Raw genomic sequence first — 466,008 nt, 5'->3', positions numbered from 1 at the left:
GGCAGATTTTTATCTCAGAATAAGAAGAGGCTTAAAATGAGCACAGCCCTACCTGAAGTTAGCGGCAAGAGCCCCACAGTGGGAGGCTGTCTGGCAAGGAGGTTGCAGAACCTGTATCAGATAGAAGGTTGAACTGGATGGCATCAGTCCATTCAAACACTCGGTGACCCTGTCCTTCAGCCCAGCAGTGAGCACATGGATGGGGGTTTGTGGAACAGAGCAAGTAGAAAGGCATCCGTGAGGTCTCTGCCCTCTTCCTCTTCAGCCCCTTTCACTTTCACTGACTGATACATAATGGTCCTAAAACAGCTTTCAGAGGCTCCTACTACACCGAGGCTTCGCAGAGCGGCTTTGAAGTGCCCCTGCTCTCTCACCCTGGATGACACACATGGGGACTGTCACTGATCGGCACTAATGGTGTGCACACAGCCCTACTGGTCAGTCCTCATGTCTCCTTTGATTGTGGCCAAATAGACGAGTCCTGCCCAGGCTCTGCCTGCCCTCCCAGCTAGTGCAGGCCTCGGGCTGCACCTGATTCTTTCCTTTCTCGGCTTCCCCTGCTCTTACCGGGACTTGTTTGGGGTTCCCAGGTCTTTAGGGCATCTCAGGAAATAGGCCATAGCAAATGGGTACATCATCTTTTGGGGGCCATAGGAAGCAGCTCTTTGTGGCATTACTGGTCCCCCTTCCCTTCATTCCCTGCCACTGGCTGCAATGGCATGGCCCTACTGGACGTCGCTCCATAGGATTTCTAGACAGCCAGTCCTGGGGCCTGCTGGCCAGGGCGAGCTAGGCCTCTGTCATGGCAGCTGGGCACATTGGTCTCTAGCTCAATTCATTATGACAAAGGCCTCTGTGGCACAAAGTGAACCAAGTAATCATCAATGTGGGCAGAGCCAGAGAAATAAGCCAGGATGGTGCCTGGCAGATCACCCTCCACAAACTCCTCACGGGAGCAGATGTTTCCAACATGACAGGGAGCTAGGGGGCATCACGTCCACTCAAATGGGCCTGTTGTTCTAGAAAATAGTTTCTGCTGAGCTAATCTGACCACCAAAATCATCCCTGAGGGGACTTCCAGTTCCAACATGGGACAGATAAGATAACCTGAAAATACTCCTGCTACAAACAGAAATGCTGGCTCAAGTAAAAATTCTTTTCAATGCAAAGCTAAATTTGCAGGAAGAGACAGAGAACTGCCAGGAGCTGGAGAACTGAAAACCCAAGTGGTCAGCATGGGAACTGGCTGTGGCTGCTAGAGGTAGGAAGGGGTGTGCGTGGATTGTTGCCCTTGAGTGTGAATGTCCACGTAAGTGTGAGAAATAAGGCTCTGGCCATGCCCCATAGGAAGTTGAAAGTGGGACCTTGGGCATAAAGCTGACACCTTGAAGGCTTCATCCTTCATAAAGAGGTAAGCTAGAAAAAGTTCCCCCGCTTTTGGGGGAAAAGTTTCTAGAGATGAGGGGAAACAGGTCCTGAGAGAATTTGCAACCATGCACAGGTTTGGGATTCAGATTTACACTGTGTCCAGGAACCCCCAGCCTGAGGAATTAGTGTAAAAATTAGCCCAGAGAGGGGCACTTGCGTGGCTCAGTTGGTTCAGCGTCTGACTTTGACTCGGGTCATGATCTGACAGCTTGTGAGTTCAAGCCCCACATCGGGCTCTGTGCTGATGGCTCAGAGCCTGGAGCCTGCTTCAGATTCTGTGTCTCCTTCTCTCTCTCTGCCCCTCCCCCGATCATGTTCTGTCTGTCTCTCTCTCAAAAATAAATAAAAACATTAAAAAATTTTAAAAAAACTTAGCCCAAGGATAAAACACCCAGCAGAGTAAAAAAAAAAAAAAAAAAAAAAAAAAAATCTGTACATGCCCTTACTGAGCCACACAACACTCCCACAAGACCCTCATAAACATGAGCTCCAAAGATTAAACACACACACGTGCATGCACATGTGCGTGTGGAAACAGCCTGTCATAGTGGAGGCATAATGAGAGCATGGTCAGATTTTAAGAACTTCAGATAACAAATTATTGAATAAAGATTATACAACATATGTGTTTTAAACAAAGACAAAAGTAGGAATCGATATGATAAAGGCTATCAAAATAGAGCACAGATTTTTTTTTTTAAGTGAAACCTGTGGGAATGAAAAACTGTAGTTCTAAAAGTTTAAATGACAGACTAGAAACAGCAAAAGAGAGAATTGCTGACCTGGATGTTTGATCTGAAGAAATTGCCCGGAATGTAGCATAGTGGGATGAAGAGAGAGAAGATTGAATGTGTGGATAAGAGACATGGTAGACAGCATGAGAAGTGCCAGGATACAGGTAATCACAGATTTGGAGGCGATCCCAAGGAGATCACTCTCTTAGTGAGCTCATCCAGCGTTCATAGCCAATTATCCATCTTATATATCTAGACTAGACTGCTCTCCTGAGCTCCAAACCTGTTAACGTGGCATCTCCATTTGAATGTCTGTTAAGACATCTACAAATCACCATGTTTAAAACTAAATGTCTAATTGTCCCCCAGATATGCCCCACCCAAAGTCTCCCTAATCTCAGCCCAATTGCTCAGGCTAAATCCTTAGTAGTTTTATACTTCTCTTCCCCCCAACACCCATATCAAATCCGTCAAGAGATCCAATGGACTTTACCTTCCTACTACATTAAAAATTTGACCACTTCCTACTTCTACTGCCCCTGTTCTGACCTAAGCCATTGTCATCTCTTGCCTGGATATTGCAGCAACTTCCTATGTCCTTGCTTCCTCCTCTGCTCTTATATAGTCCATTTCCAGAACAGCTGCCTGGTTGATCCTTTTGAAATAGAAGTTAGACCACGTGACACATCTTTTCAAATGTCACATGGTTCCTGTTTCTCCCAGAGTGAAACCCAATTCCTCAAAGCAACTCGAAGGCCCTACATGATTTTGTCTCCTATGACTTCACTCTCTTCTCTCTTCTCCCCCTTGCTCACTATGCTCCAGCCATGTGGGCCTCCTTACTGTTCTTCAGACATGCCCGGGAGCTCCTGCCTCAGGACCTTTGTACTTACTGGCTGTTTTCCTCTGCCTGAAATATTCTCCCAGATGTCCACATGGCTCACTCTCTCACTTCAAGTCTTTGCTTAAATGTCACCTTCTGTAGCAGATACTGCCATGCCTTGATCATAACCCCATGCACTTGCCATTCCTGCTAGTAGGTTCCCACTGAAAGCATCTGTAGCTTTCTACATAAAGTCTTTCTCAACCATAGGTACTTATTTGCTGCAAAGTGGGCCCAAATGCCAGAGAGTTAACACATTTAGGAGCAACTCAACCAGTGAGTTGGTAGATGAGCACCCATACCTCCTCTCCCTTGTTGGGACAACTCTGAGACAGGTTCTCCACTATTTCCTGGGACTCCCCAATAAAAGTACAAATTCACACACAGATGAATGGAACCAAAGGGGGGAAAAATGGTTGCTATGTATCATGGGATTTTTAGTGAAATAATATGACAAAATCATTAAAGTAATTAATGATAGAATTTTTAATGATCTATGTTATAAAAGTATAATGAAAAGGATAAGATTGGACCATTATAGCACCCAAGTTTCCTTCAGAAGTGCAGAGATTCAAGATAGGATAAAGAACTCCGGGTAGTCCTTCCATGTCCTCCACAATCTTTAACCTGGAGGGCTCAGACACCTCTGTTGTGTCCCTGGCATCATATGGAGGTACTAATCCACTCACCGCCCCTCACCCATGGCCCCCATCACCTGGGCCTGGGGAGTCTCACTCTGGACTTGACTTTTTTTTTTTAATGTTTATTTTTGAGAGAGAAAGAGAGAGAGAGATCGTGAGTCGGGGAGGGGAAGAGAGAGAGGGAGACACAGAATCCAAAGCAGGCTCCAGGTTCTGAGCCATCAGCACAGAGCCTGATGCAGGGCTCAAACTCATGAACTTCAAGATCATGACCTGAGCTGAAGTCGGACGCTCAACCTACTGAGCCACCCAGGCACCCCTGGACTTGACTCTTGATAGCAGGCTGCACGTATCTGAGGCAATACATTATAGGGGTAGAGCACAGGCTTTGGGCCAAGACATACAAGTTAAACTGGGACTCCATATCTTACCGGCATGGAACCTGGGTCAAGGTGTCCAATTTCCCAGCCTTTTTTCATGTGTAAAACAATGATTAATAATCCTGGCACCATGTATGTCTAGCGCACAGCTGGGCCTCAACCAAGTACAAAAGAAGGATATGAATGTGCCCAGCATTATGTCTGATAAATGGTGAACGTACAAACATACCCCCCCCCAAACGTTGGGCTCCGTTTCCACTCCCCAAAATGGATTTTGAATTTGAAAAGGCAGCATTGAGACTGGCATTGTCTTGCTTTAATTAACCCTGATTCTGATGGCCTTTAAAGACCAATCCAAAAGCTGACAGTAGAGAGAAGTAGTTGCTAAAAATATACCTGGTGTCATCGTGGGTGGTGTTACTGGAGGTCAGGCGTCTTGGGTTAGGGAAGTAGTAGTCCCACTGTATACCACGTCAGCCAGGCTGCACTTGGAACTTCACGTTGGGGGCTGGAGGCAGGGTTTTAGCTGGACCGACTGCCCAGTGGAGGGTGACTAGCATCACGAAGGGCTCTGAAAACACTGTCAAGTAAGGGATAGTCACAGAAATTAAAGATATTCAATCTGAGAAGTGAAGTCCAAAGCGGGCTATGGGACAGGGGTGGGGGTAGTGGATTTTCTGTCCCCTCAGGAGGAAAAAACAAGATGAAGTTTCTAAACCCAGAATGGGTGGTCTTGGTGCAAACTGGGCCCCCAGTCCCTGGAGGATGCAAGCTGTGTCTGAGCAGCCCCAGTGAAGGTCCATGTGAAAGGAATCCTCAAACCAGGAAGACAGGACTTTGAGGCCTCTGAGTTCCTTCTAAATTTAAAATCTGTGATTCTGTAAAAGCAGGTGTGAAAAAGCTAATTCACATATCCAATACATAGATACATTTATATTTGAATAAAAAAAGACTAAAATGTTGAACGGTCAATGGTTGCTTCCGGATGAAAGTAGAAGTGATGTTTTTCCCTTTTGAAATTTTAATTTATTAAATATGAATTGCTATTATTAACAAAAATATCTAATTTATAAATAATATTTTAATAAAAACAATCTGTCTATGAGCAGATGACAGACACTTCTGCCAGCTCAGCTTTCCAACAATAAAGGGAGAGGCACCCTGTTTGCAGAAACGTATCCACAAAGGCTAGAAGGAAAAAGGGGGTCTTACACATAGGGAAGGGGCTTCCCTCGAGGCCAGACACGACAGTGTGATTTGATGACTTAAGTGGCTTGTGAGAGATGGATTTCTGAACACAGGTGGGATTTTCCTGTTACAAGTTGCTTGAAGGACAATCTGTTCTAGCCAGAAAAGCTATAAAAGGCATTAGGAAGCTGGGGTTGTGTGTGTGTGTGTGTGTGTGTGTGTGTGTAGTAGACAAGTACTATTCTTAAACTTTGGGATGATTTACTATGGGCCGGTGCCCTGGCCTTCTGCAGAAAGTGGGCAAGTTGAACGAGAGAACGTGTGGGGCCACGCATGTGGCCAGGTGTACGAGAAGGTAACACTGGATCTGAGAACCGCAAGTCCAGTTGCTGCCACTCAGCGTCTGGGACCTTGGGCACACTTCTCTGAGTCTCAGTCTCTACATCTGTAAAAAGGAGGCAGCAGCTATCACTGCCCTCTCCACTACAGGGACGCTAAAAGGACCATGGGAGATAAAGTCTATGAAGACTTCACAATGCCTAAAGCCTTCCATAAATATCTATTATTCCTGTTCCCCCAGAATGGCAGAAAGCTGCATAAGGTAAGAATCCCTTCTGTTGGGGTGGTGGCCTTAGAAAAGAATGGGAGTTTTGACATCTAGGAAGAACATTAAAAAGCCCCAGAGCTACAGAAAAACATGGTGGTGGCAGCAGCAATGGTGTCCAAAGCTAAGAAAGATTTTGGACCTGAGATGTGACTTTTCTCAAACCTGACACGAAACCAGGTCTTCTGCAGCACAAGCCTGGATGTTAGTGAGAGGAACATCTAATGGTATTTAGGTGTTTCCATTCCTTTAAATCTTTTCACCTAAATTTTGTTACCATCTATTTGAGTATTCTAATATTAGTAAAGATGTATAATTAGCTCCTGGAACAGACCTCGTGGTCTTCTGCCAATGCCACTTTCTTGAAAAGCTCCAGAAGCAGAAAATGACTTAAGAGCCCTTCCCTTGATGGTCGGCAATCTTACAATTCTGGGGGCCTGTGATTCTAGGTCAATCCCACACACACAAAATAAAGCAAGCCAAGAATCCAAGGACAAAGAGGATGCAGATTAACTCAAACATTATTTTAAGATTAGACTCTAAATTGAAAAAGAAAAAACCTGTTACAAACATGCCAAAAAAAATTAGCCAATAAAGAAAAAGAGAAGTGCATTTCTTTGAGTTCGGATGCAGCTGTTCTTTTTTTTTTAAATGTTTGTTTGTTTGTTTGTTTGTTTAGAAAGTGAGGAAGGGGCAGAGAAAGAGGGAGTCAGAGATACTCAAGCAGGCTCTACTCTGTCAGCACAGATCCTGATGTAGGGCTCAATACCATGAACCGTGAGACCTTGACCTGATCTGAAATCAAGAGTCAGGACACTTAACCAACTGAGCCACCCAGGTCCCCCATGACACAGCTGTTCTTATCCCTGGTTGCACATTATAATTATCTAGGGTGCTTTTATAAAATCCTGATGCCTAAGGCACATCCTAGACCAATTAAATCAGAGCCTCTGGGATCTGGGCGTCAGTATTTTTTAAAAGCCCCCAAGTGTTTCTAATGTGTACATTCAGTTGAGACTACCCTGGTAGAAGGAGTACTGGACATTTGTTTTTCACCTTTGGTATATTCCCTGATTAATATGGTGATAAATTTTTTGTTAATCTTAGCAATTGTTTAATATCATATACTGTATTAGAAACAAGCATAGAAGCTTCTCTGCTGATTAACTTTCAATTCACAAACTTCCATAATTTCTGATTATAAAAATCCAAATACTCAAAGGGAATACCTGGGCACGTGTAGGTTGTATATGTGCACAGGTGACTCTGATTTGCAGTCAAGACTGAGAGACATTGTGACAGGTGTTCCATAAACATTGAAATAGATGGGTGTGTGGGGCACCTGGGTGGTTCAGTCGGTTAAGCATGTGACTCTTGGTTTTGACTCAGGTCATGATCTCACAGTTTCCATGAGTTTGAACCCTGTGTTGAGCTCTGTGCTGACAGTGCAGAGCCTGCTTGGGATTCGTGCTTTCCCTCTCTCTTTGACCCCTCCCCATTCGTGCTGTCCCTCTCTCTCAAAAAAATAAATAATAAATAATACTTAAAAAAATAGATGGGTGTGTGTGTATGGGTGGGTAGGTTGTTGGATGGGGACATATGAGGGATTCTCAATCTTGGTTCTACTGACATTTTAGGTCAATTATTTGTCGGGGGAGATCCTGTGTGTTGTAGGATGTTTATCAGCATCTCCGACCATTATCCACAAGATGCCAGAAACATCCCCCAGTTATACAGCCCAAAATGTCTTTAGACATTTCCAAATGTTCTCTGGGGACAGAACTGCCCTGGTTTAAGAATGACTGGCGGGGCGCCTGGGTGGCTCAGTCGGTTGGGTGTCCGACTTCGGCTCAGGTCACGATCTCACGGACCGTGGGTTCGAGCCCCGCGTCGGGCTCTGGGCTGATGGCTCGGAGCCTGGAGCCTGCTTCCAGTTCTGTGTCTCCCTCTCTCTCTGCCCCTCCCCCGTTCATGCTCTGTCTCTCTCTGTTTCAAAAATAAATAAATGTTAAAAGAAAAAAAAAGAATGACTGGAGTAGATTAATGAATGGATGGATGGATGGATGGGTGGGTGGAAAGATGGTTGGATAGGAGGAAGGGTTATATTCTCCTTTGAACTAGCTATAACATGTTAGCGGTGCCCTCATTAATTAAGGAGTTAGAAAAAATCTTTGACACATGTTCATTTTATATCTGTAGGATAATCATGATTACAACTTCTTTGAAAAATTCTCCTTTAACAGATAAATGGGCATTATTCTTCAGTGTTAGGAGAAAACCAGTTGGCTTATGGTTTCTGGAGGACTCTTAGGCAGTGTATTTCCAGAGCCTTAAAATATACATATTGGTACATACTATATACATTAGTACTTACATTTTGGATACAAATTTGGCAATACCTTAACACTTTTAATTGTGTATACCAGAGTTCTACTATAAACACATTTTGTTCAAATGCAGATTTTAATTATTATTTTATTTTAAAATTATTATACAATTATTTTAATTATACTATATAATAATCATAATTATTTTATTTTAGTAACCAAATTTCAAAAATTCAACATTTTAATACTTATGGACATTGGAATTTCCAAGCAGCTTTGGCTGCTCAACTGCTATGTGTACTTCGGAGATATTAAAAAGACATTCACATTGTTCAAAAAGGAACAACAGACCAAAAACAGAGTCACTTGCCCCCGCAGCAAACCAAGATGGAATTGCAGTTTCAGTGACTTCCAGGAAGGTGACCTTTAACCAGTTGATCTGGGATTACCTGGTCAGCACCAGTGAAGTCATCTGCATGAGAGACACCCTCCCCACCAAAGAAACCTTGTCTGAGAGGCACCTGAGTGGCTCAGTCAGTTAAGTGTCTGACTTGATTTTGGCTCACAATGTCATGGTTCATGAGATGGAGCCCTGCATTGGGCTCTGAGCTGACAGCACTGAGCCTGCTTGGGGCTCTCTCTCTCTCTCTCTCTCTCTCTCTCTCTCTCTCTCCCTCTCTCTCTCTCTGCCTGTCCCCAGCTTACACAGTCTCTGGCAAAATAAACAAATAAATTTAAAAGAAAGAAAGAAAAGAAACGTTGTCTGAGATAATCCACTCTTTGTTAGCAAACTTCCTTCCCAGCCCCTCTACAAAAGCCTCCCATTTTGCACAGCTCCTTTTGAATGCCTTTCTACTTGAATGGACTGCTGCTTCATGAATCAATGAAGAAAGCCAGTGAGATGCTCAGCTTTACTCAGATGAATTTTGTTATCCACAGCTTTCAGCAAAGGTGAGTGGAGAAGCCAGATTTATGTCCGCAGGTTCTGCAGTAAAGGGTTCAGCTGACAGTGATGTCCTCAAGTTACTAAAGTTTCCTTCTTCCCTAATAGTAATTGGGTAAAGATTTATCACCTCTTTGATTCCTGGACTTGAGACTAGGGTGAGGATACCATTTCTTTGAGGTAAACACACAAACTACAGAGTTTTTGCTCTACTTGAAGAGGATGCTTAGTGAATATTAGGTGTATCATTGCCACTTTTGCATTTTTTTTTCGTTTATTTAGAGAGAGAGAGAGAGACAGTGGGGGAGGGGAAGAGAGAGGGGGATAGAGAGAATCCCAAGCAGGATCCGTACTGTCAGCGCAGACCCCAACACAGGGCTTGAACTCAAGAACTGTGAGATCATGACCTGAGCTGAAGTCAAGAGTCGGACACTCAACAGATTGAGCCACCCAAGCACCCCTATGTATTTTTATTTTTATTTTCTAAATTTTTTTTGATTTTTTAAATTTATTTTTGAAAGAGAAAGAGACAGAATGCGAGTGGGTTGGGGCAGAGAGAGAGGGAGGCACAGAATCTGAAGCAGGCTGCAGGCTCCGAGCTGTCAGCACAGAGCCCGACATGGGGCTCGAATTCACGAGCTGTGAGATCATGACCTGAGCCAAAGTCGGACGCTCAACCGACTGACCCACCCAGGCGTCCCTACGTATTTTTATTTCTAATAGTGTCCCATCATACCATCCTTTGGCCTTGGATCTAGAACTGTGGCTATGGAGCAGTGTAACTTGTTTTTAAGGTAACAAGATACTCAGCTTCCATTGCATACACACCAATTTTAGCATCTTCCCCGGAGTGGGACCAGTGGAGGATCTCTACAGCTGGTTTCGCAGGAGACATACACTGGCACTCTCAAGATTACTTCTGTTATGGGGCGCCTGGGTAGCTCAGTCGGTTGAGTGTCAGACTTCGACTCAGGTCATGATCTCATGGTTCATGAATTCAAGCCCCGCATCGGGCTCTGTGCTGACAGCTCAGAGCCTGGAGCCTGCTTCCGATTCTGTGTCTCCCTCTCTCTCTCTGCCCCTCCCCCCGCTCACGCTCTGTATCTCTCTCTCTTTCAAAAGTAAATAAACGTTATGGGGCGCCTGGATGGCGCAGTCGGTTAAGCGTCCGACTTCAGCCAGGTCACGATCTGGCGGTCCGTGAGTTCGAGCCCCGCGTCAGGCTCTGGGCTGATGGCTCGGAGCCTGGAGCCTGTTTCCGATTCTGTGTCTCCCTCTCTCTCTGCCCCTCCCCCGTTCATGGTCTGTCTCTCTCTGTCCCAAAAATAAAAAAAAAAAAAAAAAAAAAAGTAAATAAACGTTAAAAATTAAAAAAAAAAAAAAAGATTACTTCTGTTAAGTAGATACCTTCCAAAAGACTGCCTGGAAAGCTATTTATCAAGTAAAGCTAAATTTGATAGACTTACTGCATTAAGAATGCCAACTTGACTAAGTCATAATTTCTCAGAAGGTGAGAGTCAGGGGAGGATAGTTATAGAGTGTTAGGGCCTAAACTAGGTGATTTTAAGGAGGCTCTTCCGAAGCAGGAAACTGATTAAGACTAGGCAGAGTTTATAACAACCATTTTGGATTGGTAGGCACAGTGAGGCAACAGTCTTTTTTTTTTTTTTAATTTAAATTCAAGTCAATTAACATACAGTGTAATATCAGTTTTAGGTGTAGAATTTAGTGATTCAACACTTACATACAACACCTGGTAAGGCAACAATCTTTAAGCAGGTCTTGAGTAAAATGCTAGTTTCAATAAGTAAGCTCTTCTTGTCAGTCCATAGTGTTCTGGGAGCGAGTATTTCTTGGAGCAAATAGCTAAGCTATTTTTGCTTGTTCTCCATATTATTTAATACAAGGACAGGAAAGTATGCCTGGTATTTTTTAATGCAGAGACAGGAAATTAAGTTGGTTTTAGTTCTCTTTATCAGGTTCCTGCAAACTACTTTGGTTGTAAGCCACCATTGGTTGCTAGTAAGTCCTACGCTGGTATTATTATTATTAAAAAAATAGTGACAAGTCTTCTTGTTGTTGAACTGAACACCTAACAGCTGCCGTTTCACCTTATTTGAGCAACTTGTATAAGCATGACAAGGCAGTTCCCAAATCTTTGACAGGTCAGGTAATATCTTTGCCCGAAGAAAAATGGTGAAAACAGCCCACTCTCTGCCTTCAACCAGCAATTCTGTTACATCCTGCTGTGCCGAAGGGACTGTCTTTTTTTATTATTAGTATTAAACATTTTTTTTAACATTTATTTATTATTGAGAGAGAGACAGCATGAGCAGAGGAGGGGCAGAGAGAGGGAGACACGGAATCGGAAGCAGGCTCCAGGCTCTGAACTGTCAGCACAGAGCCTGACACGGGGCTCGAACCCATGAATGTTGAGATCATGACCTGAGCTGAAGTCAGACTCCCAACCGACTGAGCCACCCAGGCGCCCCTGAGGGGACTGTCTTGAACAAACATCTGAAGCATGTGAACGGAACTTTGTATGCTTGTGATTCCCAAAACACTCCTGGTTTTTGCCATGTGTGTCCCATCAAGCATTTACTTTACTGATCTTCCATCCCCTAAATACTTCACCAGACTCACTGTTGTTAGGCCCAGAAATCCCCTGATGACTATATTAGTGTTCTTTGCTGCTGTTATAAATTATCACAAACTTAGTAGTGTGAAACAATACAATTTTATTTAATACAAACAGTACAAATTTATTGTTTTACAGTTTGAGGTTTGACATGGGCTAAAATCAAGGTGGCACTAGGGAAGAATCCATTTCCTTGCCTTTTTCAGATTCTGCGGGCTGCTTACATTCCTTGGCTCATGGTCCTGCTAACCTTAAAAATAAAACTGTCCGTTATCTTACCAGCAAAAATGAGTTTAAGAATAGCAGAGAAGCCAGAGCTGCGGTGGGCGGTGCAGATGAGCCACTGGCAGCGATGCTTTGTATTCCACATCACTGCCTAAGGTTATGTTAACCTGCATCCTAAAGGTTACAACAACTCTACATTTACTAGTTGGTTTTACATGAGAAGTTTTCGTTTTTGAACAAATGGAGCTAAACACTGTAGAATCTTAAATTTATAGGACACAATTCCTTCCAACTTCAAAGCCATATCTCTGAAAATTCTTCCAGTGTCATGTCTCCCTTTGACTCTCCTTTTCTTCTCCCCCTTTTAAGGATGGTTGTTATAACATTGTCCCCGTCTGGATAATCCAGGATAATTTCTTTATTTTATTTTTAATGTTTATTTTTGAGAGAGAGAGAGAGAGAGAGAGAGAGAGAGAGAGAGAGAGAGAATGAGTGGAGGAGGGGCAGAGAGAGAGGGGGACAGAGGATCCAAAGCAGGCTCCATGCTGACGGCAATGAGCCTGATGTGGGGCTTAAACTCACAAGCCATGAGATCATGACCTGAGCTGAAGTCAGACACTTAACTGACTGAGGCACCCAAGTACCCTGGATAATTTCTTTATTTTAAAACCAGCTAATTAGAAAACTTGGTTCTAACTGCAACCTTAATTCACCTTTGCCATGTAACCTAACATATTCACAGGTTCCAGATATTAGGACTTAGGACATGGACATCTTTGGAGAGAGAAGCACTATTTTACCTACCACAGTCATCAAGTGAAGAAGGAGCCTAGCTGGCTAGATGGACTTCCTGATGTCTGGGCCTACCATGTGATCACTGGTGACAAATTCAGGGAAGTCAGAAGTAATTATGAGGTAGGTATTTGGGTATTTGGTTAAACCCAAACTCAAATACCACATTTGTTTAAATGTTTATTTATTCTAGAGAAACACAGAGCATGAGCAGGGGAGGGGCAGAGAGAAGGAGACACAGAATCCAAAGCAGGCTCCAGGCTCTGAGCTATCAGCACAGAGCCCAACGTGGGGCTCAAACCCACGGACCATGAGGTCATGACCTGAGCCAAAGTCGGACACCAAACTGACTGAGCCTCCCAGGCGCCCCTCAAATATCAGATTTTGGTATAATACAAAGGCTGAGACTGAACTGCAGTGCATTCCTAACACCCTTTGGTCCAGCAGTCCACATCTAGAAATTTACTCTACAAAATTACTCATATAACTGTGCAAATTTATACCAACAAGAATATATACTGCCACATGATTTGGATAAGAGGAAAACTGTAGACAATTGTCTGTCCATAGGGGGAAAGTTCGTGAAGTATACTATACCCTTATTCTGGAACATTTTGCGACTTACATAAAATGAGGTAAAATTATAATTATCGACTAGGAGAATAGATGTTCATGATCTATTGTAGTTTTTATAAAAGAGCAAGCTGTGGAACAAAATGCACAGTATGAAACCATTTTACCTTCTGTAAGTGTGTGTCTGTGTGTGTGCACAAATGTGTAGGAATGTCCAGAGAAAAAGGTCTAGAAGGATATATACCTGTTCGCAATAGAAACTGCTGAGTTATCTAGATTTTTGACGATGAGCATGCATCACTTTCATTTATCCCTGGACCCAGAAATTCTAATTTTGGGAATTTACTAAGGAAAACATCATGGTGATGAACAGAGATTTATCTACAAAGATAAATACCATTGTTTAAGAGTGAACAATCATTAGCACCCAAAATGAAGGGGGAATTGATTAAACGAGTTGTACATTTATACTTTGGAAGAGTATACAGCTGTTAAAAATAAGACAAACATGGCACAAAAACAGACACTCAGATCAATGGAACAGAATACAGAACCCAGAAATGGACCCACAAACATATGGCCAACAAATCTTTGACAAAGCAGGAAAGACTATCCAATGGAATAAAGACAGTCTCATCAGCAAGTGGTGCTGGGAAAACTGGACAGCGACATGCAGAAAAATGAACCTGGACCACTTTCTTGCACCATACACAAAAATTAACTCAAAATGGATGAAAGACCTTAATGTAAGACAGGAAGCCATCAAAATCCTCGAGGAGAAAGCAGGCAAAAACCTCTTTGACCTTGGCCACAGCAACTTCTTATTCAATACGTCTCCAGAGGCAAGGGAAACAAAAGCAAAAATGAACTATTGGGACCTCATCAAAATAAAAAGCTTCTGCACAGCTTAGGAAACAATCAGCAAAACTAAAAGGCAACCGACAGAATGGGAGAAGATATTTGCAAAGGACATATCAGATAAAGGGTTAGTATCCAAAATCTATAAGTAACATCAAACTCAATACCCAATAAACAAATAATCCAGTGAACAAATGGTCAAAAGACATGAATAGACACTTCTCCAAAGAAGACATCCAGATAGCCAACTGATACATGAAAAAATGCTCAACCTCACTCATCATCAGAGAAATATTACTCGGCAATCCAAAAGAATGAAATCTTGCCATTTGCAACTATGTGGATGGAACTATTATGCTAAGTGAAATTAGTCAGAGAAAGACAAATATCATATGAGTTCACTTATTTGAGGACTTTAAGACACAGAAGAGATGAACACAAGGGAAGGGACACAAAAATAATATAAAGACAGGGAGGGGGACAAAACATAAGAGACTCTTAAATTTTTTTTTTTTTTTAACGTTTATTTATTTTTGAGACAGAGAGAGACAGAGCATGAACGGGGGAGGGGCAGAGAGAGAGGGAGACACAGAATCGGAGACAGGCTCCAGGCTCTGAGCCATCAGCCCAGAGCCCAACGCGGGGCTCGAACCCACGGACCGCGAGATCGTGACCTGAGCTGAAGTCGGACGCCCAACCGACTGAGCCACCCAGGCGCCCCCATAAGAGACTCTTAAATACGGAGAACAAACAGAGGGTTCCTGGAGGGGTTGTGGGTGGGGGGATGGGCTAAATGGGTAAGGGGCATTAAGGAATCTACTCCTGAAATCACTGTTGCACTATATACTAACTTGGATGTAAATTAAAAATAATAATAATAATAATAAATAAGATAAACAGGGGCACTTGAGTGGCTCAATCAGTTAAGCATCTGACTTTGGCTCAGGTCATAATCTCGCTGTTTCTGGGTTTGAGCCCCGTGTCAGGTTTTCTGCTGTCAGCAAGGAGCCGGCTTCAGATCCTCTGTTTTCCCTCTTTCTCTGCCCCTCCCATTTGTGTTCTCTCTCTCTCTTTCAAAAATAAATATTTTTTAAAAAATCAGATAAACAAATATACTATTAAATGAAAAAAATATATGTATAGTGTGTTCCATTTCAAATACACATACAAATAAATATTATTATGCAAATATCATCAGTATTTATTTCTGGGGTAATGTGTGATTTTTACTTTCTTCCAATGTTTTGGAAGAGAGGAATAGGAAGTAAATAAGTCAGAGGTGAGACTATTTCCTCACTTTTCTCCAGGTTGAACGTCAGAGGACAGTGTACATTAAGGAGCCACAGTTTGGGGGTTGGGTGAGAAATACCAGAGGAGGCAGCTGGTCCCAGGTTCTCTGGAACAGCCAGTTATAAAGCCTATAAAGCCCGTGCAGCACTCAGTAATCATGCTGAAAGTGTAGTGGTGACTGGTCTTTGCAGCTGGGGCTAACAGCAGGAGGGGTAGACCAGGCAAAAATCCCACAGTCCCAGATGTCCAAGTCTCCTGACTGGAGCAGAAAAGTACTTTCTTCCAGGCTTTCCCTGTGGGCTGAGCCGACCACAGGGCAGCATTAGGACGATATTAGGCTATCGTTACATGGCAGGTGAGGAGTATCCAAGGATCATAACCAGTCTTAGACTAAGACTCCATTGTAAGAATCGGAATTTTTCTGATGATTCTTATGCTTTTTTACGGAGATCAATTTATCAACTGTCTTATGTTCAATTACTAAAGGAGGAAGGCAACACTGAAAACTAAATCACAGTTGCTACTTGAAGTTGATGGACTAGAAGGAAGCTACTCAGAGAGGCTGTGATTTTTTTTTTTTTTTTTTTTTTAGTTAGATCATCCAGCCCCTGAACACACAGACTGGAGGTAGAAGTTCTAGCTTAGAGCTTCCTCACACCATGTGGCCTCTTCATGCCCAGTCTGTCTCCACAGCCAAAATGCCAGCTGCTCTTGCCTGTTCCAATTCTGCTCTTTGAGCTCTACCTGCTGTGCAGGGCTGGATGCTTGTCTGATGCCACTACCTACAGCCTAGACTTCCTTCCCTCTAGGGGATTCTGGGGGGCTCTATGCCATTCCCTCTTCGGAGCTGATGTGCCCACCCCTCCACTGCTGGAAATAATAGTTGCTGACAGTTCATAGCTGCACTCCTCACCAGAAACTGTCCTCAGCCAAAGGGAACTGCCTGTGCAGAATATGCCCCCTTCCAGGCTCATAGCTAGTGGTTGGTGCATATGGAGATTTAAAAGCTTGCTCTTCATTACACAATTTGAGTCAACTCTGTGGGGCTACCCCAGCTCCAGATCTGCTTGTAGGATTATCTGAGGCCCCATTTGCAATCTCACTGGGGGTCAGCTGCTCCCTTTGCCCAGTTCTGCCTCCCTCACCCCCTTACTGTTATGTCTACTGAGCACATCCTCTAACAACCTTGCTGTACCAGTTTGCTGAACAAATTCTCTGCAGCTCAGAGTCTGTTTCAAAGGAAACCAATCTAAGACATCCTCCTATTGGGAGTCAGGCCTGTGCTTGCTGCAGAATCCCAGGAAACAAGCAAATCCATAAGAGGGTAGAGAGGTCTGTGTTCAGCCAGGCCTGTGTCCATCACTAATAGGGTGCTTTGGGAAGTGTTCCTTGACTTCTTGGGTTCCCAACTGGAACATGAGAAAAGAAGACAGGTTGTCTCTGCTAGTCTCAGAGGTGGTAGGAAGTCCTACCTTAATAAATGTGTTTGTGTGCGTGAGTGTATTCACATGCAAATATTCCCTATATCCCTAGCTCTGGGCACTGAGAGAGCTTTGGAGCAGTAACACCTTCAACAGCAAGGTACCAGATTTAACACCAAGTACCAAGACCTTGGCTTCTAAATACCATCCTCCACCAAAAGAGTCAGAATTCCTTGGCTGTTATAAGAAAAATTATGAGATGAGCTTGGTATTCCTTGCCAGAAAGCAAGGAAGTCCTCAAAGAATAATACAATTTTTATCAAAAGGACCTGGAGGCAAGTTGGAAGAGGCTCTCATGGTTAAATCAGACAATTTCAGATAAATTTTTTAAAATGATCTCCTTAATTTGATCTGCAAATGTAACATAATCACTATCAAAGTCCAGCAGTGTTTTTTTTTTTTTTTTTTTTGGCCAAAACTGACAAGCCAATCCTCAAATTAATATGGAAATGCAAAGAACCCAGGATAGCCAAAACAATGAACAAAAAGAACAAAGTTGGAGGACTCACACTTCCCAATCTAAAACTCACTGTAAGGGAGAGATTGGCAAACTTTTTGGTAAAGGGCTAGATAGTAAGTATGTTAGGCTTTGTGGACTGTACAGTCTCTGTCACAGCTATCAACTCTGTTTTTAGTATATTCAGTGTTGTGCAATTATCCCCACAGTCTAATATTAGAACATTTTTCACCCCTTAAAAAACCTTGTACTATTAGCAATCACTCCTCGTTTCCTCATGCCACTTTCCAGTCATAGACAACCACCAATCTATTTTCTGTCTATAGGTTTGTCTGTTCTGAACACTTCACACCACGTATGACTGGCTTCTTTCACTTAGCATAATGTTTTCAAGGTTAATGTATGTTGCAGCACGTATCAGTATTTCATTCCTTTTTAGAGCTGAATTATAGTCCATTGTATGGATATATCACAATTATTTTATCCATTCATCAGTTGATGGATATTTGGATTGTTTCCACTTTTGGGCTATTATGAATGGTGCTGTTATGAACCAAGTACAAGGTTTTGTGTAGATGTATATTTTCACTTCTTTTGAATATATACCTAGGAGTGGAATTGCTGGGTCATATTGTAGCTCTGTGTTTAACCTTTTGAGTAGTTGCCAGACTGTTCTTCAAAGCGGCTGTACCATTTTGTCTTTCTCCAGCAGCATTTAAGGGTTCCAATTTCTCCACGTGTTAAACAATACTTGTAATTATTTGTCTTGTTTATTATAGCCATCCCAGTAGATATGAAGTGCTATCTCATTGTGGTTTTGATGTGCATTTTCCTAATGACTAATGACGTTGAGTATCTTTTCATGTGCTTATTGGCCCTTTGTATATCTTCTTTGGAGAAATGTCTATTTCATCCTTTGCCCATTTTTAATGGGTTATTTATCTTTTCATTATTGCATTGTAAGAGTTCTTTATATAGTCTAGATACATGTCCCTTATCAGATACATAATTTGCAAATATTTTCTCCTATATGTGGGCTCATTTTCTTGATGGTGTCCTATAAAGCACAAAAGTTTTTGATTTTGATGAAGTCCAATTCATCTATTTTTCTTTTGTTACTCATGCTTTTGGTATCATATCTAAAAAGTCACTGCCACATCCATAGACGTGAAGATTTACCCCTATGTTTCCTTCTAAGAGTTTTCCAGTTTTCATTCTTTTGAATTTATTTTGTGAGGTAGTAGTCCAAATTCATTCTTTTGCATGTGGACATTTGATTGTCCCATTATCGACTGCCAGAGTTAACAGTCTATATTCTTCTTTTTGTGTGTATACACACACACACACACACACACACACACACACACACACACACACACACAAATATATATAACAGTCTATATCCTTCTGGTTTCCAAGGTTTTATGATTTTTTTTCATCAGAATTGTCAAAGCTGAATTTAGTCATGTTAAGTTTCAACATGATACCACAAATTTCCCACCAATTGTACAAAACATCCCTTTGGGTCAATTCTAAATTAGGCTCATGCAATAAAATGCACATTTCATTTTAAAGCTTTTGTGCAGGTGTGCCCAAGCTGTCAAATCCAATTTAACAGGATCAAATGCCTTAATAGTTGAAGACTTAGTTTTTCATCAGGCTGTCTCTAGAGAGGTTCCAGGCAAATAAATAGTGAAATCCCAAGAAACCTTTTTTTTTTCATACCAGCAAAGAAAGATTGGTACTGAGTAATTTGGAATAGTATCAAGGGGGATTCAATTCATTAACAGCACTGACTCTGAGGGGAGATGCCAACTGCATTACCCTTGAAGGGTGAGTGGTACCTTGACCTCTGGCAATGAACCACGGGATCTTTGGTTGATAAGGAGGTTGGGGAGAAATTCTAACATAGGAGAGTATGGGAAAGGTATAGAGGGAAGATGAACTTATAAAGGCATGCTGGGACAGATGGGCGGCTGGGAGAGGGCTCAGATCCCTGGCTGAAGAAATACAAAGATGTTGTTAAAAATTACTTGGAACATGGGGTGCCTAGGTGGCTCAGTTGTTTAGGCGACCAACTTCGGCTCAGGTCATGATCTCGCAGTTTGTGAGTTCGAGCCCTGTGTCAGGCTCTGTGCTGACAGCTCAGAGCCTGGAGCCAACTTTAGATTCTGTGTCTCCCCTCTCTCTACCCCTCCCCTGCTCATGTTCTGTGTCTCTCTGTCTCTCAATAATAAATAAACATTAAAAAAATTAAAAAAATTACTTGGAACAAAAAAAGAAAAACTACTTGGAAAAAAAGGCAAAAAGGTAGTTGGTATGTACTTTCAATGTCATACTGAGAATTAAGGGGGATGATGGTCTCATCTAAGAGTTATTTAATTATCTATCTTAAAGTAATGTGCTTTGTCATTTATTAATTATTCTAAAGTTATATGCTAAATATTATCCAGTGGAAAATATAACCCCAAAGGTTATGGTTTGATTGCCCTCTCGACACGAACCAATTTTATATCTTATCTAACATTTTATTTATTTTTAAAATATTTATTTATTTGTTTTGAGAGTACATGCGCATGCACTTTTGCATGGGCAGGGGAAAGACAAAGAGGAAGACAGAGAATCTGAAGCAGGCTCCAAGCTGTCAGCTCAGAGCCTGATGTGGGGCTTGATCTCATAAAATCGTGAGATTAGCCAAAATCAAGAGTTGGACGCTTAACTGACTGAGCCACTCAGGCTCCCCATCTAACTTAACATTTTAATTCTTTTTTTTTTTAAGGTTTATTCATTTTTCAGAGACAGAGAGACAGAGCGTGAGCGGGGGAGGGGCAGACAGAGAAGGAGACACAGAATCCGAAATAGGCTCCAGGCTCTGAGCCGTCAGCACAGAGCCTGACGTGGGGCTCGAATTCACGGACGGTGAGATCATGACCTGAGCCGAAGTCGGACGCTTAACCGACTGAGCCACCCAGGCGCCCCTAACATTTTAATTCTAACATTACTTTTTTTCTCTCCCAATATTCCTTTATAAATGTCTGTGAATACCCAGTTGTTCAACCTGCTCTTTGAACCAGCGTTGACATCTTACTTGCTCCCTCATATTTGTATAAGTCATGTTTTCAATTTTTGGAAAATTAGACTTTGCCAGGATTCAGCCTGTGATGACTCACTGACCAAGGGTTGTTAAGTGTCCTTTGAGGAGAAAAAGTAGCCCTCATTGCAACAACGAGCTCAACTCTAAATTGCCATTGGATTCCTCCTTCTTCATGGATTTGCAAGGAACTAGATGCAAAAGCTGTGAAAAGTGCATTCCAAGGGAGAGGGAGGCTCTTTCCTGATGGCTGTGATATTACATCATTGCACAAATGCTAGGAGGCCTGACATGTCAAGTGAGCCAGACATTCTCACAGAAGCATATGTTTAAGAATGATTTTAGGCAGTATTTCATCTCAGCCCTTGCCTTGGCACCCTGCTGCTCCATTGCTGAAAGTCCATGTTAAGGGGTGCCTGGGTGGCCCAGTTGGTGAGTGTCCGACTTCAGCTCAGGTCGTGATCTCACGGTTCATGGGTTCGAGCCCTGCATCGGCTTGCTGCTGTCACAGCAGAGCTTGCTTTGGACCCTCTGACACCCTCTCTCTCTACCCCTCCCCCACTCACACTCTCTCTCAAAAATAAATAAACATTAAAGAAAAAAAAGAAAGTCCATGTTAAGACATTTGGATGATCATAACTTAGCACATAGAGCTGACTACTACTTTGGTTCTCTGTGGGAAAGGACAGAATAACCCTCTTGGCTTCAAGTATGGTCCAAAGTGACTAACAAACCCACCAATGGGGTTACTGTTCACCGCCTGGAAATGTTAACTGTTTAGAAGTGTTCCCCAATTAGTTTGAGAGCTTCCCAGAGACAGAGATGATCTCATTTATCTCCATATCCCCTATTTCTACCCACAGGAGTTGGCATTCAGAAAGCATTTGATAAACTGCAGTTGAAAGAACACATTTCTGGAAAAGTCCTATTGGCAGGTACTATAACTGGCGAACCAAAAAATAAAAATAAAAGATGTTCACAGAGAGAAGCAGAAATCTACTAATTTATTGCTCCAAGCTTGGGATTAATTTCAACTTGCTTGGGTTTCTCATGGTAGGGGTGAAATAGCTTGGGTTAGATAAAACAGTAAAAGAAAAAAAAGTAGCATTTGTGTAACTCAATAGAAATTAGCCTTTTTCAGTACAATCTGGGCACAAATTATCATACAAACCAATTTCTCAATTAAAAAAATGCATAGGACATTATTGTACTTCTTTAGAGTGTACATATCATTTTTCTTTCTGAGATACAAATAGTTGTGACTTCTGTCTAGGGAGGCAGAAATTAGGGTGTCAGAGGGATAAAATGACAGAAAATTGTTTCTACCATGTGGGGGGCTTGGCTGAATTATGTTCAGTCATATGCTAGGGTTAAATAATGTGAACTAAACAGACAAAAGCTATGCATATTATAATAGTGTTAAAAGACAGTTTATAAATATTAATCTCTAATTTCAAAAACAATTCACATTCATTTGGAATGGACAACAGTATACATTTACAGTTTTTTTAAAGTTATTTACTTTATGTGAAAAACTATTATTTATTAAGTTTGTTTTAATGCTTATTTTTGAGAGAGAGAGAGAGAGAGAGAGAGAGAGAGAGACAGAGCATGAGCGGGGGTGGGGGGTTGGGCAGAGAGGGAGGGAGACACAGAATCTGAAACAGGCTCCAGGCTCTGAGCTGTCAGCACAGAGCCCAATGCGGGGCTCGAACTCATGTACTGTGAGATCATGAACTGAGCTGAAGTCAGACGCTCAAAGCTGCCTTAATTCTCCTGACTTCTGTCAAATTATAAAATGGAGAGATCTAAACAATCTCGACATCCACCAGATTATCACATTGGTCAACCGTATTGATGACATCATGCTAATTGAACCAAATAAGCAATAAATGGATAGTATTGTAAAGTCCTTGGTAAGACTCATGTGCTACAATGGCTGGGAGATAAATCCTTTGAAGACTCAGGTGTCCATCACATTCAGTAAAATTTTTAGGAGTTTAGTAGTCTGGGACACCACCTCCAAAATAAAAGACAAATTATTGCATCTCATACCTCCCACTACCAAGAAGAAAGCACAATACATTCTTGCCAATATTCAGTATGGTCAGTTTCTTTAACTTCAGCTATTCTAATAATTGTTGTGTAGTGGTCTCTTGTTCCATTTTTAATTTGCATAATTAATTTGCATGATGTTGAACATCTTTTCATGTTCTTACCTGCCATCTGGATATCTTCTTTGATGAAGTGCCTGTTCAAATCTTCTAGTCATTAAAATTGTGTCATTTTCTTATTGTTGATTTCTCAGAGTTCTATACATGTGCAAGTCCTTTATCAGATATATGCCTTGCAAGGATTTTCTCCTAGCTTATGCTTTGTCTTTTCATTTTCTTAACAATGTCATTTGAAGAGCAGGAGTTAAAAATTTTTTTTTACTGTTCATTTATTTCTGAGAGAGAGAAAACCAGAAAATGCAAATGGGGGAGGAGCAGAGAGAGAGGGGAACAGAGGATCCAAAGCAGGCTCTGCACTGACAACAGACAGCCCAACATGGGGCTAGAACTCACGGACCATGAGATCATGACCTGAGCCAAAGTCTGATGTTTAACCGACTAAGCCACCCAGGTGCCCCTGAAGAGCAGGAGTTTTAAATTTTCACAAAGTCCACTTTCTTTTTTCAAAATTTTTAAAAAATTTATTATTATTATTATTATTATTATTATTATTATTATATTTTGAGAGACAGAGGGAGCCACAGCATGCACAGCAGAGAGGCAGAGAGAGAGGGAGACACAGAATCCAAAGCAGGCTCCAGGCTCTGAGCTGTCAGCACAGAGCCCAATGGTTGGGGGGGGGGGGGGTGGAACTCACAAACTGTGAGATCGTGACCTGAGCTGAAGCCGGACACTTAACCGACTGAGCCAGCCAGGAGCCGCTCCCTTCCGTTTTCTTTTATAAGTTTTATAATTTGAGGTTTCGCATTTAGGTCTATGATTCATTTAGAGTTAATTGCTGTACATGCTGTGAGATATGGATCCAAATTTGTTTTGTTTGTTTTTTTGCATGTTTTAGTCCAGTTGTTCAAGTACCGCTTGTTGAAAAGTATATCCTTTCTCCACTAAGTTGCCTTTATGTCTTTGTTACAAATAGTTGTCACTACATGTGTGGGTTTGTTTTGGGACTCTATTCTATTCCTTTGATATATGTGTTCCTAACTTTATGTCAAAAACAAACTATTTTGATTACTATAGGTTTGTAATAACTATTGTGATTACATGGTATTAGCCTTCCAACTTTTTTTCTTTTTCTGAGTTGTTTTGACCCTTCTAGTTCTATGAATTTCTATGAGAATTTTAGAATCAGTAAGTCAATGTTTTCAAAAAAGCTTGCCGGGATTTTAATTGGTATTGCACTGAATCTATAGATAAATTTGGGGAGAATAGACTTTTGAACACTATTGAGTCATTTTTTTAAGTTCATTTATTGATTTTGAGAGAGAGAGAGAGAGAGAGAGAGAGAGAGCGAGCAGGGAGGGGCAGAGAGAGAGGGAGAGAGAAAATTCCAAGCAGGTTCTCCACTGTCAGAGTAGGGCTTGACTCGGGGCTTGACACGGGCTCAAACTCATGAACCGTAAGATCATTACCTGAGCTAAAACCAAGAACCAGCTGCTTAACTGACTGAGCCACCCAGGCGCCCCAACACTATTGAGTCTTTTAACCATAAAGAAGGTATATCTTTCCACTTAATTTTTGTCAGCATTATTTTAATTTAGGTTTTATTTTAAGCAGGTTTTCTTTAATTTTTCTGAGCAGTATTTTATAGTTTTCAGTATATAGATCTTTCATATCCCTTGCAAATTTATCCCTAAGTAGTTCATATTTTTATATTATTAATGATACTGCTTTTCAAATTTAATTTCCAGTTGTTTATTGCTAGCATGTAAAAAAAACAACTGACTTTTTTTCCCTGTGGTTTCTCCTATTAAATGCTTTATTAAGATATATTTCACACACATTAAAAGTCACCCATTTAAAGAATGTAATTCAATGGACTTTAGTATATCCACAGAGCACTGCAATCTGAGAACACCTGTCACCCCCCCAAAAACCTCATATGTATTATTAGTCACTCCTCTTTTCTCCACCTCACCTCCATCAGCCATAGGCAACCACTGTTCTTTGTTCTGTCTCTATGGATTTGCCTATTTGCACATTTCAGATGAATAAGATCATACAATATGTGGTCTTTTGTGGCTGGCTTCCCGCACTTAAAACAATGTTTTTAAGACTCATCTATGCTGTAGCATATTACCAGACTTCATTCCTTTTTTTACTGCCAACTAATATTCCTGTTGTGTGGATATACCATATTTTGTTTATCCATTCATCAGTTAATGTACCTATTTGGGTTGTTTCCACTTTTTGTTATTGTAAGTAATGCTTCTATGAAATTCACTTGCAAGTTTTATGTAGATGCATTTTTTAATACTCAGAAGTGGAATTGCTGGGTTACATATTAACTGTGTATTTAATATTTTGAGGAATTGGGGGGCCTAGGTGGCTGAATCGGTTGAGCATCTGACTCTTGATTTCAGCTCAGGTCGTGATCCCAGGGTTGTGGGATTGAGTTCCGTGTTGGGCTCTGCACTGACCATGGAGCCTGCTTGGGATTCTCTCTCTCTCCCTCTGCTCCTCTCCCCTGTCGTGCTCTTTCTCTCTTTTGAGGTTTGAGGAACTACCCAGACTATTTTCCAAAGTGGCTTCACAATTTTATATTTTCACTGGCATTGTATGAGAGTTCTAATTTCTCCACATCCTCTCAGCACTTATTGTTGAAATAAGTGCCTTAATTGTAGCCATCCTAGTGGATATAAATCAGTATTTCATTATGGTTTTGATTTGCATTTACCTAATGATAATGGTGTTAAACATTTTCTTCATAAGCTTATTAGCAATTTGTATATTTTATTTGGAAAACTGTCTACTCAGATCCTTTGGTCATTTTATTTTTTAATTGATTAATTAATTATTGCATGGAAGAGATTATTCTGAAGTTTAGTTTCTAAAATTAATATTTGATACATTATAGTTACAAAGTTAAAACCCTAGGTTTTCCTGTCCCTTTAAATTTTGCATATAAATTTTCTTATTCTCTTAGTGATTTTTTTTGAAGTTTAGGTGACACACAATGTTACATTAGTTTCACTTAATATGCAACATAGTGATTTGACAAATCTATACATCATGCTATGCTCACTACAAATCCACAAATGTAGCTACCATCTGTCACTATACAACTTTTTTGCCCATTTAAAAAAATTGGGTTATTGGGGCGCCTGAGTGGCTCAGTCGGTTGAGTGTCTGACTTCGGCTCAGGTCATGATCTCACGGTTCGTGGGTTTGAGCCCCGCGTCGGGCTCTGGGCTGACAGCTCAGAGCCTGGAGCCTGTTTCAGATTCTGTGTCTCCCCTCTGCCTCTCCGCTGCTTGCACTCTGTCTCTTGCATTGCCTCAAAAATAAACATTAAAAAAAACTTTTTTAAAAATTGGGTTATTGATCTTTTATTAACTTTTAAGAGTTCTTTATATATTTTGGATATAAGTCTTTTATCAGATATATGACTTGCAAATATTTTCTCCCATCCAGTGGGTTACGTTTTTACTTTCTTGATGGTATCATTTCTAGCACAAAAGTTAAAAAAAAATTATGAAGTCAAAATTATTTTGCTTATTCAAGTTCTTTTGTCTTTTCTTTCTTTCTTTTTTATGTTTGTTTATATTTAGAGAGAGAGGGGCAGTGCATGAGCAGGGGAGGGGCAGAGAGAGAGAGAGAGAGAGAGAGAGAGACACACACAGAATCTGAAGCAGGCTCCAGGCTCTGAGCTGTTAGCACAGAGTCCAACATGGGGCTCGAACTCATGAACCGTGAGATCATGACCTGAGCTGAAGTTGGACTCTCAACCAACTGAGTCACCCAGGTTCCCCTCCTTTTTTTTTAAGTTAATCTCTACACCCCACCAGTGGCTCAAACTCATAACCCAGAGATCGAGAGTCACATGCTCTTCTAACTGAGCCAGCCAGGTACCACACCTTTGCCTTTTCTTATAATAGTCATGATTTTTAAAAAATTTACTCTCCTTGGGATGCCTGGGTGGCTCAGTTGAGTGTCTGACTCCTGATTTAAAAAAATTTACTCTCCCTTAAAATTTTTTTTTTAATGTTTATTTTTGAGAAAGAGAGAGAGAGAGAGAGGCAGAGCACGAGCAGGGGAGGAGCAGAGAGAGGGGGAGACAAGGAATCCAAAGCAGGCTCCAGGCTCTGAGCTGTCAGCACAGAGCCCAACATGGGGCTTGAACTCATGAATTGTGAGATCATGATGTGAGCTGAAGTTAGATGCTTAACCAACTGAGCCACCCAGGAGCCCCTGTTTATTTATTTTGAGAGAGACAGAGACAGTGCAAGCAGTGGAGGGGCAAAGAGAGAGGGAGAGATGGAATCTCAAGCAGGTTCCACACTGTTAGCACAGAGCCCGATGTGGGGCTCAAACTCACAAACTGTGAGATCATGACCTGAGCCAAAACCAACTGAACCACTCAGGTGCCCCTAAAAATTTACTCTCCTAATCTCTGTTAATTACTGTATTTAGATAATTTATATTTAATTTAATCAATGATATGTTAGAGCTTAAATCTGTCATTTTCTTTTTTGTTTTGTTCATTCCTTCTATTTTCCATTTCTCTTTTTTTCTTTTTCTTGCCTTCTTGTGAGTTGATTGATTTTTTAAAAGAATTCCTTTTTGGAAAAAAAATTCAATTTTGATTTATCTATAGTGTTTTTGAGTGTATAGAGTTTTTTTGGTAGTTGCTCTAGATATTACATTATACACACATTACTTATCACAGTATGCAGGTTTTCATATTTTACCAGTTCAAATGAAGTTTAAAAACCTTACCTGCCTTTAAATCCTTTTACCCTCCCCTATTTATAATTGTCTTAAATATTTCTTCTACATACACTGAGAACCATATCAGGCAATGTTACATATATTGCTTCAACTATCAAATATCATTTTTAAAACTTGAGAGAAGAAGGAAGGTATTTACCAATATTTTCACTGTTTCTATTGTGGTTTAATTCCTCCTGATATTCTAAGTTTTCATCTTTTATCATCTTCCTTATATTTTAAGAACATTCCTTAGCAATTTTTAGAGTATGTTTAGTGGTGACAAATTCTTGGTTCTTCTAAGTTTTCTGTAGTTTCCCTAATATTTATTTGCATGGGGGGTGCATGAACAGGGGAGGGGGCAGAGAGTGAGGGAGAGAGAATCGAAGCAGGCTCTGCTATGTCAGTGCAGAGCCCAACATAGGACTCAATGTCATAAACTGTGAGATCATGCATGACCTGAGCCAATCAAGAGTCGGCCACTTAACTGACTGGGCTACCCAGGTGCCCCTATTTCCCTTCATTCTTGAAGGATAATTTCACCAGATGTAGAATTTGGGGTTCACAGTTCTCTTCCTTGAGTACTTGGAAAATGTGCTTCTTTTGACATTCATAGTTTCCCATGAGAAATCTGATGTCATTCAAAAAAACCTTCTCCTATAGGTGTTATTTCTCTGTCATTGCTTTCAAAATTTTTTCCTTTGTCTCTAGTTTTAAGAAGTTTAAATATGATGTATCTTGGGGTGATTTCTTTCGGTATGTCCTGTTTATGATTTGTCCAGCTTCTTGAATCTATAGGTTTATGTATTTTGAAAAATTTGGAAAATTTCAGCCATCATGTCTTTTTTTTTTTTAATACATGAAATTTATTGTCAAATTGGTTTCCATACAACACCCAGTGCTCATCCCAAAAGGTGCCCTCTTCAATACCCATCACCCACCCTCCCCTCCCTCCCACCCCCCATCAACCCTCAGTTTGTTCTCAGTTTTTAAGAGTCTCTTATGCTTTGGCTCTCTCCCACTCTAATCTCTCTCTCTTTTTTTTTTTTTTCTTCCCCTCCCCCATGGTCTTCTGTTAAGTTTCTCAGGATCTACATAAGAGAGAAAACATATGGTATCTGTATTTCTCTGTATGACTTATTTCACTTAGCATAACACTCTCCAGTTCCATCCACGTTGCTACAAAGGGCCATATTTCATTCTTTCTCATTGCCACGTAGTACTCCATTGTGTATATAAACCACAATTTCTTTATCCATTCGTCAGTTGATAGACATTTAGGCTCTTTCCATAATTTGGCTATCGTTGAGAGTGCTGCTATAAACATTGGGGTACAAGTGCCCCTATGCATCAGTACTCCTGTATCCCTTGGGTAAATTCCTGGCAGTGCTACTGCTGGGTCATAGGGTAGGTCTATTTTTAATTTTTTGAGGAACCTCCACACTGTTTTCCAGAGCGGCTGCACCAGTTTGCATTCCCACCAACAGTGCAAGAGGGTTCCCGTTTCTCCACATCCTCTCCAGCATCTATAGTCTCCTGATTTGTTCATTTTGGCCACTCTGAGTGGCAAGAGGTGATATCTGGGTGTGGTTTTGATTTGTATTTCCCTGATGAGGAGTGACGTTGAGCATCTTTTCATGTAGCCATCATGTCTTTGAATACTTTTTCAGCCCCTCCTTCTTTCTTTTCTTCTGGGACTCTGATTACACAAATGTATATCTTTTGTTATACTTCCACTGGTTCCTGATGACCATTTCATTATTTTTTTTTCTATTTTCTCTTTGTGGTTCAGATTGGGTAGCTTTAATTGTCTTATCTTCAAGTTCACTGGTTCTTTCCTCTGTCTTCATTCTGTTTTTGAGCTTACCCACTGAATTGAACATTTCCATTTGGTTCTACTTTATACTCTATTTCTTTGCTGAGACTTTTTGCTTTTATATGTTTCAAGCTTATTTGTTTCATCACAAATGCTTGATGAAGCTGTTTTATGATGGTTGCTTTAAAATCCTTGTCAGGTAATTCTGACATCTGATTCATTTTGGTGTCAGCATTTTTAAAGTTGTATTTTGTCATTCAAGTTGAAATTTTCCTGGTTCTTCTATAGTGAGTGATCTTTTTTTTTAATTGTACCCTGGACAGAGACATGAGACTCTGGGTCTTTAAAAAACTTTTTTAAAAAAATGTTTATTCCTTTTTTGAGAGAGAGAGAGAGAGAGAGAGAGAGAGAGAGAGAGAGAGAAACAGTGTGAGCAGGGGAGGGGCAGAGAGAAAGGGAGACACAGAATGTGAAGGAGGCTCCAGGCTCTGAGCTGTCAGCACAGAGCCCAACGTGGGGCTTGAACTCATGAAATGTGAGATCATAACCTGAGCTGAAGTTGGATGCTTAACCAACTGAGCCACTGAGGCACCCCTGAGACTCTGGATCTCACATAAATCTATTTTAGCAGGTTGTCTGTGACACCATGCCAGAGAGGAATGGGGTACCACCTCCTTACTGCCAGGTGGGGGTGAAATTCTAGACTTCCCATTTGACTTTCTTGATCCCTCGAGAGGGAAGTGGTACCTCAGTGCCTTGTTCCTTTGTATGGAAGTCAGGTATCTTACCTCCCATTATGCCTGACATCACCTTGGGTTGAGAGGGGAGGGGTGACTTGTTGGGAGGGGAGGCCTCATTATTGCTGGGTGTTGGTGAAAGTTCCATCTTCACACTCAGCCTTCTCTGATACTGAAGGGTAAAGGGAGGAGCACCTTTTTATGGTTGGTGGGAACACGTCCAGAATCCCCATGTGGCCTCCACTGACACTATAGAGGGGGCTCAATACCACTAGCAGGGATAAAAAAAAAATCCCAACTTCCCATTCAGTCTTCTCTAATACAACCGCTCTGGAAGTGAGGGGTGGTGCCACATTACAGCTGGGAGTGGCACCCTAGGCTCCCCATTCCCGAGGTATTGCTGACAGGAGTAGAGAGAGACCATGGGTTTGTTCCATGTTGTTTGGTAGGGTAGGGAAGTGTTGTCTATTTCTCTCTTGGTAGGTGGCCCCTTTCTTGGGGCATGAGCTAGAGAAGCAGCTTGTGGGGGGCTTTTTGTGTGTGTATTCCTGTTGGCCTTTCTTAGTTTCCAGCTTCTCTAGCACCCAGTCTAGGGTATAGGAGACCAAAAGAGAAAACCCAGGTGTATCATCACTGTATCATCCTGTGATCCCAAAGTCCCAAGCCAGTAAGACTTCAGAATCATTTTGGTTTATTTTATGTATAATGTCCAGGGTTTTTGTGGTTTTGTTTTGTTTTGTTTTTTACCTGACCTTTGTAGAAGAGTAAGATGTGTATTTATTCCCTTTTTATCCAGAACCAAAAGTCAATATTATCTTTCTATCTAGGTACAACATTTATTTCCCCATTTCTTAAAACTTTACTTTTCAGTTTTCTTAATATAGGGTGTGCTTATTTCTTATTAAGTTTATTATACTTTTGTTGCCATTATGAATGGGATCCTTCTTACATTTTAAAATTGGTTAAGACTGTCTGGGTGGTTCAGTAGGTTAAGTGTCCGACTTTGGCTCACGGCATGATCTTGCAGTTCACGAGTTTGAGCCACGCATGGGGCTCTGTGCTGACAGCTCAGAGCCTGAAACCTGCTTTGGATTCTGTGTCTCCCTCTCTCTCTGCCCTTCCCCTGCTTGTACTCTGTCTCTCTCTCAAAAATAAATAAAACACTAAAAAAAAACCTGGTTAACATTGTTCATTTTTGCGAAGAAAAGAGTTAATACTGTAGGTCTGGTTGCTCAGTCTTTGCATGTCTCTTGGGGAGCCTAGAACCCTGTTAACCGTTGGCCAACCACTAAGAATATGGCCTTCAGAATGCTCTTTATGTTCCTGATAATGTTCTGTATGCCTAGAATAATGGATGATGCTGTACCGCTTTATCAGGATTGCTTCGCACAAACACCAAGATTGATGATGTACCTCATTTCACTGCTGGGGTCCTGATTATCAGTTATCATGGATGGTCATGTAGCCAAAACAGTTGCCTATGTGACCAACCTGTGATAAGAGCTTCAGAACCCTGGACCAGAGTGAGCTTCCTTGGGCAGACATTTCACATATCCTTCCAGTTTGCTGCTAGAAAGAGTGTATCCTGTGCAGTCCCAGGAGGGGAAAGACTTGGAAACCTATGTCTGATTTCTCTGGACTTCACCCAAGGCATATTTTTGTTCTGCTGCTCTTACTTGATATCTTTTGCTGTAATAAAGCCTTAGCTGTGAGAATAGCCTGCAAGTAAGTCTTGAGAATCATTCTAGTAAACCACCTGACCTGAGAATGATCATGGGACTCCTAAAACTTAAAAAAAATAGGTTAATCTTGTATCCAGCCACATTGCTATTAAACTTTTATCAGAGCTACTAGTTAACCAGCTGATTTTCTTAAATATTCTATATCCTACATCATATCGTCTGCAGAAAATGTGTAATATTTTCCTTTCCCTTTTTATTTATAGGCATTAATTAATCTATTAGGCCCTCTAGTACAGTGCTATCAATATACTTACATTTCTACTTTTAATGGGAAAGCTCCCAGGAGTTCCCAATGTTCCACATTATGATGTTTGCTATAATTTTCCAATAAACATTTTCATATTAAATTTTCTTCTGCTTCTAGTTCACTAAGCGTATTTGGCAGTAATGAGTGTTAAACTTCATTAATATTTTTACCTTTACTGAGATAATCATATACATTTTTCTTTTTCTATTTGAGAGAGAGAGAGAGAGAGAGGGAGAGAGAACACCAGGAGGGGGGAGGGACAGAAGGGGAGAGAGAGGGGAGTGGGTGGAGAATCTTAAGCAGGCTCCACATTCAGCATGGAGCATGATATAGGGCTTCATCCCATGATCCTGGGATCATGATGTGAGCTGAAATCAAGTCTGGCACTCAACCAACTGAGTCACCCAGGTGCCCCTAAAATTTTCTTCTTTAATGAAGCAATCTGGCATCTTTTAGATATTTGACTACCCTTTATTTCCTCTGTGGTTATTCAAGCTTTCTGATTTTAAGATTTTTTTTTTTAAATTAAAACATTTTAAAAATATTTTTGAGAAAGAGAGACAGAGAGCAAGCATGGGAGGGGCAGAGAGAGGGAGACACAGAATCCAAAACAGGCTCCAGGTTCTGAGCTGTCAGCACAGTGTCCGACATAGGGCTCAAACCCACGAATTGTGAGATCATGACCTGAGCTAGAGTAGGACGCCTAACCAAATGAGTCACCCAGGTGCCCCTAACATTTTATTTTCAAGTAATGTCTACACCCAATGTGGGGCTCAAACTCACAACCCTGAGACCAAGAGTTGCGTGTCCCACCAGCTTAGCCAGCCAGGGGCCCCCAAAAGCTTTCTGATTCTTCTTGATCCAAGTTTGGGGATTTTCATTTTTCTAAGAATATCATCCAGTGTCTACTTTCTTCTTTATTTCATTAAAAAATTTTAACTTTAAATTAAATGAAATAGCAAAGAACTGGTAATATTAAACATGATTTTTCAAAAGAGATCTTTTTATATGGACATACAAAATTTAAGTGATATTGTTAATATGAATAATGTTGTGGTCTTTGTCACTTAACATGAAAAAAATCTGCCCAATCTATGCCTCATCTTATAACCAGGCTTTCCCCTTCAATTATGAAATATATATCACATAGAACTCTTTTTGAGGTACTGCATTAAATGTGATTCTTATACACTTTGTTGCAATGTTTTGTTTTTTTTTTAATGTTTATTCATTTTTGAGACAGAGAGAGTGTGAATGGAGGAGGGGCAGAGAGAGAGGGAGACACAGAATTTGAAGCAGGCTCAAGGCTCTGAGCTGACAGCACAGAGCTGGATGTGGGGCTTGAACTTACAAACGGTGAGATATGACCTGAGCCGAAGCTGGACGCTTAAGTGATTGAGCCACCCAGGCACCCCAAGCAGTTTCTTTCTAATATACTCTGTCAATAAATTTGGTACCCATTTGTGCAGACATTGCTAGGCTTTGCTTTTTAGCTGTTAAGCCAGACTAGGTTTGTGTAGATATTTTCACCAAATGGTAATGATATTTCCCATCCAAAGTGCTCTTCCAAAACCTCACCACTCCCCCATTAAGAGGTGGAGTTATGTTCTTTCCCCTTGAACTTGGGTGGGTCTTGTGATTGCTTCAATTAATAGAGTATAATGGAAGTAAATGCTATGTGACTTAAGGCTCGGTCATAAAATGTAGTTTTTACTCAGCTCTTTCTTAGGAGGCCCACTGTTAGAAATAGCCACTATACTGTGAAAAAGCCCAGGCCACATGAAGAGGTCTAACAGGAAGAACTAAGGGCCTTGGTCCTCGGCCTTGGCTGAGCTGCCACCCAACAGCCTGTACCAACTTGACTGCAGCATGTGTGAGCCACCTTGGAAACAAAACTGCTAGCTTTCAGTAGAGCTGTCCCAGGTGATCCCATGTGGAGCAGAGACTAACCTTCCTTGCCTGAGTCCTGACCAGGCTGAACATTTGTAAGCACAATAAATGACTATTTTTTATTTTATTAAAAAAATTTTTTATGTTTATTTTTGAGAGAGCAAGAGAGACAGAGTGTGAGCAGGGAAGGGGCAGAGAGAGAGGGAGACGCGGAATCTGAAGCAGGCTCCAGGCTCTGAGCTGTCAGCACAGAGCCTGACGCGGGACTTGAACTCACAAACCATGAGATCATGACCTGAGCCGAAGTCAGCCACTTAACCAACTGAGCCATCCAGGTGCCCCATGACTATTTTTTATTTTAAATCACTGTTTTATTATGTAGCAACTGATAACATACAAAGATAAATATGAAAACTAGTTAAGAGTGGGAAGCATATCGCTTCTGAATTTCTCTGTTCATTCATTTAAAAGCTTTCTTCTCATGGCTTCCACAAGACCACACTCTCCTGTTTTCTTCACCTTTGTCCCTTTGGTGGCTTATCATTCTTTATGACCTGTAAATACTAATGTTCCCAAATGCTCAATCCTGGGCCCTGTCCTTTTACCTGCCCTTTTCTCTAGCTATACTTTCTCCCTAGTAGATCTCATGCAGACTTATACACTGATGACTTCAAAATCTATGTATTTATATCTATAGCATTCCTCTAAACTCCTGACTGGTATTGTTGAACTGGTCACTTTGTATCTCCATTTGAATGTTTAGCAACATTCTCTGCCTTAATATGTTCAAAGCAGAATTATTAATCCCACATCCCCTGACCTATTTCTCCCCCAGTCTCCGTAAGTCTCCACCAGTCTCCATCAGTCATCAGTTGCTAAGGTAAAAAATTTAGGATTTATCTTTGTTTTTCTCTCACTTCCTGCATCCAAACCATCAGCAATATTAACAGACAATATAATACTCCGCATCTCTCATTGTTCAGATATATTTATAAAAGCTCTTACATGAATATGCATATATATGGCTTTTGGCTTAATTGAAATGACTAGTATGACTCCGAACACATTCTACTCTGGAACTTAACTTTTTTCAGTTGATATCCCTGTGTCAGTAAATATATATTCAACTCTATTTTTTTCTCCCAATTTCTTAATGGATCTCTAAATATATACAAACATCTGTAGTTTTATATATACACAGGATCACAATATATTTACTGGGATGTGGTGGTAATTTTCTCTTCTTTTTTTCCTATCATTTCCTCCTTCCTTCATTTCTCCTAACTCTCAAATCAAGATAACTAGAGGCACTTGGGTGGCTCAGCCAGTTAAGTGTCCCACTCTTGATCTCAGTTCAGGTTATGATCTCACAGTTTATGGGATCGAGCCCCATGACAGGCTCTGTGCTGTCAGCATAGAGCCTCCTTGGGATTCTCTCTCTCTGCCCCTCCACCATTTGTGTGTGTGCATACTCTCTCTCAATAAATAAATAAACTTTAGAATAATGTCCAAAAAAAGATAACTAGACGGCATATATCCACTTGTATCTTTCTCTGTACGAAAAAAAAATTTTTTTTAAATGCATGTATATAGAAGTTTAAGCATCTTAAGCTTTTCCCATTCAACAAATCCCAAAACCTCATGGAAACGCCTCTAGAACATCTAGTATAGCAAAAATTCATTCCTTTATTTTATTAAAAATTTTTTTTTCAATGTTTATTTATTTTTGAGAGACAGAGTATGAGCAGGGGAGGGGCAGAGAGGGAGACACAGAATCCGAAGCAGGCTCCAGGCTCTGAGCTGTCAGCACAGAGCCCGACACGGGGCTCAAACTCACAAACCACAAAATCATGACCTGAGCCAAAGTTGGATGCTCAACCGACTGAGCCACCCAGGCGCCCCTAAGAAAATTCATTCTTTATTATTTTTTGATTTAACTTTATTTTTTATTTTTTAAAATTTACATCCAAAGTAGTTGGTATATAGTGAAGCAATGATTTCAGTAGATTCCTTAATGCCCCTCACCCATTTAGTCCATCCCCCCTCCCACAACCCCTCCAGTAACCCTCTGTTTGTTCTCCATATTTATGAGTCTCTTCTGTTTTGTCCCCCTCCCTGTTATTTTTGTTTCCCTTCCCTTATGTTCATCTGTTTTGTCTCTTAACGTCCTCATATGAGTGAAGTCATATGATTTTTGCCTTTCTCTAATTTCACTTAGCATAATACCCTCCAGTTCCATCCACGTAGTTGCAAATGGCAAGATTTCATTCTTTTTGATTGCTGAGTAATACTCCATTGCATATATATATCACATCGTCTTTATCCATTCATCCATCGATGGACATTTGGGCTCTTTCCATACTTTGGGTATTGTTGATAGCACTGCTATAAACATGGGGATGCATGTGTCCCTTCGAAACAGCACACCTGTATCCCGTGGATAAATGCCTAGTAGTGCAATTGCTGGGTCGTAGGGTAGTTCTATTTTTAGTTTTTTGAGGAACCTCCATACTGTTTTTCAGAGTGGCTGCACCGGCTTGCATTCCAAAAATTCTTTCTTTTAAATGGCATTAACATTCCTTGGTATGAATATTACAAAATGTATTCTTCCATTCCATTGTTTAGGAGCATTCTCTTTATTTCCCCCAATATAAGTAACAATACAATTAATATCTTTGTACATTTATTCTTTGTACAAGTATTTCTATATACTTCTATATACTTCTAGAATACTAGAATTCTATATACTAGAATTTCAGAAATAGAATTTGCCGAGTCAAAGGATACACACAAATTTTTATTAAATAGTAAGTAGATGGGGCGCCTGGGTGGCTCAGTCAGTTAAGCGTCCGACTCCTTGTCTCGGCTCAGGTCACGATCTCATGGTTTATGAGTTCGAGCCCCACGTCGGGCTCCACACTGACAGTGCAGAGCCTGCTATAGATTCTTTCTCTCCCAATCTCCCAATCTCTCTCTATCTCTCTCCCAAAAATAAACTTAAAAAAATTTAAAAAAAATAGTAAGTAGATACAATTATTAATCAAGCAGAGGGTAGACAAAATAACAATAAAACAACTATGTACTTACAACCTAGTTTAAGAAATAGAGCTTTAGTGATTCTCTGAAGCTTCCTGGATGCTTCCATATGATTTCTTTTCCCCCTATAGAAAAAAAAAGAACCTGAATTTTTTTACTTCTCCCTTCAGTTTTTTTCCCTTTGAGTTTTGACATGTTTTTTTTAAAAAAATGTTTATTTATTTACTCTTGGGGGGGAGGGGCAGAGAGAGAAAGAGAATCTCAAAGAGGTTCCACACTGTCAGTGCAGAGTCTGATGTGGGGCTCCATCTTATGAACCATGAGATCATGACCTGAGCCAAAATCAAGCTTCAGATGCTTAACTGACTGAGCTACCAAGGCACCCCTGAATTTTCTTGTTTAAATCCCTGCATAATCTGTTAATTTTGACTTGTAAAACTTCATATAAATAGAAAAAAATATATATATATCCTTTTATGTCTTTTTTCCTGCTTATTATGTTATTAAGATTTTTTATTTTTTAACATTTATTATTATTATTATTATTATTATTTATTTATTTTTTTGAGATACAGACCATGAGCAGGGGAGGGGTACAGAGAGAGGGAGACACAGAATCCAAGCAGGCTCCAAGCTGTCAGCACACAGCCCGATGTGGGACTTGAACCCATAAACCATGAGATCATGGCCTGAGCCAAAGTGGGACGCTTAACTGACAGAGCCATCCAGGCACCCCTGTTCCTGAGATTTAACCATTTTTGATAGGTGTAGCTGGAAATTTCATCTTATTTTTTATTCTTTGGGGCGCGGGGGCAGAGAGAGAGGGATACAGAGGATTTGAAGCAGGCTCTGGGCTGAGAGTGGAAAGCTCAATGTGGGGCTTGAACTCATGAACTGTGAAATCATGACCTGAGCTGAACTTGGACACTTAACCAACTTAGCCACCCAGGAGCCCCTGTTTTCAAATGCTGTTTAATCATTCAATACATAAATACACTACAGTTGATGGGACATTTGCCAATACTGCTAAGAACATTTCCAAACATGGCCTTTGTGGTACATGTGCAAGTTTCTCTAGTTTGCATATCTAAGAGTGTAATTGTTGGGTTGTAGGGTATGCCCATACTCATCTTTACTAGGTAAAGTCAAATTGTTTTCCAAAGCTGTTATACTAATTAACACTCCCACTAACACTGCATCGTATCTGATTTCCCTAAAACATCTTTTCAATGTTTCTTAGCTATTAATTTGTCTTCTTGTGTGATATTTGCCAATTTAAAAAATTGTTTTTTTCCCCTGATTTGCACGAGTTCGTTATATATTCTAGATCAGTGCTGTCCAACAGAAATAAAGTGCAAGTCAAAATTTAATTTCAAATGTTCTAGAAGCCTCATTTAAAATAGTGACAAGAAACAGGCCAAATTATTTTTTATAATATTTTTTACTTAATAATATACTTACCAAGATATTATCATTTCAACATGTAATACATACATACATATATACATGTGTATATATATATATATATATATATTTTTTTTTTTTTTTTTTTTTTTTTTTTTTTGTACTAACTCTTTGCAATCTGGTGTCTTTTTCATACTTACACACATCTTAATTTGGCCTAGTTACATTTTAAGTACTTGCCAGTTGTATGTGGTTAGTACCACTATACTGGGGTGTAGATACTTTTGTTGTTGTTGTTATGTGTGTTGCAGGTCTTTCTGTCCAGTTTATGATTTTTCCTTTCACTTTTTGTCTTTTGACGACAAAGTTTCAAAGAAGCTGAGTTTTGACCCCTTTGGTTTGCACTTTGAATTTTAAGAACATTTTTTCTATCACATGGGCATGTACTAAAGATAATGTATTATTCTATATTTTATTCTAAATCTTTCCATGTTTTGCCTTTCATATTGAAGTCTTTAATCCATCTGGAATTGACTTTTGGGTTAAATATGAAATAAGGATCCATTTTTACTTGCTCTCCAGATGGATAACCAGTAAGATAACCTAGCTCTCATATTTTGATGTTGGTGTTGTTTTTATAAATGGTATGTTTTATTTGCTTGTGCTTTCTAACTGCTGGATTATGGAAATGCAGTTGACTTTTTTTTTTTTAATCTGAAAAACTTGAAGAAATGTCTTTAGTTCTAAGTATTATTCTGTAAATGATTTGGGGTTCTCTAAATAGACTATCATACCACCTGTAAATAACAACTGTCCTTTTTACTTCTTACATGTTTTATTTCTTGCATTGTTTTATTTTGCTGGCTAGGACTCAAGTACAATTTGAAAAGAAATGGTGATAGCAAAAAAAAAAAAAAAAAAAAAAGAAGAAAAGAAAAAGAAAAAAAGAAATGTGATAGCAAACATTTTGCTTTTTAATTTCAAAAGAAATAAAAAATGATTTCACAATGATGTATCATGTTTGCTCTAGATCTTTATCAGGTTAAGGAAGTTTCATTCTATTCCTGGTTTGTTAAAGGTTTTTTTTTTCCCTCTTTCTTTTTTTTTTAAAATTAAGAATGGTTACTGAAAGTTAACACTTTTGCCTCCATCTAAAAGTATTTGGTTGTACCATCTTGTATTAGCTTTCAATTGCTGATGTAACAAATTGCTACAAACTTAGAAGCATAAGACAACATAAATTTCTGCACACCAGAAATCCAGTATGGGTCTAACTGAACTAAAAACAGTATTGGCAGGTTGCATTCCATTCTGGAGGCTCTGGGAGAAAATCTATTTCCTGCTCATTTGGGTTATTGGCAGAATTCAGTTCCTAGAGGTTGTGGGACCACAGTCCCTATTTTCTTGCTGGCTGTAAAATGAGTGAGGGTTATTTTCATCTTGCAGAGGCTGCCACATTCCTTGGCTCATGGCCCTTTTCCTCCATTTTCAAAGCCAGCAACAGGCAGGTTAAGTCCTTGCCCTTTTTCATCTCTCTTTTGCCTTCCTCTTCCATTTTTAGGATTTATTATTAGACTGAGCCCAGATAATCCAAGATAACCTCCCCATCCCAAGGTGTGGAACTCAATCACATCCAAGTCTCTTTTGCTGCAAAAAGAAAAATACAGGTTCTAGCGATGAGGAAGTGGACATCTTTGGGGAGCTATTATTCTGCCTATCACATCATCATAATTTGTCAGTATGGTGAATTGCTTTAAAAAGTTTGCAACATTGAACCCTTTCATTCCTGAAATAAATTCAACTTGATTATGGTTTTTATCTTTTTGATGAATCGCTGGATTTGCTTTAATATTTTGTTCAGGATTATTCCATCTTTGTTAAAGAATGAGAATAGCTTGTAACCTTTTCCTTTTTTGTCCTATCTTTGTCTGAGTCTGTCTGTCCTTCTACCCCTTCCTTTCTTTTTGAGGGAAAATTGACTACTGATTAATCTTATTAAAATTTTTTTAAAAAGTTTATCTATTTTGAGAGAATGAGCAAGGGAGGGGCAGGGAGAGAGAGAATTCCAAGCAGGCTCCATGCTGAGTGTAGAGCCTGATGCAGGTGGATCCCATGACTGTGAAATCATGACTGGAGCTGAAATCAAGAGCCAGCCACTTAACCGATGAGCCACCAAGGCACCCCAGACTACTGATTTTCATAGTTTTAGGAACAGATAGGTTTTTCATTTCTCACTAAGTCAGTTTTGCTAATTTCTATTATCTTAGAAAGTTACCCGAGTTGATCTAAGTTTTCAAATTTATTGATATCAGATTGTTCATTTTTTGGGTCAATTTTATCATTGCAGTAGTTTCCACAGTTTTGTCCCTCTTCTCATTACTTGTATCTTCTACTTTTTCCCCAGTTTGTCAGAATTTGGTCGAATTGTTCGTTCAGAAAGAACGAATTGTTGGCTTTGTGCATCTTCTCCATCGTATGCCTTTTCTTTCATTAATTTTGTACTCTCATCTTTATTTTTTCTTTACTTCTACTTTAGGTTTGACATGTAATTGTCAATTTTGTCTTTTCCTCCATAAGTATTTAAATTCCTAATTTCCCTTTAATTACTGCTTTAGCTATATCTATGATTTTGGTATTTCACTATTTTTTCCAGTTTTATTGAGAAATAATTGCTATAAATCACCATGTAAGTTTGAGGCATACAGTGTGATGGTCTGATTTACATATATTGTGAAGTGATTACCACATTAGGCTCTGCTAAATGCATCTTCTCATCTAGATACAAAACAAAAAAAATTTTCCTAGTGAGAAAAATCCAGGATTTACATTTCATTGTTCTTTAGATCCAATTATTTTATAATTCCCATCATAGTTTTTTTTTTTCTGACCAACAAGTTATTTACAAGCATGTGTTTCAATATTCAAATGTATTTTTCTCCCCTTAGTATTTCTGACTTAATTGCATGTTTGTTAGAGAATGTGGCTTATGCAACATCAATTATCTAAAATTTGTTGAGAATTACTACATGGACATACATGTGCTCAATCTTCATAAATATCTCACATGTGTGCATTAAAAGGATATGAATGCACTATTAAGTGCAACATTTAATATGTCTATTAATTCAGTCTCATTTTTTTTTTAAACTTTATTTATTTTGAGAGAGAGAGCATGAGCAGGGGAGGGGCAGAGAGGGAGGTAGAGAGAGAGAATCCTAAGCAAGCTCCGCACTGTCAGTGCAGAGCCACACGTGGGGCTCAAACTCACAAACCATGAGATCATGACCTGAGCTGAAATCCAGAGTCAGACGTTTGACACAGCCACCCAGGTGCCCCTTAATCTCTTAATTATGTTGCTCATATCTTCTGATTCTTGTAAGATCTATCCATTCATTATTTTGAGGTGTATTAAAATCTCCACTACAGTGGGAAATTTATACATTTTTCTCATAGTTCTGTCAAAGTTTGTTTTCAGTATTTTAAGGACCTGTAATTATGAACATACATGTTTAGAATTCTGAAGTCCTAGGGTCCTGAACTTACCATTATTTAACAACCTTCATTTATTCTTAGTTTGTCTGATGTTACTGGTAAGCTTTCTACCGATATGTTAGCCTGACATCTTTTTCCATCCTCCTACATTTTTCTATGTTCTTCGTTTTGAGAATGTTTCAAAAATAGCATACGGTTGGATTTTGTTTTCTTGTCTGTTTGCATTCTTTTTTTATTTTTTATTATTAAAAAAAAATTTTTTTTAATGTTAATTTTTGAGAGAGCAAGCGAGACAGAGCGTGAGCGGGGGAGGGGCAGAGAGAGGGAGACACAGAATCGGAAGCAAGCTCCAGGCTCTGAGCTGGCAGCACAGAGCCCAACATGGGGCTTGAACCACAAACTGTGAGAACATGACCTGAGCCGAAGTCTAACCGACTAAGCCACCCGGGCGCCCCTGCATTCTTTTTTTAAATTGGAGACCTTATTCGGCTTACATTTACTATAGTTACTGAAATATTTGCATTTATTTTTTACCATATTATTTGTGATTTCTATTTGTTTCACCATTTGTTTCTTTTTTCTATCATCATATGATGCTTTTGTTGGATTTTTATTCTATTTTCTCCCTCTATTAATTTAGAAATTAAAACTCTTAGTCACCTGAGATATTTTAACTTGAATACTTAAAAGAATAAAGCTTAATCAATATTTTTATTGTTTTCCCAAACAATACAAGGACTTTGGAAAACTTTAAGTCTAATCATCATCCCACCCTTCCCACTTCAAAGTATGACTTTGTTGTCCAGGATATTAGTTCCATCTTGCCTTACTTCATTAACCACACACATTGTTAGTATTATTCCTTTATTGCATTTTTAATTTTAACCACTTACTTACCCATTTCTTTGCTTCTTGCATCAGGGAGTGTTTTCTGTTGGTGGTAAGCTCCAGATTTTTTGATCTGAAAATATCTTGAATCAGCTACATTCAAATCCTGGCTCTATCATTCCTTAAAAGTCATGTGACTCTAGGTTAAGTACCTTAATCTCTAGGATCTTTGGTTTATTAATCTGTTAAAATGAGTTTAGTCCTTTGCTGGGAGAGACAAGGCTGGGAAGAAAGATGCAATAAGTAGCTCCCAAGATCCAAGATGCCAACATCAAAACACAATAGAACAAACATTACATCAGTTCCCTGAGTGTTTGATACTCTTGTAGGGAAGACGAGATTAACACATGTTAACACATAATAATATTCCTGTGTACTTGACGGTTAAGTGTATGGTTCTTTCAAGTCAGCACTTTCAAGCCCAATGAAATGGTTGGCTCTCAGGGGCTTATGAAGGAGTCTTCACAAAAGACAGTGCTTACCTGGATGTTATTAGCTGGTCAACAATGTAGTCTTGACAGAAAAATCCAATGTGAACGCTTGAGGAGTTTCTAAAAGAAAAAGAGTAAAAAAAAAAAAAAAAAAAAAAAAAAAAAAAAAGGTAAGGTTTTAAAAAAAGTAGCAAAGTATTTATTACACACCTGGAACATACAGGCCAAACACTATAAAATATGAAAGACAATGATGCTTCTGCCTACAATGATAGGAGTTGGGAAGATAGACTTAGGTAATGGAAGTCAGTTAACAAAGAGATATGGAAGAGAAAAGACAACTACAGAGTATACTACTACTCCAGAGGAAGGTGCTCACTTGACATAAATAATGTATGTGATAGGACTCAGTATGGGTTGCGTATTGTTTCACAGATTCCTCTTGTGTAGAGATCTGCAGATTGAACATGATTGAAGATCAATTGCAATTATACTCTTTTCTCTAAGGAATTCCAGAGCCAAAGGGTGTGATAGATTTGTGTAGAACAGTTAAAATAACCATTATTCTAAAGGATGCTACCTATCTTTTGTATACTGATTAAATCTAAAATAACTTTCAATTATGCCGAGCTTCGGGTATCTACATAAATTTATAAGGTAGCTAATTTTTTGGTGCATGGCTGTTAGTTTACATTCACCAAGTACTTTCTCAGACATTATCACATTTTATCCTCCCCAAATGCTAAGATGTTGGCTTTATATATTTCTATCCTACAGGGAAGTAAATACACATTTAAACCACTTGATCCAAGTGATCCAACCAGTATCTCATTACATTTTTAATTAATGGAAAGGAATCAATTTCAGTTGTAACAGAATAATTTGTCGATCTATTAAAACTAAGCAGTAAATCACCATAAAAAAACAGTATGTAACAGCTTCTAAATGCCCAAGTCATGTTTCTACTCTAATGCTAGGATGGACCTGTATGCATTTATGATTTTTTTGGTTAATATGCAATCATAGCAACAACTAATTTTGGGTTCCCAGAGACCAAATAAAGAAAAAGACATTTTTGGAATCTGTAATACACACCATTCCTCTATTTAAGAGCACATGGTGGGGGGGTGGAAAGAATAAATAGATAAGGATCATGTCAGCTGGGAATAGATTCAAGATAATATTTAAATAATCAAGGAAACTGAGTAAGTATCTCACAAACTGTTGTGATCTACATGAGTCTTGTACTGGCAAGCCTGAATTTTCAAACATTTGATCTTGATATAACCCAGCTTTGCGTATGTTATTCATGTATACTCCCAAACTGCCTCTCTGATACCATATTCAACCTTTCACATATCAGCAGATGACTACTAACCACAGGCTATGGCTGCCACAATAGGCCTGACTCTGCCAGGGTGAGAGTTTTTGTGGGAGCACATGGGTAGAGACACAACTGCCCACGCTGCCCTGCTCCCACTTCCAATGCTGGCCTTGTGGCCACTGTCAACTCTGCCCCCTCTTGGCAAAGCAAGGAACTTAGAGGAGTCCTAGGACTGAAGGCCTGGGGCTTGCTGGTCTATTCCAAATTGGTATCTCTTGAGCACAACCAGTCTCCTGAGAATCCTCACCTGGGGAAAAGATTCGGTGCGAGAAGAGCGGGATGGGAAGAGGCAAGAGTAAGTGGTTAGGAGTGGTTTCCCCATTCAGCTTCAGCTGTGGGTTCAAGGAAGGGAATGACCATTTTCCTCTCTCTAGAGCTTTGGCCAGGTTCCTATGTGAGGCAGGAGAGCTTTGGCCTGGGCACATTGGAGGTAAAAAAAAAAAAAAAAAAAAAAAAAAAAAAAGTACCGTCCAGTGGCACTTTAGATACCTCACTGTCTTGATTGTATTATGTCTGTGTGTGTCAGTTCTGTCTTGCCAGTATATTACCTTAAACATTTTGTTTACAAATACTAGTTTTGAAGAGGGAGCAACTGGTGCCTCTGCCATCCCCTCAACCACATTTTTCCCCCCAACTCTTTACCAGGTACCTGGAGCCGAACAGTGGACAATGTCCAACTTTTGGCCTTTTGTCTACCCCAAAGCAAGAGCTGCCTGAGTCAACTTTGTTTCAAGGTCACTAAAGGCTACCCTGGGGTCCCCTGGGATGGGTCAACAGGAAGCAGGAATGGCAGGAGCAATTATGAAGGTTTTTATGGTTTTCAGCTCACCAGGGATAAATGCTTCTTAGGTTTCACCTTAAGACGTTTGACATTTTTCCTTCAAACACATTTGCAGAAGGCTTCATGTAACAAAACAGGAGACAGTCAATATATAATAATAATGCTAAAGACCAAATTATTCCACAGCTTTGATCAAGAGGCCAGGCCCGAGAATAAGTTCTGAAGATACATCCTCTTTGGATTTAAAATACGTGCACAAAAAACGCTGGTACAACAATAGATGAAGGCATTTAATAGTATTCAATCCTCCAACAATCGTGCATGAAAAGTAACCATGCCCAGTGTCACATACTAGAAAGTGGCAGGGCTGGTACACTTAACCACTGCCCTGAAATGTCTGATTAAGTGCTGACATTTACTGAAGGTTTAGAGCTTTACAAATATCCTCTCATTTAATCCTTAAAAACAGTGAAAGGACCTGTCCACATCAATATTCTCATCTTACAATGAGAAAAAAAAAAAAAAAAACAACACAGAAATTATGTAACGTTCACGGTCTCTAGAGAAGTGGTCATGGGAGACTTGAATCTAGGGAATCAGATGGGCCCTGAACCTGGATCCTATGCCTAAAGGCAACAGAAAAAAAAAAAAAAAAGCCAAAATGACCCCCAAGTGAGAAACGATGATAAAACGCTAATATAGACACTGCCTGCATATGAATTTATACACACAGGCACGGACACGTGCGCGCACACAGGATATAAAAAAGAGCTAATAAAGGATGTCAATTCACTTAGGTCACACTTCAGTAATTAGGACACATACCGTCTTGTTTTAGGCTGCTATAGCAGAATACCATGGACTGGGTGGCTACAAACAACCGAAATTTAGTGCTGACGGTTCTGCACGCTGGAAATCGGAGTGCAGGTGCCGGCATGGCCGAAGTCTGCTGGAGGAACTCTTCTGGGTTGTAGTCCTCCCTTTTCTCCTTGGGTCCTCCCTCACGTGGCACACAGCACAGCGAGAGAGCTCAATGGGGTCTCTTTTATAAGGGCACTAATTCCATTCAGGAGGGCTCCACCCTCGTGACCTAATCACCTCAAAGGCCCCACCTCCTAATCCCTGAGAGGTTAGGGTTTTCAACGGTGTGGAGGTGGGTGGGGGGTGGCACACGAACATTCCAGTCCACAACACAGACTTCCGTGCAGCCGTCGGCTGGTAAAATCTTACTCAAAGTTATGGTGATCCTGTGAACTCCCAATTTCAAAATGATCAGTTGCCACGAACTCTTCAACGCCCCGAGCGTTTAGCTAAAGGCTTTGGGCATTCTTGTTTCTCCTTCCAAAAAGAAGAACTAAAAACCCTGGCCCTTTCAAGTTGTCCCCTTTAAGCTCACCTTGTCATCTTTGCAGGAAAGTGATTAGCAGCCTTTAAAAAGGATGTTTGTTCCGAGGCCTTAAGAAGCCGGCGGAAGGCTGGCGCGGTGGCCTGGCCGAGTTGGGGTGGGGGTGAGGGGAGCAGATGACCCAGAGGGAGGCGGGAAGGAGGAGGGGGCGTCCGGGGAGCTTGGGCTCCGGGCGAATCCCCGGCCTGGCTCCGTTTCCGTTCCTGCCGAGGGGAGAGATGAAGAGGCAAGGGGGAGAGAGCGCGAGCAGGAGGAATAAAGGAGAGAAGGGAGACAGGCTCGGGAGGAGCGGCGACCGCGGTACCTCAGAGTCCCGGGACCCGGGGGAGGGGCCGTCGTCGGCGCGGCCGCGGACGTCGGTGCTACGGGCGGCGGGGCAGGAAGGTTAGAGTCCCGGCGGGCTCGGGCCGTTCCCCCGACGTCGCCTGCCAACAGCCTGGGGCCGGGCCGGGTCACGCCTCAGCCCCCCGCCGCCTCGGCGGGCCTGACAGAGAGGTCGCCGCGGCGCCTTCTCTCGGGGTCCCGGGCGGGTCCACGGCGCTCGGGCCCGGAGCTTATTGTTCCGGGAAGCCGCGGGCAGACTCGGGCCGGCCGACCCGCCCCCGCCTGGGGGTCGCCCGGCAGCTGCGGGAGCGCCGACTGGCGGCGGACGCGCGGCCCGTGCGTGTCCCTTTAAGGGGCCGGGCCTGTGCGGCTGAGGGGCTGGCGGGGTGCGCGTCGCTCCCCGTGTGAGTGTGTGGGGGAGAGAGCGGCGGGCGGGCGGGCGCCGGAGGGAGGGAGGGAACGAGCGAGCAAGCGACGCGGGCCGCCCCTGCCGCCGCCGCCGCGGTCGGACCAGCGGCCTCCTCCCCTCCCCTCCCCTCCCGCGCGTCGCCCTGCCGCGGGGAGGGGGCTCGCGTCGCCGCCTCCAGCCGCTCCCGATGAAGCAGCTGCCGCCGCAGCCGCCTCCGAAGATGGGGGATTTCTACGACCCCGAGCACCCGACCCCTGAGTAAGTATCAGCTCCGCGGTCTCCCGCCGCCTCGGCCCGAACCGAGGGCGGCGCGTCCTGACGGGCGGCGGCGCGGGCCGGCGCGAGGAGTAACGGGCCCGCGGTGTACTCGCGCGGGCGGCGTGGGGAGCAGGCCCGCGCCGCCGCCTCGCCCGGGCCTCCGCGGGTCGGCGGTTGGGCCCGGCGTTGGCGCGGCCGGTCGCGTCGCAGCGGCGGTTGGGCCGGGCCGGTGGGGGAGGGGCGGCCACGGCCTCCGCCGCCGCCGCGTCCTCACCGACCCGGCCGGCCCGTGGCTCGGCGGTCTCCTCCGGCTTCCCGCGAACCCCTCAGGCCGCGCCGCAGGCGCAGGGACCGAGGCGGAGGAGCTGCCGGTGTCGGAGTCAGCGAGAGGGCACCGGCGAGGGTAGGCCGCGAATCCCCGGGCTCGGGTGGAAGCCCGGCCCGTCGCCCGGCCTGTCGCCCGGCCTCCCGGAGACGGCGGCTCGGACCGGAAGGGCCTAGCGTGCGTCGCTCGGCCGGGGTCCGTGGAGGGTCCGCGCTGCACTCTTGGGTTTTTTTTTTTTTTCCCCCCTTTTGGAACTCGATCCCGGCCTCGCAGTGCTTCCGGCTTCAGCTTCTGCACCTTTGGCACTTGGGTTTTGTAATGGTGGCGAGGTTTGTGTGGCCCCGATGTTGAGGTGACACCGGGTTTGTTTTTCCGCCTGAAAATGAAAGCCTTCGGAGGGGCATACGTTCTCTTCCAGATTGTGGGATTTGCACACTTTGGGACACTACTTCCTTGGTAACAGGAACCTTTTACCCTAAACGGATGACTTTCTACCGCTCATAAAGACTTAAAAACTGAGGATCGTGTGAGGATTCTCTAAAGAGACAGCGTTCCAGAAAACTGAAATAGTTTTGCCCGGCCGTATTTTTTCAGACTTGGAGAATTTTTTTTTTTTTTAACACATTTCTGTGGAGGGCTGTAGCTGCTACTGTATCCAATACCTCCGAGAGCTTCCACTCCAGAGCCTGGATTCACTTCTTTCCCTCCGCCCTCACAAGACTATTGTTTTAAAAAGCTATTCTTAAACTCCATTTGCTGGTGTTGGTCGGAGTCTACCTAGAGATATGAACGTACGACTCTTTGCAAACTTAACGGTTGGTAGGGGTTTCGGTTGAAACTGTCACTTTTTGTCAGCAGAATGATTCCAAGAGATTTGCTCTTTTGACACATTTTACCTTAGCTCTGCTATGGCTTTTTTTTTTTTTTTTTTTTGGAACTCTTTGCCCGAGGCTTTGCAACTTGGTCCAGTCACGTCTGGATCTTACTTTTAGATTTAGTTGCAACCCAGAAGGATTCTGCTGGGGTGTTGATGGTTTCTGCACCGAAAGAGAAGTACTTACGCTACCCTTCTTAACAAACCCAACTTTTACGACAGTAAGTTGGCCCTACATGGCTTTATCCTTTTATGGGTTCCTTGCTTTTAGGTTAACATTACCTTGATTAGGTTTGTTTTGATTTACTGCACAATCCTCAGTCCAGTGACAGAGCTCATGTTATATAGGCTTTTGGTGTGAGACTTGGAAAACCTCAAACAGCTCTGTATCATGATCCAATAAACACTTATTGAACAGTTGTCTGGTACAAAATAACATGCTATCCCTTGATCCGACTAAATGCCTGCTTCCAGTTTTTACTTGGTTGTGTGGTGAAGTTCACAGGCTTTAAGGATCACATCCTTCCACTTTCTTGGGAAAACATTTTTCATATTGTGTGGCAAAATGGACTCAGAAGTGCATCTTGGATGGACCTACGTGGGGAAGAATCAAGAATGTTTATTGTTTTACACAAGGTCTTGAGAGTTTTTATTTTCACTGCTTTTCTGTTGTTACTGCTTTGGATTTCTAAGTGACTGAGTTCCAAAGGGGTGTGTGTGTGTGTGTGTGTGTGTGGGTGTGTGTGTGTGTGTGTGTGTGTATTAACCTGCATGGAGTATATAAAGAATTGTAAAATGTCTTCTGTTATAACGTAAGAACTAGAGGGGATCCTCGTCGGCATCCTGGACAGTGTCACTTGTCTTTCAGGTGCAGAAACTGAAGCCTAGAGAGTGAAGTGACAGGAAACCCTGTTGAGGTAGTATGTGTACGCTGCCAGTCAGTCATGATACTCCTGCATAGACAAGAGCACTACAGTGTAGGGGTAAAGAACTCGGATTTCGGAATCCGACATACCTGGGTTTGTACACTTGTTGAACCTTGGACAAGTGACTCCATGTCTCTAAGCTCGGGTTTTCCCATCTTTGCAGTCAAATGCTCTACCCCTGAGCTCTACCCCCAAGGTTTTCCCATCTTTGAAATCGGGATCGTGACTGGTAGCGACCTCCTAGGGCTTTTGGGAGGATTGAATGAACATTATGTGTGAAAAGCCCTGGGCACAGAGCGTGGCATCTGCAAATGCTTCTCTCTGGGGTTATCAGGGAAAACTTAAAAGAGGTAGGATTGTAAGTCAAGCTTGAAAAGATGAGGTGGGCTTGAGGGGGTGACATGACCAAGTGTCCCTTTTAGACTTTAGGTAGTTTGAAATGGTTCTTTGACACGGGAAGAAATTGAGGCACAGCATGTGAATTTAGTTTGATCGAAGAAACAGTTGGAGCCTGATGTTCTGTGTTTGTCTTGCACTCACTCTTTAATCAGGCACAGCTGTGAGACCTGGCTTTTTTCCTGTGGCATATAGGATTGTATTTCAGGTGAAAATGGCTGTAATCACCTGAGTATCTGTGCGCTAGGTGTTTGCTGTCGGGGCCAGGTGTTGAGGACGCTGCAAATTAGATCCAGTTAAAGTCTTCAAGGAACTTCTCTAATGAGAGAGACAGGCAAGTACTTAACAATGATAGAAGTGCTGTTCTTTGAACATATGCGTATTTTGTGCCAGACACAGGCACGCTAGGGGTGGGTGGTATAAAAAACACGCAAAATTTTGGCCTTATGGGCACCCCTCCTAGTGAGGGGTGCTGATGAATAATATAGAATGTTCAAAGGTAAGTGCTTTCTTTGCAAAATGGAGCAGGGTAAGGAGGATCCAGAATTTCTGGGGAAGATGTTATAGTTTAAAATGGGGTAGACTGGGTGAACCTTCTTGAGAATGATATTTAGGCAAAAAGGGACAGGGATTAGCTGTGTTCATATCTGGGGTGAAAGCATTCCAAGCAGAGGAAATCGTTCCAAGGTGCTGAGGCAGACCTAGTGAGTTCTGCCTGGTGTGGCTAGAATGGAGTGAACAAAAAGAGTGATATAACTTGGGTCAGGGTGGGGCGTAGATCTCACAGTGCTTCGTAGAGCCATTTTAAGGACTTTGCCCAGAGTTTTCAATAGAGGAATGACATGGTCTGTTTTCAGCTTCAGGCAGGGGGGAACAGCAAAGCAAGGAGACTTGAAGCTAGCAATCTGGGAGAGAGATGCTGGTGACTTCTAAAGTGGTAATAGGACATGGTGAGAAATGACTGGATTCAGGATACACATTGAAGATCAAACCAGTATGGTTTGTTAATAGATCAGATGTGGCAGATGAGAGAGGAGCCAAGGATGATTCCCAGGTTTTTGGTCTGAGCAGTTAGAAAGATGGGATTTGCGATCAACCAAGGTAGGTATGACTTCGTGACCAGACCAAGTTTGGGAAATAGATTAGGAATTCAGTTTTAGACATGGTAACTTTGGGATGCCTGTTAGACATTTGGGTTGAGTTGATATCCAGGTCAGACCCTGGAGTTAAGGGAAATTGCCTGGACTAGAGATGTATTTTGTGGTCATTAACTTAGTATTCAGAACCACAGCATTGGAAGAGATCACCAAGGGGGCCAGTATAGAAGGAGACAAGAACCTGGGAGTGATCCCTTTAAACTGCAGTATTAAGAAGCTTTTGTTATATAGTGTGCCTTACATGGAAGGCATCCATAAACTTAGGGAGGGAAATTACCTCTTTACTACCTCTAACTAGGAGTTAGCACTTTTTTAAATTACCGATGTAAACAGCAAACTACAGTACTATTAGCAGTACTTGTGATTTTACTACTAGACAGGTCACAGATATTTTGATATGCTGTGGTTATTGTAGATGTCTCAAAATACTGTTGATGTTTATCATTACATCCAAGTTATAGTAGACATCTACCACTACTACATTGTTAAGAAGTATATATATATTACTGTATCACACATTGGGGGTTTTTGTCCTCCATGTAATTGGTTTCATTTATAATATATATTTTATGCATTTAAAAATATTAAACTGAGAAGAAATCTACAGGCTTCATCAGACTGCTAAAATGGTCCAAAGAACAAAAAGAAGTTAAACTTTGGGCTCTGGAGCCAATGGTTCCTGGTTTTAGAATTTCACCTCTTAATAGCTTTATGAACCTGAGCGAGTTTCATAATTACTCTCTGCTTTGGAGTCATTATTTACAAAGTGGGGGATCATAGTATTTTCTGTGAAAGGTTTTGTGAGGACTTAAAGATAAGGACAGTGTTAGATCTTTTATGATTAGCATTGAATGCATCTAGGAAGAAGAGTACTTTACAAGGCACCATGATAGGAAAAGCATGGTGAATTTAGCCAAAGTTTATTAACTGGGAAAAAATATTTCTACGTGTTCTAATAAAATACAAAGCAGTGAGATTATTCAAATGCTCATAAAATCCTTGTAATTCACCCTAGAGTGGGAATAGAGATACCTCAGGAAGCTATCTAAGAGAAATATTTCTGGGAAAATTTCCTGGTTAGAAAGCCTGATGAACTATCCTAGTGCTTAGAACAGAGTATATACCTCTCCAGTATTCGTGTTCCTCTTTGCTCTTTTTTAGATTTCAGGCGGACCATTCTTCTGACACATTATGTCTTTAGAAAGGTATCAAGCAACTGTTGATACAGTTGTGTTTTACTAAGAAATGTTCAAACTGCCAAGACCTCCTTCATATATATAACATTATCAGCCAATCATACTTTTGTAGTTTCCTCAGTGGGAGTTTGATATACCCAAATCTTTTTTGCCATTTTTTTTTATTGTCCTAATTGATTCCCTTTTAAAAATAGAAATGTATTATAATTTAGTCTTTAACAGATACGTAAAATTTTTCTTGACTTGATAATCTGTGTTTTTCTGTGAGCGTTGTCAGTTTTTGAAGAGAAGCTAGAATAGTCATATGCTGGATGACAAAGGATGACTAGCCTGGGTTACAGAATCAAAAGTTGACGTTCATTTCTGTTAATTCTTCCAGAGTACCGTAGAGTACTTTATTTTGTAATGCACTAAGAGCTATTATTATAATAAGGCCCTGTGAGACCATTCATATTAGAAACTGAACCATTACATCTGGAGGCACCAAACATCACGTTTAGAACCCTTCCTTTCTATTTGAGAGAAATCTACTCTGGAGTGGGGGAGGCATTTTATTCTGAAAAAATTTCAAACTTACAGAGAAGTTGTAAGAATAGTATAATGAGTGTCCATATGCTGTTCATCCACATTAACCGGTAATTGAAAGTTTGTCCTATTGACGTATCTTTCTATATAAAAAAATAAATATACATGTGTTTATTTTTGTCTGAATCAAGTTGGAAACATCAAGACCTTTCACCCCTAAATATCTTCATTACCTTAGAAGAAGCTTTCTCTCAGATAACCAATGTACAGTAATCAAATTCAGGCAATTTAATATTTGTACCTATACTGTTAACTGATAAAATGTTTGTATTTAAATTTTGTCAGTTGTCTCAATAGTGTCCTCTCTTTTCAGTGTAGGATTACAAATTTCTTTTAATTGTGATGCCTCTCAGTCTTTAATCTCTGAGGAGAGAGCTTTAAATTCAAGCTTTGGAGGTACTTTATTATTGTCTTTGTACTTACCACAATTGTGATATTTCAAGAACAATAAAAGTGTCTGGTAGTATGTTTTAAATAGTTTATTTATTTATTTTTTTTAACTACCAAAACCATGGATGCTTATTGCAAAAGGGTAGGATAGTGCAGACGTCTATAGAAGAAAAAGTAAAAACCCACCCTTAGCGTTTCGTCCCTGCTCCATCTCTCCAAATTCCACGTCCAAGAGGGTAACCAGTACTAACAATGTAGGGTATACCTTTCCAGACCTTTTCCTTTTGTTTTTTTGTTGTTATTTAAGTGGAGTCCTACTACATATATCATTCTGTCTTTTTTCTACATACTGTATTCTCTGCATATTTGCATTTACAGGTAAGATATACTTACCTTTTTTAACAGGCAATATTGAGTTGCTTTATTTTCTTAAGGTGTCTGGTTGTCATGTTAAGCAGTTTAAAAAGGCCTTGGGACATGTTGTGCTGTGTGGAAGGGGTCTCCTTGCAAATATGTTTCCCCACAGGGTGAGTGTATCTGGTAATTTATAATAGTATTTCACGATTTTGTGTAGACTTTGACTCCTATACTTCCTTGCTTTTAAAAAATCTATTGTGTATACTTATTTCTATTTGTCCTGTCTGGTGCTGGTGGATTAAGTAGTTTTTATTTCTGCCCTACTTAGATGAGTTGATTGGTTATTTTAAAAAGAAAACTCGAGGCATTTAAGTACAGTTTTTTGAAAATAGTTGGTTTGAAGCTGGCCAACTGAAAATTCAATAGGTTTGTTGTTTTTCATAATGGGATTTATATTTGGAAGTCTACTTTCATGGATTCAAATGAGAGGGAGTTTACCTTGTGTAATTTTTGGTCACTGTGTGCTAGTAAAATGTTGTATTTGAGTTCCTTAGGTTTGGAATTCACGTATAATGTATTTTAATTTGACAATCTTTTATCTTTTTTTTTTTTTTTTTAACTCTAGCTAGTGGTTACTTCAGTGCCTTTTCCAGCTAAGCAAACACATTGGTCATTTAGATGGAAGTTGGTCTAAATTCTTAAAGGTGCTTTTTAGAGTGCTTTTTCTGTCAGATGCTAACATCTCACAGGTGATTATATCGTTGGGTTGGTGTGGGTGTTGATAGGAGTGTGATCATGCTGGGAGGTCTGCTTTTGGGAGCACTGCTTGTGGGCTTGCAAGAGCCTGGAGCAAGTGGTGGTTTCTGACTGTAGTTCTTTCTGCTGCCACTTCCTGCCAAATGCACTTAGATTCTCTTTGGGGAGAATTGGTTGTATAGTAATCACCGATATTTGCTTCATGATTAGCTCTTTGTGGAGACCCATGGATTAATTCTACTTTGAGTCTTTTGTCTGATATTTGGCCTCTTAGTGAATGGTTATTAATTACATACTTTCTACTTTAGTAGGCAGATGCTGCCAGGTTTAAAATTTTTATGAATTTTGTGTGAATGTAAAGTAGAGCTAATATTTTTCATAAATTACATAGATGGCTGCAAACTCTTTCTGTGGAAATCCATTTATTCTGATCTGGAGCACACACAGACTTCCTAAAATTACTTAGTTAAAAATATAACTCTTCCATTATTTTATCAATTCTAGACCAGAGTATCTGTATCAACTATAAAACATAAGCTACATGTTTTATGATGCTACTTTTGTGCTAAAAATTACCTAAAGAGATGAATTTTGTTGACATACAGTAAAACTTTTTGTTAGTAATAGGTGAAAATATACTCCTAAAATTTTCCCCAAGATAACCTTAATAGGTATGCTCTTTAAGCTTAAGTTTACCACGTCCTTTAATAAATAGTTTATTGTATAATTCAGGAAGCCAATTGTCCCAATCATGAAAAGTATAATATAGCCTTTCTGGAAGATTAACAGCAGTTTGTGTAACACAGTAATGTTAATAGCTGAATATTAACACATTGAAACAGTGGTAGTTAAATAACTAATGTTTCCCCAATTATAATAATGCTTGCATTCATTACAGAGACAGTGAGACTACCAAGAAATACTTGATGCCCATCTTTATTTGACTACTTATTAGAGAAGATAACAATAGTGCTAGAAGATATGAATTGGGGCAGGAGTTAGAACCTGGCTGTGATAGAGAACATTTTTTCAGCTATGCATATGATAGCTACAAAATTTGTTAGCTGGGTGCTTTTGTGAAATGTACCCATTGCTTAAGTATTTTTGTTCCCATCATTACTACTTTCCCACATAAATATTTTAAAAGGTAAGTTTGCATGCATGTGCATTTTTATAATTCTCCAACTTTTAAGATACCTTAGGTGATTGCTAATATGAAGCATCAGGAAAGGCTAAACATTTCATTAGAGCTGTCTATCAGCATTCATGCATTCTCTTGCTCCTTTTAGACTTGTTTGGTTCTATCTATTGCTAGGACCCAAGGGGTTTTGTCTCATGTACTCAAAAATCCAAGGAACGTGAGGAATATGTTATGGAGACTCTTTTTTTCTAAAAAAATTTTTTTAAATGTTTATTTTTGAGGGGGAGAGAGACAGAGACAGACAGCACGAGTGGGGGAGGAGCACAGAGAGGGAGACAGAATCTGAAGCAGGCTCCAGCCTCTGAGCTGTCAGCACAGAGCCCGACGCCAGGCATGAACTCGTGAACCACGAGATCATGATCTGAGCTGAAGTCGGACGCTTAACGGACTGAGCTACCCAGCGCCCCGAGACTTATTCTTCTAAAAAGAATCTCAGTAACCATTGGGTACAGAGTAGTATGTGCTTAGTAAAAGTTTGAGTTGACCTGATTCTTCGTAACGGTCATTCTAATTTTCTGATAGAGTGAATAGCATCATTAATAATTACTGGCATCTTTTGTAAGACATTCTTAAATAACTATTGCATTAGGACACAGAAGGTCAGGGAATTGAGGATGAGTTGAGCTAATGAATGTCATTGGTGATCAGAGAACTTTTTATGCTTCTTTCATTGGTCCTTGTGGAGACAGACTGATGAAAATTGTAGATCTCATGCTGGTGGCTTGAGAGAGAACATGAGTTGCTTCCTAAGGTTGGATAACCTATTGTGTTTTGTGCTAGACTAGTATTTTTCCCCCAGCTTTTTTAGTGGTTAGTTTTATATTTGTCTTTTCTCCAGGATGGATGCTCTATTTAAACTATGCCCTTTACCCTTGCTTTACCCTTGCTTAGTTGTCTTTCTATTCAAATCCTTCAGATCAACAGTCTCATTTATCTCTTTATGACTGTTGGGGCCAAAAGAAAATGATGAAACTACAGATGTGGCGATAAAGAGTGTTTTTGGGTATACGTTAAGGATGCGACACTGAAAAATGATAGAAAATTTGATCCTCTAAAATTGAGGCTTTTGGGGCACCCAGGTGGCTCAGTCCGTTAAACATCTCACCGGCTCAGGTCATGATCTTGCAGTTCACGGGTTCGAGTCCTGTATCGGGCTCTGTGCTGACAGCTCAGAGCCTGGAGCCTGCTTCAGATTCTGTCTCTTCCTCTCTCTGCCCCTCCCCTGCCCGTGCTCTTTCTCTCTCAAAAACAATAAACATTTAAAAAAAAAAATTGAGTCTAAATAAAGGGGGGCGCGCCTGGGTGGCTAAGTCAGTTGAACGTCCAACTTTGGCTCAGGTCCCAATCACACAGTTCATGAGTTTGAGCCCTGCATCTGGCTTGCTGCTGTCAGCGCAGAGCCTGCTTCAGATCTTCTGTCCCCCTCTCTCTGCCCCTCCCATGCTGACCCTCTCTCTTTCAAAAATAAACATACAAAAAGAAATCTTTAAAATTGAGGCTTTTTTTCTCTAGGATAGCTGATGCTTTTTATACTGAGAAAACTGAAAATTTTATATGCTAAGCCTTAAAATTATAAGAAATTTATAATTTTCTTGGAAGAAAATTATAAAGTTATATTCAGAGTTGGTTTTTTTTTTTTCCATTATAATCAAACCTTTTAAACCTGATGTTAAGAAAAACTAGCTGAATTGAACTCTTGACTATTCAGCTAACATTTGTTGAATGCCAACCTTGTGATAAGGCTACAGAAGTAAGTACAGTGAGCTATAGCAGGGACATCTAACCCAGACTGGTAGAATAGAGGGGTAGATAGTTGGGGAGGGCTGCTCAGAGGATGTATACTTAGTCTGAAAGAATGGGAGTTAGGCAAAAAGGGTGAATGGAGGATGCTCTAGGGTGACACTGAAGGGTAGGGTACATAGGGAAGATTGTCCCTATGTCCATTTCCTGTTAAAGATTCCTCTGCATTTGCCCCATTGTAAGCGGCTGAGCGGCACAAGAGGTGTCTTATGTAGGGAGGCCTTATTACCTTACCTAATGACTTCTCATTCCTCTGGCTTCCCCTGTTTTTTCCCCTTGACTCACTCATTACCGTGGTTTACCATGGCTTACCATGGCTGTGATTGTAAAGGGCATGGAAAATTGTGTCTCTCATTTTATAGATAAGAGAGGAAAAGAAGGCCTAAAGAAATTCAAGGTATGCTCACTAGTTTTGTGGCAGTACCACAACTTGAGCAAGGTCTCTTTGTTTAACAATTTGTCAAAGACTAACTTTTTAATGATACTAGGGAATACCATTTATATTAGCTCTGCCATTTATAATCAATTGGATATCAGTATTCTGAGTTAACTTATTTTCCTAGGAGTCTTCTGGATTAGTCTTGAGGTGCTTAAAATAATTTAATTTGGAGGGTGCAGGGGATTCCCTCCTTAAGTTATTTCTTTTCTCCAATTTTGCAAATACATACGCTAGAGGATTAGAGGGCTGAACATCAGTCATCTCAGCAAAAGGTACACTGGATATGTGGATGATCCAGATCTGCTCCTTTGGCCAAGTGCCTTAAGTAGTCTGAAATCTTCATTGGAAATGAGCTTCTAGGAATTTTTAATCCCATGAGAAACTGCAGCCTTTATGTCATTCCGTATATTAAGGAAAACCAGAAGTACATAGGTAGATAACTTGCCTTTGTTAAGAGAGCTAGTAGGAAGAGAAGGTACACACCCCAGCTAATACACCAGATCCCCAGCACCACAAGCCTGGCAGTGTGCAAGTAGCCCAGACAGGCCACGCCACCCCACAGTGAATCCCGCCCCTAGGAGAGGGGAAGAGAAGAGGGCTAGTAATTTTTGCCTTCGTGTCCTGCATAATACTGCACTGCTGTTTGTGCATTTGCCTTACCAGTTCATGCTCTGTCCAAGTGATGAGGTAGTTCTAGTTCAAGGGTTCTCTTAGGACTTTAACTCAAGGTTTTGGGACAAATGGACACATCTCACAAGTAGTGATAATGAACATATTTGTGAGACCATAAGATGCCAAAGAGACATCATTCCTTGTTTCTGACACTAGGGAATCAAAGTAGTTATGGCTTAATGGGAGAGACTGTGTTATCATGGCTACTGTGAAATAAACTTGTATGTAGCTTGCTTAGATGTCTATAGATATTTTTTCTATTTGAATTGTTTGGGAAATGAGACCATTATTACTCTTAACTTGTTCTAATTTGAACATCACGACCCTAACTTAATGATTCTCTGATCCAGAAATTTGTATCATTCAAGGTTAATTTAAAAACCAATGCTTAAGTCATGGAGCTGAAAAGTAAAAAAAAAAAAAAATAATAATAATAAAAAATAAAACAAGGGTTGGTGTAAACTATGGCTCACAAGCCAAGTCTGGTGGACCACCTATTTTGTACCTATGAGCTAAGAGTGGTTTTTACATTTTTTTTTTTTTTTTTTTTTAATTTTTTTTTTTTTCAACGTTTATTTATTTTTGGGACAGAGAGAGACAGAGCATGAACGGGGGAGGGGCAGAGAGAGAGGGAGACACAGAATCTGAAACAGGCTCCAGGCTCTGAGCCATCAGCCCAGAGCCTGACGCGGGGCTCGAACTCACGGACCGTGAGATCGTGACCTGGCTGAAGTCGGACGCTTAACCGACTGCGCCACCCAGGCGCCCCAAGTTTTTACATTTTTTAATGGTGGGGGATAAAATCAAAAGAATACCTCGCGACATATGAAAATTATATGAAATTCACATTTTACTACTTATAAATGAAGTTTTGTTGGAACACAGCCACACACACAAAAACCAACCTCCCCACCCCCCTCCACCCCCCCCACCAAAAAAACCCAGTGCTTATTTTTATGGTATTATGTAGATAGAAAGAAGATATAAAAGGTTGGTGAATGCTTAAATTGAGCCTAGATCATACTTTGATGAAATTTCTTGGTTAGTAAATTTTCTAATCTTTTGTTTTCATCAAAAGAAAGTTTGAAGAGGGTAAGTAACATTGTTTTCTCTCCATGGAGTTTCAGATTAGTTCTAGTTTAAGCCTAGGTTTAAACTAAATTGCTTTTGAGCTCATCAACAAATATCATACTTTGATTTTGTAAGAGGTGTGGTCTAGAATAGGGGTTGGCAAACTAGCCAGTGGGCCAAGTCCAGCCTTGCCTGTGTTAGTACAGACTATGAATTAATAATAATTATATCTTTTAAGTGGTTAAAAAAACTGAAAGAATAGTATCTTGTGACATGTAAAATGATATGACATTGGAGTTTTTATGTCAGTAAATAGAGTTATTGGAGCACAGCCACACTCATTCAGTTATTGTATATGGCTGCTGTCACACAAGAGTTGAATAGTTGTGACAGAGACTGCATGGCCTGTAAAGCCTGAAAAATTTACTTTCTGGCTCTTAATAGAAAATTTGCCTATACTTGCTCTAGAACACTGATGAAAAAAATCATTTCCAAGACTGCTTATGTAAAGTTTTAAGTTAGGTTAAATTTTCAGGAAAGCATGGCCCATCCTAGTTTTATGCTTTTTTAGAATGTCTTGGAAAGAAGCTCATTGTACCCCAACTTGGCATTAGTGATGAATATCACAGTGATACTAGAATAATTCTAAATTGGGGGCGCCTGGGTGGCTCGGTCGATTAAACGTCCGACTTCGGCTCAGGTCATGATCTCACGGTCCGTGAGTTCGAGCCCCGTGTCGGGCTCTGTGCTGACAGCTTGGAGCCTGCTTCAGATTCTGTGTCTCCCTCTCTTTCTGCCCCTCCCCTGTTCATGCTCTGTCTCTCTCTGTATCAAAAATAAATAAACGTTAAAATTTTTTTTTTAATTCTAAATTATTAGAAACTTTTAAGAAGAAGCTTTAAACTTTCACGTTGTTTTTCTCTATATCAGTCAGAATATAGAATTTAATGTAAAGAATTGGTCAAAAGGGTTTTTGGAGAACTGAGAAAATGAAAAGGGGACTCTGAAGGTAGTAGTGATAGAAAGGCAGGAAGTAACTACCCATCTTAGCGCTGAGAGGAAAAATGGAAAAGGGTTTGGTTCCCAGAACCCAGAAGCTTGGAGTAGGGCCCCTTGGAGCTGAGATCTCTGAGGAAAGGGGTATTGGACATGCTGGTGTCTGAGGAGTTGCAGTCAGGCTGGTCTGGGATTACGGAAGAAAGGTAGAAACTGGAATCAGCGCCAGGGAGAAGCGTATTTGTGGATCAATACATGTGGGAACTGTGCCCAGTAGGAAGGAACAAGTTCCCTCCTACCTTTCCAGCTTTTCAGTCTTCCTCTAGCACATGCTATTTGTGTCAGAGGAGCAATGTAGTTTACTGTCACAAGAGTGTAGAAAGTGGGGGCCGGGAGCTGAAAGTATCTTAATAGAGGACAGATGGTCTAAACATATTGAAACATTTCTCAAAGCTCCAGGTAAGAAATGATTCTAGTATGTTTTCAGGAATCTGGGAAGGTAAAAAAGAAATTCAAAAAGAAGATTTTTGATATATTTTTTAAAATATTTATTTTTGAGAGAGAGAGTGCAGCAGAGAGAGTGACAGAAGTTCTGAAGGGGGCTCTGCGCTGACAAGCAGAGAGCCCCATGTGGGGCTCGAACTCACAAACTGTGAGATTATGACTTGTGCCGAAGTTGGATGCTTAACTGACTGAGCCACCTGGGTGCTCCGATGTTTTTTTTTTAAGTTTATTTATTTTGAAAGCATGTGCAGAGTTTGCTAGGGGGAAGGGCAGAGAGAGAGGGAGAGAGAATCCCCAAACTGATAGTGTGGAGCCTTAAGCGGGGCTTGAACCCACGAACTGTGAGATCATGACGAACTGTGAGAACATGAGATCAATTGACTGAGCCACCCAGATGCCCCAAAAGGAAATTTTGGACAAGCATCGTGAAGTGTGTGTAGAGGCCTTTTTTTTTTTTTTTTTTTTAAAGGTCCTGATATCTGTTCCTCACACATTCTTTTGGAGGCATTGTTTTAAAGTAAAATCCTGGCTTTTGTTTACCTTGGTCTATAGGAATGAAGAATATCTGAACTTTGTTAGATAGCAGTAAAACCCTAACATATAAAAAATGGGGACTTTTTGTATATGCTTCAGTTTTGGATTTTCTATTACCTAACAGGAGAGTAAGTCCAGTTATCAATTATTAGGAAATAAGGGGTTCTAAATAGGATAAAGCCAATTTACACATCATCTAGTGTTTCTCAAACTGCCTGTAGTTTATCATGGATTGGTATACCTTAAAAACATACAATAAAAATGAAGTCCTAGAAAAATGAAGTGAAAAATTAAGAATCCAATGCCACTGGTTGAACAGTTTTGTATCTTCATTGTGGTGGTGGTTACATGAATAGTTTTGCATAGAGCTACTTGCACACACAAATGAATATGAATGCAGGTTAAAAAGAATGGTGAAAACTGAATAAGGTCTAATCTGGTGAACAGTAATGTAACAATGTAAATTTCCTGGTTTTGATATTGGACCCCAGCTCCGTAAGATGTCACCATTGGAGGGGGCTGGGTGAAGTGTACAGAGACTCTTTGTACTATTTTTGTAACTTCCTGTCAATCTGTAATTATTTCAAAATAAAAAGCTTAGAAAAGTATAAGCCAACTGATCACTGGTCAAGGTCAAATTGCTATAGAAGTTTCCAAACTCTGGTCTCAATTTCTGTACTTGTAGATATGTAACAAACTTAGCCAGTTGGCACTGGCCTAAAGACTACAGTTAAGTGTAGCTTTTCAACTTCTGTAGCTACTCTGTATTTTTACCATTCTCCTCAATCTCTCTACCTTTCACCTCCTACTTCTGTGTCTCTATTCATTTGTTTAAAATTATTTACTATGCACCTTTTTAGTGACAAGACCTGGGGATATAAAAATGAGGAAGGTCTTTGCTATTTATGCTTATTTTCTAAAAGCGGAGACTATTTTTTTTTAAGTTTATTTTGAGAGCAAGAGCATGCAAACAAGTGGGGTGGTAGGGGCAGAGAGAGAGAATCTGGAGCAGAACCCATGCTATCTGTGTGGAGCCTGACCTGGGGCTCAATCCTATGAACCGAGAGAGATCATGACCTGAGCTGAAATCAGGAACCGGAAGCTTAACTGACTGAGCCACCCAAGTACCCCAAGACTATTAAAAAAAATTTTTTTTTCTTAATGTTTATTTTTGAGAGACAAAGAGTGTGAGTGGGGGAGAGACAGATAGACAAGACACACACACACACGCACACAGAATCCCAAGCAGGCTCCAGGCTCCCAGCTGTTAGCACAGAGCCCGATGCAGGTTTTGAACTCATGAACTGCGAGATCATGACCCTAGCTGAAGTAGGCTGTTTAACTGAGCTACCTAGGCACCCCAAGACTATTTAAGTTTATTTTTATTTTGAGAGAGATAGCAAGTGGGGTAGGGGAGGCGGGGCAGAGAGAATGAGAATCCCAAGCAGGCTCTGCACTGTCCACACAGAACCCAGTACAGTGCCCGAACCCACGAACTATGAGATCATGACCTGAGCTGAAATCAAGAGCCGGACGCTTAACCAACTGAGCCATCCAGGTGCCCCGAAACTATTTTTTTTTTTTTAACTGAACTGTAATTGACATCAGTATCTTATTAATTTCAGGTGTACATCATAGTGATTTATATTTTTATGCATTATGAGTAAATGCTGTTGTTAAAGAATCTTACAAATATGTATCCAAATTGCTAACAATGCCCATTTATTTTGCGTATTAACTATGTGCCAGGCACTATATGGAGGATTTTATTTATTTTTTTTAAGATTCTATTTTTAAGTAATCTCCACACCCAACATGGAGCTCGAACTCACAACCCTGAGATCGAGGGTTGCATGTCCACCTACTGAGCTGGTCAGGTGACCCTACGTATGGAGGATTTTAAATTGATGTTCTCCTTGATCCTCTCTTTGAAGTAAATAGAGTAGTACTCTTTCAGCTTTATTTACTTAAGTTTTTTTTTATTTAGAGAGAGAGCTGGGACGGGCAGAGAGAGGGAGAGACAGAATCCCAAGTAGGCTCTGCGCTGTCAGTGCAGAGCTCAACACGTGGCTCAAACTCCTGAACCATGAGATCATGACCTGAGCGGAGACCCAAGAGTCTACCGCTTAATTGATTGAGCCATCCAGGTCCTATAGTTTTTATTTTATTTTATTTTATTTTATTTTATTTTATTTTATTTTATTTTATTTTTTTTAATTTTTTTTTTTTTTTAACGTTTATTTATCCTTGAGACAGAGAGAGACAGAGCATGAACAGGGGAGGGGCAGAGAGAGAGGAAGACACAGAATCTGAAACAGGCTCCAGGCTCTGAGCTGTCAGCACAGAGCCTGACGCGGGGCTCGAACTCACGGACCGCGAGATCGTGACCTGAGCCGAAGTCGGACGCTTAACCGACCGAGCCACCCAGGTGCCCCTATAGTTTTTATTTTAAAACATGCCACTTTTATGTTGAAAATCTTAGTTCCTAATGACATTAATGGAATGGCTTATTTGCTTTATCCATTTTTATGTGACAGTTTCAGTGGTAATACCAGTATTATTATAACAGACTACTAACAGTGTAAGATTTCTTTATGATTTTTTTTTTTTTTTACCTTCAGGATATATTCCAGGAAGGTATTTTTAGTCAAAATAGTTCAACTTTTCTTCATGTTTGTGCCAGTCACCAATTTGGTATAGTTTTAATAGTTTGAATTTCTAGAAATTATTTTTTTTATTTTCTCATTAAAAAAATGCATCATTTTACATGATTCCAAAGTTACTACAATAAAAGAATGTCCAAAGAGGCATAGCTTTCATTCTTATTTTTTTACCATGTCCTTTAACATGTAATAATTATGTTTAATTTTGGTTGAGTCTTCCATTTTGAACATAGAAGCACACAAAACATGCTGTTTTGTGTCTTGCTGTTCACTTAACAATGTATTCTGGAGATCATACCAGAAGAGTATACAGAGCTCTTCATCATTGCTTTTAATGCTGTGTACTGCTTCATTGAATGGATGTGGCAGAGTTACTCAAACACTCTTTTGATGAACATTTAGGCTATTTCCAGTCTTTTGCTATCACATGGATAACCTTTGCATTTTATTTTAACCTTCATTTTCCATGCATGAAAGTGTGAGGGGTGGTGCGTTGTTTTTTTTTTTTTTTTTTTTTTTTTTTTTTTAGTGCATTTAATTCACAATGATCTTACATTATCATCAGCTTTGCCTTGTAAGAATAAGTATTTCAGGGTTTGTTTTTGTTTTTAGGCATGGGTATCTTTGCCATACTTCTACTTGTGTTAGCTGACTTGAAACCTTTCTCTTTTACACCTCAAGCACTAATTTGCTATTTTGGGGAAAATACTAAAACTTCACAACAGTCAGAAAATAAATGGTGGCTATTATGTTTAAGGTGGTGTTCCTGAAGAAAACTGACCTTTATACCTTTTTGGTGTGTTTTGGTTTTGGTCTGGTGGTAATTTATTCTAGGAGCTTTCTGAGTTGCTGTATTCATTGTGTTACCAAAATTAAATGCAGCCCATGTAGATTTTTTTTTTTTTTAGATTTATGACAAACATGTGAAACGTGAAAAAATGAAATTATTTTTAGAAGCATTTTTAATATTAACACAAAAGAAAGCAGATTTATGAAAGAGAAAGATCCTGAATTATTTGTGTATAAAAAGAGAAACCTCTTTTGTCTCATGTGTAGATTTAATCACATGTTTTACTTTCATTGTTTTAATTTTGAAAGTGGATTTTAAAGAGCTAATTTGCATCAGCGTCTATAACCACATGAAGGAACTGACCACCATCTATTTTCCTGTTTCTGTTTAATGTGGTTAAGCAAGAGTAGGACTGGAAGACTGGCATTAAGTAGTCACCTGCTAAAATACAGGATAGGTACAGCTTTTTAAACATTAACTAGTTTATATCCTACAGGTCTGTCTATAGTTAGCCATCTCTCTCAGACTCTTGGTATGACACACCTTTCAGTATACTAGCTCTTCATAGAAGAATCTAGTCTGAAGTTGAGATGGGGGAAAAAAACCCGAATGATTTCTTGCATCCAATTTAGGAGTTGTTATAGACACATGACCATCAGGACTGTTACTCTGTTTCACGATACAGCCCCTTCTGTTGCTAGGTAGATAAGTTACTAGTACATTGAGTCAAAATACATTTCTCTGAAACTTTTTGCCCTTTGCTCCCAGTTCTGGGTAATAGCTAATAAATATTTGTTAAAGAGCAAGGGCTCTGCAGTCAAAAAAGCCTGGAACTTGTCTCTGTCACTTTGCTAGCTATGATGTTAGGTTTCTCCATATGCAAAATGAGAATACAAGTAGTACACCCTTCATAGTTTTGAGGACAAGCTAGATGTATGTAAAGCATTAAACCTACTACCCCCAAAATAGGAAACATTCTGTTAGCTGCTTGTAGTGGTGATGGTGGTCTAATGGGGCTGTAAGACAATAGTGTAACGTGACCAGCTCACTAAGAACTTATCCTCCACTCTTTCTGTTGTGGTTCATTGCCTGGTACTAAAATTGAATTTCAGCATTTATGCATTTCTGTGTTTTAAAGATTGTTTGGTACTGGGTATCCCCTCCCACATTTGCTCAGTGAGGAAAATAAAACAGGTAATTTGAGATTTAACCCCAAATAGTGAATAAAGGTAGTGAAATCCATTTGTTTTTATTTATTTTTAAAAAATGTATATTTATTTTGAGAGAGAGAGGGAGAGGGAATGCAAGTGCAATGAGGGGCGGGCAGGAGGGGGGGTGGGGGGTTGGGGGCAGGGAGAATCCCAAGCAAGCTCTGCACAGTGAGTGCAGAGCTCTGCATGGGGCTCAGTCCCATGAAATGTGAGATCACGACCTGAGCCGAAATTAAGAGTCAGCCACTTAACTGGCTGAGCCATCCATGTGCCCTGTGAAACTCATTTGTATGTAACAGGCCTTAAAATGTTCAAAATCACCATACACCCCAGTTTATGGGTTTTGGAAAAAGATTGCTTGAAGAAAACATAATTCACTTAATGCAGGTGCTCCTGCAAACTAATTTGGAAGACAAATTTAGAAACATTTCAGGTAAATATACAATTGTTAACATTTGGGATGATATTCTTACCTTCCCTCAGTGACTATGGAACTCTAAAGATCAGCTGTGTTTGTTTTACAAAGTGATTGCTTGTTTAAAGAAAATAAGTTATTAGCTTTAATCACCATAATATGTAGGTTCTCTATTTTTTACAGTTTATTGAATTAGAGAGTGAGCATGAGCAGGGACAGGCAGAGAGAGAAAGAAAGGAAGGAAGGAAGGAAAGAGAGAGAGAGAGAGAAAGAAAGAAAGAAGGAAAGAAGGAAAGAAAGAAAAAGAATCCCAAGCAGGCTCTATACTGCTAGAGAAGAGCCCGATGCAGGACTCGAACCCACAAACCACGAGATCATGACTTGATCTGAAATCAAGAGTCAGATGCTTAACCGACTGAGCCACCCAGGTGCCCCTGTAGGCATTGAAATGTCCCTTAAAAATGTCCCTGAAAAAAAAAAATTGACCCTTGTCTTTTAAGATGTTGGTCCCTAATGACAATTCACCCTCCTGCCTTTTTTTTTTTTTTTTTTAAGGTAAGGTATCTTTAAAGCTGTTTGACTAATGAGAGTGAAGAAAAAGATACAGATGATAGAGGAAAGGAAATAGGAAATACATCTTTGAGAAGGCAAGAGGATGGGGCATAGAGTTAAGTGATGGGATCTTCAATTGAGAGTGGTCAGGGTCATGGTAGTGATGGAGATTTGGGGTAGGGGGATGTGTGAAACAGGTACCTAGGAGAGTAAGGAAGGGAATTGAGTGGCACAAGTCATAGAGTTAGTGAATGGTAGGGACAGGATTCTGACCTAGGAATTATCAAAGTTTGATCTTTTTTGCTGTGTTACATTGCCGTCCTAATAAGCAAAGTAATAAATGCTGAAGAAGGTATGCTTTCATGAAGGACAGTCAGGAAATCGAGATGAGGTTGAGCTGAAAAAGGAAAATTAAAGAGAAAGCCCCCCCATTAGCCTTCTCATTTATGGAAATTATTATTACCTTGTATTATAGTTATTTGGTATACCTCTGTGCCATATTACTTCAAGTAAAGGATGAAATTCTGGGTAGGAACTGTGTATGAACTTGTTATCTTGCCCTAACAGAGTTAACACTGCCTTCAGAAGGATAGATCCTTAAATAATTGTTGAATAAATAGTCTTGTGATTGATAAGAGTACTGATACTTGTAGTTAAGTGTTGCCTTTCTAAAATAAGTCGTTGGGCAATCCATCAGTGTGGTTGTGTGCTGTTGAAAGACATGTTGTGGTGTAGTCTCCACATTGGCCTTAAGCCTCGCTAGCTCATGGTACGAAAACCTTGGCCTACAGAAGGATTACTCAGTTTGTTGAGAAAAGGTTTGCAAATGTGTGTGACCATAGGTGAGGCTGTGGCTGTGAGCTAGGTAGATATGATCTTTTGTAATAAAAATTTTACTTATGAAGACTTTCTCTCTGGTGTATTACTTTTCCATATCATTGAATATCTGAGGCATTTAGTCTTAAATGTAGGACACTGCAAGTGCCTAAACTGTGTAAATGTCAAAACCTGCCCGACTTCAGTGCATTCAGACTTCTTTTTCCATGACAGATGTTTTTGTTTGTACTTGTTAGGGAGCGGGTCACAGATTTAGCAACCTGAAATGGAAACAAATGGAGGGGGGAGGAGAGTGGCTGAAGCTATGAAATTCCAGGTCTTTCCTAATGGTGGAGATAGTGACTTTAGTACTTGAGAAGCGCTCTCTGTGACCCTTCCTTGGACCTGGGTGTATACGGCAAGCTACCTTTCTTCCAGGGAGCTCAGAGTACTACTTGACTATACCTCTGGGTGGGGTTGTGTTACAAGCAGTGTTGGGAAATGGTCTTCAGTTTGTCATTGGTGGCTTCCTTCCTTTTGTTATCGACACTTCTCTTACCTTTTTAGTTCTTCACACTACCCTGAGTCTGCAATTTCAGTCTAGTATAGGGTCTAGTTTTGATGTAGCTTATCCTCATCGCTGCTTTCCAGAATATGAATTTGGAACATTTGAGGTAGTGTTTCTCTAGCTGAGGCTCTAGGATCTTGAAGAGTCCATACAGTGTTTTTCATAAAAAATTCTTATGGGGTGTAGATTTTGTGAGGGTATTTAAAAGTTTTTCATATTTGATTATCTTAAGTTGAAAAAATAATTTTTAGTTTTGAAATAATGTCAAACTTACAGAATGGTCAAAAACAATACAGAGATTTCCTATATATATATATATATATATATATATACCCTTCACCCCATTGTGAACATTTTATCATTTATCATTCTTTCTACACACATACATTGCTTTTTTTTTTTTTCTGAAATGTTTGATGGTTATAGTCATGATGCCTTTTACCCCCATATCCTTCAGTGTGTACTTGCCAAAAACAAAGGCATTCCCTTAATATAATCACTGTACAATTATCAATTTTGAGAAATTAACATGGATACAATTCTGTTTGCTAACTACAAACGTTAAACATTATTTTGACCAGTTTTAAATTTTGAAATTTATTTTTCCTGAAGACTGCCACTTTCCAGTGGTAACTTTCAAGTAAAATATAACATATGAATTTTTAATATTAAAAGAGTATTAATTATTTAATAATATATTAATTTTCTTAGGTCAGTGTTCTTAAGTTGAGATCTAGCCTTAGATATCTGACAATTTTTTGTCTTCTTAAAAAAGGCCCATATATCACTCAAATGTGAGAAACACTGAGCATTTGAGGAGTATCTGATTTTTATTTTTTGTTTTTTATTTTTGCAGAGAGAGAGAGAGAGAAAGAACGAGCTAGCACTAGTGGGGGAGAGGGAAAGGGAAAGAGAGGGAAAGAATCTTAAGTAGGTTCCACTCTGAACGTGGATGTGGGGCGGGGCTTGATCCCACAACCCTGGGATCATGACCTGAGCCATAATCAAGTCAGTGCTCAAAGGCTGAGCCACTCAGGCATCCCAGGATTATATGAGTTTTAGTAAGAAGTCTTTAAAGATGAGATAGGAGTGGATCTTTAAAGTGTTATTAAAATCCACATAAAGTAATAAGTGCTGCTTCTGATTTGTAGTTCAGGAAATTCAGTGAACTGAAGGCCTGGAATGAGACCTTCTAGGATCACACTTTTAGCTTTACATCTAGGGCAGGAATTCTATCTCATTTGAGGTAAGTTCTTATCCAGATTCTTCGTAAACATTTCTGATGAGGAGGAAACTTAAGTGCTCGGTACAGTGACACATTCTAGTTGCAGACGTATCACATCTGATTTTTATAAATCAGTAAGAAAGACCAACAACTCAACTGATTGGCCAAAGACCTGAAAAAGCACTTCCCAGCTAAAAGGAAACACCAATGACTTACAAACATGAAAAAGCTATTATGATGGTAGAACTAAAAATGAAGCTATGTCTGTTACATGTTGATATATAATATCTAAGGCTTTAAATGAACAAAAACAAGGTATAGAAAGGTGTGTTTCCTTTTGTGTGTTTTCTCCTTAAAAAGAGATACATATGCTCACATATGCACACAATTTCTGGAAGGATATACAAAACTTAACAATAGTTGCCACTGGAGAGAGATATCTAATTTTAGTTGTATATCTTTTTGTATTATGAATTTCTCTTGTGGGTGTGTGTATTTTTCAAATAAAATGAATTTAAAATATTCAAACTTAAAATGAGCTAAAATCTGTCATTCTGTCCTTCTGTTGGTCACAGGTCCAACTTTTGGAATTGTGCAAAATAGGACTATTTTATCTTTAAGTTTTCTGATATTTTATAAATAAATCACTGTGGTCTTGTAAGTGGTCTTTTCCCCAGTGTAACTAAAAATACTTGTTTAACTGTAACTATTTCTTGTATGACCTGGTATCCAGAATAGACTCCCTTGCTATCCAACTTGTTTATATTTATGAATATTCTTGATATGGCCAAGTCTCTCTCATACCAGGCTTCCCTTTGGAGGCTTCAGTTTTTGTGTCCTAGCCAGAGAGATTGGGTAGTTAGGGGGTTGATTTTAATAATCATGTCATTTCTTTGGATCTTCGAACTGCTGTGATGAAATCTCTTAATTCCTTTTCCACATGTGCCCTGTGACCTCATTGAGATTTGTCACCATGTTGACCCAGATTAATCAACATTCTTGAAACAGTTCTTCAGCAAGCTGCAAATATTTGTCCTGTACATTTTTGACAGACAGCTTGCTTCAATATTCCTGATTTTTCTTCTGTAGTAGCTTTTCAAAAGAAGAAATAAGGCCGTTCCAGCACAATCTTTTTATTATTTATTTTTAAATTTTTTTTTTTTAACATTTATTTATTTTTGAGACAGAGAGAGACAGAGCATGAACAGGGGAGGGACAGAGAGAGAGGGAGACACAGAATCTGAAACAGGCTCCAGGCTCTGAGCTGTCAGCACAGAGCCCGATGCGAGGCTCGAACTCACGGACCGTGAGATCATGACCTGAGCCGAAGTCGGACGCTTAACCGACCAAGCCACCCAAGTGCCCCCATTCCAGCACAGTCTTATGCTAAAGAGTTAAATGCCTGTTTGCGCATGCCTCATTATTTTTCATGTCAGAGATCCTGGGGACTCTGTATACCTTTGTTCCATCAGCCTTCCCTTGACGTGATGTTATGTTATTTACCAAAACAAGTTTCCTTTTTATTAAACGTTTGTGACTGATTCTTGCTATTAATTGTGGCCTCACAATCACTTCTTCAAAAAGGTCTTGTCCTCTTATTGCAGTGGCAGTCTGCTTCCATGTCCACAGCGAGCTATTATCATTATTGGAAATGTACCCTAACTCTGTTACTCTGACCAGAATTTCCAGTTCTTTCACCTCACCCTTCTACCTCACTTTCTGGTTTCCAGCACATTTACTCTTTGAAGCTTCAAGTATCTTGCCCTTACCCTGTTCCTTCAGTTTATCAGCTTCTTCCAGATTTCTCTCTTCTCTGTTATCTATGGATTACTAGGTCAGTCATTTCAGTATTCTTGGGAATGCCCTGAGTTCTCTCATCTTGCTTTCTTTCTACCTCTCTTGTCCCATCCAGCTTCCTGGAGTAATTCACCAGTTGTTTCTTCTGGTTGTTTCTAGATAGTTTAATGCTGCCAGCCAAGTAGAATAAGTGTGCTGATAAGCTCTAATATAAATTAGTAATATAGTCCACTTCCATTTCTGTTTCTTACACTTGAATTTTGTTTAAGTATTTTGCCCTGTTTCTTCTCCCAACTTTCAGCTGAGGATGTGAGAGAGAAATGCTTACTTTATTTTGAAACTTAACTATGTCTTCACTTATCTGTATTTATTTCTGTCTTTCTTAAAAAAATTTTTTTTAGTCTTTATTTATTTTTGAGAGAGAGAGAGAGAGTGAGTTGGGGAGGAGCAGAGAGAGAGTGAGATACAGAATCCAAAGCAAGCTCCAGGCTCTGAGCTGTCAGCACAGAGCCCGACGCGGGGCCTGAACCCATAAACCGTGAGATAATGACCTGAGCTGAAGTCAGAAGCTCAACTGACTGAGCCACCCAGGTGCCCCTCTTTGTTTTTTTTTTTTTTTTTTTTTTAATTCATTTTGGGAGAAACAGAGTGAGTGGGGGAGGGGCAGTGGGGGGGAGGGGCAGTGGGGGGGGGTGAGAGAGAGCATGAATGAATGAATGAATCCCAAGCAGGCTCTGTGCTACTAGCACAGAGCCTGTTATGGGGCTTGAACCCATGAAACCATGAGATCATGACCCGAACCAAAACCAAGAGTGGGACACTTAACTGACTGAGCCACCCAGGTGCCCCTGTGTCCCCTTCTTTCAGGATCATTCCCTTCAATGTGTTGTAGTGATTCCATACTTTTTGTGATCTAAACACCTTGTTTGCTCACCTGCTCTATTTGTGATGAGGGAGAGAGGCAAGATACAGAATGGCTTGTATGGTATGATTGCTATACTTAAAAAGAAAGACCTGTGTTTAAGTACCACCCCCCCCCCCCTCCCCGCCCCCACTGACAACCATGTACACAAAAGAAGCATTAGAGGGCTCGGTAGACTAAGGTGTTAACAGCAGTCTCTGGATGTTGGATTGTGGACTCTTCCTTTTGCTTGTTTTGTAATTTGAATTTTCTCTATTGAAATGCTTTTGCCATGAGAAAATTAAAAGGAAATTTATATTTTCCCCTGTATTTTTTGTATATGCTTATATTCTTTTTATTACAAACATCTTATTATCAAGTTCGGGGAAATGTCTTGCCATCTCTGTCAAGCAGTTCTCTGAATATCCACTGAAAAGGGGAGTACCAATAGGAATGACCTTCCAAATGCTCTGACATGTCCAGGTACCTTTTATGTTCTTGAAAAAATTCCACATGATACTAATTTAAATCAAATCTAGTAGGTCATGGATTGTAAGACACAACTATTTTATGAACCACTAAGAAAGGAAAACATTCTGCCAATCAAACTATGATGTTATTGATAGTATGATGCAGAGGTGTTATATGTAGGGAAAATGTACCTCACAGAATTAATGAAATATAGTTGTTCTCAGATTGCATCTGTGAAGTGTTTGTTTAGTGGTTTTGGAATAGGAAAAAGGTGTTTAACCTTGACCTCGCTTCCAATCTCATCCTTGTATTGCCATCCTTTCCCCCTCTTCATTACTTGGTTTTTGTATGGCTACACTGGTGAATGGACTGAATTATGATGGAGTGAAGCCTACATTTGGAGACCAGGTTTTTGTACATTTCTTTTAAGGGACATTTCAAACAGATGATTATACTCCAGTCTTGCCATGTAGCCTGCAGAGTGGTCTGCTTAAAATCCTAATCTGGCTGTCATCATCCAAAGCCCTTTTGTAGCTTCCTTTTCCCCAGGATGCCTGGCGCACTGGTGTACACCAGACTTTTGGCTTTTGATTCCTCTGTCTCAGGACACAGTGTGGTTACCTTTTTTAGAACATAACTGTGAGCTCGGAGAGCCACATGCTGTGATGTGGAGCAGAGCGTATACCTTGTGTTCAGCAAAGGGACTGCTGAATGGACACCACAAAGGATTGAGAACCCCTAATCCATAAAACGAACTGTGTTTCTCCTCATGAGAAATCTGTCTGTGGACTTGGCTACTGTTCCCTATGTTGGCTACTTTCTGCCTTACACTTTATACTCCGGTAATGCTGAACTGTTTATAGTTTTCTTGCACATGTTGTTCTGCGTTTTAATCTCTTTGCCTTTGTGGGGAATCTTCCTCTGCCTGGGATCTCCCTACAAATGTATCTTCAGGAGCTACTCTTCTTTTAGGAAGGATTTTTTTGCTTTCCTATTCTCCTACTAAACTGAGTTATTAAACTGCATTTTCTCCCTTTGCTGTTACACTGCGCTTATTTCTTTGTATTTATTCCATTATGTTGGAATTACTTTGTAACAAAATTGTATTTTGTTTTACAGGACATTAAGCTTTTTAAGGGCAGGGACTGTGTTCACCTTTTATTTCACAGTGCCTGGTATTATCTTCAATAAATATTTGCTGTACTAAATGTAATTGAAACTTTGAAGGAATGAACAGCTCATGTCAAAAACCTATAGGTTGTCGGTATCCTAGGTTTTAATAATAAAAAACTTTGATTTCAATTGTTTTTAGTATTTATGATTTCTTTTTATTCTTTTGCATGCTCTCTTGGCTGGATGGCAATAGAGAAGAAGAAAATGAGGTAAGTATAATTTAACTAGTTATTCAATGGTTATTGGATTAAAAACTCAAAATTTATCTATGTTTTTTGTTTTGTTTGGTTTTTAAGATTTTATATTTAAGTACTATCTACCCCCAGCTTGAGGCTCGAACTCAACAACCCCAAGACCAAGTGTCGTTGCATGCTCCACTGACTGACTGAGAGCCAGGTGCCTCCACAGACCTGGCTAGAGCCAGGTGCCTCTAGCTATCATTTTGAATGTGAAATGAAGAAATAGTTTTTGCTGAATTTTTGAATCTGTAGTAACTCCATTCCAAGGAGGAATGTTGTGTATCTCAAGGAAGTGGTTTTTAAAATGGAGCTTCAAAAGCTTTAGGCAAGGTAGAGGAAGCTGGGAGCTCTGGAGACAGCATTTACCTGTTTTTATGTATTGAGCTACCATGTAAGATTTCATTTGACAAGTGCATTCTGTTTCTTAAAAAATATTTGAAGACCACTGCTTTATGATAATGCATGAGAGAACATTTTTTTTCTCACTTGATTAGTGTATAATGTTGAAAACTGATGCAGATTTTACCATATTGAAGGAGAAAACTATTCTCTTAGCCAGAGTTGATTAAAGAAGATCCATTAAAAAAATATTGCGGATGACCAGTGTACCATCTTTAATTTAGACTTGAGTTTGTTTCTTATAGATTTTTCTGATGTTCTCTCTACCACCTAGATTTTGCCTTTAACTTCTAAAGCCTACCATTTCCTTTGGTGGTTTGGCAAATAATGGAAGGAAAAATTTTCTTAGATATATACTTTGTAGTTGTTGCTCCTAGAGTAGGGTTGGACTATAAATCAGCATGGCCTGAGTGTGTGAGGCCCGGGCAGAGACAGTGGTAGTGTGCCAGGGCAGAGTAATTTATAGTAAAGCAGAAAGATCTGGGCCTCATTTGCTTACCTCATCTATAAAACGAGATAGGAGACTGCTCTAGACCAGTGGTTTTTCAGATCTGTAAAGTCCATCAGAATTGTCTTATGTGCTTGTTTTCCAAAAACAAACCCAAACAAAACATACTTTGTTGCTTTAGATCTAGTTGTGTTGCAGATCTGTATTTTATGAAGCACCTAAGTGATTCTGTGTGATGCCAGAACACCACTATAATGGCTTCTGATGTTTCTTCTCAGAACACAGGAACAAACTATTTTCCACACTGAGATGTTAATTATTGCTCTCTATCTACATGTCATTTTGTGTTCTATATTGAAGTACATGTTGGATTTTTTTTTTTTTTATTATTCTCGTTAAAAAGTCTGCCTGGAAAAAAAAAAGTTATAAAAACAGATAAATTCTTTTTTTTATATATATATATTTTTAAGCAATTATTTATTTTTGAGACAGAGAGAGACAGAGCATGAACGGGGGAGGGTCAGAGAGAGAGGGAGACGGAATCTGAAACAGGCTCCAGGCTCTGAGCTGTCAGCACAGAGCCCGACGCGGGGCTCGAACTCATGGACCGCGAGATCATGATCTGAGCTGAAGTCGGCCGCTTAACCGACTGAGCCACCCAGGTGCCCCAAAACAGATAAATTCTTTATGTAAGAGACAAAAATAGGAAAGTATGGGTAATTGTTGAAACTTGGGGTGGGTACTTAAGGGTTTATTATACTATTCTCTATACTTTTGTGTATGTTTCAAATTTTCTATAATGAAGTTTTATCTAGCTTAGTGAAATTCATACTGTCCTTAAAGAGGATTTTTCATTTTCCTGACATTTTAAACTGTAATGCTAGCCATTTGAAAGTAACTTTATTGTTGTAGTAACTGCTTGTTTTGTTCACTTATAGGCAAAGATTGAAAATGTGCAGAAAACAGGTTTCTTCAAAGGACCAATGTTCAAAGGTGTTGCTTCTAGTCGATTTTTACCTAAAGGCACCAAGACAAAAGTTAATTTGGAGGAACAGGGACGACAAAAGGTGTCTTTCAGCTTCAGCCTTACAAAGAAAACTTTGCAGAATAGGTTTCTGACTGCACTTGGCAATGAAAAGCAAAATGATACTCCAAACTCCCCAGCTGGACCTCTTCAAGTAGACTTGACTCCTAAAATAAAAATGGACATTGGAGATACCTTATCTACTACAGAAGAATCTTCCCCACCAAAATCAAGGGTAGAATTGGGCAAAATTCATTTTAAGAAACACCTGCTTCACGTGACGTCCAGGCCACTGCTGACTACAGCTACAGCAGTGGTGTCTCCACCTCCTCCAGTAGTACCATTACCAGCAGTCATAGCAGAATCAACAACTGTAGATTCACCACCCTCTTCTCCACCTCCACCACCTCCACCTCCCCAGGCCACGACACCCTCACCACCAGCACCAGTAACAGAGCCAGTGGCCTTGCCACACACACCAATCCCAGTTCTGATGACAGCACCGGTAGATGTAGCAGTTAGAATACTGAAGGAACCACCAGTTACGACTGTACCAGAATCTTCAGACGTGGACACTAAGCAGGACGCTGTATCTAATAGTTCAGAAGAACACATAACTCAAAATTTGAATGAGCAAGCAGATACTCCCTCACAAAAAGAAGATTCCCATATTGGGAAGGAAGAAGAAATTCCAGATAGTTCTAAGAGTAATCTGGGCTCTAAAAAAACAGGTTCTAAGAAGAAATCCTCACAATCCGAAGGCACCTTTCTTGCTTCAGAATCTGATGAAGATTCTGTACGGACTTCCTCAAGTCAAAGATCACACGATTTAAAATTTTCAGCAAGCATTGAAAAGGAAAGAGATTCAAAAAAGAGCTTAGCACCTTTAAAAAGTGAGGATTTAGGGAAATCTTCGCGATCTAAAACAGAGAGAGATGATAAATATTTTAGCTACTCAAAACTTGAAAGAGATACTCGGTATATATCTTCTCGATGTAGATCAGAGAGAGAGCGAAGGCGGAGCAGATCTCGCTCAAGATCTGACAGAGGCTCTAGAACTAGTTTATCCTATTCCCGGTCGGAACGATCCCATTATTATGACTCTGATCGTCGCTACCATCGGAGTTCCCCTTACCGAGAGAGGGCTCGCTATTCTCGGCCATATACAGATAACAGAGCTCGGGAGAGTTCTGACTCAGAAGAGGAGTATAAGAAGACCTACTCAAGGCGCACCTCATCCCATTCCTTCTCTTACAGAGACCTAAGGACATCGTCATCCTATTCTAAATCTGATCGGGACTGCAAAACTGAGTCCTCTTACTTAGAGATGGAGAAAAGAGGAAAGTATTCTTCAAAAGTAGAAAGAGAATCCAAAAGGACTTCAGAAAATGAAGCAATGAAAAGATGTTGTTCTCCCCCTAATGAACTGGGATTCCGACGGGGCTCATCCTATTCCAAGCATGATAACAGTGCTTCCCGTTACAAATCTGCCCTTTCAAAGTCTGTATCCAAGTCCGATAAATTTAAGAATTCTTTCTGTTGTACAGAATTAAATGAGGAAATCAGATCATCTCATTCTTTTAATTTACAGGCTCCTTGTTCAAAAGGTAGTGAATTAAGAATGATTAGTAAAATTCCTGAAAGAGAAAAGACTGGGTCTCCATCACCATCAAATCGATTAAATGATTCACCTACTTTTAAAAAGCTAGATGAATCCCTTATTTTTAAATCTGAACTTATAGGACATGATAGCCATGATAGTATTAAGGAATTAGACTCTTTATCTAAAGTGAAGAATGATCAGTTAAGAAGTTATTGTCCCATAGAATTAAATATAAATGGATCTCCTGGGGCAGAATCTGATTTGGCAACATTTTGCACTTCTAAAACTGACACTGTTTTGATGTCTTCTGATGATAGTGTGACCGGATCAGAGGTATCCCCTTTGGTCAAAGCATGCATGCTTTCATCAAATGGATTTCAGAATATTAATAGATGTAAAGAGAAAGACTCAGACAATACGTGCATGCTGCGTAGTAAGTCAGGAAGCCCATTTAGAGAAACAGAACCTACAGTGTCGCCACACCAAGATAAACACATGTCTTTGCCAGTTACGACTATAGATTATTCCAAAACTGTAATTAAAGAACCAGTTGATATGACAGTTTCTCATTGTAAAACCAAAGATTCAGATCTATACTGTACTTCAAATGACAACAACCCTTCTTTGCGTCATTCTGAAGCTGAAAAGATTGAGCCTTCGGTTATGAAGATTTCTTCAAATAGCTTTATGAATGTGCATTTGAAATCAAAAACAGTTATATGCGATAATAGAAATCTGACAGATCAGCACTCAAAATTTGCACGTGAAGAATATAAGCAGAGCGTTGGTAGCACCAGTTCAGCTTCTGTTAATCATTTTGATGACATATATCAACCGATAGAGAGTTCAGGCATTGCTTCATCTCTTCAGAGTCTGCCACCAGGAGTAAAAGTGGACAGTTTAACTCTCTTACAATGTGGAGAGAATGCATCTCCAGTTTTGGATGCTGTGCTGAAGAGTAAAAGCACAGAGTTTGTAAAGCATGCAGAGAAAGAAACCATCATAGAAGTAGGTAGCGGCCTTCCTGATTCAGGAAGGGGATTTGCCTCTTGGGAAAACAGGCATAATAATGGGCTCTCTGGGAAATGTGTGCAAGAGGCTCAAGAAGAAGGGAATTCCATAGTGCTTGAGAGAAGAGGAAGGTCAGAAATGTCTTTAGATGAAGAAGGAGGGAGAGGACATGCTCATACTTCTGATGACTCAGAAGTTGTATTTTCTTCTTGTGACTTGAATTTAACCATGGAGGACAGTGATGGCATAGCATACACCTTAAAATGTGACAGTAGTGGTCACGCCTCAGAGATCGTATCCACTGTCCATGAAGATTATTCTGAGTCTTCTGAAAGCTCAAGTGATGAAAGTGACTCTGAAGATACAGATTCTGATGATAGCAGTTTTCCAAGAAACCGTCTTCAGTCTGTTGTGGTAGTCCCAAAGAATTCTACTTTGCCCACGGAAGAAACCAGTCCATGTTCTTCTCGGAGTAGTCAAAGTTACAGACACTATTCTGACCACTGGGAAGATGAGAGATTGGAGTCGAGGAGACATTCATATGAGGACAAATTTGACAGTGTAGCAAGTAAACCTTGTTCTCAGACTGAGAAGTTCTTCCATCATAAAGGAACAGAGAAGAATCCGGAAATTTCTTTTACACACCCCAGCAGAAAACAGATAGATAACCACCTGTCTGAAATTGTTCATCCTCAGAGTGACGGGGTTGATAGTACAAGTCATACAGATGTGAAATCTGACTTTCTAGGTCATCCAAATTCTGAAGAAACAGCAAAAGCCAAAATAGCCTCTAGGCAGCAAGAAGAGCTGCCAGTTTATTCTTCTGACGATTTTGAAGACGTCCCGAATAAGTCTCGGCAACAAACCATTTTCCCTAACAGGCCAGATAGTAGACTGGGAAAAACAGAGTTGAGTTTTTCTTCCTCTTGTGACATCTCCCGAGTGGATGGCTTCCGCTCATCAGAAGAGCTCAGGAACCTAGGGTGGGAATTCTCTCAACAAGAAAAGCCTACGACCACATATCAGCAACCTGACAGCAGCTATGGAGCCTGTGGTGGACACAAGTATCAGCAAAGTGCAGAACATTATGGTGGGACACGTAATTACTGGCAAGGTAATGGCTACTGGGATCCAAGATCAGCAGGTAGACCTCCTGGAACAGGGGTTGTGTATGATCGAATTCAAGGGCAGGTACCAGATTCCTTAACAGATGACCGTGAAGAGGAGGACAATTGGGATCAATGTGCAGGGTCTCACTTTTCAAGCCAGTCCAGTAAATTTTTTCTATCCCTTCAGAAGGACAAGGGGTCCGTGCAGGCACCTGAAATAAGCAGCAATTCCATTAAGGACTCTTTAGCTGTGAATGAAAAGAGAGATCTTTCAAAAAACTTAGAAAAAAATGATATGAAAGATAGAGGGCCTCCTAAAAAAAGGAGACCGGAATTGGAGAGTGATTCTGAAAGCGATGGTGAACTTCAGGACAGAAAGAAAGTTCGAGTGGCAGTAGAGCAGGGAGAAACGGCAGTGCCCCCAGGCTCAGCACTGGTTGGGCCTTCCTGTGTCATGGAGGATTTCAGGGACCCACAGCGATGGAAAGAATGTGCCAAGCAAGGGAAGATGCCCTGTTACTTTGATCTGATTGAAGAAAATGTTTATTTAACAGAAAGGTAAGCTTAATTAATGCTTGTCCAACAAATTTTAACGTCTTTTTGTTGAAAAAGTTAGCTTTCAACAGTTCAGAACATATTGAGGTCAATTGTATGAAATACAGTTGCATAATAGGATATAAGTTAAAAAGTCTAAAAAGCCTATTTACCTATTTAAATTTGATGGCAGAATCCTTCCCTCAGTATCCCTTCCTCCACCCTCCACAGGAAGGGGATGTCTTAAAAAAAAAAAAAAAAAAAAAAAAAAATTTTTTTTTTTTTTTTTTTTTTTTGGTCTCAGTATCTTTTTGGTTCTGAAAGTATGATTTAGGCCAGCCCTATTTTTAAGTTTCTTTTACATGTGAAACTGATGAAACACAAAATAAAGTCCCAGCAAAACAGTCTGCTCTTAAGAAAAAAGTAGTTGTGCTGGATTTTTTTCCTTTTGAAAAATGTTCATAATGAAGTATCTTTGAAGGATGCTTTATAAAGTGGGAACCACATTAGAACATCGTTTTCTGTTCATTATTTTTTAGTCTGTTGCTAATTGATTACATTTGGCAATAGCATAACCAGTATTTTAGAAATAAATGATATAGTGGTTTCCTACAGACCCCTAACCTGAAACAAGGGGATAATGAGAATAGGAGTAATGGAAGACAGACTCCTTCAAAGCAGAGCTGCTCAGTCTGCTTTCTTTCACCCTTCCTCGACAGTTTTTTCATTTTTCCAGTATGAATATATGTGAAATATGCCTTTTTGAAAAAAATCTGTCTTATATCCATTTTCCTTTTGGAAATTTCTCCTCTGTTTGAAAATCTGCTTAACCATCATCCCTTTAAGTGTTAAAAATTTTTTTGTTTAACGAAATTTTTTCACTGGTTAAGGTAAAGTTAGGTCTCATGAGAAGTTTTTCATATTTTAACAAAAACCTTTTTATGATATAGAGAGCCTCTTATATCTAGTAAATTAGGTTTAAATTTAAAATATTGAATCTTTTAAGTAGTAGTTTTTAGGAATTGTGTGAGTACATTGATGCAGCTTCCAGGGTCTTTGTAAAAGAATAGAAGTAAAACTAATCAACCCAACCCTCTGGGATTTACTCAGCACTGAGATCCAGATAAATCTACCACCTGCATATGTGCATTATAGATCTGGTTTGGTGGAGGGGGCACCTGGGTGGTTCAGCGGCTAAGCGTCCGACTTCAGCTCAGGTCATGATCTCACAGTTTGTGAGTTTGAGCCCCACATTGGGGTCAGTGCTGAAAGCTCAGAACCTGGAGCCAGCTTCAGATTCTGTGTCTCCCTGTGTCTCTGCCTTCCCCTGCTTGTGCTTTGTCTCTCTGTCTCTCTCAAAAATAAAAATAAACATTAAAAAAAAAAAAAGATCTAGTTGGTGGAAACATTGGAGAGCCTTTTTAGAGTGGGAACATTTTTAAAGGGCCTGTTGTTGTATGCTGGGCCTTTCGGAGCCACCAAGAAAACTAATTATTGAAAAATAGTATTGAAGATGGTGAAAAAAATTTTTCTTAGGTCTAATGAAAATAGAGTTACCTGAATCTGTGGCCATGAGTCCTTATCTGACCTTATGGAGCAATACAAAATAAAGCTACTGCTGATTCTTCAAAATTACAGTTCTTAAAGTACTTGTAAACAGATATTTTGTTTGTGTTCAGTCCTGATTTCTTCAGGCTGAGAATATTCATATACTCATTAATGAATTATATCTTGAACCAGCTGAGTCATTCTTTTTTTACTCATAGGTAGTTGAAACCATCAAGACACTCTTCAGGTACTTTATAAACATTGAACATATGTTGAAGATGAAAGCAGATTAGTTAGGAGATTAAGACAGCCACATAGAACAGCGGTGCTCTTCACTGTCTGATAGTTGGAGAGTAAGTTAGACTGCCCTAATCTTAAGGAGATCTTCTTCATTTCTGATTTTTTTTTTTTTAACAAAAGAAAGTTCAACATAAAGGCCAGGAAATAATCACATTTTCACTTTTTCTTTGCAAACTCTGGCATAGGTATTTATGAACCTAACCCATTTTGAACAGTTTCCCCTTTTACTCCCAAATCAGTTAGTCTGTTGGGAAAATTTAGTCCTCTGATTATTCTGTAATACCTGATTATTCTGTAATACAGTTCTGTAAATTATACTTCATTCTTTTCTTAATCATTCAGTTTTCTTTTAAACAAGATTTTTAGAAATACAATGTTACTGAAAGATTCTCTCTGAAAGATTGAGTTAAACTCTTAATTAAAAATTACCTATTTTTAAATTTATTTTTTTAGCAACTTCGTTTCTTCCTCTGCCTTTCTTTCTTTGCTGTGTCTCAACCATTATTTGTCCATCCAGGAGGACTAATTCTTATATGTTTTGTTTGTTTACTTTGAGAGAGAGAGAGAGTGGGGGAGGGGCAGAGAGAGAGGGAGAGAGAGAGAATCCCAAGCAGGCTCTGTGTTGAGCGGGGCTCAATCTCATGACTGTGAGATCATAACCTGAGTCAAAATCAAGAGTTGGACGCTTAAGGGGTGCCTGGGTGGCTCAGTTGGTTAAGTGTCCGACTTCGGCTCAGGTCATGATCTCGTGGTCCGTGGGTTCGAGCCCCGCATCAGGCTCTGTGCTGACAGCTCAGAGCCTGGAGCCTGTTTCAGATTCTGTGTCTCCCTCTTTCTCTGACCCTCCCCTATTCATGCTGTCTCTCTCTCTGTCTCAAAAATAAATAAAATGTTAGAAAAAAAAAATTAAAAAAAAAGAAAGAGTTGGACGCTTAACTGACTGAGCCACCCAGGTACCCCCAGGAGGGCTCATTCTTAAACTTCACTTTCATCATCTGTGTTACTTTCTGATCCTCATGAGTTTTCCTGTGTTTTATTTTTCCTGAGCCCAGTAGGACAGTTGACCCTTGAAATTGCTCATAATTTGAGGTTTAATTGACTTGGACTAAGAAATGAGGGCTCAGTCCAAAATGATAGACTTGAACTCTTGTCTTCCCACTTGCCAGGGCTCACGTTGCCTCTTGTTTGTGTAACATAATTAGTGTTTTCAGTTTCACAATTGCTAGTGATTAGATGTTTTCTTCCTTTTGAATGTTTAACTTAACCAGAATCATTAAATGTGAAACTAATGAGATTTAGCACATATTTGATTGTGTACATTGTATCATTACCAGGAGATTTCTTAAACCAATTCTTATAAAATTTTATCTAATAGAAAGAAGAATAAATCACATCGGGATATTAAGCGAATGCAGTGTGAGTGTGCACCTCTTTCTAAAGATGAAAGAGCGCAAGGTGAAATAGCATGTGGGGAAGATTGTCTTAATCGTCTCCTCATGATTGAATGGTAAGTAAATTGAAATGCTCTGATTTTGCTCATTCTGTTAAATGTCCCAAAATATTAAGAATTAGTAATGAATAAAATTTAACCTTTCTTCTTTTACCTAGTATTATTTATAAGCAATAAAATCTCCTATGTATAATAGCCTTTATAAGGAGACAAATTTCCCTTGCATTATTCATTATAGTATACATTTTAAGTGCTCCGTAAAGTAGCCCTTAACCTTTTGTTTCTTGTGTTTGTCCTGAGAGGCAAATGTTGGTATTTTTTAGCTTTTACTATCAAATAAGATAAAACCCTAGCATTTCAAAAGGGTATAAAGTAAAATGTCTTCCACTTCCAAACCTCAGTCCCTCTGTTTGTAGTCTTTTCAGATAATTTTTATGCCTATACCAAAATATTTCCTCATTTTATGTATAGAAATGAAATCTTTCTATATGTACTTTTTTGAGTTTTATTCCCTCACCTTGGCCCAAACACACATGTTCTCACACACTCTCACACACTCTCATACACTCTTAATTAAATAAATTCTGGAGACCTGTTCAGTGCTACACGTGCAGACTTAGCTAAATCTTTCCCTTGGCTGCTTTATATAGTCTATTTATAGTTAACTCATAATTATTAATTTTCAAAGGTAGATATTTGCTTCTGTATTTTTCTTTCTTTTTTTAAAAAATTTTTTTGAATGTTTATTTTTGAGAGAGAGAGAGAGAGAGAGTGAACAGGAGAGGGGCAGAGAGAGAGGGAGACACAGAATCTGGAGCAGGTTCCAGGCTCTGAGCTGTCAGCACAGAGGCTGATGCAGGGTTTGAACTCATGAATGTGAGATCATGACCTGAGCCAAAGTTGGACACTTAGCTGACTGAGCCACCCAGGCGCCCCTGCTTTTGCATTTTTCTTATAAACAGTAAACATCTTTACATTGAAAAATGTGTGATTAAAATTTTTTACCAATTTTATGAAAAATTTGTTTCCTTAACATTTTTTTTAATGTTTATTTGTTTTGAGAGAGAGAGCGAGCGAGCATGCGAGTCGCGGGAGGGGCAGAGAGAGGGAAAGAGAGAATCCCAAACAGGCTCTGAGCTGTCAGTGTGTAGAGCCTGACACAGGGCTCAATCCCACAAACCGTGAGATCATGATCTGAGTCCAACCCAGGAGTTGGGCGCTTAACCAACTGAGCCATCCAGGTGCCCCAGTATCCTTATTTTTTAACATGGAAAGAATATTAAGGTGATTTATAGTGTAGATACCTTGTTTTCAGTGTTGATGAACGGTTTTCTTTCTTTTTCTTTTTTGGATTTTTTTTTTTTTTTTTTTTTAATAGAAACCACATCACTTCATTTGTTACAGCAGTAATGAGGCAATAATTCAAGAGGGTCCCAGAAAGCTTTTTCATCCACAAAATAACAGAAAGAAAAAGCACCTTCACCACTCACGCTCTTGGTTAGCTTTTTCTTTTGATCTCTGTTCCCCCACCCACAATAGTATGTTGCTTCCAGAATGGGATTCTGCCTTCGAATGTTGTATGAGTCGGGAGGCTAGTCTATCAGCTTCCCTTAAGACCGAATGGAAGTCCCTAACTTAGCTGAGAAACCTGGACAAGTCTTCTTTGATTTCAGCCTCATCCCAAGGCCCATGAATGTTTCTTTAAAAAGCTGCAGGCGAATGAGGTAGAAAGGGCAGAGACAAGAGATGGAAACCGGCAGAAGGGCAAAGAGGATGGCTCCCACAGCACTAATGGACAGCAGGCCTCCCAAGGCTGAAAATGCAAAAAGCAGTGTGACACCCATGTAGCTACGGGGAGTACATGCCTTCAGTTTCTTCTGCAACATGGGCCACAGGGCAAAAATCTGGATGGCAGAAGTCACCATGATGAAGGCATGCAGGGAACGGGGCAGGCATGAGGCAAGGCAGACAGAAGCAAAGATGGCCATGTTCAAGGACAGTGTGCTGGATACAATGGCAGCATTGGCACCATAGTCAAAGAAAATGAGGCGACCTAAAAGCATGAAGACTGACATGGCATAGATGGTGTCAGTGCTGACAGACTCCGTCAGGGTCTTCAGCACTGGGGAAGAACCGTAGGTGAAAGTAATGAAAACCAGGGCACTCTTCAAGTCAGCCCACCGGGTCCGCCCCCTCTTCTTCCATCCTTCACCTCTGTCAACGAGATCAAACAATACATAGCCAATCAGTGAAGAAGCCAGGCCAGTCCCGGAGAGCCATTGGGGGGCCAGAAGGCCCTCATCCATATACCACCAGATGAGCACAAACACACAGACACTGCACACTGCTGTATCACCACGCTCGACTCGAAGACCACAGCCCAGTATTGGTATTTCCGGGTGTAGATGTTTTTCCGGAGCTCTTCCAGGAAACACCAGTCCACGTAGTTATCGGGAAATGGCTATCGCTCGTACAAGACCTGCCACTGGCCTGCTTAGTGTCAGCTACAGGCTGGGTCCCCATTATCCTCTCCTTCAAACTCAGGCCAGCTCAGTCTCCCTCGCAGAAGTCCACGTGGTTCTTGTTCCTTACAAAGTTCTGAAATAAGACCTCTCTGGAAATCCCATGCTGGGTGGTGGCTGATACTGCACCGACCTTCCCTTGCTTTCAAAGGCAGCAACCCAGGCTAGGCCTGCAACAGATGAGTTTGTTCTCTGAGGCAGGACAGTACGGCCAAGTTCCTGCCCGCAGTTCCTAAGGCTGCGCGGCTGGGAAGGGCGGCCACCTGCCTCCTTCCCCATCCGGGGCGCCAGGGGTCGCTGAACTGTTTTCTTTCAAGGCCCAGATTTTGGTTTTGCCCATGTTCAAGTATTATGAGAACAAAACCTATACCTCAGAAAATTAAAGAGAAAGCGTTTTTGGCAATTCCTTTGTCTAAATTGAAAGTAGAGATGACATTACGCATGTAAGGAGACGTGAGACTTAGCCCTATTCTCCTAAGTTGACAGTGTAGTTCTGGTCTCTGCGTTCTTCTGACTTTCCTGCCAGCCTTGCTAAAGAGATAGGAAGTATAGGATATCTTTCTTCTCATGTTTCTCACACTTAAACTTCTAGTAGTTGTCAGGATTAGGTTCAAATTTAGCCTGGTATGCAGAGCTCTTCATCGTGTATCAACAACCTGCCTTTCCATCTTCCAGCAATCCACCTTTCTTGTCAGTCATCCTCAACTGTTTTATTCTCCTTTCCTCAGGTGGGCCTTGTTTCCTATTTCTGCACATGGGCAGGCTCTGTGGTATCTCTTTTTTTTTTTTTTTTTTTAATCCACATCCTATTTGTCATTAGAGATTCTTCTTTGAAGAATTGATTTTCTCTGTTTCTCATTTCAGTTCTTCTCGGTGTCCGAATGGGGATTATTGTTCCAATAGACGGTTTCAGAGAAAACAGCACGCAGATGTGGAAGTCATACTCACAGAAAAGAAAGGCTGGGGCTTGAGAGCTGCGAAAGACCTTCCTTCGTAAGTTATGTTGTAATCATCTTTCATTTCCTTTTTGTGTTGTTGAAAAGTTGGTTAGCTACTTTGTAGGAAGGAAAATAACGTGTCTATTATACTGAAGGTTAATAATGTTTATTGTGTAGAATGACCACCTGGTAACTAGTTTAAAAAAATTTTTTTTTCCATTTCTTTTAGGAAATTAAAAAAAGAAAACAAAAAAACTCCTCTGTCTCTGTATATGAAGAGCATTTTGTCATCTGTGACATTTGGACCAGATAGGTCCTTCTTTGTATGACAGTTACTTTTCGTTTAATTCCAAGCAGTTACCAGTGTTTGCTGTAGACCCCCAGAATCACTATGAAACTGTAAGGATTTGGGACAGAATTGATTAGTTAGTTTACATAAAACTGAGTTGGAGAGGGGGTGCCTGGGTGGCTTAGTCGATTGTCTGACTCTTGATTTTGGCTTAGGTCATGATCCCAGCGTCGTGGGATTGAGCCCTGTATTGGGCTCTGTACTGAGTGTGGAGCCTGGTTGGGAGTCTCTCTCTCCTTCTCTTCCTCTCCCCTCCTTGTGCTCTCTTTTTCTCTCTCTCTAAAATTAAAAAATAGTAATAATTAAATAGATAAATCTTGGAGTAAGAGGGGAAGAGAGTATCTGAGATGATTGAGGTAGGGATTAAAAACAATAAACATTTATTGAATGAGTAAATGTTGCTTTCTACCTAATTCCTGTAACTTTTTTGTACATAATGCCATAAAAGGGTCACTTTATTTTCTACCATATTTAGTGTTTACTTTAAACAGTAAGTTTTTTATGGAAAGCATATTTAAGTATCATGAAAGATGAGTACCTTTTTCTTTAAATATATACAGATTACATGTGTTTATGATTGAAAAAGTTTTAAATATGTAAAAGGAGTAAAGGAAGAAAATAAAACTGTTTCTTAAAGCTTTCTTAAGCTCCTCACGAAGAACCCTCCTTTGGTAAAATACCCTAGACTGGATATTTTCAGGTTTCCCATATTTTCCTACTCCTTAATTTCCATATGCTCATTAGCATAGTAGTGCTGGTTTCATAAATTTTTAGTTCAAAACTGTGTAGATGTTCACGAAGAGAGTATTCATGCCCATTGAACAGGGACATTGTCCGATATACATAGGATGAGGAGGTCTTTGGAACAAATCTGCCAGTTAGTGTTAAATATCATGACATTCTCTCTCTATATTATACCTGTTTCTTCTCTACTGAAGATACTAAATAACTGAGGAAAGACCGGTCAGGGGTGGAAGGAACTTGAAAGAAGCCAAGGAGAGAGATTAATCATAATTACTGATAAATGCTAGAAAAAACTCACAGAGAATGCAGTCAGAGAAAAGATGGGTTTATAAATTTTTTTAAGTTTATTTAAGAGCGAGAAAGAGCAGAGAGAAGGGGAGAGAACAGAATCCCAAGCAGGCTCTGCACTGCCAGTGTGGAACCTGATATTGGGCTTGAACTCACGAACCTGTGAGATCGTGACTTGGGCTGAAATTAAGAGTTGGATGCTTAACCAACTGAGCCATCCACGTGCCTCAGGAGAAAAGATCTGCTTGACTTTTGACATCATTAGAGGTCTTTGAATAAAGACAGTAGAAGGGCCGCTGTATGTATGTATGTATGTATATATGTATTTATTTTAACGTTTATTTATTTTTGAGATAGAGACAGAGTATGAACGGGGGAGGGGCAGAGAGAGAGGGAGACACAGAATCGGAAGCAGGCTCCAGGCTCTGAGCCATCAGCCCAGAGCCCGATGCGGGGCTCGAACCCACGGACCGCGAGATCATGACCTGAGCTGAAGTCGGACGCTTAACCGACTGAGCCACCCAGGCGCCCCATGGCTGCTGTATTTAAATTATCTTCTTTTTTCTTAGAACATAAAGCCTCTAATATTTCAGTGCCTCCTGATTTCTTCAGAGCTGTTTCTCAGCTGTGAATCACTGTTTTCATGGCATTGTAAACCAGATTTGAGTGTTTGTTTTAATATCTAGTTAGAGCAAGGATACACGTTTTGATAGTATGTATAAATGTAAAAGCATCTTAGAATCAACATTTTTTAAAAAGTATTAGGAAGGAGAAAACCTCAGTTAGATGTTAGGTACTTTACGTATATTTTAATTATATCTTGTATAAGACCGTATTTATTCTTTTCAATATTTCCTTAAATCTATTTTTTTGCATAGATGTATGTGTTTTCCATACAGCTCCTAGGCAGGAAGTGCTATTGTTTCCCTTTTGTTTTGCCAGGAACACCTTTGTCCTGGAATATTGTGGAGAGGTACTTGATCATAAAGAGTTTAAAGCCCGGGTAAAGGAGTATGCACGAAACAAAAACATCCACTACTATTTCATGGCCCTGAAGAATGATGAGGTGAGCGGACGAATGTATTTGCTTTGAAACAGATCTGGAAATTGTTGAGTTTGGAAGGGTCATTGATACAGACTGATCTTGAAAATATATTAAGTGACAAAAAAGAGGGACAGAATAGTATATATATATATAGCTTTTCTTTACAAAAAGGAGAGAGGGAGATGTTTTTGTTTACAAAAAGGGAGAGGGAGATGTTTACATATACATGTAAATGTAAACCTATGAGCTTCATATTACAACTCTTAAAAATTACTGATACCCCTAGAAGAGATTTTTTAATGTGGGTTATATTTGTCAATACTTACATAAAAATTAAAGCTGAAAAATTGAAAAATATTTGTTAAATCACTTTAAAGTAACAAGTCAATTATATGTTGACATAAGCAACATGTTTTTATGAAAATAATTTTCAAAATATTTTTGTTTTAGTGAGGAGTGCAACTGTTTTACATTTTTACAAATCTCTTTAATGTCTTGTGTGATAAATTTTAGCTAGATTCTTATATCTGTCTCTACATTCAGTCCTGGAAAACCTATTTCTAGATCCTGCCCCAGACTTGCTGAATCTAATAACTCTGGTGGTGGGTCCAGCAGGAGTTTTAACATGCTCTCCAGGGAATTCAGATACACATTCAAGTTTGAGAGATCCTGCACTGTGGTGTAACATGCACTTTAAAATGGAGTTTTATACACATGGAGTGAGATTGGAATATAAGAGGATGTTAGAAGTAGCTAAAAGTAAATGGAAGAGACATTGATAGATATGGAGATCGTTTTGCCTGTAAGATGTTTATAGTTAGCAGATGTCCCAGAGGAAGTAGTTAGATATTTGTCACTTGGATGTGTCTGTATGTGAAAGAGGAGGCGGGGTTGGGCATGCAGATCTTACATTTGCCTGATGCCTTTCCTTTGCAAAATATATGTATATTTTAGGTCTCATTTTTATCTCTTAAATGATCCTTTTCCCTAGATAATAGATGCCACTCAGAAAGGAAACTGCTCTCGTTTCATGAATCACAGCTGTGAACCAAACTGTGAGACTCAAAAAGTAAGTTGAGGTAGATTTAGAAGTTTGGATCTTTGTTCAAGATTGATGTTGTATTAATTTTAGATTCCATATCAAGGCTTCCCATGGATTTTATTTTTAAATCATTTTAATTGTTTTTTTCCTATTGTTAAAAATCTTATTTTGAATTAAGTTCAGATTTATAAAATAATAGTGCAGAAACAGTACAGAGTTCCATATATCATCCTTCACCTAGCTTCCTCAAAGGTTCACATTGTAAATAGCCATTATACAGTTATCCAGTCCAGGAAGTACTGTTAACTATTAACTAATCTAAAGTCTTTATTCATATTTTGCCATCTGTCATTTTTCTGGACTAGCATCCAGTCCAGGAACTCCCATTGCATTTAATTGTCACCTCTCTTTGCCCATAAGTTTTAACTATTATTTCAAAGGTGCCAAAATACAAAACTAAAATTGAATTCTGATGAAGTCCAGTGTGTACTATTCTATTCAGATTTTTATCAGCTCTTAATCCAGGTGCCAAATTTGGCTGCTTTAATAATGTAAGGGGGGCTGAATGGCCACAGATAAGAGAGATCGTATATCATGTACATGGAGTGACACTGCTTCTCCTCAACAAGGCCAGACTCTGGGTCATGGCTCTCTCTTTGTCCCTGTGCCTGGCACATAGTTGATGCTTGATACATTCATTTATTGAATTTGGTAAAACATTTTGAGATAATTTTAGTACTCTCTCTAATTTGTGTTTTGATCTTAGATTTAAAAAAAAAATACACACACACACACACAAACGTTAGAACATTGGTTCTTTCTTAGACTAAGAAGGCTATGGACCCACACCCTAGAAAAGTAGTATTAATGGTTTCCTCTCATATTAAAATAGTGCTTTCAGGGGCGCCTGGGTGGCTCAGTCGGTTAAGCGTCCGACTTCGGCTCAGGTCATGATCTCGCGGTCCATGAGTTTAAGCCCCGCATCGGGCTCTGTGCTGACAGCTCAGAGCCTGGGGCCTGTTTCAGATTCTGTGTCTCCCTCTCTCTCTGACCCTCCCCCGTTCATGCTCTGTCTCTCCCTGTCCCATAAATAAACATTAAAAAAAATTAAAAAAAAAAAAAATAGTGCTTTCAGGGCGCCTGGGTGACTCAGTCGGTTAAGCGTCCGATTTCGGCTCAGGTCATGATCTCGTGGTCTGTGAGTTCGAGCCCCGCGTCGGGCTCTGTGCTGACAGCTCAGAGCCCGGAGCCTGTTTCAGATTCTGTGTCTCCCTCTCTCTCTGACCCTCCCCCGTTCATGCTCTTGTCTCTCTCTGTCTCAAAAAATAAGTAAACGTAAATAAATAAATAAATAAATAAATAAATAAATAAATAGTGCTTTCAACTCCTGGATATTTTTTTTTGTCCTTTTGACCTGTATACTAATAGATCTTAGATACGGCTCTTCTGGGAGCCAAGCCATATAACGAATAGGAGAACACACTCCATGATCATTTTATGTAAGTTCTGTTTTAGTTTTGTCTGCATCTGGTGGCCATGTGTCTACCTGTGAGATTTCCACTTGTACTGTGTCCCTTCATCTCTTTAAGTCTGGGGGTTTTCATCAGTAATGTGCTCAAAAGATCGAACAGGAGCTCTGCAGTCGAGTTACGTCTTAACATGTTCTGGAACCACAAGTTCTAACTCCTGTGTATTTACTCCCATTTTAATTCTTGAGTTTTATGCAGTTGTTGTCATGCTTTCCTTCCCTTTCCCTATACTCAGTCATAGGACCATTGCTTTATGAAATTAAACATTTGGCATCATTCTTTCCCTGGTTCCATGCCTCACCTTATCTTGGAATATAGTTACTTTTAACATAATAATATGAATTTGCCAGTAACAGTCAATGACACCAAGCATTCCCTATCTGCTTATTTTTAGTACAAGTGAATATTTACTGTGTGGAAATGTGTATTAAGACAGGTATAAGTAGCAGTTACTTTTATTAGAGACAAATTATAGGTGATACTCAACCTGGTAGTTTATTAAATAAGATTAACACTTAAATATGGTAGTTTACTTCAAGAAAAAAGTTTCCTATTTGCTATTTGGTAAAGTCTTCTTAATTGTCAAAAGAGGCTCATGCATTATTAAGGCAAATGATCTTTAAAGAAAAACACACAGATTAATCGGTTACAAATTTCTTTTCTTTTAAAAACAACTTCTCAGTGGACTGTGAACGGACAACTGAGGGTCGGGTTTTTTACCACCAAACTAGTTCCTTCAGGCTCGGAGTTAACATTTGATTATCAGTTCCAAAGATATGGGTGAGTATTGTTTTTATTCTGTTTCGCTGCTTCTGGTGGGGAAATGGACTGTTCAGATACAGAGACATAAAACTTTGATATGAATTACTAAGAAGTTATATGGGGATGCCTGGGTGGCTCAGTTGGTTAAGCATCTGACTTCGCCTCAGGTCATGATCTCGTGGTTTGTGAGTTTGAGCCCCACACCGGGCTCTGTGCTGACAGCTCAGAGCCTAGAGCCTGCTTCGGATTCTGTGTCTCCCTCTCTCTCTGCCCCTCCCCCACTCACGCTCTGTCTCAAAAATGAATAAAGGTTAAAAAGAAAAAAAGTTATATGTACCACCAGTTCTTTACTTTTTCAGTTTTCTGTGTTTTTTCCTACTGTGACATTTCCAGCCATTAAAGGATTTGTACAGGAACTCCATAATTTTCTTCTGAATTTCATGCTGTCTTATTTATATATTTATGTTTCTTAAGTAATTAGAAAACCCTTTAAATTTTGGAAATGTCTACAGTGTGTGTATAAGTGTGTATTTATCTGTCAGTTATCAACTCATGACTAATCTTTTCTCATCTGTACCACATTGTACTATGAAAAATAATTTACTAGTTCTTTTGAACCAAAATAATAACTGATACAATAACAATGAATACCCCTAGCATCTATATTGTGGTTTCACAGAATCCCACTAAAAGGAACAGGGTTCCTTGGAGAAGTGTCTGATTTCAAGTTAAGACAGGAATTAGACAAGGTGATTTTGGTTTATTTTGTCATACCAGAAAACCAGTTATGAAAGATTAGGAGATTCTTGTCAAAGGGTCCCAGGAGCTAGCTTTAATAGGCTCTCAAAACAGTGGGAGAAGGGTGCCTGGGTGGCTCAGTCGGTTGACTTTGGCTCAGGTCACGATCTTGTGGTTTGTGAGTTCGAGCCCCACAAGGGGCTCCCTGCTGTCAGCGTTGAGCCTGCTTTGAATCCTCTGTCCCCTTCTCTCTCTTCCCCTTCCCTGCTCGTGCTGTTTCTCTCTCAAAAATAAGTAAACATTAACAAAAAACAACAACAGTGGGAGAGTTTTCATTAACACTTAAGCATTGAAAGGATAATAACTGCAGTGGTTTGAAACGTATGATGTAAAAACCATGAGATTTAATGATACTTTAAAAATAAAACTGCATTAGTCGTAATAGAAGGGAACCAATTCATGATTTTTATAAAGTAGCTTAAAAGTCAGAAAAGGGGAAAAAAAATCAAACACTTATCCTGCTTTCCCCAAGTGAATTCTACTTCAGGTTAAACCAAATAGTTGATGAGAGGAAGTTCTTCTTTTGGAGGTTATTTCGTGCTAATGAATGAAGTAGTAATGGTATCACCATGTTGCGTAACCTCGTGAACTAATGCATCTAGGCAGTGGCCTAGCATTCCGCAGATGAGTGCAGACCCAGGTTCTGTGTACAGCTCCATGCTTTCTCCCTCTTACTTTTGCACTGTCCTATTTGAAGGAAGGAAAACTGGAAATCAGGTGCTGTTTGTGATTCCCTGCTCTATTTATTGAATAATTTATTTTTATGCTTTTGATTGCTACCATCATAAATTAAATCTATCAGTTTCCTTTTGGTATAGTTCTTCTTGCTTTTCTCAGGTAGTTGTGATCGCAGAATAAATAAATGGCCATGGTGGTTTGTACCCAGGCCTGTAGAGTTAGGCCTGTGTTGTTTCTACCACTTTTCCTGAACTCCACAGTTATATTTACTTATTACTATATTTCTTATTAGAGTCTCATCCTTAAGTGGTGATAACTTTTAATAATCATGTGCTTCCTTTTAAGTATCCTGTACATATTGAATTTCGTATCTGTGTACATCTATTTGTAAGAATATATTTGTTGTTCTTGGTGCCAGTTAAATATTTACATATGAGAGATGTTGAACTATTTAAGCAGTTTTGTTCTTAGCTCAATATATATACGATCTCTTATTTTTATACATTTTACACATGTCTACCTTTATATATCTCTTTATGCACATATAAGTATAAAAATCCTTAATTTTTATACATGAGTAGGTACTCATAAAATGGAGAAATTACTCATTAACTTCTTGGCTAATTTTGTCTAGCTAATAAAGGAGGATTAGAAAAAGAATATTTTTTTAAGAGCAGTTTTCAGGCATTTCCATTAAATGGTATTAGGTTTGTTGGAGTCTTTTAAAATAATTGTTTTTTAGGCTGAATTGATTTCTTTCTTGTATGTGATTGTTAGGTTGTTGACATTTTTATGTGGTGTACTTTCACGTAACTGACATCTTTCCTATGTTCCTTGAACAGAAAAGAAGCTCAGAAATGTTTCTGTGGGTCAGCTAATTGCCGAGGTTACCTGGGAGGAGAGAATAGAGTCAGTATCAGAGCAGCAGGAGGAAAAATGAAGAAGGAGCGATCTCGTAAGAAGGATTCAGTAAGTGTTTCTTTCATCCCTTTTTTTTCAACTTTTACCATATACCTTTAAAGGAGGGAGGTAGCTTTTCTGATTAAAATTTGAACAGCCAAACAACAGAGAAATTCAGAATCAGAGGAGACCATTAGAGAAAGAAGTATGGTTGTTTTTTTTTTTTTTTTTTTTTTTTAATGTTTGTTTATTTTTGAGAGAGAGAATGCGAGCAAGTACAAGCATGAGAGGGGCAGAGAGAGGGAGAGAATCCCAAGCAGGTTCCATGCTGTCAGCGCAGAGCTTGACAAAGGGCTTCAGTCCTATGAACTGTGAGACCATGACCTGAGCCGAAATCAAGAGTTGGATGCTTAACCCACTGAACCACCCAGGTGGCCCTGGTTGCTGTTTTTATTTCAGGTTCATAGAGATTAGAATTAGGTGTTGCTAAGAACTACTGAAGTCATATTGAAAACAATGGACTGATAGTTTTTTTGGAGCCTGTAAAACTCCTAATCCTAAGTACAAATAAGATGTTCATCTATTAATTTACTTAAGTCTGATCTACATTCCTAGTCTTTTAATGTTGGTTTGTTTTTTGTTTGGAACTCTTAAAGTTTGCAAGTGTTCTTACAATCTCTGAAAACCCTCTTTGGAGGGGTATAAGGTGAGTTTTGAGAGGTAATAGGCAACCCAGGAGTGAAAATGAAATAGTGAAAATGGTCTTTTTTTAAAATGGTGATTGATAACCTTTTTTCTACCCCAGCTCACCTCAGTTACTATGGAGGAAGGAGCTATCTTGTTAATCAAGGGACTCTTAACTGGGACAAGAGCTTCACGTTAAAAAAAAAAACAAACACCTTTTTTCTGAGGATCCCTTCACCAGAATAGCGTTTCTCAGCCTCTGAATCACCTGGCAGGGTCCATTGTGAAAAAGCGCATTTCTGGGTCCATCCTCAGACCTGTGAATCTTAACGGGGGTGCGGGGGGCGGGGGGGGACTGAGGGGGTTAGCAAATTCCCCTGTGATTCTTTGGCAGTTAGCTCATGCCTGAGCTTTTCAGGAACTAATACATTAAGAATTATAAATGCTTAAGTTACATATAAATTAGTGTTTAGATGAGTAGATAGAAGATGTATAGGGTGAGGGGATAAAAGTATAATTGCTAAAAGGTGATGTCATTAAGCCCAAATTAAATTCTGTAAGAACCAAAAAGCATTGGAAAGGGCAGTTGAAAAAAAAGGCCATTTAAAAAGTGCCAAAAAGGAAACCTTCAACAAATGGCCATGGTGGTAGACCACCCAAGACGAACACATGTTCTTTTGAGCATTGTGTGTGCTTCTGCTCTGTTTTTGGAGAGCATATACTCTGTAGCAGTGTGCCAGACACTCAGCTCAGCTTTTTTTTTTTTTTTTTTAACATTTATTTATTTTTGAGACAGAGAGAGAGAGAGCATGAACAGGGAGGGTCAGAGAAAGAGGGAGACACTGAATCTGAAACAGGCTCCAGGCTCTGAGCTGTCAGCACAGAGCCCGATGCGGGGCTCGAACCCACAGACTGTGAGATCATGACCTGAGCCGAAGTCGGACGTTTAACCGACTGAGCCACCTAGGCGCCCCTCAGCTCAGCTTTTGACACATGACTCATTTAATTCTCATAGCAAGCCTTGAAATTAGGTGCAAGGATTTTACAGATGAGAACACTGAGGCATCATCCAGTAGGTGATGGAAATGAACTAGTCTAGCTCTGGTCTCTGCTCTTGACCATTGTGTTGCACTGCAAATTGTAGAGAATAATTCTATCCTCTCCCAACTTGGTGACCATTGTGGTCGGTCATAACAGCCAACATTTCTGCATTTTAAAACTTATTAAGTTGTTTTGTATAGGATTTTAGAAATGGTATAATATGTACATTTCTGCAATTTGCTTTTTTTTACTCTTATTTTAAAATTTGATCCACATTGACTTCTATATAAACATATTAAAAAAATTTTTTTTAATGTTTGTTTATTTTTGAGAGAGAGACAGAGCACGAGCGGGGGAGGGGCAGAGAAAGAGGGAGACACAGAATCCGATGCAGGTTCCAGGCTCTGAGCTGTCAGCACACACAATACATGATCTTGAGATCATCACCTGAGCCAAAGTCAGAGGCTTACTGATTGAGCCACCCAAGTGCCCCTATATATATAAACATATTTTTAACTGCTGTAAAGTTTTTCATCATGTAACAGTTTATATATAGCCCTCCTAATGGACACTAGTGTTTTGTTTATTTTTTAATGTGTATTTTTGAGAGAGAGAGAGAGAGACAGACAGGGTGTGAGCAAGGGAGGGGCGCAGAGAGAGAGAGGGAGACACAGAATCCGAAGCAGGCTCTGGGCTTTGAGCTGTCAGCACAGAGCCCGATGTGGGCCTTGAACCCATGAACCATGAGATCGTGACCTGAGCTGAAGTCAGATGCTCAACCGACTAAGCCACACAGGCTCCCCTGGACACTAGTGTTTTTAAGCTTTTCTCTTAATGTCATAATTTGTATCTATATATGTCTCTTCTGCACATGTTTCTTTAAGGTGTATCCATGGAAGTGGTGTCACTAGGTCATAGCCTATTAGGCTTCTTGACTTGAGTATTGCAGGAAACTTTTCTCTCAACTTTGTTAAGGTTGCTTTTATTTTTAACTTATAATTGATAGTTTGTCAGAGCAGGCTCAAAATAGTCATTAAACATGTTGACCTATGTTAAAATCTCCATAAAAACTTCCCTTTGGCTATTTCCTGTTCTCAAAACTTACAGAATAAACTTTTTTTTTTTTTAATTTTATTGTTGGTGGGGAGTGTCCTTGTAATATGATGGTTTCTTAGGCAGTGTTATACCTCCATCATACCAATATCAGATGGCTTTCTATCTGATAAGATTCAAGAACAATCCCAAGGCACCAAAGTGTAGACATTCCTTTTCTTTGCTTATTTTTATTCTGGTAATGTTGTGTCCCATATCAGTATAGGCCTTGGTATTCTAGATGGAATTTGGTGTAGCATGAATCTAGTCATTGTGGATTGCTCCAGCTATGAATTTGAAGTTACTCTGGAACAAGAATGATTTGGATAAAATTTTGCCCTGATAGAGGAATGAGTCTGAGTTCCGTAGAGGGGTTCTTTGCCCTGGCTGTAATGAAGAGTTGAACTCAAGTTAATTTTACTTGGATTGTCTCCTACTGAAAATCCCTTCTGCATGCCTAGATTCTGAATTACAGTCAGCTACAGTCTTGGGAATTCTTTTGGGTAGAGGAGGCCATGGAAGGGATAAGATAGCACAGTTTAAAATATAGTTTTGATTATTGTAACTATTAACAAGAATATGTTAATAGCATTATAGTCTGCATCCCCATATTATCCCTTGATTGGTAAACATTTTTTTTTAATTGATCTTATGATTGCATCTCTATACAGCGTATCTCCTTAACAAAACTATAAGCTTTTCCAGTTGAAGGTGATAGTTTTTTGGGGGGATGTCACAAATCAGGTAATTAAATACTTAGCAGATGGAGGTATAATAATTCCCTATTACCTGATGATATTTGTAGTTTGTAAAGTACAAACAGTAAATAGTCTGAATCTTCCCTTAGTCTCTTTTGTTTAAATTTGCGAAACAAATTAATGATAACCAGTGTACACAGTAAGAGGGCAAGAAGACGCCTAAGAGAGGAAATATTTGCCTTCAACACAAAAAAAAACACACAAGCACTAATAACCAGAGTGTATAGAGAGCTGCTACTAATCACTAAGGAAAAAGCCAACACAAAAGAAAAATAGACAACATCCAGACACTTCACTAATCCCAATAGCTAATAAACATAGAGAGATGTTCAACCTCATTAATTATCAGGGGAATATCAATTAAAACTATCAGATGTCATTTATATACTCATCAGATTGGTAAAAAGTCTGATGACTCCTAGGAACAGGAGATCTCCTGCACTGCTGGTGGGGGTGTAAATGGGTGCAACCACTTTTGAAAGTACTTTGGAATTGTTTACTAAAAGTGAATGTATGTGCATCAGGAGTCACAGCAGCATCTGCTTCTATTAGAAAAAGTAGAGGGGCGCCTGGGTGGCTCAGTGGGTTGAGCGTCCGACTTCGGCTCGGGTCATGATCTCACACCTTGTGAGTTTGAGCCCCGCGTCGGGCTCTGTGCTGACACCTCAGAGCCTGGAGCCTGCTTCTGCTTCTGTGTCTCCCTGTCTCTCTGCCCCTAACCCACTCGCATTCTGTCTCTGTCTCTCTCAAAAATAAATAAACATTAGAAAAAGTAGAAACAACTCAAGTATCTGTTAACACTAATATAGACAAATTCATAATGTAATCCTAGAATGAAAAACTGGTCATGAAAGTGCAGGAACTATGACTGCATGCAACAGCATGGAGGGCTCCTAAAATTTAAGGATGAATGTAGAATGAGCATGACACAAAAGTTTTGTCCAGTATGATTTCCATAAAGATGAAAAATAGACAAAATTATTTAGGGATTTATACACAGATGGTAAATCTGTTTTAAAAATCAGAGATGATTTCCTAAAAAGTTAGGAGATGTTATCTTGAGAGCAGAGAAGAGGAGGTATTAGAACAAGGGAAGAGCCCATGGAGCACTTCAGGAATGTTGACAGTGTCGTTCCCCCACCCCGCTTTTAACCTGCAAGCTGGTTGCATGGATATTGCTCACCTGTTTATTAAATCTATTGCTCACCTGTTTATTAATAAACCTATTTGTTTACAGGTCATTTATATACTTTATGTGTGTTGTATTTCATCAGAAACTATTAAAAATTCTTAGACCCATTAAAGATAGTTCATGGCCAAAAGGACTAAAGTATTTAAATAAAAAAGAGTAAATAATTTTTTGGATTAAGTACTCAATAGAATGAATTTTTAAGTGCTATAGAATTATGCATATATGTATAAATGTTCAATTGTCAGTAATTTATTAACATATTCCTTAATCATTTTTATACTTTTATGTTAGCTTATAGTTACTTCAAATCCTTTCAGGTAGGTTGTGACCCATAAATTAAAAATAAATATTTGTAGTAAATGCAAATTAATGAGAGCAGTCAGTTGGTCCCCTGGCTCCCTTCCTCCCAGATATCCCAAAAGTTATTAATTCCACAATTGATTGTCCACTTGAGTACCCCAAATTATGGAAGCTGTAGCATGTTACTGGGATTGGCATGATAACTTTTAGGTATACAATATGACTATTAATCTTATAATTGTAGTGGGAATGTTCAAAGGTTCTTTACCTTCTGTGTTGTTTGCAAAATTTTGTTATTTTTACTTTAGTTTCTACATTTTTACTGTTTATTTCCTTAAGATAAGACTGCTACTGTTTTTATATCCCAGTGGAGCTTTCTATGGTATAGTATCTATTCGATAAATGTTTATTAAATGAAAAATAAAATTAATTCATGTGAAAACAATGAAGCAAAATGCTCCATTTTGTCTCTTAAATGTTCAGAGTTGTAGAATCCTGTCATGCCTAAATATGAAAAGAAAACCCCATCACTTAGTCTAGTAGTATTTGCATCTGAAACTCTGTCCAAAGTGAGGTTCTGGTTGTTGCATTGGGGGGAGGGGAATGTGGAATTTTATTTAATTTTTTTTATTTTTTTAAGTTTATTTATTTTTGAGAGAGACAAGGAGAGTGAGCAGGGGAGGGGCAGGGAGAGATGGAGAGAGAATCCCAAGTAGGCTCTGCACCGTCAGCGTGGAGCCCGGTGCAGGGCTTGAACTCACAAACTGAGTTCATGACCTGAGCCGAAACCAAGAGTTGGACGCTTAACCGACTGAGCCACCCGAGTGCCCCGGAAAGTGTAATTTTAAAGCCCTTTGTCTTTCCTGCTCTAATCCTCTAGAGTTTGGGACATAGGAAGTTCTATATTTAGGATATACAGGAGAAAAACATCCTCAAGGAAATTGTCTTGGATTAATATTTAACTATAAATTGATTTTTCTGTGTAAATACTTAATCTGTTCAAAACATAAATGATACTGGAAATGAGAAAGGAGCTTTAAATGTACATTTGGAAGGGATAAAATGAATTTACATTTCTTCATCTCGCAGATAGCATCTTGTGTTTTCTTATTTTTGTTCTTCACCATTATGTTATGTGAAGTTTGTGGTATCATATAAAAAGGAAATGTTCAGTGCATTGCCTAAAATTGAGATGATTAAAAGTTAAGTAACAGAAAATTTCCTCAAGATTCTTTTCTTTCAGATTTGCTTTCGTCTGTCAGCACATTCTGGACTTCTTTCATCTTAGGCCATGTCAGTTTAATGTCATCTTTGTATCTCTTCTGCATCAGTCGCTATCTTGTGTAAATTTTGTTCTGTTATTGCTCCACTAATTATTCTCAAATTCCATTTCAATCAGATTATTCCCCTTTTTTTGGATTCAGTAATAGAGCTCTCTTGCTCAGTCACATCAAATCCAGATTTTTTTATATCACCTCTGAGATCTTCCGATCTAACAAGCCTTCCTTTAAATGAGGCTTTTCTCACTTCCTCACCACACACATTGTCTACTCCAGCCAGGTGGAGCTAGGCACTATCCTAATTTTCCATTTCCCTGTGTTCATGATTTTCCCTCTACTTTACTCTCCCCTTTATCTTAACTCCTGCTAACCCTGCTTCTGTGAGTTCCCTTCTGGTGACTCATTCTAAACTGCTGCCTTCCTTCTTAGGCCTCTAGGTTTTTAACATTTAATGCTTCATTGTTTGTTTTCACATGAATTAATTTTATCTCCCCCAGAGTAAGTTCTGTAAGCCATCTTTATACCTTTTATAACACAGCTGGAAAACAACTGTTGGTAGGTTGATTTTGTTGTTGTTGTTCCCCCATTATTTAAATGTAATATTTGAAACACGCAGAGAATAGATGTAAGTTATAAGGTATAATTACAAAAGAACGTTTCTGCTTCCTGCTCCCTGCTTAGCCCCTGGAGAACACCAGTGTTTGGAATTGTGTCTTACCTCCATTGCCTTTTTAAAATTAATTTTGCAGACATGCATCTATAAAATTTTTGTTTCTGAGGCTTACAAAAACAGATTCATACAGCATGTAATCTGGAACTTTTTTCATACAACATTATGTTTATAAGGTTGATGAATGTTGTTGCATTTGGCTGCACTTTATTCCTTTCACTGTGGTAGAATGATCCGTTGTATGAACATGCTGGTTTATACAACCTGGCCACAGATGTTTGCATTGTTGGAAGTTTTTTGCTATTATAAGGGCTGTGCAGTGAACATTGTTTTGACTCTTTGAGTAGACATGTGGAGAGGTTTTCTCTAGGGTTTATTCTTAGGTGTGCAGTGCTAGGCATAGGGGATACAAATATTTATTTTTGAAGCCAGTGCTTTATTTTTTTCTGGCATACTTTTCACCTAACAATTTGTTGTTTGTCTCCCAAGAAGGGCAGACTTTTGTTTTGCTTCATTGCAATGTCTTTAGCACCCAGGATTGTATTTGACTTACAATAAGTAGTTGGTAAATATTTGATGAGAGAATGAAATGCTTTTCAAATTGATCATACTAATTTATACTTTCATCGACAGTACATAAAAGTGCCTTTTGATCCACATCTTTGCCTAGACTTGATATTATCAGACTTCTTAATTTTTTTTTCCTGGGTTAATCTAGTAAATTTAACATGTTTTCTCACTCCGGGTCTAATTGCATTTTCCCTATTACTGACAAAGTTGAGCATCTTTTTTAGGCTGTTTGATTCTTAGATTAGTGGGGGTTGTTGTTGTTGTTGTTGTTGTTTTTATAACCAGATATTTTTCTTTGCTGTGGCAGGTGGATGGAGAGCTAGAAGCTCTGATGGAGAATGGTGAGGGTCTCTCTGATAAAAACCAGGTGCTCAGCTTATCCCGGCTAATGGTTAGAATTGAAACTTTGGAGCAGAAACTTACCTGTCTTGAGCTCATACAGGTGAGCTCTTTGATACTAATTTGTTTTTTATTTCTGAGTTTGTGGTGGGGCATCTAACTTTAAACCATTTATTTTTTGTACACTTTTATTTTGCATCAATCAAAACAGTTTCTGGGTGTTTTGTGAATATAAACAAAAATTTTATTCCCCTTTGTGGACCCTTTTTAATGCTATGTTTGGTATTTCCTACCCCAACCCACCCCAACCCCATCCCAATACCCTGCATCTTGCTTCCCTTCCCCCATGGAAGAACACACATTCACAGTCTTGCCTGAAGTCCTTTCTGGAACGTCATGGGCTGTCTTTGTTGTGGATCTGGATGGCAGAGCTAGGTGATGGCCGGGAAAGTAACCAGAAGCTTCAAGAAGAGGTCAGTTCACATTCAACTTGCTTGTTTTTTAAAACCACTATATAGATTGCTTAGGTTGAGCAATGATATCAGTGGTAATGAATCTAGCACTATATTTACTACTGGTATTAAATAATTTTATTATCTCAGTATCATTCTTGTAACTATAACCTTTACTTAAAACTTGCTAGTAGTGAGTTTGCCCTATGGCTTTTCCTATAGAATCCCTATAGTTGATATTGTGTAGCTGGGAACTGCAAGAGCAAAATACAATATCATAGTTGAGTGAAAGATCCAGTTCGTTGCTAAAGCCATAGTGTTAAACAGATAGGAAGCCATATGAAACTTAAATTCTCGTGTTCTAAAAAATTAGTGAAGAGCTGAATTCTGGATGACAAGAGTAAGAACATTTTGAGGAGTCAATAAGTGTTTTAAAGATCTAAATAAATGTTCATTGCAGCATTGTTAGTGGAGTTGTGATGTTTATACCTCCCCATGAAATAAACTATTTTTTGACCTAGTCTAAATGTAGTTCTTTTTAATATAATACCAAAGTGTTGCATGTTACATACAGAGATAGATAGAGAGAGAGAGAGAGAGAGAGAGAGAGATAATACCAAATAACTTTTAAAAACGTCAGGAATAAGCAAATAAGTGGTTGTCTTGCCTCCATTCTTCTCCCAGGAGATTTGGCAATAAGTAGAAGTTGAGGAGGACTTGGGGTAGGTGGGTGGGTGGGTTGGTTGGTTGGTTTCTTTCTCTCTTCCTCCATCCCTCCTTCCCTCCCTCCATCCCTCCTTCCCTCCCTCCTTTCTTTCCTTCCTTCCTTTTTTCCTTTCTTCCTTCAAGATCTAGTTGACTTTATTAAATGATTTATGAATTGGGCAGCATCTTATCGAGCAAGTGGAGGGGAACTCCCTATCCTTGGGGTTTCTGTAGAACTACATTAGGGAGTACTTTAGAAGAAATTCTTGGATTTCTGGATGGAGGGGATGATTATCTCTGAAGAGAGAGTCTCACTTTGTTAGATAGCTATTTATCAAAAGCTAAACGAGGTAAGTAATATCTGCATTGTTTTGTGTGTGTATGTGAGACATCATTTAAATATATGTTGTTGCATAGTTCCCAAGCCTATATCACAGTCATTTGGGAAACTTTTTAGAAAAAGATACCCAGGATGAGGTCCACTAGCGTATGTATATATACGGGTGTGTGTGTGTGTATATACACATACATATACATACACACACACACACACACATATATGTATATATGTATGTGTATATGTATATATGTGTGTGTGTGTGTGTATGTATATATATATATATATGTATTTTTTTTTTTTTTTAATCTCAGGTTTGAGAAGCACTGGTGGAGGATATTAATTGCTCCTGTTTAATATTGTGAACAGTTACCTGCCCACATTTTTATTTTTGCTGGTCAGTCTTAAAAAAGTTTTCTTTCCTTTCTGGAGGAAAATAATATTATGACATTTAAATCCTTCTGTAGTTATAGAGACTTTGGTCTGAATAAGACAGTAAAGAAACCCCACTGCTCTTGCAAAAATGATCTGAGTCCCATCCAGAGGTTTGAAAAGTCAACTGTTTAAAGTGATGAGATTTTTTTTTTTATTGTGTTTAATCAGATTATAAAGACTTTGGAACACTTACCCATTCCTACTAAAAATATGTTGGAGGAAAGCAAAGTACTTCCAATTATTCAACGCTGGTCTCAGACCAAAACTGCCATTCCTCCGTTGAGTGAAGGAGATGGGTATTCAAGTGAGAATACGTCACGTGCTCACACACCACTCAACACTCCTGATCCTTCCACCAAGCTAAGCACAGAAGCTGACACAGATACCCCCAAGAAGCTCATGTTTCGCAGACTTAAAATTATAAGTGAAAATAGCATGGACAGTGCAATATCTGATGCTACCAGTGAGCTGGAAGGCAAGGATGGCAAAGAGGACCTTGACCAGTTAGAACACGTCCCTGTAGAAGAAGAGGAAGAGTTACAGTCACAACAGCTACTCACACAACAGCTGCCTGAGTCTAAAGTTGAGAGTGAAATCGCCATGGAAGCCAGTAAGCTACCCATATCTGAACCAGAGGCTGATGCTGAAATAGAGCCTAAAGAGGGCAATGGCACGAAACTGGAAGAAACTATTGCTGAGGAAACACCATCCCAAGATGAAGAGGAGGGTGTATCTGATGTGGAGAGTGAGAGGAGCCAGGAACAGCCAGATAAAACAGTAGATATAAGTGATTTGGCCACCAAGCTCCTGGATAGTTGGAAAGACCTAAAGGTAAGGAAACATTTCTGTTTACTTTAACCTGAATTACTCAGGTCTAGAGTTCCACAAATCTTAAGTTGAATTACCTACTTTTCTAGCTATACATATATTTGAAAAATGGAATACCATCTCTCTTACTGATAACTAATTACAAATGTCTCAAGTCTTTTAAACCTTGGCAAGAGATATACCAGCCAAACTAATATACAGATATCCCCTTTTCTTCATTTAGAAAAGCATATCGCAGCAGTGACTTCAGTTTTTTTTTTATTTTTTGTAATTTTTTAAACATGTACTCATTTTTTGAGAGACAGAGAGAGACAGTGCAAGTGGGGGAAGGACAGAGAGAGAGGGAGACACAGAATCCGAAGCAGGCTCCAGGCTCCCGGCTGATCACATAGAGCCCAATGTGGGGCTCAAACTCACCAACAGTGAGATCATGACCTGAGCCGAAGTTGGATGCTTAACCAGCTGAGCCACCCAGGTGCCCCAGTGACTTCAGTTATTTAAGTGCACCTTACATTAAAACCAAAACCAGAAATACATTGAGTTACAAACGTATGATTCTACATTTGAAAATTCTTTGTAAGAGTGTATGTAAGAAAAAAAGTCAGTGTTTAAAGTAATTGGAAATTAATATATTGGATTAACTAAAAATTAATTTTTAAAAATTAATTATAACTGGAAAACCAAGGTAATTCAGCAACTTCTTATCAAAAATGATTGAACACAAATTTCTATTCCAGTAAAACAACTTTATATGGAGCTAGTTGGTGTTCAGTTCCATTATTGTTTCTGAAATAGGCCTGTCTTTAAATGCCTACTTCTTTGGTCAAAAGATGTTACCCAGAGGAAAATAGAGAGGTCTGGAACCCTTACGCCTAATACGTACGAAATCTGTCATTAAAGAACGTAGCAAGATGTACAGGGTTTGCTTTGCAGAAAACTCAGTCTGGGTCTTGGATAAACAGAAGTGAATAACAGGATGAGCCTAGGAGAGATGTGATACATTTTGATTGTAAGTGATCTGTATCTGGGATTCAGGTCTTGAGGACCCTGTGGGAACAGGTTACTTCCTAGCTTCTATTTTTCTGTTCCTTTCTTCTGTCAGAAGTGAAGCAACCAGGTAAACCAGCAGTACAGGTTTATTTGCAGTAAGATGGACAACTGAATCCTACCTGTCCCCAATTATGATTACAAAACTCACCCATTAGATCCTGCGATTTGACCCATATGGAACTGACCTCACACTGAACAAAAGGAGTAGTTGATTGGTTGTGCACTATTCTTACTTCCGGCATTTGTAATTTGCTGTGTTGAGACCCTTCTTTAAGTATGGTGTGGTTTCAGTTCTCGCTGACCTGTTTGCTACTCTTGCACCACTTAGAGTTTATCGTTACTCAACCTTATTAATAAACCTTGTGAAATCCTTCCTTTTTATAAACCTAAAAGGAAGAATTCATAGTAAATCTGCTTATGATACAACACGTGAACTGCAGGAACCAGAATTGCAGTTAAAAGAAAGAAATGCTGGGATGGTCACGTGGGTGGACCTTCATTTAAGGCCTGCTTTGTGAGGGCACAGGAGTGTGGAAGAAGTCCCTCTTGAGTTTGGAGGCTAGTACAGCCTGTGGCATGACTGGCTTCATAAGGAAGGTGGAAATGGAGACCTGTACTCGAATGGGCATAGAAAAGGCCTTACAGACATAGTTTTACAGAGTGAGAATGGGGTGGCAGACCCAGTAGTTCACTTTTGCCTGATAAATCTCTGGTTGACATAAGTTTAAAAAAATGAGATTTAAGCATCATTTCTTTAAAAACCTGTCTCTTCTTAAAACCTGGAAAAAAGTAATACTTTCATTTCTCTCTATGGTAGTTTTTTATTGTAATGGTAGTGGTATGAATTACTCTCTGGGATATCCTTAACTCAGTTAGCTGTAACTGGTCATTTAAAGTCACACTCTAGACGTTTTTGAGTCCTACGAAATTATTTCTTCCCCTGCTTGTCCTCGTTCCTCCTGTCTGAAAGATCAAAGCAGTTGCATAGCACTATGTAGCTTGATGATCCTTTTGACTTGAGGCTCAAAATTTTATTCATACTTAAAATATATCCTTCTTAACCTTCATACTTTGGATGTATCCTGATTCTTAGCATCAAGGAAGCCATTGAATGAGATTTTCCTTCTTCAAACTTTAGTTTGCTCTGGAATCATTACTCACCTAGAATTGCATGACTGAGAAATGTTGTCACTTGACTGAACTGTGATGTTTTGTTACACATTGGTGTTGGGGCTCTTAATTCATCTATCATTCTGTTTAACATTTACCATGATTCTAATTCCAAAACTCTGATTATGGTTGTCAAGAAAAAAGAGAGAAAGAGAAAGAAAGAACTTTAGCCAGCATTTAATCAGAACATTGAAATCAGAAACCCATAATTTGAACATGTTTTAGATAAACACATGGACTTGATGTGATTACACTATACCCATACTATCCCGGCATTGAAAGAGTTAACTACTTCTGTCTGACTTCCACCTATGTATTCAAGTAGATGTTGGCAGAAAAGACAATGTCTTATTCAACCAACCTTTATTAAGCACCTATTGCCAAGCACTGGGTTAGTTGCTGATGTTAATTCCAAGATCATACTAAAAAAAGCATTACTCTAAGATTGTGGTTATGTTAGCCACTCCAAGCTTCCCTGACCTTCTGGGGCCACTGTAACATTGTTGGACATGTGTTCCACTTGGCCTTTCTACACATTGGATGGAGTGAAGAACTGAAAGAGGTTGCTTCAGATCCTTAATCTTGATTTTTGCTGTGAAGGCAGACCATAGGGATCATCAGTAAATGAAAGAGGGTGGGAGGGAAGGGAATGAAGCTTCATGAATTACTCTTTGTCCTCCCAGATCTGATGATGATCCCCCTTGTAACTTGAACCATTTCCATCTAGCTTCTCAGGGCAGCAAGGAGCTTGTTAACATCACCAGCTGACCATGTGTCTCCTTTTCTCAACTCCATTTTCAACTTCGTGCTGAAGAAAAACGAGAACCTAGCGTGCATTCTGTGAAGAAACAGGAAGATGGTTGGGAAGTTGGATGATGCATGAAAAATATAATAGGTGAAAAGAGGACAGAGGTGGTTAACTCACTGGCGCCGGCGTTATTTTGGTGCGTCCATTGCCGACAATGGATGTCGTTCCGGGAAAATCCCGACTCCTGGCGAGAAAGGATTAAGTGAGCTACTTTTTCTATACCTCTATACACAGGACTGCTGCCATGGCTCCACAGGGCTTGCACATTTTGACTCCTAAAGTAGACCTAAACAAGAAACATCACCTAACACATTGCTACTACACATGAGCATGTATTTTCATGTGCAAATTTATCGGGCTACATTTTCAGCAGGGACATGTGCGTATATTTCTATTTGCAAAAGGAATTACTGTACATCACCCCTCATGCTGAAAATATACCCTAGACTTCACAGGGCAAAACAGTTGGTTATAAGTGGTCATTGATTATAACTTGACTGGAAAATCCTCATTCATTTGGATCATGAGAAGAAGAGGTAAGGTTCCTGTGAATTTGGCAGTTTTTTTTTTTTCAGTAGATTATGATGGCTAGTGAAACCCAGTAGATTATGATGGCTAGTGATTCCAGAGCCTCTCTTGTAAACACTTAGACTGCAGGATATGCATCTCTCCTTATAATGAAATCTGGGTAGTTACAGTTACACCTGGTTAACATGATTTAGGGGCACCATTCTGTACATGTGATAAGTTGGACTATTCTTAATAATACTCTTCTTCGTGTTTATGTCAAGACTATCTTTAATTCAACAAACATATTATTTGCCTAGAAAGTTAAGCATTAAACTCTTTACAGAAAGTTTAAATAAAACATAGGGTTACTCAGCTGAAAACGTTTAAGTCACTACTTGGAATTTCAGTCTGTAACTGATATCCTATGTGGAATCTGCTATGCAACATTTCAGAATGAAATTATGTACCCTGGGTTTCTGTAATAAATTTCAAAATCTTTCGTAGCGATTATTCTGTATTCATAAGGATCAATATTATCCTTTCCTTTAAAATATATTTTTTTAAACATTTATTTTTGAGAGAGAGAGAGACAAAGCACAAGCAGGAAGGGGCAGAAAGAGAGGGAGACACAGAAACTGAAGCAGGCTCCAGGCTCTGAGCTGTAAGCACAGAGTCCGACACAGGGCTCCAACCCGTGAACCATGAGATCATGACCTGAGCCCAAGTTGGATGCTTAACTAACTGAGCCACCCAGACGCCCCTCCTTTAAAATTTAGAATTGCCCCCAAAGAAGCAGTCTTAGATACTGCTACATTGAAAGTTGTTTTTTTTTTTTTTTTTTTAAGTTTATTTACTTATTTTGAAAGAGAGAGAGAGAGTACGTGCGGGGCAGAGCAGAGGGGAAGAGAGAGAGAATCCCAGACAGCAGGCTCCGCACTGCTAGTGGGGAGCACCGTGTGGGGCTTGAACCCACAAACCGTGAGATCATGACCTGATCCAAAATCAGGAGTTGGCCTCTCAACCAACTGGGTCGCTTAGGCGCTCCAAAGTTTGTTTTACAAGTATCAGACTTAGTAAAAGGCAAAAATGGTCTAAAGCTTATTAGTAGTCCATTTTGTTATTACTGGATAGGTCCTTTAAATCATGGCTTGGCTATATCTGTCCCACTGCTTGTTTTTGTAAAGATTTTTGGGAACACAGCCATGCTCATTCATTTACATACTGTCTGTGGCTGCTTTTGCACTGTGGTAAAGTTCAGAGTCTGGCTGCTGGAAACATTCTGATTTTGAGTGAAGTCAGTTTGATACTTTATTCTTTTGGATGAACTCTTAATTCTGTTTCCCTAAAGACATGATGATTATGGTTCTATAGCTCATGAAGTTAGTTTGAAAAAAAAAAAAAAAAGTCTTGACTCTGTTTGGGAAAAGTTACTTTAAATAATTTGGATGTAAGGCTGTCTGAGAAGTGGGAGAGAAGAGACCTTTACGCAATGTTGTTTTTCCCTCAGGACCATGATCAGGTTAGTTGGAAACTTAAGGGAGGTTTTGAGTATAGATAAGTTGGTGCAATCTAGTCTTACATGTAACCATAATAAAATGTATAAATTTTTCTTAATATTCCTTTTACTTTTGATGTGATTTCAGACTTATAGGAAAACTGCAAGGATACTATTCTGTGTATGTATTCTGTATGTGATACACATTCTAGTGACAAATGTAGAAAAAAAGCTAAAAATTCCTCTTATTCCTCCACCCAGATTCCCCAATGTTAACATTTTACCAAATATGCTTTATCATTTTCTCTTAAAATAAGTTACAGATGTGACATCCATTTCCCCTAGATATTTTAGTGCATATTTTATAAAAACAAGGATATTATTCCATATGACTGCAGTATATTTGTTAAAATCAGCAGATTAGTGACAAAATACTGTTATCTGACCAACAGATCTCCTTCAGACTTTGCCAATTGTACCCATAATGTCTATAGCAAGAAAAAAAAATCTGATCCAGAATTGGAGCTAAAGTGTTATGTTGGGTTGTATCTCTCTAGTATCCTTTAATCTGGAATAGTTCCTAAGTCTATCTTTGCTTTTTATACATTTCAAATTTTTAAAATATTTTGAAATTTTTTAGAATATTCCTCATTTTGGGCTTGTCTGAAGTTTTCTTTTGGGTTCAGGTTATACATTTTTGTCTGGAATAGTAAGGAGTATCCTTCACATGATGTTGATTTGTTCCACTATTGGCACTGTCAACTCCAATCCCTTGGTTAAAGTGGCGTCTGCCAGGTTTTCCAACATAAAGTTACTGTTTGATCCTTATCATTAAAAATTATCCTATAGGAGCACCTTTGGAAGTGTGTAAATAATCTGCTTTTTATCAGATTTATTCATTAGTTTCAACATCCAGTGAATTTACCCAAATCACTTAACAGCTGTGATGGTTGCCAAGTGGTGATTTTCTAACCCCTCATTCCTTCTGCTCCCCTCTGTTTTGGTTGTAGCCCTCTTGTAAGCAAGAGCTTTTCCTGCTCTCCCATGTAGTTCTGTATTCATTGATTTTTATCAGTTTAGGCTCATGCATTCTCATTTTTTTTATTATTTTTTTATTTTAATTATCTATTAAACATTCTTCCAAAGCATTATTTTACCCTGTATCTTACAGTTATAAGAAATAACATTGGCATTAGAAAAACTAGGAAGAACGATAAATGTTTCCTTCTTCTATAAAGAAAGAAAATTATAACAAAGGACAGAGCTTTACACATTTAGTTAAATAGGAGATTCTGATTTGAAAACTGCATCTCAGAGCAAACGTGTATTTGCTCAGTTATTACTATTTTCAGTTTTTTTTAATGTTTGAGAGAGAGAGCAGGGGAGGGCAGAGAGAGGGAGTGAGAGAAGGCTTCATGCTGTCAGCACAGAGCCCAGTGTAGGGCTTGATCTTATGAAACTGTGAGATCATGACCTAAGCCAAAATCAGGAGTTGGACACTCAACCAGTTGACCCATCCACATGCCCCTGTTCAATTATTTTTTAACAAAAATACTTATTTTTCAAGAAGGAAACCCAGTACAATTTTTTTATTTTAAAAATAGTCCTGCATTCAGCTATAGTTCCCCCCGGCCCCCGCCAAGCTCTGATCAGATTTATTTTGATTTGGGAAAAGTTTTCTTTTAAACATCCCAGTACAGAACTTTTAAAACTATTAATAGAAAATAAATGAAGAACATTAAGTGCACAACACTAATTACTGGCGAGGTACTGGTATTCTGTTTCTTCCCTGCTTCTCCCAAGAAAACCTTAAATTGAATCTTCAGCAGAATGATCCTTAAATATACTTTATAAAAAATGAGAGCTTTTGTTTATATAACTTTTAGATTTTGTTCTTCCTAATTTTATTCTGAAACTCAATTTTATGCCAAATCATATTAGCTTTGTAATGTACACTTGTATGCAGTTTAGCAAAGCAGTAGTATACCTCAGGCTCTGTTCCCCCAGAGTTTAGGAAAAACAGAATTGGTCACAGGCATGTATTGATTGATTGAATGATTGATTGAGCATGTGTGTACACACCTGTGTGAGATGGAGAAGGGCAGAGGGGGAAAGAGAATGTTAAGCAGGCTCCACACTCAGCACAGAGCTCAGTGCAGAGCCTGATGCAGGACTCAGTTCCACAACACTGGGATCATGACCTGAGCTGAAATCAGGAGGCCGGCACTTAACCAACTGAGCCACCAGGCGCCTGGGTCACAGCCATTAAAAACCAATCTAAGGGCACCTGGCTGGTTCCCTTAGTAGAGCATGTGACTCTTTTTTTTTTTTTTTTTTTAAGGCTTATTTATTTTGAAAGAGAGAATGCATGAATTGGGGAGGGACAGAGAAAGAGAGAGAGAGAGAGAGAGTCAGTCCCATGCAGGCTCCACACTGTCAGCACAGAGCCCAATGCGGGGCTTGAACTCATGAACTGTGAGATCATGACCTGAGCCGAAATCAAGGGTCGAACGCTTAACTGACTCAGCCACCCGGGCGCCCTGAGCATGTGACTCTTAAACTCAGAGTTGTGTGTTCAAGCCCCATGTTGGATGTGGAGCATTAAAAAAACATTAAAAAAAAATAATAAAAAAATTAAAAAAGCCATTAAAAACAAATCTCACACTGTTTGCCAGTGTGTAATTTCTAAGTTCTGACAATGAAATATATGGATATAAATCTGTATATCTCATCTTTAGTTTTCAAAGGTAGGCAGAGGGGATTCCTCACAGTTTAGTTTTGCTCGGCTGAAACTGAAGACTTTGTAACTCCATAGGCAGTGATTGCCAGTGATTTTCAATTTGCCTTGAAAGAAGGCCAACTGAGGATTAATTTTACCAGTCATTAAAGCCAGCAAGTCCAGGTCAGCCATTGGGACTCTGCAGTCAGCCTTCTTATCTGAGTTAGGAAGCACTGAACTGCTGTTCGTCACATCCACCACCCTGGTGGCTTCTTTACCTCCAGGGCCATCCTTTACCTTGAAGGCAGAAATACTACCAATTTCTTCACAAACTGTTCCCCTTCCTCTTTAAGCTTCTTTTCAGTCTCCTTGAAGACAAGATTTGCCTTAAATCTACCAACTGCAGAGCGAATTGGGGCAGCCTTAATTTGATGAGTTCTAAAAGAACCAGCAGCTTCAGGAAAACCCATCTTGTACAGTGTGACAACCACAACTCCTACAGTGCCTAAATTATGCTGCAGAGCCTCCTGGGTTCTTGTTTTATTCAGTGAATTATCCATTAATTTTGTTATTTATTTGCTTAAGTTGTCCCTTGTTTGGCCAGTGTGAGAGACCCTTTAGGTTCCCTTCTGTGTGATTTTGACAGGTTGCCGTCAGTTTTTTAACCTGGAACAACATGCTATTCCAGGCTTATCTTGCACTTTCCCTTACCCAGCCCTGGAATCGGCCATTTGTCCAATAAACTCTGCTTTCTATGATGTGAAGTGAGATTGAGAAACCAAGATCTGGAGGCACCTGGCTGGCTCAGTTGGTTACCTGTCTGACTCTTGATTTCAGCTCAGGTCATGATCTCATGGTTTGTGAGATCAAGCCCCTGGTCCTGACAGTGCAGAGCCTGCTTGGGATATTCTCTCTCTCTCTCTCTGTGCCCCTCCCCTGCATGCTTGCTTGCTCTCTTTCTCTCTGAAACAAACAAACAGAAACTCTTATTAAGAAACCAAGATCTGGGCTCTAGATGAAGTCATTGCTACTGGGGCATTGCTTGTAGGGGCTGTCACCAGACCGTATCTATACGTACATACGCATATGTGTATTTCTGTGTATGAGTAAATGTGTGAACACATAATGTACTCAACCTGTCGTTTCTCTCGCCTTCCTTCTGTTAATCTGAGACCACACCCTTGTCTGAATCATTTGGATTTCCCTGTGATTTTCACTATTCTGCCTATCCCTCAAAAGGTGGTATTTCTTGCAGCACCTGAGATTTCTTTTGTCCTACATGTTAAATAGGTCACATTGTCTTCTCATTGCCATTTTTAATTCAGGCTCCTGTCATTTCTTGCTTAGACTGTTGGAACAGCCTCCTGTTTGTCCTTCTTGCTCCCATTCCTCCCTCCCTTCATATTTTCCTTTATATGCTATCGTGTTATCTTTTTATTTATTTTATTTTATTTTTTTTAAATTTTTTTAACGTTTATTTATTTTTGAGACAGAGAGAGACAGAGCATGAATGGGGGAGGGTCAGAGAGAGAGAGGGAGACACAGAATCTGAAACAGGCTCCAGGCTTTGAGCTGTCAGCACAGAGCCCGACATGGGGCTTGAACTCACGAACTGTGAGATCATGACCTGAGCTGAAGTCGGACGCTTAACCGACTGAGCCACCCAGGTGCCCCTATCGTGTTATCTTTTTAAAAACATAGATGTGATCTGGGTCGCCTGGGTGGCTCAGTTGGTTAAGCATCCGACTCTTGATTTTTGGCTCAGGTCATGCTCTCATGGTTCGTGAGTTAGAGCCCCACGTTGGGCTCCACACTGAAAGTGCAGAGCCTGGTTGGGATTCTCTGTCTCCCTTTCTCTCTGCCCCTCCCCTGCTCGTATTCTCTGTCTCTGTCTCTCTCTCAAAAAAACAAACACACACACACTAAAAAAAAAATAGATGTATCAACAGGAACCTCTAGTAGCATCACAGAGACTCCCATTAATTCAAGAAGAGAGCCTTTAGTGTATGACCTGAGAGGTACTTCTACGTTTATCTAACTTTCTTGCCCAACAGTGTTTCTTACACATTCAGTGCATGAATCACATCAGGCTGTTCATACGTACTCACCCTTCCGTGGCCTTGTGCATGCTGTTCTTTTTGCTTGCAATATCTTTTCTTCTTTCTCTCCGTTTTTTTTTTTTTTTTATCTTCCTTTACTTAGACTTACAGTTGCAGCTCATTCTTTGTGATACTTTGTCCTTTTCTGTATTTCTCTATACAGTAGTTGTAATCTTAACAGATTACTAAAATTAGTTGCTTAGTCCCCTCACTGGACCATGAGATCTTCAAGGGCAGGGATTGTATCTTGATTTTTGTAGTAAAGGTTACTTTTATTATGGTATCATTTAAATAGTGGTTATAATAATAAGTTACCTCTTAATAGTAGTGAATGACTACTATGTGCCCCCTATGATCAGTAGCCAGATTGCTGTTTGGAAATGAAGATCTGATCATGTCAGTGTCCTATTTAAAACTTTTATATGGTTCCTTATTACACTGTTATAATAAAATCCATTTTTCTTCATGAGGTTTGCCTACCATGATATAGTCTGGTCCTTATTTATTTATGCAGTCTCACATCAAGCTGTTCTGGCCCCCCCAGTGGGTCTGTGCTACTAATGTTCATACACACGTGAACACACATTCATTCATTCCTGAAAACACTTATTTCTGTTTGGATGTCTCTTGTGTAAGTTTCATCCTTTCCCCAGGAAAGCCATTCCTGTTCCTCTAAGAGTATTCTGCCCTTTCTGTATGGTCTCATAACCTCCTTTCCAGTCACAGCACATAATATTTCTTTCGTACTTGCACGGAGTGTGAGGGCAAAGAATGCTTATGTCTTGGTCATTCAAGTCTCCCCAGGATATGTCGTTTGACACTTCATAAATATTTGAATGAAGTGTGAAGAAGTTTCATCTTTCCCCATGGTATCACACTGCTTCTTGAAACTGTGGTGTGTGTATTTTATTTGATAGGTGGTCAGAAAATATTTGAATGAGTGTCATATAATCTTTACAACCCTGTGAAGTATACATGGTGGTGGTTTTATTCCCTGTAAAACAGAAAACAAATAGGCCCATGAGGTTGTGACTTAGCTTTTAAGTGACAGAGCTGAAAATTGACTTGGGTCTTCTGATTTAAATCCCATATTCTTTCCATTCCCTTTTGCTGATCTAATAAATAGTGACTTCTATATCTTTGCGAGGCAATTTATATAATTATGTACCTTTGGTGAATACTTCAGATTTCTCTTAATCTGCTTCTGATTTAGAAACTAATAAGTCCAAATACATTCTGAAATCTTAGAAACTTCCATTTTAGTGTTTTATTCAAGTTGTTTGTTTTTTTTTTTTTTCCGTGCAGTAGAGATTGGCAAACTGTGATCTATGATTGAACTTCAGGGCATTTTCAGAACCCCTGAAATCATATGCACAACTGGGGTTTTTCTGGGGCAGGGGTCCATGAATATGAGCAGCTTGTCAAACAGAGATGTGTATATGTGTGAGTTGGGAAAAGAATGAACTGTGGTCCAAAAAGTATTTTCTGGATGATCTGGACATCAGGAGGTTTCCTACTCTTTTTTTTTTTTTTTTTTTTTTTAATGTTTATTTTATTTTTTTGAAAGAGAGAGACAGAACATGAGCAGGGGAGGGCAGAGAGAGAGGGAGACACAGAATCCGAAGCAGGCTCCAGGCTCTGAGCTGTCAGCACAGAGCCTGACGTGGGGCTCGAACTCACGAGCCTTCGAGTTGTGAGATCATGACCTGAGCCGAAGTCAGCCGCTCAACCGACTGAGCCACCCAGACGCCCCAGGAGGTCTCCTACTCTTAACTGGAGTACTGGCTGGATCACCTAATCTTCTTTTTTTTTTTTTTTTTTTAATTAAGTTTTAAACTCCAGTATAGTTGACATACAGTGTTTACAATAGAATGATCTGACAATTGTACACATTAGTTGGTGCTCATCATGTTAAGTGCACTAATCCCCATCACCTATTTCACCCACCCTCCAACCCACTTCTTGTATCCTGCAGTTCTCTATAATTAAGAGTCTTTTTCTTGGTTTGTCTTTCTCCTTTTTTTTCCTCCTTTGCTCATTTGTTTCTTAAGTTCCACATATGAGTGAAATCATACGGTGTTTATCTTTCTCTGACTGGCTTATTTCACTTAGCATGATACTCTAGCTCCATCCGTATTGTTGCAGATGGCAAGATTTCATTTTTTGGCTGAATAATATTCTATTGTAAATGTATATAATATCTTCTTTATCCATTCATCTATCAGTGGATACTGGGATGCTTCCGTAATTTTGGCTATTGGAAATTATGCTGCAATAAACATAGGGGTGGGTATATATCTTCAAATTGGTGTTTTTGTATTCTTTGGGTAAATACCCAATAGTGTCATTGTTGGATCATAAGGTAATTCCATTTTTAACTTTTGAGGAACCTCCATACTGTTTTTCACAGTGGCTGCACCAGTTTGCAGTCTCACCAACAGTACAGGAAGATTCCTGTTTCTCCATATCCTCGCCAACACTGTTGTTTATGTTTTTGATTTTAGCCATTCTGACAGGTGTGAAGTGATAGCTCATTGTGGTTTTGATTTGCATTTCCCTGATGATGCGTGTTGTTAAGCATATCTCTCTTGGCCATCTGGATGTTTGGAGAAATGTCTGTTCATGTCTCCTGCCCATTTCTTACTGTATGATTTGTTTTTTGGGTGTTGAGTTGTATAATGTATAAATTCTTCATATATTTTGGACATTAACCCTTTGTGAGATATGTCATTTGCAAATATCTTCTTCCATACAGTAGGCTGCCTTTTAGTTTTGTGGGTTGTTTCCTTTACTGGGCAGAAGCTTTTTATTTTGATGACGTCCCAGTAGTTTATTTTTGCTTTTGTTTCCCTTGCCTCAGGAGGCCTATTTAGAAAAATGTTGCTACAGCCAATGTCCGAGAAATTACTGCCTGTGCTCTCTGAGGATTTTTATGGTTTTAGGTCTCACATTTAGGTTCTTAACCCATTTTGAATTTATCTTCATGTATAGAGTAAGCCAGTGGTCCAGTTTCAGTATTTTGCATGGAGCCATCCAGTTCTCTCAGTAACATTTGTTGAAGAGGCTTTTTCCCATTTCCTATTCTTTCCTCCTTTGTCATAGATACATTGATCATATAAATGTGGATTTGTTTCTGTGATTTTTATCCTATTCCATTGATCTATGTGCTTATTTTTGTGCCAATACCATACTGTTTTGATTACTACAGCCTTGTAGTATAACTGGAAATCTGGAATTGTGATATCTCCAGTGTTGTTCTTTTTCAAGATTGTTTTAGCTGTCCTGGGTCTTCTGTGGTTCCATACAAATTTTAGGATTGTTTTCTGTGAAAAATGTTGTTGGTATTTTGATAGGGATTGCATTAAATCTGTAGATTGCTTTGGGGTAGTATGGACATCTTAACAATATTTGTTTTTCCAATCCAGGAGCATGGAATATTTTTCCATTTATTTTTGTCATCTTCAGTTTCCTTCATTGGTGTTTTATAGTTTTCAGAGTACAGGTGTTTCACCTCCTGGGTTGAATTTATTCCTAGGTATTTTATTATCTTTGGTGCAATTGTAAATGGGACTGCTTTCTTAATTTCTCTTTCTGTTGCTTCATTATTAGTGTATAAAAATGCCACGGGTTTCTGTATGTTGATTTTGTATCCTGCAACCTTACTGAATTCATTTATCAGTCTAGTAGTTTTTTGGTGGCATCTTTAGGGTTTTCTATATGTAATACCATATCATCTACAGGTAGTGAAAGTTTTACTTCATCCTAACCAATTTGGATGCCTTTTATTCCTTCTTCTTGTCTGATTGCTGTGGCTAGCACTTCCAGTACTATGTTAAATAATGACCATCTACTCGTCGCTTAAGCGTTAGGTTCACCAGTACAACCTGTAACTTCAGTGCAATCACTTGGAGGGCTGTGGTGATTTTAAAGTTTGAAAATTTTTAATTAGAAGAGATGGTTACATTTGAAAAGTGTAAGAAAAAATCTTAGATTTGGAATTAATTTGCTTAGAAAACAGAACTCTGAAAATGAGACACACTTAATCATCATAATAATCTTGGTTATTCTTCGGTGATTACTTAACACGAAAACCCTTATTTTTCTACACACATTTACTACTGGCCTAGAGAGGCCTCAAAAGCAGGCACTTGTGTTACCTGTTCACCTTGTGCTTCAGTATTTTTTAGCATAAGCCCAGCACATTTTAGGTGTGTGTTGAATAAAACTGAGCATTGCTAAGGTAGATTCTTTGAATTAGAGTCAAGCTGGTTAAGGCTGGAGAAGAAGGAGGGGCCAGGGGACAAGTTTAAAGTGAACAACAGTGAACTGGGAGGGCTTTTTAAGGTATGGCATTTGCTGAAGAGCAGCATTTAGAAGTTGCCTTGGGTTCCTGAGGCCTCAACCTGAGATGTCACAGCCCTCAGGTGGTGGTCTTTACCATGAGTACAGCAGTAATGCCAAAAAAGTTTTTTGGTACTTTGTCAGGGGATTCTTCTGAGGCGTGTTATCTTTTTCTCCTCTTTTTATTTTAATTTTTAAATAGGCCTTTCCTGTACATGATACAAAGTTCAAAAGGCATACGGTGTGGTGTTTTGCTCCTACCCCTGACCCATGTCCTGTTCCCTGAAGGCAACCAGCACAACCAGCTTCTTGTATATCCTTCCAGAGATAATGTGTGCATACTGTGTGTGTGTATTTCTTTTTTTATAAAACTGGCAGCACTCTTTAGCTCCTTGTTTTTATTTAATATATTATGAAGCTAGTTTCATGCCAATTTACAGAACTTAGCTTTCATACTGCATGGTATTTTATTGTAAAGATATGCAATCATCAGTTTCCGTTTTAAAATTTTTTATTTTTTTTAGAGAGCATATGTGAGAGGGGAAGGGGGCAGAGGGGGAGAGAGAGAATCCCAACCAGGCTCCACACTCCATGCAGAGCCCAATGCAGGGCTTGATCCTATGACCCTGGGATCATGCCCTGAGGTGAAATCGAGTCAGATGCTCAACTGACTAAGCCACTAAGGCGCCCCTTATAATCATTATCCTTTCAATCCTATTAATCAGTCCCCTATTTTGGCCGTTTCAGTTGATTCCTCTTTTTTTTTTTTTTTTTTTTAAAGCTCAACACATAACTTCTATATAAATCATTTTAAACACATTTACATATGTGGGAATATACATGTTTGATAAATTACTAAAAGCAATATCTCTGAGTCCTGGTCTGTATTTTCTGTCATATTCATAGGTCTTGCCAGATTGATCTTTATAGTTTCTGTACCAGTTTAACTCTCACCAGCAGTGTATGTACACAAAGGCATCTATCTCACTACACTCTGGTCAGCACAGGTACTGTGTAACTTTATCTTGGTCAGACTGACACAGACGGAAAATTATTGAAGTGTTAATTTGCATGTCACTTACGCATGAAGTATTGAATATCTTTACATTTTTGTTTCCTGTTTTAAGAACTTTGACTCAGTCAGTGTTTTGTCTATTTTTCTCAATGGCTAAAAACTGAGATTGATTCTTACTACCTTCCGTTTCACGGGAGCCCATTTGTCTGAAGTTAGAAGAGTGTCTCTTTAGGGAGTTAAAGGAATAAATGAAATTATTATACTCCCTCTTTCCTTTACTCTCCCTTCCTCTGCCCCTCATAAGTGTGTGATTTTATGAAGTCTTCAGACGTTTATGTTCTCTTCTGAATTTTCTTTGTAGTCAGATTTTAAGACCTGTGACCTGATGGAAACCCCTCTACTCCTACCATTTATAATACAGTTTGTGAGGTAAAACCACAGACTCTTATGCTCTACGGGGACATGATGATGGGAGTTAAATAATTCTTCCTTCTGTTAAAGGAAACTAAATCCTGGTTATAGAGCCATTACCACTGAAGGTATTTCGCAGAATTTATGCTGACAGGAAAGGAGCTATGGTACATAGCAGTATTTGTCCAGTAGGTTTATTTTCTTTGATTGGGCCTTGAGGTAGTGTAGGGCTGTAGACATGGAGGTGTTCTATGTTGTGTGTTCATTTTTTGATTTTGTTGTTAATTGAGAAACTGGGTTTTTAATCTTTAAGCCAGTGTATAGAATTGTGAATCAGGTTCCATGACATGGTCCTGTTTTACCCAAAGTTTTTGTATGTTTCTCTAAGTTCTTACCTCTTTTTCTAAATTTTCGGTGTTCAGTAATCAGATAAATATTTGGCATATTTTCTTTTGACACTAAAACTTCATAGATGCCCGAAAATCCTGGGAATATGGTGGGATATTTTGAAATCCTTTTCAAATACATTCAGTTACGTGGAAAAGCTTATCTCTTGGGACACTCTTTGTCTCAGGTCATGATCTCATGGTTTGTGAGTTCAAGCCCCACATCGGGCTCTCTGCTGTCAGCACAGAGCCCACTTTGGGTACTCTGTCCCCCTCTCTCTGCCCCTGCCCCACTTGTGCTCTCCCCAAAATAAATACTTAAAAAAACTTATCTCTTGTGTAATTAAATACATAAATCCACGTGTGTGTGTGTGTGTGTGTGTGTGTATGGTGTTCTTAGTATCTTAATTTTCACGGTTTTAAAATTGCTTAGAAAACAAACATTGTGACACAAAACATTAATTGATGAACTGAACACTAAAAGATTGTCATCCAAACATCCCTTCTCTGTTAACATTAGCATCTGTCTTTGTCTAGGGTTGTTGTGTTTCTTAGCCAAAGTCTCACTGTTCTAAGAATTGGGCAATGTAGTACAAATACAGTACAGATCTATTACAAAATAAAAATGCATTGATTTCATAAAGTCAGTGAAAATGATACTGAAGAAATAGTATACAAGAGTAGTAGTGTACTGGAAGCATTTTTAGAAAGAGTAATGAAAGGATTCTGAGAGACTTGGGCAAAAAGTGTGGCATCGTCTTAATCAGTCCATTATTTGGAAAAAGTATACCAAAAAATATCAGTGGTTGACTCATCTTTTGGGGGGAAGAATTGGAGAAGTTTTCTCTAGCTTACTGTTTTGGAGATTGCAAATAAATTTTAGTGGGTTTGTGAATTTGCATAATCTGTGAATAAGGATAAATGGAATCATACAGTATAGCTTTTTCTATCTGATCTTTACCTAGCATAATGTTTCCAGGATTCATCCATGTTGTAGCACGTATCAGTACTTAATTCCATTTTATAGCTGAATAGTATTATTCCCTTGTGTGGATATACCCAATTTTGTTACTCATTTGTATGGACATTTGTGTTGTTTCTACTTTTTGACTGTTACGAATACAGTTACTGTGAATATTTATGTACACATTTTGTGTGAAACTGGTTTTCATGTCTCTTGGGTATATACCTACGAGTAGAACTTGTGAGTCATAGTAACTCTTCTATATTTAACTTCTGAGGAACTGCCAGACTCTTTTCCCCAATAGCTGTACCGTTTACAATGCAATGTAATAAGGTTTTTACCTTTACCTTTACCTGCAGTGTGTAAGGTTTTTAATTTCTCTAATTTCTCTACGTCCTCACTTTTTTACTTAGCATAATATCCTCAGGGATCATCCATGTTGTCATAAATGGCAAGATGTCCTTTTTTCTCATGACTGAATAATACTGCATCATGTACATGTACACTGTATCTTCTCCATCTGTTGATGGACACTTAGGTTGTTTCCATATCGTGGCTAGTGTGAATGATGCTGTAGTGAACGTGGGACTGCAGCTCTCTGAGATCCTGTTTTCATTCCCTTTGGATATATACCCGGAAGTGGAATGGCTGGCAAATGTTTATCAAAAAATAAAAAACATACTGCATGACTAAGTATAAAGTCCTTCCACCTTTAAGTTTTATTTTCTTCTAGTCAGCCTATTTTTCTCTATGTACTTTCTCTCTTGGCAGTCTCCTAAGTACCACAATATAAGTTACGATCTCCTAAGATGTTCCCAAATCGTGGATCTCTTTCCTTAGCCTGTTTCCTAAATTTCAGATATATATTTTCAGCTTGCTTTTGACTCCTCCACTTGGCTTTTAGATACAAGCTCATAATCTTCTCTTACACGCTGGTTTATCATTCTCTGAGGTACATTTTTATTAAAAGCATCATCATTTTTGGGGCGCCTGGGTGGCTCAGTCGGTTGAGCGTCCGACTTCGGCTCAGGTCATGATCTCACGGCTTGTGAGTTCAAGCCCCGCGTTGGGCTCGAACACAAAAACCGTGAGATCATGACCTGAGCCGAAGTCGGACGCTCAACGGACTGAGTCCCGCAGGCACCCCTTGAATGACATCTTTACATCTTTTGCAGGTGTTATTTTAAGCAGCCACTACTTCTGGTTATTTGCACAAAAGTAGAGCTTGGATACTTGACCTATATTAAATGCCCACTTGTTGAATTATATGCAAATATATGTTAATATATGCCTGTATCATATTCTAAGTGCTAAGTAATTCATTTACATTACTTTTCAGCGTTTTCCCATCACTCTCTCAGGAACGGTTAGTTGTTTTTGCTTTCTTTTGTTTTAAAGTATCTTGTGTGGTACTATTTACACTGTAGCTAATTAATAAGTGTTTGACACAGAATTGAGAATCTTAGACCCTCCATAGTCTTGGTTTTCAACATTCTCTTCTGGTAGAAAAATTTTGAGACCTTGTCGATCTGAAAAATGCCTCTATTTTATTCTTGCTTGTTAGGCAAATCATAATTATCATTTGAAAATAAATTTTTCTTTAAAATGTTCAAGACATTGTATCACTTTCTAGCTTACAGTGTTGCTGTCTATTGAAGTCTGATGCCATTTCGATTCCTTTGTTGTAGTAGGTGCTCTCATTTCTTCCATCTGGTGACTCATGTCTTTAAGTTCTAAAAACTGTGTGTGTGTGTGTTAGGTTTTTTGTTTTGTTTTGTTTTGTTGGTATTTTTTTTCCTACTTCCCTCAGTCTTCTCTCTCATGCTTTCTGGCATGTCTGTGTTAGATGTAGGTCATCTAGCGCTTATCCTCTAATTTTTTTTGGTTTTCCACTTTCTTTCTTGACTTTTTGGTCTGCTTTCTGGGTGACATTCAGCTCTTTTTTCCATCACAGTTCTTATTTGTTCTTATCTTGCTGTCTTTTTTTAATAGCATCTTATTTCATTGATAGAGTATTTTTTTTTTTCTTTATGAAGCATCAGATGAAAGCACATGAAAGAGAATACAGTACATGGAATACAATAAGATATTTAAGAATGCATGTACATTCAGTACTCCTTTCTTAGGAAAGATAACACAGATGGGCATATATACACTTTTTTTTTTTTTTTTTTTTTTTTTTGTTCTTCCACTGTCATTGTATAGGACTTCAGGATGGAACTGGAATAAACACATGTGTTCTGTCTCCATGTTTTTGTTTTCTGCCTCTTTCTTTCTATGTACAACTCCTTGTCATCCTTTAAGACAATTCGGATGTTTATTTCCTTCAGGATACTTTTTCCAGTCCTCTCTCCTAAGGCCAGTTTTAGTATAAGATAGTATATGTTTCCTTTCTATTTTCCTCGAGTGCCCATGAGGTAGTAGTGGTGGTGGTTAAAAGTGTATGCTTTGGACAGAGACAAATCTAGGCTTAGATCCTGGGTCCAGTATAGAGCTCACTGTGGCATGTGTGACCCTAGTATAGTTATTTAACCCGAGTATGTACTGTAGATATAATAAAGATACTTCTAATAGCAGTGTAAAAGTATATGAGAATGCAATTAAAGGACGTGGCACACAGTAAGAATTGTCAGCCATGATTGTTAGCCTGTGAATTCCTTGGTGGCTGCTACTGGGTATCTCCAGTGTCCTTTAAACATAGGAGACTGTTAATATGTGCTTTTAACACATAAATACTTGCTGTATAAATGAGCAAACCAGAATTCCATAAATAGCCATCAAAGAACTTGTGCTGTCTTTGTCTATAAATTAAAAACAACTCCACACACATTTACAGGCTTTTTTTATAAGGGATGTTGGATGCACTGCTTGTGCGTGAATTTATTAGTGATTCAGTGTTTATCAAACAATTTCTGGAGATTGATTTAGAGCCTTTGATGGAAGAGGAATGATTGATAGACTAAGGGTAAGCTGTTCTAAGCATTGAAAAGAGTTCAAAATGTTGTATAGGCGTACTTATTAGTCTGACCCTGGAAATATGCAATGTCTAGTCTATGGTTATATAGGCCTGTAAGTAGCATTCTTACCAGGGATAAAAGAGAATGGTGGTATAGATTTAGTGATTAAAAAAAAAAAAAAAAAAAGGCTATGCAATACTTTGAATTTCTTTAGCACTGTGTGGTTGATTTCTGCACATTACTAGTAGAATTTCACTTATTGGACCATTCAACAAGCAATTGAGTGTTGCCTTTGTGTCAGACATTTTCCCGGTACTAGAGATAGAGCAAAGAGTAAGATAGTGTTGGCCCTTAAGAATTACAGCTTTGAGTGTGTATGTGTATGTGTTAGGAGCAGCAACGTAGACACCAAAGAAGTAAAGCGGGATGATAGGTAAAGAATATCAGGTGGAGTGGGGAACTAGATTCTTTTAGGCCCTTCTGAAGGCAGGGTTAGTCCCTGAACCCAGGTCTCCTGACTCATGGTTTAGTGTTCTTTCATAACATGCTAGTCTTTTGAGTAGAATTTTTAGCAGACCAGAGTAAGTTTACATGGAGGGTTAGTGTGAATGAAGCCAACTCAAACATTTTCTTCGGTGGATTCTGTGGCCTGCAGATAGGACATTATTCTCGAATTCCATATCACATAAGCTACCATTATTGCTATTTATTCTTAAGACAGAATGATTTTAAGAAATAGTATAGTAATCTTCACATGACTGCTTCCTTCTCAGTTTACATTATTGTGGGGCTTTGGAAAAATTCAGGGCCTCAAAATAGACAACCTGAGTTTCCAGTTTAATTTTATATACATACAGCTTTAACTATATGAAGATGAGGATCCAGTTAGTAGCTCCCAAGTGCTTGGGTGCATGTTAATGGAATTTACTCCCCATAGTTTGAGGCACACAGTAAAAGTCAATAGCTTTTGGTCATGAGTCAGTAATAATCTTCCATTTTGTGAACACTGGAATATATTTTCTACTTTAGTAGTTGCTCTAAACTTTTGAATGAAGTTAGGAATATATTTTTGAGAAACATTTTCTTTGGTACCTTAACTGCCACCATAGAATAGGTCCCAACTTGAAGTCTGTGTAATAAATTATGATAAATGTTTGTAATGAATACTTGTAATGCCCAAGACCTTAGGCAAAAGAAACTATATAGGTAAAAATTTTGTAATCCTTAGTTGACACAGACTTATGTATCTCTGTGTCTGTTCTAAGCACCCTTTGTGAATGAACATGTTATCTTTTTGGAGTACCTAAATTTACAGAGGACCTAATGCAACAGTCATTTTGAAGCCTTTAAAAATGAATAGAACATGTGTTTTTCCTTATAGTGTGGGTAGGTGGTGATGAGTGGCATTCTTACTTTTTCCCAAGTTTGATAACCCCTCTGAGAGGTGGACAGAGGAGTCGACAGAGCTAAGAGTGTCAGCTTTGTCCTTCCTGTGTTTATTCCTGATTCACCATTATAGCTGGACACTGACAGCTCGACAGCTCCAAGCATCCCTCAGAGGAGCCACCCCCAGGTGGCTTTGAGCTGAGGACAGGCATATACAGTTCTTTCTCTCAAATTCTCCCTTGTGAGGAGAGTGTGTGAAGGCTGCTAAGAGAAGCTAGTAGTTCAGTGGTTCTCAACATTCTGTAGGCATCAGAATCATCTAGAGAGCTTTAAAAAGCGTAGGCACCCCTGGGTTGCTCGGTTGGTTGGGCGTCAGACTCTTGATTTCGGCTCAAGTCATGACCTCATCGTTCGTGGGATTGAACCCCATGTCAGGCTCTGCACTGTCAAGCGCAGACCATGCTTGGGATTCTCTCCCTATCCCTCCCCGACTCGTGTGCACGTGCGCGCTCTCCCTCCCTCCCCCTGCCCCCAAAACAAATTAATTTTAAAAAATACAGATACTTGGGTCCAGTGCCTGGAATTTTAGATTTAATTTGTTGGGACGGTATTTCTATAAAAGTTTCCTGGAGCAGTCTAATTGTGTAGCCAGAGTTCCAGTGGAAGTCCTACACAGGAAAGGGACTGGGGGAATAGAGAATGCCACCTGCATTTATGTGTGTGTCCCTAAAGTAGTACTCCTTCCCAAATAATGCCACCGTTCACCATTTCCTGTGTAGTACAGGAGATTAAATTGCTCTGGAGTCAGTCTATCTGAAAGCATCATAACCTTAAAAATGGAGATGATAGTATTTAATTAATAGAGTTGTTTTGAAGCTCAAATAAAGTAATGTGTTTGAAATGCCTAGTGTGATACCTGGCACACAGGATAAGTGCACATCTAATTAGGACATCTTTATTAAATAATTTGTCAGCACGCATGGGGTGTTGAATAATTATTTCTAAAAAATCTACATTCATATAGATTGCTCTTTATCTGTGTGGTTCATATTTGTCATTTTTAATCACACCTGAATATTAAATCTTGACCCTTCTTCAGTTGTATAGCATGTGGGTTATTTCTCGTTTTCCACAAATAATTGCTAGAACTGACAATTACGTGGAAGGAGGAGTTCTTTGATTTTTTTGGAGTACAGTTGCTTAAAAAAATGGAATTACCAGCTTGTATAGGTATGGTCAATATTATGAGGTTACTATAAAGTGGAGGTATCATGTGATAAACCATTGAGGATGTGTAGATTTGCCATTTGCCCACTTAACCAAGGTGACTGAATAAGGGAATGTTGTGCCTTGCCAAGAAGTACTTGATGGACTAGAAAGTGAGGGATTGTCAGGGAACAGGACATGTTCTAGGCCTTAGATTCATATAGCAAGAAAAGGTATTCAGGGCTGAAAAACAGTTTACATTTGTAGAGAACAATTTTGGTACAGCATTGATGCTGTTTCAAGAATGACAATGATCTAATATTTACCTTTCCTTTTTTAAAAATAACAATACGTAAGTAGATATTACATTTGGCCATTAGCCAAGTTGGTTTTGCATTTATATAAGAATATGAATAATGGGCATTGTCTTTAGACATAAGTTTTTTCAGAGGTGTTTTTATATAGCTGAGTAATTACTAACCTTTTTTCCCTTAAGTAGGGATGGCAAGTGAGAGGTTAGAATTGTTCTTATGAATACTCTCGATAAAGGAACTTTAGATGACTTCATTTTATATGCAGAAGCTTTGCAGAAATGAAGATTATCAGGAAGTATATTCCTGCCAGAAATGTAATGTCCAAGTTACTTAGTCTGCCACTTGGCTGATGAGATCAGACAAGCCTGGTAGGTGTTTAAAAAACAAAACATACATATACATAATAAATGTGTGTGTATGTGTGTATGTACATGAGTTTATGTAAGTTATTACTTATTTCTGAGGGACCAGGATCAATTCTTAAAGCTAGATGTAAGTCAGATTTTGGAGGATAATTAAATACCAGTCTGTTCCTTCCTAGTTCTTTCTTGCCACGTGAAGTCAATCAGCTTCAAAGCAATCACCACTTCCACTCCATACTAATAACTCTTCTTTTGGTTTGTTTTTTTTTTTTTTTTTTTTTTTTTTTTTTGTAATTGCAGGAGGTTTATCGAATTCCAAAGAAAAGTCAAACTGAAAAGGAGAACACAAGTAGGTATTCAGAGGTACTCTGTGTATATGGCTTTACAAATACTCTTTTGGAAATATGCAGAGGTAAATGATAAGAATTTTAGCTATTTTGTTTTTGAAACCCAACAGTATGTAATTAGGTAAATGAAGTATTTGGTGTAAAAGTTTGTGAACTTGCCTTTTTATTCTTTCTTAGTGAATTTTTGCCTAAAGAGATGTCCCTTTACACTACCTTTGGTGTTGCTTTCCTTGAAGTCACTGCTTTTAGTAGCTTTTCTTTCATTTATTTGTCCCTCTAGAACAGGCATTGTTAAACCTGTACTCCTAAATGTCTGTATAAGTCTTTACCTGTAGATGTTTATATGCAGAATCCTTTATTTACGTTCATTTTTCTAGGGAAAATTCAAAACTTTCATCAGGTTCTCAGGGGCTCAGTGATCCCTCAAAAGGTTAAGAGTCATTTACAGGGACACCTGGCTGGTTCAGTCGGTGGAACACATGACTCTTGATCTCGGGGTTGTGGGTACGAGCCCCATGTTGGGTTTTGAGATTAATTAAAAATAAAATCTCGAAAAAAAAAAAAAAAAAAGAATCATTCCAGAAAAGGTAACAGGGAGGCCATGGTAGTCTGGTTTCTGGGTTTTACTACTTAGTTGTGTTTCCAGCATACTTCTTTAAAGATGAAAGCAATGGATCTTATGGTGGCTGTTGTTGATCTCTTGAGCCCTCCAGTATTGACCCAGTGTAGAGTGAAGGAGCCAGTGTGATCATATTTTTGGTGTTTTTGTTTCTTTTTTTGTTTGTTTTTTTTCTTTTTCTTTATTTTTGGCATGAAGAGCTTTTTATAGTCTTAAAACTTAATGGTTAAATAATCATATAGGTTAATGCCCTGTGAGGTGTACTTTGTACCGTTGTTGGGGTTTTGTTTTTGTCTTGAATATTTTTAACTCGATTGGTTTAGTCTCTTCATAGCCAAACATCCTAGTTAGGGCTGGAAAGAATTCCTCCCATAAGAAAGAAGGCAGGGTTGAGTAGTGCTGGTTGGCAAAACCAGTGGCACCACTGTAAGCTTGATCATCAGAGGCTAGCTTCTCTGGGCTCACTGAGCTGAAATCAATAGCAGGATGGGCAAAGCTTAAATATCTGTGGGGTTTTCCCCCCAATATTTTGCAAATATCTACTCTGGGGTGCCCTCTGAGAGCGATGGCCTTTGAGAGGCATCTATAATGGAAGACTGTAATCTTTTCAGGAAGCAGCCTTTTGTGTGCCACCTTCAGTTTCTCCTTCACATATGTGCCCCAGCCCCAACCAGTCTCAGTCTTTTATAAGAAATACTTACAATTCAAGCCTAGCTTCTATGTCAACCCTCAATGGCAAATTAAAAAGCTTAGAACTTGTAAAATTCCTAAGAACTGTAAATTATTTTGGGAAATATGTAGCCTAGCTTTACTTTCGTTTTATAATATGAAAACATCAGCCTGAATAAATGGAATGACATCTGCCTCACATATTCCAAGATGCAGAGTCAGAATATGAACTGTTAGTATGATTCCTTTTCTTATTTTACCAGGATATAGTGCAGAAATAGTCACATTTTAAGGAAGTTAACATCAGTACATGGAACCTGTTGTAAGAAGGAAATAGAGTAGTCGTGGGCAGATCCAGGTGAAACTAGGCAGTAGTACGTCCCAGAAGAATGTGGTGCTAATACCTTGTGAGCTGGAACAATTGTTTTAATTGTGTAGTGTTTTCTACCAGTGTGTGGTGTAGATGAGCTCTATGAGCCTCTCACTGACAAATGCTCGTATGTGGCCATTGATTAGTAACTGTTTTGCAAACAAATGGAGTTTTTGGCCCACTAAAAGGAGAACTGCAAGAATGGCATATGTAAACCTAACCGTGATGCCAGGGAAGAAAACAAGTGATAGCATGTTTTTCTGAGGTGAGAAGAAAAAACAGTTAATGTTTATTGAGAATCTGCTTTGTGCTCTGAGAGATATTTTATAAGAAATTATTTCCACAGGACAAGAGCAATCTGATTAATCAAGTAGCAGTGCTAACATACACAAAGCAGTGGCATATAATACCAGTTAATTTATATTGAAATATTCATTGGTGGGATTTAGACTTCTTAGGGAGATGAGAAACTAGGAGGTGTGGTCAGTGAAAAGTAGCACTTAGCACAGCTTTTGGGAACAGTGGCAATGATATTGGGGAAGACCATTCTAGGTAAAGAGGCTGAGTGGAAAAGTTTAATAGTATCATCTTTCAGTAGGAAGATGGCATTCTTTTTTTGAAGATGTAACTCTCTGGCTTTGATAACTTCATGAGTTATCAGCTGTATCATTTGTGTTTGAAATATTTTCATTTTGAAATGGTAGTTCATAAAAAATTCTCTAATCTGTTTTTCTTTTTTTTTGTTGTTAAACTAAAAAGACATTTATTTCCCTTTTAGTTTTTATGCTTAGCATGCCAGGCTGCTCTTCTACAAATTGTAAATATGCAGAGTTACAGGGACAGTAGAAGGCTTTTACATTTTGAACTGCAAGCAGACTGCCTTGTTAAAGGTAACGGGAACATCTCGCATGCATGTGTTCCACAGAACTTGTTAGAAAGGCTGAAGGCTTAGACTGAGAGTTTGGGAAAGGTAGAAAAGAGAATTCATGGCAGAGACTTTCAGGAAGTAGAGTGTACACACACACAACACCTTGTTTCTCATCCAAATTCAGGATGGGCATATGAGGGAGGAATCCATAGATCCATTTGTTGGATAGAAATTGTGTTCTACAGTTGACGTGCTATCATGATGGAGTAGAGTCTGCCAAGTAAATTTTTAAAAACCCTTTTCCCTTAGTAACTGAACGAGGAAGGGATGCTGTTGGCTTCAGAGATCAAACAGCTGCCCCAAAGACTCCTAACAGGTCAAGAGAGAGAGACCCAGACAAGCAAACTCAAAATAAAGAGAAAAGGAAACGAAGGGGCTCTCTCTCACCACCTTCTTCTGCCTATGAGCGGGGAACAAAAAGGCCAGATGACAGGTAAGTGGCCTGTGTGAGTTACTCTCTTTTCTGAGCCAGTTAGAAAGTTCCCAAGTCAGTACTTCTGATTTGGGGCACCAAAGGGTTTTGGAATAAGTATATTCTCTTGATGAATGAGTATAAAACTTTACTGATAAATATTGAGACAGAGTCTCTTTTGACAGTGAAGACTAGTGGATTTTCAGTACTTGAATGGTTTCTACTTGATAACATTTAAATGTTATTTGAGGAGCCAGAGACTTGTTCTTTCAAGGGAGTGGAGGTGGGTGGGAGATAACTCTTCAGAGGTAATGATAAATCTTCGAAAGTCAGAACTTTTTTTTAGTGAATCTTGTGCCTTACCAGTCAAAATGCTGGTTGATCTCTGTGTCAGAGGCTATCTTCCTCATGCTTGTAGAAAAACAAGCTGCATGATCGGTCACTGGGGACTAGAAAACATTTATTCCGGAGAAGTTCTTTTTAAATTAAATTTATTTGTTTGAAAAAATGAGATATAGCATTCATATAGTGTAATTGCCAAAATTTTAATTTTGGGTTGTCAGGGTTTATAATAGTAAATCCATCATGATTTTCATTTGCATTACCCTAATTACTAAGTAGATTAAACATCTTGTCATACATTTATTGGCCATTCCTGTTTCTTCTGTGAAGTGTCTTTTCATATGTGCTGTTCATTTACCTTTTTGAGTTTTAGAAATTTTTTTTTTTAAAGATTCTTTATACTCTAAATATAATTCTGCTTGGGTGATAATTTTTGCAAATATGTTTTTCTCAGTTTGTGGCTTGCATTTTGACTCTTTTGTGTCTTTTGATATACAGAATTTATTAATTATGGTATAATTGAATATATCACACATATTGTATGTTTCCTTCATGGTCAGTGCTTTTACTGTGTTTTAAGAAATTCTTTCTGGGGCACCTGGGTGGCTCAGTCAGTTAAGCATCTGCCTCTGGATTCAGCTCAGGTCATGATCTCACGGTTGGTGGGTTCAAGCCCCACGTCGGCCTCTATGCTGACAGCTCAGAACCTAGAGCCTGCTTCAGATTCTGTCTCCGTCTCTCTCTGCCCCTGCCCCGCTCATGCTCTATTTCTCTAGGTCTCAAAAATAAATAAATGAATAAACAAATAAAACAAAACAAAACAAAACAACAGATGGCTGTCAAGAAATTCTTTCTGGGGCACCTGGGTGGCTTAGTCAGTTAACCATCCGACTCTGGATTCGGCTCAGGTCATGATCTCATGGTTTGTGGGATCAAGCCCCACGTTGGGCTCTGCACTGACAGCACAGAGCCTGCTTGGGATTCTCTCTCTCTGCCCCTCCCCTGCTTGCGCTCACACTCTGTCTGTCTGCCTGTCTCTCTCTCTCTCTCTCTCTCTCTCTCTCAAAATGAATAAATATAAAAATTTTTTTAACTAAAAAAAAAAATTTCTTCCCTACTCTTGAGGCAATGATACTCTTTTCTTTCTTTCTTGTCCTTAATTTATTGGGAATTAATTTTTGTGTATGTTGTGAGGTAGGTTTATGGTTTCTTTTTTTTTCTAAGTGAATACCCAGTCTCTGTACCATTTACTTGAAAGCCCATCCTTTCTCCTTGATCTGCAGCACACACTCTCCAACAAGTTCTCATATGTGGGAGGATCTGGTTTGGGGCTCATAATGTGTCTGTAGCTCATATTTAAGTCTTGATAGCAAGTAGGACAGGTCCCTCCTTGATCTTCTGGGATGTCATGTCTTTTCTCAGACTTGTTCTCCTTCAGATCTGCTTGTCAGATTCCCTCCACCCATCACCCAAAAGATGATTCTGAGAAGACTTGACATCTTTACAGTTTTAAGGAGTCCTATTCCTATATTCAAATTGAGTATTCAGATATTTTCTGTGTAATTACGTCTTCTTTAATACTTTAAATAAAGATTAAGTTCTTCATTAATCTCCTGTTTACATTTTCTCTAGAAAGACTTAACGTATCTTGGTATATTCATTTCTGAAAACCTTGCCTTTTTTGTTACATTTTCAGTTTGTTGCTTGTGTTTCGATACCGCAGTTGACTTTTGTATATTGATCTCATGCTGGCAACCATACAAAACTCTCAATGATATTTCAAAGTGTTGGGGTTTTTGCCCTTTTTTTGGGTCTTTGCCAACAGTCCATATCCTATGAATTTGGGTTTTTTCCTTTCTAATCCTTTTGCTTTGTTCTTGTTATTTTACTAACAACACAACCGATACAAATCACAGAATAACAGCATTTTTTATTTTGGTAATTGATTGCTATTCATGTTTTATTCCACTCTTTTGGACATACAGATAGGATATATATATATATACATATATTTTTTTTTTTTTTTAATTGGAGTAATTGGGATTCTTAGCTCCTTAATTTTCAGCATTTTTTGTCTTCAAATGAAAGTGTTTGAGGATTTTAATTTCTTCATAAATACCATTGAACTACTCTTGTGATAGTATAGTTTGTCATAATTTAGTTCTAAATACTATCAGGCTTTACAGCCTGCTTAAAATTTTTTTTTTTTTTTTTTTTTTTTAGTTTTTATTTATTTTGAGAGAGAGAGAGAAAACAAGTGGGGGAGGGGAAGAGAGAGAGGGAGACACAGAACCCGAAGCAGTCTCTGGACTCTGAACTGTCAACGCAGAGCTCGATGCAGAGCTTGAACCCATGAACCACGAGATCATAATCTGAGCCAAAGTCAGATGCTTAACTGACTGAGCCACCAAGCACCCCCTTCTTTTGTTAAGTTTCAAATTTAATTGCCATTCATTGGTTTGTATTTTACCAGTTCTTAGAATTTTATTGAGACTGGCTCTATAGTCTGTTTTGTTTGATATTAATAGAAGTATGCTATCTTCCTATTGACAGGATTTAACTGAAATTTTTTATTTCCTTTTTCCTTTTAACTTTTCTGTGGCTGATACATAGTTTATAGCTGATTGATATTTTAATTCTTTGTGGTATTTAACTCGTTTTACTTTAATAAAATCTAAATTTAATCCATATCCTAAACAACACAAGTACTTTAGGATACTTTAACTCTGATCATTCAGCCTTCCCAATTTATATGCCATTATTGTCCAATATTATAATTTCTTGTTCCTCCTCCTTCCCTGTCAGTTATTGTTAATTTTTTTATATGTACACAAATTGATTTATTTAGTTTGTTTACATTAATTAGGGTTTTTTTGTTCTCCTTTCTTTTTCCTTAGACCTTCCTTTAAAAGATTTCCTAAAAAAAAAAAAAAGATTTCCTTTAGGGGACCCTGGGTGGCTCAGTTGGTTAAGCGTCCGACTCTTGATTTGAGTTGAGATTGAGCCTCGTGTTGGGCTCTGCACTGGGCACTGAGCCTGCTTGAGATTCCGTGTCTCCTCTCCCTCTGCTCTTCCTCAGCTTGTGCTCTTTCTCACTCTTTCTGGCTCTTTCTCACTCAAACAACAACAACAACAAAAGATTTCCTTGATGAGTTTTTGTTCATACTGTGTTTCAAATATGTCTGAAAAATCTTTTTGGTTTTCATTGCTCACCCTCAGTTTTAAAAATCAGTTTTATTTAATCAGTAGATAAAAATTACTTACAGAAATATTCAGTTTTAAGTGTATAATTCAAAGTGTTTTGTCAAACGCATGCAGTTAAGTAACCACCACTACAGTCATGGTATAGACACTTCTGTTATCTCAGAAAATTTTCTTGAGCTCTTTGGAGTCAGTCCCCTTTACCTACTCCTAGTTGCTGGCAGCCATTGCTCTGCTTTCTGATGCTCTGTTTTTGTCTTTTCCAGAATGTGATGTATATAGTATCATAGTCTAGATAATATTTGAGTCTGTCTTTCACTTAGCAGATTGCATTTGAAATCCATTCATGTTGTTAGGTCTCAGTAGTTCCTTTTATTGATGAGTGGGTAATCTATTGGATAGGTACAACATAGCTTGTTTACAAATTCATTAGTTGATAGGCATTTGGATTGTTTCCAGATGGCTGTTAAGAATATTACCAGACTAGGGGGTGCCTGGGTGGCCTAGTCTGTTAAGCGTCTGACTTCGGCTCAGGTCATGATCTCACAGTTCGTGAGTTCAAGCCCCATGTCAGGCTCTGTGCTGTCCGCTCAGAGCCTGAAGCCTGCTTCAGATTCTGTGTCTCCCGCCGCTCTCTGCTCCTCCCCTGCTCATGCTCTGTGTCTGTCTCTCAATAATAAATAAACGTTAAAAAAAAAAAAAAAAAAAGAATATTACAAGACTTGTATATGTATGAATCTTTATGTGAACATTGACTCTCATTTTGAAAAGGAAGTTTTGCTTAGTTAACAAGTTTTTCTCGACACTTTGAAACTTATTCTTCAGTCTTCTAACTTCCCTTGTTGTTAATGAAACTTTATTGGTCTAATTGTTGTTCTTTAAGTAATCTGGCTTTTCTCTTGGTCTGCTTTTATGAGTCCTCTTTGTGTTTGGTGTTCTGCAGTATCACTACCCTCTGTTTAGGGTTTCTTTTTATTTTATCTGGTTGAAATTAATTTAACTTTTTGAATTTGAAGATCATCTTCCACATTACTAATTCTCTTCAGATCTGATCTCTTACTTAACCATACCATGGCATGGATCTTAGGGACATTGGATTGAATGTTGGATTATTTCTTGGTTCATGACACATTTCTGTGCATAGACTTCTTCTCCGTATATTATAATGCTTTTGTGCTGTGATCTTAACCACTGTATAAATCTGGCTAAGCCATTTCTTCCTATACTGTCCCTTGCCTTTACTGCTTGAGATGATATCATCTTGCATCCTGTGTTCATTATACCCTGGCTTTCCTTTTTTAAAATACAGTTTTATGTTGTCTAATACATGTTTTTAAATAATGTTAGTTTTTAACTTTATGAAAAGGCTGCCATTCTGCATTTAATTTGGGGGTACTTTGTTTTCACCTGATAGTGTATTGCTAAGATTTACCCATAATTGCATGTGTCAGTTTATTCATTTTCACTGCTTTGTGTAACATTTTGTTGTAAAGCTTCTTCAGTTATGTATAGTGCTATTATCTAATTTTGATGTACATGTGCAATAGTTTCTCTTGGGTAAATGACCAGACTTGTCAGATTGTCAGGTATGTGCATGCTCAATTTCATATGATAATTGAGTTTTAATTTCCACTCTGTTTCGTTCCTAGATGTTTCATGGAGTTCTTTTTCAAATCTACCTGATAGTTTTTTATGTTCCCATTCCTTAGTGATATTTTTGATTGCCTCTTTGATATTCATTAAACATACTAAATGTCTCTTCAGTTTGTATTGGATCATTCCAGTACTAGTAGTTTTTGTGGGTCTTGTCCTCTCGTTTGTTTATATATATACACGTGTATAATTTTGTAATTATATAAAATAATGATTTTATTTTCTAATGAACTCAACATGTTCCTTAGAATTTGATCTGTGGGAATTCACTGAGGCCTGGGCTTAAGGTGCTTTGTTCTGTAGACTAATTTGCATTTGTTTCTGCCCAGCAACTAAGGATACTACTGTACCATTAACATTTTAAAGGAAATTGTCAGTATGGAGGTTTTAGACCATTTGTTTTTTTGTTGTTTGGACGAATGTTATGCCCTTGTCCATGGAGATGTTCTTAGATGTTTCTGTGCAGTGAAACCTCTTGAAGTTAGTTGTCAGTTTTTAATTTTTGCCAAGAGCACTTTCTCATAAGTTTGATTCACTCCATAAACCTTGGCAGCAGAATCTTTTAAGCCCTCAGTTTTTTTCTTTTGAATGTTAGAGCTGATGGTTTCCAGTGGGCCTTGTCAGAACCATCCCAGGGCATTAAGCTCAGCAGTAAGACATTATCCTTGATCCTGCATAGAGAAGAGTATGTGAATAGAGCTCCCCATATTTTTATGTGTGCATTATCGTCTTTCATTCAACTATCCTTTGTTGATATTTATCATAAATGTATGTGGTCAGACGTACATCAAATTCTATAGCTCTTACTGGTGTACTTTGTTTTAATGAACGAATTTGTAGATCTAGAAGTGTCCCCAACTGTAAAGAAGAATCTGTTTAGAATATTATGTGTATCTTTAATTTGATGTTCTAGAACCTGAGAATAAAATTAAAGTTACTATTTTCATCTAAATGATTCTTTGGGATTCTCTACTATCTGCAAGACTCCTTAAGTAATTTTGACTGATTTTTAACCAATGCCAAATTGGAGTTGGTGTGGTTAATGGTTGAGTATTGAGGGACATAACATTTATTAGTGCTTTGATTATGCCCTTGATTTAGGGGAAAAAGTTTGTGATGCTCTTACTATTTTCTTTCTAGATATGATACACCAACTTCTAAGAAGAAAGTTCGAATTAAAGACCGCAATAAACTTTCTACAGAGGAGCGCCGGAAGTTGTTTGAGCAAGAGGTGGCTCAGCGGGAGGCTCAGAAACAACAGCAGCAGATGCAGAACCTGGGAATGACATCTCCACTGCCCTATGACTCTCTGGGCTACAATGCCCCTCATCACCCCTTTGCTGGCTACCCACCAGGTTATCCTATGCAGGCCTATGTGGATCCCAGCAACCCTAATGCTGGAAAGGTGCTCCTCCCCACACCTAGCATGGACCCCGTGTGTTCTCCTGCTCCTTATGATCATTCTCAGCCCTTGGTGGGACATTCTACAGAACCCCTTGCTGCCCCTCCACCTGTACCAGTGGTGCCACATGTGGCAGCCCCTGTGGAAGTTTCCAGTTCACAGTATGTGGCCCAAAGTGATGGTGTGGTACACCAAGACTCCAGCGTCACCGTCTTGCCAGTGCCAGCCCCAGGCCCAGTTCAGGGACAGAATTATGGTGTTTGGGATTCAAATCAACAGTCTGTCAGTGTCCCCCAGCAGTATTCTCCTGCACAGTCTCAAGCAACCATATATTATCAAGGACAGACTTGTCCAGCTGTCTATGGTGTGACATCACCCTATTCACAGACAACTCCACCAATTGTGCAGGTAATTAATTTTGGAACCTCTCTTGTCTTACAGTCTGTTTATAGGATATTAAATCTGATGTGAAGGGGAAACCTGCCATTGCTCACTTTTATATATTGATGAATTGTGTATATATTAGTTACTTATTGTTGTGTGACAAGTTACTCCGAAACTTAGCAGCTTGAGACAACTAGTAATTATTATTTCTTAGTTTTTGTAGGGCAGGAATTCAGAAGCAGCTTGACTGGCTGGGTGGTTCAGGCTCAGAGTCTTTCATTAAATTACATACAGCCTGGCTGTTAACCAAGGTTGTAGTCATCGAAGGTTAGGAAGAGGAAGGAAGATTGACTTTCTTTTTTTTTTTTTAATTTTTTTTTTTTTAACGTTTATTTATTTTTGAGACAGAGAGAGACAGAGAATGAACGGGGGAGGGGCAGAGAGAGAGGGAGACACAGAATCGGAAGCAGGCTCCAGGCTCTGAGCCATCAGCCCAGAGCCCGACGCGGGGCTCGAACTCACGGACCGCGAGATCGTGACCTGAGCTGAAGTCGGACGCTTAACCGACTGAGCCACCCAGGCGCCCCTGGAAGATTGACTTTCAAGCTCACTCACGTGGTTGTTAACTGGCCTCGGTTTCTTACCATCACATGGACCTCTTAATAGGGCTGCTTACCACATTCCAGCTGACTTCCCGCAAAGTCAGGTAGTCAGGGAGAGACTTATGGGTTACTCCTCTCCTTTTTGCTTATAGACAGTGAATAACATACAGTTTATTGTTTTATATGCTCACAAACGGAAAACCCTCTGGTCATGGTAATTGAGTCAGGAGATGGCTTGCCCTTTTCTTAGACCCAGCTTGTGTATTATTTTATATCCCCTACATTTTATTGTCATGAAGTTTGCCAGAGTGAACCTAAGGATATTTACTATGGTAGTAAATATAATGTTAAATTTAAAAGCTGATTATACTGAATTTGTATTTCAAGGTGTATTTTTATGTTTTTTAATCAAGCTTCTTTTCTATAGAACCCAGCAATACATTTTAAGCTTAAACAAAAAATATATATAAAGCATCATCTTCACCACATTCTGATGTCCCTCACATCACTCCATATCGCTCCTTAAAGGTGAATTATCGTGGATGAGAGAGATTGTCAGGGATGCTTCCTGCACACATTACCTAGTACTGATCAGTTACTTCTGTTAGTATTTTTGTGATGAAGCTGCATAAAAATTTAGTTTGTAAGGCCATGGCAAAGTATCCAGCTTGAATTCCTAAAATCTTAAGTGTACTAACTACATTCATTTTGTATGATCTCCTGAACCACATGCTTATATCTATATTTCATGTATTTGTAATTTTGAAGAAGACTTGAAACTTTTTCCCATGGGTTTCTACTTAACATGATTCTTAACCATTTTTCCAAATTACTTTGTGTGTGTGTGTGTGTGTGTGTGTGTGTGTTTTAAGTATCTTAAACAAATTTCTTAGGTTCTAACTTCTGCTGTCTTGCCACATTCTTTCTTGGACCAAGCCATTTATTTTGAGTTTTTTCCCTGAGAATGTGTATCAGATATAAGAAACATGGTCTACTTCTCTCCCATTTCTATTCCTGAAGTATGTTCTTAACCTAGGTTTCAGAGCCTAAGCAATAGCAGTGGAAGATATTTATTGAAGACTCTCCAGGAGAGATTTCACTGGTCATTTGGCCATTCTTATAAAAAGTAATCTATTTTTTCTATCCCATGGAGCAAAAGATTTTCTGTAAGTTTTAGTCATAGCCTTAAGACTGAAGCATCACAATTTTGCTTGCTTACAGTTTTCCATTTTGTTCCTACCAAGGAGTCATTTGTTGGCTCCCTAATCTATTTTGTGTGTATTAGGTGGCAGATGAATGGACTCAGATAGTCCAGATTGTCCTTTACTTCTCTGTGAGATTAGTTATCAGAGATGATGTTGGGCTTTAGGTTATGAGAAATGTAGAGCATTTTGTTATTGTTTATGTGTTTTGAGTCCCTGTCCATCATTTAATGTGTCTTGGGGATAGGTGCTTAGCTTATATTCTTCAGTTAAAGTTGTTTTTTTTTTAATGTTCATTTTTGAGAGAGAGCGTGAGTGAGGGAGGGGCAGAGAGAGAGGGGGACAGAAGATCTGAGGTGGGCCCTGCACTGACAGCAGAGAGCCCAATGTGGGGCTCAAACTCACGAACCATGAGATCATGACCTGAGCTGAAGTCAGATGCTCGATTGACTGAGCCACCCAGGTGCCACTTCAGTTTTAGTTTTCTTATCTATGAAATGAGCAGAATGCCTCAGCATGGTTGAGGTTTGCATGAGATAATGGATATTAATAATGACAGAATTAAAGCACCATTTACCTTGAAGGTTTAATTATAGTTACCTTAATGATGTCGACAGAGTATTGACATTTGTGGAGTGTGAAATGCTCCTAGTCAAAGTCATCTATCCGATATCTGGTCTAACCATCTAACCTCCAGTAAAAGGAGACCTTGAGGTCTGTGGTGTTCAAGTGTAGTATTGACCATACCATCATGGGCTACTAAGAATTTGCAAGATATGATAACTTTGACAGTGAAGTAGTATGTGATGTGGTGTGATATAAATTTGTGTGTGTGTGTATGTGTACACATATGCAGTATCTTTCACATTTGGAGCAGATATGTTATCAGAAGGTGACTTTCATTTTTTGCCACAATTGCTTACCAAATGTAAAAACTCAACTTCAACTAAGGCCACCTGATTTGTAGTGGTTTTGTGACATTACTAAGTGACCTATTCTTACAAAGTTATACTAAATCACATCTCAAAAAATTGAGTCCTAAGACTATAATTTTCACATTATAAAGTGAAGTGACTCAGATATAAAGTAATAGTGATTTTTTTTTTTCCCCTCTAGAAGTAGGAGCAGAATAATTATGTTTTCTATAACATTTTGGACCTCCTTAGATTTCTCTTATAATTCCCATTAGAAGTCCCATTTTAAAGCTATTTCTAGACTGTATTTATGTTTGAGAAATTAGCTTTCATGTAATTTCAGGTCTCTTGAAGGGGAGAGCCAATCTCCTACAGATTTCCCCCCAGCAAAAGAGAGACTTGATAGGCATATGCTATTTAGATACATCTCACAAGTATGTTCATCTTCCATACTAACTTCAGTGGGATTGCAAACCAGTTTCCCCTTTTTATTACTGTTGTTAGTTTTGGCATTGCCATGTGATTATCAGCTGGTTTGGATAGATAATTTAATAGAACCCTGAAGAATGTTCATTTATTTTCTTTCTTTCTTTCTTTCTTTCTTTTTTCTTTCTTTTTTCTTTTTTTTCTTTTTTTTTTTTTTAAGCTTATTTATTTTGAGAGGTGGAGGCCAGGGGCAGAGAGAGAGAGGAAGAGGGAGAATCCCAAGCAGGCTCCGTGTTTGACAGCACAGAGCCAGCATGGGGGTTGATCCCACGAACCGTGAGATCATGACCTGAGCCAAAATCGAGTCAGATCCTCAACTGACTGAGTCACCCAGGTGCCCCGTTTTCTTTCTTTTTGACAGTCTGTGTTTTAAACACTGTACCTCTAAATGATTACTGCTATCTTGGGTGACTTTGTTTTTAGTCCAGCAAGGCTGATGTTGTTCAGATATTTTTGGCATTTCCTTTGGAAGTTATTTCCAGTATGTGTCACATTCCTTCCTGATGATAAATTATTATCCTTTAAATATATCTTTGCATGTTAGAAACAGGTGAAATTTGTCTGGAAATTTCTCATCTGGTAAATTACCTCATCTGGTAAATAGAGGGAGTGCTCAAGCTGGATAATGCCATTTCAGGTCAGAAGTTACCTCACAGCCAGCATTTGGAGCCAGAGTCTTCATTTCAAGGAGACTATAGCTTTAAAACTCCAGTCATCAAATCCTTTAGATGAGCCTTACTTATTAGCTCTGATCTTGTCCAATTCTCCATGCACAAAGTTTAACTGAGAGTCAAAAGAATTTTTAGCCTCCAAAATATTAGCATTTTTCTGTTGTAGATTTGGGTGCTTAGTCTCCTGATCACTATGGAGATAACATGTTTATCAGTTTACTGTCTTCTTCAGCCTCCCAGAAACTGTTTTTACTCAATCAGATATACCAGCACATTTATATTAACTCCCTACATGCACAATAACTTGCCTGTTGTATCCACTCTTCAGGATGCTTCCTTCGGGCATCAGGGTCATTGCAGATTCACTTTCCAGATCATACGCTAGATCATAGACTAGACCCCAGTTAGATATATTTTGTTTTATAGCTTATTTTTAGCAAAGTTGAAATTGAACGTTATAAGAATTATTTATACTTCACCTCTGAGATTATACTTTTAAATTTCTTTTTTTTTCAATTTTTAAATGTTTATTTTTGAAAGAGACAGAGAATGAACGGAGGAGGGGCAGAGAGATAGGGAGACACGGTATCCGAAGCAGGCTGCAGGCTCCCAGCTGTCAGCACAGAGCCTGACGTCACGAACCATGAGATCATGACCTAAGCCAAAGTTGGACTCTCAACTGACTGAGGCACCTAGGCGCCCCGTTTTTAAATTTCTTAAACACTATTTTACCATCTTTTTTGCTAATATCTCTTTTTGTACTGACCTCTTAATTCAGTGTTGTCTGGGTGTAGATGCATCAGTGTTAAAAAGCCTTTTGGGTTCAACCACATTTCAGTCTTTGAAACTGGAATCAGGTGGGGAAGTAAGATTTGTTTCTACAAAATCTTTGATGTTGCACAGATTTCCCATCTTATATCCAAATACCTAGAGATGAAAGCATTTCTATTTTGTGATACTATTCTGATAATAATTCTGCTTTGACCATTGAGTGTGGGTTTTTGTTCTGTGTAGATTAAGCTGTTCCAGAATAATGAATCAAGTACTCTTGACTTTTGTACTATGTAGGGGTTAGGAGTGCCAAACCTCCCTCCTCAGTCAAAAATCTGTATATGACTTTTAACTCCCCCAAAACTTCACTACTGTTACCTTACCAATAACATAAGCAGTTGATGAACCGATATTTTGTATGCTACATGTTTTATATTCTGTATTCTTAAAGTCAGCTAGAGAAAAAGAACATTAAGAAAATCATAAGGAAAATACATTTACAGTACTATACTGTAGAAAATCTGTTATAAGTGGCCCTGTGTAGTTCAAATCCACATGTTCAAGGGTCAGCTGGGTTGTATTCTTCCTCTTTTTCTCTGTGCCCTCTCGGTACTTATCCAGAAATCTCCTTGGTAGCTCCATTGGCCTAATCGGACTCTTTGGGTCTTTACTGGTATCATTTGGAATGATTGTATTTTATATTTTGAGTACTTACCAGTTAATACTTCTGAAATTATTTTATGTGGTGGAATCTCAGTCCCTAGGATCAAAATCTGTCCTCAAGTACAGGCTACATCTATCTCTGTTCACCTCCTTGGTAGTCATCACCTCTTGAGACAACAGGGTTGTGTTTCAGGGCTTGTTGTCACCTCTTCTTTAAGAGTGTTTCTAGTGCTGAGAACTAATTCCAGAGTAGGTTTAAGTCCTAGCCGTGGTCCTTAATTTCTTATGTGACTCCAGGTGGGGGAGATCCTCACCTCTGATGGTGGTCAGGACTAAATGAGATTATATACGTGAAAGGGCTTTCTAAGTGTCACGAGGCACTGTATAAATCAGCGTGTGGTAAGAATTTTATCTAGAATGAATTCTGCTGTCTTTCTCAGAGGGAGTTGTAATTAGATCACTGTCTTACTTCCTCTGCTATGAATCACTCACTCTCTCTGACCTTTTCCAGTCAGAACAACCTGTTAGTTTTTAGGAGTTGGTAGTAAAAAGGCTTTCTGAAAAGAGCCCTGTGGAGCTGTCTTGGATATACTAGGTGCGGCACTTCAGTTGTTATTACTGTGGTCTCCCTGGAGGCTAAAGAGTTGGACAGCTCTTAGGAGCCTCCCCACCTCCCCCCAGCCTTTTCTGTTTTTTTGTTTTTTGTGTTTTAATGGTAAAACCAAAGTAAGTAAATGACTAGGGAATTACTAAAAAAAGAAACTTCTGTGTTTGAAATAAAGGATTGTTTTACACATTTGTATCGAAATACTCTTTACTAAAAGTTAAAATTCATGGATTCCAGTAAGAGAATGCCAACTGAGAAGACAGTTACTGCTTTATTAGAGCCAGAAGGGTATAAATTATGAATTTCTTCATTTTATCTTTAGAGTTATGCCCAACCAAGTCTTCAGTACATCCAAGGACAGCAGATTTTCACAGCTCATCCGCAAGGCGTGGTCGTACAGCCAGCTGCAGCCGTGACTGCGATAGTCACACCAGGGCAGCCTCAGCCCTTACAGCCGGTAAGAAACCCTTCAGGTGATAAAATACTCCTTAGCTGTGTACCTTATCTTTAGAAGGTCTACTTTTGGTTTAGGTTTTTATTTTTGTTTCTTTCACTTGGTTTTTTTTTTTTCTTTAACTTTGGTCCCCAATTTCACTCAAGGGCTTGTGTCTCTGAGGAAGCATTACTCAATCATTAAAATAAAAGTTCTCTAGATTTTACCCCTGTGTTGATTGATACATATTTTGCTCCCGATATCCTTTTTATTTATAATTTAAACCGACTTTGTATTTTTATACTTTGCTATGAATTTCTAAAGTAACAATTTTACAGAGTAGCTATTTGTATTTTATGGAGTACTGGAATATGATACTATATCAGACCCGTGGACTAGGAGTACAGAAGTGAACTACTTCACTGTACATGCTGTACAATATGTAGTAAGAGAAACGTTTGGTATTCTGTAACATATGGAGAAGGATGTGGTGAAATCTTGATGAAGTGGGAAATGGCTGGCATTGGAAGCCGTTGAAAAGCTGAACAGAATAACTTGATCACATTAGCACTTTGGAGTTGCGACAGCTCCAGAGAAGGTTCCTGCAGCAGTCCGGTGAGTGATGGCGGCTTTAGACAGGTAGTACAGTTAGTGGGGATGGAGTATAAAGACTACATGTGAAACAGTTGGGAGATGAGACAGTGTGCTCTTACAGCAGGCATTTGAGGGCTTGCTAGGAGTTGGGCCCTAGGAATTTTGAATACAAACCTAAGACTCCATTCCTATCCTTAGAAGCTGACATTCCAATAAGAGAGTTGAGGATCACAATGAATAATACTAAAAGTAGAGATTAGTGTCACATAAGGAGCAGATAGTTTGAGGAGGGAAAGAATCATTCCCAAGTGTGGGAAGGATTAGTAATACGTTCTGAATGATTCGAAGTATTCTTAGGTGACACAGAAGCTTAGGACAAAGAGGTCACTTTATAGGCTGGAAGGAGGACTACAGGTAGAACTGAAGTAGGACACCAAAAAAAGCAGCTACATGAAGTAGGATTAGTGGTATGCATAAAACAGTGATGCTCAAAGACCTGTGTTTGCTTAAAAGTGGTCCCATTTTATCTGAGCCTGGGATCTCCGGTTCCTCTTTGACTGCTCAAGCAGAGGTAAAGCTGGAAAAAGTATTCTATATTAATTGGCTTACACAGAATGAGAATTAAGGGCATATATTCTTATAGTAATTTATTATTAGTCTGCTAGATCTATTATAACAAGATACCACAAACCAAGAGGTTTAAACAACAGAAATTGAGTTTCTCACTGCTCTAGAGTCTGGAAGTCTATACCATCAAGGTGTTGGTGAGGTTTGGTCCTAACGCTTCTCCTTGCCTTGCACATGGCTGCCGTCTCCCTATATATTTACGTTCCCTAATGTGTCTTTTCCTCTTATGAGGAAACTACCCTTTTGACCTCATTTAATCTTCATTGCCTCTTTAAAGGCCCTATCTCCAAATATAGTCACGTTGGGAGTTAGAGCTCCAACATAGGAATTTGGGGGATACAGTTCAGTGCCTAGACAGGGATTGTGAGGTTTTCATGTTTTTCAAAATGTGATGTTAAATTTTTATAAATATGCAGTTTAAAACGTACAGAAAAATAGATAAGGGTTAAGTGGTAACATTCTGTCATACTGCTTTTCAGCTTTTTTTCTTTAAAAAAGATACATCTAAAGCTAATTCAGCTAATCAGGATCCAGAAGTTGGTATATGCCATTTAGCACTGTTTTGTTTTGTTTTGAATTTTTTACATGTTTGTTTATTTTTGTTTTTAATTTTTTTAATGTTTTTATTTATTTTTGAGGCAGAGAGACAGAGCATGAGCCGGGGGGGGGGGGGGGGGGGGGGGGGGCGGACAGAGAGAGAAGGAGACACAGAATCTGAAGCAGGCTCCAGGCTCTGAGCTGTCAGCACAGAGCCCGACGTGGGGCTCGAACTCACATACCGCAAGATCATGACCTGAGCTGAAGTCGGATGCTTAACTGACTGAGCCACCCAGGCGCCCCTGTTTATTTTTGAAAGATACAGACCTTGAGCAGGGAGGGGCAAAGAGAGAGGGGGAGACACAGAATCCAAAGCAGACTCCAGGCTCTGAGCTGTTAGCACAGAGCCCGACATGGGGCTCGAATTCACAAACCGCAAGATCATGACCTGAGCTGAAGTTGGACACTTAACTGAGCCACCCAGGCGCTCCTAGCATTTTCTATTTTATTCTTTTTTTTAAGGTTGAAAGATACTGCTCTGGATAGTGAGCTGCTGAATATTTTTAAATGTGATATGTTGGATGGTGAACTTGGAGCCAACTGTCAATTTTCTGATAGATCCCTAAAGCTGTTTATATACTCTGATCATTTCCCAGATTGAACCTTTTTTTATCTTTTTTTTAAAAGATAGAGATAGAGGTATGTTTTTACATATTGCTTAAGTAGGCTACTTTGTCCTTTTTGAGATGTCACTGATGAAGAGTCTGTGTGTGTATTTCTTTTTAGCCTGAAATGGTAGTGACAAATAATCTTCTGGATCTGCCACCCCCCTCTCCTCCCAAACCAAAAACCATTGTCTTACCTCCCAACTGGAAGACAGCCCGAGATCCAGAAGGGAAGATTTATTACTACCACGTGATCACAAGGTAAGAAAGGCTGTGTGGGCATCCCCAAATCAGTTTCAGTTGGTCAAAGAAGCTGCCATCATAAGGGGAGATTTATGATTATTGGCTTGATGTCATTGGCTGGTGTTCACTGTGCTTGAGGGCTGCTAGATTTCCAGAATCACATCTTAAATGTTATGTTATGCCTTTTTAGATAGATAAATTTTGATATATTTTTAATCTACAAGACTCTTTTGCAGAAAATTAAAGAGTTTGTAAAAAAAAAAATAAAAAGATAATGACTTGATCTAACGTTGTGGGTATCGAGGGTCCTGGGCAAACCTTTTCTGTAAAAGGTCAAATAATGTTTTAGGCTTTGCCAGCCAAACACAATTACTTAGTTCTGCCATTGTTGTGCAAACAGCCATAGACCATACATAATGAATGGTCATGTCTGCCCAATAAAACTTCATTTACAAAAATAGGCAATAGGTCAGTTTTGGTCCGTGAGCCATAGTTTGGTGACCCTTGCTGTTTATAGAAAGCTCAATTTATCTTTTTCTTAGAAGTTTAAAAAATACACATGTCTTTTAGACAAAAGATAGCTTTATGTGAATATATGTAATTTCTGTGTGTGTGTGTGTGTGTGTGTGTGTGTGTGTGTGTACACTCATTGGTATATAATCTTATGTGAGTTGTTGGGATACGTCTTTTATAATCTTTCTACCAATCTGTATAGAACGTTATCAGTTAATATAGAACTACACTGTTTTTAGTGCATGCTTATACTTTGAGAGATCAGCAAACTATGCCCATAGGCCACTGGTATTTGCAAATGAAGTTTTGGGGGGAACACAGCCACTCCCATTTATTTAGGAGTTGTTTATGGCTGCTTTCACAATATAGTGGCAGAGTAGAATAGTTGTGGCAGAGACCATGTGACCCACAAAGTCAAAAATATTTACTCTGTGATCATTTATAGAAAAAAAGTTTGCCAACTCCTGTTCTTTTGTATGGCTATATAAAATTTTATTTAACCCACCCTAATTGATGGATTTTCACGATTTTATATATAACTCTAACCCTGGACATCCTCGTAGATACTAATCTTACCTTCTTTGGGTAGATTTCTAGAGGTAGAATTGTCGGTTAAAAAGATAGACATTTTAAATTGATAACTATTGTCAGCTTACCATGAAAAAAACTGTACCATTGTAGACTCCCACAAAAAGTGTACAATAGCGCCTTTTTCTTCACGTAATTTCTTTTAATCTTGTAAGTGTAATTGGTGAGACATCTTATTTTCATTTCCAGTTCTCTTATTGTTGAACCATCTTTATTGTTGGCCGTTTACATCTTTTGTGATTTGCTTGTTTGGGGCATGTACCCATTTTCTGTCATTATTATTAGATCCCTTTATCAAGCTTATTGCAAATGTTTTTGTTTGTAATGTCTTACAAGTTAAAAAAATTTCATACAAATATTTTCTTTTATGATTTTTCAAGTGCCTCTAACGTTGCTGACAAAAGTTTGGTGTGGTAGGAGAGCACAAGACTGCAAAGGCAGGATTGACCCACCAGATACGTTGCTAGTTCTCTGAGGCTTTTGACATTTTGAGGGATTCTCCTTATAGCATTCCCTGTGACAGCTGACTTCAGACTCCTGAATTGAATTTCCTTACTTCCAGTTGTTACCTCACAGATCTAGCTGTAAAAAAAAAAACAAAAAAAAACACAAAAAAACCACAATGCTTTCTTATTTGCAAAACAACTATAGCATGCAATGAATGAGTTAACACGGTAGACCCCTTCTTCTTGCAGTCAGTTGAGAATATTTGGGACCAAGGGCATAAGTTTTTGACTTGAAGTCTTTTCCATGCTATGAGTCATTGAAGCAAAGGGGCACAACCACAGACAAGAAGGCTCCCAAAGCAAGGAACCATTTTCTCATGTGACCAAGGATTGTGAGGAGTGTGTTGTGATTTATTTTATTTGCTCCAAGTACATGCTGGGTACAGTTGCTGTTGATCTCTTCACCTGCAGAGGGGAGGTATAGGCAAGCACTGACTCCATGTACTTTTTAGGTTTTGCTGAATCCTATTTTCAGAACATTAAGAGCCAAGTGAGAAACAGACAGGATGTTTTGGTTTTACTACTCTTCGACAAGGCAAACATCGCCACCTCACTGGCTAGAGAAATACAGTGGGCTAAACAATGTATGTCTGTGGGATAAAATCACTGCTGCTGGGAAGATAGCAAAAGAATGTTTCTATCTTATGAAGCAGACTTCCTCTATGTCTCATTACAAATGTTGTATTTTATGTGTATATGAGCAGAGATGCCTGTGCCAGAGTTCTCTGTTTTCTGGCCACGATAGCATGGCTGTTCTTACCTTCTTCTAGGCAGACTCAGTGGGATCCTCCTACTTGGGAAAGCCCAGGAGATGATGCCAGCCTTGAGCATGAAGCTGAAATGGACCTGGGGACCCCAACGTATGATGAAAACCCCATGAAGGTGAGTCTGGCTTACACATGTTTCCGGATCATCTGGGAGTCTGTATCCTGTCATCTTGCTGGGCCAATAGCCACGTGGTCTTGTGATTCTGTTTTCCTTATTGTTCTGGAGAATTAACACATGTAGTAAATGCTTGAGAGGCCTAGGACATCCAAACAGTACAGCAGTATGGTATATAAAGCAAAAAATACAAGCCCTTAATTTCTTTCCAGCTGCTCTCCTATCATCCTTTTCTGGAGATAAATACTGTTAACTAGTACAGGAGTTCTCAAACCTGGAGTAATTTTGCTCCCTCGAGAACATTTGATAATATTTAGAGACATTTTTGGTTGTTAAAACTGAAGGAATGCTACAGACAAGGGAAGTCACCAAACATCTTACAGTGCACAGGACAGTCCCCCACAACAAAGAACTGGCCCAAAATGTTAATAATGCCAAGGTTGTGAAACTTTACTTTGGTGTGTGTTCTTCCAGACCCTTCTGGGAAATGTACACACACAAGTGTTTTTCTTTCTTTTCATTTTATTTGTTTGTTTGTGTGTTTGTTTTTAAAAGTTTATTTATTTTGAGAGAGAGTGAGCGCATGAGGAGGGGAGGGGCAGAGAGAGCGAGAGAGAGGATCCCAAGCAGGCTCCGCGTGTCAGCGCAGACATCCATCGGGCGTGGGCTCATTCCCACACGCCGTGAGAACATGACCTAAGTGGAAATTTAAAGAGTCAGACGCTTGGGGCGCCTGGGTGGCTCAGTTGGTTGGGCATCTGACTTCGGCTCAGGTCATGATCTCACAGTTGGTGGGTTTAAGCCCTGCGTCGGGCTCTGTGCTGACAGCTCAGAGCCTGGAGCCTGCTTCAAATTCTGTGTCTCTTCCTCTGTCTGCCCCTCCCATGCTCATGCTCTGTCTTGCTCTGTCTCTCAATAGTAAAATAAACATTAAAATATTTTTTTAAAAAAAGAGGCGCTTAGCTGACTGGTTAAGCCCAGGTGCTCCTTACTTTTCATTTTAAACACACAAATAGAATCATAGTATTTATACTCTATTGTAACTTCCTTTAGTATTTCTTAGCAATTTGGGGTACCTGGCTGGGTCAGTTGGAGCATGCAACTCTCGATCTTGGGGTTGTGAGTTCGAGCCCCGTGTTAAGTGTAGAGATTACTTAAAAATAAAACCTTAAAAAATATGTCTGTCTTAGCTCTTTCCTTGTAGATCTGCTGCATCCTTTTTTGATGCACTGTGTCTCATTTTAAATGTTTTAGCTCATTGACTGAAATCTTACATAGATGGTGTGTTTCAATGTCCTGCCATTTTGGGATTCATAGTTCTGGGAAAAAGTTAACTGTTTACAACCTCACCAAAGGAGTATCCTCCACCACCTCCCCCCAACACACACACTTTTTTTTTTTTTTTTTTTTTGAAGATTTGGGACCTATATTTTACTATGGAAATATTATTTTAGAAACAAGGCAAAAAAGAGCTTATCCCTGATCTCTCCCTCTGACAAAACAGTAATTAGGATTAGAGGTCAAGTAAATGAAATACACAGTGACTGAATTATAACCATTTTTATCCCTGTCCGCTTATAATAAGACCCACTATCTCCTGGAATAAGGTGTCTTCAGTGAAATCAAAGACCATATTTCTGTGTCCTAAGATCTGAATAGTATTCAAAAATTTTTTTTAATGAGAAGAGGCACTTAACTAGTTAAGTCAGTGGAGAGGTAGGAGAGGGAAGAGGGCAGAAAGGAAGGAGGTTGGAGTGAAAGAATCAAAGTGGAAACAATGTACTTTCTGTCCTTTTATTCACTTGGGGGAAGCATTTTCCTTCCTTCAGCATATATTTGCCATTCTCCAAAAAACCAAGCATTTCAGTTAAGTCCACGTGGAGCCTGCTAAATTTCGACTGAATCACTGGAGTCACTTAACCACATCACTGTAACTGTGGTATTGTCACATTTTCTTGAATCATTTAGGAATATGCCCAGGATTGTTAGGCAACTTCCATTTAAAGTATCCAGAAGCTAACACACCACAAACAAAAAACCACAACAGCTCCCTCTTTGCAGACGTCTGTAGCTCTGTTAGTTATATCCTTTGAAAGATAAACAAAGTTTGAGAAGAGATCCCTGGTGTAGGAATACAGCTGAGCTCTGAGACCAAGTTTATAAAGCATGTCAAGAGACCTTACTTTTTGCACCTTAGCCATTAATTATGATTCAGTGTTTTGGTCTAGTGTAGAATACTGTTTGATTGACTGTAGGAGAAGTATAATTGCAAAAGCTCACTGTATACATACCACTCGGGGAGTCTGTTTATCAGATTGTATCTGATAACATGGAGAGAAAGTGAGTAACATGTTCTAGGCAAGGCTGTGGGTTCTCAACTCCTGCCCTGGATTAGTTATAGTAAATATGTACACTGAATCCCAGAAAAGCTTCAAGACCCTAAGTTAACATGATATTCACAACGATAACCGTGGAAAAATATGTGGATGTATAATTAGGTTTTAGTGGAAAACTGTTCTACTTATAATCTGTCTGAACATACTGGAGTGTGGGTTCAAGTTAGGATTAGAATTAATACTTTTTTGTTGCTATTAATAGAAGGCAAAATAACAGACTTTTAGTTTGATCAGATTTGAAAGTTGGGAGAGAATACTCAGTCCACAGGTGGGGTGTATAGGGATGCGTATCATATATCCCTTTCGTGAATTGTAAATATGAAGCTCTTACTGCATGCTTACATCGTGAAAGCCTGTATGAAATTTGAAGGGCCAGACCTCAGCCAGGAAATCGGTTGGAGTATGGTAGATATAACTTGACTATGATTAAGGAACTTTCTATGGCAGCAGAGAAGTGTTTTCTCACAGGGTCTCTACTTAGGAGTTTAAACCAACTAAAAATTACGATTTTTGTTTTCATTGTGTAGCGAGATAATAGAGATGACTCCCAAGGTGAAATTCTACTTGGGAATGACTAAGATGGTGGGATTTCCACTGTCTAATGGAAGAGTGTTCCTTGGTGCTCTTCTAAAATGTCAGTGATAAGAGAGGGAAAAATAGTTGCTGTTTTCAAATAACTGTACCACACTACTCATTAGCACTATTAAAAGAGATTGCTTGACTTTAACGCCACTAATAAGAGATCAGAAAGAACTCTATGTGTTTTTAATATATTTTGAAACCTGGTAATAGGCTTCTGAAAGAATAAGATACTTTAACTATATACTGTTATTTTTTAATACGTGAGTGTGTATTACATTCTCCAAGGTGTGCTTCATTTGGTTTAGAGGGACAGACGAGGAAAGCTAAGAAATCAGCATATTTGCATTTGTAGCAGAGAGGTGTTTGACTGAAGGACTTCCACTGTAATGTGTATTTGTAAGAGTACCAGAATTTTCTCCAATCAACCCACATAGTGTAGCCTTTCTCTAGCATTTCTTAAAGGCTAGCCTCCTGACATTTGTTTCAATTATATCATTAAATTATTTCAGGAATGTTGAACAACAGATAACAAGGAGTCCATTCAGGGGTCTGCAAAAGCGAATCTAAATCCAGTGTTTAATTCAGAAATAACTCTCCTGTATAGCTATGCTCCTATATGTTGGGATGGGGGTTGGTGCTTATGTAAAGATGAGAAATTATAAAGTGGGAAATTATAAAGAGGAAACATTCCTCCTAGCTCTTAATTGCCTCAGAGATGTTACATAGTGAGACTTCTAATGGAAATTTAAAGATGTCAATTTTCAGAGAAAATAGGAGAGAAATGTTTCCATTATTCTTCTTTACCAAAGTACAAATACATAAATAACTCTCTTGGAATTCAAATCCTAATAATCTGGGTGCACAATGTAATTAGGCTGCCAAGTATAGTTCTTGCTGTGGACAAATAGTTGAAGATTAGAGGTGTCTTTTCTCCTAAATAGAATCATAGTCAAACCAAAACAATGCTTATATCTTCAGTTTCTTGAGTACATTTGACCTGTTCATGAAATAGTTGTACCATTTCTATCTGAGCAGAAGATAAAAATCAATTTGAGGAGGTTTTATACCTAATGTTTGATTTTATGTAAATGACACCTTTGGTAACCAGCTTGAAACATTCTAGCCATGTAATTCAGAAGAAAGGAAAACTTTTTCTGTGGCTATTTGCTTTTGTCTAAACTTTTTCTCCCTTATTCTCGCACATAAAACACTTTATCCTTTGCAGCACATTTAATATTACACCTTTGTATTTGCAGATGTTTGCTTTCAACTGTAAATAACAAAAATGTAGCTGAAACCAGCATAAACATAAAAAGAGACGTATTGGGGGTGCCTGGGTGACTCAGTCAGTTAAGTGTCCGACTTCGGCTCAGGTCATGGTCTCGTGGTTCGAGACCCACATCGGGCTCTGTGCTGATAGTGCAGAGCCTGGAGCCTGCTTTGGATTCTCTGACTCCCTCTCTCTCTGCCCCTCCCCCACTCACGCTCTGTCTCTCTCCCTCAAAAATAAACAAACATTAAAAAAAAAAAAAAGACATTGGCTTGTGTAACTTGAAAGTCAAGAGTGGTATTGGCTTTAGGTATAGCTAGATTCTGTCGCTCAGATCATGGTGTCAGATTTATTATAATCTCTGATTCTCCTCTCTATGTGTAAACAAGTCAGAGTCAAATCTGGAAATTCTTTTAAGAACAGCTCAATGATTGTTGGAGGAGTCTTCATAAAGCACCGTGCTTTGGGTAAGGGTAAGGGATGATAGTGGTGTGACCTGAGTCCCTACCACCCAAATAGCTTACCTGATCATGGGGAGATCACGGAGACTCCTGTGTTAACTGTCCTAGATTTTCAGCCAGTGATTCACATATAGAATCTGTCAGATTAGTTTCTATATAGCCAGGAGCTGAGTCACCCTCAGCTCTTAAGAAAATTGATCTTGGGGACGCCTGGGTGGCTCAGTTGGTTAAGTGTCCGACTTCAGCTTAGGTCATGATCTCACTTTGTGACTTTGAGCCCTGCGTAGGGTTCTCTGCTATTGGCACATAGCCCACTTCGAATCCTCTGTTCTCCTCTCTCTCTGCCCCTCACCTGCATGCTCTCTCTCTCTCCCTCTCTCTTTCTCTCAAAAATATAAAAATTTTTTAAAATGATTTTGATGATCTTTGAGTATGAATAATGAGCAAGATTTTGGCATTGTTTTGGTCAGTTATCATAGGAAGGTAGAAGAGAGTACTTGTGAAATCCACTCAAGTGCTGTGGACCCGTGGAAGCTGGGAGAAGGCTGACCAGCGCCTGCAGCAGAAGCTGCCATCTACATATGGGAAATCTCTGTGTTGGCAGTGATGGGGCAAACCGCCTGACTTTAGGAACGTTTACGTTACTTAGTGGAGGGCACTTTTGGCCATGTATGAGAGCTGTTCTTCAGAGATTTTTCAGAATCTACTCACAGAGACAAAATAAACTATATGCGAATTTTTTGCAAGTTAAATATTTAGAAAGGTATTGTACAGATTTTGGCTTTAGGTTCTTTACCTATCAAGAACAAAAGAAGGATGTTTATTCAGTTTATGACATAGAGGTACTTAATAGAATATTTATGAAATGAATCTATCAGGGGAGTAGATGAGTAGCTCATTGATTTCTACAGTGTTTATGTCTTAAGGCTTATGTCATAGGCCCTAAAATTCAGAATGGGGCTGCAAATAGAGGAATTTGTAAGCACTGATGCAAAGCAATTCAGACTCTTATGGATGGTTTTATTACCCATTACCTTTTCATTACCCATGACTCTGACAGTCTCTGCCTTTTAATTGGTGTGTTTAATCTGTTAATATTTAGTAAATGTGTCAGGAACGTTGGGTTTAAGATCTACCCCCCTCATTTTTTTTTCTATTTTTTTCATCTGTCTTCTGTGTGTTTTTTTCTTTCTTTTTGGATAAATTTACATTTTCCCCCAAAATACTTCATTTTATTTTTTTCTATTGGCTTATTATCCGTTCTTCCTTATTTAACTTTTTAGTAGTTTCTGTAAGGAGTGGTTATCAGAGTGTAGTGCGGGGACCCCTAGGGACTTGAAGACCCTTTCAAGGGAGCCATGAGGTCAAACTGTTTTCATAGTAATACTAAAACATCATATTCCTTTGTCACTCTCATTCATTCATGAGTATACCATGGAATTTTCCAAAGGGTACATGTCATGATTAAATGTGAAGGAAATGAGAATCCAGCTGTCTTCTGTAAGCCTGACATTAAAGAGATTTCTAATATATAAAACTGTGCCACTGTTAATAATTTCTTTAGTTTTGGAAAAGAAAGTTACCTTTTCACAAAAAAAAATTTATATTCACATATGATAGGTTTGTTAATGCTGTTTTAAAATTAATATTTTTTTTTTACATTTAATTTCTAATAATGGTAAATTTGGATAGATAGAATCCATATGAGCAAAAGCTCTTTGAAGAGCAGGGGCGCCTGGGTGGCTCAGTCAGTTAAGCGTCCAACTCTTGATTTTGGCTCAGGTCATGATCTCCCGGTTCGTGGGATCAAGCCCTGCATCAGGCTCTATGCTGATAGTGTGGAGCCTGCTTGGGATATATTCTCATTCTCATTCATATTCATTCTCTCTCTCTCTCTCTCTCTCTCTCTCTGCCCCTACCTTGTTCGTGTGCACATGTACTCACTCTCTCTCAAAATAAACATTTAAAAAACATTTGAAGAGCAAAAAAGGAATCCTGAGACCTAAAAGTTTAAGAACTGCTGGTCTGTGGTTTACAATATGAATATTTATCTCCTTATAGTCTCATGCCAAATACCATTGTATCTATAATTGTAAGAACCTACTTATATTTTGCCCCCTCCTGTCCATTGTACTGTTACCATACATTCTTTTTATCCTGTCATATGCTATGAACCCCAGAATATATTGTTACTTTTTTGCTTTCAACAGTTCATTACATGTTAAATTTTTTAAACTTGGGAGCAAAGTCTTATATTTACCCACATGATTACCAGTTCTGGCAAATTTTATTCTTTCATGGAGATTTGAGCTCTTTCTGGAATCATTTTCCTTTAGACTGAAGAGTTTCCTTTAATATTTCTAGTATTTTAGGTCTAATGGTCATGAATTCTCTCAGTTTTTGTTTGTCTGAAAAGTGTCCTTGTCTTTCCTTTTTTTTTTTTTTTTTTTCTTTTTCTTTTTAACAGACTTTATTTTTTAGAGCAGTTTTAGGTTCACGTCAAAATTGGGTGGGAAGTGCACAGAGTTTCTCTATAACCCTGTCACCACACATGCACAGCTTCACCCACTATCAATAGCCTGCCAGAGCAGTCCATTTATTACAGTCAGTGAACCTACAATGACCTATCATTACCACCCAAAGTCTATAGTTTGCATTAGGATTCTTGGTGTTCTACACTCTGTGGGTTTGAGAAATGTATAATGGTATGTATCCACCATTATAGTATCATACAGGATCGTTTTACTGCCCTAAAAATCCTCTGTGCTCCCCCTGTTCATCCTACCCTCCTTGTCCACGTCCCTTATCACTGTCCCTGACAACCAGTGATCTTTTTACTGTGTGTGTAGTTTGGCTTTTTACAGAATGTCATATAGCTGGGCTCATGTAGTGTGTTGCCTTTTCAGATTGGCTTCATTTAGTTAGCATTATATATTTAAGGTTCCTTCAGATCTTTTCGTGGCTTGCTAGCTCACTTCTTTGTAGCACTAAATATTTCATTGTCTGGATTAACCACAGTTCATGTATACATTAGCTACTGAAAGACATCTTGGTTGCTTCCAAGTTTGTGCAAGTTTTTTGTGGGCATAAATTTTCTCCTCATTTGGGTAAATATCCAGAATCATGATTGTTGGATCATAAGAGTATGTTCAATTTTGTGAGAAGCTGCCAGACTCCTTCTTACCTTTATTTTTTGAAGGATATTTTCACTGGATATAGAATTCTAAGTTGATACTTTATTTTCCCTTTCAATACTTAAAAGATGTTATTCCATTTTTTCCTTATTTACAGTTTTTCTTTTCTTTTATTTTTTTTTAATGTTTATTCTCAAGAGACAGAGACAGTGTGAGTGGGGGGGAGGGTCAGAGAGAGAGAGGGAGACACAGAATCTGATGCAGGCTCCAGGCTCTGAGCTGTCAGCACAGAGCCTGACGCAGGGCTCGAACTCACGACCTGAGCTGAAGTCGGACACCCAACCAACTGAGCCACCCAGGTGCCCCAATTTACAGTTGTTTCTAATAAGAAGGATGTACTTCTCTTTGTTCCCCCAAATATGATGTTTCTTTCCTCCTTTCTGTCTGCATGGAGAAAAGTCTTAATCTTCTCATTAAAATCGGTTTTTAAGAATTTGATTGTGATGTACCTTGGTGTTGTCTTCTTTGTTTAACCTCTCTGGTTTTTTTAGCCATTTGGATCTGTGGATTGATATTTTTCATCAAATATGGAAATAGATTTTTTTATTTCAATTATATTTTTCAGCTCTAAAATTTCAGTTTCGTTATTTTTAATAGTATCAGTTTCTTTGCTCTTTGTTTTCCTTTAGATCCTTGAATGTTCGTAATGTTCAGCTTCACTTTTATTTCTGGGCATGTTTCTAGTGACTGACTTTTCCTGTGATTATCAGATTAAAATTTTCCTGCTTCACGTGCATCGAGTAATTTTCGTTTGAGCACTGGACATTGTGCTTGTTACATCATTGAGTTTCAGAGTTTTATTGTCTATGAAAGACTGATGGGCTTTGTTCTTGGCAGGCAGTTAAAGATCAGTTTGATTCTTCAGAAGTTTGTTGTTAATTTTTGGTAGGTTGGGTCCAGAGTAGTCTTTTCTCTTGGGATGACTGCCACTATCCAAGAGGTGGTCTTTCTTGGATCTTCACTGAATGCCTTAGGTTCACACCAAGGTCTCTTCACTCCGACTGGTAGAAGCTCAGATGTTTTCCAGTCTTCTGTGAGCTCTGGCAGTTGTTAGTTTATAGCTCATCTCAGACACTTCGAGCTGCAGTCTTATCTCCTCAGCTCATGAGACCAGCATGCTATGCTATGCTTAGGTTTTCCTCCCTGCTCTGGGGTCTGGTACACAAGGAAAGCCAGGATACTCAGGGCATACCTTCTTTTGTCCCTTGTTTCTGGTATGGTAATCCAGTGCTGCCTAATGTCCAATGCATGGCAACTGTTTTTTTCATGTATTTTGCCTAGTGTTTTGGTTGTTTACAGTAAGAGGGATAGTTCATTAACAGTTAACTTGTCATGGCCAAGAAGCACAAGACTGTGGAAGGGCTTAAACAAACAACTTTATTGAGGTAAAACATACCTACCATAAAATTTAGTTGTTTTACATTTACAATTCAGTGACTTTTAGTAAATTCACCAAATTGTGGGGTGCCTGGGTGGCTCTAAGCATCCGACTTTGGCTCAGAGCCTGGAGCCTGGTTCAGATTCTGTGTCTCTGTCTCTCTCTGCCCCTCCCCTGCTCACACTCAGTCTTTCTCTCAAGAATAAATAGATGTCAAAAATTAATCAATTTACCAGTTACGCAGCCATTACTATAATACGCTTTTAGAACGCTTTTTATCCCCCCCCCCCATAAGATTTTTTTCTATCCCTTTACAGTTAATCCCCATACCTACCCCCAGCTCAACAACAGATCTGGTTTGTTTGTTTGTTTGTTTGTTTGTTTCTTTCTTTCTTTCTTTCTTTCTTTCTTTTTTTTATATTTATTTTATTTTGGGGGGAGAGTGTAAGCAGGAGAGGGGCAGAGAGAGGGGGACAGAGGATCCAAAGTAGGGTCTGCACTGACAGGCTGACAGCAGCAAGGCTGATGTGGGGCTCGAACTCACAAACCATGGGATCATGACCTGAGCCGAAGTCAGACGCTCAACTGACTGAGCCACCCAGGTGCCCTGTATCTGTTTCTTTCTTGATAGATTTGCCTTTTCTGGACATTTCATATAAGTGGAATTATATAATGCATGGTCTTTGTGACTGGCTTCTTACATAGTGGAAGGTTTTCAAAGTTCATCCTTGTTATAGCATATATCAGAATTTCATTTTTATGGCTGAACACTATTCCCTTGTATAGATGGACCACATTTTGTTTAGCCACTCACCACTTGATGGATGTTTGGGTTGTTCCTGATCTTTGCCCGTTAGGAACAATGCTGTGTGGATATCTGTGTATCTCATTGCATGTGCATTTTCGGCTCTCTTGGGTAGGCACTTAACAGTGGAATTGCTGGGTCATATGTCTGATTTATGTTGAACTTTTAAGAAATTGTCAAATTGTTTTCTAAAGTAGCTATATCATTGTACATTTCCACCCCAGCAGTATGTGAAGGTTCAGTAGGAGAGTTTTTATAGAAACAAGTACCCAGAGAAAAACCCCATAACTGTTATGTGCTTCCAGCAAAATCTCGTTGGATATTCACCCTGTATCTTAGCTTCTTAGCCTTTTATCTCTGATTTGTCAGCTTTTCCTTTTCTAGTATTTCTATGAGAAAATGTAAACAAAAGTCATCTATTCTGTTATTAACCCTTTGATCTGGATATAACAGATGACAGAACAAATGAGTTTTGATCTTCCACCCAAACTTGTCCTGAAAGACCAAAGGCTTGAGGTGTCAGTCTTTGTACCCCTTTCCAGACCATAGTTTCTGACCTTAAGATGTACTCTGACTTGGATAGCTAGGGACTTACTTGGATCCAACCTTCCTAACCAGTTTACAACTGCATTCACCTGGCTAGTATCTCAAAAGACAGGAGAAGGAAGCCTTTAGAGTGTTTTTATTTCTCTGGCCAACTTTTTTTTTTTTTTTTTTTTTTTTTTTCATCTTTAGGGCTTTTGTATAGATTTTAATTCCCTTGGAGGTACAGATTGTACTATTGTGAATTTTCATTAATTTACATGTTTTGTGTGAGGTATTAGGGATAGAAAAAGAAATAAAACTGAATACTAGTCTTCAGGAAGTTCATTCTAAAGAAATAGCCACATATATAAACCAAGAACACAGTGGGATAATTGCTATATTAGAAGTATGTACAGGAGCGCCTGGCTGGCTCAGTCAGTAGAACATGCGACTCTTGGTCTCAGGGTCGTGAGTTCTGTCCCCATGTTGGGCATGGAGCCTGCTTAAAATAAAACAATAAAAAATAAAAAGTATGTACAAAATGCTATGGGAGCACAGTGATTAATGGTTTGAGAAGATGCATCGGTGAAATGTCACAAAACATGACTTTACCTTATAGCCAGTGTGGGCAGGATGGAGCATTCTAGGTAGAGAAAGCAGTTTTTGCAAACACATAAGGTGAGGACAAGACCATATATATAGGGAACAATATATTTGGGTATGGTGAGTTTGGTGCATATGGGGTAGTGAGCAAGACAAAAAAATATGGAAAAGTCCTATTTAAGTTCTCTTAAGATCTTTGTGTGCTACTGATGTGATTATTATAAGTATGATAGGTACTTGGGAGCCAGTGAATGCTTTTAAAGCAGGGGAATCAGATAGTCTCATGTTTCCCTTGAGCGAAACAGGCTCATTTGAAAAGTTGAGATTGGTAGCAGGGAGATCAGATTGGAGAGTATTAGAATAGTTTAGGCAAAGTGAGGGACTAAGAGTGGAGATGTTGGGGATTCATGCAAAGACATTTGAGAGGCATTGTGGTCAAGGCTTTGCAAACAAGTGGGTATGGAAGAGGCAAGGATGGCCCACCATCTTCATTTACTGCTTGGTGGCATGAGATCCCATTAATTCAGTCTAGGAGATGAAGGAAAGATCAGGAAGAGGTTTGGAAATAAGTTCATTGTGGATTCGAGCTCCTTACAAGATTCAGGGTAGGAATGGTGGCCGGTAGGCAGTTGTATCTAGGTTTGAGACATCAGTAAATTAGTGTTTTTTTGAAACCTTATGATATCTACACGGGGGAGGTGTGTAATGGGCAGAGAATTATTTGAAGAGTGCTATGTAGTGCTGGATGGGTGGTTTTGAAAGCTTTTGATGCTGAGAGTAAGCATCTGTGAGAGCCCTCCTTCTCTGTTTTCCTCCAGTGTTGTTCCTTCCTCTTGGTCATCTTGTGCTCTCTTCCATCATCCCTCATTTGGTGAGTGTGAAGTCCAGCTTTCCCTTTGAGGCCTGAGACATGAATCATTGCTGACTGCTTGCATGACTGAGAGATAGCAGTTTTTACTACCGGCTTCTGGCTTTTAATTAACACTCAGACACAGTGTAGTAGATGTCCTGAGTGCAACTATGTTACGTTAAAAGAGTGGCTGTAGAGTGTTTGTTGGATTGATGGAATTGGAAGAGGATGGGATCAGGGGCCATGAGTCTTTCCTCAGTTGATGGTCCTATCTTTGGCTTTGGGGCAGTTTGCAAAAGGATGCCACATGAAATCACTTCCTAGCAATAGAGAGAAATCACATTTGAGAGAGGACTGTCAGAAACCAGAGCCCAGATCTCTGCAGAGCAGATAGTTAAGTTGCCCAATAAGTACAGCCTGGTTGCTAGCTGGGGGACCAGAGAGAAGCCGCCAGGGCTGCGCTGCACTCAGGGCCAGATGGAAAGAGTAGGGGGCCTTCTGGTTCGCAGAGATGTCTTTAGGACCTTCGTTCCAGCTTTTTCAGTTCCACTTTTCTGAGGGAAATAGATGCAGCCTATGTGTAATCTAGTCAGACTTTTGAAACACTGTTTCTAGAAACTGCCTTAAAGATCTTTTTGTTCCTGTCCAATCCTCCCTTCCCTAACGAGTACCTTTTTTTTTTTTCTTGACAGAATGAAGTGTAGCGCCTTATCTAGAGCCAAACATTGAAATAAATAATTTTGCTCTTTTTGCTACCAAAGGTGGTGGCAGCTCCAAAACAGAATATACTGAGCTTTTATTATTTTCAGTTGACATATACAGGGTCACACACTGCAGGATTTTGGTTGAATCATGTGCAGTGTTTCTGATAAGCTCAACTTCTTCTGGATTCATGCTGCCCTGAAAGATAAAGTTCCTTCTTGAATAATGTCTTACATTTCATGTTCCAAGGGGTAGTATTTAAATTAAATTCAGGAAGAGAGAAGCATTAAGTGGGTATATCCTGCTCTCTCTCTGGCAGGACTCATTTCAGCCAGCCCCACACTCCTAAGTTCCAAGGCATGTGGGCTTTGTGACATGGTCATCTCTGTCAGTATAATAAAGATTGGAGTTTGCATTTGTCGTGTTACACAGCCAGTATGTGATTATCAGAGCCATCCAAAAAACTTGAAGTCATTCCCTTCTAAGCCAAAAGGACTTGAAGCCTCACCTTAGGTAATGTGAAGGTACTTGGGCCTTCCTTGTCATATTCATGTCTGATCATATTCCAACCAGATTCCCTGGAATCCGGACATGCCCCAGATGAAGACCAACAGCAGGGTGAGCTGCTCAAGGCAGGAAGCTCTGGCTGTCTACCGAGCCCTCTGCCTGCATCTCATTGTGTGTTCTCATCTGGCCACTGTTCACGTAGATTCCCACCACAGTTCTCCATTGGCTGATGCCCCGTATGAGGCAGCAGATGGAAAAAGCTGATTATTGCTGAGGCCCTGGGAAAACATTGCTTTTGCACCCATCAGAGTGCCTTCCCCTCTCTGATGGGTTCCTGGGATCTCAGCAAGACCACTTGCATTAGGTAGATGTTCTGTACCCCATGAGATAGCTTGTTATATGTTTGGGACCGTTGGTACAAGCTAATGGTCTTTTCTGGTGCTAAAGGATTTTTATTTGGCAGTAGGCATTTGAGAAGGTTACTAACACTTGTTTTAAAAGTTTATGTATTGTAGAGATGCTAATATTTTAAATGGGACTTTTCTGGAGTAAAGGAGGTTTTTCATGTCAGTGTCCATCAGGTGCTGTCCTTGGCTCTGACTCTGGCTCCAGGTATTGCTTGGCATTGGGCTGAAGTAAGCATTAACCAGTTTCTGAAATCATTTCACATGCCATTTGCAGACCACAGACCAAGAGGCATACATGAATTTCAGTACTCCCTAGAGTACTTCATTTTGGTGTATGATTTCTGTGATGTAAAGTTAGGTACCCTTCATTTGAAAATTCCCTTTCTCAGTCCCAGTTGCTCAGCACTCAAAAGGACCACGAAATCTCCTAGACAGAGCTCAGTGGACTGTGCTCTGTAACTGTGTTTTTAAAGCCCTACCAACCTCACCAAGTCAGAGATTCAATTAGAAAGCTGTTAAATATATGCTAGATTTATTTAGCTTTTGAACACATACCGCATTCAGAGGAAAGCAGAACATTTCTGTTTGCACAGTACCCTCACTGAGAGCCTGGCCTCTTCTCTAGGATCAGGAGCCTTGAGATGGTTGTCATCTCCAGGGGCTCTCTGTAGCCGTTGGTATTGCTACTCATTTCCGAGAGCTACAAGAGAACAGCTGAGGGTGTGTTGGAAGTTTCCTTGGCGCAGTCAGGCAATTCTTGATCCCTTGCTACCTGAGGTCTTATTGTGAAGCACAGCCACAGTCCTTACTACTGGAAAAAATAACCACAAAATCCCAAAGCAAAACATTTGAAAATAGAGTTACAGTGTGCTGTTTGGTCTTGTTTCCTGAAAACAGGTTGAATCTGTAATATTCTTTCTGCCCTGCCTTCTCCCTCCTGCTCCCACAGCCTCAGAAAGTGGAAAAATGGAAAATATGTAAAGCTTTTATAACAAATCAGAGAAGGCAGATTTGTAGCAGCCCAAAGCCAAGGGAGTTTCACCTTTCTCTGGAGCCGGTCCAGAGCAAAGTGAGCTGAACAGCTCCTTCATCACCAGCGCCTTCATACTGTTTATGGAAACGGAGGAATCCAAACTGGGGGATGGTTTGGGAGTAGAAAAATTCTCTGCTCTAAGCAGCTGGCAAAAACATGAAGTACCCGTCATAGCAACTGTGGCTGCTATGTCCATCTGAAATCTTTCACAGGGGAATGCTCCTAGATCTTTTCCGTGGAAAAGCACATTTAATAGCGAGGGGCTTGATGCTTGGTGGTGGGCAAAGGTATGGGGAGGTGGCCTTGCATGGCAGGTGCTCCAAATGCCATAGCTGCTGGCCCCTTACCTCCTGGCGGTGCCCAGTTAGGGGGAACTTGGCAGCCTTGACTCCAGCACAGCTGGAAGAGGGAGTATTTTTAGGTTTGTCGTCATCTTACCAGCTTCGGATGGAGTATCTTCTGTGTCTTAGCATCCTCTCATCTGTTCACTGACTTGGATGACCCTGGTCTCCTCCCCCCCCAGTACTACGATATGTCTTTAGGCTTTCCATTCCCGAGCTGGAGATCCCAACCTCCAGGGAGCCTCCCCTGCATGCTGAGACTGTTTTCCTGCAGTCTGGCTGGTTCTGCCTTTGGAGGAGAGGTGACGAGTATCCACGGAGAGTGGAAAGGCCTGGATGAGGGCAGTGATGTGGTCTGACCTTCCAGTTGTGTGGTGAAAGGTCTTCAGAGCATTTTCTTTTGTCCTGGAATCACAGAATGTCAGAGCCAGGAGAGGTGGGGCTCACCGAGTCCCAGCCTCACTTGACAGTGTGGGTACTGAAGCGCAGAACAGGGACCCGAGTGGTCCGTTGTCACACAGCACATTCCTCCGCAGGGAAGGGGACTCTGAAACAACTGGAAATGTATAGCTACATCAAGGATGTAACTTTGACTTTGGGCAAAGAACTTGGTTTACAGGAAGGAGACCAGAGCCAGATGCCAGGTGAGACTGGGGTGACAGCAGCCGAGCTGACTCCAAGCCATGCCCACTTAGGCTCCTGAATGGGGTCAGGTGTCCCAGCTGGGGAAAGAAAGGAGGGCTCTGGAACAGCAGGGCATCACTGACATGACGTCTCATGCCACCACTGTTGTGTTTTCTTTTGCATTTCTAGACCTCAAAAAAGCCTAAGACAGCAGAAGCAGACACCTCCAGTGAGCTGGCTAAGAAAAGCAAAGAAGTATTCAGAAAAGAGGTAAGGTTTAGTGGGTGTGGGCACTAAGCTCTGTAGGCCTAAGCTTAAGCCCTTTCCTTTCTTGTCCTAATGCCTTTGGGCATTCCCTTGCTTCTGTGACTGTATAGTTGTCACGTGACGAGGGCACATTGGAATGGTCCTTTACAGGTAGGTATTAAGCACTTTCATATCCATTGTCATTTCATCCCTGTAACAGCTCTTGAGGTAGGCAAGACAGGAATTGTCATTCTTCTTACGCAGGTGGTGGACCTCTTAAGGTTCAGACAAGGCAAGTTCTAGACAGAAAACCTGAATTCAGGCCCTCTGGCTCAAAGTCCAGTCCTGTTTCTACGACTTCTCATTTGGTGGCTGCCTTATCCTCACAGGATTGGGAGAAAGCAGCTCCTCTTCATGCGACTGGAAGTGTGTGTTTCCCGCTGTCAGCACACGAGCCTGGTCTGCCTCGGGCATCTAGGTTCTAAACTCCAGTTTTGATTCACTGACTGTTGGAGGAAACAGACCTGTAAATAAGTAATGGCGGCTGTGTGAGGAGTGTGCCAGCACAGGGCTAGAGGTCACTGTTCAGGGTGTCACGAAGGGCTCTTGTGTAGCAGGTAGGAATGGACCGGGTGGATCAGGAGGGATAGAACTTCAGGCTGTAGAATGTACAGGAGTAAAAGAAACCCTCGTCCCTCCCAAGGGATTGTAAGTAGTCTGGGGGTTTTGCACAGGGTATGTGAGGGGTGTTGGAAGATGAGACTGAACAGTCTCGTGCTTCTTCATACAGGGTCTGTGTGTCTGGGAGTCACAGGGCCCCACTGCCGACTTGAAGCTGGGAAGAAGGAATTCCCTGGCTATACTTGGGGAAGTGGATTGAAGCGAGAGAGTATGGAGGCCAGAATGCCATAGAAAAACGTTGAATAAAAGCCCTTTCCAGGGATAAAACTTAGTTTCTCGCTGTCCCTGAGTGAAATTATTGCTGTTTTGGCCCAGCCTACCAGCAGCTTTGTTTGGTGCCTGCCTCGTGATATAGCCTTATTGTTTGATCATCTGAAGCTTCCCTGAGTTTCAGGGATGGGTAGACCCTGTCTAGGGTGCCTCCTGACCAAATGGCTGTCATTGGCCTCTTTGCTTCCTCTGTACCCTGGGATCTTAGCACCACAGATACTTTCGGAGGTCCTGTGCCAGGGTCTCTTTTGAGAGCCACTGGGTAGGACAGACGCTACAGCTCGGGAGGACACTGGAGTTGTGTGTTGAAGAGGGTCCTACCCTGGGTCCTCTCCCAGCAGCTGTCACACCACACGCACTTCCATGTGCTTCACGTTGTGTTGTAGGAATCAGATGAAGTGTGACGCTGGGGCGCCTGACTGACTCAGAGCTTGTGACCCTTAATCTCAGGGTCCTGAGTTCAAGCCCCACATTGGGTGTGGAGCCTAGTTAAAAAAAAAAAAAAAATTAAAAGAAGTTCACACAGAATCTAAGTGACCTTCTATAACAAAATGCCTGTGTTTCTGGGGTTGCTGAGCCTCCTGCTGGTAGCACTTGCACACCCTCTCTGCTATGCCTCCAGGGCTCAGAGAACTCAGTTCCACTCTATCTGTGCCAGGCACCTGAGATTTATTAGCTGAAACCTGGGGCTACCATGAGATGCAGCAGAGGAGTCCCACCCTGGCTCTCCCCCTCCTGCTCAAAGTCAGGCTTGCTCCCTCTACCCCAGGAAGCACTTTCCTTCCCGGGCCCAACCTAGGGTCATCTTCTCTTTTGCCACCTCCCCCCGCCCCTCCCCGGCAGAGTAGCATCCTTCTGTCTAAACCAGCCAGCCTGAGTGGTGAGAAGGGAAGGATTGGCTGTCTGATTATTTCCCCAGCACAGGCCCTTGCCCTCTCTGGACTTTTGAGCAGTGTGTGCATTTTCTCCTGCCTGCAGATGTCCCAGTTCATCGTCCAGTGCCTGAACCCTTACCGGAAACCTGACTGCAAAGTGGGAAGAATCACCACAACTGAAGACTTCAAACACCTAGCTCGCAAGGTATCCCCTCTCCCCTCTGCTTGTGGTCTGGCAGTGTTCTGGGAAAACCGTGTACCTTTCACCACAGAAAGTGGGTTTTCTTTGCCAGAAGCCTGGGCTGGGGACCCAGGAAGAGAGAGGGAAGGTCTGGGAAGAGAGGGCACCCTACTTGAGGATAGGGTTGGTGTTTTCTAACAGACTTACAGAGCTAAGCTTCCCCTTTCTGCTGACCCCAGCACCAGCCTGCCCCAGCCTGTCTCTTGATTCAACCTCAGTCTTGGTGAGAAGGGCCCTGAGGCACCAGGCTGGTCCTCCCCCGCTAAAATCATTTCCACTGTGGTCTCTCTTCCTGTGTCCTGGACAGCTGACTCACGGCGTTATGAATAAGGAGCTGAAGTACTGTAAGAACCCTGAGGACCTGGAGTGCAATGAGAATGTGAAACACAAAACCAAGGAGTATATTAAGAAGTACATGCAGAAGTTTGGGGCTGTTTACAAACCCAAAGAGGACACTGAATTAGAGTGACTGGTGGGGCCAGGGTGGGAGGACAGGCGAGCAGGTAGGACAGACTCGGAGAAATCCTGCGGGCCCGCCGCCCCACCCCTCTGTCAGGGCTATGCTACTGGTAACGTGTCGCCCTGGGGAATTCAGACCCGCAGGTTTTCAACTGAAAACTAGGAAAACGAGCTCCATCTACAACAAGTGATCCCTGGTCACTAGCCGTTGGGGTGTGGCTGGAGGCCCATCAGAGGCAAGGGCTTAGGGAAGGACCCCGCTAAGATCCTGGCCAGGCCTAGCCCCACTCCCAAACCTGGGTCTCCTCCTTGGCGGTGCTGTCAGCGCACAGACCCATGCGCGTCCCCACCCACGACCCCTCACCCTGACGATCTGTATTATATTTTAATGTATATGTGAATATATTGAAAATAATTTGTTTTTTCCTGGTTTTGTTCGTTTTTCGTTTTGCTTTTAGCCTCTACGTGCTAGATCACAGGAAGACTTTGTAAGGACAGTTTAAGTTCTCCTGCAAGGTTTAATTTGTTATCATGTAAATATTCCAAAGCAGGCTGCCTTGTGGTTTCGGCCAGCCTTGTGCTATGTTGATAAGATTGATTTACTGCTTAAAATCACTTTACTTTATCCAATTTTTACTGAACTTTTTATGTAAAAAATAAAATCAATTAAAGAACTTGGCACGTGTGTTCCCTAAAAGCTAGTCAAGCATGTTTCTATATGGTGGTGTCACTGGAGAAAGGAGCGACGGTTGCCATAGGTGTGTGAAGTCCAAAGTTAATCCTTGAACTTGGAGTTCATCACAGGCCTTGTCCCCAACAGGTCTCACTGTGACTGACACTTTTGGCCCTGGGATCTTGTGCCTGTATACAGGGTGGAGTCAGCTTTAACATGTATTCCAGAGCAAGGAGGTGGGCCTCTGGGCTTCTTTACTTCAGTTTTAAATAAGTCAGTCTGGAGAAGGGCATGAGAATTCCCCTTTATGCTTCCTGGCTGAGGAGGGGCATTGGCCCTCTTCCCTCCAGAACTTGAGTTCCCCAAGCTCACCGGGACGCTCTTTTGATGTTTGGGTTCCCTGACCTCCCCCACCATGCATCCTGACACTGGGTTTGGACACTACGGGGTACAGTGCACGGGTTGTGAGAGTGGGCAGCTCCTGGAGGATGCAGGGCTCCGTGGCAAACCCCCTCCCGCCACCCTTTGATGCACCAGTTGTCAGCGTTGTGAGGAGAGCCGAAGGCTTCAGGCCATCTGGGGCTATCTTTACAAAGAGACTGGTCCCATCTCTTCCTCACCAGGGCTCTTTTGCTTCCTGCAGCAACGCCCTTGGGGAAGGGGCTGTTGCCTGCTAAGTCTCGGTTGGGCCAAGTGGATCGGTGTGGATTGGTGTGCACTCGCCTGCTGCGGGTTACGCGGGTTATGCTGGGCATTTTTTGTGCTCAGGTCGTGCCCATTCGATCCTTACGACCCTGAGGACGGGAGTTGGTGCTGTTTGGATGAGGAAAATTCGGTTCCTCAGATCCTCATTGTTAATGAAGGAGAAAAACCCCTATTTAAAGTCCTAATCATTAGACCCACTATTTAACAATATAGACAAAGTGTTTTCCCATGCTACTGCAGCCTTCAAAACTATTTAAAGCACATATTACATCGAATGGATGGACTCTGATTCAACCCTCTTAACATTTGAGAGTTATTCAGAATGTTTCAGTTAACATGCACATTAAAAGGGAGCGTTTCTCTCTTGGGTGGGCTCGTGGTGCAGGGGAGCGGCCCTGTCTTCTGCTGCTGCTCGCATGCAACCAAGTCAAATTCATGGTTCGACCCGAGGCTCCAGGTTTCAGATTTTCTAAGGAAATTTAGGTGGCCTCCCATTAAAGGGTGGTGACCAGGGAGTTGTAGAGTTTCAGACAGGACACCTTTGAAGAGGAATTGTTATCTTAGCTCCCTATTTAGTGTTACCAAAATCTTTCCCCTTCCACACACCTCTTGACACTTCAGACTCCAATCCCCTCGGTTGTGAGAAGGGGCACCAGCTAATGCAGAAGCTGTCCGGTGCCCCTCGGCACAGGCTTCCACATTCATCACCAGTCCAATCCTTGAGAGCCCTGAGGGTGGGCGACTCCCTGCCCAAGTAGCTGCGAGGTCGAGTGCACCGGTCTCACTTTAGCGGACTAGATGCTGGGCCTTTCCTGCTTTCCCTCCTGGGTTATTGCCCAGGGGTTGTTTTAGGCTGGAGGTGGCTATAAACCTCCCCTTCCTTATTTTAAGCAGCCAGCCCCAGTCACCTCTGTCAGCCAGAGGACAGGATCCCCCCAAGGCCTCCCTAGGCCACCATGGAATCCCACGACTCCTGAATTCGGGTGGCTGTGTTGGCTATGTGCCCTGAGCCTCATGGATGTCAGGATGGTGGCCCCTACTCCTTCCTGAGCAGGGCCCATCCGTCGTAGGAAACCCTTCCAAAGGCCGGTACCAGCCTGCCCACTCCTCCTTTCAGGGTGGGAGGGGATGCATGGGGTGCAGGCGGTTTGGCTGCAGCTGCCCTGCTCTCAACTGCCCCTCAGGTGGGCGGGATGACCTGCTTGCCCTTGGCTTGTGTGGAAATCACGGAAGCAGCTGTGGAAGCATGTTTGGAACGCCCTCCGGAGCCTGGAGCATGGGTCTTACAAGGAGACCTTTCTTCCTTTTTCTCAACTAGCAGTGACCTGAGGCCCTCGGTAGCTGGCTTCCCAGGGCCAGTCTGCCTCCAGTCTCCTCTTGATGCCGGTCACAGCAGAAGTCACAAAAATGGTCTCAAACCCCAGGCCCCTCAGTGCCAGTTTGAGAGTCTAGGGGCGGTGGGGGGGTGGGGGGGGGGTGGGGGTGGGGACTACCAAATGTGCCATTCTATGTGTTGTTCTCCAGCTAAGAAAGCTAAAGTTCAGAAAGGTAAAAATCGCTCCCTGACACGCACAGCCAGCGAGTGGCAAGGTGCAGATGTGAACTCCAGCCTGTGTCTCCAGAGTGCTCGCATCTTCTACAGGAGCACGCTGCCTGCCACCTCACGTGCTCCTCCCACCTCCCGCGGACCCTCTTCTCTTTCTGGGCCTCTGCCTCCTAGCAACCCACTGTCTCTCAGGCCCAAGGAGTCAGAGGCGGCACGGTAGTCCAAAGTTGCCTTTAATACGAGATACAAAAATAGAAAAACCAGTTGAGGCTAAGTGAGGGGAGGTGGGGCAGGGAGGAGGGCAGGACCACCCCTCACTGCTGACCCCCCCACATCCTGGTCCCCGTCCTGGAGGAAGGCCGGACAAGGGGAGCTGAGTGGTGGCCGGATCTTCTCTGTTCCCCCAGAGCAAGGCAGGCTGAGGCCACCAGTGCCAGGAAGCCGAAGAAAGGAAAAGCACCGAAGCAGATTCCCTGAGCGGCCGGGCTGTGCCGGCACCGCTCACACCACAGAGCAGCCCTCAGCTGGGGGGCGCAGAACCCGGACCACATCTTCGCGGCCCATGGCAGCCAGGGCGTCCTCTAACACCCCGAGAGTGGCACCGCTGCCTTCTTTGACAGCCCAGTCCCTCAGCAGGGTGTAGGCTGGCACCTGGTCCTGGGCCATGACCTCCACAGCATCAGTCTGGTAGCCCAGGCGGCCCGCCAGACCCTGCCAGCCCTTGTCAGGTTCGCCTGAGACTTCCAGGAGCCGCTCCACTTCCTCCTGCTGCTGCTGAGGGAGGTGAAGGTAGAGGCGGCAGCCAAGCTCAGGATGTGGCCCTAGGGTGGGAGACGTGAGGGGCACAACAGGGTCAGGTGGGCCGGGTGCTATGGCACAGCCAGGTGTGAAAGTCTGTAGATTGGGAAAGGGGGCTCACCCTGACTGGGGGCGCAGGGCTCCTGACCGCTAGGATTGTCCAGGAAAACAATGCTGTCTCCGTGCCTCTGGTCCCTATCGAAGGTCCCCAGCTCTGCAGTCCGAGCTTTGGCCAACTGCTGTCTTTGTTTATGGGAGCGCCAGCTGTGGGGAGCAGGGGGACCCGCCAACCTGTTCCAGCCTTCACTGAGACAGAGGGAGCTAGCTGGGAGTCCAGCTGGGGAGGGTGTGCCACAGGGCAGTGCCCAGACTACTTACCACTTGAAGGCCACGTAGGCGAGCAGACCGAGGACCACAGTGGCCAGGAGGGCACAGTAGACAGGGATAATGCTGCCTGAGGCCCCTGGAGGCTCAGGAGGGAATGGGGAGGAGGTATTGGGGGCCAGGGCTCCCCCTCCCCATACCTCTTCCCTGTCCCTGCCCTGTACCCTCCAGGTCTTCTCTGTAGAGGAAAGGACAAACAGGATCAAGGGCAAGGAATCAAGGCTAGGATCCCTGGGTAGCCTCACTTAGACTTTGCTGCCCAAAAGGTTTGAAACAACAGTCCCTACTACGTAGAGTCAAAAACTCATAGCATGGCATCAGGAGCTGCTTGGCCATCTCTCGCATCCTCCCCTCTGCTCGCCACTCTTGGACACCTAGCCCTTCCCAGGTGTACCCTTCTCCCAGGTTTCCAGATGTCTGCTCTTGTGGTTGTACCCTCTCCATCTGACACACTGGCAGGTACCGCCTACTTGGGGAAGACTTCCTTTATCTCTTCCAGTCTCTCCCTTTCCTGGCTCCTGTTCTACTTCCTCTGTCTACTGGGGCTTTAGACTGTGTGTCCTGTCTCTGCCACCAAGTCCGGGAGAGCAAATGGATTCATGGTGGTCCCGACGGGGGCTTTTCTGCACATGAGACCTTGGAGATTTGTACAAAATAAAGCTGAGCTGGAAGTCAAGTAAATGCTGCTGCTCACTTCTGCCTGGAGGCCAGTTATTTCCACAATCCGGTGCAGGCAAGGCACAAGGTACAGGGACTCCAGAACTTGTAACTGGACTTGTGTGTGACCTACCCACCTACCCAGTGCCCCCAAACTTCGAATGACAGTTACCTACCCACGTGGAGCTTACCCTCCCTGTGGCTGGAGTTGTGAAGCATGGCTCTGCTGGCTAGCAGTGCTCCCATGGACTGCATCTCTTGGAGAAGATGTTGGAGTGTCATTCCAACACTCAGGCAAAGGAGCTGGGACACTTCTCGGAGTCCAAAAGGGGCTATGTGTAGCGAGACGGGAGAAATTCCTCAGGCCTGATGTCAGGAGTCCCCTGGTAGACTCCGTCCCCCTCTCTTGGCTCACTCCATCCTGATTCACCCCAGGGCTGGTTACCACCGCCCCCTCCACTTCCCCACTCACCAACCTGGACCAGTTTCCGCCGGTGTCAGGTGGGGGTGGGGTTGACAGAGCTAAGCCCCCACTGGCCAAAGCTAGAGGAGCCGGCAGCTCAGAATGGAGGAGAGCAGGCTGGAAACTTCCCTATCTCAAAGACCTTAGCAACCCCCCTGGTCTGAGTCCAGGGATGGCACTGGAGGACGAGCGACTCCCATCCCCACCTCAGCCAGAGCCAGACCAGAGGCCTGCTTAGTGGGAATCTCCCCCAGACTTCTCAGCCTGAGCCTGGGAACCCCACACCCTAAGTCTCTAAAACAGGGCTCCCTGGCGCGACTGTGGCCCCACTTCTCCAGGATCGGTATCTAACCCTCACTTCCTGCTCAGAAACTGGACAGGAAGGTTCCTTGGTGGGTTCAGCAAGGGCAGAGTATATGGGCTCAGAGGCCCCCTTGTCCTTGCTCATCTGGGAATTGAGAGGCCTTTGAGGCTAGAAACCTCAAGGCCAGGACTACTCAGTCCCAGGACCCATGTAGACCACGGGGCGGATCCTGCTGGGACGTGCTTCCTAAGGTCTGGGTAAGAGAAGCCTCCTCTGGGCTGAGGAGGGATGTTGCCGGGAAGGCATGGACAAGAAACCTGGGGGAAGGCCCTCTAACTCCCCGACATCCACCACCACATCCGGCCTTGTCTCCAAACTCACTTCCCCACCCAGTGTGCAAGTGGGTCTGGGATAGAGACGGCGGTGGCCCTTGCCACATGTGGGGCTTGTACAACTGGGTCGCTTACCATATAAGGGGCCCTTCCCGGATCCTGGTTGGCAGGTGGGCCCGTGACTAGAGCGCCTAGCCACAGCCAGGCCCCTAGGCCCGTGTCTGCTCGACCCCCACCCCCCACCCGCGCTGCTGCGGGGCTGGAGCTGCTTCTCCCCAATCCCCACCTCCACACACACACACACACACACACGCGCGCGCGCGCGCATCTCCAGACCACAAAATACGCCCGCACATGCCCACACGGACGCCGGCACGACGGGCGACATCCGCAGGATCACGGGCCTCGAGGTGGGGGAACAGAAAAGCAGCCCTCGGTTCTCCCGGTCCAGGGAGACCGGGGCTCTGTCCCCACCCCTCTCCTGACCTGGAGCGGCCGTCCCTCGGAGGCTCCCGGGATCCACTCGGGCTGGCGGGGCTCGGAGCTCCGCGCTGCCAGGCTACCATGGGCTAGCCAGGACGGCTGCGTGGAGACCCTGGGGAGGCCAGCTCCGGCGCGAGGCGGGCGGTCCCGCCGAGGAGCCGCCTAGGCCCGAGCGCGGGGGCGCGCGGGGGCGTGGCCGTCCTTAGCCCCGCCCCGCCCCGCGCAGGGACGCGCACACGTGCGGAGGTGTTGCGGGAGCGCGCTGAGAGCTGGGAGCCATCCGCAGGGGAGAAACGGTGGCTGAGGCCCACAGGGGCCGGAACGGCGCGGCTGGAGAAACGGAGGCCACGCGGAGGGAACGAGTCGCCCTGGTGGGCTTACGGGCCAGGGGGACACGAGGCCCGGACGGTGGCCTAGGCAGGCGGAGACGCCGCGCGCATGCATACTCGGAGGCGAAGCAGCTACAAAACCAGGCCAGGTTTATTGCCGAGACCGGGAGAGCGAGGGGCCGCCTTTAGAGATTAAGGCCACAGTCCGGTCCCCGTGCTCTGCCGGGACGCGGGGCTGGAGAGCCTAGGCTCCCGCCCCACACTGTGCAAAAAAGTGCTGTGTTGCCGCTGAGGCCAGTGCCAGACTCCGGACGGCCCCTCTGCCGGCGAGGGGCGGGACTTCCTGGAGTGAACCGCCCACCAATCCCTGAGCTGGGCAGGGGTGGGGTCCCGCCCACCCCCGGAGCCGGGCCGACCCCCGGCCGCGGCCTCTTGGTCTCCTCCTCCTCCGGATTCCCGCCGACTCCTGGGCGGGGCCTCCAAGGGCGGGGCCCGCCGGGGGAGGAGCCTGCGTGACGGCTGTCAGCGCGCGTCTCCAGGGTTGTACTCTGTCTCCCCTGAGGACACCTGGGAGATGCGCCTGGAGGACCGCCACAGCTTCCGCGCGAACTGGCTGCTGCGCGCCTGGGGGAAGTAGGATCGGGGAGAAGTGGGCCAGGACTGTCGGCCCCCCGCCCCGATCGAGGCCCGCCCTGCCCTTATCCTCACCTCAGAGGGCTGCCCCGCGCCCACCACGATAAGCTTGCCGTCCTCCAGGCCCACCAGCACATGGCTGCGCTCCTTGGTCACAGCCACACTTCGGATGGGCACCTTCATGGGTAGAGGAGGCGCAGCTGGGAGCAGTCTGCAGGGAGGGAGGGATATGCTCTCAAGTGCAAGTTAGCTTTGTGTCTCTTCATTCTCCCAGGTACCTTCTCTGCCCACTGTGGGACAGGAGACAGCCATGAAGAATGTGCCCACAGACAGGTAAGGGGCTGTGGGTACACACCAGAGAGGGGTGGGGGTGGGCTGGGGGATAGCACCTCTTAGTGTCTTCTTACGGTGACTACCACCCTGAGGACCCGTGAACTCATCAACAGTGGCACTCACTTGTTCAGGTGGAGGATGTGCAGGGCACACTGTGCTGTGCCCAGCAGAACAAAGTCCTCTGTCACTGCCAGGGCTGTGGGCTGCTCTACCAGGGGCAGCGAAACCCGCAACTTCCCATTCACTGAGTACAGGTGCAAGGAGTAGGTGACCTGGAAGAAGCAAGAGGTGTCAGCAAGGACAGAACACCAACTGCCCCTTTCTTGTTTGAGCACCCCTTTTCCATACCTGAGCCCCAACACGTTCCCACGCCGAGCTCTGTACCACAATCTGGCCCTCTGACCCCAGCACCAGGTGGGACACAGGTCCGGGTAACGTGGCCCCTGGGGGCTGTAGTGCTGCCACAAATTGGCCACGGCGTACAGTGTGGATGATTACAGTTCCATCCTGCAGGAAGGCAGCTTAGGGTGCTGGGCAGGGGTCTCTAATCTCCAGGGGCATTGCCTAGCAAACTTGGCCTCCCCTGGGCACAGGCCCACACACACCTCAGATCCAGACACAGCCATGTCGAGTTCAGTGCTGATGGCCACACAGCTCACTGCAGCCTCATGCCCGTAGAGGACCTGCACGGGCTTTGATGCCAGTCCCACCGAGAGACCACCCTGTAGGGAGCCAGGGCTGGCTCAGAACTGGGGACATCTCACTACCCTGGCCCCTGAGTGAGAAGGCTAAGGCTCAGGAAAGTGATGGCCTCGTCCAAAGCCAGAGAGCTGGAGGGTCGTGGAGCCCCAGGCTTGCTCACGGTAGCAGAGAGAAGGGCAGGTCTGGACTCACGGGGGCCCCACGGGGCTGCCCACCCAGCATACCTCCTGCAGGAGCCGCCACACCATGCACGTGGTGTCCCGGGAGCCTGAGATGAGGTAGATGCCACAGGTGTCCAATGCAAGGCAGGTCACTACATCTGCATAGGGAGGGGAGGGTACAAATGGAACAGAGTAGTCACACCCCCCCTGGCCAGCTACCCCCACCCGCACCACCCCACCTCCAAGGCTGCCCATACCAAGGTGGCGGTTGAGTTGCTTCAACAGCTTGCCCCGGGATAGTGAGGTCATTCGCAGACTGCCATCCCAGTGGCCACCACTGAACAGCAGCTTTCCGTCGGGGGTCACTGCCAGGGCTTGCCCACTCACACCACTGCCTGGCACCCACGGGCCACTCAGCAGTCGCTGCATCCTGACCCAGTGAGGGGGATGACAGGTGAGGCCAGGCCAAGAAGACCCAGGCCCTCAGAGACCTAGGCCAGACCCCGCCACCGGCCCACGCTCTGGCTGGGTGGGAAGATGAGTCAGGGGACAGGGTATTTAGAGCCCACCCCTGCCCACATCCCTGTGTCCTACTTGGGGTTGCCTATGGTGGGGTCTTTGCTGAAGCTGAAGTAGTTGTTTATGTTACGGTCGTAGGGCAACCAGCTGTGGGTGCCCAGCAGCCCACTGGCACTCACGGTCACCTGTGGGCAAGAGGGGGCAGAGGTGGGTGTGGGGCGGAGTCAGTGAGGGGTGCAGCTAAGATGGGCTCTGCCTGGTGCACTTACCAACAGGTCTGAGGAGCCCTGGATGATGAAGGAGTGGGACTGCCGATGGGGAACCAGGGCCAGTACCAGGGGCACGCCATCACTGATGACCTACAGAGTAAGAGTACCAGGCTAGCTATGCTTGCGTGGTCAGCCGGGTGCCCCACTCCCGTACCTACAGCCTGGGCTGCCATTCTTTCCTCTCCTCTCAACCCCCAGTGGCCACAGACTAGGCATCATAGAGGCAGAGGTCCCTCTGAGAAACAGTCAAGAGAGATCAGTGGGCTTTCAGGAGGGCATCTCAGAAAGTAAGTGAGATGCAGGGACGGACAAGGATGGTCCTTCAGAATCTCAAGCTTGGTCTCAACCTTGGTCCTCCAATCCTGTTACTGTTACTTCATATTCCCAAGCCTGCGGGCAGCAGGAGAGGATAAACTAAACTAACAACGTCGGGCCGGGAGGCATTCTGATGTAAGCATGAAGGTGAGGAAAGAAACATCCAAGGCCAAGACCCTTACTTCTGGTCTCCCTAAGGTTTTCAGAGACGGTTAGGCGAGTCAACACCTTGTCCAGGCCTTGGCAAAGAAGGTGCCCCACTCCCACTCCCACATTCCTTTCCTGTTACCTCTTTTCCAAAGGTGTCTAACACCAGTGGTCTTGATTTAGGTTTTCCATCTGCCCCAAGAAGTTCGTAAGGACAGTGGAGTTAAACCCATTTCACAGAGTAGGAAGATGAAGCCCTGCCTCCCCTCACCTCCGCAAAGAAGGCCTTGAGTTGGTCCAGGTGCTGGAATATACTAGGTGAGTTAGTGTCCAGACGTGCAAGGCGTTGGGCTGCTTCCTCGGCTGATAGCCGAGCTGGATGTGGCTCCTGTGGACAAGTGGCCCGGTCAGTACCATGGCATGAACATCCTTGACCATTATCTTTTTTTTTTTTAATGTTTATTTATTTTTGAGAGAGACAGAGCATGAGCAAGGGAGGGGCAGAGAGAGAGGGAGACAGACACAGAACAGCCTGAACAGGCTCCAGGCTCCAGGCTCCAAGCCGTAAGCACAGAGCCTGACGTGAGACTTGAACTCACGAACCATGAGATCACGACCTGAGCTGAAGTCGGATGCTTAACCGACTGAGCCACCCAGGTGCCCCTCTTTTTTTTTTTTTTTTTTTTTAAGTTTATTTATTTAGTTTGAGAGAGAGAATGAGAGAAACATTGTGTGCACGTGTTCAAGTGAGAGAGGGGCAGAGAGAGAATTCCAGGCTGGTTCCGCACTGCCAGTGCAGAGCCAGACATGGGACTCGAACTCATGAACCATGAGAGCCGAAGTCGGACGCTTAACTGACTGAGCCACCCAGGCACCCCATATCTGACCATTAATCTCCAAGCTGGCCTTACCTTTAGCAGCTGACAGGGAGTCTGCCCAAAATTACTGATAATGCCCTCCAGAGCCTTCCGTTCCCGCTCATCCGCCACGTGGTCCAGGTCCACAGCCCCTGGGCAGGTAGGCAGAGCAGTCAGGGCTCCCTCTCTGCCCTCTGCCCTCAGCCCTCCTCTCCTGTGCCCCAGCCCCCACTTGAGTCCAGCGCATGCCCACCCTCATAGGTGCAGTAATAGAAGACATTGAGGGCCTCCTCCGCGGCCGGTCCCCGCTGCTTGTAGCCAAAGATGAGGTCAATCCACTCGTGCAGGTGGGCAGACACATACTCCGACTCCTGGGGGTGGGGACGGGGCCGGTCAGTCCAGGGACGGCTGACCCCCCCACCCCCACCCCTGACCCTCAACCCTGGCTGTCCGCCTGTGTTCCTCTCCTCACCAGAGCCTGGCGGTGCTGCTGGATGAAGTCCTCAGGAGAGCTGGCCCATGGCGGCAGCACCACATCGCCCACCTTCTCGTTGGTCAGCTGGAGGCAGCCCAGGTCGAAGCCTGGCAGGGAGGTCAGCTGTCTCACGGTCACCTGCTCCCTGGCCACCCCCAGCCTGCGTGCTCCGTGCCCAGGCCTCCCGGCCCCGCACCAGCTCTTACCGTTCTGGTTCTCCAGGAAGTCGGGGAAGTAGAAGAACTCTGGGATGAGCTCCTTCACGTCGGCGGGGCTCTCCAGGCGGGCCTGCCAGGCTGCCGCCACTGAGTGGAACTGCCGGTCGGAGCAGTCAAAGCTGGGGGAGGGGCACAGGCCAAGGTGAGGTGGGGAGGGTGGGGACAGGGAGGGCGAGCGTGACGCTGGGGAAACGAAGGGAGCCGAAGGGCCCAGGATACCTGGAGGACCTGCCTCTTCCCCCCATCTGCAGCAAGCCACCCTCACCCCTACCACCTGCCAGCCACCCCCCGGGCCGCACCGGCCACTCTGCAGCTGGACGTGCAGGGAGGTGAAGGGTTCCACGCGGATGAGGTAGTGCATCACGCCCGCCGCATTGGAATAGTGGGTGCCATAGTGGAACTTGTCGATGGTGCCCGCAGGGTCCTCGAAGCTCTCGTACCTGCAGCCGAGGGTAGCGGGAGAGTCAGCAGAAGCCCTGCCCTGGCCCATCCCAGCCCCCAAGCCCGGTCTTGCCCACACGCTCACTTCTCCCTCACGAGCTGGGCATGCTTGGGGTTCACCACACCGATGGGCTTGGACAGGTCCCGGAAGACGGCCGGGTTGCTGAGGTCCAAAGTTGGGGACACGTAGTCCTGCAGGACCCAGGGGAACTGGCCACCCACCCAGGGAAGGAGCTGCATGAGGGTCCTGATGGCCTATCTGCCCAGCCTGCCCCACCCTCACCCTCACCCTCAGGAAGATGGGCAGAGCCCCCAGGTAGGGGCACACCACTTAGAGGGACCCCAGGGAAGCAGGACAGACAGTCCATATAAACAGGATTCCCTTCAGGGAGAAGAGAGGCCAGCGGGGGAGGGTGGAGAGTGGGTGTGGGTGTGTCGGGAGGAGGGGCAGGGAACAGAAGCCAGCTGTCAGGCGGCACCGCCCCCCCCGCCCCGCCCCCACAGCACCTACACTGGGGCAAACCAGGGCTGGCAGACCAGAGGGGTAGGGGCGGAGGTAAGGAGTGGACCCTCACCACAGGGTACTGAGACAGGTCGTTGTAGGTCCGCCCTGCAATGGTGTTGAGTTGCATCAAGTATTCAAAGTTGGATATCTCACGCTGTACCCATTTCTGGGGGGCAGGGGCAGGGGCAGGCAAGAGGTGAGCCAGCTGGGCTGTCCGGCACTCCTCCCAACCGCAGGGCTCTGACCTTGCCCGCCCCCCACACTTGAGGCCTCTCACCTGGGTGAGGCCAGAGGCACGCAGCATCTCCTGGGGGGAGCGGCTGCTTAGGTAGCCTTGGGCTGGGGGGCGCAGGCGCAGGAGCCACGAGTACACCTGGTTCCGTACCTGGGTGTGGGGTGGGATGAGGCAGGGTTGGGGCCTGGGGGCCTGCCAAGGAGACGAGGCTGTGGTCCCGCCCACCTTGCACGGGAAGTTGAGGAAGTAGTTGGCCTGATCGATGAAGAAGAGCTCAAGGGCTGAGCGGCGCAGGTTGAAACGCCGCAGGTGGACTTCACGCAGCTGGGCGAGTGGGCGCCGGAAGTCGTGGCCGATGCCTGTGCAGACAGACATCAGGGGCAGGAGTCACTCACCCTTGCCCCGCCAGAGGCAAGCCATCCCCTGACGCCCTTCTAACCAGCTCCAGTAGGACACACCCTCCTCAGTTTCCACACGCTCTGCGCTGCCATCGTAGAAGTACACGTGCTGCGTGGTGATCTCCAGCAGCCCTGGGATTACAGCCACCACTGTGACCAGCTGGCACTCCGCTGATAGCACCAGCTTCTCGTGCTGCTCGTCCAGTTCTGCTGCCTGCATCCTGGGGGCCAGCACCTGGTTCAGGCTCAAGGCTCTAGGACCGCCCCCCCCCCCGCCGCCTTCCGAATAAGCCCAAGGACCAGACTCCCCAAGTGCTGTCACGTCATGAGGAACATACTATCATGCTTCCCAGAGGACAGGGAGGAACTGTCTGGGGTCCAGTGCCCACTGACCCCAGTCCCCACCCCAAACCAGAGCCCCTAAATGTCTGGCCATGACACCAACTCCCACCCCTGGCTCCCCCTGTTCTGGGGGCCCCCATGCTGGTCTGGTTTGTGTGTCTCAGTCCTGCCCGGGGGTGTCTAGTTATGAGTCACTCTCGATTCTGCTAGACAGCTCTCCCCAACCCCCCACCTGATTTTGGACACCCCGCTCGGGGTGTTTAGCCCTGGCACAGACTCCTGCCCCCACTCCTGGTCAGCTCTCTCCAAGCCCCACTCACGCAGTCTCCAGCGCGGCCAGCTCATCTTCGCCGAGCTGGTCTTCCGGAAGCTCCTCTGGCAGCGTGCTGACTTTGGCCTCCTTGGTGACCGCTAGAGGTAGCGAGGCCTCCTCGGTAGGTGTCAGGGGGGCCTCACCTGCAACAGGCCCAAGGGTGCTCAGCAAGAGCTGGGCGGGGCAGGGCTTTTGAGGTTGGGCAGATCCAGCTCAGAACACCCTCTCTCACCCAGGTTGTCCCGCAGGGCGCTAGCTTCCAAATGAGGGTTGAAGTGATGGTTGGGCACTAGCTTCAGACGCATGCGCGAGTATGTCTCGGCACTGGACAACTTCCAGCGGGGAAATGGTGGGTCTCTGCAGATACCCACCGCTGGTGGTCATGGGTGGGCACAGAAGTCTGTAGAAGCCCCGATTCCTCCCAGGCCTCACCCCAAACGCAGTCTCGCTGTCCAGGTCCCTCCCGGAGCCCCGCCCCGCCCCGCCCCTCCCGGCCTCTACCCGAGCCCCGCCCACCTAAGGGCCCAGGCCCCACAGGGGCTGGAGAGCTGACGCCACAGCGCCCCCCAGTGGAGCAGAGCCGTGGAGTGCTGCGCTGCCTGCTGCTTCAGGGCCGCCGCGTAACGCAGCCCTTCCAGGCGTGCCCGTCTCTGTGCTGGTTCCAGCACCAGCTCCTGGGGAGTGGGGGTGGAGGAATGGGTCAGTCCCGCCGGCGGCTTCCTGTCCTGTTGGGTTTCTTCACGCTGTCCCACCAGCTATCCTCTGGGCACAGGAGTGGAGCAGCTCCCCACCCCCGCCCCAGGCTGCACACCTGGAAAGCCCGACGACTGTGTGCCCGCTCCCTCTGGCGCCGCTGTCCACTACTCATGAGCGTGTCGTAGCAGGCATTCCAGAAGCCCGACATGAGGTCGTGGCTCTTGGCGTAGGTGTCCATTTCGAACTGCGACATGGTGGGCTGCACCTGAAGGATTGGGCAGGGAGAGGACACCAGCGCTCTATGTGGGTTCCCAGCCCCCCCGGTTTCTCTTCCCTGGCCCCCACCTCCAAATACCTGCTTGTCGATGAAGTGGCGCCATTCAGGTGTGGCACAAAAGGCCTGAAAGTCCTCGAAGAAGGTGGGGCTGCCGTTGGTGGGCGGCAGGGAAGGCAGCCCCCACTGGAGCCCCAGCGGCCCGTAGGCACGGTCCAGCAGCGTGCGCACCAGTGGCACCAGCCACGAGCAGCGTTCCGTGGCTGCGGCAGCGGCAGCTGCAGCTGCAGCTGAGGGCTCCCTTTCCTCGGTGGGCGTTTCTGAGGTGGGGGTGTTGAGCGCCCTCGCCAGCGCCGACTCCAGCTTGGAGAGCACGTAGCAGGCCTCCTCGCGCCGCATGGGCACCGCTGTCTGCAGGAGTGAGTGCAGCTTCACATAGGCCTGGGCGTGCAGCTGTGGGCAGAAGCGGGTGTGGGTGGCGTCCAGGCACACCCCGGGTTCCCTACGCCTGCCGCTGCCAGACCCAACCCACCCCGTGCTCACCTGCGGGTCCTCCAGCAGGATGTAGCCAAGCACCAGGCGCAGGCCAATCTGTGCCATCTCTCGCAGATCTGCTGTGCCATTGGCCAGGTGTGGCCAGGCTCCCATGCGATCCAGCAGGCTGCACACGCCTTCAAAGAGCTACAGCCCAACACATTCCAGGCAGCCACCACCAGAGGAGGCCAGAAGCCCACCGGGAGGGAGCAAGGTAGGGTTTAAGTCTGGGGGCCAGGTAGGGTTTGCACACACAGACACCATTCTGACGCACCCGTGAGTGCACGTGTGCACTCGCCCACCTCCCACGCTGGATGCCTGCAGGCTCCTGTGAACACGCGGACTCATGTGGCCCTCACAGGCCCCTGAGCTGTCGCACCTTCTCACTCCACAGCTCCTGATTACCGTGACCCTCGGCGCACAGGAAGTCCTGCAGCAGGCGCAGCAGCCAAAGCGCCTGCTGGGTGAGGCTGGCCAGGACCCCAGCAGGGGCCTCTTTGATGTCGGTCAGGGCTGACTCCAGCATCATCTCCAGGAGGCTGGGGGTGGGCAAGGGACTCAGGTGTCCGCCTGGCTGTCTTCCTTCCCCTCAGGCGTCCCAGAGGCCCCTCGCCCTGCCAAGCTGTCTCCTCACCTGCGCTTGATGCAGTCTGGCGGGCGCACCAGCGTGGCTGAGGCGCCCAGCTGGGTGAGCACCGAGAAGACCTGGCCACGCTCCCGCCAGGCGGCCTCATCGCTGCCTTCCACGCCCCGCCACGCCACCGAAAACAGCACGTTGGTGAGCAGGTTGCACAACTCCTCCTCAGGGGTTTGCTGTGGGCACAAAAGGGTGTGGGGGTGTGGGCGGGGGTGGGAGGGAGGCGCTGGCTCTTACACTATCCCTGCTGAGCACCCCTTGCCTTGCCGACCACTAGTAGGGACAGCTGGAGGCAGAGCATTCAGCCAGCAGACACCCTGGGGCCTGGAAGAATGGCGCAGGGGCCTTAGCCACTACCTGAATATTCTAGACAGAATCCTGGGGTTCCAAGGACTCCTAAGAACAGATGAGCTGGCTCACAAATTGCCCCACGGCAATCTCAGGCCCAAGAACCATACTGGAATTCTCTGGAGGAATGCCATAGAATAAGCAGAGACCCATGCCCAAACCCGGAAACCCAAGGCAGATTCCTTAGAACTATAATGCCCACAGGCCCTGTGAAGTGTCTGCCCTACAGGCTCTCTTGAGGACTTTCCAAAGCCTGGCTGGCGCCTCCACTCTGGCTCAGCATCGTCTGTCCCGTTCTAGGACCCCCTACCCCGGGAACACAACTGCAGATGACAGCAATGAGGCCGCAGCACCAGGGCTGACCAGCACCTATAGCCCTGATGTCAGACAAGACCCCACCTCTGGAAAGTCTATACTGCCTGCGCTGTGTCCCAGAGGTGTCCCTTAGAGTGCCGCAGTGGCAGAGAGCGGACCCGCCTCACCTGTGGGTTGCTGGTATTTGAGGTATCATCCCCACTGGTGGCGGGCTCCGGGAGGCTGCCGTCCTCTAGCACGTTGGAGAGACTAGAGCTATGGCGGCCATGGGCCACAGGGAAGGGCCGGGGCCCATCCAGTGGGGAAGGTGTGCCAGGCTGGCTGGCCGGAGTAAGAGTCCCACTGCCACTGCCACTGCCCGCATTGTTGCACGAACCCACGCTGGCCCGTTCCAGGCCCAGGTCAAAGGGTGTACAAAATGGAGAGAGAGCGTGGTAAAAGCTGTCAGGGTCGGGGCTGGGGGTTTCCGAGGGCAGGAAGACATCCGAAGACTCAGGTGATTCGGTGGGTGGCTTGCATAAGGCTGGCTCTGGGGATGTGGGTGTCTCTGGGGGAAAGGGCAGGGGACCGCCAGCTGTGGCAGCCTCCAGGACGTACAGCCGGGTCAGCACGTCCTGCCAGCCGGCCTGCCGGGCCAGCAGCTGCACTACGTCTGGCTGTCCGTGGATGAGGTGGAAAAGCTGCCGGGCCAGGGCACAAGTGAGAGACTCATCCAGCAATCTGCCCCCCAGACTCCCGTCCTAGGGCCTTCGCAGGGGGGAGGCCTCCAGAGAGCGCTCCTCACAGGAAGGTAAAGCGAAGCCCCCAGGATAGAAGCCCCCTCTTCCGCAAGCTTTCACTTCCCATACTCACCTGGCGACAAACGTCCAGGCGGACGCCGAGGTCAGCCTGGAGGGACAGCTGCACCACAGCCAACAGATCTGAGAGGTTCAGGCAGTCTGGGAAGATGGCCAGAGAGACTCTGAGGGACTGACCCCAGGAAGGCTCTGAGGGATTGACCCCAGCCCTGCTGGCTCAGCCTTGGCCCCTGTACCAACACCTTTCCTATGTCCACCTGCCCTGTTTCCTGAATCCATCACACCCTTCCGCCTGGCCTGCCTCTTGGCCCCGACTGAGATATATACCTGCCCCCAGGAATAGCTTGTAGAGGCCCTGGCAGAGCTGGGGCGAAGCAGCCCCCTCCGGCAGGCAGGCGATGAGACCCTGGAGACCGTATTCTCGCAGCCGGAGCCGCTGGCGACTCCGTTCAGGTAAGCGCTCGTTCTGCTGCAATCTGCGCAGGATCTGGGGCGGGGGGGGGGGGGGGGGGGGGGGTGGTTAAGCGCCACAGGGGGTTTGTTATCACTGGGGAAGGAGTTACTGGAGGAGGGGAAGTCACACCTCCCTGGCCCTCAGGCAGGGGCCATGTCAAATGGATGCTAGGGGGGGTGGGCTCGGTGTACCTTGCAGACTCGGTCGGGCAGCAGGGGCAGTGACCTTGGCTGCACCAGCAGTGCCAGCAAAACCTCAAGGTTCCCCTGCTCCAACAGGAAGATAGCCAGAGCCTCCTGTGCTGGTGAGCCCTGCAGCAGTGCCAGCAGCAGGTCCAGAGCACCCGCCACCTGGGGACACAGCAAGTGACACAAAGCCTCATTCTGGGCCGGCCGCTCCCCACAACACGGCCCACACTCCACCCCGCACCTAAGTCTCACCCTCAACAGCCTCCAGCCTACCTGGCCATCATCGCCTGTAGCCGCCAGAAAGCTCAGCGTGACCTGCAAGTGATCAGTGGCGGAGCTCCGGACCAGGAACTCCCGCACCAGGCCGAGGAGTGAGGTCTGCACTGTGCGCACGTCGTCAGCCGCTAGGGGGTGCTCCCGCTGTGGGCTGGGCCGGTCCCGGCAAGCGCAGCCACCCAGGGCCAGGAGAAGGCAGGGCAGCGGAGGGGAGAGAACAGGGAGGGCAGTGGGCAGGTGAGCTGGAGGGGGGTGGGGGGGAGGGTCGACCCCGTCCGCAAGGCCAGAGGCAGCTGTGTCAGCCCCGCAGCCTCACCTGTAATGGGTGCGCAGCGCATCCAGGATGAACTGAACCCCATACTTCTTCCGCAGCTTCTGTCTGTGCTCCCGGACGATGCTAGACATGTACTGGATGTGGCCTGAGCGGGCATCACCAGAGGCCTCAGGCCACCAGGCTGAGCTGAGCCCCTTCAGCTATCCCTCCAGGACAGGGCCATGTTCCCCTCACATGCCCCGGGGGAAGACAGGTCCCCTCAAGTCACCCGAAGCGGGGCTAGAACTTCTCAGAACCTCTACCCCCACCCTGCCCAGTGGCGTCCCTCATCCAAGGCCCCACACCTACCCAGGCGCACAGCAAAGTCACTGGGGCTCCACAGGTGGAAATTGAAGAGCAAATGCTGGTAGAGCAAGTACAGGAGGGGCCCACTGCCCTCCGCTGCCACCTGCTCCATCAGCAGCTGGGCAGACATGAGCACATTCATGTCCATGGCCCAGCTGGGGACCTGGGGTGGAAGGAGCCAGGGTGAGGTGGCAGGCCCTGGCTGCGTGCTACTGAGCCTCCCGGTACCCACCCTGCCCTGCACAGGCGGATGGACACGAGCATCCTGCCTACTCGGAACCCTTTGCTGGCTCCCCGCTGCCTGAGGCGCAAGGCCCCCAGCCTGCTATGCAGGTCTCCAGCCCCAGCAGGTGCTGATGCTTCCACCAGACCATCAGCCAAATCCTGCCACGCCTGGCAAGGCCCCACTCAGACGCCACCGCCTCTCCCAGGAGGCTCTCCTCAACAGACTTAGCTTCCCCTTCCTAGTCCCCGCACCCAGTCCACTTGGTCAGACAGGGCAGCCCCCTCCCCGCCTGCCCCACCTTGCGCAGCAGGGCCCCGATGATGGCAGGCCCCTGGCACTGCACCAGGCTCTCCTGGTTCACCGTGTGGCCCTGCAGGAAGTTCCGCAGCATCAGCAGAAAGGCGGCCACTGCATTCCTCTCCATGCGCTCTTCTACCCGCCACCAGGAAGGGGACAGATGTGTGTCAAGGGCCTGCCAGCGGTCAAGCACTCTGGCCTCCTTGTCATGGCAAGATTTCCTCGCCACCCCAACCTAGGCACCAGGGCCGCTTACCGGAGGACTTGCCCAGTGGGAGAAGCAGGCCCTGGGTGTTGTGGCCAGAGGTCAGTTCGGGCCCCACGAGGTCATGTGTCTCGGCTGGACCCGCCTCGGCCTCTTGGGGCTGTGAGGCCACTCGCTCCAGCAGGGGCAGCAAGGCAGCCATGCCTCCCACGCAAGTCACCACGTCCTAGGGGAAGGGCTGGCCGTGTGAGGGCAGCTGCCTGTCGCTTCCTGCCCCGTTCCACCCCAGCAGACCTTCCAGTCTGGGAACCTGGGTCCAGGGGAGTTTTGTTCTCTAGAGCTTGTCTCCCAGAGACCTCCCAGCCCACCCTGCACACACACACACACACGTGCCTGTGTTTACGCTCCCTGCACACACTGCCCGCATGGGCACACGCACCTTCACATCCCAGGTCTCCACCCTGTGGCCTGTCAGGCGGCCATCCAGCCTGTGGCCAGGAGACAGGTCCAGGCAGATGTTGTTCTTACAGGCCTGCGGGCAGGCGGCAAGGGTCAGTTGAGAGACGAGGCGGCACACAGAGTGTGGGAGCCACAGGGGGACGGCGGCAGGGGCGAGCCAGTTGCCTCCCACCCAGTACCTGAGGTGAGTAATGGAGGAGCAGCTTGGTGCTGAGCTCGTGTAGTTCCCCCTCGGGCTTGAAGGGTGCCATCTCATTGGGCCCTGGGGGGGTGGGCAGGGGGTTTCAGGCCTGGCTGGGCCTCTGGCCAAACCCCATCCAGAGCCCGCCTCTTCTCTGTCCGACCAGAGGGCATATATGCCTAGGGACACCTTCTCCCTCCCCTCCTGGACCCCTAGTCTCTGGCCAGGGCACTTCATGAGCCCCAACCAGCCGCGTCTGGGGTGGGGCTGGGCCGGTGCGTGGCAGGTGATGCATACCCAAGGTGCTCAGGGCCCGCAGGGCCGCTGCCTGCAGGGCTTCGTGGAAGATGACCACGGCTCCCAGCTCACCCTCCAGAGACGTGGGGCTGCCCCACCGAGTGTCCTGTGTGCCTGCAAGGGTGGAGCTGATGCTGCCCTCCTGCAGGGGGGCCACCAGCCCCGACCCCCAGCCAAGCCCTGCGGTAGCCGGGACCGACTGGGAGCGGGACAGGGAGGGGTGAGTGTGAGCCAGGGCAGCGGGGACTGGTGGCGGAGGCAGCCCCGTGGTGGTGGTCGTTGTGCGGTGCCCAGCGGAGCCGATACAGCAGGAGGAGAAAGGCTGCGGGACCAGGGTTGGGGGAGTGGTCAGGTCACAGCAGAGCCTGGGGCTCCACCTGCATCCGGTTCCTCACAGTGACCCCCAAGGCTGCACAGACCCCAGAGGCTGAAGTCTGAGGTCTATGTGGGGTGGGGGTGGGGGACACAGGGGCTGCAGGCTTCACCCTATCCAAGACGCTCCCACTACCCAAGGCCTCCCCAAACCCTGCTTGGCACACCTCACTGAGAGAGGGGCAGCGGAGGGGTGCTGTCTTGACCAGATGGCCGTCTTTGTAGACATGGACCAGGTTCTGGCTGAAGGGCCGGCGCCCAGGCATATGGACAATGGCCACGCAGTGCTAGAACAGAAGCCACAACATCAAGCCGTGGGCTGGACTGGGGGCCTCCTCCACCCACTCCCCCTGGACCATACGAGGGTAGAGGCTCACCCAGGCAGAGTCGGCAAAGGACACTTCAGGCAAGCTCATGGTCAAGTACTCCTTCCGGGTGCACACGGCCACCACCAGTGTCCCAGCTGCCGTGAAGAAGGCCTCAAACCCTGAGCCGCTGCTGGTGAAGAAGCTGGGGGGAGGCCAAGCCAGTTATGCCTGCTGCTCTCCTCACCCTGGCCCTGCACCCCGGTCCCTGGAAGTTACCCACCTGTACAGCTGCTTCCGCTGGAGGGGCCGTGAGGGGGCCGGGGCCGGGGCAGGTGCTGCAGCCGTGGGGTGCAGACAGAGCCAGGCATGGAAGGTGAAGCCGGGTCCTGGCCATCGCTGCACGGGGGGTACCATAATACCGGCCATGCTGGGCATGAGGTCAAAGTAGTGCAGGGCTCGTGCAGGGCCCCGGTGCCGGGCCATGCCCGACAACGCACGAATGATGGCACCGGCGTGTCGGGCATTCCCAGCCTCGGCTCCGCCCGGCCCCGAGTCCAGCCCTGGCGGGGGGCGCAGCAGGCAACGAAGCTCCAAGGGCCGCAGAGACACACGGCCCAATGCCTGCAGCAGCGCCAACAGCTGCTCCTGGCAGCGGACCCCCAGGGTGACCCCCGTGCTGAGCGTCTCCAGCAGGTAGCCCACCAGACCCGCCTGCACACACGTGGAGCGGCTGGCGGGGCAGCTGTCGCAGAGCCACCAAAGGCGTTGTGCGAGGAAGAGCCGCAGCTCCGCCGTGGGCAGGGCTGGCAGCCACTGCATCAGCATCAGCACGGGCTGCTCGTTCAGGATCGGTGGCGGTGGACATATGCTGTGGTCCCCCTCCACAGCCTATGGGGAGAGAGAACGGCATAGTTCCTGGGCAACTGGCATGGGACGGGCCACCCTGCCAACAGTGGGACTCCCTGGCCTCAGTGGATTTGCCTTCAGCGTGGGAAAGCAACACGTGCTACCCCATCTTGCTCACGGGGCGGATCTCAGGTTCAGGAAAGCTCAGGGAAGTCCAGGACGAGCACCGTTAATTCCCGAGCCTTGGCTTTTGGTCTGGGTTGGCCCGCCCCAATGGCGTGTTCCCAGGATGATCTTGGGGCTTGCTCACACATACCAGAATCTTCACCCCAGTGCAACTGACACATGTGCTCAGGCCACAGGTCACACTATGTACTGCCCACAGCCAACACAGTCCCCAAGGTGGAGAGTTCCCCTTCCAGGGAAACCCTCAGTCCTGACCGCCTCTGGGACCCTGACGCCAAAATGCCCCTGCCCTCACCATGTTGAGTAGCTCCTGCAGCAGCCGATGGGTGGGGGGACCTTGGCTCTGCAAAACCTCGTGCAGGTGAGGGTAGCCAATGCGCTCTTTAAACACCTCCTGTGCAGGGTTGTGTGGGGAAAAAGTGAGCATGTGTGTGGGCCCCGGGGCAAACACACCCCACGGAAACCCTGGAGGAAGCGTCATCTTCCAGGGCTCCCCCGCCGGCTCTGCCTCTGGGTCACAGTGCTAGCAAGGGCAAGGGGCTGTGGGTGGATGTGGGGGCAAGGGTCCCCCTCAGAAGGCTCTAGATGGTGGTTAGCCCACAAGTATCCTCCCTAGTGCTTCCCTGACCCAGGATATCCAGCTGCCAGCACTGACCAATGACCATGTCTGCCCAGTGGGCTGAGCTGCACCCCAGAGGGCAAGACGATCACCTCCCCAGCTCCCTTGCTCTAACAGCCACCAACCAGACTAGTTCTGGGGGCACGCGGTCAGCTTAACTGCCATCCCCCACCCCTACCACAGCCAGAACGCCGTGTCCTCACCTTGGCTGAGGGGGAGCCGCTCATGATGCAGGTAAGTACTCTGACTACGTGCACCGCGATGGCATCTGTGTCCTGGTCCAGTACCTTGGGGTGGGGAGGGTCAGTCAGAAGAACCGGGGGCCAGGGGGTCACAGCTGGCAGCCCCCTGCTCCCGGTGTAGGGCCAGGAGCAGGTGCCCCAAGGCACATAGCTGAGCTGGCTGGAGGCTTTGGGAGTAGAGGTACCAGGCCTCCTCCTCCTTGCTTGAACTGTTATGACCCTCACCCTACCCCAGGGCCCCCTCTGAGGAGCTCGGCAAGGCCCACTTTGACAAAGAAGCCAGGAAGAAACCAAGACCAGGAAGTGCCTCACTGGGACACATCAACAGGGGACCCTCTCGCCATAACTCTTTATGCCCCAGTGTCTGGTAGGCTTACGGGCCCCCACCCATCCCCACCCAATCTAGACACACATGTGCAGGCAGGCGAGTGCCCCATCACCCATGATGATTGATAGGGGGTTGGGGAATTTAGGGACCATCAATCACAGGATGTTAGAACCGGAAGAACCTTCGAGACCTTTGAGTCCTACCCTGCCCCTTGCCCCTAGATCCAGGTGGAGACACTGAGGCTCACCCTGGCTGAACCTGACAGCTAGAAGCATGCACTGCTCACTCGCCCTGCCCCACCCCTGAGGGCTGAGGGGTCAGCAGGGCTTGGAGAATTTGTCAACAGGGGCTAGGCTGTATTTGGGCTCCATGGGGCCTGACTCCCCAAGTGACTTCACACGACCTCTTTCCCCTCTCTGGGCCTCAATTTTTTTCTCATCTGTGAAAACCAGGGGTCTCACCTGCCTTGCCTGCTTAGTAGATGAATAGATATGCAAGCTCTCAGAAAATAGGCAAGTGTAATGGCCACAGGGGGCTGCCTCATAAAGACAAAGCTGGGAGACTCTAGAGGTTGGGGCCCAGGTGTTAAACCACCAGAGAGAGGGCTCTCCACACAGAGCCCCTAACTGACAGCTTGCAGCCTCCTACAGCCCTCATGCAAGGTGAGGCAGGCAGCACATCATAAGGGGACAAGGGACTCCCAGTAACCTGCTTAAGGCAGGGACAAGGACCCATGGAAAGAAATGGCTCCATGTGGGGGACCTCCTTTTCTGTGAGTGACTACAGCCAAATCCAGTAGTATCTGGGCCTCAGTCTCCGCTTCTGGGAATGGGGGTAGGTGGTTGAGTTTCGAAGGTTCCTTCCAGCCTGGCAAAGCCAAACTCTAGCTCCCCATACAAATACTAGGCAGGGCACAGAACACTCCTGCCCATTCCCTAGGATAAGGATAGGGAAGGTGGGCGAGATAGCATGGGGGACCCAGCCCTGTCGCTAGGCCACACCAGACCTTACACATGTCTGCTCATTCCCCCTGCATAGGCAGGAAAGGCTTAGAGAGGGAGCCACAGGGGGTGGGGACCCAGGGAGGTGAGTGCCTGAGCTGGTCAGCCCCAAGGTGGTACCTTCTGGACATCGGGCTCGGTCAGTAACCGGGTAGCCAGGTCACTGTCCCCCTCAGGGGGCGCCCGGGCCTGCAGGTACAGCTGTGGGGAAGGGGGAAGGCACAAGATATAGGAGGCAGAGGAGAGAGAAGAGGAGGAAGATGGGGGGAGGGGTGGGGTTAGAGCAGGACCTGGGGAGGCTGCTAGAGCTCCACCCCAAGGGAAGGCTCTGTGTGCCCCAGGCCGAGTGCCCCACCAGGCACTAAGAAGAATGGGGGAATCTGAGCTGCCCATCCCCTGCTCAGAACAGAGTCGGGGAGGGTGGAGCAGATAAGTGGGCAGGAGAAGGTACTGTATCTAAAACAGCTGAGCCCTCTTCCTGCCCTCGGACTTGGGGCTGGGGAAAGAGGGACCAGGGGCCAGGGCAGCTCCGGTCCTTCCAGGACATCCCCCTCCTATGGCATGCAGAGCCATCCTGAGCCTTAGGCCATCCCACCAGCCGCACCCCGGCCAAGTCCAGCCCAGGTTTGCTCAGCAGCAGCTCGGTCCCCAGAAGTGGCTCAGCAGCCTCTGGGTTCCAGGCCCTCCCCCCCAGCCGGGCCCAGCCCACCTTGCTATTCTGGATGAGGCGAGTAAGGTGCTCAAAGCAATTGTTGCTGAGGAAGGTGGCCTGCAGCACCGGCCGGTCCTCACATGCCAGCATCATGGGGATGGCATCTGTGGAGGGGTCTAGGGTCAGCCCCGCTCGATCCCTTGTCAGCAACACCTCCGCTCGGCCTTAAACCTTCTTCCCGTGCTTCCCAGTCCTGCCTTCCATCGTCACTTAGACCTTTCCCTGCTAGAGCCACCTCCCCAAGAGCCTGGGAGCCCATACCCACCGAGCATGCTGACCCGTAGGGTGACGAGGGCCTCTTCAGGGCCTGGGCTTGGGCCCGCCGGCCAGTCGGCATTAAGGATGCGGAAGTAGCCCTCAAGCAGGGTTCGGAGCTCTGGCCCACGAGGGGGTGTGCGGCTGGCATGCAGGACATGTACTGCACCCACTAGTGCCTCCAGTGCCAGGGGCACTAGGCGGGGGTCCTGGGCTGGCCCATGGTCCCAGCCCCGTACCACACCCAACAGGCCCTGCACAGAGCCGGCGCTCACAGCCATCTGCCCGTTCTCCTGCAGGTGTGGGCAGACATGGCAATGGTCAAGGCGCTCAACCAGCAGAGACCCTGAGATGGCCACCCTCTGGTCCACAGGCTCTTCCTGGCTTACCTTCCCTCCTGCAAGGACAGCACCAAAGAGGTGGACGAGACGCAAAAGCAGCACGGGAGGCAAGCCATCTGCATCCTGCAGGCTCTCTGGATAGGGTGAGTGGGCAGGACAGGACAATGTCACCAAGCTTGCAGGTGCCCTGGGGTGGGGGTAGGGGGCTGGGGCTGAGAGAAAAGACCTGGCTCTGTACTTGGGGGGTCTAAGATGCCATGGCTCTGTGCCAGGGTGTCTAGGGACAACACAGCCCTTCTTTGGGGAGCTTGAAGGGACGTGGTCCTGCCCGGAGAGCCTGGCCAGTTCCCCAGATCCTTAATCCCCAATGTGGGGACCCCAGGGTAAACACACACACCCCACCCCGCTTCCCCATGGCAACCCAGGGTTTAGTTTCTCAGATACAAATCTGGTCCCTCTACCCTGTGACGGTTGGAGCTTCCTGTGACCTGCTCCGGGGACTTTGCTGTATCTACCATACAGATGCCCCCCCACCCCCACCCATGCGCCTGCTGGGGACTTCTAGGGGCTTTCACAGCTTCATATGTGGGAGGCCCACCTGGCCCTGCTCCAGCAAAGCTGGACAGGATGCCAGGCCACAGAATGAAACCCAGAGAGCAGAAAGGACCAGCCCTGGGTCACATGAGTGGTGTGTATGGCGGGGGGCGGGGGTGGGGCAAGGGCAGGGCTCACTAGATTTACGTGGGATGGGGTGGGACAGCTCCCTGGACACAGGGCATTTGAAAGTGCAGGTGGCCTGGGCAGGGAAAGGAGACGGTAGGAAAAGACGTGGTAACTAGTCGCATTCCAGGACTAGCAGACCAGGTGCAGAGGGCAAGTGGGGCTGGAAAGGGAGGCTGTGGGAGGAGCAGGATCTGATCCGGAGGTGCCAGGCCACCAGTGAGGGGTTTAGGGCAACGGGAACAAAATCCAGTCTGTGCTGGGAAGTGCATTCAGGTTGTGGGACAATGGAGGCAGGGAGTTCCCCAGGGGCATCTCCTCTCTTGGGGCTGTTGCCCCTGCTCCAGATGCCAGGCCTGCAGCTCCACGGGACATCCCAGAGACACTTAAGATACTTTCTGTCCCCACAGGCCACCACTTTACCAAGCCTGGCCTGCCCCTGTCCAGGCACACCTTGCCCTGTCCCATCTAAGGTCCTGGCCAGTCTCATTCCAATGAGAGGAAAAGAGGGGACCTAAGAGAAGAGGGCTCCCAGGGGGCACAGGTCCTGGAGGAACTGACCCCAGGACCGAGGGAGCAGGAAGTAGAGACACTTAGTGTAGACGTTGCCTAGAAGAGGGGTGGAGGCTGCAGGGACAAAGGGATTGGACCAGGGAGTTTTCAGATGGTCCAGATCAGAGTGGGGTCCAAGTGGCTGCGGGGACCCAAGAGGTGGGGGGGAAGGGGGAAGGGAAACTTATCTCCCCCACCTTACGGGAGGCCTTCGCTCCATCCCAGAAAAGAAATTACTCATTTTGTTCCGACGTGCCCTTTCTCTCCTCTCTGCCCCCAAAGTCCTCCTTGCCCCTCCCCGCGCCAGGGGCCCCCCTCAGTTTCCCGTGGTGCTCCCAGCCCTGTTTGCAGCCACCACTAAGCACAACCCATCCTGCCTCTGGGATGGGGAACTGCAGGACAGCAGGAAGGGGCTCAGGTTTGGGGGCGGGGCCAGGTGGGGCCTTGGGGGGGGGAAGGGGCGGGGCCTGACCTCTGAAGAAGGCGCTGAATTCACTGGGCAAAGCAGCTGGAGGGAACTTGTATTTGCTCTTCTCCTTGGAAGTGATGACTTCCCTGGGGGTGGGGGTGGGGGATGGGCAGGGGCCTGGGTGAGGCCAGGCACCCACCCCTCTTTGGCCATCCTCCTTCACCAGCCTACACCCGTGCCCCCTCCCACCTCCACATCTTGGCCAAAGCGGTTCCCCCCATTCTCTCCCCAGCCTTCTCTGGGGATCAGGGGTGGCTGGAGGGTAGAGCCCCCTCTGCGGTGGGCTGGCTCTCACCCACTATGCTGGCGCCGCCAGGTCTGGTAAGGGTCAAAGAGGCCCTCGCAGAGGAGGAGGGCATGCAGGGCCACGTTCTCCAGCTGCGGCCCACGGCCCTCCTGCGATGCATGGGCTCCTTTCAGCTGTAGGTATGGGGACAGGGTGGAGGGGGTTAGCTGGGCCCTGGCTACCGCCTACCACCACCTCCCCACCCAGGGTAGAGCCCACCTCACCTCTGCCGTCAACCAGGTCAGCAATGCCAGCACCCGGGGCACCAGCACCTGGCCCCAGCCCGCCTCTACGTTCTCCAGGTTCCTGGAGAGAGGTCACAAAAGTCACAGGCACAGGCCAGCCCCACCTCGGCCCACAGTTCCAAGCTGCCCCCCACCTCCCTGAGCCGAGAACAACACGGACTCACCTGCAGAGAATGATGAAAAGCTTGAGCAGCAGCAGGGCCTGCTCCAGGTCCCCCTTGTCTAGCTGCTCGGCCAGCACGTGCAGCGCGTCCAGCGGCAACAGCGGCACCTCTGCGCCTGCCTCCTCTGGCCTGCGGGGAGGGGGGTCACTAGGGCACCAGGCCCCTCCGTCTCCCTGCCCCGCCCCTGCCCTCCGTGGAGATTCAGCCTCACCTGCGCGGCTCCAGAGAGAACAGCGAGATGCTTTTCTCGAAGGCACCCACGAAGGCCTTCAGCCACTGCTGCAGGTAGCCCAGGTCCTTCTGCAGGCCAAGGAGTGGGGGGAAGAGTGGTGGGAGACAGAGAGGGTTCAGTGCACATGGGAAGGACAAGGGGGTGTAGACAGCAATGAATGGAGGTAGACGTGGGGTAGACAGGGGTTGGAGGCAGGGCAGTGCAGGTGGAGACAGTGAGGGACGGGGAGGGGAGGAGGATGGGAAGTTGGAAGGTCAGCATCAGAGGACTACCCCGCATGCTGACAGCTCTCACAGGCTCCCTGTCTGCTTTCCCCAGTCTCTGCTCCCACCTCCCTAACTCCTGGGGCCTCAGGCAAGCCTGACATAGGCAGGGGAGGGTGGGGCTTAAGTGTGCACAGTCCTGGGATGTGGCCATGGCCCACACTGGTGCTGGGGCTGAAGACCTTCCACCCTCCAGCCACCCCTGATCCAAAGCCTTGGGCTGGCCTCTGCCTTCCACCTTCTCTCAGCTCAGCAGCCGCCACTACCTCCAGGAGACCTTCCCTGACTATGGCTCTGGTGCTACATGCACACCATGGGTCAGGCAGACCCATGCACACGCACACTCCCCGCAAGTACAAGCAGAATGCCCTACCTGGCCCTGGGAACCTAACGCCCTCCCTGGCTGGTTACCTGGACCCCAGGCCCCAAAGCCGGCTCCATGGGCAAGAGGGGCAGCGGCTGAGCCCGAGTCTGGGCGCCGCCAGGGAAACTTTGGTGTGAACGGGAAATGTCCCCTCCCGCCCCGGCAGGGGCAGGAAGCGCAGAGTCACGGTGGGGGAGGGGGGCCGCTTCCTCCCGGCAGACCGCAGGGATGTGGGGGGGGCCCCCCCGGGGCACCCAGGGCCCTGCAAGAGAAGCTGCGAGGGACCTGGCCCAGCACTGGGGGCGGGGCCTGGAGTGCAGAGGGGCGTGGTCACCCTGCTCCGGGTGGGGCTTGGAGACCAGGGACTCGTTTTCCTGGCATGAGGTCTGGACTTGGGGAGTCAGGGCAGTCCTATCTAGGGACAGGTTCTGATCCCTGATGCTAATACGGGCCCTTCATTCAAGGCACTCAGAGCTTCCTCACCTGGATGCAACACTTCAGGCCCAGGGAACAATGTGGATTATGGAGGACTCAGTCATACCTTTGCCCTGTCCCCCTTCCCTGTGTCCTGGACTTCCCACCCGGCCCTACTGGTCTCTACCCCAGGGACACAGTTGAGTAGGTCCTAGCCTAGCCCCAGTTGGCTCTAACCGCTATGCCCCTCCCAGGGCACAGAGTGGGTGGTGGCCTGGAGCTCCTCCTCCTACCCAGTCCTCCCTCCCGCATCTGCAGCTCCACCCCCAAACCAGCTGAGCCCAGAAGGCAGCTTTCTTTCCCAGGGGCAGAGGTAGGGCAGGGACTGGACTGGAGAAGGCTGAAGGGGCAAGGGACACATCATAGGTGCTGCGTCCCCGGTGCCATGGACCTCAACCCAAGGACTTCTGGAACTACCTCGGGTGGATGGCTCATTTCTGCTGCCTGCAGACCCCAGACCACAGGGTAGGGACTGAATGGACCCCAGGGAAAGGGCTACACCTCAGCAGAATGGGCCAGGAGCACAAGAAACCTAGGCAGAGCAAACCCTCACCCTGTGGCTGGGCACCTTACTTGTGCATTTGTCACAGACCCGAGGCCTGGGTAACTGTGAGAGGGGCTGGGGCTACCAAGGTGCAGGCCCACACCACCGTGACTTTTTCTCTGTCAGTTACCTTCGGTGACCTCTCCACCCTCTGCCACTGGCAGCCTTCCTGCTCCCCTACCTCTGTCCACACCCCTTCTCTCCACCAATCAGCAATGACACCAAAATGCCCAACCCTGAGACGCCAGAGCAGGCCAGGCTCTTTGACCACTTCTGAACATTTCCCATTGCGTTGGGGGTAAAGGGGGGCTCCAGAGAGGATGTCTCATCCACTAGAACTGCTTCAGCTGCTCTTCTGAGGGTGTTGAAAGCCAGATCTTTGTTTTAGGCCAGGGCCACTCATGGTTGCTGGCCAGCCCATCCAAGCTGACCATGTGGCCCCTGCCTCAGCGACCCCACAGATCCCGGTCTACCTTCAAAACTGGCCCAACACCACCCTCTCCTCTTCTACCCCCCAAACCACCCCCAGGTAAGCCACAGACATCTCTCACCTAAAATGTGAGTCCCTTTTGCCCACTGTAGCTCTGCCGAGCCCCTGAAAACCCAAGTTTGACCGTGTCCACCACCCCTCCCCCACCCCACCCCACCTCCACCCCGCCCACCCAACCTAAGGATAAGGGCTCAGCTGAGCCTGGCATTCCAGGCCCCCAGTCCAATCGCACCTGCTTCTCCAGGCTCTCCGTCCGCTCTGCGTCACATCCTCCAGTCCAGGCCTCTATCCACCCCATGCCCCCCTGCCATCTGTGACCTGAGCTTTTGGTACTTAAACAGAAACCTGCCACCCTCTTCGTGGCCATCACCTGGACTGACCCTCCCAGAACCTGGGTGGGCCCCTCAAACTCAGCACACTCCTGCTTTCCATCCCTAGAACCACACCCTTGGGCCTGTCCAGCAGGTCCAGGCTGGGCTGGGTTCAGGGCTGAGGCAATCAAGGTAGCCTTCATGGCTCTGGAAGGAGCATAAGGGGTCTCTCTAAAGCATAGGACTAGGGAGGATAGGGGTATCTGCCTCTCTCACCTCTGACCTGAGCCCCATGACATGAGGCTGCGGTGCTCAGGGGCACAGGGGTCCCTGCAGGGGTCGGGGCTCACAGTCACGGTGGCAGTGTTGAATGCCAAGGGCTCCAAGAGCTGGAAGAGGTGGCTGTGGTGCCTGGGCTTCCCACACTCTGCCTCCACTGGCTCTTCCCTCCCTTTCCAGCTCAGAGCAGGAATGCTGGGCAGGGCCAGTCCAGTCCCTAACTTGAAGGGGCCAGGGCCCAACCCCACCTCTCCCACGAGTACCCACACTCCTCCTCAGGCCCTGGGGCTCATGTGTAAGTGGTAATGAGGCTCTGCTGCAGGCGAGCAAGCTGCGGGGAGGGGGAGGTCAGTGGACCCGGGACAGATGAGGGGGACTCATGACCACGTCTGCGGGAGCCCCAGTCTATGCCCGGCCAACCCTGAGGACACTCAGTACTAGGGGTGGGGAGACCCCAAGGGCTATTTGGGCCCAAACAGTCCCTGGGTGGGCACTGAACTGCCACTTCCCCAGAACTCTGAGGTAACCCAGGAGGGCAGGCAGCTTTGGCGTGGATGGGTGGGTGGGGCTGTCTGCCAGGGGACAGGGACGACCAAGCTGCTTGCCCTGCCCCAAGCCCAACACCGGCCCTGGCTTGCCCTGGGTGTCACCTCAGGGCCCAGACCTGGCTTCAAACCCCTCTCCCCATCACCACCTCTCTTGGAGTTTACAGTGGCGCAATACGCAAAAATTCCTTAACCGGCGTCTGGCGTCCAGTGTGCCTCAGGTACGCACGAGCGGCCGCCACTGTCTGATCAGCCCACCCAGCACGAGGTTTAGGCAAGTCCACGGCCTCCTCCCATGTCACAGCACCCCGTACCCCCTGGATGGCCCAGCCCCAAGGCATGACTCTCTGTCCCCACGCCCACGGGTCTGTAACAGCTTTGCCCTCCATGCTTCCTCTGCCTGAATGCTCCCCAGAGCCAGCATCTTTTTCAAGACCCAGCCCTGTCTGGTGATTCAGGGGCTGGGGCTGCCAGTCAGGGGCTGAGGGCACGGGTTCTGGAGTCCAGCCCCGGTTCTCACATTTAGTAGGCTGTTACTCAGCATTAATCTCTTTACGCTTCAGCTGCCCCAAGAGGCTCGCTAGCCACACCCACCAGCACCAGGTAAGGCGAGCGGGGAGCTCCATCCCCAAACCCAGGGGCTCTGCCTTCCCAAGCCCTTGGCACGCTAGAGCAGCACTAACGTTCTCCCCACACACCTCGGTGAGTGACTAACGAGTGGCGGACCTTGGCTCACTAGCAGAGCCAAGGTCTCACGGGTGGCTGTCCCAGGTGGGTAGAATGGGAGTCTGTTGGTGGTCCCCAGGTTAGAGCCAGGAACAGGGTGAGGAGAGAGGATTGTAGCTCCACAGTGGGTGACCGCTCCTGGTCAGAATTGCCTGGGTGGTAGTGAGCACCCCATTTCCAGGGACAGGCAAGCAGAAATGGGACAGGGTGGGGTGGGGTCTGGTCAGGATAAACTCTTTCAGGCCTGGGGGTCTTCCCGCTCAGCATCAGGAGGGTGATGGCAACGTCAAGCCGAAGGTGGCTTCTGGCTACACCATGGGGCCCGGAGGTCAGACTTGGAGGACCTCAGGTCAAAGAATGAAGCAGGAAGATGGGGACTTTGCCAGAGGCAATGGCAACTGAGGCACAGTGCTACAAGTTCCCCAGGTGGCTGGACCAGGCTCTCCCCCTTACCTGAGGATGGGGTCTTGAAAGGGGTGGGCTTTTTGGTCTCCATAATGCCCCCTAGGGCTTAACCTTCCCCTTGTCCTATCACTATGGAAACCGAGAATTTCCTTCCAGGGTCCCCATAGTAACCGACCTTGTTTCCATGGGGACCCCACACTTCCACATCAGCTCCCCAGTTGCCATGACAACTCCAGGGATTACCAGCCCCTCCCCCCACGCCTGGGCTCTGTGCTACTCTCCCCATCACCTCAGTCCTGCCCCGTCAGCTGCCTTAGGAATAAAGGCAGGGAAGAGGAAACCCTGGTTGCTCCTCTGAGGTATAAGCACTAAGGAGGCTATTCTGCCTCGCTTTTCCCCATTTGAAGAGGGTAAACTGAGGCACGGGGAGGCATATGATCCAGCTAAAGTCCCAGAGGAAGCAGAGGGCCTGACCAGGTTTCCATGAAGCAGTGGAGGTCAGCAGTCAGGTTAAGGACCAGTGAGGGGTGAACAGAGCAACGTCACCTCCAGCTCCAACCTGACCTCCCTGGAACCCCGAGTCCTCAAAGGCGTAACTGGAGAGTTCAGCCTGGGCTCCCCACCTGTAACCTGAATGTCTGACCTGTCCTGACCTTGGCGGCCCTGAGCGCCCCCAGATGCCATGCCCCCCAGCACTCCCTTTCACTGGGGGGCTGTTGAGCAACACTACTGCTCCGCCCAAAGAGGGGCTGCTCGTGTGCGTGTTATTTTGCATAACTTTTACATGCTGCCCAACTGCCAGCCTGCTGGGTGCTGTTCCCAGTCCTCCTGTCCTCACCCCCTTGCTAGCCCTCCCTGGGGAAGCCCCCACCTATCGCCCGGGCACCCCCTCACTCCTGACAACTGGCCTCTCGTGCTTCCCACTGCCTTGTGCTGGCTCCTGGAGTTCCCATCCCCTCTGCCCACAAGGCCCAAACTAAGCCTCCGAGGGCATGACAGGTCACTGCTGTGGGGCCTGTCTCCTGCATCCAGCCACTCAGCTAACACCTGCGGAGCCTCTGCGAAACGTGAGGTGGGGGGAAACTGCCAAGTAGCAAGCACAGTGAGGGTAAAAATGGGGACCTGCCTGATCTGAGGTCCAGCCCAGTCAGGGGAACAGGAGACAAAGGCCCCCCCAAACGGGAAGGAGAAGACTCCATGCGGAGGAAACAGCTTGTGCTGTCCCAGGGTGCAGACCCACCTAAGGCTTCCTGCCCACAGAACTAGACCTTTCCCAGGACGGAGACTGGGTCAGAACTCTGCCGGACTCTGCCCCAAATGTGTCCGATGACCTTGGTATGACCCTGCCTTGGTTTCCCTACCAGGGCCCCGAGGGGCTCAGATTGAGTGATGTTGTCCAAGGGCTACTCCTCCCTCAGCAATGCTCCTTCCCCAGTTGTGGCCCCTAGAGGGAGAGGGGTGGGCGGGTCTGAACCTGGGGTCTGTGAGGAGAAAGGAAGGGCAGAAAGGGGGGGGTGCTCCCCTGGGCGGGCCTAGACCCACAACTGGGAAAACAGGTTTGCCAGCTGATGTCAGCTCTCTGCTGAGGGGAGGGGCACGGTTGTTGGGAGAACCTTCTGACTGGGTGGCTGGCCAACTGAGGGGTCTCTTAACACAACACCCTCTATCAGTCTTACCTTATCTTACCCCTCCCCCAAGCACACACACACACACACACACACACACACACACAATAGGTCCCTAGCAGGGCTCAAAGTAGCACAGCCACCACTCCCTGGGAGCCCAGCATGGAGGGGTGGGGACCTGTTCCGAGAGCAGGAGCAGGACCATGTGGGCAGGAAGGCAGCACTGGGAGGTTGGCTGAAGCTTCCGGTTCATACTCACATCCTGGATTTGTTTGCTCGGCCCTAGGCCACCCCCTGACTGCCCAGGCTTCTGGGGCTACAACCAGCCAGCCTGTGCCCCAGACCTGCCCTGATGAAGTGAGGAGCTGGAAGGGAGAGGGGACTCAGCACAGATGAGTGCTAACCTCCCCCCCCCCCCCCCGAGGGAATAGGGGGGCTGACCATTTGCAGAACTCAACTAGAAGGGTAGGCACCACGCTATGCCGGAGGTACAGTCCTGGGAGACAGTACCAAGGCAACCCGAAGACCCACCATTAACGTCCCTCAGACTCATTATCTGGTTCAAGCGCCCCCCCCCCCCCCGCCCCCGCCTTCGTCTGGTCACAGGGGAAGAAACTGAGGACCAAGAACTTGCCCACAGCCACTCGGGCAATCAGACGCATGGGGGCCAGGGGCAGATTTCCTTCTGAATCTTTTCCCTTCCCAAAGACCAACCCTTGGAGATGTCAACAGAGAGGCCTGGATAAGGGAACCCAAGGAAGCAGGAACTTTCTCTGGCGCAGACAAGCCATACTGGCTACTTCTCTGCGGAGTCTAAGCTACCCTGAGATGAAGGGTGTGCCAAATTTACAGATAGAGACTCAGAGGTGTAAAGAGCTTGCCCTGGGTCACACACACTGCCTCCTGCCAGGGGCCTGGACCTCTCACCACCTAAGGGGACTCAATAAACTGTGGCACTTATGGCCTGTATTCTAGGTCCCCAGGGCCCCCCAGATCCAGCCTGCAGTCCTAGGAGACAGTCAGCCAGCCTCTTCACAGAGGGCCAGCTGATCTGGTCATGAACTTCCCCCTAGTGACGAGATCAGGGGCACACAATAGCCCATTGTGCCCAGGGCACACCTGAGCCAGCAGCGTGATGCCAGGCAGGTGTAGGGAGGGAGGCTGATGCTAGGTGAAGAGGAGGGGGGCATTACCCTGGAATCCCTCCCTGCTGTGAAAGCAGAAGGAAAGTGGGAGCCTATGTGTGTGAGACACAGAGTTTGGGGGACACCAGATTTTCAGCTCTGACAGGACACCTGGGTCAGAGTCACTCCCTTCACCTTCAGAGGCCACTTGAGGTAGTCTCTGAGACAGGACAGGGAACTCAGGAGGGGAGGGCCTCCCTCCATCCCTTTCAAACATCCCTCCTAGCTCACCTCCCCTACCCCCTCCTTCGGCATCCAAGGCAAATCTTTCCTTCTGGCTGGACCCCCAGGAGGTAGGGGCCTCCTCGGTCAGGGTCAGGGAGGAGCTCATCACTGCTGGTGCCCTGGTGGGGGGCAGTCTGAGTTGACTCCAATCAGATCAAAGCAGGACCCTACCTTTCCACCTCGCCTGCAGGCACCCAGAGTCCACTCCGACCCATTGACCACGACCACCCAATGGGGCCTCGCCCACAGGAGGGGCAAGCCCAAATGCAAACTAAGGCTTCCTGCCTCTCCCAACCCTCCCAGTCTCTCGTTTATTTTCCGGGCCTCAGTTTCACCATCTGTAAAAGGGGGGAAGTGTCCAGCCGCCTGTATCCGGGTCCCTCTCCTCATCAGGCACGACCGAGGCCGCGCGGTACCCAACCCCGAGGCTCTGTTGAGGTGCACGCCCGCGAGGGTCACCCCCCAGGTATAAGTGCCGGAGGCACCGGCGGGCCGGGGGCGGCGCACACGTGTGTGCGGAGCCCAAGTCCGCCCGGCGCGCGCTCATCTACACGGCCCCAGGGACGCGGGACGCGGGGCGCAGGTGCAGCAGGCGCGGGGCGCGCGGAGCTGGGGGCACAGCGGGACGGCGTGGGGCGGGCTCACCTGAGCATAGTAGAGCAGCCACAGCTCGTACAGCCGCTCCGAGGCGGCCATGGCCCGGCCCGGCTCCGGCCCTGCTGCGCGCCACCTGCCGCCGCCGCCGCCTCCGCGCCGCCCGCCGGTTGCCCTCGGCCAGGCCCATGGGCGGAGGGCGTCACTCCGGGGCGGAGCGGCGCGGTACTACTCGGGGAAGTAGTACTGGCCCCCGCCGCGCCGAGCCACCTAGGTCTGCACGCTCCTCCTCCTCGCGGCCGGCCGCCGCCCGGCTTCCTGCACTTAGCTGCCGCTACCGCCGCCCCGCCTCTCCCGGGACCGTGCAAAGGGCGGGGAGCCCGAAGGGAGGAGGAGCTTGAGGTCAGGGCGGCCCCGGAGGGCGCCCCGCAGCCCAGCTCGCCGTCGCAGCCGCAGCCATCCCCTAACAGTGCCTTGAAAAGGGCCAATCTGAGTCTCCCTGACGAGGGCTGGGGTCAGGTTTTCCAGACTCGCCCTTAGTCTAGATCCACCCCCGGAGCAGCCCGCTTAGCTGGAATTGCCACCTTTTGTGCAAGGAACAGGGTCTGGCGGGGGGGTGGGGGTGGGGGTAGGGGGGGGAGGGGGACGGGACTGCGGGATGCGTTCAGATGGCCAGATTCCGTCAACAAATAATGGTAACAACAGCCACGATGACACTTGTGGAGTTTACCACGTGCCTGGTGCTGTTCTAAGCACTTTCACGGGGGAGGCCAAATATGCAATGTTTTTGCTTCTACTGTTTGTGGAGCAGGATGGGGGAAATCAGAGCGCAAGCAGCAGGGCATTCCCAAAATACCTCCGGAGAAGCAGTGCCCTCCACCTGTCAGGCAGATCCCTGGAAGATTTAGGCAGTCCTCACGGATCCCCTCTTCAAAGGATCCTCCTAGATATTCCAGTGGAGGCATCCTCCACTCCAGGGCTCAGTACTTGGCGTCACATCTTTTGTTTTCTTTCATCTCAAGAGGTTAAAGACAGGAGGATGTCTCATGCCTCTGTTTTACAGATGGAGAAATTGAGACCCAGATAAGCCAAATGAGAATCACTTGGGTAGCCAGGGACAGCGTGGACAGGGATGGAGGCCTGACTGACTCTTTGCTGGGCCATTGCCACCATCACCACTGGACCCCTCTCTCCTCCCCAAACCAGCCTGCTCTGGAGGTGAGGGGTCCCCGGGTGTTGGGCAGGGGTCAGGCCCTGTGTTGGAGTTGGGAAGTTTGTGAGGCTCAGAAAGGTACTATCAGCTAGAGGAACTCTAGGAGTCTGGAGTCCCCTAGACCTTGAGTGGCCAAGAGAAGACAGACTGTCTCCATTCCCATCCTTTTCTGTCCTCCTGGCTTCTTAGGCAGCCCTTCCACTCTGGCTTTTTTTTCCTGCTCTGTCCATCCTACCTCTGAGCTGACATTTCCTGAGCACTCACTACCTGTGAATGAGGTTCTGTCAAGCCACCCCTCCTGATGCAGGGGAACAGGGCACCAAAAGGCTAGTGAGGTCAAGGGTTGTTTTGGAGGGACTGAACAGAGGTCTTGTGGCACAGGAGCCTTTGAGGGGAACTGGGAGGAGTGGGCATTCACCTGCTACCAGCCTGGGAAGGGAGGCCCCAAGCAGGAAACAGCTTTGCTGAGACAAGTCGTGGTATGTGTTGGCGGGGTGGGGGGTGGGGGTGGGGGCATGGCCTCTGTGTGGCTTTCGGGACCTTTTACATCCTATCAGAAGATCTTGACTTCAGAGGTACCTGTGTGGCTCAGTCGGTTAAGTGCCCAACTTTGGCTCAGGTCATGATCTTACAGTTCATGGGTTTGAGCCCTGCATCAGGCTCTGTGCTGGCAGCTCAGAGGCTGAAGCCTGCTTTGGATTCTGTGTCTCCCTCTCTCTCAGCCCCGCCCCTGCTTGTCCTCAGATTCTCCCTCAAAAATGAATAAACGTTAAAAAAAAAAAAACAAAAAAACGGTCTTGACTTCAGCCTAAGTGGTCTCCTGGTTGTCAGGGCATTCTGGTTAATGCAGGAAAGACCCTGGCGGCTCCTGCTGGGGAGCAGTGCACCGCTTGGCCACTTGTTGTAGTCAAGGCCAAACCAACTCTCAGCTTAGTTCTCAGGAACTAAGCTCAGGAGGTTCCTGGGGCCCACTGGGCCAGGTCGGGTAGTCTGACCCTGAGTACTTTGCTGCTTCAGGGTGCTTGGAGGTGGGAGGGGATCATCCTTGAGGCCGAGGAAATGGCCACTGCGCAGGAGCTGAGAGTCCTGAGAGAAGACACAGAAGCGCATGAACAAGTGCATCAGGAGCCACTTGATAGCAGCAGAGGAAGGAAGAGGCAGATCTCTTATTAAACTAGGATGGGAGTGGAGAGTCAGGGAAGACTTCTTTGAAGGTATTCGGGCCTTGAAGAACCAGGACAAGTGGATACGGAGGGTCAGCACATTCCAAGTGGCCGATACGGAGCGCGCTGGGGTTTGCGCATGCTTAGGCAAAAGCCAAGCGATCGACGCGCTCTATCCTCCTTCACTCAGGTCTGATTCCACTTGCTACTTTCTCACTGATTGGCATTGGACGAATCGAGCCTTAAAACCTTTCTCTTTGCCGTGCCCTCCCCCAACAGGCGAAGCAAGTCGCGGGGAAAGATAGGGCGGGCCCTCCTATAGCAACTCGGTATTGATTGGTTTTCAAGACTTCCTGTTCTCCCATTCCCGTCCCTGGATTGGCCACCAGAGGTTCATCTACTCCTTGGGCCTGCGCATTGCGGGACGAGGCGGGCGGGTAACATGGCCGCTACTGCGGCTGGTGTGGGCCGGCTAGAGGAAGAGGCGTTGCGGCGAAAGGAACGGCTGAAAGCCCTACGGGAAAAAACCGGGCGCAAGGTGAGGAATGCGGAGTGAGGGCCGTGGATGAGGTAGTCAGCGTTGGGATCCAGAACAGGGACGAGAGACAGGAGAGGAAGAAAAGGCAGCTGCTAAAGACGCGCATGCGCGCCCGTGTGGAGCATGCGCGAGGAGTCGTAGCCCGCCTACCAAGTCTGTGCTAGCTGCCTGGGACCCTTGGCGCTGATGCTGTGGTCGCGCATGCGCGGGGGTGGGGCGGGCAGTGGTAAGCGCGCTATGGTCTTCACTACTGTCTGGTGTTTGCCGCGTGGGTCTCCTGGGCAACTTCTAAGTTGGAGATGCTCGTTGGATTAGGTGTGATTTTTTTTTTCGCGTATGAGCGCCCTGAATCATCCGTTTCCCCACGACCCAGCCGGCCTTCCATCTCTGGTGAAATTCACTGAATTTGGCAGACGCCTGCCCACCAGTGCGCCTTGGGCACGGCAGTACTAGACTGTGCTGTGGGCGTTGAGCTGGAGTCGTTGAGTACAAAGTCTAAAAAGAAAACCCCAATTTCTTGGTCATGGTGCACCTCAGGGAAAGGGGAGAACACTTCCCAGGCTACTTCTCTGGGGATGGATCTCCTAGTCCTATTAGTGGCCAAACTTGGAAGCCTCTTCTTTGCTTTTGTTTGACACCAAAATAGTCCGATTACATTTCCACTTTCTTGATCTTTCTGAGTAATCAGGAGGAAGGAGAACTCTGGAGTTCATTACCTGTGCGAAGTTCATAACCCTGTCCCTGTCACTTGGGGTCGTGGGACTTGGGACAAATGGCTTCATCTCCTTGATCCTGTTTCTTTTTAATTTTTTTTAAGTTTGTTTATTTTTGAGAGAGAGTGAGAGGGGGAGGGGCAGAGAGAGAGAGGGAGAGAGAGAATCTCAGGCTCCACACTATCAGCGTGGAGCTGGATGTGGGGCTCTAACTCACAAAACCATGAGATTGTGACCTGAACTGAAACAAAGAGTTGGATGCTTAACTGTCTGAGCCACCCAGGAGCCGCTTCTTGAGCCCGTTTCTTCATGTCTGCAGTGGAGGATAACAACCCCTCTATATTAATTCTTGCTGGGTTATTTTGAGATCTGACAGGATCATCTGTATGAAAGAGCACTAGAGACCACAGAGCGGGGAGGTTGTCAGTTCTGCTCTCCTTGGATGAGCAAAAACTCCTCTCTCAATTCTACAAAGTACAAAGGATGGTAAATATCTAGACCTTCGAGGGATGGGGGAAAACAGGGACTCAACTTTCCAACTTTAAAGAATCAGACTGGCCAATCTGGCCCCTGTTTCCTTTCTACAGGGCGGTCTGGTATCCTGAGGGAAAGTACAAGGGGAAGTAATAGAGAGTGAAAACTAGCCAGATTGGCTTCTGCTTTTGTTGGCAACTTGTCGGCCGTGTCAGATCGCTGTGCTCAAAAACTGCCTGACCTAGGGAAGCTCAAGCCTCAGCCTCTCAGTGGGTAGCCAACCTGTGCTGTTGGGTTGTATTTAGGGCCCAGATTATTGGGGCTGGACTTGAGGTCAGAATACAAAGGACAACGTAGCATCTTCAGGGCCCATTGCCATGGGAAAGGTGCCCAGGAGCACTGGCTTTTAAAGAAGGATTCTCCGGGTGCCTGGGTGGCTCAGTCAACCGACTCTTGGTTTTGGCTCACATCTTGATCTCACCATTTTTGGGATCAAGCCCCATGTTGGGCTCTGCGCTGACAGCACAGGGCCTGCTTGGGATTCTCTCTCTCTCTCTCTCTCTCTCTCTCTCTCTCTGATCCTCCCCAGCTCATGGTCTAAATAAATAAATAAATAAACTTAAAAAAAAAAGTGGAATTCTCTCAATGGGCTGAAAATATGTCCTGATTGCTATTTTTTCTCAAAAATTTTTTATTGTGGTAGAATACACATAACATAAAATTTACTATTTGAAATATGCTCATAACGGTATGTAACTCTACCATGATGTCCAGACCTTTTTAAACATCCCAGATATAAACTCTGTACCCTTTAAACAATAACTTCCCATTCCCTTCTCACCCCAGCCGCTGACAACCACCATTCTGTGAACTTGACTACTTCAGGTATCTTACATAAGTAGAATCATATACTATTTGACTTTTTATGACTAGTTTATTTCACTCAGCGTAATGTTTTTAAGGTTTATCCGTGTTGTAGCATGTGTGAAATTTCATTCCTATCTAAACTTCAGTATTACTTTGTACACATACCACATTTTGTTTATCCATTCATTTGGGGTTGCTTCTAACTTTTGGCCATTGTGGGCAATGAGTGTACAAATAATCTGTTTGTGCTTCTGTTTTTTCAGTTCTTTTGGTATGTACCCAGAATTGGAAATTTTGGATTATGTTTTAAGGAACTGCCTGCCATATTTTCCATAGCAGCCACTCAGTTTACATTTCCAGCAGCACATGGATTTCAATTTTTCCACATCCTCATCAACACTTGTTATGTTGTGTTTTGTTGATTGTAGCCATCCTAATGGGCGTGAAATGGTATCACATTGTAGTTTTGATTTGCATTTCTGTAATGATGAGTGATGTTGGGCATCTTCTCATGTGCCTGTGGCCATTTGTATATCTTTTTTGGAGAATGTCTATTCAGGTTCTTTGCCCATTTTTTAATTGGTTTTTGTGGTTGAATTGTACAAGTTCTTAGTATATTCTGCATATTAACCCTTTATCAGATCTGGGATTCACAAATATTTTCTCCCATTTCCAAAATTGTCTTTTCACTTTCCCAGTAGTGTCCTTTGATGCACAGAGTTTTTGATTTTGATAAAGTCCAATTTTCTTTTGTTGATCCTGCTTTTCATACCAAACGAACCATTGTCAAATCCAAAATCCTAAAGCTTTCCCCCCATTATTTTCTTTTAAGAGTTTTATAGTAGGAGCTCTTACATTTAGGTCTTTGATCCATTCCAAGTTAATTTTTATGTATAGTATTATGCAGTGTCTAATAACGGTCTTTTGCACGTGAATATCCAGCTTTCTCAGTATCATTTGTTGAAAAGACTGTCCTTTCCCTGTTGAGTGGCCTTGGCACCCTTGTTGAATAACCTTATTTAGGGTCTCTCTGTTCTATTTTATTGGTTTATACGTCTGTCATTTTGCCAGTACCACACTGTTTTGATTACTATAGCTTGTAGTAAGTTTTGAAATCAGGAAGTGTGTGTCCTCTGACTTAGTTCTCTTCCAGGATTGTTTTGGCTTTTGGGATCCCTTGAGATTCCGTGTGAATTTTAGAATGGATTTTTTCAGTTTGTGCAAAAAACACCGTTGAGATTTTGATAGGGATTGCACTGAATCTGTCGATGATTTTGGGAAGCGTTGCCATCCTAGCGATACTAAGTCTTCCAATCCATGAGCATGGGATGTCTTTCCATTTTAAGTCTTTAATTTTTTTCAGCAGTGTCCTTTAGTGTTCATTGTACAAGTCTTTAGCTCTTTGGTTAAATTTATTCCTAAGTATTTTATTCTTTTTGGTGCTATTATAAATGGGATTGTTTTCTTAATTTCCTGTTCAGATTGTACATTGCCAGTGTATGTAGAAATGCAACTGACATTTGTCTGTTGATTTACAAAATCAACATCCTGGAACTTTGCTGAATTTGTTTGCTATTTTAACAGCTCTTTTTTCGTGGACTCTAGACTTTTCTGCATATAAAAAATCTATCGTATGTGAACAGAGATGGTTTTGCTTCTATTCCAGTTTGGATGGCTTTTATTTCTATTTCTTGCCTGATTGCCCTGGCTAGAACTTTAAGTGTTATGTTGGCTAGAAGTTGTGAAAGCAGTCATCCTTATTTTGTTCCTTATCAAAGGGGAAAATCTTTCAGTCTTTTAACGTCAAGTGTGACATTCACTGTGGGTTTTTCAAATACGGCCTTTATCATGTTGAGGAAGTTTCCTTCTGTTCCTAGTTTGTTGGGTGTTTTTATCATGAAGGAGAGTTGAATTTTGTCAAATGCTTTTCTTTATCAGTTGAGATGATCATGCAGTTTTTTTCCTTCATTCTTATTATTGTATTGCATTAATTGGTTTTTGTATGTTGAACCATTTTTGCATCGCAGGAGTAAGTAAATTCCCCTTGGTCCTTCATCATTGCTGGATTCAGTTTGCTGTATTTTGTTGAGGATTTTTGCATCAGTGTTCATGAGGGATATGAGTTTGTAGTTTTTCTTGTAGTGTTTTTGGCTTTGGAATTAGGGTAATGCTGAACTCCTAGAATGAGTTAGGAAGTATTCCCTCCTCTTCAATTTTCTGGAAGAGTTTGAAAAAGGATTGGTGTTATTTCTTTAAATGTTTGGTAGAATTCACCAGTAAAGCAATCTGGCTCAGGGCTTTTCTTTGTTGGGAAGTTTTTGATTACTTATTCAGTTTCCTTATTAGATACATATAGATGTATTCAGATTTTTTTCTATGTATAGATATATAGATGTTTTCCAATTTTTTAATTTTTTCATGAGTCAGTTTAGGTACATTGTGTATCTCTAGGAATTTGTCCATTTCATCTAGATTATCCAATTTGTTAGTGTACGGATTGCTACTTCAGTTGGGTTTAATCTTCACAGTTCTGGCCTCAGAAAGTTCTTAGCGGTGAACTCATTTCTAAAAAATGTGCAGTCGGAAATCACATGGCTTCTATCTTGGAATTGAGAGTTCACTGGCTTTTGGAGTTTCCTTCCATTCTTTTTAAGGAAGAGTTATTGTGAAGCTACATTCTTGACTCCATTGGGAAGCCTTTTCCTTTCCTGGTGCATCTTTCCTATCCAGGAGCTCCTGATTTTTCTACCCTCTCTAGTCCTTTTCTTGCAAACGGGGAGTTAGAATATTTTGTTGACTCTTTAGTTTGCGGGCTGTGGTGTCAATGGTGGATCAGTGCCAGGTGATGAGATGTGGTTTGGCTTGGTTCAGAATGGGCTATTGGAGCTTGTAATCCATTCCTTCAACAGACGTGCACCGAGTGCCTACTGCGCACCAGTAATTTAGACCCTGGAGGTACAGCAGTGAACAAAGCAGATAGAAGTCTTTGCTCCAAGAAGCTTGTGTTTAGCTGGAGAGACAGATGGTCAGGCAACATGTAGTGTTGGACAGAGAAGGTGCTACGGAGAAAAGGAAAGAAGGGAGATGGAGAGTACATAGTGTGCCTGTTTTTCTCTGTAGCTCCTAATGGTTTAATTTCCTTTACTAAAGACAGCAGTGTTTTCAACTTTAACATGGTAACGGTGCCTGTTGCCTGCTTTATCTTATCTAGGTCTGGATGACCACCCTGAGAAGAAAGGAAGAGGGTTAATTTATAGGTGGAAGCACTGAGGCTGATAAATGTGAGGTAGTTTGCCAAGGTCACGTAGCTAGGAGGTATCCCAAGTGAGCGTTAAGGTTAGGAGAGGCCACAAGAACATGTGGTGACTCTTGTTATGCACTGACTTGGACTGGTTGCCCAGATGCAAGGTAGGGGTGGCTTGAAAAACTTCATTGTATACTTCCTGATACCTCTTGGTTTTGTGAGTTACATGCTTAAAACAAAAACAAAAAACCACAACACTGGAAAAAGAGCACAGGTCCCAAGTCCAGGCTGCCCTTATACACAGGTCTTAATCCCCTCTGGATCCTGATTTCTGGCCCTCCTTTCCGCTGGTGAGGATGGGTATAGCCTTATTCGCCACAGTTCTCTCTCTCTCTCTCTTAATGGTAAAATACATATAACCTAAAACTTGCCATTTAAACATTTTTCAGTGATATTAGTATATTCACAGTGTTGTACCACCACCACCACTGATTCCAAAACTTTTTTTTATCACACCAAACAGAAATGTGACACCCATAGAACAGTAGTAACTCTTCCCCCTTCCCCTCTCCTAAGCCCCTTGCAACCTCAAAGCTGATGAATTTGCCCAGTCTAAGTACCTCATACAAGTGGAACCTTTGTCCTTTTGTGTTTGGCTTGTTTCTCTTAGCATAAGCATGAGTTTTCAAGGTTCTTCCATGTTCTAGCATGTAAGAGAATTCCATTCCTTTTTAAGGCTGCATAATATTCCACTGTGTGGATGTATCACATGCAATGGATGTTTATTCATTCGTCTGCTGATGAATGCCTATCGGATTTTGTGACTAATGCCGGCATTGGCGTGTTGGTGGACTTACTGGTTTATAAGTGTTATTGGAGTCCCCATTTTCAGTTCTTTTGGACATATACTTACGGAGTGGAATTGCTGGGTCATATAGTAATTCTATGTTTAACTTTTAGAGGAACCACCGAACTGTTTGCCATGGTGGCTGTACCATTTTCCGCTACCACCAGCAGTGCCTGAGGATTCCAATTTCCTTACATCCTGCCGACACTTATTTTCCCTTAAAAAAAAAATTGTAGGGGCGCCCGGTAGCCCGGTTGAGTGTCCGACTCTTGATTTCAGCTCAAGTCGTAATCCCAGGGTCGTGAGATCGAGCCCTGCGTTGGGCTCTGTGCTGAGTGTGGAGCCTGCTTGGGATTCTCTCTCTTTCCTCTGCCCCTCTCCCCCACTTGCATGGGTGTCTCTCTCTAAAAAAAAAAAAACAACAAATGATAGTTACCCTAGTAGGTGTGAAGTGGCATCTCATTGTGGTTTTGATTTGCATTTCCCTGATGGTAAGTGCCGTTGAACATTTAATCATGTGCTTATTTCCCATGTGTATATGTTCTTAGGAGAAATATCTCTTCATATCCTTTGCCTATTTTTCAGTTGGGTTGCTTTTCTGTTATCGAGCTGTAGTTGAATTCTTTATATATTCTGGGTATTAAACCGTTATTAAATACGAGATTTCCAGGTATTTTTTCCCCATTCTTTGGGTTGTCTTTTCATTCCCTTGGTAGTGTCCTTTGATGCACAAGTTTTTAAGTTTTATTTATTTTTGTAAGAGTGCTTTTAGTGTCAGATTTAATCTATAGTTTTTTTTTTTTTAATGTCTATTTATTTTTGACAGAGAGAGAGAGAGAGAGAGAGAGACAGAGCATGAGCAGGTGAGGGGCAGAGAGAGAGGGAGACACAGAATCCGAAACAGGCTCCAGGCTCCCAGCTGTCAGCACAGAGCCTGATGCGGGGCTTGAACCCACAAACCGTGAGATCATGACCTAAGCCGAAGTCGGATGCTCAGCCGAATGAGCCACCCAGGCGCCCCTAATCTACAGTTCTTAAGTGATATTTCTCTTAGGGTCAATGCCTGAGAGAAAGACAGTCAAGGGTCTCCAGTTTGAGTTAATTTTCCAGCCCACAGTCGTTTCTTGTGAGACATCTGAGTGGGGAGTCTGGGAAGGAAGTAAGGCTGTCCTGCTGTGGGCAGACGGGGAGCAGGGGGTCCCCTCCTGCAGAGTGGAAGTGGCTCCCCATTTGCAGCTCAGTTGTCTGAGGTGAAGACGAGAACTGACTTTCTCAGCCTGCCCCTGCTGATGGAGAGTACCTGTCTGCCCCAAGGGAATGGCTCCTTGCTGGTCCCCTACAACTTGGTGGCAGGTCTCTCACTGATACCTGTAGGCACGTGGTTTTGCTGGAGGCATCAAGATTTCCTGCATGGGGTTGATGTCCCTTCATGGTGTTAGCTTCCTCCCCTCCCTGCAGCAGACTATAAACTTGGTTTGGTGACAGTATGGGGGAGAGCCAATCCTGACATTGTGACAAACGGAGACAAGATCAGGGTTGTAAGGTTTCCGCATGTTATTCAGCCGTAGAGTTCAGCTATAGTTGTGCAGCTGGCAGTCTTATAAAGTACTTCCTTGCTAGCCCGCTGATTGGTGGGGGGGGGGGCCAGTCAAGAGGTTCAGAGATGCTAGGGTGCCCACGGTTAAGGAGCATAAGTGACTTCTGGATTCCAGCATGCAAGAACGCCTGCAAGAAGAGGATTCCATGCAAGGGTGCAGGACTGCCTGTGGGTCAGCCAGCCCAGGCTGATAGGTGGGAAGAAAACATAAGCTATTAGACTGTATTGCTGGGGGTCATTTCCTGGGAAAGCCAGGCTGGGTCTGGGGACGCTTCATGAGAAGGCACAGTGGAATTTGGGCCAAGGTGTGGAGGATGGGACTGGGAAGTGAATATTGAGGTAGCTGGAAAGGAGTATTCCAGGGGAGCAGCTCAGAGGGGGGAACAGTTGGGGGGAAGAGTGGGGACAGTCAGGGAGGCTCCAGAGGGTTTGACAGCGAGCATTTGGCTGTGATGGCAGTAGGGGTGAGGTCTGAAAGTGCTGTTGGGTGCTTTGGTGGCCAAGTTCTGCAGGAGCCCAGGCTTCTAGCTGGGAGGGCAGCCACCCGTATTTCTATATTGTACTTGAGCCTCATTTCTTGGTGCTCATGCAGAAGTTCCAAGCTGGGTGAGTAGGTGAACAGTTCAAAGCTGTGTAGAGGAAACTCTGTGGCATCTCTCTACGGTGCTATCCAGCAGGGCAGTGTGAGGCCGTTTCGTCCTTCTCTCATGTCTCTCTCAGCAGTCAGGTGGAGGCTCCTAAAGGTCATCAACTTGGCACAAACACTTGCCCTTGGCTGTCGGCTTTCCTGAGCATTTACCCTGGATTGGACTGTCTCGTTCCGTCCCGTGACAGGGAGTCTCGTGGTGTGGCTGGCCAGCTTCTCCGGCTGCTCATGAGCTCAGGAGCAAGCTTTGGCTGTCAGCTTGCAGCTTCCCCAGTGGTGCCTGTCTCTCACCCGGCTCTATGGACCGGAGCAGTAGGACTTGGTGTGGCCACAGCAGTGTTCTGCACAGAAGCTGTGCTGGCCGGTACCCTAGCCATAGCCACATGTGGCTCTTGGGCCCCTGAAATGTGACCAACAGGATGTTTCATTAAATTTTTTCGCTTTTAGTTAATTAAAAAAAAATTTTTTTTTTAACATTTATTCAGTTCTAAGAGACAGAGTGCGAGCAGGGGAGGGGCAGAGAGAGAGAAGGAGACACAGAATCTGAAGCAGGCTCCAGGCTCCAAGCTGTCAGCGCAAAGCCCGATGCAGGGCTCCAACTCATGAACTGTGAGATCATGACCTGAGCTGAAGTCGGATGACTGAGGCACCCAGGCCCCTCTCGTTTTTAGTTAATTTATATTTAAACAGCCACACTTGACTTAGGGTTGTCTTATTGGACAATGCATCTCTGGAGGACCTGTTCCCTCTCGCCCAACTCGTAAGAGGCCGTGTCTCTGACCGAACTCCTTATTTATTGAGAGCTATGAAGGAGAGGGTAAGTGGAAACCCAGATGACCATGAGATCAGCCTTGGGGAGCCTAGAGTTGCGGCAGAGGGCTTTGAGGTTGTCAGTCTTCATGGCCGCTGTCTGCAGCAGATGCTTATTTCTGTGTGCATTATTCTCTGTGTGTGCATTAACTCTGGTGGAGTTAAATGCTGACATTTCATCGAGGTACAGTTATGAGTTATGTGCTGAAGAGACTGGCAGTCTGGAGAGTAGAACAGCGCCAAGGTGGAGGGGAGCACGTTGATAATGTCGGACTTGGGTGCACCGGGGAGGGTCTTGGCCAATGTGGGCTGAGGGTGGAAGGGGGAGCTGGAGGGAAGGGCTGGCAGTTGTTGGTGGGGGAACATTGAGGGGTCGGGTGGGGTGGGGTAGGGTGGAGTGGGGTAGGTGTGGAGAAGAGCCTAGTGTTCTAGGTGAGGAGTCAGACTTGTCTATGTCCTGCTCATCTGTCAGGAAGTTGCCTCTGGCCTGACCTCATGTGGCCATATCCCCATGCCCACTGCCTCCATGTTGACAGCCTCTTGCAGATCGGCTGTCATAACATTTATGTGGCAGCTTGTGAGGGGATCTCTTGATTTGCTCAATCCGCAAGCAGCCCTTTGAGGTGGGTTTAAAACAGTTTATCCCTGTTCCATAGACCAGGAAGCCCTGGCCCTGTGTCCCTCTCTGCTTCTCACCCCCCGATGCTTGGGAAGAAGCAGCCCCCAGGATGGGGTCTCCTTCCCATCACACACAGAAACTGCCATCAGGCCGCCTGGTGGACGCTGGGTGGTATAGTGGAGAGCATGGGCTTTGGAGCCAGATGGATTGTTTTGTTTGGTTTGTTTTAAGTTTTTGGAGCCAGATGGATTTTTTTTTTAAGTTTGTTTATTTTGAAAGAGAGAGAGAGAGCTCAAGGGAGCAGGGGAGGGTAAGAGAGAGAGGGAGAGAATCCTAAGCAGGCTCTGCACTGTCAGCACAGAACCCGATGCTGGGCTGCAACTCAATGAACCGTGAGATCATGACCTTGAGCTGAAACCAAGAGTTGGACATTTAACTGAGTGAGCCACCCAGGTGCCCCCAGATGGATCTGATTTAAATCTCAGTTCCACACATCTGTGGGACCCAGAGTGGATCTTTAAAACTCTGAGCCTCCCTGGCCTTGTCTGTAAAACCGAGACATGGCTTCTGACCTCATCAAGTAGCTAGAAGAACAGAGAAAGAGGTCCATGAAGTGGCTAGTTCAAGGTCTTACCCACGAGCCTTTTATAAGTTGGATGTGTGTCCTTTCTCACCCACCCTGTCAAAGTGAGGAAGTCTGGGTGTCACTGCTGGGTGACAGTGGGTAGAGCTGGTGTTTCTAAGGGAAGCGAAGAGGACATCTCGGTGGTCCCCCGGCTTTCCTCAGCCTAGCTCTCCTTCCTTGAAGTGGAATTCACGTTTAGTGCAAAGTGTTAGATTAACACAAGTAGATTTGCAGAGCCACAGCCAAGATGGTGTGTGTGTTCCCCATTCTTCCTGAGGACCAACCTTCTCTTCCCCAGCTCTGCTCAGACCCTGAGATCTTGGAGCCAGTGACAGGGAGAACCTTGTGGGTGGGAAGTTTGGGACTCTCAACACAGACACCTGTTGATGAGCCAGTGTTGCAACTTTGCATGGAGTCATCCCTTCAGAGGGCCTTAACTTGTCATGTGTGAAATGAAGGTGTCAGATCAGTCTGAGGTTTTCAAACCTACCTGTGCGTCAGGATCACCTGGGGAGACAAGGTGCATTCTTTTCTTTGGCTCCACCCCAAATCTCCTGTTGAGATCTTGGTATGGAGCCTAGAAATCATGCAGTTTTAAAGATCCCCAGATGATTCATTTTTTTTTTTCTTTTTTTTCACAAATCTTTGATCACTTCCTTGACATTCTCCCATGACAAAAGGAAGGAGAACACCTCCTTTCCCTGGGGCTTAGTTGCATATCCTCGTGGCAGGAACTCTGCAGTCAGCCATCAAACAGGTATTTATGGAGGACTGGCTGTGTGCCAGGCCTGGGGATCCAGATTGCGCATAAGACTGCTTCTCTTCCTCAAGGGGCTTCTCTAGGAGGGGTGGGAGACAGTATACATGTGAACAGGGAAGGTAGTGTCAGGAACCTGTGAGTGGCGGGGCGTGTGTGTGTGTGTGTGTGTGTGTGTGTGTGTGTGTGTGTAAGGAGGGGCTGTGTGTAAGACAGGAAGACCCCTCTGAGGGGGAGATTGGAGATGGTGGTGGTTGCAGGGGAGGGATGGGATGCCAGGATCTAGGGAAGAACATTCTAAACTGAGCAGAGAACTAGCTTGGCTTGTTTGAGGGGCAGAAAGAACCCCTGCGTGGCAGGCATCCAGTGAAGGGTTGGGGAGGTAGGGCAGGAACTCGAGTAGAGAGGCCCTGGCAGGCTGGCGCCACAGGGGCTGGGCTCTAGGGGCAGTGGGGAGCCATTGGAGACCTGAGGGCTGGGCCCTGTCCTGACTGTGTGGAGGCAGGAGGCTGCTGCATTGGGCGAGCCGTGAGGGTCACAGGACATCCTGGCAGGTGGGCTGTGCTGGCTGGGGGGATAGCAGCACCTGTACCTGAGGTGAGAGGTACAGGGAGAGTGGTTTTGAAGGGGAATCAGGAGTGTGGTGTGGCTACATCGGGCCTATTAGCCATCTAGGTGGAGAGAGCCTGTCAAGCGGGCATCGGGACTGCAGAGAGATGCCTGTGTGGATAGGATCTGGAGCCCTGGGGCTAGAGGAGGTCCCCTAGGTGCCGGTTTAGCCAGCAGAGACGAGGGCTGGGGGAACAGGCATGTCAGAGGCACTAGCAGAGGAAACTTGGATGGGGGGCAGGGGGGCTGAGAGAAGCCAGGTGAAGACCAGAATGGGTTTGGACCCGACAAGGTGATGGGCAAGCGATTTTGGTCCGGCTGTTTCCGGGAAGTGCGTGCGGGAGGGGAAGGTGCCAGGGGGGTCCTGGTCACAGCCTCGCCGTGGGTTAGGCCTGTCCTCTGCTTTGAGGCCACGCCAGCCTTCACCTGTGAGATTCCCTGATCTCCCAGGAGAGGCAGCACCAGGCTGAGGCAGTGCTCCTGTGGCCTTGCTCTCTGGGCTGGCCCGCTGTTGTGTGGGCAGCCTTCCCCACCCCCTCCCCTGCAGGTGGGCAGGCCCTGAGGGCTGCTCCCAGGGGAGCTGAATGCTGTGCAGGAGTCAGCCCCCTGCACCGGGGGTTGTTGGAACAATTGCTTTTTGCCACCATGCTCTGCCAACCCTGAGATCAATGGCGAGATAAATCTCTTCATGTTCCCGAGCTTTGTGAGTCTTTGGCCAGAAGTCGCCATGGTAACCCCTGCCTCCCGGGATGAAGATGAAGTGAGATGGTGTGTGCGCATGTGTCCTTTCTGCTACACTCGTATTTTACCCCTAGTGAGGACCCCTTTATTTTACAGATGTGACAGCAGAGACCGAGACAGGGCCCACACCCTGATCCTCTGACCTTGGTCACCTCTCTGGGGAGCCCACCGCCTCCTGGCCGAGTCCCGTGGTGCTCTGCCCGTGGCGTGGAACTGGTGCCTGCTTCCCCTGGGAGCCGAGCAGGGAGGGCCCTGCAGTGGCTGCCTCAAAGCGGAGGAGACCTTCCCGCAAACTGGTCTCATATTCTGGGGAGACACTACTGGCCTGGGCTAGGGGTGAGCCTCTAAGTGTCCCTCAGAGGGCAGGGCTTCTCGAGGTAGATGCATGCTGTTCTGGATCCTTCGCTGTTTAGCTCACCTGTCACCCGAGGCAGCCTCATGAAGCAGCCCTGGGCAGGAGGCCGTAAGATGAGGTCCCTCTTTCTTGCTACGCGACTGACACGTTGTTGGGGCCTCAGCTTTCCCTTTGAGTGACTCCTGTGGCGTGACAAGATGTAACCAGGTGTTTGCAAGGCCTACAAATGGGGGACAGAGGGTTGAAAAGCAAAGGAATCTTGAAATTCAAGCTGGTTTTTCATTTTTCCATTAGCTTTTTGCACCAAGAGAATTTTTGTGACCTTGGTGGTGAATCCCTCAGTTGTTGTTGCCTGTTTCCTGGAGCCAGGAGGGCAGAAGGGCGTGTGCTTCCCTCCAGGTAGCCGTCCTCTGGGTGTGCTTCGGGGACCTGAGGTACTCCTCTCTTTGGGGACTGACTTCTTACTGTCCTCTCTTTCGATTTTAGTAATGTGTTTTTGTTTATATATGGGCTTAGCTTCTGTTTTTGACAACTCTGTAGTGGCATTAAAAAAAAATTCTCTTTTAATTGAAGTGTACTGTACATAGAGAAAAGGAGACAAATCAGCCCAGTGATTTTTTTTTTTTTTTTACACCACACGAGCACATTACGTAATCAGTCACTCAGATCAAGAAACATGGCAGCCTCCCAGAATTCCCCTCTTGCTCCCTTCCCTGGGCGCTTGCGCCCCAAGATTAATCGTTTGGGACTTTTAACACCGTTGGTTGGCTTTTCTTTCGAACTTTATACAAAGGGAGTCATAAAGTACATAGTCTTTTGGGGTCTGACTTCTTTCATTCATTGTTGTGTCTGAGCCATCGGGTGTGGTGTCAGTTCATTCTTACTGCTGTACAGTATTCCAGTATTCGAATGTACCCCATGGGATCTGTCCTCTAGGTTTTGAGGCTGGAGCCATAATGGACTGTGCTGTTAGTCCCGGTCTTGTGAATGTCTTGGTGGACTTGTGTACATATGTCTGCTGGGTATGTATATGCCTAGGAGTAGAAGTGCTTGGTCATGGCTAGATACTGCCAGGCAGCTTTCCCAGTGGCTACACCATTTCACACTCCCACCAGTAGTGTCTGAGCATTCCTCTCTGACACTCCCAGCGGCTAGTCTTTTTCATGTGAGCCATGCTGGTGGGGATGTAGTGGTATCCCTTTATGGCTTAAATTCGCAAATACAGTTGAGCATCTTTTCATATGTTTTAAGTGAGTGCCTGTTCAAGCCTTTTGCCTTTTCCCCTTTTTTATTGGGTTGCCTGATACTGTTTCCTGTTAATTTCTAGTTCTTCATTCGTGTCCTGAGTAAGTCCTTTGTTCTGTAGATGTATTGCATTTTCTCCTCCTCTAGGCCTTGACTTTTCATGCTTTTTTTTTTTTTAAGTTTATTTATTTATTTTGAGAGCGAAAGAAAGAGAGAGCATGTGCACATGTACAAGTGTGTGAGAGCAAGCACACAAGCGGAGGAGGGACAGAGAGAGTGGCAGAGAGAGAATCCCAAGCAGGCTCCGTGCCTAGTGCAGAGCTCAGAGCCTGATGGGGCTCAATCTCAGGACCGTGAGATCACGACCTGAGCCGAAACCAAGAGTCAGATGCCTAACCGACTGAGCCACCAGGTGCCCTGACTTTTCATCCTTTTAATTGATTTCTTTGGTGGACGGGAGACGTTCTTTATTTTTATGTAGTCCAATTCATCAAAAATTTTTTTTCTGAATATGTTCTGTGGCCTGCTTAAGGAAATGCAGTAGTTGTATACTCCTAGGTCATGATGATGTTCTCTTATGCTATATTCTAGAAGTTTTATTGTCTTACCTTTCACCTTTAGAGTTAAAAAAAAATTTTTTTTGTTTATTTATTTTTGAGAGAGAGAGAGACAGAGTGTGAGCCAGGGAGGGGCAGAGAGAGACGGAGACTCAGAATCCGAAGCAGGCTCCAGGCTCCGAGCTGTCAGCACAGAGCCCGATGCAGGGCTCGAACCCACGAACCGTGAGATCATGACCTGAGCCGAAGTCGGACGCTTAACCGACTGACTGTCCAGGCACCCCTCACCCTTAGATTTCCAGTCCGTTTGGAATTTCTTTGTTTTTGCATGGCGTGAGGTAGGAGTCAGGATTTTTTTTCCCCCAGCGTGGATATCAGTGACTCAGCACTATTCGTTATTTGGCATTTGTTTTTTAGAAAGAAGACTATTTTCTTGTGAATGGTTGGCACGCAGCATCCTTGATGATACTGCTAACCTCACGCAACATCTCGATAATAATTGTGGTGATTATAATAGTAGCAGTAGCTAGTAGTAGTGGCTTTTTTTCTTTTTTTGGCATGTTAGTCCCAGTTTCTGCCAGCTCCTCAGTAGACGGGTAGCTCCTTGTAGGCGGCGACCACTCCTAAACTAAACTTACTTAACATCTCCCAGTGCTGCGCCCCCCCCCCCCCCCAATGGCACCTTACTGAGTGCTCTGTGTCCCATGACTCTGAGCTCCCTGGGCTTTGTGCATCAAAAGAGGACTGGCTGGACCTGCAGGGTGGGCAGGGACCTGCCAAGCCAGTTCCTCAAGAGCTCCTTGGCGCTGCCATCCATGCCCCGGACCAACTGAGCAGGGGTGTTCTGAAAAGAAATAGGAGTTGCCTCAAACAGTTGCTTCTAGGTCACTTGTTTCAGACTTGGGCTGCGTGCTTTAAATTGGCCACCTGGGTGGCTCAGTCGGCTGAGGGTCCGACTTCGGCTCAGGTCACGATCTCACGGTTCATGGGTTTGAGCCTCGCATCGGGCTCTGTGTTGACAGCTTGCGCACAGCCTGGAGCCTGGTTCAGATTCTGTGTCTCCTTGTCCCTCCGCCCCCCTCATACTCTGTCAAAAGTAAAAAAATGTTAAAAAAAAAAAAAAGTAAAAAAAGACACAAAACAAAACATTTGGCCCCTGTGGACATTTGGGCCAGGATGTGGCCGATCTGTAGTGCTAAGTATTGTAATTCTGATTTGAAATGCAATTCATGTTCTTGTTTAGGGGGAAGATGTGGCCTGTGTTTCATGTTGGGATAGTGAGGAACACTTCCCCAACCCACACACTTCCCCACATGCCCCCCGAGATTCCCAAGCCACCCCCAGTGCATGTATGCGTACACACATATAGTATACCTGCCCACCCTCCAGTCCCCACACCCCCACTCCCTCTACACCCCCAGCTCCCAGTGCCTCCAGCCCCCACCTACACACAACCCGTACCTCCCCAGACTACACACACACAACTCCCCCATACTCACAAGCCGCCCCCCTCCCCCCACACACACTGTTCCCTCAACACTCCCCTGCTACGCACACGCTCAGCAGCTGGGAGGGGCTTGTCATTTCTAAGCGGCTGTAGAGGTTCAGGAGACCCCACTGCAGCGCTTGATGTGGCTTGGATGTGTCTAGCCCTGCTTCCTTCAGGGCCCTTCCCTTAACCCTTGGTGGCCTGGCTTCTCCCCAGTTTTGTTTAGGAGGGAAGCAATGGCTTGTACTCTTGAAAGAATTCCAAGAGGAAAAACGGTCACTGTGGTAACGATGCCCCGTGGGGAGTAAAAATCCACACTCGAGGGCTGTTTTCATTGAGGCTTCTAAAGAGCTGCTCTGTCTGGAGAAAGTGTGAGTGGCTGGAGCAGAAGACATTTGTCCTTTCAAGGACAGCCCCTCCCTCCTGCCTCCACACTGTGTTCTGGGCCTGGTACCACCAGCTTTTTTTTTAAATTTTTTTTTAATGTTTATTTACTTTTGAGAGAGAGAGAGAGGGGAGAGAGAGAGAGAGAGAGAGAGAGAGCGCTCAAGCAGGCAAGGGGTAGAGAGAGGGAGACACAGAATCTCAGTCAGGCTCCAGGCTCTGAGCTGTGAGCACAGAGCCTGATGTGGGGCTCAAACTCATGAACTGTGAGATCATGACCTGAGCTGAAGTCGGACGCTTAACCGACTGAGCCACCCAGGCGCCCCAAGATTTCTTGCGGGGGGGGGGGGGCAGGGAGGGAGAGGGGGGAGCGGGTAATTGAATCCTAAAGAAAATGCACCTGTGTTTGCTACCTGGGTGAGGAAGCCATCAGATGAGAGAACTTTCCCTGCTCTGGGTCCGGGGGTCCAGGAGCCCAGAACTGTTCAGGAGTGGGCGTGCGCACTGGGCCCTCTGGGGCAAGGAGTAGGTCACTGAGCCCTTTGAGCCCTCCTTGTGCACCTGGCCAGCATCACTCTTCTTGTTGAGTGCCTGCTATGTGCCAGGCCCTGTGTAGGGCTTGGGGACTGAGGTCAGCAAGGGCAGACTGGGGACCCCGTGGGGAGACTGGACCCATGTCCCACCAATATAATAATAATATTATAAGAAATTATAGGGGCGCCTGGGTGGCTCAGTCGGTTAAGCGGCCGACTTCGGCTCAGGTCACGATCTCGCGGTCCGTGAGTTCGAGCCCCGTGTCGGGCTCTGTGCTGACAGCTCAGAGCCTGGAGGCTGTTTCAGATTCTGTGTCTCCCTGTCTCTGACCCTCCCCCGTTCATGCTCTGTCTCAAAAATAAATAGACGTTAAAACAAAATTAAAAAAAAAAAGAAATTATAAGACAACACAGCGCTATACACTGGGGAGGGGTGTTCCAGAGCCACGAGAGTCCTGGAGGGAGGGCTGGGAGCACTTGTACTCCATACACGGTGCGCTGTGCCGAGGAGGGAGCTTCTGAACCCGCTGTGAATGTGCTGACCCCGCTTGATCTCCTTGGTTAGCTTATGGGGCTGTCCCCATTTGGGCTCTGTGTCCCAGGCTGTGTAGCTCTCCAACTGGAGTGAGACCTGGCCGAGGCGCTGAGAGAACATCTGAGAAGGGATCGAGCGCAGGGCATGGAGGATGACAGCTTATGGGGAGGCATGGAAGAAGAGGAGGGGTGGGGCAGCGCTGGCAGGTGTGGAGGTGGTCCAAATTTGGGAAGACCCTGTGTGGAAACCGCCTGCCTCCCCCGGTTCCCTGCACACTGTGGCTGGTCTCTTCTGGCTTGGACTCACATTCTCTGCGTGCACGTAGGGTCTGCCCTTCTGAACTGGTCAGCCCAAGGGCAAGAGCTTGGTCGCCCACTGGGTGATGCTGGTGGCCGCTCTGGGTGACCTGAGGGAAGGAAAGAGGCATGCGTGCGGGGATCTGTTCCGTGACCCTTTTCGGCAGTGGGGTGAGGGGGGGAGTGGACATCGCTGGGCAGGGGGGTGGGATGTCGTGGGCCTCACGCTTTGAGGGCACAGGCCTTGTTCCGGGGCTCCACCGTCATCACCGTGGTTGGCACCTCCTCACTGAGGACCTACTCCATGCGGGCCACAGCACAGGGCTCCTCACACCGTGTCGACTCTCGTTATCAGCTCTCCACAGCCGAGGAAGGTGCAGCCCCGCAAAGCTAGTGATCGCCCAAGTTCACGGCAAGCCGGTCAGCTCCCAGCTGCTTCCTCGTGTGCTTCTGCCTTCTCAGCCCCTCAGCCCAGCACATGGCTTAAAAAAGTACTCTTGGCTTCTCGAGGAAATATGTATAGGTGAGGATTAAAAGACCTCCTTTAAGCAGTATTTCCGCCCACAAATAAATGTGCCAGTTCTGACTTATAGTTTAAATTTGGTTTCAATTAGGATTTTATCACTTCTGAATCACACCAGAGAGAAGACAGCTGCCTTACCTTTACTTCTCCCCAGACTGTGACACTTGGAGAAGCAGCTGATCAGAGGTTAAAATAGCTTCTAGTCGCCCAGAAGCCTCAGCACACTTTGTCGCTCTGTAAAGTGCTGACTTGCCTGGGAACTGACGTGCAAAGAATTTGCTTTTCCAACCTGCTCGTGTTGGGGCTGTGTACCTTGCACGCTCAGCTCTGTGTTGGGATGGAGGGATGGGGAGGCGGACCCCAGGCCAGCTGAGTGCCTTGCCTGCGTCAGCCGTTGGCCTTTTGTGATGGACTTGGCTGGGGGGAGGGGGTGCTGGGGCCAAGTACACAGAACACCCGACATCCTGCGCCCGGCTTCTCCATTTGCAAAGTGGGCATCAGAACCTTTATGCTGCTTACCTCCCAAGGTCTCCCCGTGGATCCAGTGAGCTGTGGGACCTAAGACAATTTTGAGCCCTGAAAGTCCTGCACATACTTTACTGTTAGGTTATTGCTATAAAGGGTCACGTGTAGCCCGGGTACTTAGTTGCAAGCAACAGAAATCTATTTTGTTTGTTTAAAAAACAAGAGCCAGTCTTGGAGGTATGCAGGCAAAAAGAAGCCCAGCAGTTCTCTCGAAAAGTGGCTCCCCTACCTGCCTACCTGCCTCTGTACTAGACTCAGCCACGGGCTCGGCTGTGGCCCTGCAGTACTGTTGCAGCTGCTGCCAAAGGGAAGTCTGTGCTGCTGCCCCCTGCCCCCTTCCTAGCTCAGAAAGTGAGTGTAGGGCGGTCTCAGCCTCTTTACTGTGCAGCTCGCTCTGTTTTGCCCAGGCTTAGGTAGAGCCTTCCCACGTAAGGCGGGGGCACAGGCACTGGGCGGCCCGTAGAGTGACCTGGGAACTCAGGGTCCGTTCTCCTTCCTCCATGGCTGCAGGCAACCTGATGGTGTAGACAGCCCGGTCAGCTTGAAGTCAGGAGACTGTGGTCCAGGCCTAGCTCTTGTCCTTCTCATCCTGCACGTTTCACCTGGACCTCCTGCTGCCCTCAGGATGTTTATGTTGTATGAGAGCTTTGTCTGTACTGCTCCTCATCCTGCCTGCTCTGTCCAGAGCCACCCTGGTCACTGCAGCTTGGGGCGGCCTCCTACCGCTCACTTCCTCGGTCAGCCTCTCTAGGAGGAGGGATGGGGTCTGACTCAGAGGCTCTTCCGGTGGACCATGTGGCAGAAGTGTGACCCGGGAGTGGGCAGGCTCTGGGAGCATTCAGACTTCCAGGTCTTACCAGGAAGATTGTGACTTGGTAGGTTCTATTTATAACAGGTTCCGTGGGCCACTGGATCTGGTTCATCCTGTACCTGATGTTATCTGAGGCCTTTGCAGCCCTAACCGTTTGTGGTTTTCTTTCTTTTCTCATTTGGTAAGAATGGACATGGTCACACTTCTCTGGCTGTTATGCAGAACACACACCCAAGCCTTATTTTGAAAGTTTTGGAAGCATGATGCAATCAGAAAACCTCAGTTTTAGTGCTGACCTATCTTTTATTAGCTGAGAACCATTGAGTAAGTCCTTTAGTTGTTCCAAACCTCGCTGCACGGAGGGGGTGACCATACCTGATCCCAGGGAAGTTGTGGGGCCAGAGGCCCTATGTGCGTGTGAGAGGGAGACGTGGATAGCTGTGTGGGCAGTGCACTGTGCAGGTGGAACGGGCTGCCCCTCCACACAGACTCCCAGGCAGCTGCCCTCTGCCACCCTGGGGATGAGAAAGTGGCTCTCTTGACCCATATCCGACTCGGTTTTCAGTGGCTTCACCCGGTGACCCTCGCCCTTTCCTTTCTGGTCCTTTCTTTGTGCTCTTTATAAATCACACTCTGTAGTCACGTTGTTGCTACCCCCTGCCTGTCCTCTGGCTTTTCCTGGCTTCTCAGTCCCCGCGGGCTAATGTCCGTAGCCCCTGGGGCAAGCCTCCATGCTGGCGCCTCCTTCCCGCAGCCCCAGTGCACCTTGGATGTCTCCCTGCTCTCCACAGAGACAGGGCTCAGGCTTAGCACACCTGCTCCTTCCAGTTCCCCTCATGCCCCTGCCCTCCACGGACAGCTCACGCTTCTTGCAGGTGAGTTCAGGTTTCATCTTGTCAGCTGTTAGTCACCCAGGAAGTCACAGCGCTCACGCTGTGTGATGACTATCCATTCACCTGTCTCCTTCCCCTTTCATCTGCCCCCGTCCGCCTGAGGGCAGCAGTCATGTCTTCCTCACCTTTCTGTTCACAGAGGACAAGGCTCAGAGACACTCTGAAAATAGTTGAATGAAGAAATGAGGCCACTAGACAGGCACGTGGATTTGGGAGTTGGCCGGGCTGAGACTTTTCTCAGGGAGAAGCAGAGTTGCCTTTACTTAAGAGTCTGTAGTCTGTGGCCATACCTGCCAGATGAACTGCACTGTGTGCGAAGCCTATCCAAGACCACACAGTTTCCTAAGTCGGTTGTTCAGGCATGGACTGGGGCGCTTGGACGCCCGCCCACGCTGAAAAGTAGCGGCACATCCGGGTTGATCACACGCTTTGAGTAAAGCCAGTGGTGTCATGTGATAGCAGGAACCCTGATGTGGTCTTGTTGGTGGCTGTCAGGGAACGCTGGGGGGGACCCTGTTGGTGGCTGTCAGGGAACGCTGGGGGGGACCCAGCACGGGTGTGAACAGGCACATGGGCCTGGTGGGGAGGGGGAGGTAAAAGAGTAATTTTCAGGGTCACTTACTGGGGTTTTCAGGCCCTTGCTTGCCGTTTCCCTTGGATTCAAGGATGGTGAACACGTGATAGGTGGGCTCCCTCTTCCCTCGGGGGCTCAGGCTGAGAATCCTGTCCACCATCCAGAGTTCATGTGCAGAGGGGAAGCCTGTTTGCTCTGTAGTCGGACAGATCTGATGAGGGTCGGGTGCCAGCTGTACGGCCTCAGGACCGGAGATTCTGGGTGGCTGTTCCATCCCCCAAAACAGCCAGCTGGGCTCCCGTTGCAGTGCTTTGTGACTCTGCTGTCCACTGTGAAGCATGGGAAGGGGGTTCTGGGCCAGCCTCCCAGTGCCACACGAGGCCATCTCATACCGGGGCAGGGGGTTTCTCAGCTTCGCGGACCTTCTTGTTTGCCTTGTGATTCGCTTGCTCTCGCTCCAGCCGTGGGCTTTACCACGGTGAGGAAGTCCTGGTGGTTGCGAGTTCTGCTTTGTGGCAGAGGACGCGTTTTCCCTCCCAAAAACGGGAAATGGTGAGGCCGGGTGAGAGGGTGGGGAGGTAACCTCACCGCTCACCATCAGTTGGTTTCTTAACTGAAATTTTTGTCATGAGCCGGGCAGCTGTCTGGCCTCGTTGGAGGGTGCTCGTCCTCCAGCGCAGCTGCTGGTTTGGCTGCTGGGCCCAGTCCCGGGCTGCAGAGCGACGCCAGTGTGCGTCTGCCCTCCTCTTCCCGTGGCATGCTGGTTCTTTGGGTTTTGTGTGTTTTTAAGCTTGACAGAGGTCACTAAACGTTGACGAGGCTGCATTGGGCCTGAAGGCCAGCCTTGGTTTCCTGCTTTCCCGTTGAGCCGGGTGAAGGTCAGGAGAGTCTGTGTAGGGTGTGAGGACAGTCCAGACGGTGAGCTACACACAGCTGGGTTCCTCTAGCTGTTTTAGATCATTTTGTTATTAAGTCACTTTGACGACGGAATGAAAGGAAATGGAAAAAACATTACCCACAGTTGTGCTGTGTGAGCCCGTGAAGTCTCAGGCCACTGCCTGTGTCTTGTTGCCATGGTTTGGCTCACGGCTGTGTGTGTGGGCTCTGTGCCTCTCACGGTCCCGTGTGTTCTGTTTCGTGGTGCCGTTCCCGTGACCGGGTGGCCTAGTCGCGCCAGCAGGTTGGACTCCCCTCGTAGCTCCAGTCCTCCCTGTTAGGAGAAACCTAGCTGTGAGCACCTCTCCGCGCATTGCTCTTTTCTCTCCTTGTGGTGCTTTTCTGGAATTGAAGTTCCTGGCTCAGAAATGGTCCCGTCTGGGTCACATCTCTCTGAAACTACACCAGGAAGAGACGGGAGCAGTGTGATGCTGATGCAGACGTGCTGTTATACACCCATGAGACCACGTGTGTGTGTGTGTGTGTGTGTGTGTGTGTGTGTGTGTGTGTGTGTGTGTGAGGTGGGGGCGGCCGTGTGGCCAGAGCAGAGGGCTGGGTTCTATGGGGAGCAGCCTAGGCTTGAGGCCTACCCTCCCCTTTGGACCCTGGGACCTGAGCTGTGTGACTCCGGGTGGGCCCTAGACTTGCATTTTTCTAATCTGTGAAAGCAAGCAAGCAGCCCTGGCCTCACTAGACTTTTATGACAACTACTCAAGTAATGATTATTTCAGTTAATTGAATCATAGGTTGCCTGGCGTGCTGTCGTGACCGCTATTATTGTAGGAAATACAGTAGAGCAGGGATGAGGAACAGTCGGGTCCCGCCCTCCCAGAGCTCACCTTCCACTGGGAAGTCTTCTCATTTGATGGACCTGGTTAGATATGATCCTTCCCACACTCCTAGGAAGTGGGCACGGTTGAGATTTTTGCCCTCGATCTACAGGGGAGAAGCAGAGGTGCAGGTGATTGTCGGAGGGGAGTGTAGCACTGACAGCTGAGTGGTGAACACGCAGATGTGTGTGGTGGGAAGAACCGCATGTGTGGCAGCAGGGAACTGGGCTTCTGGCTGTGTCCCCAAAGCAGTGGGAAGAGTAGGGGTCTGACGTGCACAGACCTGAGTTAGGTGCTAAGCAGCCTCAGTCTTTGCGTCCGTGAGACAAACCTACTGACCCCTGATGCCTGGAAGTTGTGGGAGGAGAACCTTGTGTATAGGGGAGGAATTAGCATGTGTGTCCTACCTCCTCTGGCTTGCTCATTCCCTCTTTTGCTGTTAGTCCCGCTGCCGTAATGTGCTAGGTGCTGGGGAACAGAGATGGAGAGGCCTCTCAGAGCGCCCCCTTTAGGGGGGGAAGGCAGATGATAAAATCGCATGCTAGCAAATCCAGGTAAAATCCAGTGTCTGGGGTACTTATCAATGGAGGGCCTGCCTGGGGAAGAAAGCCCTTCTGCTGAACAGGGGTGTGACCTGCGGCCCACACAGCGGGGGACGTGCCGAAGCCCACCTGCCGTCTGCCAGCTGCCCTGCAGTTGGGTGGTATGTGCAGAGCGATGGCTTCCGTGGGGAAGCCTCCCGCGGGTGGTGCCTGTCCTTCCAGCCTGGGGCCCTTGTCACTCATCCCCGAGGGGATCAGATGGGTCATTCTTAACTTGAGCTTCAATTTTAAAAATGACACGTTTGTCACCTACAGAAACTTGGCAAAAAAATAAAGAAGCGATATTAGAAAAGGATGATGCCTTCCATTCACACATCACTACGTTTGAAAAGGTTAGAGATAGATCAGTTTCTCTGCGGGATGGACTGACAGTAACTGGTCTCTTGTTTCCCAGCCTGGATCTGGGCCCTGGGCCCTGGGTACCTGTTAAGTCTGTTTTGGTTCCCAGAACTCAACTGGCTATCCACTTTCTTGGGGGTTTTTTGGTGTGTGTGGGGTACAGTCAGAGCAAGGGGTGGAGGGGATGAAAACAGGGAACAGCTAGCTGGTTCCCCAGGGGGGTGCAGACACGATGGACATGACGGCGGGACTCGGGGGACACCCCTGGATGCCAGGCCTGGCACGTAGGTCCTGCACCAGAAGGCGGACCCAGGCTACTTTCTTTAATCCTTGACATCACTGCTGGAGTAGCGCCGGCCCTGCTTTAACAGGGGAGGAATTGGAGAGGTCCTGAGTTTGCCGCGCTTCCCACCATCGCTAAGCTGTGGAGCTGTGGTTTGCCTGCGCCTGCCGGTCTAGCCCCGCTGCCTGGGCTTCCTCGTCCCATAGGGCCCTCCCCTCTGGCGGCCCAGAGGCAATGGCCCTGGCTGGCCGCGTGTGAAGGAAAGGGGGCGCCTGGTCTTTGCCCTGCCCTCAGCAGGACCTTTCAAGGGCTTCTTTCCTGCTGGGGACACGGGGCCCATGGGGGTCGTCCCAAGCCTCTGCACCTCACAGTGCTACTTGTTCCCTCTGCTGCCCTTTCCCCTTGCCCCCACTCCTTAAGGTGCAGGACAGGGGTACTTCCTTTGGAGGGCCTCCCCGGATACCTCAAATGCCACAGAGAGAACTCTGTGTGCCTCCCCACCAGCACCATGCTGTTGACGCCTTCCCTTTCCTCCTCTGGGTCACTACCCCCTCGAGACTCTGAAGAGCTATGGGTTGTTACTCCAGAAGAATGAGCCTTTTCACACCTGGCCTGTGTGTGTGTCTGATCGCTGAGCTCTGGGATACTGTCCATGGACCCAGGCTAAGAGTTCCCACCCTGGTCCCTGAACACTAGGGGCCTCCTTGTTCTTTCTCCTCCTCTGGACCTAATGTGGCGTACCTAGCACGAGGGAGCCAGTCAATATTTGTTAACTAATAATCTGCTGGACGGGGCATCTGCTGCCTCCTTTGAACACAGCCGGTTTCCCATTTGCACCTGCGACAAGAATAGGACCAGGCTTGGCATGGGGCCAGTTCCCCCCACTCCTCTGGGGTGGGGCCATGTAATAGGGCATTGATGGTGGGGCCAACCCTGCCTCTGCTGAGGACGCCTGGACAGGCTCTGGACCCTTGGCCCGCGTCCACACCAGCCTTTGTCAGACTGCAGGCATCAGCCTAACCCTCGTCTGCCTGAGAGCCACTGCTCCCTTCTCTTAGTCCCCTCACCACGGCTACCTTCTGTGTCACAGGCGCCTTCTTCTCCCCATGAGGCTCAGTCACAGCCTGGAGTCAGTCGTCTGTCTGACCTCGCCCTGTCCCCCAGAGCGCTCAGGCACCCCCGTGTTCCGTCTCAGCACCACTGCCCTGGTTCCGGCTCTTATCTGCGGCCCTTATCTCCAGTTTATTACTGTGCCCCCCTCTCTTTGTTCTCGCCGCTCACAAGCTTTTAGGGAGTGCCTGCACCCCCGGGAGAGCAGTGGCTCTCTGTTCCTGGACGCTGTGAGTCTGATTCTTGGTGAAGCACTGAACGCAGAATCAAAAGATCTGTCCCCCGGCACAGATTGTCACCCGTCTTCTGATGTGTTCATGAAGCAGACGCTGTCATGCTGCTTGTCTACTCTCAGGATTGATGAAAGTGAAAGCTTATCATGACCTCTGCAGATGCAGGCAGTCTGGGCCTCTAGCCCTGTGGTTTCTCTGTGGCCCTGCCCTTCCTGCCCTGGCCCAGTCCTCCCTGCTCTTCAGGTCTGCTGCCTCATCCATGTGAGCGGCAGGTTCTTCTCCTTCCTCCCTGGCTCCTCCTCCACTCCTGTGACAGTGCCATGATGTCAGTGTGGTAGTCTTTGTTTTCATAGAATAGGAAACTAAGGCCAGACAGGTCAAATAACTTGTCCAGGGTCACACAGCAGGGCGAATACGGAGCTGGGTTTTGCCAGGCAGGGTTCGGCCCAGAGCCCTTGCGCTCTACCACTGTCCCTGCTGTGGGTAGTGTCAGGCTCGTGGGTACAGCAGTTAAGACAAGTGCCTGCCCTCAAGGGAGTGTCCACCTGCTGGACAGAGTGGGCATAGCAGGCCAGGTAGTCCCAGACCAGAGTGCCGCCCTGCGGGGATCACTGCCTGCCCAGGAGACTCAGAACCTTCCTCCCCACCCTTTCCCCAGTCCCTGGGCAGTAGAGGACTATGCAGTTTCTGTGCCCCAGTGTGGTGGCATTCAGCCCGGGGCTTATCACTGCATATTCAGGGTGAGTCAGACCCTGGGTGACTGCCCTACCCCATGAGTGCCCTTGGAGCACAGCGCCTGCTGCAGCCGCACCCCACAGGAAGTCTCTCCACCTGACATGCGGCTGCCCTGGTTCTGAGGATGGGCAACAGGGTGAAATTGTGAAACCTGCCAGCTTTGCCCCCAGCCAGTCCCTTCCTGTCTGTCCCCCCTCCGCCCCTTTCTGTGCCTACCTCTCCTTGATTTTTCCCCGCCCTGGGCCCAAATCAACTGGAGAGGCTCAAGCTGGGGTCACTTTCACTTCTTCTTAGGGGACTAGATTTGGGGCCTTGTTCTCTCTTGATTGTTGAACAGAAGGGCCGTTTCCATGAACAGCTCAGCAGGCACACCCAGAGCTAGTGAGGCATCTGGGTACTGGAAAGGGTTTCTGTACCTGTGAGTTCCTGTCGGGTCTCTAGCTGCTTCAGTAACGGGCTGATGGTAGGGGGAACCTAGATCAGAGGTTGAAGTGTCTGTTAACACTTTCCTGCTTCCCTCTTCCTCTTCCGGAAGGAAGAACCCTGGGCAGCATCTCCTCTTAGGATGAGGGAGGAGCTTGCTCCTTGCCTCAGCAAAAGACCTCCTGCTTCAGCAGGCTGCCCTGATGGCAGTTCCCACCCTTGTGTGATCGTAACCAGCACAGATGCGCAACAGCCGCAGGCCGGGACAGGTGTAGGCTGGGAGTGGACCATCTCACCTGGTTTCTGGTCTCCCCATCTTCTCCCATAACTCCCCTTCTAGGCTGCCACAGTGCCCTTTGAGAGTTGGGCTAAGCCTGTCCGCAGCCCTGGAGGATTGCCTCATCAGCCCCCTCTGCTCCTGACCTCGCCCAATCCTGGCTGAGCCAGCCACGTGGGACGGCCCCACAGGCCTGGACAGTGCCCTGGCTCTGCCCTCGTGGCTTTGCCGAGCACTTACCATTCCAGCTTGGTAGCTGCTTGGTAACCCTCCCTCTACTGGACATTTAGAATTGAGTTTAAGGGTTACCTCCTTCTCTGACAACACCTATCCCTTGCCAGTTCCCCAAGCATACAAAACATTTAATAAAGTCTTCCTTACCACCCACTCATGACACAGAGTTACCTTTTTCTTTCTGTTCCTTTGTGTGGATTTGAGGTCCTTGAGGACAGCACTCTTGTTTCCTTTATGTTTGTGACCAGGGGCAGACCGAGCGCACACACAGGGGACCGGAGTTACAAGGGGAGAGGGAGGGCAGCAGCAGGAGACAGCAGCTTTTCTCCCACCCCACCCCCCAGCCCTCTGCATTTTTGCGGGCTGATTGAGTTTCTAATAGGATTCAGGCAAATAGGGATTGATGCGCACCCCCTACCCCCTGCAGGGATACTCAGCTAATGAGGGCTTCTTCCAGGAGGGCACTGAAGAACAAACACATTGTTAAAACACCAAGTCTGGAATGCCCCAGAATTGATAAACCTCCAGCTGATCTGATATTTTATTATTTTTGTTAAGTAAGCTCTATGCCCGACGGGCTTGAACTCATGACCCTGAGATCAAGACTTGCATGCTGTACTGACTGAGCCAGTCAGGCACCCCTCCAGCTAGTCTAATAAAGAAAGAGAAGAGACACAGGTTGTCAGTGTCAATGGATTATCATTATGGATCCCACAGACATTGAAAGGATAATAAGAGTATTATAAGCAGTTTTATGCCAGTAAATTCAGTAACTTAGGTGAAATGGATATCCCTTGAAAGATACAAATTAATGAGACTGACACAGGAAGAAATAAAATCTGTAGAGCCCCATATCTAAAACCTCACAAAGAAAACTTTGGGCCAAGATGGCTTCACCGAAGTCTTATCGTAGACTTCAGGAAGAAATGATACCAGTCTTGCACAACCCTCATTTTATTTGTAAAAATGTTGGTTTTGGCAAAAGCACTTCTAACAGTGTGAAACCACTCAATCAAGCCCTGTTTGGGGCAGGGCTATTTTTGAGAGCCCTTTAAGTGTTGCTTTAGAGGCCCCTTCCTCCTGCAGGCTCTAGGACAAGTGAGGGCAGCAGGGTCAAGGCCTAGGTGTGGAAACTGGGCTGGGGTCAGAAATGGGGGGTATTTCCAGGAATAGGCAAGTGGACTGCGGGGAGGATCCTAGTCCAAGACATGGCTTTCCTGCCCTTCTCCACCAGTGTTTCTAAGAGTTTGGCTCTTCTGGAATTGGTGGAGAGAGTAATTAAATAGGCAAACATTTGATGAAGGTTGTCTCCTCCAGGCCCGGAGGAGCTCCAGGAAATGCCCCCACACTTGAGGAAGACGTGAAGGACTTGAGGGACTGGATATGAATAGCGAGGAACCCAGGACTGTGTCCCGGGCCTGGGGTCAGACCCTGATGTGCTCTAGGCCCAGAGGAGCCACAAGCTTATTGCCTGTGAGCCTCAGAAGGCTGCCTGCAGGAGGTGGCCTTTGGGTTGGCCTCCAGAATTGGTCAGAGGGTGGGTTTTCTTCAGGGTTATGAGAATGGGCATGTCAGGATTTGAGACAGAGAGTCTAGCATCAGGGTATTCTGGAATGGGCTGCAGGGCGAGTGTTGGGGCCTTGTGAGACTGCATCTTGAGAATGGCAGTTGTCCCGAGGGTCTGGGGAGCCAACGAGAGCTTTGAGCAGAGGAGCAGGAGATGTGACCAGCATCTTGGGCATGGATGGTAAGGTGGAGAGAGTCTTTGGGGAGGTGGAAGAGGAAAAGGAGAGAAGTGCAGCAGGGAGCTGCATCCTCCAGAGCAGAGGGGCAGAGGGGCAGCTGGCTGGCTGGCCCACAAGGGGGGCAGGGATGGTTGTGGGCTGGGTTGTGGTGGGGACCTATGGAGGTAGCTTGGGAGAGGGGAAGGAACCGAGAACAGAACAGGGACTGGGAAGGAGAAAGAAGGGAGATTTGGGGAAGAGTGTGTGGGGGGAGGGGTTAAGCAGTGAGTCAGATTTAATGGTCTCCGGGTGGGCGAGTGTCTCCAGATTCCCTGGGATGCTGAGCCTCTTGAGCCCTGCCTGCACCCGCAGGGTGTACTTCAAGCTGGCCGTGGCCAGTCTGAGTGCGCGTGGCCAGATCCAAGCCATGTCTGAACCAGGTCTGAACTATGGCGGGGGTGGGGAGGTGGGGGGAGGCACGGGAGAGGTGGCTGGATCAGCGCTGTTTTTAGAAACTGAATGCCACTCTTGACACACTATCTCTCATCTGCTTGGCGAACACAGGGTGGGGGTCAGGACCTTGATCCAGACCTGCAGCCACCACTGTCAGGCACTGTGGCCTTGGTCAAATCTTTTCCCTTTTCCCTGATGGCCATTCACCAGACTCCCTGTGGATTGCATGGAGGACCTGGAAGACAGCCCCAGGAGGACCTTTGAGTCTCTTAGGCTGGCGGGGTGGGGGAGTGGGGGGGGCGGCAGCGTGAGGCTGGTGTGCACCTCCTGCTGCCATCCCAGGTCACACATCCCTGCTGTGACCGAGGCCAGGATGGCCCAAAAGCTGTTCTGCTACTCATGACACTCACTGTCTTATCTGAATCGCTGTTGAGTGGGAAGACTGGAACACACCTTGTCCTTGTGTTTATGTGGCCTGTGTATTTGTCAGCCTGCTCCTGCCCCACACGCATATCTTTATTGTTCTGGAGCACCTGCCCTTCCCACAGCAGCCCAGGCTGGGGTCATCCTTAACCTCACACTGTGCGCAGAGGTGATGACACAGCCCGCCCACCAGACTGCCCGGCATTTTTTAAAATGTCACCTAGGTAGTTGGGTGTTTTCTCATTTGTTAATGAATAACTGGCCTGCGCCAAGGCACTTGAGTGTCTCTGGGACTCCAGGACAGTGGTGGCTGTGGTAGCTGCTGAGAAGGGGCATGGTGTTTGCACAGGACTGGTTCCCAAAGGCTGTTCCTTAGTCCTCACCCTCCTCTGCCAGGTAGTCCAGGTTAACTGAGCCCTGTGGAAAGAAGCCTTCCTGTGGGGTCGGCCACCAGCCCACTTTGGGGAAAGCTGAGCCTTTTCTGCCCTTGCACCTCTGTCCTTCATCACCAAGGGGAGGCAGGCACTGATGGCCATCAGGGTGTCTGCTAGCTGCCAGTTGGGAAGGAGCTTTTGTTTGACTGTCCAGGCTTATGGCTTGAATAATCCACTGGCATTTTGTCGGGGGGGGGGGGGGGCATGTGTCTGTTGGGCCTTTGTGGAGGGGTCCTACCCAGGCCCCAGCAGCCCTGGAGGCCCTGAGAACTCTAGCTTGTTTCTTATTTAAGGATTTGTATTCTAAGGGCACCTGCATGGCTCAGTCTGTTGAGCATTCAACTTCAGCTCAGGTCATGATCTCACAACTTGTGATTTTGAGCCCCATGTTGGGTTCTGTGCTGACAGCTCAGAACATGGAGCCTGCTTTGGATTCTATGTCTCCCTCTCTCTCTGCTCCTCCTCTGCTCACAGTCTGTCTCTGTCTCTCTCAAGTATAAATAAACATTAAAAAAAAAAAAAAAGAATTTGTACTCTGTTCTCCTTTCCCTCTTTCCCATCACCAAACGAATGCCTCTCTGCCCCAGGGCTTACTTGTCCAGTGCGATTGCCAGACTCTTAGGAAAGGTCCTGCCAGCAGCTCCCCCAGCCTCTCCTTGGGCTCCTAGTGCCTTAGGACACTGTCAGAGCCCTCTGTGATTGACCCCACCTGCCTTGACAACCTTACCAGCATTCACCTTCACCATGACTGCTATTGCAACCACCTAGGTGTTCATCTGACCACACCCGCCTTGGCTCAAGCTGTGCCCCCCTCCAGGAATGCCTTTCCTACTTCTGTAACACCCAAATTCTGCCCATCCATCCCCTCCCCACCCCACAAAACCATGCTGACCACTCTCCTGTCGTTGCTGTCACTCGTTCCCTGCTGCCTCCTGCCTCATCCCCAAGAGACTAAGCTGCCCTGGGTTGAAAGAGCAAAGGATTATCTTGATCACATCACCTAAGGTTTTCTTTGAGCCAAAAGCCTCTAGGCTGGTTTTGGTGGTCTCCTTTCCCCGTAAGTGGGAGGCCAAGGAACGGTGGGGTCTGGTTTTTCTGAGTCTCCATGATGGTCACTGTTAGGAAGTGACTCATAAAATAAATGCCACTCCTGGGGAGGCAATCATCAACGGCATAAACGGACTTCTAGGAGAGCTAGTACACCAGCTACTTCACCTGTAATTTATGTCAGTTCTAGCTTTTTTTTTTTTTTAAGCTTATTTTTTTTAGTAATCTCTACACTCAACATGGGGCTTGAACTCACAACCCCGAGATCAAGAATCTCATGCTCTTTGACGAAGCCTGTTCCCAAAGGCTGCCTGGACCGATGCTTCCACCCCACCCCCACCCCCCTACCCCACCTCCACCCCCGCCACCAGCTCTTTCTTATGTCATAGCCAGCTCCCTGTGGCACCTTACTGATGTCTTCTCGGAACACCGCTCCAGCGAGATGGTCAAAGGCACGTTGCTGCCAGAAATGAAGTACACAGTGACACCCTCTGGAGGGTCAGCCCTGGCAGGCAGGGAGACCCTGGAGTCTCTCAGGACATGCACTGAGAGCAGAGAGCATGGTCATGCATTTGAGCACAGACCGCTGCACACACCGTGGATGTCTGTCTGTCCCCAGTCTGATCTAACGGAGTAAGGGAGAAGGCCCAGGAAGACTTGCTTCCACAGGTGGACGCGGCATGGTGGTATCCGTTGTTGTGGCCCCTGGTGGATCTGGAGAACAAGTATACTATGTCAAGTGTGACATGAACATGACTTCTTTAGACTCGCAAAGAGATGGGGGGCAGGAGAAAGACAAAAACGATTCAGAATTTTCCCTATAGAAACTTCAAATTAGTTCCCCTTCCCTCCATCCCCTGAATACATTGCGGGAGTCATATTGCAAGCCCAGTTCTAGTTTGAGCTGTGGTTCCTCTTTAATGTAAGCAAATAGGTGTTTCTGGAGAAGAGGAGTCCGGCCTGGAAGGGGAGTCCGGAGGCCTGAGCTTTTGCCCCACCCTCGTTGCTGGTCACTACTCTTCCCAGCTCAGCAGGGGACTCCCTCCAGACCCAGGAAGTGGGCCTCTGACACAGGCCAGCTTCATTACTCACCATGAAAACCTTCTAGCTCCTCCTGGTGTTCTCCGAGGGCCACTGGGGGTCTGGCCTGGGCTTACCGGTGGTTAAGTTTGGTGGGGTGAGGAGGGGGCTTGGGAGGGTAGAAGGCTGGCAGGGGAGAGGGAGGCTCCAGTGTTGTGCCCCACTTGGGGGCTGCAACACCAGGCTGCTCCTGGCCAGGGAGTCCCGTTTTTCGCCAGGTGCCTGGGCATCAAGGATTGCATGTGACCAAGTGGTTTTCTCCCTTCCTTTGCAGGACAAGGAAGATGGGGAGCCCAAGACCAAGCAGCTCAGAGAAGGGGAAGAGGAAGGCGAGAAGCACAGGTGAGGCCCGTGTGCCGCGCTCTGCCCTGTGTGCTCCAGTGACACCTCCCGGTTTCTGTGTCTTCTCACCTCTGTTCACAGTCTTTAACCCCGTGCCTTCCTCCCCACCCCGGGCTGCCTGCTCAGAGCTGAAAATGTCGCCCTTCTCCCCAGTCAGAGCCTGAGCCTGCTCTGTACCCTTTCCCCTGCTGGCCCGCTGGCTCGTACTCAGCCACCGGCAATTTCTTCCCGACCCTCCTTATGGTTTATCACTCTTCCCGTCAAACCGCTTTCGTGTCGTGATTCTTTGGCACCTGCAGAATCAGGCCCAGACCCTGCCTGGTGTGTAAGCTCTGTCCAGGCCACCGGCCTGGTCCAACCTAGTCCCCCCGTAACCTCTCTGGCCCTTCAGCATCTCCTGACAGCATCCTCTCTCAGCCTGGATTCCTCCTCATCTCCGTTTTCCTTTCATCTCTGCCTTTGACATGTCAGTCTTCATGTGGAGCTCAGCTCGGAGGCCTCCACTTCTTCATCCCTGTCTGTGCTCCCCCAACCCTCTCAGGTCATAGAGGGCATTCCTCTTTGCAAATCCTGTCTTCTGGCTGAGTCAACTGTAGTTTCCCTGAACGTGGCACTCTCCCCTGTGGTTGCGGGCACATGGTCTGCCTCCAGTCTCGAGGGCTGGCACCTCCACACGACCTGGGTGCTGCTTTGCATCAGAAATACCCGGGAGCCACTTGCAGAGCTAGCGTGTGGGGCAGGCAGGAGCTCTGTGTTTGGTCTTCATGAGCTGGGGAGAACCTTCATGTGTGCCCAGCACTTCCCATACCAGGGTTGAGTCTCGTGCCCTCCCTCCCACACCCAGCACCGAGCTGGGGCCATAAGGGTAGCTGGGGGGCTGTGCTTAGGATCAGACTTGGTTTCCGAATGGACAGGTCACCTTGATGTCCTCTGTCCCAAGCAGGCACAGGGCTTGACGGCACTGGCTCACTTGGGGGAGTGGATCTTGAAGTCCTCAGAAAACTTACCTGGGCGGACTGTGCTTTGCGGGTTTATAGCAGGAGCGGGGGACCCTCCCCGGAGGAGGGAGCAGGCCTTCCTGATGCCACAGCCTTGTGTTGTCTTTACCAGTGTGAGTGGGAACTCAGGAGGAGCAGACCCCTCATCTGGAGCTGATCTCAAATGAGGTAGGGCTTTCCAGGTCCACAGAGGGTGTGTGTGTGTGTGTGTGTGTGTGTGTGTGTGTGTGTGTGCGTGCACGTGTGAGTGTGGCTTCACAGTTTACCCAGTGGGTTCACACTGTCCTCACAGCAGCCCTGTGGGGTCCTTGCCACCTCCCTTATTATCAGAGATGGTAACAGCTCTGTGCTGAGAGGCTGGTGGTGCTGGGACCCTCGCCACCCCAGTGGGCTCTGTGCTTTCTTATTCGGCCCACCCTCCCCCCATCACCTCAGGGAGCCTGGCTGGTGACAGAGACAAAGGCCAGGTGGTTGCTCTTTTGTCAGGTGACTCCACTTGTGTGGTTTGGGGGTGCGTACCTGCACAGTTTCCCCTGTTCTGTGGTAACTGCTGGGGGAACCTTTGGTTTTCTTCTGGTTTGTTCTTAGGTTCTCAGTCACTGGCTAGAGCGTCGAGTCCTGGGCTCTCTTGGCTCTGCTGGAAGGTCCCTGCTTTCATCCCCCCTCCTCCTTGATGAGAAGGAGAAGGGTCATTGGTTAGCAGGTGGGTGGGTCATAGAGTAGAAGACTTGACTGTTGAACTGTGCGATTGAATCTCAAACATGGTGTTGATAGAGGAAAAAGCGGGCTTCAGAACTGAGAACAGACAGGGTAGGAATGTGTATATCAAATTCAGAAGCCCCCACAGCAATAGAGGTGTTACTCGTTCAACAAGGCCTGACTCGGCTGGTTGTCTGATTGGCACAGGGCATCCTTCCTGGCCTGGGAGGCAGCAGTGGACGAAATAGGCCCTGCCCTCAGGGGGCTGGCATTCTCTAGAGGGAGACAGACTTCACAGAAAAGCAAGTGTGTGGTAAGCTGTCAAGGGCTAGGAAGCGGGAGCTGCAGAAGTGTAAACACGCAGGTGGAGGTGCCTCAGATTAGCTGCTGGGAAGCGGGGAGGAGACAGAATTAGGGAGAGGCTTTCACCGGCTACAGCATAGGATTTCTTTAACAACAACAACAAAGTGGGGTGGGGGGGACAAACCTGTCTCAAAAATGCAAAATGTTGCTTTTGTTGACTCTGCAGGAAGTGAGTACAAGTGTTGTGTTATTCTCTGAATTTTCCTTTGTGCCTGAGAGATTCATAATGAAAGCAGTGTGAAAGAGAAAGTGAAGGGCGCACAGTTCCAGGTTCCTGTGCGGGATCTCCGGGTCAAAGAGACCCCGTTCGCCTGCTAGAGTCCTTTGTAGTGAAGCTCCAGACCCCCTGTGAGATCCCCCTCAGTGAGCGAATGCAGGGTCCCTGTTCCTTTGCTCGTAGCAGCCCAGGGATCAAACTTGAAGACATTGAATTGGGTTCTGCTTCAGCTTATCCTGTTCTTCCACTTTCCTCTGACCCTGCCTCCTTTAAGGCAGGGTGTGTGGTGGGCCAGTCCGGCCTAGTAGGCAGGGGCTTGACTTCAGTGGCTGTCCCTCTGCTGCTCAGTCACTGCCTAGCTTGTCAGGAAGCCCAGCCTTAGCCAGGAGTGAATTTGTGGCCCCCCAGGAAAAAATGGACTCTCCTCACTTTAACTGGCATAGAGTAAAGGGTTTGTCTGGGTTTATCTTGAAAGGCCTCAGTCCCTGTGCCAAGTGGCCAGACCCTTGTGGGTGTAACTCCAGACTGCAGGGTCCAGGGTTTGGGTGTGGGCTTTCCAGAAGTACCATGAGGCAGCAGAGTCTGTCAGTGTCTCTCCCAGGAAAGAGGGGACCTTTCTGCTCATCTGTACCCCAAATCTGGAAAGGAACTCCCAGCAGGATGCTTACGGCTTGAAAGCAGGCTCCAGCCACTAGGCCACAGCCCCCTGCCACGGCCCCCTTTGCCAATGGGGAGAAAGGGGCTACCTTCTAGGTCCACTGAGCGGGGGGGTGGGGGGTGGAAGGGATGACCTCTGAGGCCAGTTAACCGGTGAGCATCTCAGCTTCCTTGGCTCCTGGGAGGTAAGAATAGTCTGCTTCAGTCCAGGTCCATACACACTGAGCCAAGGTGCCAGGTGGGCAGCCCTGTGGGCACCAGCCCTTCTGAAGTGTCCTGAGAGAAACGCAGGGCCCGCTCCAGGCTGCCTTCAGCCCAGGGCAGCAGGACAAGGCCTCCTGGAGAACATTCCTCTTGAGTTAGGTCTGGGATCTTAGTGGGTAGGATTTAGGCAGAGAAGGTCTCCAGAGGTGTACACCAGCAGGGTGAAAGGACAAGTGGGATGGCCACTTGTTGGAGAGGCATGGACAGACATCCTCTGACCCATTGCTTGTAGACCCCAGCCCGGGCTTTATACAGGTCGCTGGAGCAGGGAGGAGGATTTAATATGGTGGCCTTTAGGCTCTGCACAGGCACGTGGCACGCAGCCTGTTTCTTCAGGTGGTGTTCACTAACTAGGTCGTCACGTGCCTTTGTTTACACTGACAGAACTGAGCAAAATAAGAAAGGTTGAGGCAGTTCTTTGTGCAGCAGCGGCCCCAAAGTTGTAGGAACTAGGCTGATGGTGAGACCTCAGGACTGCCACTCAGGAGCCTTCTGGCCTTGGCAAGTCACATTGCCTCAGTGAGCCTCACCCGAGGCTTTCTTTGACTGAAAGATGGGGAGAAAAATAACACTTGCTTTCCTGATGAGCACAGCAGATACCGTCACTGGGCTGTGGGCAGGAAGAAGACACTTGTAGGCCCTCCTGAGCCAGCTGAAGGACTCCAGACACACCTGGAAAAGGCAGAACTAATGTTTGTGTAGGCTATGCTAACTTTGCAAATAGGGCAGTCATGGGGGAAACAGGGAGGTGGGTGGATAAGGATAGAAGTAAGTACATTGGCCAAGAAATGAATCGTTAGGAGGTCTTCTGTGGGGCCTCCCTTCCTTGGTACAGATCGTCCTCAGCAAAGAAGTTGAGCGGCATCATTTTGCACATGCAGGGGCGTGGGGGGTAGGGTATGTGGCTGAGGAAACAGGAAAACCCAACAGGATTGGAGGCAGGCACCACAGGACGTCGCCCCTCACCAGCCATGCTGGCGACTCACCCAGCTTCCTCTCTGCCCGTGCTCCTGCCCATTTGCCTAAGGAATCTTCTCAGAATCTTGGCTGTTCTAGTTCCTTTGCCCTTCCTGATAAATTTTAGCATCAGCTTGTTCGTATCTATAAGAAAAGCTTGCTGGGATTTTGATTGGAATTGCTTGGAACCTGTAGATCAAAATTCCTTTTTAAAAATTTGTATTACTCTCTTCAGGATAAACCCTACGCTGTCCCCATACAACCAAATCCCCACTAGGGTGGGGAGTCGGTCCCTTGGAGGGGGACCAGCCTGAGCCACGTTCTGTGGGAAGGAAAGACGTGTTTGCATTGCCAGAAAAGGGTCCTGCTTGTTCTCTGGGCTGGATCTGCCCTCTTCTAGCCAGTCTGCCCTGTAGCTAACTCTGAGGGGCCTCCGTGACTCATCTCTAACACAGCTCCTTGCCTGCTGCCTAGATAAGAGACGATCTGGCGGCCCTGGAAAGCTGGCCCACAGAAAGGGGTATTTCTGTCAGCTGCTTTTGTTTTTTTCTTTTCAAGCCCTCAGTCACTTCCTCTGATGGCAAGTCAGCTGACATATGTGCCATAGAGGGGTGCCTGGGGTAGGGTTCGTGGCTGATAGTCACAGCCACCCTGCCAGGTGGGAGGAGAGGGGAGGTGTTGCACACTCTACTGGGCATGGGGCAGGGGAGCGTGTCTTGTTGAGTGCCTGAACAAGCAAGCCTCAACCCTCAGCCCCCACAGCCACCACCTCCCTCTGGCTTTGGATCAAGGTCTGCACCCAGCTGGAGCAGTCACCGTTCGGGGACAGTGGTTCACTCTGGAGTGCGTGTCACACACTGCTGCTGAAGAAACTGGGCCACTGGCCCTCCTTCTTCAGGATGGAAAACCAGTTCTCCCACTCCCGTGTGGAGAGAGGTCCCATCCCAGCCGAGGCCCAGCCTGGGCCTGGCCTGGCGCCCAAACCCTGTAGGCTGGCAAATGGCAGGCCTTCTTTTGTCTGCGAGTTGGGTCCCCAGGACGGTGTCTGTGTGCCAGGGCGTGCTCACAGACCCGTGGCATCCGCTTGATTCAGCGGCCCTTGTTCCACTGTAGCGGTAACCACCAGAGTGGCCCTCACCCACTCCTCTGGGCTTCCCTCACTGCGCTCCGGGCCTGGGGCTGTCCCATCCGTGGCACTGGGGAGGGAGCGTGGCTCCATGGCTCGTGCTGAGGCACCAGCACAAAGACCTGCGGCCGCTCTGCTTTTGCTCTGTTGCTCAGGAATAGGCCTGGAATGTGGGAGAATGAACCAAGAGAGAACTAGTTGAAGGAAGGCAGTGTTCACCATGAGACCAGGCCAGGCGCTTCCCTTCTGTGTCAGGGAAAGGTGGGAGGCTGGCTGGGTCCTTTCTTCGTGGGAAGGAGGCCTGATCTCGTAGGTCATGATCATCAGTGCTTCCAAAGCCCTTCTCAGTAAATCCCCCTGTCTGTTCTGGGGGTAGGTGTGGTGCACCGTGAGGTGAAGAAGCTGTGCTTCATGCAGATGAAGTGACTTGTCCAAGATCTCCCTCCTGAGAGCAAGCGGAACAGCGCTGGGACTCCCCCCAGATGCCTCTGTCTGCCAGCTCCTGAGGCAGGCCAGGCCTGGTTCTGCTCCATGACCTTTACCCTTAGTGCTGCTCCCAAACACGGAGGTGCTAGAGCCTCCGTACCACGTGCCCTCTTGGCCGGGGCCGGCGGGGTGGGCATCAGGGGGGCCAGGCAGCTGTGCGGCGAGAAGAGGAGGGTTTCTCTGGCAGCCTGCAGCAGAGGCTGGCGGCTTACAGCCCAGGGCAGCCTGGTGGGGTTGAGCGCCATCCACCGTGTGGCCTGTGCGACGGGTTGGGCCCCAGGAGGATGGGGGGCGAGGGGCTGTGCAGGCTCCTTCTCCCCAGTCCCGTCTGGCCCCAGACAGCCAGTGTGGCCAGTGTCTGGCCTCGTCTTGTGGGCCCTTTGGGGTTCAGCTCAGCTGCCAAAGCCTTTACCCTCCTCCTCTTTTAAAATTTAAATTGATACAAAGTACTTAAATTACATATTTCTTTCAGTTGTGGAAAACTTAGAAAATACAGACCACCATGTATCTGTGCATATCCTGCTGTTACCGTTTTCACGTACTGTAGCCCGACCATCTTTTGATAAATACACTTCTACAAGATTCTCAGTGGCTGCTTAATATTTCTTTGAGAGTACTACTCATAATTTATTTTTCAGCTCTTGATTTTTGGTACCTCAGCCACTTCTGGTGCTTCACGTCCGCGTCAGCTGTGCGTTTTCAGGTGGGGTGGGTACAAAGCCCAACCTGGAAATCCAGAGAACGTGGTCTGGGCTCTGCAGAGGCTCGGGTGGGAGCGGGTGCAGGCCACATGACCCTGCTGTGCAGGCAGCTCGAGCCGGGCAGGGACCTGACCCTTGGCCCTGGGCATTGCCTTGAACAGCTGCTGGCTCTTCTGAACCATCAGGGGCTGGGCATCTGGTGCTCTTGGTGGGCCTTGGGGCCGACACAGTTGGGTGAACATAGCTGTCAGTCTGTCTTGGTGGGGCTCCCATGTGGGTCCCATCCCTAGCGGCTCTGGTGCCCCGTGACCTCCCTGTTTTTAAGGCAAAGGCGTGGCTGCCTTTCTGTTGTGTATTTCTAAAGCCCTTTGTGCCGCTAACACCTGTGACCCACTGTGATTTTAGGAGCTGAGTGGGGGTCCTGGTAGCTCGGAGGGCTGGGGGGATGGGCTTTGGAGAGGAAAGAGGGGTTTCAAGAATGGCGCTGTGGGCTGCACTCCTGGAGCGGGAGGGTGGGGGGTGCCCAGCATGCATTTTCCCCTTAAGGAACACCAAGGGCTCAGAGCACTTGCACTGCAAGTGGGACTGCAGCCCTGGGCAGGACTCCCGGTCGTGGGGTCAGGAAGCCTTTACTCTTCCACATGATCGCGGGTCCCTGAGGAGCTCGGTGAGGGGGACTGGGGTCTGCCTGAAGGCCAGAGACCTGGGTTTGGATTCTGGCTCTGACTTTTCCCTCACTCCGATGCCTCGAACACATCCTTGAGCCTCTCTGGACTGATTTCCACGTCTGGAGCGTGTCAGTAACCACCTTAGGTTGAAGGGCAGCCCTGAGGGCAGCATGTGGAGGGCATTCCTGTTGAGAAGCAAGCATTATCCCATTCTCTGCCTGTCGCCTGGGCCTTGGGGCTGGGGCAGGACCAGCGGATGCGGGAGCTCCCACCGCTTTCCCTGAAGCCCTCTGAGGGGTCACTTGAGAGGCTTTGTCCACGTGATGTGGCCCTGTCCAGCACGTGGTCGGTTCTTGTGCCACATCCTCTCTGCCTGTCATAGGACAGGAGGCCTGGGGTGGCTGGCCGGATGGAAGGGGAGGGAGCTTTGTCCCCTATCTGTAGTCTGTCCCCATGGTGTGGCCAGAGTCGTCCTTTGGGAGGACAGCTGGAGTCCTATGTCTTCTGCCCATGAGTGGGGAAGCCGCTGGGCTCTTTAAAAGCTTCATTTGCTATTAAGCCAACCATCAAGTATCCAAGTGTCCTGGGTTAAACTGTTCAGCAGCCACCAAACGAAAATATCACCATAGCCCAACAGGTTCCACGCTGATCTTGCACTTTACCTATAGTGAAGTTTCTAGGTGTTGTGATTGCACTGTCCCGAGCTGGACATTCCCACCCACCCTCACCCCAGTCCTGGCCGTCATCTGGAAGGGTGCTCATCCTCTGGGGGACTCTGCCAGAAGAGAGCCACAAGTGTCTGCCCAGCGCTGCTACAGATTCTGCTACCAGAAACATTTCTGTGTGGAACATTGTGTTTTGTTTGTCCCTGTTTTGTTGCTATTTCTACGGAATAAGTTCCCCAGAGCAGGGTTATCAGGTCATGAGGTTTGAACGCTTTCATCAGTCTTGAGAGAAGTGACTCCCAGCCTCTGGAGCCCTTGTGCACACCAATTGAGATGGTCGCCTGTCACCTTGTTTTCATGGGTCTCCAGGGTCTGGCCACTGGTAGCAAGAAACGAGGCCTTGTTTGTATTGGGGACACGGAGGTGAGTGTCGTCCGTGTGCAGAGCCTAAGGCAGCCAGAAGGTTGTTGGGGTGTGTGTGTCCCTGGAAGAGCCCTGCGTCTCTGTACCCCGGATGTGCACACTGTGTGCCTCTGCGGTCAGAGCTGCTGTCTTCAGCCAGTGCTGGCCTCCAGGGCCTCGCAGGTCCCTCCTGGGCTTGGCCTTCCCTGTGGTCAGTGGCTGGGGGGAGAGCTTCGAGACAGCCCTCTTTCTGGTCCTGGAGGGGCCTGTATAGGCAGGAGGGACCACGGTAGCCAGGTGGGGTGGGCTGTGTTCTCAGCAGGCCACGTGGGACTGCCCCCTTCCGGCCTCTCTCCAGGGGTGCAGGAGGGGCTGCGTGCGAGGTGAGAAGAGAGGCTCGTGTCCCAGAGGGTAAGGCTGGTAGCATGGATGAAGGAGGGTGAAGTGGGCCAGGGCTAGGAAACCTCCATGAGCAGCGGGCTTTCTCTGATGCCCGTTCACCAGGGAGTGGTTTGGACCACATCATCTGGAAATTTCCTTTCACTTGGACATTCTAGAACTCTACTCCTGGGTAGAGTTTCCCACTTTACAGAGAATGCCAGCTTTTTCCTCCCTTCCTCTGAATGGCACACATGGAAGGTGTGAAAAGGCACCTCCGTGTCCTCTCCCCGGGCTCTCCCAGCCAGCCCACGCCTGGGGGCCCTGCAGCTGGTCTTGAGGAAGACCTCTCAGCGGTCACCGAACCTGCTCGGGCACTTGATAGGTCTCCTCAGATGCCTGGGGAGAAGGCGGAAGAGAGGAGATGGGAAAGGGTACATTTCCCCCAATTTAAGGAGGCTCCATAGAATGTGGACCTGGGCATCACTGTTGCTTTGCCACGGAGACAGTGGAAGTCACTTAGGAGTTGGCTGCCTTGACCAGAACACATTCCTGCCTTTTTTGAATCTCCTGGGCACAAATCCTTTACTTCCTATATTGTCTTCCCAAGCATTAAAAGGCCCACAGGGCCCCTGGCCACCCATCAGCGCCCTCTCTGAATTCTTCCATCGAGCCGGGGGCAAGCGCATGCTGGGAGCTTAGTGCTGGAGCTCAGTCCCTAGGCACTTGTAAGGCAGGGTGTGCAGGACAGCCACAAAGGGGCCATGTGCAGTGGGGTGTGAGGGCTGCTGAGTAGAGGGTAGGGGCATGTAGGGCAAAGAGGGGGCACAGGAGAGGAGCGGTCAGCTGTCTTGGGGTGAGTGGGGACATTAGGGCTGCCCGCAGTGCCATCTTGTTGAGCTAGCTCTTGAAGCCTAAGGGGCTTCAGAGTGTGTAGGAGGCAGGGCTGGCAGTGACCCAGGGGACATTTGATTGGAAAGCAGGCTGTAGGGACCAATGAGGAATGAGGCCAGGACTGTGCTAAGAGGCTTAGTCTTGTTTAGGGGACACTGGGGACCCTGGATCAGAGAGGGTGAAAGTAGAGGTTCCCAGGTGGCCTCTGTGTCTGTCCTCCCCATGGGACAGACCACAGGCTCAGCTCAGATGCCAGTTGCCTCCATGGAGGGGCCTGTGGGTGGCCCAGGACACGTGGTTGCAAAGGGTGGAGTCCTAGAAGGCACTGGGCTCACTGTGTTGCCCTCCTGTCTGTAGACTCCAGGGCCAAAAGCCTCCGGAGCGTGTCTTGGCCTCTGCTTCTCTTTGGCCAGAGGCGCTGATGGCTGCCGGGTGCTGAGCCCACCACAGTCCCTGCTCCTGGGGGTCAGCCTCACTGTGTCCCCTCTGCCTGCTGTCTCTTTCTTTGTTTTCTTCTGTCTAATTGGTTGGCTGTTTCTGTGCAGACAGAATATTAACTACATTAGCAACTCTAGAAACTATAGAAAATCAGAGAAGCAAGTAAAAGGATCGCTTAGCTAATCACTGTCAGCGTTTGGTTGTTTTTGTCTTTCTGTTAATTGTTCGGTTGCATGTTAAGGGCAGTCTTTCACAGACAACGTTTTCAGTGGTTATGCAGTGATGGATCTGATGTCTGTAGTTATTTGGGTGTATATTTACACATTTTATTTTAGTTTTTGAGTATGTAAGGGATTCGTGGCTCCTAATTCAAAGGTATTAAAAGGCACACGGGGAAAAAATTCTTCATTCACTCCCAACTCTTGCTTATAAGACAACCTCCCCCCTCCCCTCAGTAGGCTCCTTGCCCCCATGTGGGGCTTGAACTCACAAGCCTGAGATCAAGAGTCATGTGCTCTACCAGCCGAGCCAGCCAGGTGCCCCTAAGACCACCTTTTTAGGGCCAGCTTCTTGGCATCTTCCAGAGGTAGGTGGTACACAGATAGGAAACTATGCTGGTATGTCCAACCCCGCCCCCCCGCCAAACAGCACACTTGTTTTTACACACGTGATAGCACGCTACTCTTCCTCACCTTGCTCTGGTTAGTCTAGCAGTAGCACATCATGGCGTTCATCCCACAAAAGTCACAAAGAGCGTCTTCATTGTCCCTCTGGTCCTATGCAGGCCAGAGGGCATGTGACCAGGGTCTGTGTGAAGCGCTCTCTCCCCACCAGGAGAGGGTTAGCTCGGGGAAGGGGCCCTCAAGTCTGTGTCCTCCGTAGCCCCTAGCTCAGGACTCATGTGTTTTGTAGCCTCAGGCCCGGAGGTGGCTGGGGAAAAGTTCTGGGCACTCCTCTGGCCTGGCCGTCTCCCACGCCTCTGCCTGTGGCTCCTCCGGGGCCGGGGCCAGCCCACCCCGCCTGTGGCCTATTGCTTAGGCCTTGCCTCAGAGCCTGTCTTCTAAGCCCTATCCGCAGATTTCAGTTCAGTCCAGGTCCGCTCCACACCCGGTTCTGAGCAGAGAGGGCTGCAGAGATAAGTAAGAGAAGAGAAGCCAGGCTCCTGGCTGGCCCCGCTTCCGGGAGTCACTCGTGACCGAGGCCGGGCTCGTGGAGACCAGACACACTGAGGAGGCAGGCAGGGAGAGAGTAGTTTTCTGTTCTTTGGCTAGCCCTCAACTGCTGGTGGTATGTCCTGGCCCGTCCTGCCACTCGGTGTGTGGTGTGCAGGAATAGGCACATCTCTGCCACCCGGTGGGCCACACAAGGACCACTTCATCTGCTCAGGCACCCTAGCTCATGGAGGGTATTTTGAGAAGCCTTGCTAGGCCACGTATGTGTCTGCTGGGTTGCTGTTCCCAGCTGCACTCGAGGGTTACTCTCTGGGCTTCGGAGGGCTAACTGTCCCATCTTGGGACAGTCTGCCATATTCCCACCCTGGCAGGTGGAGCCCTTGGGGTGTGGGGCGGGGCTTCTGGGGCAGCGTTGTGGAGTGAGAACAAGGCACTCCTGGGAGATTTGACTCTGTGCTGCAGGGCACTGCTCTGTTCAGTATCGATGTCCACAGCTTGAATCGCTTACACAGCCTCATGAAATCAAGATGTCCTTGATTTCCATGTGGAAGCCAATGAGAGCATGACCCTTCCCATCCTTGTCTCGGAAGCATCAAAGCTGGGATTTGGACCCAGGTCACCCTGTTAGGAGCCTCGGGCTCCAGCACCTCCTCCCGCCGCAGCCTCCACATTCTAAGACCAGGGTAGCAGAACCTGTGCGTGGCTCCAGTGGCCTCTAGAAGAGTGAGCTCCAGATGCCAGCGTCTGCCTAGTGACTGTGGCAGCTTCCGAGGGGCCCGGCTGGCGCGGTGTAGTCCCATCTCCCAGCCTCCCAGAGCTGTGGCAGCTCCGGATACCGCCAGATGCCGCCGTGGGGAGCCCCCAGGTTGGCGGCCTGGGCCCGTTTTGTGTGCGAACTTGTTGTTTCTCAGCTTTCCTTTTTATCTCAATTTTGGTTTTTTGGATTTTTGTTTTGTTTTTAATCATTCCATTTCCTGTTAATATAACTTGTTAATTATATACTCTTTTTCCTGTTAGGGGTTTCCGTGGGGATACAACATACATCCTGAACCTACCGAAGTCCAACATAAAGTAACACTGTACCGTTTCCCATGCGACGCCAGGACTGCAGAACATTCTCACACCATGGATGGTTCTTCCCGTCTCTAGTGCTATTGCTGCTGCATTTTCAATCCCACAAGTCATTTTTTTTTTTAATTTTTTTTTTCAACGTTTATTTATTTTTGAGACAGAGAGAGACAGAGCATGAACAGGGGAGGGGCAGAGACAGAGGGAGACACAGAATCTGAAACAGGCTGCAGGCTCTGAGCGGTCAGCACAGAGCCCGATGCGGGGCTCGAACTCACGGGCCGTGAGATCATGACCTGAGCCGAAGTCGGACGCTTAACCGACCAAGCCACCCAGGCGCCCCCCACAAGTCATTTTTACTCTTTTGTGCAGTCAATATTCATTTAGATTTCCCCACATACTCTTTCTGAGCGTTTAATTCCTACCTGCAGTTTGATTGCTCTCATCTGAGGTCATTTTCCTTCTGTCAAAAGCACTCCCTTTAGTAAAGAACAGATTCCCTGACAACCAGTTTCGCCAACTTTTCTTTCTCTGGCCATATCACCCCATTGTCGGTTTCCATTGTTTCTGTGGAGAAATCAGCTGTCCATTTTAGTTTCTCCTTTGAAGATCAGGTGTCTGTTGAATTTAAGAATTTTCTCTTTGTCTTTGGTGTTTAGGAGTTTGATAATGATTTGCCCAGGTGTGCTCTTCTTTGGGGTTCATAGTGTTTCTTTAATCTGTGTATATTGTATGGCTTGATGTTTTCCACTTATTATGTAAAATCATCAGTTATTGTCTCTCTCTTTTCTTAATGTTTTATTTATTTATTTTTAGAGAGAGAAAGTGTACAGGCACGACCAGGGGAGGGGCAGAGAGAGAGGGAAAGAGAGAGAGAATCCCAAGCAGGCTCTGCACTGTCAGCATGGAGCCTGACGCAGAGCTTGAACTCATGGACTGTGAGATTGTGCCCTGAGCCGAAATCAAGAGTTGGCACTTAACTGACTGAGCTGCTTTAGTGCCCCCGCTATTATCTCTTTAAACATTGCTTCTGGGGCTGTCGTTATATGTATGTTAGATCTTCTTGCTGTGTCCCATAGGTTTCTTATGTTCTTTTCTCTATTTTCCAACTTTTTTCCCTCTGTGCCTCAGTCTGGGTATTTTCTGACTTATTGGTGGTTCACTAACCCTTTGTCTAGCTGTTTTAAACTGCTATTAAATCCATTTATTGAGTTCTTACCTTTGGTTGATTTTCAGTTGCAGAATTTCCATTTCATTAAGTTTTACAGTTTCAGATGCTCTGCTGAAATTCTCCACCTTGTGGTATATTTTCCTGAACTTTAAAAAATGTGTTATGTTATTTTATTTTTATTTTTATTTTATTTTAATGTTTATTTTTGAGAAAGAGAGCAAGCACGAGCAGGGGAACAGCAGAGAGGGGGAGAGAGGGTCCGAAGCAGGTTCTGCACTGACAGTAGTGAGCCTGATGTGGGGCTCAACTCACAAACTACAAGATCATGACCTGAGCTAAAGTCTGTCACTTAACTGACTAAGCCACCCAGGCACCCCCAAATTTCAGTTATTTTATATTTCATTTCTTTTTAAAAAACATTTATTTATTTTTAGATTTTTTTCCTAATGTTTATTTTTGAGAGAGTCAGAGACAGAGCATGAGCGGGGGAGGGGCAGAGAGAGAGAGAGACACAGAATCCGAAACAGGCTCCAGGCTCCGAGCTGTCAGCACAGAGCCCGATGCAGGGCTCGAACTCACAAACCATGAGATCATGACCTGAGCTGAAGCCGGACGCTTAACCGACTGAGCCACCCAGGCGCCCCTAAACGTTTATATTTTTGAGTGAGAGAGTGAGAACGAGCGCAGGGGAGGGGCAGAGAGAGAGAGAGAGAGAGAGAGAGACAGACAGGATCTGAAGCAGGCTTGTGCTTAGAGCAGAAAGCCCTATGCGGGACTTGAACCCACAAACTATGAGATGATGACCTGAGCCAAGGTCAGATATTTCACCAACTGAGCCACCCTGGTGCCCCTATATTTCATTTCTAATCATTTTAATACCTGGATCTCCTGTGAGTGTATTTCTATCACCTTTATTATTATTTTCTTTTATCGTGGCTTTGGTTGAATCCTGGATGTTGTGTATGAAAAATCTTACAGATAATCTGGGGTTCTGAATCATTTATTTTCCTCCAGGGAAGATGTATTTAAGCTTCGGGCAGGCAGTTAGACTAGGGGTGCCCTGACCCACCCTCTCAGGACTGGGGAAGAGGCTTCCTTCCTGCACTGATGGAAACTTTTATCTCTTCGGCCACATGAGATTGCAGGGAGCTCTCCTTGGGGTCTCAGCTGTGCAGCCTCTGCTCGTAAATAGACAGATGCTTTAGGGGAGATGAGGTGCCCAGTGTCAGGCTCACCTGTCACACTTGCCCTCCCTATGATTGCAGTCCCTCAGATCCTGGTTGCCTTGGGACTTGTCCAAGGCTAACAGATTTTTTAAAATACGTCTCGGGGCTCCTGGGTGGTTCAGTTGGTTAAGCGTCCGACTTCAGCTCAGGTCATGATCTCACGGTTTGTGAGTTCGAGCCCCGCATCGGACTCTGTGCTGACAGCTCGGAGCCTGGAGCCTGCTTCGGATTCTGTGTCTCCCCCTCTCTCTGCCCCTCTCCTGCTCATGCTCTGCCTCTCTCAAAAGTGAATAAACGGTAAAAATAAATAAATAAATAAATAAATAAATAAATAAATAAATAAATAAAAATATGTCTCTTGTCAGGTGTTTTCAGCCATTTTCAGAAGCAGGGGGTTAAACCTCGGCTCTGTGTTGGAAAAGCCAGGCCCTGGAGCAGAACCCAGTGCCCCCATGACCTGTCACAGAGACTCCTGCCCTTCAGGGGTGGGGGCCGAGGGCAGGGCAGGTAACTGGGCATTCATTAGAGGCTATCTCTTCATGAGCTCTCACAGAGTGAATCAGAGAGGGCTTGGATGTAGCTTGACGGAGCTGGACATAGCCTTCTTGTTTAATGATGTGGAAGCTGAGGCCGAGAATGGGATGGTCCCACAGTGACTGGGACACAGGTGTTCTCGACTGCTGGACTGGTGCTCAGCTCCCAGGGAGAGCAGGGGACGCTGGGCGGTAGCACTGCTGTGGGGGATGGGGCTGCTGTGTGGCCAGCCTCCCCCCCCCCCCCCCCCCCCCCCCCGCCGGCCCCACCAGTGCTGCTCTTTCCTATTGTGCTGCCCTCTCCCTGTCCCCCTGCTGTGTCTTCCCTGTTCCAACATCTTACGAAGCCTGGGCAGCAAGGCGGCTGGGGCGCGGGTACTTGTTCCTGGGGCTTCGAGCTCTGGGTCTAGCTCCTAGCAGACTCCCCTCTCTCCTGCTGATTTCTCACAAAACCCTGAAGCTGGTTTCTGAGAGCGATAGTTTTTTTGTTTTTTTTTTTTTCTCACTAGTCCATGCAGTTTTCTTCCCACACCCAGTTTCTCTTCTGCTTTTCTCACTACCTTGTTGTGAACGAAAGTCAGTGTACCGAATCATGCCTCACTTTCTCTGCTGGGGCTTCCGTGGCATTTACCAGCAGGCCTGCAGGAGGCGCGAGAGGGTAGAGGACAGGGTGGGTGTCCTGCTCTTAGCGCCGTGGACTCTGGGCCTGGGGCCCTGGCAGAGAAGGGGGCTGCCAGAGCTGGTGATAGGGACTGGTTGGCAACAGAAAGCTCCCAGATTCAGACCTCTGCCACTTGCTAGGTGTGTGGCCACAGACACCTGCTGCCTCATCTCTAGAACAGCTTGCCTGCACAGGGGACCTCAGCAGCGGTTTTGCCCGGCACAGAGGGTTTGGTAGGTGACGGACTGTGGGAGCCCTCCTGCTGGGAAAACCATCCCAGGACTTCTGAGGGGCCAGCAGTCGTTGAGGGCCTCAGAAGACGTAGTGAAGGAGGACCCACCTCCCAGGCTCACCTGGCTGGCATGTCAGGGGGCTGTTCTGCTTCCCTAGAGTGGAAATGGTCTGTCCCACAGTCGGTCTTGCCTTTATGAAGCAGCAGCCCCCACATGCAAAGTGTCACTTTGCCAGCCCATGGAGGGAGCCTGGGGCCATTTCTCCTGTGGTCAAGCTTCCCTGTGTGGGGGTTGGGATTGATGAGCTGCTGAGCCAGGAAGACCCCAGCACACGCTTGGCGTGGAGGCCACCCCTGCCCAAGGGACTGACGTGAGAGGAAAGTAACAGCGCTGTTGCTGGCCGAGCCCAGTGTGTGATCCTGGTCCCTCACAGCTCCCCTCCCTTCACGGAGGTCTTGGGGTCTGCCCAGTAGCGTTTTAAAGCCCTCTTGTGGCCGCGGGGCCATGCAGTTCTCCCGGCTGTCCCAGCCTTGCACGCTGTCGTGCCTGTCCTTCACCCTTGCCGGCTACTCCTCGCACGCACACACCCTTGCCGCCAGGAGCTGAGGTCTGTGCCAGCGGCTCCAGGCCACAGAGGCTCTAAGAAGGAAGCCAGGCTTGGAGAAACAGTGGGTGACCACCGGCTTTGTCCTGTAGGAGAAACTCAGCCCAGGAGCTCCGGCCCTGACTCCGGGTCAGACGCTGCAGCCACTGCTGTGAGACCTTATGAAAATGCTCCAGTCTCTCTGACCCTCAGTTCTCCCGGCTGTCAGATGGAGCTCATCCGGGAGAGACAGCCAGAGAATGCTCCCGGGCATCCCTGGCCCCAGCTCTGGGCGAGAACCTACGGTGCGGGCGGGGCCTTGGCGAGTGACCCGCCCAGCTGCTCCCCGGCAGATGACGGGGCTGCATGGAGAGGGGGGCCCGTCCCTATGGTCCTTCTGTTCCCGTGCTCTCCCTCTTCACCAGGCTCTTTCCAGAGAGACCGGAGGAAAGTCTAGAAGTCACCAGCTCGTGTGGCTTCCTCACAGTCTGACCTCCAGGTGTACGAGGTGAACGAGACTGCCACATGCTTCGCTCCATCTCTGCTTGTCATCTCCTCTCGTAGGGAACTCAGACTGCGGAACTACGTCCCAGAGGACGAGGACCTGAAGAGGAGGAGGGTGCCCCAGGCCAAGCCAGTCGCCGGTAGGTGGGCTGCAGCTTTCCACCTCCGAGGCGCTGTCAGCCGCCTCCACCTTGTCAGGTGTCGTCCTCTCTTGGAGGATAACTGGCAGTGCCAGGCCTGGAAGTTGGGCCTCCAGGACCCCTGGCAACGTCTCACAGCCATCCAGAAGTGGTCAGTGCTGAGTGACAGCAGAGAGGTGGTCAGGGCACGGCTGGAGGGCCTTCCGGGGACCTGCAAGAGAAGAGGCCCCATTCCCCTAAAGGACCTCTCTGGGCTGAGACATGGAAGGGGCAGTAGGGGCGGGGCATAGGTGGGGATGGATCCTGGGGGCACTTGGGGGTCAGAGTGAGAGACCCTGGAGAAGAGCTGACCACTCAGGTGCTCAGAGAGCAGCGGGCGGGCAGGCGCCCGCCGGCTGCGAGGCGTGGCAGTGCCAGAGCGCAGAGGATGGAGAAGGTGTCCCTGACGGCAGGTGTCCCTGTGTGAGTGGCCTGGCCGTGGGGCTGCCCGGTCTCGTGGCGTGGGGAGCAGCACAGCAGCCGGGAGCTTCTGGAGATGCTCCACACTGGAGATGCAGAATACTTACCACGTAGACCCCTGGCCCTGTTTTTATCCTTCGTTTCTGTTATCGGTTTCTAATTATACAAATTATAAATGAATAAGTACATTTATCTTGAAGACAGCAAATTGTTGCCCATTCAGCCACCCCCGCCCCACCCTCGTCTACTTCGCCAGTTGTTCACCTCAAGATTCGCGTGCTTCTTAGGTGGTTCGCTTCGTGGTTTGGGCCCCCATGGTGGGGGCAGTAGGCGGGACCGGGGAGAGGGGCGGGGAGTAGTCCCGTCCCGTGGCTTCAGCATCTGTGGCTGGAGGCAGGTGAGGCAACATGTGGCCACAGTGACGGGGAGTGGTGGGGGGGGGGGGGGGCGGCGGTGGGGGTGGTTGGAGGAAACGCCCGGAGCCCAGACTTGTTAGTGCGCCTGGGCCTAGGCAGGCCCTCCTGCTCTCCCCACCCAGGGTTAGGGTTAGGGTTAGGGTGCCGTCAGCCGCTGCGCATAGCTGGGAGGCGCGTGAGGTCAGGGCTCCCCAAGGTGGGGAGCACGTATCCTTGCGGGCACATATCCAAGTGGGATGGGAAGAAAAGCCACCTGTGCCCCAGCTAGTCCAGGGCCCAGAGGATGTCCTCAGAGCCCAGGAGCCCCTGGAGATTGTGGGAAAGCCAGTACTCACAGCTTTTCGCAGAACCATCCTGTGGCTATACCAAGGCAGCTCTCTCATTTCCCATCTGGGGAGAAGGGCCGAGAATACTGGCCATGCTTCCATGCTGGAGGTCTGGGCTCTGTCTACTCTAGCCGTCTGCCTCCTGCCGGCCCTCCTTCGCCCCAGGTTGGCTGTCATCCGGGAAAACCCAGGGCTGCCTCCACGGCTGCCTTTGCAGAGTCTTTGCCTCTGGAGGTTGGGAGCCCCGGGAGAGGTGGGGGCGAGAGAGCCCAGGGTCTCTGGGTGAGCCTGTTCCGCACCCTCCCCCTCTCCCGTGCGGGGTGCCGGGTGTGCCTCGTGTGCCTCAGGGAGAGTCGCGGCCCCTTTCCGACGGCCTGTGTTGTTGTCTTGCACCCTCTAGTGGAAGAGAAGGTGAAGGAGCAGCTGGAGGCCGCCAAGCCAGAGCCCGTCATTGAGGAAGTGGTGAGTGGCCCCCCGCCGTGGGCCCTTTTCTCCTCCCCCACGGCTCTCCTCCCTCCTACTTCCCTCTTCCTCCTCTCCACTTCTACATTCCCTTCCACCCCCTTTTCCCACACCCCTCCTTCCTCCCTCCCTTTCTCCCACTTTCTGCCTCAGTCCCCTGTCTGCCCACGTGCCCTGGAGCAGGGGCCGTCCGGTCCTGACACGTGTCTCTTCCTCCCCAGGACCTGGCCAACCTCGCGCCCCGGAAGCCTGACTGGTGAGTGCCACCGCTGCAGGACTCGCGCGGACCCACCGGCCGCTCTGGGTGCCAGACACGGCCCTCAGGCTGGGCCTCTCCCACCTCACAGCAGGGAGACGGACAGTGTGGACACTTGCTGTCCAAAGGACGTGCTGACAGGACAGAAGTGGAGAATGAGAGGGTGGCCATGGGGGTGACACCTGGAGGGCGGGGGAGGGGCTCCAGGAGGGTGAGGAGCAGCAGTCCCTTGAAGAAGTCCCTGTTGCAAGGGTGGGGGTCCGGCCACCTCAGAGAGCTCCATTTGAGCAAGGCCGGCCTTGGCCCTCAAGGAACCACAGGATGGAGGCGAGAGGATGGGAAGGGCAGGTATAGATTGCTGTCCCAGTTCTGCTGCCACTGGCCTGTTCTGCTTTGTCCTCAGTTTCCCCTTCTGTGAAATGGGGCTGCTCATCCTTTCCTGATGCCCCTGTGACCAGGCTGATACAGAGTGGGGGAGAGAGGGGCCATGTGGCCTGGGGCTTGTGTTCTACTTGACCTTGGGCCAGAGGTGCAGACCACATCCCTCACCTGCGATTCTGTGACAAGTACAGCACCACTGAAGGTGTTCTCATTTGTCGAAACAGAAGCACGGGGCATGTGTCCTCCGAATCCCTGGGCAGGGAGAATAGGCTGTGTGTGCACTTCTGGAAGCTCCTGGTGGTGAGGGTGAGCACACGGCTAGAGGAGGAGCAGGACCCATGGTGGGCCAGGGCAGGTCACTCCCTGATGGTGACCGAGGGGACCAGGCTGAGAGGGACCCTGAGATACCCCACCCACCCTTGCACACCTTGACTTGGTCCCGTGTTTGGTGGGTCTGCGCCATCAGTCGCTGCCTCAGCGGGACACGGAAGGGTGACTGCTGCTGGGTTTTGGAGGGTGCAGAAAGGGAGAGAGGAGCTTCCTGGCCTCCTCCCCGGGGTGGTCTCCTCCCTGCGGTGGTCTCCTCAGGCAGCTGAGTGTCATTCCTAATGCCAGAGGGGCTTTGGGAGGGGAGGGTCCCAAGGCCACACCAAGCCAGTCTTCAACTTCGGCCTCCTCACACCTGCCTGCTCCAGGGACCTCAAGAGAGACGTAGCCAAGAAACTAGAGAAGCTAGAAAAACGGACCCAGAGGGCCATTGCCGAGCTGATCCGTAAGTGCAGGGCCTGGCGAGGCGGGATCCCTGCCCTCTGGGTGGTGGCCCAAGCACAGGGCCCCTCCCCACTCCTCTGTCTGTCCCTCATCCAGGTGAGAGGCTGAAAGGCCAAGAGGACAGCCTGGCCTCTGCAGTGGACGCCACCACCGAGCAAGAGGCCTGTGACTCTGACTGAGGCACGCCATGTCCCCTTGCCCCTGTCAGGCCTGTCCTGTGGGTGGGTGGTCTCGGGCAAGGGTGGGGCTGGGCTTGCTGTTACCTCCAGAGCCAAACCGCCCCGTCAGCCTGAAACCCCCGCCGTGGGGTGAGGTCAGCTCCTTGTCTCCTAAGTGGTCCCCGTCACCCCGACAGGGGCAGAGCTGACAGCAACCCTGTGGGCTTGCTGTGTCTGTACATATGTGTGTATTTTGAACTTTCTTTTATCTCTAGAAATAGAAACAAGCAGACCTGTATGTGCGCCAGAAACCTGTCAATATTTTCTGAGTCCTTGGGGCGCTGTGGGTTTGGGCCCCAGGGCAAAGCAGAGGTGAAGCTTAGTATGAGTAAGTGCTGTGTTGGGCTGAGCATGTTGAGGCTGGAGGGGTGCAAAAGGCCCAGGCCTGACCTTCTGAGTCCAGAAGGTAGTCGTGTCAAAACCCACAGGTGACAGAGACCGAGTCTGAGAGAAGCCTTGCGGGCCTGGGCCTCACAGCAGTCTGTGGGACAGCGTGGAGGGGCTCCCACCCTGGTCCTCTGTGGACCCCCTCACAGTGTGAGAGAGGCTGGGGGTGTGGAGAGGGTGCACTGTGCCTGGCAAGGCTCCATTCTGGGCCGCTCCAGATTCCAGGCCCCTGGTGCTGTTCTCTCTCACCCTGCACAACCCCAAGCAGCCCTTCTCCCCACAACACAGTCAGAGCTAGACTGTGGCTTCTCTGGGACAGGGCCCCTGTATTGGGGAGGGTGGCTCATATAGACTAGGGTATCATAGCTTTGGTTTTGAGTGTGGTCATGGACCCTGGGTCCCCAGGGTCCTGGCATTAGGACCGTGACCCTTCTCTGGAGCTGACTCTCCAGAGTGACTGGCTGGCCACAACTCCCGAGTCCAAGTACCTGTGGCCAGCTAGAATTTCATGACCAGAATGATTACACTCTTGAGTCTCCTTCAGGGTTTCCCCTTGAGCCTCCCACCCCCGCCCTGTGTCATTCCAGGGTGTCGTCCCCTCTGTGCTCAGTCGGAGGAACACATTGGCCTGGCTCTGGCAGACAGTGCCGAGGACCCCAGGTCATAGTGGTGGAGTGAGTGTGTGCATACAGAGACCGGCATGCTCCTACAAAAAAGTAAATGCTTTCAGCTAAAAGTATGCAATTACCTGAGGAAGGTAATTTGTGCAGAAAGGGAGCAGAAACTTGCAGGGATGATAGGGCTAAAGTGGCAGGTGGCTGGCTGAGCAGTGGGCAACCCAGCACTCTGGTTCCCACACCAGTGGGGGTTAGACATGCCCACAGGTGTCAGGTCTAAAGCCACACTCCTTCTGCATAGCAGCGTCTGGAGCTGGGCTTCCCTTCCTGGGAATAAAGGATAAGAAGGTGTCCCCGGCCCAGGACTGCTGTAGGAAGTGGGGTGCTCGTCCGTGACAGTGTGAGACTCACACGTGGTGACTGGCGGCTAGCTTCCCACTAGGACTAGAGTGTGGCCAGCCCCACAGAACAAGAGCCCCGAGTGCTGATGAGAAGTTTCCTTCTGCATTTACAGCTCTCTATGCCTATAGAAGACTGCCAGGCAGAGAGAGAGAGAACAAAAACCATCACACACGATGGGCACTTAGACTCACATTACAAAATGTGTGAGAACATCCAACACCTTGAAGAATGGCTACCATCCCAACATGTGGAAGAATTTACACCCAAGGAAGCTGAAACAGTTACATCCTAACAGGCTTTTAAAATGAGTGTTTGTTTTATTACCACAGAGATAAAAGAGGGACTGAGCCCCATGTCTCAGGAACAGGGATTAGGCATGAGGGAGATCTGTTTAGAAATCTTGGAAACAAAGAATGTTTATGAAAATAAGCAGTGCGTACACACACACACACACACACACACACACACACACTCAGCAACTCACTGGAGGAACTAAATAATAACAAAGAAGGAATTGATAAATAGGAAGGGAAAGCTGAAGCTCCAAAAGGTGGCAGAGAGAGAAAAAGAAGAGAGAAAGAAGAGAGAGAGGGCGGTTGAGGACCTTGACGTACTGCTTGATGGCCTTTAGTGGACAGGAGATGGAGAAAAGAAACCTGGAGACAGAAGGTACTTGAAGAAGGAATGGCTGACCACGTCGGTTTCTGGCATCACAGTAGAATAGTTGCCTGAACTGATCCTCCCTTTGCAAACAGCTAAAAACACTAGGTAAATAAGTCATTACAACAAATACTTTTTAAATGCATCATTGATCTGGCAAGAAAGTCAAGAACACTCAAGCAAGAAGGTAAGAGAAGCAGCAGAATGCTGGAGCCTGACCTTTGCCTTGAAGATATGTAACAAACCAAGTGAAACCAGTCTTGGTTTTTGGGGTCCTCGGTGCCTGGGGCTAAGATAACGCAATGCCTATGCATAATGAGGGGCCTGGTAGGAGAGCCCTCCAGAAAGCTGGGGCCCCCAAGGGCACTCCCTCTGAACGAATAATAAATCTGTTGTCTTGGCATCCCAAAGGAAAACTGAACCTTGCCACTGACTGAACTGGAAAAAGGTCTCCCTTGAGAACTGAGCTGGCCCTCGTGTGGGTTTGCTCATGAGAAACCTCCAGCCAAGAATATAAATGGCTCCAGATTGTGGTGGTCTCAGATGCTTGATAGAAATGCAAATCCTACCTGAATGAACCTTGATTCATTGCAGTCCTTAACGAACGCCTGTTGATAAAGTTCAGGAAAAGTGAGCAGCTTCTGGAAAAGGTCACCCACCAAATCTACTAGGCAACAAGGCACAAGGAGCAAAGGACATGGGCAAGGATATGGTAGAATCAGACTTGCAAAGGATTCATACATTAGAATGACCAGGTAGACGATTTAAATGTTTAAAAACGATGCAAGAATTAAAAGACAGGCTTGAAAATAGGAACCTATTTGCCAAAAACCAAATGTTCTGGAAATAAAAATTATTATAGCAGTTAAAAGCCCTGCATCTGTGAGTTAGAACTAAAGAAGCGGTTCATGTACAGGAAGCTAGGCCTGAAGAGGTCCTCCAGAATGTAGCAGGATAAACAGATTGATAAAACCTAAAACAAGAAGCTAAGAGAGATGGAGGACAGAGTAGGAAGAGCCGACATGATGTGTGATCGGAGTCCCAGGAGAGGAAAAAAAGACAAAAATGGGGTGGAGGAAACACTTTTTTTAAATGATTGAACTTTTCAAAATCACCAATCCACAGATTCAGTGAGGCCAGCAAATCTCAAGCAGGGCAGAAAAAAGAAACCAACACTGAGATGTCCCATCTCTTGATGTGGATGGTGATTAATTAGGTATATTCACTTTATGACTATTCGTTGAACCACACACATATGATCTGTATGCTTTTTGTATGTGTGTTAAAGCTCAGTAGGTACGTTTACTTAAAATGTTTTCTTGGATCAATCCTCCATCACTGTATACAAATTACAATCAAAACCCAGTGGCTTGAAACAAACCTTTACTACTGGATGGTTTCGAATGCAGGAGTAGCTCACCTGGGTAGTTCCAGCTTGGGGTCTCTTTGAGGTTGCAGTCAAGACATCCCCCAGAGCTGTAGCCACCCAAAAGTTTGGCCGAGGCTGGGGGGTGAGGCTTCCGTGATGGCTTCCACTCCCAGGAAGGCTCATGGAAGCATGCCGTGTGCACAAGTCCTTGCCACATGGATCTCTCTGGCAGGCTTGCCTGCGTGTTTGCGTCCTGTGGCAACTGGTTTTCCCCAGAATGAGCGAGCCAAGACAGAGGCAAGTGGAAGCTTTAGAGCCTTTTATGACCTGGTCTTGGAAGTGATGTGCTGCCACATGATATTGTGAGGAGCAAGTCACTACATCCAGACCACACTCAAAGGAGAATTAGTTCCACCTCTGGAAGGGAGGTCTAAGGATTTGTGGATGTATTTTAAAACCACTGCATACCCAGGCACAGTGCAATAAGTTGGCAGAATGAAAAGAGCAGAAATGATGTTAAAATTAGAAAAGATTTATTCCCTTTTAATGAGCAAGACAGCAGATGTCTCAATCACAACCAGTGTTAACTGGGGAGATACCTTCTGGTATCAGTGTTAACTGGACGAAAAGAAATTGTCAACTTAAAATTCTATACCCAGAGAAAATATCTTACAAGTACAAGATAGTTTCAGACAAGCAAGCCCAGAGCATCTATTACCAGCAGACCCTCATGAAAAAAAAAATTGATTTTGGGGGTAATGAAAATATTCTACAGTGGATTATGGTGGTTGCACACATCTGGAAATACGCTAACAGCCATTGAATTATACACTATCAATGGGCAAATTGTATGAGGTGTATATTATATCCAAGCTGTTGTTAAAAAATTAAATAGGGGTGCCTGGGCAGCTCAGGCAGTTAATTGTCCAACTTCAGCTCAGGTCATGATTTTGTGGTCTGTGAGTTTGAGCCCCATGTTGGGCTTTATGCTGACATCTCAGAGCCTGGAGCCTGCTTCTGATTCTGGGTGCCCCACTCTCTCTGCCTCTCCCCTGCTCATGCTCTCTCTCTCTCAAAAATGAATAAATGTTAAAAAAAAAAAAACTAAAAATGAAATAAATAAGCATTCTTAAAAAAAAAAAAGTTCTACAGGATGTCTTCAGATTGAAATGAGACTGGATCCCAGATGGAAAATCTGAGCTAGAAGTAGGAACAAAGAGAAGGTGGAACTCTAAATAGGTTATAAAATGAGAATGTTCCATGGAATGAAAGTAAGACAAGGGCTACGAGAACATGTAACAGCAGTGGTAGGTACATACTCTTGATTGGAATTACAGCTCTCTACGAAGCTCACGGGTGAAGAGACAAAAGACTCAGACTCTGCTACACAGGCAGGCTGACATTTCTGCGGTGACCCTAACAATAGAAAAAGAGTGTACCACTTCCAAAGCAGTTGTAAAAAAACAAAACAAAACAAAAAAAAAAAACTACCCAAAAGAAGGCAAAGAGAGAAAAGTGGGACAAGTAAATTAATCCAAAATACATCAGTGTACTAAACCACCTTATTTTTTTTTAAACTCAGTCTGATGCTGTTTAAAAAATAAAGCTTAAATCCAAACCTAAACTCAAAGAAAGGTGGAAAGTGAAGGGATTAGAAAAGCTCTATCAAGCCCAGAACCGACAAAGGTAGCTGGGGTAACCTCAGACGGGGAGACATTCGGACAGAAGTGGTATTAGCTATGTGAATGTGCTTTGCAGCACTGGGGCTGTCACTTGCCGCCCAAAGGGTGCGACCACTTTGGAGAAGCGGAACACGTGTACAAGCTGTGAGCATCAATTCCAGAAGTAGTGTCCTGGGGGACCTTGGCACGGGTGTGACACTTGCAGGAGCGTCATTCATCACAGCGCATGTGCACACATCCACCACATTGAAACACACGTGTAATAAGCTGTGATTCGTCCGGCGGAAGACTCTGGCAATGAAGTGAGCTACAGCCACATGCGATGTCATGTCCCAGAAGAAAGGGAGTATGAGCCACTTCTGTGGTGTTACATAACAGGCAGTGAAACAATACACTCTCTAAGGATACGCGTACGGAGGGTAAAGTGGGTGCAGAAAAGCAAGGTGACAGTTCTCAACACTAGGCTTGCAGTTCACTCCGGGAAGGAGCCCTCTGAGGTATTGATAACGTTCTTTAACTTGGCTTGAGTGGCAGGAATTCGTTTTATTCTCTATCCATTCATTTTATATACTTTCTTGGTATATATTCTGTATGTCACATGCATACTTGTGTAAGGAGAGAGGTCTCCAGAATTCACAACCAAATTACTCGGTAAGTGTGAAATGGAATTTTTTTTCTTTTTTTTTTTTTTACTGTTTATTTTTTGAGAGAGAGAGAGGGACAGAGTGTGATCAGAGGAGGGGCAGAGGGAGAGGGAGACACAGAATTGGAAGCAGGCTCCAGGTTCTGAGCTGTCAGCACAGAGCCGGACGCGGGGCTTGAACTCGTGAACTGCAAGATCAGTCAGACGCTTAACCGACTGAGTCACCCAGGCACCCCAATTTTTTTCTTTTTTTAAGTAGGCTCCATGCCCAGCTTGGAGCCCAGTAAGGGGCTTGAACTCCCCCTGAGATCAAGACCTGAGCTGAGATCAAGGGTCGAACGCTCAACCACCTGAGCCACGCAGGCACCCCTGAAGTGCAATTTTTTAATGACCATGTCTGCAATTTCACTACAATGGTCTGGGTTAGAACACTGGGGGTAAAAAGAAAAATCATACAAGCACACAGAAGATAAAACAACCTATGAATGAATGCATTCTGTTTTCATCAGTGGTAGATACTACAAGACAACATTTTCCTGAGTGCTGAGGAAGCAAATGTCCATCTGCTTAATTATCGGACATAGCACCAGACAGACATTTTTGGGCTTCTGACACCAAGTGTTTACTCTGCACAGATCTTTGCTGGAAGAACTCGAAAGGAACGCTCTGTAGTGAGAGGAAGCATGGTAGGAGCTGGGAGAGCAGGAGAGAATCGGGACTACATCTGGTGGACGCTCACAAACAGGATCTTCAGCCAGGAGGCTTTGCTGTTCTTGTGTTAAGTCCATGGGGATGCGGTGGCTCCAGGGACATGGTTCCCTGTTGTCTCCCCAGCTGCCGTCCTTAGCTCCCCTAGGAGTCTTTGCACCACCGGGTTGCAACTACGGGCAGGAGGGGGAAGGGCAAGGGGCAAGCCAACTAAGGAAACTATGGCTTCAAGCCCAGTCCACCAGGCTCGCCTTCACATCCACCAGCCATTACCATGTCCGATCCAGCCCGAACTGCAGACATGTGGGGAGTAAGGGTATTTTAAGCTGGGCACATTGCCACCGTGATTGGAATTGAGGTTCCATGAGAAAAGAAGAAGGGTAGAAAGAGTCCTGGGAAGGCAGCCAGCAGTGCCTGCCACAGGATGCAGGAAGAAGTGGTAAGCAAAGAAACTGGTAAACATTGCAAAAATCAATAATTGACTAACCTCCAGCAAGACTGACAAAGACACAAGTTACGAATATTCAGAAGGCAGCAAGGCTGTCACTACCGACCCCATAGACCTCAAAGAGACAATAAGGGGATACTGTAAATATCCACATCAATTTGAAAAGTTGCTGAAATGGACCAATTCCTTGAAAAGCACAAACTACCACAGCTCACCCAAGACGAAATAATTTGCATAGCTCTATACTAAGGATATTGAATTCCTGACTTAAAAAAACCCTGTAATCAAGATGGTGGTGTTGGTGGAAAGATAGGCACAGAGAACAGTGGGAAAGAGTAGGGAACTCAAGTAGCCCCAAACAAGTAACAGCCGACTGATTTGCTTTTTTTTTTTTTTTTTTAAGTTTAGTTATTTTGAGAGAGCATGTGTGCTCGGGGGAGGGGCAGAAAGAGAGGGAGAGAGAGAATCCCAAGCAGGCTCTGCACTGTCAGCATGGAGCCCCACATGGGGCTCGAACCCAGGAACCGTGAGATCATGACCCGAGCCGAAGTCAGATGCTTAACCGGCTGAGCCACCCAGATGCCCCACTAATTTTTAACAGAGGTGCAAAACGAGCTCAGTAGAGGCAAGATACTCTTCAGCAAATGGTGCTGGAGCGATTGGATCCCCACATGCCGAAGAAAGCCCCAACCTAAAGCCCAGTTGTTATTCTTAAAAACGTAGGTTCCAAAACTTAAAGTGGATCATAGGTGTAAACATAAAATGTAAAACTATAAAAGCTTTTAGGAGAAAACATTCAGGACCTAGAGCTCGGTGAAGAGTTCTTAGACACGAGACCCAGAAGCGCATTCATGAAGAAAGAAAATCGAAATTTGATTTAACTGAAACAGAAAGCTTTTATTTCAACAAAATCTGTTAAGGGGTGCCTGCGTGGCTCAGTCGGTTAAGCATCTGACTCCAGGTCAGGTCATGATCTCATGGATTGTGGGGTCGAGCCCTGCGTCGGGCTCAGAGCTGACAGCTCAGAGCCCGGAGCCTGCTTCACATTCTGTGTCTCCCTCTCTCTCTGCCCCTCTGTCCTTGTGCTCTCTTTCTCCCTCTCTCTCTCAAAAATAAATAAAAACTTTAAAAAAAATGTTAAGAGAATGAAAAGCTGCAGACTAAATTGCAGACCCGATATCTGATAAAGGACTCCTATCTGGAATATATAAGGAACTCTCACAACAGAAGGAAGGAAGAGGGTATATAAATGGCAGATAAGCACAGGAGAGCATCATTGGCCATTAAGGAAAAATGCAAATGAAGGCCATGATGAGCCATCATCACACACCTGTTAGGATAGCTTAACTAAAAAAGAGTGCTGGGGTGCCTGGGTGGCTCAGCCGAATAAACGTCCCACTCTTGGTTTCACTCAGGTCATGATCCCAGAGTTGTGCGATCGAGCCCTGCATCAGCAAGGTTCCAAAAAGAGTGCTGATACCAAATTCTGACAAGGCTGTAGAGAAGCTGAATCTTTCGTACATTGGTGGTGGCACTGTAAATGGTACAGTTACTCTGGAAAACAGTTTGGCAGTTTCTCAAGAAACTAACATACACTTTCTGTGTAACCCAGTAACCACGCTCCGCCTGGGCATTTATTCCAGAGAAATAAAGCCTGTCCACACAAATGTTCGTAACAGCTTTATTTATAATCACCGAAAGCTAGGAAAAAGCCAAATCTCACAAGTATTATTGGCTTATTGAATGCTAGATTATTTGAATTTGTTGTCCATCCAGGATATGTCACTTAAAAACAAACAACAACGAAAAAAAACCCAGCCCAGATCTCCAGTTTAATGGAGGTTTCCAAGTCATCAGATGAAGATCAAGGTCTTAGTATAACTCCCCATTCTTCATTTTGGAATTAAAATATTACACAAAAATGGGTGAAATAAGGATATGTGGTAATACATTTCTGACCTATGGCGGTGGATGAAGGCATTACTTCACTTGGTCCTGTACTTCGGGGAGTAACGGAATGGAAAATTAAGTAAGTTTTTATTCTATGAAAAAAACAAATTAACCAACCACAAAATGTCCTGGTGCCTGGTTAAACTGGTGCATCCATACCATGGAATACTACTCAGCAGTAAAAAAGGAACAACAAACTTGATAAAAGTGAGTGGCTTGGATGAATCTCGGGGGCATTAATGCTGAGTGAAATATACATATATGCATCTATCTTATACATATAAAAATCACATGCTGTACAATTCCCTATCTATAATATTCTTGAAGTGACAAAATCCTACACATAGGGAACAGATTTGTGGGTGCAGGGGGTTAGGAATGGTAAGGGGCAAGCATGGCTGTATATGACAGGGTAGCTTGAGAGAGTTCCTAGTGGTGATAGAATAGTTCTTGGTCGCACTGGTGATTATGCAAATCTATATACGTGGTAAAATGGGATGGAACTGTACATACACGTGCCAATGTCAGATTCCTGGTTTTGGTTTTGACATTATGCTATAGCTTCAGAAGATGTAGCCATCAGGGGAGACTGGGTGAACAGTACACAGGACTGTGGTGTACTATCTTTTTAACTTCCTCTGAATTTATATTCTGTCGAAAAGTTTTAAGATGTCTTTAGTGGTGAACAAAGAAAATGGTAACACATGTTAATAAATTGTGTGATTTTTTTTTTTAAGAAGCACTTGAAAAATAAGACACAAGTTTTCTGGATCCACAGACTTGGTCATAGTGAATCTTGGCCTTGGTTGGAGGGGCAGGTTGGGGGCTCTCGGGCCCCAGCAGCCCCCGTATCACAGGGCTGAGGGAATGACAGGTGGCAGTGCCCACCTCTGTGGATGGAGGGAGCTCTGGTGTGCCCCTTGCTGCCCAGCTCATCAGGTACCTCCCCAGGACAGCCCTGACTGCCCTCCCAACACTTCATGTCCCTCCTGCTTGCAATCCTTGAGGACATCTGGCCGCTGGGTCATCTCTGGAGAGGTTATCGGGCCTGAGCTGCAACACCCCTTCCCCAGCAGAGGACAGGGGGATGAGGCCTGCTGGCCCAGAGACCCAGGCTTGGTGCCTCTAGGTAGGAAGGGCAGCAAGGGGATTGGGAGGAAGTTGGACCTGGGATTGCAGGGATGGGTCCCCGGGGGCTGGTACAGGGCCTATACCACAGTGAGGAATAGCTGACGGGGTCAGAGAGAGGCACAACCCCTCAAGTTACGAGGGAAGATTCTGCCTAGCCCAGCAGGCTGCAGTCAAGAGTGTGAAGGCACCCAGTTTGGGCAAATCTAGTTCTGTGGAGTTGGCCTGGCCTTGCGGCCAAATCCCCTGTTGGGGTTCCACACTGCTGCTCACCAGCACTGCTAGTGTTCACACTGCTGGGCTCTAGTGTGAGATGTCTGCTCGCCTTCATCCAGGCATCCTCTCCGCGGGGCTCTGAGCCATGTCCAGGACCTGCTGCAAGGCCGCCCACCCTATAGGATCTGGGGATTCAGATCTGCTCCCTGAGTATCCGCCTGGTGCTGGGCACTATTTCAGGGGCTGATTGTATGGCTGTGAATCCGATGATACCCTGTCCTCTAGGAGTTGACCTTCCTCTGGTGGTGGGAGCCAAACTCCCTCCCTTAGACCCGCCTGAAATTCCTCGCTTCCCCCAGAGCCCTCTGGCTAGACATTAGTGGGGCATCGTAAGTGGTGAGATCTGGGGCCTCAAGGGCCCCGCTATTCCACTCAGCCTGGAGACTGTGGGGACAAGTCTCCGGGCAGCCTTTATTTCCCCATCTTCACATGGCCACTGGGGGGCAGCAGAAGACATCAACCCGGGGCCCCTGAGAGGGAGTGTGGGTCAGCTCAGCCTGTTTTCCTGCTGCTCTGTGGGTCTTGTGTAATGCACATCTCGCCACCAGGGAAAGCAATCCTTCCTTTCCCACACGGCATATGTCATTTAAGTGACTGATGTCCAAGACGGTCCCAAGAGTGGTGCTCTGTCGACCTGAAGCCCAGAACTGTGGGGGCCCGCTAGGAGAACAGCACCCCAGGCCCCCAGTCCACACCAGCCTTACTCAGGTTCCAGGCACCAGGCACCACAGCTCTAGGGGCAGCACCAGCCCTGTCAGGTCTCAGGCAGCCTCATTCCTCCTGGGGAAGGGTCTGCACCTGTGTGAGGCCCGTATGTACAGAATACCCAGGGATGTGGACCCTGTATAGTCTGGCTGGGAAAGGGACTCGCCTGGAAGGAAGGTCAGGGTCCCTTAGCCCCTGGGCCAGACCTCACATGGCATCCTCTGCCATCTTCTGAGCCGGTCCTGAGCATCTTTTGTTTGAAGCCAAGCTCCCAAGATGCCTGTCTTTGTCCCAGGGGCCATCCGGGCAGCACAGCCCTCACCTGATGGGCCTGGGTGGGCAGAAGTGAGCAACCCACAGAACGGGGTGCATGTGCGTGCTAGGTCCTAAGGCTGCTTCCCTCCCCGGCTCAGGCCTGGCCTCAGGGCCTCTGGCAGCTGTGGGCTGGGCAGGGGTGTCCAGGCAGAGTTTCCCGGCCAGCCTGCCCCTTCTCTATGTATTTACTGGTTTTCTTTAAATGTTCCCATTACTCAGGCCTCTGGTCGGCACTGAGACAGAAATAAATCCCACAAGGCAGCCCAGCCAGAAGCTGGGAATCCAATTCCCCATCAAAGGCCGGAAGAGGCCCCTATGCAGAGCATGCCAGACCACAGTGGCCCACACACTCCACATGGCCACGAACACAGCCACGCACACCCCCCCATGCACACACACGTGCGTGCATTCACACACATATACCCCCACATGCACACACAGACACCCGCATGTCCCCCGTGCACTCAGATTGGCCTCATGCCTTCACACTTACCCTATTCACACAGACTGACCTCACACACACATATGCATTCACATGTACAGCCCCACATTGCAGACTCAGTCCAGGTACGTGCTCCCTGACAGCTGGGCTCACACTCAGTTGTGACCGCACACTCTGGGGTCACAAACTGAGTCATCCTCAAGGTGCCAGTAGGCAGGTAAGTGGGGAGGGTGCGGAGGGCAGGAGGATGGGCACCCGTGTGTGGCGCTGGAGGAGAGCAGCCTCATGGGAGCACAGGCCCAAGGCTGCCAGGGCTTCTGAATTTTTAAGAGAAACTGAAAAGCTGAATTTTTATGTGAAATATCCTGATTTTTAAATGTTGGCTCAAGACGTTGAAAATATTGTAGGGGCCAAACCAAACACGTCTCTGGGCCAAATTCCACCCACAGGCGGCGTTCTCAGACCACAGGTCCACACAGACACACACACACAAACAGACACACATGTATACACAGACATACACACAAATACAAATAAACACACAATACAGCCACGCAAATGGACACACACACACACACACACAGATAGGTATCGTTTATATACAGATAGAACCACAAATTGACAATACAATTAAGACACAGCAGACACATATGGCTAGGCACATATATGAACAGGCACACACGTTTATAAATATACATACATAAATACTAATAAATAGACACATACTAATATGCACACACAAATACAAATAAACATAGACCCACACAAATATGTACACACATAACAGCCCCACAGCACATCCCTCTATCGCTGATGGTGAGCTCGTTGGGGGCACCCAGCTGGCCAGTGTGGCCTCTGGGCGGGGCCAGAGCGTGGTTCCCATCAAGGCTGTCCCCGGACTGATACATGCTGGGGTTGGACGGTTCCCAGGAGGGACCAGCTGCCTTGGGCTGCCAGGAGAGCACAGCACAGCGTGGGGAGCGGGAGGAGCAGGGAAGGGCCTCAAATGCCAGCACCTGAAGCGTTTGCAGCCACAGGTGCTGGGTGGCCCCAGGCCGGCCCTCCCATGCCCGGAAGCCCATCCTCCCAGCCTCGCCTCGTCCCCTCCTCCTCCCCATTGGGAAGCAAAGCCAGCAGGAGCCCATGGGGGCTGCTCATCTGCACAGCTCCCCACCCCACCCCCAGCGGTTCCCTGGGAAGCTCACCTCTCTACCCCCACAAAGACTGCTGGGGGCCGGGGGGCCTGAACAGGAGGCACATAATTAATGCAGCTGCCTCCCTTCCCCCCACAGATGGAGAGCTGAGGCCAGAAGGGAAGGTTGGAATCTGGTCTTCTGCCTCTTTTGCCTCTTTTGCCTCTGAGACCCTGGCCCCCTTCCCCTCACCGCTCCCCCAGCCCTCAGACAGGAGGAGCTGCCCAGAATCCACACCCACCATCTCTTGGCCCCCACTGCCTGCAGGACTGTGATATACCGAAGGAGGGAACCAGTCACCGGGGATATCCTGGCCTTGTGTCCTGGGGGCCCACTGAGGAGTGGGACTACTGAATCCACACAGGCCTGGAGACCTGGACAGGGGCCTGACCACAGAAGAGAAGCTGAGGCTCAGAGAGGGAAGGCAGCTTGCCCGGGATCACACAGCACACACCGGGAGCCAGCCAGGGTCCAGGCCCCTGCCTGGCTCTGGAGTCCCCTCCTCTGCCCGAGAGGAGGCTCTTCCGCCCCAGCCAAGGCTTGTTTCAGTTGGCCACGGTAGCCTCAGGCGGGGATCATTCTCCTGGAATTGGCTGAGGAGGCATGAGGTACAGGCAGCTGGACCCAGCCCAGCCTGTGTGCCGGAGCTGAGCAGCAAGCCCCACTGCTCCTGCCCCCCCCCCCCCCCCACCGACAGACCCCCACAGCCAGACCTCTTCCATGAACCAAGGCAGAGGAGGACCTTGTCAGACCCCCGGGCAGGGTCACGGCCCCTCACACGCCATCAGAGCAGGGCTGTGTCCCCTTAAGACCCTCTAGGGCAGGGTCGTGTCCCTTCTGAACTTCCAGAGAACTCAGTCCCCTTTCCCCTGTGTCTGTTCTGCCCCCTCCCACCTTCCCAGGGTGAGAGCAGAAGGATGTGGGCTCTCCCAGCCTGCCCGCTCCAGGTGGGCATGGGGGTCCCACTCCATCCTGGTTCTCAACAGGCTTGCAGGCTGAGGGTGAGCAGGGCCGTCTCTTTGGTGCCCCTGGACCCCTAGGCCCCACTCTGAGCCGGGAGCTATGGTCTCACCCAGCCTAGAGGCCTGGCCTTGTGTTCCAGGGGGCCCTAAGAGGGTACCTTCCAATGGTCTTCCGAGGTCCCTGTCCCAGTCTGGGCCGAAGGAACACAGGCCAGAGAGGGCAGGGCCTCTCCACACGCCCAGGACAGGTGGGAGCTGCAGGCAGCCTCGCTGGCCCAGCTCAGAGTCGATGGCAGCCCATGAGGTGCCAGCCGCTGTGGCCAAGGAGGCTGCGGAGCCGGGGTCTCAGTGCCCTCCTCCCTGCCTGCCTGCTCCCGGCTCGCCTGCTGTTTACGTGTTCCCTGCGGCTTGGCTGCGCTGGGAGGCCTTGAAGGGAGAAGTGACCACCTGGCTCCAGCCCCTGCTCAAGGAAAACAGGGTCCTGACTGCCTGCCAGGCCCACTGAGGGCTCCCACTTCCTCTGCCAACACCTGGATGGCCCGGGCGCTGCTCAAGGGCCTCTCTGAGTGGGAAGCCCGGCCCTGGCCCAGGGGCTCTGGGTCTGAGAGAGGAGGGTCCTGGCCTAGGGGCTTGGACGGGTATAAGCTCTAGTCCGGTCCTGGACATCCCAGAAATGGTTCCCAGTCTAAAGGGGAAGGCCTGGCTCTGTCCTGGGGTAGGGGTGTGGGGGTATATAGTCTGAGGAGCACAGCCCTGTCCTGTGGGTATCTCACCTGAAGTGAGCACAGCCTTGTCCTGGGGTGGAGGTCCCTGGTCTGTAGGAAGAGACTAAACCCTGTCCTAGAGGGAATCCAATCTGAAAGAGGAGGCTCAGCTCTGTTCTGGGGCATGCCTAGTCTGAGGGGGAAGACACAGCCCTGGCCTAGGGATACCCAGTCTGAATGTTTCAGGGTGAGGGGGCCTCATGGACTCTATTTCAGAAGCCTCCCCAGGAGGAGTCTGGGCTAGACGGTGGGGCCCCAGGGCCCAGCCCACTAGAGGCCTCAGTGCCTGCCTGCGGGGTGGGTGGGACGAGTTTCCCAGAAAGCCCAGTGGTCCAGAGGTCCCATAGCTCTGAGCCCTGAAGAGGGGCATCACACGGACACCCCTGGGAAGGGGATGGGGGTTCTCTTCTGCTTGGGCCTCCTCCCAGCCAGCACCTCATCCAGGGTGCTTCTGGCCTGCCACCTGCCTCCCACAAGGCTGCCTGTCCCCTGACCCCTAACTTCCTCCGGCCTCTCCACTGATGCACTCTTCTAAATGTGGCTCAGACCTTGTTGCTCTCCCTGTATGATTTCCAGTGGCGCCCGGTGTTCACGGGAGTCCTCGATGCTTAAACTGGCTCAGGTCCTGGCCCGTGCGTCTCCCGCCATTCCAAGCACATGACACCACATGGTGCTCCAGGCGTGTGCCAGGCCTTGGGCAGTTGTTTGCCCTGCCCACCATCTAGAAGGACAGGCAGGGCCGGGCTTGAGGCTGCCCAGAGCACACCTGTGCCACCCGCTGCCCCAGTGAGTTTGCGGTCCCTCCCCCGTGACCCCTCACCCAGCCCCCCGTGGTGGCGGTGCCGTTAGAGTTGGGAGCGCCTTCCAGACGCTGAGTCCATGGAGCAGAACAAACGGGTGGCGCTGGGCTGAAGGAAGGGCCAGGCAGGGGTGCTGGCCTGTGTAAGCCCAGAGTCGGGCAGGGCTGCCTTCGGAATGGAGAAAGAAGCTTGTGCTGGTCAGAGCACGGGATGGACACTCAGCTGGGTCAGTTCTCAAGGAGGTCATTCTGGGGCCCAGGACTGGGCAGTGCAGGGGCCAAGGGGGCAAGGAATGTAGTGGATGGGTGACGGAGGGGGGTGCTCAGCGACGGCCTCGGATGCACAGGGAGTGGACATGCCGGGTCCTGCAGGTCCTCAGCCCAGCCAGACCTGTGGGCTGTCCCCAGGCTCCCCCACAGCTCCCAGGCCAGAGCAGAGGCCGCAGCTCACACTTCAGTTGATGGCCTCGGCATGTTCCCCGCACCCTCACCCTCAGTCTGATTGCCAGGGGTGTGTCACATCTGGGGTGGGGGCTGGGACCACGTATGGAGGGCTCCCTGCGTACCCCAGCCTCCAAGGGGCCCAGTATGGCCACCAGAGGGGCAGGAAGGGGTCCGGAGCAGGGCCAGGGACCTAGGGATATGCGGTTGGCCCTTGGTGGACAGTGACCGGGGCAGCAGGTGGAGAGCTGGCCCGGAGGAGCCTGGGTCCCCCCGGGGGCCTCGGTCCAACCAGAAGCATCCAAGGGTGGCAGGGAAAGGTTGGGGCCCCGCCCCTGCATGGCTCCGCCGGGTCCCTGTGTGACCCCAGCAAACTCCAGCCACTGTAGGCCTCTCCCAGGTCTTTCCTGCTCCACTGTGCCTGTGGCCCCCAGAGTCCCTCCTGAGGTGACACCCATGAACTTCTCCGATGCTCCTGCCCCTCCCCTCCCAAGTCCCCAGTTCAGTCCACAGGAAGCTACACACTGCTTCCTTTTCCCTTTTTTTTTTTTTTTTTTTTCCTGTTTTGTCTTCCCAGCCCCAGCCCTGAGTGGGCAACCGTCCAACCACCCGTCTCTTGGTCCGTCTGTCGGCCCTCATGTCCATGGGTCCCACCCTCAGGTCCCCCGTCACATGACTGTCTCCCACTCCTCCTGCAGCAGGGCAGGTGGCCGCTCCGGCGCAGAGGCCTCCTCGTCCAGCCCCGAACAGGAGCCATTGAGGAACCCATCGTCCTTGGGAGCAGCCACGGCAGGTGGTGTGGTCTGGAGGGCCGGGGCTCCCGGTTTGGTGTGGCCGGGGAGCGGGGGGTGGCCGTTGGTGGTGGCGGCGGGCAGCAGGCGGGGGCTGAGGGGCAGGCCGAGTCCCGTGCGGGGGCCTACGTTGGTCACACTCGTGTGAGACACCATCGGGCCGTAGCTGTAGCTGCTGCTTCCGCTGCGTGCCTTCCGCTTGAAGTCCAGTGCCAGTGTCCAGCGGCTCCAGGATTTCTTGATCTCAGCCTGTACCTGGGGTGGTGGGAGGAGGGCAGGACGTCAGGTAACCCCTCTGCCGCATGTGCCCCCCGGCCAGGCCCAGCCGTGCCCTCCTCCCTGCCCCTACAACACTCAGCACTGAATAGAACCGAAGGCACGGGATATCACTGGAAAATTCCAAGGCCAAGTAAAATCCCGTCATCCTCAGAACATGGTGCCTGGCTTCAGGCAGCTGACACGCCCAGAGTCTACAAGGCTCAAATGGCCCCAAGGGTGGCTGAGTTGTTCAGTCTGGATTACGGAGATTCAACTGTGGGCTTGGGAAGACACTGGCTATGCCAGAGATCGAAGAGCCCACAAATCCTAGGACGTCCCAAGCCTGAATCATCTGGAAAGACTCTGCTTTCACAAATGTTCTCGGGGATGTTCTTGGAGGAATATAGGAGGAGCCGAACAGAAGAATGGAAGGACAGGACTTGGGGGGCCCCTGGCGCTTTCCCGTTCTCCCTGCCTCGTACCAACGTCGCCCACCGCTTACCTCGCCGTTGCAGAAACAGTATATGATGGCGACAAAAAATCCCTGTGGAGAGAGGCACGTGGGGTCAGGGACCGGAGGCCACATCCAGGGAGGGTGGGAGTGGACCCTCCTCCGCTGCCCTCCCCACCTTCGGCCGGGCCTTGGGCAGGGCCTGCGCACCTGGAAGGAGTTGAAGAGCATCTCGTAGTGCATCTGGACTTGCCAGAGCGTCCCTGAGACCTCGGTGTACGGCGTGGCCATGAAGACGATGTAGTGGACGCCAAAGAGCGGCATGAGCACCAGCGTGGATTTGAGCAGCTTCCTGGGCCGGCAGGGCACGTGGGTCAGGAACAAGCCCCTTCCCCTCAGTAGGCACGGTGCTGTCCCCACCCGCCAGCCCTAGGCTCCAGGCTTCGGGAGCCACTACGGGACCTGAGGCTCGGGCCAGGGTGGAGCACAATCCAGTTAACCTGGGACAACCACCCTTCGCTGTCTTGGCAGAGTGTTAATAGGGCCCTTTGGTGCTTGCACCTGCCGGTCCCCCTACTGGCACACACTCATCTCCCCCCCCCCCCCCCCCCCCCCCCGCCACCCCTGCCTTCCTTCTTCATCCCACGGCCCATTCCTCAGGTCTTAGCTGAACCACCGCCCTCTCGAAGCCACCCACGGCCCTCAGGTCCCTCAGACTTGAACGATCAGCTCTTTAAGGAGAGGTCTGGGTTTGTCTCACCCTTGCAGACCCCAGCTCTAGGGCAGGGCCTAGCACCGAATGGCCCAGGTTGGCTCTGGGGTGAGATCCCTGGGGCCAGCCAGGGAGTCAGGAGCTGGGTTCTCCCCCTGACACAGGCTCACTCCTGGAGCCTCTGTCTTTGCTTTTTCACATGGTGCCGGGGTCTGATGACCCCTGAGCTCTGAGGAGCCGGGGTTTGCCGGGCACAGCTCACCGGTACTGCTGCCGCGTGTCGCACCGGCCGGCATTGGTCTCCCGCAGCTTGGTGGCCAGCACCCGGACGATGTTGATAAAGAGGATGAAGTTGAGCTGTGGGAGGGAGGGAGGGCTGCATCTCGAGCTGCACCCCAGCCGGGGGTGGGGGCAAGGGCCCCGGGGCACGCGGCCCTGCCCGGACTCTGCTCTGCCACTGCGTCCCCAGGTGGGCCCTTGGTTTCCCCAGCGGACTGGGGTTGGGGGCAGCTGCTTCTCAGGCCTGTGGCTCCAGTCCTGGGGTCCGGGGAAGCCTCGAGTCCCCGTCAGGGGCTGGGCACTGGGGCCTGTGACACATACCCCCACCCGGCCCTGTTGCCACCCCTGCTCACCACGATGGAGGCCAGGATGGGCACCTGGATGATCCACTTCTTGTTCCCGGAGCTCAAGTCCCAGCACCTGGGGGAGGCCGAGGCATCAGCTCCCACCCCCCTGTTCCCACCCTGAGCCTGCCCACAGAGTGGCCCCAGAGCTGGTCTGCTCTGACAGAGGACAGCCGAGTGTTGGGTGTGGCCAGGCCTAAGGCCACCCTCACACGCTTCTTTTGCAGCAGCCTCTTGTGACCCTGAGGGGGCACCTGACTCAACGCTGGATACAAAACTGAAGCGGGGCCCACTCAGGGCCAGGGTACAGGAAGCCCCCTCACATACCGCACAGAGGAAGAGGGCTCCAGGGGTATTTCTGGCCTGTGTCAGAACCCCCCCGCCCCCGCTGGCCCCCTTCTCCACCTGGACCTACCCGGTGTTGGCCAGGCTGGCTCTCACACTGACCCACACGGCCACGAAGATGGCGGGCAGACCTGTGGGTGCAGAGGGGGCAGCGTGTGAGGAACCGTAGGTGCTGCCCACGATGTCTCCCCCCTCAGCCCTCCTCGCCAGACCCCTCTCATCCTTGAGGACCCCTAGCTTACCCAGTCACCGTCCCTGACCCCCCTCACCCTGGAGCCACGGGCTGCTTGGCGACAGAGCCACAGGCTGGCATGTGCCACTCCGCTTCCCCAACAGCCTCCTCTGAAGGCTCTAGTGCCCAGCGCCCAGTTCAGCCCTCTGCCCTCATCTTGGCTCTGCGTCTCCTACCCACACATGCAGACCTGCCGGGCACAGGGTAAAATAAGGCATCGCTGACTTCCCTGTGCCCAGCCCATTCCCCCCTGCTCTCCTCTCAAGGGCAGTGATCCGCACGGGGCGCTCTTGTGGGGAGGGGGCCCAGTGCCAGCATTCTTCTGTCCCAGCACGCCCCCCTCCCCAACACCCAGCGTGAAAGGCCCTAGCCCCCACGGATGAGACTGGATGGAGTGACAACCGTCGTTCCAGGCTGAGTAAAGTCCACAGGGGAACCTTGGTGTTCCCAGGCCCGAGTCAGCTCAGAATGCACATGGTACCTCTCAGTGAGCTCTGCCTCTAGAAGGGAGCCCAGGTTCCCACCCTCCAGCCCCTCACACTTCATTCTAGGCCAGGTGAACTCTTGGGAGGGGCAGGGTGCGACCTGGGTTTATGGTGGGAAAAAGAGCTGTGACATTCTTGTGTCATGAAGCTCTGTGTGCTCCCAATCTGTGTGTTTCCTGCCCACCCTGACACCTTCTAGCCCCAGAGCCCATGTCAGTTCCTGGAACCAGGCCCAGATCTCCCCCAGCTCTGGGGCTTGCTGTGGGTGAGGACAAGGTCAGGGTGTGGCAAGGGGCTGTGGCTGTTGACCTGAGAGCTTCTGGGTGCTGAGTGCAGGGAGGAGGGCTTCAGCCACCGGGCCTACCCCTTTGCAGTCTGGCCAGTCGCCCCAGTCTGGCCAGTTGCCCCGGAGCCCAGCCAAGCTCGGGAGCTGCCAACAATAATGGACAATTATCGGTAACTCAATCCCAGAGCCCGTGGGGGAGCCGTGCAGAGCCCCAGCAACCCACTCTTCAGAGGGGCTGCTGAAGCTCAGATGATGCCGAGAGCCCGCCCTGGGGTTCTGGGTCATGGATCCTGCAGGCAGTGAGGGGGATCGGTAGGGAAACAGGGCTCAGGGTGGAGGGGGCATCCCAGATCCCAACCTTGGCCCTAGGGTGATCTCTGACCCGAGATCCCACTCTGATCCTGACCTGAATCTTAACTTGAGAGGACCCCCTCCTTCTCTTGGGCTGGACCTCAAGGCCAAGTGAACCCCAACCCCGGGCTGAGCCAATCCCAGGTGAACCCTGACCCCTGGCCAAGGCCTGTTGCCTGAATCTGGGATGGGGTCAGACTCACAGAAGGGTGGATGGGATGGCATATGCTGTGTGGGCACCTGACCCTTTGACCCTGCTGCCCATGGCCCCACCCTTGCCCCAGCCCCCGCTGTCCCCCACGCCTGCCTACCCCAGCCGAAGACCGTGAAGCCCCACAGATACTTCTTCTCTGAGAAGAAGGCCATGAAGATGAGGCTATGCAGGTACAGCCCCTCCACCAGAATCCAGTAGTAGTTGGTGGCCAGGAAGTAAAGGAAGAAGGTCACAGCTACCCTGCAGCCCGCCTAGGAGAGCAGTGGTGTTAGCCAGAAGGCAGGCCTGCATGTGCAGAAGTTGGAGATGGGCTGAGGGCTGCTCATAACATAGGACAAGTGGTGCTGGTCACGAGGGCAGGAAGGGCCAGACTCTGGTCAAGGGCAGAGCTGGGGGTGCAGGGAGAGGGGGAAAGCCGTCGCCAGGGGCAGGAGGGCACTCAGGACAGTGGCAGGGGGCAATGTGAAGAGGTGGGGTAGGTGGGCGTGCTGGGCTGAGGCAGGAGTGTTGAGGAAAGTGCCGGGTGAAGACAGTCACAAAGCCCACGGCAGCAGGGGCTGGAAGCGGGGGTCGAGGGTGCCGGGTGGCTGTGCGTGGCTCACTCCAGTGGCATGGCAGGAGGAGACGGGCAGAGGGGAGGGCCTAGCGGCAAGTGGAGGTGCCGGGCGAGGGACGGCAGGGTGGGTCTCGCGCGAAGCCAGAGGTGGGGAGGGGGGGAGGGGGGCGCGGGCCGCCGGTGAGAGGGAGGGGCACTCACGTAGCCAGCGGCGGCGGCGGCGGGCGGCGGGGGCGCCTGGGCGATGGCGCGCAGCTCTTCCTCGGTGAGGCGCTCGGCCTCATCGAGCGTGGCCCCCGAGTAGAGCACCGCGTCCTTGACGAAGATGCTCACGGCGCGAAGCATGAAGGACAGGAATAGGTGCATGTGGATGTAGTTGCGCGTGCAATGCAGCCTCCTGCGGGGCGCGCGACAACACCGTGGGTGAGGGCACGGGGACGCGCGGGGGGGGGGGTGTGGCCGGGAAGCCAGGCTGTGCGCGGCTGGCAGGGACGCCCCGCCCGGGTAAGGGGAAGGGAGGCACCGGACCTCGGCCCCACCCACGCCCACGCCCACGCCCACCGAGCGCGGCCCCGCCCATCGCCCCGCCCACCTGAAGTACGCCAAGATGAGCACAGCCACGGTGAGGGAGGCCAGGGAGACAGAGTAGCCCACGGTGTAGATCATGCCCAGGCGGTCAAACACCTCCTGTGCCGGTGGGGACACACCGTCAGAGCCCTGGGACTCAGGTGGAGGGTAAGAGGCCAGTGAAGGTTGCCGGAGGAGTCAGGCCTAGCTCAGGGGTCACCAATGGGGTAGGGTGACCTTATCCAGGTCAGGTTGGGGAGGGGGAAAGCTCGCACCCGTTCACGAGTCTCATTGGTCAGGAACTTGACACACTCGCTGTAGTTGGCCCATGTCCGGTTGTGCCCAGGGACCAGTTCCCAGCTGCCATTGCGGTCACAGCGACGGTAGGCATGGCCTGCGGGTCCATGGGGAGGGTCAGGGCAGGCAGAGAGGTCTGGAGCCCTGAGCTCCAAGTCCTGGCACCCCTGTGGTCCCCACCCTACTCCAGCCTGCCTTACCTTTGTGATTGAAGTCATAAATGTAGTCGGGACAGGGCACGGCCACCACCTCACCTGGTGCCCCCAGCGGCCAGCAAAGGATGTGGTCCCACTCGGGCAGGCAGGGGCGCCCTGTGCCCACAGAGACAGACAGACAAGGTGGGGGACACCAGTCAAGTCCATGGTTAGTGACCCAGAAGAATGAACACACCTGTGGTCGCTGGCTCCCTCAGGGACAGGTGTGCCCCAGGACTGGAGAACTCAGGCCTGGAGCATTCTGGAGAGAATGTATTGAGCCTTACTACCTACTGTGCCCTGCACCCACCTGGCCTCATAGAATTCACCCACAGCCCCTGTATGCAGGTACTGGCATGGCCCTATTTTCTAGATTGACTGGTGGAGGCCAAGAGAGACAAGTGATCTGCTGAAGTCATACAGCCTAGGGCCCTGCCCTCCTCAGGGACTCAGCCCCTGGCCGGGCCTTTCTCTTTTTCCTCTACTCTTGGTCCCACCGCCAGGTGTCCCTGGAGAAGGGGAAGTTCCCAGACTAATTCCCTCAGCTGAGAATGCTTTCCGTGTGATCGTTGCCCAGGGACCATGGACAGGAGGCAGGAGGACTAGCTTCCGGTGCCAGCTGACCTCATGCAGATGTCCACCCTCTTTGTATTCCAGCTTCTTCACCGGGTAGCTGGGACTGACCATATCAGCCTGTGCTTCCACCCCCCTCCCAGACCCACCCTGAGCACCTGCTACAAGACTCCAATGATCATTCGTAGGGAAGGTATCATCCCCCCAAATCTAAGTGCTATCTGTGGGATTCTACCCTACTTTAGGGCTCCAGCCTCACAGCAGAGCTACTAAGTGACCTTGGAGGGTCCCCGGCCTCTGAATCTTCTACTTTCCACCCCCCAGCTCCCTTCTTTCCCTCTGCAGGGCTCCAGCCACAGGACTCTCCAGCCATCCTGGAAGGCTGCCTTGATGGCTGGACCCACCCCAGCCTGGTGAAAGGCTCTCTGTCCTGGGCACCATATTCCCAGCCCCGCCTGGCTAGGCCCACAATTCCCTCTGGTCCCTGGGGAGCCACAGGGTGACCACAGCCTCCCAGATGTGGCCCATCTGGAATCTGCTGCCCACCCAGCCGGTTCAAACCGGCCCTGTGGCTGCAGCCTGGGCTCTGCGTTTGTCTCTCCTTACCTTCCTGAGGGACAACACTGCCCTGCATCTTCCTCCCTCTCTTTTCTTCTCCCCTCCTTGTCTCACTCTCTCTGGCCCCGCTCCTCCGTGGCTTCCATCCTCTCCTGCTCTGTGTCTATGGCCCAGGATACTATTTTTGATGGACCCTCCTCTGACAGAGTGCCAGTCCCAGTTTGTGCCTCCCGGTCCCCTGTCTGTCTCTCCCTGTCTTTGTATCTGGCCCTGCCCCTCTGTCTCCCAGGTTCTCTGTCATCTCTCTCCATGGGAGGGGCCACAGCCCTGGGGCCACCGCTGGGGTAATGTGGGACAAGTTCTCTGCCCAAATCTCCTGGGTGTCTGGGCCCATCCAGCTGCCGGCCCCCTCCACACCATACCTCCTGGGCTCTGTCTCCTCCCAGCCCCTCCCCTGCTTTCCTAAGGGAGGGGGCCACAGCCTCTTCTTTTCCACAGAGCTGAAGAGCATGAGCTCACTTGCCGGGGATCGAGCGGCGGGGTGGGTGGGTCCTAGGTGGTATCCCATGGATGCATGGAAGCACAGACATACCTCGGCGCCTGCTGCCAGTAGGCGCCTCCTTGTCCTCCTCGGACTCGGGGTAGAGCTTCCCAGATGCCTTGTCTTTCTTAGGCTTCCCTGATGTGGATGCAGATGCCCATCCTTTGTCTGATTCCATTATGTCAGCTGGAGAAATCAGGGCAGTCATGGCTATCGATTGTCCTACGGCAGGAGACCCAGGGCACACTCCTGCCTCAGACTCCCCCTTTGTGCAGTGTGGGTTCATCCCTGTCCTGCTGACAGCCCAGGCCATTGAAAGAGCTGAGGTAACAGGTGAGGAAGCACTTTACAAACTGTAAAGTACTTGTCAGGTGCAAAGTAAGCAGAGGGTATGGAGACTGTCAACAGGAGGTTCAAATGGGAACGAACACCACGCGGGCGTGGGATCAACTAGCTGGCAGAGCAGTAAACGTGGGCAACCCACGGGCAGAGGCGGTGTCCTCCGACCCAGGAGTCGGAGCCAGAGCCTGTGCAGGAGGACGAGGCCCCACCAGGGGGCGCAGGACAAAAGCGGACGGTAGGGGTGATGTCCACGGAGAGGTTAAACTGTGAAAACGCAGCCTGGCCAGAGCATTGTGCAGCTCAGGAAGCTGGCGGTGTGGACGACAACAGCAAGAGTGTGCAGCTGTCAAGGGTGTTCAGGCAAGGCTACCTACCCGTCCGTCCCCTGCCCTGAGATACTTGAGTTAAGGGTCCACAGGGTCCACAGAGGGACTCCAGAGACTGAGCTGGGCTGGCCTTTCTCTCCAGTAGAGAGATGTTCAAGATCTCTCTCCCTCGCTGAAAAGTCTCCCTCATTCTCTGACTTGTGTCCCTTCAGTGACAGCCTGAGCAGGGCCCCTGGCCCTCCCATGTCAGGGTCTGTGGCAGCAATGGGAAGCTGAGGGCAGACGCCCCAACTGGGATGGAATGGCTGTGCCTGATCCTTGGGGCATCAGCAGGGAGGGGGTAGCAAGATGGGGTAGAGCAGGAAGAGAGGGGCTCCATCGGGAGGGGGTGGGCTGGGGCGGGGCAAGGTGCCTCCAGGCTTCCACAACTAGGAAGAGTGCTGGGACCCAAAGAGAGGGGGCCCACCTGACCCCCAAGCCCTGAAGTCACCAGGGCAGGGAACCAAGGAGTCACCAGTGGGGCCAGTGTGGACAGGGCTGTGACCAAAGAGACCAGGTGAATCCCTGTGACTGTGAGCAAAGTCCACGTGCTACAAAGTGTGTCACTGTGTGCTTGGGTCCCCGGCAGTCTGAGAGCCAGCTCCAGACAGGAAACTGTTCTTGACAGCCAGTCGGGGGGGCGGGGGGGAGGGTGGGTCTGGGCTTCTTCCAGGTCCATGAGACTGATCAGACAGGCGGCAGAGGCCCGGATGGGTGCTAATGAGCTCCCATCTTCTCTTCCAGGAAATGGACTCAGGGCAAGATAGGGCAGGAGGCAGGAAGGAAGGTGAGTGCCCCCTCTTCACCTTAGCACAGGTCCCTGGAGAGGCCGCACTGGTGGGCAGCAGCCCTCCCTACCTCAGACCAAACACCTTCTCCCGGACAGTAACTATGACTCAGAGTCCCAGGTACCCATCCTCCCCGTCCAGCCCCATGCACCCCAATTCTCCTGACCCTGGACACTTCAGCCTCGTCTTCTGACCAGGTGGCCCTCTTCAAATATCTACTTATCTTTCTGGACCTTCCTTGGATACCTCCTCCTCCAGGAAGCTGTCCCAGCGCACCCCAGTGGGATTTGGCACCCTAGTCAGTGCCCCTGATCCTGGTGTGCTTTGCCAGATCTAAGCCTGTGGGGATGATTCGGACTGTGGCTGCCTTCATACCGCCCTAACCCTGCCACTGGAGGGAAGGCTCAGTGCATTTCAGTCTGCTGACTTTGATGACACCTGACCCACCCCACTTTGGCCTGACCTCCCCTTCCAGCACCCCCCCCCCCTTCCCTGGTGCCACTTGGTTCCGCATCCTAGGCCCTCATCTTCATTTGGACCCTCCCTCCCTCGGACCTCGCTTCCAGACCCTCCTTCTTTGGCCCCACCTCCCTCCGGCTCCACCCCCACCTGGCCTCTGCAGGACTTCTTTGAGCCGCTTCTGGCATTGGGCCTGGGCACGGTGCAGCAGGAAGATCTGCTCCTCTTTGGTCATGACGTCATCTGCATCCACCTACCAAGTTGAACGTCAGACTGCAGGCACGACTTACCAGCTCAGAGGCAGGTCCTACAACCATCCCAACCTCCCTGAGGGATTCCCACACCCCCCCCCCCCAACCCTTTCCAAAGGCCTTGAGTCTAGAATTTGGGAACTCTGCCTTACAAAGCTCCCATTTTACAGATGGGAATCTGCAGCTCCAAAGGGTAGGGCCTGTCCCACCAGCAGGATAAAAGAGGGAGGGGAATGTCCCCTGCCTGTCCGCTAGTGACCCTGTAGGCTGCAGCCACTGATACTGTCTGTGCAGTCTGTTCCCTAAGGGTACATGGGAAAGGGATGGAATGTCCCAGGATGGATCCTCACAGGATCCTGTCTGTTGGGGACCTGGTAGGGAGAGGGGGTGGATAAGGAGTGGTGAACTCTGGGGAAATAAACCAGCCCTGGATTCTTTCAAGCCCTAGTGCCCTGGGGGACCTCCGGAGTCACCAATTTCCATCCTGGCCCTCTCCCCAGTCACTGCTCTCTGCAGTGAATGGTGAGTGCCTCAGCCGCTCCCACCCTTGTGGTCCCAGAAGCTAGAGGACTGAGGAATTGCTGGCCAGTGGTCTGGTTGGGCGGACACTCCCCTGCGGGCTGTGGGTGGGAGTCACCCACATCCCACTGCTTATCTGGAGGCTCCTTCCACCCAAGCCGACCCTGTGTTTTTTTCTTTTTTTAAGTGTACTTATTTTGGGAGAGAGAGCGGGAGACAAAGAGCGAATCCCAAGCACCTCTGCTCTATCAGCGCAGAGCCCGACACGGGGCTTGAACTCACGCACCGTGAGAGCATGATCTGAGCTGAAATCTCAAGAGTCAGATGCTAAACCGACTGAGCCACCCAGGTGCCCGACTGACCCTGTATTTTGACGGTGCCAACAAGAGAGTATCAGTTCCCACTGTTTCCTCTGGAATATACTTCCTTCTTTTCCTTCCAACCTGGGCACCCTGGGCACTCGCTGCCACCCACTGGGGTTCCCTGGAATCATTTTGAGGAGGAGAACAAGATCATCACGGGCATCGGGGTGTGGTCGCACCCTGAAGCTGTGCCCCCCCCCCCCCCCGACAGGGTTGGAAGCGGGTCAGAGTAAAGGCAGCATGCTGCCCTGGGGACAGCTTAGTGTGACCAAGTCTAGCCACTTCCACGAGTGGGACCCACAGAGGTTAATACATTCCCCTCGCATCCCCCTCCCCCCCCCCCAAGTTGGAGCCGGGTCCCCTCAGACACCAGGACAGGGACATGTCTGTCCCCTTAGACCCCTCAGCCCCAAGAGCAGGGCTGTGTCCCCTCACACTCCACAGGGCAGAGCCTGGCTCCCTTAGACTCTCAACAGGCAGAGCTGCCGCCCCTCAGCCAACGCACGGCAGGGCCGGTCCCTTGTCAGAGGGGAGCTTTGCAGGGCGGAGAGCCAGGGGGAGGCAGGGGAGGAAGGAGGCGGGCTGGGGAAGGGGCGGGCTGGCCGGGCGGGGCGGGTCAGGGAGCCCGGCTGCTGGGAGAAGTTAATTGACCGCGTCTCTCGGTGGCAGCAGCAACGGCTTCCAGGGCCAAGGAGTCTCCAATTGGCTCGGCCGGACTTGGGTTCCGCTGGTTTTACTTAGCGGAGCGCGTGCGCGTCTGTGCGCGTGCGCGTGAGGGGCGGCGCGGCGTCCAGCGGCCGCGCACCCACTGCGGGCCGGCTCGCGCGCTCGTGTGCGCCCTTGTCTCTTTGCGTTCTCACGTGGGGACTGTCCCGCATGCATCTGGGACGTGAGCCTCGGGTGTCTGGGAACATGCATGTGTACATGTGTTCCCGGGCAAAGGTCCGCGTGTGCGCCCCTGCAAGTGTGTCATGCGGCGGTTCCTTACGGGGGGGGGGGGGGGGGGGGGGGACGGGGGCGTCTATCAGATGTCGGTGCTCCGTCTCTGCAGTCTGAGTTGGACCCTGAGATCTCCGCTGGATCCAGTGCCCAGGGCACCCCGGGAAGGGCTGGGGCAGATTGTCATGTGCTCCCTAGTGGCCCCCACACCTCCTGTTTCCTCCCGGCTCTACACGCTCCTCCCTGAGCTGCAGCGGAGCAGGATGGGGCTTGAGGGAGGACAACTGGGCCTGCCCTAGTTCACGGGGCTCCAAGGTTAACCAGAAGTTCTCTTTGTGCCTCTGGCATTGGGGGTCCAGGCTCCTGAGGGGTCTGATCCCTGCATAGCTGAGCTGCTCACCCCAACCCATGATAGCACCCCTTCACTACCATTTCCATCATTACAACTGGCACCTCCATCAATAAACGCCACCACCATCACCACCAACAACCATCATCACCTTGACCGACAACGCCAACACAAACCATCACCACCCCCATCACCACCGCCACCTGCACCAGCACCATTGCCACCACGAGCACTAATTATTACCAGCAGTGTGACCGCCATGACCACCATGAGCACCATCCGGACCAGTAGAGCATCATTACCATCACCGCTGTCGCAATCCCCACCAAAGGCAACATTAGCACCACCACTGCCATCACCATTATTGCCACCAGCCCCATAACCACTGCCGGTACCACCTCTACCACTGCCTTATCCTTACTCCCTCACCGCACCCCCCTCCCCACCCCTTCTTCTGCCCATCTCCATCTCTCTCAAGACAAAGAGATAATGCCCCATCTTTTTGCCAGCTGATGGAAAGCTCCTGAGTGACTGAAGCTCCTACCAGTCCCCAAAGGCTGGCACACCAGCCCTCCTAATAGACTAGCCCACTGATGTGAGCAGTCATGGGTTGAAAACTGCCCATTTGGCAAAGCGTGCTGGCTGGGTGATGACCAGGAACTAACCACACGCTCCCTCACAGGCCCAAGGCGTCCGCTCAGCCTCCACTTAACTGCTGCTGCTTTATCCTCTCTATGGCCAAGGGGAGGCACCACTCTTTTCTGGAGTCTGGCTTCCACGGTGGGGCTGGGGACACTCAGGAGAAGGGAGGCACCTCATGGCCCCCAAACTTCTCCATTTATCCACAGGGATGGTGGCCCCACCTCTGACCTCCCTGAAGTTGTAGGACCCATTGCCACTCAGGACTGCCACTGCAGCAAGAACCCACGCCAGAATCAAGGAAGCACTTTCCCAAGGAAAGGAGGACAGTTCCATGCCAAGTTCATTCCCACTGCCCTTGAGTACAGCTCCCCTGCCCGCAGTGCCCCCATTCGTCCCTCCCTCCAGCTGTGCCCTCTCCTCATCCAGGGACATTCTGCTGGCCACCACTGGACCTTGAATCCCACCTCCACCACTGATGGGCTCTGTGTCTAGGGAAGTTGCTTAACCCTTGTGCCTCAGTTTTCCACCTGTGCGAACAGGGGGATGATAGGGCTGTCGTGAGCATTCAGTGAGGTACTGCATGGACAGCCTGGACAGGGGTTGGGTCGGGGCCGAGCTGGTCGCTATAACTGCTCCCGTTAGCAGCGCCACCACCGCCAAGTCGTGGCTCTCCCACTTGCTATGGGCTCCTCTGCTGCTGGGCACTGCAGGTGGCTCCAGGCTGGGGACCTAGAATGGCAGAGGGAGACCGAGTAGATGACTAAGTCCAGGGACCCACAGTGAGGGGTGGATGGGAGGCGGGACTCCAGAAGGCGGGGGAGGAGGAAGTACAGGAGGGCCTGCTGGGTGAAGTGTGCCTGGTGAGTTTTTGGGGCGATCCAAGCTGGATTCCCAGTAAGATTGCAAGTCACTGCAAGGCCCCCCAGGCTTGGGCTTGGTGGGTAACAGGGTCCTTCATCTGCCTCTGCCCTGACTGAGGAGGCCTTACCTCCCGAGTGTGAAGGGGAAAGCGAAGGCAGATCGATTTCCCCTCCTGGCCTGTTGACTCTGTCTGCTCCTCCCTCCCCAGACCTAACCAGCCCTTCTTCTCCTTTCCCAGCAGAGTTCAGGTCTTTCTGGCCCAGCTCCTGGTGCGGGGGACTCACGCTGGCTCAGTTTAAATAAACTGAGTGGGGACTCAGTTTAGATCTAGAGTACTGGCAGATCTTGGGTGTCAGGGGTGAGGACTGAGGGACCCAGGGATGGATCATAGCCAGGGGTCACCCACCAGTGAGGGGGCCACCCAGCCCCAGCACCAGGTGCCCCAAATCCCCCCTCCCACATCCCTCTTATGGTCTGGAGTCAGGGCTGACTTCTCCTGACCTAACCGATATACGGCTCGGCTTCAGTGCCCCTTGCTGTAGCACACTCCCCATGGTGGACCCCCCCAACACAGAGCCTTCCTCTGTGCACATGTGTGCACGATGTGCAGTTTGTGAACACGCAAGGGGTGGGGTGATGCCCTGACTTCAGCCCTGAGCTGGAGGAATAGGGAGAGGGCAGCCTGGGAGCAATGAGCTGGTGTCTGTGGGGCTCCAGGCAGGGTGCAGGTGGAGGCTGGAAGCCAGTATGTTATTTACAAACATAGAAGCTGCTGTCCCAGGGAGAGACTAGTGTGTGGTCAAGAGGCCCGGATGTGTTTCTCATTTCCTGAGTTCAGAAGCCCAGACGAAGAGAAAAGGCCATCTGCTCATTACCCCTCCCCTGGGGTGGGGACGGGGTGGGGGGGAGCAGTTCCTTCTACCTGAGCTCCCAGAGAAGTCCCACTGAGGACAGTCTCCCAGTTGGGGATGAGCGTCCTCGTGTGGTGGCAGTGGGGGTGGAGGTGAGGACGGGGAGGCCAGGGGTGGTGATGGAGGTGTGACGGTGACAGCTGTGGTGGAGAGAGCCAGTTCCATGCCACTGACCAAATGAGGGCCACTCCTCTCAGCTCCTCTCCTAACTGCCAAATTCCACACATTTGCTGTCTGTGATCCCAGACATGCCTACATTCTCCTCCAGGCAAAACTAAGAAGGAAATACAAGGGCTACTTCTTCAGCTGCCGACACCCCTGCCTTTGGGAAAGGGGCTTCTTCCACTGAGTGGTGTCAGACTCGAGATGTCCTCTTGGGTCATCTCACCCATCCCTCTGCCAGGGTTCGCCCTGGTCCCGTGGGGGAAGGCGGCTGTCGGCTTCCTCATCACCTCTAGAGAAAGCAGACCTGCCTGGCATCCGTCTAGCCCCTCTGCCTATTGGCACCCACCCCGTTGCCCGTGGAGCTTTATCTGCATCTCCTTTATCTTCCACCACATCCCCATCTGACAAATGGGGACACTGAGGCCGAGAGTCACAGTTAAAAAGAAGAGGGCCAGTCTGCTTGAGGAAGCACCAGGCCCCATGGATCCTCTAGCGCAAGCCTCAATTCCGGCTTTCCAGAGTCCTTCTGGATTCTACCTCTTGCTGCACCAGGCAAGAGCCTCCCAGCAGAGGCTCCGAGGCAGAAAGGTAATTCAGGGGTGGGGGCAGACAGAGGCGACCACACGGCGATGGTGTTGGTGATGGCATCTTGTGCTCGGCTTTAATGGGACAGAGGACAGTTGTGCCCTGGTGTTTGGAGCGAGGAGAGCTGTACCTCCACAAAAGCCAGGAGGGGAAAACCTTGGCTCACAGGAGACCCCCTCGTGACCTCCTGGCCTTCCTGCACCTCTTCTCCAGGTTCCACTACTGGGACCTGTGCTGGCACCCCTCGATATCTCCCGTGCCAGCTGGCTAGGGACTGCTCCCCGCCCCTTGCTGCCCTCTGTCTGTCCGGCTGGCCCGAGCAGGCTGGGACGGGCTCCCTGCCGGGGACACTCCTGCCCCGCCACCGCTGACAAGTGCTGACTTTTCCTCCCCCTCTCCAGGCCTTCCTGAACAGGCTGCCTGTGTTCAGGGCTGGGAGGGGCTGGGGGGGGGGGGAGGCACTGTGACGCCTCTCATCCTGGCCAGCGTGGACGCCTTCAGGGCAGGAGGTGGGATGGAACCTGGGATGGCGGAGTTGGCTGCTGGACCCGGTGGATCTTCACAGGCGGCCTCTACCTGGCCCGGAGGACCAAGGCCCAGAAGGATAGTACAGCCTAACTTAAGCGTACGCCTGGTCAGCAGAATAGGATCCACCAGCTCTCACCTCCGCTCAGGCCGGTCCCAGAGTTGGGGGTCTTTAGGGTTTGGAGGTTTCTGGTGTCTTTGCGAGTCTGAGGGGGGCTTTGCACCCTCTCTCAGTCACACGGTATTTTGCAGACAATTTCAGGGGTCTGCAAAAACCCCACCCCACCCTTTCTTTTTCCTAGGGACTCTCTCTCTGAAAGAGCTGCTTTCCTGATGCGGTGGCTGGACCAGGGAGTGTCCCCAGAAGGCCCACAACAGGAATCTGGGGGAGGCCACTTGACGCCTCATTAAAACATTCCGAAGAAAACCCAAGTTCCCGGGAGGGCTCGGCTCCCCTCCTCCTGCTCTGTCCACAGGCCGTTCCCAGAGCTGGGGTGTGTGTGGTGGGGGGGGGGGGGGGGAGGTGTTTAAGGGCAGGTGATATAAAAAGCTTGAACAAATCAATACAAAAAAGACAAATGAGCTATGGAAAGAGGAGTGAGTAATGGCTCTGTGCAAGCTCTTAGAAGAGGGACAATAGACCAACGTAAAGTCCTAAAGCTTATGGGTAATTGGCAAATTAAAATGACAAGACGCACCATTTTTCACCTATCAGAATGGCAAAGGTGAAAATCCTCATGCTTCCCCCGTGAGACAGAGGGTGTTGGGGAGAGACCCTCCTGGTCCCTCCTGGTATTGTGAGTATAAACTTGCACAAGCTTTCTAGAAGCCAGTTTGGCCATGTCTATTAAGATAAAAAAACGTGAATGTTCTCAGACCCAGCGATGACAGAATCTAGAAATACCCTGTGGAGAAATGGTCACACGGGGCCACGGGAGGGCGTTTCAAGGAGCTCCTCTGCCCCCCCATCTGGAATCTCACACACACACACACACACACACACACACACACACACCCCTATGCAGAAAAGATCTAAATATACATTTCTGGGGACTGCTTAATGCATCCCAGATTTTGGAATACTATGTACCATTAAAAAATAGATTTATGTTTCCTGGCAAGAAGATCTCTAAGACATACCTTTATGCAAAAAAATGCACATGGCAGAGCTTTACCTACAAACAGACACCATTCATTTGACAACAAGCAGAAAATGACAGAACAAAACTGTCTGCTTTATATGTACACAAAAAAGTACCTTTTGGAAATATACAGGAAAAGGTCTGGGAGGACACCCACAGACCCAGACCGTTAAAAATGATCTTCTCTAGAGGGGGCCCTGGGGCTTGGGAGCCATCAAGGGTGAATTCTGTTTACTCTGTACTATGTGACTCTTTTATAAGAAAGAACATATTCAAGTATCAGTTGTTCAATAAAAAAATTTTAAAAAAGTAAAATAACAAGGATTTTATGGAAGGAAGGAAGGAAGGAAAGAGAGAGAAGGGAGGGAGGGAGGGAGGAAAGGAAAAGAAAGAAAGAAAGAAAGAAAGAAAGAAAGAAAGAAAGAAAAAGAAAGGGAGGAAGAAAGAAAAGGGAAAGAGGGAAAAAAGAAGGAAAGGAAGGAAGGAAGGAAGGAAGGAAGGAAGGAAGGAAGGAAAATTAAATAACCCACAGTGGGACATGGGGATCTTGCTTTGGAGGAAGAAGCTTGGTGCAAGAGTCTGAAGATGTGGGTTCAAGACCCACCTCTGCCACAGATTCACTGCCTGAACCTCAGGGCCCTTTCCCATAAAATGGGCTGGTGAAAGGATGGAATGAGAAAACATTTGTGACAGTTTCTAGCTCTGAATCTGAGGACAGCCATTGTTCAACACGTGGTGGTTCCTTCCTGTCTTTAAAAGAGGGTCCATGGCCACACTGGCTCTGGAGCAGGCTAGGAGGGCTCACCTGTACTCCCACCCACCACAGCCCCTCCTGGGTCTGACCCTGAGGTCGCATCACATCTCTGCACTCAAGGCCTGCCCCCCATGCTGACCTGCAGTTTCTCTTTCACATGTCCTTAGGATGAGGCATCCCCAAGGATGCCTTTGCCCCCTACTCACAATCTGTGGGTCCGTCCCTTCCTCCAAAATCCACTCCACCTGACCCCCAGCTCGCGGCTACTATTCCCCGTAAGGCACAAGATGGACCAGCTGAGTCTGGCCATAGCCGATGTCCTCACAGTGGGGCACTTTCTGGCCCCCCAAACCTGAGGTCCCTGGGAGCCCACTTCTGGGACTGGCTAGGCAGGCAGCATGCAGGTTTGGTAACGGGAACTATTCGCTGAGTTTGGCGGGCTTAGTGGGCCACAGCACAGATCTGGGTGGGAACGGTCACCCCGGGGTTCAGAAGAAGAAACTGGCAGGCTGTCAGTCTCTCGCTGGCTCCAGCTGAGCCCAGGGGGCCTACAGGGTATTGGGTGACGCTTGGGCCACATCCTCTAGACCTAAAACCTAGAAGGTCTTTGGGAAGGTCCAGTGTATACACAGTCCTAGTATCCCGCCACTGCTGTCCCGACAAGGTCTCAGGGCAGACCCAGCCAGGGCATCCCTCCTCCTGCCCTACCCTCAGAACTGCATCGGGGCTAAGCCAGGCCGATTCTCTGCATGTGCCTCCACTTCCCCAGAAAGCAGTGAGGGGCCCTGGGGACCCATTACCCCCTCCCCACAGAGACACAGGGCTTGGCACCAGGTTGGCATGCAATAAAAAATGGTCATATTGATTGCGTGATTCAGATTACTTTAAAAATGGGAACAATAACAGAACCTTTTTTAGAGGGTTGTTGGAAAGATTAAAGTAGTTAATATTGTAAAGTGCTTAGAACAGTGTCTGGCAAGAAGAGAGTGCTACAAAAGCATCTATTAAATAAAAATAAGAAACAATAGACCTGGGTGCACATGTGCTCACAAAAGCACATGCACACATATGCACAACCACGTCCCTGCAAGTGATGTGCAGACCCAGCTTCAGACACATGTGAGTTCACACGCGTTTCAGACACACACTCACGGGGACCTGGAGAACAGCATGCCCCGAGTCTGGGTCAGCCCTGCTCTGACACACAGACATGCTCTCAGGACACTTACACCCACCCTCCTGTCTACCCCATATATGTGCACACAGACCGCGGGCTGGCTCTGCACACAGCCTGGAAGGGGCCCTGGGGACCGTGAGCCTGGCCCAAGGGGGTGTGGGGAAACAGCTCTGGGCCCTTGCATTTGTCTCCGCACGAGTCTGAGCCTCGATTTCCCCCATCTGCAAGTCCTCCTATGGGGTGAGGTCTCTGGCTTTGAGGAGCCAGAGTTAAGAGGGCGCGGGCACCAGGGAATGGAACGTGCTGAGGCTCCCAGAGGAGAAGAGAGCCTCAGATCAGGGGATTCTTAGCTAAACAGTTCTTGCTGTTTTTTTACAGATGGGGAAACTGAGATGTGGAGGATGGCCAAGGTCACATGGGCATTAGGCAGCTGGAGGAATCTCAGAGCTCTTGCTTTCCCGATGAAGGTTCTGCCTGGGTAGGGAGCTGGTCAGGGGGGAGGCAGCTGCCTGCCTGCCTGCTTGTCTCTCTAGAAGGCAGATGCCCCCACCGGGGAGGTACCAGGGAGGCAGCAGGGGCCTTGAAGTGGGACACACAGGCGGACAGTCTCCTCAGCAATGAGCTAGTCTCCCGGGACAGGGCTGCTGAGGCATCTGACCGACTCCCCGGGACCTAGCACCCAGACTCTGGCCCCGGACGATGATGCTTCCCTCCTTGTCTCCGGCTCTTGGCCTCCGCCAGTGCCTGCTTTTCTGTGCTATTGTTGGTCTGTCTGCTGCTTCTGCTCTGGGGAGCCCTCATCCCCACCCCATCTGTCTCTCTTGCCCATCTCCCAGCCTGTTTCTTCTTCTCCCTCCGGTCCCCTCTTGGCCTCTGCTCTGTCCCTCACTCACCAGAGTCCCCCTCCAGCACGATTCTCCTGGAGAAGTGTTCTGTGAGGTCGGTCTCCTTCAGGGGACCTCCATCCTTCCTCCATGCCACACACACCGCCTCCCTGGGCAAGAGCGTACGCGGTGTGTGCACGCATGTGATTGTGAGAGCTGGAGGGGACCCCTAAATCCTACCCCCTGCCTGGTTGGTTCTGACCTCAGACTCACAGCCCCGTGTGCTGGATTGCAAACAACATTTGCAGAAAACAGAGGCCCTGGAACAAAGTCTGTGGGACCCTACCTTAGGGCCAAAGCCCGGGCTACAGCTAGATCACATTGTCATCTCTGAGGGAGACACAGCCACGGGAGTGGTGCTCGCAGAAGCAGAAGATAGGGGAACCCCAACCATAGATTTCCAGACTTGGGACCCCAAACCCAGCCTTCAGAAATTAGGAGACCTTAGGCATCTGACACCAGGTCCAGACACCCCAGAGACAGCAGGCACCCAGGATCTCGGGTCAGAGAGGACGCTCACCCAGAGTTCAGATTACTCAGGGAACCTAAGACTCTGCGCCCCCGTCGGACCCACCCCAGGGACCGCAGAGCAAGCCCGCAGCCTGTCCTGGAGTGCGGGTGAGGGACTTACCAGTGCGTATGCGGAGCTGAGCACCGGGCAGCAGAGCAGGAGCGCCAGGCCGGGCGCGATCCGGGCGGCCCCCATCGCCACCGCCTAGGGCCCCGTCCCTCGGGGCAGCCGCCGCCGCCGGCCCTGGTGGTGGTGGTGGTGGGGTACAGAGCTGCGTCAGGCCGGGCTGCCCCGCCCACGCCCGGGCCTAGGGGACCCCGGAGGCCCGGCGGCCCGAGGCCCCGGGGCCCGGCGCGGGGCCCATGCGCCGAGGGCTAGCAAGCGAGCGCAAAGGAGAAAGAGAGGGAGGGAGGAAGGGAGGCAGCCGGGGGCCGGGCGGGCGGCGGGCGGGCGCCGAGCGCTGCGGAGCTGCCCGTCTGCCTCGGAGCGGAGAAATCACATCCATATGGCCGGGCCCCCCGCCCCCGGCCCGCCCCCCGTCCCCCCCACCCCACCCCGCGCCGCCTTTTCTTTCTTTTTTTTTTTTTTTCTTTTGGGGAACTAGGAGCTGTGGCTTCGCCCCACGCCCAGTGGGGGAGGGGTCGGGGGAGGGGTTGGGGTCGCGGTCTGCGGGGGGCGAACAGGGCTGTTATTTTTAGCTCCGCGGGCAGCGCAAGGAGGGGAGGTGGGGCGGGGCGGGGGGCGCGTTTCGAGCCGCTCGGGGCGTGCAGCTTAGGGACGCGATCCCAACTTTGCAACCACATTGAGCCCTTCGGCGATCGGGCCGCCGGCTCCCTGCCCCTCAGCCCCCTCGGATCCCCATCCTGTCCGCCGCCGCCTCCCGTACCCTCTCCCCATCCTGGGCCGGAGCCCCGCCTGCGCCCGCGCGGCTGAAGCACGCCTGCGGCCGGGACGCTCTGCCTGTCGGCCTGTCTGTCAGTCCGTCTCTAGCTCCCCCAGCCTTGGCCTCCGTTCTTCCAGCAGCCCCGAGCTCCGTTTCGGTCACTCCCTCGCTCCCTCCCTCCCCTCCCCCTTCCCTCTCTCTACGAAAACATTTGCAAGTTTCCAAAAAAGCCACCGAGCCGAGCGGCGCGGGGCCGCCGGCTCCACCGGGCTCCGAGGAGGCGCCGCCGACTGACACCGAGACGGACCAGCCCGCCCGCCCCGGCCAGGCCCGGCGTCACCCCTACCCAACGCCGGCCCCCCTCCCCGAGGCGCCGGCCCCCGACCCCGACTTACTCCGAGCGCGCCGCCGCGGCCCGCGCCTAGCCATGGATGTCGGGGACCCCCCGACAGCCTCCCCAGGACAGCGCCCCGTCCGCGGCCCCGGGGGCACTTCATGGGGCTCTCGGGATCCCCTCTGGCCGGCCTGGCCTCCAGCGCCCCCCGCCCGGCCGCCGCTCGGAGCCGCCGCCCGCCGCGCGCGTCCCTCGCCTCGGCGTCTGCCGCTCCCCCTCCCCCCCCGCGGCCGGGCGCCTCTTCCCTCCCCCGCGCCCTCCCTGGGCCTCTCCCGCCCCCGCCCCCCCGCCCCCCCGCGCCGCCTCCGCCACGGGTGTGCGGAGCTGCCGAGCCGAGCCCGCTGCCCCTGCCCCGGGACGTCTCTCTAGAGGCCGCGCCCCGGGTCGCCAGCGGCGGGATGTGAGTGTGGAGGGGACGGGGCCAAGGGAGCCCTGACATCGGGGCCCGGGAACGTAGCCCGCGACGCTGCCGCCGCTTCATTCTCTTCTCCGGGAGGCACAGAGGTTATTTTTTCTGATCGGCCTGCCCGGGCCCGTGAACAGGGACCCTCAGCCGCGAAGCAGGACCTCTTCACGGGAGGTACCCCGCGCGCCCCCGGCCGCGGCGCTGTCTGTTCGCCCGCGGGACTCCCGCTCGGGCTGCACCGGGGTCCCTGGGGAGGCTGCCGGGCCGCCAGCCCCGAGCCTGGCTCGGCCGCCACGGCCCTCCCGCCCCGCCCTCGCCTGGACCCCCGGCCTCGGGAACTCCCTAGTGGGTAGGTCGGCTGTGCTCTAGACCCGCCCCCGCCCCTGCCCGCGTCTCGGGGCTCACGTCCCTCTCCCACCCTCCCCGGTCTCTCCCCGGGTCCGGGTCTCTCAAGAGTCTCGACCCTTCCAGACGCCGGCCCGGCCTCCACCCCTCCAGCTCCGCCCCTGACTCCACCCCGGGAGGCTCCAGGCCGCGAGACCCGGGGCTCGGCCGGGACCCCCACTCCGGAGCCCCGCGTCCCTCTCCACCCCTTCACATCTCCAAACACTCCAGGCGGGCTCTGGTCCACTGGGAACCCCCAACTTGGGGGAAGAGCGGGATGAGTCTGTGGGGGCGGGGTTACGAGCTCATGCCCGGGAGGGGACGCTGTAGCGCCGAGAGGAAGGCATCTCGGACCCCAAGCCTGCCACCTTTCAGTATCTGGCAGGGAAGCCGAGGTGCTGGGGAGGGCCTGGGACGCCTGGAGCGAATGGCTTTAGGGATGGCTTGGGGGAAGCTGCCCTGGGAAATACCTGAGTGGAGTGGCAGTCCCTGCTTACCCACTCACCTGTTGTATATCCTGCGCAGGACGACTTCCTGCTGTCTGGGCCTCAGTTGCCTCATCTGTAAACCGAGGATTTGACCAGCTGATTCAAAGGGCACTTTTAACTTTACTGTTTTCGTGCTGCAGAGGGTGGGTGGCCAGACCCATGGGGTCTGTAAGCTTCCCAGACTCAGCCTGTGGAAATGGAGCTCCTCAGAGCCCCCAAACCAGCCCTGCCCCCCCCCCCCAACATTTCAGGGATGGCCCCTCCCCCCATGTGAATGGATCTGCCAGTCTAAACCCTCAGACTACTGGAATCCAGCTGCAACCAGCCTTTCTGTCAGCCCACCCTTCTTCAGACCCAAACCCACCCATCTCCCATACTGTATGCACAGCTGTCTTCCTATGGGTCTGTGGCCACATCCTCCTCTGTATCCCACTACCCTCAAATTTCTTGTCCTGGTGATTAAGGACTATGCTGTTTGAGGCAGTTTCCTCCAGAGGTGACTTTCCCCAACAAGTACTGTCCCCTAGACTCCTGGCCTTCTCATGCTCACTCCCCAGCCCTCGGCCTTTATAGTTTACTGTGCTAGGATCATGCTATGCCTGGTGTAGAGAACATCCCTCCCTCCTTGTGACACCATCTTCTCCATTACTGGGGGGCCGGTGGGGGGAGGGGCTGTGATTTGGGAGCTGCCCCCTATGGTGTGTGGGTTACTTAGGAACAGGGACAGAGAGGCCCAGGTGCCCAGAGTGGGTACCTAAGGAACCTTTGTGCTTCTTCAGGGTGATATTTTGATAGTCTCACTTTTATGTCTCTGTTCCTAAACCATTCTATTATGTTTTATGGTTCTATGGCTGACCACCCCTGCCCTGTGATAGGAAAAGAACATTCATGGAGGGATTGCAGGAACTAGGGGCTGATGTAGGGAGGCCTTAGATCTGACACCAGAAAGCTTGAGACTGGGAAACAAACAATATTTGTACTCGGGAGGACCGGGGTGGGCTGTGGGTAGGGCTGCAGAGAGGGGTCTGACGGGCGGTGGGCCCCTTAAGGGCGTTCCTCTAGCCATAACTCCTGTGCCTCACCCCAGAAGCCCTTGCTGGATATTCCACCACTGTGGGTGAGGCTGATCCCCTAAGTCACCTCTAGGCCTCTGGTTAAAGTACCACCATGGGGATTGGGTGTCACACATTAACTGGTAGCACCCGCCTGCCTGACAGAGCCAGCCTGCCCTTTTTGATAGGCAAGCCCCAGGGCCCCAGGGTCAGTTTCTGGTCAGTTTCAGTGGTTTGAAAAGGTCTGGTTGGGGGGGGGGGGTAGGGAGCTGCCTTTAGGGATTCCTGCCTCTGATGGGGAAGAGCCAAGATGGTTACTGGAGCTCAGAACTGGAGCAGAGACTGGACTCCGGCCCAGTGACCCTAAACTGGATTCTGCTGCTGCCATTGCTGCTGTGAGTAGGGCTCTGGCCAAGCTACACAGACCCTAGGGCCACGGTGGGCACCAGACTCAGGAAGGAAAGACAGAGGCTCAGCTCTTAGCTCTTCAGCCTGGCCTCACTCCCTCAGAAAACCCCTTGTCCCATTCTGGGAGCTCTGTGGGAAAACTGGCCTGCAGACCCTCAACACTTCATCCCCCAATCCTAGCTCCAAAGTCAGCTTGAATCCCAGTCTCAACCCTGATCCCAGACTGAGCTTTATCCCCCACACGGAGTCTTTATCCCAGTCTGACCTCTGACCCCTAGCTGAACCCTGACCCCAGGCTGAGCCTCCACCAAGCCTCAGACCTCTCCCTGGTTCCAGGCCCCTCTGGAAGTTTTTCAAGGCAAGGGGCTGGTGGGGGTGGGGATGGCCAGGCCATAAGTGAACCGAGGTGCCACTTTTACAGCCATTTCGCCTGCTCATAAACACCCCCCACCCGGATGAGTCACTGGAGGCTCCCACGGCAGCTGCTCGGGCAGCCCCCTCCCCTTGCAGCAGGAAGCCTGGTTTTCTCACCTCTCAGGAAGGCGAAGGGAGGGAAGCTGGGGGCAGAGGGGCTGGGAGGCTCTGCCCCAGGCAGGGAGCACTCCTGGGGCGCCTGGAGGAGGGGGGGGCCTCCTGTCAGAGACCCCCTCCTGCAGTAACGCCAGATCCACAGACATCTCCACACAGGCACGCCTTGTCTGCCCCGCAGCACGACACAGGCACACACATGTGCACACTCACACAAACACATGCGCTAACGCAATGGGGCACAACAGCCTTGCCGCTCCCAGCTGTGCTCGGGTCCCAGGGTTGCCTTGGACCCCACTCACCTGGAGCCCACAGGGTCTTCCGGGTAGGGCCTGGAAACACAGAGCAGACTCAGGTCGGCCATGGAGAGGCCATGGATAGGTCTGAGCTGCCTCTGCTTCAGACCTAAGCAAGGATGTTGCTGCTGGGGACAGGAAAAGGCTTAAGTGAGAGCTTTCGCTTGAAAAGAAAAATTAATTATTTTTTACCAAGCCCTGCACCAGCCCAGGACTTTGTCCCAGACGCCTGGTGGGGGAGCAGAGGGAGGTCCAAGTGTACCTGTGTTCCGTGCCCTGAACTGGGCCCTCCCCCACCTCCATGGGTGTGACACAGGCCAGCCCAGCCCTTCAGGTGTGGATGTGACACGGTGGTCCTCTTCTTGCCCTTCCAAGCCTCTCTCTGGCTAACTCTTCTTCCGTCTGTTCTGGTGTCCCTGTCTGCCTCTCCTGGCCTTTTCCATGTCTCAGAAATTTTAGGCCACCGTGAGGTATGAGCAGAGCCCCTCTGAGTGACTTCGTTAAAGTCTTTGGCACCTGAAGGAATCAGATGGAGGCTACAGGTAGTTTATACCTAGCTCACAGGCAGAAAAACAGACCTGAGAAGGCCTCACCTCTCAGCACTGGGTGCTCAGTGTTCTTCAGGCAGGTGACACGTGGGGACACTCATTCCACCCAGCCCTTGTCCTAATCCTGCAGCCCCATAGCCACTCCGTATCTGACTCCTTGCCCACTGGAATGTGGGTTCTTGGCATGAAACCAGCCAGTGCCACTCAGGCTCAGGGTCTGCTTATGCTGTTACGGAGGCAGGGTTGTGGACAGGATGACCTTCCTCTGTGGTTCTGTGGAGTGAGCTGTGACGGAACCAGGGCTGGGTCCCGACACCGAGAGCGAGGACGTGGACAGATGGGGTGGAAGAGGCCATGCAAGACCCTGGAGCCTCGCTCCTGCACCTGGAGACCCTGGCTGGAGGCTGCCCTTCTGCCTGAGCCCAGCCTGAGCTGGTTTGTGTCTGGAAGTCCCAGGCCGAGCCTGACGAGGTGTAATGATTCACGTGGCTGCTGCCTCTCAGCACATTCCAGCAGTAGCCCCCAGCGCCTGGCATGTGAGGTGGCTGGCCCCAGACCAACCCCAGCAGCTGGGGCACGTTCCTGGGGCCCCCATCCTCAGGGGAGACCCTTCCCCAGGTCTTCCAGGCTCCTGGGGAGGACACCACAATTTACAGTTTCCGAGCACTTTCTAGTTCGCAGGCTGGAGAGGGAGGTAGAGAGCTTGTCCATACCTGGCCTCCGGGTGGGGGAAATGAGGCTGAGGGGGTAGACCAGGATGGCCAGGGGCCTGGAGTGAGACGATGACAAATTAGTGTTTATGGGGCTCCTGCCCCCCGGTGCTGGGCTGCTCCTAGGAGCGCAGCACCAAGAGGGATCCCTGGGTGCACAATGGGGACCAGATTTCAGCTTTGCAGGTCAGTTTTCCTCTGCCCTCTGTCAAGCTTGCTGCTTCCTGACTCTCCACTCACGGAGCCTCTCCCTCCTCTGAGCCCCACACACCCCTCTGCTCTTCCTGCTGTTCCCACTCTCTCTGGCCAGGGGAGTGGGAGGCTGGGGCCTGTTCTGCCCTGACCTGTGGGTCCCCTTCCTGCCTTGGTTTCCTGATCTGTCATTCACAGGCCAGTTCAAGGCTTGAAGGGGCTCCACAAAGTGTGCAGGCGCTCAGGGCTTGGAATCTATGAATCTGAAAACCTGAAGACCTCTCTCCCCTTGGGGGCCGCCTGGCTGTGGCTGTGCTCCTCTAGTGAGCCCCAGTCCAGGGCTCTGAGGGGCGAGTCTGGCCCTCAGCTCCGGGGACAGGAAGTTGTATTTTGGTCCTGGGTCCTCGGGAAGGAGGCAAGGGAGAATGGCAGCTCAGACCCAGTCATGTTTACTCGGGCCCGGCCCCCTCTGAGCTCAACAGGCCCATTCATCGGGAGCCCCATAAACCCTTTGGGGCTCCCTGAGGTTCAGAGCGCCTGGACGCCAGGACTGGCTACCGCCCCCGGACCTGCTGGGGGCCATGGGCAGCAGGTGGGGCGTGAGCAAGGCAGGCCTGGGGGTGGCCTCGGACAAGCCTCAGTTTCCTGACCTGTACGTTGGAGTAATGGTTCCTGCCCATGAGTGTTGCAGAGCAGTTGAGAAAATCGAGGGGGCTTTGGTGGCTGTGTCCCATCACGCCAGACTTCTGAGAGCATGTCCTCAAAGCCCATGGCCTTCAAGGCAAACCTGAGACCCCACACCTGGCCTTGGGGTGGGCGTGGGTGCACATCCTACAGCGGTGGAGGGGACCCTTGTTCTCTCCAGCACACAGGTCCTCATCTGTTCAACAGAGGGTCTCCATCAGAAGTGGAAGCGTGAGGATTGCTTGGGGCGTTAAGGAATGAGGCTCCAGGGTCCATCCACCCCCAGGTGAGGACGGGGATAGCTCATGCCTCACACTGTCTTCAGGCTTCCAACTCTGCTTTAGTCGGATGGGGTCAAATATTGTCCCCTGGTCCCTTGAAATGGAAGGGAGGCAGCAGCAGTATTTGTTAGGTGGGAAGAACTGTGGCTTGGGGGTCTAAATTCCACCCAGCTGCCGTGTGACCTTGGAATAGTCCCTTCCTCCCTCCAGGCTTACCAGCTCCCACCCCCTCCGCACCCCTGCCATCATTGGCTGGGGTTAAGCCCTTAGGGTTCCCATGCCGGGCATCTGGGTGGGGACCTGGTGATGGAAAGGGCAGGGTAGGAGCAAGCCCTCCCACCCCAGATGCCTTTCAACAGCGTCCTCACATGCCTGGGCAACCTGGCCAAACTTCTGGGACCCTGGTGGGGGAGGCGGGACTAGAATGGAGTCTCCTTTCCCAGACGCCTTCCGGGTGGGGTGTGACTTCCCACTCCAGTGGTTGTAAAATCCCCTGAAGCTTGGTGGGTCCCTGGAGAGGGGGGGGGTGTCTGTGCCTCGGAATACCCCCCTCCCAGGCGTGTTTGACACGTGTTTCCGCCTCTCCCAGCATGGGCTCCCGCTGCTGCTATTTATAACTTTTAAGAGCTCCTGCCGACTGCAAAGTTTTCTTAAACTCAAAATATCACCGAGGTCCTGGGCACGCGTTCCAGAGGCCGGCTGGGCCCTGCGGTTTGAAGGGACAGGGGGCCAGGAAGGAAGACACAGAAAGAAGGGGGTTAGCTCAGACATGGGGTCCTGGCTGGGGGTTATGGTGGGGAGATCTAGGGTTGGGGACCCCTAGGTCTTGATACTGGGCCCTGCTTGGACTGGAGGGGTGCTCTCTGTGGGTGGTCCTTGGTCAGGCTGGGCCATTTGAGGACGGCGGGGCCATCTCTCTGGGCCTCAGTTTCCTCTCCTGCCTCGGAGAACACTAGCCGGGTGAAGCAATGAGCTGGCAATGACACTGGGAACATCTTGGGCTGGGACCAGACTGTGTCTGTCCGGCCATCCAGCACCCGGCACAGAGCCTGGCCCAGAGGCGCCGTGGACGTTGGCTGAACTGGCCAGAAAGAGGAAGCACTCGGGGAAGTTTATAAAACCGTGTGTGGGAGAACGATGTCCAGAGAGGGGCAATGGCGTGCCAGAGGTCATCAAGCTCATTCAGACCAAGTACCCAGGTCTTCCCAACACCCAGGACCCCGCTGGCTGTGGGAGAGGCTGAAGCGTCCTGACTGGGGACCAGTGGGTCCCCACCTCGGAGGAGATTCCAGAGATAACAGGAGAGTGACTGTGCACACATCAGAAACTTCCCCAGAGCTGGAAGGGCTCCAGCAGCTGCTTGGACCCAGGGAGGGCTGCTCAAAGTCACATACGGAGCCCCTGCCTGCTCCGGCCCACTGCTCTATCTCTGGGGCACCTCTGCCTCTTCTGGAGGGAACAAAAAGCTCAAGCCTCACTTCCCAGGTGGAAAGCAGAGGCCTGGACCCCCACTGCACCCCTTTCCTTCCCGCCTTCCTGAGCCATATCGGGGATGCAGAGGCAGGGAGCAGGCATGCTGACCCCTGGGCCATCCAGCATGTCCTGTCCCCGCTCGAAACCCCAGGAGCCATTCCTGGCCTAGTGAGCTGAGCTGGGCCCCACGTGGAGGGAAGCCCTGCCTCTCCCACTCAGTGCTCCACACCACTGTTCTGATTCAAGCATAACCACACGGGGCTATTGAGGGGCCCAGGGGGATAAGGGAGTGATGACCTAGCAAAGAAAGAAGTTGGAGGAGAGAGAAAGGAATTGTTCTGTAAGCTCAGGCCTGATGGGGCCACTCCTCTGCTCAAATGCCTTCCTGTGGCCTCCTGGATCAGATCACTCAGTCCCCAACACTTGAGAGCTTACTGTGTGTTCGGCTGGGCCCCCAGATGTGGAGGCTTTGCTTTGCTTCCAGGAGCTACTTCCCTGTTAGCCCCCCTGGACTGGGGTTCCCGTTGCCTGAACCCTCAGTGAGCTCTCACCTTGGCCCCTGCTTCTTCCAGTCTGACTTGCCCTCCCTTTTTGGCTGGGAGGCTCTCCTATGCTCTTCTAATGTCCCTTCTTCTCCGAGGTCTTCCTGGATCTGCCCCCGCCCCCCCCACTCCCCAGCAGAATGGGACCTCACTCTCCTGATTCTTGCCATATCCTAAGAGACAGTGAGCCCATGAGGGCAGGGACTGGGTCATCTCTGTCCTGCTGCGTCCTCCGTGGTAGAAAAAACCCTCATCTTGTCCTGTATCTCTGCAGGAAGGGGTTTAGTGGCTGGAGGTTTAGACTTTGAACACTGTGCTCCTTCTTGTCCCCTCTCATCTCTCATCTGCTATGGGGAAGTCCTTCCCTTCCTGATCCTCAGTTTCCCCACGGGGAGGAAGGGAATCCCAGGATCTCAGAGGAGTCCTCCTCTGGCCTGTGGACAAGTCCCTGTCATGCAGTGTTAGAAAGTTCTCCTCCAGGGAGCCTTATGAAACTGAACCCGTCCAATGGAGAGTTCTTAGCAAATCAGGGAGCAGCCCAAGCATCAAGCTGGAGGTGACTGGAGCCCAAAACCCAAAGGGGAGACTGAAACCTGGGAGGCTGGGGGACTGCAGGGAGGGGCCACCCCAGTCCTCCAGTGCAGGCCAACCCGGCTGTCCCTGTGGCTGCTGTCCTCAGTGGGGTGATGGGGGGGGGGGAGACTGGCATGCCCTCTCTCTGGACCCCAAGGTCAGGCAAGCGGGGGCCGGAGGTGGCGAGTGCTCTTGGCAGCCGCAATCAATGAGTCTCTTCGTGGTTGTTGACCCCAGACTGCCGCAGCCAGTAGAGGCCAGGCGGGGGAGAGAGCGAGAGAGCGTGCTGATGGGGGTGGGCTGTGGGAGTGGCCTGCTTATCCCCTCTGACCAGAACTCCTGAAGGCAGAACCCCTCTTCAGAGGGGCGGGGTTTGCCAGCAGGCAAGGCTCTCTGAGGGCAGGGGGCGCAGGAAGCCCCCAGTGCCTCTCGCTTATCTGCAGCCTCGGACTAGCCCTATAGTTGTGCAGAATTCCAGCTGATTGTTCCCTTGATGACTCGGCTCTGAGCTCTAAGCTCCAGCAGAGAAGCCTCAACCTTCTGCTAGGGACTGAGACCTGTGCGGGGTGGGGGTGGGGTGGGGGGGGTGGGGGGGGGTGGGCAGAAGTTGGTGCAAGTGGGGAACGGAGGAGACTCGGGCCGAGCATGCCCCGATCTGACTATGCTGGGGACACTGCTTGCCTTTTGAGCTGACCCAAGACCCCACCCCATCCTGCCAGTGTGTACCCAGAGGTCTCTGGAGGGAAGAGGCTCCAGGAGTCAGTGATGACACCAGGAGCAGGTAACTAATCCCAGGACCAGCACCTCATCGTCTGCTTTGGATGGGGCATGATGCTTTCGTGTCCCCTAACATCCCAACCATCTCCCCAAAATAGCTTTTCCATTAGCCCTGGCTCCAAACCTCATGAAGCCCCCTGGAGCAGAGGGGCTCAAGTCCCGCCGCTGCAGAGAGCTGGGTGCCTGTCATGGCCCCTCTCCTTGTGCTCCGGCTGTGCACTTGGGCATCCCTGGGCTGGTTTGAGGGGTCACTCCACGTTCCTGGGCATCTGTGAGTGTCTGAACCTGCTGTGTTCTCCCACCCTGGCCCTCAAGGCCAGCCTGATGAGGACTTGCCTGTCCCTCGGCCATTGCTCTTTCCCTTTGCCCTCACCCCTGCCTGCTCTGGGGTCCAGGTTCTGGGAAAGGAATGGGTCGGGAGACTTCCAGAGAGTCCTTTCCCACGAGAGCCGAGCTCTGACCCCCGTGCTTATCTGGCCTGGGTTTGCCAAGAATAACACAGATGCTAAGGCCTGAGAGCCCCAAACCTGGGGACGCTGACCTCCCCAGGCCCAGCTGCTGTGCTCTGGCCTCTATTTTCCCTCTGTGAACAGGAGTGGGGGTGGGGGCCAGGGAGGAGGCAGTGAAAAGGTCCCAAACACCTGGATGTACACACACACACACACACACACACACACACACACACACACTCACTCACACTCATGTGTGCTCACATGATCTCCCAGACCTCATCAGGCAGGCCTGCTGTGGTTCCCCGATCTCCCTGATCTCTCCTCCTTCTCGCTCCTCCTAATTCCCACCCAGAACTCTTTCTGTCCCAGTGAGCTCAGAGGTGTGATGTGCTAGGTGTGCGTGTATGCGGAGGCACACGAGTGTGTGTGCATATGCGTGCGACAGGCATATGTGTGGGTGCATGTGTGCGCACAGGCAGGTACACATGTGTATAAACATTTGTGCAAACGCATCTATATGGTGTGAAGATTTATGTTTAAAGGTGTGCGCGTGGGAGCGTGGTTGCTCTTGGTGCAAGCCCCCGTGGACGGGGCGTGTGTGCGTGTGTGCACATACACGCTTCCGTGTGATTCCTGTTGGCCCTGGCGTTGGTGGAAAGGGACCAGGTGGTGTGGGGAGTGTCTAGGGCCCAGTGAGTATTTCCAGACAGACAGGGACTCACAGCAAGAGCAGGTTAGCCTGACTATGGTATTTCTGAGTGTGTGTGTGTGTGTGTGTGTGTGTGTGTATGTGTGTGAGTGAGTGTGTTGTGTTTTAGACAGGGTAGGTGGGGCGGATATATAAATATCTGCAGAGGCAGGTACCGGAATTGATCCTAACTATTCCTGGCTGGGGGCTTGGGCCATTTTTATGCAGTTCCACACCCTGGGCCACAGAGGGTGTTTGTGTGGCCACTGGAGGCACAAGGACACAGCTGGTGCTGGGTGGAGTGTGTGGGTCTGGTGGGGCCACCACGACTAGGTGGCGTGTGCAAGGGGACGGGGAGGGAGGCCCTCCCGGTCATCATCGCCTCTTCTGCCATCACCACCATCACCTCCTAGTCACCCTCCTGCCGTCACCTCCGCCACTGCCATCACTGAACCCTGCGCTGCCTACGTTCCCGCCACCACCCCCGCTGTCACTGCCGCCCGTGGCCTCGCTCTCTTCCCGCACCCTGGTCTGGGGCCCCTTTCCTGTCCACTCTGGGCTGCTCGCGGGTGAGGCCGAACCTGCCGTATCCCGGCTCCCAGCTGAGGGCCCGGTGCGCGCGCACCTCGTCTGGTGGCCCTGGGAAGCTGCTCCCACCCTGGGTTCTCTCTTTGTCTCTGGCTTGCCTCACAACCCTCCCTGCCCTGTCTCTGAATCCGTCCCCATCTCTGTCTCAGTCCCCGTGTCACGTCTCTGCTGCGGTCGGTGGGGGTCCCCGCCTCCAGTTTCCCCCCATGCCTGCATGGGCACGGAGTAGGGGGGGCCCGTTCCCCCTCCCAGCCAGCAGGGACTGTTTGCCTGAGACAGTCGGTCCATCCAGTCAAACAACCGCCCAATTCAGACTCCTCGTCTGACTGACGGGTTTTTTTTTTTTTCCCCTGCTAAATTTACTCTCATTTTTGACTGAATTGGCCATTCAACAGAGGTTGTGTCCACATGCCCCCACCCTGCCCCGTGCCAGCAGATGAACAGGCTCACAGAGGGACGCCCCCAGACACACTCATACACGCGTGTGGTCATGGCCTCTCGCGACACGCGTGAGCACACGAGATGGCACACATCTGCACACACGCGTTCACACCTCCTGCCACGGTGACAGTGTCTGTCCACCCTCCGACCTGTTCTGGGGAAGCCTTGGGGAAATGGGCCTGGGCAAAGCCCCCACCCCGCAGCCCGGGGCAGCCACGACCCCTGTCCTCCGAGGCCAGCCTCCGTGCCGGGCTCCTTCCACCCTCAGCCTGTCTAGGTGGGGCCTCTGGTCATCTGGGGCCGCCGCCGAGCCCCTGCAAGCCTCAGTACCAGTTCCCAGACCCCGATCCTAAAAGGGGACTCTTTTTTTTTCTTCCAAGGACAATAAATATTTGCTCTTTGGGAAACTGCTGGTGGGAGGGTACAGGGTTTGGCCCAGCGGCGGGAATGTCCAGGGCAGTTCAGGGAGGCCGCAGGCCATGCCGGCGAGGGACTGGGCGGCACCTGGCCCCGTTCCTTCGGACCCCTGCCTCGGGCCTTGCTTTCTCCATTCCTTGGCTCGGCTCATGGGTACCCCTCCTCCCGTCCCTTCCGTCTGAGACCCCTCTAGCCCCAAACTCACCCCCGGAGAGCCTTCCCACTCCCATTCACCCTTGTCAGCCCCTACCCCTTTCCCACACACTCAGGATGCCCGGCCCCAACTTGCAGTCTGACTCTTTGGACTAAATAAGGGGTTCGGTATTCTCAGACCCGTTTCCAATCTACCTCCTCGGACCAGCTGAGGAGGGCAAGACCGATGCCCCCCAGGCCAGGCCTCTGAGAGCAGAGCACGCCCCTCATACTGGGCCCCTAAAGTCAGGGCTCTGCCCTCCTTCTGTAACGGACCAAGCCTGGCCAACAGTCCCCCAGTCTGTCCTCCCACGAGGCGCTGGTCCCTGGAGGCTCCTGCCTGCCCACCCCTCCCTCATGCTCAATTGGGCTCCCAAATATAGCGGCCGTGGCCACAGCCGGCCAGGACACCACAGCCCCAAGCGTCAGTCCTGGGCAGGGATCAGAGGGGCAGGAGCTGATTATAGGTCCCTGGGCCAAACCCAGGGCTTGCCTGCCAGCCCGCTGGGTCCTGCCACCCCCACCCCAGAACCACAAGGTTGGAGCATCTGGTCCCCGTCAGCACAGTGGGCAGAGGGAGGGGCCTGAGGGTTGTGTTTGGCCTGCTGAGGACAGAGTTGTCTGTGTGTGGTGTGGGGGTGGTGAGGATGGACTGGGACTCTGGGGCAGTGACTGTCACCTCGCCCCACCATGGCCATTGTACAGATGGGGAAACTGAGGCCCAGAGAAGCCAGGACCAGCCTGGGTCACAAGAGCGTACAGAGTCTCCTGCTTCCCCCTTGGCCACTCCTTCCCGTCTTTCAAGGCCTGGGGCTATGCTCCGGGAAGCAGGCCACATCCTGTTGGTGGCATAGCAGCCCTGCTGGGAAGTCCTCTTTGGAGTCAGACTTTCACCCAAGGCCCCAGGGCCATGGAATGGTGCAGAAATTCCTGTCCTCCTGCTCCTCGTGTCTGCCTCGTGCCACCTCTGGCCAGAGTTGCTGGGCAGCTGCTGCCTCTCTGGGGGGGGGGGGTGCCTCAGTGCCCCCATCTGTGCAGCTGGGCAGGGACCGGGGGCCCTGCGTGGGGTCTGTGCTTATGGGCACCCAACACGTGGTGGTGGGTTCACGTCTATGTGGATACACACGGGTGCCCTGGTGGGTGAGCTGCTGCCCGTGGGCTTGCCCACGCCTGGACGGGGTCCCCAGGACCTGCTGCACGGCAACATTTGACCTACTTCTAAGGCTCTGGGTCTGGCCCAGGCCGCGTTCTCGACTCCTCCGGGAAGTGTGGGCCTGCGTCCCAGCCCAGAGGCCTCAGGCCAGGAGGGGCGGGCTGGGGCGGGCCAGGACGGCCTGTGGAGCCTGCGGCCAGGGGGACAAGAGCCCGACCCTCCTTCCCTGCCTCTGGCTCCTGAGCCTAAAGGACAGCCAGGCCTTGTCCATCCCTCCCTCCCGTCACCCTCCACCACCCTCTCCACGTGGCCACCATATTCTGAGCTCCCCGAATTGGCTCTGACAGGATGAGGGACATTCCTCATGCCCCTCTGAACATTACAGGAAGGTCTGCCAAGCACTCACCCCTGCTGTTTGCCAAGCGTTTACCCTCCCCCCTTCCCCGCCCTTGTCTACACAGAGATGTCAGCAGTGCCACTCTGGGGAGCCAGCAAGCCCCCGTCCTGGGTCCTGGGTCCCGGGTCCTGGGTCCGGGGTCTGGGTTGACAGTCCTGGGTCCTGGGTCTTGAGTCCTGGGTCTGGACTCTGGGTTGACAGTCCTGCTCCTCGGCCTGGGGTCTTGGGTCTGGAGTCTGGATTGAGGGTCTGGGTTTGGCATCCCGGGTTTTAAAGTCTGGGTCTCCGGAGTGGGGTCAGGTCCTGGGCTCTGGGTTCCAGGTTCTAGTTTTGAGGTTCAGATCCTGAGATTTGAAACCGGAGTCGGGGCTTGGGGTTCCAGGTTCCAGTTCTGGATTCTGGGTTCTGGTTCGGGATCCTGGGTCCTGGGGGTTGGCTGGTTTCTATCCCTTTTACGCCCCCTGCTGGCTGGTCTTCATGGTCAAGTCACTGCCTATAGCACGGGGTCACAGTGTTTCTTCAGGCTAGTGACAGGAGTCCCAGCCAGCGGGTGGGAGTGGCAGACGGCGCAGGCCTGGGCTGAGGTGGCCGCAGCTGCTGACTGTACTCCTGTCCTGGGGTGCCCCTTGCAGCGACCCAGGCTCCTACCAGTCTTCCGGCCAATCCCCCCTCCTCAATCTCCCCTGACACCACCCCATGGGTGGAGTTTAGCAATAGGTCCCAGTCCCCGTGTGAGGAATGGGTAAAACTGAGATGTTTTGGGACATCTGCTCATCCGACATTTATTGAGTGCCTACTGTGTACCAGGCTCTGTCGTAGACTCTGGGAATATACAGATGCGAAAGAACAAAATTTCCTCTGTGCCAGCTGACCCTCATGGGATGGGGGGGAGGGTGGGAATCCACATAAGAAACAAAACAACAAAGAAACAGGCTCGTTTTAGGGTGCACCGCGATGGGGAGTCTGAGTGAGAGACAAGGCAGAAAGAGCAGGTCCAGGGTAGTCTGAGAAGGCTTCGCAGAGGAGGTGACATATCACTGAGATCAGGGGATGACAAGGAGCAAGCCATGGCCAGGGTCCCAGACGAGGGGAGGAAACAGCCTATGCAAAAGGTATGCGGGCTGGAAATAACCTAGAAGGAGGCCAGTGTGGCCTGAGGTCTTCTGCCTCTATCCATGGGCCCCTCAGAAGTTAGGGCCCATATCTTCCCCAGCATTCCCCTTGGCTGGAGAGAGAGGGGGGCAAGGTAGTTGCCCCCCAGAAGGCTCTGGACTGTAGTACCTGTGAGTCTGCATCAGACCGGTCACCACTCAGACACCGGGGCTGGCGGCACCGGAGGGATAAGAGCCAGGCTCTCCAGACCCCACAGGCCCTGCCAGGATCTTGCCTGCAGGCTGTCCTTCCTAAGGGACACAGAGCTCAGGCTGGGAGCTGGGAGAGAGAGAGGAGAGCCACACCTTAGAGTGGCCCTCCTTACTGCTCACCTGCCTGCCCACCAGCCCACCCCCTGCCTTGCTTCTGGCCTCAACAGCCTGTCCTGCTGGCAATGGAGGAGACTGATCCCTGCAGAGCCCCTGCTGGGGGGCTGGGCATTAGCTTGAGGTTGAGACAGGTCCCGCAGGGTGAGCCCTGGGGATGCTGTGGCTCCCAGGAACCAGAGCTCAGCAGTCAAAGACCTGGCCCCTGCCTCCGTCTAAGCCCTCAGGAGGCAGTGGAAGGTGGTTCTGTGCACAATGTCCCCACTGCAGGACCGCACCTGCCCTGTGCATGAGGGAAGGGGACAGAGGCCCCCCTCCCCCCCAACGTTCTCCCAAGCAGAGGACGTGGTGCAGTATGGCTCCGGCTGGCTGCATCAGCCTGTCCCACCCCGTAGCACGGACCTGGCAGCTGCCGGTCAGGAGCCCTATGTCACTCACCTACCCCTGTTCAAGCTGGTGTCGAGTGGTTTCTGAGATATGGCAGTCATGTGTGGACGAAAGGAACGAGATCAGAAGTCTGGGTGACCCTGAGTGTGTCCTCTGCCCTGGGTCTTGGTTTCACCCATCATGAGTGAAAGGGGACTGGGTAGTGTCTCACTGGTTGTGCCTGTGGGTGGCTGGAGTCCCTGTGGGACATCCAGAGTCAGTTGTCTTGAGGGCCATCGGGCCTGGGCAGTGGGGCCGCCCAAGAGCCTCTCTCTCTGTGTGTCCTCCTCTGGCTGTCTTCTCTTGTGGTATTTCTGGCTTGTCTCTGTGGACCCTCCCCCCACCCCTTTTTTTCTCAATACTTTTGCCAAACATCTGGAAGGAAAGTGAAAAACTTGCCCCCCCCCCCCCAGCACCGGATGTTGTCAGATTTCCAGATGTGGGGTGTTCTGTCCTCCAGATGAGGGGAGGCATTTCCTGTGTTCTAGCTGGGGGGGGGGGGGACCCGGCCCCGTCTGTTCCACTGCTCTCCCCCTTTTGGTGAGGACGAGTGACAGGATCAGAGCGACCTGGGCTCAGCAGGTAGATGGTGGGGGGACCCCAGGAGGGGGAGGCCCCTGTGAATCCTCCCCCCCACCCCAGGCTCCAGCCCCAGCCCCTCTCCACACCCAGGAATCCCCCCTGGGGTCTGGATGGGTGAGGCATTGCCTCTGAAGTTTCTGTCAAAGGCTCCGGGCACTTAAAAATAACAAGGAGCACCTCCTTCCCACCCCCGGCACAGAGGGAGGAAGCCCAATGTGCTCACAAGATGTCCCCACTCTCACAGTTCTGGGCCCGGAGGGGCCTCATGCCAGCTCAGCCTTCCCACCTCCCCCGCTTTCCCAAGTGGTGGCCTGGCCAGGCTGCCCTCTGTCACTGCCCTCTGGTGAGACCTGGGCACGGGGTGGGTGCCGGGGCGGGGGTGGGGGTTGCAAATCTCGCTTGGCTCCCTGAGGTCCCTCAGAGGCATAAATAAAGTGGTCCGCAGGCAGAGGGCAGTGGGGGGAGAGGAGATGGGAAATGAGGTGAAACGGGAGCCGGCGAGGGGCCAGCCGCGCACATTCCGTTGCCACTTGGGGCCTTCCCGGAGCGCCACCCCCCCCCCCCCCGCCCCGCCCGGGGCCACAGCTGCCTGCGAGCCTTGAGCAGACACACACAGATACTTATAAACACCCAGACACAAACACACGGAAGCGACACTCACGGACACGCTCACAGAGATACACACAGACATGTGCGTACGTATAAACACCCCGACAGACCCGCAGAGCCAACACGGAGATGGGCACGGGCCGTTCCCCACGAGACACAGAGGCGCACACGAGGACCTCCCCCACCAAGCATGAAGACACCTGGACAACACACACAGATACACGCCTCCCACCATAGACAGACAGACATACACAAACAGCCACATGCGCGCGCGCGCGCGCGCACACACACACACACACACACACACACACACACATACACACACACGGGAATTCGGTGCACAGATGGGAAATTTAACTCAAGAGGTGCCCTTAGGTGATCACAACCCTTCTGCTCCTGACACAACACGCTCCGGTCCAGCCTTCGGGTCCTGTTCAGTGTATTGACTTGCCGAGGGGCATCAGGGCTGCTGTGCCTATGGGTGCGTGTGCATTTGAGGGTGAGTGGTGTGTGTTGAGCAGTGGCTTCGGTCCTCTCCTCCCCCTCCCTCTCCCCAACAGGTGATTGGGAGGAAGGGAGGGCCCTCCCTCTTCCCCACCCATTCCCGAGCCCGAACAATGCCCTCCCCAGGCCCCGAAATAGCCCCTGAGCTTAGCCAATGTCCTTTTATGGCCCTGTCCCTATTGTGCACTGTGGGGGTGGGGGGGACTGGGGTCAGGAGGTGTCCGGACAGGATAAAGGCCAGGCCTGGGAGCCTCACCTACCCTGCTCTCTGCTTTCCATCTCTCCACATCCCTCTCTGCTTACAGCTCCCATGGCCCCCAAAAAGCCAGACCCCAAGAAGGACGACGCCAAAGCAGCCAAGGCGGCTCCCGCGCCACCGCCCGCACCTGCACCGGAGCCCGAGCGCCCCAAGGAAGTGGAGTTTGATGCCTCCAAAATCAAGGTGGGTGTGGGAGCTGGGTTTCAGCAGGAAGGACGGGGCAAGTCAGTGGATCCCAGAGTGGACCTACTCAGTGGCAGGCCAGACTCTAGAAAGTGAGCACTGAGCTGACCCTGGAAGCCTCCACGCAGAGGTCAGACAGGCCCTGGGGGCTTTCAGGCATCCGGAGGGCTGCAGCAGGAGGGATGGTTGTCAGACATCAGGCAGGACTCCCCCAGTGCCGCCGAAGGGCAAGTCTTTTGCTGGCTCTGGAAACTGTCTCTTGCCCTTCTCTCTGGACCTCACATCCTTGGGGAATCCCGGAGCTGCCTGGACCCAACCCCTGTGGCCAAGTGGAGATCTTCCTTGTCTAGCAGCGGGGTCTCACGTCCACGCCAAGTCCCCCAGGGTGGCCTGGGGGGAGAGGATGAGGAAGTGAGGCCCCTGCCCAGGCTGGGTCACACTCACCTCTACCAGAGTGGCCGAGCCCCAGACTTAGTCAAGCCTCAGCTTTTAGGTAGGGAAGTTGAGGCACAGGCTGAGTAGATCATGTAGGAAATTGGTCTTGGGGCCGTGACCAGTGGAACCAGAGATTCTTTCTCAGAGTCTAAACTTGGAGGGAGAGCCATGACTCCCACCTGTGGTATTTGCATAGTGGCACATCCCCCGTGTCCTGCCTGTCCCCTGTTCGTGGCTGGCCACTGGTCACTGCCACCCTGCCCTGTGGAGCTCCCCCAGCCCTACACAGCTCCTGCCTGTCCAGCCAGACCTGTGGCCCAACTGCACAGAACCGTCTCCCGTTCGTGAGCCCTTCCCGGGGCGCCTACCTTGTCCCTCAAGACCCGGGTTCAAATCCCAACATTGTTCCCTCCTGTTCACTGCTCTGGGGCTCGGTTTCCCCAGATGTGAAATGGGGTAATAAACCTTCCTTGCAGGCTACCAGGAACTGTTCACAGAAAGTGCTCTTTGGAGTTGGCTCCCTGAGCCCCAGCCACCCCCTGTGTCCAAACTCGTGTCCCACAGGCCCCCTGCTGAGGTCCGACCACTCCAGGCCCAAGGTGGCGTTGTCCAGTCTCCCCGGATCTGCGGCGGGCACAGACTCCCCTCCGAGAGGAGGGTGTAGGGAGCCCCTCGGGCCGGCCAGTGAAGGGCAGGAGGCTTTGCCAGGAGGCCAGGCAGCCTAATGTCAGCAGGCTTCCTGGTGCCGAGAGAGCTCGCAGGGGGCCGGGAGCAACAACTTGTTCTTCCCAGCACTGGGTGGGGACAAGCACGACAAGGTGGCAGGGTTCCTCTGCGCTGATGTGTGCCGTGGAGGTGGAGGTCGGTGGGGCTCCCAGGGAGCAGCAGTGGAAGAGGTGCCAGTCACGCCCCCTCCCCCAAGCTCCTTTCCCTCCTGCGACCTTGACCTTGGGGCGAGTGACTGCCGTGATAAAAATAGACCTGGTATCGGGTGAGGAGGGGGAAACCAGGTCCCAGGAGGCCTCCTGACCTCAGGTGGCTCTGATGTGGCCTCAGCAAACACTCACCCACACCCCCCTGGCCCCATGCTCTGCTTCGGTGGGGGTGGCCTCGGGCTTATGGAAGGGGTGTGTAAGACCCCATTGTAGAGCGGGGCCATGTGAGTGACAGTGCCTAGCCTTGAGGGCCCTGTGCGGGACAGGCGCGTGTAAACACTTGCAGATGCACACATGTGTGTGAATATACACACGTGCCTCTCTCTCACACACACGCGTGCATTCCTGTGGATATGCTCTCATGCTGACAGAAACGATCTGGCCTGTACCTTCCCCCTTCCCCCTCCTGTCACCCTCCACAAGGAGTTGAGGCCTCCTGTCTCTCTCCTGTGGATGGTCCTGCCCGTTGGGCCCCCAGGCCTGCCGGGGGTGGGGGCAAAGCCAGTCTGATCAAATCTTGTGGCTTCAGACACCTCTGTCCAGGACCAGGGGTGACAGGTAAGGCCTAGGCTGAGCTGGGGACTCAGGGCACCGGGCCAGCCTTCTCACCTCTTCCCCAGATGCGGTCCCCCGCCCCCTCCCCCCACCGCCATCAGGGTCTGAGCACATGCAGACTGAAGGCCCTCGTTCTAACAGGTCAGGAGGGGGAAGAAGGCAGGAAGGTGCCAGGGTCGATGGCAGGAGGTTGTGGGTGCTGGAACGGGGACAAGTCGGGTGGCCAAGAGGCTGAGGCCTGGGTTGTGCCCCTGGAAGTGCCTGGGAGGAGGCCTGGTCCCACCCTCTGAGCCAGGCACTCAGAATCTTTGGGGTCTCCTTTCAGATCGAGTTTACACCAGAGCAGATTGAAGGTGAGTGAGGGTCTTGAGCCCGAGGGTGGCAGGGTGGGGCCCAGGGTCCCCAGCCTGAGAGTCCTGCCAGTGCAGCGTGAGTGGGGTGGGCTGACTCTGGGCGTGTCCCCGGTTCACGCCCTCTCCTGGCAGAATTCAAGGAAGCCTTCATGCTGTTCGACCGCACACCCAAGTGTGAGATGAAGATCACATACGGGCAGTGCGGGGATGTCCTGCGGGCGCTGGGCCAGAACCCTACGCAGGCCGAGGTGCTCCGCGTCCTGGGGAGACCAAAGCAAGAAGGTTGGTATGCGTGAGTGCCAGGCCCCGGGGAGGCCGCTGGGGGGGGCGCCGTCTGTGGTGGGACAACGTGGGACCCTCCCTGCTCTGGGTTCTCCTGACATCTTCCCATTGTCTGGATGAGGACACTGAGCTGGTCTCAGGCGATGCCGACGGGGCAACAAGCAGTGAGTTTGCTGGGCCATCTGGCCCCACGCTTATTCGCCAGATAGGAAACTGACAGTGCAAATGAGCTGCCGTGGCTGGTGTGAGGGCGGGCGGGGGGGGGGGGCACCCAGCCTTGGCCACCCTCTGCTCCGTGGCCCTTCCTTGTCTCCTCCACATCTCTCTGGGGCTCCGGGCCCCAGATTCCCTCACCGTTTTTGCCAGAGAGGTTTGCCTACTTTGCCCTGAGGAAGAGTGAGACTTAAGCCCTCTCCCCAGGTTCAAAAGTCCCAGGGACGGTCTCTGATTGGCCCCACTGCTCCTGGCCAATCACAGGTTGTGGGGAGGGTGGGGTCTATTAGAAAATGACACTATCTAGGAGGGTTTCCCCAAAGGAGAGCAGAGGCTCTAGACAGAGCACTGCAGCCAACCGTCCTTGTGGACAGCAAAGGATTATGTAAACAATGCATTTCTCCGTTGACTGTGAAGTGCCTCGTGATGGTGAAGTGCTTTGTAAATGGCTAACGGGTGTAGAGAGTGCTTTGGGACCGTGTGAGGGCCACAGCCCTTCACCATAAGGCACAGTGGAAGGGTGTGCCCATCCCGCCCCTCAGAGCGTGGGACCAAGGACCATCTCTCCACAGAGCTTAACACCAAGATGATGGACTTTGACACCTTCCTGCCCATGCTCCAGCACATTTCCAAGAACAAGGACACAGGCACCTATGAGGACTTTGTGGAGGGGCTGCGGGTCTTCGACAAAGAGGGCAATGGCACTGTCATGGGTGCCGAGCTCCGCCACGTGCTGGCCACTCTAGGTGAGGGCCGCGTCCTCCTCACCCCCACTCCTCCCTCACGGGGCATCCTGGGAGAAACCACTCGTCACCAGGCGAGCCTGTGTCTCATGTCTGAAATGGAGAGAGTGACAGTCAAGAAGCCTCTATGGCAGGCGACAGCAATGTGGGGAATTTAGAGACTTAGGTAGGGAGGAAGAGAAGGTGTTGGTGCAGCTCACAGAACCCCAGGGGGCTGAGGACAGCTCTGGGGACAGGGTAGGGCAGTGTGGCGTATCCAGCAGGATCAACTCAGTCCCGGTGTTCGTTGTCTTGAGGTCACATCCCAGGGACATGGCAAGTAAGTGGCCCAGTAGGTTAGGCGCCTGCCTCTTGGACATCCAGACCCCCATCATCTGGCTGGCAGGGGCACTCCCTTCTCAAAGAAGCTTTTTTGTACAGCAAATGTTTATTGAGCACCTACTATGTCTGCTCAAAGCAGCTTTTCCCCGTACCAAACGTTGACTGAACTCCTACTGCGTGCTTAGCCCTGTGCTGGTCTCTGGGTTGTGTGTGTGGCTGGGGGTAGGAGGTCGCCCCCCACCTCAGTGAGGGAACCCACACAGCACACAAAACCCAGAGGCAGGAGCGTGGCAGACTTGTCTGGAGAACAGAGATGTTGTCTCTTGGTGTCCTCCACCATCACCCCTCAAGGGTCCTTCCTCGAGCCTCAAAAGACCGCCCTGGGGAACTGCTTCTGGGGACATGGTGGGGCTGGCCTCCTCGTGATGGGAGGACCCCCAGCAGCCCGTCGAAAAAAGAGGACAGTGCATGCTGGTGACTTGAACGCCAAGCTGGCTTTTTAAGGACAGAGCCCAGGCTTGGAGGGGGTACCAGGCCTGCACCCCAGGTTCCACCGTTTTTGACTTGTCACTGATTCCCCTGGACTCAGAAATGGGGGTGATGGCCGAGGCCTTGTGAGCTGGGATGGCCATGCCAAAGTGAGGTGTGGGAGCACTAGGGAGGCAAACCCACCACCCAGAGGGGCTCAGGGGGTCCCCGCACCCTTCGCACCTTCCGGGGGTGCTGACTCAGCCTCCCGCCCCACCAGGTGAGAGGCTGACGGAAGATGAGGTGGAGAAATTGATGGCGGGGCAGGAAGACTCCAATGGCTGCATCAACTACGAAGGTGCTGCTCAGCAGGCCAGGAGCCGGTGGGGGGTCGGGGGTGGGGACTGGGACCCTAGGCTCCCGCCCTTGGCTACCCAGTGCTTGAGCCCTGCCACTCACTCTCCCCTTCCTTCCAGCATTCGTGAAGCACATCATGGCCAGCTGAGCCTCCTATCGCAGGTGAGACCCCCCCACTTCTTTCCAAACCAGCTGGGGCCTCTGCTGAGAGCAGAGATGGCCTCACGCGCTGTCATCCGGATCCCTTATCGCCACCTCCCCATCCCCACCAACTCCAGTTCTCAGTTGGCATCCTGCTGCCTCGCTCCGCCCTGTCCTCTGTAACCAGTGACCGCCTTTGCTCTCAGGGAGCCCAGGGAGGCCATGCTGGGGACCGCTCATCCCCCACTCTCAGCGCTGACACCAGTGGCCTGGAGTTGTGGGGAGCAAGGGAGGGCATCGAGGCTCCTACACCAGCTCCCTCCGCACCGCCCTGCAGATCTCCGTGTGCCTGTCATCTCCCTCTATGAGCTGTGCCTCCCTGTCTTCACCCCAGGGGCCTCATGAATAAACGGCTTCTGTCCTTCCTTTCTTCCTCATTCATTCCTTTCTTCCTTCCCTCTCTCCCTCCTTCCTTCTTTCCCCTCTGTGGCCCTTTGGTTGACTTCTGTAATATGTATGAGCCCCACATGGTTAGCCCTGGACAAAATGAGGGGAGTCATGCCGAGATCCTGCCTCCTTTCTCCCCTTCAAACTATCCTGTCCGGTGTGCCCAAATCCCCTGCGCCTGCGTCCAGGGGCACAGGTAGGAGTAGGGCTGAGCTGGAAGAGGCCCGGGTGCCCCCCCCCCCCTTGCTCTTGTCCTCTGCTCCTCCCCCTCTCCCCTCTGGAGGTGGGAGCTGTGCTGTAGCCCCCAACACAGGGATGCCACTAGGGTGTCTGAACTGTCTCCTCCCACCACCAGTAATCGGGGACTCATGGGGCATGGGCCCAGGGCCGCCCGTGTCGCAGGTGGGGAAACCGAGGCCCAGAGCAGTCACACTGAGTCACATTGGGAATGAATGGCAGGGCAGGAGCTAACTTTGTTTCCAGGCTATCAGAATGGAAGGGGCCTTAGACCCCTGCCTGACTCAGATGGGGAAACTGAGGCACTCTGCCTGTGTTGTGGCTGTAGGCCAGAGGAAGAGGCCTTACTGGGGCAGTATCCGGGGTCCCTGGTGGGTTCCCCAGCCCTGGGCTTCTCAGCAGCAGATAAGTGTACAGTCTCTGAAATGACAGGGGGAGGTACATACACGACCTGCAAACCCCGTCCCGTTGCCCACACCTTGCTTGGGACCGGGGCTCCTCCCCTCCCCTTGGAGTTCAGTGGGGAGTGTGAGGGGAGACTTCCTGGAGGAGGTGATCCACATGGTTTTGATCGGGAGGAAAAGCAATGCCCTGCAGAGAGGCTGGGGGCCCTAGAGACCGGGGGTGTGGGGGAGATCAGGGGCTCAGAGTGAGGAGTGGGCCACACAGGGTAGGAAACAGCCCGCAGGCCAGGAGGCAGCTCCATCAAGGTGCATTTGCATGGCCTCCTGTGCATGTGAGTGCATCAGCATGTGAGGTGAGCCTGTGGCTGTGTGAGTCGCTGCGTGAGGGTGTGGTGTGGTGGGTGGGGGTCCTGTCTGCAAGTGCGCTCGGGTTGTCAGTGTAAGCGCGTGTGGGGAGTGCGCCCGCAGCGCGTGTGAGACAGTATGTATGAGGGGGTGAGTGTGCGGGAGCCCCACTCATCTTCCTTTCATTTTCTCAGAGTTTATTGAGCACCGACTGTTTGCCAGGCTCTCGCCTAGGCCCCGGGAACACCGTTGTGGACAAAGTGTCAAAACCTCTGCCCCGTGGAGCTCACAAAGTCACCAACCATAAAGTGTGTCAACACGTGATAAAGGCTGAGGAGGGACCCAAAGTGGGGAAGAGGCTTTACGGTGCGTGTGTGTGTGTGTGTGTGTGTGCACGTGCGTGCCCATGTGTAAGAGCTAGGAGGGAGTTGACATGTTAAATAATGAGGCCGGTGATGATCGGAGAAGGTAATAGTTGGACAACGACTTAAAAAAAAGAGGAGATAATACCCAGAATATATAAAGGATCTCTACAACTCAAGAGCAAAATAATTAATAACCTGCCTCAACGATGGGCAAGACTTGGGGCGCCTGGGTGGCTCAGTCGGTTGAGCGTCTGACTCTTGATTTCGGCTCAGGTCGTGATCCCAGGGTCTTGGGATGGGGCCCCAAAGGTTCTCTCTCTCCCTCTGCCTTTCTTTCCCGCACAGGCACTCTTTCTCTCTAAAATTAAAAAACAAAACAAAACAGGGCAAGACTTGAACAGACATTCCTCCAAAGAAGGTCTACAAATGTCCAATTAGCATGTGAACGGATGTTCAACATCCCTAATTAGGGAAATGCAAATCCAGACCACTATGGATACCACTTCACGCCCATTAGGATGACGATTACCCACGAAACGACAAGCGTTGGCGAGAATGTGGAGAGACTGGGACCCGTGGGTGCTGTCGGTGGGAATGTAAAATGGTGCAGCGGCTGTGGAAAACGCCACGGAGGGTCATCGCAAAATTAAACACACGTTGCCATATGATTCCTGCAATTCCATTTCTAAGTACATGCCCGAAAGGATTGAAAGCAGGGACAGAGAGATACTCGCACATCAACGTTCATAGAGCCATTATTCACCATAGCCCCAAGGTGGAAACAGCCAAGCGCCCACGGACAGATGAATGGTGTATACACACAATGGACTGTTATTCGGCCCCGAAAAAGGAAGGACATTCTGGCACGCGTTACAACATGGATGAAATTTGAGGATGTTCTGCTGAGTGAAATAGGCCAGGTATGGACAAATGCTGTGTGATGCCACTTGAATGAGGTACCTTGAGTCCTCAAATTCATAGAGACAGAAAGTAGAATGCGGTTGCAGGGGGAGAGGAGAATGGGAAGAAAGGAGAGATGGAATGTCTCAGCTGAGACAGGGGCCTGAATGCAAGTGGTCTCCCTGGGAGGTGACCCCAGGGAGCATGGGAGAGCAGCTGGAAGGAAAGGAAGTCTCTGTGGGGCGCATGGGAGCAGAGAGTGCTGCGGACAGTGGGGGCTCAGCCCCACTGGGGGCCTCCAGAAGATGGCTGGCTGTCCTACTGAGGGGATAAGGGAATCAGGCTATCCAGGTACTCCTGTCCTCGCTGGTTGAGGCAGGGCCTCCTAGGCAGGCTGGAACATTCGCGTGGGGCACGTCGGCATTTGCTCCGGGCAGCATCGAGGGAAGACATTCCCGCAGAGGGCACAAGGACTCTGAGCGGGAGCAGGCGGTGCCATGGGGGAGGTGGTGGGACCCGAGTCAGAGAGGTGACAGAGGGCCTGTGGCCACGGGATGGGCTTTGGTGGGTGCTCCGGGGAGATTTTTATCAGCATCACTCTGGCTGCCGCGCGTGGAGAATAGCCTGGGGGACACTAGCAGAAACAGAGTGATAAGGGAGGAGGGTCCAGGAGAGGAAAACAGATGAGAGGCAGCAGCTTGGCCCGGTGGAGATGAGAGGCAGTCAGACTGCAGGTCACTTCGAAACCAGTCTCAACAACATCTTGGGCAGATTTCGAGGCTTTCCGGTTCCTTTTCTTGTCTCAACGCAGTCCACCCCAGCCCCAGATCCTGTCTGGGGCGGCAGGAGAGGGACTGGGGCCTGCTCTTTTATGGCGGGGAGTCTGGCTGGCTGGTGGGGAGGCGTGCGGTGGCCTCTGTTAGTGGGGGTGTCTCCCGAGTACGTGTGACCTTGCTGGACTCTGGCTAGCCTCCCAGGACAAATGGTGGCTGAGGACCCTCACAGAAAAGCAGGGCCTCCCGCTGGTTACAATCAGGGCAGGGAGCCACGTGACTGACCGATACCCTTCTGGGCAGCCCCCACTTCCTGCCTGCCCCAGCCACCTCATTCCCGGACGCCAAGCCGGGGAACTGCTGAGCTCTCTTTCAGAAGTCTCCAGGGGCCGCATGGGACTGGGACATCCCAGCTTTTTCTTTCTGGGGATGCTCACCCTGGGCCGGAGTCCTGCAGGCAGGGATCACACCTGTCATCTCCAGGCAAGAAGCGACCCTGCCTCCAAGTTCACGTCTCTCCTGGATCCCAGGGGATACGTTGCTCTCTCAAGAATGCCTGCCCCTTCCAGAATGGTCCTGCGGGGCTCCCAGCCTTCCTTAGTTCCTGGGAGCTACCACCCCACTCGGCTTGGTCTGGCAGTGGAAGGGAGCGTCCCACGCGTTCCCCTAAGACACTCTGCAGCCCGAACCCACCGGTCTTCCTGTGTGGATGAGGGGGCAGGCTGGAGGTGGCTGGTGGGGTACAGCAGGGGCTGTTGTGTCTGATAAGCTCTGGCTGGGGAGGTTTGGTCCCACTCGTTGGGACTCCCCTCGGAATATGTCTCTATCCCAGTCATGGTCATGTTGCCCCTCTGGGCCTTTTTTGCCTCTTGTATATGGCTGTGCTGACCACGTGTGGGCTCCGGCCACCAGCTGTAGGTACAAGCGTCGCAGTGGGTGGGTGGAGGGTTCCAGGGGAGCCACTCAGCTGCAGGGGTGAGAGTTTTCCTCACTCAGCATCCCCTCTCCCCCCCGCCTCGGCTGGGTGGAATGTGTATCTCTGTGTGTCCCCGTGTGTTTGTGCATGCGTGTGCCCACAAGCGGGCCTGTGTGTTTGTGTCTGAGTGTGTCTGTGAGTGCATGAGTTGCCCGTGTGCATACCTATATATGTGTGTGCTGCTTGTCTGTGCATATGGGCACGTGTGTTTGCATGCATGTTAAAGTGCGTATGTGCTAGGGGGCTCTGCTGAGTCAGTGCTGGGCCGGGGGGACAGCACTGCCAGCCGGGTTGTGGCCTTCCCACCGTTGCATAAACACTGTCCCAGCTGTCCCCTCAAGCAGGGTGGTCTAGCCTGTGGCCCTGTGGCCGGTGGCAAGGGATGGGAGGGGACAAAGGGTTTGCCTCCTTATTGGCCTGGTCCCCTCCATGTCTCAAGTGCCTGGTCCCGTGCCCTTTAAGGTGGGGTCTGATCTGGGGTCTCTCTATGGCTCACTTACCCCATCTGGTCTGAGGCCTGATCTCTGAGGTTGTTCTTTAAAAAAATTTTTTTTAATGTTTATTTATTATTTTGAAAGAGAGAGAGAGACAGCGTGTGAGCAGGGGAGGAGCAGAGAGAGGGGGAGACACAGAATCCGAAGGAACTCTGAGCTGTCAGCACAGAGCCCAATGCAGGGCTTGAACCCACAGACAGTGAGATCATGACCTGAGCTGAAGTCGGATGCTTAACTGAGTCACCCAGGTGCCCCCTCTGAGGTCTTTCTAAGGTGGCAGGAATATTCCCCTCTGGTTTCGGTCCTGGTCCAGGCTGATCCGGAGAGTCGGTGGGGCAGCCAGGGAAAACCGGGGGCCAGGGGCAGAGTTCAGCCTCGGGACCCTAGAACCAACTGTCCCTCCTCTGCTCTGACGTCCCTGCATGGCTGCTTCCGGCTCTTGGTAGCCTGCTACGCCCTGCGGCCTCTCTCCAAACACCATCCTCAGGGATCGTGAGGTCACCACGGGGCATGGGTCAGATAGCACTAAGTGAGGGGCTGAGAAGGCCAGAATCTCAGGCCGAGGTAGAATGAAGTCGGGCAGGGTCTTGAAGACATCAAATATTACGAGAAGGAAAATCTCACGAGAAGGAAAGAAATCAGGCTGCAGGTATGAGAAAGGGGACGCTAGGGCTCAAAGCACTCAGCTGCAGAGGGGCCGACAGAAAGCTGGTGAAGACGTTAAGAGAAATCAGAGGCGGAGTAAAAGGGTCCAAGCCACAGAGTGTATGAAATCAGAGGCAGGGTGGGGGGGGATGCGGGGGAGATAGGAGGAGAGGCCAAAGAAATCAGGCGGTGGCGGGTGTGACAGGCAGCCCTCATTGCTGTGAAAGTATGTGCTGGGGGACACCAGGCTGGAGGCTCTGCTGTCCCGTCCCGAAGCTGTGGGTGGTGGGGAGTGCTGAGGGGAGGGGGCGCAGAGGAGCCTGTGGGTGCCGGCCTAGCCACACCCCAGGACTGCCGGCCCGGTCGCCTCAGAGAACAGCAGGAAAACCCCAGACCTTGAACCCGGTGACCCCCGCACAGAAGTGGCTCCCTGGGGTTCTCCCAGGTCCCTTCCACCCAGCCCCAGGCCCGCCCTCACCCAAGTTTGGGGGCTATTTGTTCCCGCTTTCCCAAAGCCGCACAATCCTGGTTTGCCCAAACACTGACAGAGCACAGCTGGAATGTGGGGAGTGTGTGAGTGTGTGTACATGAGGCTCCCTGGGGCCGACCGCCCAACATGCCCCCTCCGGTCTCAGCAGCCAGGGCCCAGGGCCCCTCCGACAGGGGAGGGCCTAGAAGGTCAGGGCTGGGAGGGGGCCCCTGCCAGCCCCCTCTTCCCCTGCCTAGCTGAGGACGCCTGGGACTCCACAGTTTTCTTCCAATCTGTGTTCCCTTCTCTGGCCTATAGGTCTGGGTACCTCACCCACCTATCCGGGGAGGTCTTGGTGGGAATGAGCATGCCAGAGCCTTTCTAGAGGATTGGGGGTGGAATGTCAGAAGACTCTGGAACTCCAGAGAAGGGAAGACAGTGGCCCTTGGGAAGTCTTAGGTCTTGGCCAACTTTCTGATTTTTATACTTTGGTCCAGCTGAATATGATGAGCTCCCCTTTTCCCCCACCAGTCCCATACCCTGGGTCTGGAGGCCTCGATCTTCCCTCCCCTCAGCATCTCTTCTACCTCACCTCATTCGTCTTCTGGTCTTTTCCCTTCCCTTCCTTCCATGGTGAGCCTAGAAGCCACTTAAAGGTGCTCCAGAATGACAGCCCCAGCTCTGGAGCTAACTGGGAGAGGTAGTGAGCACCTTGCCCCAAGGGGTGTGCAAGCACAGGGAAACCCATTCTAGTCAGGAAGGCTGCCAAAAGGGTTCTTGTGCTGGTAGAGTTTGGAAGCATTGGGGTGTCCCCAAGCCCCAGGGCCCAGCTTGTGACAATATCCAAGAACGTTTTCATGAGAAAAAAGTAAGGCCCACGTTGGTGGCCCATGGCCTTTCCATGAAGCTCAATTTATCCATCTTTAAGGCCTGCTTATCTTTCTTCCAAGATCTCATGTGGCCTCCTTTTTTTTTTTTTTTTTTTTTTTTTTGTCTTGAGAATATCCTTTTGTTTACAAAACAATGCTGATGGTAGCTGGTGGCTGTTGTTTTCATGTCTTTAGTTGGCAAAATAAGACCTTACAAGTCAATTTTTAGGTTTTGAGAAAATCTCACAGAGAAAATCTGCAATCAACATCTCCCCCAACCCCTGGAAAGAAACCCTTGAATGAGGCCTAGCCTTTCTAGGTCTAAGGCTCATTGTAATCCATCCATCCATCCATCTATCCATCCATCCATCCATCCATTCATTCATTCACTCATTCATTCATCCACCCGTCCTGTCATCATCAGATGCCTATGCTCCCTCTGTGATGGCTAGATGCGTACTGTGCTCCCTCTGTGATGGCTAACAGAGGCCTGGCCCTGCCAGTTGGAACGGAGCAGGGAGTGGAGACTTGGCAGGGGCAATGCAGCTGAGCCCTTAAGACAAAAGGGCACTGACGGGGCCGGGGCTGGGGGAGGGGGCACACAGGGTTGGCGGGGGGAAGACGCTTCCATTCCCTTCATTGCAGACTCTGGGACCCTGTGATTCGGAGTGTCCCCAAACCTTTGGATGCCTATACCTGTTCCCACCTGCAGCTGGGAGTGGGAAGCCAGTGGCCACAGCCCCTTGTCTCTAGCTGCAGCACAGGGGCGGGATGGTGGCTGCAGAGACAGGACGGCACATGTTCAATGGTTTCGAACTCGGGGAAGAGAAACAGTGCTCAGGGCTGAGGGACAGATGAGGGGGGAGGCTGAGCACATCCCAGGAGCTTCAGGGGTTTCCTCTGCACGGCCTGATCTGAGTAAAGGGGCCCAGGGCTGGGAGCCCCCAGGAGGGACACACACCCAGATCCACAGCTCCAGGTTAAGCCAGCTCCGGACTAACTAGTAGCTTCTCCGTCTCTCAGGAGCTCAGGCTCTGTGCAGTCCATGCCCCAGAGGGTGCCTTCCTTGTAGTAAGGGGGTCCCTGGGGTAGGTCTGAAGAGTAGAGCTGGGGGTGTGGGCAGGCCCTGGGCCCCTAGGCTTGGGTGGAAGGCGCAAACCCTCCAGGGCCACACCACAGAGTGACTCTGACCCTCTGAAGAATCTGAGGATCCGGTCATCAAGCCCCACACGTAGGGTGGACATGCCTGGCTCTCGGGTCAGCAGCGGCGAGACGGTATCAGGGGTGGCCTCCAGGGGCGCCTGGGGGGCTCAGTCGGTTGAGCGTCCGACTTCGGCTCAGGTCATGATCCCGCGGTTTGTGGGTTTGAGACCCGCATCGGGCTCTCTGTCATCATTGAGGAGCCTGCTTCAGATCCCCTGTCTCCTTCTCTCCGTGCTCTCTCTCTCAAAAATAAATAAACATTAAAACAGAAAAAAGAGTGGCTTCCACACTCAGTCCTCAGCACCCCCAGGGTTGCCTGCCCCGCCTAGGCTCCTGCCTCAGTTTCCCCTGAGGTCACAGTCCCTCTTTTAGGTGGAGGCCCTGAAGCCTGCAAGCTCGGGGACCAGGGCCTGGGTCAGACCCAATTTAACTCATCGGGACACAACCATCACCTGCTTGTGCTCCCAGCTCTCCCCCAGGCGCCAGGACACTGTGGTGAGGTGACAAGGAAAATGCCTTTGCCAGGTCCTGTTCTGGTCTTGGCCCCGCTCCCAAGTGTCCTGTCCTTATAGCTCGGCCTATGCTTCCAGACCCGTCTTGCCATCCCAGAGCGAGTGAGGAGGGACCTCTAATTCCATTCATCTGGAATGGGTGCCTTCCCTGTCGGCCTTGGGTTCCGACCTCAAAGTTGGGCAGGAAGGGGCCTCAGACACCTGGGCCAACCTCTTTTCTTCCAGGGCGAGTCTGATGAGCTGCTGTGTGCTTGAACACCCCCAGCAACAGGAAACTCACCCCCTGTTGAGGCGTCTCTGCTGAGTGGGCAGCTTCCTGATGTGGGGCAACAGTTTGTCCAGGGCCTCCCTAGTTCCCCAAAACTGCGTCCTTAGAACTGTTGCTCCCCGGCCTGGCCTCTAGGTGACTCTCTAGGCTGACCCCAGCCCTGCCGTCCTCTGGGCTGATCCCTTGATCCAGGATGGGCCTTGCCCTCTGTAAGGTTGCTGACCCAGCCAGAGTTCGGTTTGTTAATGCCCTGAGCAGGGCGGGGCCCCTGAGGGCTGTTCTAGCACCTCCTCCAGGCAGGAGACGCCAGGGCCGGCTCTGCATTGTAGAGGGGGCTTCTGAGGTCACCAGTGTGGAAGGTAGCCCAGAGAGGGTGAATAGAGACAGGGAAGACAGTGTTACACGAGGGTGACAGGGCAGCGGGGATCCAAGCTTGGGGGGAGGTAAGTTCAGGTGCAGACTGTGGGGGGAGGTCCCTGCAGGTTGTCCTGGAGCTCTAGCTCCGAGCCTCAGTCTCTCTCCTGTGCTGGGCTGGAGGTGTGGAAGCCTCTGCCGTTCTGAACCCTGGAGAGGCCCCTTCTGGACTCTGAGCTTCAGGCTGGGGGCGGTGGGGGGCGGCGGGAGGCGACAGCTGCTTTGAAATGTGGAGAATAATAAAGCGAGGAATGTCTGAGCTCAGGGGAAAAAAATAACCCCCACCCGCTGGGCCTCCCACCCTGCCTGGCGTAATGAATTAAGTACAGGGAGGCACGTTTCATGTGGGGGCGCAGGCTGGGGGAGGCTAGAGGGCCCCTAATGAGAAACAGGGTCCTGGTGGGGCCCCCGGGATCTGGAGCCAGGGGCCACCTGACCCGAGCCTTGGCGGTGGGTGCCCTTATTCCCCAAAACCTTCCTCTCAATCTCCCTTTGTCTGCATGTGAGAGGGGGTGGGGGCACTGTCCCATCCCGGTGCTGACCTCTGACCCTGGGCTGCACTCCAGTATTGGCTCTAAAAGTCAGAAAAGGGAGAAAGTGTAGCTGACTTGGAGGGACCATCTCTTTCTTCATTCTCACTCTTCCTGAACAGAGCACTGATTGGGTGCATCCTGAGTCCAGGATGAGGGGGCCCACGCTGCCCCCTGCTGGATCCCACCAAACCTGCAGCAGCCGCCTCTGACCAGCAAGCCCCAGGCCCCTGATTCCAGGCCACCTCCTGACTTCTAGTCTCCACAGTCCCTCCCCTTCCTCCACCAATCCCTCTGCCCAAAGCAGCCTTCCACCCTGGCCCCAGCTCACCTCTCCTTGGGACTTGGACATCAGTGCCTCCCAGTCCAGCACTACCCTTTCAGTCCACCAGTCTGGGGAATCTGGCTTTTTCACAGGTCACCTTCCCCCACCTCTGCTCTCTCCCTCCCCAGTGAACTTAATATTCCCCCAACAAAGCCCACACTCTCACGTCTCCACTCATGCTGTCCCCTCTTTCTTATCTGGTGGACCCCGCTCCATCTACCTGCAAAATGGCCTTCTAAAAGACCACCCCTTCCCAGGGGGCCCAGGGAACAGTAGGTACGTGAGCAACTTAACCATCAGCAATACGGTGAATTCTCAACAAAGGAGCTGGAGAGGGGTGGAGGCAGGTAGGGGTGTTCTTGGAGCTTCCCAAAGAGCCTGGCCTCCCAGCTTCTGCTGGCTTGGGGCAAAGCTGCCACTTTATTTTTAAGAAGTCTGGCCCAGGACTTGGAGCTCCTTGAAATATTCTCCCCCACGTCCCTTCCCTCCCCCCACCCACTTTAATTAAAACCATTGTTTGCAAGCACATGTTAATTAAAAAGCAAACATGTTTTGCTAAGTAATTTGGAAGCTCTGGTTATACAAACCAGAGTCATTCCAGTTAAAAACAACAACACCAACAACAAAAAAAAACACTCACCCAGCTTGCCCCAGTGTCTTGAGAGCTGAGCCTGTGTCCTGGGAGCTGAGGACCCCTTTGGCTATAGTAGATGCCTGTCCTTTTAGAGTTTACACTCTGCGTGGAGGCGTAGCCAGGTCAGGGCATCCTTTCGTCTCACAGGTGGAGGCCCGGAGGTGACTCAGAGGCCTGGAGCTCTTGGCCAACCCTTTGCAAACGTGTACTTTGGGCCCCAGGAGCAACAGCTGGTGAGGAAGGGGGACAGACTCCTGTGCCCCATCTTGCAGGCAGGGTCCTTGTCTCAGAGCCACTGCCCAGCTGTGGGGTGAAGGGAGGAGGATGGGAGCATAACAATGCTGCAAGCCCCGCGAGGAAGGCTGGTAGGTGCTGGGTGGCCAGGGCTACCCCCCTAAGGTCTCTAGCACAGCTGGGGCTACAGATACCCAAAGCTGGCACAGCTGATCCTTTAGGTGAGGGTCAAAGGCCGGGACCAGCCTGATGGGTCAGGGGAGCCCTGGATGCTCAGAGACATCTCCTCTAGCTCCAGCTCCCCACTCTGTGTCTGGGGATGGCCACAATGCCATGTTCCCCACCCTGGCTCCTGGCCCTGGGGGTGCTGGGGCCTTGGAGGCCCTTCAGACCCTGTGCAGTAACCCCAGGGCCCATTGCAGGGTTCAGTGACCTCCAGCCTCTCCTGCTCCCCCCTCCCCCGGCTGGCAGGGATGAGCGCATTTCCCCAAGGGACCTCTCTAGGCTGCTAACTACCTTGCAACCTGCCTGTGGGTTCTCCCACTTGGGAGCCCTGCTAACAAGAAGGAGTTTCTTATACGAAGGTCTCCTCGTGTGGTCTCTGTGTGTCACTGTTAGCCGTGACCGTGACCCCGGTGTGAAGTGGGTGTGAAGTGGTCTCTCCTCTCCTGAAGGAGGAGAGGGCCTGAGGATGCAGGGGTGGGGGCCTGGGGCAGTGACCGGGAAGGGTAAGTTTGTGTGTGGGCAGAGGGGAGGTGGACGCCGGCACTGTGGGGCACGGTGGGCGGGCTCGTTGTTCTGCGTGCGCGCGCGCGCGCGCGCACACACACACACACACACACACACACACACACGGAGAAGGGGATCAGTGGCAGGGAGCCAGGAGACCCAGCTTTGTGCGGTCCAGCCGGCCCTCTCCCCTCTCTGCACTTGGTAGAATGAAGACTGTGTGCTGGGATGCGCGTAACTTGTCACACGCGGTGTTTGCCCCACGGGAACACACACACACCCTCACAAGCCACGACACGCGGTGACATACAGCGACACACGCTGGCGGCCGGCTCCCGGGACTCAGCCCTCCCTCGGCGGCGCGCCAGCGACACACACAACACCGCCTCTCCACTCGCACCCACATTCCGGGCGGAGTCGCGCTCCCGCCGCGCTGCCCCGATCGGCCCGCGGCGCGGCGCTTCTGTTCCGTTCGCTTCCAGCGCCGGGACCGCAGCGGGCGGGCCGGGATGAGCTCACGCCGCCGCCCGCCGGCCTCCCCGGCCTAACTCGCTCCAGATGCCGGCGGCCCGGCCGGGAGCGCGGCCCTCGGGCGCCCCCTGCAGGGAGCGGCGGGCGGCTCGGGGCGCACCGCCCGCCCGGAAGGGGAGGGCCTCAGGCCCCCCGCCCGCGGTCGGAGCCGCCGCGGGTGGGGGTGGGGGGGGGCTGTCCCGCCGGCTCCCGCGTGCTTTCCCGGCCACCAGCCCACGCCCCTCCTCCCCGGTCGGCCCCGCTTTCCTGTGCTGTGTGCTTCCCCCGCCCCCCACCGCGGCCCCGGCCCACACCTCGGGGTGCGCCCCCTCCCCCTGCCCGGCTCCCCGGGACGCCCGGACCCCCGGCCAGGTAGGTGCTGCGGCTCCCGCCTCCCGCCCGCGGCGCTGGCCAGGCCCTGCCCACTCTCGTCGCTCTCGGAACAAACACCCTAGTTTCTACTGGGAAAGCAGCAGGGGCCTGACCACCGCCTGGTTTTAATAAGGAGCTGGTATTTCCCCGAAATCGCGGGCCGGTGGCTGACCTCACGGGGATGACGGCTGGCGCTGGGCCAGGGGGCGGGAGCCGGCTCCCGGGTGAGCCCCTGACGCCTGGTCTTGCGGAGAAGTCGGGCGGGGAGGAGGGGCTCCGGCTTCTAGTCCCAGCTCTGCTGCCGCTCACCCAAAAATCTGTCCATCTTTCTGTCTGCCGTCGCTTTCTGTCTGTTGTACTGCCAGAAGCCCTTTCCAGCCCTGCCCAGGGTCCTGCTTCACCCCTGCCTCCTTGTGTGGCAAAGTGCTCGACCCCTCACCTGGCATTTCCTCTCTTGTAGGACGGGGCTGTTGTGGGATTAGAGAGGGGACCGGCGAGGGAGAGCGGATGTACCCCAGCAACGAGAAATTTCCCGAGGGCAGGGGGAGGGGCTCTCAGAAGCTGGGGGGCAGGGATCAGGCCTGAGCTTCTTGGAGCAGGGTGGCCGAGGCAGGGGTAGGGCCTGGGGAATTGGCAGCCTGGGGTAGATAGGGACAAGTCAGGTGTCCTGGCAGAGTCACAGTGCTCAGTGAAGGGTCAGCAGAGAGGTGCACCGAGTCACGTGGAGACATGGGGGCCAGAATCTTTAGGCACTGAGGGGGTGGGGTGGGGGACAGAATGGAGGAGAGTGGAGCTAAGGCATCTGCGTAGTGAGTGGGGCCTCTGCCTGAGGGGCGAGGAGCCCTGGGAGCTGGTCCTGAAGTCCCCTCCGTAAACGAGGGACAAAGACCGAGAGAGCCAGAGGGGGACGCAGGATCCAGTGGAGGGACAGGGACTAGGGGCCGCAGAGGGAGCAGGGAGACAGAGAGAGGAGATGCCGCAGGCAGGTAGGCAGGACATGGCGGTGGCTGGTGGCTAGAAATTTGGTTTGTCGGCTCTGGGGCCTGCACCATCCAGATGCTTGGGCCCCTCCTGCAAGTGACAATAACGGTGACTAATACTTCTTGAGCACAGCACAAGCCAGGCACTTCTCTAAGCACTTGAGAGTTATCTACGTTCTTGCGCTAGGATTCTGTGTTTTCATTCAGACGTGTATCAAGTGCCTACCAGGTGCCAGACGTGTCCCAGGGGCTGGGACTATAGCAGTGGCAAGACGAACCTGCAGGCGGAACGTTTAGACGTGAAAGGGGAGGGCGGTTGATGTATACGTGAGTAAAATACACAGTGCAGCATAGATCATCAAAGGATAAGGGGGGAAGACTGGGTGGAGGGCACAGCTTTTGAGAGGGTATCCTGGGAGAGCCTCATCGGGGAGGTGACATTTGAGTACAGACCATATCTGGCCTGCCACCTCTGAGCTGAGAGTGGTTCTTACAGAAGAGCATTTGCAGTCAATTCCACGATCCGGAACACTTAACACAGATGGTATCCCCTTAAAAGAACTCCATTCTTTCTCCTTTGTAAACCTGTATTACCAAAAAATAAAGACAAAAAAATAGTACTCAGTGGTGATTATATATATATGTGTATATATATTTTTTTAATTTTTAAAAATTTTTTATTTTTTAAATTTTATTTATTTTATATATATATATATACATATTTTTTTTTAATGCTTATTTATTTTTGAGAGAGAGAGAGAGAGACAGAGCATGAGTGGGGGAAGGACAGAGAGGGAGACACAGAATCTGAAGCAGGTTCCAGGCTCTGAGCTGTCAGCACAGAGCCTGACATGGGGCTTGAACCCACGAACTGTGAGGTCATGACCTGAGCCGAAGTTGGACACTTAACCGACTGAGCCACCCAGGCACCCCAGTTGTGATTATATTTTGAATTTCATCAATAAATATTTTGTGGAAGTTTGTTTTCTCTGTTCTATTTAAGTATGTGTATAATCTTGATTTTGTCTCTTGGCCCACAGGGCCTAAGATATTTAGTATCTGGCCCTTTACAGAAAAAGTTTGCCAACCCTTGTATAGACCTAGGAGGTGAGGAAATGAACTCTCTGGATATCTGGGGACAGAGGGAGCAGCCAGTACAAAGGCCAGGAGGCAGGAGGTCATGAGGCCCATCAAGGAGGCCAGTGAGGCTAGAGCCCCTTTAGTGAGGAGGGGAGGGATTGGAAAGGGTCAGAGGGTCCTGGGCTAATGGTGTAATGTCAGTTCCTAGGTTTGTTTGTTTGTTTATTATTATTTTTTTAGAGAGAGAGGATACAAGTGAGTGAGGGGGAGAGAGAGAGAGAGAGAGAGAGAGAGAGAGAGAGAGAGAGAGAGAGAGAGAGGAAAGGAAAGGGAGAGAATTCTCGTGAACACCCGATGCAGGGCTTGAACTCATGAACCATGAGATCATGACCTGAGCTGAAGTCAGTTGCTTAACAACTGAGCCACTCAGATACCCCATTTCGTAGGTATTTTTAAAAATGTGCGTGGCTATCATTAGTGGAATCGCTTGTTTTCTATTATATTTTCTAATTTGTGATTGCTGCAGGATAGAAGTTATTGACTTTGTATATTGATCTTTTCTCCCAGCCCTCTTAGTCTATTTTCTTATAGTTTTATTAATTTTTCAGTTGGTTCATTTGGATTTGTTTTGGAAGGCAAGTGCCTTCTGTATCTTCCTACCTGCATATGACTCAGTTTCTTCCTTTCTTTCCCTCCTTCCACTTCTCTTCTCCTTGCCTCCCTATGCTCTCCTCACCTCCTTCCTTTCCCCTTTTACCTTCCCTCCTCTCCCCTCCCTTCCCCACTCTTCACATTTAATTCCCTCCTTCCCCTGCTTTTTCTTCTTCTCCCCACTTTCCTACTTTCCCCTCATAAAAATGAGAATTTAAATTTTCAAAAGAGACTTGATGAGAGGTATCTCCATCATGTACCTTTGATGCCCCCCCCCCCCGGGGTAGGGGCAGAAGGCTTTGTCCCCAGATGGAACCTGGATGTGGATGTGGGGACCGGGAGGGTCATACACAGACTCCAGAAGGGGAAGTCAAAAGAATGTCTGTGACAATCAGAAGAGGCTTTGTGATAGGGAACAGAACACTGATGTCATGTGGCTCTGAGTATAAAGGAGACTAGTAGATGGCTGTTCCTCAGGAGTCCAGATGTCAGATGGCTTCGGTGGGTACAGCCAGGACCTATATTTCACTCCTCTGTGCTCTGCCATCCTCAGGGTCAGAAAATGTGTCTTCCAACCTGGATTTCTTTTTCAAGATTGTTTTGGCTATTTGGGGTTCTTAAGTTTCCATATGAATTTTAGAATAGGCTTTCCTATTTCTGCAAAAAAAAGTCACTGAGATTTTGGTAAGGATTCCATTGAATCTTCAGATTGCGTTGGATAATATTATCATTTTAACAAGACTGCATTAAGTCTTCCAGTCCATGAATAGAGGATGTCATTCTGTTTACTTAAAGTCTCTAATTTCCTTAAGCAGTGTTTTATAGTTATCATTGTACAGTTGTTTCACCTCCTTGCTTAAATTTATTTATTCCTAAGTATTTGTATTCTTTTTGATGCTGTTGTAAATGGGATTGTTTTCTTTTTTTTTTTTTTTTTTCAATGTTTTTTATTTATTTTTGGGACAGAGAGAGACAGAGCATGAACGGGGGAGGGGCAGAGAGAGAGGGAGTCACAGAATCGGAAACAGGCTCCAGGCTCCGAGCCATCAGCCCAGAGCCTGACGCGGGGCTCGAACTCACGGGCCGCGAGATCGTGACCTGGCTGAAGTCGGACGCTTAACCGACTGCGCCACCCAGGCGCCCCTGGGATTGTTTTCTTAATTTCATTTTTTAAAAAAGTTTATTTATTTCGAGAGAGACAGAGTGTGAGTGGGGGAGTGTCAGAGAGAGAGGAGAGAGAGAGAGAGAGAGAGAGAGAGAGAGAGAGAGAGAATCCCAAGCAGGCTCCATGTTGCTCCAACCCACAAAGCCATCAGATCATGACCTGAGCAGAAACCAAGAGTCAGATGCTTAACCAACCGAGCCACCCAGGCGCCCCTCTTACTTTCCTTTTTGATTGTTCACTGTTCGTGTATGCATTAGAGAATAGATATTTGTGGTTGATTTTGTATCCTACAACTTTTCTGAATTTGTTTATTATTGCTAACAGGTTCTTCTTTTTTGTGAAACCTTTATGGTAAGATCATGCCATCTATGAACAGAGATAATTTTACTTCTTGCCAATTTGGGTGCCTTTATTTCTTTTTCTTGCCTAATTGCTGAGGCTAGACCTTTCAGTACTACGTTGAATAGAAGTGGTGAAAGTTGGCATCCTTGTTTTGTTCTTGATCTTCGGCGAAAGCTTTTAATCTTCCACCACTGAGTGTGATGTTCACTGTAGGTTTTCCATATATGGCCTTTATCATATTTAGGACATTTCTCTCTATTCCTAGTTTACTGAATGTTTTTATCACGAAAAGGTGTTACATTTTGTGGAATCCTTTCTTGCATCTCAATTGAGATGTCCCCTTAAGGACAATTTTTATTATCTGCCTTTTTCCCCTGTGCATTTCTTGTTTCTTTGCAGGTCTTGCAATTTTTTCACTGAAAGGCAGACAGCAGGTAATATATTGTAGCGAATCTGGACACTGGTTCTGTGCCCCCCGGCCCCACCCCGGACTTATGGTCATGTCGTTTGTTTGGTCATTTGTTTATTTGTTTAGTGACTTGGGTAAGATAATTCTGTGAAGTCTATTTCCCTTCCATTTTGCAGTCTCTGAGATATCCTCGCTCAGATTCCTGCACCCCCCCCCCCTCCTTATTTTAGGGTTGATTCCTGAATCAGCATAAGCCACTCATTGGTCAATGGTCGTGTGTAAACCCCTTTAGTCAGTTTTATTTTCGCTATTGACTGTTGAATATGTGTGTTTATCTTGGAGACTGCTTTCACAGCTTAGGGAATTTACTTTTCCCCTACATGTTCAGCCAGGGACTAGTAGCTTGGGAGTTCCTTGTCCATTCACTCCCTAGAAGACATAGTTTGTGCACAGTGGTGTGTGCATGGTCTTTCTGGCTCTCTCTAGTTTTCTTTCTAGTTTTCTGAACTAGTTTTCTCTGTTAAACTTCCAGCCGGTCTACCATTTCACTTGTCGCTGCCCGTGTTATGGAGCTATCAACCCTCTCTTACTTGCTAATCAGGAAGATCTCTCTGTTTTAAACAACTCCCTGAGGCACGAATTTCTCTACGTCTGTTCCAAATAAATTCAGTTATTTCAGACAGAGCTGCAGTGCCCTCCTTGCAGCCTGCCTGTCCCCCTGGGCAGAATGTTTGTGCTGCTGCTGCACCAGAGCCGAGGATGGGGGGGGGCAGCCTGCTTCTCCTCGAGTGAAACTCCTGATCCGTGAGTGGGCGCTGGGAAACAGATGGAATCCATGGGGCTTCTCACTGGCCCTTCCCCAGGCGGAACCTGTGTCCTGTGAGTGAGCTGGGATGGGGCACCCGAAGCCCCCGTGCTCTCAGCCTTCTGTGCCTGGGGTTGACCTTCTGCCCTGTGAGTAGGAGCAAAGTGTGGAAAGGGAGCTCCAGTCCTCCTGGGCATGCCTGTTGGAACAGGGCTTCTGCAAATGGACTTTGGGGAAGGAGAGACACGAGCTACCTCCTTCTTCTGAGGTGAAATCTTAGCTGGGGGAGAAGGAGATCCCGTTGTCTTGGCCGCTTATTCATAGCAGAGTTCCATAAAATGGAGCGAAGGAGGGGGGATGAGAGCTGGTTAGGGCTCAAATGCCATAGGCTCCTGCTGTTCTTACCAAGTTTTGTGGATTTTCTCGTATAAATATTTCTCGGTGTTTTGTATGCCCATAGGATTTTTCCAGACACCTGACATCATGGTTTTTAAAAAATAACTTTCACCAGTTAAGTAGCTTTTTCTCTAGAGGGAGAATCAACCAGATTCTTCACGAAGCCATTCTGGAAGTCCAAACTCCAAGTTTTAAAAAACTCGAAACATTTGCCAACTTTCAAGACATTTTTCTGTTATTCTAATTTCTGTTATGATCTGTATCTGCATGATGTAATTTGTATAGTCTCAGTTCTTTAAATTTATGACCACTTCTTTAATGGCCCATAATGCAGTCTGTCTTGGTGTATGTTTCACAAATACTGGGCAAAAATTGTATCCTGCTGTTGCTAGGATAGAATATCTATAAATGTCCATTAGGTCTAACTCATTGATAGTATTTTGCAGATCTTATGTATGCTTACTAGTTCTCTGTGTACTCGTTCTATCAGTTTTTTAGAAAGACATGTTGAAGTTCCAGATTCTAATTTTGGTTAGGTTGTCTTTTTCTCCTTGTTCTGTAAATTCTGAGCTCTGTTGTTTAGGTGTATTTAGGTACATACGCATTTAGAATTTTGTTTATCATCTGTAATTAATGTCTCTGCTTATCCCTGATAATATCCTTTGCTCTGAGGTTGGCTTTGGCTGTTGGTAATAGAGCCACTCCTTTGTTTAGCCAGTGTTTGCACCATATATCATAGTCCATCCTTTTCCCTATAACCTCCCTGTTTTTATATTTAAGCTGTGTTTTTATTTAAAAAAAATTTCTTTTTAATGTTTATTTATTTTTGAGACAGAGAGAGACAGAGCATGAACGGGGGAGGGACAGAGAGAGAGGGAGACACAGAATCTGAAGCAGGCTCCAGGCTCCGAGCTGTCAGCCCAGAGCCCGACGCGGGGCTCGAACTCATGGACGGTGAGATCATGACCTGAGCCGAAGTCGGACGCTTAACTGACTGAGCCACCCAGGCGCCCCAAGCTGTGTTTTTATATATTTGAGCTGTGTTTTTTAAAAAAAAACCCAGTTTGAGTGTCTTAATTCACATAATAGAAGCTTTCATTCGAGGCACCTGGGTGGCTCAGATGGTTGAATGTCCAACTCTCGATCTCAGCTCAGGTCTTGATCTCAGGGTTGTGAGTTCAAGTGCCATGTTGGGCTCCATGCTGGGTGTGGAACCTACTTTAAAAAAAAAAGAAGCATTGGGGCGCCTGGGTGGCTCAGTCGGTTAAGCGGCCGACTTCGGCTCAGGTCACGATCTCGCGGTCCGTGAGTTCGAGCCCCGCGTCGGGCTCTGGGCTGACAGCTCAGAGCCTGGAGCCTGTTTCAGATTCTGTGTCTCCCTCTCTCTCTGCCCCTCCCCCGTTCATGCTCTGTCTCTCTCTGTCTCAAAAATAAATAAACGTTAAAAAAAAAAAAGAAGCATTAATTCATTTAATAGAACATTCGCCTTTAGTGTAAGTGTTGATATTGTTGGATTAAAATCTATCATGCCAATTGCTTTCTATTTGTACCATCTCGTTTCTCTTTTTCTCTGTTCCTGCTTTCTTTTAAATTAATGGAGTATTTTTTATGATTCTATTTTGTCTTTGCTCTGGTCTTATTGATAGTTATGTAACTGTTTTTCCTGATTTCCCTAGAGTTTACAGTATATATCTTTCATTAATTGCCCTTTTCTTTCAAATAATACTATTTGCTTTTCAGGAAGTGCAAGGACCTTATAACAGTATCCTCTCTATTCTTTCTCATTCCTGTATTAGTTTTCTATTGCTGTCTATGCTATAGTCAAATCATTTGGACGATAGCTAATGTTTTTTGCATCAGAAGTTATGTCAAGCTGCTTTATACAGTTCTTGTGCTGTTCAAAGTTAAACTAAGCAAGATATGCATGCCCACACAAATTTGCAGTGAATATATTTTCTGAGCTCTCTGCTATCATTCCAGAAGCAGTTTCTGGACCTCTGCGTAAGTGCCGCAAAGGAAATTTACATATTTCAAACCCATTTAACTGTAAAGTCGAGGGGCTTGCACCTCAACTCCAGTGAAGTGATTAATTTGCAATGTAATGACATGATGAAAGGCAAGTATCAAGAGAAAAACTTAAAATAGCTCATTAAAGCCTTCCAAGGGAAGAATATGCTTGAAGCTATAGGTCCATGGATTAATATCAGCATTTGGCAACGCTGCATGAAAAGCCATTTTAAAAATTAAATGCATAAAATATTATAGATCACCATTAACAGAAATATGCAATTGATTTTGATGATAGAGAACACTAGTTTTTTTTATTTTGTTATTTTATGAGTATATTGTTAAATTGGCTTGCATACAATAACCAGTGCTCATCCCAACAAGTGCCCTCCTCAATGCCCATCTCCCATCCCTGCCCCCCCCGCCATCCACCCTCAGTTTGTTCTCTGTATTTAAGAGTTTCTTGTGGCTTGCCTCCTTCCCTCTCTGTTTATAACTATTTTTTCCCCTTCCCTTCCCCCATGGTCTTCTGGTAAGTTCCTCAAGATCCACATATGAGTGAAAACATATGATATCTGTCCTTCTCTGACCGACTTAGTTCACTCAGCATAATACCTTCCAGCTCCATCCACGATCCTGCAAACAGCATGATTTCATTCTTTCTCATTGCCAAGTAGTATCCCATTGTAGATATAAACCACATCTTCTTTATCCATTCATCAGTTAATGGGCATTTAGGCTGTTTCCATAATTTGGCTATTGTTGAAAGCACTGCTATAAACATTGGGGTACACATGCCCCTATGTATCACCACTCCTGTATCCCTTGGGGAAATTCCTAGTAGTGCTGTTTCTGGGTCATAGGATAGTTCTATTTTTAATTTTTCGGGGAACCTCCACACTGTTTTCCAGAGTGGCTGCACCAGTTTGCATTCCCACCAATGGTGCAAAAGGGTTCCCGTTTCTCTACATCCTTGCCAGGCTCTGTAGTTTCCTAATTTGTTCATTTTAGCCACTTTGATCCATGTGAGGTGGTATCTCAATGTGGCTTTGATTTGTATTCCCCTGATGAAGAGTGATGTTGAACATCTTTTCATGGGTCTATTGGCCATCTGGATGTCTTCTTTGGAAAAGTGTCTATTCATGTCTTCTGCCCATTTCTTCACTGGATTATTTGTTTCTTGGGTGTTGAGTTTGCTAAGTTCTTTGTGGATTTTGGATACTAGCCCTTTATCTGATATGTCATTTGCAAATATCTTTTCCCATTCCATTGGTTGCCTTTTAGTTTTGTTGATTATTTCCTTTGCAGTGCAGAAGCTTTTTATCTTAATGAGGTCCCAATAGTTCATTTTTGCTTTTAATTCTGTTGCCTTTGGAGATGTGTCAAATAAGAAATTGCTGTGGCTGAGCTCAAAGAGGTTGTTGCCTTCTTTCTCCTCTAGGGTTTTGATGGTTTCCTGTCTCACATTTAGGTCTTTCATCCATTTTGAGTTTATTTTTGGAGAACACTAATTTTAAACCCAGTTAGGTAAATTGTTATTCTCCCCCCAGATAATCCCATTCTTCTCACTGGTAGATTTGTATGATAAAATATTATACCCAATTACTATTATTACTACATATTTTTTTAATTAAAAAAAATTTTTTAATCTTTATTTATTTTTGAGAGAGAGACAGAGTGTGAGCAGGGGAGGAGCAGAGAGAGAGGGAGACACAGAATCCGAAGCAGGCTCCAGGCCCTGAGCTGTCGGCACAGAGCCTGACATGGGGCTCAAACTCATGAACTGTGAGATCATGACCTGAGCCCATGAACTGTGAGATCATGACCTGAGCCGAAGTCGGACCCTCAACCGACTGAGAGCCACCCAGGTGCCCCGATTATTACTATATTTTTATGGAAAAATTTTCTTCTTTTTATATAAAAGCCTACATAATATCCTCAGTTGTATCTCAAAATCCTAAAATATTTGCTCTCTGGCTCTTTATAGAAAACATTTATTGACTTCTGAATTAGAGTCTTCAAATATGTTCATCAGAGTATTTAAGATTCCCTGTGTGATAGTTCCAAACCTCACGTCATATCTGCATCTAGTTCTGTTGGTTGCTTTGTCTCTTGACACCATGTTGTTAATTTTCTTTTCATTGAGTGTCTCATCATTTTTTGTTAAAACTAGTCATTCTGTGTAGGCAAACAGAGACTTAAGTAAACACTGTTCTCAGAAATGGTCATGTCTTGGGGCACCTTGGTGGCTCGGTTGGTTAAGTGACCGACTTCAGCTCAGGTCATGATCTCAGGGTTCATGAGTTCGAGACCCGCATCGGGCTCTGTGCTGACAGCTCAGACCCTGCAGCCTGCTTCAGATTCTGTGTCTCCTTCTCTCTTTGCTCCTCCCCCCGCTCATGCTCTGTCTGTCTCTCTCCTTCAAAGATAAATAAAAATATTAAAAAGCAAAAAAAGAAATGGTCACGTCTTTTCTTTAGTAGAGAGTATCGAGACAGTCATGCCCAGTTTTGTTGTATGGTTACCCTCCGTGTGTGCCAGGCTTGAAATTCTTCTGTTATTTTTTGCTTAGAGTGGTGGTTGATTCGTTGGATTGTTTCTCGGTGTCTGTTCCACACTCGGGACAGTCTTCTCTGTGCTCATGTGTCAAAGAGGGCGTCTTTCCACGCTTTTATCCCTCCTTTAGCAGTAAACTGCGGTTACTTGTTCCTGGACACTTGCTAGTCTAGTAGGGGAGGGAGGAGGTGGGACATTCTTTGTTTTTCTGGCTCAGCGCCTCACTGTCTGGCAGGTGCTATATTCTTGGCTCTCAGAGATGAGGCCTTCTCAGTGATCTTGACTCTCTCCCGGCATAGGTGAGAGAGTCTGATCTGGCTCCTTCCTTAGGGGTAGAAGTTGTTTTATGTTCTCTTCCTCTAGCTACAGTAGGCTTTAACTTGCGCTCTGAAAGGCAGGTCACGGAGTGGAGAGAGGGCCCCGGTGGAACCCAGTGCGCGACGTTTGGCACGCCAGTGGGGCCCCCAATCCGGGAGCCTCTTGTTCCGTCGCTCGCGCGCATGCGCAGACCCGTCCACCTGCCTCCGCGAGGGGAGCCGCGAGGGGGCGCCGTACCAGCCGGCTCATGGCGTCCCCCACTGGCGGCTCCCCGGGCCTCCTACTCTGGCTCCTGCTCCTCCAGCCGCAGCTCAGTGGGGCGCGGGGCAGGTTGGCGCCATCCCCACTCTCCCCTTCGCCCTTGGGAGGCGGCCACGAGGACCCCGATGCCACCGTGTGGAGGGTTGCTGGACCGGCTACGCCCCCCGAGCCCCAAGAATCTGTCCCAGTCTCCCAGTTGGTGGGATTGATCCCAGGTGACACTTGGCGTTGGGGGCCCTGGGCAGGTGGCTGAGGCACCAGAGTGGGAACCAGCGCTCTTGGGGAGTGTGGGGGAGCCAGGGTCCCTCCACCTCCCCCCCCCCCCCCCCCCGGGGTGTGGTCTGAGGAATGCAGCACCGCTTGTGGAGTCTGAGCGGGATGCCACTCGGCCTCGCGGGTACGTGGCCTGGGGACGTCATAACACCGTCCTGGAGTCAAGGAGGCCGTGGCCTTCTCACGTGTCCAAGGGGCACCTGGGCCTTTCCTGGGAAGCCTGGGGAGCAGGGCCTGTTTCTCTGAGGTTCTTCCTCCTGCGCTGTTCTCACCCCAGGGTGTGGCCAGGTAAATGCGAAAATCTTGGGAGGACAGGAGGCTGAAGACGGGAAGTGGCCCTGGCAGGTGAGCGTGAGGATCAGAGGCAAGCACGTGTGCGGAGGTTCCCTCATCACACAGCAGTGGGTACTGACTGCAGGCCACTGTATTTTAAGGTGAGGAGTGACAAGTGGAGACTTGAGAGGTTTTGGGGTTTTTTTTAATTTTATTTTAGAAAGAGTGCACTAGGGGGGAGAGGGGCAGTTGGGGGTGGGGAGAGAATCCCAAGCAGACTCAACGCTCAGCGCAAAACCCTGGGCAGTGGGGGGGGGGGGGGGGGGGGGGGGAGGGGGGAGGGGGACAATCCCACCCCCCTTAGGATCAAGACCTGAGCCAAAATCAAGAATCGGATGCTCAACAGACCGACCCACCCAGGCACCCTGAGACTTGAGAGTTTTGAAGCCAGTCCTGCTCTCCTCAAATACCTAGTAGGTTCTGTTGCCCTGGCGAGTTGGCAGAACCCAAGCCCAACCCAACCCAGCCAAAGCATACCCACTAAAAATGGGCGGGGTCTGCGCCGGGAGTGTGGTTACCAGGAATACTAATTCCGAGAACAAAACCAATCGTTTGGATGAGCAGACCAGTTTTGAGAGTCGGTAAGGAGGGATTCCTGGTGTTGGGCCAGTGGAGAGAGTGGCGAGGGAGGTTGGGACCATACTGGGAGACATCTGCCATGTGTGGAAAAGGCACACGGGATGCTTCCTGGGGTCTCTGTGAGGGGGCACATCTTCTTCTCTCCCACAGCCGTTTCCACTATGATGTGAAAATGGGAGATCGGAGTGTCTATAAAGAAATCACAAGTGTGTTGGTCCCCGTCCGAGACATCGTTGTCCACCCTCAGCTCTCAGTAGTTGGAACCATTCAAAAGGACCTTGCCCTTCTCCAGCTCCTCTACCCTGTAAACTTCACCATGACCATCCAGCCTATATGCATCCCTCAGAAGACTTTCCGGGTGGAAGCTGGGACCACGTGCTGGGTGACCGGTTGGGGCAGAAAAGAAGAATATGGTGAGACTGTGAGGCAGGAAGCCGACTCAGGAAGAGGGAGACAGCTTTAGCCCTGCATTAGGCAAACAGGCTAAAGAGGGGGACAGGGAAGCAGACGGCCTGGCAGAGGGGTGAGGGGACAGCGGTTTAGCAGCAGCCAGGGTGATGGTTCCTGATTGGCTTGAGGACACTGATTGAGGACTTTTGTTACAACACAAATATTTCATGGTAGCCATTTAGGAAAGGCACCGGTCCCGGGAACTGGAGCTACTCTCAGGAGAAGAAATACAGGGGTGAAATCTCTTTATGGAGATTCGTGAGGGACCATGCCTGGCTGGCTTGGGTTTTTTTTTTTTTTAGGTTCCCTGGGGACTGAGCCAGATGCTATGGAATTCTATTCAGGGTGGCTTTCTGCTCAGCAGGTGAGGAGTGGTTTGCCAGCCAGAGCTGTCCCTCTCTGAAAGTATCTTGGTGGTTAGGGAGCTTCCCGTCCTTTTGAGTACAGGCAGAGCCAGAAGGTCGCTGTTGCTGAGGCTATAGGGCCCCCATCTCTGGGAAGAGTCTGGACTGGTAACCCTGGGGCACATTCGAGAGTCTGTGATCCTGCTCAAAAGTAAAGATACGTTACTGCTGCACGGAATACCTGTCACGATTACCACTGATACTCAGGGTAACAGATGCCTGATGATCATTTCTCAGGCTGGTAAGGCCTTGCCTCTTCCTGTCCAGATCGGTTCTTCTTTATCCTGTCTTGGTTTTAGTTCTTACCTCCTTTTAATCCCCGTGTCAACTTTGGGCCTCAGTTTCCTCCAGAGTCTAATGGGGACGATACCCACCGCCCTGCCTTTCACAAAGGGGATTCTAGGTGTTTAGGGGCTTACTGTCCACCTGCGCACAACCACCCACTGCTGAGTTTCTTTACTTGTAGGTGGCGACCTTATTACCTCTGTTCTCCATGAGGTCGACCAAGACATCATCCACCATGAAAAATGTAATGAGATGATTCAGAAAGCCATGAAAACAACTAGGGATGTCGTATTGGAAGGAATGCTCTGTGGCTATAAAGGTGCAGGAAAGGATTTGTGTCAGGTAAGTTCATGGACCCTTTCCTACCTCTGTATCGAGGTTGTTCCCTCCCAGTTTCCTCATTCGCAAGTGGCACGGCCTCCTCCTCCCTTGTGACTCCCCTGAGCTGGCCTGGCCTGTTTCTTCAGAGGGGAGCAGCCCTTGCTGGCCTGGGGGCACCGCCACGGTGTGGGGAAGCTGGGGCAGGTAACACTAATACCAGAAGTCCCTTTAATTGAGTTCCTCCTCTGTGGCACTTACGGTGTGAGCCAGTGTGGGTATTGACCCCCAGTAGCTCTGTGAAGCCACATCATAACCCCGCGGCATAGACATCGTAGCGATTATACAGATGAGGTGAGGTCCAAAGATGTCAGCTCCAGGTTCCCCCGTGGGTGCTTGCAGGACTCCTAGAGGATGAGTGTTTGGGTTTCTTGGAAAGAGAACAGCATTGTAGGGAGAGGGATCAGCATGTGGAGCAGCTCCGAGGTCCCAGGGAACGTGTCACGTTTAGGGAGCGTTTTCCAGGTCTGGACCAAGTGAGGTGGCAAATGTGGCCAGAGAAGGGGGTTGGAGTCAGAGTACGCGTGGCCTGGGGTGCTGGTCCAAGTTTCTAGACGCCGTCTGGGCAGGACTGTGGGCTAGACGTTTGTTTCCATCATCTAGGCGATGGTGCTGAGTCCCGAGTGGGATGTGGGGGGACGAGGGGGTGAAGGAGGTGTGTCCGACATTGAATCATGAGCTCTGGGTGACTGAGTGCCGTTGAGGGAGGGGGCTCGGGAGAGGTTAGGAGGGCTGTCTGTTTCTGTCTGAGCTGGTTGGTGCGGGGCCACCAGAGTGGGTCTGGGAAGGACGTGCGGTGGTCTGGGTGAGGTGGGGGTATACGGGATGTCTGGGAGGGGATCTTCAAATATGGAGGCAGCTGGCTATATGGGTTAGGAGTCCTAGAGAAACTGTTAGCTAGATAGATGGATTGAGGGGGCTGCCAAGAAGAGGTGATATTCCAAATGTTTTCACAGCCACTGTGGTTTGGGCAGTGACCAGTTAAAATATCCTCCTGAGGATACTAAAGTTTTCCCATTAACTTTTCTATTTTTTTCAAAAAGGTTTTTAATTTTAAGTAATCTCTACACCCAGCATGGGGCTTGAACTTACAACTCCAAGATCAAGAGTTGTATGCTCCACCGATGGAGCCATCCAGGTGTCCCTGCCCATTAACTTTTCAGTTCTTAGTTCTCATATTTGCAGAAAGCTGGGCCTGATGGGTGCCTGGGGGAAGGTCCCCATGGGCCTGAGCCCCTGGTGCCTTGCAGGGCAGTGAGCCTGCTCTGACTTGGATGGCCTTCCATGCCTGTTTGTTTCTTTCTCTTTCTACAGGGAGACTCTGGGGGCCCTTTGGTCTGTAAATTTAAGGACACATGGGTCCAGGTGGGACTCGTGAGCTGGGGCTTAGGCTGTGGTCGTGGAAATGTGCCTGGAGTTTATACAGACATTGCTGCCTACTCTAAGTGGATAGTTGAAGTGATAAACCGGGCTGCCTCTTTGTATCCAGTGGTGTTCCTCATTCCACTTCTGTGCCTGGTGCTGCCCCTGAGCATCCTCGTGGCCCCGTGATCACCCCCGCCCACTCCCCTCCTGTTTTTGACTCTCACCTGAGGCCTGTCCTCCAACCTCCCCCTCCTCCTCATTGCCCTTTCCTCCAATGCTGGTTGGGATCCACTGACCCTGTAGAGAGCTACCCAGTAGAGAGTGGCAGTAAGCCCGGAGCCCTGAAAGTGTCCCAGCCTGATGCCCCAGTCACCTGCCTCGGCCACACCCACACCTTGGCTGTGCTCTGCCTGCCGGGAAGGAGGGAGTACAGGCATCCCAGCCTGAGAGCCAGCCGACCTGCCAGCTGGAGCCCGGTGCTTCCCTGACGCCTTGGAGAGCCTCTACCAAAGAAGAGACCTCGTGAGCAGTGAGACAGCATTCAACCTGGCTGTGGTCTCAGGCTTTCACCTGAGAGTGAGCTTGGTGATTGTGCAGGCGGTGTCACCACGGCCCTGCTGAGGTCTGAGGCCTGGGGGTTCCACATCTGACCCAGGTGTCTGGGACTGGGCGAAGTTCCCCCCTACCCAGTGCGGATCCACCTGGATCCTGCTGGGGCAGCCCCGCGATGGGGCCCCCTTTCTTGAGTACCCAGTGGCCACATCCAGGCTCACCCCAAGTCGTGTGGAGGCACTGAGTGTGGAAATCTTAGATGTCAACTGAATAAATGTTTGAAGAGTTGCTTTTGTGTTCTGTACGTCTCCTGGTCTGGGCTGTGGGGGACACTGAGAAGTTATCTCACATTTAACTTAGGAGTGTGTTGATGTTGCTTTAAAACATTTCTTTAGGGGTGCCTGGATGGCTCAGTCGGTTGAATGTCCGACTTCGGCTCAGGTCATGATCTTGCAGTTTTTGAGTTCAAGCCCCACATTGGGCTCTGTGCTGACAGCTCAGAGCCTGAAGCCTGTTTCAGATTCTGTGTTTCCCTTTCTGCTCCTCCCCTGCTTGCATTCTATGTCTCTCTCTCAAAAATAAATAAACATTAAAAAAAAATTTAAAACAGGAGAGGCAGAGAGAGAGGGGGACACAGAATGCGAAGCGGGCCCCAGGCTATGAGCTGTCAGCACAGAGCCCGACGTGGGGTTGGAACTCATGGACTGCAAAATCAATACCTGAGCTGAAGTCGGATGCTCAGCCAACTGAGCCACCCAGGCGCCCACATGATGCTTTTTAAACCCTAGGGGGGGCGGGGCCCTCGACTCGAGTTTGACAGATGGTTCTAGCTCTTGGGTCCTGCTGCTGTGCCCCTCATGGCCACCAGCAGCTCTGCAGGGACCTTTGTAGTTGAATTTGCTGGCCGTTGCTTCTAGGGAGGAGGAAGTGAGAGAGAGTGGAAGCGAGAGAAAGGTCAGGGCACTGCACCCAGTCTGCAACCCTTATTTTCTGCCTGTTTGTGCTGCTTCCCCTGGAGTTATGTAGAGCCTTGAGCACCAGGTTCCCTTGGCCTGCGAAGAGTGCCGGGCTGAGACTCAGCGAGAGGACAGGTTGAGTGCTTCCTGGGTCTCTGCTGGCTCACGTCCCGCATCATCTGTGGTCCCAAGAGTGGCTCTTTGTTCTGATGCAGAGATGCAGAGCACTTCCCTGCTCCAGATTTCCTTCCCTGTTCTTGAAACTTTGAGGTTCCTTTCTTTTAGGAGGAGATTAGAGCATTTTGCATGTGAGAAGAAAGTGCCAGGTGACTATTTAGGTGGATAAAGAAGGGGACTGGGGTAAAGACTGATAACTCTCCTCTGACACCTCTCATCCCTTAATAAAGCCTGTGTTTCCAAGCCTTCCACTAAGGGAGACACTAAGTTCTGTGTGCCTAAGCTCGTGTGGCACTAAGTCCTGGCCCATAAAATATAAACAGAAGTCTTGGGTGTGATTTGTGGGAAATGTCCTTAAACGGAGGACAAGCCCCTTCTTCAGATCTCTTTGCTCTCTCCTGGCTGGAGTGTGTGCACGGTGACGGTGACGGGAGCTTGTGCGGGTGATATGGGACACAAGGGACAATGCTAAGGGCACAGAACAGGAATTTAGAAGGAACTTGGCTCCTTGGAGTTTGTAGCTCTGCCCTCACAGCTCTTTGTGCAACAGAGAAATACACTCTTTTTTTTTTTTTTTTAAATTAAGCCATTATTATCTTCAGTCTCAGTTACTCGTATCAAAACCTCATTCTAATTAATTCAGTTGGTGTCATCTGGACTTTTATTTCTGGATTTTTATGAATATAAACTTTTGAAGTCATTTATTTATTTATTTATTTATTTTAACATTTATTTATTTTTGAGACAGAGAGAGACAGAGCATGAACGGGGGAGGGGCAGAGAGAGAGGGGGACATAGAATCGGAAGCAGGCTCCAGGCTCCGAGCCATCAGCCCAAAGCCCGACGCGGGGCTCGAACTCACGGACCGCGAGATCGTGACCTGAGCTGAAGTCGGACGCTCAACCCACTGAGCCACCCAGGCGCCCCGAAGTCATTTATTTAGAAGGAATTCTTTCTAATTCCTACTTGACTATATACACCATTGCTTCCTTCTCTATTCAGTTTTTAAAATTGATAAGGTTAAAAGCTTATGTTGATGAATGACTGTTATCTCTTAATGTGCTTCCGTATTGTTATTTATTGAGATATAATTTATAGTAAAATGCACACTGCAGTATAAAATTCTATGAGTTTTTTTAATGCTTATTTTTTATATTTGAGAGAGAGAGAGGCGGGGGGGGGGGGGGTGGGGGAGGCAGAGCGTGAGTGGGGGAGGGGCAGAGAGAGCTGGAGACAGAATCTGAAGCAGGTTCCAGGCTCGGAGCTGTCAGCACAGAGCCCGACTAGGGGCTGGAACCCACGAACCGTGAGATGGTGACCTGAGCTGAAGTCGGACGCTCAACCGACTGAGCCATCCAGGCGCCCCAATTCTATGAGTTTTAAGAGAGGTATACCCCATGCCAACGTCTCCAAATCATGATTGAGAACTTTGTATTAATCCAGAATGCTCTCTCATGTGTCCCTTTCTAATCAGCCCCTCCCAGAGATAACCACCATTCTGATTATCATCAGATTATTTGCATGTCATTAGACCTCATATTGATGGAATAATATAGTCAATGCTCTTTTGTGTCTGGTTTCTTACCTTCCACGTGTTGTTTTTGAGATTCATTCATGTTGCTACATGTACCGTCAGTTCATTCCTTTTTATTGGTGAATAGCAATATTCTTGCATGAATATTCCACAGTTGGTTTATTCTCCTGTTGGTGGACATTTGGGTTGTTGCCAGTCTGGGGCTACTATGAATGAAGCTGCTAGTAAACATTCTAATATAAGACTTTTTTGTATCTATATACTTTCACTTCATTTGGGAATAAACGTAGGAGTGGAACTGCTGGCTCATAAAATCGATGTATGGTTAACGTTATTGGAAATTGCAAAGACTTTTCCAAATTGGTTGTACCGTTTTACGCTAGTCCCAGCAACAAAGGAGAGTTCAGGTTGGTCCACATCTTCATCCGTCCTCGGTGTTTCTATTTGCCCAATTCTAATGGGTATGAGGTGGTATCTCATTGGGGTTTTAATTTGTGTTTCCCTGTAACTAATGATACTCAGCACCTTTTCATGTGCTATTGGTTATCTGCGTATCTTCTTTTGTGAAGTATGTTTTCAATTCTTTTGCCCATTTTTAATTAGGATGCTTATTATTTTTTTTTTTTATTGCTCATTTATAAGTAGTCTTCTTATGTTCTGAATAGAATCCTAAGTCTGTCACTTGCTTTTTTCACTTTTTAGCTGGGGGCTGTGAAGATTTTTCTTCTATTTTTTTCTTCCCTAAGCTTTATACTTTTAGCTTTTACATTTATGTTTGTGCTCTACAAATTCATTTGGGGGCATGGTATGGGATAAGGATCCAAGTATATTTTTCCATATCTTTAATGTTTATCCACTTCCACTACCATTTGTTGAAAATACATTTATTTTCACATTGATTTGCATTGGTACTTCACCAAAAATTAATTGACAGTGTATATATGCATCTATTTATGTATTCTCTATTCAGTTCCCTATCTATTTGTTTATTCTTTTTTAAATTTATAAAAAAATTTTTATTTCGAGAGAGAGAGAGAGAGAGTGTGTGTGTGTGTGTGTGTGTGCGTGCGTGTGCAGGGGAGGGGCAGAGAAGAAGGAAGAGAGAGAGAGTCCCAGTCAGCCTCTGCACTGTCAGCATGGAGCCCTACTCAGGGCTGATCTCTTTGTGATCATGACCTGAGCCGAAATCAAGAGTCGGATGCTTAACCAACTGAGCCATCCAGGTACCCCCTTTTTGTGATTAGTATATTCTCACCCCAACTTTTCAGTGTTCTAATTACTGTAGCTTTTATAGGTAGTCATGAAATTTGGTAGCATTACACCTCCTAATTTGTTCACGTTTTTCAAGGTGGAGCTTTGTGTAGAAATTGACAAGCTGGTTCTAATCTGTGTATGGAAAAGTAAAGGATGTAGAATAACCAAAACAAAGAGCTACTGTACTTTAAGACTTACTATAAAAGTGTAATAATCAAGACAGTGTGGCATTGGCATGAGGGGGCAGACATATAAATCAGTGGAGCAGGATAGAGTCTAGAAATAGATCTCTGCATATATGGCCAATTGATTTCAACAAAACTGCCAAGGCAATTCACTGTAGGAAAGATAGTCTTTTTAATAAATGATATGGGAAAAATAGGACATTCCTATTCAAGGAAAAAAAAAAGCCTCAATCCTAACTTTGCATTATATGTAAAAATTAACTGAAAATGGATTAGAGAACTAAATGTAAAACCTACATCTAGAGAAACTTCTAGAGAAAACTTAGAAGAAAAGTCTTTGTGACCTTTGAGTTGGCAAAGATTCTTTATATAGGACACAAAAAGCATGCACTATACAAGAAAATCAATGATTGGATTTCATCAAAATGATTATATTCTGCTCTTTGAAAGACACTGAAAGACACCATTAAGAAAGTGAAAATAGAAGCCACAGAAAGAAAATAGGAAGAAAATAGAAAATAGGAGGAAAATAGCAGAAAGTCCACTCAAAGACTTATATATGAATGTTCATAGCATCTTTTATTGATAATAGCCAGAATCTGGAAACAATTCAAGTGTCTATCAACAGATAAATGCTAATCAATGAAATACTGCTTGGCAATCAAAAAGAATAAACTGCTGATAGAACTTCCATCCAAGAACATGGATGGAAATTCAAAAACATTATGTTGAGTGAAAGAAGCCAGACCCAACGAATACAGAGTTTTGATTCCATTTATATGAAGACCAAACAGGCACAACAGGTGATCGGTGGTTGCTTATGATGGATTTGAAGAGGGCCCAAATGCACCTTCCGGGGTTTTGAAATCGTATATAGCTTGATTGAGGTGGTAGTTATATGGATCTGTATATTTATTAAAACATTAGATTGTGCACTTAAGGTCTACGTATTTCACCATATGCAAATTTTTCCTCAGTTAAAAAATAGGTTAATGTGACACATTCTAGTTTGGCTCCGATGTCCATTCTCTTCCTCTTCCATAATACATGTCTTATGCAATGGCCTGATGTCTTAGGTCATTCTGGTGTTGTGCCTGCAAATATTTAACAGGCAGCTCTGTAGGGGGGAAAACCCTGATGTATAACATTTACAGATATCCACGGTGTAAATACTTCCACCATGGCTGATTTCGAGACACCAACATGACATTATTGAATCTGGAGTTGGGAAGAGATGTACACCGTTATATAGGAGTTCTACCATACAGCTCCAGTAGACCTAATCTCAAGAGCACAGGTAATAATAAAACACAGGAAAATAACTAGGAAGTAATGAATTTTGAGTATTTACTACCTCTGTTTTGAGTGTGATTTCTTTAATGACAGCTTTTATAATTAAAATTTTAATAATGACCGTGTTTGACAGCCAGCTCATAAAAGTCCCGACAATTTGCAATCGGCTTTCGTGAGCCAGCTCCAGGATTCGCTGGGTCGTTTCTCCACGAGCAGATTCCGGGACAGGGATCCATGTTCAAGTAACCTATTAAGAGAGTTATTTTCAGGAAGAACCTGTATGGACGTGAGGGAAGCCAGATAGGAAAGGCAAAGGAGTTTAATAAGAATGTGATTAGAGGTGAAGTCTAGGCTCAGCATGATCCTGGAGTCTGCGTACATTAGAGAATCCATCCAGACCTAAGGCAAGGGAGACTGGGCTTTTGTGCCCTGCAACACCATGTCATTGGCCACAGGCTGACCGGAGGGATGGGAGGTAGGGAGGTAGGGAGGTAAGAATGCAACTCCTCGTCACCTTTTGTAATGTGGCTCCATGTGCTCAAGGGCAAGCCTCCTAAGAAGCTCCTATGAATTTCTAGCAGCAGTGCCCAGAGTAGTTGGGAGACAGGTACACCAAACAGGTAAAATGGATCCCAGGCAATCTGGGTTGATACCCACTTAAAAAGTGCCTTTCTCGGCTTCCCTTGAAGCTTAGGGTGCCCATGTATTTAAGTTATGTTCCATTAGATGTAAGAAGTAGTGTGCTGTTGGGGATGCCCTTCAAAGGGACACGGGTATGCATTTTGGCCCTGTCCCTTTCTCAAGGGAAGATAGAAAGGTGGAGGTGCCATCTTGGACTCAGAGATATGAGCCCATCTTAAGGGTGGCAGACCTCGATCAGGGCTCGATTTGGACTATTAAGTAAGAAATAAACTTTTTTTTTTAAACTGCTATATTTTGAGATAGCTCTGTTAACACACTTTAGCCCGTACCCAAACAAATACAGTGAGTAAAGAAATAAGTAATTGGGGCGCCTGCGTGGCTCAGTCGGTTGAGCGTCCGACTTCAGCTCAGGTCATGATCTCGCGGTTTGTGAGTTTGAGCCCCACGTCGGGCTCTGTGCTGACAGCTCAGAGCCTGGAGCCTGCTTCAGATTCTGTGTCTCCCTCTCTCTCTGCCCCACCCCTGCTCATGCTCTGTCTCTCTGTCTCTCAATAATAAATAAACGTTAAAAAAAATAAAAAAAAAGAAACAAGTAATAACAAATACCTAAAATCATGACTGTGTAAAACAATAATAATTTCTAATTTGTGGGCTTTTTTTTTTCTTTTTTCTTTTTTAAATCAAGACAGGACTAACCCCAACAAAATGAGAGAATGTATCAAGAAGAACAATGAGGACATATCCACTGCACAAAAAATACAATTATTTGTACACGACCTGGTTGTCAATATAGGAAACCCCAAAAGAATCTACAAATTATTAAAATTGAAAATATAATTTGGTAAGATTGTTGAATAAAAGTATAATGTGGGGCACGTGGGTGGCTCAGTCGTTAAGCGTCCGACTTCCGCTCAGGTCATCATCTCTCAGTCCGTGAGTTCAGGCCCCGCATCGGGTTCTGTGCTGACAGCTCAGAGCCTGGAGCCTGCTTCGGATTCTGTGTCTCCCTCTCTCTCTGCCCCTCCTACACTCATACTCTGTCTCTCTCTGTCTCTCAAAAATGAATAATGTTAAAAAAAATTTAAATGGAAAATAAATGAAATTGAATTCCTACCTCACACTACAGATTTAAAAAAATGTGGATACAAGATGAAACATGAAAAACAAAACTTTAAAATCTTAGGGGAAAATAAAGGATGATGCCTTTAAGACCTCAGGATAGGGAAGGCTTTAAAAAAATTTTTTTTTAACATTTATTTATTTTTGAGACAGAGAGAGAGAGAGCATGAACAGGGGAGGGTCATAGGAAGAGGGAGACATAGAATCTGAAACAGGCTCCAGGCTCTGAGCTGTCAGCACAGAGCCCGACGCGGGGCTCGAACTCACGGACCGCGAGATCGTGACCTGAGCCGAAGTCGGTCGCCCAACCGACTGAGCCACCCAGGTGCCCTGGGAAGGCTTTTTTTTTTTTTTTTTTTTTAATTATTTTTGAGACAGAGAGAGACAGAGCATGAACAGGAGAGGGGCAGAGAGAGAGGGAGACACAGAATCTGAAACAGGCTCCAGGCTCTGAGCTGTCAGCACAGAGCCTGACGCGGGGCTCGAACTCACAGACTGAGAGATCACGACCTGAGCCGAAGTCGGATGCTTAACCGACCGAGCCACCCAGGCGCCCCCCGGGAAGACTTTTTAAAACCAGACACAAAAAACATACATGATAAAGGAAAAGATTGCTATTTCTGACTACGTTAAAATTAAGAAGTTTTGCTCTTCAAAAGATGTAATAAAAAAAGATGTAATAAAGTGAAAAGACAAATCATGATAGATGATATTTGGAACACACGTTACCCACAAAGGAGAACACGTTAAAAAAAAAAAAAAAGCTAAATGAGAAATACTTCAAAAGCAACCCAAATATAAAATTGGGTAGACGTTACAAACATTTTATAGAAAGAAAGCACAAATGGCCAGAAAAGATATGAGAATATACTCCAGGGAAATGCAAATGCAAACCATAACAAGGTATAATTTTATGCCCGCCATGTGGGAAAAGACAGAACTGTGGCAGTAGGTGTCGTGTAGAGTAACAGGAAGAGCCATAAACTGATGGTAGGAGTGTCGTTTGGTGAAATGAGTTTGAGAACTCGCATTATGAACCAAGAAATAAAAATGAATACACTTCCACACGAATCATTGACATCCAAGGTCATTGCTCATTCTGGTGACACAGCTCATTCAAAAGACACACAATGAAGCAGAGTTACTCGTCATCAAAAGTGAAAATATGCCAATCCTAGGCATGGAAAACCGGTTGTTCCGCTTTTTTGGAAAAGGAGAGTTGTTAAGAGTTAGCATTGTAGGACAGCGTAGGACTACGACCCCAGAGAGAAGGGGAACAAGGGTCCTGGCTTCCTAAGCACAGGCAGTTTTCAGAAGGCACGGGGAAGGGAACCCAAACAGAACACGATGGCACCACTAAGTTAAGAGGACAGATTGGAACTCAGGAAGGCGAGGCATCTGGAGTTTGCAGGTCACAATACCGTAGAGCAGATGTTATCATACTACGCTTCGTGGGCCAATTCCACAATAGCCGGTTTTTGTACAGGGCTAAGAATGATGTACACATTTTTAAAGAGTTGCTTTTCAAAAAGAGAACCGCTCTGTCGGTTAAGCGTTTGACTCTTGATTTCGGCTCAGGTCATGATCTCACGATTGTGAGATCAAGCCCTGCGTTGGGCTCTGCCCTGGGGGTGGAGCCTGCTTGGGATTCTCTTTCTCCCTCTGCCCCTCCCCCCCCCCCCTCTCTCTCAAGGGGAAAAAAAAACAATATGTGGCAGAGTCCACATGTGGCCTGCAAGGCCTCAAATATTTACTGTCTTTTACAGAGAAAGGTTGCTGATCCCTGCCGTATAGGATGGAGATATGCCAAGAAACAACTTCCAGAAATCTGCAGAACAACCCCTTTCAGTCTTTGGCTGAATACTAATCTACACATACACAGGTTAAATTTTCAGGAGGCTGGGCAAAGAACAACTGCCAGGGAGCTAGAAGAGGACCAACTCACAGAGTTCACACAGTGCTGGGAGGGTCAAGCTTCATCCACCCGGAGAAAGGACCTCGCTGAATACTCAGGCAATCAGGAGGTACCCCACAAGGCTCACACCTTAGTATTAAGGCTAAGGTAATCCTAGGATAAAGACTACTCTAGACTCATCCTACAAAGTTTAAAAACCAGCTTCAAACGGACCAAGGTGGGCTGAAAGTAATTTAGCTGCCTGCCAAATTTCAACATTCCTTAAAGAAGGAAAATACAATTCAAATAGTCAGCAACATAACATTAATAGCCTTCAGTGTTCATTAAAAATTACTAGACCCATGCCTGGGAGGCAGAAGGAAATATTAGTGAAATCGAAGGCACAACAGTATAAACTATTCATACTGAAGCACAGACAAAAAAAGATTGAAACAAGTTATCAGACCATGATGAGTTGACCTTTGGGATATCAACTGGTCTTATGTGAGGAAATTGGAGTACAGAAGGTGGAGGAAAACTGGGAGCAGAAATACCTGAAGAAATGCTATTCTTCAAGAAAATTTGAAAAAATAGTTGCCGAAAAATTTTCCAAATTGATTAAAAACTAGAAGTCACAGATTCAGGAAGCACAGTGGACCCCAAGCCAACGCAAAGAAAACCACACTGCCAAGCATAATAATTGAATTGCTATTCAAAACCTAGGGATAGAGTTTAAAAGCAGGGGGGAAAAGACATATTACTTACAGAGGAACAGAGATAAGAATGATTGGGGCACGTGGCTGGCCGAGTCCGTGGAGCATGTGCCTCTTGATCTCAGGGTTGTGGGTTTGAGCCCCACACTGGGCGTAGAGATTACTTAAAAATAAAATGATAAGAATGATTGCAGACCACACTTCAGAAACAATGAGAGAAGATAGTAGGGAGAGGATCATCTTCAAATGTTGAAAGTCAGTGCAGAATTCTACATCAAATGAAAGTACCTTTCAAAAATAAAATTGAAGTAAAGACTTCTCAAAACCAAAGCTGAGAGAATTCCTTCCTGGACTTCAAGAAATTCTAAGTTCTTCAGGCTGAAGGAAAATGATATCAGATGGAAACTGGTCTGTACAAAGAAATGCGTTGTCTGCCTAGAATGCCTGTTCAGCACACTGTCAGTGACTCATGGGGCGTCTGAGTTATCATCGTGGGATCCCCCCTCACGCACTGCCCCACAGAGTCTTGAAAGGGCGAACCGCTAGCCCTCCAGGGTGCAAATACATGGATATAATAATCGTGCTACCAAATAGCTGCTTGGTCTCCTTTAGGGATGTAGCAAATTTCAAGGCTGAACTTGAATTTCAAGGGTTGGCATTGACCTTTGATGCTGACAGGTTGGACATCCAGCAGCAGTAGTAGCTACCTCGGCTTTGGTAAGAGGAACCCCGTGTTGTTTTATTGGGTGGACGAATATCCTCCAATCTTGCCAACACAAATACTCTGTTATTGGACACAGTGCAAGCATGGAGGTTGACAAGGGCAAGTGTTAGCCGATCTCCAGCCGAGGCGTCATCTTATCCACTTGGCCGTTGAGTGGCTCCTTGGCAGTGGATACTCACTGGTGGGCTCAGTGGTTTCCACTGCCACAGGTGCATCCAGGTACGTCTTTCCCAAATTGTGGAGTTTTGGCCTTTCTAAGCCCCTGACCAACCAGACAAGCCATTCATCGTTGTTCAGGGGCCCATTTATATTCTTATTCGGGCCGCTTCTCCTTTTGCAGCAAGCTGATGACCAAGTGCACTATTTGAAGCCCTAGGCACAGGATTTCTCCTCATCACTGCCATTCAGGGCCACTCCTGAATGAGGTTCTAGTGCAACCGCGGTCTGTTTTCAGCTGGCACCAAGATTTTGAGCCCATCTGTGAACGAGGCCCAGGTTTTTACTCTTTCATCAGCTGGTGATAGGACACCCCTTATAAAGCTATGGGTATGAACTGAGAGAGAAGCTTTAATTCAATACAAGTAGGTGATACGAAGGTCCAGGCCATTGCTTTTGTGCAATTTACTTGTTGTCTTCAAGACCTATCATGACCCAACTCCACATATATCATGTCCATTGAACGATGAATTGCTTTGTCTGGCTGAGTTTATGACTTGGTGAGTCTGGCTAAATATCTACATTATGGGAGGAGGCATGGGACTCTCAGTCACTTCATGTCCCATGGTCTGGCCGTTAGTTTCTTTCTAGGGTGCGGTGGCGTGCCGGGAGTTGCTTTTCAAAGAATGTACAATTTCACAATTTCTTTGCTGCAGACAGTATGGTCTTGTTCCAGTACTGTGGGAGTCTATACTGTCACTCTGTAATTAGGACAGAGCAGAGACTCCTTACCTCCTTACCGCATTTTAATCTTACCAGCAAACTAGCTCGATGGGGTTTGTTGGGTCACACAGCCCAAGTGATAGGCTACTACAGCCTGACTTCGTTTCTTCATAGGAGGAACTACAGAGCATTGCGGCCGCTCTTATGTGTGCGCTCTGGGATAATCTCCCCGCTCAAGAGTTTTCATTTAATCACTGTCCTTTTGCCACGTAAGGTAACGTATTCACAGGTTCAGGGGATTAGAACACCGACATCTTTGGGTTGCCCGTATTCTGTCTATTACAGGGTTGTTTCCAGATGTTGGCTATTAAAAATAAAGCTACTAAAAACATTCCTATAGGTGTGTGTGTGTGTGTGTGTGTGTGTGTGTGTGTGTGTGTGTGTAATACAGCTTCATTTCTCTGGGGTAAGTGCCCAGGAATGCAATTACTGGGTCGTATGGTAATTGCACATTTTGTTTTATAAGAAACTGCCAGTGTCTGTTTTCCAGAGTGGCTGTAATATTTTTACATTCTTACCACAATGTCTGAGTGTACCTCTGCACCCGTGTCAAGATTTATTGACAAATCCGGGTTGTCAAGATCTGTTATTTTAGCCAGTCTGCTGGTGTGTTGTGATATCTCATCGTGGTTTGCATTTGCCCTGCGCTAACGGCTCCGTTCAGGTGGAGGTTGATTTTTAAATTTTTGTTTTAACGTTTATTTATTATGAGAGACAGAGCGAGACAGAGCATGAGCATGGGAGGGGCAGAGAGAGGAGGAGACACAGAATTTGAAGCAGGCTCCAGGCTCTGAGCTGTCAGCACAGAGCCCGACGGGCGGGGGCTCGAACCCACCAACTGTGAGATCATGACCTGAGCCGGAGTCGGACGCCCAGCCGACTGAGCCACCCAGGCGCCCCTAGGTGGAGGTTGATTTTTAAAAGGTGGCACTGCCATCTCTAAGGCGGTGGTGGGTGCCGTTGAGGGCAGCGTGTCCGTGTCCGCTGAGCAGTTCTGATCTTGACCGTGAACCGGCGGGGGAGGAGGAGCGGCGAGGCGCGCTGCACGCCGGGCGCGGGGCTGCAGGTGCATGGCTGCGGGGTCAGCGGTGGCACCCTGTGCCGGGCCCAAGGCCCGGGCACCAAGTGCCCGGGAGGCTCTCGAAGTCGGGACGAAAAGCCTCCCCGAGTCACGACTCCGCGGCCTGCGCCACCCGTCAGGCCACCCAGCGGACGCGGCGGGACCCTGATCTCCGCGGAACGCAGTTTCCCGCCAACGCGAGGGCAGGGCCGCCAGCCGCCGCGAGGGGGCGCTGCGAGAGGCGCGGCGCCGGCGGGCCCATGGCGTCCCCGAGTGGTGGCTCCCTTGGCCTCTTGCTCTGGCTCCTGCTCTTCCAGCCACGGCTTGGTGGGGCGCAGGGCGAGTCGGCGCCGTCCCCACCCTCCCCGTCCCCCTCGGGGGGCGGCCGCGAGGACCGCCGCGAGAGCGTGTCGAGGGTTGGGGGATCTTCTGCGACCCCCGTGCCCCAAGAGGCTGCCGCTTCCCCACAGGTGGCAGCGGTCACCCCCGTTGACCCTGGTTCCTACAGGGCTGCGGCCATTCCTCAGCCAGCAGCAAGGTCGCTGTTTCCTGCAGGTGATGTTTCGGGCCAGGCCCTGCTGCGGAGAACTGGCCTGGGCCCAGGGGGTTGGGACTCTGCTCTAGGGGAGGGTCTCACGCAAAGATGGTTTTTCCCAGGGGAGGAGAGGCTCTGAGTGGTCCCAACCCTGCCCTTGAGCTCGGAGGGGACATGGCCATTGTCTTGGGGGGATACAGAGCTGCTCGGGGGGATGGGGGGTTCTGAGGGGACATGACCTTGCTTTGAGGGTTCTGAGACTTCTGAGGATTATCCAGCTCTGCTGGTGGGGCTGTCATGGCTTTACTTTCAGTCCCCTCCTTTCCTTGACCTGCTCCAGGATGCGGCCACAGGTCTATGAGGATAGTTGGCGGAATACCCGCCCCAGAGAGGAAGTGGCCCTGGCAGGTGAGCCTGCAGATCAAGGATAAACACACGTGCGGAGGCTCCCTCATTGCCAGCCGGTGGGTGCTGACCGCTGCCCACTGCATATTTGGGTGAGTGTCTGGGGTTCTGGGCTTAGGCTCCTGTTCAGCAGGCTCTGTGACCTGTAGCCCGTCTTGTCCCCCTCCCTGAGCTTCCTCTTCCTCATCTGAAGAAGGGGTCATAGTCCCTGCTCTTCAGACTGCAGGCAGAGGTAAGTGATGGCAGGGCCCTCGGTAGCCTGAAAAGGCAAGACCCCAAATCAGGTTCAAAGCTTGTGCCGATTAGTCTTCAAGCCAAGTGGCAAGAAAGGGGGCAAGATGCCAGCTGAGAGGCAGTGTCTGGGCAAAGGCCGGCAAGGGGGAATACTTAAGAAGAGTGGAGTGTGGGAAACCAATTTGGCCAGATTAGTGGTCTCACGCTTTAATGAGCATGGAAACACCTGCAGAGCTTGTTAAAACACAGATTGCCTGTCCCCACTCCCTCCACCCCGCCCCCCCCCCCCAGTGTCTCTGATGCAGTAGATCAGAAGTGCGATCTGAGAATCCGCATCTCTAACAAGTTCCCAGGTGATGCTGACGCATCACCGGCGAACCCGCCTTGGAGCACCACTGGATGGGTTGGCCACGGGTCCGGGGATGGGACCCGGTTTGGAGGGAGGGAAGTGGTTTGATGGAGATAGGGCCAGGCTGGGAAGGCCCAGAAGATGCGGAAGGGGGGGGGCGTCGACCCTCCGGGATCTCTCTGCAGCCACGTGGAGTACACCGTGAAGATGGGAGACATCCACGTGAACCATACCTCCAGGATGGCCATCCAGGTGCCGGTCCGGGACATCGTTGTCCACAAATATTACAATCCTGTTGGAAGCATTGAGAATGACATTGCCCTCATCCTGCTGGAGTTCCCTGTGAATTTTTCCTCGCACATCCGGCCCGTGTGCCTCCCTGAAAAGATGTTCATGGTGGAAGCTGGTATGGAGTGCTGGGTGACCGGATGGGGAAAAAGAAAAGAAACAGGTGAGGCTGGAGCAAGACTGTAAGCTCAGGCCACAGGCAAGAGGCTGCCGGGTGCCCCGCGGTCGGCCTACGAGCTAAAGGGGGAGGCGGGGAGGCCATCTTGTAGCAAGAGGGTAAGGGAGGAGGCCGCAGAATGCCGTTAGGGAGCGATTGATGGCGTTACAGACTTCGATTAGGATCTCAGGACCTGGGGTCTTGGGTGACAAGCAAGGCGGATTCTCTCTGGGGTGGACTGTAGCCCAGGGGGTGTTGATCTGTCTGCTAATGGGAGCTGTCCCCAAGCCAGCTTGGGTGATGGTGGATGGGGGGCTTCCTGTGAGTGAAAAGAGACGCGAGAACTAATTCCTGGTGAGGCTGGTAGGGCCTCCCGTCCCTGGGGAGAGTTTGGATTCAGTACCTTTGGGGCACTCCCTGTCCAAGAGTTTATGGTCCTGGTCCAAAGGAAAGTCACTTCCCTGATGCACGGGACAACTGCCACTCTTACTAAGCATCCTGAGTGACAGACATTTGGTTTTGATTTCTCATGGCTGGTAAGGCCTCTTTCTCTCCTGATCTGTTCTTCCTCCTCCTATCTCCATTAAAAAAAAAAAATCGTTTTTAACGTTTGTTTGTTTTTGAGAGAGAGACAGAGTGTGTGTGAGCAGGGGAGAGGCAGAGAGAGAGGGAGACAACAGACTCTGAAGCAGGCTCCAGGCTTTGAGCTGTCAGCACAGGGCCCGACGAGGGGCTCAAACTCACAAACCTCGAGATCGTGACCTGAGCCGAAGTCGGCCGCTCAACCGACTGAGCCACCCAGGCGCCTCTCCTGTCTTCGTTTTGATTCTCACCTCCTCCCCTCCCCATGTCCACTTTGGGCCTCCTTTCCTCCAGTGTCAAATGGGGACAGTATTCACTGCCGGGGGGGGGTGTCTGTATGTGAACACACCGTATGGAGACCAAGAACGGACACCCGGGGCTCCGGTTTTGGTCTGCTAGGCAGATCCACCAACTCCTAAATCTTCTCTATAGATAAACCCGAAGATGCTCCGGAACAACTTCAGGAGGCCAAGCTAAACATTGTGCGTTACGAGGAGTGCAATAGGGCACTCAAGGAACAGATGGAAAGTGGTAGTGACCTAGTGAAAAAAGGGGCTGTCTGTGCTTACAGTTCCCGAGGAAAGGACACCTGCCAGGTCAGTTCACGGGCCCTCGCTATCTTAGCATCTTGTTCCTCCACAGTTTCCTCTTTCACGGGCAGTGGGGCCCGTGTTATCCACCAGCCCCTCCGGTCACCCTTCATTCAAGTCAAGGGGGTCCCAGGGGACACACTGCCAAGGCCAGGCTGGCCCGACTGGATCCTTCAGTAGGACCTGCGCTGCCTGCAGGGAGCTGGGAGAGGACGGGCGATTCAGGCAGAAAATACCAGTAATGCCAGTCACGTGTTTTGAACCCCTTCTAATGTGACAGGCAATACTTGGGTGAAGACTTCACTCGTTATGATTACCTCAGAGTGTGTCCATTTCCTTGGCTTATATTCCGTTCTTTGTACACGATTTTTTGAGTGTGTATACGCATTTTGTTTGCTCACATTTTCAGCTCTCCGATCGGATATCCCCAGAAACCTAGGGCTGGTGGAAGCCCAGGGAAACCCCATGCGTGCCCGTCTCCCCAGGCCCTGCAGTGTAATCAGCCAGTTCTGATACTGATTTGTTTCATCCCTGTGTTCTTTTTTTTTTCCTCCTCTTTCTCCAGGGAGATTCTGGGGGCCCCATGGCCTGTGAATTTAATGAAACATGGGTCCAGGTGGGGATTGTGAGCTGGGGCTTTGGCTGTGGTCGCAGAAATTTTCCCGGAGTTTATACAGAAGTTAGTTTCTACAAGGACTGGGTCATTGATCACTTGAGTCAGGCTTGCTGTTGGGACTCAGCTGACTTCTTCATACTTCTGTGCGTGGTGCTGCCCCTGGGCATCCTGGTGGCCCCGTGATCACCCCTGCCCACTCCCCTCCTGTTTCTGACTCTCACCCGAGGCCCCTCCTCCTCATTGCCCTTTCCTCCAATGCTGGTTGGGATCCACTGACCCTGTAGAGAGCTACCCAGTAGAGAGTGGCAGTAAGCCCGGAGCCCTGAAAGTGTCCCAGCCTGATGCCCCAGTCACCTGCCTCGGCCACACCCACACCTTGGCTGTGCTCTGCCTGCCGGGAAGGAGGCAGCCGACCTGCCAGGTAGAGCCCAGTGCTTCCCTGATGCCTTGGAGAGCCTCTACCAAAGAAGAGACCTCGTGAACAGTGAGACAGCATTCGACCTGGCTGTGGTCTCAGGCTTTCACCTGAGAGTGAGCTTGGTGATTGTGCAGAGAGAGCCAGGCGGTGTCACCATGGCCCCGTTGAGGTCTGAGGCCTGGGGGTTCCACATCCGACCCAGGTGTCTGGGACTGGGCAAAGGTCCCCCCTACCCAGTGCGGATCCACCTGGATCCTGCTGGGGCAGCCCCGCGATGGGGTCCCCTTTCTTGAGTACCCAGTGGCCACATCCAGGCTCACCCCAAGTCGTGCGGAGACATTAAGGAGTGTGGAGATCTTAGATGCCAATGAATAAACATTTGCAGTGCATTCTTATTTGTTCTGAAGTTCTGGTCTCCTGAACGTTGTGGGGTTGCCTAGGACATGCTCTGTAGAGAACTAGTTTCCAGTGTAGCTTGGAAAGCACTTCATGGGGTCTAGAAGATCCAGAGGTGAGGAATTCGCCTACCTTGATCTAAGTCTCATCAATGCCCTCCTATTAGAGCCATCAACATCTCTGTGCCCGGAAGTGTTGTCGTTGAGTTCAGCGGCCTCTGGGTCAGAAGCAGGGGGAGCAAGAGAACGGAGATTGGAGCTGGACACACTCACACACCCTCGTACCTCTCCGTGCTGCCCCATACCAGGCATGCCTTGAGGAGACACCAGGGGCTGGGTGTCAAGACACTTTGAGCCCAAAGAGCTGAGTTCCCACAAGGGGAGGGTGGGTGGGAGGTCCTGGCTGTGTGTGTATGTGTGTGTGTGTGTGTGTGTGTGTGTGTGTGTGTGTGTGTACAGCTTCTTTACCCAGTCACCAGACCAAGTGTCCCATAGTCCTCTGGACTGGCTGCTGATCACCCCCCAGCCTCTGTCTCTTGCCCACCGTTCCTTCCGCGGCCAGGGCTAGAGCTCCCAGTTACCATGGACCTCAGCAGGCAGTCTGTGATAGTCCCCCCTGCTGCCGGAGGGAGGCCAGGGTGGGACACTGCTTTGCAAACCCCAGCTGGTTCCAGCTAAACTCCGTTAATGCTACTACTGTCCTTTCACGGACATGCACACGCGGGCAGACCTGGGGGTCCGAGTCCTGCTACATCCCACTCTGACTTACAGCTTTCCTTCAAGCCAACTTGTCCTTTCCTGTGATGTTCCCTGCAGGGCACATCGCTCGGGCTTCGTTTCCTTCTCTCTTCCTCCTCTGTGGTTAAGACCCAGCACAGGCATTCAGTCCTCCCCAGAACCTCCCCTGTGCACTCCCCCTGGGTTGTGAAATGTGCTTTCTTCTAGGCTCCCGGCGGTCTCGTGTCCGTTCCTTACTCTTGCTTCCACTGGGGGACATTTAGGTCCCCAAGGTCAGGGGACTCTGCCCACTCATTCTCTACCTTCCACCCTCCAGTTCTAGGCCTGGAACAGAGCAAGACTTCAGGAAATACTTGGTAAATGAGTGACAGGCAGGAGTCACAGCCCTGGCTGTAGGAAAAGTCCCCAAGCTCTGGGAAGTTTGTGGTCCAGATGGGGTGTCCTGTAGCATGTGACATTAGAATGTGTTTCCTACTGGGGGCAGGGACGGAGACAGGAATTCAGTCAAGCGGCCTGGTTTCCTGAGGATGAAACTCTGGCTGCCAGAAAAGCCAGGCAGAGGCTCCCAGGCAGCAGGACATCAACTCCAAGTGATAGCCATTCTTTCCAACCAATATTTGCAGAATACGTTTTGTGGGGCAGGCACGGGGCTGCGGCTGCAGATAAGATGGGGACCGCGGGTAGGAGGGAAGAGCTGGATGGTAGGAAGACCCTTAGGTCAGGGGCGTGGTGGCCGGACCGAACCACCCTTTGAAAGAGACCCATGACACAGGCGAAGGAGGAGGTTGGCGTGCAGGCAAGTTCTCCCCAAAATATTAAACTTTAAAGGGAAAAGAAACAAAGCAAAAAACGCTGGGGTTTCCAGTCATAAGAAGCAAGTTTATTTTTGAGAGAGAGAGCATGAGCAGGGGAGGGGCAGAGAGAGAGGGAGACACAGAATCCGATGCAGGCTCCGGGCTCTGAACTGTCAGCACAGAGCCTGATGCGGCGCTCAAACTCCCGGATCACGAGATCATGACCTGAGCTGAAGTCAGATGCTTAACCGACTGAGCCGCCCAGGTGCCCCTGGAAAGGCCCAGACTTTTTGCCTCACTTGGGGACAACTTAGAAGGGCTTCTTGTAGGATCAGCTGAAACCTCAGCTGGGTATCATAGCTCAGCTCCTCCCCTTGCCCAGTTCTGCCTCCTTTGCTCCCTTAGAGCTTTATCTCCTGAGAGTGCCCCTCAACAGACCCTCGCTTTCACTTCTGTCTCGGGGAAGCCCCATCTGACACACGTGGCCTGGCTGAGACGGGACAGTCTGAGTTGCAATAAGTGTTTCGGTCCTCTGTCGCTGTGTGACCAACCACCCCCAAACCCAGTTGCTAAAAATAACCGTTTTGCTTTTGTGTTTTTGTTTTGTGTGTGTGTGTGTGTGTGTGTGTGTGTGTGTGCGGTTTTTACGTTCTGGGAAGCAGCCATGAATTAGCAAATACCGAACAACTTCTCAGAGACATACAGGAGCAGATTCCTGGGAACCTCGTTTCACAACATTTTCATCAGGTGGTCAATATATAACTTTATTTTCTGATTGTTTCTGGTTGAAGGCATCTTATTTAATATACTCCATTGATTTGTTATCATCGAACTCATGGCCAACAGAAGTGTAAATCATGCCTCCAAGAAGCTTACCTAACATCTGTTTTCTCTGCTGTGCGCCTCACAGCGTGGAGTCCTTAGCAACCCTCGGCAGCCCTAAGTGATATGTCATTTTAAACAGCAAAATCATCAGTGAAATAACACAAAATTGCAAGAAAAAATGTGGCGCTTGACAGATTGGGAACAGGACAGGTATGTACACTAGGAGCTGAAACTAGGAGGCATAGAGCCGTCTCGTTGACCTCATCCTTGCGTTATTTCTGATGAGATGTGTCACCCCTCCCTTTGTTCCTTTTACTTAATATTATCACTGGTTTTGAGCCCTTTGATTAAGTCGTACTTCTTTTTTTTTTTTTTTAATTTATTTATTTTTGAGACAGAGAGAGACAGAGCATGAATGGGGGAGGGGCAGAGAGAGAGGGAGACACAGAATCAGAAGCAGGCTCCAGGCTCCGAGCCATCAGCCCAGAGCCCTACGCGGGGCTCGAACTCGCGGACCGCGAGATCGTGACCTGAGCTGAAGTCGGACGCTCAACCGACTGAGCCACCCAGGCGCCCCTGATTAAGTCGTACTTCTGTCTAGTTTTGTTCTGGGTTTAAAAAAAAAAAAATTTTTTTTAAATTTAGTTCATTTTGAGAGAAAGAATGAGCGGGGGGAGAGGCAGAGAGAGAGGAAGAGTGAATCCCCAAAGCAGGCTCTGTGCTGTCAGTGCAGAGCCGACTCGGGGCTTGATCTCATGCACCGTGAGATCATGACCTGAGCCGAAATCAAGAGTCAGACGCTTAACTGACTGAGCCACACAGGCGCCCCTGTCCAGTTTCATTCTTGTTACTTTGGTGTTCATTGAGCTTCTTGGATCTCTAGGGTAATAGTTTTTATTAAATGTGGAAAATGTTTGGCCAGTGTTTCTTTAAATATTTTGTCTCTGCTGTCCAGCACCTTCCTTTTGGGAGTGCAATGACACATGTATTACGGCACAGCCCACATTGTTCTGTTTATTTTTATTTTTAAAAATTTTTAAAAATTTTTTAATTTTTGAGAGAGAGAGAGAGAGAGTGAGTGAGCAGGGGAGGGGCAGAGCGAGAGCAAGACTCTCAAGCAGGCTCCACTCTGTCAGCACAGAGGAGCCAGACGAGGAGCTCGATCCTATGAACCATGAGATCATGACCTGAGCCGAAAGCAAGAGTCAGATGTCCAATTGACTGAGCCACCCAGGCGTCCCTCCTAGAAATATTCTTGAGCTTTATTTGGGATGCAGTAAAATTACTTGGAAATTGATATTTTCGGGGCTTGCTTTAAAGATTTGTTAGACAGACAGTGCCTGGGTGGCTCAGTTGGTTAAGCATCTGACTTAAGTTCAGGTCATGATCTCATAGTTCGTGAGTTCGAGTCCCACTTCGGGTGAGCTTGAGCCCTGCATCTCTCTCTCTCTCTCTCTCTCTCTCTCTCTCTCTCTCTCTCTCTGCCCCTTATGGGATTCTTTCCTTCTGTCTCTGCCCCTTGCTCACTTGTGCCCTCTCTCTCTCTCAAAAAAAAATTTTTTTTTGTTAGACAGGACTGTAACATCAGTCTAGGAACTAGTATTTCCTGTTGTTGAGGCAAGACCTTCCTGAATATGCTATCCAGTGGTCTGTGAGTCCTGGGTTTTTCCCGTCTGGCTGATGGAAACAGGCACTATTTCTGTCCCCATGTGAACACCAGCCATTGTTACTTCTGATCCTTTCAAGTGGTTATTTCTCTGGCCACAGGTAGCCCCCCCCCCCCCCCCCCCCCCCCCCGCCCACATGCCCTGCTCAGTACACCAGGGAATACTCAAGCGAGGAACTCTGCAGATCTCCAGAGTTCTCTCCCCTCCCCTGCCTCAGTGCGTAGCTGCCTGGGGGTCCCCTGGCCCCCAGCTTCACTTGCTCCCCTGAGGGGGTCTGTAGAGCTCTGCCTAGGTTCCCCTTTTCTGAGCTACAGCCTGGAAACTCTCTCAAGGCTTCAAGCATTGGTCATCATAGGACTCACCCCATTTAGTTTCCATCTATCAGTCCTACCCTTTGTGGCCTGCTGTCCCGTGTCTTGAAAACTGCTGTTCCATACTTTTTGCCCATCTTTGGTTGTTTACATGGGAAGGGCAATCCCTATTAGTCTGTCTCGGCCAGAAGGACAAGTGAGCACATGTGTTTAATAATATTCTTCTATAATTAAAATAAATATCTGTCATATCTTTTTTAAAGTTTATTTATTTTGAGAGAGAGAGACAGAGCGGGCAGGGGAGGGGCAGTGCACAGCCCGATGCAGGGCTCGAACTCATGAACCACGAGATCATGACCTGAGCCAAAACCAAGAGTCAGATGCTTAACCGGCTGAGCCACCCAGGTGCCCCTATCTGTCATATCTTTAAGTTACTTTCCTTTATTCTGTATTTTTCCTTCTTTTATCTTATTCAGTCTTACTAGAATGTCTCTTCTTAAGCCTTTCAGAGAACAAAATTCTGATTGTGTTCATCTTCATAATTTTGTCTCTATTGACTTCTGCTGTTATTTCCCGTTTTTCCTTTCTTTCTCCCAAATCCTGTCTTTGATTTTTACTCCATTGATCATTTTCACTTTCTGAGTTGCATATTTAGCTCCTTTGTTATCAGTCCTCTTTATTTTATAATATGGTCAAAGCTATAAATTACTTTCTAGAACCATAGCTGGATCACATGTGATTTCGTATGTAGCACTTTCATCGGTAGTGATCTTTAAATTGTCATTACTTCTGTCATGATTTCCTTTTTTTTAAGTTTCAAGTTTTTATTTAAATTTTAGTTAGTTAACATATATGGTAAAATTGGTTTCAGGAGTAGAATTTAGTGATTCATCACTTAAGCATAACACCTAGTGCTCATTACAAGTGCCCCCCTTAATGCCCGTCACCCATCTAGCCCATCCCCCGCCCATCCCCCTCCATCAACCCTCAGTTTGTTCTCTATAGTTAAGAGTCTCTTATGGTTTGCTTCTCTCTCTCTCTTTTTTCCCCTTCCCCTATGTTCATCTGCTTTGTTTCTTAAATTCCATATATGAGTGAAATCATATGGTATCTGTCTTTCTCTGACTGACTTATTTTGCTTAGCATAATACACTCTAGCTCCATCTACGTCGTTACAAATGGCAAGATTTCTTTCTTTTTAATCACTGAGTCATACTCCATTGTGTGTGTGTATATATACATATATATGTATATTATATACATATAATATACATTATATTATATATATATATACACACCACACACCATATTTTCTTTATCCATTCACCAGTTGATGGACATTTGGGCTCTTTCCATAGTTTGGCTATTGTTGGTAATGCTGCCATAAACATTGGGTGCATATACCCCTTCAAATCAGCATTTTTGTATCCTTTGAGTGAATACCTAATAGTGCAATTGCTGGGTCGTAGGCTAATTCTGTTTTTAACTTTTTGAGGAACCTCCATACTGTTTCCAGAGGGGCTGCACCAGTTTGCATTCCCACCAACAGTGCAAGAGGGTTCCCTTTTCACCACATCATCACCACCATCATGATTTCCTTTTAAATAAGAGGATCATTTTCTAGGGTTTTGTTTTTGTTTCAGAACTATGGACTTGTTTGTAAAAGTCGATTTTAGTATTATCGACGTCTGGCTCAAGAACAGAAGCTATGACATTGATTCCTTGAATTTATCAGTCTTCTTTTGTGACCTTTCTGAACATTTTCTGTGTGCTCAGTAAGAATGAATGTTCGGGGCGCCTGGGCGCCTGGGTGGCTCAGTCAGTTGAACGTCAGACCTCAGTTTAGGTCACGATCTCGCGGTCCGTGAGTTTGAGCCCCGCGTTGGGCTCTGAAGCCTGCTTCGGATTCTGTGTCTCCTCCTCTCTCTGCCCCTCCCCTGCTCATGCTCTGTCTCTCTCTGTCAAAAATAAAATAAACATTTTAAAAAAAAAGAATGAATGTTCTTCATTGGTAGTTGTAAAAAAAAAAATCATCATACCACTATCAGGTCAATATTATCCGGTGTCACAGCTAAATATCCTATATTTTTGCTTAACTTTGCCTCTATAAGCTATCAGCTTTTTTTTTTTTTTAAACGTTTATTTATTTTTGAGACAGAGCGTGAGCAAGGGAGGGGCAGAGAGAGAGGGAGACCGAATCTGAAACAGGCTCCAGGCTCTGAGCTGTAAGCACAGAGCCCCACGCGGGGCTGGAACTCACGGACCGCGAGATCATGACCTGAGCCGAAGTCAGACACTTAACCCACCGAGCCACCCAGGCGCCCCGCTATCAGCTTCTTAAGAGGAATGTTTCGAAAACTGGTTTCCCAGGAAGTCGGTCAGCTGTTATTTTACCTAGTAAGGGCTTACTGCATATTCTTGGTTATTTCTCTGTCCCATATGTAATCTTTGCCTTAGATGTCAGGACCTGAAAAAATTGCTATCCCACCTTTCTTTTGCATCAGATTTGTCTGGTATTTCGTTTTCTATCCCTTTATTTTCAACGGATCTGTATTTCTTTGTTTTAAAGTTATGTCTTCAGATAGTACATTTCTGGAGCTCATCATTTTTTTGAGCAATGTGAAAGTTCTTCCTTGTCCGGTTTGTTGAACCGGTTCGCACTGAATTGCAAATGCTATCGAATTAGGACTCAATACTGCTCTTTGGTGTTGTATTTTCTATTTATGATGCGTAAGCCAGCAGATCTCTATTTTAAGGTCGATAAAAGCGGTGACATCTAGATTGGTTTTCGGTGAATAACCGGGAGGTGGGAATCTTGGAGGTCTAGCTGGCTGGGAGTTGTGCCCCGGTGGAGGGGGAGGGGGGTAGAGGGGGGACCCGGGTCCGGCCAACGCGAGGGCAGGGCCGCGGGCTGCCGCGAGGGGGCGCGCGACAGGCTGCGGGCACCAGGGATCCCATGGCGTCCCGCGGGGGTTTTCTGGGCCTCCAGCTCTGCCTCCTGCTCCTCCAGCCTCTGCTCGGTGGGGCCGATGGGCAGCAGGCAGCGAGCAGGCGGAGAGGGGGGCTGGGCTGCTGGCGGGGAGGGGTCGTGGTGAGGGTGCGGGGGTGGGGAAGCGTAGACGAAGGGGGAAGGGTAGGCTAGGGGTGCGCTCAGGCCAGCTCCTGTGTCACTGGTCTTCCCCAGGTAAGGATTATCGCCCCAGCCACGGTCCTGCGTTGACCTCAGGAAGCCCAGAGACGCCGTCGCCTCCAGGGCTCCTGGAATCCTCGATGCCAGTATCCACTGCAACCCCTGGGCCTCCAACACTCACAGTGGGAGAGGCTGCAGAGTCCACCCAGACTACTGGATCCCAAACGTTCTCTCCTCAAGGTACTGCTTCTGTACAGGTTGGCACAGGCCTGCCTGGGAGGCCAGAAGGGAATGCTGCTTGGCTGGGTAGACCGCGGGGTCACAGTCTATCTTGGAGGGTTTGCGAGGAAACCTGGCTCTGCCCTCGGAGGCATCCGGAGGGGGTGGTAGGGGACAACGGCTGCACTTCCAGTACTTTCTCTCTCTCTCTCTCTCTTTAATGTTTATTTATTTTTGGGAGAGAGAGAGAGAGAGAGAGAGAGAGAGACAGAGCATGAGTGGGGGAGGGGCAGAGAGAGGAGGAGACACAGAATCCCAAGCAGGCTCCAGGCTCTGAGCTGTCAGCACAGAGCCCGATGTGGAGCTCGAACCCACAAACTGTGAGATCATGACCTGAGCCGAAGTTGGACACCTTAACCAACTGAGCCACCCGGGTGCCCCATCCAGTCCCTTCTCTTTAGTGAGCCAACCAGGATGCGGCCACAGGTCTATGAGGATAGTTGGGGGAGTGGCGGCCCCCAGGAGGAAGTGGCCCTGGCACGTGAGCCTGCAGATCAATAACAAACACATACGCGGAGGCTCCCTCATTGCCAGCCGGTGGGTGCTGACCGCTGCCCACTGCGTCACTGGGTGAGTGTCCGGGCCCCGCGCTTGGGGCCCCTGGTCAGGCTCTGTGACCTGGAGCCAGTCTTGTCCCCCTCCCTGAGCTTCTTCCTCTTCCTCGTCTGGAAAGGAAGTCCCAGCCCCCTACTTTTTATTCAGCCTGGAATGAGGCCCTGGGAATTAGCCTTTCCACCAAGTTCCCACACGCTGCTCTGGTAGTGCTGGGACCTCCTTTGGAGAACCACTGGAGACAGCGGTTAGGGTCTGGGGCCGGGGTGTGGTGTGCAGGCAGGCCGGTGCCTGACGGCTGGCTTAGGAGACAAGGGCCAGGCTGGGAAGAACCTGGAAGGCGTGGGAGGGGATCGACGCGAAGGGCATCTTCCCACAGCCATGAGGACTATACAGTACGGCTGGGAGACAAATCGTTATATCCTAATTCCAAAACGACACTGGTGGTTCCAGTTGAAGACATCGTTTGCCACCGCTTTTTTGACGATACAACTTTGAGGCACGACATTGCCCTCGCTCTGCTGGCCTTTGCTGTGAATTACTCCTCCTACATGCAGCCTGTGTGCCTCCCTGAGAAGTCTTTCCAAGCAGAAACTGGGACGGAGTGCTGGGTGACTGGCTGGGGCCAACCGGAAGAAGGTGAGACTGATGGGGTGGGGGGGCAGCTGAGGGGGCACCCTGGTGCCCTGGGGGTGGCCCACAAGCCAGAGGGAGGGACAGGGAGGCTGGTTCTTTCCCAGGAGGACATACTGCCGGGGTAGCATCCGAACTGCGTTAAGAATGGGTTGGAGGGGCACCTGGGTGGCTCAGTCAGTTGGGCGGCCGACTTCGGCTCAGGTCATGATCTCGCGGTCCGTGAGTTCGAGCCCCGCGTTGGGCTCTGTGCTGACAGCTCGGAGCCTGGAGCCTGTTTCAGATTCTGTGTCTCCCTCTCTCTCTGCCCCTCCCCCGCTCATGCTCTGTCTCTCTCTGTCTCAAAAATAAATAAGCGTTAAAAAAAAAATTAAAAAAAAAAAAAAAAAGAATGGGTTGGAATGTTAGCACCCGGAGGCTCCGGGGCCCGGGTACCAGAGATGGTGGGTTCTCTCCAGCACGGATTTCAACTCTAGGGGGACGAGCTGTCCCTCCGGGAAAGTACCTGCTGTGGCCATGGGACAGTACCTACTGCCCCAACGTCCTCTGAGGAGGCACTGAGTGTGAGCGCCCCGAGCCAGAGCCAGAGCGGGTTTGGGGGGCTCTCTCCGCTCCTGCAGACCCTGACTTGTCTCCTCGTAGTTTTAGCACCGATGCCAGTTCTTCTGCAGGAGACGGAGCAACACATTCTTCACCACAAGAAATGCAACTGGATATTGCAGACACAGTTAGGAACGTTTCGCAGCATGGTGAGAAAAGGGATGATCTGTGCCTATCGAGCAGAGAAGAAGGGTATCTGTAAGGTCAGTTCATGGCTCCACTGTGGCCCCTGCAGTGAGCACGTCCCCTCCCAGTTTCCTCGTTCGCAAGCGGCACGGCCTCCTCCTCCCTCGTGGCTCCCCTGAGCTGGCCTGGCCTGTTTCTTCAGAGGGGAGCAGTCCCTGCTGGCCTGGGGGCACCGCCATGGTGTGGGGAAGCTGGGGCAGGTAACGCTAATACCAGAAGTCCCTTTAATTGAGTTCCTCCTCTGTGGCACTTACGGTGTGAGCCAGTGTGGGTACTGACCCCCAGTAGCTCTGTGAAGCCACATCATAACCCCGCGGCATAGACATCGTAGCGATTATACAGATGAGGTGAGGTCCAAAGATGTCAGCTCCAGGTTCCCCCGTGGGTGCTTGCAGGACTCCTAGAGGATGAGTGTTTGGGTTTCTTGGAAAGAGAACAGCATTGTAGGGAGAGGGATCAGCATGTGGAGCAGCTCAGAGGTCCCAGGGAACGTGTCACATTTAAGGGAACGTTTTCCAGGTCTGGACCAAATGAGGTGGCAAATGTGGCCAGAGAAGAGGGTTGGAGTCAGAGTACGCGTGGCCTGGGGTGCTGGTCCAAGTTTCTAGACGCCGTCTGGGCAGGACTGTGGGCTAGACGTTTGTTTCCATCATCTAGGCGATGGTGCTGAGTCCCGAGCGGGATGTGGGAGGGTGAGGGGGTGAAGGAGGTGTGTCCGACATTGAATCATGAGCTCTGGGTGACTGAGTGCTGTTGAGGGAGGGGGCTCGGGAGAGGTTAGGAGGGCTGTCTGTTTCTGTCTGAGCTGGTTGGTGCGGGGCCACCACAGCAGATCTGGGAAGGACGTGCGGTGCTCTGGGTGAGGTGGGGGGGTATACGGGATGTCTGAGACTGTCTGGACACGGGGAAGTGATGCATGCATGGTGTTGGATATGTGGGTTTAAGGTCGGGGAATTTCAGGTTACAGGTGAGGATTATGGGATCCCCCCCACGCAGGGTCGATATGCAAAATATTTCACATCCTTTGAGGCCCGGGACCGAGCAATCAGAGTAGACACCAACCTTAGAGCTGGAGGAGGACTCTGGAGGCTGTGCCAGGAGATGCCCCTTTGGTGGCTGGGTCATGGGAGGCTTGGAGAGGATCATGGGGGTGCTCAGGGTCAGTTGAGGAATAGGGGTATTCAAAGAGAATTCAGTATATTACCAGCACTGTTGCTGTACTGGGGCCTACTGGCTGTACATCCCTGAGCACCTGGGAAGGAGGAGGATTTCTCAGAGGATGTTAAACGTTTCACTTAGCTTTCGACTCTCAAATGTTCCCAGAAGCCAAGGGCTGGTGCAGGCTCAGGGAGGTCGTGGGGAAGCCCCATGCGTGCCCATCTCCCTGGACCCTGCAGTGTAATCTTAAGCCAGTTCTGATGTTGATTCTCTTCCATCCCTGTGTTTTGTTTTGTTTTGTTTTTTCTCTTTCTCCAGGGAGATTCTGGAGGCCCCCTGGTCTGTGAATTTAATGAAACATGGGTCCAGGTGGGGATTGTGAGCTGGGGCATTGGCTGTGGTCGCAGAAATTTTCCTGCAGTTTATACAGAAGTTAGTTTCTATAGGGACTGGGTCACTGATCACTTGAGTCAGGCTTGCTCTTGGGACTCAGCAGGCTTTTTCATACTTCTGTGCCTGGTGCTGCCCCTGGGCATCCTGGTGGCCCCATGATCACCCCTGCCCACTCCCCTCCTGTTTCTGACTCTTAACACTGGGCCTGTCCTCCAACCTCCCCCTTCTCCTCATTGCCCTTTCCTCCAATGCTGGTTGGGATCCACTGACCCCGTAGAGAGCTACCCAGTAGAGAGTGGCAGTAAGCCCGGAGCCCTGAAAGTGTCCCAGCCTGAAGCCCCAGTCACCTGCCTCGGCCACACCCACACCTTGGCTGTGCTCTGCCTGCTGGGAAGGAGGCAGCCGACCTGCCACGTGGAGCCCGGTGCTTCCCTGACGCCTTGGAGAGCTTCTACCAAAGAAGAGACCTCGTGAACAGTGAGACAGCATTCGACCTGGCTGTGGCCTCAGGCTTTCACCTGAGCGTGAGCTTGGTGATTGTGCAGGCGGTGTCACCACGGCCCTGCTGAGGTCTGAGGCCTGGGGGTTCCACATCTGACCCAGGTGTCTGGGACTGGGCGAAGTTCCCCCCTACCCAGTGCGGATCCACCTGGATCCTGCTGGGGCAGCCCCGCGATGGGGCCCCCTTTCTTGAGTACCCAGTGGCCACATCCAGGCTCACCCCAAGTCGTGCGGAGACATTAAGGAGTGTGGAGATCTTGGATGTCAATGAATAAACATTTGCAATGCATTCTTATTTGTTCTGAAGTTCCGGTCTCCTGAACGTTGTGGGGTTGCCTATGACATGCTCTGTAGAGAACTAGTTTCCCACGTGGCAAAGAAACTACTCGTGGTTTTCATGGAGCCCTTGAGGGAGCCGTAAGTCCCCACCTGCTCGGGTGGGAGTCCTCTGCATGGTTTTAGCTCGCTGGGTCCTGCTCCCTGGACTCAGTATGTTTGCCCGGAGCTTCGTAGCTTAATTACCAGCCCCTGGAGCTCAGAAGAGAGGATCACAAGAGACCAAAACTGGAAGCAAGAATGAAGTTAGAACATGAGAAATATTCCTTCTCTTCTGCCTCTTCCACTTGCTGCTATCGCTGCCCATTTTATTAACAAGCATTTGTACTCTCAGAGGGAGGAAGGCAAGGGAGATTCGGTGTGGGAGGCACTGGTTCATTACCCTTATTCTCTGGTCCGGTGTCCCAGCATCTCTCTGTCTGTGTCTGGCTTCTGATCAACTCCTCCCAGTCTCCTGTCCCCTGTCCTTCTAGGGGTCAATGTTTTAGATCCCATATATCCGTGGGCTCAGAGGGCAGTCCGTGTCAATCCTATATGTTGTGGGAGGAAGGCTGGGGTTGGGACCGAGCTTATTAATAAGTATTAAACCATCGGCTTTAAGAAGCCACTGAATATAAGTGGGTTAACCCAATAAATTTAACTTCTTCCTAAGACATCCTAATCAAGTGTTCTTGGTCGGCAGGTATCTTTCCCCCCATCTTAAGGCTCCACTCAGCCCTGTGGTTCATGCTTTAACTGCATCAGATTTCCCCGGAGAGCTTGTTCAAATGCAGATCGCTGGTTCCACTCCTAGAGTTTGTAGTCGTGTAGGTGTGGGGTGGGGCCTGAGAACGACATCTCTAACAAGTTCCAAGCACTGCCTCTGCTGCTCTGGAGAACACTGCTGTCATTAACAGGAGGAGAGAAGGCAGCCTCCTCTTGACTGCCTTGACATGTAAGTGACACACATCACTTCTACTCACCTGCTAGTCATGGGAACTCATTATGTGGACCCCCTTAGATACCAGGCAGGGGAATGTGGTCCCCGGAGCTGGACCCCTCCCTGCATCCCCCAACTAGACAAGAGAAGGTGGAATCTTGGTGGTCAGGTCCCAATCTCTGTCATACCCAGCGGATGCAGAGACCATATCCTTCTGGAAAAATGCTCTGTGAAGGCCCAAGGCCCGGTATACGCCATCATCTCTTTCAAGACCATCCCCTTGGTGGTCTGTGGAAGAGGAGGCATGTATTTCCTTCTCACGACTTCCCCAAGAGTCCTTGTTCCAGTAATAGGTCCAGCTCAAACACCACTTTCCTAAAGACGCCTTCCCGGGTTGCCTAGCCTTAATGTTCCTTTCTTGTGCTTTCTGTATCTTTTCAGACTCTCAAATCAATATAAATTGTCAGCCTTTCGAACGCACCGAGCCCAGGGAGGGGACCAAGGGTGCGGTCAGAGGCTGGGCGACCAGGTGGCCTCACAGGTCCTGGGAATTTGGGCGGGCCTTCACTACCCAGACTGGGGGGGACGCTGTCACCAGCTTAAAGCAATTGGGAGTGTTTTCATGGGCTTGGCCACCCGGGGGGCAATCACAGATCAGGGGCTCCGAGGTCATTTTCGAGGAAGAGGCACGAAGTGTGCCAGCGCAGATGCCGGAAACGCGCCCGTGGGCGTCGGGGAAGGCTTGGCGCGTTGTCACGTGCTGGGGGCCCCATCACGTGACCGGACCCCCGTCACGTGCTGGGGGCGCCCTCGTGCGTCAGGGGCGCCCTCACGTGTCAGACTCGCGGCGCCGCGTGCCTGGGCCTGCAGGTGGCACCTCCCGGGCCTCATGGCCGCCTCGCCACCACCCAGCTGCGCTGGAGCCTCGGGGCCCTGGGGCCTGAGCCGCCGCCTCCTCCTGCTGCTGCTGCTGCTGCTGCCGCTGCTGAACTCGGGTGAGGCCGCGCCTCCTCCGCGGCCGTGCGTTCCGTGTGTCCGTGTGTCTTCTGCCACCTCCCCCCGCCACCCAGTCCCCGCTCTGCCCCTCCCAGCACCCCCCCCCCCGCCCTTGAGGGTGGCCCCTCGGCGTGGCCCGCTCTTTGGCTACCTGGGACTCTGTGGACCCCGCCTCCCCACGGTCACCCGCCCTCCACCGCCACCCCTCAGGATGGCGCCAGCCTCCTGCCGCCCTGGCCTCCCTCAGGTGCCACCCGCCCTGCCGCCTCCTGGGGACCTGCAGGGCGGAGGACCCCCTGCCTTTCCTCTCTCCCCATGCGCAGCCACTTCCTCCCCAGCCCACGCGGGCCTGGTGGCCGAGACCGAGCCGCCCTCCCGGGCGTGGTCGGGCCTCCCCGACCCCAGGCCGCTGCGCAGGCGCTGCAGGCCAGAGGCGCGTGGTCTCCGCGCGCTGAAACCGGGATGCCACGCCCCCTCTTCGCCCCCGGCCCACTCCTCCCGTTGGCGCCCCTCTTGTCCTCCGAAGACGCAGGCCCCCAGGTGCTGTCCTCCTTGAGTGCCTCTAGCCCCCAGGGGCCCCTCCGAACCCCACTATTCAGCACCCCCACACCCTTTCTTAATCAATCAGAGATACACCTCCTGTTCAAGGTCAGGATGCTGACCCTGCTCTGGACCGCAGGCCCTCTCCGCGCTGCGCTGCTCTGTCATTTTCTTGGAGGTCTCCAACCTCTCCCTCCCTGTCTGCCGAGCTGCCTCTCCCCGCGCCTTCCCCTCACTGCCAGGTTTCTCCAAGTAACAGTTTCCACTTGGTGCTGCCTTCACTGCTTCCTCGCTTCTCCCGTAATCCGTAGCCGTTCCGGCCATGCCTCTGTCCTTGTCCCTGACTTTTCTACCACTTCCTCCGTCCTCACTTTTTCCAGTCCCTTGGTTTCTCCAGCCATAACTCCTGATTCTTCTCTGCCTCAGGGTAACTCCCTTGCTCCCAACTCCTTGGGGTCCAAAGCTGAGGCTCTCATCTGACTACAAACTGGGTTCTCTTATTCTCTTCTCCTCAACTCGGTGGATAGGAGGCATTGTTCCCTAAAATCCGAAAGTGGGGGTTACCCAAGACCTAGCCATCTGCCCGCACCCCACATCCAGCTCACCATGCGTGTTCTCACTGCCACTTCCTCATTTAGACCGCCTCTTTTCTTGCCTGTGTCCTGCGGAGCCTCTGGTGGGATCTCACTGCCTGGTCGGTCATCTTCCTACTTTACTCTTCACAATAGAAGCCTGACCATGTCACCCTTCCTCTGGCCTCCCTCCTCCCACAGGGTCTCTTTGCTTCTCCGCCTGGCTTCTGAGCCTCCCCCCCCTCCGTGACTGACCCCGACTTTCCTGCATGGCATCATTTCTTGTCATCATAGAGCCTTGTCCTTTATCCTCTGGAGGCTCTGGCACACACCGTGGTGTTTCTTTCGCACGGAATGTCATTGTCACTTTTCCGTTTTACCTTCTTTTCATCTTTAAGACCTGGCACAATCACCCTTCTTCTCAGAAGCGTCCTCGTCCACCACTTCTTCTGGGCTCCCCTGACACCTGTGACCTGGTCCCTGCATTGATCGCACACAGGCGACTGTGTGTGTTTACTCCTGTCTCCCCTGCTGGACAGGGTGTTCCTAGAGGGCAAATACAGCCGGTATCTGTTGGCGACGCTCTGTCCCCTCCCTGGCCTCGGGCTCCAGGCTGGGAATGGAATGAGGGGGGAGAGAATATTTGGCGAATGAACAAATTAACCGATTCATGACCTCTTGCTTCGTTTCTGTTCCCCCTTTTCTCCTCCAGGTTATAAAGAAAACAATTCCATACCAGGTGGGGAGGGTGAGCCCCTGCGCCAGGAAAACCTCAGCTCCTGGGAGGGTGTGTTCTGAAGAGGGTCACACAGATAGTGTTTCTGGGTGTGTGGGAAGCAGGAATTTAGTCTGACCTGTGTGCTTTCCGAAGGGCCTTTTTCCTTAGACGGCAGGGATGGCGGGCTGGGTTGCTCCTGCTGTTCAAGGCCTTCCGTTGTCACGGGTCCTCCCTGATTTGTTACGAATTGTTCAGTTGCTGAAGTTACCTCTTCCTGCTTCTGTCCATGCCCCGCTGCCATCCTCCCCTTCCCCGTCCTTCCAGCCTTTCCTGCATGTCCAGCGCGTATCTCTGCTTGTGCGTATCCTCGTCAAAATACACATTGTGGTTTTGTGCGCATGTATTTTTAACTTACGTTAAATGGTGTTTCTCTAGCCCCCTTTCTGTTTCCTCCAACTTATGGAACACCGTACGAATACAAATAGGTCAAGGAACACACGCATCATTTTTTCAGAATCAGTTGAGGGTAACATACACCGTGACTCCTTGTCTCTAAATACGTAGGTGTGTATTTTCTAAGAATATTCCTTTACGTAGCCGTAGTATCAACTTATGAACTTATTACTTATCAACCACTTATCAACTTCACACATTTACATGGATACCATACTTTTATCTATTGTCCGTAATCTCATTTGGTCAGCCCTCTGCATTCCTATCAGCCATTTGTGAACAGACCTACTAGATGCAGCTTTTGTCTGTTTTTGCCCATCTCTAACAGATGAAAAATGGCTTCTTGATTTAATTGACATTTTTCTCATTAGTAAGGAGTTTCAGCATGCCTCAATGTGCTTTTGGCCTCTCGAGTTTCTTCTTCTAATAAATCGCCCTTACCCTTGGCATATTGTCTGTTGTTCTTTTTTTCTTGTTGATTTCCTAGAGTTCCATGTATGTTCCTAATGAAAGTCTTGTGCTGATTTTAGGTAATTGCAAATATTGCCTCCCAGTCTGTCATTAACTTGATTAATCAAAGTAATCAGTTTGATGCTTTATGGATTTTTAAAAAATGTTGATTTATTTTTGAGAGAGAGAGAGTGCGAGCCAGGGAGAGGCAGAAAGAGAAGGGAGACAGAATCTGAAGCGGGCTCTGCACTGACAGCAGAGAGCCCGACGTGGGGCTCAAACCTATGCACCGTGAGAGCATGACCTGAGCCAAAGTCGGATGCTTAACCGACTGAGCCACCCAGGCGCCCCTGTGGACTGTGTTTTGAAGTTTTGTTTAAGGAGCCTTTCCCGCCCCATGTCACACAGTTCATCATTAACTTTACATTTTCACTTTTTAGGTCTTCGAAGCTGGTAGGAAAGAATCCAGTTTTGTTTTTCTTACTTTCTTTATAGTGAGTCAGTTTTCCCAGCACTGTCTACTCAACATGCATCTTCCACCCACCGATGGTGGTGGCTCCTTTATTTCCATTAAATTCCTATGTTCCCAGAACAACCTCAGGCTCTCTGTTCTTTTCCATTGCTTCCATCTGTCAGTCCTTGTCAATACCACACTATTTTTGTTATTATGGTTTTGGTGTGTGTCTAGATATCTGCTAGGACAAGTGTCCCTTTATGTTCTACTCTCTCAGAGACTGAGCTATTCATGGACCTTTGTTTTTCTATGTCAGTTGTAGAGTGTAAAGTTTCCTAAAATCCTAACTTGGAAAATGACTTTATAGATTAACATTGGGAAGAATGACATCTGAAATGTCTAGTTGTTTATGTAAAAGCAAGGTCTGGCTCCCTTCCTGGCTTCTGACAGTATAGTGTCATTTTGTATGTGTTCCTTAATGTTATATGGTGTTTGCTGTAGGTTTGTGGCATCTAACTTTTGTTAAGGATTTTCTTTCCGTTCCTACTTTGCTAAGTAACAGGTGGTGTTTGGGTTTTTTTTTTTTTTTTTTTTTAGTCATTAGTATGTGTTGAGTTTTTCAAATGTCTTTTTCTGCGTCTACTGAGAAAAGCATGGGATCTTTCTCTTGAGAGAAAAAGAACTGTTTATGTGGAGAATGCTCTAAGGGCTCTTCCATTGTGGGACCACCCTTGCACTCCTGAGACAATCACTACATGATTGTGATGCGTTTTTTCAAAATACAGCGTTGAGTAATATTTTATTTATAATTTTTGCGTCTGTGTTCACTCATACGGTCGTACAACTTGATTGTTGGAAGGACGTGTAAACTGAGGCCGTGTAAGCTGTGAGTGGGGGCTCCGTGGGCTCCATGTGGAGGCTCTTTCTTGAATGGCCTGTGTACAGATTTCTGACACAGAAGTCAGGAGCTTTTCTTAGCTCTGAGTAGTGTGGGGGCAGAGGCCTTTTGCATCTGAGAGATACAGCAAGCTTATGGCCTTTTGGAAACATGGCCTCGGGACTTCTTCCAGATCCAAGAGAATGTATTTCTTGTCCTGGGGCATTTTCTATGCTTCTCCCTTGTTTTGAGGTTCCCAGCTAATCTCTCCCTGTTGTCTCAGTATCTCTCTCTCTCCTGTGATGTCTTTATGTCTCTGGCTTGAAGCCTTTTATCTCTGTCATTGTCATTTTTTTGTCTAGCGCAGTGCCTTTCTCTCACCCTGTCTCCCCATCTTTGAAATGAGAACAAGACCCTGAATTTACAGCTTTGTGCAAATTGTCCCGGGGTGGGGTGGGGGGGCATCTCAGTCTCGGGTATCCTCATTCTCCAATATGTGGTCACCGTGTCTCCCCGGCACACTTGTTCCTGAAGTTTGTGGCAGACCCTGGTGGTCGGAAGATTTGGACATGACCCGACATTGGCCCTGGGAGGTGAGCCTCCGGCTGGAAAATGAACACATATGTGGAGGGGCCCTCATTGATCTCAGCTGGGTGGTGACTGCTGCCCACTGCATCCAAGGGTGAGTGTGGCCCCTGTGTCCACGGCCTGGAGACCCAGGGCTGCCATGGGCCCAGCCCATCCTCCTCATTTCCTCTGTGAAACAATGTGGGAGTTGGGAGGTGAAGGGGGAGTAGGAAGGGATATCCGGAATGGGGAAGAGTCCTGCTCAAGGTCTCACAGGGCGCCAGGGGCTGAGTTGAGGCAGGAGCGCAAAGCAGCCATGACTGCATCCTGAGCAAGGTGACAGGAAAACCCAGCATACACTCCCCTGCCACCCCCCCAGTCCTCAGACACCTCCCCCCTCTCCATGCACACAAGAACATACACGTATAGCAACACTTGCACGCTTGCATACACCATACATAGATGAGGCCGGCTTGAATCAACTTGAACAGGGAATGAGGAGGCAGCAGCATCCCTGGCCCTGATGGCCTCCAGGCTGGATTAGCAAGATGGAAAGAGCAGAGCACATCGGGCAGGGCTTCTGCTGAGGGAGAGGGTCTTCGGCAGAGGTAGGAGCACTGCGTTGTTTGGAAACCTGACGTCGACTGGCTGAGGCCGTGTGTCTCCCGTAGCACCAAAGAGTACTCCGTGATTCTCGGCACCCCCAAGCTGAAGCCCGTGGACTTCCCGAAGGGCGTCTCGATCCCCGTGAAGGACATCATCATGCACCCCAAGTACTGGGGCCGGACCTTCATCATGGGTGATCTTGCCCTTCTCCAGCTTCAGACTCCCGCCATCTTCGGCAAGTACGTGCAGCCCATCTGCCTGCCAGAGGCCAGCTACAACCTGAAGGTTGGGACGCAGTGCTGGGTGACTGGCTGGGGCCAGGTGAAGCAGCGCTTCTCAGGTGAGCACGATGGGTTGAGGGTGGGGTGTGGAACCACAGAGGGCGTGCTGCCTTCCTTCTGGGGCCTCGGCTGCTAGACCCTTTCACGGTGCCTCTCAGGAAGCTTGTGGTTGCCACCTCTGGGCAGTTGTTGGATGTGTTAGGACGGTCCTCACGGTTTACACCGCTGGGCCTGCTGTCGGCACTAACGCAGGTCTAGCGACGCCTGCGCTGGGCACGATCTTTTGTGTCTTACAGAAGCTCGGAGTCAGGGAATCATAAATGTACTCACTCACTCATTCATTCACCTGACGAGCCTCGAGCGTCTGGCGCACCCCAGCCCCCTTGCGTTGGGAACACGAGCCCTACCTGCGGGGCATTGTAACTGAGTGTGGGGGTGGGGGCGCAGGCTGGCAAGGAAGGAGGCCAAGACTTGGTCAGGTGATCTCGAGATCCAGCCGGGAGGGATCTGGGAGGAGCATCTGAGAAGCCTGAAGGAAGAGCGACTATTAATCAGGTGACAGAGGGCACAGCCGATGCCAAGCTCAGAGGCTAGAGAGAAGCAGTGTGGGGTTGGGGTCTCCAGCTGTAAGTGGTTGCATTGAAACTTGGGTTGTGGCCTGCTCGGTTCAGAAGCAGCTGCTGCCCAGAGAGAGGGATCCTGAAAGCCTCCGAGGGTGAGGGGCTTGCCAGACATGGTCGGTGCTGCAGGGAGACAGACAGGTGAAGGCGGGCACGGGGGTGTGAAGGGATGTGGCTCGGCCGAGTGTCAGAAATGGCGGTGAGAGGACACTGGGGAGAGGCCAGGGCTGAGTGGAGTCAGAAGTTCTTTCTCACCCCACTGGGCTCCTCCACAGCCAACTCCACGCTGACCCCAGAGCTGCAGGAAGCCGAGGTGTTTATCATGGACACCAAGAGGTGCAGCCGGATTTACCGCAAGAAGTCCCTCATCCCCCACCTTGTCCCCCTCGTCCTGGGGAACATGATCTGTGCCACCAATTATGGAGAAAACTTGTGCTCTGTGAGTTTCGGGCGGTTCTGGCAGCTCTTCTCTTGGCAGTGACTCCCAGGGTGGGGGCAGGGGAAGTTCCCGGGGAGGGGTTTGCTGGGCTTTTCCCTCTCTGTCAGCATCACCAGGCAATGCTCTGCTCCCATCCCCTGTGACTTTGACTTTGCCTGATAACCCTGGGATGGGTCCACAACTGAGGAGCTGAAGGAGGAGGGCCCCATGTAGTGAGGACCTCAAGGAGCGAAAGAATCTTCCAGGCAGAACTCAGGGTGGGCATTCTGGGTCCTCTGGGGTCCTGGGTCCCCACGGGGCCCAGGGCTTCCATTGTTCCTCTCTCTTTGCCTAGGGGGATTCTGGGGGTCCGTTGGCTTGCGAAGTCGAGGGCAAATGGATTCTGGCTGGGGTGTTGTCCTGGGAAAAGGCTTGTGCCAAAGCGCAGAATCCTGGCGTGTACACCCGTGTCACCAAATACAGCAAATGGATCAAGCAGCAAATAAGTAATGGGGCTCTCTCAGGCCCCCAAACCTCTGCCTGCCTTCTACTCCTGTTCTGGCTGCTGCAGCCCCAGATGGGCCCCTGATCTCTCTTCTCTCTTCTCCCTGCTTTGCCTGTGCTTTATGGGTCCAGGTCAAAGTTAGACCCAGTTCCTGTGTCGGTATTCAACAAGAGTCAAGGTGGGGAGAGTGGCCCCCGGGAGGATGGGGCCCTGCTTTGGCCTCCCCATGGGGAGGGATGCGGTGGATGACTAGGCCTCGGGTGACCAGGAAAAGGGACGTGTGGCCTGGAAGAGCTCTGGAATTGCGGACCAGGATAGCCGGGATTAAATTTGTGCAAATGTGAGCTGGCTCTGTTCTTTTTTTTCTGGGCGACCCTGGGAGGTTAGGGTGGGTGGGAGGGCAGGGCCTCCGAGAATTCATTCTGCCAGCAGACTCCCCGTAGTGGAGGCAGTTGGTTTTTGCTATATCACTAGTCCAGGGCCGTAGGGAAAGGGCCTGGGCCTCAGGCCTCAGTTTCCTCATCTGTAAAGTGGGCCGGCTGGAAGGGGGCAGCCAAAGCATGCCCTGTAGGCTGACAGTAGGAAGGACCCACATAAAGTGCTCCAAATATAGCTTGCTTTCTTTTTTTAAAAATGGCACAAAAAACTGATTATAAAAATTTAGGATTAAGGTTAGGGTTAGGGTTACATGTTTTTTTTGCTTTTAAAAATTTCTTTAAAGATTGTTTACAAGTAATATCTGAATACATTCTTATTGTGATTTACTGAAAGTGTTCAGAAATACATATAAAGAATCCCTCCTCTCAGCCACCCATGCCGCTGTCTTTCCCAGGAGTAATTTCTGCTGACATCCTTCAATAAAATGTCTTTATGATTTTTAAAAAATAAATGAGATCTTATATATGTATTATTAATAGCCTACACTAAAAAATTACACACCTTAAAACACTTTCTATGTCAATACCTAGGGCTATTCATAATTTTATGTTCCTGCCTGGGTTCTGTGCGGGTGTGACATACGTTATTTAACCAGCACCGAATTTTAGGCTGTCCTGACTTGTCAGCATGATGGTGGTGCTGCCATTAACACCCTCCTGCATGTGCGTGTGCGTGTGCGTGGTGGGGGTGGGGGATGGTATGCTCTGAAACATTTCTGCAGCTGTCTTCCCGAGGGGCTCAGGGGAGGATGGTCATCAAAGGAAACACAAATTTAATAATTTTGGATGAGTACTACCAGATGTATTCCTCCCCAAAGCTGAGCCTGTTTACATTCATACCTACAGTACAGGAGGGTGAATATTTCCCCTCTTGCCAAAAATGGATGTTATTAACCTTTTAAAAATGTGCCCATCCAATGATAGAAAGTTGTATCATTGCTGCTTTTTTTATTTAAAAAAAATTTTTAAAAAGTTTATTTACTTTTGAGTGACAGAGAGAGACATGGCATGAGTGGGGGAGGGGTAGAGAGAGAGAGAGGGAGACACAGAATCCGAAGCAGGCTCCAGGCTCTGAGCTGTCAGCACGGAGCCCGACGTGGGGCTTGAACTCACGAGGTGTGAGATCATGAGCCGAAGTCGGACGCTCAGCCAACTGAGTCACCCAGGCGCCTGTATCATTGCTGTTTTAATTTGGATTTTCTTGATTGGAAAAATATCTTTTCATGTGTTTGCTCATAAAAAGATATACTTTTTCTCTAGTAAATCCTCTACTCATCTACTTGGCCTATTTTTAAGATTGGGTTGCTTTTCTTTTTCTTATGAAAGGGTTTGTCTTTTCTGAATACTGAGCCCTGCTCAGTTATTTTACAAATATTGTCTTGTCTTCTGGAAATACGTGGAGTAGATGGAATTATGGACTTTTTCCATAAAGACCTTTAAAATTATTATGGAGTCAAATCTGTCAGTCTTTACTTCTTTATGGATTTTGCACCTAGCTGAAGGTGGCCTTCTCCATCTCTAGATTGTAAGAGCGATCTTCCCATATTTCTCCTATTATTTTGATAAATTTATTTTTTTGTGTGTATAACTCTGTAATCCACTTGAAATTTCTGTTTATGTGTGGTGTGAGGTGGGGATCTGACTCAGTTTCCAACTGGAGAGCCAGTTCCATTGATACTATTTCTTGTAGAGTCTGTCTTTTCCCTGCTGATTTGAAAATCTGCATTCACAATAAGGAAGTCTTAATCTCTTCGTGGTATGTTTTTGAAACCTCTGTTATTTTCCCAGTGATCTGTTTGTCCCTAGGGTAGTGCTGTACTGTTTCAAATAGCTTTATGTTATGTTTTGTGAAATGGTAGCAAAAGCTCCCCCTTTTTTAAAAAAAAATACTGCCTAATCTACAGTTTATCTTCCGTGTGAACTTTAAGATCAGTTTGTCAATTTCCATTAGAGGTGCTGTTGGTATTTGAATCGAAATTAAACACACAGGCTAATACTGGGAGAACTATCATTTTCACAATGTTGAGTTCCTAACCAGGGATGTGGTATATGTCTCCATTCATTCAGCTCTTCTACTCCAGGATGTCTGGAAACATACTGAGTTTGGTTTTTACAAATTTTGGTTATGTTTATTGTGGGTGATATCTTTTCCCATTATATATTTTAAAAAAATATTTGAGAGAGAGAGTGAGTGAGCACACGCATGAGCAGGGGAGGGACAGAGAGAAGAAGAGAGAGACTCCCAAGCAGGCTTCTCACTGTCAGTGCAGAGCCTGATGCAAGGCTCGAACTCATGGACTGTGAAATTGTGACTTGAGCCAAAATCAAGAGCTGGAGGCTTAACTGACTGAGCCACCTAGGCGCCCTTATTTTTTTCTGACTTTATATGTTAGGTATTTTAAAGCCATTTATTTATTTACTTATTTAAAGTTTTTTGGGTTTTTTTTGAGAGAGAGAGAGAGAGAGAGAGAAAGTGGGGGAGGGGCAGAGAGAGAGGGAGATAGAATCCCAAGCAGGTTCTGCACCGATAGAATTCCAAGCAGGTTCTGCACTGTCAGCGCAGAGCCCCATGTGGGGCTCAAACTTGTGAACTGCAAAATCATGGCCTGAGCTGAAATCAAGTCAGACGCTTAATGGACTGAACCACCCAGGTGCCCCTAAAGCTGTTGATTAAAAAAAAAAAAAAATAGTGATCTTGATTCCTGGTCATCTTGCCAAACTGACTTAATTCAACACTTTGTTGATTTCTTTTGCCTTATTTTTGGCTAATCAAATTACCTAAAATGGTGACAGCTACGTCTTGTCCTTTTTGAAAATTGTACCATTTATTTCATCATCTCTGCCTGTGACCCTCAACACAGTGTGAAATAGCCACGATGTGGGGGGTGGGGGATATGTGTGTATCTCAGTCTTCGTCTGTTTCACAGATAGTTACTAGTTAGTCTGTTTCACAGAGACTTCTCTGTGTCCGGCACTGTTTGGGGCCCTGCGGATGCAGTAATGAACTATTAAGATGATTATATGGTTTCTCTTATTTAATTTGTTCTCATAATGAAATTCATTACCAGATCTTAGTAGATTTCTTAGGTAAATTCCATAACACATTTTGAATTCAATTTGCTGGAATCTTGTTTAGAAGTTCTTCCCCAATGTTGGACTGGTCTACACCTTTCCTTTCTGTTGTACTGTTTCTTCAAGTTTGGTGTCATTGCTGTGCTAGCCTCTTAAAACATGTTGAGAAGCTTTCTGGTATTTTCCTATGTCCCAGAGAAGTGTCTGTAACAGCAACATTATCTATTCCTTAGGTCTGATAAATTGTGCACATAAAACTCACTGGGCCTAATAGCTTTTTAAAGGACAAACGAATCTTTGACTCTTTAAAAACTATCTTGCATAGTTATTGGCTGAGTTGGGTTTCTCATTTCCTTTTGCATAAATTTTAGTATAATCACTTACTTTAGCTTAGATTCTTTTTTTTTTTTAAACTTAGATTCTTACATTTCAAACTGATGTATAAAATTTGAACCTATGGCTTCTTTCCCATTTCTAACATTTATATATGTACTCTTGACCTTTTCTTAATACTTAAAGATTACAATTGCCAGCTTATTGTGTTTCGTAGGTGTTTTTAGAAATCCATCTGGCATACCTTATTACTTAGCTTCATGGTATCCATCCGTCCCTCCTATTACCCCACGTCCTGGTCAGCGGCCCACCCCCTCTGCTGTGCTGCTCATGTTCTTTAGGGGAAAGCTATCACACTCCCAGCTCCCAGAAGGAGTGGCTCATTGGTCTGATCGAGTTAGCATAGTGCAGTGCCCCCGCCACCTGACCCCAGTTGGGTCACCCAGCCAGCGTAAGGCATGGTTAGAAGAGGGGCATGCACACTCTTTCTGTGAATGTGGATGACGAAGCAGAAGGATGTGGGCTGTTGACAACCATTTTTTTTTAAGTTTTAATTTAAATCGCAGTGAGTTAGCATACAGTGTAATATGAGTTTTAGGTGTGCGATATAGTGATTCAGCACTTCTGTACATCACCTGGCCAACTGTTTTTCAACAAAGGAACCAACTCAGGATGAAGCCACCTCCAATGAGGAGAGGAGACAAATTTTAAGCCTCTTAGTTGGGGACTCCTGAATGGTACACACTAACTTTGGGTTTTAGTGCTCAAATCTGCTGCCGCTTTTTATTTCATTAAAGCTCTTTTAGCTTTAGTAATTCTGTCTACTCTTGGGGGACTTTTTTACTGTCCTTTTTCTAACCTCTTGAGTGGTGTGCTTAGTCAGTTATTACAGACTTCTTTGATTTCTGATATTTTCACTTAACTGTGTGAAATCTCCTCTGACTCTCACTTTGACCATATTTCACAGGGTTTGGTAGGTACTGACCTCACTGATTGATTTCTATATTGTTTCTAATTTCACGCGACATACATTTTTAAGGAAGATTTTATCCAAACTTTATTATGTAATGTTTGTTTCATGCAGTTGTAGCATATTTCTTCTTTTATGTGGAAGTAATTCTTGGGGCACCTGGGTGGCTCATTCAGTTGAGCATCCGACTCTTGGTTTTGGCTCAGGTCATGGTCTTAGAGTTTGTGAGATCGAGCTCTGTGGCAGGCTCCGTGCTGAGCGTGGAACCCGCTTGGGAAACTCGCTGTCCCTCTCTCTCTGCACCTCCCTGCTCAAAATAAATAGATAAACTTTAAAAAGAATGATTATTTTTTGTATAGAATTTATTTCAAAATATTTTGCAACCCAGACTTTCCACCATATCCTATTAATCTGAAAAAGCGATGGTTTGTTATAATTGGGGATTACACAGGGAACAATTAGGCAAAACTTATCAGTAAATATCGTTGCTAACCCTCATGCTATACTTCTTATTTAATGCAAGGTGTACATGGAAGGGTGCTCTTTAATTTCCTGATGGATTGTTTGGGGGAGGATGGGGACTTCCTTTCTTCTCCGCTATTAAAACTTATATCACAATGTGGATTTAATTACTGTTGTGTTTTGGAACTTATTGGGGTTTTATTTGTGCCTAGTATTTGGTCAGTTTTTGGTGAGTGTTTCATGTGTGTTTGAAATGAAAGCATTGTGTCTTTTGAAACAATGTTCTAGCCGTAACTGCCTGAATCAGGTTTGTTGATCGTATTATTCAGATCTTTTCAACACTTCAGATATCTTATGTCAACAATCAGTTGATTTCTGAGAGGTTTATTACCACAAGAGTTAAGATTTCTTTAGGGGCGCCTGGGTGGCTCAGTCGGTTGAGCCTCCGACTTCGGCTCAGGTCATGATCTCGCGGTCTGTGAGCTCGAGCCCCGCGTCGGGCTCTGTGCTGACAGCTCGGAGCCCGGAGCCTGCTTCCGATTCTGTGTCTCCCTCTCTCTCTGCCCCTCCCCCGCTCATGCTCTGTCTCTCTCTCTGTCAAAAATAAATAAACATTAAAAAAAAAGACTTCTTTTTCAGTTCTAGTAATTCTTGCTTTCTCTTTCAAAGCTATGTTGCTAAGAGAGCAAAGTACATGTTCACTGTACCATTGTGGTGGCTTATACCCTATCCATATAAAATGTGCCTTTGATGGTATTTGCTTTTTCAAAGATCTGGATCACAGCATCCATTCCTAACTCTGCTGTTCTAACTGATGAGGGGATATATAATTTTATGTTTTGTATGTTTCCTAAAGGTTTTCCTTGGATTTATTTTAGACCTCTTGTAGTTTCTTGGTTTGAGCATTTAATTCACTTTCATTCTTTGTTATTCAATAATAAATACCTTTAAGATTGTGGATTTGCCTTGAACACACCCAGTAAGTTTTTAACGCATTGCTCTAATTACTAACATTTTTCTAAAGAGTTTATAGAATGTTATTTCTTCAAAATAAGTTAACGAAGTTTATTTTTAAAAACTTCAGATAAGTTGCTCACTCTTGTTACTAAATCTTTGTTTCATTGATTGCATCATGGTATAAAAGTGTGGCCCAGAGTGTTCAGCTTTTAGGGAAGTTATTGTGGTGTTCTTAGTAGCCTAGTGTGCGGTTGATTTTTATAGAAATTCCATCCCCCAAAGACGGAATTGGAGAAGGCTGTCCCCTACAGGTGAGGTTTTTCAGTTTGTCACATATCGCTGATTGACTTCGCTTTCTAGGTTTGATGCAATGTGATCAGTGGACAGAACTCTACGGTGTTACGTAGTCATTGGCATTTTCATCTTCTCCCAACACAAAGTAACTTTCTTTTTCTGTTTGAAGCTTTTGTCCTGAATCACATTTGTTTGTTTCTTTCTTTCCTTCTTTCCTTCCTCCTGCCTTTCCTCCTTTTTTAGCTTCACACCCAGTGTGGAGCCCAACGTGGGGCTTGAACTCACAACCTTGAGATCAAGACCTGAGCTGAGATCGAGAGTCAGACGCTTAACTGACTGAGCCACCCAGGCACCCCCTGAATCACATTTCTAGAGATAAACGTTGCCATTTCTATTTTCACTTGTATATACTCACTATATTTCTGCCTGTCTTTTTGCTTTCAACTGCTTCATGTCAGTATGTTTTAGGTGGGTCCCTGATAAGTAGCACATGAGTAGACTTTTTTCCTACCCATTGTAAGAATCTTTTACTTTTAAAAGTAGAGGGTTGTATTCACATTGGTAATGATGATAGATATGATGGTCTTCATTGAACTGTCTTATTTTGTTTCATTGATCCCCTCAGAGTATTATTTTCCACAAAGGCAGAAGAGTAGATAGGGTTTTTCTTCTCCGGATTTTCTTTTCTTCCTTTCTTCTTTTTTCCCCCCCTCTCCCTCCTACTCCCTGTTTCCCCCTAGGGTAAATCTGATTGTAGGGATAATCATTTCCTTGATTTTCTGCCATGTGTCTCTGTTTTTGGTTTCATACAGTATGTACCTTTTTGTGTCCGACTTCTTTCCCTCAGCAGTACGTTGATGGGATTGGCCGTGTTGCTGCGTGTGGTGGTCCACTTTCGTTTGGGTGAGTAATTGTGAGCCTCCATCCCGCCTTTTTTTTTTTTTTAATTAAAAAAATTGTTTTTGACATTTATTTATTTTTGAGAGAGCATGAGCAAGGAGGGAGGGGCGGAGAGAGAGGGAGACACAGAATGGGAAGCAGGCTCCAGGCTCTGAGCTGTCAGCACATGGGACCTGACATGGGGCTCGAACCCACGAACTGTCAGGTGCTTAACCGACTGAGCCACCCAGGCGCCCCTTCCATCCCACCTTTGGTGGCTGTTGGGTAGTTTCCGGTTGGGGCTCTATTCAGCAGCACTGCCGTGAGCCATCTCTTGGATCTTTCCTGCTGTATCTGTGCATGCCTGTTTGGAGGGCACACAAGCAGAAGGGGACGTGCAGGTTGTGGGGCACATACTTTGCTTTACTATATGATCCCGGAGTGGGGACACCAGTGGCCTGGACCATCCCCCTCCCCCAGCAGTGTTGGGAGCAGCTTTGTTACCCTGAGTCCTCGGCAGCAGTGGTGATGGGGTGCGGCAGAAGGGAGTGGTCCTAAAGGACAGTGTGAAGAGCATGGGAACACTGGGGAGGGACCTCAGTGGGGTGGTGGGAAGGGGACCCAAGTCATTTATTCTGATGACTCATGAAGACCCAGGCCTACAAGCTGCTTCCTCTTAAGAAGCCACCTTCCAAGGCCTCAAACACTGGGCCTCCCTCTACCCAGGAGCTATTTTCTTGAAAATGCAGAACCTGGGGGAAAAAGGAAAACTCCAGTTCCATTTAGCCACCCACAGCAGGAACTAGCCATCCCCTTCTCAGTGCCTCAGTTTCCACACCTCCTGGGTGCCCTGAAGAAGGTTTCATGAAGGAGATTGGACTGGGCACTGGGATCCACAGGTGCTGTCATGGGCTCAGGATTGGGCATAGAGGGGCAGCATCAAGACCAAGGCTGAGCCCGGGGGGTACTGTTGTGGGCCAGATGGCAGGTGCTGTCATGGGCTCAGGGTACCAGAAGCATCATTCCAGGGAGGTGCCTAGCAGCAGCCTCCGTTGTGGTCCCAGCGGGACCTTGCCATGACCGCACTATCTCCTTCTCAGGATCCTGCCGCTGCCTTAGCTGGGTGAGCCCCAAACCCTGGGGCAGAGACCCAGTCCCTGCTACCATGAATAAACGAACCGTGAGTTCTAGAATTCTCACACAGTAGAGATGCTCTGCCCCACCCTGCCCCCACGTCCTATTATGAGGGCCAGTGTAGGTCAGGCACCTGCTAGCCATGGCATGTGGGCCAGGAGATCTTCAGAGCCTCACATCTCCATTTTCTTCTGCCAAACTTGGAAATTCCCTCTTTTCAGAAGGTAGGGCTTTTGGGACATGGGAGAGGGGCAGGGGAGGGGGTGTCTTTGCCTGGGTTCTGTCCTCCTTTCTGAATTGGCCCATATCCTGATGGGCACATCCTCACCAGACTGCACAGTGTACCAACTTAGGGGCCCAGATAGTGTCGAAGCACTTCCAGTTGGCAAGGGTGACCATGAACACGAGGGAAGAGTCTTGTTAGAAATCGGGGAACAAGCTAACAGACGGGGATCAGATGAGCTTGTTTGGGAGGTGCAATCTAGGAGAACCAGGACTTAGGATGACAATGTGTGAGGTATGAGTGACTGTTCACCCTCTGTAAGGTCTCAACACCCTGTGAGGTGGCCTTTACCAGTGTCTCCATTTCACAACGGGAAACCAAGGCCCAGGGGACTTAGGTGGCTTGTGGAGCCAGGGTTCAATACTGGTTTTCAGTAGACTCTAGCCACTGAGTGTTCCCTGTGTGTGTGATGGTGTCTATGGCGAGGTTGATCCCCGACACCTCACACCCCCAAACAATCCATCATGGCTCCCCTCTGACTGAACCGCTGTCCTTGGTGCTGGCACCTGATGCTGGCATCTCCAGGCTGAATCCTGCAAATCCTTTGTAAGGAGGTGGGAGTCTGTGTTTTGGATGTGAGCTCTGAGGAGTGTTGTTCCCCGAGCCCGGGGAACACACTGAGGGTGTGGAGTGTAGCGGCGAAGCCCAACCCCGCCCCCTAGGACTGTCACTTTTTAGGTGGTGAGGCTCATTCTGCAGGACCTTGGCTCCATGGGGCCCTCAGCTTTGTGAGAAAGGAGAGGGCAAGCCTCTGGAACTCCTCTTCCCTCCCAAAGTGGAACAGCCCCCATCGGGGCAGGCTGTAATCCGAATCACAAGGTAGCCACGGACCTACCACAGCATGTGAGAAGAGCTGGAAATGCGGCTCCCCCTTGGGGGGAATGGAAAATAGGACAGCAAGCCATTGGATAGGGACATGGGCAAGAATGGAGCCTTGAGAAAGCAAGGCAGGACAAAACTCAGTGGAGATGTGGGGGCCCTTGGGGAAGACCCTGGCTGAGGGTAAAGGTATTTATCCGTGGAAGTCTGTGGCAAGGGAGCTGACCATCTACACCTGATGGTACCAGGAGCCCTGGGACATAGCAGAATGAGCCAAAACATCAATGATGTGTGTGGAGGGGTTTCTGTGAGGCAGGGCACACCAGATGTTTCCACTAATGTGTCGGGGTCATCATAGGCTATTAACCTTGTCTGTTTATCAGTGGACCCCTCCACCGCCGTCGTGGACCCTCCCTAGGCAAGGACAGGCCTTGGTTACTGCTGCTGAGTCCCTGATGCCCTGCTTGGCATTGCACACTGAGCTGCTGAGGGAAACAGACTTTCTGGAATCATGCCAGCTTCTGACGTCGTAAACACATGTCTAGCTTTGCCTCCATGAGGATCTGTGACTGCATGTTAGCAGCTTGTTGGCCAGTCCGACCTTGACAGCAGGCTACATACAAAAAACCCTTTTTATTTGTCTTTAATCTTGGTCTCCAACCTTTGCTGCAGAATCTCTCCCTCTCCTGTCCTCGATGTTCAGTTATTAAATACCAGTCCGAGATGGTCCAGTTCAAGATCTCAGTCTTAAACCGGTTCAGTGCAGCTCCTTCTTCTCCCACTCCTGCTGTTGGGGGTGGGGCGGGGCAAGGAGGGGGTTGACAAGCATCTCTACTCACTTTCTCATATGGTCACAGAGAGCACATCTCGGGGAGGTGACCTGCGAAGGCAGGCGCTGGAGTTGTACCAGGCGACATCACTGTCCATTGCTTTCTGACCACAGCCGTAAGCCGTCCTGCTCACTTGTGCCCCATCACTTATCCCTTGACTGGCAACTCGCTCCTCGGATGAGTCTCCTCCTTCACTGCCCTAGCCATCTGCTTGTGTAAACGAGTGGGCAGAGAGAAACCCTGGGGGTGGTGGCCGTCCAGTTCCCATTGTGTGGGGGACTGCTTTAACATGTGGGGCATCTGTTGCCTCTAGGCCTTTGTCATTTGCAGGGCTGTATGCGAAGCCCTTCCCCACGTGTGTGGTGGCCAGAATGTGGCTCTCTCTTCCTCGATAGTCTGCTGCCGTGTGCAGTGGTCTTGAGAGTCTGCACAGGCCTGGCATGGCCCCCTTTCTACTTTTTCCTTAGAGCCCTGGTTCCAGGCCTGTGGTCACACCAACATCGCCTGCAAGATGGTGAAGGGGAAGCTGGTAGAGGTAGGCAAGTGGCCATGGCAGGTGAGCATCCTGTTTCTGGGCGCGTACATCTGCAGCGGCTCCCTCATCCACCATCAGTGGGTCCTCACGGCCGCACACTGCCTAGAGAGGTCAGTCGGGGTGGCCAGCCGTTCCCGGGGGCTTTGCTTTCTGGCATGGGGGGTGGTGCCCAGTAGATCTGGGGATCTGGGAGTAGGGGTCTGGCTGGGTTACCCTGTGCTCAGTCTGTGTGTCTGCAACCACGTATGGCCTCACTGCTGGCAATCTGCCTCCTACCTATGGCCCTGTAGATCCAAGGACCCCAAAAAGTACTCCGTGAGGGTGGGAGTCCAGCAGGTCTCAGGAAACGGCACTTGGCTCCTGCTCACTCGCATCGTGATCCACGAGGATTTCCACAACCTCCTATCCCAGGACATTGCCCTCCTGAAGCTGAGGGACCCCATCTCCTGGTCCCCCCTCATCCAGCCTGTCTGCCTACCCAACACCAAATTCAAGCTCTCGCTCGGGACCATGTGCTGGGTGATCGGGTGGGGACATAAAAATGAACAAGGTGAGTAAAGGCAGGCAGAGGTCCCAAGACTGCAGCCTCTTCGGAACACAGCTCTGACGTGGGCTCGTTTGTTCATTCCCTTCTTCACTCGTTCAGTCCCTCAGCGAACATTCCCGAGCACTTACGCACGCTACACACTATCCTGACCTTTGCTGATAGGAAGAGATCCATAGTGCTCTAGTGTAAAGGACGCACATGGGCTACGTGGGCCTCAGTTCCCAGAGTTAAATCCAGTGCCAACCCCTCACCTTGCAGCATGGCAGGGAAATTAATCCTGGGCCACTAATGGGATTCCCTGTCTACAAGTGGCACATGGGCCATGATCTCGGGAAGTATTGAGGCACTGGACAGCCATCATACATACTTGTTACCTCAAGGCACCAATAATTCCTGGTTGGTGCCACCCTAGAGTCCTAGAATCGAGGAGTGTTTGTGGGATCCTGCCCTCCAGGGGATGGCACATTTTGGGCTCCTGGGTCTTGACACCTTGGCAGGTAGCCGTGGAGCAGGGTTTCACCCTTGTTGAAACCTGAACTATTGCAGTAGTCTCTCCTGGTCCTCATTCAGGGCTTAGATGCTGCTCTGAGCCCCCTGGGAGGCTTTTGCTTGGTCTTTCTAAGGAGTTTGAGTGTTTCAAAAGTCAGGCTGTGGGATGGGGCCTTTATAAATTACCATCCCGGGACAGTAGCCCTGTCTCACAACCCTAGTGAATGTGGACAACTTCAAGACGGAGATGTGTCAAATAGTTGAAGGGATGATGAGGCAGGATCTCTCTGTCTCTTCAGAAACCTCAAGTACCCCCTACAGTCTTCAGGAGGTGGCTGTCAGGATCATTAGCAACGGTATCTGCCGTCAGCAGTACCAGTTTCTCTTCTTGAAGAAAGAGAAGTTCATTGGGAAGGACATGCTGTGTGCCTCCTCAGAATTGGGCATGGACTCTTGTCAGGTGCGGGGTGTGTGGCCCACGGGAGGGAGGGGACTTTCAGGGATCACGTCTGCCTTCTCACACGGCACTGGGTGACCTGAGGAAGATCTCCTTTCCTTGGCCTTCAGTTTCCAAGTCTGTAAAATAGGGTGAAAAAACTCCTTGTGCCTGTCCACAATAATGGTAATAATGGCAATGCTCTTCAGGTCTCTTGGACATTTCTGAACATCAGTCACATGCCCAGATGTGGGCCCGGTGCTGGCAGAACTGGTTTTCATAAATGGCATCGTTCCGTAAGCGTGTGTCTGTCTCTCGCATCTCCGGTTCAACATTGTTTTTGAGATTTATCCCTATTGAAAAGTGCAGCTCTCATTCATTAATTGACATCTCGAGCTAGGATATTCTCTTGTGACCATGGCACAATTTCTACACTCTATTGTTTATAGCATTGAGGTGGTTTTCAGGGATTTTTTCATATCACAAACCGCTGCTCTGAATATTCTTACACACATCTCCCTACTTACGTGTTCCAGAATTTCTCGACAGGATGTGTCCTGCAGGGAACTGGGGGGGTCATAGGCTGTGCATGCCTTCATCTTTAATAGTTTTTGCTGGGGCGCTGGAGGGCTCAGTTGGTGGAGCATCTGACTCTTGATTCAGCTCAGATCATGATCTCATGGTTCATGAGTTCGATCCCCACATCAGGCTCTGCGCTGACAGCATGGAGCTTGCTTGGGATTCTCTCTCTCTCTCTCTCTCTCTCTGTGCCCATTCCCTGCTGTCTCTCTCTCAATAGAAAAAAAATATTAAGGGGCGCCTGAGTGGCTCAGTCGGCTGAGCGTCTGACTTCGGCTCAGGTCATGATCTCACGGCTTGTGGGTTCGAGCCCCGCGTCGGGCTCTGTGCTGACAGCTCAGAGCCTGGAGCCTGCTTCGGATTCTGTGTCTCCCTCTCTCTCTGCCCCTAACCTACTTGCATTCTGTCCCTGTCTCTCTCAAAAAAATAAATCAAACATTAAAAAAATTAAAATTGTTATTGCCAATTGTTTTCCAAAGGGATCGTGTTAATCCATATTCTTACATCAGTGTTTGAGAATTCTGTTCCATATTGTTGGCAACATTTTTGGTATTGTCAGACTATAAAACGTTTTCCATCCTGTTAGATGAGAAACAGAGCAATAGTATCCCGTTGTGGTTGCAGCGTGTGTCCCCAGTGACCAGTGCAGCTATGCGTCGCTTCCTGTGTGCATTCTCCATTCGTGATTCTTCTTCTATGAATCACTTACTCAGCTGTTCTGCACATTTTCTATTGTTTGCCTTTTTCTTTTTATTATATTTTATATTTTGGATCTTGGTTCTGTGTTCCTTGTGTATATGGCCGATATCTTGTCCCGGTTTTTAAATTTATCTTTTCATTATGTTTACACTGTCCTTTGCTGAGCAGCAGTTTAGATTTTATTGAAGTCAAGACCAGATGGACTTAATATACAGAAAAAAAATATATATGGAACATTCCATCAAAAAACAAAAGACGGCAGCATGCACTTCCTTTTCACGTGCACATACAACATTCTCCAGGAGAGCTTGATCACATGTTAGGCCACAAAGCAAGTTTCAGTGAATTCAAGAAGACTGAAACCCTATCAAGCATCTTTTCTGACCACAACAGTATGAAACTAGAGATCAGTGACAAGAAAAACAAAACAAAACCAGAACTGGAGAAAACAGAAACGCGGAGGCTAAACAACACGCCGCCAAATAAATAACAGGTCAATGAAGAAATCAAAGAGGAAATTAAAAAATACCTCGAGACAAATGAAAATGGAAATACAATGGTTCAAAATCTTTGAGATGCAGCAAAAGCAGTTTTTTAAAAAATTTATTAAGTGTTTAATTTTAATTCCAGTATGGTTAACATACAGTGTTATATTAGTTTCAGGTGTACAATATAGTGATTCAACCATTTCATACATCATGACTCAGTGCTCATTATGATAAGTGTACTCTTAATCCCCTTTATCTGTTCCACCCACCCCCCACCCACCTCCCCTCTGACATGTTTTATTTTAAATGAATACCCTCAGTTAAAGTTACCGCTTTTTTCCAACAAGAACATTTTTTCTACTTGAAGCATATTTCAGAATATATGGTTCTAAAAGATAAATATAAAACATTCCACCCAACAAAAATAGAATACACATTTTCCTCAAGTACACATAGAAGAATCCTCTGGTTAAATCCCACAAAAAGAGACATAATAAATATTACAAATTTAAGAAGACTGAAGTCATACCAAGGATAGTTTCCAACCACAGTGGTATAAAACTAAAGATCAACAACGGTAAAACGAAGCTGGAAAATCTACAATGTGTATATTAAATATTTAATATGTAAATATTAACACACTACTGCACAAGCAATGGGCCAAATAAGAAATAAAATGGCAAATTAAAATATGTCTCAAAAGAAAGGAAAATACAATATTTCAAAACCTATGGGATGCAGCAAAAGCAGATGTTAGAGTGAAATTTATGCTATAAATGCTCGTATAAAGAGGAAAAGTTCAAATAAACAACATTACACCACAAGGAACCAGAAAAAGAAGAAACAGCTGAGATTTAGTAGAGGAAGGAGATACCAAAAAAATCAGAAATAGAGACCAGAATAAACAATAACATAACACTGAAAGTAATGAGCAGTTTTTCCAAAAAAAAATAAACAAAATTGGCAATGCTTTAAAAAGCAGTTCTAAGAGGCAAGTTTATAGTAATGCAGGCCTACATCAAGAAACAAAATCTGAGATGATCTAACTTTACACCTGAAGGAACGAGAATAAGAACAAAGGAAGGAATAAGAACAAAGTAGAAGGAAATAATAAATATTGGAGTGATATAAATAAAATAGAGACTGAAGAAACAATAGAAAAGATCAATGAAACTAAGAGCTGGCTCTTTGAAAATGTAAAATTGATAAACTTTAGCTAGACTTATCAAGGAAATGAGAGAAGACTCAAAATCAGAAATGAAAGAGAAGTTCAACCAACACCACAGAAATACAAAGAAAATGGGTAAATTCCTAGAAACATACAATCTTCCAAGAATGAGTCAGGAAGAAAAAAAAAATTGGAACAGGCTGATTACTAGTAGTGAAAGTGAATCAGTAATCAAAAAACTCCCAACAAACAAAAGTCCAGAACCAGATGGCTTCACAGATGAATTCTATCAAACATTTAAAGAAGAGTTAATACCTATCTTTCTTAAAGTATTCCAAAAAATTGAGGAGGAAAGAACGGTTCCAAATTTATTCTACAAGGCCAGCACTACCCTGATACTAAAACCAGACAAAGACACTCTAAAAAAAAGAAAATTACAGACCAATAGCCCTGATGAAAATAGAAGCAAAACTCCTCAACAAAATCTTAGCAAACTGAATTCAATAATACAGGAAAAGGATCATTCACCTGATCAAGTGGATTTGTTCCAGGGATGCAAACATGTTCAGTATCTGCGAATCAATCAACATGATATACCACATTAATGAATGAAGGATAAAAATCATATGATCATCTCAACAGATGTAGAAAAAGCATTTGACAAAATTCAACATCCATTCATGGTAAAAACTCTTAGCAAAGTGTGTATAGAGGGAAGATACCTTAACATAATAGAGACCATATATGACAAACCCACAGCACATCATACTCAGTGGTGAGAAGCAGAAAGCTTTTCCTCTAAGGTCAGGAATGACAAGGATGTTCACTTGCCAATTTTATTTATTTATTTTTTATTTTTAAAAATTTCACCTGGTTTTTACTTTATCTTGCTGCTTTTATGCAACAGAGTACTGAAGATTAGCCACAGCAATCAGACAAACAAAAGAAATAAAAGGCATCCAAATTAGTAAGGAAAAAGTAAAACTGTCACTATATGCAGATGATATGATACTACATATAGAAACTCCTAACGACTCCATCAAAAAACTGTTAGAGCTAATAAAGAAATTCAGTAAAGTTACAGGATACAAAATATAAAGAAATATGTTCCATTTCTACACACTAAAAATGAAGTAGCAGAAGGAAATTAAGAGAACAGCTCCATTTATCATTGCATCAAAAAGAATAAAATACCTAGGAATAGATTTAACCAAAGGTAAAAGACTTGTACTCTGAAAACTATAAGACACTGATGAAAGAAACTGAAAATAACACAGATAAATGGAAAGATATACCATGCTCATGGACTGGGAGAATTAATCATTAAAATGTCCATACTATCCAAAGCAATCTACAGATCTGATGCAATCCCTATCAAAATACCAATAGTAATTTTTGCAGAATTAGAATAAAAAATACTAAAATTTGTATAAAACCACAAAAGATCCAGAATGGACAAAGCAGTCTTGAGAAAGAAGACAAAACTGGAGGTATCACAATCCCAGATTTCAGGCTATACTACAAAGCTAGATTAATCAAAAGAATATGGTACTGAAACAAAAATAGATACAAATCAATAGTTAATCAAAGGAGGCAAGAATATACCATGGGGAAGACTGTCCCTTCAATAAATAATGTTGGGAAAACCAAACAGCTACATGCAAAAGAATGAAACTTGACCACTTTCTTACAACATACACAAAAATGAGCCCCAAATGGATTAAAGATCTAAAGGTAAGACCCCAAGCCATAAAACTCCTAAAAGAAAACATAGGCAGTAAACTCTTGCACATCAGTCTTAGCAGTTTGTTGTTGAATCTGCCCCCTCAGGCTAAGCCAACAAAAGCAAAACAAAATTAAGGCAATTGGGACTACATCAAACTAAAAAAGCTTCTCACAGCAAAGGAAAACATCAACAAAATGATAAGGCAACCTACTGAATGTGAGAAGGTATTTGCAAATGATATTTTTGAGAAAGGGTTGGTATCCAAAATATGTAAAGAACTCCTACAACTCAACACCAAAAACCAAAACCAAAAACCCACCCAAAAAAACCCTCCAAAAAACTCAGTCTGATTTAAAAAATGAGCAGAAGACCTGAATAGACATTTTTTTCCAAAGAAGACATACAGATGGCTAACAGACACATGAAAAGATGCTCAACATCACTCATCATCAGGGAAATACAAGTCAAAACCACGATGAGATACCGCCTCACACGTGTCAGAATGGCTAAAATCAACAACATAAGAAACAACAGGTGTCGGCAAGGATGTGGAGAAAGCGGAACCCTCTTGCACCATTGGTGGGAATGCAAACTGGTGCAGCCACTGTGGAAATAAGTATGGAGTTTCCTCAAGAAGTTAAAAATAGAACTGCTCTATGATTCATTAATTCTCCTGCTGGGCATTTATCTGAAGATAGTGAAAACACTAATTTGAAAAGACATATGCCTCCCTATGTTTATTGCAGCATTATTTACAATAGCCGAGATACGGAAGCAGCCCAAGTGTCCATCCATAGATGAATAGATAAAGAAGACATCCAGTGTAGTTTTGGACTTTTTAATTTTCTTTTAAAGCTTATTTTGAGAGAAAGAGAGCACGTGTGAGTGGGGGAGGGGCAGAGAGAGAAGGAGAGAGAGAATCCCAAGCTGGCTCTGCACTGTCAGCATGGAGCCCTATGCCGGGCTCGAACTCACAGACCTTGAGACCATGACCTGAGCCAAAATTCAGAGCCTCACATTTAACTGACGGAGCCACCCAGGCGCCCCTTACTTTTTTCTTTTCTAATGAAAGCATTTAAGGCTACACATTCCCCTCTTAGTAAATGCTTTAGCCTAATGCCACATATTTTAATATGTAGCATTTTTACTGTTATCCGGCTCTAAATATTTTCTATAATTCCCATTCTTATTTCATTTTGACCCACGACTTATTTAGAAGTGTGTTTTTTTGATTTTCAAATACATGTGTACTTATTTGTTTTGTTAATGATTTCCAACCCAATTTCTGTGTGGTCATAAAATAGGCTCTATGGCGATACCAGTTATATGGAATATGTTGTAACTTGCCTGGCAGCCTGGTATGCAGTTAAGTTTTAAACATTTATTTCATTATTATCTATTTCTATTAATTTTTCTTCTGCTTCCCTTGGGCTTGATTTGGTTATCTTTTTCTGTCTTCTTGGACAAAAGGATTTACCCTTTCTAGTTTTGCATTTGAAGTATTTAAAACCATAAAATCATCTTTTTAAAAAAATTTTACTTGAGAGAGAGAGAGAGAGAGAGAGAGAGAGAGGGAGAGAGAGAGAAAGGGACAGAGAGGGAGAGAGAGAATCCCAAGTAGGCTCCACACTGCCTGTGCAGAGCCTGGCACGGGACTTGATCTTATGATCATGACCTGAGCCGAAATCGAGAGTTGGACGCTTAACTGAGCCACCCAGGTGCCCAAAACTTATCTTTTAATTAAACGTTGGTTTCATCTCTTAAATTCTGTACTGTTGTGATTCAATTATCAATTATCTTAAATAATATGTATATATTATTTAAGAATATATACATATAGTGTGATTTGAAAGGAAATGGATGCATTGCCTTTAAAAAGTAGTACATAAATGCAAAATTTAGAAAATGAGACTCTCCTATAATCAAACTCTCCAGAAATTTCCACCCTAAGTTATTTAGCTTCTATCCTTAACATTTCTTTTCTATACATATATGAAACCCTAAATAAGTTTTAGGGTTGTTTTCTAGTTTTTATTTATTTCTAACTTTTTTAATATTTATTTTTGAGAGAGACAGAGACAGAGAGCAAGCGGGGGAGGGGCAAAGACACACACACACACACACACACACACACACGCACGCACAGAATCTGAAGTAGGCTCCAGGCTCTGAGCTGTAAGCACAGAGGCCAACACTGGACTCAAACCCACAAACCGTGAGATCATGACCCGAATGAAGCTGGACGCTTAGCCAACTGAGCCACCCAGGAGCCCCTCTAGTTTTTATTTTTAATGAAAGATTGTATTATAATTTTATTCAACTTTTTTACTTTCACTTGAAATAGATCTTGGACTGTCTTGGACTATCTATATAAATGCCTTCCATTCTCGCTGAATACTGAATAGTAATTCTTTCATATTGCTGTGTCTTGATCTATTTAACCATTCTACTGATAGACATCTGAACTCATTTCAATATTTTTCTGCCATGCTAGAGTAAAAATCTTTGTTCATAGATCTTTGCACATTTGTTCAAGTATTTCTCTAAAATAAATTTTTAGAAGTGTAATTACAAGAGCAGTTGTATGCACATTTAACATTTTAAGAGATACAGACAAATTAGCCTCCTCAAATATTTTGACCCATTTACACTAATACCAACAGTATATGAGTGCCCTTTTCTCTACGTCATCATCAGCATTAGGCATTATTTTTATTTTAACTTTTGTTCCTCTGGGAGACTAAAACTTTTACTTTTGCTTTAATTTCCATGAAATCGAGCAATTTTGTAAATTGCCGGTGCAACAGGATATTAAATAGGAAGTTTCAGTGAAGTCATCAAAATACAGTATGTATCAGGGTTCAAAGATAGTTGTGTGACATTCCACTATGTGTACATACCAAAGGGTCAAGAGAGTAGAGTGGGAGGTGATTTTATGAGGAGGATTTCTCTGGAAAGAGCTGCTCCTGTGTGCTCACCCTTCTCTCTTTAAGGGATGGGGGTGGGGTGTCAGATCTCCTGGGAGGGGTTTCAACAAGATCACTCAGGGAGTGTGATATGTGCCCACTCAGGGGCGGAGTCAGCTGTCAATCTGCTCAAGACCCAGAGAGCAGGAAGTACCTGGGGGATAAGCTGGTTTTCTTGCTTCCCCACCCTCCAGCTTTAACTTCGGCAGGTTCAGGAAACAGGTTAGCAAGATGGGGTTGGAGCCGTTGCTGAAGGGAAGGAACAGGAAGGGAGGGGGGGAGAGGGGAGCGGATCTGGCTTCCTCCTTCCCAGGCGTCCAAGAGCCTTAGACAGCAGTGGGGAAAAGTTCTTACTTTAAATCAAGTCTGGCGTTGTAATTATTGTGTGGGAACGCATATTCTGATTTCTGAACTGAGATATGTTTATGTGACAGTGTCCTCATAGCGCCTATGATTACATTAATCACAGGGAGCAAAACCTTCTGGTTCTGCCCAAGTGTTTACCCAGGGTCAGAGAAAGAACTCACCTTCTAAATCAATTGTAAAATGACAAAGGGAGTCTAGATAAAGATGCTTGCTGTGTTCAGTGTACCATTTACACTTTTCCCTGCCATTGGCTCATGATTTTCTATTAAACTACTTTTGTTTTTATTGATTTGTAAACACTCTGGATATTATGTGCTGTAGTAATTATCAGGAAGGAGCATCATGTCTTTTCAACTTAATTTAAAATGGTGTATATATATGTGTGTATCTATACACACACACACACACACACACACACACACACATATACATACATATACACGTATGGGGAAAGATTATAAAACAAATATGGTACAACATGAACAATTAGTAAATCTGGGTAAAAATATTATACTTGCAACTTCTCTGTGAGTCTCAAATTATTTCAAAATAAAAAAGTTATTAAAAACTTTGGGAACTGGAAATTTTAACCGTTTATAACATGGTTCACAATATTTTGCCCTATTTGTCCATCATTTGCCTTTTTTCAGTGTGGATTTTTTTTTCCATAGAGTCATTTAAAATTTTATCATTATTTCCCTTGATGATAGTGATTTTTGTGCTAGGCCTAGAAGTACCCTTCCCACCCTAAGATAAATTATTCACTCATACGTGTTCTCAATTCTTTTCTTTAAATATTTTAATTTTGTTTCATCTGGAAGGTCGAGAGAAGGCACCCACTTTATTTTTCTCTAAACATAGCCAGTTATGTAAATTATCTTTTATTGAATGCTTTTAATGTGTTTTGGGGCAATGAATAGAAATGCCCCCTTTAGGGGAGCCTGGCAGGCTCAGAAGAGTGTGTGACTATTTTTTTTTATTTTTTTAATTTTTAATGCGTATTTATTTTTGAGAGAGAAAGGGAGACAGAGCGTGAACAGGGGACAGAGCGTGAGCAGGGAGGGGCAGAGAGAGAGGGAGACACAGAATCTGTGTCAGCACAGAGCCCAAGAGCCCGATGTGGGTCTCGAACTCACAAACCATGAGATCGTGACCTGAGCTGAAGTCAGATGCTCAACCGACTGAGCCACCCAGGTGCCCCGAGCATCCACCTCTTGATTTCAGCTCAGGGTCATGGGATTGAGCCCTGTATCCGGCCCTGCACTGAGCCCTGAGTGTGGAGCCTGCCTGGAATTCTCTTTCTCCCTCTGCCCTTCTCCCTGGCTCGCACTTGCTCTCTCTCTCTAGAATATAAAACAAAGTTCCTTTTTTAAAAAAAGCACAGTGTCTCCTGGAAGACAGACTAATTGTTCTGAAATATAGTTCTTACACTGTAGTAGACAAGAAAAATAAGAAGTACACATGTTGAAAAGAAGGAGGTAAATTGATTACTGTTTATAGATGATGGTCTCTGGACCTACAAAATTAAAGAGAATCAACTAGATCCAGAAAGGATGATTGTTACAAGGTAAATACACACACACACACACAAACACACACACACACAATATATATATATATATATATATATATATATATATATACACACACACACACACACACACACATTTGTAAATATATATATTTACCTTGTATATATACATGTATTTGTATATACATATACATATATATTGTGTATATATATATTACCTTATAATATATTTACCTTGTGTACATATATACATATATATATAGTATGTGTATACATAAATATATAGAAATATAATGTATATATATAAATATGTGTATATAAATGTATATATATTTAAGCAGAAAATATAATGAAAGAAAACATATTGCTCACAGCAGAGATACAAAACACATAAGCATATACTTAAGCAGCATCAGGCAGTAACTATATGCAGAAAGCTGTAAATCCCTCGCTCTAGACAGAAAGAAATAGAACAAAATAGTCTATTTCCCCTAAGTTAATCTATTAATTTCCACCAACATTGCCACATGATTTTCTTTTTGACATTATTCTAAAATTGTTCAGTTGGAATGAACGTGGGAGAACAGCCAGGCAAATTCTTTGAAAGGAGGATAATGAAGGAGGACTTGCCTTACCACATACAAAAGAAAAACAAGAATTCAAAAGCTACAATAATTTAAGAGTGGTGTTGGCAAAGGAATGAGACTGCAAGAGGCAGAAACAGACCAAAACAAGATGGGAATGTAGGATATAATAAAGGGGGCATTTCTTTTCTCTCTCTCTCTTTTTTTTTAAGGTTTTATTTTTTTTTATTATTTTTTTATTATTATTTTTTTTAACATTTATTTATTTTTGAGACAGAGAGACAGAGCATGAACGGGGGAGGGTCAGAGAGAGGGAGACACAGAATCTGAAACAGGCTCCAGGCTCTGAGCTGTCAGCACAGAGCCTGACGCGGGGCTTGAACTCACGGAGTGCGAGATCATGACCTGAGGTGAAGTCGGCCGCCCAACCGACTGAGCCACCCAGGCGCCCCTAAGGTTTTATTTTTTAAGTGGTCTCTATAGTCACTGTGGGGCTCCGACTCACAACCCTGAAATCAAGAGTCGCACACTCTTGGGGCACCTGGGTGGCTCAGTCAGTTAAGCATCCGACTTCGGCTCAGGTCATGATCTCACGGTTTGTGAGTTCAAGCCCCGCATCAGGCGCTCGGGCTCTGTGCTGACACAGATTCTGTGTCTCCCTCTCTCTCTGCCCCTCCCCCGTTCATGCTCCATCTCTCTCTCTCTCTTCAAAAATAAATCAACATTAAAAAAAATAAAAATAAAATAGAGTTGGATGCTCAACCGACTGAGCCACCCAGGCATCCCGTATGCCATTTTGTTTTAAGTTTGTTTCTTGTTCAACAGCATAAACCTGGATGCTGTTTTTGTTGGTACATCTGGGAGAATATCCTTTAATCCATCTACCAAAAAGAATGTTGCGTTTTGTTCCCCCACCTTGCATTTTGTGTTGATTTTGTTTTCCACTCCACCTTTCTGCTGTTGGTTTGCAATTTGTCATGTCTCAATTTCAGTCTGCTACCGGTCACCTTGCATTTTCCATGCTCATATTTAACATTTAATATTAATATATGAACACCCAGAGTTCATTGGCATCTTCAGCTTCCTCCTCAGCAGGATGAGACCTTCCTTTCATTTTCACTTTCTTCACTTCCATCCCCAGACTCATCCTCTTGTTGAAAAGGGTGAGCTGAACTCTTCTGTTCTACCTGAGAGTTTTTAGTTGACTCTCTGGGGCTTTCCAGGCCTACACTCCTATGAGCTGCCATTAGCAATGATTTTGCCTCTTTTATTTCCACGATATTTATTTTTTTCATTGCCTTGGGCACTTCTCCTCTGAACGACCTGGAATGGAGCTGTGTTTTTTCTTGTTGCCAACCTTCTTGGATGCGCTTCTCACACTTGATCATGAAGCGTGGTGCTCATCTGGCATATCGTCTTTCAGGGAGAGAGCCACTCCTTTCTGTTCCGCTATGGCATTTTTACCTCAGGAATGAATGCCCTGCTTCCTAAAATGTGTTTTCTGTAGCTGTCAGGATGACTCCATGCTCTGATGGGATGTGCTGAGTCAGCTCCATGAACAGATTCCCTCAGGTCTGTGTCCCCTGCGTGCAGGATCGCCCTCCCCCGCTCATGGTGTACTTTTTTTTCCTTCATAGGTCGGATTCAGATTTATAATGTCTTGTTTTAGAACGTGTTTCATTTGTTCCTTCATCCAACAGACACCCCGTGCTGGGCCCCGGGCCAGGCACAGGACAGTGTGGGTGCAGGGCCCAGGAAGGGTACTGACCTGGGAAGGGAGTGTCCCGTGGGGCACCATCCACACAGCACGACCCACACGGCCTTTGTGTTTTGTCTTCTTCCTCCAGTGAGGCTGGGCTCCTTTTAAAGGCGTGTTGAGAAAGGCACCCCCTGTATCAAGGCATAGAATCAAGACTACGCTTCCCTTGAAAAATATTAGTCTGTGTTCTGGAACATTTGAAACAACATAAATTACCTGCTCCTTGAATGCCGGGGAGAAGTTACCCAGGAAACCACGTGGGCCTGTTTTCCTTTGAGGGGTAGTTTCTGGACAGTATTTCAAGTTGTTTTGCCCATGGTTATTGGACTTACATGATTTGCATTTTCTTAGAAATTACTCATTTCATCCAGAATTTAAATACGTAAAGAGGAAGTTACATTCTTCAGATTCTGAGGGAGTGTATTTTCCCTGGATGCAGTTCTAGCCTCTTTTCTACTCATGCCACAAAGCATTTGCATCTCCTTCTCTTTCTGTTTTTCTTGGAAAGATTTACAAGGTGCTAATCAATTTTGTTGTTTAAAAAAATTTTTTTTAGTGTTTATTTTTTGAGAGAGAGTCAGAGCGTGGGCAGGGGAGGGGCAGAGAGAGAGGGAGACACGGAATCTGAAGCAGGCTCCAGACTCTGAGCTGTCAGCACAGAGCCCGACGCGGGGCTCGAACGCACAGACCGCAAGATCATGACCTGAGCCGAAGTCAGACGCTCAACCGACTGAGCCACCCGCCCTCCCCCTATTTTGTTGTTTTTGAAGAACGACCTCTTGATTTAACTTCTCAAGGCTCTGATTTTCTGCTTTCTAATGCATGGATGTTCTCCTTTTTGTCTTTATTAATTCCTTTTCAAGTGTCTTGAGCTGAATGTGCAGGGATACATAATTGATGATAATAATGAATAACTTAGCTTCATTCTTTCTTGTTCGGTAAAAATATTTAGACTGGGACTCTTCCGTGTGCAGTTCAGGCCCCTATCCCCCGGACTTTGCCACATGTGGTATTCTTTTTGCCCTACACAACAATCGTGGGTTTTAATTCTGTTTTTACTTGAACGTTTTTGAAAATTAACTTTTCCTTTGATGGGGTAGTTCCCATTTTGTTATGGGCTCTGGTTTTATTTCATTGTGGTAAGAGAATGTCCATTTTTGAGAATTCTCTCTCTCTCCACTATTCTGAGTTCTCTTTTTCTCTGAGCTCCCAGAGTCCAGTAAATCTCTCTCGGGGAACGGCCCTCACGTTATCATTAGCTTGATTATCAGTGTCTTGATTTTCCCCTTCATCTTTCATATTCTTGCCCTGCAAAGGCACCTACTCAAATCTCTTTCTTACAGCTCTTTAAAGATGTCTGTATCTCTGGAAAATGCATAGTGTTGCTGAATGTGTATTTTAACTTGCATAAATGATATTGTGCTACATACCCCCTCCTGCATTTGTTTGCTGAGGAGTCTCAATTTGTTAGAGAATCCACATGAAATGGTTTTATTTTTTCAAGTCACTCCCCTCCACATGTCCTATGTCAAAGCTTCTTCCCTCCCCCAAACATCATTTGGGGCAGAGTATACAGTTTTCAGTCACTTTTAGTTACTGTACACCCTGTCTGATTACAAGTCTCGATTTAAAAATCAATTTGATTTAAACCTTGCCAAGTTCGACCACATCTCCCTCCTCCAGTGCTCCTGGGGGATGAGGGGTTCCCTGCCTTGCCAAACTGTCAGGGAGCTGGCAACTGGAGTGGACACTCTTGTGTCTCCCTCAACTCTTTTTCTACCTCAGCTTTTTTTTTCAACTCTTTTTTTTTAAGTTTATTTATTTTGAGAGAGAGAGAGAGAGCATGAGAGGGCATGTGCACAAGCCGGGCAGGAGAAAGGGAGTGAGAGAATCCCAAGCAGGCTCCACACCAGCGCCGTGGAGCCTGACGTGGGGCTCAATCTCACAAACCATGAAATCATGACCTGAGCCGAAACCAAGAGTCAGACGCTCAACTGACTGAGCCACCCAGGTGCCCCATTTCCCCCCAATTCTATATGCATGATCACTGCTTCCCCATCCCCTCACTTTCAATCTGCATGCATCTTTCAATCTGAAATGAGTCTCTTGTAGGCAGTATACAGATGGCTCTTGTTTTTTTGTCTGTTCCATCACTGAATGTGACAGAGCATTTAGTCCATTTACATTCTAAGTAATTAGTGGTAGCTATGTATGTGTTGCCATTTCGTTAACTTGTTTTATGGTTTTTGTAGTTCTCTGATTTTTTTCTTACTCTCTTCTCTCACAGTTTGCTGGCTTTTAGATATGCTTGGCTTCCTTTCTTTTTGTTTTTTGCATATCTATGACCAGTTTTTGATGTGTGTTTGCCATTAGAGTTGTATGTAACATCTTCTGCATATAGCAGTCTATATGAAGTTGATGGTTACCTAAGTTTGAACCCATTCTTTCTTCTTCTCCCCGCTACCACCCCACATTTTAGGTAGATGGTGTCATACTTTACATCCTTTTATTTTGTGAGTCCCTTGACTGATTTTTATAGATATAGATTTTACTGTTTTTGTGGTTCCTACTTTTCTTACTCCCGCTTATGGTCTTTCCTTTCCACTTAAAGCATCCCCTTTAACATTTTGTATAGGGCTGGCTTGGTGGTCCACCCCCATCAACCTTCAGTTTGTTCTCTGTATTTAAGAGTCTCTGATGGTTTGCCTCCCTCTCTGTTGGTAACTATTTTTTTCTTTCCCTTCCCCCATGGTCTTCTGTTAAGTTTCTCAACTTCCACATGTGAGTGAAATCATATGATATTTGTCTTTCTCTGACTGACTTATTTCACTTAGCATAACACCCTCCAGTTCTATTCATGATGTTGCAAATGGCAAGATTTAATTCTTTTTCATTGCCTAGTGGTAGTCCATTGTATGTATATACCACATCTTCTCCTTTTTTTTTTTAATGTTTACTTATTTTTGAGAGGTATAGAGACAGTGCACGAGCAGGGAACGGGCAGAGAGAGAGGGAGACACAGAATCCGGAGGAGGCTCCAGGCTTCGAGCTGTCAGCACAGAGCCTGACATGGGGCTTGAACTCATGATCCACGTGATCATGACCTGAGACGAAGTTGGATGCTCAACTGACTGAGCCACCCAGGGGCCCCTATACCACATCATTCATTAGTTGATGGACATTTGGGCTCTTTCCATAATTTGGCTATTGTTGATAGCGCTGCTATAAACATTGGGGTGCATGTTCCCCTATGAATCAGCATTCCTGTATCCTTTGGATAGATTCCTAGTGGTGCTATCGTTGGGTTGTAGGGTAATTCTATTTTTCATTTTTTGAGGAACCTCCACACTGTTTTCCAGAGTGACTGCACCAGTTTGCATGCCCACCAACAATGCAAGAGGGTTCCATTTTCTCCACATCCTCATCACCATCTGTTGTTTCCTGAGTCGTTAACTTTAGCCACTCTGACTGGTGTGGGGTGGTATCTCAATGTGGTTTTGATTTGTATTTCCCTGATGATGAGTGATGTTGAGCATCTTTTCATGTGTCTGTTGGCCACTTGTATTTTTCTCTCTCCTGTTCAGCTTGATTGCTTTCCATAATTCTGTACTCCGGGTCACTGATCCATTCTTCTGCTTCCTCTAGTCTACTATTAATTCCCTCTAATGTATTTTTAATTTCATTTATTTGAGTTTTTTATCTCTGATGGATTCTTTTTTGTTTTCTGTCTCTTTGTTGAGGGGGTCACTGGGGTCCTCCAATCTTTTGTCAAGTCCAATGAGTATCTTTATGACCATTACTTTGAATTCTCTATCAGACATATTATCTCTATTTTGTGTAGCTCCCTTCCTGTGATTTTGTCCTCCTGTTCTTTCACTTGGGACATATTCCTCTGTTTCCTCATTTTGTCTGACTCTCTGTCTGTTTCTTTGTGTTAGGAAAGTCAGCTGTGTCTCCTGTTCTTGAAAGTAGCAAACTTATGAAGAAGAGGTCCTGTTGTGCCCTGCACTGCAATATCCCCTGTTCACCAGAACCTGGCACTTCAGGGGTGTCCCCCATGTGTGTTGTGTGCACCCGACTGTTGTGGCTGAGCCATGTTTGCCTTCAGTCCAGTCACCTGCAATGGCCCTCTTTGCCTGTTGTGGGTAGGGTTTGGTCTCTGTGTTGTTAGTGGGTCAGTCTGGGGCTGCCTTCAGCTTGAGTTGAGTCAGTCCAGGCGTTTGCAAGAACTGTGGTAGCACTGAATCGCTGGGTATTTTCCCTGTGTCATCCCCTGAAAACTTTCATCAGTGGGTGGAGCCTGCAGTCAGATCAGATGTCTGCCCTCAGTCCACTGCTGGGGCCGCTGATGGACTGGTATGTGTGGTTATCTTCCCCTCTCCCTGGGGCAGGAGTCACCTTGGAGTGGTACTGGCACCCTGCTAGGGTGTGGCACTGCTTTGGATGGTCTCCTGCCAAGGGCGTGTTGGAGGGAGTGTGTCTATAGGAGAATGTGGTGTGGGGTGCCCAATGCCGGCAAGGCCTGTGCTCGTCACTGCAGGAGGATGAGCTGTGGCTGCCTGGGAAAACTGCTGAGGCCAGCTGGGATAGAGGGGGCATGTCCATAGGACAATGCAGGGGTGAGGTGCACTGTTTGCAAACTAGGTGGAGAGTGTTCTCAATGAGCTGGTTCCCGCAGGTGTCCATATATCTAGGCTGGGGGGTAGGAGAGGCAGGCGGCACCTGCCAGCCCTTTTGTTCCTGGAGAAGTCTCCCAAAGATCCCTGCCCCTCCAGCACACACTCTGAGATTAGTAAGTACGTCTCCTTTTCGTATACCCTAGGTGTTTTTTAAGCTGCTCCTTCTCTGCTGTATCTCCCTGGCTGTTTGTTATGCCATCTCTTTAAGAGCAAAGGCTCAGTTTCCTATTACTCTCTGGCTCTCCCAGAGCTGAGCCACTGATTTTTAAAGTTCTATTAAGCTCTACCGCTTGTAAGAACCAACAAAGTTAGGCCCCTCTAGTTTTCAAAGCCAAATGTATGAGGATGATTCATTTTCCCGGTGGGGATCCCCTGTGCCTGGGGTGCCTGGTGTGGGGTCTGCTCCTCTCCCTGCCCTGCACCTGGGGCATCCCTTCCTCCCACAGACAGTATTGCAGGTCAGTTTGGCTCCTGATTGGCTGTCCACCCTTCCTACCCTCTTCAAGGTGACCTTTTCTCTGCATTTAGCTGTGGTGAGTCTGTTCTGCCAGGCTTTGGGTCATTTTCTGGTTTATTTACTCTGATGTGGGTGTTCTCTAGGTGTATCCGTGGGACGAGGTGAGCCCAGGATCCTCCTACTCCCATCACCTTCCCCAGAAATCTCCCAAGTCTCTTTCTCTGCTTGTTACTGTTCAGGGTGTCCTTACATATACTAAATATTGACCTCTAGTTGGTTTTAGACCGAATAAATGCCCTATCTTAATTCATCATCTATCTTCAATGAGCTATGGTGTCCTTCACTGAACAGTCATAAATTTGATGTACTTAAGCCCAACACATCTCCCTTCTTCAAGTTTGTAGGTTTTGAGTCTTATGTAATTTTTAAAAAATGTTTATTTTTGAGAGAGAGAGAGAGAGGGAGAGAATGAGTGGGGGAGGGGCAGAGAGAGAGGGAGACACGGAATCCGAAGCAGCTCCAGGCTCTGAGCTGTCGGCACAGAGCCCGACGTGGGGCTCGAACTCACGGACCGTGCGATCATGACCTGAGCCGAAGTCAGATGCTTAACCGACTGAGCCCCCCAGGCGCCCCGAGTTTTGTTTTAAAACATATGCTTCGGGGTGCCGGGTGGCTCGGTCGGTTAAGCGTCCGACTTTGGCTCAGGTCATGATCTCACGGTCCGTGAGTTCGAGCCCCACGTCGGGCTCTGTGCCGACAGCTCAGAGCCTGGAGCCTGCTTCGGATTCCTTGTCTCCCTCTCTCCCTGCCCCTCCCCCACTCATGCTCTGTCTCTTTCACTCTCAAAAATGAATAAATGTTAAAAAAATTTAAAAAAACCCATATGCTTCATCTTAAGTCAAAGTCATGATCCTACATGTTTTTAACGAGCTTTACCTTTTTAACTTTTCACATTGAGGGTTTTAATTCCTCTGAGGTTTTGTTATGGCAGGCAGCACCCAAGTTCATTTTTCTTCATCAGTTTCCCCACCATTACAAGAGACCACTTTTCTCAGAACTTTCTGGAACATGTGCCACATCTCCTCACATGCAGACATCAGGCTGGCTCTCCATTGCATGATTGGTCAATTTTCCTATTTTTATGCCAGTGCCACAGTTTCTGTAATCACAGCTTTGAAATATATGTAACTCTCTGCTAGGTCAAATCTACCACCAGCCGGACTTTCCAATTTGCTCTTTTTTCTCAGACCTGTCATGGAATTCATGGCCCAGTGTCCTTCCATATCAACTTTAGAATGCTTTGCACAACAAGGAGGGGGCTGGTTTGCATTTCAAACCGCTCACTCTGCAAGCAGGAGTATAGGAAAGAAGGTGGTCAAGGGCAACACCTTGGAGGCCTCCCATGAGTTAAGGGAGGACAGAGGTAGAGGACCCGGGGGTTCTGGTCAGAGAGGTCGCAGGAGAAGGGAGGGAGAGGCCAGTGTGGTCCTGAGCCGGGGCCCCGGTGCCGAGCTTTTGTGCCACAGAGCAGGCTCATAGCCATGTGACCAGGGACAGCACTTGCCTAACACAGCTCATGCTAAGCCTGTGGCCCAGGAAGGTGTGAATTTCGGCAGGGCCTGCAGCGAGGCTCTCCCCTCCTGCCGCTTCCCTCACGTCTCCCCCCTCCCCTCCACAGGCTAACTCTGGCAGCCCCCTCGTGTGTCAGGTGAACAACTCCTGGATCCAGGTGGGGGTGGTGAGCTGGAGCTTTCTCTGCAACCGGCGACGCTTCCCAAGCATCTATACCAGCACCCCCCACTTCACCTACTGGATCCAGAAGCAGATCAGTGACATGAGGTTCATCAGCAGGGCCAGCGCTGCCTTCCTGAGCCCGGTCACTGGCCACATCCTGCTGGTGTCCTTGGGCTCCATGTGGCTCCTGTGAGCGGTGTTTCCAGGGCAGGCCCGCCCGGAGGCCACTTCTTCCTCCCTCCGTCTGCCCTCAGGAGAAGTGGAGACCCAGGGGACACGTGACATCAGGGCAGAGCACCCTTGGGGGAGGGTCCAAGAGCTGCTGTGTTCAGAGTTGTTCAATGAAGATGCTCTTGAGTTTTGCGCCACAGAAATCATCATCTTTCTTCTTGACTGTGGCCAGAACCCTCCGGAGCCTCCGCAGCCCCGGGGGGCCTGTCTGTCCTCTCAAGGGGAGCCTTTCCTGAGGGGCTTACTTGTGCTTTGTGCTGGCCATGTTTCCCCCCTCGGGGCTGCGCTCTCCCCTTCTGCCAACTTTGGGGTGGGACTCTGTGACCCCAAGCCCTGCTTAATCCTGTCGCCACCTCAGCAACTCCCCGGGTCCCCATGGCCCTCCCTGGGGCCTCTGACGAGAGTTTCCCTCGGGCCTTCCTAAGAGAATTTGGCCTCTTCCCAAGAAACTCACAATGACCAGATCTGCATTTATGGACTTTGTTCCAGAACCTGTGAGCCTCTCCCAACCCTTCAGATCCCCCTAAGGGTCTACAGAAGCTGACAGGTTCCTCCTCCCTCCCTGGCAGAGGTGGATGGTGACGGGGGGAGGGGGGTTGGGTGGGGGCAAGGCAGAGTACTTGCTGGGATGAATCGTGTGAGGTGACTGCGCCCTGAGCTCCCAAGCCGCCTCAGTGACCTCCATCAACGCCCCAGGGAGCCAGAGCCCTGCCTCCGTGCGGAGGTAGGCGTGGGGTCAGCTCAGACCCGGTGGGCCTCAGGTTCAGAGCCCTTGCCCTTTGGGCTCCAAAAGCGTAGCGGGTGTGATTTGCTGTCTTCGCAGAGATTGGGGCACTGAACGGGCAGCCTGAGTGTCACCCAAGACAGCGGGTCCTGGCAAAAGTTAGAATGTCCTGACTTGCTTTCACTGTCACCTAGAATTTCCCAACAGTTTTAAGCCCCCGATAGGATTTCATCACGACACTTTTTAATTGTGTTATCTGTCTGTGTCACAGAGCCATCAAAATGTTCCCCAGGGGCGCCTGGGTGGCTTGGTCGGTTGGGCGTCTGACTTCGGCTCAGGTCATGATCTCACGGTCCAGTGAGTTCGAGCCCCGCGTCGGGCTCTGTGCTGACAGCTCTGAGCCTGGAGCCTGTTTCAGATTCTGTGTCTCCCTCTCTCTCTGCCCCTCCCTTGTTCATGCTCTGTCTCTCTCTGTCTCAAAAATAAATAAACGTTAAAAAAAAATTAAAAAAAAAAATGTTCCCCAAATTCCAACCCACCTTCAAGTGGCCTTCTGCTCCCAGAGGCTCTGCTGGTTACCATCACTCTTCCTCTGAGGAGAAACCTCACCTACCTCCTGTGCCGTCTTTCCGAAGTGGATGGATCTATAAGAGAAGAGCATTTGCTGAATGGTCGGGGGGGGGGGGGGGGGGGGGTCGCTGCTTAAAATTTTAATCTTCAAAAAATCATTCCTGAAAACCTTTCCATCTGATCAATTGCAGTGCCCCGGGGGCAAAGCCCTACAGTAGTCAGCAGGCTAAGGGGCAGGCGGGTCACTTGAAGACCCTGGAGGCCAGCCCCAGGGGCCGGGTCTCATGTCACCAGTGGAAGGGTGGAAGCAGGCCCCAGCAGGGCAAGTGGGCTGCAGGAGGGAGGAGGTGCAGGAACTGGCTGCGGGTAGCCCGAGGGAGTCCAGAAAGCGCGTGGCCCCGGGGCGCCAGAGGCAGCCCGCGCCCTGGGGCCCTGACACAGTGCGGGTGGAAGGGAGGCCAATCAGTAGGGGGCGCCCGCGGGCCGGGCGGACACGGGGAGCGCCACCGCGGGTGGCCACTGGGGGGCGCCCTCATTCCCCACGCAGCAGACGCCTGCGCGGGATGCCGACTGGGGGCGCCGTCGCGAGAGGAGCACCGCGGCGCAGAAGCGGCTACTCCCCATGGAGCCTCAGTGCAGGACGCGGGCCCGCAGGCAGGGCCCCCAGGGCCGCAGGGCCTCTGCCGTTGTGCTGCTGCTGCTGCTGGTGCTGCTGCTGCTGAGGCCCGCTGGTGAGCCCCGTCCCGCTCCCCGCCCCCCTCCCCCGGGCCCTCCCCGGGCCTCGTCTGACCCCTCTGCGTCCTTCCGCAGGCCGCCTGGCGGACCAGACTCCCGGGACACCCTCCAAGCCTGCTCTGGCCGCCCCTGGCGTCCCCTGTGCACCCACTGCCACCTGCCCCTCAGGCGGGCCTCGCCTTCCTCGCCAGGCCCCCACCGTCCTGTCGCCACCCTTGACCCTCCAGACCAGCCCTGTTTCTAAAGAAGGCATCAGCTTATTTCCCAGTGAGTACCATGGACTCCCGGGGGGGGGGGGGGGGGGAGGAGGGTGCGGGGCAGTCTTGAGGACCTCTGACCCCTAGGGACGGAGGGCGCGGAGGAGGAAGGGGCAGGGAGGAGTGGGAAGAGACGTTCCTTTTCCAAGGGTTCATTGAGCATCTACCGTGGGCCGGGCCCCCATCCTGGTGAGGTAGGAGGCCAGGAAAGTTGGCGGAGCCTGCGGCGGGCTGCATGTCCCTACGTCCCTGAACTGACCCAGGCTTCCAGCCAAGGACTTAGGGGATCTCCAGGATAGGTTTCAGGGAGCCTTGGGGTGGGAGCCTTGCAGCAGTGGCTCTCCAGCATGTTGAACAGAGACCCGCGGAATCACTCCTTATCCTGGAACTCCGTGCGCACAGTTTAGCTGCCACAGAAAGGCTCTCACACAGGACCCAGTGCGTGCAGACCTCCCCTCTCCTATGTTAGCCTTGGCCAACGCTGGTCCTGGCCCATGCACCCTCATCTCACAATCCACGAATCTCCCTGGAAAAACCCTGGAGGGGGGCTGCTGTGAGGTCGGAGATGTGCGTCTTCAGTTTGAAAACTTTTTCCAAAGTGGCTGCACGCGCTGGCACTCGCTCCAGCGGGGAGTGGGCGGTCCGGGGCGGTAATCCTCACCAATACATGGTGTCAGGGACCCTGGAGTTGGCCTGGCAGGTGGGGTGGAGCGGAACCTCACTGTGATGCAAGTCGGCGTTTCCCTGAGGACTCACAGGGCTGAACAGCTTCTGTGTTGGCTGGCTGCTGGGGTTCCCTCCTCGGGATGTGTCTGTTCATGCACGTGGCTCCTTTTTCTCTTGGGTCGTCTGGTTTGTTTTCCTCACTGAGTCACAGGAGGGGTTCCCAGAGGAGGGAGAGGGGTCTGCCTTGGCCAAAGTAGGGGGCGCCAGATGGAAACATGGATGAGTTTCTGGAGGTTCTGGCCAGAGCTCAGGGGCTTCTCGGCCAGGACAAAGGGGCCAGTGCTGCACCAGGCTGGTGGCTGGGAATGCCCTGGGGCCTGGGACCAGAGAGAGGGATTGCTTGGGGTGCACTGAGGCCCTTTGGAGACTGCAGACCTCAGTCCTCACGTGGACAGCATCATAACAGGGTGACCAGTGGGGAAAGAGAACCACCGCATGAGCGTGGGCCAGCAGCCCGAGAGGCGGGAAATCGGGCTGAGGGGAGGGGTGGGAAGGCGACTTGCGATGGGGCTGGAAGGTCCCATCCTGCATCAAACTCTCACCTTCCTCCTCAGCCTGCGGCTCCTCCTTCGAGGAAGACCCCACCCTCAGGGACCCAGAGGCCATGGCTCGACGGTGGCCGTGGATGGTCAGTGTGCGGGCCAATGGCACACATATCTGTGCAGGCACCCTCATTGCCTCCCAGTGGGTGCTGACCGTGGCCCACTGCCTGATCCGGTGAGTCGGGACCTAGGTTGGTGGGTAGAAAAGCGTCTGGAGCCACTGGGGCCCAGTCATTCCTGGCAGCTGGTCCCTCGGCAGCAACTGTGGCCTCTGCAGAACCCCACGGGCCCAGCCTCAGTCCCACTTCAGCTCTTAGCAGGTGGAGGCTGAGTCCTGCAGATTCCTTCTGGGTTCAAGCCGGGTGCTTGCTCCCCTCACCTGGCTCCCCAGTCCTGAGCCTTCATGCCACAGATAGGACGGGGGGGCTTGGAAGCCGGAGGGCAGGCCTCCTTCCTCCTGTCCACAGAAAGGAGCTCCCAATTCTTTTGTTTCACACCCTTTGCTTTACTTACTCATTCCTCCCTCTGTTCGACTCAAAGCCTTTGACGTTCCTCTGGAGCCAGGCCCCGGCCTGGGTGCTGGGGGCAGGGAGGGGACACATCACTCCTCTTGGGGTGCCAGGGAACACAGATGAGAAGACAGGGGAGTCTGGGCAGTGTGGGGACAAGAGAGGGGGCTGCACATGTTCCAGGGGGCCAAGGCAGCAGCCCGGATGCAACATCCATGCTGGCTTCGAGGGCTGACCACGGAAAAGCATGCTCCACGCCTGAAGGCCGAGGTGAAGACTTCAGGGGCATGCCGGGAAAGGAGGCTGGAGGGCGAGGCCACGGATGCTTGCCTTGATGAGTGTGTTGGGCCCCTGTCACTTCCAGGGCCCAGCACGGGCTGCCAGACAGAGAGTCCAGAGTTTGGAACCAGAGAAAAATGGTCCACATCCCAGCTCTGCCACTTCCTAACTGTGTAGCCTTGAGCTGTTTGCTGGGCTCCTCTGAGCCTCGGTTTTCCTCTCCACAAAGTCAAGGGTTGTTGTGAAAGCTGGACCACACGGTCTGTGCGCAGGGCCCTGTCCACATCTGTCGTGAGAGAAAGGCCTGGGGGGCTTGAAGCAGGTGGGTGGCCTGCCTGGGTTTGCTCAGAGTACAACAGTGGGGTGGGGGCGGGGGTGGGGTGCCTGGAGCTGATGACAGACCCCCGTCGTGGTTCTCCCAGGAATGATTTTATCTATTCAGTGCGGGCGGGGAGCCCAAGGATTGACCAGATATCTCAGACTACCGCCGACGTGCCGGCACTCCAGGTCATCGTGAACGAGAGGTACCAGTCTCATCGGTACTGGTCCTGGGTGGGCCAGGCCAACAACATTGCCCTTGTCAAGCTTGCATGGGCACTCAAGTACAACACGTACGTCTGGCCCATCTGCCTGCCTAACTTGGACTTCCAGGTGAAGGATCACTCTGTCTGCACTGTGACAGGCTGGGGACTCCCCAGGGTTGATGGTGAGTCAGAGCCTCCCCAGACTGCTTGGGTGGGGAGCGTGTGGGAGAGGACCCAGGTGCAGGCCCGAGTCTGAGACATCTTCTTGTCCGGCTCTCACCTCCTTCCCCTTGGGGGTCTCGGCAGTGAGTGCGCTGTAGCCGTTCAGGCCTTAGAGGCCCCAGAGTGCCCATGAACCCCCCGCCCCAGGCCGGGGCATGTAAACAGGACTTCCTTGAAGGCAGAGGGAGTGGAGAGTAATATCTTGCTGCCTGCACGCAGTCGTAGGACATCAGGACTTGAAGCAGGACGTCTTGAAGTGCCATGAACGAGGTTCTGTAAAAAGATCCCCCGACGCCTCACATGGTTGGTTAAGGGCAGTCCGCACCCAAAGGCTGGGAGTCACTCAGAATCCACGTGTGGCTGCCTCCTGCCCCCAGTGGGCCTCAATCCCTTTGTCACCCCAAGGGATGGAGCAAGGCCCGAAGAGCAGGCTGTCGTCCCAGGCCCCCCAGGGGGCATTTCTTTAGGAGTCTGAGGAGTGCCTAGTCCATTTAGGGAGCTCCTCTTTTTCACAAGAGAGGTGCTCTTGCCTGTGGCTTCACCGAGCCAACTTGCCTAAAAAGAGCAGCTCCACCCTGGGGGTGGGGGTGGCTGTGGCTGTTTGTCTTTCCTGCCGTGGCCTGTCTGGGGAACGGCTGGGGATGGTTGGAAGTCTGTCCCCCAGGGGCTCCTGGCTAGAGACAAAGACACACTGGTGAGAGGGAGGAGGGGGAGGAGGAGGAGAGAGAGAAGCACACAGTGCCTGGGGCCCACAGAGGGGGGTCTGGGCTAGTGAGGGCAGAAGAGGCCTTTGGGGAGGGCTTGAGCAAAGCAGGGAGTTGGACCGGAGTGGGGCCGGGCAGGCCTTGGGAGCAGAAGGGTCAGAAGCCAAGCTGCTGAGGCAGGAATGGACCCCGTGGACTGGACTCTGTAGGGGTGAGAGCAGACCCAGCAAGGACAGACTGAGGGCAGCCTGTTCCAAGCTGTCCATGGGGGGCCGTTTGAGAGGTTGGAGGAGCGGCCAGGAGCAGGGAGGAGGGCCGCCAGGCTTGCAGCAGTGAGAGCACCAAGCCTGAGCTGTGGGGGGCCTGCCCCACAGGCATGTGGCCCCAGTTCCGGACCATTCAGGAGAAGGAAGTCACCATCCTGAACAACAAAAAATGCAACCAGTTCTACCACAAGTTTTCCAAAGTCCCCTCTATGGTCCAGATCGTGGACTCCCAGATGGTTTGTGCCGAGGACTCCGACAGGGAACACTTCTGCTATGTGAGTGCTCCTCTTCGTGCTCCCTCACCTCCAAGGGTGCACGGCCAGGAGGGGTGCTGGGGTGCAGGGCAGCGGGGCTGGAAGGGGAAGGGACAGGAGCACGGAGGGAGGGGTGAGAGAGAAGCGGGGGCAGTGGGAAGACAGGGGGTCGGGACCTGGCATGAGAGAGGGGAGATGAACCCCTCTGAGGGAGGGTCTCCTGAGTCTGGATCTCGAGGGCACCCCCTGGGCAGGGTGATGGGGGGCTGTGGGAGAGATGTGCTGCGAGGTCCCTGCTTGTCCTTGAGCTGGGGCAGGTCTCCCTCCAGCCACACCTGGCCCCCCTGACCCTTTTCGTTCCGCCACCCCTCCCCACAGGAGATAAGCGGTGAGCCCCTGGTCTGTCCTGTGGACACCACGTGGTACCTGGTGGGACTGGTGAGCTGGGGCCCAGGTTGCGAAAAGAGCAAGGCCCCGCCCATCTACCTACAGGTCACCTCCTACCGTCACTGGATCTGGGAACGCGTCAATGGGCAGGCCCTGCCAGCCCCGTCCAGGGCCCTGCTCCTGGTGCTAGCGCTGCCCCTCAGCCTCCTTGTTGCCCTCTGACACCCTCGTGCCGTCCCCGGGGGGTGCCGTCCTCCCCCTCTGAGCCCAGAATGCTGCAGGTGTAGCTCTCCCAGCCCCGCAAAGTGGGGCAGAGATGAGGTGCTCAATTAAACACTTTTCTTCCACAAGCCTCCTCCTTCCTGGGTGCGCTCGAGTGGGAGGTGAGCAAGCCAGACGGGGGTTTGATGGGGGGACTCCAGACCGTCTCTATTGAAAAGCGCAGAGCCCCCCCCCCCCTCCCGGGTCTGCCTCCATCTCTAGGTTTGGGGTGGCTCTCGCAGAAGGTGGGAGTGTATAGGGACGATACTGGGGTGATGGATGGCCTAGAATGTTCTGTCCGGGCTCAAGCTGGGCTGCCAGGACGCAGAGTGAGGCTGGGGTAAAGGTGCAGCTCTGTCTGGGCCCCGCAGGCGAGTGTGTTCTTTTCTGTGATACTTTCCTTGACTTTGGTGGCTGGAACACACCCTGTCATTGCCCTGAAGCACCGTAGTGAACTCTGATTGTCCAGCCCTGCCCCCTGCCTAGAGACTGGAGCAGGTGCCCACTGGGACCAGACATTATCTGCCAGCAGCCATGCCTGTCCATAAAAGAGCAGCGGAGGCCCCGGGGCAGAGGCCAGGGAGCAGCTGGCAGGGCAGATGGAGCTCAGGCCTGGACCCCCGAGGCTTTACCAGCTGGTTCTCTGTTTGACTTCAAGTGGCCCCTGCTCCTCTGGGCCTCTGTTGCCTGGGCCACACAGGAGGGTCCTGGCCTGTATGGGTCTAATGACCTTTGCCACAACCTGAACCTGCTGTATGAGAAGCCCGTAAGGCTGGACCCTGAGGGCAGAGTCAGGGTTCCTGCCTGGCGGACTGAGCTCTCAGTGCCCACAGCAGGTCCTCTGCAATTTCTCTGCCCCCTCGCTGCTCCGTGACTCGTGTCTGCCTGTAGACTCGTGTCTTCTTGTAGAACAGTGATCCAGCTGTAGGTCAGAATCCAGATTTGACTCCTCCGTGTCCCCAGCACAAGGCTCAGGCCACGGAAGACCTACTGAAAGCCACAAAGTGGAGGGGAGGGGAGCGGAGAACGGGCGGCTTCCTCCCCCGTTTTAATGCCCAGCAGGCTGCGGCTGTCCCTCTGCCTCTCGGCCGCCACCTCTCCCTCCAGCTCATCCTAACTCAGGCTGGGAGAATAGTCAGGGGAGGGAGCTTCAGCTTGGCCCGTGCCACCCGTCACTGCCACGTCACCCTCCACATAAATGCTTCAGGGATAGGGCGTCCTGAGGGGTCATCTCAGGTCACTCGGGTACGAGAAGGCACTCAGCTTTATTTACAAGTGTCTGCAGGCTGCCGAGGCAGCGAGAGATTTTCCAGCAGCTTCCCCAGCTCAGGAGCCTCTGGTTTCCAGGCTCAGACCTGAGCGCCTCAGCGGAGGTTCGCTGCCATCTGGAAACCCCTCTGAGTGTCCTGTCCCCAAAGATTCAGTCCCTAGGTGACTTGACATCTTGACTCCCTGGATCCCCAAGATGGGGCCCAAGTACCAGCTTTCTTCCCCTCTCCCTTTGGCCTACTGGTCTCAGCCTTCTGCACCCCTGACCCAGCCCTGCAGCTCCCAGCCCTGAGCCCCCAGGCCTTCCGCTCAGGCCCCCAGCAGCCTCCACTCCATCGCAGTTGCTTGGCACAGGGTATCTGCTGGGCTGGAGCCCCTGTTTCGGGGTCTCTCTGTTCACCATCCCGGCCAGCACCCCCACGGGGCCTAGAACAGTTTTCTGGCCACCAGGGCTGCTGTCTAGCCAGGTCTGAGAGCTGAAGCTTCCCCCAGACACCCTCTGCCTCCTTGTGGCTGTTCTGGGCATGGCCTCACACTGCAGCCCATCCGGTTTGGCCATCCCCTTGGGAGAGAGGAAACTGCTTCCCGTCAACCCTGTAGAGCCACTGCTGTTCGTGACGGAAGGGACAGAGGCACGTCCGGGTGGGTGTGATCTGGATCTGCAGGGCAACAGTGGCCGGAGACCACGTTGGCTGAACAGCCACATGGGTGAGGCGACAGGAGCTGAGTCCATGCGGGAGGCAGGACACCTGAGGCAGTCCTGTCTCTGCCCCCGACAGGCCGTAACGATGGGGCCTCAGCCACCCCGTCGGAGCTGAGAAGAGGGTGTTCTGCAACCTCTGTGGTCCATGTGTGAGCTTGGAGTCCGAGATGCCTGGAGCCTGGCCTGGACTTGAGCCCCAGGGCTATCCAGCCCCAGCTGCCACCTCCAGGAAACCCTTCTCATTTTTCTCCTTTCTTCTTCTTGGCCTCATTCTTTTCATCCTCCTCTACCTTGATGGCCACTGTGTCCACGCTATCCTTCTTCTTCTTCTTCTTATCCTCTGTGGGGTAGAGGAAAGGCAGGTAGCGGGAGTGAGGCAGGGTCCTAGGGCCCCCGCCAGAGCCTCCCACATCCAGCCCTTCACTTCTTCCTTCCTACCGAACTTCTCCTGCCTGCAGAAGAGCTCCGGGTGTAACTTGCCTCTGGGTCTCTCTCACTCGGGCCCATTTCTGTGCTCTGGTCTCCAGGGACAGGTTTGGGGCAGAGGCGGGGAGCAGGGCCACTCTTGGTGGCAGGACTGAGGGTCTGGCTGGCTCGGCAGGGACAGGCGGTGGTGCGGCTGGGGGCCCCTCCCTGGTCTGCTCACCTCCGGGGATTTCTGTGAGCTCGTTGAGGGGCGGCACAGTCTCCAGTTTGTCCGTGTACATCTTGGCTGCCTTTCGCTGCAGGTACCGGGCTTCGATCTCCTTCCGGGTCCGTGGCACGCGGCAGTTGAAGACACAGCACAGAGTGATAACTGTAGGGATGACAGAGCAGGCCTGGCCGAGGCTGGAGCTCAGACGCCCCAGGAATGGTGCCCACATTGCAGACCTGCCTTCATCTACCTAAATGTGTCTCACCCAGGAGACTCTGGCAGAAGGCTCTGTGTTTGGACAGAACCCCTGTGGGCTCTGGGATTTCCGAGGTCAGCTCAGCAATTTCCAGAGCAGGACTGGCTTCACACGGGGGCCCGCTCTTGGAAGGGCCTCGCGCTCGGCTTAATGCTCTGCCGTCAATGTTCTTAGCAATTTGTGAGCAAGGGGTCTCATACTTTCGTTTTGCCCTGGACCCTAAATCGTGTCATTGGTCTCAGTTTCTGACTCGATTGAGGCCCCTGGAGGGCAGGGCAGAGGACTGCACGGTGACTCACGCTACAGCTACCTGGAGGATGTCCTGTGTTCCCACCCGGGTCTCTCGGCTCCTAGTAATTCCTAGGTTTTCCTCCCCAGGCTCCTGAGAGGACCTCAGACACTGGAGGACGTAGCTGTGTCCTCAACCCCCCTGAGGACAAGCCTGAGCTCCTCCTGGCCGTGAGAGCCCACGAGAGCCCACGAGAGGGCACAGACCCTGCCCTGGGGCGTTCACCTCCCACAGTTATTCCAGGAGCGGTTTTCCGGCTCAGGGCAGCTGTGCCCACGCGAGCTGGGCCAGGGAACGAAGCTGGACTGTCTAGTGATGGGCAGGGCAGTGCTGGGCTGCCAGGGCCCGGCTGGACTGAGTTTATTTTTCTAAGGCCCCACAGTCTGACCACCTTGGCCCCAGCCTCAGGGGAGGGGACGGGGCTGCTTCCTATTATAAATCAGATGACAAGACATAACTTCCTGGCAGACTCCTGGGGGCAGGACGGCCAAGCGGGACAAGCCAGGCCTATTTTAGGGAAGATGCATCAGACCAGTGTAGCCGGGGCTGGAGCACCCTTTGGAGTCAACTGGTGTGACTCTTTCAGCCAAATATCGTGGCCCCGCTAAGTCTCCCCCAGGTTCACAGAATGAAAAACAAGGAAGGAAGGAAGGAATGCATGCGTGCATGAGATGGCCTCAAAGCCTTTGCTGCTCAGGACAGAACTGGACTCCCGAATGGGTGGGTAGGGGGAGCTAACAGCATCCGGGCACTCTGGGGGGCTGCACGAGGCCCCAGCAGTAGGTCTGTACCTTGCTGTCCAGGGGTAAATGGCAAACCTTTCTTATCCGGAGAGCTGGGTTCTGGTCTTCTCCAGACCCTTGTGTGTAGGCCTATGGCCCTAGTCCTACCACCGGCTTGGGCGGTCTCTTCCAGCCACCCCACCAGGCACGTCCTCTGACCGTGCTTACTCAGGTTCTCCACAGAGGCTGGTCCCAGGCTCTATGAGGCCTCAGCTTTGCAGGGAGCTCAGCCATTGGCAGCTGGAGCAGGGCCCACACACCGCCCCTTGCCTGCCCCACCCAGCCTGGCCCAGTCACTTCTCTTCAACGAAGGGAAAAAAACAACGCGTTTTGGATCGAGTCCCAGGGCCCAGGCAGGGGCTTGGAATGTGAGTCCCCAGGCTGGAAGGACCTCCAGAGGCACCCCCACCCAACCCCAGCCCCTCTGCACGAGGTTCTGGGCCCAAGCAGCCAGGAAAGCAGGAAAGAGGTTTCCTCTCCAGGAGATGCCATCCCTACTCCCCAGGGCCCTGCATGGAGCCCTGCATGGAAGGTAACAAGTGGTGCCCTGCTGCTCAGAAGACTTTGGGACTCTCCCTTCCTCTCCCTTCCTCTTTCCTAGGAAGCAGGGTGAGGAGTAGGGGCTGGTGTGTGTGCTTCATGTCCAAGCCCCTCTTCGGGTCTGTCATTGCAACTTTCTTGTGTGGCCCTGGGCACCTCCACTGTCCGGGGCCCAGCAGAGTCTGGAGAGGCCGTTCTGTGTTTAGAGGCCCCTCAGTGCCTTCACCCCTGCTCCGTGGAGTGCCCCGGATCTGCTCCCTGGACACGCACCCTGCACTGCTCCTTATGGGCAGATGCTCTTGGTGCTGCGGGTTGGGGGGCACGGTTTCCTCTCTGAGCACCTGGGCTGGGGCTGTAACCACAACGGTGTCAGTAGGGCCTCCAGAGAGACGCCTGACTGATTCTCACCTTGGCTAGGAATGAAATGTAGCCCCTTGGTCAGATCCTGCTCCCACCCCAGTCATGAAGAAATGGTGGTGGGGGTGTGCGTGGAGACTTTCCCACAAGGAGGGCCTTTCTGGTGCCAGGAGAAACAGATGCAAATCAGATGTCCCTGTCTCCCTCGGAGTCCTCACATCTGGGTGGGCCCTCTGCTGTGGCGCTGCCCTCCAGGGGACCTCATCCTGAGCCAGCTCCAGCTCGAACTTATCTGACCTGGGGGGCACGCAGTAAAAGTCCTCTAGGGGTCACCTGAGACCTTGTGTGGAGGCCATTCCGTCTCTGCTCTGCCCGCACCATGCCCTCTGCCTGGAATTCTTGGGGGGGGCAGCCTACCCAGCCAAACCGCATGCGTCCCCGCACGCATCCGCAGTGGAGAGGACCCTCCTCCGTGAAGCTTGTGCAGGGCGAGGGGGTTTTCTGTCCCTTCGTTGCCCGCATCTCCCCCAAACCTCTGACGTGTAGGAACCTTCGTCAGACTCTGCTTTGCACCCTGGTGGTCTCCCTATCCACCGACATTTCTCTGCCCTCTTTCTCCAACTCCAGACCCCTGCTCTGGAAGGGCCGAAGGGGGCACGCCAAGCCCATCTCTGTTGCGAGCTGGAGTCAAGCAACTCAGTCCCAGGAGAGGAAGGGGTCCCTTGCTCTTAATGGAGGTGGGTGCGAGTCGTTCCAGGGGGACGGGATCTGACAAGGCAGGGTTTGCAGCCTGGGAGCCACATCTGCCGGGTGTCTGGGGAGCCTCCAGGCTGGGCTGCGGCCAAGGATGGCCTTGCTGGGGCTTCTGGGTGTGGGCCCTTTAAGCCTGGCCAAACTGCAGGAGAAGCATCAGGAGGCCAGCGATAGGGAAAAATGACACGTCCTCATCCTGGTTCAGTGGAGTCCCCTGTAATTACCGTAATTGCCATGTGGCTGTGTCCCAGTTGGGCAGAATACTTCAGGTCACCACCAGCCTGTCAGCCCTCCACAGGGACTTTGTGTAGATCAGGAGGTGCCAGAAACCACAGCGGGCCTCCTGCGGGCGACTGGCCTGCTTGTACTGCCCGGAATTGCTGCTCTGAGCCCCTGGGGGTGGTGCCGGGGGCGGGGTGCAGGGGGTGGCGTGGGGTGGGAGAGGGCGGGGAGCAGCTACTCACTGATGGACAACACGAAGAGCGAGAAGATGCCCACTACGTGCCAGAGGCGCATGTCCCAGAACACCACGGTCTCCTTGGTCAATGGGGGCGGCTTGGGCTTGGGCGGGGCTGTGCTGGGCTGCAGGTCAGGAGAGAGAAGAATGAGCCAGGCAGAGGCCGGGGGCTGGGGCTGGGCCGAGAGAGGCCCAGGTTTCAGCAAGGACTCAGCCCAAGTGTTTCGGAATCTCCTAGAATCTAGAGTCTTAGACATTCACAGTCAACGTCCTAGACCTTGGGAAGTTCCGGATTTAGAGCAAGGGAAGAAAGCAGCTCCAGAACCATGGAGCCAGGGACCTGGGGTACAAGGGTACTTGGGATGCTTGAGGACACCAAGGCCTGAAGGGGCAAAGGTGGATGGCTTGTCCCAATGAGGTTCAAGGCCCCTTCGGCAGCCTGCTGGTCTCCTCCTGCTCCAGTCCTGGGCCCCCGCAGGCAGATGGGGTCTCAGGACCAAGGCCAGAGACAAGGCAAGGCCTGTGCTGCCCTGGGGGACTTTGCTCTCAAGCACCCTCGGTGTGGGGTGGGTTGTGGAGCTGGACTCAGGGCCCGTGGCTCGGCTGTCTGGCCAGGACGCCCACCAGGTGACCTCAACAGTCACCTATCCTGCCAGAGTCACCTCTTCTGACCAGAAGGATAGGCCAGAGTCTCCTGGGACAGGACCAGATAAATTGTCTGCAATGAGGCAGCGACACCTAGAGGCCGAAAGCTATAAGCATGACTGAAACAAGCCTGTGCAGAGCTTAGCAGGCCACCTCCCACCTTCCCAGTGGGACACAGCCCTGCCCTGGGTGTCTAGGGACACGGCCCTGCCCTGGGGGTCTAGGGGACACGGCCCTGCCCTGGGGTACTAAGGGGACACAGCCCTGCCCTGGGGGTCTAGGGGAACAAGGCCCTGCCCTGGGGGACATAGCCCTGTCCTGGTGGTTCTAGGCAGGACCTCTCCCTGACCTAAGGGGCCGAGAGGGATATGACCCTATCTCTGTCACCAAGTTTGGCTGAGGGATGGAGGGGGAGGCGGTTAGCGCTTAGAGGGAGAGAGGACCCTGGGGCATCTGTGGAATTCATTGTCTCCTGATTAACTGAATATGGACCGACCTGAGGAGTCCTTTCTGGCTCTCTGGGAAGGAAAGGCAACTCACAACTCAACCATCCGTCCAGTCTTTCCCCTGGTACATGAGCATGGATTGGCACCTACCCCAAATTCCTCATCTAATGAACACCACCCTTCGGCATGTTTGGGGACACTCAGAGAGGATCAGCAACCTGTCCCAGGTAACGCAGGGCATCTCTGTGCTTGGGACTGATACATGATTCCTCAGCTTTTTTCTCTTAACCAGGGTAACCTGGGGTGGGAGATATCTTTCCTCTAGGCCTCAGTTTCTCCATCTGTAAGTTAAACGTGGGGTGGTTCCAAGGTTCTCTGGGAAGCTCTCTCTACCCAAGTAGAGTGGGAAAATTGACAAGAAGATAACCCTCCTCAGCATCACCCCAGGGGCCTGGATCCGTTTGCAGGGTCAGACACATGTGTGTGGGGTCAGGCACATCTGGGGGTTCAGGGCTCATGTGTGTGGGTTGGAGCGCTTAGGGTTTGGGCACATAGTTGTGGGTACAGGGCACACGTGTGGTTGGAGTACGAGCGTGTGGTCAGACATATGTCTGTAGAGTCAGGGCTGGGGTCCTAAGGCTCAGTGTGTCTGGCCTGGCTGGGCTATATGGCTGGAAGACTCTGAGGTCCAGAGAAGAGATCTTGGATTCTGAGCCCGGGGAAGCTGAGAGCCCACTTCTGACACCTTGTTCCAGCCTTGTTCTGGGTGGAATTGAGCTTACAATCTCTCCCTGATAGGGATCTCAGGTAGAGGGTAACACATAAGAGTGGGGCACCTCCTCGTGGTGGGCACTGCTGGGGGGTCTGAACTCTAAAGCTTGGGAGCTCCGGCCTCCATCAGATGGAGGATGATGGCTGCAGGGATCGTGGTGGGCGGTACCGTGGACTCAGCCCTGCCCATCTCTCTGGTGCTTCCCTGGGTCCCCTGGGCTCAGGCTGTAGGCAGATGGCAGGCAGATGGACTCCAAATGCAATTTTCCTTGATGAGCCGGGAGAAGATGTGCTCCTGGGGGCTGAGGGGAAGAGTCCTTGGCTCAGAAGTGATGCAACACCCACCCTCAGCCTTCTGCCACACCCAGGCCAGCTCAGCTCTGCACTGGAAGCCTCAGGGCAGCCACTAAGGGGCCCAGGTACACTCTGTGGGGCTCAAGCCAGCCTGGCTCCCCTTACAGGGACACTGGAGCTGACATCCGACTCCAGCCCAGCATTTTGATCACACCCCCTGGTCTGCAGCAGGGACAGGCTAGTATCGAGGTATAGGGCTCTGTCTTCATGTCTCTCGGATCCTCAGGTTCAGGGCTGTCTTCTTAGACCCTCAGGATAAGGCTCTGTCCTCCCTCTCCATCCTGTCTCCTGGCACCTGCCCCCGAGGGCTCTCCTGGGCACCTTGCTGACTCCTGCCTTTCTGTCTCTCTGGCCTCTCCTCTCTGCTTCTGCCTGCACAGGCTCTAACCCCCACTCCTCCCTGGCCCTGCCTCTTGGGCCTTCTCCCTCCGGCCTCGTGTTTCAGAATTCTGGGTCTGGTCTGCCTCTTTGGCTCCCCTTCTCAGCTCAGCAAGAATGGGGTACGGAGGGGCCAGGGAGGCTGCAGGCGGCCCCGACTCTTGCCTTCCCCGCCCTGCCTGGCCCCAGCTGAGCTCCCGAACCCCCCCGGCTGTCCTCCTTCCCTCTTGCTGGGCGGCACGGCAGCTCCCCGCAGTTCTCTCAGCCATGCGCCCTCTCCCAACTTACCCTCCGCCTTCCACACCAGGACCCATCACAACTCTCCCCTGCTCAGAGACCTTTGCCAACTCTCCATTATCACCAGGACCAAGTAAGACCCCTGAGTGAGTCCCTGGGTCCTGGCCTGCCTGCCTCTCCCCTCCAGGGCCAAGTGCTCCACATGGAGTTGAACTCAACACACGGCTGCTCTGTAAAGGGTCTCCTCCTCTTCCTGCCTCTACCCTCCAGCTTGGAAAGCCCTCGCCTGCTTCCTAAGGCTATGTCTCCCCCATTAGTCAGGGGACCCTGAAGGATCTCTGGAGGCAGAAGCTCTTTCCTCTGGCAGACCCTAGGATCAGGGACTAGATCTCCCTTATCAGACTAGATAGAGGTCACTGAAACCAAAGATCATGCCTCTCCCTACACCCCCCCACACCCCGCCCTCATTAGGGCAAAGGCAAGAGGATAAGGGCTGTGTCCCCCAGCGACTGAGCAAGGCTGTATCCCCAGTCAGACCTGGAATCCTTATGATCAGGGTGAGTCTCCCCCACCCGACTAATGTTCCTGAAGTCAGGGGCTGTGCCCTCCCATTAGACCAGGGACCCTAAGATTGGGGGCTGAGTCTCTACCCGGAGCCTGGAAGCCCTCGGGGCAGGGCTGTGTCACCCCATTAATCCAGGTCCCCTAGGGCAGGAGGAAGGGAAAAAGGCAGCTCCCAAGGCAGAAGGGCGTCCCCAGCCCTCTGCCACGCGGCCACAACCTCCCGAGCCCCTCGCGTCGGCCCGCCTCACCTCCACCAGCTGCCCGGCGACCCCCGCGAGGCAGAGCCCCAGCGCAACGCCGCCCAGAGCCCACAGGGGCCCCGCGCCTCGCCGCTGCCCGGCCATCTTCGCGCCCCGCGGCTCCGGGCGGGCGAGGCCGCAGGTGGGGGGAGCCAGCGACGCGGGGGGCCGGGCGCGGTTGGCCCGGTGACTGCCCCGCCAGGCAGCCGGCGCTGGCGGTGACGATCTGGTCGCAGGCTGCGAGTGGGCATCATTTATTCATCGTCGGTGTCTGGTTCCCTGCCGCCCGCCCCCACATCACCGCGGATGGAGGGCCCGCCCCCCTCCCGGTGGATCCGAGTCCGGGTCTCCCTCCCCTAACCCGATCCAGCCGGGCAGAGAGGAGTGAGAGTGACAGGCTGGGGGTCAGGTCCTTGAACAACAGGCCCCAGCTCCCCTGCCCGACTTGGGCCTCAGTTTCTCCATCTGGGGCAAGGGGAGGAGTTAGAATCTGCTGATCTGGGAGGCCCTTCCCAGTCTGACGTTCTGAATTTGAAAAACCCTGCTGGACCCAGGCTGGTGGGGGGGGTGGGGGTGGGGGGGGCGGGGGACGGTATGGCAGGCAGGTTGCCATAGTGACAGGCGCTCAGGGATGTCCTGGGCTTTCTGGGCTGGCTTCCTGCCCAGAAATGGCTCTGGTCACTCTGGACACCAGAGCTAGGGTGGGGGATGGGGACCAGGGGATGGTATGGTCAGAGTTGCTAGTTCCGGGTGCTATGGAAGGTTCCTGAAGAAGCCAGCACCTGCTGCCCCACGGGACTGGGACGACTCCCCCTGGAAGGGCTGGAGGACCATTTTCTGACTCTGGCCGATCTTGAGCCTCTGCCCCAGTCTGATCCCCAATTCTTACTCCAGTCTGAGCCATGATCCTGGCCTCGCACTGAACCTGGCCCACATGTACTCTGGTCCTGACCCCAGGATGAGCCTTGACAACCCAGGGATGGAGCAATGGAGGGTCTGAGAAGCTGTGGAGACCCAGAGGGCTTTGGAGGAGGACGAAAAGGAGGAGGAGGAGGAGGAGGAGGAGGAGGAGGAGGAGGAGGAGGAGGAGGAGGAGGGTGGTCTGGGGTGGGGAGACTCCTCTGGTCCATCCTTTCTCTCACTTCTCCTTCCACCCCTCCCTCCCTCCCTTCCTTCTTCCCTCCCTTCCTCCCTCTCTCCTTCCTCCCTCCCTTCCTCCCTTCCTCCCTCCCTCCCTTCCTTCCTCCCACCCTCCCTCCCTCCCTTCCTCCCTCCCTCCTTCCCTTCCTTCCTCCCTCCCTCCCTCCCTCCCTCCCTTCCTCCCTTCCTTCCTTCCTTCCTTCCTTCCTTCCTTCCTTCCTTCCTCCCACCCTTCCTTCCTTCCTTCCTTCCTTCCTTCCTTCCTTCCTTCCGGACACTGTAGATTCAGATCCTCATAGGGCTCCTGCCTGGAGGTGCAGCAGATGGGCAAGGGCCAAGGTGAGAGCTACAGCAGAGAGCAGAGGGCCAGCCATGGACACCCACAGGTGACAGGGGTGGGAGATCACAGGCGGGCAGGGAAACAAGAAAGCCACTGGCAAAGGACAGCTGGCCTGAGGGATCCTCAACAGTAAGTGGCAAAGTCTGGGGTCTCAGTGGGCTGGGCTACCCCATCCTCCCCAGGCTTGCCCCAGCCAGGCAAACAGGGATTCTATTAAAGCCCAAATGACTTGCTGAAGCTTCCGCTTCCTCATGCCTCTGTCATGGGCCAGGCTAGGGAAAGCCGCACTGACCAGCCAGGGAGGTCACCCTTGGGACACAGGGTCAGAGAGGCCTTGGCTGGACTGGGCTGAGGTTAGTGGGCCTGACAGTGGCCGTGGGCAAGCTGTTACCCCTCTCTGCTTTGAACTTCTCGTCTACGGAATGGAGAGGGCAAGACTTTCATCAAAGGGCTGTTAGGAGGATTATATTGAACTAAGGATTATGGAGTGCTGAGTTGCTAGCTTTCCCTGCTAGCAAAAATGATTTAAATTTCCTTTTTCGCTCTCTGAAGGCGGCGAAAGTTGACCGAACAAAACTGAAGTTATTATCCCCAATAGCACGAAGAAATTTTAAGAAATGAAACTTTCAAATTAGGTTTCCTATAGATATGTAGCTTTAAACTTTATAACTTCTAAAGGTACTGAAGCTTAAAACTAAGACTCCTGGGGCATGATCATATCGACAGCTTTCAGACCTCAGATTGAACCTCTCTGAGCTTCAATCCCTCATCTGTAAAATGGGTATAACTATGGTATCACAGCACCTGCGCATCACAAGCCTTCAGGAAATGCTAGTCGTTGTGATTGTTGTGGGTGTTGTCTCAATTCCCTGTTGTCAAACATTGGTGTTTTTTCCAGTTCTCCAAAAGGTGAAATACCACGGTGAGCGAAACATCCTTGAAGCTAAAGCCTTTTCCATCTTCGAAGGCTTTTCTTCCTCTCCTCTGTGGACTTATGAGGAATTGAGGGCCAGAGAGGGGTTGTGCCCTGAATAAGGTCACACAGGAACTGGGGCCTCAAACTCAGTCTGTGGCCCCTAACCCAGGCCTCTGTCCCCTGTCCAGTACTTTCTCTATTTCTTTTTTTTTTTTTAATTTTTTCATGTTTATTTATTTTTGAGAGAAAGAGAGAAGAGCGTGAGCAGGGGAAGGGCAGAGAGAGAGGGAGACACAGCATCCGAAGCAGGCTCCAGGCTCTGAGCTGTCAGCACAGAGCCCAATGCGGGGCTCGAACTCACCAACTGTGAGATCGTGACCTGAGCGGAAGTCGGATGCTCAACAGACGGAGCCACCCAGGTGCCCCGCTTTTTCTATTTCTTATGAGGTCCTTGTATTCTCCTGCACCCTACTACCAGTAAGGCCCATCAGGTCTGGGGTGGCAGAGCTCTAGGTGCCCAGATTCCCCAGCCTTGCTCCCCTGGAAGACAGTGTCCCCTCCATGCATGGTGGCATGAATGCTTGGCCTGCGGAACCCTGTTTGTCCCTCGGGTGCTATTTTTAGCTCCTGTGGGTTTCCTGTAGGGGCCTGGTCCAGTCTCTAGGACCGCTGGGTTGGAAGCCATGGGCAGTGCAGTCGACAGTGGCCAGGGGAACCTGTGGACACTTCTCTCCTGGAGCCAGAAATGCCAGGGCTCAAGGCTCAGCTCTGGGGAAGCAGAGGGTCGGGAGTAGGTATCTTCCCAGCCACGGAGCCAGGCCGGGATCCAGGACATCTTGGACTTGGCCTGGGCTGAGAGTGGGGGCTGGGCTGTCTAGGCCTGAGACACGGTAGCTGGGGCCTGCTGGGAGCTGGCAATCTCTGACCTTGTTGGCCCCACGCCTGGCCCAGAATAGCTCTGGGGCTGGGCCGGGCCTGGTGAGACCTGTGTGTACAGAAGCATGCGCTCGTGTCCCAGGCTCTCGTGTGTACAGGAGTGCATGCACACTCTGCACTCGCCTCTCTGTGTGTCTGTGAGTCTTAGTGTGTGTTCCATGGAGCAGTATGTAAGTCCGTGTCCACGTGGATGTGCACGGCGTCTGCCCGTGCCCACGTACAGGGCTGCCTCCTGGGCTGTGCAACTTGGAAGTCCTGCCAGTGTGTTCATAGTAGATGGGTGTGTGTGGCACAAGTAAATGTACACGCCGCACATTCCTGTGACCGTGGAATCACATACGTGTGCGGGGCATGCGAGAGTGGGGTGGGTGTGTGTGTGCACATCTGCGGTGGGATTGGGCAAGGGCCCTTGGCTGTGTGAGCGGGTGGACCCAGTGGAGGCTGTCCTTTGGGCACTACTAGGGGCTTAGGGATTACTTGGCCCTGGCCGAGAGAGAGAGGGAGCGAGGCCTGGCGGGTCTTGCCCCACTTGGCAGATAGTAAAACCGGGCTTGGCAATGCTGGTGAGGTCACCCACTCTGGGGGTCGGTGGGGGGGGGGGTAAGGGAAGATGTCCCCCAGCTTTCTGATTCCCCTAGATGTGGCCGAACAGGAAGGCTGGGCTGTGGGGAGGAAGCTGAGGGGGCCCTTCCCTTCCTGCTTGAGCCCAGCCAGCGCTGCCCGCCCTCAGCTGTAGGTACAGATGAGGACACTGAGGCCCGAAGAGGGGACGGGCTGCTGCTGAGACACCACTCACTGAATCTGCTTCCTCCTGCTCAGGGCTCTGTCCTGCCTGCCTTGCTCGCCACACCCTCCTGGACAACCTTGCTCTCTCTATGTGGCCATATCTACTCTCCAGCCCTTGGCCCTTCCCCCCAAGCCCCAGAAACCCCTTGCTTGACCACACCCACGTGCCAGAGGACCCACAGACCCACCAAGACCCTGCTCATCTGAGAAGGATCCCCTTGAACTGCCATGTGCCCCCTCCACTGGGGATCTTTCTTCAGCCTGGCAGGGTGGGTGGGGCATGACTTCCACCCCCTCAGATTTGAGTATGGGGTTGGTGGGGTACCCTTTCTGCCCTTCCACTGTCCGTATGGGGCCTGTTGGCCTCAGTGTTGTCAACCCTGAAAAGGGAAATGACTCCAGTCATCCTCTGGAACCCGTGTACCGCAGGAAGTGATGGGGGGGGGGGGCATAGGCATGGTGGCTGGAGGGGGACCAGGCAGCAGACAGCGGGATCCTTTGTTACAGGCTGAACCATTGTCCTCCCCGGCCCCCACCCCCCCCTCCTGGGACTAGGCTTCCGCCACCCTTTCCAAGGTCACAGGCCCTGGAGCAGACCAGCGCAGGCTGCATGCTCTACTGGGCCATGATGAGAACCAGGAGTGGGGGCAGGGGGACTTCCTCAAGGTCACACAGAAAGAAATGGTCGCTGGCCATACACATCTGGTCCAAGGGGGTGCGGGGCAGCCTCGGTTTACCCCACTTTGGTACGTTTCTCGAGCCCACCCAGCGCTGCGCTTGTGCTGGCCTCTGGGATTCGGTGCGGGTGGAGGAGGTCATGGGGTTGCACCCAGGCCCAGAGCGGTCAGAATAGGGGCGGATGCCCGGGAAGGCCCCGCCAGGACGAAGAAGCGAGGCCGCTTCCCGGACACTGCCGGGCGGTCCTGGGAGCCCTTCCTGGGAAGCTAGGCGAGCCTGGGCCTGAGTGAGTGAGTGTGTGTGTGTTTAAGGCGGCGGAGGGGTCAGGCCCCTACCTCCCTCTCCCACTGGGTCCCAGAAGCCTTCGGACCCGGAGGTCTCCAGGGAAGGCCTCAGGACTAGACCTCGGGCGGGGGTGCGGGGGTCGCGTAGATCGCTAGGCGGGTCGGTCGGCTCACGCCCCAGCTTCCTGGAGCAACAACCCGGGTGGGCGGGGCCGGCGGTGGGGGCGTGGCGAGGGGCGGGGCAGTGGGCGTGGCGGGCTCCGGGGCAGCGGGGAGGGGGCGGCGTGCGGGCGGCGGGGAGCCAGCGGCCGCGGCGACGCTCCCCGCTCCGGGCACCGGCACCGCGCAGGTAAGGGCGGGGCGGAGGTCGCGCGTCTGTGGGCGGGCTCCTGTGCTCCCGCTTGCCCCTCACTCCAGGTGGGACTTTCGCCTAGCGCCCCCTCGGGCCGCCGCGTCGCCGTCCCTCCACGGCTCCTCGGTCCCAGGCGGCGCTCACATGGGGGCCGTCTGAGTTTGTCCCAAGGCACCGTCCCCATTCCCCGCCCCGTGCCAGGGCCCTTCGGCCTTTCAGCCTCGTTCTCCCAGCCCCGCGGTTACCCGGCTCGGATTTAGGGGCAGCGCAGGGATAGCGCCCGGGGTTCGTGCACCGCGCAAGGGATCCCATCCGCCGTCCCCGGACCCCATCCAGCCTGAGAGACTGCCAGGAGGAGGTGACGCCTGCAGTGAGACCGGCATGGGCAATGCCTGGTGGCTGGGACAGGATCCCATGTTTGGGAAACTCCAGTGACTGTGCGTGTGCCAGGCAGGGAGGGGCAGGGAAGCTGTCAGAGACTGAGAAGTGTTGGGGGTGGGGGCGTATAGGACAAGAAGCTTAGGGGCATGGAGAGCCCAAGAAGGAGTGCTGGGGGGAGAAGCCAAAGTGGAGACTGAGGGGTCAGCTGTGACAGTTGAGCACCCCCACCCTGGGGCAGTTCCTCTGTCCTGTGTCTACCACTGGGCTGTTTTAGGGGACTCTGGGGCAGCCCAGGAAAAAAACGTCCAGGGCAAGCAAAACTTCCTTGCTTGTCCACACCAGGAAATACCAGAGTGGGTGCCATGACAGGGTGTGGCCCAGGGGCCTGAGGGGCCCCGGGGGTCCAGGTCTTGGAGAGGGCAAGGGAGGCCTCCGTGACCCTGCCTGAGAGCGACCAGGCGTGGAGAGAGGCCAGGAATGCAGGGGAGACAGCAGGTCTGGCGGCTGGTTAGATCGACACGGGACGGGCAGCTGACTCACCTGGGCACGCCAAGACTAGCCAGTTCTGTGCTCACCCTGCCCCACAGTGAGCACCAAGGCTGCCTGAGGAGGTAGGAGGCTGGGTCCTGCTGGGAACTTGCTGTGTGCCCTGAGGCAAGTCGCCCAGCCTTTCTGAACCACCTCACTCAGGTGACCTGGCAGGACCGGCAGCCAGAGGCCTGGGTCTGAGCCGTGCACATGCTCTACAGACATGCTCTACAGATAGTGTCTCAGCCCTCTCTTGCCTTCCTCGGCCTCAGTTTCTCCATAGGTGCTTCATGTGCAGCCTAACACCAAGGAACCTTAGAACTGGGTGGAGGGAGAGGGTATGGAGGCCATACTCGTGACCAGAGCCCGGTGGGTTAGGGGTGTGACGGGTTTGAGCAGGGGTTACTCCTGCTGGGTCCCTCTCACGTTATGGCTCAGCACCTCCCCCTACCCCCAAACACACACACTCCTGCGTGGTCTGCTCCCTGCTCTCACTCTCTTGGTTGCCTTCAGGATGAAGGCCCAAGCTCTCTAGCTGGGGAGCGGGGACCCTGGGCACCACCAGACCAGATCCCCAACCTCAGCCGCAGCCTTCCCCACCACTGCCTCGCCAGCCACGCTTAACTTCTGGCCTTTTCTCTGAACAGTGTACCTCAGTTCCTTAGAGGGAAACGTCCCTTTGGGGCCACAGATCTGGAAGGGTCCTGGAGTAAATGCCAGTCTGGGTCTGTAAGACTCATCCGGAGGGTCCCTAGGCTGCTTTGAGCAGTGAAGGAGGCTGAGGACCAGGTCTCTGCACCCAGAGCAACTCCCCACACCAGTTTATCATTTCTAAGGAGGACTCACATAGTTTGAAAGCTCTGATCTGAACGCACCCCTATTTCACAGAGGAGGTGACTGAAGCCCAGAGGGGAGCAGGGCTCTGGACAAGCATGGCCAGGACTGAGCAGTGGGTAGGGGGTTGGCAGGGGGTCCTGTGGGAGCAGCTGAGGTGAGGGCCATGGGTCCAGGGTAAGGGTAGCTGCCAGCCCCCCAGCGAAGGGTGGGGGACGCCTGAGGTGGAGAGGGGCAGAGAGCTCTATCTGGGGTGCAACGTGGCTGGGGTGGACCCCAGGTCAGTGTGAGTGTGGGGGATGCCTGGTGTTCAGGGCCTCTCGGCCTCGAGCTACTGACTGCAGGTCTCCACTCGCCCTGATCTGGTTCCTAGTCCACACCTCCTGTCCTGGCTGCACCTTCTTCCTCCACCTTTATTTAGCCAGTGTCCTCACCTCTCAGTTCACACCCCCTACTGACTGGCTGCCAACTGAGGATGGAAAGGTCACTCCCACCCCCCAAAGGGCCTTTCCCTTCTGTCAGTTTCTGGAGCTATGGGGGAGGGTCGGGGGGGGGGGGTGCCGGGCCCCACTTGCTGTACCCCTGGCCCCTCAGCTGAGCTCTGCGGGTCTGCCTGAGTTGACCTGGAGCCACCTGCCCCTCTGCCCCAGGTGGGGTGGGGGGAGGTACTGGGGCTGCCACAGGGGCCCACAGAGCAGGCCACAGCTGGGCAGCTGGCCGCTTCCCCTTCCTGCCGGTCCCTCCCAAGGCCTCGCCCTCCTGAAGCAGCAGCAGCAGGAAAGGTGGGGCAGGAATGCCGGGGCCTGGGCCCTTGGCCAGAGTTCTGAGGCACCCGCCCTGCTGCCCCAGAGCCTGTTCCCTGGGAGTTGTAGGTTTTGTCAGGGGCCTGGAAAGGGCGCTGGGGCTCCACCTGTGTCACCTGCCCATTCCGGCGACCCCGATGATATCTCCCATCCCACCTAGGTCAGCTAACGGCAGAGCCTCTGAGTGTCAGAGCCAGGGACAGGCAGTCTGAGGGTGTCAGGCTAAGAGACCCTGAGATGTGTGGTCTGGTCCTTCGGGCAGATGAAGTTTGCTCGGTGAGGGCACCCGGCTCTGGTGGGAGAACGCTGTGTCTGTTTGGAGGCTGCGGCCTGGCTGTGGGGGTGGGTTGGAGCCCAGGCCCCTTGCTGACCCTCCCTCTCGTCAGAGAGCCACATTCTCAGGGGATCCCTGCCTGCTTGGTGGGTCCGTCACTCCATGGTGGGGAGTCCAAAGACTCAAGCCCACCTGCCCGCCCCCACAACCCCTACCTCTTTCCTCTGGGCACAGCGGGGTCAGCCAGGTTGAGGGGCACGGAGGGTCTGGCTCTCACCTCTGCTGACCTCACTCTCCCACTGCTGGGCCCCGTCTCCTCTCCAGCTGTCACCACATCCATCTCCCCAAGTCTGATGTTGGGTCCTACCACGCTCCCTTGCCCTGAGATCCTCCATAACTCCTCCACTGGCCATGTTGGCCACTCTTGGTGGGCCACGCGTGGAGCCTGGGCCCTCATGCCCGTGATCCTTTGCTCTCACTGTGCCCATCTGCCTGGCCTGAGCCATGGCCTTGAGAAAAAAGCTGGGCTCCTCTGACAGTGTGTCCTTGTTTCCAGAGACTCTGTGGAGGGGGAGCTAGGTCAGAGCACCACTAGATATTACTCTGAACCTCGGGAGCCATGGTGGATGTTTGAGCAGGGGAATGAGCAGGCCAGAACTGGGCTTGAGGAGCACCTGCCTTTTTGGCTAAAAAGAGGTGTTTCCCTAGGCAGTTCTGAGCCCTGGCTGCCTCTCCATCAGGTCCCCTCTGCTGGGCCCAGGTGCAGAGCAGGGCAGGGGTCAGTGGCTGGTCCAGGCATTCCCCTCTGAGGCGGCCCCGGGCTCACCGCTCCGTTCTGTTGTGGGCAGTCCCGGGCACGTGGGCTGAGAGCGTGGCACTGACCGTGCTCTCGCTGGCGCCCTCTCTCTGGTCTGTGCCCCATTCGCAGGCCCCGAGTCCAGCATTCTGGCCATGTGCAGCCCTGAGGAGGAGGCCCTGCTGCGGCTGGAGGAGGTCTTCTCCTCCACCCTCGCCCGCATCAACAGCCTCGTCCTCCAGCCCCTGCTCACGGCTGGTGAGTCTCAGCTCTGCAGTGGGAGGGCGGGGGACGCAGGAACCATCCTGGGGCCCCAGGACCTAGCTCGTTAGACTGTCCGAGGCACGCACAGCCTGCTCAGCCTCAGACGGGAGTGGGGACACTCGGGACTGGGGCTCTGCCTCTGGTCGCCGGCTGCTCCCTTCTCAAAGGGACCCCAAGGGGCCAGGCCACGGATCCCTAGCCCAGACTCAGCTGTACATAGAGTCAAAGTCCCACCTCTTCCAGGGCACAGACCTGATGCTCTGCCTGGATTCTCAGCCTGCTCTCACCCAGGGCACGGCTGGAAAGCAGGATGCTGAGTTTTTACTTCCAGTTTGGGTCTCACTTGTGAAGTGACCTTGGTCAGGTGCCTTCCACTGAGGGGCTCTGTCCACTCATCTGTGAGAGGGAGGGGACCATAGGACCTTACAGACCCCGCATCCCGGACCCCAGGAAGTCCAGAGACTCGGGGGAGTTAGTGTACGTGCCGTCCCTGCTTAGTGGGGGGCAAACGTCAGCTTCGCATCCAGAGCCAAAGACCCCTAGGAGGATGCAGAACCCTGGCCGAGGCTCCTGGGCTGTGGGGGCCCCTCCCCTCGAGGCGGAGAGGCCCCGCCCCCTCACAGCGTGGTTGCCCCGCCCCCCCTCCTCCAGAGCCCTCGAACCCCCAGGGCAGAGAGTGCCTGCGGCTCTTGCAGCAGCTACACAAGAGCTCCCAGCAGCTCTGGGAGGTGACGGAGGAGAGCCTGCACTCGCTGAGGAGGAGGCTGTGCCACCAGGACTCCGTCGGGCTGGAATCCCTGCTGTTGTTGTGCGGCGCCGACCGCGTTCTACGGGTCCACGTAGAGTACGGCGGCGAGGAAGGCGGGGGATCGTCCTGGGCCGAGGGCTCCCCGGGTCAGATTTAGGTTTGGGTTCGGTCTGGGGTGGGTCAGCCTCAGGGCCTGGGGCCTTAGCCTGGCACAATCACAGACACCCCAGACCTGAGCCTTGGGGCCTCCCAGGGAGGAAAGACTGAGTTAGAATTATCTGGTTGGGCCAGGGCTGCGCGCACTCGGTGAGTGGGGTCCGAGGACCCCGGAAGGGCAGGGGTTTGGATCTGAGGTCGTGGGCTGGGCCTGCAGGGTGTCTCCTGTGCTGTCTGTAGGTACATCGAAGCCTACACTAGCTGCGTGGTGGTGCAGGCCTTTCAGAAGGCAGCAAAGAAGAGGAGGTGAGCACAGGGTGCTGCGGGGATGCGGGGGTGGGGGCTCTGAGTCGGTGGGGGTGTCCGGGAGGGAAGGCTGGGGAAGTCCCATGGCCACAGCGGCCCGTGTCACAGCCCATGACTCATCCTGAACACTCCTGGTTCTAACAATTCCACGCTGATCCACACCGGAAGGTGGGGGGGGGGGGAGTCTATGGAGGCTGTGAGCCAAATCCAGATATCCACCAGCCAAGGCCGACCCTGGGAAGGGGAAGGAGGGGCCGTCCTGTTCAGGGTGGGTGGTTGTCCTCGATGATCCCTTCACCCCCAGATATTGCCGTTGAATCTCCAATCTGGCGACCGTGGTCCTGTGATATGAGAGCGGTTTGGGGTCAGGGACTGCTCCTGAGATCTGGGGGCATTAGCTGGGTTTGGGCGGGGGATGGTGGCAGGGACAGAACGTAGGAGGGGGATGAAGGTGGGGTGTGGCCCTTCCTCCACTCAGCGAGTACTGGCGGGGCCAGCGGAAGGCGCTGCGGCAGCTCCTGTCGGGCGTGAGCTCAGAGGCCTCCGTGGGCACAACGCTGGTCCAGGCGCTCCGCCAGCCGCTCGCCCATCACGTGCAGCAGTACGTGCTCCTCCTGCTGAGCCTCGGGGACACCGTTGGGGAGGTAGGTAGCAGGGAGGTCGGGCGACCAGGTGCTGCTCAATAGGCCTGTCACTTGTAGGGACGCCGGGGGAGGAGAGGAAGGGTCCTGGCTCAGGGGACCCATCTGACTCAGGAACCCTGGCTTGAGAAAGACACAGCCATGCTTTTGGGGACGTGGCCCTGTTCTGGGGGGTTCGCAGGGACATGGCCTTGCCCTGGCATGTCTGAGGTACATGGCCCTGCTGTAGTGGAGCCAGCAGAGACCCGGGAAGCAGATGGAGAATCATGTACTGGGTGTGAGGACACCTGGCCCAGGTCCAGCTTTGGGGGGGGGGGGGGTGTCACCCAGTGGTCCTCTGGAAGCACCTTCATGCTGGCCTCTCCCTCAAGGAAGGGCTGGCAGGGAGAAAAGGACAAACTTTGGCTTAGATCCAGACCTTCTGACCAGCTGGGGCCAGGCCAGGGCCGGGGCAACCATCACAGGGTGGCGGAAGGTTCTGACAGGCCCCCCCCCCCACCCCCGTCCCCCACTCACCAGCTGCTCTGTGTCCCTGCAGCGTCACCCCACTCGGGAGCTGGTGGTGCACGCGGCCACCCTCTTTGGGAACCTAGAGTCCTTCATGAGGCAGGCGCTGGACCAGGCCACCGCCACGCAGGCCCTCTGGCACACCCTGAGCAGCCGGCTGAGAGTGAGTTTGAGGCCTCAGGGCGGGTCAAGAAAGGGGACTCTTATCAGGCAGGGGCCAGGTGGCTGTGAGGTCCCTCTGTCTAGCCGTCCTCAGGCACTTGCTGAGTGCCTCCTGGGCCAGGCCGTGAGCCGGCTCTGGGGAAAAGCAGTCAGAACTGACTCTGTCCTGAGACACCACCCGGCGATCACGTCCTCATGTCACCACCCACTGTGGCACGCACTGCCCCTACCGGGGTCAGTGGGGGAGCCCCCTGTGCCCTGAGAGGGTGTGGCAGGCCTGGGACCCAGTGTAGAGAATTAGGGGAACAGAGAAAGGGGACAAGAATCGCCAGCGAGAGGCAGGGACCGCAGAGCCCCGGTGAGTGTTGTGGGGGGCTCGGCGGGGGCAGTGGCTCGAGGTGGGACGGGCCTCAAAGCGAAGCTCTGAGACAAGTTTGCTGCCCCCACCCCCTCCAGACCTTGGAGCCCCACTGTCGTCACAGAGCTGGGGGCCTCCAGGAGATGGTTAGAGTGGGGGACAGGGACGCCTGAGCCCTGTGCCTCCCCGCCCTCCTCCCCAGGATGTGCTCTGCACCCCTGCTCGCAGACTCCTGCAAGACAGCCAGCACATACCGGTGACGGTCACCCCGCTACGGGCGGAGCGCGTGCTGCTCTTCGATGATGCCCTGGTCTTGCTGCAGGTGGGGCTGACCAGAGGTCCTGGGGCCGCAGCGGGGGTCAGGGGCCTGGCTGAGAAAGGAGTGGGGAGCGAGAACTTGGGGAGGTGATGGGGGCCGAGAGGCAGTCATTGCTGGGGGTGGGGGGCGGCAGGCCCCGCCATCCCTGGAGCAGGGTGAGCTATCGGGCAAGGCCGCGCGAAGTGCGTCCCAGTCCCGGCTGCCATCGCTGCTAACCATCTGTACCTCGGTTTCCTCATCTGGAAAACGGGACACTTGTGAGTGAGTTGGTCTTCAGCAGGTGCCGGACAACTCTTAGTTCTTTCTCTTCCTTACTTAGGAGGGGAGCCCCAGATGGGCGGTCAGGGGTGGCCCTTGGTGACTGAGGAGGGCTGGGTGGATCCAGGCACACATGAGGCTTCTAGAAAAAAGTACTGTGTAGAACCAGGGCCTGGGCTCTGGACGTTGCAGAAGTCAGGGGGGAGCCAGGGCTGGGGTTTGGGATTGTTTCCTGGCCTGTAGTATCCCCCACCCTTGAAGTCATATAGCCCTTGTGATAGCCATAACGCTGTCTTCTCTGTCCCCTCAGAATGCCAGGCTGGGGCTCCCCTGCAGACTGGGACGCTGAGGCCTGGGGGGAGGGGGGGCTGCTACTTGCCCTGTCTAAACCTGTATCTCCTGAAATCTGGTTCACTTTGAGCTCCTCTCCACTCCGTGCCCCAGGTACACCGATGAGATACTTCAATGCTCTGTGCCCTTTCCTACCTCTGGACCTTTGCATGTCCTGTACCAGGCCCACTCTTGTCCCTGCCTGTGTCTGGCACACTCCTCCTGCCCTTCGGGCCTGGGCCTGGTGCCTCCTCCCCCTGCGGCGGTGAGGCAGTGACCTAGGTCAGGCGGGAGGTCGCTGCATGCAATCTTGTAGAGGAAGGGGCGTTGGTCAACTCTCCGAGCAGGGATGGCGTTCCAGATAGAAGGAGCAGCACAGGGTCACGGATGGAGCCGGAGGCGGGGGAGGGGCTGCTCCAGGGTTCCCAGCCAGGCCCTTGGATGGGAAGGGAGATGGGGAGCAGGCTGGGCGAGCTGGACTGAGTAGCCTGGGCACGCCCGGCCGCATGGCAGCAGGTTGGTGCCTGGAGCACCACTGGCCCAGAGCAGGAGGGGAGCGTCTGGTCTGGGCCCTGGGTGACACCAGTGCCCCATCTCCTTCCAGGGCCACAGCGTCCACACCTTTGATCTGAAGCTGGTGTGGGTGGATCCTGGGCAGGACGGGTGAGCGGCCCCCTCCAATCACACCCCAGGCCTTCTCTCCCTCCACCCACCCGACACCGCCCGCACCCCAGGGCTTGGGCCTCCCAGAACACCCTCCGAACGGAGCTGGGGCCTACTCGTCACCTCCATCTGTCTAGGTGCACGTTTGATCTCCTCACACCTGAGGAAGAGCTCTCCTTTTGCTCCAAGGACCCCCAGGGCCGGGTGAGTGTGGGTGAGTTGTGAATCGGGGCGGGGTGGGGCCGGAGGAGTGAGGGAAGGCAGCAGGAGGGCAGGGGGAGGGCACAGGTGTACCCCCCGGAGGCTCTGGGACCATGGCCGCAGCGAGTCGGTGGTCAGCCCGGGTCGGGCCTCAGAGCGCCGTGGAGAACAGGGTACTTGGCCCCGTGAAGCCAGGATTGGGGCCTTTGCGGGTGCCTGCTCCGTGGCTCTGTCTGGTTCCCCTGGCAGGCACCGAAACTGCACACGAGGTCTGATGCAGGGCCTAGGGAGCAGCATGGAGCCGTTAGTTGGCTTTTCCCCCAGAGGACAGAACAGAGGGGGAGGGGCGTGGTGGGGGTACTATCTGGAGCTTCCTAGAGGGGCTGCCTCCACAGCAGTGACCTATCCTGTGTTTCCCCTGTCCCCACCAGATGGTCTGGCAGTGGAAGGTGACTCAGGCTGTGTGCCAGGCCCTGCGTGGGAAGAAGGACTTCCCCATACTGGGGGCGGGCCTGGAGCCCCCCGAGCCCCCCACCTGCCGCTGCCTGGCATACACCTTCCGCGCCGAGGGTCGGCTCTGCCAGGCCACCTACGAGGGCGAGTGGTGCCGGGGCAGGCCCCATGGCAAGTGAGTGACCGGAGCTCTGGGCCGAGCGAGGCAGGGGTCGTTGTGGGAGTCTGAGGACAGATGGGACCCACATGGACCTAATCACCCGAGGGCACGAACCAAAGGCTGTTACTCCGAATTAGTTGGTCAAGCCTGTTTGTCCCCCGGTCTCTCTTAAGCTCTATTGGACAGGACCTGGCCCATAGTAGGTCTGTGCCATGTAGAGTCTTGGTGAGGGTGATGACACCAGAAGGCGTGGGACAGTCTTCAGGCGGCTGGCCTGCAGGGCTGCAGTGACTGTTCTCGGGAAGCGGGGGGAGAATAGTGCTCATATTCACGTAGCACCGTCTGGTGGGGGAAATGGTTTGCGGATACCCGGCCTCCCCCAGCCCTTATAAGACCCCCCTGGGCGAGTGTCATCACCCGTTCTGGAGGCCCAGAGGCTGGCATGACTTGCCCAAGGCCTCAGGGCAGGTTATAGGGTGAGTCTGGCTTCAGTCACAGGGAGGTGGGCTTTTCAAGACCCTGTGGCTCCACCCTATGCTCCAGCTGGAAAAGCCAGGGCCCCGAAAGCAGAAGGGACTTGCCAAGGTTATGCTCATAAGCACGTTAGTTTCTGATACCTTGCCTGCTTCCAGAAAGGACTTGAGGAAGCAAATGAACAAAAAAAAAAAAAAAAACAGAAAAAACAATGCCGTGTCAGAAGAGGGGAGGAGGATGTTAGAAGCCACTGGCTAGCGTTTGACTTAAGCTTGAAGTTTAGCTCTGAGCTTCCTGTTGGTCAAGGGAAAAAGGGAACCTGGATGTTTTCAGAGCTTTCCCTGTGGGGGGTGGTGAGTGTGCCTGAGGCTGCTGGGCTAGTTGTGCCAGGAGTCGAGAAGGACTGAGAGCCCCCTGCGGGTCATGGAGCTCAGAGAGAAGGGCTGGGTGGGGGCAGAGAATCCAGTCTGGGGGGAGCTAGGGCTCTGAGAGTGTCTGTGGTGGAGGTCAGCTGGGGGCTGTGTGCGTGTTGAAGGACGGGTCGGGTGGGCCTGATGTGTGTGCCCTTCCACTGTCTTCCAGGGGCACCCTGAAGTGGCCAGATGGCCGGAATCACGTGGGGAATTTTTGCCAGGGCCTGGAGCACGGGTAAGGCTGGGGCTGATGCGGGAGAATGTGGCCGGCGGGGGAGTGGTTTTCACCCCCGCCACCGTCACCAGCCTGGCCCCATCCTAAATCCCCGAACCTCAAGCAGGAACTTAAGGCCATTTGGTCCAGCTCCCCTTATTACACTTTGGGAAACCAAAGCCCCGAGGAAGGGTGGGTCATGGAAGGAGTGGTCAGGACAAGAAGGTGCTCCCTGGATGCACAGGGGGCCGGGACAGGGGGAGGCGTCCTCAGAGTGGCCCTTGGGAAGAAAAGACGGCTGAGCACCTGGGCGATTCTCCTCATTGTCTGAGAAGGCCCCTTGGAGGTGGGGACGCTTCTGGTGGCAGGGAGGGGTGTCACGGGGTGTCCTGGTCAAGGTGGTAGCCTGGTGCTGACCGCCTCCCCCCCCCCCCCCCCCCCACGCACCCACACTGACAGCTTCGGCATCCGCCTGGTGCCTCAGGCCTCCGAGGACAAGTTTGACTGTTACAAGTGCCACTGGTGGGAAGGCAGCATGTGTGGCTACGGCATCTGTGAGTAAGTGACCCTCGGCGCCATGGCAAGGGGGGCTCTTGGGGCGGGCACGTCCCCTGGGCCGAGCTCCGGGAGGCAGGCCAGCTGTTGGTGACCCTCTGCAGGTACAGCACTGACGAGGTGTACAAAGGCTACTTCCAGGCGGGCCTGCGGCACGGATTCGGGGTCCTTGAGAGCCCCCCACAGGCCCCGCAGCCCTGCAAGTACACGGGCCACTGGGAGAGGGGCCAGAAGAGCGGCTACGGCATCGAGGAGGATGGTGACAGGTGAGCGTTCCACGGCCGCCCCCCGCAGGGTCAGGGGGCTCAGGAGACCCCCACACACCAGACTGAGCAGGGCGTGGGTCCTGTGGTCAGTGCGTCCCGTCCGTTTGCCCCCTCAGAGTCTCTCTGAAGTCACTCACTTCCTTTCCGTGGCCTTGGTTGTCGCTGAGGCTCAGGATGAGGGAGCCCTGACCTCTTTGATTAAGGAGCCTCCCAGACTGGCCCCTCCTCGCGCTGTCCAGGAGGACTTTCTGACCCCCCAGTCTAGTCCCGTGTAGGGATCACAGCCCGTCCAGGCTCTCTGGGCTGTGAGAGGAAGCCCGGGGTCCTTGGCCTTGTATTTGAGGCTTGCCTGTCTCTCTGACCTCACCCCTGCCGTGCTGCCTGCGTGCCCCCCTAGACCAGCCTTCTAGACCACTGAATGTCCCCTTGTACCTGTCGTACCTGTTGGAGGCTCCTACCTCCACGGCTCTGCATTCCATCATCCTTCCTGCCACCTCGCCCCAGGAAGCCTGCCAGGATACTCCCCCCCCCGCCCCGCCCCGCAGGCAGGCTCCCTCCCTCCCCCATTTTCTGTTTCTCTTGGAGGTCCTGACCTCACTTGCCCCATGTCTGAGTTGAGTAGATTCAGGCGATATCACTGCTCCTTATCCGGTCACCACCCTCACCCCCTGACCCCAGCCCTGCCGGCTTAAAAGTGCCCAGGAACGACCCTGATCCAACTCTGGCTCCTCCCCCAGGGGTGAGCGCTATATTGGCATGTGGCAGGCTGACCAGCGCCATGGCCCAGGGGTCATGGTCACCCAGGCGGGTGTCTGCTACCAGGGAACCTTCCAGGCGGACAAGATGGTGGTGAGTGGGGTGACCCGCGTGTATCATGAGCCACCCTTTCCCTGCACTGGGGCTGAACCCCCGGCTCTGAGGGTCCGGATGTTAAGCAGAGGCTGGGCGGTGCTGGATGGGGCGGAAGCTGGGTTCCTAGGTGCTAGAGGGAGACAGAACCTCAGCAGGATTCCAGTTCTACCAGCCACCTACCCTGGCCTTGGCCGAGTCCCTGCCCCTCCCGTCTCGGTTTCCCTGTCAGCACCTCAGGTTAACTACTTACTGTAAGCACAGTGGAATCAGCAAGAATGAGGTGCATGGTGAGGATGATGCCAGCAGTCAGTGCAACTGACATTGATAGACTCTTAACTGGACACCCAGCTCTGGGTTCAGCCTCCCAGCACGATCTCGTGGGATCCTCCCCATGGTCCCGCGGATCATGTCATCGTCCCCAGTGTATGACTGACAGATGTGAGGCTCAGAGAAGTCAGAGAACCTGCCTAGTGTCACCAGGTCTCCTGAGCCCGGGCACACCAGCCCTCGCCTCCTGCCTCACTCACACCCTGCCAGGTGCTCTGCCCCATGTCTGGCCTGGTGACTGTTACTGTTATTATGGCTTGTGCATTTGTTCATGTGGGAAGGATCGAAGGGGGACAATAAGATAAGAATGGACACAAAATAGATTCAGATAGGACACAAATTGGATCCTGTTTGGCTCTGAGCTTCCTGGCGGCCAATGCCACAAGGAAGCCTGGTTGGTTCCACTGTGCCCCCTGGGTCAGTGATAGGGAAGTGGGGATGGGTGAGGAGAAGCCCAGGACTTCTTGAGCTGTGGGTGGGGAAGGAAGGTCACCCAGGAGGCCTCCTGAGAGAGGCCACTGGAAAGGAGGAGCCAGGTCCCAGGGAGTCATTCAGGATAACCCAGGGATGAGGTCCAAGGAACGGCTGCTCAGGGCTTAGCAGGCCAAGGGCTGGCATCCCACCTAAGCACGGTCCTGGGAGGTGTGACAGGGCTCAGGACCCGGGTTGATGCCTGCCTCCTCTCCTCCTGCTGGCCCCTCCCTAGGCCCCATCTCCTGGCCCTTCCTAACTGACTGCTTTGACTCTCTCCGGCTTCCTTCCCTAGGGCCCAGGGATCCTCCTCTCTGAAGACGACTCCTTGTATGAGGGCACCTTCACCAGGGACCTGACCCTTGTGGGGAAGGTGAGGGCCACTGAGACCTATCCCCTCATGGCCAAGCCTTGGCTGGAGCCTGTAATCTCCCCACTTGGACCCAGGGCTGAGGGTGTGGGCGGTGGGTGAAGGTAGGGAGGTGCCCCTCCCATGTCCACTGCGTCCAGAAGGTGGGCACTGCCATGGAAGTGGACTTTGAACCCTGGTCAGAGTCAAGAGGGGACAGGTGGGTTTGCCTTGGTGCACAGGGTGCTGGTGGCCTGGCCGTGTCTCCCTACAGGCCCCTCGTTGGAAATCCACCCCCTCCACCAGCACTGGTGCCTTGGAGTTAGTGTCCTTCAGAATGTTCCTGCCTGGGCTGACCCAGCAGAAGGCAGTTGGGTCCCTGCTTGGGCCTTTGGGAATGTGGGGCTGTTTCAGTCTCCTGGTGACTGGAGGGCACTAAGGCATCTAATGGGTGGGCCCCGAGTGCTATGAATGGGACACTCATGAGGCAGGGACTGTCCCTCCCAGGGCCAGCAGGCCATCAGGCCTTGCCTAGGCCTCTTCCTAGTTCTGGACTTACCTCCTCCCCCCATCCCCCGCCACCAAGTCCCACAGTAGTGGCTCTCCTGCTGTGACCTGAGAGTCCCTTTCTCTCTCCCTGCCAGTCTCCCACCTGAGGTGACCCTTTGGGCCGTTGGCACGGCTCTAGGTCAGGGGCTTCTAAGGTGAGGGGATTAGGAGCCCTTCAGGGTGGGGCAGAGTGAGCGGATGGTGGGAAGGCCACCCACCAGGTGCTAGCCTCTGTGACCCAGGATGGACAAGCAGGAGGCCTGTCATGATTGGATGGGAAGGCAGCTGGACGGACAGACAGGCGTCCTTGTCTCCTTCCCTGGTTGCAGGGCAAGGTCACCTTCCCCAATGGCTTCACCCTGGAGGGCTCTTTTGGCAGCGGGCCAGGAGGAGGGCTGCATACCCAGGGCGTGCTGGACACGGCTGCCCTCCCGCCAGAACCGAGTGGCACCCGTAAGAGGTAAGAGCCTGGCCGCCCGGCCCGTGCATTCTGGAGCCTGACTGGAGTGTGTCTGTGTGTGTCTGTTTCCACCCCAAGGGCTCAGGTCTCGTCAGAGGGCCTTTTCTGTACGTTCTCTTCGTTCTTTATTCAGTTCTGAGGGCCCAGGTCACACAGCCCTCAAGTCAGAGACCCTTGGAATCAAGGGCTATGGCCTAACTTCGTACACCACAAAACCGGAGAAAAGTGTTAGGCACAGGCTTTGCTTCCGCCCTGCTTTTTTTCTGGGAAGGGTACGAGACAGTCTGTAACATAACACACATAGACAAGAATAAAATGGAAAATAAAAGTGCGAGTTGGACTTCAAGGAAAGAAACATACAGATAGGCGTCACAGTGGTTATGGCTGAGCATGAACCTGGCTCTGAGTTCCCTGGTGGCCAAGGTGAAGAAGGAAACTTGCTAAGTGGACTTCATGTCACTCTCATGGGGTATTTGAGAAGAGGATAGACTTCTTCCCATGGAGACAGAGTTCTTCCTTGGAGAACTGTAGTTCATTCAAGTGGCAACTCTCGCTGTGTCTGTCAAGGTACGGATCACAGACAGCATTTCAGATGTGGGGGCGGGGGGGAGGGAGAGGGAGAAGGGTTGATTACTAGACCCTTCCTCTTTGCTTGCTTCTTCTCCCTGACAGCAGGACCTGGGAGTAGACAGCAAACCCCGGAGGCCTGACCAAGCCTGGGTGGGGTGCAGGTGTAGGAAAATCTGTGAGCGTGATGTGGGAGTGCAGCGCTCCGCTGGGCACATGCAGCCAGACCCCCCGGGCCCGTTGGCCGAGATAAGACCAAGCTCAGGAAGGAAGCAGGTGGGGTGGGAGGGAGAGCGGGGTCTCAAGGCAGGGGGATCCTGGACTCTGGGCCCGTTAGCTCTTAGGGCCAGACCTTGCTGTCTGGACTTGGCCTCCAGCTCTTCAGATCTTTCTGTCTCCTTTCCAGGGCCCTGTGTGTCCCTTTCTCTCTTCTCCACCAGGGAGCAGATTCTTTCTGTCCCTCTCTCTGCCTCTCCTTTCTTTTCCTGGAGCCTTGGAGGTCAGCCCTCCCGGTCCGCCCCCCTGTTCCTGGGCTCCGACTCTAGGCCAGGTGGGACATCCCCTTCTCTCCGAGGGCCCGGACGGGGTCCTGCCCACCGCAGCTCCAATCCCTGCCTCCCACCCTCCGCCACCTCCATCACAGGCAGCTAGGTGTGGGCGCCTTCCCCGCGGAGAGCCGCTGGCAGGGCGTCTACGGCCCCTTCCGGGACTTCGTTAGCGCCGGCTGCCCTGGGGACTTGCAGGAGGCCCTGCTGGGCTTCCACGTGCAGAACTCGAGGGAGCTTCGCAAGTCCCAGGAGTACCTGTGCTGCGAGAGGTGAGGCGCGGGCGTGTGCGTGAGTGCAGGCACGCGTACGCCCAGCGGGGCATCCGGAGGGCCGGGGTTGGGGGTCTGTGGGACTCCCGTGTGGGCTGGGGAGGAAGGCTTCCTGGAGGGGGCAGGCCAGGACCCAGGTGTGGGTGAGAGATGTGTGTGCGCGGTGCCCCAGGACCCAGCCCGAGGACCGCGCGGGCAGAATGGAAGACGTCCTGGACGAGCTGCTGCAGCACCGGGAGCCCAGAGCCCTGCGGCAGTGCCTCAGGAAGGTGAGGGCCCTCGGGCAGGGGGGCCTGCGGGGAGGGGGGCCTCCTCACTGCCCCTGGTGCTGGCCTGAGGGGCCAGCCCGGGGACCCTTTCTGCTCAGAGGGCCTCAGTGTTCTCATCTGTGAAACGGGAGCAGTCTTGGGAGTCTTGTCGGGGCTCCAGCCCCCGGCCCCGGTCACCTCTTTGTTGCCTTTGCACCTGCCAGGCTCTGAGCAACTCGCTGCACCCCCTGGGAAAGCTGCTCCGGAGGCTGATGCTGACCTTCCAGGCCACGTATGCCGGCATCGGGGCCAATAAGCACCTGCAGGCGCTGGCCCAGGAGGAGGTGAAGCAGCATGCCCAGGAGCTCTGGGCCGCCTACAGGTGAGCTCGGTGGCCTGTTGGGGACAGCCACAGCCCTGTAGAGGTAGAGCTCTGCTCTTCCCGGATGTCAGGTGCTCTGCCTAGCCCCCTGGGCAGGAACGGTGCCTCTGGATTGAGAAAGAACCGGAGGCCGAGCAAAGGGGTTAGAAGGCAGGGAGATTATAGCACGAACTTCCTGGAGCCAGAGTCGGAGCCTAGACGGGCCCTGAGCTGACCCCTGACCCCAGGGGAGCCCCAGCCCCCTGCAGGCTGAGCCTGACTCTGGACTCAGACCCCATCTAACGTCACAGAAGGGGGCCCTAGATGCTGTAGTTCCTTCTCTTGTGAGGTTCCAGCGCTGTCAGGCTGACGCCCTGTACTCCCAGCTTCCTAACCGCAGAGGCTTGGGAGCCGGGGCTCTGGGCCTCACGCTCCACGGCTCTGGCGGCAGGGGCGGATGCAGAGCCCGCTGCCCTGTCCTTTGGGGACTCGGGTTCCGTGGGAGGTGGCAGCCCAGCTCTCCCTCTCGTTGGTTTGCAGGGGTCTGCTGCAGGTGGCCTTACAGCGCAAGGGCCAGGCTCCAGAGGAAGACGAAGATACAGAGACAAGGTGATTGCTCCCCTGGGGCTAGGTCCAGGGAAGCCTCTGGAGCCTCCTTCAGAGGATAGGGGGAGGGGGGGCTTCTGGGGAAATCTCGGGGCTCATGCTATCGACCACGCATTGTTCATTGACCACGAAGATCAGAATGACCCACGACCTCTGCTCCTTGAGCGACCTGGGAGGAGGCCCCGCCACAATGCATCAAATGCATCTTTGTTCGGGACGTGCCATCCCAGGCTCATCTCTCGGGTGTGCAGGGGGTGAGCAGCTGCCCCGGGCACCCTCCTCCCTGCACACAGATGGGGAGACAGGCCTGGCAGGGGCTGAGCCCGAGGTCGTGCAGAATGGGAGTTGCATCATTAAGCCTGTCTCCCTAGTCCCCCAAGACCACACCTTCCCGTTCCTGCCTTTAGGTTTCAGGCCGAGAGATCCCACTGCAGGATGCGTGGGAAACGGAGCTAGACGTTGGGTAGAACTTCCCCTCTGGAGTCCTAGGAAGCCTAGAAAACCAGGCGGCAGAACTGGACTAGCCTGGAATGACAGCTGAGTGCTTTGCCGCAAGTCCCTTGTCTGTCCAGGGCCCGGGTTTTGCTTTCAGTCAAATGGGGATCAAATCCCACCCCACTTGCCATTTTGGTTGTGAGTCAAATGAGAGAATCAGGAGGCCCCAGATTTCAACAGAATGAGGGAATGACCAAGAACAGACTTAGGAAGGGCTTTCTAGAGAATGGAGGGGGCGGGGACACTTTGTTGGGGGACAAGGAGCTCTGTGGGCTTTTTGAGGGGCAGCCCAAGTAGCGGTCCCTACCCCCTAGGCTCCCACCCTGCTGGCCCCAACCTGTCCTGGCCACTTTCACTCAGGGACGTGCAGGTGCATGGATTGGTGCTGCCCCTTATACTGCCCAGCTTCTACTCGGAGCTCTTCACGCTCTACCTGCTTCTCCATGAGACGGAGGACGGTCTCTACAGCCAGGGCATTGCCCACCTGAGCCTCTTCCCCGACACCAAGCTGCTTGAGTTCCTGGACGTGCAGAAGTAAGCCTTCCCTCCTTGCCATGTTTGCCAGGGCCCCCATGTACACAGGATACGAAATGCAGTTCACATTGTCTTTAGCAAAAAAGGGGGTGGTGCTAATTGGCTTGGGTGCCCATGAAGTTCTAGGATTATGCTGGTGTGGCGGGTTTCAGGTGTGGCTGGATCTAGCTATTTAACCTCATGGTGAAGGGAAACACCGTCTCTTTGGATGTATCTCTGGCTCCCATTTATGGTGAAACACAGGGTACCAGCCATTCAAGGTTTATACTCTACCAGCTCAGTCCCCGCACTGTGCCCCAGGGAGCTGGTGTCCCCTTCCCAGCTCCAGCCGGGAGCTGTCCCTCACTGGCTTGGCCGGCGTCTGGAGCCTGCCCCTAAATGCTGGCTGTGGCCCACAGTGGCCAGCCTGCCTCAATATCTGCCACTGGGGCTGGGGCAGGTGTCCTGCTGCCAGCAGTTGGACTGAGAGTGGGGGGAAGGGAGATCCTCAAGGGGAAACTGAGGACTGTTCTGGGAGCAGGTCCCTTCTACCCTCAGTGCCCCTTCTCATCCGTCGATACTATGAGTGACCGCCTGCCCAATGGGGGGCATGGGACCTCTCCTTCCACACCTGGTCTCCCTTGTCACACCGCGATGGTGTTTCCCACCCACCCCCTCCAAAACCCTGTTTCCCCTTTCATCGTGAATGTCTCCTGCATCTGACTGGTCACCAGCCCAGACACCTGGTTGCCAACCGCTTCCCAAGCTTCCCTCCTCCCCAACTCTTGCTGCTGCCTCTGTGCTGCTTCCTCCCTGCTGGCCTCCCTGCTCCATTGTTTCCCCAAGTCCCTGCCTGGTGCTGCACTGAATGGCACCCACATCCCTCCCTGTTCACCAGCCTGCACTGGCCCACCGAGCCTCCAGAACAGTCTCTTCTGCTGTCATTCTCTGTCTGGCCCAACCCCTGGGACTTCGCTCATAGGGTCCCTTGGCCCACAGCGCTGCCCCTCACCCCTATCCAAGTTTTGGGGGGGCCGTCTTCTCCAGGGATCTGTCCCAGCCTCCCTTGCCTTGGGCTCCATGCGGGTGCTCCAGGGTGCCACTGCGGACCCCTTTCCTGCGCTCAGTCCTGCTACGGGACACGGTATGTGGGGGGGTTGCCCTCTGACCTCAGACCCTGCCCCCTCCTCCTGGCAGAGGCTCCGTGTCATACTTGTTTAATTTCAGGCACCTGTGGCCCCTCAAGGACCTCACGCTGACAACCAATCAGGTGAGAAGGTGGGTCCATTAGCTGCCCCAGGTAGGGGGGAGGCCTGAACCCTGAGCTGGGCCCCCCACGGTTTGCTCAGGCCTCTTTGTGTTTCAACAAGCCCTTGGGTCCGGGGGCCACCGAAATAGGTACCCATAGGGACCCAGTGACTATCGGCTATTGGAATCATTATCTTCTCTATCCATTTTGGTCCCCCCAACCTCCTGGAGACCATTTATCCCACTTCACAGTTGAGTAGACTGAGGCTCATGGTGGAGCTGTGACTTACCCTGGGTCACTCGAGCTTCTGGGCGGGGCTGTGCTGGAGCCAGTGATGGGGAAAGGTGGGCGGCAAGAGCTCCAGCCCCGGGAGGGCCAGAGGGACGGAGCTGGGGGGCGGACCGTGGCCTCATCCAACCTGCGCTCCCTGCCCCCCCCCGCCCCCACCATGCAGAGACTCTCCCTGGTCAGGGACAAGTGCTTCCTGTCAGCCACTGAGTGTCTGCAGAAGATCATGTGAGTCTGTGCCCTGGGGAGGGTGGGGGACCGGAGGCGGGAGTGTTGGGGCCCCTGGTGGGGACTGAACCCGGGGGCCTCGATCTGGAGCCCGCTACCCTGCCGCAGCACCACGGTGGACCCCCGCGAGAAGCTGGAGGTGCTGGAGAGGACATACGGGGAAATTGAGGCCACCGTGTCGCGGGTGCTGGGCCAGGAGCACAAGCTGCCCATGGACGACCTGCTGCCGCTGCTCATCTACGTGGTGTCACGTGCCCGGTGAGGCCCGGCCAGGCCCGGCCAGGCCGGGAGCTGGGGTGGGGGGGCTGCAGGATGATCCCTTCCCACCCTGCCCGGCCCCCAGCCAGGACACAGGCTGAAGCCTTCAACATCAAGGTTTCTGAGCACAGCTTTTCTTGGTACAAAGCGGGAGGCGGAGGCCCAGAGAGGCCCGCCTCGGGTCCCGGGCGGGGAGCAGAGCGGGGACCACCGCCCAGGTGTCCAGCCACCCAGGCCGGGGCTCCTTCCCCAGCCGCGCGGTGCCTGCCCCTGATGGGCCCCTTCTCCCTCTCACTGCGGGGGTGGATGTCCTCCAGAATCCAGCACCTGGGAGCCGAGATCCACCTGATCCGTGACATGATGGACCCCATCCACACGGGAGGCCTGTATGACTTCTTACTCACGGCCCTGGAGGTGAGGGACAGAGGTGGTGGACTGGGGCCAAAATACCCTGGTCGGTGGGACAGACCCGGGCGCATGGTGGGGATGAACCCAAATTCACTGCTCGTGTGTGCTTCTGCGGGGCGGGCCTCACCGAGCCTCCGGGCCTGCCCTTGTTTGGGGAGGGGGGGGAGGCCCCGCAGTTCACCCCAGCCCCGGGGCCCCGGGACCCTGGGCATGTTCCAGGCTGCATCTCTGAGCGGACCGGGACAGGGAAGCCCCACTTCCTTGCAGACTGTGGCTGGGGGCTGAGCTGGAGACGTGGTGCTCCCGGCCCGGGAGGCGGCTGTGCTCCCTGGTGTTGGGCCGTGTTTGTGTGGGGCTGGGGGCCCGCAGGCCAGCTCCCCGCTCACCCTCGCCTCTTTCCCGCCAGTCCTGTTACGAGCACATCCAGAAGGAAGATATGAGGCTGCACCGCTTTCCCGGCCGCGGGGACTCCAGACGGCCCTGGTAGCCCGGCCGCTCCCGGGCCGACCGCAGAGCTGAGAGGGGCCGCCATGGTCCGGCCTGGCCCTCGTCGCCCACAGAGCGGAGGACAAGAGGGGCCCCTGGAGGCGGTTCCTGGAGGCGAGGGGCAGTTAGTTTCTTCCAGGGAGACGCTGCTGCTGCCTGCAGTGGGCCGAGGGCGAGTGACACGCGTGGGCCCGGAGCCGGGGGCTCCCCCTCCCCCTCGCCCTGCCTCTAGGTCGGTGTCGGATGACCTCCCTGACCTGCAGCGGCTCACCGGCCTTTTTGCTGCCCGAGCCTGGCTCCCACACGGACCTCGCGGGGCCTCGGCATCGCCGTCTGTTTACCAGCGGACTAGATGGTCTGTGACGGGCCTTCTGCCCGTCTTGCTGGATCCCGGAGTCCTTCTGGAAGTTTGACTTTTTAGACTGCCGGGCTGAGATTCTCACATCATCGCCGGTGGTGTTCCCTGTTTCCTGGTCAGAGGCTCCACGTTGCTAGTGAGGCCGCTTTTCATGAGGCCTTTTGTCCACGGGTGGCCTCCTAGGGACCTGCCTCGTTCCCGACTCTGCCCCGGGACTGAGCTGGTCTCTCTGGGCTGCGGGGCTGGACAAACCCCAGTCCACCCTGACCTGCTGGGTGGCCTCCGGCAAGGTCCTAAGAGCCACACGCCTGCAGCCCACGGGCCCGTGTGCAGGGGGACAGCAGTGGCATGGGGCCATCTGTGTTCTGTCCAGGCTCAAGACCCTGCAGGGGCAGGGGGAGGCCAGGGGGTCTCAGGGGCCTTGGGGAGAGGAGGAGTTTGTTCCCACAATAGTTTCCGTGTGGGACCGAGAGACACGGGAGCTCGGTCTTGGGGCAGCCTCACCCCTGCCTGGCCTCAGTTTCTTCTCCCCACATCGAGGGGCTTCCACCTGGTGACCTGCGGGGGCTCCCCCTGCCCGGTCACAGGAGACGTGTGACAATAGGCGGGGTGACTGATCTGAAGAAGTCCAGGGGCGAAGCACGGGGAGAGGGTGGATTTATGCAGGGATGCAGCCCTGGAGGGAGAGCTGGGCCCGGCCGCCACAGCCGCCCTGCCACCGTGCCCTGGATCGTGAGCAACTCAGGTCACCGTCCTTGGCTCCAGGTGTGCTCTCCGTAAATGAGCACTGACCTCGAGGCCCGTGAGGGAGGCTCTCGGAAAGCCCAGCCACTCCTGAGCCCCAGGCGGAAGCCCCCCCAGGAGTCTCAGGGTGGGGGGCTGGTGGTGGCTGGGGGCACCACAGACCCTGAGATGATGGAGGGCAGGAAGAGTGAGGATATCCGGATGCCCTGGGCCTTCGAGCTTACCCAGGACGGGGCCGTTGCTACTTTAATCCTCTCAACGGTGCCCAGCTCCTTCTTGTCCCTTGGCGAGTAGAACACGCTTGCCTCAAGGCGGCCCTGAGTGGCAGGACGCCTGCAGCCTCACCCCAGAGGCTGCCCCCCCCCAAGCTCCCCCCAGCCCCCCACACCACCCGGCCTCCGTCAGGATCCGGGAACTCTCACTGTAGCTCCGATTCACCAGGACCCCTCCACCCACCCTGTGGCCGGGCCTTGCCCGGTACCAGCGGAGCTGGAGCCTCTGGACAGGGACGGGAGAGGCCGAGGGCGGCCGTGCTGTGCCAGCCAAAACCCGAGACCGTGAGGACATTGCCAGCCGAGGTCAGTGCTGCATTCACAGAAGAGACGCTTGGAACCGGGCAGCCCGCCTGCCCCGTGGGCGCCTCGGGAGGCTGATGGAGACGGGTCACCTGCGGGGACCCCAGCGAGGACCTCTCCCAGCTGCTGCGGGAGCCCCTTCGGCTGCAGGGTCCTACGTCTCGGGAGGTCAGGTTGGCCACCAGGACCTCATGCTCTCCTGCGCCGGAGAGCTGCGAGCCCAAGGGGCCCGTTCCTTGACACCTGCAGGCGGCTTTCTGACAGGCTGCACGGGGCCGCACCAGCCCTGTCCCCGGGGGCCTGGGTTTGGGGCTGAGAGACACCCGAGAGATTAAATGACCTCTCAGTGAGCAGACGTGTCGGAGTCACAGCCTGACCACCCCCTCCCTTCCACGGCAGCCCTGGGCCTACATGCGGCCTCCCGTGGAGCCCCTCAACTCCTGCTTCCTGCACCCGCATTTCCCTTCCGCCCCGCCTGCTCTCCAGCTCCCGCCCCTCGTCGTTCTGTGCCCCACACGCGCCCTCCTCCGGTCCCCTGGGTCCCAGGCTGCTCTGTCCTCACAGGCCCAGCTCACGTGAGGCCCTCATGTCCCAAGGAATGAGCCCCCCGGCCCCGCTCCAGGGCCCGCCCCCTGGCCCAGTCGTGTTACTGGTGCCTGACGGCGGGTGCCTGCTCCTCCGCCGGCGATCTCCAGGCGCAGCAACGCCCTCCGCCTCTCCCTGGGCCAGCGGCGATGGCGATGAGCGTGAGGGTGGAAACAGGTGGACTTGGGAAAGGTTGGACTGTGAAGGACCCCAGCCCCGGGCCGGGTCCGCATTCATCTGTGAAAACAGAAGCCCCTCGGGTGTGACCAGCACAGGCAGGGACCCACGTGGAACGGAGGGCTGGCCACGCTCAGGCCAGGAGCAGCCGGGAAGTTGTTGCCAAACCCTCAGAGAAAGGGGGGAAAAGACAACGCCCTGTCTGTCCCAGCTCAGGTTCCTGTCCCCGGGGCACCACACCGGGCAGCAATGTGGCCAGTCCAGCAGGTTGTCTCCGGGCGCTAATCTGTCGCGGGTGTTGCGCTCCCACAGCAGGAAATGTCACGAGGCGGCCAGGTTACACCTGTTGACCAGTTGTGGCTGGTGATCGGTCAGGGCACAGAGGGGCCCCACGAAGCCCCCCGCCTCCCTCCCTCAGTCAGCGAGCCTCACCAGGGGCCTCTTGGATGCCAGCCCCGTTCCCTGCACAGGCTACAGTCTGGGACGTGGCCAACAAGGCCCCAGGTGAGA

At 49.3% G+C, this 466,008-nt stretch overlaps 13 protein-coding genes and 2 pseudogenes across 34 annotated transcripts; 9 read left to right on the top strand and 6 right to left on the bottom strand.

Moving 5' to 3' along the window:
• Window positions 1-47,550: 47,550 nt before the first annotated feature.
• SETD2 (SET domain containing 2, histone lysine methyltransferase) lies at window positions 47,551-170,571 on the top strand. Of its 5 annotated transcripts, none has more exons than XM_042929138.1 (21): window positions 47,551-47,718; window positions 74,673-74,688; window positions 76,504-80,870; window positions 84,070-84,201; window positions 87,531-87,659; window positions 89,928-90,051; window positions 91,022-91,099; window positions 93,284-93,381; window positions 95,682-95,808; window positions 103,634-103,768; window positions 104,019-104,138; window positions 105,763-106,425; window positions 129,916-129,964; window positions 132,798-132,981; window positions 139,297-139,966; window positions 146,181-146,315; window positions 148,836-148,975; window positions 151,335-151,446; window positions 167,314-167,394; window positions 169,300-169,401; window positions 169,745-170,571. In XM_042929138.1, the coding sequence occupies exons 1-21, from the start codon at window positions 47,648-47,650 to the stop codon at window positions 169,904-169,906; spliced, it is 7,695 nt and encodes a 2,564-aa protein (XP_042785072.1). In that variant the 5' UTR covers window positions 47,551-47,647; the 3' UTR covers window positions 169,907-170,571. The 5 variants fall into 5 exon arrangements, 2 of the variants coding, with proteins under 2 accessions (XP_042785072.1, XP_042785073.1); XM_042929139.1 differs by lacking the exon at window positions 47,551-47,718 and adding an exon at window positions 48,200-50,573; XR_006199820.1 differs by lacking the exons at window positions 139,297-139,966; window positions 146,181-146,315; window positions 148,836-148,975; ... (2 more) ...; window positions 169,300-169,401; window positions 169,745-170,571 and adding an exon at window positions 109,370-109,652 and having other exon boundaries at window positions 132,798-132,831.
• On the bottom strand, window positions 85,497-86,667 carry LOC122214278 (annotated as a pseudogene).
• LOC122214279 lies at window positions 114,052-114,664 on the bottom strand (annotated as a pseudogene).
• A 2,464-nt stretch (window positions 170,572-173,035) lies between the features above and the next one.
• On the bottom strand, window positions 173,036-176,613 carry LOC122214274 (death domain-containing membrane protein NRADD-like). Of its 2 annotated transcripts, none has more exons than XM_042929136.1 (5): window positions 176,245-176,613; window positions 174,836-174,991; window positions 173,997-174,180; window positions 173,740-173,882; window positions 173,036-173,641 (listed from the first exon to the last, which is right to left on the bottom strand). In XM_042929136.1, exons 2-5 carry the CDS (start codon window positions 174,939-174,941, stop codon window positions 173,322-173,324), a joined length of 753 nt encoding a protein of 250 aa, XP_042785070.1. In that variant the 5' UTR covers window positions 174,942-174,991; window positions 176,245-176,613; the 3' UTR covers window positions 173,036-173,321. The 2 variants fall into 2 exon arrangements, with proteins under 2 accessions (XP_042785070.1, XP_042785071.1); XM_042929137.1 differs by having other exon boundaries at window positions 174,851-174,991.
• A 90-nt stretch (window positions 176,614-176,703) lies between these two features.
• Window positions 176,704-206,400, bottom strand: NBEAL2 (neurobeachin like 2). 6 transcript variants are annotated; one of them, XM_042929132.1, is made up of 55 exons: window positions 206,195-206,397; window positions 198,094-198,182; window positions 197,883-198,011; window positions 197,698-197,779; window positions 197,483-197,607; window positions 197,191-197,273; window positions 195,495-195,580; window positions 195,116-195,398; window positions 194,848-194,954; window positions 194,259-194,339; window positions 192,771-192,854; window positions 192,244-192,342; window positions 191,197-191,804; window positions 190,986-191,118; window positions 190,776-190,895; window positions 190,237-190,558; window positions 189,938-190,020; window positions 189,739-189,831; window positions 189,351-189,525; window positions 189,096-189,229; window positions 188,575-188,734; window positions 188,269-188,371; window positions 187,950-188,103; window positions 187,680-187,838; window positions 187,362-187,521; window positions 187,090-187,175; window positions 186,405-186,917; window positions 185,572-185,750; window positions 185,317-185,476; window positions 184,947-185,084; window positions 184,485-184,856; window positions 184,245-184,394; window positions 183,950-184,107; window positions 183,666-183,790; window positions 183,441-183,576; window positions 182,839-182,999; window positions 182,606-182,739; window positions 182,423-182,530; window positions 182,216-182,311; window positions 181,726-181,850; window positions 181,499-181,639; window positions 181,188-181,318; window positions 180,979-181,088; window positions 180,760-180,877; window positions 180,561-180,658; window positions 179,921-180,037; window positions 179,188-179,277; window positions 178,994-179,103; window positions 178,657-178,829; window positions 178,463-178,557; window positions 178,142-178,258; window positions 177,885-178,043; window positions 177,660-177,808; window positions 177,279-177,414; window positions 176,704-177,194 (listed from the first exon to the last, which is right to left on the bottom strand). In XM_042929132.1, the coding sequence occupies exons 1-55, from the start codon at window positions 206,243-206,245 to the stop codon at window positions 177,093-177,095; spliced, it is 8,190 nt and encodes a 2,729-aa protein (XP_042785066.1). In that variant the 5' UTR covers window positions 206,246-206,397; the 3' UTR covers window positions 176,704-177,092. The 6 variants fall into 6 exon arrangements, with proteins under 6 accessions (XP_042785066.1, XP_042785063.1, XP_042785065.1 ...); XM_042929129.1 differs by having other exon boundaries at window positions 182,423-182,739; window positions 206,195-206,398; XM_042929131.1 differs by lacking the exon at window positions 206,195-206,397 and adding an exon at window positions 198,789-198,941 and having other exon boundaries at window positions 182,423-182,739.
• Window positions 206,401-208,905: 2,505 nt separating this feature from the next.
• On the top strand, window positions 208,906-262,575 carry CCDC12 (coiled-coil domain containing 12). Of its 2 annotated transcripts, none has more exons than XM_042929127.1 (7): window positions 208,906-209,057; window positions 241,764-241,831; window positions 258,956-259,035; window positions 260,637-260,698; window positions 260,920-260,954; window positions 262,031-262,107; window positions 262,203-262,575. In XM_042929127.1, exons 1-7 carry the CDS (start codon window positions 208,962-208,964, stop codon window positions 262,283-262,285), a joined length of 501 nt encoding a protein of 166 aa, XP_042785061.1. In that variant the 5' UTR covers window positions 208,906-208,961; the 3' UTR covers window positions 262,286-262,575. The 2 variants fall into 2 exon arrangements, with proteins under 2 accessions (XP_042785061.1, XP_042785062.1); XM_042929128.1 differs by lacking the exon at window positions 208,906-209,057 and adding an exon at window positions 237,808-238,075.
• A 16,178-nt stretch (window positions 262,576-278,753) lies between these two features.
• PTH1R (parathyroid hormone 1 receptor) lies at window positions 278,754-290,096 on the bottom strand. Of its 7 annotated transcripts, XM_042929121.1 has the most exons (16): window positions 289,987-290,096; window positions 289,336-289,456; window positions 288,607-288,825; window positions 288,354-288,456; window positions 286,301-286,435; window positions 284,584-284,694; window positions 284,362-284,480; window positions 284,112-284,206; window positions 283,721-283,916; window positions 283,061-283,214; window positions 281,466-281,526; window positions 281,060-281,126; window positions 280,690-280,784; window positions 279,926-280,067; window positions 279,767-279,808; window positions 278,754-279,261 (listed from the first exon to the last, which is right to left on the bottom strand). In XM_042929121.1, the coding sequence occupies exons 4-16, from the start codon at window positions 288,436-288,438 to the stop codon at window positions 278,884-278,886; spliced, it is 1,680 nt and encodes a 559-aa protein (XP_042785055.1). In that variant the 5' UTR covers window positions 288,439-288,456; window positions 288,607-288,825; window positions 289,336-289,456; window positions 289,987-290,096; the 3' UTR covers window positions 278,754-278,883. The 7 variants fall into 7 exon arrangements, with proteins under 7 accessions (XP_042785055.1, XP_042785056.1, XP_042785057.1 ...); XM_042929122.1 differs by lacking the exon at window positions 288,607-288,825 and having other exon boundaries at window positions 288,354-288,476; XM_042929123.1 differs by lacking the exon at window positions 288,607-288,825 and having other exon boundaries at window positions 288,354-288,446.
• Window positions 290,097-317,568: 27,472 nt separating this feature from the next.
• Window positions 317,569-323,000, top strand: MYL3 (myosin light chain 3). Of its 2 annotated transcripts, none has more exons than XM_042927514.1 (7): window positions 317,569-317,768; window positions 320,019-320,046; window positions 320,179-320,328; window positions 321,114-321,287; window positions 322,354-322,431; window positions 322,550-322,592; window positions 322,709-322,780. In XM_042927514.1, exons 1-6 carry the CDS (start codon window positions 317,637-317,639, stop codon window positions 322,576-322,578), a joined length of 591 nt encoding a protein of 196 aa, XP_042783448.1. In that variant the 5' UTR covers window positions 317,569-317,636; the 3' UTR covers window positions 322,579-322,592; window positions 322,709-322,780. The 2 variants fall into 2 exon arrangements, with proteins under 2 accessions (XP_042783448.1, XP_042783447.1); XM_042927513.1 differs by having other exon boundaries at window positions 317,570-317,768; window positions 322,778-323,000.
• A 23,102-nt stretch (window positions 323,001-346,102) lies between these two features.
• Window positions 346,103-351,103, top strand: LOC122214269 (putative serine protease 42). Of its 2 annotated transcripts, none has more exons than XM_042929117.1 (5): window positions 346,103-346,265; window positions 346,747-346,903; window positions 347,532-347,794; window positions 348,702-348,862; window positions 350,213-351,103. In XM_042929117.1, exons 1-5 carry the CDS (start codon window positions 346,118-346,120, stop codon window positions 350,447-350,449), a joined length of 966 nt encoding a protein of 321 aa, XP_042785051.1. In that variant the 5' UTR covers window positions 346,103-346,117; the 3' UTR covers window positions 350,450-351,103. The 2 variants fall into 2 exon arrangements, with proteins under 2 accessions (XP_042785051.1, XP_042785050.1); XM_042929116.1 differs by having other exon boundaries at window positions 346,115-346,411.
• Window positions 351,104-363,562: 12,459 nt separating this feature from the next.
• On the top strand, window positions 363,563-389,297 carry LOC122213102. The gene is made up of 14 exons (XM_042927307.1): window positions 363,563-363,860; window positions 364,181-364,337; window positions 365,014-365,279; window positions 366,288-366,451; window positions 367,011-367,232; window positions 367,464-367,592; window positions 376,045-376,099; window positions 376,624-376,809; window positions 381,718-381,891; window positions 383,717-383,791; window positions 386,491-386,638; window positions 387,195-387,469; window positions 388,306-388,469; window positions 388,804-389,297. Exons 1-14 carry the CDS (start codon window positions 363,566-363,568, stop codon window positions 389,035-389,037), a joined length of 2,544 nt encoding a protein of 847 aa, XP_042783241.1. The 5' UTR covers window positions 363,563-363,565; the 3' UTR covers window positions 389,038-389,297.
• On the top strand, window positions 370,355-379,411 carry LOC122214268 (serine protease 44-like). Of its 3 annotated transcripts, none has more exons than XM_042929115.1 (6): window positions 370,355-370,441; window positions 375,394-375,579; window positions 376,020-376,188; window positions 376,550-376,809; window positions 377,446-377,606; window positions 379,066-379,411. In XM_042929115.1, exons 2-6 carry the CDS (start codon window positions 375,480-375,482, stop codon window positions 379,297-379,299), a joined length of 924 nt encoding a protein of 307 aa, XP_042785049.1. In that variant the 5' UTR covers window positions 370,355-370,441; window positions 375,394-375,479; the 3' UTR covers window positions 379,300-379,411. The 3 variants fall into 3 exon arrangements, with proteins under 3 accessions (XP_042785049.1, XP_042785048.1, XP_042785047.1); XM_042929114.1 differs by lacking the exon at window positions 370,355-370,441 and adding an exon at window positions 375,145-375,229 and having other exon boundaries at window positions 377,446-377,552; XM_042929113.1 differs by lacking the exon at window positions 370,355-370,441 and adding an exon at window positions 375,145-375,229.
• Window positions 389,298-397,070: 7,773 nt separating the features above from the next.
• On the top strand, window positions 397,071-420,528 carry LOC122214267 (putative serine protease 46). Its single transcript, XM_042929112.1, has 5 exons — window positions 397,071-397,715; window positions 399,891-400,068; window positions 400,249-400,508; window positions 401,294-401,454; window positions 420,111-420,528. Exons 1-5 carry the CDS (start codon window positions 397,634-397,636, stop codon window positions 420,357-420,359), a joined length of 930 nt encoding a protein of 309 aa, XP_042785046.1. The 5' UTR covers window positions 397,071-397,633; the 3' UTR covers window positions 420,360-420,528.
• Window positions 420,529-421,975: 1,447 nt separating this feature from the next.
• PRSS50 (serine protease 50) lies at window positions 421,976-427,443 on the top strand. Its single transcript, XM_042927306.1, has 7 exons — window positions 421,976-422,131; window positions 422,239-422,422; window positions 422,502-422,693; window positions 423,964-424,126; window positions 425,162-425,445; window positions 426,564-426,730; window positions 427,088-427,443. Exons 1-7 carry the CDS (start codon window positions 421,976-421,978, stop codon window positions 427,316-427,318), a joined length of 1,377 nt encoding a protein of 458 aa, XP_042783240.1. The 3' UTR covers window positions 427,319-427,443.
• A 2,026-nt stretch (window positions 427,444-429,469) lies between these two features.
• Window positions 429,470-437,136, bottom strand: TMIE (transmembrane inner ear). Its single transcript, XM_042927511.1, has 4 exons — window positions 437,041-437,136; window positions 433,405-433,522; window positions 429,976-430,125; window positions 429,470-429,669 (listed from the first exon to the last, which is right to left on the bottom strand). The coding sequence occupies exons 1-4, from the start codon at window positions 437,134-437,136 to the stop codon at window positions 429,569-429,571; spliced, it is 465 nt and encodes a 154-aa protein (XP_042783445.1). The 3' UTR covers window positions 429,470-429,568.
• Window positions 437,137-442,392: 5,256 nt separating this feature from the next.
• On the top strand, window positions 442,393-465,086 carry ALS2CL (ALS2 C-terminal like). Its single transcript, XM_042929110.1, has 26 exons — window positions 442,393-442,460; window positions 446,212-446,337; window positions 446,995-447,187; window positions 447,488-447,553; window positions 448,032-448,197; window positions 448,733-448,864; window positions 449,424-449,543; window positions 450,733-450,791; window positions 450,929-450,995; window positions 451,424-451,620; window positions 452,662-452,727; window positions 453,166-453,264; window positions 453,366-453,527; window positions 454,265-454,376; window positions 455,473-455,550; window positions 456,405-456,535; window positions 457,746-457,919; window positions 458,092-458,188; window positions 458,392-458,549; window positions 459,069-459,137; window positions 459,990-460,163; window positions 461,370-461,412; window positions 461,846-461,907; window positions 462,016-462,165; window positions 462,483-462,579; window positions 462,980-465,086. Exons 2-26 carry the CDS (start codon window positions 446,235-446,237, stop codon window positions 463,058-463,060), a joined length of 2,856 nt encoding a protein of 951 aa, XP_042785044.1. The 5' UTR covers window positions 442,393-442,460; window positions 446,212-446,234; the 3' UTR covers window positions 463,061-465,086.
• The last annotated feature ends 922 nt before the right edge of the window (window positions 465,087-466,008 follow it).

The sequence above is a fragment of the Panthera leo genome, chromosome A2, assembly GCF_018350215.1.
Source record: "Panthera leo isolate Ple1 chromosome A2, P.leo_Ple1_pat1.1, whole genome shotgun sequence".
NCBI classification, from domain to species: domain Eukaryota; kingdom Metazoa; phylum Chordata; class Mammalia; order Carnivora; family Felidae; genus Panthera; species Panthera leo.
The sequence above is the reverse complement of the archived record's forward strand: the minus strand, read 5'-3'. Positions and strand labels throughout refer to the sequence as shown.

Bases quoted from the DNA above. Each gene is read 5' to 3' on its own strand.
- SETD2 (XM_042929138.1), top strand. From the start codon at position 47,648: ATGAAGCAGCTGCCGCCGCAGCCGCCTCCGAAGATGGGGGATTTCTAC. The intron at 90,052-91,021 runs GTGAGCGGACGA...CCTTTTCCCTAG, and splicing joins TGGCCCTGAAGAATGATGAG to ATAATAGATGCCACTCAGAA. The intron at 151,447-167,313 runs GTGAGTCTGGCT...TTGCATTTCTAG, and splicing joins ATGATGAAAACCCCATGAAG to ACCTCAAAAAAGCCTAAGAC.
- LOC122214274 (XM_042929136.1), bottom strand. From the start codon at position 174,941: ATGACACTCCAACATCTTCTCCAAGAGATGCAGTCCATGGGAGCACTG. The intron at 174,181-174,835 runs GTAGGTAACTGT...TTTCCTCTACAG, and splicing joins GGAGGGTAAGCTCCACGTGG to AGAAGACCTGGAGGGTACAG. The intron at 173,642-173,739 runs GTGAGCCCCCTT...CTCCCACCCTAG, and splicing joins GCCCTGCGCCCCCAGTCAGG to GGCCACATCCTGAGCTTGGC.
- NBEAL2 (XM_042929129.1), bottom strand. From the start codon at position 206,245: ATGGCCGCCTCGGAGCGGCTGTACGAGCTGTGGCTGCTCTACTATGCT. The intron at 183,577-183,665 runs GTGAGAGAGGGT...GGCCTGTTGCAG, and splicing joins CGCCCTGCGGGACAACCTGG to GTGAGGCCCCCCTGACACCT. The intron at 180,659-180,759 runs GTGGGCATGCGC...CTACCTGCCCAG, and splicing joins CTATTACTGCACCTATGAGG to GGGCTGTGGACCTGGACCAC.
- CCDC12 (XM_042929127.1), top strand. From the start codon at position 208,962: ATGGCCGCTACTGCGGCTGGTGTGGGCCGGCTAGAGGAAGAGGCGTTG. The intron at 241,832-258,955 runs GTGAGGCCCGTG...CTCCTCTCGTAG, and splicing joins GAGGAAGGCGAGAAGCACAG to GGAACTCAGACTGCGGAACT. The intron at 260,699-260,919 runs GTGAGTGGCCCC...CTTCCTCCCCAG, and splicing joins AGCCCGTCATTGAGGAAGTG to GACCTGGCCAACCTCGCGCC.
- PTH1R (XM_042929121.1), bottom strand. From the start codon at position 288,438: ATGACCAAAGAGGAGCAGATCTTCCTGCTGCACCGTGCCCAGGCCCAA. The intron at 284,481-284,583 runs GTAAGGCAGGCT...ATGGACCCGCAG, and splicing joins TTATGACTTCAATCACAAAG to GCCATGCCTACCGTCGCTGT. The intron at 279,262-279,766 runs GTAAGCGGTGGG...CCACCACCCCAG, and splicing joins ACTGTTTCTGCAACGGCGAG to GTACAGGCTGAGATCAAGAA.
- MYL3 (XM_042927513.1), top strand. From the start codon at position 317,637: ATGGCCCCCAAAAAGCCAGACCCCAAGAAGGACGACGCCAAAGCAGCC. The intron at 320,047-320,178 runs GTGAGTGAGGGT...CTCTCCTGGCAG, and splicing joins TACACCAGAGCAGATTGAAG to AATTCAAGGAAGCCTTCATG. The intron at 320,329-321,113 runs GTTGGTATGCGT...ATCTCTCCACAG, and splicing joins GGGGAGACCAAAGCAAGAAG to AGCTTAACACCAAGATGATG.
- LOC122214269 (XM_042929116.1), top strand. From the start codon at position 346,183: ATGGCGTCCCCCACTGGCGGCTCCCCGGGCCTCCTACTCTGGCTCCTG. The intron at 346,412-346,746 runs GTGACACTTGGC...TTCTCACCCCAG, and splicing joins GTTGGTGGGATTGATCCCAG to GGTGTGGCCAGGTAAATGCG. The intron at 347,795-348,701 runs GTGAGACTGTGA...CTTTACTTGTAG, and splicing joins GGGCAGAAAAGAAGAATATG to GTGGCGACCTTATTACCTCT.
- LOC122213102 (XM_042927307.1), top strand. From the start codon at position 363,566: ATGGCGTCCCCGAGTGGTGGCTCCCTTGGCCTCTTGCTCTGGCTCCTG. The intron at 363,861-364,180 runs GTGATGTTTCGG...GACCTGCTCCAG, and splicing joins AAGGTCGCTGTTTCCTGCAG to GATGCGGCCACAGGTCTATG. The intron at 381,892-383,716 runs GTGAGGCCGCGC...TTTCTCCTCCAG, and splicing joins GCTGCCGCTGCTGAACTCGG to GTTATAAAGAAAACAATTCC.
- LOC122214268 (XM_042929113.1), top strand. From the start codon at position 375,166: ATGGCGTCCCGCGGGGGTTTTCTGGGCCTCCAGCTCTGCCTCCTGCTC. The intron at 376,189-376,549 runs GTGAGTGTCCGG...ATCTTCCCACAG, and splicing joins GCTGCCCACTGCGTCACTGG to CCATGAGGACTATACAGTAC. The intron at 376,810-377,445 runs GTGAGACTGATG...GTCTCCTCGTAG, and splicing joins CTGGGGCCAACCGGAAGAAG to TTTTAGCACCGATGCCAGTT.
- LOC122214267 (XM_042929112.1), top strand. From the start codon at position 397,634: ATGGCATGTGGGCCAGGAGATCTTCAGAGCCTCACATCTCCATTTTCT. The intron at 400,509-401,293 runs GTGAGTAAAGGC...CTGTCTCTTCAG, and splicing joins GGGACATAAAAATGAACAAG to AAACCTCAAGTACCCCCTAC. The intron at 401,455-420,110 runs GTGCGGGGTGTG...TCCCCTCCACAG, and splicing joins TGGGCATGGACTCTTGTCAG to GCTAACTCTGGCAGCCCCCT.
- PRSS50 (XM_042927306.1), top strand. From the start codon at position 421,976: ATGTCACCAGTGGAAGGGTGGAAGCAGGCCCCAGCAGGGCAAGTGGGC. The intron at 422,132-422,238 runs GTGCGGGTGGAA...TTCCCCACGCAG, and splicing joins CGCCCTGGGGCCCTGACACA to CAGACGCCTGCGCGGGATGC. The intron at 422,423-422,501 runs GTGAGCCCCGTC...GTCCTTCCGCAG, and splicing joins GCTGCTGCTGAGGCCCGCTG to GCCGCCTGGCGGACCAGACT.
- TMIE (XM_042927511.1), bottom strand. From the start codon at position 437,136: ATGGCCGGGCAGCGGCGAGGCGCGGGGCCCCTGTGGGCTCTGGGCGGC. The intron at 433,523-437,040 runs GTGAGGCGGGCC...CCTGACCTGCAG, and splicing joins TCGCCGGGCAGCTGGTGGAG to CCCAGCACAGCCCCGCCCAA. The intron at 430,126-433,404 runs GTGAGTAGCTGC...TCATCCCTACAG, and splicing joins GCTCTTCGTGTTGTCCATCA to TTATCACTCTGTGCTGTGTC.
- ALS2CL (XM_042929110.1), top strand. From the start codon at position 446,235: ATGTGCAGCCCTGAGGAGGAGGCCCTGCTGCGGCTGGAGGAGGTCTTC. The intron at 452,728-453,165 runs GTAAGGCTGGGG...CCACACTGACAG, and splicing joins TGCCAGGGCCTGGAGCACGG to CTTCGGCATCCGCCTGGTGC. The intron at 453,528-454,264 runs GTGAGCGTTCCA...CTCCTCCCCCAG, and splicing joins ATCGAGGAGGATGGTGACAG to GGGTGAGCGCTATATTGGCA.